The sequence below is a fragment of the Bos javanicus genome, chromosome 1 (genome assembly GCF_032452875.1).
Source record: "Bos javanicus breed banteng chromosome 1, ARS-OSU_banteng_1.0, whole genome shotgun sequence".
In the NCBI taxonomy this organism is placed as follows: domain Eukaryota; kingdom Metazoa; phylum Chordata; class Mammalia; order Artiodactyla; family Bovidae; genus Bos; species Bos javanicus.
The window spans coordinates 38,464,451-39,041,166 of NC_083868.1; the positions used below are offsets into that span (position 1 = coordinate 38,464,451).

At 38.2% G+C, this 576,716-nt stretch overlaps 4 protein-coding genes and 1 long non-coding RNA gene across 8 annotated transcripts; 2 read left to right on the plus strand and 3 right to left on the minus strand.

The window, feature by feature from the left end:
- Nucleotides 1-57,641: 57,641 nt before the first annotated feature.
- Nucleotides 57,642-123,064, minus strand: PROS1 (protein S). Its single transcript, XM_061434657.1, has 15 exons — nucleotides 122,839-123,064; nucleotides 105,581-105,738; nucleotides 102,459-102,483; nucleotides 97,080-97,166; nucleotides 94,125-94,247; nucleotides 93,875-94,006; nucleotides 85,613-85,738; nucleotides 82,112-82,233; nucleotides 79,117-79,232; nucleotides 75,290-75,479; nucleotides 69,976-70,143; nucleotides 68,352-68,520; nucleotides 66,140-66,288; nucleotides 62,875-63,100; nucleotides 57,642-58,123 (listed from the first exon to the last, which is right to left on the minus strand). Exons 1-15 carry the CDS (start codon nucleotides 122,912-122,914, stop codon nucleotides 57,963-57,965), a joined length of 2,028 nt encoding a protein of 675 aa, XP_061290641.1. The 5' UTR covers nucleotides 122,915-123,064; the 3' UTR covers nucleotides 57,642-57,962.
- An 8,190-nt stretch (nucleotides 123,065-131,254) lies between these two features.
- On the plus strand, nucleotides 131,255-206,554 carry ARL13B (ADP ribosylation factor like GTPase 13B). Of its 4 annotated transcripts, none has more exons than XM_061434769.1 (10): nucleotides 131,257-131,640; nucleotides 146,572-146,642; nucleotides 158,675-158,924; nucleotides 185,965-186,070; nucleotides 186,954-187,156; nucleotides 189,879-189,993; nucleotides 193,162-193,384; nucleotides 196,066-196,182; nucleotides 197,146-197,214; nucleotides 204,510-206,554. In XM_061434769.1, exons 1-10 carry the CDS (start codon nucleotides 131,582-131,584, stop codon nucleotides 204,584-204,586), a joined length of 1,290 nt encoding a protein of 429 aa, XP_061290753.1. In that variant the 5' UTR covers nucleotides 131,257-131,581; the 3' UTR covers nucleotides 204,587-206,554. The 4 variants fall into 4 exon arrangements, with proteins under 4 accessions (XP_061290969.1, XP_061290753.1, XP_061290813.1 ...); XM_061434904.1 differs by lacking the exon at nucleotides 131,257-131,640 and adding an exon at nucleotides 139,500-142,635; XM_061434829.1 differs by lacking the exon at nucleotides 197,146-197,214 and having other exon boundaries at nucleotides 131,258-131,640.
- On the minus strand, nucleotides 170,862-183,434 carry STX19 (syntaxin 19). Its single transcript, XM_061435222.1, has 3 exons — nucleotides 183,394-183,434; nucleotides 183,139-183,199; nucleotides 170,862-172,422 (listed from the first exon to the last, which is right to left on the minus strand). The coding sequence occupies exon 3, from the start codon at nucleotides 172,407-172,409 to the stop codon at nucleotides 171,531-171,533; it is 879 nt and encodes a 292-aa protein (XP_061291206.1). The 5' UTR covers nucleotides 172,410-172,422; nucleotides 183,139-183,199; nucleotides 183,394-183,434; the 3' UTR covers nucleotides 170,862-171,530.
- Nucleotides 204,730-212,479, minus strand: LOC133258570 (uncharacterized). Its single transcript, XR_009740091.1, has 2 exons — nucleotides 207,715-212,479; nucleotides 204,730-207,548 (listed from the first exon to the last, which is right to left on the minus strand). It is a non-coding gene; the product is annotated as an uncharacterized LOC133258570 (long non-coding RNA).
- Nucleotides 212,480-212,502: 23 nt separating this feature from the next.
- NSUN3 (NOP2/Sun RNA methyltransferase 3) lies at nucleotides 212,503-273,551 on the plus strand. Its single transcript, XM_061435108.1, has 6 exons — nucleotides 212,503-212,689; nucleotides 213,482-213,591; nucleotides 222,205-222,548; nucleotides 231,542-231,696; nucleotides 232,477-232,598; nucleotides 271,462-273,551. Exons 1-6 carry the CDS (start codon nucleotides 212,675-212,677, stop codon nucleotides 271,730-271,732), a joined length of 1,017 nt encoding a protein of 338 aa, XP_061291092.1. The 5' UTR covers nucleotides 212,503-212,674; the 3' UTR covers nucleotides 271,733-273,551.
- The last annotated feature ends 303,165 nt before the right edge of the window (nucleotides 273,552-576,716 follow it).

Consider the following 576,716-nt stretch of genomic DNA (forward strand, 5'->3'; position numbering starts at 1 on the left):
GCAGAATTTTGAGCATTACTTTACTAGTGTGTGAGATCAGTGCAACTGTGTGGTAGATTGAACATTCTTTGGCATTGCCTTTCTTTGAGATTGGAATAAAAACTGACCTTTTCCAGTCCTGTAGCCACTGCTGAGTTTTCCAAATTTGCTGGCATACTGAGTGCAGCACTTTCACAGCATCATCTTCCAGGATTTGAAATAGCTCAACTGGAATTCCATCACCTCCACTAGCTCTGTTCGTTGTGATGCTTCCTAATGCCCACTTGACTTTGCATTCAAGGATGTCTGGCTGTAAGTGAGTGATCACACCATCGTGATTACCTGGGTCAAGAAGATCTTTTTTGTACAGTTCTTCTGTGTATTCTTGTCATCTCTTCTCAATATCTTCTGCTTCTGGTAAGTCCATACCATTTCTGTCCTTTATTGCACCCATCTTTGCATGAAATATTCCCTTGGTAGCTCTCATTTTCTTGAAGAGATCTCTAGTCTTTCCCATTCTACTGTTTTCCTCTATTACTTTGCACTGATTGCTGAGGAAGGCTTTCTTATCTCTCCTTACTATTCTTTGGAACTCTGCATTCAAATGGGTATATTTTTCCTTTTCTCCTTTGCTTTTTGCTTCTCTTCTTTTCACAGCTATTAGTAAGGCCTCCTCAGGTAGCCATTTTGCTTTTTTGCATTTCTTTTTCTTCGGGATGGTCTTGATCCCTGTTTCCTATACAATATCATGAACCTCCATCCATAGTTCATCAGGCACTCTGTCTATCAGATCTAGTCCCTTAAATCTATTTCTTACTTCCACTACATAATCATAAAGGATTTGATTTAGGTCATTCCTGAATGGTCTAGTGGTTTTCCTCACTTTGTTCAATTTAAGTCTGAATTTGGCAATAAGGAGTTCATGATCTGAGCCACAGTCAGCTCCCAGTCTTGTTTTTGCTGACTGTATAGAGCTTCTCTATGTTTGGCTGCAAACATAATCAATCTGATTTCGATGTTGACCATCTGGTGATGTCCATGTGTAGAATCTTCTCCTGTGTTGTTGGAAGAGGGTGTTTGCTATAACTAGTGTGTTCTCTTGGCACAACTCTATTAGCCTTTGCTCTGCTTCATTCTGTACTCCAAGGCCAAGTTTTCCTGTTATTCTAGGTGTTTCTTGTCTTCCTACTTTTGTATTCCAGTCGTCTATAATGAAAAGGACTTCTTTTTTGGTTGTTAGTTCTAAAAGGTCTTGTAGATCTTCATAGAACCATTCAACTTCAGCTTCTTCAGCATAACTGGTCGGGGCATAGACTTACATTACCATATGTAAAATACATAGCCAACAGGAATTTGCTGAAAAGCTCAGAAAACTCAATCAGGGGCTCTGTATCAACCTAGAGGGGTGGAGGGGGGACGAAGATGGGAGGGAGGTTCAAAAGGGAGGGAATATATGTATACCTATGGCTGATTCATGTTGAGGTTTGACAAAACAAAATTCTGTAAAGCAATTTTCCTTCAATAAAAAAATAAATAAATTTTTTAAAAAAGAAGTAATGGGAAATTATATCAAGAGTGAGCTTTGAGTAATGAAAAACTCTAAAGATTTGACAAAGCTATATCTAAAATATCTCCAAGAAACAATCTGACACAGATAAAGACACGTGCATGCATGAGTTTTTGTATTTTTACATGCTTCAGGATTCATTATTTATTTAAAAACTAAGTGAAAATGAGCATGTATATGGTTGCAGGAGTGCAAAGTTAAAAAATAAAGTCAAAGAATTCTTTCCTAGAATTGTTCAGATGTCAACATTGCCATGTTTGCCTTTATGGACAGAATTAATTCTTTATTTTTCCAGTTGTTTCCTAGAAAGTTTTTGAAATTAAAGTTTTGTTTCTTTTGTGAAGAAGTGAGGAAGGATCAGACTTCAGAAAAGCAGGAACCAACCCCAAGGGGTTAATGAGGATGGAAGAGATGGAAGGGAGACAGGGCTAGGTGACTGGTACAGCTGGGGATCGTTAATAGTAATCAAGGGCCACTATAAACAAATCAGCAGGAAATAGAGAGGCTCTACGTTTTCCTGGACTAGTAGCAGGAACCATCTGGACAGAGAGAATTTGGCTTAAAATTCTCATAAGGGAACTTGGGTGTTTTTTTTTTTTTAACCACTCCAGCATAGTAGGTCACTGAAGTAAACAAGCTGAACCTGCTTGTGCTATAACAGATTAAATTACTATCACAAAATATAAAATCCACAAAGGCTATGACTAACAACATAATAATATAGGAAAACTTTTACAGCTAGGGAAAAATGGGTATAGTTTTAAGAGTAGCCAGGGAAGCTTAAAAAAGGAGAGAAAAGAAGGAAAAAGTTATTGGTTTATAATATATATATCTTCTGTTTTCCAGAGTTTAAAAAAGAAATCATAGGTAGTTTAATAGCATTTGAGTCAGCAGAACTGGTAAGCATGATCAAATCTGTTTGAAAACATCTCTTAGGCAGTCCTAGGTCAGGCAACTGCTAATGAGGATGGAAGTAAAGAAGAATCTGGAAAAACAGCCTGAAAGACTTTTCCTCCAAAAAAAGTAATGGCTAGTCATGATAGAAAGAATGACAACAGCTAAAGGATAGCTTTTCTTGACTTTTCCTTGTCTGTACATTTATAAATCTCCATCATCTCTGCCCCACTTTCAAATGTTTACTATATCCAGACCAGACTCCATATCTTTTTTTTTTTTTTAACTTAGCATTTGCTATACCGCTGAAGGAGAAGGCAATGGCACCCCACTCCAGTACTGTTGCCCGGAAAATCCCATGGACGGAGGAGCCTGGTAGGCTGCAGTCCATGGGGTCACTAAGAGTCAGACACGACTGAGCGACTTCACTTTCACTTTTCACTTTCATGCATTGGAGAAGGAAATGGCAGCCCACTCCAGTGTTCTTGCCTGGAGAATCCCATGGATGGAGAAGCCTGGTAGGCTGCAGTCCATGGGGTTGCACAGAGTCGGACACAACTAAAGTGACTTAGTAGTAGTAGTAGTAGTATACTGCTGAAATGGCAACCCACTCCAGTGTTCTTGCCTGGAGAATCCCAGGGACAGGGGAGCTTGGTGGGCTGTTGTCTATGGGGTCGCACAGAGTCAGACAAGACTGAAGCGACTTAGCAGCAGCAGCATACTGCTTTATGTCTTCCTTTCTTTGTATCTGTAGGATGCAACACTTCACTGTCAAGGAGACAAACAGGCTTATCACCAGGGGTTAAGGGAATTCTCCATCTATGAATCAAAAAGGTTAATTAGCTCTCTCTCCTGGCTTCTTTCTTTTTCAGATGTCGACTCTGTAAGGCTGACTCTTTCAAATATTGAATCTAGTCAACTTTGACTTCAGAAGTTAAACAAAAGAACTGATACTAAAGTCAGTCTCTGTATTTAACTTGATTTTCATTTTTTATTTTTGAATAGCTAGGGAAAAACGGATGTTAAAAAGTTGCTATGAAATACATTCACTATTGCTATCAGTTGGTAATTTAATCCTATGGGATACCCTTTTAAGATGTCTGCCCCCTTAGAGTTGAACTTAAACAGCCAAAAATGGCTGTTAGGCTTGCATCCAAGTTGTGGTCTCCATATTCAACACTATATTGTATAACTAAGAAGACCATACAATGCAGAATCTCTGTGTTACCGTTTAGCAGCTCTGTACAACTAGGCAAGCTGCACAACCTCTCTTCCATTTTCTCATCCACAAAGTGGAGAAAATAAATAGGACCCACTTATAATGTTGCTGGAGGACTTAGCATTTCAGTGTGAGCAAAGTCCTAAGCATTGTGCCAGGCACAAAGATCAGGCTCTTTTAAGACAAGTTAGCTCTTGTTTTTTTCTCCAGGAACTGCTTTTGAAGAATTGTATGACTTTCCTCCATTTTAGGCAGACTCATTTGATCTGTACTCAGTTGTGAAATTATAAATATTTAGCTGTTCAGTTCAGTTCAGTTGCTCCGTTGTGTCTGACTCTTTGTGACTCCATGGACTGCAACACGCCAGGGCTCCCTGTCATTTAGCTGTGAATAGTTCTAGTTCCCTTTTGTCATTAGTTCCCGTCAAGTGCATTATGTGTACACTATTCCCAGCAAATAGAAGCAGAAACAATCTCTTGGTTTTTGCTTTTCTCTCCTGGGCAGCAATCATAATTTGCTTGAAACAAGTTTAAGTCATCAAATCTATTTCCCTATGGTGTCACTGTATACCACCTATCTAAATATTTTTTCTGCTGATTTATTTATTTGTTCTTTGAAATAAAAATAAAGACAGTCATATGACAAAAAATATAATTTACTTATCCAGCAGTCTTACAAAAGGTATGTACACTGACCCTTTATTTGCAGTGATGATTTTAAATATCATAGCAGCTTTAAACTAACACTAATTCCACAGTCCTTAATTTGGATTTACACACAGAAGGAGAGATTTATATTAAGCACAGATTACATCTGAAGAAGGAAAAATTTAGCCATATGACCAGACATCATAGTTATTCTTTCTTTCAATCATTAAATCAACAAATAGTTGGAATACTTAGAGGTGCCAAGCTCTGCTATGCACTGAGGATATGACAGTGAAAAAAATGTCTTGCCCTCATGGGGCTTAAATTGTGGAGTGGAAGACAGGAAATAAATAGTATATGTGATGTGCTAGATTGTAATCAGTGCTGAGGAGATAAAGTAGGAAGAGAAAAAATGAAATGTACAGATAGGAGTTTGAATTTTTAAACATTGACTTAAGTGGCTCACTGGAAGGTAAATTTTGACCAAAAAAACCTGAAAGCACAAAAGAGCTTAACTCTATCAAAATCTGAAGGAGCAGCATCTCAGGGAGATGGAGCAGCAAGCGTCAAGTCCTTGAATAAGGAGTATGCTTGACTGTTTGAGGAAGAACAAGGAGGAGGATGGGTGGGCATGGAGAGAATAAAGGGATGAGAAGCAGAAGAAAATGACAGAGAAGAAATGGTGGCTTAGGCAGAAAAGGCCCTTTGTCTATTCTTTGAGTCAGGTATAAAAATTGTTTAGGACATAGTTGGAAGTCGTGTCCGACTCTTTGCGACCTCATGGACTGTAGCCTACCAGGTTCCTCCATCCATGGGATTTTCCAGACAAGAATACTGAAGTGGATTGCCATTTCCTTCTCCAGGAGATATTCCTGACCCAGGGATTGAACCCTGGTTCTCCCACATTGTAGGCAGATGCTTTACCGTCTGAGACACCAGGGAAGAGTTGTATCTCAGATTAAGATATAGTAAATAGAACGTTTCAAAGAAGGAATTAGTTTTTTGGCTAGTCACACCAAAGATCTTCATTTGTATGCATATTATCTACAATGGGTCCTCTGTAGACATCATCCTTGATTTAATCTAAGGCTAAAAAATATATTGGAGAAAATATGACCATTGAATCTTTTTTTCTTACCTTCTATGCCAAATCCTGATAGCTCAGTTGGTAAAGAATCCACCTACAATGCGAGAGACCTGGGTTCGATCCCTGGGTTGGGAAGATCCCCTGGAGAAGGGAAAGGCTACCCACTTCAGTATTTTGGCCTGGAGAACTCCATGGACAGTCCATGGGGTTGCAAAGAGTTGGACACAACTGAGCAACTTTCACTTTCACGTGCTAAATCACAGGATTAATCATTTCATAATTTACCTTAAATTTAAAATATGTGAGAGGTCAATAAAATCCATAAAAAAATAAAGTATGGGCCATAAGGCAATGGGTAAGGAGCTCTCCTCAATAAAAAGACTAGGTTATACCCCATGCCTAAGGAATCTATAATGCTCAGTGAAGAAGATTCCTTCAGAAACTCCTTGAAGTCACTGTAAGGGAAAATCATTAACAGCAGAACATTGACAGGTCTATAAGATGATCTAATTGCCTTACAAATTTAAGACAAAAAATGCTCAAACTGAGGCATGAGAAGGTTTCATGAAGTAAAAGTTTTAGGGCTGAAACACTGTTACAGAGTGGGTCACTGTTAGATCAGATTCAACGGACATCAGTTAGGCAACGTGAAGAAGATGATGTTAGATCCTCAGAGAGGAAATGGCATTACAACTTAATGGGGAAGACAGATATCCCTTCAAAAGCCACATTGAAATTTCGAACCAAAAGGAAACCAAAGACTTTCAGGCTCATTTTTATAACTTCAAGTACAAATTTAATATATTTAACTAGACTATGTGAAACATATATAACTTCTTAATCTACTGTATTTATTCACCAGTAAAAAGAAAAATGTGTTTTTCCTTGATTTTGGGGGGGAATTGTTTAGCAATTTCTCTATTTTGTAGCCATTATGAAATTTGCTCTTCCCATTCCTGATTGCTTTGTATCTCAAAAAATTAATGTCTATCAGTAGAGATATAATAATTTTGATTTGTGAATAATAATGCTGACCTCTCAATATTTTTACACACACACACACACACATACAGAAACCAGTATACACACACACACACACACACACACACACACACACATATAGATACCAGTTGGGAATTTTCTCTCCCCCTGCCTAGGAAGATAAAAATAGGATTAAAATAGGATGCAAATTGACTTCTATAAGTCTAACCCTTTCATTTCACATGGATAATAGAGTCATTCAATATGCAGAAGATACCTTAACACCATTACCTCAAATATTACATTTTTGTTCCAGATCAGCACTTATCAGGATTAATATTTACCTAAGCTATTCAACCAAAATAAGTTTAAGATTTACTGTGAACCAAGCCTAATGAGAATTTATCAGTTCACTCAAACAAAATGGCAAACAAAATCTGGAGACCATCTATTCTGTTCATGTAGCTCCTGCCCTATGCTTGAAGGTAAGAACCCTACTGCTCCCCATCATCACACAGCAGGCTTCTCATCTATCTACCAGCACTACCAGCAATGTGCTACCAATGTTTCATCTGGATCTCAAGGTCCCAGAGCTTCTTCCTAGAGCTCAAAGATGGGAGAGAGGAAGATGAACAGGAGAATGAAATCCACAGTCCTAGGCAGAACTCCAACCTGGGATTTCTGATTGCTGCCAATCTTTTCTTCAAACCATCCCAATACCTTGAACAATAAGTTCAGTTCAGTTCAGTCACTCAGTCATGTCCAGCTCTTGGCAACCCCACGGACTGCAGCACACCAAGCTTCCCTGTCCATCACCAACTCCTGAGGCTTGCTCAAATTAATGTCCATAGAGCTGGTGATGCCATCCAAATATCTCATGGTCTGTCGTCCCCTTCTCCTCCTGCCTTCAATCTTTTCTAGCATCAGGGTTTTCTCCAATGAATCAGTTCTTTGCATCAGGGGGCCAAAATATTGAAGTTTCAGCTTCAACATCAACCCTTCCAATGAATATTCAGGACTGATATCCTTTAGCATTGACTCACTTGATCTTCTTGCAGTTCAAGGGACTCTCAAGAGTCTTCTCCAACACGACAGTTCAAAAGCATCAATTATTCGGCACTCAGCTTTCTTTATAGTCCAACTCTCACATCCATACTTGACCACTGGAAAAACCATAGCTTTTACTAGATGGACCTTTGTTGGCAAAGTAATGTCTCTGCTTTTTAATATGCTGTCTAGGTTGGTCATAGCTTTTCTTCCAAGGAGCAAGCATCTTTTCATGGCTGCAGTCACCATCTGCAGTGATTTTGGAGCCCCAAAAAGTAAAGTGTCTCATTGTTTCCATTATTTCCCCATCTCTTTGCCATGAAGGGATGGGAAGAGATGCCATGATCTTAGTGTTTTGTTGTTGTTGCTCTTTTTTTTATTGAAGGATGATTGCTTTACAGAATTTTGTTGTTTTCTGTCAAACCTCAACATGAATCAGCCATAGGTATACATATATCCCCTTTTGAACCTCCCTCCCATCTCCTGCTCCATCCTACCCCTCTAGATTGATACAGAGCCCCTGTTTGAGTTTCCTGAGCCCAACAGCAAATTCCTGTTGGTTATCTATTTTACATATGGTAATATGTTTCCATGTTACTCTTGGCATACATCTCACCCTGTCTTCCCCACACCCCTTGTCCATAAGTCTATTCTCTATGTCTATTTCTCCATTGCTGCCCTGTAAATAAATTCTTCAGTACCATTTTTCTAGATTCTGTATATATGTGTTAGAATATGATATTTATCTTTCTCTTTCTGATTCACTTCACTCTGTGTATAGGTTCTAGGTTCACCCACCTCTTTAGAACTGACTCAAATGCATTCCTTTTTATGGGTGACTAATATTCCATTGTGTATATATATCACAACTTCTTTATCCATGCATCTGTCAGTGGACATCTAGGTTGCTTCCATGTTCTCGCTATTGTAAATAGTGTTGCATTGAACAGTGGGATACATGTGCCTTTTTCAATTTTGGTTTCCTCAGGTTATATATATACCTTATATACCTAAGACTGGGATTGCTGGGTCATACGGTGATTTTATTCCTAGTTTGTAAGGGAATCTCCATACTGTCTTCCATAGTGGCTGTATCAATTTACATTCCCACCAACAGTGCAAGAGTGTTCCCTTTTCTCCACACCTTCTCCAGCATTTATTGTTTGTAGATTTTTTGATGATGGCCATTCTGACTGGTGTGAGGTGATATCTCATTATAGTTTTGATTTGTATTTCTCTAATAATGAGCTACGTTGAGCATCTTTTCATGTATTGGTTAGCCATCTGTTGGTCTTCTTTGGAAGAATGTCTGTTTAGGTCTTTTCCCACTTTTTGATTGGATTGTTTGCTTTTCTGGCATTGAGTTGTATGAGCTGCTTATATATTTTGGAAATTAATCTTCTGTCAGTTGTTTTATTTGCTATCATTTTCTCCCATTCTGAGAGTTGTCTTTTCACCTTACTTATACTTTACTTTGCTGTGCAAAAGCTTGTAAATTCAATTAGGTCCCACTTATTTACTTTTGTTTTTATTTCTGTTACTCTAGGAGGTGGGTCATAGAGAATCTTGCTTTGATTTATGTCATCAAGTGTTCTGCCTATGTTTTTGCCTAAGAGTTTTATAGTTTCTGGTCTTACATTTAGGTTTTTAATCCATTTTGAGTTTATCTTTGTGTATGATGTTAGGAAGTGTTCTAGTTTCATTCTTTTACATGTGGCTGTCCAGTTTTCCCAGCACCATTTATTGAAGAGGCTGTCTTTGCCCCATTGTATATTCTTGCCTCTGTTGTCAAAAATAAGGTACCCAGAGGTGCATGGGTTTATTTCTGGGCTTTCTATCTTGTTCCATTGTTCTATATTTCTGTTTTTGTGCCAGTACCATACTGTCTTGATGACTGTAGTTTTGTAGTGTAATCTGAAGTCAAGAAGGTTGATTCCTCTAGCTCCATCCTTCTTTCTCAAGGCTGCTTTGGCTATTCGGGGTCTTTTGTGTTTCCATATGAATTGTGAAATTTTTTGTTCTAGTTCTGTGAAAAATGCCATTGGTAATTTGATAGGGATCACATTGTATCTGTAGATTGCATTTGGTAGTATAGTCATTTTCACACTATTGATTCTTCCTGCCCAGGAACACACCATATTTCTCCATCTGTTTATGTCATCTTTGATTTCTTTCATTAGTGTCATAATTTTCTGTGTACAGTTCTTTTGTCTCCTTAGGTAAGTTTATCCCTAAATATTTAATTCTTTTTGTTGCCATGGTGAATGGGATCAATTCCTTAATTTCTGTTTTTGATTTTTCATTGTTAGTATATAGAAATGCAAGTGATTTGGGGGGTACTGATTTTGTATCCTGCAACTTTGCTAAATTCACTGATTAGCTCTAGTAATTTTCTGATACTATCTTTAGGGTTTCTATGTGTAGTATCATGTCATCTGCAAACAGTGAGAGCTTTACTTCTTTTCCAATCTGGATTCCTTTTACTTCTCTTTCTTCTCTGATTGCTGTAGCCAGGACTTCCAAAACTATGTTGAATAATAGTGGTGAAAGTGGACACCCTTGTCTTGTTCCTGAACTTAGGGGGAATGCTTTCAGTTTTTCACCATTTAGAATAATGTTTGCTGTAGGCTTATCATATATGCCCTTTACCATGTTGAGGTAGGTTCCTTCTATGCCCATTTTTTGAAGTCTTAATCATAAATGGGTGCTGAATTTTGTCAAAGGCTTTTTCTGGACCTATTGAGATGATCATATGGGTTTTATCTTTCAGTTTGTTAATGTGATGTATCACATTGATTGATTTGCATGTATTGAGGAATCCTTGAATTCCTGGGATAACCCAACTTGATCATGGTGTATGAGCTTTTTGATGTGTTGCTGAATTCTGTTTGCTAAAATTTCGTTGAGGATTTTTGCACCTGTGTTCAACAGTGATATTGGCCTGTAGTTTTCTTTTTTTGTGTTGTCTGTGTCTGGTTTTGGTATCAGAGTAATGGTGGCCTTGTAGAATGAGTTTGGACATGTTCTTTCCTCTGCACTTTTTTGAAAGTGTTTTAGAAGGATAGGCATTAGCTCTTCTCTAAATGTTTGATAGAATTCTCCTATGAAGCCATCTGGTCCTGGGCTTTTGTTTTGTGGGAAATTTTTGATCACAACTTCAATTTCAGTGCTTGTAATTGGGTTGTTCATAATTTCTATTTCTTCCTGGTTCAGTTTGGAAGATTGAACTCCTCTAAGAATCTGTCCATTTCTTCCAGGTTATCCATTTTATTCCCATATAGTTGTTCATAATAGTCTCTTATAATCCTTTGTATTTCTGCACTGTATCATCTTAGTTTTCTGAAAGTTGAGTTTTAAGCCAGTTTTTTCACTCTCCTCGTTCACTTTCATCAACAGGCTCTTTAGTTCTTCTTCCCTTTCTGCCAGAAGGGTAGTGTCATCTGCATATCTGAGGTTATTGATATTTCTCCCAGCAGTCTTGATTCCAGCTTGTGCTTCTTCCAGCCCAGCGTTTCATATGATGTACTCTGCATATAAATTAAATAAGCAGGGTGACAATATACAACCTTGACGTACACCTTTCCCGATTTGGAACCAGTCTGTTGTTCCATGTCCGGTTCTAACTGTTGCTTCTTGACCTGAATACAGACTTCTCAGCAGGCAGGTAAGGTTGTCTGGTATTCCCATCTCTTTCAGAATTTTCCACAGATGTTGTGATACACGCAGTCAAAAGCTTTGGTGTAGTCAATAAAGCAGAAGGAGATATTTTTCTGGAACTGTCTTGGTTTTTCGATGATCCAGCAGATGTTGGCAATTTGATCTCTGGTTCCTCTGCCTTTTCTAAATCCAGCTTGAACATCTGGAAGTTCATGGTTCATGTACCATAAGTTATAGTTTACTTACACTAGCCTCCACACTTCTGAAACTACTATAAAATATCAATAAGATGGAAAATCCAGGAATACAGTTGGATCTGTTGATCAGCCTTTAAAAATAGTCTCACAATTATGACTATTAAATTTCCAAAGGTATATGGTCTTGCCATGCTAATATCAACTGACATTTGATACAAAGTGAGTTATGATTCCCTGGTGGCTCTGACAGTAAAGAATCTGTCTCCAATGCAGGAGACCCAGGTTCAATCCCTCAGCCAGAAAGATCCCCTGGAGTAAATAAATGGCTACCTCGCTCCACTATTCTTGCCTGGGGAATTCCATGGACAGAGGAGCCTGGTGGGTTACAGTCCATGGGGTCACAAAGAGTCAGACACAACTGAACGACTAACACTTTCACTTCAAGTTATGATTCAATTAGTACATGTTATCCCAGGAAAACTAGGCAGGATTTTTTTATGACTTAAAAATTATACCACACTTATTAGGTATTTTAACTTGTTTTCAGGTAACTGCACTCACCACCATCAATAACAAAAATATGGAAAGTGAAAGTCGCTCAGTCGTGTCTGACTCTTTGTGACCCCATGGACTATACAGTCCATGGAATTCTCTAGGCCAGAATACTGAAGTGGGTAGTCTTTCCCTCCTCCAGGGGATCTTGCCAAGAGGCCATGAAAACTTCTGTCTAGGCTAATCTGCACTAGATTAGGAGTTTCCCTGTAGTCACCTCCTGCCCAAACTTAATCCATTTGGGCCTTCTCATTATGAAATGTAAGAAAGGAGAGTTATTAAGTCACTTTCAAGTAGAGTAACAATTTTCTAAATTTTTAAAAAGAATTTTATGGTTGCACTGGATCTTCATTGCTCTACACAGGCTTTCTCTAGTTGCGCCAAGCAGGGGCTACTCTTTGTTGCAGTGCATGGGCTTCTCGTTTATTGTGGTGGCTTCTCTTGTTAAGGAGGATGGGCTCTAGGGCGGGGCAAGCTTCAGTCGTCATGGCACATGGGCCTAGTTGTTCTGTCATATGTGGAATCTTCCTGGACCAGGGATTAAATCCATGTCCCCTGCATTGGTAGGCAGATTCCCATTCGTTGTACCACCAAGGAAGTTCATAAATTAACCTTAAAATCAGATCAATAGTTGTCTTATTTATCTATCTACCTATCTATCTATTTTTAGAGATACAATAGTCTTAAATCAAGATCTTATTTCCCTGTCCAGGGATTGAACAGTCCACCAGAGGCTACAGGTTAGAGGCTAGAAGAAAATTTACCTGATTCTTACCCCATCTGAAACCAAGTATGTTGCAAGGAGGCAAAAACTCCAAAACAAGATACAAAATTTATTATCAGAGACACAGTACAACATACGGAAGAGCACACAGAGAAACAGTTTATTAATTTATGTCACAGGTAAGGCAGAGATACAGACCTAGGGAGGAGTGCAGGTGTCCTGAGTAAGGAGTGCAATATAGATATGGCTTACATCACTTTTTTTAGCATAGTCCTTCTTGGTCTTTGTCTACATGTGACCAATTAACTTGTTTTTTTCTTCACACTTGACTGGTCCTAGGACACTCCACAAGGTGAGTGAGCAATTTTTTTCTAAGATGATCCCACCATAGGTGAGTGCATGGGTGCATGTCCAGACTTTATGGGGTGGTGTCCCCCTCCCTTTTTGACCCCCCAGGAAGCTTTGCTGCATATATGCATACAGGGAAGTCTTCCTGGACCTCAGGAGGGAGTGCTTTATGTCTGTACTTTTGCAGAGCTCAGATTTTGCCTCTAGGTTTGTCCTTGGAGTATCTGGGTGAGAACAAAGCTTGAATTTTATTCTACTTGATGAACACCAGGTGTCCAGCCCAGGGGCCCATCTACCTTCTACCTCATATCCATCTATCTATATCTGTATATACACATACATGTATGTATATGATGAATTCTATTTCTATTATTCTAAGATTGTACTATAATCTAAATGTTTTATTTCTACACACACTACCGCTGTAACTTCTATGTACAAAACTTCGTCTCACTACCAAAGCCACAATTAATCATCTGTTTTTTGTAGCGTAACTCATTCCATTCCATGCTCTTAAAATGATCTCTCATAACATTTCTGATTAAATCTAACTTTTTTTTTTTTTTACCATTTGAGTTCATATTGACCTATCTCCAGCTTTCAAAGCCAAACTCTTTTTTCCACTCTTTTCCCCATAAGTTCTTCCCAGAAGCCCACTATATCAGCCTGTGCAGTATTCCTCCTTCCTTCCTGAACCTTTCCATAGTTAACAGAAATAAGCTGACACCCCCTTCTCCTCAACTACAACATAAAATCCACATGATTTCCTTTCTACCTTCCCCTCAGATTTATACACATCAATTTAAAGTGCTTTTCTAATTAATTTTGTTTTAAAAAGAGCTAAGGATTGCACATCTTGCATATGTCAACTTATTTAATCTTCAGTCCCATTTTACAAGGAAAGAAACTGAGGTGCATAGAAGACTGAGTTATCAAATGTCACATGCTAGTGAGTTGAAGAGCCGGGATTTAAACAGAAGTATTATGACTCTTAACCATGACACTAATCTGCTCCTTTGTGTACAGTATTTATCCTTTATTCATATTTTTTAAGCTTATACATCTCTGGTGTCTGTCCTATTATACTAAAAACTCTATTGTTACAAGAACAATGTCATTTAATTCAAACTATATTTGAATTTTTTTAACTTTCATTAATCTTTAGGAGTCAGTACATTCAGGACAGGGCTGTAAAAAAAATGCTAATACATGAGGGAAAAAAGACAAGGAAGAGATGAGAGAAATATGATGAAGCTGTATAAATAATATATTTGCTGAGATTTTCTTTAGGAAATCCATCATCTCCTTTCAAAGTTGTCTACTGCCTCAAACCATTGCTGAAAGATCACATTAATATTCTAGTCCTTTCAGACGGATTACTTGCTTTGTCAGAGGTATCTGTTGGGGGGTTGTGGGTTGGACTAAAATATACCTCAAATGTTAAAATCATATTGCTGTTTACAGTATACTCTTTATATATACCTTAAATAAATTATTTTACTTAATTATTATCTCCCATGACCTCTTCCTTTTTCCTGGCTTGGAGTAAGTAAAATGACAAAATGGGAGAATGAATTCCTTAGGAAAACATTAATTTTTAGAAACTTAAAACAGTTTCTCATGATATACACCCATCTTCCCGTTCCTAAGAACTAAATTACTCTCTTAATCAATGAGAAGGTTTAAGCTACCATTGCAGCAACATCATTTTGTGTGTCAGTTTCTACTAAATAGTAATCAAGATAAAGAAATGAAAAAGGTTTGAGGGCCAGTGTCCATTCCCACAAGTGGGAAGCAATGTACACTTCTATCTTTACCATACCCTACTTTCTATGGAAAGATATGCATGGGTAAATAACCACAAATTAAAAACTAAAACTCTCTCTGTCACCTACACACACACAATAATAAATATAAAATAATCATTTTATTAATGGATTAATGTATAAAGTCCTTTTCTTTTATAAATTTTAAATTAAGTAACTAATAGTAAATAAGCAAGTTGTCTCTTATCTGATATTAATCATTCATATTTCAGAGAAAATGTGTTAGGTTTAACAAAATAATTGCAGCTAAATTAATTGTGAAAGTGAATTTACTTTATATATGTTGTACCCCCTTGCTGCTGCTGCTGCTAAGTCGCTTCAGTCGTGTCCAACTCTGTGCGACCCCATAGAGGGCAGCCCACTAGGCTCCTCTGTCCCTGGGATTCTCCAGGCAAGAATACTGGACTGGGTTGCCATTTCCTTCTCCAATGCATGAAAGTGAAAAGTGAAAGGGAAGTTGCTCAGTCGTGCCCGACTCTTAGCGACCCCCATGGACTGCCGCCTACCAGGCTCCTCCATCCATTGGATTTTTTAGATTCCTATTATTTGGGGTGAAATTTTATACTTCTTATGTTGTTTTTCTATTTTGTACTCTCCACTAAGTGTACAATAAAAACAATAACTTAAAAGACTTTTACTGGTCAGCAAATAGCAGCAGATGAAGTTAAGAGCTTTATTAAGGAAAAGATGTTATTGATGCTATTCTTTATTCTGTAACCAATAATTTTACAATTAACAGGAAATAAGCCAGTTGTTTCTCTGGTATAGACTTTTTCATAGGGATTCTTGTGATGTGATTGCCAAGAATAGATTTTTACATCTGCTTAATGGTCACTGAAGGAATGATACATTTTCAAAGTAAACCAATCAATTACTTTCAATTTCAGAAGCTCTCTAATATAGTAAAAACAGAACGAAGTAAAAGGAAGTCTTCTAAACGGCCTAAAGAATATTGCAAAATGTAAGTTTTATACCAGTAACATTAATAAGAACAAAATATATCTCTAAACTGAGAAAAATAGTCATTACTCTCTCTGAGCTTGTGACCAAATCACTAGATATGATATATACAAGCTTTCTGTCTGTGAGATTTCCTTTTACAAAAAGGGAATTACCCAGCACATTTTTACCACCCAGCAACACAGATAGCCTGCAGTTATATTTAAGACAAATCCATATTGTGAAATCAAACAATCACTGCTGTATTAAAAGACTCAAGTAACACAAAGATCATGTTAACTCACAAAATCAATCAGATTGATGTTTGAAGTCCACAAAGAAGTCACTGTAGCTGTTCTTCAAGCTATTCCTTTGATGGTTTTTTTTTTTTTTTTTTTGCTTCCTTCCCAAAAATCAGGTCCTGATACTGGAAAGTTGAATTACAAACCTGTAGGTAGAGACATCTGTAAATGATGCTGTAACCAATGGTCATGGCTGGATCCCAAATTTAACTAGGTACAAAAAGATAAAAAGCAAGAGAGTTCCAGAAAAACATCTATTTCTGCTTTATTGACTATGCCAAAGCCTTTGACTGTGTGGATCACAATAAACAATGGAAAATTCTGAAAGAGATGGGAATACCAGACCACCTGACCTGCCTCTTGAGAAACCTATATGCATGTCAGGAAGCAACCGTTAGAACTGGACATGAAACAACAGACTGGTTCCAAATAGGAAAAGGAGTACCTCAAGGCTGTATATTGTCACCCTGCTTATTTAACTTATAAGCAGAGTACATCATAAGAAACGCTGAGCTAGAGGAAGCACAAGCTGGAATCAAGATTGCCGGGAGAAATATCAATAACCTCAGATGTGCAGATGACACCACCCTTATGGCAGAAAGGGAAGAAGAACTAAAGAGTCTCTTGATGAAGGTGAAAGAGGAGAGTGAAAAAGTTGGCTTAACGCTCAACATTCAGAAAACTAAGATCATGGCCTCCAGTCTCATCACTTCATGGGAAATAGATAGGGAAACAGTGGAAACAGTGTCAGATTTTATTTTTCTGGGCTCCAAAATCACTGCAGATGATGATTGCAGCCATGAAATTAAAAGGTGCTTACTCCTTGAAAGGAAAGTTATGACCAACCTAGACAGCATATTAAAAAGCAGACATCACTTTGTCAACAAAGGTCTGTCTAGTCAAGGCTATGGCTTTTCCAGTGGTCATATATGGATATGAAAGTTGGACTATAACGAAAGCTGAGCACAGAAGAATTGATGCTTTTGAACTGTGGTGTTGGAGAAGACTCTTGAGAATCCCTTGGACTGCAAGGAGATCCAACCAATCCATCCTAAAGGAGATCAGTCCTGGGTTTTCATTGCAAGGACTGATGTTGAAGCTGAAACTCCAATACTTTGGCCACCCGATGCCAAGAGCTGATTCATTTGAAAAGACCCTGATGCTGGGGAAGATTGAAGGCAGGAGGAGAAGGGGACAACAGAGGATGAGATGGTTGGATGGCATCACCGACTCAATGGACATGGGTTTGGGTAGACTCCGGTAGTTGGTGATGGACAGGGAGGCCTGGAGTGCTGTGTTTCGTGGGGTTGCAAAGAACTGAACACGACTGAGCAAATGAACTGAACTGTTCCCACCTGTACACAAGTGCTGAATTCAATATGACAAAGAAATAATCTTTCTTCTCCCAATTTCTTTATTATTACAAATCATCATGGAAAAAATTCAGATTAATCAGACGGTGGCAGTAAAGTTGAATAGTTCAAAGTCATTGAGTTTGGCCAAAAGTGACAAAGATCTCAGAATATTTAGTGACTCAATAGGAACAGCTTTCTAAATAAAACTTTGAGATACTTATAAAAAATAGACACAGGATTCACTCTAGATACAATTATGATGCCGAATCTTCCCAGCAACTCTGCTGTTATAAACCCTCTAAGGTTGCCCTATTCTCTCCATCAAAACATGTGTCCTATGTTCTGATTCCAAAGGTTCCTAATCTCAGCTGTAACTGTAGTAAAACAAAAAACCAAACTAAAGTGTTAATATGCCACGAAGTGAAGAGATCATTTGCTGACAATGACTGATTTTTACGTGGTTTAATAAGCCAAACTCCCCTCATAGCTTCTCTCACAGCTCAGTTGGTAAAGAATCTGCCTGCAATGCAGGAGACCCCAGTTCAACTCCTAGGTCGGGAAGATCTGCTGGAGAAGGGATAGGCTACCCACTCCAGTATGCTTGGGCTTCCCTTGTGGCTCAGCTGGTAAAGAATCCGCCTGCAATGTGGGAGACCTGGGTTCGATTGTTGGGTTTGGTAAGATCCCCTGGAGAAGGGAAAGGCTACCCAATTCAGTATTCTGGCCTGGAGAATCCATGGACTGTATAGTCCATGGGGTCGCAAAGAGCTGGACACGACTAAGCAACTTTCACTCACTCACTACCTGAAACCAAACTCATACCAACATTATTTTTCCAAACAGCTGTAAATGCACAGCAGAACTAAGCACATGAAGGAACCTATTTTTCCCACTGGGGTCTATTGCAAGATTAGAATTAGTGGGAAAGCTTTTTCAAAACCTATTTAGTGTCACAGTGCAGACAGGGTACAGTGATGGGACTCCTCTAGATAATTCAAATAAAAACCCTACCCCCAGTGCTTCTCAATCCTAATTGTGTATTATATCACCTTGTGAGCTTTTATTATATACAAGTGCCAGGGCTCCTCCCTAATCCAATTAAGAAGGAACATCTATGATGGCTAGGGAATCAGTGTGTTGCAACAGTTCCCCAGGTGATTCTAATATGCAGCCAAGGTTGAGAACCCCTGCCTTATATTAAGAAGAAATTGGAAACCATGAAGTCACCGAGTTTGTAAGGAAAACTGACTACACTATTTACCATAAAATATATAAAACCTTATGGTTTCAGTTTTACTGTGTATAGTTACAAACTTTATATTTACAGTTGACTGAAGTTAGACACAGCCTAGTATGGGAGGAAGTTTGGGGGGAAAATAAATAAAGATCTTAAGTACCTTCTAGTTTCTTATTCTCTCAGCTTTATCATTTTCATTCATTGAAAAATTCTTACTCATTGAAAAGTATCACTATGACAACACCAGCTTCTTAGGCATGATAAGTTTTCAAATAAAATAATGATTAAAAATAGAGGGTTTTTTCTCGCTTAGTAGGCTTTTTTTTGGTAGTTTAACAGGCTTGAAAGACAAATACCCTACAACCATCCTGAAGGGTTCTTGTAACATTTGATCAAGCAGAGACCATTACCTAAAAGAAGATATGGACCTGAGAAAATTTTTGGAGGTGATGGATATATTCAGTATTCTGATTGTGGTAACTGTTTTGGGGTATATGTACATGTCAACATTTATCAAATTGTATACTTCAAATATATGAAAATATATATCAATTATACCTCAATAAAGTTAGAAACTATTAATATCATTATAATACTAAAATAAAAAAAAATAGAGAACTTGTCCTAAATCAAATGAGGAATCTCCACAGTTCTAATGCAGATAGAAGCGCAATGTGCATTATTGATTGACAGGTGGAGGAAGGAGATAGTCTTGACCTGTTTATTTTAATTTCCAAGGCATTTAAAATATAAATTGTTTAATACATGTATTTAAATAAGATATATATTTAAATACTTTGGTTTTAGAAAAACAATGTAAATTTTCAGAAAACTTTTATAACTACAAAGGTTTCTGTCAATCGCAGAAGTAACTTGGGAAAAGATGAAAGAACTAACGCATATAAAGAGTAAGAAGCATTGCAAGCTATTATTTCCAAAATTCTCAGAATTAGTTTTAGGGATATTTTTGGTATCTGGAAAACATTTAACTACTACAAATTCTTACTCAAAGAAGGCAATCTGTAAATAAAATATTGCAAATGTGAAATTGTGAGTGGAGTAAGCAGTTATCTTCATCATCATATTATAAAGGTAACTTTGTAATTCCATAAACTCCCTCCAAATTCCAACAGTTCTGAAATGACATTGTTATTATATAAAGCTTTGAGCACTGATTACTTGCCATAAATACTCCTGGTAAAACTGGTATCACCAGTTATTTAAAATAGCTTTAACAGACATGAACTGATAGCATTTGGTGTAAAAAGCAAGATTAGAGGCTTCCAGACAGCATCAAAGTCTATATTTGTCTACTTTACAGAAATTGAAATGTACTGTGCTGGCTTAGTCGCTCAGTCATGTCCGACTCTTTGCAACACCACGTACTATAGCCCACCAAGCTCCTCTGTCCATGGGATTCTCCAGGCAAGAATACTGGAGCGGGTTGCCATGCCCTCCTCCAAAGGATCTTCCCAACCCAGGGATTGAATCCAGGTCTCCCTCCTTGCAAGTGGATTCCTTACCTCCTGAGCCACAAGGGAAGCAGAATGAGACTAATTTATACCCTCTCAGAATCAATCTCTACATCTGAAAAGATGCAGATAACACCGTGAAGCTATGGAAAGTTGGAACCACTTAGAATTAGATGCTTTTGAACATAATTTTTTATACCTTAAAAATTTGAAAATCTAGTATACTGATGTAAACTTAAATGTAGAAATAAAAATAGAAAATAATTTACCAAGAGCAGTTTACTCAAACAGAATTTGAGAGAAAACATTGGGGTAGTTTTTTAATAGTTAAAAAAAATTTTTTTTTCAAAGACTTTACCAGTCTAATAAACTAGTCTATAATAAATACGAGAATCTCATTTAAATTATTTCAATTATTTTAAGATAACACATTGTATTAGTATGAAATTCCTAAGTGGGTAATGAGGGTGATATTTTTAATTTTGCGCATTTTGCTGTATTCATTTAAAAAAATATATATTTATTTTATTTGGCTATGTCAGGTCTTCATTACATCATACAGGATCTTTCCTGGTTGTGTGTGGACTCTGTCTGTGGTACATGCACTCAGTAGCTGCAGAGATTGAGCTTAATTGCTCTCAAGCACGTGGGATCTTAGTTCCCTGATCAGGGACTGAACCCATGTCCCCTGCATTGCAAGGCAGATTCTTAACCATTGGACCACCAGGAAAGTCCCTGTTCATTTTAACTTATTTAACTTTTTAGTAACGTTTCATTTTATTTGCATTTTACTTCATTTTATTGTGCCATAACTAAAATTGCCATTACATTTGCAAATAAAAAATGGTTTAATGAGACTGTAAACATAATATTAATTTTTATAATGTTAATAATTGTGATGTTTAATTTATAATTTTGTAATTATTTTAATTCAAATACTAAAATAATTATAAATAATAATGTTACAATATTAATGACATTGTACATACATAAATGCAAATATTAAATAGTTTACATACAAACAATTAAAGCTGTTTACCATATTACATGCATATTATTTGTTAGTCAGTTTTTATGTCACTACTCAGTTCTAATATTACTTCTGTCCTAAGCTTGTGAGACAAGCTTTTTGTTTTACTTTTTAAATTATTATATCAAACATTATGTTCATATAGATCTCTGTAAAAGTAAAACTAAACTCTTAGAGAAAACACAATTTAATTAGATCTTATAGTTTAAAGATATATACTGAAATGGTCACGGAATTTGAGCACATAGTAGACAAATAAAACTAATTATGAGCCAAACAAAGGTTTTCAATTTTACATTTCTGCTACTGTAGTCACAATTTCCGTCAGTGAAGTTATAATATACAAAAAAAAAAAAAACGGTTAATTCCCCACTATTGTTTAATAGCCATTAATATACTATGCATTTTCTGTATAGTGCTGGCCTCACTATCAGCTCAAATTAAGGTATCTTTGAAAGGATGAGAAATGCCCTAATCAGGCAATCTTCCTGGATCATCCATTTTGTTGTAAGATTTGAGAGGCACAGAGTAATAAAAGAAATCATTAAACTAATATATAATTTAAAACATTGTTTTTATGTTAAAACAAATACTGGTACCATGGAGATAAGAACAAGTCCCCAGAATCTGTATGATTAAACAGGAGACGTCAAATGTATTTGATACAGATGCTTCAGGCTACACCTCTGCCACCTGGGACACTCACCATTCTTCCCTGCTGCAAGGAGGACTTCTGAGAAAAAGTGAGAGAGGTAGGGCTGTAGTCCCTTCCTCTTGCTCATTGATGTCAGCTACACCTCTCACCCTGCATTATACAACCAAAATGTTGTTTTTTTGATTAATTTCAACAGATAATGAGAACGTGTTATGAACCCACCATTTAAAGAGATATTCAAGGATAACACAGAATCATTTAGGAAAGAAAGAAAGCAGGGTAACAGGACTGATGCACAGAAAATAAGCATATAGGACAGATGCATAGAGAATAACGTGTGTGCGCACACGCTCTGCTGTGTCTGGCTCTTTGTGACCCTATGGACTGTAGCCCTCCAGGCTCCTCTGTCTATGGAATTTTGCAAGCAAGAATACTGGAGTGGATTGCCATTTCCTTCTCCAGAGGATCTTCCCAACCCATGGATGGAATCCACATCTCCTACAATGGCAGGTGGATTCTTTACCACTGAGCCACCTGGGAAGCCCATAGAAAATAATACATTTTAGTAAATTAGTAAACAGTAGTTCCCACAAGAAATATAATAATTACTCAGCACATATGGGTAAAGGAGAGAGGTCTAAGCATTAAAGTGAGGAGCCGACACTGCTCTGAGACTAGAGACTTTTGTTCTTAAACAAATTAGATAGAGAAGAAGAGGGCAGTCTTCCCCATATGGAAAAACACCCTGAATAAAATCATTTCACTGGCAATCATCAGGATCTGAGAAATCTTACAAAGAAAGAAATGATCAGCCATGAAAGATTGGACAAGAATGAAGATGACAATAAAAGATTTCTACATTTCAAACTTGAGAAAACAGGTAAATAATGCCAAGGGAAGTCTGAAGGGAAATTTCATGAAAGAAAAGCATGAATCTGGGTTTAAATATGTCGAATTTTCAGTCACTGGAGAGACAGCTGGAAGAAAATGAAGGGTAGAGTTAGCACTTGACCAGCATGAGAAGGGACAATGGAAGATAGCGGTTACCATTTCTGCTACTGAGAAAAGCACAGTCACTGTTGTTGCTTCTTCTTTTCACCACAGCTTCTCTTCCTTCTACATGAAACACTGAGCAATGGATATTCTCAGTGAACATTTCAATGGAATCCCTAGGACTTCACAGTTTGCAGCGATATTGAGTCAAACCTCCTTCCACAGCTTTTTTATACACTCACTTTCCTGCACTCAACAGAAGTTTTTCTAACCCTTCCCAGGGTTTTCTAACTCATGAACTTTAATCCAAGGATGCTAGAAAATTGCTTTTCTGGTGAAGGGGCAGAGGATACCAAGGTAAAGAGTAAGTGGCCCCATCACCCTTTCATCCTTTCAGTCTCTGGAAGGATGGCTGGATGCAAGCTCCCCACAAGGAGATTAAGCAAAATGACCACAAGAGTTTCTTACGTTTGGCAACTTGATGTCTTCTAGGAGTATAGTGTAACCCAATAACAACCATGGCTTGCCAGATGGCACTAGTGGTAAAGAACCCACCTGCCAATGCAGAAGACATAAGAGATGTGGGTTTGATCCCTGAGTCTGGAAGATCCTCTAGAGGAGGGCATGGCAACCCACTCCAGTATTCTTGCCTGGAGAATATCATGGACAGAGAAGCCTGGCAGGCTACAGTCCGTGGGATCACAGAGTCAGACACAACTGAAGCGACTTAGCCTAGCACATAGCAAAAGTAACAACCAAGCCCAGGTGATCCAGGCTCAGCTCAGACTTGTGGTCAAAGACACATAATACTGTCATCCCCCTGTATCTTCCGTGGGTTGGTTCCAGAACACTACCACTCCCAATACCAGAACTGTGCAATATTTGCATACAACCTATGCACATCTTCTCATACACTTTAAACCATCTCTATACTACTTCTAATACCTGATACACTGTAAATGCTATGTAAATAGTGCACAGGAAATTCAAGTTTTGCTTTTGGAAACTTTCTGGGATTTTTTTCTCTTTGAATATTTTCCATGGTTGAATCCTTAGATAAAGAAACTTGGATAAAGAGGGCCAAATGTAGAGTAACTGGAAAGAATTAAAAGACATTCAAACCATTTAAAGATGTCATTGAATCAGACAAATCATTAAAACAGACTTAAAAAACTACGAATCATCTTAAGTATCCATTTCCCCCGCTTTTATAACTCTTAACATTCCCACATGGATAGAGCCACTCCTAAAAGTCTTCCTCTCTGATACTGTCAACTCCCAACCCAGCATGCTACTTAACTTCACCTCGTGCAAGAGTTTTTGCCTTCCCTTCCCCTTTTACTTTTCTCCAATCACTATTCTTTTTTCTCTTCCCAAAGTAAATATTCCATCCTCCCTTTTTCATTACTTGCTTTTTTTCTTTTTTATTTCAGTGGCCCATAGTAGCATAAACGTCACATAAGAAATGAAAGGCTTCTCCTTGGATGTCAGGGGCAAGGAGAAACGAAGGAACAAAAGTGGGGCAGCGTAAAGCATTCACTCGTTAGCATCTCTTGTTCCCATCACATGTGAACACTTCGTTTCCAAAGAATGTATCAGTATTATGTTTTATTTTATTCTCAAACTCCAGGCTCTTCAGAAGAAAGACTTCTCAGGCGATCAACAGATCAGCCTTGTTTAGTATCCCTTGGGCTTTTGGAATCAGTGGAAAACAATAAAAATCTCCATAGTTAAGTCTCAAGACAGAGATCTCAAGAGGCCCCTGATCTCGGAGATGCAAATGTCGGTGCTTCCCTGGCACCTGAGATGAGAGGCAAGGGCAGAGTGCAGCACCATCTACTGGCCGATCTGTGGCTCTGCACTGCCCCTCACCAGGAGTCAAGCGTGGGATTTCTGTCTGCCCCAAGAACCAGTAAAATGACATTTCCGTATTGTTTCTTTTCGTCAGTTTGTTTTTGTCCTATTTTGCATTTAGGACGGAGAAGTTAACGATTAATCAAATTTTATCTAACTTTTTAAGTGTTAGAAAATTACCAAGAAAGAAAAACTCTGCAAAAATACAGAATATGCTCTTTTTCTTCTAAAGTGAAAGTGAAAGTGAAGTTGCTCAGTCGTGTCCGACTCTTTGCGACCCCATGGACGGTAACCTACCGGGCTCCGCGGTCCATGGGGTTTTCCAGGCAAGAATACTGGAGTGGGCTGCCATTTCAAATGTACAATAAATTTCAGGTTACTGATGGTAAACACCTAAGTAGAAACTTTTGTATCAACTGCTAGTTACATAAAGTGTGAAAATACAAAAATATTCTTTGGCACATGCAGCTGCTACTGCTGCTAAGTCGCTTCAGTCGTGTCCGACTCTGAACGACCCCATAGACGGCAGCCCATCAGGCTCCCCCGTCCCTGGGATTCTCCAGGCAAGAACACTGGAGTGGGTTGCCATTTCCTTCAATGCATGAAAGTGAAAAGTGAAAGTGAAGTCGCTCAGTCGTGTCCGACCCTCAGCAACCCCATGGAAGGCAGCCTTCCAGGCTCCTCCATCCATGGGATTTTCCAGGCTAGAGTACTGGAGAAATGGACCTTAATAAATATTCATACACTAATCATTCTCCTTGAGGAGACTAAGTTATTGACAGTGGTTGCAGATAATAGTCTCTTTACTAGAAAACTAAAATATTACTTTTTTCTGAAAAATGAAAAATTTTAAAGTAAATTTGCTCTTAAAGAGTCTAATTTCAGGTAGTTTATTTGAATCATGTCTTTTATGATAATTGCACATGTTTTAATCATTATTGTGTATTAGGGAGTGCTGTATTCTTAATCTTCACTTATAGAATAAGAAATCACAGTATTTGCATTTGAAGGAGTACGAGTTGTGACTATGGCAGAATACATACTCCTTACTCAACCTGTCCAGCTCCAATTCAATTATGTGATATGTAACTATCCATTATACCTACTTAACTGTTTATTCAGCAGAGTAAAGAGACATCAACCTAAGTAGCGCCAAGTGGCTTTTACCTAAGTGCAAGATTGCTTTATAGACATTGTTGAATTCTAATTGCATAGTGGATAACATACGAAATGAATGAAAATCACCCAGAATGAATGAATTCTTATCTAAAGTATGTTATGTACCACTTAAGAAAAATGCTGAATACTTTAACTGTGATGAAAGAAAATTTGAAATAAGGTTCCTTAATTTGGAATAGCTATTCTATGGATACATATGTTTAATAGCATTATAAAATATCACTTCTAAGACACCATTATATTTGCAGACAGCATATTCTTAGGTCACAAAGTTATGATTCATATATATCAAGTCACTTAGCAGTGCTGGCAAGTGTTGCCAGCCTGAAATATAAAACAGAGAGGATAATAAAACTTTAACAAGCAGCAATAAAACTAATGAAATATAATCTCAGATATACTACTCTAATTCATCCAGAGAGGAAACACAATCACCCAATCCTGAGGATGAGGAAATGAAGCCAGGTCCATAAAAACACATATTCATCATAGTAACATGGGTCATTTTAGAATTAGAACTAGAGAGAATTCTAGCTGGTTACAGCAGTGTAATTATCCTTGCCAAATAGATGAGGATGACAGGATGAAGCATCAGTTCACAAATGCTTATTTTGGCTCCATATTTAAAGCTATGGAAATGAAAATATTGACGTTATTTTTAATAGGGCTTATCTTTCATGCTGAGGACAGAGAAATTTCATGATAGATTGAGCAGCACTTAATAAGTTAGTTATGACTTCCAAGATCAATATGTAAGCGGGTCACGCGTTTATTTACATATGGTTTGTACGTGCCTGTAACAACCACACAATCTAGGCCAAAACAACCTCAGGTTGATGTTTACTACTGTGTCCCTTGAGGTTGTAATTTGACAATTGTGTGTTTCCCCTCCTTATTCCTTGTCATTCTCATCTGCTTTTGAGAACTTAGAATTCCAAATTTAAGAGTAAGGGAGAAGAGAGAAAGAGAGAGGAAGGGAAGAAAGAGGAAGAGAAGGAGGTAAGAGCAATTTGTTATATGAGTCCTTTCTCTGTTGCTTGATGTTCTGCACACAAAAGTGTGTGAGTCAGCAAGCTAAACAACAGAGAACAGACTCATCCAGAGATGAAATCAGGTAGACAAATTTTCCTTTTCTTTTAATAGATAACCTCTGTAATTGTGTATATAGTATAGTTTACACATCCAAATAAATCAGTAAAGAGAAACTGGTTGACAGTCATTCATTCTCAGAAGCATCCACAAGACAGCTAAGAGCTCTGGGCTTAGTTTGTCACTGCTGAAGATTTAGGACAAAATTAGAGGCATTCCTATCAATGACTGACTTCTATTATCCAAGAAGGCTGAGGAAACACATGTCAAGTGTGGTCAAACGTAAGTAAGACAGGATATGGGATTCTGTTCAGGTATATTTAAATCAAGAGAAATAAAGAGCAAGATGGTGTATGGAGATTGTATAGAAGTTTGGAATTCCTGTTTATTAAAGGGCAACCTAAATGGACTAGTCGGAATATTTTCCTAATAGAGTGAACTCATAAACAGATTATCCTTCACAAGCTAAGTTGACTGAAGCACTTTAAACAGCTCAAACCTAAAAAGGTGCTTGATATATAACAATGGAAAAAAAAAAAGGTGTCACATGAAAAATGTATGAATATAGGAATAAATTTTTTTAAAGCCTAGGTTTTATCAGAGTAGAAAATAGGATATAACATTTAACTCAAATAAAAACAATCAAATTTATCTTATTTGCTTTCTGTTATCTCACATTTTGAAAAAATAAGTGTGCTCCTACCCACTGATTTAATTTCAGTTCGGTCAATAGGAGTATTAACATTGCCCTCAAAATTGTCCCCTTCAAAGACTTTCATTGTTTCTCGCCTATCTTTTAATTTTAAAATGATAATTATTTATTAGCTACCTCTGAGCATAATACAAGAGAAAAACAAAATAATATAGTAATGAAATAATGAGGTTTGGAAGTGTTATCTATTGACAAAGAGTTAGCACTACTATTTTACTACTGAGTATAAATGGCTTTTTATTAAAGTCGTGTTCCACTCTTTGCGACCCCATGGAATATAGCCTACCAGGCTCCTCTGCCCATGGGATTTTCCAGGCGAGAGTACTGGAGTAAGTTGCCATTTCCTTTTCCAGGGAATATTCCTAACCCAGGGATCGAACTCTGGTCTCCCACATTGCAAGGAGACGCTTTACCATCTGAGCCACCAGGGCAGGCATTCTTTTTACTAAAAATAGAATCAAAACAACAATGCCTTTAATATCTACCTGCTTTCACTGATTACCATTAATTCTATCAGCCTATGATTGGGGAGAGGAATCCTTAATACAAAGAGCATATACTTATAATATTTGTAATAAAAGGATGTTCTGTGAAACAGGAAAATTGACTTACGTCACATTCATGTTTTAATGGATAATTTTGATTGTTACATTATGCAGTTTGAAAGTGATTTAAAAAAAAAAAAAAAGCTTGCTTTCATTATGCAACATTCATATAGCGCCATCGTGTGGTAAACTAATCACATACCAGTTTATTTGAAAGTAAAAAAATACCAAAACAGAGTGTGCTGTTTGCTTTGATCCAGTCTAATGAACTTGATCTTCTCGAAAAGAGCCTAGAAAGAATAAGCTGCAATGAACTCATCCAATAAATGTAAGCCCCAAACACTTATTTAGCAGTGGGCTTGGAAAGTGCATGCTTGAATTCAGAAAGAAATCAAAGTTAGCTGAGAAGGCCACAGGGAGCAAATAACATTTCCCCTTTCAGAACTGTTCAATATTATGGGCATCATATGTTAAAACAACAGACATGAAGCAGACCAAAGCGCCTTTTTTAATGTTACTTCATAGCCAGATTTTGTTCTTTATGTAATTATTTTCAAAAATCACAAGTTACAATTAAAAGGATAATTTATAACCATAATTCCTTCTTTTATCTCACTAAAAAATATGGACATGAATGGACAAGTTTAAGTGCCCATATGGGGCAAATCAGAGCAATTTAAATTGGAAATATTAAACACTCAGTTTAATATTGTACTTTTCTCAAATCATTTGTGTTTATTTTCAAAAGTACAAAATTAAACAGTAGCTCCAACTCTCTTCTACTTAATTTTCAGGCCTCATCTCTAATTTTACTGATGGATGGGTATAGTCATTCACATCATGAGGTTATTTTAACAAATTTATATTTTACAAGTTAAAAATTTCCTTTAAGGTCAGAACATGGAAATCAAGAACACAAGTTGGTAAGAGACTGACTATTGATTTAAATACAGGAGTTCTTAAGCCTTTAAAATTCTTTTTCAGAAATACCACATTACATAAATTTAAGTATAGCAAAGTCCACTGAGAAATGCAATTCTGTTCAGGACTTCTCTCACTTTAGAAAGTATTAAATGAGCTTTTGAAATTTTTGCCTTTAGTAGATCATATAGAGAGAAATGGGGGTCATTTCATTTAAACTCTATTGTCTTTATAATTGTTTTAAGAAATGCCAAGTACTTTCAAACATACTATTTCAGATTATAAATTTTAAATACACCAATCAACTTTGTGAGACAAAGTCCTAGTTTTATTCTTCTTTCCCCTTCTCTGTAAAACATCAGGCCCAAGAGGTAAAGGAAATTAAGAGGTACAAACTTGCAGTTGCAAAATAAATGTGCCGTGGGTATGAAATGTACAGTGTGGGAAGTAGAGTCAATAACTGTGTACTATCTCTGTGTGGTGACATATATTTAAAAAGCACCAACACAAATGACGAGATTGAAAAGATATAAAATTATCAACAGATATAAAATCAGAAAGACCATAGCTATGAATCTAAATTTTTGGTCTTAAGCGGTCCATTTAACATAGTGTCATTCAACAACAGAGTAATGAGTTTATAATAGTTCATTTAAAATAAGTTTATTCTGATGAAATTTAGTAATAAAGAAGATATCCATATATGAGAAAAAAGGAAAAAAAAATGCCTTAATAAGTAAATATCCTAATGAAGAAAGGAAAAAAATGTGCTGAGTAGAGATGGAGATTATCTAACCCAAAGATAAGCACTACAATTTTGTTATGAGTGTCTATTATGAAAAACAAAACAAATCTAGTAAATAGGCATAATAAAGTAGAAAGCCTGAAGAAATCCTGGACACTCTAAAGTGAAAGTCGCTCAGTCATGTCCGACCCTTTGCGACCCCATGGACTACACAGTCCATGGAATTCTCAGGCCAGAATACTGGAGTGTGTAGCCTTTCCCTTCTCCAGGGGATCTTCCCAACACCAGGGATCAAACCCAGGTCTCCTGCATTGCAGGCGGATTCTTTACCAGCTGAGCCACAATGGAAGCCCCAGACACTCTAAAAGGACTTAATGATTAAAGAAAGTAGAGCCACATTAAAACCAGTCCACAAGTTACTTAATTGCCTGTCAAAATCCCACAAAAAATGTAATTCAGCCACCATGCGTTTGGATATAATAGAAGTACCAGGGACAGGTGCCAATGGTAGTGCTACGGATGGAAATTCTCCTGAATCTTCAACCCTTATGAAAGAGACGCATGGCTTCTAGTAGATTTAGCCGTGGGTAATAACATCAAGGAAGGAGTACTGGCCATCTTTATAGATACATGTCTGTTATCTTCAGGACAAGGAAGAATGAAGGCACTCTTCAGTCAATATTCTTTTGACTGAAACTCACTTGAGATGGTGGAAGCAAAGGCCATCCGTTATACGGATATAAGTGTGCAGTGTGGATATAAGTGTATAGTGTTACTCAAAGAGTGATCCAAAGAACACGATGGGATTAGTTACAGAAATTAAGAATTTAGAAAGCAGCGTAGCATTTGATAGAGTACTTTTTGTCCACTGATTCTATAATAAAATCTGTATTCGTTTTTTTCTGGCCGCTGTGACAAATTACCATAAATGTGGAGGCTTAAAACAAAGGAGATTTATTCCCTCATAGTTGTGGAGCCCACTCCAGCCATCCTCTTTAAAAGGAGGGCCTTGAGCTATTGAAGTAGCTTTGCCAGCATAAGCAGAGAGCAGGAAGTGCTTGAACGTTTACAACCAGCACTGCCTCCCAGGATGGCGGCAAGCCAATGTCTGATTGGTGAGGGAATATGAAAGCCCAGCAACTTTGCCTGAGTCAGGACAAACAGTGCATTGTAACTCAGATCCCAGAACTCCCTGCTGAATCAGGCTGTCACCACCCTTGCCTGAAAAAGCACCCTTGCTGCCTGCCTTCCCTCCCCAGCTTCCCTCTCTCCCTTTCCAGTTTATCTGGGAGCACTTCCTTAATAAATTACTTGCATATGCATTCCTTGCTTAATGTCTCTTTATATTGAAGAAACTGACCTATCACGAGGGGCATTTCACAAACAACTTATTTAATGTCTCCTTAAATCGGAGAACCCAACCTAGAACAAAAGCTACCTCATACCTAGAGTAGCAGGAGCATCTTTAATGAGGATTAAAGAACTGGAATCAGATCATCCAGCTCCGTCTCTCCGGGCCTCTGGAGCCTCGTGAACTATTCCCTCTGCTTCTCTCTGCATGTCTATTTTATTTTTGTTTCTGCACCCATCCATCTCTGCTTTACTAGACATGACCATCACTCTCCATCTAATTTTTTGGTCTCAATTTATCATTTCTTTTCACTTAATAAAGTAACTTTCTCTAATGTATTCATAAAATTTTTAATATTTTATATAAAAGTTTATTTCAATGAACTTTAATAGAAAAGAAGTACCACTCTACAGCTCTAAAGATTACAAAACTTTTAAGAAGATTCTAGGAAAATTCATCTCCTAGGATCTGTTAGAAAATTCTTCCCTTTTAAGAGGAGAGATGAATGGTAAGGGCAGAAACATTTCAGCTTTCAGGAGATAATCTGAAGGAAGACATGAAGCACCTCATTTTTGGACCCTGAAGAACAAACCAAGGGAAAACTTGAAAGGGAGGCATATCCTGAACGAACAGTGTATTTGTCTTTGAATACAGAAAAGGGTTAAACTGAATTGACATAGGGAAAGCTATTAACAACTAAACCGTTTACTGAAGGATAGAACTTTGATTTGGCCATTGGTAGTTTTACTGGTTAGAATAATTTAAGATAATTTTTTTGCTAATTATGATGAAAAACAGTAGTATTATCATTTAAAAGATAGCTAACATTTACTCAGTTTCTGTTATAGACCAAACATTGTATTTAAATCTCTTCATGTAAAAGCTCATTTACTTGTCACAGTGATGTTTTGATAGGTATATTATTCCCTTTTTAAAGATGTCAAAAGTGAAAGTCGCTCAGTTGTGTCTGACTTTTTGCTGCCCCATGGACTGTACAGTCCATGGAATTTTCCAGGCCAGAATGCTGGGGTGGGTAGCCGTTCCCTTCGCCAGGGGATCTTCCCAACCCAGGGATCGAACCCAGGTCTCTTACATTGCAGGTGGATTCTTTACCATCTGAGCCACCAGGGAAACCTTCAAAAGATTTCAAAACTGAAATTCAAAAAGTATTATAGAAACTCACAGTCACATAGCTAGTAACCTGGAAGGCAAATCTAGACCTTTGTTACGAAAGCCCAAGTCATTCCACCCTATTATATTGTCTTAGTCTGGAAGGACTGATGCTAAAGCTGAAACTCCAGTACTTTGGCCGCCTCATGTGAAGAGTTGACTCATTGGAAAAGACTCTGATGCTGGGAGGGATTGGGGGCAGGAGGAGAAAGGGACGACAGAGGATGAGATGGCTGGATGGCATCACTGACTCGATGGACGTGAGTCTGAGTGAACTCCAGGAGTTAGTAATGGACAGGGAGGAGGCCTGGCGTGCTGAGATTCATGGGGTCGCAAAGAGTCAGACACGACTGAGAGACTGAACTGAACTGAACTGAACTGAGTCTATTATACTGTGTCACATCCCTTCCCTCTGCGTGTGTCAGTGATCCTGTTTCTAAGTCAGTGCTTGTTCTACAACATCAGCGGTCTCAGTTTCACTTTCTCCTCTCTCAGAAGTCCTTTTCAAAGTGTTAAGGTGTTAACAGAAGGGATCCATGAAGACTAGGGCATACCACATACACACATGTTCTATTTCATGCTCTGTCCAGCTTCTCAGAGCATGCACACATGTCCTCTGTGCTGGTGAAGGGAAACCCTCATCTGTTTCCAGGGGAGCGCTTTCAAACAAACGTGTGTGTGCTCTTCACTCCAGAATGAATTTGATGCAATTAGACAATTCAGCAGAATACACAAAATGATTTCTCACTCCACTGTGATTATTCAATTTTTTAAATTGACTGGTTATAATGTAAGCCACGGAATAATGTTAAAGAAGGGGAACAGATCTTGATTAACCTTGGTGAAAATGGCAAATTCCATATGGCTTTGTACCACTGAAGCTTTATATCAGAGATTAATGCTTAAGAAAGGACAATACAATAGAACAATTACCACCTTATGGAAAGCCAGAAAAATGATACATACTTTAAGATGAATTAAGAAATATAAATTAATGAAAAATAATATAAAACTTAATTATACTCTGAATAATAGTAATTTTATTATTTGTATTTCAGTGGGTTAATTTGAACCACATTTACATATCTCTAAATACCATGCACCTCTCTTTGACTTCACATTTGTGATTGTGCTAAATAATTAAAACCTAATTCAGTACAGTATGCCTGGAATAAATGTTTGACTATGATTCAATCACTGTGTTTGATTTTGAGGATGCCGATATGAGGAATCCATGGGTCTTGTTCTCAAGCAGGGAGCTTACAATCTTACTATAAAATAATTAAGTTCTTGTTCATTCAGTATGTATATTGAATGAGAGAGCAAGAGATGGAAGGAGAGAAACATTCTCTTAGAAACTGGGCATCAAAAAGTGAAAGTTGCTCAGTCATGTCCAACTCTTTGCCCTATGGACTGTAGCCCGCCAGGCTCCTCTGTCCATGGAATCTCCAGGCAAGAATACTGGAGTGGGTTGCCATTTCCTCCTCCAGGGAATCTTCCCAACCCAGGGATTGAACCCAGGTCTCCTGCATTGCAGGCGGATTCTTTACCACCTGAGCCACCAGGGAAACCCCAAGGTGAGGGGAAAGAAAGATGCCATTTCTGCTTTAATGCTATACACTATTTAGTAGGGTAGATGGATATTAATAAATAATTATTATGAAGAGGAAAGCTATGAAGAGAAACATGGTGCTATGAAGTATGTAATGGGGAAACTGATCTATGATGATTAAGCTGGGATTTGATGGCAGAGTCTGGGTGAGCTAAATACAGTGAAAGGAGAGGGCTGGTGGAATAATGTGTTAAAGTCCTGTGATGACCACTTGAGAAGTCATTTGAGTAAGGTCAGGAGTGACTTGAGAGGAAAGAATAAGGGCGTGACAAATATGAAACTAGTCTGGTAATGTGGGCTGGACTGTCCAGAAAGTAGAAGGCCAAGTTGATAACACTGATCTTCATCTAGAAGCCGCAGAAGCCACTGAAGAGATTTCAACAAGAAAATGATGACTATGTCACTGAGCAGAACAAATAAAAGGAGCAAGCGTGTGTGGACAATGAACAACGAAGGAACAAATGATTGCGGCAGTAGAAGAGCAAGGTGAGGGTGGCCAGGTGTAGTGGTGTTGAAGATGGACAGCACCAGACACTTCTGAGAAACATTTAGGAGTTCATGTCAACAAAAATACACAAAAGCATAAAAACATCTGGTCAGGATACAGATTCATTCTTTCTAGAGTGAAACAGAAGGTCTTTGCAGAAATAGCATTAGGTGTGGACTTGAACAATGAATAAAAATTTGAGAGGGGTAAGTGAGGGGAAGATATTTTATCCAAAGAAAACAGCATGATCAAATCAGTGAAAGCTTAAAATGAAGCTTCTAGAGAGTAGATACTCTTTTTGGTGATTTTCTTCCCACCACTCAGTCCTCGAGTTATGCTTGTCACATACGAGTTGTTCAATAAAAGAGTGTATTCAGAAAAGAAGTACATCCAGAGTAGCTGGATTGTGGAGAGCATAGAAGAAATTTAAGGTGGACAATGACAAAGGAAACAGCAAGATGAGTCTGAGCTTCCTCCTCTAGGCAGTAGCCAGTCGAAGACAGTTTTAAGGTCCAAAAATAACGTGATGGACCTTCATTTAAAAAATATAAATAATAATAAAAAAGGACAAATTGAATACAAGGAGATTAGAAAGTTGAAGTAGAAATTACCACTAATTGAGAAAAGATAACAAATCCCCAAAATATTCTAGAGGTGGAACTGACGAGACTTGGTCACCAAAGAAATAAATTATGAGGTGAGCAGGGGAAAAAGAAGTATGAGGTCACAGATGAATGAGGTTTTTAGAGAAAATGCCTAAGTAAATGATAATCCTTTTATTTAAGGTAAAAGAATGAACAGGAGAAACAGACTTGCACAAATTAATAAAAGGCAATTTCAAGCTTTATTTAGTTTTGCAATGCCAGGTATGTGTTCAGAATGAAGATACAGAATGAAAGCTCAACATAAGTCGAGGGCAGAGATAAACCTTTGGAAAGTGTTAGTTGTGCTCAGTTGTGCTGAATTCTTTCAGCAAGAAGCACTTATTGTGAGGCTAATTTTTAATTTATTTTCCATATAGAGTGCTTGAAATTCTTTGCCATAGAATTAAATGGATGCTTTACGAGAAAACCTCCTTTATCCCCTGTGTTAGTCACTCAGTGGTATCCAACTCTCTGCAGCCCCATGGACTGTAGCCCAGCAAGCTCCTCTGTCTATGGAATTCTCCAGGCAAGAATATTGAAGTGGGTAGCCATTCCCTTCTCCAGGGGATCTTCCAGAAGCCATCTTCAAAGAGCCTAAACTCTACAAATGGAATATGCACAAAATGAGTAAAAATGAGGAAACTCAGCAGTGCAAAAATTTACATTAATTCACAGGAGATGGGCTTCTGTGGTGGCACAGAGGGTAGAGAATCTGCCTGTAATGCAGGAGATCCAGGTTCGATTCCTGGGTTGGGAAGATCCCCTGCAGAAGAGCATGGCAACCCACTCCAGTATTCTTGCCTGGAAAATTCCATGGACAGAGGAACCTGGCAGGCTACAGCCCATGGGGTCACAAAGATTTGGATACCAATGAGTGACTAACACAGGGGATAAAGGAGGTTTTCTCGTAAAGCATCCATTTAACTCTATGGCAAAGAATTTCAAACACTCTCTATGGAAAATAAATTAAAAATTAGCCTCACAATAAGTGCTTCTTGCTGAAAGAATTCAGTTTCTAAAAAAAGATTAAGGAAATGATTCAAACTCTATGAGGAAAACATAGGCCGAACACTCTTTGACATAAATCACAGCAAGATCTTTTGTGACCCACCTCCTAGAGTAATGAGAATAAAAACAAAAATAAACAAATGGGACCTACTTAAACTTAAAAGCTTTTGCACAGCAAAGGAAACCATAAACAAAACAAAAAGACAACCATCAGAATAGGAGAAAATATTTGCAAACGAGGCAACTGACAAAGGATTAATCTCCTTTGTAGCTCATGCAGCTCAATATCAAGAAAACAAACAACTCAATCAAAAAATGGGTGGAAGATCTAAATAGACATTTCTCTGAAGAAGACATACAGATGGCCAACAAACACAAGAAAAGAGGCTGAACATGACTAATTATTAGAGAAATGCAAACCAAAACTATGAGATAACACCTCACACAAGTCAGAATGGCCAACATCACAAAATCTACAGACAAATGCTAGAGAGAGTGTGGAGAAAAGGCAATGTAAATTAATATAGCCACTATGGAGAACAATATGGAGGTTCCTTAAAAAACTAAAAAAGAACTACCATGTGACCAAGCAATCCCACTACTGGAAACAGACCCAGAGAAAACCATAATTTAAAAAGGCATAAGCAACCCAATGTTCATTGTAGCACTGTTTACAATATCCAGGACATGGAAACAACCTAAAATATCTAGAAGCGAAAAAATCATCAGGAAGAGAAAAATCTGAGGCAAATGAAAAAGTATCATATGGCAAATTAACTGAGAATTTTATGAATAGAAATGGTTAGTATTAATTTGTGGGTTTTTATGATACACTTAATTGACATCCGGTACATCAAAGGGGTTCAAAATAAGCCTCCCCAAAAATGTGCCCCAAAACTTTTGCATGAGGGTTATTTTGAGCTAAAGGTATTGAGACCCTACAGATTGAAGAGAAACTGTAGGAGAATCCATTTATTCTTTAATTATGTAGGAGAATTTAAATTTCCCCTTCCCCAAATAGGCTTCCCTGGTGGCTCAGGTGGAAAGAATCTGCCTGCAATGCAAGGAAACCTGGGTTCAATCCCTAGGTTGGGAAGATTCCCTGGAGGAGAAAATGGCAACCCACTACAGTATTTTTGCTGGAAAATTCCATGGACAGAGGAGCCTGGCGGGCTACAGTCCATGAGGTTGCACAGAGTAGGACATGACTGAGTGACTAACACAATTTCCCCAAATAAGAGTTACAACTAGATATAAATTTTATCTGAGTGGTCCATATATGTGGCAGGGCAAACATCTAATTATTCAACATCTGCTCTCCTCTCCTTACTTCCTATGAATAATCCATCTGTCCTTGGAAGCTCCAGGCCCCTATCCCGTTCCTTACCTCAGGGTGACATATATACTTCACTTAAGCTTTCTGTCTTTGGATGCCTTATATTGTAGGTTCTCTACACTTCCCCCGTGGATGTGAGATTACCATACATACAAAATTAAACTTTATTTTTCATGTTATTATTTCGCATGTTAACTTAATTCTTAGACCAGCCAGAAAAAAACTTAGAAGGGGAGAGGAACCTTTTTTTCTCCACCCCCAAAACATCAAACCTTTAATAAGTCTGCTACACCTACAGATTCCTTGTACCAGCTATATTCAGAAAAATTTGGAGAAAGCGGTCATCTTCTGTATCCGGACTGACACTGTCCTCACGGGTATGGATAGTACTAGAAGGATAGTGTAATAGTATATAAAATGAACTATGCCAGAAGCAGCAGGAACTCAAAGTCAGAAGCGACTAAGGAAAGTTTAAGTGCCATCCCCGCCACCCACACACATCACATCCCAAGGTCCCAGAGAGATGGAAAGGGACCCGTCATACATAGGATGAGGTTCAAGCAAAATAGTAATAATAATAAATCCTAAAGAAGATGACCTCATTTGACATCTCAGTTATACCTTTTATAAAGTAAACAATGGTGGATATAATACTGATTAGAATATAAAATCTACCCAGAATTAAGATAAAACTCAGAACTCCAAAGTAGTTTTGTGCTTAGGGTGAAAAACTTAGGTTATGCTTCCCAAACCCCAAAGGACACAAGTTCAGTCTCCTGTGCTGTCAGAGCTGCTTTTCTAGAGTTTGCAAAGCAACTAAAATAGAAGATGAGATTTGGAAAAATTCACATTTAAAGGATGACTTTACCAGAATTGCACCCCCCCATCACAAAACTTTTTTTTCCCCCTCAGAGAAGCTGGAAAAGAATCTTGAGAGAGAAATGACACAAAAACCAGAACGTAAGAGTGTTTCAGATGATAGGAGGCCCTGGTCAACAGGGCCCAATTTGGTTAAAACATCTTTGAGAGTTATAATTAAGACCTTCAGGTTAGCAAATGGGAGGTCAATGGTGACTTGTATGAGAGCAGTTTTAGTGGAATAGCTGAGTTGGGTGGTGAGTTAACTTGTAAACATAAGATTTTCTTAAGTGAGCAAGAGAATCTGGATCATTCTCTCAATAAGTTTAGCAGTCATAAAGGGAAGGAGAAAAACCGGTAGCAGCCAAGAGATAAGAACTGACGAAAGACCTTTTTCAGAATTGAGAAATCATGAATAAATTTTTAGACTAGGGAAAATAAAAGAAAAGTACTGATTAAGAATGGAAGGAATGCAGTATTTGGTGGCACAGGATATCCAAATGTGGAGGAAATAGGACAGGAGTGCACTGGACAGGATAAATCATGGGCGGGAGAAACTCTGCTTTCCTCTGCACAGAGGAGGAGGGCATGAAGGAGGGTAGAAAGCTAAGCAGGCTGAGAAACATGGTGGGCTATCTGTCTTCTCGGGGATTTGGACTTTAGAAAATATGATCATGCACTCATGCAAGCCAGTGAGGGCTGAAGGTGCAGGGTTGAGTTCAGGCATGAAGACATAGTAAAAGTTTGTAAAATTCATGGGAAAAGGAGTAAACTGGAGAGAAGCGAAAGAATTAGTATTTTGTGGATGCATTAAATGCAACCAAATGTCTTTAAAGTAGTTAATTATGTTATATGAATTTTACTTCAATTTATTAAAAAATAGTGAGCGAAAGTGAGACCCTAAAAAGTTAAGCAGTCAAGGTTAGCATGAAACAATGGGAAGAGAAGTGGGATACTCTAAGACCATGAGGGGTACTATTTTGACTTTGCTGACCTGACACAAAATTGACTGAAATACAAATTTATCTTCAAAGGTAGAAAGAGAAAATAAAAGCAATATCAAATGGCACCCTACTCCAATACTCTTGCCTGGCAAATCCCATGGACGGAGGAGCCTGGTGGGCTGCAGTCCATGGGGTCACTAGGAATCAGACATGACTGAGCGACTTCACTTTCACTTTTCACTTTTCATGCATTGGAGAAGGAAATGGCAACCCACTCCAGTGTTCTTGCCTGGACAATCCCAGGGACGGGGGAGCCTGGTGGGCTGCCGTCTATGGGGTCGCACAGAGTCGGACACGACTGAGGCAACTTAGCAGAAGCAAAAACAGAAAATATAGAGAAGGAAAAAAATGTACTTAGATATTGGGCACTTAAGTCAGGAAGGAGAAAAACAAGTCTGTTAAACGTAAATAATTGGAGGGATTGTGTGTGTGTGTGTGTGTGTGTGTGTGTGTGACTCAGTAGAATTCATTTGAATTATTCACTGGGATGTTAAAGTAATGATGAAACACTCCTTTTGTGAAAGTATTTGAAAAATAATGACATGTCCATGTTGATATAAAAGTTGAGGATTTCCTTTGAGACAGTTCCGGCAAGATTTGTGGATGTGGCTGTTCAGCAGTCACATGAGTCATGTGTTTTGCCTGGGTCATGAAATTCCAAGACTGAGGAGAAAAACAGGATGCATCTTTGCATGTCAGCATCTTCCTTAAATTGGTAATATCTCTTTAGAGTGCAATGACTTTTACCCTAAATCATCTTGTTCGTATTTGCGTAAGGACGGCTCATTTGTGCTTCCTTATGGGCAGAACACAAACACCGCAGTCTTCATTGTTTCCCTTCACCTCCTGCAGATGTTCTGCTATAAACACGCAGCTCCAAAAACTTCTTTTCAAGATGCTCCTCTTCTAGACAAGATGATGGTGAAGCATAGTATAGCTCATCTCAGCATGCTAAAAAAGGACTTACTAAAACTCACACACCTCATTCTTATTTATCTTATTCCTTGTTCTCCCTATAATCTTCACTGGTGAGCCTAGCTTCACTTCATAAGCCTAGCTTTTTTCAAGTATCCATGGGGTCATTGGTATTTTAGGAGGTAAGGAAGTTGTCCGGAAGCAGCCACAGATTCAAAAAGATCAGTGTTTTCCCTATACATAAATGTTTGCAACCTGCTTGGAAAGGAAGTAAAACAAGTATGTATAAGCAATAAACTTTATTTATTTATTCACAAAAATGTAATGCTTGCCAAATGCCAGGCACTAGGGTACAAGCTGGAGAAGGCAATGGCAACCCACTCCAGTACTCTTGCCTGGAAAATCCCATGGATGAAGGAGCCTGGTAGGCTGCAGTCCATGGGGTTGCTAAGAGTCGGACATGACTGGGCGACTTCACTTTCACTTTTCACTTTCATGCACTGGAGGAGGAAATGGCAACCCACTCCAGGGTTCTTGCCTGGAGAATGCCAGGGGCAGTGGGGCCTGCTGGGCTGCCATCCATGGGGTTGCACAGAGTCGGAGACAACTGAAGCGATGTAGCAGCAGCAGCAGCAGGGTAAAAGTAATGTCCCTCCTTCCATAAAAATTATAGTCCATGGAAAGACACATTGTAACTAAACAGTATACATGGAAGCATATACAAAATGTAGTTAAGTGCTACAAGGGAGAATAGATGGATTGATTTGTGAAAGTTTGAATAAAGATGGGGAGGGCTCTCATAGTAGAAAGAAAAACATAATAAGCAAAAGCAAAACAAAGACAAATGATTAAATGGCACCCGTGAAGGGCTAGGAAATAAATGACATGATGAGGTAGAGATGATGGCTGAAGACAGCAGAGGGGCAAAGATTATAGAGGACCTGGGAACTTGAACATAAAGCAATTACTGGACAGGGAAGTATCTGTTTTAAAATGAGATTAACAATAAGACTAGCTCTTTCTTTCTATAATAGGGATTTACTCTTCTTCCTATGACAGGAGAATTTTGCAGGTAAGGAAGAGGCCTGCACTCAAGGAAAAAAAACCTGAGGACATGTAGCAATCTGTCACACTTGTCCCTCATTCCCATGGGTTTTGTGGGTGTGCATGTACTCACTCATGTTCGACTCTTTGCGACCCCATGGACTGTAGCCTACCAGGCTCCTCTGTCCATGAAATTTTCCAGGCAAGAGTACTGGAGCGGGTTGCCATTTCCTTCTCCAGGGGATCTTCCTGACCCAGGGATTTAGCCCCCATCCCTGCATCTCCTGCATTGGCAGGCAGGTTCTTTACCAGCTGAGCCACCGGGGAAAGCCCACCATGGGTTTTACTTAACTGAAAACGAGTGGAGAGAAAGTGGATGAATGCAAAGTGCTACTTTAAAATCCAAGTTATTAAGAATAGAAATGAAAAGCATTTAATCATATTATTAAATTTGGTCAACTCATAATAAGTATTTTGTGCTGCTTTTCTCAACCCTAGGGTATACTTTATATGTGGTATATTTTATCAAGAAGGTAATAGAGTTAAATATTTCTTAAATTTGAAGTATTACTGAGTAGTTTCATGAACACTAGTGATGGACAGTCTCTAGAATAATATTGAAATATATGTTTGTTTCCTGACAACCTCATGTGGTCATGTAAGCCCACTTTTCTAGATCTAATAGCTTAATGTTTTCCAGTTTCCAGTCAAATATGTAGGTAATAACAAAGTATATTTAAAAGCTGCTATCAGAAACACAGCTTTATTAATTAAACTGATTTATTCTCTTATTTAAGCTATGTAGCATCTGTCATTCTGTCCACACAAAGAGGCCTTATATTTGTTTTTAATAAAATGGATTTAAAAAAATTAAAAGGCAGAAGAACAAAGCATTGAATAATAGCTATCTATATAATTGGCTAATCACAGAAAATAATTTTTGTTTGAATAAATCTATGGCCTACCAATGAGGGCTAGCTTGAATATGAAATTCTACAGTCTTCTTTTTACGTTATAAACCACACAATCGACTATCTGAAAATTATATAGTGGAAGCACAATATATCAATGCTTTAAAGTAATTCTTGCAGGAAGCAACAAAGACAATTTAATGCTTTCAGAGGAAACGCATCCAAATGAATTATGCTAGTTAATTATTTTCCTAGGTTCCTTACCTTCCCCCTCACATAATTTACAACAGAGTCAGAATCTATTTCTTTTATTAAATGAACGTTAACATGAGTGCTTAGTCGATCAGCAAGAATTCTCACACTTTTAGTGGATTAGCATTTCTATTCTTGCATCATAATGAATTAGAATGTATGTTCTAGAGGTGCTGGTAAAAATTGTGATGGTGCAAGTATGTAGCATAAATACATCTTTAAAGCTTTCAGATTTTGCCCTTTTTCTAAACTTGGTACTGTCAAAAAAAGGGACAGATTTGAGCCACTTTCGATCAAGTGGAAGGTATAATCTCCCTTCTTCAGCACAAAAATGGAACCAGGAAGAACAAAACAGCCTATTACCATTTTCAAGACAGACCTGAGACAAAACTGGAACGTATCAATGAATCAAGTTGGATCTGCAGGGATCACTCCTTACAAGCCAGTTTGTGGACTTCCACATGACAAGTTTCTAATCCTGTAAGACCGTCAACAATTGCAATGCCAAGGTTTTAATAAATTCTATGAATTCAGCCTAATTTCCTCTAATAATAACAACAATTAAAATAATAACAAATGTGGTTTTGGAAAAGGCAGAGGAACCAGAGATCAAATTGCCAACATCTGCTGGGTCATTGAAAAAGCAAGAGAGTTCCATAAAAATATCTATTTCTGCTTTATTGACTATGCCAAAGCCTTTGACTGTGTGGATCATAACAAATACTGGAAAATTCTGAAAGAGATGGGCATACCAGACCACCTGACCTGCCTCTTGAGAAACCTGTACCCAGGTCAAGAGGCAACAGTTAGAACTGGACAGGGAACAACAGACTGGTTCCAAATAGGAAAAGGAGTACGTCAAGGCTGTATATTGTCACCCTGCTTATTTAACTTATATGCAGAGTACATCATGAGAAACGCTGGGCTGAAAGAAGCACAAGCGGGAATCAAGATTGCCGGGAGAAATATCAATAACCTCAGATGTGCAGATGACACCACCCTTATGGCAGAAAGTGAAGAAGAACTAAAGAGCCTCTTGATGAAAGTGAAAGAGGAGAGTGAAAAAGTTGGCTTAAAGCTCAACATTCGGAAAACTAAGATCATGGCATACAGTCCCATCACTTCATGGCAAACAGATGGGGAAACAGTGGAAGCAGTGGCTGACTTTACTGGGCTTCAAAATCACTGCAGATGGTGATTGCAGCCATGAAATTAAAAGACGTTTACTCCTTGGAAGGAAAGTTATGACAACCTAGACAGCATATTAAAAAGCAGAGATATTACTTTGTCAACAAAGGTTCGTCTAGTCAAGGCTATGGTTTTCCAATGGTCGTGTATGGATGTGAGAGTTGGACTGTGAAGAAAGCTGAATGCCTAAGAATTGATGCTTTTGAACTGTGGTGTTGGAGAAGACTCTTGAGAGTCCCTTGGACTGCAAGAAGATCCAATCAGTCCATCCTAAAGGAGATCAGTCTTGGGTGTTCACTGGAAGGACTGATGTTGAAGCTGAAACTCCAATACTTTGGCCACCTCATGCGAAGAGCTGACTCATTTGAAAAGACCCTGATGCTGAGGAAGGTTGAGGGCAAGAGGAGAAGGGGACGACAGAGGGATGAGATGGTTGGATAGCAACACCGACTCAATGGACATGGGTTTGGGTAGACTCTGGGAGTTGGTGATGGACAGGGAGGCCTGGTGTGCTGCAGTCCATGGGGTTGCAAAGAGTTGGACATGACTGAGTGACTGAACTGAACTGATATATCACTTACTATGGGCAATTTAATGTTCACAGCAACTCAATAAGCTAGGCTTTATTATTATCCCATTGTACAGATAAGGAAACAGACACAGAGACACTAAGTGACTTGCCCAGCTTCACACAGCTAGTTAGTGATGGAACTGGCATTTAAATCAAAGAGTATGACTCCAGAATTCATACTCATAATATTGTATTCCCTCATCTTCTCTGTTCTCTCAAATTTTAACACCAATTTAATATGAATTTTGTACATGTAATAAATGTAATGAGATGACTGTGCTCCCTTCCCTCAAAAAAAGATATGGCCACATCTTAATCCCCTAAACCTATGGGTGTTACTTTACTCGGCAAAAAAAAGGTCTTTGCAGATGTGATTAAAATATCTTGAGATGAGGCGATTTTACCCCAATGGGCCCTAAATTTAATGGCAAACATCCTTGAAAGAGACTGATGCACAGAGGATAAGTTACACACAGAGGACAAAGCAATATGAAGAGGAAGACAGGTTGCAGTGATGTGTTCACAGCCAAAAAAGCCAAGGAATTCTGACACCACCAGAAGTTGGAAGAGATAAGGAGTAGATTCTCTTCTAGAGCCCCCAGAGGAAGCACAGCCCTGCGAGATTTCTGACTTCTGGCCTCTAGAACTGAGAGAATGCATTTCTGTCCTTTCAAGTCAGCAAGTTTGTGGTAATTTGTTACAGCAGCCTCCAGAAATGAATATGGTATATAATGAGTTGGGTTTGAAGGACTACACTGAAAACACATTTTGGGAAACTTAAGGGTGATGTGCTGGAGCCAGCTTAGACAGGATGGCAAGAATTAGTTTTTGAATACTGAAGAATATTGCAAACTGGTGGTTAAATGGCTACCAGTCAGGGGCCCCTCACCCAACAAAGTCATTTTGCCATTTCAGCACTGTCTCTACTTTAAGCAGTCTTGGGGAGCTAAGGTGGTTCACTCTTAGCCCAGCTCTCCAGGTTCTTTGGGTTTCCCTGGTGTCTCAGATGGTAAAGAATCCACCTACAATGTGGGAGACCTGGGTTCAATCCCTGGGTTAGTAAGATCCCCTGGAGGAGGGCATGGCAACCCACTCTAGTATTCTTGCCTGGAGATTCCCCATGGATAGAGGAGTCTGGTTGTAGTCCATGGGGTTGCAAAGAGTCAGACACAACTGAGCGACTAAACACGGCACCAGACTCTTCAGCTCTCACTCACTGCAGCTAGTAGCCTCTAGACTCTAACCACAGGACATGTCTTCCTTTCATTAGAAAAGGCACCTTGTACCCTATAGCAGTTTAATTGTTATTGGTAGTATGTATAGGTACAGGAAGAGGTATGGATAAAGCAAGGCAGGAATATAAAGAGCTGCTAAAATGAGAAGAGGATTTTTATAACAACATTAATAGACCTATTCTAAAAACTAGTTAAGCCGGGCATATTTAAATCCCCATACACACCATTTCTCTCCACCCAGCTCATACACTTACTCCTACTCTAACATCAGCTTTATATTTTTATAGAATAATTACTGAGGTCAGATATTCTCAAGCCAAAAGACATTTTAAGTCAAAACTTGGGGGATATGGTGACAGCATAAAACCTATAAATATGACTCTACTGCCTGAATGTCTGTTGATTTACCCTATACTTTCTCCTCCCAAATCAAAACTTTTACGAAAGCTACAGAACTGTTATGAATTGAACTGTGCTCTCCCAAAATTCCTGCGTTTCTATAATCTCAGAATCTTCCCTTATTTGGAGGCAGGATCTTTACAGAAGTAATTAAGTTAAAACGGGGTCATTAGAGTGGGACCTGACCCAGTATGACTGTTGTCCTTAGAAGACAGGGAAATTTGGAGGCAGATGTGTAAGAAGGGAAACAAGAAGGTACAGAGGAGAGAGATGGTTATCTACAAGCCAGAGAGAGAGGCCTGGAGCAGCTCGTCTCCTCCTTGCCCTTAGCAGGAACCAAACCAGCCAACACTGCCATCTGGCTTTTTACCATCCATGCCAGGCTGTTGAAAGCACCAGGGGCAGGTGCACAGTGCCCCCTCAATGCAGTGCCTGGAGAGCTTCTTTTATTCCTTATGTTCCCAGCTGGCATTTTCTTTGGCATTGGTTTGATTGCTCTAACTCAGAGGCAGAATTCAGCAACAGAGGTTTGCAGAGTTAGACCTTGTAGGATATCAGTGTCCACCATGTTCTCTGGTTTGGGGCATTCTCATGTGGGAGAATGCCTGATTGTCATTATCAAAGGGACTGTCCTTCCTGATTGTTTGCCCTTGGTAACCATCGATGGCACTGGAGGCGGGGTGCAGAAGACGTCTGAGGGTGACTGTGTATTAGACTACATTCGGCTTTAGTGTCCGCAGAATCATCACCTTTTGTTTATTTCTGGTGGGGGGCAGCATATAGTGAGCGTAACAGGAGGCCTCCAATTGCCTCCGGTGGCCCTCACCTGGAGGCAGTCTTGGTCTGTATTATAATATGCTCAGACTATGGGCGACACCCACCCCTAACAGGACTGTAGCCCTGAGGCCGCTACTGGAGCAGGCCAGAGCAACGGGATGCTAGGGGCAGGTGAGACAGGTCTGAACTATTCAGGTTTTAAGACTTTCCCTGGGCTGACCAACACAGTGTTGGGTTATCAGTCTTTCTGTTCAGTTGGGGACCTGGAGCAATGAAGTCAAACCACATTTGCTTCTGGGTTACTTTTACCAGACCATTCATAGCTGATTAGGACAGACTATTGGCTCCCTTAGCTCCCTCTGTCTCAGGATTTTCCTCTAGCCTGTGCCCATTCTTGAAATTTTTGTTTCCCCACATCAGCAATGGACTGCCCAACATCCTAAATGTCCTGTCCCACACCTGGATTCAGTGCGGATATCTGCATCCCATACCAGGTGCTGGTTGTGGACTGGTGTATCTCAGCTTCCACCCCTGAAGCGAATGTGGCCTGACCAAGGCCTGCAAAGACAGGGACATAGATGGTCTGCCTATCTCCTTCCCAACTCCCTAAGAATTTGTTGTGTCTCCTCTATATATTTTCAGGGCTTCCCAGGTGGTGCTAGTGATAAAGAACCTGCAGAAGACATAAGAGACCTGCATTCAATCCCTGGGTTGGGAAGATCCCCTGGAGGAGGGCATGGCAACCCATTCTGGCATTCTTTCCTGGAGAATCCCATGGACAGGGGAGCCTGGCAGGCTACAGTCCATAGGGTCACAAAGAGTAGGACACAACTGAAGCGACTTAGAAGGAAGGCACACTATATATTTTCAGGACTCCACATGACCAGGAGTTCCCTCTCATTAACCAAGCCTCCCTGCAGGATAGAGTAATCCAACTGTAAGGGAATGAGTCCCTGACTGCCCTCCCCACAGCACCATGCAGGTGCTGCTGGAGGGCAGAGTGTGTTTGGTGATGATGTTCATTTTCTCTGCCTCCTGCTGGGTCAAAGAAATGCCATCACCCTCTGGATCCCGCAGCCACGCCAACCAGCCTGGATGCTTTCCCTGGCCTTTTGCTGGAACTTGGCAGCTGTATCAATAAGCTCAGAGAGAAAATATTTTCTTATCATGAATGTTTCTTGAGTTAGGAGCTGCCCCACTGGCTTGGGTCACTATTGCTGTGTTTTTCCTTTCTTTTATATCAGGGGTCAGACAGGGCATTGGAGATTTCTTCCATCTCACTATTACCACAGCACCCCCCTCTGCACTCTCCTAATTTTCCCAGGGATTCAGCCTCTTAGGGTCCTAATCAGGCTTTGTCACAAGGAAAGACCTTGACTCATGGCAGTTTGCATCCTCCAAGCTTTGCAAAACACGCACTACGGTTTCCACCTTCATATCCTGTTGTTCCACCTTGTCTGCCAGTGCAAAGTAAGCAGGGCAGTGGACACCCACACGTCCTTCTCTAACCTCAGCTCTTCCAATTCTCTAATGAGCTTCAGCCTCCGGTTGGGCATTGGTATCCAGTGACTTGCCCGCAGTAGAGACCAGCCCACTGTGGCAGCCATGCGTTTGCTTTCTCTGCTGCAGGACACTCTGCACAGTTCCTCAAACAAGCGCATTAGACCAGCTGGTGTTTTCAAGGACATCTGTCCACAAGCATCCTAAGACCACTCCCACTCTCCCATATGGAGGTCAACGGCTAATCCAGAATTTCCTCCAAAGAAGCTCTTTCCCAGCACTCAGTTCTTGGGTCTCCTGGCTAGCTTGCCAACTGTTAGCTAGAAACTTCCTTGGGAGGGAGTAACCCAGGTGAAATCTGAAACTGGCCCCATATGTGGAGGGCAGGGAGAAACCAAAGAAATTGGCAGGCTACTCTCAATTGGCAGATGGGAGGTTTAATGAGCTGTCTTGGGCAGCTGCAAGACAAGTGGATTTCTGCACCCACCTGCCAGAATCTTAAAAGTTTTGGAAAAGGCCTCAACTGGGTTCAATCACACCTACCGTCCAGATAGTCTAAACAGCACATTGGTCTCTCAAGGCTGCATTCTTGAAAATGGCTCCTACCGAGGGAACAGTGGAGAGTGTATATTTTAAGCACATGGGACGTGGGGAGGAAACTTCAATTGCCCAGGTCCAACTCTCAGATCAAACGGGGGTCACGTCCTCTTGATTATCTCATCCACCAATATGTCACTCTATGCTTTCATAACAAAAGCATCTGTAGAAAGCACAGAGTTTTGTTTATTTTTCCCCAATTTTAGAATATTTGTGCTTAGTAGAGATAACCTAAAGTAATTTAGTTTCCAATTGCAGCTTTGTCAATGGCAGATTTGAGATAATTGTTCATATCTACATGTCAAAATCTTTGAAATCTGGTTGTTGGGTTCCATTAAGTTTTTTTTTAATGACAGTTTTGACATAAATGTAGTCCAGTTCATCTAGAAATCCATGTAGTTATATCCATGCAAGAGTACTTGTTTATATTCCAAACTTCTGATATAACCAAATTGAACAATAAAATCAGAAAATGTGATAATTTGCAAAAGAACTACATAAGTTTTACCAAAACTCTCTAAACTCATATAAATTCAAGAGAAAATTTGATGTTTCAATCCAAAAGGGGTTGTCTTTAGAACATTTTTAAGAGCCATAACAAGCACAGCATGAAACTTGTAGAAGAGTTTGCCTCAGCAGATCCACTGCCAAAGCAATATTTTCCTAATAATGGAAGAAGATTTAGAAAAAGAGTTATCTGCCAGTGTGTGTTTTCTGCCAAAAATGTGGTTTGTTTTAGAACCATACACATTTTCAGGCTTTTATTTTCTGTATGAAAAGTACACTTAAAGTGAGTTCTTTTATACAACCATTATTTTTCAAAAGGTATAAAAAGTATATTACATACTAGAATAAGTTACTTTTCCTATAGTAGAAGAGGGACTTTTTTTGGTATGTTGTTAATAAAATCTTTTTTATCAAAAACATGGCAAAATAAGTCACATTTTAAAAATGGGTTGTACGATATAGCTTTTACTAAAGGACTAAAATAAGAACACTCCTGAGAAATAGCAGGTGATTTTATTTCCTGGTGGGTATGTACAAGGGGTTACCAGGACCTCTTCTTTGAGGTGGCCTGGACTCTCATGCCCATCCCATCCACCGCGCTTCCTGGGAGATGCCTATCTCTGTGAGGCACCTTAGAATCACCTACAGAGTCAAAACTCTCTGTTGCCCAGATTGCACACCAAACCAGTTAAACGAGAATCCTAAGCGGAGGCTGGAGGGTGTAGCAGGGGTAGAGGAGAGGACATGAGTGGTCAGTGTGGTTAAAGGTCCACGGGTAGACACAAGAATGGACTTGTGGACACTGCCAGGGAAGGAGAGGGTGGGATGAACTGAGAGTAGCCTTACAGATACACACTACCATAAGCAAAAGAAATAGCTAGTGAGAAGCCGCTGTATAGCACAGGGAGCTCAGTTCGGTGCTCTGTGATTACTAAAGGGGTGGGATGGGGGGTGGGGTGGGAGGGAGGGAAGTCCAAGAGGGAGAGGATATACATATACTTACAGCTGATTCACACTGCTGTATAGCAGAAACTAACAGAACACTGTAAAGCAATTATACTCCAATTAAATATTTTTTAAAATAAAATAAAAGCCCACAGGTGATTTTACTATGCAGCTGGCTTGAGAATCACTAGCTTAATGTACGAAGAAGGCAATGGCACCCCACTCCAGTACTCTTGCCTGGAAAATCCCATGGACGGAGAAGCCTGGTAGGCTGCAGTCCATGGGGTCGCTAAGAGTCAACATGTCTGAGCGACTTCACTTTCACTTTTCACTTTCATGCATTGGAGAAGGAAATGGCAACCCACTCCAGTGTTCTTGCCTGGAGAATCCCAGGCATGGGGGAGCCTGGAGGGCTGACGTCTATGGGGTCGCACAGAGTCGGACACGACTGAAGTGACTTAGCAGCAGTTTAATGTAAGCCCACTTTGCCTGCACACCATTGTTGACTGTATATTTAGCACTTAACCCAGGCTTTCTTTATGCTTGGCTCATCTTCCTTTGTGCTACCCAATTATTTTTCTCTAAATTTACCTGGTCTTTTCTTCTCTCTTTTTTTTTTTTTTCTCTTTCCCTTTGTTCTCCCTAACCTTTTCTTCTTTCACCTTTTCTTTTAAATTTCTTCTTCATTATCTCTCTTTTTAATCTCTCTGTAGATCTCAACTTATTACCTACTTTGATCTGTGTGTACAGGGAAGAAGATATTTCTTTTTGTATTTTTCCCCTATCTACCTTACCCTCTTCACCCACTATCTTTTTGTACTCTTTGCTTCATCTCTTTCCTCTCCTTTATTCTTTATCTTGTATCTTTTCAAATGTTTCACCGAATCTCTGCTTTCATTTCCTTTGTATCTTTTCTCATTTTCTCTTTGTTGTCTTGTTCTCCCCTACTTGTCTTGTTCACATACACACATACACACCCCTGTTCCTCTCTATCCTTTTCTCCTATTCCTATTTTTCTCATTTTTGTTTTTGCTTTATATCTGTGTGCACATGCTTGCATGCATGTGTGTGAGTGTGTGTGTGTTTAAGTGTGTACGTACACATTCACATGCACATGGGAGAAATAAGAATGGGGAAGAAGGTGCATGAGGTTACAGTGGTACTCAAAGGCTGGACTTACGGCTTGTTACTCTGGTTATCCATGGGAATCCTGATTTAGTTGCCAGGGATGGGGCCAGGGAATCTAATAAGCATTTTTGGGTTTGAGATCCACTGGTTTAAAGATGAAAGTCCTTGAAAGCTTAGGATTAAATATATGTACTTCTAGCAATGATTGACAGGAAAAATCTTTTGGGTGTTGAGAATGATAGTGAAACAAGATCTCTGTGTGAGACATCATCTGAAACACTGCGGGGAATAGGACTTGGAGGCAGAGAAACTAATGAAAAGTTCTATCTTACTGGGCCTAATTCAAAATAGCACCTCACTAGTTTTCCATTTCAAATCCATTTCTGCCTCCTCATAACCCCCTGCAAACGTTTCTTTCTCTGGTGCAGCTCTTACCAATCTTGGGCTCATATTTGAATTACTTCTCCATTTGTCTGGTATCCCCTAAACTGTAAGTATATTGACAACAGGAGTAGGGCACTTTCTCCACTTTTTCCTAGGACAGTATCCAGCCTAGAGTTCTAATTACTGTAGTTCCTTGGTATCTGAGGAAGACCAGTTCCAAAAGCTCCCTACAGATATCAAAATCCACGGATGCTCAAGTCCCTTATATAAAGTAACATCATATTTGCACACATCCTCCCGTATACTTTAAATAACTTCCAGACTACTTTTATTTAGATTAGTGCAAAAGTAGTTATGGTTTTACATTTTTTAACTTTACCATTTATACTGGAATACAGTCTTAAATAAATGTGGTTATGTTATATATCATTTTAATGTGCATTTCTTGCTTTATATTCTTTTTGCTATGACGTGTTATTTGCTGTTTATATATATTTTAGACTATAGAAATTATGTTAGACAAAAAGCAAATTCAAGCGATTTTTTGTTCAAGTTCAAAATGCATCATAAGGCAACAGAGATAACTCGCAACATCAGCAATGCATTTAGCCCAGGAGCTGCTAATGAACATACAGTGCAGTGGTGGTTCCAGATGTTTCCCAAAGGAGATGAGAACGTTGAAGATGAGGAGTGCAGTGGCCAGCCATCAGAATTGACAATGGCCAATTGAGAGTAATCATTGAAGCCAATCCCTTTACAACTACACAAGAAGTTGCTGAAGAATTCAACATTGAACATTCTACAGTCCTTTGCCATTTGAAGAAGTTGGAAAGGTGAAAAAGCTCGATAAGTGGATGCCTCATGAACGACCACAAATCAAAAACATTGTCATTTTGAAGGGTCGGTCTTCTCTTTCTGTACGCAACAACAAACCATTTTTTGTGCAAAGAAAAGTGGATTTTATATGACAATTGGTGATGACCAGCTCAGTGGTTGGACAAAGAAAAAGCTCCAAAGCACTTTCCAAAGCCAAACTTGCACCAAAGAAAGGTCATGATCAGTGTTCGTGGTATGCTGCCCGTCTGATCCACTACAGCTTTCTGAATCCCAGCGAAATCATTACATCTGACAAGTATGCTCGGCAAATTGACGAGGCGCAGAAAACTGCAATGTCTGCAGCCTGTGTTGGTTAACAGAAAGGGCCCAATGCTTCTCCATGACAATGCCCAACTGCACGTTGCACAATCAATGCTTCAGAAGTTGAACGAATTTCGCCCCACCTGCCATATTCACCTGACCTCTCACCAAATGACAACCTCTCACTTCTTCAAGCATCTCAACAACTTCTTGCAGGGAAAAGGCTTCCACAATCAGCAGTAGGCAAAAAATGCTTTCCAAGAGTTCATCAAATCTGAAGCATGGATTTTTACGCTACAGGAATAAACAAATTTATTTCTCTTTGGCAAAAATGTGTTGATTGAAATGGTTCCTATTTTGACTAATAAAGATGTGTGTGAGCCTAGTTATAACGATTGAAAATTCACAGTCCGAAACCGCAGTTACTTCTGTACCAACCTAATAGTACCTGATACAATATAAATACTATGTAAATAGTTACCCAGTGTGTGGCAAATTCAAGTTTTGCTTTTGGGAGCTTTCTGGAATAAGTTTTTCCCCAAATATTTTCCATCCGTGGCTGATTGAATCTGCCTACGCAGAACCTACAGAGGGTCCACTGTAGGTCAGTTTTCAGAGTCATTATCAGCATTTGTTTAACTGAATTAAATAACATACATTTGTCTTAAAACCGTTAAGCTGATATTATTACCAACTAAGACTCTACGGACACAGCAGGTTATATGTACAGTTAGAGACAGAATTTTTTCACTGCAACAATATAACATTCACTATATAACAATATAACATTTCTCTACCTAGTTATTTACTAACATATATTATGATGGGATAACTAGTTAAGAATATTGGTGAAATATAAACTTTTGAATTTGGCTGCAGACTCTTGAGTCAGACATCCTGGGTTTGAATCTCAGCTTGCCAACCTGCTACATATATAAAGAAGTCTGAGACTGCCTATTTTTCAGAACAGCCAGCTCTTAATTTCTTTGGCTACCTTATACGTGCCAAGTTGGCTCAGGAAGATACTCTCACCTCTGAAGGCTCCAGCCTCAGCTCCAGTGTCCAAAATGCTTTGTTTAAACTTTTATATTCATTGCATTTTATTTATTTTATATTTATTGTTTATATTTAAATAAGTAAGGTGTTTATTTTTGTGAACCACAGATAATAATGTTAGATCCTTCCTACATCAGCTAGATACTGTCCCCATCTTCCTTTTCTTCAAATCAGTTTAGAGAAATAATCAGAGTTAAACAAGTGGTTCTTCCATCTAGAGACAAGTTACAGAATGAGACTTCAGACTCCACCATTTAAAACTTGAGCAAGAAAGATGATTTCTCACTAGTAAAGTTCAAACTTTGTCACATTATTCTCTCACAGAATTAGGATTCTTTTTGGAAAGGGCTTCTTGTGGGAAGTAGGTCAGCAAAGACTGAGTCAGTAAGTTCTCTGGATGCTATTCTTATCTACAAGGTAATTGCAGATCCAAAGTACTGACGAAGTAGTAGACTGTGGCTCGGGAAATGTCTCCCAGCCTTAATGCCCTGCTACTTGTTTCAAACTACTCTAAACTCAGTTCCCCTCTATTTCTGATCCTCTTTGCTTCACATACCTTGGTTCAATAATCGGTTTTGATAATCTGGCCTCATAGGATGCTGTTCCATGTAGTTGCTCCTCACCTTCACACTCTGTAAACATGACTGCAAGATAACCATGGGCTGAGCTGGACGCAAGCCCACCACTGGATGAACCTCTGACCAATGCCTCTTCTACAGGAGAAGACCTAATTTTCAAATATAAGTTCTCTGTGAAAGCTAGAAGCCTGTTATGGCAAGTAACCCATGTGCAAGATCACTGTCAAATCAGTTTTATTTGTAAGAAACAAACTACTCCTATATAGGAATAATGATTCAGTTTCATTGCTTCAATTTCTGAGACAATCTAAAAGGACTGCTCAAGGAACACGAGTTTGAGGTCTACCATGGGCCTGGTGGCTCAGGCAGTAAAGAATCTGCCTGCAATGCAAGAGATCCAGGTTCAGTCCCTGGGTTGGAGAAGGGGATGGCTATCCACTCCAGTACTCTTGCCTGGAAATCCCATGGACAGAGGAACCTGGCGGGCTACAGTCCATGAGGTTGCAAAGAGCTGGATTACAACTGAGAGATGAACACTTTAACTTTCAGGGGCCTATTGAGTACTGTCACTTTCTATTCAGTTGAAATTAACTCTTTAGACATTTTACCATCTTCAGTTTCACATGCACAGACTAGGTGCTTGATGAATGTTTGTTGATGAACAAATTAGATTTTTACAACACTTGTCCTTGGAGTTTCCAGAGTCCCTGTCTTCTCCCAAGCTCATACTATCAGTAACAATATCAGGACATCTGAAGTGAAATTATTTTAAATAATAGTCTTCTACACTGACCATAGAGATTAAAGGTCTAAGGGATTTCTAAAAGAAATAAAGGCAATTATTAAACACACTTTTGAAAAAAGTCCTCTATCCAGCAATAACACCACTTCCAGAATGAAAAATAAAAAATTTGAAATACGTTATAAAAGTCACATATGAGATTTGAATTACACATATGAGAGTGAGACTTGAATTACAATTTCCAACAGGAGAAAAAGGTGAATAACTCTATTCTCACAAATTAACCATTATTTCACTGATATGCAATCCATCTCTGCAAATGGTAAGGTGTATGGGACTTTGTAATGACCCTGTCACTTAGATTTTCTCATGATACACAGCTCAAAAAGCACCAAATATCCTATTTGTCCTTCATGAAACCACTGTTCTCTACCACTCTTTAAGAGTCTGTGTATCCTGGTAAAGATTAAGATCAAAGATCCAGACCCTTTCTCTTTCTAAGCCATTGTTTAAGTGCATCTCAGAGATAGATATTGTTTATAAATGAGTCTCTGGAACCTCTGTGAAGATCACTGCATGTTGGAAAGTTTCTGTTTTTCGTGGGAAAAGTGAAATTGACCCCCATAGCTACCCTTGTATCTGGGCATGATTAAATGAGAATTAGAGAACTCCTTCTGAAAGAAAATTCATTTTTTCCTTTCTTCTTTTTTAAGAATTTCCATTTACTTCCAGTTTTACTACTTCCTTACTTATTTACACCATTGTAATTATCAATAGTTGCTCACTGAAATTCACCATCCACTATGCATGGTGGTAGCCAGGGGAGAAATTACACCCAGTAAAATGATCTAGCACAATTTCTGGAATGTGTCAAACACTCAGCATGTTACTTTTGCTTCTCTTTCCTTTCTGAGCTCCAGTCCACAACTCAACCATAACTACTAATCAAATATTACAGCTTCATTTGTCTATCTTAAAGAACTACTGTGCTGCATGAGAGCTACATGAATATTATGTAATTTTATGTTCTCTTCAAAGATTTGACAGAATATAGATATTATTAATATAAAATTTCAAAATATCACCAGTTAATTATATATTACATAATGTAAAATGTCTATAGTGGAAAAAAGTTTACTTTCTAAACCTGTCAGTGAAACACCTAATACATACCCAATGTGAATGGTAGGTTTGAGAAGAATAAAACTGCTACTTGAAATGCATTAACAGTAAATATATAAATCTTACCTCCTTACTTTAAAGCTAGGATATTAGACAGACACAGTATAAACTGTGTCCCTCTGTGGTTTATCCTTTCATTAAAATTTGTTGTAGTTTTCATAGCTCCTTTTATTCTTCAACAATCACATTCTGGGATTGTACTCTGGTAATTAAGGTTTGATTCAGGGAAAACCAGAAACGTGTTTCATATTATTCATTCTCTCATTTGTTCTTTCCATCATTAGGTTCTGCCTTTCCTCATCTACACTTGTGTGACTCACACAGCCAGATTTAAGGAATGTACCCACGCCAGGTTTCTACACCCATTCCAACACAATATATTAGCCTCATAAAATCCAGTCACTAACCAGCAAAATTCATGTGCTGCTCTTATGAAAATCTGTCCCACTCATTATGTAATTCAGTAATAGCCCACTCATTATCTAATTCAAATGTGAAAACAGGTGAAAGAAAGATGAAGTCAAAGCTGTTGACGGACTGTTTTTGGAATAAAGCTTTAAGGCCTTCCGCTCAATTCACACTTAACAATTCACACTTAACTCTTCTGCTTTCATTACGAAAAAATGAAAACAAAGTATCTCCTCTGATCAACAGTGTCAGCAGCAAAACCCATTAACAGTTCCTGGGATATAAAAACAGAATCTGGGTAATAAAATAAAGTCTAACCTTTTTCTTTTCCTTTGTGCTTAAGTTTCACTTGTTCCCGTTTCACTTGTTCACAAGGGACTGCTTAGAGGGGGCACATACAGCAGCCTCATGCATGGCCCTTCAGATCAGGGTTCCTCCTGTGAGCTGGCTGTGCCAGCACCTCGGGTAAGGGGCCTGTGTGCAGAAACACCAGGCAGGACCCTCAGTTCAAGATGGCAGAGGTGGTGGGCCCTGTGCAGAGACACTTCGCTCCACACTGTGTTCTGGAGCATGAGCAGCAAAGCTGTCTGCTCTGCCAGAACTCCACCCCCTCCCACCGCATCCCACCCTCCTCCCACTTTACCTAGGAGATACCTGTAAAGCCGCCTGGCCCACAGCCTGTCAGAAGAGCTTGTACTCTAGGGCTGGAACTCCCACCTCTCATTCTCTGATCCAAGGATAACTTTCCTTTGCTTCTGAAGAACCAAACTCGGTCTCCTATTGGTTCGAGTTACACCAGGCAGAAGGTCCCTTATTTGAAGACTGACTTGGGAGGACTGGTAACAATGGAATTTAGTCACAGGTACTTTTGTTTGGATTCTAACAAAGGTTTAACTTCCTTGACTCCTCCCCACGCCCCCCCCCACCCACACACACAAACAAAACAGATATTTAAACCATAGTTCATGATGATAAAATTAAACTTTACTTTTACAAACATAAAAAAAGAAGAAATGTCATTTGTCACAAAAATTTCAAATTAAAATTTTTTATAGGTTTCATTAATTTCTAGACAGCAACAGAGGTAAGAACATTTTTAATATGATTCATATCACAAGAGAATATTGTTTTCTTGAAAAAGGACCTTTTTAAAATTCCAGGAAAGTTAAAGTACCACAAAATAATCAAGATATGCACATTGTAGGTAAAATTCTTCAGCTATTATTGAAACATAAGTATAATTACACACAGGAAAAAGGTATTATCAGCAGAGAAAAAATGCCTTAAGTATGCTTTGTCTTCTGCCAAACTGATGGACACGAGTGAGCTCTAATATCATTATGTTTAGAAATGGCTTCATCCAAATCCACCTGTACACCATTAATGTTCACTTCCATACAGCCTTGATAAAAGGCATTCACTGGTGTGGCACTGAATGGAACATCTGTTAAAACAGAATATTAAAATATTAGCCCAAGACTTTTAGCATCTTACTTGCTTATAGTTAGAGGAATTATTCAGACTGCTCATTTTCAATTAAATTCTAATCCTAAAGGAAGAGTCAATAATGTAATTCTGTTCAATAAGTTCATATTAGGTGACTTCTGTGTTATAAGGTGTTGTGTTTGGTACTGAATTCAGCAGAGCTTGTGTTCCTCTGATTTTGTAAAAGTTCCAGCCAAACCTCAAATAAATAAACACGCTTTAGAAAGAGTAGAAAATAACATATTCTTACTTGTGGTGTTCTATTTTATTTTCTCCTTAAATCCGAGCAATAGGTTAAGCATTATTAAGACTTTTTTTCAACTCAAAATTATAGCTATTTGGAAATCTTTTTTAAATGCCATGATAAATATGTCAATTTTATAATTGCTGGAATATAAGTAGATTTCTGTATTTTCCAAAGAAATAGTGTCTTGCTGAGCATACAGTAGCAGGTCATAATAGGGAATTCACTGTTGTGTAATGTTTGGTGTTCTGAAAAATAACAGTTTTAATAATACTTCAGTGAACAGGGCCTCAAGGCTTTCCTATACTTTTACTCTCCTTATCAAACTCAATATTTAGGCAACATCCTTGGATTCCTGAGAACTATGGTTCATCTTCAAAACAGCCATCTCTCTACTTGCTTCCTCTTTTCTTGGCATCTCATCTCCACAAACTTTAATTCCTAAAGGATATTATTCAGCTCTTATTCTTCCTCCTCAGTACCTTATTCAAATATATACTATATGCTTATATATATATATACTTCAAATTTCCCACTTCTAACTTGCCAATGTAGTGAATAAATCCATATTTTTCAATGGGCTCATCATTTGTTAAGAAATGGTTTCAAGTCTGGCTAACTATCATAGACTACATCATTGTTATAAATATGCCTGGAATCATCTATTTCACCTGATTTTTAATTCATAATATGTGATTTAACATGTCTCTTTTGCATATGAATTAAGAAATTATCCATTCCCTAGTTCACACTCTTCAGTTCAGTTCAGTTGCTCAGTCGTATCCAACTCTTTGCAATCCCATGAACTGCAGCATGCCAGGCCTCCCTGTCCATCACCAACTCCCAGAGTTCACCCAAACCCATGTCCATTGAGTAGGTGATGCCATCAAACCATCTCATCCTCTGTCGTCCCCTTCTCCTCCTGCCCTCAATCTTTCCCAGCATCAGGGTCTTTTCCAATGGGTCAGCTCTTCGCATGAGGTGGCCAAAGTATTGAAGTTTCAGCTTCAACATCAGTCCTTCCAATGAACACCCAGGACTGATTGATCTCCTTTAGGATGGACTGGTTGGATCTCCTTGCAGTCCAAGGGACTCTCAAGAGTCTTCTCCAACACCACAGTTCAAAAGCATCAATTCTTCAGCACTCAGCTTTCTTTATAGTCCAACTCTCACATTCATACACGACTACTGGAAAAACCATAGCCTTGACTAGACGGACCTTTGTTAACAAAGTAATGTCTCTGCTTTTTAATATGCTGTCTGCTGCTGCTGCTGCTGCTAAGTCGCTTCAGTTGTGTCTGACTCTGTGCGACCCCATAGACGGCAGCCCACCAGGCTTCCCGGTCCCTGGGATTCTCCAGGCAAGAACATTGGAGTGGGTTGCCATTTCCTTCTCCAGTGCATGAAAGTGAAAAGTGAAAGTGAAGTTGCTCAGTTGTGTCCGACTCTTCGCGACCCCATAGACTGCAGCCTACCAGGCTCCTCTGTCCATGGGATTTTCTAGGCAAAAGTACTGGAGTGGGGTGCCATTGCCTTCTCCGAATATGCTGTCTAGGTTGGTCATAACTTTCCTTCGAAGGAGTAAGCATCTTTTAATTTCATGGCTGCAGTCACCATCTGCAGTGATTTTGGAGCCCCAAAAATAAAGCCTGACACTGTTTCCCCATCTATTTGCCATGAAGTGATGGGACCAGATGCCATGATCTTAGTTTTCTGAATGTTGAGCTTTTAGCCAACTTTTTCACTCTCCTCTTGCACTTTGATCAAAAGGCTCTTTAGCTCTTCTTCACTTTTAGCCATAAGGGTGGTGTCATCTGCATATCTGAGGTTATTGATATTTCTCCCGGCAATCTTGATTCCAGCTTGTGCTTCTTCCAGCCCAGCGTTTCTCATGACGTACTCTGCATATAAGTTAAATAAGCAGGGTGACAATATACAGCCTTGACGTACTCCTTTTCCTATTTGGGACCAATCTGTTGTTCCATGTCCAGTTCTAACTGTTGCTTCCTGACCTGGGTACAGGTTTCTCAAGAGGCAGGTCAGGTGGTCTGGTATTCCCATCTCTTTCAGAATTTTCCACAGTTTATTGTGATCCACACAGTCAAAGGCTTTGGCATAGGTAATAAAGCAGAAATAGATGTTTTTCTGGAGCTCTCTTACTTTTTCGTTCACACTCTTAATGTCTCAATTTCAACTTCTCCTCAATTTTTCCTCATGCTTTCTAAACACATCTTGCTTAAAATTAGTCCTCAGTGCTGTTGACAAAGTCCTGGAACCACAGAAATTCTGACATTTTTAGTTTTTCTGAACTCTTTCAATGTTTGTTTGATTTCCTAAAATTACATTCAACTAATTTGTGAATAAGGTAGTAGGTGGATTTCAATGTATTTAGAATTTATTCATTTGAACCATAATTATACTTCCTAATAATTAACCACATTAATGTAACTATGCATGTATGCCTATCAATGGATATATCTATCTAACGGATCTATTTATAACTTTTATAACCTATTTACTATATCTTTTATATATATATATATATATATATATGTATATATATATATATATATATCTTGGCTGTGCCTCTTGGCTTGGCAATTTCAGTTCCCCTGCCAGGGATTAACCTGGGCCACTGCAACGAAAGGGCTTTCCTGGTGGATCAGTGGTAAAGAATGTGCCTGCCAATGCAGGAGATGTGGGTTCGATCCCTGGTAAGGCTAACTGAGATCCCCTGGGGAAGGAAATGGTAAGCCATTCCAGTAATCTTGTCTGGAGAATTCCATGGACAGAGGAGCCTGGTGGGTTACAGTCCATGGGGTTCCAAAGAGTCAGACAAGACTGAAGCCCCTTAGCATGCACGCACATACAACAATGAAAGCACCAAATCCTAACCGCTGGACCACCAGGGGATTGTGCTCCAGTCTATTTACTTATATTCCCCCAAAACCTAGAGAAAATTTCCATATATGGGAAATGAACACACTGAGCAGTTCAAGTATTTTAAAGATTAGTAGAAATTCAGACACCAAACTATTCAAAAATGTTTCTAAAAAATTTTCTGCCTCAATGTTTTTGTCATTTAAAGTACAATGTTGATGCCAATGTCATATTTTCCCATATTAACCACTTTTCCTCCAGTTTTCCCTATCTTGGTAAATGGAATATTCACCTATGCAACTGCTCATGCCAAATACCTAAGAGATTCTTTCAATCATTAATTTCTATTAGCTTTGCTTCTCACATATATCTCGAATCTATTCACTGTATACTATCTACACTAACATCACCCTAGTCCAGCAGCTTCCTCAGCTTCCTCAAGTGTAAAATGGAGACAACAAAAGTACTTTCCTCATAGGACTACTTTAAATATTAAATGATACACTTGAAACACTCTGAACAGTGCCCAGACTGTTTGTTATTCACCATTTGAATCAATATAGTTGCCACCACTGTTATTGTTAACTGCTTCTTCATCTGCACTGCTTCATTAGCCCCCAACTCATCTCATCCACTTATATCTCCCCCCGTCCATCTGCATCCATCATGCATGGGAATTTTTTTAAACTGCATCGTTGATATACCACTTCCTTGTCTAAAATTTTTTAATGATACTTACGACTCCAATAAGACGCAGAACTCTGAACCAGGTCTGTAATAATCCCACCCACCACGCATTTCACAGCCTCTTCTTGCATGACCATCTCCCTTGCTCAGTGTGCTCTCATGGTCCTGATCTATACATTCCTCAAGCATGTCAACCCCTTTCCATTCTGCCATGGACAGTTTGCATACTAGCTCCAATCTCCACCCTCATTACCTGGTAAACTTCATTTAATCCTTCAAATATCAGAGTTGTATCTTATTCTCTTCCTCAGAGAGCTTGTTCCTGGCCCCCACAACCAGATCAAGGCCTCATTTTTCAGGCTCTAAAAGCAACCCCAACTTTTCCTTCATAGAAGTTATGAAAATGTTAATTTTTAAAATATTTTCATAATCAGTTGTTTAATATCTGCCTCTGTCACTATATGGTAAAGGTCTTAACAGCAGAGATTGTATCCATTTGTTTCCTGATGTGTCTCTATTGCCTGAGACATAGGGTCTTAATAAATATTGGGTGAGTGATGGTTGAACTGAAGAATAAATATTAAACTCAGTGACAACTGTGAGTATAAAATAAAAATGGCAAATCATTTCTGGCTAGGATAGTCAAATGCATCAAAACGTGGTTAGTTTCAGTTTACTATTAAAAAAATTAAATAAAAATGACCAATGAAGTGTTCATGCAAGCCCCCAGGAAAAGAATAATGGTTACTGGAATTTTCTCTTCCCTTCTGATGCCCCTTTACTACAATTACATATGCTCTATATATACAGATGCTGTTTTACTAAAATTGCATATTTAAAATACTATCAATTTCATTGAAAATACACTTTTTAGAACTAAAGACAAAGTGAGAAGGTACCTGGAAGGCCACCCAGGTAAGTGACCACTGTTCCTTTCATTGCTTCATCCAAGATGGCAAATTGTCTTTGAAAGTCTTCGGAGTGGAAGCTATCCTTTCTAAGTTGAGTCGATAGTTCCAAATTGTTTCTGTTGACTCTGATTTCCAGAAAGGTTTGCTGATTGGAACACAGACTTATGGCCTCTATCCGAGCTATTACCATACTTTCAACAGATACCAGGATATCCTGAAGAACAAAGACATAAACCTTACTGTTAGTATTATAAACAAATACTAACAGTAATGCCAAATAAAAGAGACTTTGGTTTTTAAAATTCAAAAAACTGAATTTCAATGAGGTGGGGAAAATATGGTAGAGCCTTCAAGTTTAAATGAAAAAACTTCTATTATCATAATCATTATTTTTGAATATGCATTAGTTTTACAAACTCCAGGTTTAGCTAAGATGTGAATGAATGTACAGCAGGTTCTGAAAATTCAAGAAACCAATGGGAACTTAAGTAGTATCTTAAGCAATAAATTTCTTTTTATGAGCCTTCCCAATTTTAAAACTTACATATGGAAAAGGAAGGAGTTGAATCATTCTTTGTTGGGAAAAAAACTTAGAAAACTTAAAGCGCTTTAGTAAGCACATCCAGCAAGACTGAAACGTTTATTTGTGCCACACAAGAAATCCTGCAGACTTGGGACAAACTGAGTGAAGTCTCTGAGAAAGAAAAACCAGGACTGTAAGTTACAGAGTATTTATCAGAGGTTGTCAAATATATATCAGATCAGATCAGATCAGATCAGTCACTCAGTCGTGTCCGACTCTTTGCGACCCCATGAATCGCAGCACGCCAGGCCTCCCTGTCCATCACCAACCCCCGGAGTTCACTGAGACTCATGTCCATCGAGTCAGCGATGCCATCCAGCCATCTCATCCTATGTCGTCCCCTTCTCCTCCTGCCCCCAATCCCTCCCAGCATTAGAGTCTTTTCCAGTGAGTCAACTCTTCGCATGAGGTGGCCAAAGTACTGGAGTTTCAGCTTCAGCATCATTCCTTCCAAAGAAATCCCAGGGCTGATCTTCTTCAGAATGGACTGGTTGGATCTCCTTGCAGTCCAAGGGACTCTCAAGAGTCTTCTCCAACACCACAGTTCAAAAGCATCAATTCTTCAGTGCTCAGCCTTCTTCACAGTCCAACTCTCACATCCATACATGACCACAGGAAAAACCATAGCCTTGACTAGACGAACCTTTGTTGGCAAAGTAATGTCTCTGCTTTTGAATATGCTGTCTAGGTTGGTCATAACTTTCCTTCCAAGGACTAAGCGTCTTTTAATTTCATGACTGCAGTCAGCATCTGTAGTGATTTTGGAGCCCAGAAAAATAAAGTCTGACACTGTTTCCACCGTTTCCCCATCTATTTGCCATGAAGTGGTGGGACGGGATGCCATGATCTTCGTTTTCTGAATGTTGAGCTTTAAGCCAACTTTTTCACTTTCCACTTTCACTTTCATCAAGAGGTTTTTGAGTTCCTCTTCACTTTCTGCCATAAGGGTAGTGTCATCTGCATATCTGAGGTTATTGATATTTCTCCCGGCAATCTTGATTCCAGTTTGTGTTTCTTCCAGTCCAGCGTTTCTCATGATGTACTCTGCATGTAAGTTAAATAAACAGGGTGACAATATACAGCCTTGACAAACTCCTTTTCCTATTTGGAAACAGTCTGTTGTTCCATGTCCAGTTCTAACGGTTGCTTCCTGACCTGCATACAAATTTCTCAAGAGGTAGATCAGGTGGTCTGGTATTCCCATCTCTTTCAGAATTTTCCACAGTTTCTTGTGATCCACACAGTCAAAGGCTTTGGCATAGTCAATAAAGCAGAAGTAGATGTTTTTCTGGAACTCTCTTGCTTTTTCGATGATCCAGTGGATGTTGGCAATTTGATCTCTGGTTCCTCTGCCTTTTCTAAAACCAGCTTGAACATCAGGAAGTTCACGGTTCACATATTGCTGAAGCCTGGCTTGGAGAATTTTGAGCATTATATACATACATATATATGTGAGTTTGTTTATTTATTTATTTTCTGAATGTTTCAAACTGCTGATATACTATATTACTCATCTTGCCAAGAGTCATCTATGCAGATAGCTTACTAGCATAAAGAGGAAATATAAAAAGGGAGAGAAAATAAAATCAAAACTAAGGAGGTGGGTGTTATGATGCTTTCCACATAGCAGAAAGACAGTCTGAAGTATTTACAGAAACACAGAAAACATAGACAAGATAAAATAAATATCAAGGACATGGCACATGTTAACCTCCTCTACTATCTGAATGTAGTGTTGAAGGCAGGATTTCCGTTTTGCTTTAAAAAAAAAAACAGATTAGCTGAAACCCACATGTAGCAAGCTCCTGTAGTCAACTGGAGACAAAACTTAACAGGATTTTTTCAGGTTGCTTACAGTTAACCATCAGAAACTCTCCATAACCATCCCTTAAGTTGCAAACAGCATCTCTTTTTATCACTACAGGCATTATTCAATTATATGTCTCTTTCTAAAAGCCCCAGAGAACATCAAGTCAACCATGGCACACACGAAAGCTACTTGCTATAACTTGCTGGAATCCACTGTGGATGACACAAGCACAGAATTATGAGCCTCTAACAGAAGGCTGAATAATACAGACCTTCTGATAACTCTCATGTTTTCTTTTATCCGAGAGTGTTTCCTGCTCTTCCTTCTAATTTCAAGGCAGAGTTGCCAGTGGGAAGCCAAGTAGACTGGTTTTAGTTTTCCCTAGTCTTTCCTAATTTACTTATGGGAGAAAAGATTAAGAGTACCAGAAAGCACAAAAAATTATAATTAGACACTGAATATTTCAGAGTGGATTGCAATCAGACTGACTTCTATTCTGTTAGTACAGATAAATTCCCATGATACTTCAAAGATTCTGAATAAGGGTGGATCTCTATGTACTCAGAGAAGGCTCCAAGCAGCCTTTGTGGGAGTCTGCCTAATCTAAACTATAGATACAATACATAGGTTTTTCCATTCTCCCCTACCTCCTTAACCGCTCGGTTCAAACCGTGGAAATAAGCCAGCAAAATACTAACAATAATGAATATTTATTCAATCTTTAATGACATGCCAAATAATTTATGTAAGTTATTTCATTTTCAAAACACCACTTTGAGGTAAACACAGTTATTCTATCCATGTTACTGATTTTTTAAAAATTAAAAAATAAGGATCATAAAGGTTCAGAGTAAAGTTACCTGAAGCTTTTCAGTGGCGGAATCCACCAAGGACAAGGCAAAGGGCACTGTGTTATCGGAAACCAAGGCCAACATAACACCGGTGCCCGCTGATGGGCGAATATTCAAGGACACATTGATTTGCCAAGCCTCAGGATTGGATTCATTCTCTGTTTAAACAATGAAACAGAAGCAGGATCAATGTACTCCTAAGTGCACCAGAGGAATTAATCTTATTAATATTCAAAGCCATCTTTGAGTGATATTAAAGAATTTAGTTCTTTCCCAATGATCTATATAACCTAGGCAAAACAGAGCAAAAGAAAACAGTTTTTAATGCAGGCAAGAAACACACAGATGGAACCTCATCCTTTAGTTCTTCCTTAACTGAATTGTGGTGTTTAGAATTATTATGTATTTTCCAGTTGCTCTTTAACAGCTCTCCCTTCTGTCTTACACACTCTCCAATGCTCAAATCTCATAGTGGTTGTATAATAAAATATGAGAAAGTTCAACAAATTTATTGTAGTATTTCTGAGGGAAAATCTGAGTGCAGCTGCCAACCCCAGCCCAGTATTCTCTTCCTTATAGGAGTCAGGTTAGGGCAGTGGGAAAGAAAAATCTGATCTCTATACATAGGGCTGTGGGATGGTTTGATAATAGAGAAATATTCTGAAGTCAACAGTTAACTTTGAAATTCTCCTAGGAACTCTTCTGTAATTCTCTTATCGTAATGCTTAACATTCTTTTTCTTAATTACTAGGTCAACAGTCTACACAACTAGAGGGCAAGCTCTGCAAGTCTCTGTCATTACTGCTTTCCTCAGTAGTCACTTAACAAATATTTGCTGAACTAATATGATTTCAAAACAGTTTTGATTTCTAATAATTTGAAATAATTTGTAAACTAATAATCTGAAAATATTAGCTTAAGATCTGAATGAAGTCTTCCCCATTTAATACAAATAAATGTATAGCAATAGTCCAAATACCACTTTGAGGCTTTAAAAGGGTGAATGTGAATGGAGAAAATAATTCTCCTTTGGCAAGATATTCTTCCATTTAGCCACATCTAATACTATTACATTTTCCACTATAATCCTTTAAAGTCCACCCAAGAGGAAAAAAAAACCCTGTATAATCATTTTGAAGTAAGTAAATTTACTGTAGGACATTAACAAACTCAAAATGAACATGCAGATATGGAGAAATTATAATGTAGCATTAAATATTAATTATAAAGTAGGCCACATTTATGTTATCTGTGAAACAACTAGTTAGTTACTTATGAAAGTAAATTCAGGTACAATAAAACTATCTTCATTTTCTTTTCAGAACTTTTTTTCCATTGGAACAAATTATCATGGGCCTAGTTGTTTTCTATATTCAATCATCAACTCAATTAACATATTTTTAAAAAAAAATGTTCATATTCAGAACAGAGCTAAAGTTAATGACATTGTATTAATTTACGTTAAGAAAACAGAGAGCAATAGTAAGATGCTTCCTTAAAACTGCAGCAATACTTTTAAGGCTGTAAATAAAGTTAAAATATGACTCTTTCTTAAATGAGAGATATTCAAATTAACCCTAAATTCATACTAAATACTGTTAGTAGCTCAAATAATGAACTCATAAAACAGAAAATGACACAGAAGCCAACAAAATAATTAAGATATACAAATACCTAGTAAAAATATGGTGAGATATTCAATTTCATTAGAAACTGGGATAATTAAAACTACAAGATTTACTTTTTCAACTCTCTAATTAGAAACAAAACTTCAGCATAAACTTTCTTCTGTTGGTAAAAGTATAAATTGATAAAGAGAGGACCTCTGGCAAACCAGCCATTACCCTAAGCACAATGTATATTAAAGGAATTTGAAGGGTAGTCATGAAAACAAGAAAACCTAAGCAGTTTAACTCTTGACTAGATTGATTCAAGCCCTCTCATTAAGAGTCTAGCAAATGGACAGATATGCTTATCTCCAAATGTTAATATGATTTATCTCAGTCTCTACTGTTTTATCTGACACCCACATTTAAGCCAAACATTATTAAATACAGAAGAAAAATAACCCATAGTCAAGAGAAAAAGCAATTAATACGACCAGTTTTAGATATGACGCAGATTTAGTTTCAATTCAAAACAGCAAGGAATTTTTGCTATTTGTTAATGAATAAATTTAAACATTAGTGAGAAGAGAAAGATACAATAGGAGATCACTTACTATAATTTATGCTAAACTGAGCAACTCCAGTACCAGGATAGTAGGAACCCTTCTCCACATTGACAAGACAATGCTTATTTTGTTTTTCTTGAATGATTTCCTTTACTCCTGAAGTTCCTTGATTCATCAAATTCCAGCCTCGAATACATCCATCTAGACGAGGGTTAATCTAACAATATAAAATATAGACCAATGAATGCATTTTAAACTTAAAAAAGGGGGGCTTTATTGATCATATTACTATATCTATTGATATTACTATATTTATTGATTATATTACTGGATACAGGTTTTCATTTAAGGGCAAAATTCTTTCTTTGATGACATTTTAAAATATTTAGAATTTTATCTAAATTTTTTTCAAGGTCTCCTGCAGATGACAGTCTTTTCCAGTAAAAGTGCATTTATAACATCAGAGACCTTCACTGGGATCCTAATGATTTTTAACACCTTTAAGCCCCACCTGCCTCTCCTGTATCATCCAGCACTAACTTTTCTGCTTTCTAGTTCCATGTACGCTTTTACTTGTGGCCCTGGGTTCTCAGCTGCTTTTGTTTTTCATTAACTGTATTTACAACATAGGTTTGTTTTGCCGTCAAACACGAAGCCTCTTCAGGAACAAAAGTGTTTTGCATTCTTTAGTCTCACCAAAGCATCCTGCCACACTCAGACATGTAGCCATTTCATAAATAGTTGATTCTTTTTGAATAATTTATTTTACTTTTAAAATGTCTTGATTTTTATCAATTTCAAAGGACAGATATATTCACTCTAACATGAGTTAACTAACTCAGATTTTATATCATATCACAAATCTTTTAAAAGCTAAGGCAACTGAAATATATATAAAATAGTAAATATTTAAATTAAATCAGTAAGTGTAAAATTGGCAGATCCATGACTTCAAATGAAAAATTTTAAACTCCTCAAGGTCAGTGATCAGTCTCCTTCATGAAACCTTTTCCACAGAGGTTGCTGCTGCTGCTGCTAAGTCGCTTCAGTCGTATCCGACTCTGCGACCCCTGAGACGGCAGCCCACCAGGCCTCCCCGTCCCTGGGATTCTCCAGGCAAGAACACTGGAGTGGGTTGCCATTTCCTTCTCCAACACATATAGAAAAATCATCTATTATATCTAGCTTCAATTTATGACAGGCGGCAGTTTTATTTCCCATCAAAGATTTTCTTTTAAAAATTCCACCTTACATGCTATACTTGTCTCCCAAATTTTAGTCCTAAAACAGACCTAAGAAAGTCTTACTTTGACTGGCTTCTAGAAAATAATGTACTTTTGGACTCAAATATATACATTTATATGTCTAATGGCTGAGTATGGACTATTATGATGGTAATATTTAACTGATGCTTGAAGAATTTTAAAAAAATCTACTTCTCCATGAGTAATACTGGGAATTTAAACAGGCTCAAAAACACTACATTCATTTTCTTATTTCCTTACTATAATTTCAAAGGTTGATAATGTTATTTTTCCATGTTCAATTCAAGTTTTCACAGTTGGTGTGTTCAACAAAATAACTTCATTTGACTCTCAGAAAAATACATTTTCAAATCTATTACAGATGAAAGATTTCATCCATGATGAATGATACAAGCTTGGATCATTACCGGTCTAATGAGTGCATTTTCCATTTTCCGAGGTACTCCTGCAAAGTATACTTTGGTTTCTAGAAACCCATTGGTGGGCTTAAAAAGGCTTCCAGGCTTATTTATATTCATTACAGCTTCTTTAGCTATTTTTACACTAATACTCTGTTCTAATTCTTCCACAGAGACCTACAATTAAAAAGACAAAAATTATCAAACAACCAAACATTACTGCATTTCATATGAAACACTAAAATTGAAAAATCCTGTTATTATTCCAGTACATAAATTTCCAAAGTAATCATTTTAATGCACTTGTTAATTTGTTCCAATACATTTCACATGTCAAATTAGTATAAAAGTGATAAAAATGCATTTTAGTGTGATAATTCTTGATCAAAACTAAATCAACACCATATTTTAAAGTTTAAAAATCAGTATTTTTCTATCACATTTAAACATTCATTTATAATATATATCTTTCAATCCCAGTGTGCCATAAAATTAACAGTTTAGAAAAAAGAGAGTCACTCTACAGAATCTTGGGAAACTTTTAAGTGCCCTTATTTTGCATTTGTCTGATAGTATAAATATGAAATCAATAATGTAAATAAATAATAAATTTTAATATAAATTAAGAGAAGCTAGTATATTCAGTATTATGTTTATTAAACACAAATTATATTTTGTTTCAAAATTCAAATGTAGTTGAGGTCATAAGAAAGCATAATACATTAAATTAAATTGGGTTTTCCAATTTTGAAAGTAGTTTGGGTTTCTAAAAAAATTGGAAGTAGTGGTAAACAATAAAATTTTTTTTCTTATAAAGGCAATTTGAAGAACCATTGCTGCAATTTCCTCATGTAAAACTGTAGGACTCAAAATGCAAACTCTGCATTTACTTATCAATCGGGGTGACCAGACAATAGGCATATCAAAGCACTACTACAGGAAAGGAAAAATTATCCTCTAAAGTAAAATAACACCCCAGCATAAGCCTTCATTTGTAGCTTTTATGTTATTCTATGTATAGGAGCAAGTTTTGACAAATATTATACTTGAATTTAAGTTATTTACATATTGAAACATATTTTTTAAGAAATTATATTCTTTTTAATATAATATTTAGAGCAGTATATTGGATGTGATAGAGTTTAAAACCACAGATTGACAATAACTCATCTTGGTGTCTTTATGGTCCCCCTTATGCTGAATTTCCAAAAGCTTTCAGTCTATCTTAAATTAAAGGCTGGATCTTAAAAATATACCCCGAATCTGACCACTTCTCAGCACTCCTACTATCAACACTGCAGTCAAAGCTGTCATCTTTTCACTGTGTTATTGCAATAGTCTCCTAATCCCGTATCCTGTTTTATCCTTGTGAAAGTGAACGTGTTAGTCACCCAGTCACGTCTGACTCTTTGCAACCCCACAGACTGTAGCCTGCCAGCCTCCTCTGTCTATGGAATTCTCCAGGCAAGAATACTTGACTGGGTAGTCATTCGCTTCTCCAGGGGATCTTCCCGACCCAGGTATTGAAGCCGGGTCTCCCACACTGCAGGCAGGTTCTTTACCATCTGAGCCACCAGGGAAGCCCACAGTTGTGGCCCACGGGCATAGCTGTTCCGAGGCACGTGGGATCTTCCCAGACCAGGGACTGGACCTCAGGTATCAATAACCTCAAATATGCAGTTGACAGCACCCTTATGGCAGAAAGCAAAGAAGAACTAAAGAGCCTCTTAATGAAAATTAAAGAGGAGAGTGGAAAAGTGGGCTTAAAACTTAACATTCAGAAAACTAAGATCATGGCATCCGGTCCCATCACTTCAGACGGGGAAACAATAGAAACAGTGCCAGACTTTATTTTTTGGGGCTCCAAAATCACTGCAGACGGTGACTGCAGCCATGAAATTAAAAGACACTTGCTCTTTGGAAGAAAAGCTATGATCAACCCCAACAGCATATTATAAAGCAGAGACCTTACTTTGCCAACAAAGGTCCCTCTAGTCAAAGCTATGGTTTTTCCTGTAGTTAAGTATGGATGTGAGGGTTGGACTATAAAGAAAGTGGAGTGTTGAAGAATTGATGCTTTTGAATTGTGGTGTTGGAGAAGACTCTTGAGAGTCCCATGGACAGCAAGGAGATCCAACCAGTGCATCCTAAAGGAAATCAGTCCTAAATATTCATTGAAAGGACTGATGCTGAAGCTGAAGCTCCAATACTTTGGCCACCTGATGCAAAGAACTGACTCCTTGGAAAAGACCCTGATGCTGGGAAAGATTGAAGGCAGGAGGAGAAGGGGGTTGGATGGCATCACCAGCTCAATGCACATGAGTTTGAGCAAACTCCAGGAGTTACTGATGGACAGGGAAGCATGGTGCGCTGCAGTCCATGGGGTCGCAAAGAGTTGGACATGATGAGTGACTGAACTGAATGAGGGATTGAACCCATGTCTTCTGCATTGGCAGGCAGATTGTTTACCACTGAGCCACTATCTTTACTCTCTACAGTTTCCACAAAGTCATTAGGTCCTAACCAGGATCATCTCTTAACATGCAAATTAGATCATATCACTTCTCAAAATCATCTAAGGTGTTTCTACTTAACATAAAATTCAAGGTCTTATTCCAGACCACATTTCTGACCTCAGTTTTTACTACTCTCTCCCTCTTTCACTCCACTGTGTCTACACTCACTTTCATGTTGCTGCGCAAATAAAAACAAACACATCCTCTAGCCTAAGACTGTGTTTGCTGTTCATGTGACATAGAATTATCTTCTTTCCAAAATGTCTGCTGTCATGTGCCCTCAAGTCTCTGGTTTAATGTAATCCCATCAGAGATGGCTTTTCTGATTCCATATGCACACTCACCATCATCCTTCTCTACTGCCTGGCCTTGCTTTTCTTTTTCCTCATAGCATTAATCACTATCTGACATAGCTATTTGTTGACACATGTGTGGTTTTCATCTCATCACCAAAATGCAAGCTCCATAAGAGCAAGGACTTTTGTTTTATTCACTATTGCATCCCCATCACCTAGAAGAAGGAATAGCACAGAAAGTGCTCATAAAATATTTTGTTGGATAAATGAAATTATACAAATTATACATTTTCCACCAATATTAGGATTATACCCAGCTACGAAATATAATAATCACTTATAAGTTATCAATAATCACTTATAAGAATAAATATTCCTACAGGTTATAGCCATTCTAACGACAATCATTACACATTCAATTTTATTTACCTGAATTATAAAACAATTCTAAGTTATACATTTTAATTTCTTATTTTTAACATTTTATTTAAAATTTTAAAATAATTTAAAATTAGTGAAACAACTGCTATAAAGTGAACAGTCTAGTTTATAGGTTAGTTTAACTTAATTACTTTGTCATTAATTAAAATACTTATTTAAAATATTTATTTATTTTAAATAATTCCTGTGCTGCATAAATTTGTTTGAAACAGTATAATTCATTAACAATTCATCAGGATTATAAGTTAGTAGGACTACCATGCTACCATACTATCTTTTAAATATAAAAGGTATGGAGTGAAAAAAGAAATCCTATTTATCAGTGGAGTGGAAAATGCAAAAATTGTTAAAATATTGAATTACAATTTAAAGAAAAAAACAACAGCACCACATTTATTACCAAAGTTTGTCTCTGACTTGCTAATGTTCTTAAATTTTATTTTTTCTATAAACTTGTATTCAGTTTATAGAGGGAGATTTTAATTTAAATGCTTAGCTAAAACATGGGCATATCATTAAATAATAGTTTCTTTTTAATAAGAATAATAAATATAGGAGATGAATGAAACTGAACATCTGCCTTCCATTCAACCCGTATTCTGTCTTTAACAGGATATAGCTCATGAACAATTCTTCAATAAACACTACTTGCAACTCATGATCACTTCACAGATAAATATTTACCTTCTTTATATACATTATATCCTACATAGAAATGTATTTAAATTCACCTTCAAACAGCTGATCTTTTCAATTTGTATAAACTCATTGGAAAAAGAATTCTGTTTACTCTCTTTTACTGCAAAAGTGATTTTAGTGGTTTTAGACAGGTGATTTAGGGACATCTGGCATTAAAGTGTATACTGGAGGAATAGCGGTATGCATGAAATATTACAGATACAGATGTAGTAGGAAAGGTGATAAAAAAGCTATAGTAATAAGCAACATAAGTCAAAGAATTTTAACAACTTCTCTGACAGTTGCATTTGATCCTGTGAAGCCACAGTTCTTTCAAAGTTAGGAGCCCCAAATCCATGGCTGCCAATCAACAGATAGCCCCCTTTTCGGTGAACCACATCTGCACCCAACTATTCCTTATTACACTTTCCTGTAACATATTTCACATTACACCATATTGGTTCATGATGCCACATCCACTATTAAACTGTGAGAGTCTAACCTCAAAGAACATGGACAATCTCTTACTATGGTTTCAGCCCCTTGGACTCAGGAATACAGCATTTTAAACATGCGTACTAAATCTTTACTGAATATATGATTTCAAGAGTGGATAGATATAATGAAATAATTTAGTGATGACTTTACATGGCTGCTTAACATGGACCTTTCTTGTCAGTTCCCATAGACTTAGAAAGTGTCTCTTTGGGGCACCACATTCTAAGGTGAAGCTGATCTTCTCGGATCTTCTCTACTGAAAGTAGCATTGATTTAATTAACATTCTCCTCTCTGTAGACTAACAGTAATCCCTTCTCCAAGATAAGTTCCATTTGCATACAGTAGATTAAAGTTCTATTCTTGATTATTCAGATAAAGACTCACTTTTAGGGATTATCTAAAAATGCTAGTTTCTAAGCATTCTAATTGGTTTCAGCTAGTGCATCCTATTTGTACTAATCCATTAATCTATATGATAATATTTAAAATTAAATTAAATTTTTAATTTTGTTACTACATGTATTTCTCTTTTACATTAAAAATATTGATGTCTATCCAGTGTAGTTGTCCCAGATCAACCCTCGACCTTATAGGTGCAATATCACAGTTCACCAGTGACAGCCACTAAAAAAGGTAAAAAGTTAAAGACAAAATAGTTCTTTCTAACAAAGCTAATAACTGAAAACAACTTCAGTTATGGGAAATCCATACTGTTGAGAGAGAAAAACTTCTCAGACCATTTCAGGTATTTACAGTGTGTAGAATACACTTCACACAACACCAGATAAACCCAAACTTATTTTGGTTTGGTATCACTATTAAAGTAATGATTAATGATTTTATACAAACTGCATCAGAATGGAATGATTCTTTATGAGTTCTGCAAAACGTACCATATGCCATAAACCATCATTAATAACTTTGCCTCCAGTTGTCATTTTGGTTGTCTTTTCATTCTTGAACTGAATTTCAATCTTTCCCTCACGAAGCGCAATCAGGAACCAAGCTGAGTGATCAGAAGATTCTGCATACAGGATAACACCTTCTGAATCATATGTCCGGAAATCAAATTCAGCTGAAAATCTGAACAATGGACAAAGAGAGAGCCTGAATAGTGAGAAATATTGAAGATCATGTTTTTCTTTTACTCTTGAACTGGCAAATAGCAGTACGTTGAAAGAGACAACTCTTTCACTAGAAAAAATAAAAAAGGGCAGGATTAAGCTCTTCTTGTGTTATCTCTGGCTCCATGTGTACTTAAAATCAAGCTGTTTTACTTTCTTGCTTATTCGTGGAAACTTTTTTCCAAATGAGCATATGCTTTGATAAATTTTTCATCTTTTGGCATTTGTTTTGAAAGCTCTTTTAAATGCTGGAATACACATGTACAAATATTAGGCATATTGTCTCAGAGCCTTTTATATACTATATAATCTAACATGAAGATTCTTTTTCTTTCTTCCGTATCCATATATGATTAATAAAAGATGTTTAATCCATGATTGGTTCATCCATCAAAGAGCAAATTTTCCCTATGATTTCATATATGTCAGGAAGGAATCACTCACAGAAATGTACAAGATAGTATCTGAATGATTTCTAACATAATTAAGTCTTCATGTGTGGTAAAGGAAGGTAAAATCAAAAACTTTTAAATGTATCTGTTAGTTTAATTTTAAAAGCTCTCCAAAACTCTAATTGCACAAATCACTATACTGGAGTACACAGAAGGAAAGTTTAAAAGATATAGCCATGTATTTGAGGCAATCTGAGAAACGCTGGACTGGAAGAAACACAAGATGGAATCAAGATTGCTGGGAGAAATATCAATAACCTCAGATATGCAGATGACATCACCCTTATGGCAGAAAGTGAAGAGGAACTCAAAAGCCTCTTGATGAAAGTGAAAGTGGAGAGTGAAAAAGTTGGCTTAAAGCTCAACATTCAGAAAACGAAGATCATGGCATCCGGTCCCACCACTTCATGACAAATAGATGGGGAAACAATGGAAACAGTGTCATACTTTATTTTTTGGGCTCCAAAATCACTGCAGATGGTGACTGCAGCCATGAAATTAAAAGACGCTTACTCCTTGGAAGGAAAGTTATGACGAACCTAGATAGCATATTCAAAAGCAGAGACATTACTTTGCCAACAAAGGTCCGTCTAGTCAAGGCTATGGTTTTTCCTGTGGTCATGTATGGATGTGAGAGCTGGACTGTGAAGAAGGCTGAGTGCCGAAGAATTGATGCTTTTGAACTGTGGTGTTGGAGAAGACTCTTGAGAGTCCCTTGGACTGTAAGGAGATCCAACCAGTCCATTCTGAAGGAGATCAGCCCTGGGATTTCTTTGGAAGGAATGATGCTAAAGCTGAAACTTCAGTACTTTGGCCGCCTCATGCAAAGAGTTGACTCATTGGAAAAGACTCTGATGCTGGGAGGGATTGGGGGCAGGAGGAGAAGGGGACGACAGAGGATGAGATGGCTAGATGGCATCACTGACTCAATGGACATGAGTCTGTGTGAACTCCGGGAGCTGGTGATGGACAGGGAGGCCTGGCGTGCTGCGATTCATGGGGTTGCAAAGAATAGGACACGACTGAGAGACTGAACTGAACTGAACTGAGCTCTGACAATGCCTGCTGCTATTAAGACATTGAACATATATGTAGCTATTACAGGGAAGGATAAAAATCTTAAGAATGCTGGACTGAAAAATAACATATATCAATTCATGGCCTTACAATACTTTAATGAAAATCAGCATTAAAGTTTCCAAGGGACCAGTAAAGCAAAGTGACTGAAAAAAGGTAAACAGGAAACAGGAAAAATAGTTGTATAACTACTAGTCATCTGAGTTAAGTTAAAATAAAGGTAATTTAAATTAAAAAATTAAGATTTCAGATAATTATTAAATATGGCAAGAAAGAATCCCAGACTCTTTCCTTTTCTGTATACAATAGTAATAGTAACAGAGGCATCATTTGTAATGGGCACAAGCCTACCTCAAATAGAACAAAGAAAAAGTGATAGAACGAACTTTCTAGCCTTGAGAATTCCAAGGAAATATTATAAAGAGGTAAACGTGGAGTAAAGCTTGTTGGGTAGATCACAATATACTAGGAATTCAAGGAACTCCGATTATATTTAAAAAGAACCATTTTGCTCTGAGTAAGGCCTTCTATTCTCTTTCATATTCATCACATTTTGCTGATGTGAAGCATATATTATCTTGCCAAAACCTGAATCTGTGTATGGTCAGGATCTTCTAGAAGTTGATCCTATCATGGAGATAATTTCCTTCTCTTTGTAAAAACATGCTAAACCAGTAATTCAAAGAGTTGTGTTCTGCATATTTTCTGTCTGGAGTACATCAGCATACTGATTCAGTACATTGGGGAATAATTCATTCTCTTTCAGAAGTATTGCCGAGTGAAAAAAGAGAACTTGTTAACTTTGGGGCAGCATAAGTTTTTGATCCTGGGAAACAGAGTTGAAGAAATTTGCGAAAAAAGAAACAAAAAGCATTAGCTGTTCTTTGTGTCTTTTACACAGGTGGCAGCTTATAAAAATTCATCAAGCTGTATATGTAAGACATATGTATATTACATGTATATATTTCTCTGTGTGTATATGTGTGTGTATATACAAATACATATAATACCTCAATAAAAAGTTTAAACTAAATAATAAATACTGAAAGAAAACAATTGTTTGACCAATTTTATCTGATGTTACAGCCCAAGCTTTTGTGAACGGTAAGAAATGAATACCTCTGAAAGTGTCTGAGATAATTAATTCTTCTCTCTCATAATTATTCTCATAGCAAGGAAAGGCTGTCTCCAATCTATATCACTAGAAGATATTCTTTGCTCTGAGATGTTAAAGGGGAAAACCACATTTTTGGGAAAATCAGAGTGCTGAAAGGGCACAATTATATCAGTGAATAAATTTCAGTGTTCCTTAATAATAAAATTTCTATGAATTGAGTTGAATTATTTAATGAGTATTCACTCATATATCTAACGGATTAAATTCTAAATATACATGCTTATCTAATTAAAATATTTTAAAATTTGGATTGTATAATCAGTCTCAAATGTTTACTTTCCATTATTCCAACAAAATTCCAATTTTCTTCCCCTAGTTCCAACAATGTATGGCTCTGAGAAAATTTGATAAAGTAGCATCATGACTCAAAAACAGAAACAATTACTCCCTCTCCAAAGTCAACCCAATTACAGGAAGAGGAGATAAAGTACTAAGTCAACTAAAATCATGTGACACATTTCTTTAATATACTACTTCAGCAATCTTATCATAGTTTCCTTAATAATTATGAATATAACTATATTCTAAAAGCAGTTTCTTGAATTATTCCCATTACTTAGGAAGCATAAAAAAGAATGAAAATTTCACAAATACATTAAATCCTCTTTTCTAGCTTTTTAAAAATATGTATTCATTAGAATAGGAAGAACTCTGGCTTAACGTAAAATGATCACTAGGGAAGATCAGCCTAGAACAACCCCAAATGATTCAAGCGTGAAAAATATATGTGAAGGAAAAAAAGAAATTTAGGGTACCCAATATCATCTGATTGATAATGCACCTAAATTATATGATTGTTAATAAAATTTCATGGATTTAAAACCTTTCAGTGACTCCTTTCTGTCCTGACCTGCTTATTTCTGTAATTATCACTGACATTGGTACCTCACCTGGTGGTTTCTGGCAAACGAAATTTTAAATACAAAACGACCCCTACAAACTGCTCTGCCAAGTAAAGCAATTCATAATTTTTGTCAAGGTCCAAAGGAAGGCACACTGGAACAGCCTGGAGAAAAGGCAAAAAATAAGAAAAAGCATTGGTTACTGCTTGGTGTATGTGGCAGGATATCATGCTTTCTCTGGTTCCTAATGTTCTTGTCGGGAGAAGGCAATGGCACCCCACTCCAGTACTCTTGCCTGGAAAATCCCATGGAAGGGGGAACCTGGTAGGCTGCAGTCAATGGGGTCGCTAGGAGTTGGACACGACTGAGCGACTTCACTTTCACTTTTCACTTTCATGAATTGGAGAAGGAAATGGCAATCCACTCCAGTGTTCTTGCCTGGAGAATCCCAGGGACAGGGGAGCCTGGTGGGCTGCCATCTATGCGGTCGGTTGCACAGAGTCAGACACGACTGAAGCGACTTAGCAGCAGCAGCAGCAGTGTTCTTGTCAAACATATCCTCTCTGATACAATAAAATACATGCAGAATACCCACGGTAATAACAAAGCAGTATCTTTTACTTCCTTGTATAGTCCATCAGTGTAATCTCCAATAATGCATGCTAAGTCACTTCAGTCATGTCTGACTCTTTCTGACCCTATGGACTGTAGCCCGCCAGGCTTCTCTGTCCATGGGATTCTCCAGGCAAGAATACTGGAGTGGGTTGCCATGCCCTCCTCCAGGAGATTTTCCTGACCCAGGGATCAAACCTGTGTCTCCTGTGGGCTCCTGCATGGCAGGTGGATTCCCTACCACTGAGCCAGTTTTATTTATTTGTACCTAGCTTATTTGTTTTTCTTTGGAGTACCATTGCTTTACAATGTTGTGTTAGTTTCTGCTGTAAAATAGAGTGAATAAGCTATGATGTTGTTAGTCGCTCAGTTGTGTTTGACTCTTTGTGACCCCATGGACTGTAGCTCACCAGCCTCCTCTGCCCATGGGATTCTCCAGGCAAGAATCCTGGAGTGGGTTGCCATGCCCTTCTCCAGGGGATCTTCCCCACCCAGGGAGTGAACTCAAGTCTCCTGCATTGCAGGCAGATTCTTTACAGCAGAATAAGCTATCTCTATACATAAATCTCCTCCCTCTTGAGCCTCCCTCCCACTCACCCTCCATTTGTTTTAAAGTCTTATTAAGCCAAATTTTTTCTGAGCAAAAGTGTGCTCTCTACATATCAAAGGAAATGCTGAAAAACCTGAACAGGATAAATATAAAGTAAGAGATCATCATAATCTCCAAGGAATTTACCAAAAAAAAAAAAAAAATTTAGAGTCAGATGATTTACTATCAGGGCTTCCCAGGTGGCTCTGGTGGTAAAGAACCCATCTGTCAGTGCAGGAGACATAAAGGACGAAGGTTCGATCCTTGGGTCAGGAAGATCCCCTGGAGAAGGGCGTGGCAACCCACTCCAGCATTCTTGCCTGGAGAATTCCATGGATAGAGGTGCCTGGCAGGCTACAGCCCACAGGGTCACAAAGAGCCAGGCATTACTGAAGTGACTTAGCACACATGAATGAACTATTATCAGGGTTTTTTTTTTTTTTCTTTTAAGAGTAAAAACAAACATTTAAATGGAAAGTTTTTTAAGGAGAAGTTCTTGGGCATATATCTAGGGATATTCTGGGGAGAACTGTGGAAACAGCACTGTATTAAATCTAGGTCCTAAAATAATATCTCATTTCCTCTTAGAATAAATCTATTCCAAAGAAGATGGCAATGTGTAACTACAAAAAATACTGAAATAATAGGATATCAAATTACAAAATAGACATGCACATAATATATTTCAATGAAGTACTGCCAAAGTTACTACATATACCAACTAGCTTTCCTTACCTTCCTTTACCAAATAGGTAGATAATATGAAATGTTGACATTTTTAAAACATATACAGCTTCTCTTGGTAGCAGATAGAGAGTATGTGTAAATCAACGACTATTAAATAATCAGTTAAGGGTATTTCTTTTTTTTAATGTCTACTTCATAAGCATGACATTTCACTTCCACTTTTAAAAATTAAAAGAGATTCATGAATTGGACTAAAGATCACTAATGTGATCCTTACTTAGGGGGAAAAAAAAAGAGCTTCAAATTTCTTCAGTGGAAGAAATATTAGAACCTACCCCGCAACATTCAATTTCTGGATCAATTATGAATTGAATTTGAGTAACCTAGAAGCAAGTTGGAGAGAGAATAACAAAACTGACCCCTCTGAATTTCGATATACTTAAACCTCAACTAAATCCTACTCTGACAAAATTGTTTGCACCTGAGATTTTATGCACATTCTTGCAAGTACTAACATGCCTAAGCCATGATCAAACTTGTCAGAGTGTGATAAAAGTGGACACTGAAAAATGTTTCCACTGAAATTTCTATGGAAGATTTTTTCTCACAAAGAGAAATGTAACCCTTAGCTTTTTATAGTTTTTTAAGTAAATATACACATTGCATTTTATAAAAGTACAGGCTATACAGATGAGCACTCTCTGAACTGTGGCCCTGCAGCTTTTTCTTAATCCAGTCACTAATTATCCACATGCATGCTATGTCACTTCAGTTGCGCCCAACTCTTTGTCACGCACTGTGGACTGCAGGCCATCAGTCTCCGCTGTCCCTGGGATTCTCCAGGCAAGAATACTGGAGTGGATTGCCATGCCCTCCTCCAGGGGATCTTCCTGACCAAGGGAATGAGCCTGCGTCTCTTATGTCTCCTCTATTTGCAGGCAGGTTCTTTACCACTAGCACCACCTGGGAAGTCCCTCACAATGTCTACCAAATTACATGGTCAAAATTAGTATATAGATTGTGACTCATAGCTTGCTTTGAACTATAGCAACTATAGTAGAAATCTGTATTCTTATTTACCTCAACTATGTGGAAATAAGTAACTGGATCTCAGTTTTAAAAAGAGATGGGAAGGTTAGTATTACAAAGTGTTACCTCACAACTCTTCTGATCTTGGGCAAGTTTGAATCCTTTCTTTCCGTCACAGTAACAAGAGTAACCTCCAGGGTAATTGACACAAAGTTGAGCACACAAGTTCTCAGCGCATTCATCCACATCTGGGGGAAAAGAGAAAATAAATTTTAATATCTCCTAAATGTTCAACCCAACAGAAGAAGGACTATTCTGATTTTAGTATAAGATAATCAGTGATAATAAATCCTTAGTGAAAGAAATTCTTTGACATCAAATCACCTGTATGCACTTGCCACAGAAATTTAAATGAGTCATAAACGTAGTTTCAATTTGTTTATATACCTGAATCAACAAATTTAATGATTAACTTTCAGTAATTAATAAAGATATAACAACTACGCTAATTTTCTGATTTTGAAGAAAAAAACAAGAGTCTCAGTGTAACTGTCGAATCTGATCATATAAATTCCATTGACACTTTCTTCTTAACTCTTTGCTTTGACGAAAAGAAAAGAAAGGGGAAAAGAAGGAGTGGAGGCAAGGACAGGGAGACAAGGAAGGGAAGGGAAGAAAAGATCCCTTTTAAATGAAGGTTAATGTGATTCACAGAGACAGAATCCACCTGCCAAGCCAGAGATGTGGGTTCAGTTCCTGAGTCTAGAGGATCCCCTGGAGAAGGGAATGGCAACTTACTCCAGTATTCTTGTCTGGGAAATCCCATGGACAGAGGATCCTGGTTGGCTATAGTCCATGGAGTCACAAAAGAGCTGAATGCAACTTAGCAACTAAACAACAATGTAGTTGGAGATTAAATGACTATATCAAGAAAATATCACTTTCCATAATGCAATGATTTATGGTGGCAATAAATTTAAGGACATACATTTATTTCTTAACTTATCAAAGATATAAAAAAACAAAAAATATTAATGTGCTACTACCTCCCATTTCGTGAAATTTTCTCTATGGTCCCTGTCCCAATCCATACTTTAAGAAAATCATTCTTGGAAAGTTGTAATAAGATGCTTCAGCTTAGATACACTTTAGAAATATGTAAGATCCTTGACCTTTTAGATGAATATACCCTGTGATCTTTGAAAATTCCCAAACTCAAACACTGCTATAGCATAGTTTCCCCTTAAAATGAGAACCCCTTTGAATGTCTTAAAATAGAACCCCAAAATTAGTGAGCCCTCAATACTATTGAAATTGAATAGCATGACTAAAGTAATAAAATATTGTATATATATGTATGTCACATCTATTTCTGCTTTATTGACTATGCCAAAGCCTTTGACTGTGTGGATCACAATAAACTGTGGAAAATTCTGAAAGAGATGGGAATACCAGACCACCTGACCTGCCTCTTGAGAAATCTGTATGCAGGTCAGGAAGCAACAGTTAGAACTGGACATGGAACAACAGACTGGTTCCAAATAGGAAAAGGATTAAGTCAAGAATGTTTATTGTCACCCTGCTTATTTAACTTATATGCAGAGTACATTATGAGAAATGCTGGGCTGGATGAAATACAAGCTGGAATCAAGATTGCCAAGAGAAATATCAATAACCTCAGATATGCAGATGACACCACCCTTATGGCAGAAAGTGAAGAACTAAAGAGCCTCTTGATCAAAGTGAAAAAGGAGAGTGAAAAAGTTGGCTTAAAGCTCAACATTCAGAAAACGAAGATCATGGCATCTGGTCCCATCACTTCATGGCAACTAGATGGGGAAACGTGGAAACAGTGGCAAACTTTATTTTGGGGGGCTCCAAAAAATCACTGCAGATGGTGACTGCAGCCATGAAATTAAAAGACGCTTACTCCTTGGCAGGAAAGGTATGACCAACCTAGATAGCATATTAAAAAGAAGAGACATTACTTTGTCAACAAAGGTCTGTCTAGTCAAGTTTATGGCTTTTCCAGTGGTCATGTATGGATGTGAGAGCTGGACTGTGAAGAAAGCTGAGTGCCAAAGAATTGATGCTTTTGAACTGTGGTGTTGGAGAAGACTCTTGAGAGTTCCTTGGACTGCAAGGAGATCCAACCAGTCCATTCTAAAGGAGATCAGTCCTGGGTGTTCTTTGGAAGGACTGATGTTGAAGCTGAAACTCCGATACTTTGGCCACCTCATGACAATTTGTAGTTATTCAACATATACAATGAATATAACTACAATACAATACAATACAATGTGATGAAGTTGGCTAATAATAAATCTGCAAATGCTTACGGCTGACCATGGTAATTTCTATCTGGAGGGCTGGGAGAATAGAAATGGTGTGTGGGAAGAGATATTGTTTATTGAGTACGTGAGGATATAAGACATCAAAATCTCAAAAGGAGTATAAATAGTCGAAAAAAATCTATTCTAAGACTATTATCAATTTAAGCAAATTCACAGAGAGATAAGTAGGGTTTGGAGGTTGTCAGTGATTGGGAAAGGGAGGAGGGGGAATTTATCGCTTGACAGCTACAGAGTTCTGTTCGGAAAAATTTTGGAACAGATAATGGTAATGGCTGCATAACTGTGTGACTGTAATTAATATCACTGAATTGTACACTTAAAATTACTATTAATTTGATTAGTTTTAGTCATGACATTGGGCTTCCCTGGTGGCTCAAATGGTAAAGAATCCACCTGCGATGGGGGAGACCTGGGTTCGATCCCTGGGTTGGGAATGTTCCCTGGAGAAGGGAAAGGATACCCACTTCAGTATTCTGGCCTGGAGAATTCCATGGGCCGTATAGTCCATGGAGTTGCAAAGAGTCTGACATGACTGAGAAATTTTCACTTTCAGTCATGATATTAAACTCACTTTAAAATTTTTTAAAAAATCAGAGGAGGATGTGAGATAATTTGTACATATCCATGATTTAAAAAAAAAAAAAATAACCCTATGACACATCTAAGCTACCTGGGCAGCACCACTGGAGTCAAATGAAATACTCACAAGCTTCAAGGAGCTCTCCCAAAACCAGACACAGACATCACTAATCACTGCTTCTCACAGTTTTAGAGCTTGGCTCTCATCTGGTTATGATGAGATTTTCTTTTTACATGTATTTAATTATAATGGAATTAGATCATTTACTATTTTACAATAAAATGACACACTTAAACACACAGAGAAAATTACTGAAAAGCCTGGCATAAAACCAAACATTTCTAACCACCTTGTTTTAAACTTGTCTTCCTTTCTGTGTGTGTGTGTGTTTCCTTTCAGCTTCTTTTTATTTTTGAATATTATGTGTTTCTTTTGCTTCTATCATATATGGGAGGTGTGCAATTCAAATACAGCTTTAGAGGGCCATCAGATTACACAGCACTGAAGATCATGCTTGGGTCCATACTTTTAATCTGGAAGGAAGCCATCACTACCCCACTGATCAAATTATAGCATGGATTTTACCACCTGAGAACATCTGATTACTGATATCAAGGAGAACCAATGCTTCTCATTTCAAATCAGGGTGCCAACTCACCCCCTCCACCACCAATAATACCAACAGAACTTTACCGTCACAAGACTTTGATATGGGATTGTATTTGTAGCCTTCAGCACATTCACATTCAAAGTCTCCTGGGATGTTCTTGCACACAGCTGTGCCACAAATGCTTGGCTTTAAAACGCATTCATCCACATCTACAAATGAAACAAGTATATTAAAAAAATTTTTTCCCATACCATTAGACACTAGCAAAGAACACTTGATTTGTGTTTCCTGGGTCTAGTTTCATATATCTAAGACAACAAAGTGGACTGGAAATAGCAAAATATTAAATCTATCATCACATTTTAGTTCAGTTAATACAGTTTCTTTCTACAAATGCATAGGGAGTTTGATTGGTGTCTGCTATTTCCTTGTAATCATGTAAAAGAAGAAAAAGGCTTTAGTTATTTTCTTATCTACCAGGTTACAGTATGAAAATAAATTGAAGAAGAGACTCATCATATTCTTAACATGTATTCCTAAACACATGTTTCTGAAATACAGTCTTAAAAGCTTATCTACACTGAAAAAGAAAAAAAAAAAAGCTTACTTACTCTGTATTATCACAAATATAAAAAATGGGATAAAAATGAGATAGCTCATCACTCTTACACCTTTCCTTTGGAAATGGACAATAGCTAAATCTGCATACTACTATTAAGGCGTAAATTATTCGAGTGATTCAAATTTAAAATGGGATTGGGTAAGCTCTTAAACTATTTATGAAGCCACAGCTAATCCAGGATAAATTTTAACATTAAATTAATATTTCAGAAATTTCAAATTGCAACTAGTTACTGAATAAGTGCCTGTGAAAAAAACAAGTGATAGAAATAGTTCAATAGTGATATAATTATTATAGTGAAATTTTCTCATCTGTAAAGAAAGCTGAGCACTGAAGAATTGATGCTTTTGAACTGCATTGTTGGAGAAGACTTGAGAGTCTCTTGGACAGCAAGGAGATCCAACCAGTCCATCCTAAAGGATATCAGTCCTGAATATTCATTGGAAGGACTGATGCTGAAGCTGAAACTCCAATACTTTGGCCACCCTGATTTGAAAAACTGACTCATATGAAAAGACCCTGAAGCTGGGAAAGATTGAAGGTGAGAGGAGAAGGGGACGACAGTGGATGAGATGGTTGGATGGCATCACCGACTCAATGGACATGAGTTTGAGTAAACTCTGGGAGCTGGTGATTGACAGGGAGGCCTGGCGTGCTACAGTCCACGGAGTCACAAAGAGTCGGACAGGACTGAATGACTGAACTGAACTTTCTCATCTGTACTCTCTGAGGAAAGACAAGCTCAGGATAAAATCTAGATTTTCTACTCTAAAAAGCTGATAGTTTAATTTTTCCAAAAATTGGCCAAATTTTCAGACATTTCTCTATTTAAAATAACCTGCACACACACACACAAATAAATAACCTGCACAAAAAATAAATGAATCAATTTACTGTGGCAAGTAAATTTTCCTGTATCTTGCTTGTATCAATGTCAATATTCTGTATGTTATGAGGTACTATAGTTTTGCAAGTATTCCTGTCTGGGGAAATTGGGTAAAGGGTACAGGGATGTCTTTTATTACTCCTTACAACTGCATGTGAATCTATAATTACTTCAAAAAATACTTAATTTTTTAAAAAGAGCTATAAAATCCATATTTTCAACAGGATGTAAAAACATGACTAAATTTATTTGATTTGAGGCATATTACAAGAACTCCTTTAAATTATATGAGTGTGGGTTATAGTATATACATTTTATGACTCTACACTGACATCTAATGTCTGATGAAAAGTTTTATTCTTGCATTTTTGGAAATTTACTGGCAACTTAATCCCAACCAAATTCACATTTTAAATAAAGGCCCTGTTGTAACAATTGTATATATATTCTTCTACTAATTTTGTACTTTATTGCTTATGCATTGTGAACAAAACACTATGTAAATGAACCATACAAAAACATATGTACTGATCAACAGAGACACTCATTTCTAAGAGAACTTTTGGTTAATGTGTATTAACTCAATGGCTAAGGATTAAATTGCTCTTAATTAAATGTAAATCATAAATTCTTTAGCAGCACAAATTCTTTCAAGTATTTAGATGTTCAAGTACAAATGGGTATTATTTGCTTATGGAATGCATATGGTATCCTTTCATTATGATGATTTTCTGTAACTAGTGTTCTAATGATACTGGTATTCTAATTATATACCCTCAAACACCTTCAAATAGGCAAACAAGAAAGATATACAATCTAAAACTGTATAATTGCTGATAAGAAATTGTTAGTTTATGCAGTTCACCTTAAAGTCACTTAACTACACTTTAACTGATATCATAGTAAATGACAGAATGATCTTGGTTCACTTCCAAGGCAAACCATTCAAATCACGGTAATCCAGGTCTATGCTCCAACCACTAATACTGAAGTAGATGAAGTTGAACAGTTCTATGAAGACCTACAAGACCTTTTAGAACTAACAGCAAAAAAAAAAAAAAAAATGTCCTTTTCATCATAGTGGACAAGAATGCAAAAGTAGGAAGTCAAGCGATATCCTGAGTAACAGGCAAGTATGGCCTTGAACACAAAATGAATCAGGGCAAAAGTTAACAGAGGTTTACCAAGAGAACTCACTGGTAATAGCAAACACCCTTTGCCAACAACCCAAGAGACGACTCTACAGGTGGACATAACCAGAAGGCCAATACAAAAATCAGACTGGTCATATTCTTTGCAGCTGAAGATGAAGAAGCTCTATACGGTCAGCAAAAACAAGACCAGGAAATGACCATGAACTCCTTATTGCAAAATTCAGACTTAAATTGAAAAAAGTAGGGAAAACCCCATGGCCATTCAGGTATGGCCTAAATCAAATCCCATTTGATTATACAGTGGAAGTGACAAATAGATTCAAGGGATTAGATTTGATAGACAGAGTGCCTGAAGTACTATGGATTGAGGTTTGTAACACTGTACAGGACGTAGTGATCAAAACCATCCTCAAGAAAAAGAAAGGCAAAAAGGCAAAATGGTTGTCTGAGGAGGCCTTACAAGTAGCTGAGCAAAGAAGAGAAGTGAAAGGAAAAGGAAAAAAGGAAAAATATACCTATCTGATTGCAGAGCTCCAAAGAATAGCAAGGAGAGGTTTTTAAAAAAAGCCTTCTTAAGTGAACAATTTAAAGAAATAGAGGAAAACAATAGAATGGGAAAGACAAGAGATCTCTTCAAGAAAATTAGAGATACCTTGGGAATATTTCATGCAAAGATGGGCACAATAAAGGACAGAAACAGTATGGACCTAACAAAAGCAAAATATATTAAGAAGAGGTGGCAAGAATACACAGAAGAACTGTACAAGAAAGGTCTTAATTACTAGGATAACCATGATAGGGTGATCAACTCACCTAGAGCCAGGCATCTGGGACAGTGAAGTCAAGTGGGCCTTGGGAAGCATTACTGTGAACAAACCTAGTGGAGGTGATGGAACTCCGGCTGAGCTATTTCAAATCCTAAAAGATGATGCTGTGAAAGTGCTGCACTCAATATGCCAGCAAATTTGGGAAACTTGGCAATGGCCATAGGATTGGAAAAGGTCAGTTTTCATTTCATCCCAAAAAAGGGAAATGCCAAAGAATGTTCAAACTGTACACAATTGCACTCATTGTACTTGCTAGTGAGGTAATGCTCAAAATCCTTCAAGCTAGGCTCCAACAGTATATGAACTGAGAACTTCCAGATGTACAAGCTGGATTTAGAAAAGGCAGAGGAACCAGAGGGCTTCCCTTGTAGCTCAATTGGTAAAGAATCTTCCTACAATGCAGGAGACCCGGGTTCAATCCCTGGGTTGGACGATCCCATGGAGGAGGAAATGGCAACTCACTCCAGAATTCTTGCCTGGAGAATCCTATAGACAGAAGAGCCTGGTGGGTTAAAGTCCACGTGTTGGGGTCCTTTAATGGACCGGGACCTGGCGGTCTGGAGTCGACGATAAGAAAGTGAAAGAGAGAGCCGGAGGGAGAGAGAGAGAGAAAGAAAGAAAGACAGGGGGATCTAAGCTCTGATGGAGCAAAGGTGCTTTAATGATCTTTCTGTGAGTATATATAGGCTGTTGTACAAGAAATTTCTTTTGACAATGATAAAGATCAGAAAACTGAGAGGGTATCAGGCAGGAAGGCCAGGAGTCTCCAAACAGAGGAAATAGCCTGCAAGTGTCAGACATTTTTATCTCTCTTAAGCAGCAGGAGGAAACAAATTAGCGATTTTTTTCCTTCTCTATACAAATTTAAAAGGAGGTTTCTCTTAAAATACTGTGTTGCCATGACACCTGGTTTCACCTGAAGTTAACAGTTGTCAAACCTTGAGATAACCAATGCATTTTTTAAGGAAATGTTTGTCTTAAGCTATGCTAATGCGCTATGCATTTACCCCAAACTCTGTCTTCAAGTGGGTCCTGCCTAATGGCTCAGAACCTACTTGACAAACCAGTATGTTATACTCAGATACTGTTGCCCTAATCTATGTAAACGAAACTATTTGTATGGTAATCTGTCCTTCTACAAGATTCAAGTTAATCATTTTATGGCCCAGGATGAACCATTTGGTGCCAAGATTATCCCAAAATGCATCTTATGGGTGAGGGGCCTGGTGCCATTCTGAGTTTTAAGACATTCCTTTCTTTCATTAACAGACTGCTAGTGACTATATAACATCCAGCTGAAGACTAACGGGGGGGCGGGGGGGGGTGGGGTACTCTTTCTGCCCCCTTCTGATGCCTATGTCAGAAGCTTTCTCTATCTCCTTTATACTTTAATAAAACTTTATTACACAAAGCTCTGAGCGATCAAGCCTCGTCTCTGGCCCCAGATTGAATTCTTCTCCTCTGGGGGGCAAGTATCCCGGCATCTTTGCGTGATTCAGCAACAACCTTTCAAAACCAAACCTACAGCAACTATTACCAAGGGAACAAGGGATTAATAATGGTCACAAGGTCAGGAGACAATCCATATCTCAAGAAAGAGGATCGAGACTAAGCAGTTTTGTGCTAAGGAGAATGTTTACTGAAGGAGATTCAAGCCTGTTTCATCCTATGACCTCAGTCTTGGGAGCAGCGTGCCCCTCCACTGGCTTCTGATAACAGAAACTAATAAGAAACAGAAGATTTATGAGAAACAGCACGTAGGAATCCTCCTGTTAAACATTCCCTGACATCCACGGGGTCACAGAGAGTCAGACACAACTCAGTGACTAAACCACCATTTGGAGGAACCAGAGATCAAGTTGCCAACACCCACTGAATCATAGAAAAAGCAAAGGAATTCCAGAAAAACATCTACTTCTGCTTCATTGACTATGCTAAAGCCTTTGACTGTGTGGATCACAACTGTGGAAAATTCTTAAAGAGATGGGAATACCAGATCATCTTAGTTACCTCTTGAGAAACCTGTATGCAGGTCAAGAAGCAACAATCAGAATCAGACATAGAACAGACTGGTTCCAAATTGGGAAAGGAGTACATTAAGGCTGTATATTGTCACCCTGCTTACTTAACTTATATGCAGAGTACATCATAGGAAATGCTGGGCTGGATGAAGCTCAAGCTGGATCAAGATTACAGGGAGAGATATCAACCTCAGATATGCAAATGCACCACCCTAATGGCAGAAAGCCAAGAGGAATTAAAGAGCCTCCTGATGAAGGTGGGGCTTCCCTTGTGGCTCTGGTGGTAAAGAATCTGCCTGCGATCCAAGAGACCTGGATTCAATCGCTGGGTTGGGAAGATCCCCTGGAGAAGGGAAAGGCTACCCACTCCAGTATTCTGGCCTGGAGAATTCCATGTACTGTATAGTCAGTCCATGGGATCGCAAAGAGTCAGACACGCCTGAGTGATTTTCACTGGGCTTCCTTCATAGCTTTGTCAGTAAAGAATCTGCCTGCAATGCAGGAGACCTGGGTCTGATTCCTGGGTTGGGAAGATCCCCTGGAGAAGGAAATGGCAACCCACTCCAGGATTCCTGCCTAGAGAATCCCATGGACAGAGGAGCCTGGCAGGCTAGAGTCTGTGGGGTCCAAAGAGTTGGACACGACTTAGTGACTAAACTACTACTACTATTTGATGAAAGAGGAGAGTGAAAAAACCAGCTTAAAACTCAACATTCAAAAAATAAAGATTATGGCATGTATTCCCAACACTCATGGCCAACAGATGGGGAAACGATGGAAACAGTGACAGACCTTATTTTCTTGCACTCCAAAATCACTTCGGATGGTGACTGTAGCCATGAAGTTAAAAGACACTTGCTCCTTGGAAGGAAAGCTATGACAAACCTAGACAGTGTATTAAAAAGCAGAGACATCACTTTGCTGACAAAGGTTGTCTAGTCAAAGTTATGGTTTTCCCAGTAGTCATGAATGGATGTGAGAGTTGGACCATGAAGGCTGAGCATTGAAGAATTGATGTTTTTGAACTCTGGTGTTGGAGAAGACTCTTGAGAGTCCCTTAGACTGCAAGGTGATCACACCAGTAAATCCTAAAGGAAATCAATCCTGAATACTCACTGGAAGAACTGATGGTGAAGCTGAAGCTCCAATACTTTGGCTACCTGCTGTGAAAATCCAGTTCATTGGAAAAGACCCTGATGCTGGGAAAGACTGAGGGCAGGAGGAGAAGAGGGTGACAGAGGATAAGGTGGTTGGATGGCATCATTGACTCAATGGACATGAATTTGAGCAAGCTCTGGGAGATAATAGACAGGGAAGCCTGTCTAGGACTGCAAGTGTGCTGCAGTCCCTGGGGTCGCAAAATGTCAGACATGACTGAGCGACTGGAACAACAGTGAACTATGCCAAACACTACAGTGCAGTGAAGGACACATCACTCATTGGATATAAATTCAATTTAAGGATTTATGAAAGCAGACTATGAATAGAGTTGAACAAGACAACTTTACATTTTAATTTACTAAATTTTTTTACCTCATCACAAAAAGAGGAGACGATGGGGAAGGGGTAGGGAGGAAGAGAGGGAAGAAGAAAGAAAAGAAAGGAAAGAAGAAAAAAAGGGAAGGAAGAAAGAAGAAAGAAAAGCTTGCTCCCAATTTCTAAAAGCAACTCCAGGCTGGAAAATGTCATGTTTAGTTACCCACATACCTAGCACTTATATCTGAAGATTTAGTAAAAGACAGTTAAGCAATCTAATGGAAAAGATATCATGTAGAAAAAAGAAAGGCAAAATTTGGGGGAAAAATATTTCTTGTTTTTTTTTTTTTTAATTTATCTATTTTTTATGGAAGGATAATTACTTTATAGAATTTTGCTGTTTTTTGTCAAACCTCAACATGAATCAGACATAGGTATACATATATCCCTTCTCTTTTGAAACTCCCTCCCGTCTCCCTCCCCATCCCACCCCTCTAGGTTGATACAGAGCCCTTGTTTGAGTTTCTTGAGCCAAACAGCAAATTTCCATTGGCTATCTATTTTACATATCGTAATGTAAGTTTCCATGTAATTCTTTCCATGCATCTTACCCTCTCCTCCCCTCTCCCCGTGTCCATAAGTCTATTCTCTATGTCTGTTTCTCCACTGTTGCCCTATAAATAAATTTAAAAAGAAACACACTAGCAAAATGACTTAAAAAGCTAAATTGACAGGAATTATTTAAGTTTTAAATTTAAAAAAAAAAAAAGTTATGACCAGTGATGTGATCTTAAATGTATAAAGAAAAAGAAAAACCAGAATTTCATCTTTTTCAAAAACACAACTGGAAATGAGGTGCAGGATGGAGGGTTTATATTGGAAATTAGAAAGCTATTTCTGACAAGGAAATATAAAATATAATGAAAGAAGTTACTAAGGATTGTGGTGATTTATTTGTAAACTGTAGATCTTATTGAAATAAAGAATATAATAACAATACTATAGAGTCTGGAAGAAGTAGGATCAACAATGATTTTGCAAATACCGTAGTATGCGAAGACTTGAATTAAAACTTCACTTTATCACCATACAATGAAATTCTTCATTAGAACAAGTGCATGTGCATGTATCAATACACACATACATACACAATAAGAAAATAACAAAATACTCTGAAATAAAAAAATACCCAATCAACAATAAACTAAAGGCAGTCCCACAGAATCACAGGCTTCAAGGTGGATAATAACGCATACTTATTATAAACACTTAAAACTCGAGTTTTCCGTGAATTTCCTGGGGAAATTCCTCTAACTGAATTTTTGCTCTTACACAGTAAATGCCTTTTTTTACTCTTACCTTTGCAGTCCTTTTTATTTGAAAGCATAACAAAACCATTTTTACAGGAACAGTGGTAACTTCCAGGTGTGTTTTCACAAATCTGGCTGCAACCTCCATTTATATTTACAGGATCTTTGCATTCATTTATATCTAAAAGGAGAAAACAGAGTACTTTCAAAGTAATAAAGCCTTCTGAGAACTTTTCAGGAAGTCAATTCAGGTTGGGTATGTTATACATACCCATACCAGCTGGGTATGTTATACGTACCAGATTCACACTTTTCTCCTTGCCAACCTGATTTACAAATGCAAGTGAATGTCGCCTGGCCATCTTTGCAGGTCATAAATCCATCTTCATTGCATGGCAGAGGATTACACTGGTCCGAAATGGCTAAAGGAAATACATATCTATTTAATTTTTATAACACACCACAGTACAATAGAAATTATGTCCTTTAATAGAAACCTCATGAACAAAGTCTATGGTATATGGGAAAAAATACTACTGAGTCCTTCAAATACTTTTTCAAGAAGAAAAGTGGATCTATTAAACTTTTTAAATTATTTCTGCAAAAGAAAGCTACTTTTTGTTTAAATCCACTCTTTTTTTAAATAATTTTATTTATTTATTTATTTATTTTTGGCTCTGCTGGATCTTCGTTGCTGAGCTCAGACCTTTTTCTAGTTGCCGGGAGCAGCGGCTACTCTCGAGTGTCGCCCGGGCTTCTCATTGCAGTGGCTTCTCTAGTTGCAGGGCACAGACTCTACTGTGGGCTTCAGTAGTTGCAGTTCCCAGGCTCTAGAGCACTAACTCAACAGTTGTGGTGCACAGGCTTAGCTGCTTCTTGCATGTGGGATCCTTCTGAATCAGGGATCGAACCTTTATCTCTAGCATTGGCAGGTGGATTCTTTACCACCGAGCCACCAGGGAAGCCCCACAACTACTTTTATGTTTGCAAATATACACAAAAGTCAATAATTGCAATTTAATATTCTTTTTATATATTACCTTATTTGAGCCTTAAAACAATTTCATGAGGTAGGCAGAACAATGAAGTTATTCAGTACCAATAGAAAAATGTGAGACTTCCAATTTGGGATAACATAGAATAACAGAGTGCCTTCCCTGATGGCTCAGACTGTAAAGAATCCACCCGCAATGCAGGAGACCTGGGTTTGATCCTTGGCTTGGGAAGATCCCCTGAAGTAGGGAATGGTAACCCACGCCAGTATTCTTGTCTGGAGAATCCCCATGGAAAGAGGAGCCTGGTGGGCTACAGACCATGGGGTCTCAAAGAGTCAGACACAACTGAGCGACTAAGCAGAGCACGGAATAACAGGGACCAGATTTATTCTCCTGCTTTAAATAAACAGAACTCTAGTCAAATGGTTTTCAGACATTGGGCAACAGGCAGCAGAATATTGTGATTTTTAAGGCAAGGATATTTCTTTCATAAAATGTCACAGCACTTTATCACTATCTTAAATGATACGCCCATTTATTTCTTGATTTATTTATAGTCTCTCTCGCCTCACTAGACACTACAATGGTTCCTGGCTCCTGCATATTCCCGCACCTGTTTTTCCAGCCTTCCTAGCCAACTCTGAAAATTCCTTTCATCTTTCCTTGACATTTTCCTTAAGTTAGCAAAGCAAACTGTTAACTGCAAAAAAACACTTTTTAAAAATTTAACTAAAATCTAATCACTGAACTTTTCAAAAAATGTCCTCATAAAAGCAAGTTTTCTGAAAATTAGCAATTTATTAGGTATTGGTTATGTGTGTACCCACTCCAGTGTTCTTGCCTGGAAAATCCCAGGGACGGGGGAGCCTGGTGGGCTGCCGTCTATGGGGTCGCACAGAGTCGAACACGACTGAAGCGACATAGCAGCAGCAGCAGCAGCAGCAGTTATGTGTGTGTGCTCAGTTGCTCAGTCGTGTCTGATTCTTTGTGACCCCATGGATTATAGCCTACCAGGCTTCTCTGTCCATGGGAATTCTCCAGGCAAGAATACTGGAGTGCATTGCCATTTCCTACTCCAGGGGATCTTCCCAACCCAAGGATCAAACCCGCATCTCTTGCATCTCCTGCATAGGCAGGCGGATTCTGTACCACTGGGATATCTAGGAAGTCCAGATACTAGTTAAAAGAATAGAAAACAGCTTAATCAAGAAATTATAAAATTATTTTTCTGTCCTTGGGTAAATTAAAAAAATAAAGTATGAATTAAATATACATGTTCAAGCAAACTGTTTTACTTGTGAAGTTACAGCTAATTTTGAATTATAGAAAGTGCAGATAAGTGAATATCTCAATAGTACCAATGCTGCATGTAAAATATTCACTGGACAAACATTCCAATTTACATGTTTCAATTTCACCTTTGTCTCTGCATGTCAGGAAATTGATAAACTAGAGACAAATAATCTACCAGATTTATCACTAGGCCTTATGTGAACTTCAGAGGGAAAAGGCTAATTTGATATCACAATATTTTACACATTTATATCCACATTTATACCAAATGTGGTATACCAATAATATACCAATAATTCCACATTTCCACATTTATACCAAAAGTCAGAAAAATAAATGTGGCTCCCCTGTGATCTATTAGTCAACTGTAACATTTGCTCATAAGTACATGATTATGTAACAACAGTCAAAAAGCTCTTGGGAATAAAATTCTGGAGCCAATGATGTAAAGTTTGGCAAATAAGGACAACTTCAATTTAAAAGTTAGCTAGAAAGTTCATTTTAAGCAGCCTTTACATCTAAAACACATTCCTTCAGGGAGTTTCCTGACAGTGCAGTGGTTAGGGATCTTCCTTGCTGTGGCCTGGGTTCAATCCCTGGTTGGGGAACTCAGATCCCACAAGCTGTGCAACATGGCCAAAAAGAAGAAAAGAACTCATCTTGTACATTTCTGATACATACAAATGTTATATGATACTTAAAAGTTTAAACTAAATAAATAATAAACACTGAAAGAAATAATTATTTGGCCAATTTGATCCAGTGCTAGAGCCCTGTGGCATATCCCCTACCCCCAAAAAATACTATTCCTCAAATGTATTTGGAGAAAACCTCCTTACTTGGCCTACAGCCAGCCCTTCAAGGGCTCATTTGTTTATTTTTAAACAGTAGTTATATTTATACGGGTGTACTTTACTTGCAGGCTTTTGTCATTTTGTTTTTTAAACGGATGGTAGAGGTGTTTACCATTGACACAGCTCCTCAGGTCAGGGTAAGCATTAGTTGACAGACGAGCAGCAGTGAATAATCCAGCTCTGAAAGAGCCAAGACAACCTGTAAAACACAAACAAGTGTCATCTTAGAGCTGATACACTAAACTTGATCTGAAATCATGGTAGAAATTATCCAGAGCAGTAGGGTATTTATGCTTCTGTGTTTGATTGTTTGATTCAGCAATCAAAATGTCAACCCTAAATGTCTCCATCCACCTTTTTGAAAAGTCAAAAATCTACAAGCAAGATTGCAATATATGCACAATCATAAAAAACATATTTATAGAAGCTTCTCTTAAGAGCCTTAAAGCCAGGAGGGGAAAATATCTTGGATTAGCAAAGAAATTTATTCCCACATAAATCTATGTTCTTAATTCTGTAGCAGAGACCTAAAGTTACCCTTAAATCTGTAGACCAGAGCCTAATTTAGAAATTGTCTATTATTAAGTGAATATAATGAGTTAGTGTTTCTGGTTGTTGTAGGCAACTTCCAATTCTTCCAATATTGCATAGAGATTAATAAAATAATGTTTGTATAATGCCTCAATATTACAAAGCAGGTTTACTTTATTCATTTTATTTCTCAACACAACTTTGTGAAATTAGATTCAGCAATCTGGCAGAAACAAGATGAAAAACAGAAATAAAATATGTATGGACTTTAACCAGAGGTCATTTAAGACCAACAACATAAGGTGTTATAACAGCCACAGAAGACAACATTGTATATATCAGTTCATTGTATAGACAGTTCTAAGTGCTCAGTTGCTAAGTTGCGACTAACTCTTTGCAACCACATGGACTGTAGCCCACCAGCCTCCTGTCCATAGAATTTCCCGGGACAGGTATAGACAGTCACTGTGTGGATCACAATAAACTGTGGAAAATTCTGAAAGAGATGGGAATACCAGACCACCTGATCTGCCTTTGAGAAATTTGTATGCAGGTCAGGAAGCAACAGTTAGAACTGGACATGGAACAACAGATTGGTTCCAAATAGGAAAAGGAGTTCGTCAAGGCTGTATATTGTCACCCTGTTTATTTAACTTATATGCAGAGTACATCATGAGAAACGCTGGACTGGAAGAAACACAAGCTGGAATCAAGATTGCTGGGAGAAATACCAATAACCTCAGATATGCAGATGACACCACCCTTATGGCAGAAAGTGAAGAGGAACTCAAAAGCCTCTTGATGAAAGTGAAAGTGGAGAGTGAAAAAGTTGGCTTAAAGCTCAACATTCAGAAAACGAAGATCATGGCATCCGGTCCCACCACTTCATGGGAAATAGATGGGGAAACAGTGGAAACAGTGTCAGACTTTATTTTGGGGGGCTCCAAAATCACTGCAGATGGTGACTGCAGCCATGAAATTAGAAGATGCTTACTCCTTGGAAGGAAAGTTATGACCAACCTAGACAGCATATTCAAAAGCAGAGACATTACTTTGCCAACAAAGGTTCGTCTAGTCAAGGCTATGGTTTTTCCTGTGGTCATGTATGGATGTGAGAGTTGGACTGTGAAGAAGGCTGAGCGCCGAAGAATTGATGCTTTTGAACTGTGGTGTTGGAGAAGACTCTTGAGAGTCCCTTGGACTGCAAGGAGATCCAACCAGTCCATTCTGAAGGAGATCAGCCCTGGGATTTCTTTGGAAGGAATGATGCTGAAGCTGAAACTCCAGTACTTTGGCCACCTCATGCGAAGAGTTGACTCATTGGAAAAGACTCTGATGCTGGGAGGGATTGGGGGCAGGAGGAGAAGGGGACGACAGAGGATGAGATGGCTGAATGGTATCACCGACTCGATGGATGTGAGTCTCAGTGAACTCTGGGAGTTGGTGATGGACAGGGAGGCCTGGCGTGCTGCGATTCATGGGGTCACAGAGTCAGACACGACTGAGCAACTGATCTGATCTGATCTGATCTGAACCCACTAAAAAGGTGGTGTTTTGGTTATCTTTTTCTGAGTAAAGACACCCCAAATTAGTGGCTTATAAAATAATCACTTTATCTTACTTATGATCTATGTATCAAATATTTAGAAAGGGTTTATTTAAACTGTTTGTCTCTGCTGCACACAGGACCAGTCAGGGTGGCTGGGGCTGGAAGATCCACTTTCTGGATGACTTTTCACTCACATGTTTAACAGCGCAGGCTTCTTGGCATCTCTGTCTCCACATGGTATATGCCATGCTTCAGGGTTTCTCACATGGTTGTGTTTCCCTGAGTACGGAGTCCTAAAGTGGCACTGCTTTCGTGGTACTTAGCTTCCAAGAGGAAGAAGAAAGAAACTGCCAGGCCAATTAAGAGGCACTGTGTCACTTCCATCATAGTCTATTGATCAAAGCAGTCTCAGGGTCCACCCAGATTTGGGGGAGGGGGAAAAGGATAGATTCCACATAGTGACGGGAAAGTGGCAAGATGACATTGCAGAAGAATATGTGAGATGGGAAATATTTTTGCAGTCATCTTTGGAGAACACAGTTTATTACAGATGGGTGCAAAGGCTCATTTGAAGTCTGTGTGTATATTCCTTCCCTACTGCTTTTGTGACAAATCATCACAATCTCACCAGCTCAAAATAACCCAAATTTATTCTCTTACAGTTACAGGGATCAGAAGTCTAAAATTAAGGTGTTAGTAGGGCTGCATTCCTTCGAAAGACTCTAACAGAGAATCTGTTTCCTCTGTTTCTTCAGCTTCCACAAGCTACCAGCATTCCTTGGCTCATGGCTCCAACCTCATATCATTCTCAAGTCTTGCTTTATTGTCATATATCTTACTACAAACTCTGATCTCCTGCCTCCCTTATATAAGAACATTTATAACTACACTGAATAATGTTCTCATCTCAAAATCCTTAACTTAAATCTTCAAACACAACAATTAAGGTAACATTCAGAGGTTCTAAGGATAGGACATGAACATCTTTGGAGGGGGGTGGTCACTATTTAGCCTACCAAGGTAGGTTATAATATTTTCCCAGAAAAACATTAGTTTATACTTACACTGTAGTCTTCCTGGAGACCCAATGAGACCTAGGCAATCTTAGGTCTTGAGTATTCTTTCCCTGAATTCATTTGTTCCTCCTCTTGAATCTCCCACTCCCAGAATTATCTTATTCTAGTGTGAACGTTTCATTAGGATTCTGACTTTTAAGAAAGCCTTGTTTTGCAGTTCTGGACAAATCTGACAGCCAAAATTCAAAACCCTTAAGCTAGAGGTTCAGGTGAAATGCTTCATATGGTGATTAGGACGCCAGGCCAGACTACAAAGTACGTTTAACCCATAAACCACCTTACATACGAGTCCATACTAATACACTGATAACATTTTTTTGGAATTTTTTTTCTAATTTTTTTAGAAATACAGTGTGAAGAGTGAGCTGCATGGTTACTCAAAGCAGTGTAATCCTATCCCTTACTTTCCCATTTCTCTTTCTTGTTGCCCAAAAGGAATGCAAGAAGTGGGAGAGAATGAATGAGTAGAAAGGTGAGAACTGGAGAGAGATCTTCGTAGCTTTTGTAGCCTGAAGCAGAAGCTCTCTCAAGAATTGGAATTAGGAATAGAAACTTGGGCCATCATGGAGGAAAGCCTGAGAGAGAGGCACTTTCAGGAGAGGTTCCAGTGGTCAGGACAGAACACACTAGAAAGAAATCTTGGTTCTAGACTATGACAGCTCCTATACCCATATTGTCATATGATTATCTTTTGTAACATTTTATGATTATATTTTATTTTATAATTTTTATTTTATGATTATAAATCCAATCTATGTTGGGTTTATAGTAGTTCCCCCCTTTAACCTACATTTTGTGTTTTGGTATTCCTTCTTTCCCTTTTTTTCTTTTTCCTTGTTTATTCTTGCCAGAGGTTCATCTAACTTACTTTCCTTACTTTGCATTTTCAAAGTGAGATTTTCTACTGTTAATCCTCTCTTTGTTTTCCATTTACTTCTATCCCTGTTTTTGTTACTTGTTGTTCAGGGTTTTCTCTATAGTACTTTCAAAAATTTGCTCGATTTGAATGCTCAGGTTCTTTTAAAAATACCCAGTGTGTCTTCTTACCGCTGCCTCAGAAGTCAGCACCCCAGGTCCCCACACACACAGTGGGTCAGGCGCCTTCAGTCTATCCATGGAATGCTCACATTTCTTGACTTTTTTTTCATTATATTTTGTTATTATTAGTGCCTGAAATAGCTATTGCTTCTTTTGAGATGATTTTAAGAGAAGTCAGCAGTCTAAACTAATCCACCAGTTGGGCAAGAACTAAAAACTAAAAGCTATTTCTGATGTTTACATCTTGGCTCAGAATGTAGCATTCTTCCCGAGGAGTTTTTCTCTCATAAATTTAATCATCCATTTTATCCGGTGATATTTTACAGGCCTACACAGATGGCAGTTGTTTACTCTATTTTCTAAGGAAAAGAACACAATTTTAAAACTTACCTTTATATAATGAAGCCCTGAGTATTTCTGCCCAAATTCCATGTTTTCAGTGCACTGCATGGAGGATGTGGATAGACTAATATGTTTCCTGAACTCTTACAACCCTAGATCCAAACACTGTCCAAAATATATGTAATAGTGATCTAATTTCTTGGGTGATATTATCTCACTGTAAGGAGCTCCCAGCATGAGCTGTGATAATTAGTGAAATTACTATTAGATTTACCAGAGACAGGATTATAAACATTTCTTTTTCCCAATTAGGAACACTGGCCTACAAAATATACACATCAAATGACAAAAAGGTTTTAATTAAGGTAGAGCATTTCTGTTCTCAACAGTGGAATTCATCACATATAACTAAATAAAGACCAAAATATAAAATGTGAATCAAAAATAAGTCATAGTAAGAAAGGTCATACTTTTTCTTTCAACTATATAAATCAGTTGAATTATACTTTACGTTTGAAGAAAGTTCAACATAATTTAAAAAAATCTATCTAATTCATGTGTTTATTTGGTATTCCCAATAGCTCTGAAGTTAGAAAATAAAGTTATAACATAATATAATACAGAAATTAAAAAGTTAAATAAGTTGCCTAATCTGACACAGCAGAAACTTTTAGGTCTGAGACTAGAGCCCACATCATATTATTATTATTTTTCTTAGGACTTCGGCTTTTCTATTACACTGCCAAATAAGATAGGCAAAGAAAAGTGAAAGTTGGGTACATGTCTTTAAATAAAAGGACAGCAAGGATAGCAAATCTGCATACAGAATGAGATCTTACTCCCAAGGCTAATGAAATTGTATGGGGTGGAATACATATAAACAGAGGATTGGACTTCATCATATTTAAGTTTCTATAATTTCTAAGATTATATGATTGAGATCCTTTAAACTTACCTAAATATTTTGGATAAAAATATTCCTAGAAAAAAAGAAAAGAAAAAATATATCTTAACAAAGGTAAATTTCACTATAAAGTTAACATTTAATTTTAAAACATGTTTTTATATTGAAGATGCAATAAATTACATATAACTGTCATTTTCACATTACAATATAACATTTTTTCTATAGTAAAAGGTACACCAGAAGTATATGGCTAATAGCATTAAGCCAATAAAATGCTTTTAGGCTTAAAGCAATACTGATCAATTAAATCATGCTTCAAAGACTTCTAAACTGAAAACAGGTTCCATTGAAAATGTTAAATGTGACTACATATGCCTCCTTTTAGTAAATCCTTTAATTTTTCCATGATGATTAGATACCCATTTGATATATTTGACATCATGTTGATTACACACACACTAGATTAATTGTTGAATAACATAATTTGAATTGAAGTGGACATTTATCTTTTAGCATCTTATGTACATGTAATACCTTACTTATAAACTGGTGATGCACCAAGAAATTTTTCTGTAAATCAGTAATTTGGACTAAGGAATACACTTTACCAAAAGGAGAAAAATGTTAACAATGATTTTCTGATGGAAAGGTCCCCAGGCTGGTTCACAAAAGCCTTCTTAAGCCATAAAATATCTAATGTGCAGCACTAATAGCATAAGAACTCCTCATGAGAAACCAACATTTCTACACAAAAACAACCTTAAGTACAGAGCATAATTTTCATCCAGGATACAATTAAAGTCCTTATTCCTTCCTCCTCTCACATATAAACCTACACAACACTTATCTACTAATTTCTAAGAATGAGATCCAACCACTAGGCAATTCAGACATTGATACTGTCCTCTATAGCAGCGGTCCCCAATCTTTTTGGCACCAGGGACTGGTTTCATGGAAGACAATTTTTCTTCCAGACCAAGGGAATGGGGATAGTTTCAGGATGATTCAAATGTATTACGTTTATTGTGCATTTTATTTCCATTATTATTACTTCAGTTCTACCTCAGATCATCAGGCATTAGATCCCAGAGGCTGGGGAACCCCTGTTCTACAGAACAAAAGCCAGGACATAGGTAATGATGAATGGGTTCAACACGAGATAATGTAATGGGGAAAGGACTATATTAGGGACAATGGGGAGATAAGCAATAAGGTGGTGACTGGGAGTGTGGACTAGGGTGTGAGGGATGTAGACAAGGAGTGTTTGGGAAAGGAAAGAAAGTGAGAAACAATAACAAATGCTTTTTCTTTCATCTCCCACCTCTTCCTCACTCTCACCATCATCTCTTTTCTTCTATCCGTAACACCATTATCAGAATGAGTGGAGGAGAGGAAGCACATAAATGAGTTTCTTTTCTCCACTCTTCCCCTCCCCTCCATACGTCTTCTGTCTCATTCCCCATTTGCTACTCAGAGGCTAAACTATTAGAACATATTTAATGTTAGAAATACATGCTCAAGTACTGATGGGTGATATAATAAAATGAAATCTTGGGCATGCAGGCTTGTCTTAAAATATTTCGGCAAAATAAAACAAAAATTAGAGTGAATGGGGTACAGAATAGGCAGAACAAGAATAGCAGATGTCGGATAATCGCTGAAAAGGGAAGGAGTCCCTACTTTGGGATATAGTTTCAATTTCCATAATAAAAAGAAACATTTATGTATATGTGTGTAGTGTGTGTATTTGCTTCTTACACAATAAGAGTACACAGTTACCTTGTGTGAAATAAAATATTTTTGCCTTGTCAACTGTTTTTCCACAAAAGACAGCAAAACTAAGAGAAACATTTGGTTTTAATCTTGGAGAGTGTTAAAAATGGGTAACTTGGGAAAAACTCCCTTTGAACCTATTAGAGTATGTGGAGGTAAGAGGACTAAGGGTAATCCCAGGAAACACAAGTTATCACTGTCTTGGACAGGTTCTCTCACTATAGACAAATGGTTCCTGCTTGTTACTGCTTATCTAGTCTCATGGTCCCAGGAGCTAAGTCAGAAGTAAAGGAGGTATTTTGAAGATACATATGCCTCCCTCATTTCCTTTTGGGTATACAGTTCATCCAGGAAAAAAACTAGGGTAACCCGAAAGGTTATCAAATTTCAATTCTCAAGGTCACCCTCATCCTGATTCTTAGAGGCACTATTTATATTCTTGCTACCCACAGAACAAGTTAGAGAAAGGCTTCTCTAGGAGAAATGGGGGACTAAAGATCAGCTCTAAGGGTCTCTTATTTCTGTAAGACATTTAGGGATCTTTATAGTTTTCTAGACTAACTTGGAAAAATGTATGCACTAAAGATATAAATTCTACCCCTGGGATTATCAATGATTTAAAGTGGGCTCAGGAAACTTCCCAAGAGTTTATGGAATAAATTAGAAGTGTTCTTAGGAAACACAGTATTGAAATGAATTCTTCAGTAAGCATTCACTGAATACCTACTATGTACCAAGCTCTGAATTAGAGGTCCTGTTTTCTAAAGCTTAGTTAAAAAAGCCAATGGAGAGAATTAATGAAGCATAGTGATAACGATGTAGTCATACACACACACACACACACGCACACACTAGAGATGCCTTCCCCTCACCCAACAGTACAAAATACTGGTTGAGAGAAAGTAGTTACAAACCATGAAATTCATACTATTTGTGATAATTAGGTATAACTGAATTATAGTTTGGTCAGAGCACATTGCTTTCGGCAAATAGTATTTCCCTAACACGCCCACCCTTGAAGGCACTTCCTCCTGAAATGCTTCGCTGGGAAAATGCAGAAGGTAATGCTGTTGTCATTGTTCAGTTGCTAAGCTGTGTTCAACTCTTTGGGAGCCCATGAACTGTAGCCCACCAGGCTCCTCTGTCCATGTGATTTTCCAAGCAAGATTACTGAAGTGGTTGCCATTTTCTTCTCCAGGGGATCTTCCCGACCCAGGGATCAAACCCGCATCTCCTGTGTCTCCTGCACTGGTGCGTGGATTGAGCCCACAGAAGGTGATATACACAATCATTAATTTTAAAAAGGAACACGAGGGAACAGAGACTAAAGCTAGAAATGTTCCGTCTGTAACTATATGTCTAGGTATACTAACTGACCACTTTTCATGAGTTCTTACCGTTTCCGGGTTATTTTCAAAGATTTCCCTGGCTTCTTCTTTATTGCACAGTTCTTCAATGCATTCTCTTTCAAGATTGCCCTTTTTCGTTTCTTCAAGCAATGTATTTGCACGGCGTCTCCTAATCAGGACTTGTGAAGCATGTTGCCTCGACAAAACTGAAGGAAAAAAAATATGTTTACATGAACAAATCTTTCATTTCTCCACCTAAAATATTTTTTAAACGTGAGAATTTAAATCATTTTTTGTCTGTAAATTGCATGACATTCAAAGTAGTGTTAAACTGAGGCGGCGGGGAATGCAGATACATATGCCCCTCGGTTAACAACCCAAAGAGCAGTTTGGTGTGTAGCTACAGCACTTGTCTAATGATTTGCACAAATTATTCAAGTTTGTGCTTGAGGTCAAACATAACTAACGAAAATTCAACGATTACCTCATTATGACAATGTTGGGAAAAACACATGCTGAAATGATTGTCAAAAGTCATAGCCACAGCATCTTTAGAGTAACAACCTTTCTCAGTTTTAATGGAAAACTTGTGTGATCTCTGAGAAATGTAGGATTACAGTTCAATCAGCTATTTGAAAGATACTTGATAGGCTAAAACACCTGGTTATCTATACAAACGAGAAAATAAAAACCCATGGCAAAAGGAAGACCATATGCAAAGCACAAAATACAGAAGACAAAGAGAAAAAAAATGGTAACTCTGAGTATATAAAAAATTTTAAGCAGTTGACAAATAATGATAAAAATAACAAAGTTCAAAATCAAGCAATAGATTAACATCTAGAATTTATAAACAACTTTTGCAAATTAAATAAAAAATAATACAATACGGCAACCAATACAGGTATGTGTACAGTGTACATGTAATACCTTACATGAGTATTACAAGAAGACAAGAGTCTTCTCCAACACCACAGTTCAAAAGCATCAATTCGTCAGTGCTCAGCTTTCTTTATAGTCCAACTCTCACATCCATACATGACCACTGGAAAAACCACAGCCTGACTAGACAGACCTTTGTTGGCAAAGTAATGCCTCTGCTTTTGAATATGCTATCTAGGTTGGTCATAACTTTCCTGCCAAGGAGTAAGCGTCTTTTAACTTCAGGGCTGCAATCACCATCTGCAGTGATTTTGGAGCCCCAAAAAATAAAGTCTGACACTGTTTCCCCATCTATTTCCCATATATCGCTCACCATTTTTATTTTTTTTTTTTTTATTTTTTTCTAGAGTGGGTAGCCTAGCCCTTCTCTAGGGCAATGTCCCTGCCCAGGAATTGAACCAGGGTCTCCTGCTTTGCAGGTGGATTCTTTACCAGCTGAGCTATGCAGGAAGCTTAAAAACTTCATAAATGAACTTTTATGTAAATAACCTGAGGCCTATGATGACATTAACTTTTGCTAGCTTCTCTGTTATTGCTCTGTGATCTTTTGCTACACGTTACTCAAAAACATGAATTAGCTGTTCTAATTTAGTGATCATACAAAGAAGGGCTCAACTATTTTATTTAGCTTATTTTGGAAAAAAATCTGATATTTTAGTATATCCTTTATTCATCTATGTTAACAATTATTTATTGTTAAATAGTCATTAGATTCATGTATCCAAGAAAGCTAATAATAGATCACTTACATCCCTTTACAGAGATTAAAATGACTTGATCGCTTTCTTGAAAGGCTTTTCTACTTCTGATTCAACTTTATTTTAGGGTGCATTCTTTCACATTCTAACTCAAGATGGAATATTTGCCAGTGCTATTCCTTTCTGATAAATTCTTGATACTAATTTGCCTCTCTGGTCCTATAAGGCTATTTAAAACTCTGCTCAGCCCTTACCCTCTGAGACCCATTTCTCCGAATTGGTATTGGCATATATTGCCTGTAAGACTAGTGCCCCAAATGTCAGGATTGCCTCTCTCCTTCATAATTCTGCTTTACCTTGTTAATTTTCTGTGCCTTCAAGAAATTTTTTTTAATTTATTTTTTTAAATTTAATTTAATTTTATTTTATTTTTAATTTTTTTTAATTTTTTAATTTTTTTTTTAAATTTCAGGTATACACGTGCTCCCCATCCTGAACCCTCCTCCCTCCCCCCTCCCCATACCACCCCCCTCACCATTTTTATTGCTGCTCAAGCTCAAGATAAATTAAGGCTGTGTGCATCTAAAAGATGCTATTCTGTGAGCATGCCAGCCACCAAGTGTATTGCTAACTGAAAAATGGCAGCCCAACCAACAATGAAAGGGTCTGAGATTAAAATTATCTCACTTATTTGAAATAGTTTTAGGCATGCTACCTGATTTAATACAGCAAAAACTTGGCCCTTCTGAAAAGAAAGCTTTAGTCATTCAGTCATATCCGACTCTTTGTGGCCCCACGGACTATAGCCCACCAGGTTCCTCTGTCCATGGGGATTCTCCAGGCAAGAATACTAGAGCGGGTTTCCATTTCCTTCTCCAGGGGATCTTCCCACCCCAGAGATCAAACCCAGGTCTCCTGCATTGCAGACAGATTCTTTGCCGTCTGAGCCACCAGGGAAGCCTTTCTGAATGTCGAAGAAAATATGTTAGCCTTTCTGAGGAAAACAGTAACACTTTGTATTAAAGATGAATATACTGATGTAATAACAGAATAATCAAGGTCAGATGCAATTGGAAAACAAACCATAAACATCACTCCTCAGCATTTCTTCCTTACAGAATATCAAACTTTAGAATTCAAAGGTTAATAATGATATTTAAGTATATCTCTTTCCCTATAAGAGCCTCATTGCATGACACAGACCTTGTGTAGTAACACATATTATACTTATCTTTGGGGAAGTTCTCAATTGGGAAATTCTCAATTTGGAGAACTAAAGTGATAGTTTTAAAAAATGCTCACATAAATTTATAAAATCAGAAGAAAACACAGTAAACTCCATTACTACAGAGATGATGAAAATCCAGAGCATACAAGATATTTGCTCTAAGTTATTAAGCTTATAAACAACAAAAGTACAGCTTAGATCACAGGCACCCCAATGCTCAGACCTGCAACCATCCACTACTATTTGCTACTGCTTCTCAGAAAAGAGGGGAAAGTGTCATTATCTCTGATAATGAGAGGAATATTAAAAATGAAAATTATTACACCTCTGACCTAAAGGATAACAAAGCTAATAATTAAAAAAATGATTCTGTCTAAATAAATTTTGTGTGAATTTGAAAGTTTGTTTTAGTTTACCCAATAATACTTTCAACTGGGATGGTGTGTAACAACTCTCAAAGTGCATATTAGTGATTTCATTTGATCTTACATAAATACCGAAATATGCTACAGGATAGAATTATCATTTCCATTTTCTTATTGAAGAAATTGGAGCTGAAAGAAGTTACATGTATTTTTCAAGATCATAGAACTACAAAGTGGTGCTAAGGAGACAGGAATTTTTAAAATTTATTTATTTTTAATTGGAAGATAATTACTTTACAATATTGTGTTTGTTAATACCATACATCAACGTGCATCAGCCTTAAGTACACATACATCCCTTCCCTCTTGAACCTCCATCTTGAATCACCCTCCCACACCAAGCCACCCCTGTAGGTTGTCACAGAGCCCCAGTTTGAGTTCCCTGAATCATACAGCAAATTCCCACTGACTATTTTACATATGGTGGTACATATGTTTCCATGCTACTCTTTTCATGTGTCATACCCTCTCCTTCCCCTACTGTGTCCATAAGTCTGTTCTGTCTGCATCTCCACTGCTGCTCTGCAAATAGGTTCATCAACACCATCTCTCTAGACTCCATACATATGCATTAATATATGATATTTGCTTTTCTGTCTCCGACTTACTTCATTCTGCATAGTAGGCTTTAGGTTTATCCACCTCATCATAATGGACTCAAATGTGTTCCTTTTTATGGCTGAGTAACATTCCACTGTATATATGTACCACAGATTATTTATCCACTCATCTGTTGATGGACATGGGGACAAGAATTTAAATATACTTATCCTCCAGTACTCTTTTTTCTATGTATTCTACCACTTAAATGCCACAATGTACTTGATCAAAAAATATAAATTATGTGGTTGTGTAGTGGATGTACTTGGTATCTTAAATAAGACACGTATTATTTGTTATAAAATAAACCCACTCATCTAACAGAATGTGTTTTCAAAGGAATCTACCATTCCTTGTCAAAAAGATATAAATGTGACATCACGGATCTAAACTAAAACTACAGAAGTGTAGGATGAGACAAATATATGTTCTGAAGTGTTCCTATCACTGGCTCAGAGTCTGTCTGCCTGCAAATATCTATCCTGCTGGCATGCAGGAGTCTCTAAAAAGTTTCATTATTTATCATAATATTAAATATGGCACCATAAGCACATACATGCTCTTTTTTATTATCTCCTATAAAAAGCAGGGAAAACCACTAGACCATTCAGGTATGACCTAAATCAATCCCTTATGATTATACAGTGGAAGTGAAAAATAGATTTAAGGGCCTAGACCTGATAGATAGAGTGCCTGATGAACTATGGAATGAGGTTCGTGACACTGTACAGGAGACAGGGATCAAGACCATTCCCATAGAAAAGAAATGCAAAAAAGCAAAATGGCTGTCTGGGGAGGCCTTACAAATAGCTGTGAAAAGAAGAGAAGTGAAAAGCAAAGGAGAAAAGGAAAGATATAAACATCTGAATTCAGAGTTCCAAAGAATAGCAAGAAGAGATAAGAAAGCCTTCTTCAGCGATCAATGCAAAGAAATAGAGGAAAACAACAGAATAGGAAAGACTAGGGATCTCTTCAAGAAAATCAGAGATACCAAAGGAACATTTCATGCAAAGATGAGCTCGATAAAGGACAGAAATGGTATGGACCTAACAGAAGCAGAAGATATTAAGAAGAGATGGCAAGAATACACAGAAGAACTGTACAAAAAAGATCTTCACAACCTAGATAATCACGATGGTGTGATCACTGACCTAGAGCCAGACATCCTGGAATGTGAAGTCAAGTGGGCCTTAGAAAGCATCACTACGAACAAAGCTAGTGGAGGTGATGGAATTCCAGTTGAGCTATTCCAAATCCTGAAAGATGATGCTGTGAAAGTGCTGCACTCAATATGCCAGCAAATTTGGAAAACTCAGCAGTGGCCACAGGACTGGAAGAGGTCAGTTTTCATTCCAATCCCAAAGAAAGGCAATCCCAAAGAGTGCTCAATCTACCACACAATTGCACTCATCTCACATGCTAGTAAAGTAATGCTCAAAATTCTCCAAGCCAGGCTTCAGCAATATGTGAACCATGAACTTCCTGATGTTCAAGCTGGTTTTAGAAAAGGCAGAGGAACCAGAGATCAAATTGCCACATCCGCTGGATCATGGAAAAAGCAAGAGAGTTCCAGAAAAACATCTATTTCTGCTTTAATGATTATGCCAAAGCCTTTGACTGCGTGAGTCACAAGAAACTGTGGAAAATTCTGAGAGAGATGGGAATACCAGAACACCTGATCTGCCTTTGAGAAATTTGTATGCAGGTCAGGAAGCAACAGTTAGGACTGGACATGGAACAACAGACTGGTTCCAAATAGGAAAAGGAGTTCATCAAGGCTGTATATTGTCATCCTATTTATTTAACTTATATGCAGAGTACATCATGAGAAACACTGGACTGGAAGAAACACAAGCTGGAATCAAGATTGCCGGGAGAAATATCAATAACCTCAGATATGCAGATGACACCACCCTTATGGCAGAAAGTGAAGAAGAACTCAAAAGCCTCTTGATGAAAGTGAAAGTGGAGAGTGAAAAAGTTGGCTTAAAGCTCAACATTCAGAAAACGAAGATCATGGCATCCGGTCCCATCACTTCATGGGAAATAGATGGGGAAACAGTGGAAACAGTGGCAGACTTTATTTTTCTGGGCTCCAAAATCACTGCAGATGGTGACTGCAGCCATGAAATTAAAAGACGCTTACTCCTTGGAAGGAAAGTTATGAATAACCTAGATAGCATATTCAAAAGCAGAGACATTACTTTGCCAACAAAGGTTCGTCTAGTCAAGGCTATGGTTTTTCCTGTGGTCATGTATGGATGTGAGAGTTGGACTGTGAAAAAAGCTGAGCGCCGAAGAATTGATGCTTTTGAACTGTGGTGTTGGAGAAGATTCTTGAGAGTCCCTTGGACTGCAAGGAGATCCAACCAGTCCATTCTGAAGGAGATCAGCCCTGGGATTTCTTTGGAAGGAATGATACTAAAGCTGAAACTCCAGTACTTTGGCCACCTCATGTGAAGTGTTGACTCATTGGAAAAGACTGTGATGCTGAGAGGGATTGGGGGCAGGAGGAGAAGGGGACGACAGAGGATGAGATGGCTGAATGGCATCACTGACTCGATGGACGTGAGTCTCAGTGAACTCTGGGAGTTGGTGATGGACAGGGAGGCCTGGCGTGCTGCGATTCATGGGGTCGCAAAGAGTCAGACACGACTGAGTGACTGATCTGATCTGATCTGATTAACCCTATCTTGCTGTTTTAAACACATAACAAACTAAAACTCAGAGAAGTGGAGTTTAATCTTACCAAATTCACATAACTGAGAACAAAGTTCATCAAGCCTGGCTCCAAAACCCATTCTCTTTTGGTATCATCACATTGTCTCTAATCATTTGTCTCACTTCTTTTAGATTAAAAAGTTTTTCAAGAAAATCCTTGTGAAAAGCCAACTAACAGGCTTGAAAAGTGTTACATTCAGATTAAAAATTTTAGGTTATATTTAGTTATTAGTCCGAGATTAGAAACATGACTGAATCTGCTTGATTTTTTTTTACCTCATCTGAGTCATCCCTTCTGCAAAATAACGACCACAGAAGCTGAACAATTATGTCAATAACATAACCACTGACTCCCTCAATGTTTTTTGTGGGAGCAAAAATTTTCTTCAGCATAAATTTGATTAAACAACAAAAATTAATTTACTGTTGTTGGTACATAATTCATTTAACACCTGTCATAAGGATAGTGGAGTTAGCATTGCTTCTGTGGTGGTGGTGGTTTAGTTTCTAAGCCATGTCCAATTCATTGTGACGCCATGGATCATAGCCCACCAGGCTCTTCTGTCCATGGGATAAGAATATTGGAGTGGGTTTCCATTTGCTTCTCCACGGAATCTTCCCCACCCAGGGATCACACCCACAGAACTGCATCTTCTGCATTGCAGGCAAATTCTTTCTCAGTTGAGCCATCAGGGAAGCTCAGCATTGCCTCTTCTCACAGGAAAAATCTCTCTTGACCTCCATCAAGAGTTAAAGAAAAACGTTAAAAGCCCCTTTCCCACTTAGGTGTCCAAGCCTGCTGTGTTCTGTTCAGAGGGATCAGAACTGCAGGTTGTCCAAAGCCAATCAGTCAGATGCAAGTGAGGTAGCAGATGGAGGAGACCCAAACTTTAGGCTAGTTCATCCTCTGAATCTCTTACCTTTGCTGAGATAGTTCTCACATTCCTCCCTCCTAAAACTCATCTTTTAAAATTCTGTTTTCTGTCTCTTCTTTTAGCCCCTCTTGGCATCCCAAGAATGAAAAACTGTCCCTAAAAGAATGTATCTGAGAAGGGAATTTTAGGCTAGCCTTTGGTTTGGCAGAGTGTCTGAATCTTTGTTTCTTCTTCAGTGTGGGACAGGGTCAGGGAAATGGCATCCAATGCACAAACAGAACAATTAGATAACACTTTGAGATATAATTGTGCCTCCTATCTCTCTGCTGCTGCTGCTGCTGCTGCTAAGTCGCTTCAGTCATGTCCGACTCTGTGCGACCCCATAGACGGCAGCCCACCAGGCTCCCCCGTCCCTGGGATTCTCCAGGCAAGAACATTGGAGTGGGTTGACATTTCCTTCTCCAATGCATGAAAGTGAAAAGTGAAAGTGAAGCCGCTCAGTCGTGTCCCACCCTCAGCGACCCCATGGACTGCAGCCTACCAGGCTCCTCCATCCATGGGATTTTCCAGCCAAGAATACTGGAGTGGGGTGCCATTGCCTTCTCCTATCTCTCAACTGCTGAAATGGCATGTTTTGCTTACACAAAGACTGGTAAAAATAGAGTTGCCATTTTTGATTGATATAGGAAGTTACTATTGTTATTTTCCAAAAGATATAGAAAAACCATTAGTTGATAATAATTGGAAATTTTATTTTACAAATTTTATTTTAAATAATCACATATTTGAGGGAGAAAGGATACATGTATATGTATGGCTGAGTCCCTTTGCTGTTCACGTGAAACTACTGCAACATTGTTAATCAGCTATCAGATCAGATCAGATCAGTCGCTCAGTCGTGTCCGACTCTTTGCGACCCCATGAATCACAGCATGCCAGGCCTCCCTGTCCATCACCAACTCCAAGAGTTCACTCAAACTCACATCCATCGAGTCAGTGATGCCATCCAGCCATCTCATCCTCTGTCGTCTCTTTCTCCTCCTGCCCCCAATCCCTCCCAGCATCAGAATCTTTTCCAATGAGTCAACTCTTCGCATGAGGTGGCCAATACTCCAATACAAAATAAAAAGTTTAAAGACTGAAAAAATTAATCATCACATATTAAGTGTAAAAATCTTTGATTTTTATTATAAAGATTTATACAATAGAATATTTACAATTGAGGAGGGGTATTAAAAAATATGAAGGTTGCAAGGACTAAGAAAAAAACCAAAGATAGATTTTTAATTAGGCATTCATCAGGCTACATAATTATTACAACTTCAGAAAAGCTTGTGTTAGCCTTAAGAAACAAATGTTATGTCTGTACATATGTTATACGTCCATTCTTTTAAAGTTTTTTTTTTTTTAAAGAGAGCTAAAATACTAGCTAATACACTTCTCTACATTTCACATTTGTTTCTTATTGAGGTCCAACTCCCATATCTGTACACCACTACCAGAAAAACCATAGCCTTGACTACACTGCTGAGCAACTGATTCTGCTCATATTATTATATTAAGGATTGGGAAAACATTTTAAAAAGTATTCTGTAAAGGTGAACCATGCCTCTGTCTTTCAAGAGGACTAAGCAATGAAAAGGCTGACAAGAAACAATTTAAGAGAATCAAATACTGTAAGAGGTAGGTCTGTGAGTAAGTGAAAGTCACTTAGGCATGTCCGGCTCTTTGCGACCCCATGGACTATAGTCCATGGATTCTCCAGGCCAGAATACTGGAGTGGGTATCCTTTCCCATCTCCAGGGGATATTCCCAACCGAGGGATCGAACCTAGGTCTCCCGCGTTGCGGGTGGATTCTTTACCATCTGAGCCACAAGGGAAGCCCAAGAATGACTGGAGAGGGTAGCCTATCCCTTCTCCAATGGATCTACCCGACCCGGAATCGAACCGGGGTCTCCTGCATTGCAGGTGGATTCTTTACCAACTGAGCTATAAGGGAAATCATAAGAGGTAGGTCTAGATAAGGTTTAAATCTAGGAAAGAAGAGGAGACAACCTGTGAATTATATAGTATACATATAAAGGTGAGTTTTATAACATTTGGATTAGGAGAAATGAGGGTTGGCATTTAGAAGTAGGAAAGCAGTGGCATTTTAAAAAATGTGATCATTGACCCCTCTTTTCTTGAACAGATCAAATGAATAGTGGCATTTTAAAAAATGTGATCATTGACCCCTCTTTTCTTGAACAGATCAAATGAGTAGGGAAACAATGCTTGAACTGTTTAGTCACAACAGAAGTGAAATGAACCTCTCCTTACATGAAGATTTAATTGTAACTAATTTACAGCCCCTAGTCTAGGAAAAAAGAGTAAGTTGAACACTCTGCCAATTATCCCCAAGATTAAACCTTTGCTTTAGCCCTAGACAAAGACAGGGGTACATATTAGTTACTTCTTCCAAAACTACCCAAAAGATAGAACAGGTAGCTTATTACCTTGAAATAAACTATATTGTCTAAATAAACTATGTATATGCTCTCAGTAAGTGATAAATTAAGGTATTTTTGAAGGAACTCAGAATTCAGAGTTTGGCAAGGTCTAAAGAGGAAATCTCTTTTCTCTCTCTTTCTTTTTCCCTCTCTTTTCTCCTCTAAACAACTATACTGTAAATTGGTTATACTTTCTGAGGCTACAACAAGAGGTCTCTTTTTAGGATATGCAGCAAGATATTTATGTAGTCAGCTTGCTTTGTCTTTTTTACCTCCTACACATTAGGGCACCAAAACACCATCTGATTTGATGTCATGTAACAAGAAGTTACAGCCCAGTAAATGTTTTGTTTTTGTTCTATTTGACCTATTTTGTTAGGGTGGCATCAATTAATATTATTAGTTCAGTGGCCTGTGTCTGTATTTATGTTTGGAAAAGCAAAAGGCAACAATAAGAGAGCTGGCCTAATTCTGCAATACCCCTCTTCCTGCACCATCTCCCAGACCCCCCCAATAAGCAATAAGTATGAAGCATGCTTAGAGGCTTAGGAAGACTAGATCTCAAAGGCTTCCATTTTGACTCCTGTGCTGTGCTTAGTCGCTCAGTCATGTCGACATTTTGCAACCACACGGACTGTTGCCCACCAGGCTCCTCTGTCCATGGGATTCTCCAGGCAAGGATACTGGAGTGGGTTGCCATGCCCTCCTCCAGGGGTCTACCCAACTCAGGGATCAAACCCAGATCTCCCACATTGCAGGTGAATTCTTTACCATCTGAGCCACCAGGGAGTCCCACCAGGGAGACTCTTAGGATATTACTATTTTTTAAGTGCTAATGTAGAAATAAGATTATTTGGAATGTTGGTAAAGCATTGACTAGATGTTTATAATTCAACAAAATTTCTGCCAACCTTTCAGAACTCCCTGTGGACTTTCTAAAAGGCTGTAAGACACAGTCTAAATAATAGTGGAGTAAAATGATAACTTTGAAAAGGAGAAAAAATGATTGGGATAAGAAATCAAGGAAAAGAAGGAAAATAAAACAAGTAATAAGGAAAGATACATTTAACGTATATTGTGTGGGATCAAGTAGTGCAACTAGAAAGAGTTATTTCAAAGAGTAATGTGCTCTTTACCTTGACAATTACCCTCGACCAATACCCACAAAGGCTTAAATAGAAGCCTGCCCAAGTACCTAGGAATCATAAGTTTCCCAAAAGCTTTGTCCCTTTAGAAACATAGACCTTAACAACCACTGCTGCTGCTAAGTCGGTTCAGTTGTGTTCTACTCTGTGTGACCCCATAGACGGCCGCCCACCAGGCTTCCCCGTCCCTGGGATTCTCCAGGCAAGAACACTGGAGTGGGTTGCCATTTCCTTCTCCAACAACCACAGAGGCTGTATATTGTAACCCTGCTTATTTAACTTATATGCAGAGTACATCATGAGAAATGCTAGTCTGGATGAAGCACAAGCTGGAATCAAGATTGCGGGGAGAAATATCAATAACTTCAGATATGCAGATGACACCACCCTTATGGCAAAAAGCAAAGAACTAAAGAGCCTCTTGATGAAAGTGAAAGAAGAGAATTGAAAAGTTGGCTTAATACTTAACATTCAGAAAACTAAGATCATGGCATCCAGTTCCATCACTTCATGGCAAATAGATGGGGAAACAATGGAAACAGTGACAGACTATTTTGGGGGGCTCCAAAATCACTGCAGACGGTGACTGCAGCCTTGAAATTAAAAGATGCTTGCTCCTTGGAAGAAAAGTTATGACCAACCTAGACAGCATAGTAAAAAGCAGAGACATTACTTTGCTGACAAAGGTCTGTCTAGTCAAAGCTATGGTTTTTCCAGTAGTCATGTATGGATGTAAGAGTTGGACTATAAAGAAAGTTGAGGGCCAAAGAATTGATGCTTTTGAACTGTGGTGTTGGAGAAGACTGTTAAGAGTCCCTTGGACTGCAAGGAGATCTAACCAGTCCATCCTAAAGGACATCAGTCCAGAATATTCATTGGAAGGACTGATGTTGAAGCTGAAACTCCAATACTTTGGCCACCTGATGCAAAGCGCTGACTCTTTTGAAAAGACCCTGATGCTGGGAAAGATTGAGGGCAGGGGGAGAATGGGACGATAGAGGATGAGATGGTTGGATGGCATCACCGACTCAATGAACATGAATTTGAGCAAGCTTTCGGAATTGGTGATGAACAGGGAAGCCTGGTGTACATGGCGTCGCAGAGTAGGACACAACTGAATGACTGAACTGAACTGAACAACCATAGAAGAACTCTAAACCAGCTACCTAGTCAATGTAATCAACTTAGGACTGTCTTCAAAAATTATGAAATAACAGCTAAAAATCACTAGATAATTGCATAAAATTAGTAGCATGAAAGAGAAGGGCAAGAGGAACATAATAGACCCAAAAGGAAATAGAGGTAACTGAAGACATAGTGGATAACTTCCAAAAATCTATAAATAATATCCTAAATAAATTGAGAAAATCTGGCATCTATAAAATGAAAGTATGTCATGATAAAGAAGTAGAGAACTAAAATATGATATAGAAATAAAAAAGTGAAAGTGAAATTCGCTCAGTCATGTCCGACTCTTTGCAACCCCATGGACTATTCAGTCCATGGAATTCTCCAGGCCAGAATACTGAAGTGGGTAGCCTTTCCCTTCTCCAGGGGATCTTCCCAACCAAAAAAGCTAAAGGATGAATTAAAAAATAGTATGGACTACTCCTCACACCTCAAAAAGTCAGCCCTTTTTCATACCTATTGCTTTGACAAAGATTTTAAAAGAAGTTAAAATCCAATGTTGGCAAAGATGAAAGGAATTAGGTACTCTTAAAATCTACTTTTGAAATCAGATTTCCAAAGGATATCTATTATTAAGTAATTGTGGTTTTGCATTATTGAACTTTGCCATTTGATATTGGAATAAATTCTGAAACCAATGTAGTTATGTTATACATCATTTTAATGTGCATTTCTTGCTTTATACTTTTTGCTAATGAATTATTACTTGTTTATTTTATATATATTTTACATTATGGAAATGATGTTAGATAAAAAGCAAAGTCGAGCCATTTTCTTATTCGAGTTCAAAATGGTCCATAAAGCAGCAGAGCCATTCTCAACATCAATAATGCAATTGGCCCAGGAACTGCTAATGAACATGCAGTGCAGTGAAGTTTTGCAAAGGAGACCAGAGTCTTGAAGATGAGAAGCACAATGGATGGCCATTGGATGTTGACAAAACCAGTTGCAAGCCATCACTGAAGCTGTTCCTCTTACAACTAAATGAGAAGCTGCCAAAGAACTCAATGTCAACCATTCTACGGTCATTTGGCATTTGAAGCAAACTGGAAAGGTGAAAAAACTTGATAAGTGACTGCCTCATGAGCTGAAATCAAATAAAAAAAATAATCATTTTGAAGTATCTTATCAACAAAGCATTTCTCAATGAGATTGTGGCCTGTGACGTAAAGTGGATCTTATACAACCAGGGACAACCAGCTCAGTGGTTGGACCAAGAAAACGTTCCAAAACACTTTCCAAAGCCAAACTTTCACCCCCCAAAAAGGTCACGATCACTCTTTGGTGGTCTGCTGCCGGTCCAACCCGCTACAGTTTTCTGAATCCCTGTGAAACCATTACATCAGAGAAGTATGCTCAGCAAATTGATGAGATGCACCAAAAACTGAAATGCCTGAAGCCAGCACGGTCAACAGAAAGTGCCAGTTCTTCTCAGTGACAACACCCACCACACATCTCACAACCAATGCTTCAGAAGTTGAACGAATTGGGCTACGAAGCTTTACCTCATCTGCCATATTCGCCTGGCCTCTCGCCAACCGACTACCACTTCTTCAAGCATCTCAACAACGTTTGGCAGGAAAAATGCTTCCACAACGAGAAGGACACAGAAATTGCTTTCCAAGAGTTTGTTGAATCCTGAAGCCGGGATTTTTATGCTACAGGAATAAACAAACTTATTTCTCATTGGCAATATTGTATTGATTATAATCGCTCCTATTTTGATTAATAAAGATATGCTTGAGCCTAAGGTGCTAAGTCGCTTCAGTCGTGTCTGACTCTATGCAACCCCGTAGACGGCAGCCCACTAGGCTGCCCTGTCCCTGGGATTCTCCAGGCAAGAACACTGGAGCGGGTTGCCATTTCTTTCTCCAATTCGTGAAAGTGAAAAGTGAAAAGTGAAAGTGAAGTCGCTCAGTTGTGTCCGACTCTTAGCGACCCCATGGACTGCAGCCCACCAGGCTTCTCTGTCTGTGGGATTTTCCAGGCAAGAGTACTGGAGTGGGGTGCCATTGTCTTCTAGTTACAATGATTTAAAATTCAGAGTCTGAAATGCAATTACTTTTGCACCAACCAAAATAATAACAATATGTGTCTAAAACCATTTAATAGTCACACTCTTAAACTAATATATATAGGATGGATAAACAAGGTCCTACTATATAGCACAGGGAACTATACTCAATATCCTGTAATAAACCAAAATGAAAAAGAATATTGTAAATGTACATATAGCCCAACCACTTTGCTGTACACCAGAAACCAACACACCACTGTAAATTAACTATACTCCAATACAATTTACAAAAAAAAGAGTAATTGGGGGCCACCTTGGAGGCTGTCTACCACAGGCCAAACTAACTTTTCCCTTTGGTTGTTTTCTGTACTTTGTTATCATTATTCTGCTTTCCCCCTGGGTAGATATTTTTAGAATTTTTCATTACATTAGAGAGTAAGATTTTCCACCAGTAAAAAAAAAAATGGTGTACTCTTTAGATATTCAACTAACAATTCCATTTCCAGGATATTAAACTGAGGAAATGAACATGGACATATGTAAAGAAATATATATGAATATGTTCATCATAATACTGTTGATATAAGCAAAACACTGGAAATAATATAAATGTCCAAAAATATGATTTTATTTAAATATATTATGATGAACATTTATAAAGGAAAATTGTACATCTGTTTTAAAGTGTGACATAGATTTTAATTTATTGATATAAAAACAATCATCATTCTTAGGTGAAATAACATGTTACAAATACTATTAAGGGCAAAATTCCATTCTTTCACTTACATATTTTAATTTCTAAGAATGTACATATAGAAAAAAGGGATTAGAAAAATATAAAGCAAAATGTTACTTTGGTCTCTTGCTAGTGAAGCTATAGGTGTATTTTTTTAAGCACATTATATTAAGCATGGTTTAAAAATATAAAGAGATAGTAGGATATAGCCAGTGGTTTAAGTTGGGGAAAGATGGCCAATAGGGGCAGGAGGTCAAAATGGAACCCCAGCAAACTCTAACATGTAAAGAAAAGCAGAAATCATCAAAACAACAGAAGCAGAACTAGTAACACTTATGTAGAGGGAGAAAGAAAATTTGAAGATAATGCTTCTAGACATAAAAGGAGGTCAATTTCAAAAGGATAAGTTTCAACGGTGTCAAAATGTATACAGTTGGCTTAACAATAGGATCACCATTAACATTCTCTGTCCCCAGTACCCATGGGATGGTGAGAAGAGAGGAGACCTCCGGAACGAACTGTTCCTTCAAGAAGATCAAGTGAGAATAGGAAGTGAAAGAGTGGCTAATAACTTTAATAGAGGCGGAGAGGAAGTGTAATGTTTTCCTCAAGTTGGGAAAGTGTATCACGGAATCGCTGTGAAACTCATGAGAAAATGCCAAGTAGGCTATTTTGAAAGATGGGAAATATCATATAATTGCAGGAAGTTACAGTTTTACCACTTCTATGGAGATTTAAAAGCCAGTGTTCTTGAATGTGTCCTTTTAAAGTCCATTCCAAAAAATGGACCAGAGGACTAACAAGAATTATGCTAATAGACTAGAACCAGTAAGAGCCTGTCCCTATTGCTTCACTCCATTGTAGGAAGGTTAAAGGTTCAGAATCTATGTGGGTAAATCACCTTTAGTACACTTGTCCCTCCAGCCTGGAGAATCTGTGGGTACATATGGGCCGGAAGGCTGTTGCTTTGCTCTCTCAGGTTAGTGTCTGTTCAATACTCATTAAAAAAGCAGCCATGGTGGCAAGGGTGAAGACTACATATAGACTCAATTACATAGATTTTCCTTCACAGAGGGCCACCAGACCAGACTCTTGCTCCTGAAAAAGACCCACCAAATCTGTTAGCAGAATTGCTATTCATTCAGCTGTTGGAAATGGGACAGATTACAAAATCCAATCAGTTACTTGGTGACTGGCTGACTAGTTAGGGCACTTTTAAATGAAGAAGGTTGTCCTTCTCTCCTCCAAGGGATCTTCTTAACCCAGAGATGGAACCCATGTTTCCTGCGTTGGCAGGCAGATTCTTTACCGCTGAAACACCAAGGAATGTTAGTAAATTCCTACTTAATTCTCCTGAAATTATATCTTTGTGAAGCTTACAATGGAGCTTTAACCATTTATGGTGTAATTCAGTTTATCTCTCCCATGCCATTTCCTGAGAATAAAACATATGACAAGAAAGCATTTTTGACCAGTGAATGTGCTTAAACTTTAGAGAACAAACTAAGTGGCAACTAAAACGTACTAAATACCTTGATATGACTATATTCTTTTAGAGAAAACTCAACATCCTGCCTTGAATCGAGGCACGAAAACATAAAGAACAGGACACACGAAGATAAATTAAAAAGAATCCCTGCAATGATCTTAGAAGAGTGGCACTCAGTGCCAAAAACTGTCAGTAAAAAACGATCCGAGAACTACAATATTTAATAGTCCTTTTGACTTCAAGGTTAAAAAAAATGACATCTGCTATGCAAACGCGCAGTCATCTCCTAACAATTCGTTTGTCAATGTTGAGATAAGCAAAGCAAGATTAAAGTCCAGAAATTGCAGAAGGGAGGTAGGCTGCAGCAGGGGGTGCCGGTTGGGGTCAGGCGCTTGTACAAATGGAAGACAGAGTGGGTTGCCTTTCCTCCCTACTTTTATACTGCAGTGTGCTCATCCTTGTCATCTGACTGAGAACTTCAACTGTTAGGGGCAATTGGTAGGTATGTGTCCTAACTCCTTCACTGATGTTTAGTATCACTCTTGTTTTAGAATCTGTCCCGTAGGCAACACGACTCCCAGTTGACCCTGCCCCACCATTACAACGCCCGCTAGATACACTGCTGATGGAAGCATTTACTGGAAACTTTCTGGGAGGCTGCAGCCCCAGAAAAGAAAACACGTCCAACAGGGCTCGTAGTTCAGTTGGCACCGCTAAGCAAAGAAGACAAGACGCTATTGATTACTCACAGTTAGCCTCCAAGACGGGAAGCACTAGGGCGAGGCATGCCAGCAGCGTCCCCGTGCGCCCACCTAGGACCCTCATGGCGAAACGGGCGGAGGCTCGGGCAGAAGCGGCGGCGCGTCGCGGCGGGGACCCCTGCGCCCGGCGCGCGGCGGAGCTACCACCCGGGCGCCGCTAGTTAAGGACTGCGGCGCGGGGGCGCCTGCGAGCCAGCGCGCCAGCGGCGCAGCGGAGCCGGGGGCGGAGGGGACCGCCCGCTCCCAGCCCCCCGGCAGGCGGGGAAGTGATAACAGGGACATTTCCTGGAAGCTTTTCGTTTCAGAGCTGGGGGCAGGGCTCAGGGAGAGAACTGGAGGCCTGGTAAACACTGTCGAGACATTCTTCATGGCCCTTTCCAGACTCCAGCGCTTTGTTCCAGTCTCCGGAAAATGAAGTTTGCCAAGAAGGGGAAGCAAAAGCGTTTAAAACGACCATCTCCAGCACCTCCAGCGAGCTGGAGTGGAAGACTGAGTGGCCCAGAAAACTGAGGACTCAGAGATGAGGGTTCAGTCAGTTCAGTTCAGTCGCCCATCGTGTCTGACTCTTAAAGATCGGAGTATACAGGCTTAAAACTTAAAAGGAAAAAATCTGATGTTGGCGATGAAGATGTTAACCAAAATCTGGAAGCGAATGAGAACTCTAAGTTGGCTACGGAGAACAGAGCTAATGGAAGCTAAAGTGATAGTTTTGATCATCTACGTTTTAATTTTGTTCTTGCATTTATAGTGTAAAGAAAGTATAGCCAAAAAAAAAAATGTTCTGGGGAGAAAAGAATGTATCGGATTCTATCATATTTTATCATATTCTATCATATCTATCATATCGTATATTCTATCATATATCATTCTATCGGTTTTTGCATATTACCTCTGCTTTTTGTGTTTAGGTATGCACATTTGAAACATGTTATTAATATTTAAGACTGCGTTTAGAGCTGAACCGCCTAGAGTGGCCATGCTCTGTGGTTTACTAGTTGTATTATCTGTAAAATGGAGATAATAGTAAGTTTTTACAGTTTTGAGGAAAGAATTTAGAGAGAGAACACGTGAGGCAATTAATGTGTTAAAAGGTAGCACGTACTTAAGGCACACTTCCTAGTATCACTTCCAGTATTTCAGCCTAGTGAATATATCAACTGATTTTCTATGTGTGTCAAAGTCAATAGGCTGATGCTCTCTCAAGGGTGTTTCCCAGCTCTAGCTTTCTGTGGTTCTGTGATCCAGCTGGATGGAAGTTTAAATGTGTCACTATTTCTGAAAATGTGCAAAGGAGTTGTTGACCATATCCATATTCTTCCCTCTTTTAACTTCCTTCTTGCTATGTCTGAATCTACCATGTCAGTCTATTCAGATTTATTCCAAACCCAGGCGATTTAATTAAAAATATGTCTAATCTCTGTAGAATTGTTTGGTGTGCTAAGCAATCAGAACATAAAACAAAATGACCTCTAAGTATTATATTTAATTACTGAATATTTAAATGCATTTAAGCCACAGCATTGCCTCATTCGTGAGGAAGAATTAAGAGTAGAATATCAGCTTTGAGATATCAATATTTCAGAAGGGAAGACTTCAAATATCATGAATCAACAGCGATCATAACAAAACATCACCCATATAGACATTAAAAAATATAGAGTATGAAGAAAGAAATGTTAGCGAAATGCAAGGGACCTAAAAAAAATCTTGATCTTTGAAAAAGTTCAACCGAATATGAAACTTTTAAGTCATTTTAAGACCACAAATGTACATCACAGTCCTAGGATTGGTTGTCAATGGTGAAAAATTGTGTGTCCTACCTACACTGTAATGTTGAATTTTGAAAAATTATACCCTGAAATGCTTTAAAATTTAATAATACATCTTTGGAGACATTTTTCAGGTTTTTAATTTATTGCATGAATTCACTCTGTGAGGATGATTTCACCTTTAGCTCGATATTGATTAGCATTTGGTCAATTTCACTTACTCAAAATTTGTTTTCAGTACACTTCTAAATTTGTAATTAAATCTTATCCAAAATTTGACTGGCAAACTAATCCCTTTTCCTGGTTCTAATCCCATTCCCTCACCCAGTTTTACATTTCTCCATATAATCTTCTACTAATGTATTTTCCCACTTATTATATCTATTATCTACATCCTCCTTACTCTCTACCATGTCTACTAAAAGTTGGTACTGGTCATCTGCCTCTACAAAGATTAAGTCATTAGCCACTGAAGCTGCTGACCTTCAACACACCCTGAACAGAGTTCAGGGTGGAGATCAGGAATGAGGCACTCTGTGCTCCGGGAAAAATGGACAGAATGGGCCTTCAGAAAGTTACATATTTTCAGATTTTATGATGCCAAATTCTTGCATCTTCTCATATCTAGAAAACCACTAAAACTGTTAACAGTGATAGACGCTCCGTGTCACTAGCAGTAAGCCTCTGCCAAAATTTGCGCTTGCTTGCATATACCCTCCCTTGACAAAAATCGTACAATACTGACCTTTCTGCTACCTCTTTAGAAGACTTTATTAGCATTATTTGAGATGTTCTCTCCCCAACTGTAGTCCTCATTTTCCCCCCAATAAAAATCTAACTTGCAACTCTCATGTTGTGCATTTTTTTTAGTCCACAACCACTAGAATGTAAAATACAACCACAAGGGCAGGAATTTTTAAATGTTTTGTTTACAACTATTTTCCTAGTGCCTAGAACAGTGACTGGTACATAAATATTCACCTAAATTCAATTTAACAGTATAAGTCTGGTAACATTTATGCCCAAATATATCTATCTATGTATATTTCACATTTATACCTGGGTATTATGTGAAGTTAAATTAACCAGACAGAGAAAGATAAATGCTGGATGTAATCACTTACGTGTACAATTTTTAAAAAGTTAAATTCATTGAAATAGAGAGTCAAATGGTGGTTTCAGGGGCTGAGAGGTGGGGAAATGAGGAGAGGCTGATAAAGGGTATAAACTTTCAGTTATAGGATGAATACATTTTGAGGATCTAACTTATAGCATGGTGACTAAAGGTAATTGTACTGTATTGTATATTTGAAATTTGCTAAGACCATAGCAAAGTCTTACCCCTCCCCCAAAAGAAAGAAGAAAGAAAAAAAAAGAAGGAATGTGAGGCTGTGGATGTGTTCATTAACTTGATTGTGGAAATCATTTCACAATGTATACATACATCAAATCATCAGATTGTACACATCACATATATTACAGTTTTATTTGTTAATTTTATCTCAATAAAACTGGAGAGAAAAGAAACCAGGTAACATTTAGGATGCAAATTCAACAGTGTCTGGAAAATGAAGCAAGAGTCTTAATTAGAATGATGACAGCAAGACTGTTTTTTCACTCAGAACAAATAGGTTTGTACTGTGGCAAAACAGCCACAAAATTACAGTGGCTTAAAATAAGTGTTTATTTCTTGGTTACAGGCAGTCTACTACAGGACTTTGTAGGCAGCTGTCTTCTGTGTGTTGCCTCATCATTCCACGCTATTTTTATGTTGTAGTACTTCAGAGGTAAAGTAGGCTTCCATAGTTAGCATTGCACAAGAAGATAGAAATGAAGAATTGTGGACCAGCTCTTAAATGCCTTCACCAAAAGGTAATACAGCCTCCACACTCATATTTCACCAAACAAAGGAGGTCTTATATCTTCAAGACAGTGGGAGTATCTATCTCATGTGCTTGTAAAAGTAAAAGAGAACTAAAAATAGTGAGCAGCACATGTCCATCAAACCATTTAATATAATGAAAAACTATCAGTCAGCTAGTTAACTAACTGACCAACTGTATATTGGTATCAGAAATGTTTGGTAATGTACCACTACCAGAATTAGCCTGACATGAAGTAGAGCAGGGGTTAAGCATAGTTCCAGAAATGCTCAAGGACAGTAAGTATAGTACAGATCTTCAGGTACAGAAGTCTAATAGTTATTAGATTCTCCAAGAGAACATATTTTTTAAGAAAAAGTAGAGGAACAAAGTCAGATTTTAAGGAATATAAATAGGAAGCTGATACAGGAATAATCAGTGAAATCAGAAGATAACCAAAATAGTATATAATTGTGGAAACCAAGGAAGGTAAGAATTTTAGAAGTGCTAATCATATTAATTGTAGTTACAGAGGTGTTATAGTATCTGAAAGGGCACTCTGGGCAGAGGCAGTCTAGCACTGAGGAGGAATGGCTGGTTCAGTTAGGAAAGCCAGTAGAAGTCATACACTCTGGACAAACTGGAAAGAAAACTGAAGTTATTAAAATAGGACAATGTGAACAGAGAACAAGATACCTAACAGTTTGGAGACAGAGCTAGGAGGAGATATGCTGCTGCTGCTAAGTCACTTCAGTCGTGTCCGACTCTGTGCGACCCCATAGATGGAAACCCACCAGGCTCCCCCGTCCCTGGGATTCTCCAGGCAAGAACATTGGAGTGGGTTGCCATTTCCTTCTCCAATGCATGAAAGTGAAAAGTGAAAGTGAAGTCGCTCAGTCGTGTCCGACCCTTAGCGACCCCATGGACTGCAGCCTAGCAGGCTCCTCTGTCCATGGGATTTTCCAGGCAAGAGTACTGGAGTGGGGTGCCATTGCCTTCTCCAAGGAGGAGATATATCGTAAATATTTATGGGACAGGTATCACCAACTTCAGACATCTGCTGTTATTTGCTAGAAATTGCACCTGAGCTTTATTTTTCTCATTTCATCATCTTAGCAGCCCTGCAAAGTGGGTATTGTGATTCCCATTTCACAGATGAGGTTATTTGAGTTCAAAGCTGGTAAGCTATATGATTTGGGATTAGGGTTTCATCAATGAGTAAAAGACAGAAGTTAATTTTAAAACTAGAGGTACCTTAATCCCAAATCATTATTTTCTCTTGGATACACTGAGCTTCCTAGGGCCCTATCTTTCTTTTACTAGAATTTGAAAATAAGTATATGTAACTGGAGACTGAATGGACACATGGATCCCTACATATAATGCATTCATTTCTTTCTATAGAAATGTACCTGCCATTTACTTATTTCCAAAGAATATAACAGAAAAGTAGATATTACATATTTCTTTAAATAAAATACAATGTCACAAAATAGCAGTAGCCTGTTGATGAAGGTGAAAGAGGAGAGTGAAAGAGCTGGTTTAAAACTCAACACTCAAAAAACTAAGATCATGGCACCTAGTCCCATCACTTCATGGCAAATAGATGGGGAAACAATGGAAACATTGACAGACTTTATTTTAGGGGACTCCTAAATCACTGCAACAGTGACTGCAGCCATGAAATTAAAAGATGCTTGCTCCTTGGAAGAAAAGCTATGACAAACCTAGTTCAGTTCAGTTCAGTCTCTCAGTCATGTCTGACTCTGCGACCCCATGAACTGCAGCACGCCAGGACTTTCTGTCCATCACCAACTCTCGGAGTCCATTGAGTCGGTGACGCCATCCAACCAACTCATCCTCTGTTGTCCCCTTCTCCTCCTGCCCTCAATCCTTCACAGCATCAGGGTCTTTTCTAATTAGTCAGCTCTTCGCATCAGGTGGCCAAAGTATTGGAGTTTCAGCTTCAACATCAGTCCTTCCAATGGACACTCAGGACTGATCTGCTTTAGGATGGACTGGTTGGATCTCCTTGAAGTCCAAGGGACTCTCAAGAGTCTTCTCTAACACCACAGTTCAAAAGCATCAATTCTTCAGCACTCAGCTTTCTTTATACTCCAACTCTCAAATCCATACATGACTACTGGAAAAACCATAGCCTTGACTAGATGGACCTTTGTTGGCAAAGTAATGTCTCTGCTTTTCAATATGCTATCTAGGTTGGTCATAACTTTCCTTCCAAGGAGTAAGTGTCTTTTAATTTCATGGCTGCAATCACCATCTCCAGTGATTTTGGAGCCCCCCAAAATAAAGTCAGCCACTGCTTCCCAATCTATTTGCCATGAAGTAATGGACCGGTTGCCATGATCTTAGTTTTCTGAATGTTGAGCTTTAAGCCAATTTTTTCATTCTCCTCTTTCACGTTCATCAAGAGGCTCTTTAGTTCTTCTTCACTTTCTGCCATAAGGGTGGTGTCATCTGCATATCTGAGGTGATTGATATTTCTCCTGGCAATTTTGATTCCAGCTTGTGCTTCTTCCAGCCCAGCATTTCTCATGATGTACTCTGCATATAAGTTAAATAAGCAGGGTGGCAATATACAGCTTTGACATACTCCTTTTCCTATTTGGAACCAGTCTGTTGCTCCTTGTCCAGTTCTAACTGTTGCTTCCTGACCTGCATACAGGTTTCTCAAGAGGCAGGTCAGGTGGTCTGGTATTCCCATCTCTCTCAGAATTTCCCACAGTTTATTGTGATCCACACAGTCAAAGGCTTTGGCATAATCAATAAAGCAGAAATAGATGTTTTTCTGGAACTCTCTTGCTTTTTCAATGATCCAGCAGATGTTGGCAATTTGATCTCTGGTTCCTCTGCCTTTTCTAAAACCAGCTTGAACATCTGGAAGTTCACGATTCACATATTGCTGAAGCCTGGCTTGGAGAATTTTGAGCATTACTTTACTAGTGTTTGAGATGAGTGCAATTGTGCAGTAGTTTAAGCATTCTTTAGCATTACCTTTCTTTGGGATTGGAATGAAAACTGACCTTTTCCAGTCCTGTGGCCACTGCTGAGTTTTCCAAATTTGCTGGCATATTGAGTGCAGCAAAAACCTAGACAGCGTATTAAAAAGCAGAGATGTCACTTTGCTGAGAAAGGTCTGTCTAGTCAAAGCTATGGTTTTTCCAGTAGTGATGAACAGATGTGAGATTTGGACCATAAAGAAAGTTGAGATGCAAAGAATTGATGCTTTTGAACTGTGGTGCTGTAGAAGACTCTTGAGAATCCCTTAAACTGCCAGGAGATTAAACCAATCAATCTTAAAGGGAATCGACCCTGAACATTCACTGGCATGACTGATGCTGAAGCCGAAGCTCCGATACTTTGGCACCTGATGTGAACAGCTGACTTGTTGGAAAAGACCTTGATGCTGGGAGAGAGTGAAGTCAGGAAGAGAAGGGGACGACAGAGGATGAGATGTTTGGATGGCATCACCAAATCAATGGACAGGAGTTTGAACAAACTCCGGAAGATAGTGAAGGACAGGAAAGTCAGGGGTCCTGTAGTCCATGGGTGGAAAAGAGTTCGATATGACTAAGCCACTGAACAACAACGACATGATCTACATCTTCGAGAAACTAAATAGCTACAATCTACATCTCTAAGAATCCTGAAAGTGCATACATCAAAATTTAAGACTGGTTACCTTTAAGCGGGGACTTCCCTGATGGCTCAGACGGTAAAGCGTCTGCCTACAATGCGGGAGACCCAGGTTCAATCCCTGGGTCGGGAAGATCCTCTGGAGAAGGAAAAGCAGCCAAGTCCAGTACTCTTGCCTGGAAAATCCCATGGACAGAGGAGCATGGTAGGCTACAGTCCATGGGGTCGCAAGGAGTCGGACACCACTAACTTCACTTTCCTTTATGAGATCTTATTTTCTTCATCTTTTTCCTTTTTCATACTTTCCAAAATGAACATATTCTTTTGTAAGCATAACCTCCACACAATATATATGATACAATTCCATTTCACATTCTATGTAACAATAAACAATTCCTAAAGGAAATCAACCCTGAATATTCACTGGAAGGACTGATACTAAAGCTGAAGTTCCAATACTTTTGCCACCTGATGCGAAGAGCTGACTCATTGGAAAAGACCAACTCAATGGCAATTGAGCTAAGCAAATGCAGATGAATTTGAGCAAACTTCGGGAGATGAGGAACAGGGAAGCCTGGCTTGCTGCAATCCATTGGGTCGCAAAGAGTCGGACACGACTGAACGACTGAACAACAACAAACTAAAACGTCACTCTCATCTAAACTATTGGATAGTTAGCGAACGAGTTTTCCCCTCATTCTAACTTGATTGTCTCAGTGTATTGTTTCTGTAGTGCAGCCAGTGTCCACTGGCATCCCGCAGGATCCACTCCTTGCTTTAAGAAACAAAACAAAACACGCACAAGATCTGAGATCTCCGGATCTCAGTTGGGATTGGAGACAGACAAGGAGCAGCACGATCATACAGTTTGGATAAGTATACAGATCCCTCTTAGCCTAAGAACTGTCGGAAATCCCTCAACTCATCTCTGGACTCTTCCGTTGCCTAGCTACGAGAACCGCCTGCCCCCTCCCCCTCCTCCTCTCACTTCAAGCCACGCCCCTTCTCCCTCCCCCAGTGGGGGCGGGGAGCCGGGACTCTTCAGCCACTGAGAGCGCCTCGCGACCGGCCATCCAACGGTGATTGGAGAAGTATAAGGGTGGTGCTTGGGGCGGGCTTTCCGCGCCTGGGGGTAACGTCAGCACGTAGACGCGGGGGTTTTCTCTGGCGGCTTGAGAACCCTATCGGGATTTGCGTAACTGTGGCTTTGGTCCGCACTACGTGGGCGAGGAGCGAGGTTTTCCGCTCGCCTGCAGGCGCGGTTTGTTGGGGTTGGTTTTGAGAGTGACCGCCCTCACCCTCCTCCCGGCTTCTCCTCCAGGCGCATTCTCCTCTGGGCCGCCTCGGAGCGGCGGCGGCGTCCCTGAGGACTCGGCCCAGGAGGACTAGCGGCCCATCTCCGCTCCGGGCTCGGATGGGAGGCGGCGGGAGGAGCGGCCTGGGATGTTCAGTCTGATGGCCAATTGCTGCAACTGGTTCAAGCGGTGGCGGGAGCCCGTCAGGTAGGCTGGAGCCAGTTGGCCAGGTGCCTTCCTAGGGGAGGGGGCCAGCTGCGCCCCAAGGAAGGGGCGCCGCCTCTCCTCTCGGCCTCCAGCTCGAGTGACTCTTACAGGCCGCTAGGGATGCTTTCGCCCCCAGTTTGATTTATCTCCTCAGGGAGCGATAGGAGGACGTAGCCTTTCTATTTAGTTGCAGTTAAGTTCTAATGCGTAATAGTTATTGTTGTTATAATTTAAATGGGTCCTAATTTCTTAAAAAGTTGTGGGTTTTGTGTGTGTGTGTGTGTGTTTGGAATTGGAGTCTATCCGTTGTGTATTTTTCCTCTGAAACTTTTGTAATGGGATTTTTTTTAAAAATGGGGCATTATGAGATGTTTTTCATAAAGTCCACAAACACCTTCCCACTACACACACTGTTTTGTTTGAGGACTTGGACTTGAAATCTTTCTCCACTACTTAATAATTATATGACTTTCCCACTTTTGGCTCCACCCTCCTCGTGTTAAAAGAGGGTGATAATATCTGTGCTCTAGGAGTGTTGAATTAAATGAGAATAACTGATGGAAGGTGTTCTTAACTGTAGTGTAGCTTCAGTTTTTACATGAAATCTAGTTAAGCCCTTTAGTTGAAAAAGTCCGCTTTTTAACATTTCGTTTTAAATGCTAAGTATATTAATAATTAGAGCCCGCTACTTGGTATTCATTCATTTATTGAGAATATACCACGTGCCAGGCACTGTGCTAGGAAGGAAGGAGTCAGTGAAAATGATGTTTTTAAAATTGAGCTACTCAATCTATAAAGAAACCTTGAGTTTGTTTGTCTTTATAAATAATGTTTTTTAAATAATTCTACTTTAGAATTAAGCCAAGGGTAATTTATAGCAAAAGTTTGGGGTTTTTAAAAAACATTAACATTAATGTTAATGTTGAAACATTAATTAATTAAAAAGGATGAACTATTCTGTAAAGAATGAAAAGCTATAGGTATAAGGAAAAATAAATGTGTGTATTTGGAAATTTGCCTTAAATGGAACTTTTGAATTCTCCCATTATTAACTCTTAAATGAATGTGAATCTTATAAGTGATATGATCAACTTTCAAGAATCAAAGATGTGTTGGGTGTGTAGACTGATTTAATTTGTTTTCAACATATTCTGGTCTGATTGCAGTCTCTGCTAAGCCTGGAGGATGTGTCTGGTTTTTTAAAAATATATTTTATTTTTCTAAGAAAGCACAGTAGTGTGTGTCCTTTTAACTAAAAACATTCAAAAACCTTTCACTGCAAATAAGTTTTCAGTTTATTCCTTATTCTTTGTTTTTGCTTCTCTCAGTAGCTGTAATGTAATAATCTTTGGGATGATTAAAGAAAATACAGAGTTCCGAGAACAGAGAATGTATTGATTTCTGAGTAGAAAAGATAATTGGATTGGATTTGATTAATAAAGCAAATTGAAATTTAACCCTATAACTCAGTTTATTTTGTTTAATACATAGTAGTGTCAAGATCTGTGCTGTCCAATAGGGTAGTGATAGCTGCATATGACTGTTGAGCATTTGAAATGTGGCTAGTCGGAATTGAGATGCTGTAGGGCTTCCCAGGTGGCTCAGTGGTAAAGAATCTGCCTGCCCAAGCAGGAGACACCGGTTCAGTCCCTGGGTGGGGAAGATCCCTTGAGAAGGAAATGACCACCCGCTCCAGTACTCTTGCCTGGGAAATCCCATGGACAGAGGAGCCTGGGGGCTGTAGCCAATGGGGTTGCAAAAGAGACACCACGGAGCACATATGCATGCAAAGTGTATAATACAAAGTAGATTTTGAAGATTTATTATACAGGAAGGAAAAAGGTAAATATCAGTCCTTTTTCAGTGTGATTACATGACCTTTCACATTTTATTTTCATTTTTTAAAATGCAGTTACTAGAAAATTTAGCCTTATATATATGGCTTGCACTATATTTTTTTATTGGACTTCATTAATCTAGATCATGGCCTAATATGAAGGACATGGATAAAATCTCTCAATGTTGCATAGAGCTAACTGTCATATAACTTAAAAATAAATGAGTTATACCTATGTTTTAAGTACCCTGTTTGTTGATGCCTGGTTCATAATAATGGCTGAGTAAATATTTGCAAAGTATTGTATGTAGTTTGATTACTCCTTTGCAAATCCGTAAGGAAACAATACTAGCAGGTAGTCCATTTGCCAGAACAAATGGAAAATGAGCAAGCTGATTGTAAAAATATATCCAATTTTGTGGCTTTATGATATATTGCTCTGTAGTTTTTACATTTTAGGCTATACTGGTCCTTATTGAGATTCCCCTTTCTGTTTATATTTTATGAAGATATGTTTGCAAATGTGAGGAGTGAGTGTGTGTAAGAGAGAAGATGATCATTAATACACTCTATTCTGAGGTTTCTTTGCTGACTTTACACTGCATCCTTTGTATTTACCTATTTGTCCTTACTTAGATACTCTCCCAACAAGCATATTATTCTGGAGATTGGAATCAGGGATTAGATTGCATAGTCAGAATGTGTGGATAGGACCAAGGCAGGAGTCAGAGGTCAAGTGTTCAAGCACCAGTCTAGGATAGGAGTCAGACCAGAATGCCAGGGAATTCAGGAATACCATATGTGCTGTTGTTAACCACCAGAGAGAACCTAAACGTAGGCTCTGCTGCTCCATAAAGTTAACCTTGAATAGACTGAAAGCTAGACTCATAGATAAGTGACTTTCTCCTGTAGAATCATTGGGTTTGTTTTTTTTTTTTTTTAACTTTTTGAGTTCATGATACAGTGATCAGAGCTAAGAGATTAACATTGGTACAGTGCTATTAACTAAATTATAGGTTTTATTCTGAGTTCACTTGTTTTAACACCTAGTGCTTTCTTTTTTTTTCCTGTCCAGGGTCTAATCAAGGACTCCGCGTTGTTTTGTTGTACCTCTGTTCTCTCTCAGTCTGTAATAGTTCCTCTGTTTTTTCTTGTCTTTCATTGCCTTGAGACTCTGAAGAGCACTTGTCAATTGTTTTGTAAAATATCCCTCACATTGACATTATTTTCTTGTGATTTCATAAAATGTTGCTGCATAATTGGGTAAAGGAATACCATGGAGGTGAAATGTCCTTTTCAGTACATCATATCAAGGGGTACCTGATTTTGATATGTCTTATTACTGGTACTGTTAACCTTAATCACTGAGTTATGGTAGTGTCTCCCAGATTTCTCAATGTAGTGTTTTGAGTCATACAGGTTTTCATCTGAGTCCTAGGAGTTTTGGCACTTTCCCCCTAGTCAAGTGTGCATAATTTTTGTCTTGCAACATTTTGAGAAAGAAAATTGATGCAAGTACTTGATGCTTTGCACATAGTAGTTACTCAGTAAATAGTAACTCTGATCTTAGGAGACAAGTGCTGATTACTAGGTTACTTTCCTTAATTCTGGAGGAGGAAATGGCAACCCACTCCAGTACTCTTGCCTGGGAAATCCCATGGACAGAGGAGTCTGTGGGCTACAGTCCATGAGGTTGCAAGAGCTGGACATGACTTAGCGACTAAACTACCACTTTCTCAATTCATTTTGCACTTGTCAGCATAAATGCCCTTCCCTTCCTCTCTGTTTTTTTTTTTTGGGGGGGGGGGTTTAAAAATTGTTTTATTTGGGAAAAGTGCGTCTTACAAAAGGGCAGCTCTTTCTGTTAGTAGAAGGGTTCTTTTTCCAAGGCTAGTTCTAGGAATGAATCTGTTTATTCCATTTCTTCCCATTTCCTGGTGAACCTCAGTCATTTAGCATTCAGCCAGAGATCACAGAAAGAACTTGGGTGTAAGATTAAACCTAAATTTTTATCCCAAGATTTATTGTCCAGTTTGATCATCAAAAATACAAAATCTTTCTTTTGTCTTCAGAGCTCCGCTTCTGTTCTTTGCTTAGTATGTAAACATATGTAAGCCTCTCTTACCTAAAAAATAAACCAAATGAAATGTTTCCTAATGTTGCTATAAAAATTGCCACTAACTTAGTGACTTAAGCTTATTAGCCTGCAGTTCTGAGATCAAAGCTCTAAAATGGATCAGCAGGGTTGCTTGTTTACCTTCTGGAGGCTCTAGGGGAGAATATTTTTCTTTGCCTTTTCCAGCCAAGAAAGAGGCTGCCTACATTCTTGGCCTGTGACGCCGTTCCGCCATCTTCAAAGCCAACATCGTAACATCTTCTGTCTTCTGTGATCTTCTCTTCCTTTTTATAAGTAAGGAGCCTTGTAATTACATTGGGCCTATCTGGATATTCCAAGATAGGCTCCTCATCTGAGATCCTTAGCTTAATCACATCTACAAAGTTCCTTTTACCAGGTAAGTTAGCACAGTCACAGGCTTGGGGAATTAGGATGTGGACATCTTTAGGAGCTTGTTCTTCTGTGTCTGCCTTTCTAAACAATCTTGTGCCTGCAGCCATTATCCTTTCTCCTTCCCTTTGCTGCTGCTGCTGCTGCTGCTAAGTCGCTTCAGTCATGTCGGACTCCGTTCGACCCCATAGATGGCAGCCCACCAGGCTCCACTGTCCCTGGGATTCTCCAGGCAAGAACACTGGAGTGGGTTGCCATTTCCTTCTCCAGTGCATGGAAGTGAAAAGTGAAAGTGAAGTTGCTCAGTCGTGTCCGACTCTTAGCGACCCCATGGACTGCAGCCTACCAGGCTCCTCCGCCCATGGGATTTTCCAGGCAAGAGTACTGGAGTGGGGTGCCATTGCTAGGGGAAGCAGTACCCTATAAACCATCTTTCTTGGTCTTAAGTTAATGTAACTGTAAATCCTAGACTATTTATGGAAATTGCTGATTCTTATTTCTTAAGTAAGCTGTACATGCAGATTAGCAAGGATTATCTGATGTGTCATGGCAGAACTGGAACTTCTTACATTTCTTTTTTATCCCCTTAGAGCTTCTTGTTTATTCATAGTAGGAATCTCAGAATTTTAGGAGAGAAAGGGATCTAGAGATATTCTGATTCTACCTATTTGTATTTTATTTTATTTTTAGTTTTTATTTTTCATTTTAAAAAATAGTCTTTATTTTTAGATCAATTTTGGTTTATAGAAAAACCAGGCAGAAAGTGCAGTGAGTTCCCATATACCCTCCCTCCTCCTAGTTTCTGCTGTTACTAACATCTTGCATTAGTGGGGTATATTTGTTACAACTGATGAATAGATAGTGACATATCATTAACTAAAGTCCACAGTTTACACTATTCCTTTATGTTGAGGTTTTGTTTTATTTTTTTATATTGATATTTTAGAAATGAATAAGCAGACAATAAGAATTTCATTTGATCAAGCTTCAAAGGTAGCATATGACCCTAAGATTGGTCCCCTTTTTAGTACTTCATAAATTTAGATAGTGATTTTGGTGCAGTATTATCTTGACCTGTACAATCTGAATTAAAGTACCAGAAAATAGCAATTATAAAATAATAGAAAAATAAAATCACAGCATAAATGGTTTGGTAAGTTTTTTCATTTCATTAATTCTTTTTGTGGTAGGTTTTTTGTTTTCTCACACATACATCATAAGGCAGTATTTCCAAGTCCCTTTTCATATGTATTTGTTATTTGCTAATTGTTCCATGTAGTTTTAAATATTTTAAGTAATAAATACCAGTTCTGTTGTGTTAAATTTTGCTTTAGTTTTCTCAGTGTTCTATTTTAACTTGCATAACATTTTTGAAGTTAGAAATATCTTTTATATAATTATCTCATTTGAAGTATTGTCTTCCTTAGTTGACCGATGAGGAAGTTTAGAATTGTACATGTTCAAAAAAATGTTCAAAAAATTGTAATAACACCATTCAGAAAAGATTCAGAATTCACATGTTTTCTGAGTCTAAGTTCAAAATGCTAATATAATATGACTTATATTTCTGGCATATTAATTTGTTTATCTTTTATATAAAAAAGGACCCTGCGATACTATGTATACTAAAGTTTTTGGCTCTCTTAATCCCTACTTTTTTTTTTTTTTTTACTCAGAATTATTTTAGTTTTAAAAATATTTCTCACTGTTAATTATTGTGTGAAACCACAGCATGTAGATCTACTCAGAAAACTTGGATTTAATGTAAGAAAATAGGTAATTTTAATTACATTCTCTAATATTGAGCTGTTTGATTTGAAGATTTATATAAATTGAATCCATTACAGTACAGTCTCAACTGAAAGTCGTATATTTTAATTTTACTTATGTTTACTTAGCAAATACAGTGAAAGTCGATGAGTCCTGTCTGACTCTTTGTGATCCCATGGACTAGTCCATGGAATTCTCCAGACCAGAATACTGGAGTGGGTAGCCTTTCCCTTCTCCAGGGATCTTCCCAACCCAGGGATTGAACCCACGTCGCTTGCATTGCAGGTGGATTTTGTATCAGCTGAGCCACAAGGGAAGCCCAAGAATACTAGAGTGGGCAGCCTATCCCTTCTCTAGTGGATCTTCCCGACCCAGGAATCAAACTGGGGTCTCCTGTGTTACAGGCGGATTCTTTACCAACTGAACCCAGGGAAGAGAGGGATCAGAAGCCCAGGGATCAGAAAATACATTTATATTGTTTCATTCAGTAAAAGTACAAGGTGTATGCTTAGCACATTTGATCCTGGGGCTGCACAGTTAAGACAAGTTCTAGTTGAGAAGACTGAATTAAAAGTTACATGAAAAAGTTAAGGTTTGTTTGCTGTGATAACATGCCTGGTCAAGAAGACCTAGGAAGTTCCCAGCCTTAAAGGTCTGCTGGGGAGTGACAGAAGACGAGGCTGCAAGAGTTTGGACTTGATTCTGTTTAAGGATTTTAAACAGAAAAATGTCATTCTTAGCTTTTTCATAAACATCATAGTTAGGTTTTATTAACAGCATGTAGCTCATTACCTTAGTTAATCTACCTGTTACTAGGTAATCTACCTTGTCTTAGCTCTGACAAGTAGGTTATGGTTGTGATTCACTGAAATGTGGGGAAAAAATATTTGATGAAAATGAGCCAGACAGCCTGGCTATCTGGTGTATATCTGTGTATGTGTGTGTGTGTGTGTGTGTGTGTGTGTATACATATAAATGTGGGTAAATTTTAGGATAAACAAGATGATTCCAGTTGCCCTTTAAATTAATAATAATTGTTTTTATGAATCACTGTATTTAAACTTCCCATAGAAACTGCTGTTAACTAACTAGCACTGTAACTTTGGGTAACTTTGATCTTCCCTACTTTCAGGGATGGTGTGAAAATAGATGATAGGGTAAAATAGCTTTGAACTATCAAGACACATTATGAAATAAATTCAAAGCATTGGTATTGTAGGGTTTGTAAAAAGCTGAAAGCATTTATTTCTGAGGTACTTAATTGATGGCAGTTACCAAAAAGATTCCTTTATTTTGCAAAACTCTGTAGTGTTTGATATTGTTCTCTTAACCCTTTAGGAAACTGTTTCCATCCCATCATCATTACTGGTCTCAATTCTTTCTGGCTGCAATTTTAAGAGTTCCTTCAAAGGTTCTTAGGGTTCCGTGTCCCCTGTCCCCTAGCTCTTCCTTCTGTGCTCTTCCATCTATTCCTGTAGTTTTAATTAGCATGTGTAATAATCTCATAATCTTGGTCCGTATCTCTCCTCCAGCTTCAGACTTCAATGTGAAACATGCACTTCTGTCAACATGTGCAAAACTGAACCCATTAACCCTCCTCCGTTACTTAATCCCTTTCCATCTGTCTGGTCTCATTTTGTAGACTCCGTGTCTTGAATTTTATACTGTAGTAATAGGTTGAGCTATAGGTTGAGCACTTACTGTGTGCCCCAGGCATTGTGCACTTTACTTGCATGTCCTGCGTAATTTCACCATATCCTATGGGATGGATATTTTTATTACCCCATTTTACTGATAAAATTCTGATAGGTTAAATAATGTGTCCAGGTCATATAGCTTGGAAATGATACTTCTGGGGCTTGAACAGAGGTTGCTCTAGCACCAAGTTTATGACTATATATCAAAATACCCATTATCCCTATTGTGATACTTATTACTAGTACAAACATACTGCACTTCTTAAAATAGAGTCCTTTCCTTATCAGCCTTTCTGGTTTGGTATATAATTCAAGACTCAATGATAACTGTAATAAGAGCAAAGTGATCAGTTCCAGCTTCTGGGAAGGTTCACGTTACTAATTATTTAATGGTACTTGTTTCTTAACTAGAAGTATGTCAGGTTCCCTTTAGATTCAGTACATGGTTGTATTGAGTTGTGGTGTGTATGCATGTTCTCCTTTTGTTTAAGGCTGCTTTCCAGAGGTGTGTTCTTAATTGCCTGGATTTAGCAACTCAGCACCCAGTTCTTAGCTTCGCAGTGTGGTGTCTCAGGCAGTGTTCTTCGTCTAGAACCTCTTCATACTTGCTCCTGTTCTCACCTTCCTGTTCCTTGGCAAACTTCAGTATTTTAGGAACTTAGCTGAGGCATCATCACCTTGTGTAAGAAGTTTCCCAGACCTTCTCCTGTTTCTCTAGGCTGAATGAAGTTTTCTGCTCTGTATTCCCTGAGCATCTTGTCTAAGGATTTTAAACTTTCATAGTGTCACAATGTACAAATATTTGTTCACATTTTAGTCACTGTCATTAGAAGAGAAGCACTCTGGGATAGAAACCATGTCTCAGGCATTTGCTCAGGCCTTTTTGTGTCTGTAGTACTCAGATGCCTAGTCTACTTTTATTAATTACGACTGTCTAGCCCAGTGACAAAATGTTTGCTTTTATTGCTGCTGTCAACTTTCAAGACGTTATAAACCTAAGAACACTGTATATTATTTTTTCAATTGAAGAGCTAATGTATTTGATCAATAATCAGAAGACATAGTCTTTTATTTCTCTGTTGTTACATAGCATCACAGCCAAATTGTTCCCAATCAATGATAATTTCTCATATTTTGAAAAGCTATAATGACATGTACATTTTGTTACATGTTAGATTGAACATATTCAGTGTTTAAGAGTTCCATAGAATTTTGAGTGATAGTTGATTGTTAGCCTTTTAAACCCATTCTTTTCTGAAAATATATGTTTAATGCATTGTTATCAGGCATGGCAGTAATTCATGCTGTGATTTTCATTTGTCCTGCTAGTGTTATATTTTTTCATTAAGGCTTTAGTTACCTCAGATATTTAATTAAAGCCATGTTTTCAAGTATATGGCATAATGATCTTAAATACTGACTATGTACTTGGAGGGATAGTCAACATAAAAATATAAATCCAGAAAGACTTATTTCGTGCAGTTTCAGCATGATTATAATTTCTCAACATGATTTTCATGTTTGAAGAATGTTTTTTGTTTGAATCTAATATTCTGTTTTAAAAAGGGAAGCATTTAAGATAAAATCTAACAACTTTCCTTGGTAACTGCTTTAAGAACAATGTTTTAAAACGTATTAGTTCATTTCAGTTTACTAGCTCAGTGGTGTCCACTGTTTGCGACCCCACAGATTCCAGCACGCTAGGCTTCCCTCTCCATCACCAACTCCTGAAGCTTGCTCAAACTCATGTCCGTCAAGTTGGTGATGCCATCTAACCATCTTATCCTCTGTCATCCCCTTCTCCTGCCTTCAATCTTTACCAGCATCAGGGTCTTTTCAGATGAGTCATTTCTTCCCATCAGGTGCCCAAAGTATTGGATCTTCAGCTTCAACATCAGTCCTTCCATTGAATATTCAGGACTGATTTCCTTTAGGATTGACTGGCTGGATCTCCTTGCAGTCCAAGGGACTCTCAAGAGTCTTCTCCAACACCATAGTTCAAAAACATCAGTTCTTCAGCGCTCAGCTTTCTTTATAGTCCAACTCTCACATTCGTACACGACTACTGGAAAAAACATAACTTTGACCACACAGACCTTTGTTGTCAAAGTAATGTCTCTGCTTTTTAATATGCTGTCTAGGTTGGTCATAACTTTTCTTCCAAGGAGCAAGCGTCTTTTAATTTCATGGCTAGAGTCACCATGTGCAGTGATTTTGGAGCCCAAGAAAATAAAGTCTGTCACTGTTTCCACTGTTTCCCCATCTGTTTGCCTTGAAGTGATGAGACCAGATGTCATGATCTTAGCTTTCTGAATGTTGATTTTTAAGCCGACTTTTTCACTCTTCTCTTTTACTTTCATCAAGAGGCTCTTTAGTTCTTCTTCACTTCCTGCTATAAGGGTGGTATCATGTGCATATCTGAGGTTGTTGATATTTCTCCCAACAATCTTGACTCCAGTTTGAGCTTCATCCAGCCTGGCATTTCTCATGATGTACTCTGCATATAAGTTAAATAAGCAGGATGACAATATATAGCCTTGATGTACTGCTTTCCCAATTTGGAACGAGTCTGTTTTTCCATGTCCAGTTCTAGCGTTGCTTCCTGACCTGCATACAGATATCTCAAAAGGCAGGTCAGGTGGTCTGGTGTTCCCATCTCTTTCAGAATTTTCCACAGTTTGTTGTGATCCACAAAGGTTTTAGTGTAGTCAGTGAAGCAGAAGTAGATGTTTTTTTGGAATTCTCTTGCTTTTTCCGTGATCCAACAGATGTTGGCCATTTGGCCTCTGGTTCCTTGGTTCCTCTGCCTTTTCTAAATCCAGCTTGAACATCTGGAAGTTCTCAGTTCACATACTGTTGAAGCCTGGTGTGGCATAAGTCCTGTTGGAGGAGGTTGCCATTAGTCGCTGAGCAGACAACCCATAAACTGGAGAACAATTATACCAAGGAAATTCTCACACTGTTGTAAAAGTTCTAGGGCCCACAACAGATTTCCCAACTTGGGGATCTGGCAAAAAGACTGAGAACCCCAGGGAATTTGACTTTGAAGACCAATGTGATTTGATTACAGAAATTGCACAGGACTGGGGAAACAGACTCTTGGAGGGCACAAACAAAACCTTGTACACACCAGGACCCAGGAGAAAGGAGCAGTGACCGCACCAGAGACTGAGCCAGACTTGCCTGTGAGTGTCCAGGAGTCTCTGGCAGAGGCGTGGGTTGACAGTGGCCTGCTGCAAGGTCAGGGGCACTGACTACAGCAGTCTTGGGAGCTGTGCTGTGCTGGCATAAGTCCTTTTGAAGGAAGTAGCCATTACCCCTACCACAGTTTGGCCTGAGGCCAGACCACCAGGAGGAAACAAGGCCCCACCTGTCAGCAGAAAACTGGATTAAAGATTTACAGAATAAAGAAAACCAACAGAAAATGGGGATTTGTCCCCCAAAGTAATTGTTTTGGTTATGGTGATGTTTGAAGCACTGTAGATCTTAGAATAAATTATTCAAGAGCAATTGAATTAACTTTAATATTATGGTCTAATTCATTATGTATTTAGTAACTTGAATTATCCAAAATATTGTTTGTGCTATATCATCCATATTTTTGGATAGTCATTTATTGTATTTTGTTTAGGAAATTATTTTGTAATTTAATCTTATACTTTGATATTCAGAAATTATAAATTCTTCAAACAAAGTAGTAAAATTATACTCTATGTATCTCAAAGCTTCCTTAAGAAGTAAACATAGTTTTCAGTTAGTGATGCAGGTAAAACTTTCACATGGATAGAAGTACCTAGATTTCACATACTCCCTCAGCTCCATAAATTCATAGTTTGCTGTATGCCTCTGACATTTCCACCAACCCCATCTCTGGCTGACTGGGAATGGGGTATGAGAAGGCTGCTAACTGACTTACCACTGACTCAAGTGTAGACATACTTTTGTTTATTCCTCATGGTGGATATAGGGATGGTTGAAGCATTTAGAAAAGACTGAGGCTCCTGGATAACAAAGGAAATTGATATGTTCAGTTCAGTCGCTTAGTCGTGTCTGACTCTTTGCGACCCCATGAGCAACAGCATGCCAGGCCTCCCTGTCCATCACCAACTCCTGGAGTTCACTCAAACTCATGTCCATCAAGTCGATGATGCCATCCAACCACCTCATCCTCTGTCATCCCCTTCTCCTCCTGCCCTCAATCCTTCCCAGCATCAGGGTCTTTTCTAATGAGTCAGCTCTTCGCATCAGGTGGCCAAAGTATTGGAGTTTCAGCTTCAACATCAGTCCTTCCAATGAACACCCAGGACTGATCTGCTTTAGGATGGACTGGTTGGATCTCCTTGCAGTCCAAGGGACTCTCAAGAGTCTTCTCCAACACCATAGTTCAAAAGCATCAATTCTTTGGCGCTCAGCTTTCTTTATAGTCCAACTCTCACATCCATGCATGACCACTGGAAAAACCATAGCCTTGACTAGACGGACATTTGTTGGCAAAATAATGTCTCTGCTTTTAATATGCTGTCTAGGTTGGTCATAACTTCCAAGGAGTAAGCGTCTTTTAATTTTACGGCTGCAGTCAGCATCTACAGTGATTTTGGAGCTCAGAAAAATAAAGTCAGCCACTGTTTCCCCATCTATCTGCCATGAAGTGATGAGACTGGATGCCATGATATTAGTTTTCTGAATGTTGAGCTTTAAGCCAACTTTTTCACTCTCCTCTTTGACTTTCATCAAGAGGCTGTTTAGTTCTTCACTTTCTGCCATAAGGGTGGTACCATGTGCATGTCTGAGGTTATTTATATGTCTCCTGGCAATCTTGATTCCAGCTTGTGCTTCTTCCAGCCCAGTGTTTCTCATGATGTACTCTGCATATAAGTTGAATAAGCCGGGTGACAATATACAGCCTTGACATACTCCTTTTCCTATTTGGAACCAACCTTGTTCCATGTCCAGTTCTAATTGTTGCCTCCTGACCTGCACACAGGTTTCTCAAGAGGCAGGTCAGGTGGTCTGGTATGCCCATCTCTTTCAGAATTAATTGTAATGAAGAAGTGAAGTCGCTCAGTCGTGTCCGACTCTTTGCGACGCCATGGACTGTAGCCTACCAGGCTCTTCCCTCCATGGGATTCTCCAGACAAGAGTACTGGAGTGGGTTGCCATTTCCTTCTCCAGGGGTTCTTCCCGACCTAGGGATTGAACCCGGGTCTTCCACATTCCAGGCAGACCCTTTAACCTCTGAACCACCAGGGAAGAAGAGTTAGTTAATTTCACTCACAAAATCCACAGTCCTCACCATGGCCTGCAAAGCCCACCTGATCTGGCTTCTGATGTGTTTCTAACCTCTTGTCTTTCTTCCCTGCGCTGCCCTGTCTGGGTTTAACCACACTGGCTTCCTTGCTGATTCTAGAACATTCCTACGTCAGCACCTCCCAACACACGTGCCATGCCCACCACCTTAGTGCCTTGGCCCCAATTGTGCTCTCTTTCCTTCCTTCAAGACCTTGCTCAGACTTCCCCTCCTTTCTCAGTGCGTCCTGCCCTGATCACCCTGTATAAAGCTTCTGTCCACCTCCACCTCCACTCCTGCTCCCCTTTATTCCTCTCTATTCTTTTTTCTGTAATACTTAATCACCTCTAATATAGGATATAACCTGTAATTTACTTATTTCTTATATTTATTATTTGTCTCCTGCAACTAAAGTATAAGTTTAATAAGGGAAGAGTTTATCATTTTTTTGTTTTTCATTGTTGTTGTTATTTTAATAAGCAGGTGTCTCAGTACCTAGAACATGGGTGTATGGTATACAGAAAATGTTAAGTAACTATTTGTTCAATAAAGTCCAGCTCCAAGAAAGCCAGGCTTAGCCAGATGGAAAACACCCTTCTTGGCATCTAAGTTCTATTTTTTTAACCTTTCTTGGAATGGCTCAGATGGTAAAGCATCTGTCTACAATGCAGGAGACCTGGGTTCGATCCCTGGGTCGGGAAGATCCCCTGGAGAAGGAAATGGCACCCCACTCCAGTACTATTGCCTGGAAAATCCCATGGACAGAGGAGCCTGGTAGGCTACAGTACATGGGGTTGCAAAGAGTCGGACATGACTGAGTGACTTCACTTTCACTTTGACTTTCTGGAATGATTGCCAGTGTACTGTACTTGGCAGAAACCCTGACTCCACTCCATGGGAATGTGGCCCAGTTATACTGTGAATTTTCTCTCTCTATTCCCAAGTGTGTGGTATTAATAAGTGGTCTCACCACTTGCTATACTAAGCAGTAGTTAAGCCTGGAACAGAAATGGGCTTTAGAGCTGGACTGAATTCCCAGGATACTAGGAACTGTGTGGTAGGTTTGTTCCTTTGTAACCTGTCCCAGGTTTAAGAAGTTCCTAGAAGGTAGGTCAGTTAGGTTCTGGTTCTGACTGTAACCAATTCATTGTCTTAGCTTATGACTCTAGGCTTATGTTTCTTCAGTTGTAAAATTGAACTGGATTGTGTTTTTTCCCCTTACTCTGTGAAGTTTAGCTATGTCATCAGAAACATTTTAAGTTTTCTAATTTAGGAACCCTCTTTTAAAATACATTGGCTCTTAGGTTAATAATCATGTTACTGTACTGTAAGATTTGTATTTGGTAAGGTGTTGTATATATAAAAACAATTGAGTGTACTAGTAGTGTATAGAACCTAACCTAATTCTTTTCTTACATAATTTCACTGGAAAAAAACAAACTTTTGCTAATGGTTAGAATTCAGTTAACTAGAAAATTGAGTCTTTAGATGTGATAAATAACTCATGTTCTAGAATCCATCTCTCTCTCTCCCTTTCTCTCTTCTTCCCTTTATTTCTTCTCTACCCTTCAGGTTATCTGCTGTACAGTTTCTGTTTTTTTGTGCTTAGCAAAAGGATGGCACTTTACAGGTATTTTTCAAGAATTTTGCTTTTTGAATATATATTTTGTTCATCATTGTACCCCTTAGCATTCAGCATATTGACTTGTACATAGTAGTTGCTTCTTAAGTATTGCTTGGATGAATGTATTTGCCTTTATTCTCCCCCCCACCCCCCACCGCCAATATTTAATTCACTCAGAAGGTGATTTTTTTTAATTTTTATTATTTTAAGAAAGGTGACTCTTGTGATGGTGGGACTTGATAATGCTGGTAAAACGGCGACAGCGAAGGGAATCCAAGGAGGTAAGCTGAAAAAAAATTATTATTAAATTATTCTGATTTATTTATTTAAATTGCTTTATTACATATTCATTGGGTAGAGATATTGTGTACTCTATTACTTTATGTTCTTAGTGTACTTGTGTCTAATATGGTGAATAGACTCTGGCTTAATAGTACCAGCCTGTTCTGTTTCAGATTTGAATGAATGCAAAGATATGGAGGCTCCTTGAGGTCTTTGATCAGCTAGGAGGAGTCATAGTTGTCTTCTAGCTGCTGCTGCTGCTGCTGCTAAGTCGCTTCAGTCGTGTCCGACTCTTTGCGACCCCATAGACTGCATGCAGCCTACCAGGCTCCTCCATCCATGGGATTTTCCAGGCAAGAGTACTGGAGTGGGGTGCCATTGCCTTCTCCAGTCTTCTAGCTAGTAGGAATGAAAAAGTGTAAAAAGGACATGCCCCTGCTATTAAGGACGCATATCGTCTACATTCTTTTGGCCAGAATTAAGTTAAAGAGCTACAACTCATTAAAAGAGAGGTAGAAATACAGATAGCCAGGACAGCTCTCTTTGTATCTCTTGATTTTTTTTTTCCAATATGATGTGTAATTTTTACAATTATGTTAAAGATACATTGAAGGGTTTTATGTCATTTATGTTACATCTCATTGAATGTATTTATTTAGTGTTAATTTAATGCTTTGTAACTATAATATAGAAGTTGCTGTACTAGTGAGTTTGTTGTGTACCCAGAAGATGTAGCATGAACCATGCATCTTAAGGGTATGAATTGGGAAAACACCTAACATATATTTGTTCCTGAAAATAAATGTTGCAACAAAAGTTGCATGACAAATAGGGAATTTTTACTTGGGGAAGTTTATGAAAGAAAATTGACACCTTGCAAAACTTATTGTTGGAAAAAAATGTTCTGTCACCCCCAATTCTGTTTTATAATGTTAGATACAAACTATATATTAATTTCTTTTTTTTTGGCTGCACTTTGTGCTGTGTGGGATTTTTAGTCCCCCAACCAGGGATTGAACCTGTGCCCCCTACATTGAAAGTACGGGATCCTAAACTTTGGACCACCAGGGAAGTCCAACAAACTATATATTATTGTTTGAAGCAGTCTTCTAAAGGCTTTTTGTACCCCTCATGTGGTCACTTAGGTTATATCCTCGAAGAACTGTCACCGTCTAAATCAGGGGCACTCAATATATGTAAGCAAATTTGGGAAAACTCAGCAGTGGCCACAGGACTGGAAAAGGTCAGTTTTCCTTCCAATCCCAAAGAAAGGCAATGCCAAAGAATGCTTAAATTACTGCACAGTTGCACTCATCTCAAACACTAGTAAAGTAATGCTCAAAATTCTCCCAAGCCAGGCTTCAGCAATACGTAAACTGTGAACTTCCAGCTGTTCAAGCTGGTTTTAGAAAAGGCAGAGGAACCAGAGATCAAATTGCCAACATCTGCTGGATCATTGAAAAAACAAGAGAGTTCCAGAAAAACATCTATTTCTGCTTATGCCAAAGCCTTTGACTGTGTGGATCACAATAAACTGGAAATTCTGAAAGAGATGGGAATACCAGACCACCTGACCTGCCTCTTGAGAAACCCGTATGCAGGTCAGGAAGCAACAGTTAGAACTTGAAAGGGAACAACAGACTGGTTCCAAATAGGAAAAGGAGTTCGTCAAGGCTGTATATTGCCACCCTGCTTATTTAACTTATATGTAGAGTATATCATGAGAAATGCTGGACTGGAGGAAGCACAAGCTAGAATCAAGATTGCTGGGAGAAATATCAATAACCTCAGATATGCAGATGACACCACCCATATGGCAGAAAGTGAAGAACTAAAGAGCCTCTTGATGAAAGTCAAAGAGGAGAGTGAAAAAGTTGGCTTAAAACTCAACTTTCAGAAAACTAAGATCATGCCATCTGGTCCCATTACTTCATGGCAAATAGATGGGAAAACAGTGGAAACAATGTCAGATTTTATTTTTGGGGCTCCAAAATCACTGCAGATGGTGATTACAGGCATGGAATTAAAAGGCGCTTACTCCTTGGAAGGAAAGTTATGACCAACCTAGACAGCATATTAAAAAGCAGAGACATTACTTTGTCAATAAAGGTCTGTCTAGTCAAGGCTATGATTTTTCCAGTGGTCATGTATGGATGTGAGAGTTGGACTGTAAAGAAAGCTGAGCGCTGAAGAATTGATGCTTTTGAACTGTGGTGTTGGAGAAGACTCTTGAGAGTCCCTTGGAGCGCAAGGAGATCCAACCAGTCCATCCTAAAGGAGATCAGTCCTGGGTGTTCATTGGAAGGACTGATGTTGAAGCTGAAACTCCAATACTTTGGCCACCTGATGCGACGTAGTGACTCATTGAGAAGACCCTGATGCTGGGAAAGATTGAGGGCAGGAGGAGAAGGGGATGACAGAGGATGAGATGGTTAGATGACATCCCCGACTCAATGGACATGAGTTGGGTAAACTCTGGGAGTTGGTGATGGATAGGGAGGCCTGTCATGCTGTGGTTCATAAGGTCACAAGAGTTGGACATGACTGAGTGGCTGAACTGAACTGAATTGAAATCAGGGGTTTGCAAGTTTCTTCTGTAAAGATCCAGATAATAAATATTTTATTTTTTAAAATTTATTTATTTTTTTGGCCAAACCGCATGGCATGTTGGATCTCAGTTTCCTAATCAGGGATTGAATCCATGGAGTCTTAACCACTGGACCTCCAGGGGAATCCCAGATAGTAGATACTAATATTTTAGACTCTGAGAGTCTTAGGGTCCATTCCCAGCTACATAGTTCTGACACAGTGGTTTGATAGGAGCCATAGGCAGTATGTAAAAAATGAGCATGGCCATATTACAATGAAACTCTCCTTATAGACACTAAAATTTGATGTGTTATGAAATATCCTTGGGAATTGTTTTGGAATTATTTTAAAATGTAAAACATGTTCTTAGCTTGAGGACCATGTAAAAACAGGTGGCTATCCAGATTTGGCCTGCAGTCCATGAAGCCTTATCCAAACATCCTCTCTTTTAGTCCTTCAAAACCTTAGGTTCAAGGGAACAGGGTCTAGGAACTTGCTAATAAATCCATCTGATTATTTGGATGTACTTAGCATATCCTCTTTCCATCAGGTCTTTTTTTTGTTTTTTTTTTTCTAAATCCCACCTCTGTATATCCATCAGTGCATTTTCTGAGTTTAGAAAATGTTCAAGGTGTCATGTCATGAACAAAAAAGTCAAAGCTGCCTTCAGCTTCGAGCTGCCTTCTAACTGTTTTTCTTCTTCATTTTTATATACTCTTCAGCCTACTCCAGTGACTGATTTCTTACCTTATTTTTCTTTTCTAAAGAATCCAGTTATTAAAAAAAAAAAGAATCCAGTTATATAGAATTACTTGGGAGTTTTCCTAGGATATAGGTTTGATTAAGCCTTTTGATGCCTTTGTTTTTTGCTTATACTATTCCCGTTTGCCTTATTAAAGAGAAATAAACTTCTCCTTAAAGACAGAATGTCTGCTTGTCTCTAAAGACCATCGTTTGTCATGTAGTCTCCTTTACGGAGTCCCTTCTGGTCTCCTACTGCCCTCACCCCTTATCACCACCATGAATACAGTTGACTACTACTATTTTTGTCTGCTCCTGTTTGTATATAATACCTGTATCAGTGCTTAATTGCTCCTCTATTTATGTATTTCTCTACCTTCCAGACTATAAATTCCCTAGGGCAGTTTTACTGGTTTTGGTGTCCCAGGTCAGTCGTGCCTTAGCGTGTAGTAAGCTGTTTTCCTAAAACATTTCTCCCATGGCTTCTACTCTTTAGCTTACTTATGGCTCTTCTCATTTTTTTTTAATTAAAAGCAAATTTTATTGTATATTTCCTCCTTTCTTTTGAGATAATTTTCCTCTCTTACTGTATTGTGATCAGCTAAGTCCAAACCCTAGTGTTTCATCTATGATTTTATTATAGTTTCCTAATCTAAAAGTATTTTCCCTATCTTCATTTCATTCATTGATCTTCTCCATGGCTGTCAAAGTGATCGCATTAATAGGATATAGGTTCGATTGTACTAAAAAGCCTAAAATAACAGTGGCTTAACAAAATAGAAATTTATTTCTCTCTCATGTAAGAGCACAGGCAGAAGTAGTTTAGGGCTGGCATAGCAGCTGTATGGTATTAGGGACTCAAGTTCCTTTTCCTATTTGCTTTGCCATTCCTAGTATTTTCCCTTGCCAGCCTGGTCCAGGGTGACTCTATACTATGTGTGTACTTCAGCGAGAAGGAAGAAGTAAAAAGGATGAAAGGAGACTGTTCTCCTTTTTTTTTTTTTTAAAGTGTGTGAACCAGAAGCCACCATATCACTACAGTTCATAGGCTGGAACCTGTGGTATTCCAGAGCTGGCTCCTACTTGCTCATATTGGCTCATATAGTCAGTGAAAGCCAATTAGGTACCTCTTCCCCCAACTTTATGGTCAGGTGCCTCATATTGATAATTTCAAATTGGCCATAGTGGTAGTATTTACAGCATGAAAACTGAGAAATACTATATATCAGACTATATATCAGAGTTCCACAGACTCCAAAGCCAATTAAACATTTAACAGTGATAGCTTATGGTGAATGGTGTCAGATTCTTGGTCTCCGAAGAAGATTTAGCTTTGGGCTTGATCATTCAAGAGCTTTTGTGTGGCAGAGTTTTATTAAAGTGTGAAAAAGGGACAGAGAAAGCTTCTGACACAGACATCAGAAGGGGTTGGAGCGTGTTCCCCTCACTAGTCTTTCAGTTCAGTTCAGTTCAGTCGCTCAGTCGTGTCCGACTCTTTGCGACCCCATGAATTGCAGCAGGCCAGGCCTCCCTGTCCATCACCAACTCCCAGAGCCTACTTAGACTCATGTCCATCGAGTCGGTGATGCCATCCAGCCATCTCATCCTCTGTCGTCCCCTTTTCCTCCTGCCCCCAATCCCTCCCAGCATCAGGGGCTTTTCCTTCCCATGAGGTGGCCAAAGTATTGGAGTTTCAGCTTTAGCATCAGTCCTTCCAATGAACACCCAGGACTGATCAAGTCTTTAGCAAGGGAATTATATACTTTTTAATTAATTATTACAACAAATCAAAAGAATGTCTCAAGGTTGTAAAATTTTACCAGACCCACTCCCACAAGTTACATTTTAGGATAACAGGGTTAGAATTTAATAATGGAAAGAACCTACCAGACCCACTCCCATAATATACATTCTAAGATATCAGGATTAGTCAGAAGGTTTTCCAGAAGGAGAAACTGTCCTCAAGCAGGTTACATTGTTGTTATGTAATTCCTAGTACAGAGTTTAAACTGAGTTGTTTGTTGTGTAATCATCAGTTCCTGGCTTAAAGAAAAAAAAACACTTTATGTGACTAAGACTAAAGAATGTAGAGAAAAAAAAAGTTTGTCCTTTCCTCCTCCTTGAGAACCTCAAACCCCTCTCTCCACTTCAAGAGCAGCAGACCCCTTTTCCTCTTTGAGGAGCCCGGACTGGGAGTTGACTCTCTCAACAATATTTACCACAAGCACACTATATAGAACCTGCTCTCATGGCCACCCCTAGGTGCCATGAAGACTGGGGATTGCCTTTTTTATCCTAAACAGCTATGGGCTTAGCTAAAAATCCAGGATTTTCTGATTTTCCAGTATTATTTCCAAATAGTTTAAAGGAATATTTTGGGTGGGAAAATTCTTTGTGTAAATTGATGCCTAGCATTGTTGATATTACCATATCTTTATTATATTTTAGTTATTTATGTATATATTTCTTCTTTTTCCCTTTATGTAAGGAGTCTATTAGAACAAAAAATAGATCTTATTAATCTTTGTATATCTAGGACTTTGCATTGTACTTACCATATAACATAAGCTCCATAAACATTTATTGATTATGTATTTTCAGTTTATCTTGAACTCTTTAGGCGTTGTCTTAACACATATACTTTACTGAAATCCTCAGGATTGGGGACCATATGTCTTTGTACACCTGGTTCTTATATGGTGCCTGATTTGTAATAGGCCTTCAATAAACAGTTACAAGCATGGATGGATGGTTAAATATAGGGAAGGACGGACATAAGGACAGCGGCTTCAGCTGTCTTAGCAGTCTGGTGTGTAATATTGAGCAACTGTATGCTTTGTGCCAAGTGCTAAGGATACAAAGGTTGTTCCCAGGTATTGGGAAGGTAAGGGCTATTGTGAAAGCCATTGAGAAGACAGAATGTTATGATAGATGGTGTAGGTAATACTGAAAGTAGGAAGGAATCATCAGACAAGGATTTACAGAAAAGATTGTAACCTGAACATTTAGTCTTGAGTCTTAAAACATGGAGTCATGAGTAAGAACTACAGAAAAGAAGAGAGAAGTTGGGGAGGGTGTTCCATGTATCAGAACAAACAGGCTTTTAAAGTTCTGTATACCTGAATTTGAGTCTTGACTTTGTCTACCATAGAACCTTGAAAAAATTACTTAATATGAATTGGCCTCCTGGGAATATTGCCATTATTTTATCTGTGCTTACATTGCTCTCCTGTCTGGAATGTTCTCCTCCCTTCTTTATTATAATTTATTTATCTTCTAAGACTTCAGTCCTATTTCACTTTCTCTCTGAAGCCTTTCTAGGCCACAGCTTATTGCTGCTGCTGCTAAGTCACTTTAGTCGTGTCTGACTCTGTGCGACCCCATAGATGGCAGCCTACCAGGCTCCCCTGTCCCTGGGATTCTCCAGGCAAGAACACTGGAGTGGGTTGCCATTTCCTTCTCCAACGCATGAAAGTGAAAGGTGAAAGTGAAGTCGCTCAGTTGTATTCGACTGTTAGCGACCCCATGGACTGCAGCCCACCAGGCTCCTCCATCCATGGGATTTTCCAGGCAAGAGTACTGGAGTGGGGTGCCATTGCCTTCGGCCCCTCCTTATCTTTTTGCTCTTGAATGCACTTATTTGGGGTGTTATAACAGAATACCATAGGCATGATGGCTTAAACAACAGGTATTTCTCACAGTTCTGGAGTCTGAGGTCAGGGTGCTTATGTGGTCAGATACTTAGTGAAGGCCCTCTTCTTGGTATACAACCATCTTCTCACTTGTATCTTCATGTGGTGCAAAGAGAGAGAGGAAACAAGCTCTCTTGTGTCTCTTCTTATAAGGGCACTAATTCCATCATGGGGGCTCCATCCTTTTGATCTCATCTAAACCTAAACCAGAGATCAAATTGCCAACATCTACTGGATCATTGAAAAAGCAAGAGAGTTCCAGAAAAACATCTACTTCTGTTTTATTGACTATGCCAAAGCCTTTGACTGTGTGGATCATAACAAACTGTGGAAACTTCTTCAAGAGATGGGAATACCAGACCACCTGACCTGAGAAAATCTGTTTGCAGGTCAAGAAGCAACAGTTAGAACTGGACATGGAACAACAGACTGGTTCCAAATTGGGAAAGCAGAACGTCAAGGCTGTATATTGTCACCCTGCTTATTTAACTTATATGCAGAGTACATCATGCGAAATGCCAGGCTGGATGAAGCACAAGTTGGAATCAAGATTGCCGGGAGAAATATCAATAACCTCAGATATGCAGATGACACCATCCTTATGGCAGAAAGTGAAGAAGAACTAAAGCACCTCTTGATGAAAGTGAAAGAGGAGAGTGAAAAAGTTGGCTTAAAGGTCAGCATTCAGAAAACTAAGATCATGGCACCCAGTCCCAGAATTTCATGGCAAATAGATGGGGAAACAGTGGAAATAGTGGCAGACTTTATTTTTGGGGGGCTCCAAAATTGCTGCAGATGGTGATTACAGCCATGAAATTAAAAGACGCTTACTCCTTGGAAGGAGAGTTATGACCAACCTGCTGCTGCTGCTGCCAAGTTGCTTCAGTCTTGTCCGACTCTGTGCGACCCCAGAGACAGCACTCCACCAGGCTCCCCCGTCCCTGGGATTCTCCAGGCAAGAACACTGGAGTGGGTTGCCATTTCCTTCTCCAATGCATAAAAGTGAAAAGTGAAAGGGAAGTCACTTAGTGGTGTCCAACTCCTAGCGACCTCATGGACTGCAGCCTACCAGGCTCCTCCGTCCATGGGATTTGCCAGGCCAGAGTACTGGAGTGGGTTGCCATTGCCTTCTCCAATGACCAACCTAGACAGCATATTAAAAGTAGAGACATTACTTTGTTAACAAAGGTCTGTCTAGTCAAGGCTATGATTTTTCCAGTAGTCATGTATGGATGTGAGAGCTGGACCATAAAGAAAGCTGAGCACCAAAGAATTGATGCTTTTGAACTGTGGTGTTGGAGTAGACTCTTGAGAGTCCCTTGGAGTTTAAGGAGATCCAGCCAGTCAATCCTAAAGGAAGTCAGTCCTGAATATTCATTGGAAGGACTGGTGCTGAAGCTGAAACATGGGCACCTGATGTGAAGAACTAACTCATTGGAAAAGACCCTGATGCTGGGAAAGGTTGAAGGCAGAATGAGAGGGGACGACAGAGGATGAGATGGCTGGATGGCATCACGGACTCAATGGACATAAGTTTGAGTAGGTCCCATGAGTTGGTGATGGACGGGGAAGCCTGGCATGCTGCAGTACATGGGGTCACAAAGAGTCGGACACAACTGAGCAACTGAACTGAAACCTGATTAATTCCCAAAGACCCCACCAGTCCTTATACCATCACCATTGGGGATTAGGGTTTCAGCAGGTGAATTTGGCTAGGACATAACCATGTAGTTTATTACACCTTCACACTGTTCCCTCCAGACTTATTTACAGAACATATAGGTTCTTGTGTTATTTCCATTAATATTATGTCTCTCTGAAGTGTACTGGATATTCTTTGAGGGCAGCAACCCTATTTTATTCATCTTTACGTTTTAATACCTAACAAGGTTCTGGTACTGTGTAGGTATTCTGAATATGTTATTTCTCTTATTTCTTCCTCAGGACAGTTGACTTATTTTCACTGATAATTTCGGGGTGGGGCTGGGGGAGTACCTTTCAATTTGTACTTAAAGATAGCTGTCTGTTTTAACTGTGAAACCAGTTCTGGTCTGGACTAGATCCACATTTTTAAATGTCTAGTACAATTCTGTTTTTGGAATATATGTCTGCTTATATTGTTTCTAAACTTGCTTTTTTTCTCCCTCTAGATAAGGCAGGTCTTTTAAAAATGTGACTTGTGATTGTCTTAATTAACTTTCTAGGGAGCTGTCTAAACTGTAGTAAGATGCTTGCTGAGAGGCAGTGGTACATTGCAAGTCTGTTTCTCAGTCATGTCTAAGCCTAAAAGCAAATGCCTTTCAAATTTATTTTTGTAGTAGCAAATGTTTTGCTGAATGTGGGAATAATAATACCCTCTAAACCAGTGTTGTTCAGTAGAGCTGTTTGCAATGATGGACATGTTCTACATTGGCTCTGTTCAGTAGGGTGGGCCACCAGTCTCATGTGACTCTTGAGTACTTTAAATGCAGCTAGTACAACCGAGGAACTGAACTTTTTATTTAAGTTTTATTTAACTTTGAAATCCTCATGTAGTTTGTGGTCACTGTATTGACTTTATAAACAAAGTTCAGGGGAGTAATATTTGTTGTGAATTCCATGATGATGTGGAGAAGGAAATGGTAACCCACTCCAGTATTCTTGCCTGAGACATCTCATGGACAGTGGAGCCCTGGCAGGCTGTAGGCCTTGGGGTCACAAAGAGTTGGATACAACTTAGCAACTAAAGAATAACAACTACAGTGGTGAGCCAATGGAGGAGACAGACATGAAGTCTGAACTCTTCTCTGTAACCACTGAGTCACTTGCATCTGTTAATTGCTCATGCATTCTCTCTTGCCATGCTTCTATTTTTGTTTTGTTTTCCTACCTCTCTAAAAAGTGACTGTCAATCTCATTTTCAGTCAGTTCTAGAGACTTTTGCAAAGATGAATCTCAGTAAAGGACTACTTTAGTCATCTCATGGCTTAGAGTGTAAAGAGTCTGCTGCAGTGCGGGAAACCCAGGGTCGATCCTGGGTTGGGAAGATCCCCTGGAGAAGGAAATGGCACCCCACTCCAGTACTCTTGCCTGGAAAATCCCATGGATGGAGGAGCCTCATAGGCTATAGTCCATGGGGTCGCAAAGAGTTGGACACGACTGAGTGACTTCTCTTTCCTTTTTCCTTTTTAGTCATCTCAATTATGTTATTGGTCTGCTGAAATGCCTTCCGTGGCTCCCAGTTCTCTGTCTTCAGAACCCTCTTCAGTGTACATTCAGTATTAAAGATCTGCTCCAACTACAATGTTTAACTTGTTTATACATCTTGCCTTTTCCATTTCCGTTACTTAGATCACCGATCTGACTGTTTAAATTCAACCTAGCTTTAAGGTCTAGGTTTCACCTCCTAGGTCAAGGCTTGAACCTAGTGATCTTTTTAATCTCTTACTGTCATTACCATTCCTTGGCAGTTATAATTGTATATATCCTGTACTTCTTTGTGCTGTCATATGCAGACGTGCAAAGCAATTTAATTATAATTTATGAAAATATCCTGTATTCTTTTCTTATATAAAAAAATAAAATCTACTCTTTACATTTACAAGCTGTCCTTGAAAGTTTCTTTATTCGAATTATAGCTTTTATTCAGTTAATTAAAAAAGAATGGTCCCATACTGTTCATTGTTGTCAGTTGCTAAAGTTGTGTCTAACTCTTTGTGACCCCATCAACTGCAGCATGCCAGGCTTTCCTGTCCTTCACTATCTCCCACAGTTTGCTCAAACTCATGTCCATTGAGTCAGTGATGCCATCCAACTATCTCATCCTCTGTTGCCCCCTTCTCCTCCTGCCCTCAATCTTTTCCAGCATCAGGGTGCTCTCCCCTGAGTTGTCTGTTTGCATCAGGTAGCTAAAGTATTGGAGCTTCTGCTTCAGCATCAGTCCTCCCAATGAATGATCAGGGTTTATTTCCTTTAGGATGGACTGGTCTGGTCTCCTTGCAGACCAAGGGACTCTCAAGAGTCTTCTCCAACACCTCAGTTCCAAAGCATCAGTTCTTTAGTGCTCACCTTTCTTTATGGTCCAACTCTCACCTCCATACATGACTACTGTAAAAATCATAGCTTTGACTATATGGACCTTTGTGGTCAAAGTGATATCTCCTTTTTAATAAGATGTCTTAAGTTTGTCATGGATAGAGGAGCCTGGCGAGTTACAGTCCATGGGATCGCAAAGAGTCAGACATGACTGAAGTGACTTAACACACAAACGCTAGGTTTGTCATAGTTTTTCCTTCCAAGGAGCAAGCGTCTTAATTTCGTGGCTGCAGTCACCGTCTGCAGTGATTTTGGAGCCCAAGAAAATAGTTTGTCACTGTTTCTGTTGTTTTCCCATCTATTTGCCATGAAGTGATGGGACCGGATGCCATGATTTTAGTTTTTTGAATGTTGAGTTTCAAGCCAGCTTTTTCACACTCCTCTCACTTTCATCCAGAGGCTCTTTGGTTCTTCTTTGCTTTCTGCCATGCTCTTCATAGCTTCTCCCATTGTTTGGTTGTTTTAAACTATTCTTTAAATGTTTAGTTTTTCTTTATAACTCTACATGGGTTGTAATGGTCCCTGGGGATGGCCGTGGTGTTGAAAGTTGAAATTTTTATTTTTTGTAACTTGGAGAATCTGTAACCTTAGGCAAAGGTTCATTTGTTTATTCATTCTACAAATACTTACTAAGTACCTGTTATATTGTAGGCATTAATAGGACCTGGGGTTATAGCAATAACAACAAACAAGCAAACAAAAAGCCCTGTCTGCAAGGAGTATAAATTCTAGTTGGATATTTTATAGTATCTACCTTTCCTCCAGACCAGTTTGCTTAGATGTAATGCTTATTATGTAAACAAATAATAAACATTCTATTTAGTACTAATATATGATGAATAATAATACACTTATGCCATTTTAAGTTGTGAAGTTAAATTAATGTTATTAATTTGAAGTCTCAAGATTCTTTTTCTTTATATCATTTGAAACAGAATATCCTGAAGATGTAGCTCCTACTGTTGGATTTTCCAAAATTGACCTTAGACAAGGAAAGTTTGAAGTCACCATCTTTGACTTGGGAGGTGGAAAAAGAATTCGAGGAATCTGGAAGAATTACTATGCTGAGTCCTATGGGGTAATATTTGTTGTGGATTCAAGTGATGAAGAAAGAATGGAGGAAACAAAAGAGACAATGTCAGAAGTGCTGAGACACCCTAGGATATCCGGAAAGCCTATATTGGTGTAAGTAATGTTGGTGTTGAACTTCATGGTGGCTCAGACAGTAATGAATCCACCTGCAGTTGGGGGAAACCCGGATTTGATTCCTGGATTGGGAAGATCCCCTGGAGGGGGGTGTGGCAGTCTACTCCAGTATTCTTGCCTGGAGAATCCCCACGGACAGGGGAACCTGGTGGATCCATGTGGTTGCAAAGAGTCGACACGACTGAGCGACTGAGCTTGCGCCCGGTGTTATTGTAAACATAGAAGCAGCAGCATTAGTCACTAAAGAAATCTCCCTAAGTTATAAAACACTGAAAAAGTGTTGTCACACTCTCACATAATCAGATGTATGTAATTTACTGGGAGTTGTTAATATACCAAGGCTTTGTTATAATGCTGTCTGTAGGGATTAAGGGCAGAGGCTATGTAATGAAAAAATCTTATAATTAGATCTCCTGGATTTTCAAACGTGAACTCTTTGTTTTCTTTGATAATTTACTCTTGTCAAATTTTGCAGATGGTCTAATAATGAGGTTGTAAAATGTTTTTCAATTTATTTTCCTCTTTTGGTAACATTTAGGTTTTGCCTCTTTTTTCCTTGCGTATTCTTGTTTAAAACTTACTTAGGTGGTTTATTTTTCTAATGCCACATTGATTTCTCAGTTTTTACTTTTGTATTTCCAAACTGAGCATGCGATCTGTGTCGTTATCAGCGTGTGATCTGTGTTGTTATCAACTTAGTCATAGGCTTAGCATCATCTTCTTCAGCTGCTTAAACATTAAAACAAAATTAAACGACAGAGCCTTTTTGCACCGTCTGCCCTCATAGCGTTTCCGGAGAGTAAACACAAGGTGGTGCTATGACTTAGACACACAGTCGAGTGAAAAGTAGTTGAAATTGCTCTTAAAATTGGGGTAAGTGGTATGTGTGCTCTTGCCTTCTTGTCCTTTTTCTCATTCTCTTGCATTCATAACTAATGATTGAAAAAGAAAAAAAAAACACAAAAAACCAAGGAACCTATGAACATGGTTAAATGGGAAAGTGTAAGCAAACTGTCTCTGTGGTCCTCAGTAATAAGTGAACATTTTTAAATGAGGCAGTCTGAAAACTCTGATTACAAAAAATAAAATGTTATTGTGCCATTTATTGTTAAGCTTAGACTATTTAATTTTTATACTTTTAACCAATTAGAGAAGTTATTTGATATATACAATTCTTTTATTGAATCTGAAAGAAACTTTAATAGACGTGTATACAAAGAGTAAACTTTGTTGAACCCCATAGGCTAAATTAGTCTCTACAAATGTTGAAGCAGAGAACCAGTGACTTATAAAGAGTACGAACAACTGATGTTCATTTGTAAAATAATTGAGTGTGCTTTGTAACCCAGTAGTCATTTATTTATTCTTTTTTTCATGTATTCTTTCATGCCTTTATTCACTCATACAAGTACTAATTCAACAAATATTTGTTAAGCATCCACTATATGCTAGGCATTGTTCTGGTACAGGGATCCATTTAGGTATAGGGATACATTTGAGAACAGCAACAATAAAACTCCATGTGTAATCTCAGGAGCTTACATTCTTGGAGGTGAGACACACAATAAATGTAATAAATAAATTGTATATTAGGTGATAAATATATTGAAAACAAAACAAGTAAAAGAAGATCAGCAATCCTGTAGTGGTGGTGGTGACGGACATGTTACTCTTAAAATAATCATAGTAGGTCTTATTGAGAAGATGACACTGGAAGTGAGTCAGTCCTGCAGATGTATGTGGCAAAGCCCTGAGGCAGAGGCATGCAATTGGTAAATGTCTGCAGTGTTTACTGTATGGTTTGATAACTGTCAGCAAGATGCCTGCTTTCAGCTCGGTCACCTCTCTTAGCTAGTGAATTTGCAGAATTGGAAAAAAGGAAACAATTCACAACTAGAATGATTGCTACAATTTCACTGTCAGTGAGATCTCACAAAGACATGAGAATTAGTTATAGATCATATAATATGTTTATGAAACAGAATGGTTCACCATCTGAACGGTTTTTCTTAAGGGAGTTTTACAACTGTAGAATTTTTGTTAATTAGGCTAAAGTTTTGAGATGTGTGTGCTTCAAAAATGTACACAGTTTACCAGAAAGTACATATTCTTAGTAAATTTAGAAGATGTAAGAAAGAATGAGGATAAAAAATGATTGGCCTATCATGTAAAGCCAACCACTGCTATCATTTTGATGAGTTTCATGTGCATATTTTTGTAATATGTGTAATGTATGCAGTGTTCATATAATATATACAATTTTCTATCCCATTCTTTTTTCTGTTTATAAATCCCTCTTTAATTTCCACCTAAGTCCCATATTTGAAGGTCCTCCTGTTTACCTTTCTGTCTCTGACCTACAATGTTTGTCTTATTGATGTTACTGTTTTAATATTTGAGTCTCTCTACTGCTCTCTATTCTGTTTGATGTTAACTCCTTTCAACCTTTGTTCACTTCTCCCTTGTGTTACTGATTACTCTCCAGACCAGTCTCCCTGCTAGCATCTTGCCTGTTCTCTAAGCTCTCCTCTACACTGAAGGCAGGAGCCCTTTTATTTGATATTTTTCAAATCATAGAACTGGTACATGCTTTCATAAGTGAAACAATGCACGAATAAAGTACTTAAGAGCTCCTTTTTAAACGCAGATTTGGTCATTTTACTTTTCCTTAGAGTCCAGGTCTGGAGAAGGCGATGGCACCCCACTCCAGTACTCTTGCCTGGAAAATCCCATGGACGGAGGAGCTTGGTAGGCTGCAGTCCATGGGGTTGCGAAGAGTCGGACACGACTGAGCGACTTCACTTTTCACTTCATGCATTGGAGAAGGAAATGGCAACCCACTCCAATATTCTTGCCTGGAGAATTCCAGGGATGGTGGAGCCTGGTGGGCTGCCATCTATGGGGTCACACGGAGTTGGACACGACTGAAGTGATTTAGCAGTAGCAGAGTCCAGGTTGCCTTCATAACTCCTTGCAAATGGGAAAGTCTGTTTTAACTGATAATAACTCTAGCATATAATAGATATGGCGTTGCAAAGTAAGTGGAAAGGGCCTCCAGTAGAGCCCTACTAAAGTCCATGCTCTGGGCTAGTGTGTATGGAGGTGGAGGAAAGGCTACCTAAATTAAGAGGCTGGCTACAGTGCTCCTTGTTGCACACAGCTGCTTTTTTCCTGCCCACAGCTGCTTCCTTCCTGCCCATGGACGTCTGGACTTCTTAGGTGAAAAAGGCAGTTATGGCATCTAATGTCTTTTGCTTGCTGTTTTTCTGAGCCTCAACTAGTGGATTTAGGATCTGCAAAGCCTCTCAGAACTCAGTTCAACCCCTTGATAATTTTTTCTTCCCATCCTCTAATAATGAGCAGAGAACAACAGACCTCTAAGAAGATTCAGTCCTTCAACAGAAGGAAATAAACTGGAAGAATTACCAGTAAAAACAAAATTACAGATTGGTAGAGCAGGATTCATTCATGCTATGAGAGGCAGAGTAGATGACAGTGACAGCAGGTCCTGGACACTTCTCCAGCTCTGCCTGACTTGATTCTGCATACTGGTCTGACAGCGTGTGTTGTTGCACATAAAGTCTCAGTCACATTTCATTTTATGTCACGGACTTGAGGGTTCTTGGGAAAGGTCAGAATCATAGATCACTAGGCTTCTGTGCTTTATTAGCTTGGAAGTTCTGTTTGGCAGTATATAGTATTTACTTCTTAATCAGCATAATATTCTAGTCAGATCTCTGAAATAAGTGGTAAAAAGTGAAAAAATATGGGTTTAGAGAGAAGATGGAGAGTCTAGAACCTGGATTCTAAGAGCTATTGTAAATTTGTTTATGACCCTGGCAAGTCACTTTACTTCTTTGGGCTTAAGTGGTTAAATGCTGTGCTGTGCTTACTCACTCTGTTGTGTCCGACTCTTTGTGACCTCATAGACTGTAGCCCACCAGGCTCCTCTCTCCATGAAGATTCTCCAGGCAAGAATACTGTAGTAGGTTCTCATGCCCTCCTCCACGGAATCTTAACCCAGGGATCGAACCCAGGTCTCTTGCATTGCAGGTGAATTCTTTACCAGCTGAGCTACCAGGGAAGCCCTAATGGTTAAATACCTCTCCTTTAATAAAAGTATCTGTAAAATATTGTATTCAGCTGTATATTATAATGTGAACCATAGTATGCGAAGAATCCATTTCGGTAAAAAGGTGGAAGTGATTTGTATTTCTTCTAAAGAAATTAAAAACAGATTTGATGTAAATATCTGCTCTAAGATATTAAATGTTACCATGTTATCATGTTAAGCTGTGTATTTACCTAGAATAGAAAGCTTTTTTTCTCTCATATCTACTATTATAGAGATTAATTTGAACCTACACTCTGATTGGGTTTCCTTTGTGGTTCATCAGTAAAGAATCTGCCTGCCAATGCAGGAGACGTGAGTTCAATCCCTTGGTTGGGAACATCCCTCAGAGAAGGCAATGGCAACCCACGACAGTATTCTTGACTAGGAAAGCCCATAGAGAAGCCTGGGGAGCTACAGTCAGTCCATGGGGTCGCAAAGAGTCAGACACAACATAGGGACTAAACAAAAACAGTGTACTCAGATTAAGTAAGGTTTGAAATATATTATCTACCCTCACATTCCCCTCCACATACACATGCTTGCTTTAACCATTTATAACTTATTTTATTAAAAGCCCTACTACTACATAGTCAGATAAGAAGACATTTCCAAAGAGAACAAGTAAACAACTTATGCAGTTGTATAAATAGCACTGAAATCAGCAGTAATTTCAAAATTTAGGCTCAACATCCACCATAGAAGTTTTCTGTCAATAAAACAAGGCACTGTTTGTTGATTCCTTGCGACTGAGCTGGGAGGTATTTTAAACATCTGAAGTTGAAATTTTCAGCAATCCAAGGTTACACTAATGTTATAAGACGCATGTTCTTTCTGTATCTCTTGTTTCTAATATAGTCTTAAATGTTGCCCCCTAGAGCGAATGTAAATTACCCTTCACTTTTTATGGTTGAATCTCCTAATACTGCCAACTGAAATAACTCTGGAGATCCACTGCCTAAAATTTCCTCCCAGAGTAATAACAACTCTTACTTGGGTCAGCACACTTGAACTCTTGGAATGGTGCCACCTTCTCCTTAGGTACTGTCTGCTTTTCTGTGGAGTTATATCACCTAACTTAACTTTTAGTCAAACCTCATAAATTAGATACTTCACAACAAAAGTGTTAAATGTATAGGAGTTTCACTCAGGGAAGAAAACATAATATCTCTTTTATAATCTTGATTAGATGTTATGAACATTTCAGGAAAAAAGAATATTTTGACCTAGAGGTCTTTGTACCATGGATGGCTTCCCAGATCCTCTGTAATCATGTACACAGTTCTGAGTGCTTGTGCATTTTTCTTGAGAGCAGATTCTAGCTCTCTTCAAATTCCTGAAGGATTTCATGACCAAAGAGGTTAAAAAAAAATGGCAGTGAGTTTTTATATTAGGAGAAACAATAACCAGGATTTTATCATTTTTTGATAAGGGGATTTTTCAGCTTCTATATACCAGCTTCTATATACCTACTTGACTCAGCTTTCTTCTAGACAGTATTACGGAAGACTGTTAGTTTGAGTGGTATTTTTTTTCTTGTAAGTGCCCAAGAGAAGTTAATTAGGTTGTGGGTTATTCTAATACTGTCCTTAGAATTTAAGTCAAATGTACTTTTACAGAGTTATACTTTTCAATGAGAAATAGGAGAACCTGGCTCCTTTGTCAAATTCTGGAAACCCTTAAGTATGGGAGTGGGGACAACCTATATCATTTAATCACTTGATCTTTAGTTGTAGTGGTGAGTCTCTTAATTTACTGTCTGAAACCTCTACTCACCTTATAGGGCCCATTGGCTTAAGATTTCTTTTCTTTCAGTGGAAACTTACCAAGCTGTCATCTTCACCTACCTTATTTAGTTACACTGTAGACTTACCTCTGCATTACCTTGCTGAGGGCCACCTTTCATCTCTTAGGGCATCCAGCTTCACTAGTAGCAGCTGTAGTTTACAGTAAAGCTTCTTAGCTGGTTGACTTCCCAAGTAATTTATGCTCCAAGAACCCGTAGAGTTTCCTATCCTTTCCTTTCCCTGTCCCAACACACTCTATTATAAAACAAAACGACGAAGAAAAACCTGTTGCTTGTTGTTAAGCAGCAAGATGTTATCTAGGAATCACCTGCGTCAGCATCAGACCGGGCTATATTTTTTTAGAGTGGGGCCAAGGATGCTTCTATTTTTTCCCCAAGTTCTCCAGGTCTCTCTGACGCACAACAGAAATTGGGATCTACTGGTATAGGGGAAAGCACGGGCTCTGGAGTCAGCCAGGCCTTGAGTAGGTTACTTAATCAGCCTGAGCTGCTATGTTTCCACTTGTAAATAAGCATTTTAATATTTGTATTACATGAATTCTGAAATAATGTATTTAAAGCATCTAGGGCAGTTCTTTACTAGTGTTCTGTGCATGTGATTGTGGAAATGAATAGTTGCTGTTGATTGCTGATATGTGGTGCCCAGGTAGATTGAATTAGGAGAGCTAGTTTTAAAGTATCTTCTGTGATTTCAGGCTACATGAAGCTTTTGATTTACAGAAACTGACATGGCTTAGTAAGAATGAGTCCAAGTGCTCAAAGTAGTTTTCACTATTTTTGTTATTGCATACTTTCTGAGCCAGTAGCTTCCGAATATTATGCTTCTAATGCTTAAGAATTTTTTCTATTAAGGTAATTTTAAGGAAAAAATGGCTATTTTTAATATGTGTTGTATGTGAATAAACAATATATTCAGCAGCTAATTAGTTAAATATGTTGTTTTTGTTGCTTAATAGGATGCTTTTGAAGTATAACAATGAAATTGTATGTGGTATATCATTTCAGTTCAGTTGCTCAGTCGTGTCTGACTCTTTGCAGTCCCATGGACTGCAGCACGCCAGACATCCCTGTCCATCACCACCTCCCGGAGTATACACAAACTCATGTCCATCGAGTCGGTGATGCCATCCAACCATCTCATCCGCTGTCATCCCCTTCTCCTCCTGCCTTCAATCTTTCCCAGCATCAGGGTCTTTTCAAATGAGTCAGCTCTTTGCATCAGGTGTGTGGTATATAAACAATATACTGGAGTTTCAGCTTTAGCATCAGTCCTTCCAGTGAACACCCAGGACTAATCTCTTTTAGGATGGACTGGTTGGATCTCCTTACAGTCCAAGGGACTCTCAAGAGTCTTCTCCAATACCACAGTTCAAAAGCATCAATTCTTCGGTGCTCATCTTTCTTTACGGTCCAACTCTCACATCCATACGTGACTACTGGAAAAGCCATAGTCTTGACTAGATGGACCTTTGTTGGCAGAGTAATGTCTCTGCTTTAAAATATGCTGTCTAGGTTGGTCATAACTTTCCTTCCAAGGAGCAAGCATCTTTTAATTTCATGGCTGCAGTCACCATTTGCAGTGATTTTGGAGCCCCCAAAAATAAAGTCAGCCACTGTTTCCACTGTTTCCCCATCTATTTGCCATGAAGTGATGGGACTGGATGCCATGATCTTCGTTTTCTGAATGTTGAGCTTTAAGCCAACTTTTTCGCTCTCCTCTTTCACTTTCATCCAGAGGCTTTTTAGTTCTTCACTTTCTGCCATAAGGGTGGTGTCATCTGCATATCTGAGGTTATTGAGATTTCTCCTGGCAGTCTTGATTCCAGCTTGTGCTTCCTCCAGCCCAGCATTTCTCATGACGTACTCTGCATATAAGTTAAATAAGCAGGGTGACAATATACAGCCTTGACGTACTCCTTTTCCTATTTGGAACCAGTATGTTGTTCCATGTCCAGTTCTAACTGTTTCTTCCTGACCTGCATACAGGTTTCTCAAGAGGCAGGTCAGGTGGTCTGGTATTCCCATCTCTTTCAGAATTTCCCACAGTTTATTGTGACTCACGCAGTCAAAGGCTTTGGCATAATCATTAAAGCAGAAATAGATGTTTTTCTGGAACATTCTTGCTTTTTCAATGATCCAGCGGATGTTGGCAATTTGATCCCTGGTTCCTCTGCCTTTTCTAAATCCAACTTGAACATCTGGAAGTTCACGGTTCACATATTGCTGAAGCCTGTGATGTATGTACTATATCGCTGTCCTATGAATCTTTCTGTGGTTGTCTTGTATTAAAAGGAGTATGTTCAGATATAAATATTACTATAGAAAATTGCTATTTTCTGAAACCATCTGTATATAATTATGCTAGTGAATAATAAATAGTACTTGATTTTCTTAGTTTTCATGATAAACAATTTAGGACCAATTATAAACAAGTATCAGTAAGGCACTACATAAAAGGATATAACACAGCTTTAGAAGGGACAGAAGAAATACGTCTCACCACCTGATTAGCTGGGGAGTTTATCATTAAATTTATCTTTTTTTTTTTTTTTAACCATCTGAGCCACCAGGGAAGCCCTAAATTTATCTTTTATATATGTTCCTTAAACATTTGAAATTAAAAGATGCTTACTCCATAGAAGAAAAGTTATGACCAACTTAGCATATTAAAAAGCAGAGACATTATTTTGTCAACAAAGTTCCTTCTAGTCAAGGCTATGGTTTTTCCAGTAGTCATGTATGGATGTCAGAATTGGACCATAAAGAAAGCTGAGTGCTAAAGAATTGATGCTTTTGAACTGTGGTGTTGGAGAAGACTCTTGAGAGTCCCTTGGACTGCAAGGAGATCCAACCAGTCCATCCTAAAGGAGACCAGTCCTGGGTGTTCATTGGAAGGACTGATATTGAAGCTGAAACTTTAATACTTTGGCCACCTGATGGGAAGAACTGACTCATTTGAAAAGACCCTGATGCTGGGAAAGATTGGAGGCAGGAGGAGAAGGGGATGACAGAGGGTGAGATGGTTGGATGGCATCATCGACTCAATGGACATGAGTTTGAGTAGGCTCCAGGAGTTGGTGATGGACATGGAAGCCTGTCGTGCTGCAATCCATGGTGTCACAGTGAGTCAGACACGACTGAACTGAACTGAAACATTTGAAGCTGATCTATAGGAAACATTTTTGTTTCTGCTTATGCTGCTCCTGCTAAGTCACTTCAGTCGTGTCTGACTCTGTGCAGCCCCATAGACAGCAGCCCACCAGGCTCCGCTGTCCCTGGGATTCTCCAGGCAAGAACACTGGAATGGATTGCCATTTCCTTCTCCAGTGCATGAAAGTGAAAAGTGAAAGTGAAGTCGCTCAGTCGTGTCTGACTCTTCGAAACCCCATGGACTAAAGCCTATCAGGCTCCTCCGTCCATGGGATTTTCCAGGCCAGAGTACTAGAGTAGGTTGCCGTTGTCTTCTCCACTGGTAATTATGGTAACTAGCAATGTATAAAACTCTTCAATTTCTTTATATTTTATAAATTAAAATTATTTTATAGTGTTAGGAGATACATATACACACACATACATATTGATCTTTCTCTTCTTCCTTAGTCCCATCAGGCTTTTAGTTTATAATTTTGCCCCATGGTTTTCTAAGGAAATAAAAACTATCATATAAGAATTGTCTCATTTTTCCCACAACAAAATTTGCTCAGTTATCTGCTTTTATTCCTAACCTTACCTTCCCTCCTATAATATGGAAGATGTGTTGTTGCTCCCATCTAAGGTTAGCTTCTCCATTCTTACTCTAGATCCCACCCCTTTCTACTATTGTATGTTATCCCTTCCCTTTCTTATACTGAGTTTCTCTCCCTGGACCATTTCCATCAGCAGAATGTGCTCTGGTGTTTTGTGGTGTATTATGGAATTTTTTGACTCTACATCTCTGTCTGCCTGTTTTCTCATTTTTACAGGATTCTATTCAAAATTCTGGAAAGAATTGGCTGTAGTGAATCTGTACATTTTTATATCGGATTCTTTCCTCAGCATACTCCATGTGTGCTTCCTTCCCTACAGTTCCTTGAAACTGCTCTTGTTGGAGTCAACAAATTAAGTTGCCAAATCCATTGTTACTTTGCTGTTCTTATTTTACTTAAAATTGACTATTTCCTCAACTTTGGGGGTTTTTTTAAGCTTTTTATTTCCTCAACTTTGTTTTTCCTTTTGTTTTTTTAATTAAAAGTCTTTATTTTGTATTGGGGTATAGGTGATTAACAATGTTGTGATAGGTTCAGGTGAACAGCAAGGGACTCCCCCATACATACACATGTATCCATTCTCCCCCAGGGTTTGCCTGGTGGCTCAGATGGTAAAGAATCTGCCTGCAATGCAGGAGACCAGGGTTTGATCCTGGGTCAGGAAGATCCCCTGGAGGAGGGCATGGCTACCCACTCCAGTATTTTTGCCTAGAAAATATCCATGGACAGGGGAGCCTGGTTGGCTATAGTCTATAGGGTCTCAAAGAGTCGGACACAAACGAGCAATTAACACTACAACTATTCTCTCTCAAACTCACCTCCATCCAGGCTGCCACATAACATTGAGCAGAAGTACATGTACTATAACTGTTTTTCTTTAAATACTTTTGCATTATAGCATCCTTTTCTTGGTTTTCCTCCTACTTCTTTGATGATCTCTTCTCAGTCTCCTTCATAAACTCCCTTTCTCCTTTACATATAAATTTTAGAATACTTGAGGCTCTTTTCTGGGCTTCCAGTTTTTTGCATCTAGATACTTTAGAGACCTTATTTTACTTACTCAGATGACCCAAATCTATAGCTTTGACATCTCCCAAAAGTTCCTCCTGATGTAACTGGTATCTTAGAAACCTTCACTTAAAACATTTTATGGTCATTTCAGACTTTCTTGGTCAAGATAGAATTTCTTGATTTCTTCCTCACCCATAGTTTTGAAACCTTCATCTCTGTCTTTTCTGATTATAAATGGTATTATAATCCAATCAGATTGGATTATAGCTTTTAAATCTATCACATTTTAGTCTAATTTTTTCCCCATCACTGCAACATGGTATATAGTAATTAAGAACTGTTTCCTGGAATCATATTGCTTAGGTTCAAATCCCAGTTCTCTGTACAGTTTCTGTGGCCCAAGTTAGGTTACTTAACCTTGCTGTGCTTCAGGGTTCTTATTGGTAAAATTGTAAAATTATTAGAACAATGCTGGGACATAGCAAGTGTGTTGTTTATCAGTCTTGAGTATTAGTATTGCTGATTCCACCATCACCACCTGCCCTCCCATTCTAGCCCAAACCTCCATCATCTCTTAACTGGGACTATTGCATTAGCCTTTTAATTGTTTTCTATATGTATGTGCTAGTCCTCTATTCACCTGCCCTAAATTCCATTCTAACCCATTCTCCTACAGTAGATGGGATGATTTTTCTCGAACATAAATTACATAACATTATTCCCAGGCCAGAAACATCCTGAGGGCTTTGCACTCATTACACTTGCTGGAAACTTCCGACTTCCAGAGCTTTATATCTAGCCCCTGCTGACCTTTCTTAACCGCATCTCTTACCTCACTGCTCTTTCCCCACTGATACAGCTGTATTGCTCATTCTTCTTTGAATGGAGTGAGTTATAGTCTCCTCAGGGTCTTTGTACTGTTTGTTTCATATGCCTAGAGTAAATGTTTCCCTTGTCTTCACCACGTAGATCTTCACTTACATTACCTTTTGGCGAGGCCTATATTGACCACCCAGTCAAAAGAAGCCACTCTGACAGTCTTTATTTTATCATCCTTATTTTAAATCTCTGCCAAGAGTTTAACATTGTCTAATATTTGTATTTGTCATATCCCTTCTCCACTAGAATGTTAGTTCCAAAACTCTATCCCCACATTAGTTCAGAGTGTATCCCTAGTCCCTAGTCTACTGCCTGGCTTCACAATAAAGTGATTGAGAAACTTCCAAGAATAATACAGTTACCTTTATTTGCCAATTTTCTTAATCTGTAATACAGTGTCCTGAATGGATCCAAGTGCAGGAAAACAAAGCCTTCACTTAGCTTTTTAGGCCTTAAGCTAGAATCAGCTCCTAGTTACCAACTAGGCTCTTCATTGAGTACATATTAATAGTTGGGTTTTCCTAGGATTTGTTGACCACTGAGTTAACTGACCTATCTGAACATAAAAAGTTTTATACAGCTTCCAGTTTGATTTTGCTTCAGTATAACACTCCTTGAAGTCTTGTTTTATACAATTCTTAACTACCAAAATGCTCTTAAATGAACCTGAAAGATTAAGTAGTTTTCATTTATTGACATTTATTTTGTTTAGGCATTGAGAGGTATAAAAAATACGTGATGGAGCTTGTTATCTGTCTAGAAACTTAAGATGATTCATCTCGTTTTTAATAGTTAACCCATGAGTTTGAAGCTAATATATTTAGTTTAATAATCAAAGACTTGTTTTATGTTTCTAGCTTGAGAAATTTCTGTCATTCTAGTAGGTAAGAATGAAAGGGGGAAATTATAACTTAATAGTGATGAAAGTTTATGAGTGGCTCTATGAAATGAGGAAGAGTGATATGAGAGAGTAAATTATAGGACATCCTTCATTCTAAACTGGAAAAATTTCTAAAATAGCTTCTTTATTTTCAGCCACAGCATGGACAACACCAACAACACAATATCTTGCAGGGATTTCTTTTTTTATATTTTACAGCTAGTCCAAATTTTTCTTTAGTAGTGTTAACATACTCTTTTGTGCCATTCACTATCATTTCAATACTGTTGACACTTTCTCCCTGTTCCTCTACCAAAAGAGATATCTGAATGAAAAGATCCCTTAAATCCTTTATTTGGTTTTCCAGATTAACCAGTTCTTTGTGTCTCTGCTCTATCTCTGAGAGTTGTGCTTTAGTGATACTGATTTCTGTGAGTAAGCTTTCATTAAAAACTTCCCATTTTCCTTGATGAAGCATATCATTTACTTCTTCTTCAGGTAGTTCTTTTCCTGCAACTTCAAGCTGACGGAAAATAAATGTCCTGCACTTCTCTTGTTTTGCTGCTATTATGTCATTGTATGTAAACATAGTTTGCTGAAAATGGCGGAACATTGCAGCATGCTGAAATTTAAGTATCCTTGTGACCACTGATGATGGACCACTTTCATCCTCTGACTTTTTAACTTCTTTTACTAAATCATCCAAACCTCTGTTAATGTGTTCTGCTTGGATTTTTATCTCTTTTGCAATGCTAGACTCTTTCTTAAGTAGACTAAACCTTCTCATTGAAGCCACCAGACTTTTCTGTTGTTGCCCAAATTTTTGAACATTATCTGTCAAATTGTTAATACTCTCCTGTAGTTTCTGTATCTCATGTAGGTGTCTCTCAGCTACAGGCTCTCTTTCATAAATAACAGCTTGCTGCAGAAACACCCCTTGTTCCTCTGCTTCTGTAGTCGGCACGTCCTTGTCTTTAGAGAGCTCAGTTTCCTTTGTTCGTTGCTTCAGTTCTGGAAGTCGGTCTTTCATCTTCTTTTTTCTCCTAAAAGCAAAAATGATTGTGTTGAACAAAGGAAAAATTGGTGTTTTCCCCCAGTAGGAGTTGGTTTCACATAGCTACATCTATCTCACGGGAAAAATCCTCATGGTTTTCTGAGAAGATGGTTAAAAATAAGAAAAATTGATAAGAATTTTCTCATAAAGATTACTCAACTAGGAAAAGTAATGTAAAATGTCTTATAAACTACTTTGCATAATTCAGGGCTTCTGTGAGTCCTATTCAGTTGTGTAAAGTAGCTGAATAAGCAGTGATAGAGAAATAATTGCCCCAAAGTAAGTTCTTCAGTATCATGATACTGCCACAGAATAGTTTTTTCTTGATTTAGGAAGATTTATCTTAGAATGGATGATTTGACCAGGTCTTTTTAGGACTTAAAGGTCACTCTGAATGTGTCCTTATTATTGAAGATACGATTCCCAGTTAATTTGGTCTATGTAATGTTAAAAACATTCTCATTTTGCTGTGCTGTGCTTAGTCACTCAGTCATGTCCAACTCTTTGTGACCCCATGGACTGTAGCCCATCAGGCTCCTCTGTCCATAGGGATTCTCCAAGCAGGAATACTGGAGTGCCATTTCCTCCTCCAGGGGATCTTCCTGACCCAGGGATTGAACCCAGGTCTCCCTTATTGCAGGTGGATTCTTACTGGCTGAGCCACCAGGAAAGCCCATATGTGTAATTCAACTAAAACCAGTATAGTGACGGGAGATTCCATATGAAAGCCTTAAGCAATATAGATAATGATGAATTTATCTTAAAATTTCTCAGTCTTCTGGAATTGACTAACACATTATTTGACATAGCTTTGTTTACATAAATTCATAATAAGTGGTGTTTTTCATAGGATATACAAAAATCTTATTTGAGAGACACTGATGATATTGACATTTACTATATCCTGTGTTGGTAGTTATTCAGGGAATCAGTTGGTGTACATAGTTATATATGGCGATATGCATATACATGTATAATAATATGCATATGTGAATGAAGTGAATAAAAGGAAATCCCATGTAAATAAAATACTTTATTTCCATAGTTAATCTTGACTTTAGAAAGGCATTCAGAATACCTTTCATGATATTTTTGTGGATAAGAAGTCTTAGGGAGTTACAAGTAGCTCATTGAACCACATGTGATATCAGTATCAACGAGGAGAAAAGGTCTCTAATATTATGCTGTTATACTATCACACTCAGTGTTTGATACATTTATGCAAATAGTTTTTATCAGTTATTTGGATGTCATAGAAGGCATTCTTTTCAAAATTGTTGATGGTGCAAAATTTAGAGAGCTCTTTAGTATGTTGAAGTACAGAATTGGGATTTGAAAATTAAAATATCATAGAACACTATACTGAAATAAATATATTTAACTGAATAGGTGTAAAATGTTTCACCTAGTTGTTTAGAAAACACCTTTACATCTATAAAATGGAATACCCTTGAGTTCATAGCAGGGCCTATGAAAATCACTAGAGATTTAGTTAATTTTGAGCTTTTAATCAAAAGTATCAGAATAATTATTGTGCTTTCATGAGTGATAGTGTTATGTTTAGGCCGACTAAGAAAGATATTTGTTTCACTGATTCTGTGCTAGTTAAAGCAGATAGGAAAGGGACTATGTTAAGTATGAGATGAAAATTCATAAATGGGGTATTTTCAAACTGTCATGGAAAGGATGATATTGGAAGGCTGTAGTATATGGAGAGTTGTTGAAAGAAAAAGAGATATTTATTCTGAAAAAAAGAAGGTGTAGGGAATATCTGCAACTGTTTTCTAAAATGTGTAGGTCTGTATATATAAGAGGGATTAGACTTTATTAGGCTTTACTTGGCATAACTCCAAAAAGCAGCAGGTGGAAATTACATGGAGTGAGGTTTGATTTAGTATAAAGAAGGCTTTTCACATAAGTAGAGCTCTCTGAACATGGAATGAACTGCTTCATGACATAAAAACCTTGCCATCTCTAGAGATGTTCAAGATATTATTGAATGATGATTCAATCAAGGATATTGTAGAAATGATACCTTTATTACATAAAAAGTTAAACTAATATTCCTTTGCTTTTAAGAAATTGACATTCTGTCAGATAATTTTTGAAGCTTACTTTATGCAGAGTTTTAAATGCTGTCTTGTATGTTCAATAATACCTATCCTTGAGTAATTACTCTCTGAAAGAGGGTGGACAATATACAGTTAAACAGATAAATGAGATAACTTTAGATCTTGATAGATCAATTAGGCAAGGCCTCTCTAAAGAGCTATTTGAACTGTAAGACCTAAATATCAAGAAGATGAAGAGCCAAGGAAGTGTATCCTGAAAATTAGACACGTGGTGCCGGAGCAGTGAATTGGACTGCTGTGTTTTAAGGACAAAATTAATGCCTATGTAAATAGAAATCAGGCTTCACAGGTGGCACTAGTGATAAAGAACCTGCCTACCAATGCAGGAGACTTAAGAGACTTGGGTTCGACGCCTGGGTAGATCCCCTGGAGGAGGGCATGGCAACCCACTCCAGTATTCTTGCCTGGAAAGTCCTGTGGACAAAAGAACCTTATGGGTTACAGTCCATGGGGTTGCAAACAGTCGGACACGATGTAGCTACTTTAGAGCTTTAGAGAGAAGTAGAAATTAATATGAGCAGTAACACCAAAGGAGTGAAATCAGGACTGTAGGCAGGGATCAGATCACAAATGGCCTTGTGGGTCAAAGTAAGGAGTTTAGATTTTATTTTAGATACAGGGGATGACAAAAGAGAAATAGGATATTGACCTGAGGTTTATGTTTTTAATAGATCACTATATTCAGTTCAGTTCAGTTGCTCAGTCGTGTCCGACTCCTTGGGACCCCATGGACTGCAGCATGCCAGGCCTCCCTGTCCATCACCAACTCCCAGAGTTTACCCAAACTCATGTTCATTGAGTTGGTGATGCCATTCAACCATTTCATCCTCTGTCATCCCCTTCTCCTCTCGCCTTCAATCTTTCCCAGCCTCAGGGTCTTTTCAGATGAATCAGTTCTTTGCTTCAGGTGGCCAAAGTACTGGAGTTTCAGCTTCAACATCAGTCCTTCCAATGAACACCAGGAATGATCTCCTTTAGGACGTACTGGTCGGATCTCCTTGATGTCCAAGGGACTGTCAAGTGTCTTCTCCAACACCACAGTTCAAAAGCATCAATTCTTCAGTGCTCAGCTTCACAGTCCAACTCTCACATGTATACGTGACTACTGGAAAGACCATAGCCTTGACTAGACGGACGTTTGTTGGCAAAGTAATGTTTCTGCTTTTTAATATGCTGTCTAGGTTGGTCAGAACTTTCCTTCCAAGGAGTAAGTGTCTTTTAATTTCATGGCCACAGTCACCATCTGCAGGGATTTTGGAGCCCAGAAAAATAAAGTCAGGCACTGTTTCCACTGTTTTCCCATCTATTTGCCATGAAGTGATGGGACCCAATTCCATGATCTTAGTTTTCTGAATGTTGAGTTCTAAGCCAACTTTTTCACTCTTCCTCTTTTACTTTTATCAAGAGGCCCTTTAGTTCTTCTTCACTTTCTGCCATAAGGGTGGTGTCATCTGCATATCTGAAGTTAATGATATGTCTCCCGGCAATCTTGATTCCAGCTTGTGCTTCATCCAGCCCAGTGTTTCTCATGATGTACTCTGCATATAAGTTAAATAAGCAGGGTGACAATATACAGCCTTGACGTACTCCTTTTCATATTTGGAACCAGTCTGTTGTTCCCTGTCCATTTCTGACAGAGGCAGGTCAGGTGATCTGGTATTCCCATCTCTTTCAGAATTTTCCACAGCTTATTGTGATCCACACAGTCAAAGGCTTTGGCATAGTCAATAAAGCAGAAATAAATGTTTTTCTGGAACTCTTTCGCTTTTTTTCTGATCCAGTGGTTATTAGCAATTTAATCTCTGGTTCCTCTGCCTTTTCTAAAACCAGCTTGAACATCTGGAAGTTCACAGTTCACGTATTGCTAAAGCCTGGCTTGGAGATTTTGAGCATTAGTTTGCTAGCATGTGAGATGAATGCAGTTGTGCGGTAGTTTGAGCATTCTTTGGCATTGCCTTTCTTTGAGATTGGAATGAAAACTGACCTTTTCTAGTCCTGTGGCCACTGCTGAGTTTTCCAAATTTGCTGGCATATTGAGTGCAGCACTTTCACAGCATCATCTTTTAGGATTTGAATTGCTCAACTGGAATTACATCACTGTATAGTAAATAGTTTTCTGATGACCTCCAGGAGAGATCTGGATGATGAAATTAGATGGAATAAATGGGAACCATTTGACATATATTTTGGAGGTGGAAGCAATAGGATTTATTGGTGATTTTAACGTTTCAGCAGCATGTAACCACCATTACTTCTTGAAATGCTTTCAAGTGTTTCTCCTGACTTTCCTCTTGCCTCTTTGGCTCTTCTTTCATCTTTTTCTCCTCTCTGATTTCTCCTTGTCTTCCCACCTCTGAATACTGGAATGCTTCCACATGCAGTTCTCTTTTTATCCACCATTGTTTTCAAGCCTCACAGCATTAAATACTGTCTGTTCGCTGATGACTCAAAATTATATCTCATGTGTAGACTGCTCTTATAACGTCTGTCTACTCAGCAGCTCCATTTGAATGTCTGTGTCTAAAGACAATGTCTGATCTTCCTCCCAATTCCCAAACTGCTGCTCCAATTCAGTAAGTGGCATCTCTTCTGGTCTCTTCTTGCAGTCTTCATCCAGGTTACTTGACCAAAAAATTTGGAATAATTCTGCATATTCTGTTTTGTGTCCTCCCCCTGCCCCGGCATCCCCCCACACCTTATATTTAAACTAATAGTGAATCTTGCCAGTCTCTTTGGTGAACTACCTCCCTGGCTCAAGTCACCACCATCCTTTCTCACCTGGATTATTGCAATTGTCTCTTTGTTTCTTCCTTTGTATCCCCTTCTCCTTTGCCCCTTTGGTCTTTTCTTAATATAGACATCAGAGTTAAAATGTAAGTCAGATCACGTCATTCCTATGTCTAAAGTCCTCCTATTAACATGATCTCTCACAGGAAAAGCCAGAACCTACAAGGTCCTGTAAGGCTTCCCTTAGGTCTCTTTCCCTCAGTCTGTAAAGAGTCTGCCTGCAATGTAGGATATCCAGGTTTGATCCCTGGGTCAGGAAGATCCCCTGGAAAAGGAAATGGACTTTACTTTCACTCTTCACTTTCATGCATTGGAGAAGGAAATGGCAACCCACTCCAGTGTTCTTGCCTGGAGAATCCCAGGGATGGGGGAGCCTGGTGGGCTACTGTCAATGGGGTCACACAGAGTCGGACACGACTGAAGTGACTCAGCAGCAGTGTAGCATATTAGATCTAAAATAATTATGTTAGCATTTGTATTAGTTAGGATTTTGCATATTAGAATTTTTCAAATTAAGTACTTTATAATTTAGAAAAAGAAAAATAATTTGTTCTGATCGCGTATACCTGTGTCATGGGAAATCTACTAAAAATTTTTGAATTCTAGTCTTGGCATCATGAAGAAATTGGCATTCTTATATTTTCTTCTGCTGTACCTCATAGTCATAGTATGAGATAAGACAGGAAGTGAGGTGTATTGCATTCCTATTTATGTACACAGACTTATGTATTCTATTCATACATACATGTATGTACATATACATACATGTAGCTTACTATGATTTTTATAACTACATTGTACATAGCAGGTATGATGTTTGTTGCACTATTTTTTTAATTGACTTCTATTCCTCATAATATGGGGAAAAGAAAAGAGGATTTGAGGCTTAGATGAGAAATAAGGGCAGTGGGTATCAAACCAAAACGGATTTTAATTTTTTTATTCATGTGCTAAGTAGTTAAAAAATTTTTTTAATTTCACAGTTGTGAAGACCTGCAGTGTGTATAATTTTCTCTTTGATTGCATGGCTTGAAAAAAATCCCGAAATAAACTCTAATATACTAATGGCAAGTTAGGTTCTTTTATTTTTTGTTTTAGTTATCGATGAATCGATGAGTGAACAGTGCCATCGTGCCATCAAAAGCCTCTTTTTGAAGCATCATAGTTTAACTTATTTTTTAAAAAAAAAGAAATAGGGTATTTCAAATATAGTAGCACAGTATACTTTTGCAAAGTGCTTTTAAGGAGGAAAATTTTACTGTCACTGATTTTGGAAATGAAGATATTTGACTCTAACCCTTGCAAAGGTGATCTTATCCTGGGTTTCTGTGTTTTTGGAAGAATAGTTTCCTGAAGGAATACCACAGCTTCATATTTGAATAAAAGATACTTTAAAGAACTCTTTAAAATATATCAATATGTATTTCATATTCATTAATCATAGTAAATTTACTAGCAAAAGAAAGTATTTTAATCTCTTTTTCTATAAATCTATATATGTTACTGATATTAAAGGAAAAACATTTCCTTTCAGTGCATGTATGTTATAGTAAATGATATTTATATAAAATCAACTAAAGTTTTACTGTGTTCATCTTGTGTATGTCTTCATTTATTTCTTTTGAACATTTAAAATATATTTATGTTCAGGATCCTTTTACATTGTTAGGCTATTTCGGCTGTTGCTGTTGCTGCTAAGTCGCTTCAGTCGTGTCCAACTCTGTGCGACCCTATAGATGCAGCCCACCAGGCTCCTCTGTCCCTGGGATTCTCCAGGCAAGAATACTGGAGTGGGTTGCCATTTCCTTCTCCAATGCATGCATGCATGCTAAGTCGCTTCAGTCGTGTCCTACTCTGTGCGACCCTATGGATAGCATCCCTCCAGACTCCTCTGTCCTCAGGATTCTCCAGGAAAGAATACTGGAGTGGGTTGCCATTACTTATAAATAGTTCCTTTGTTTATTGTGGTCACCGACTTTTTTTCTTGGTGATGGACAAATGTATTTAGTAAACTTCATCAGCAGTTTATCTTCAGTAGGGAATTATATAGGAATGCCCCGAGTGCCTTGCATTATGGATATGTTCTTACCTCATTTTTATGATTGTCACAACTATGAATTTGACATACTCAAACTATCATAGCCCAGTTAGTATACAGTTGTCCCTGCATATTGTGGGGGATTGGTTCCATGATGCCCACAGATGCCAAACTCCGTGGATACTTAGGTCTCTTATATAAAATGATATAATATTTGCATACAACTTATATATATCCTCTTGTATATTTTTACTTTAAAAATATACTTCAAGTCATTTATAGATTACTTATAATACCTAATACAATGTAACTGGTATATAAATGTTTGTAAATAAATGTTCAGTTCAGTTCAGTTCAGTCACTCAGTCGTGTCCGACTCTTTGTGACCCCATGAATTGCAGCACGCCAGGCCTCCCTGTCCATCACCAGCTCCCGGAGTTCACTCAGACTCATGTCCATCGAGTCAGTGATGCCATTCAGCCATCTCATTCGCTGTCATCCCCTTCTCCTCCTGCCCCCAATCCCTCCCAGCATCAGAGTCTTTTAATGCTATGTAAATAGTTGCTGGTGCATGGAAATTTCAAATTTTGCTTTTGGGAACCTTCTGGATTTTTTCTTAAATATTGTCCATCTGATGTTGGTTGAATCCATGGACATAGGACCTGCAGATACTGAGTGTGTGGGCCTGACCTTTCTCTAGGGATTTCTATAGCTCAGGTAGTATAACTATAGGCCTGATTTTTCTGTAGTGATTTTGTAGCCTGAGCGAATACATCACTCCTTGCTGTAGTCCTGGACAAACCAACAGAGATTTTCCTTTTTCTGTATGCAGACTGTGTTCTATTTTTTTTCTGGTTCAATACTTTATACAGGAAACTTGACTTTAGTTCCCAATTATGCACACTCTAAACCCCAGCCTCTAAGATAAAAGTGTTTTCCCGTAGTAGCCAGTGGTTGGTTGTTGTTGTTTAGTCACTAAGTCATGTCTGACTCTTGTGATCCCATGGACTGTAGCCCACCAGGCTCCCCTGTCCATAGGATGTCCCAGGCAAGAATGCTGGAGTGGGTTGCCATTCTCTTCTCCAGGGGATCTTCCTGACCCAGGGATCGAGCCAGAGTCCCGTGCACTGACAGGTGAGTTCTTTACCATTGACCCAGTAACCAGTGGAGTTAGCTTTAATTCCTGCTCTCCACTTTGGCTCTGAGTGTTTTTGCTCTTCATTTCTGGCACTTGGAAATTTCCCTTTCTTATTTCAGATATAATGATGTAATTTAGAAATTTGTCTCTCTTTTCTTTTTCCCCATAAGATTATATCAAGCACTTCTCTAGGTTTCTAGCAAGAGGAGGAATTTCTTTATCTGTGCATCTTCACTGAAAGTCATAGGTGATTACTTTAAAGAGTTTACATAATTCAGATGTTCCTTAAATCCTTATATTCATCTCTGTAGATACTAACTTAATGTAGGTATTCGGGTATACTTTCATTGTATAGATAAATTGCGTTTTCCAGTAGTTGCATACTCATAACTATATGTATAACTATTTCCAATTTATCTTACGATCTTCTTCTATCTTCATAAATTATAATATAAGCAAAATGAGATATCTAAGTGTATTAGAATTTAAAGTTGGAAGAGACAGAGTTCATGAAGGCATAAAATATTAAGCACATAGTTGTGACATCATTTAATTGTTTAGGTTAGTGAAATTGACGATACTACCGTTTTATGCAATCTTTTCTGTACCTTACATTTATTTTTTTAATATCAGAAGAGCTATATCCAAATATGTCATCTTTCAGCATGTTTAATGCACTGCTTTGCTATACAATTTTGAATTTTACTGTTAATAACTGATTGTATCTTTGAGCTTAAATGTAATATTTGCAAAAAGAAAGTTAGAACACTGATTTATAAATACAGTAATTAAATTGACAATTTGTTCTCTGAAATACAAAAGCAAACTTGTATGACTAAAAAGTTTCTCCACCCTATTGCAGATAGGAAACATTTCTAGGAACAGAAATATGAATAAAATTTTTCTAACGCTTTAGGAAATATGCCCTGGGTCGATACTTTATATAATTTATAGAGTTTTTAAAAGTAAGACATTTCTTTTTATAGTTACTATTATCTGCCTGCAATGTGGAAGACCCAGGTTTGATCCCTGGATTGGGAATATCCCTTGGAGAAGGAAATGGCAATCCACTCCGTATTCTTGCCTAAAGAATTCCATGGATGGAGCAGCCTGGTTAGCTACAGTCCACGGGGTCTCAAAGAGTCGGACACAACTGAGTGACTACACTTTAACTTTTCACATTGAATAAACATTTCAAGAAATGTAACATGTTTATTTAACATAAAATGGAATTTTTTTTGCTTTTGTGTATGAAGACAGCTTGCAGCATTTCCCTAGTTCAAGGTAAAAGCAGCTATTATTGGAATGTTCACCTGTTTGGCTGCTTACAGGAAGAAAAGAAACTAAAAAAAATATTGGGAATTATGTTGATTATATCAGTTTAAATTATTATACATTTTTTAGTAATGCAACCTTTGAGTGCTTTTTAAATTCTACTTTTTGTTTAGTGTAAATAACTGTAAAATTAACTCTTTAACATAGACGATTTTGTTTAAATATTAAGACTCATGTAATTTTAAACTCTCTCATATCTGACTAAAGTAAGCTGTACACATATAACATTTTTATATTAAATTTAAAATTGCATTGTCACAGAGGTAATATGTTCTGGGTGTTACATAGTCAGCTTTCACATTTGCCCTTAAAGCATTTACTAATGGAAATATTATTTTGATTTGAAATATTATCTATTAAAATCTCACATAACAATTGTAAAATAACTTTGAAGAAATATCAAAAAATAAAACATGTTTTGATTAAGCCTCTAAACTTAAATATGAAACTACCTGTGTAGTTTGTTTGCATTTAAGTGATGATGACTTAAGTTTTTAAAATTATCAAATCAAATATAATATTGATATTAAATTTTATAATTTAAGTACTAACTGAAACATCTAAAAATTGAGTACTTAAAAAAAATCGAGTATGTCAATATTTTACAGTAGTCCTTTTACAACACGATTATTTTTTAATTTCCTCAAATTAATTTTAAAGATTCTGGGAAACAGCAATGAAGAAATTAAGGCCTTATAGAAAATTTTCTTGAATTTTTAAACATTATACATATGTGGCAAGTTGGGTATAAACTTCTTTTAGGAATTAAGTGGAAAAATGTTCTCTAAAGCAAGCACGGTATAATTTATATAGTCTGTTTATAGAGGAAAGAGTTTGAGGTTTGTTTTTATAGGTTCTGACCTTCTAGTGTTTCCAAAATGGAAAGATATTTTTTAAAGGACTTAAAAGGAAAAGTTGATTTTGTTTGCAGTGGTCTATTTCTGCTGCTGCTGCTGCTAAGTCGCTTCAGTCGTGTCCGACTCTGTTCGACCCCCATAAACGGCAGCCCACCAAGCTCCCCCGTCCCTGGAATTCTCCAGGCAAGAACACTGGAGTGGGTTGCCATTGCCTTCTCCAGTCTATTCCTAGGGACTCTAAACTCCAATCTCATTCAGCCTATCGATAGTATATGTGAACGGATCAGCTGCCTGTAGCCTGGTCCAAATCTGAACAAAACAGGTATCTTCAATTATCTGTTGAGTTATTTTTAAATGTCACAGGTTTCAATCTCTGGATGTCTCACATTAAAAGTACAGAAAAGAGTGGTCTGTTTACCTTTGTCTTGTTCCTTTGGCTTGTTTTTGTTGCTTTTCCACCTGCGTAGTTGGAGTCTTGCCTGTGAGAGAAAATCTTGAGTACCATCTGTAACATTTTATTCATATTTTATTTAAATCTCTGTCTTATAGTTCATAGGCTAATTTCTGTATGGGTTTCATTTAGTTAACTTAATTGAAAGCCACATACTGAAGTCAAATAAGTTAGATATAAAGTTGTTTTGCAGTTCGTATCAAGTGAGAACAAATTGCTTACCTCACACCTGGAGAATCCGGTTCTGCCTGTTAGCTGCCTATTCTTTAGATTAAAGGAAGACTGTTTTCACTGGAGCTAGTTGTAACAGGAAGTCCTTGTTAAACTGTCTGCTATAGAAAACTTGGCACAGACTCTGAAATTCCTGTCCTATAGTATATATAAAATACATTACTCACAGAAAAGGGCGTTTGTAATTAAACAAAGATTACTTTGTTTTCTAAAGGTGTGAAACCTTGCTAAATTGATGGAATTTGGAATAAATAGGAATGAAAAGAACCTTGGATGAAGGCTTTTTGTTCAGTTTACTTTAAAATAATTGAATTCCATCTTATTTTAGGGAATTTGCTTCGCTGGTGGCTCAGCTGGTAAAGAAGCCTCCCTCGACGCAGGTGACCTGGGTTCAATCCCTGGGTTGGGAAGAATCCCTGGAGAAGGGAACAACAGCTACCCACTCTAGTATTCTGCCCTGGAAAATTCCATGGTCTGTGTAATCCATGGGGCTGCAAAGTCAGACATGACTGAGCAACTTTCACTTAGGGAATTAAATAGTTGAATTCCATCTTATTTTCTTAACTCAGAAAATTACCAAATTGCAGAACTACAACAGCCAGAAAAGAGATAGTATCTTTAAACGTGCAATTTTACTTTTCTTTTTGGTATGCCTGCTATTTTTAAGTTTCTTTCATAATTTTCCACATGCAAAGACTGAAATTGCACAGTGCTGTTATGCTGTTTATTATATCAAAAATTCAAAATTAAGTTTTACCAGAGTGAAATATTTGTAGGAAAAATCATACATGAAATTCCTCTTGCATGACTAACTTTTCTTACACTTTTCTTTGCCTAATGTGTTATGATTTGAGGATGAGAGGCGGGACATTGCTATAATATCTATCAAAATATCATTTGTATTTATTCTTTGGTTTAGTAATCCCATTTCCTGAAGTCTGTTCCCACAATAAGGAATAATACCTTCACACACTTAAATACTCACGGCCCTTTTTGTAAAAGCGAAACATTGAGAACTACCCATAAACACTGCATGTAGTTCTTTAGTGGCTGAGTAAATGATGAAACATGCATATAATGAACATTTTGTTTATTAGTAAAGAATATAGTAATAAAGATGATTTCTTTATACTGCTTCAGAGTAATTTTAGGATTTACTGTTTGAAAAAAAAGCATAGTGATTCACAGAAGTGTATATAGTATGCTAACTTTGGAGGAAGAAAGGGAAGGTATAGAAACACATATAAACACCCGTTAACCAATCACTACCAGTGAATAGTCAAGGTGCCCAAATTGTGGTCTTTAAAATACCATTTTTTCCATGTTGAAAGTTCATTCATCCTTCCACTGTACCCTCCCTGACTTGTTTTTATAGTTAGAGGTTATAAGTAAAATTGATGATACTGCCATTTTTATGCAGTCTTTTCAGAGATATTGGTAGTGATGTTTCAGGAGTAAGCAGTGTTGTCAGTGGGGGTGATACTGATTCAGAAACACTTAAAAGAATAAATTGTAATGTGTATCTGGTTTGGATCTGAATTTGGACATTACACTTAAAAAAGATATTGAAGAATATTAATTTTTTTCAGAGCTTAAGTGTGACAGTGGTATTAGAATATTTTAAAATTTTGGGGTGAAGTGATATGACTGATGGGAACATGGACGATAAATAGATGAGCAAACACGGTATCAATTTTTAAAGATAGGTGACAGGGTTCATTAGATTGATTATTCTACATACTTATGATATAATATATATTTTCCTGAAATACTACCAGACCGTTTCCAAGACAGTGTTTTATTACCTTTTGACCTCTGCCATCTGATTGGAAAATAGTTGTTTTTCAGTCGCTCAGTTGCGCCTGACTCTTTGTGACCCCATGGACTGCAGCACGCCAGGCTTCCAGGAAAACAGTATTTTGTGGTAATTCCTAACTCTTTTTAGAACTTGTTTTGGTTTTTTCACTTGTTCCCCAGTTTGTTCCTAATTGAGTATAAGGTTTTCTATGTCCAGTGCTGTGCTAAATACATTAGATAAAAGTGACCTCATTTCTCCAGTAAATTGCACTTTTATGTGAACACATCCACACCCTGGAAATACAGGTTAGCTCAAATAATACAAGCTTTGAATGAATATTTAGGTATGTGAAACACGATGCAGTTTGTATTTTAAAGAAGAGAAAAGACTTGGGATAAGGGCCTTTGCATCACAATGCAGCGAAGATAAGGCTCTAAGGTGAAAGGGGTAACTGATGGCTGAGTGCTGTGGAAACTAGTCCACTTCTTTTTCTGTTTGTACTTTGTTGTTGGCCTGTTGACCTATTGCTTGTTTTCTTGACATTTCTCTTTACTTGATTTCCCTTTTATAGGCCAAATCTTAAAAAATGTTTACAAACTTAAAGGAAAAATGATAGAATAAAAGATAGTACATTGTTCTGTAAAGCCAGCATGTTCTGTAATCAGCAGGGTTAAAACTTTGGAGTAGGAACTTGGTGAGAATGTTTTTAAGCAGCTGTCTGATTGTATATTTGCTGTAAATCCACTTCACTTATGTCTTTCTAGGTTGGCAAATAAACAGGATAAGGAAGGGGCTCTAGGAGAAGCTGATGTGATTGAGTGTCTTTCTCTGGAAAAGCTCGTCAATGAGCACAAGTGCTTGTGTCAGATAGTAAGTGTTGAGGCTTCTTTTGCCCTATAAATTATATTTGGTATAACTTAGTTTTTTGTAAAGGTGGTAAGCAATAAGGGTAGGCAGCTAACAAAATAATTTATTAGTGTTTCTTTTTAAAATATTTTACCAGGAAATACATAATCTCACTGTTCATTTGAAATTACTTAATACAGTGATATTTGTTTTCTGTTTAGTTGTTACTGACTTCTTTAAAATATCTTCCATCATTTCAAAGACTTTAGATTTGATTTTGTTTCAACATTGCTGACAAAATATGTAAGCTATACAAACATGTTATTCTATAAATATTATAAAATGGTGGAAGTATAAATACACAACTTATACTTAGGAAAAGTTTATAATGAATTTTGAAAGATTATATTAGAGTTATCCTACAGTCTTAAAGATGAACTGAGGAATTTAATCATTTATTCTTGGTTTCAGAAAATGATTGTTAAAAGATGCTTAGTGCCATAAATTCCTTGGTGTAGGAAATTAAAAGTTTCTGCTATTTTTATTATGTAGTGTTAAATAGTAGTAGTATTAATAGTATTTTTAATAGGTAGTTTTCTTCTGTAAGTTCAGTTTTGTCAGTCAGTGATTTTGTTTAAAATTATCTAGCACTGCCAACTACTAGTGTCATAATCACTCTCAAAGCTTACAGGTATAATCCATAAAACATTTCAACTCATGTACATACTAATGTAGTAATCATTGCAAAGATGTATTTTATAAGTGAAAGAAGCAGGTGCTTTATGTCATTAATTTAACGAGTTAATTGATTTTGATTCTCCAGTAATTATACTAATGGTTTATGAATAAATATTTGTAGAGAACTTTTAGTTTTAATCTTTAAGTCAAATAAACTTCTGTTTTTAAGGAACCTTGTTCAGCAGTCTTGGGATATGGAAAGAAAATTGACAAGTCCATTAAAAAGGGCCTTTATTGGCTACTACATATCATTGCAAGGGACTTTGATGCCTTAAATGAACGCATCCAAAAAGACACAGCAGAACAACGTGCTCTTGAGGAGCAAGAGAAGCGAGAAAGGGCTGAACGCGTGCGAAAATTACGAGAAGAAAGGTAAGATGATTAATTATATAGCACAGTGCATATGAAAAGCCAGAAACACCTCACTTTTATGAATTGTTTTTTAGTTTGCCTATTCAGGTTTTCTTGGTAAATTTTTTTTATTTCTGTGGACTTAACAGGTTTGGTTGATAGAGTTCTAATTTTCCTAATGGTGGTATAGTAGTTATATTTATTGCTGAGGTATTTATCCGTCACAGTTTTACAATTTTTCTTTCTTTATTTCTTATGACAACCTTCAGTGCAGTGGTTCTCAATCCACAGGGTGATTTTGCTCCTCAGAAGACATTTGGCAATGTCTAGGAACATTTTTGCTTGTCATGGCTGGGAGGTGGAATGCAATTGGCATCTAGAGGGTGGAGGCCAGGGATGCTGCTAAATGTTCTGTGATGCACAGGACAGTCTCCCATAGGAAAGAACGTGTCGTAGACTGAGATACTCCTCATTAGTGTCAGTGAAGATAGAAGGTAAGCTGTTAGTGTGGATCAACCAGCTGAAGCAAAATGTGATCTTCACCACTAGTTTTTGTCTGAAAAAATGAATTGCACTATCTCAGGTTTTAAAAACATGTTTTTAAAACTATTTTGAAAAAGTGTTGCCTAAATGGAAATTTTTTAAATGTTTAGCAAACTCTAAATTAAAAAAAAAATGTTTACATAAATTCTACCACAGAATCAGTTATAATAATATTCATGCTGGAATAAAATAATACTCAGATTTGATTACACGCATGCATGCTAAGTCACTTCAGTTGTGTCCAACTATGTGCGATCCCATGGTCCATAGCCTGCCAGGCTCCTCTGTCTGTGGGATTCTCCAGGTAAGAATACTGGAGTGGGTTGCCATGCCCTTTTCCAGGGGATCTTCCTGACAGAGAGATCTAATTGGCTTCTCAGATTTGATTAGATGTTGGATTTAGTTCTTAATCCCAGGATTTCTCTTTGTTTCTTCATTTGATTGTTACATGTCAGGGGAGGGAAGAAACTAAAAGATTTCCAAGTGAGCCCTTGTGGCATCCAAAGTTGTCTTCCAGCTACCTAAGTAATATTGGCCTTCTGTGTGCTTTAACAGTTGCAGCCTGGTAGACAAGAACCCACTAACTGTCCTTGGTGATGCCTTTGTGAGGTGCTCCTTCGCACTGTCAAGGAAATCCTCTGATTACTGTTATCTTTCATTTAATTCAGAGTCAGGACTTACCTCTTGGAGAGATAACTTTTCTATCCTCAAGTGCTCAATAACATGAGCAGATCAGTGACATAGGTCTCTCTTGAACCAATAAGAGGTTTTAGTTCCTGTGAGAATCTTTGATTTTCTATTCTAGTATATATTTTCATGATATAAAGCTAAGTACACCCAACCATTCATGTAAATATACCTTCTATGTAATTATGAAAACAAAATATATGGCCATAGTTTTCTAAAGGCTTCTTTGGTTTTCCTCTACTTAGAAAACAAGCAAAAAGGAAAAAAAAAAAGATTGAATAAAAGAAATTTAGTCTTTTTTTTTTTTTCAGTTTTAGCTTTTTCCATAAAGATATTCCAGATCATGTTATGGCTGGCTTTTCTGGTACCCCTCTCCCCTTTCCTCCTTTCTCTTAGCCATGCCACTTGTGGTCTGAATCCTCTCCTGTTTAACAGAATCCATAATTAAATTTAGATGAGAGTGTTAAAAAAAAAACTTTTTATTGTTAAATACAATTTAATAGGTTTTTAGATTTTTATAGGTTTAGATAATTTTGAAAAAAACAGTAAAACAGCTATTATTGGTATATGAAAATAGTATGTTAAAACCAGATACCTGAAATTACTTACTAATAAATGAATAACTTAATAATGAATAAGTGTCCTGTAAGTATGTTTATATACAGAAAGCTTTCACATACATTAATTTACCTGAAATAGCTCTATGAAATAGGTATTTTGTCCACATTTATGGGAAAGCTGAGGCTCAAGTATGCAGATAAATGACCAAGGTCACAAAATTAGTAAATTGCAGATCACTAAATCTTGGCTTTCTAGGTTTAGGATGAGAGAATATATCTTTCCATCATAGAACTTAATAAACGCCATAGTAATGAACACTGACGTTGTTCTACTATACTTAGTCTACTTGCAGATCTAAAATAGTCATGTTTCTGTCTATAGCTGCTGCTTTTAATAATTTATTACCTTTATCTCTGGGGCAACATTAATTTTAAGTCACAGAGGTAATAAAAGTCTCAGTAGTAACTAATATAGAAATATTTATTTGATTTGAGTGGCAAAGGGCAATTTATTTTTATAGCCTTTTCTACTTATGCAAAGCAATAATTGTTATCTAGTTCATTTATGATATAGAACTGTACACAGCTCTTAAGAGGTTTAACAGTAGAACTTATCTAGTTACTATTAGAGAAGAGGATAGCATTGGTTTGGGAGGGTAATTAATAAATTGATAAATATAAATCTTTATTACATAGAAAAATAATCTGTACTGCAGACATTAAGAAGTCAGTCATAGAGAATGTCATTTTTGTCATCATTTCTTTCTTTTAAAATTCAAACGATTAATCTTTACATGGAGATAGCGGCCTGTTACCTGCATTAGGATAAATTCAAAGCCATATCCATATGTTTAAATACTGAATTTAATAGCCATAAACCTATTGCAAGTGTTCTTAAACATGGTTTATCATTTTCTCATAAGGAATTCCAAATTTTTTCCTTCAAAATATAGAGAACAAAGAGAGCAAGAACAGGCTGAACTCCATGGAACCAGTGGTATGGCTGAGTTGGACCCAGAACCAGTTATTGTTAATCCTTTCCAGCCAATAGCATCTGTAATCATTGAGGTATGGATAGTGGCGAATTAATTTTTATATTTTATAAAGTTGGAAGTTCAGAAAGGATGTGAGGAGTAGGGAAAGGAGGCAGGGAGATAGAAGTATTTCTCCAGGGATTAATTATTTGTAAAAGAAATTAAAAGGGGCAGACAGGCTAAAGGTTTGCTGCTTTTTCTTCCTCTTCAATCTTCCCTTCTGATCTCTTATAAAAAGGATGGCTGCAGAATTCACTGAGAATGAAAATGAAGATAGGATATACAACTATCTTATTGTTCTGATAAATACATTTTGTCACGTATCCAATAATAGTGTTTACTCTTATTTACATTGTCTTTATCCCTGTATATTGCTATTACTGTCCTTTTACAGTAATATTTACATGTTTATGAAGTATTAGAGTATGTAAATGACTTTCTGTCTATTTTCCCAGGATACTTAATGTTTGAAACTATGATATGTTCTTTTATATTTGAATATCATTTAATTTTAAATGTCAGAAGTTTAACTAAAATTAATTTGTAGATTTTAATCATAAATTAAGGGTGAGAGAGAGTGTGTGTGTATGTGTGTGTGTTTCTATATCTGTCCGTCTGTGTATCTGTGTCTTTGTTTTCATTTTCTACTGATGTTCAGAGTTTGCATTGGTCCTGCTTAAATCACTCCCAGCAGCTATGCTTCCTCAGTGGCAGAGCTTCCTAAACCACCTCTTCATTCACTCAGAGCTTAATGTGGCAGGTGGCTCGAATGACCCACCTGTATGCTCCATCCCTCTTCCCCTATCACTGCCTCCTTCCACACAGGTATTCATCTGGAAAGGTGGATGATTATTTCTTCTTGGGGCTGCTGCTGAGGAGGGAGGCAGCTCCACAGGTAAGAAATTGATTGTATAGTTTTTGGTTGTTTTATTTTTGCAAAATAGTTGGTACTATGAGATATTTGGTTTTAAGTTACTTAAGAAATGAAATAAATGGAAATAAATGATCCTTTTTATCAAGCAAGTTTTCTTCCCCCCAAAACTTCTCCTTTAAAATATTACCTGACATTTTTTTCCTTTGATTTTTATCACAGATAATGAAAATGGTGAGATGTTGGTTCCAGAATACACAATGAAACAATAGTAACAAACAGAGTTATATATAAGCATTTAGTATAAGAGAAAAGTGGCATTTCAAATCTGGGAGAAAAAATATATTGAAACAACTGAAGAGTCATTTAGAAAAAAAGTAAAATTATTGAACACTGTATACCAAATTAAATTTTAAAAGATTTAAATATTAAAAAAAGACACCTTAGAAACACTTGGATATAATACAGTTAGACATTTGTAAACTTGGAGGAGGAGAAACTTTCAAAGCAGGACAATGAGGCCACAAATCACAGAGTGAAAAATCACAAAATGGGAAAAATAAAGTAGATCTTATTATATATTCAGTTTTTAAAGAGATGTTCTACAAAGTTAAGGACAAAAAAAAAATCGAATCGTAATGAAAAATATTTGAGAAACATGGGACCAAAAGAAAAGAAGAATCCTTAAAAAATTATTGTGTAAATAATGAGACTCTAATAGAAAAAAGGGCATTGGGTTATGATGGGTAGTTCCTTATAGAAAAAATTTAAATGGCAATAAGGATATTTTATAACTTACCTTCAGTAGTAATAAAAATAATAAATCAACACTGAGGTAAAAAAGTATTTATTAGTTGGTGGAGATATAAAAGATTGATAATGATTAAAACCTGGAGGGGACAATGGCAATCCACTCCGGTATTCCTGCCTGAAAAATCCCACGGACAGAGGAGGCTGGCAGGCTGTAGTCCAAAGGGTCACCAAGAGTCGGACACAGCTGAATAACTGAGCATGATGATTAAAAAAGCACTAAAAAAGATGTGGGGTGGGGGACTTCCCTGGCAGTCCAGTGGTTAAGACTGCACACTTCCAATACAGGGGGTGCAGGTTCGATTCCTGGTGGGGAAGTAAGATCCTACATGCTGTGCTGTGCAATCAAAAAAAGGAAAGATATGGGAAAATATCACTCTTTCAATCCTTTTCCAGTGGTGTAATTTGACATTAGTTTTTATGAAGTAAAGTTTGTAGTATGTCACATTTTAAAATGTGCTTTACCCTTTGATCCAGCAGCATGACTGTTAGGAATTTATTCTGGAGAACTAATTCAATAATTGTATTTCTTGTAATAATGAAAAATTGAAAATCACGTCTTTGTCCATTGAGTGGGAGTTGGTAAAATAAGTTATGATAGAATTATTCAAAATAATAGTGTAATTGATGAAAGTAGTAATAGCTTACACATACATTATAATATAGGGAATCCCTGGTGGCTCAGTGGTGAAGAATCCACCTGCAATGCAGTAGATCGCCTGCAATGCAGGACATGTTGGTTCCATCACTGGGTCAGGAAGATTCCCTGGAGAAGGATATGGCAACCCACTCCAGTATTCTTGCCTGGGAAATCCCATGGACAGAGGAGCCTGGTGGGCTACAGTTCATGGGGTCGCAAGAATCAGATATGACTAAACTATAGCATACGACTAAACCATAGCATAATATAGTGCTTTCATAGCTAACACTACTATGTATGTATCATGCAATATTGTAAGCACTTCATAAATTGATTGACATAGAAAGAAATATGTATTCTTAAATCTTTGATTCTTTTCTGTTTAAAAATATACATGTGCTTGTGCTTAGCTGCTCAGTCCTGTCCGACTCTTTGTGACCCCATGAACTACAGCCTTCCAGGCTCCTCGATCCCTGGGATTTTCCTGGCAAGAATACTGGAGTGGGTTGCCATTTCCTTCTCCAAAAATATACATAAATATGTATATATAGAGAGGCAGTCACATTTGTGTGTGTTTGAGGATATGTATGTCTGTATGTGTGGGATAGGCAAAGAAAAGCACCTCTGTGTGATTTGTATATCAAATAGTGATCATCTCTAGACTGTGGAATTACTAGTAATATAAGTGTTCTTTCTTTATACTATCTCTGTTTTCTGAATGTTTGGCAATTAGCATGTTTTAATGATACACTCAAATAATTTTTAATGGAAATATCAAAGTGCCCTGAAGTTATATAATGCTCATGAATTATTTGATTTCTCCTTTAAGCTATCTTAGATATGACCATTATATTAAGAATGATACATTTCATTTTTGTCAGAATGAAAAAAAACTTGAAAGAGAGAAAAAGAGGCAAAATACAGAAGACAGTGATGGCTGCCCCCTGAAACATAAAATGGAGCATGAGCAAATAGAGACACAGAGCCAGATCAGTGACAGTAGCCAAAAAAACAGTGAGTTTGGAGTAGTAGAAAATTATAAGGAGGCATTAACACAGCAGTTGGAAAATGAAGATGAGACAGACTGGAGATCATCAGAATCAGGTGATAAATCTAGTTATTAAAAATATATAAAGTATTTATTTTTATGCTCATTGTGTTTATTTTTAAGTTTTATGTATTATATGTGACATATAAATAACTATATAAAACTTAAAAATACTCTTTTATTTGTTATGGTTATTTTCACAAAGAAATATAAGATTTTTTCATCTCCAAATGCAATGTTTATTATGTTTTTTTCATGAATTTTAGTTCATTAGTTTGCTAATTTATGTTTTTATTCATGATGTCTTAAAACCTAGCCCTTTGTAACTGAAAAGAATTTCAGCTGAAAATTCCATTTTCAGTAATTAGGAATATTGTATAGCCCCAGAAATCCTTAGAGTGTATTTAAAATGTTTAAAATTCTTGGAGGGTTTGTTTTGTTTTTAATCTCCATAAAGTTATAGTCAGTGTCATTTTCTTTATTTACTTGTGAGTTTTAGGAGATGCAGACATAATTGAACATTTTGAAAGCTTTGTGGCAGAAACCAACACAATATTATAAAGCAATTATCCTTCAATTAAAATAAATTAAAAATATAATTTAAAAGCTATTTTATTATCAAATATCCATTTTCCTCTTATTTTAATACTATATGAAATCTTTATGGTTACCTTTCTTTTTATAAACTAGTTATGTGATTTAACAGGAAATTTATGTCTTTTGGTGTCATAGAGAGAGACCCTTTGGACTCACACAATCTGAGGTAGCATCCAGACTTTCTCATCTACTAGATGTATGTTATGTTATGTAGTGTTCTTCAGTCCTTGTTTTTCTCATCTCAAAAATGGAGTTTTCATCTTTTATTTTTTTCCATCAGGCTTTTAGATTTCCTTATAATAAAAGTAACTCTACAATGTTCCTAGCACAGGGCCGATACATGAGAGATACCCAGTAACCATTGCTTCCTTGCCGTTCTTAGTTGGTGATACAATAACTAGGTATATGATGTATTTATAGGGATGGTATATAATAATTTTTGTATAGTATTAAAGAATTTAATATGGGGTCTGCCCTGGTGGCTCACAGGTTAAAGCGTCTGCCTGGAATGCAGGAGACCCAGGTTCAATCCCTGGGTCGGGAAGATCCCCTGGAGAAGGAAATGGCAACCCACTCCAGTATTCTTGCCTGGGGAATCCCACGGATGGAGGAGCCTGGTGGGCTACAGTCCACGGGGTCGCAAAGAGTCGGACACGACTTCACTTTCACTTTCACTTTCAAAGAGTTTATGAAAACAAGATCTCAGTCCCTGAGATGCAGAGTACCAAACATGTATGTTTTGCTATATAAAAATACAAAGATTTGAAAATTATACTTTTTGTAATTTGGGAAGTTAGGGTATCCACATTTGTACCCATATCACTCTCTTAACAGAGTAAAACAAAATGTAGACTGTAGAGTGGCCTCTAAATATATTGGAACAACTCTTTCTAATAACGCTAATACATTGTTAAATAACAAAATGGTTTGGTAGATGATTTGAAAATATTATTTAACACAAAATTGTTATTTCACATATCAGTCCTGGGGTATATTTTTCCCATTATGTAGAGTAGGACACCAGGGACTTAGAAAGGTTGAGTAATTTGAGATCACATATCTCATCTGTGGCTGTGCTAAGATTCACTTCCCTCAACTTTCAGTCCTCTGTTGCATAGCCTGTGCTCTTCCATGACCCTGACTTACTGCCCATGCTAAAGTACCATATGATTCTGGAAACTCTCTTTCCTTTCTCCCAGCTGCAAAGCTTATAGCTTTAATTGTAAAAGGATGTCTCTGTTTATATCTAGAATAAAATATTCTCAAGTGACACTAATTTATTTAGAAAAATAATGAGTTTCTAGATATATTTGTATTTCTTACTGCTTTATAGGTTTCATAGATGTTGGCTGTTTCTTGTGTAACATAATTTCCATTTTAGAAAATGTATTATATGTATAAATTTAGTGATTTGGGATTATCAATTAAAATATTTCAGTGGCTCTGCTGTTTGATTATTTAGCTACTATGACATCCTGGTTTATGTTGTTAAAGTTTACATGTTAACAACATAGATTCACTTAAAATGTCTATATGTGCTTAAGTGAGAATTTGTAAATATTTTTAGAAAAATTAAGATTCAATTCTGTAAGATCTAATATGAGTTTTGGTTACATACATTTATGTTGAGCATCTTGGGCATTATTTTCATAGATAATGTGCTTTGGTTTGATTAGGGTCTTTTTTCCACATTTCAAAGGATTATTTTTGGGCTTAGATCTGGAATCATTCTGTATATCCTACTGAGATAAACCGATACCTCTCTTTTTCCCCCAGGTCATCCGTAGCTTTGTCGAAGTCTCTGTAATTAGATGATTCCATTTATTTATTATGACACTTGAAAAAAAATGTTACTTTTGGAAATATGGATTTTTTTTTTTGTATTCTGAATCACTTCTCATAGAACTTAAAATACGACTTTTTGCCACTCGCTCATATTTTTTAATCATTCATTCAATAAACACTTACAAATATATTCTTAGAAAAGGAAAGTTCACAGTTCATTATTGGTAACAACTTTTAAGTTGAAGTTATATTTCTATGGTAATAATTATATCAATATTCTAATTCTGTTCTTTTTTTTTATTATAGAAGTAACTTTTTCCAAAAGGCATAAAGTTTCATGTTTATATTCTTATAGATAACAGTAAAAAGAAAGCTAAGAAACTAAGGATGAAAAGGAGCCACCGTGTAGAACCTGTTAATACAGATGATTCTGTTCCTAAGAGTCCAACACCACCCCCACCTCCTCCTCCTGGTGAGTAAATTGAAATTGATACTGAATTTAGAAATACTGCCTTAAACAGTAAAGAAAAATACAAAAAATTATGCAGTTATTCAGCATATTCATAATCTTGTGAATTTGTGAGAAACGTAGAATTCTTTGTTCCGTCTACTTAGTTCAGAATTTATCAACATAAATATTGATTTTTTTTTATTCATAAAAAATGCTTTATGAAAGTAAAAAAAATAGTAAAAATTAATAAGACATCTTTACTTAAGTACCTCCTATAATGGATTCAGGTCCTGTTTGGAATATCAGTACCCAGATTGCTAAAGGGAATGTAATTGTAATGAATGGATGGTTAGTATGACCTTTTAAAAAATTGGATCTTTCATCCTGAAAATTAATGTTTGAAGCCAAGATGTTTGAATGTTTCCATTGTATTTCCAACATACATCCTGACCTTCTAACTATGTTATGGATATTAAATGAAATACTGTATATAAAGCCCTGGGACATAGTAATTTTGAGAAATTTTTCATCACTAAGCATTGTACCTCACATATTCAGTAAATACCTTACAATGTATATGTTTGTAGTTTCCTTTTAGTCTTGCTAGAAGGCATAAGATGGTAACATTTTCCTTTGAGCCCCATTTTAGGACTTATTTCTGATATTCCACTTAATAAGTGTATATTTCTTTTAGCTTCTGTTGGGACTTAGATTAGTAGCCTAAGGTTATTTATGATGGTGGTGAGGATGCTTATGTTTTTATCTAAAGGGAAACAAAAACGTAAAGCAAGTATTACCAACCTAAAATTACATTTTAAAACAGAAACCATTTAAAAAGGGTTTATGGTTATTTGGTACTATATCATTGAATATGTATGAATTGACATTGAAGTTGTATACACTGCTGTCAAGAGAGGGATCCTCTTAACAGACCTAAAGAGATATTGTATAACAGTGTTTTTAAATGTCTTTCTTTTTCTTCAGTTGGCTGGGGAACCCCCAAAGTCACTAGACTTCCAAAACTTGAGCCTCTTGGTGAAACACGTCATAATGGTAATGCAAAAGGATCAGTTTTCAAATATCTATACATGTCACATTCATTTTTCTTTACCTCATTACTTCAATAAACTTTTACTTTGGGGAGCCTTTCAAATCCACAACCATCCTTTTTCATTATACTTCACTTTCATTTATTTAATTTTTTATTCTTAAGTGTCCTTTGCCTCAATGTAATTTAACATTTATCTTAGAAAACAGAGGTAAAGACCATCATAGCTTGTGTTTATCCATTATATATTAATGTAAATAGTTGTAAAAGAGAAAGATTTTAAGGCAGCTTAAATATGAGACAGTACAATTATGGTGTTAAAAACTTCATTGTCCTATATATGCTCAGTATACTCAATGATGCATGCATGGTCGTGTCCAGCTCTGTGACCCCATGGACTGTAGCCTACCAGGCTCCTCCGTCCGTGGGAGTTTCCAGGCAGGAATACTGGAGTGGGTTGCTATTTCCTTCTCCAGGAGATCTTCCTCACCCAGGGATTGAACCCACGTCTCCCACGTTGTAGGCAGACGCTTTACCATCTGAGCCACTAGGGAAATTCAGCTTACTAGAAAGAAAATTACTAAAGTCTTCACTGAATCAAGAAAACACTTTTTTGGATGAAATTAACATAAGGTATAGTACAGCCAGTATAGGGTATAAGAGCTCCACCTGGAAACTTGAAAAAGGACAGTGGGGAATACAGAACTTCCCTTTACAACAGGCAGAAGTTCTGATTTCTAACATGCAAAAGGATGATTTATATATATAGAATTGTAGCTCAGTAAAATTCATCAAGGACATCTCATTTCCTTTTTGATAATTCTGTTTACCTAATCTTGAACTTGGTTTCCTAAGAAGATCCATTTACTAGAAAAGAAAAATTCAGAAGTTTAATCTTGAAAAACATATATAATTTGAAATTACATCAGACTATATAAAATATTTTATTCAAAAAGTATTTAAATGTGCTGCTTGCTTTCTTTTTCTGAATACTGTATAAATAATGAACTATTTCTTCATAATCGTTCAGTTCAGTCGCTCAGTCATGTCTGACTCTTTGCTATCTCATGGCCTGCAGCACGGCCAGGCTTCTCCGTCCATCGCTAACTCCCAGAGCTTGCTCAAGCTCATGTCCGTCAGGTTGGTGATGCTATCCAACCGTCTCATCCTCTGTCATCCCCTTCTCCTGCCTTCAATCTTTCCCAGCATCAGGGTCTTTTCCAATAAGTCAGTTCTTTGAATCAGGTGGCCAAAGAATTGGATCTTCAACTTTAGCATCAATTCTTCCAATGAATATTCAGAACTGATTTCTTTTATGATTGACTGGTTTGATCGCTTTGCAGTGAAAATTAAAAGATTTTGTTAATTTCTAAAGACAGAAGGTTTGTCCTTCAACTTCAGAATAACAGTGAAGTCACATGTCTTTTGGTGCTAACTTTACATCATGATGTTTTTGTTGACTATAATAGATTAGTTCCTGTTTATTTATATTTTGAAATTGTTTGTGTTAAAATATATTATCAGCTTAAATATTCAATATGTTGTTAGAAACAATTAGGTAGTGCTAATGTATGTGTATATAAATATATATACATGCATACATGTGTGAGAAGAGTTAATAAGCAGAAGAAATAAACTGTTCAAAGATGGAGAGGTGGGAAAACACATTGCTTAATTTGGAAAATAGTATAAAGTTACTTGTGACTAGAGCTTAGGTTCATGTAGGTGGAATAGGTAAGAAATAGGAAGTTTAAAGTTACAGAGAGATATTTAAACTAGAATTACAGCTTATAGCCAGATTGTTTAGGGCCTCACAAATATATTTAAGATGTCTAGACTCACTATAATTTTACAAGAGACAATATACATTTTTAACAGGGAAATAGTATTACAAGAGTTATTGTTTAGGACAGTAATTTTTGTCACTATGTATGTATAGACTAGATTGGAGAAGGCAGTGGCACCCGACTCCGGTACTCTTACCTGAAAAGTCCTATGCATGGAGGAGCCTGGTAGGCTGCAGTCTATGGGGTCGCAAAGAGTTGGACACAATTGAGCGACTTCACTTTCACTTTTCGCTTTCATGCATTGGAGAAGGAAATGGCAACCCACTCCAGTGTTCTTGCCTGGAGAATCCCAGGGACGGGGGAGCCTGGTGGGCTGCCGTCTTTGGGGTTGCACAGAGTCAGAAACAACTGAAGTGACTTAGCAGCAGCAGCAGCATAGACTAGATTGTGCCCACACTAAGGTTAGGATCTGAGTTAGAAGCTGTTGCAGTAGTCAGAGTGAGAAGTGAAGAATGGGAATGGCAATGGAGAATAAAAAGTGTGTTGAGAGAATATTTGAACAGTCATAAATTCTATATGAAGAATGAATGTATGGGATGAAAGAAAAGAGCAACAGAATATTATTTGGCTGAAGGGGCTAGAAGTTTGGTGCTATCTCTAATACTGACAATACATGAGGAGAAAGGAAACTTGCTTTGGAGGTGTCTATAGGCTTATCTATTTGGAAATGTCTATAAATCAGTGCAAATAAGATTCTGGAACTCTGGAGAAAGGGGACTCAGGTGGGTGGAAGGGCATGTAGGTAGTTCTTGTTTTGTTTTTCAGTTGTCATCACGTAATAGAAATGCCTTGTCCCTAATAGATGTTGTATATTTGCTTATTGAATGAATGCAGTTGAAGGAATGATAGTTTCCTGTTTCTGAGGGAAAGTATGTAGAATAAGGAGAAGAGAATGGTAGTATCTGGGGGAACATTAGATAAAAGCAACTAAAAAAGAGATTGAAAATGGGCTAATAAGAAGGTTGTTTTTCATTGGTTTTGTTTTTCTTTGTTGTCCTATATTTTTAAATTAGAACTCCTAGAAAATAATTATAATGAATTAGTTAAATTTAAGACCACTGTTATTCTAATATATCAGTTAATTTTAAGTAGATCAATAAATTAACTTCTCAAAGCAGAAAATTAAACATTCTAACTTCACAAGTTTTAAAATATCTTCATTATTTTTTTCCCATAAATTTTAAGTCAAAGTATACCTTGTATAGCTAAAAAAGAGTATAATCAACTCTGTTTTCATTATGGAGAAGAAAGTAGGTATAATAAATTTAAAATTTTAATTAAGTTTAAATTAATTTTTAATATTTATTGGGAGATTTTTGTTTAAGATGCTGATAGTTGCCAATTTTATCATCGCATCCTCTTCTCTTTCCTAACTATTAATATATATTTATTTGAATGTGGTTGATGGGAAGTAGACAACAGACATATAATGGGAAATAATTAAGGGAAAGGGAAATAATTAAGTTAACTGCATTTGGGTTTGGCACTTAAAATTATTGAGATGAAAACTAATTTTTTATAGTCAAATTAGGAATTAAGGCAGATTCTTATTTATTCTTTGATTACAGACATTGATTCCTTGATGGCAGTTCAATTTTACTTTTCTAATTGCTTTATTTTCTCTAAACCTCACTCTGGGTAATACGTAAGACATACATTCAGAGAATAGACTTAAAAACTGAATCTATATTCACTTTGTAGACACTCTTAATCCATACTTCATAAACGTTATGCATTATGAGAAATAAACATTGTTGGCCAAAAGTGCCAAGTATGAAACTAAAGAATATTTTCAAATCTTAAAATATGAATGAATATTATATTTTGTATGTTAAGTTTGAAGCCCTTTATTAAAATGGGTATCAATTAATTTGGTCATATCAGTTGGTCAGTATGGTCAACTTATATCCCCTACAGTTAAGGGAATAAGAAACCTGTTTTGTATAGAATGTTATAATTTTCTGGCAATGAGATAATACAGAATCAACTGCAGTTGATACTTCTTGTCATGTGTATGTGATTTGGGTTCTTTTCAATTCTAGAAGTAAAACATAATAGAAACTATTCATTCTGGTTTAATCATGAGTTCTGTGATATGTTAAAATTCTTGTTAATTTTGAAAGCAAGAAATTAGAAAAGGCATACTTTAAATTTATCAAAATAATTGTATCTTATAATTTTATTAATAGCAGTATAATAACTGTATACTATGTCCCTGGCATATTGCTAAGCACTTTTAAGTACATTATCTCATTTTAATTCCTCTAATAGCCTTGTAAGATGGGCAGTTTGTGTGTGAGAAACCTACACCCAAGCTCACACAGCTATAAATGACACAGAATTTGAAGTTAGGTCTGTCCAGCTTTGAAATCCATATTTTTAATTCATTTTATTAACATTGTTATATTAAGATTTCTTAGAGCATCATGGCAGCTTAGTATTCGCTTTAAATTTGTAGTTGCTTGAACAATCATTTTCTCCTCTAATTTTTTTTAAGGAGAGAATATACAGTTTATTTAAAAATTTTTTTTTAAGTAATGACATAATTGTGGCAAATATAGTATTGTCTATGGTACACTCTGGTAGAGGCTGCAAACTGATGACACAAGAGCACCTCTCATTGTTGAACTGAATTGATGCTCAAAATGTTTGAAATAGGGGTGTACATGATGTTGATAAGTCTCATTATTGGTGGTGCTAACCTTCATCATTTGAATAAGGTGATATTTGCCACATTGTAAAATGTTACTATTTTCTTTGTAATTAGTAAATATCATAGACGTGATACTTTGGGATATGCAAATATTCTGTTCTCCACAAACTTTAGCTTCTGTTTTAGCATCTGTCATTGGATTGTGTGTGCAATAATTTTTACTGTGATATTTGCCTAATTGTAATTTTCTGTTACTCTTTCTTACATTGAAATTTATTCAATTTCATTATTTTATTTTTATTTTTTCCTTCCAGTTTTATTCAAATATAATTAATCTAAAGCACTGTATAAGTTTAAAGTGTATGACTTACATACATCATGAAATGGTTGCCACAGTAAATTAAGTGAATATGCATCATCTCATACAGATTAAAAAGGAAAAAAAAAAGAAAAATTTTTTCCTTGTGATGAAAACTCTTAGGATTTATTCTTTTAACAACTTTCATATGTAACATACAGCAGTGTTAATTATATAATTATATTAATAATGTTTTACATTACATTCCTAGTACTTATTTTCTAACTGGAAGTTTGTATCTTTTGACCACCTTAATCACCATACAAAGATACTATGTTATTACTGATTGTATTCCCCACTCTGTACATTTCATCCCTGTGGCTTATTTATTTTGTAACTGGAAGTTTGTGCCTCTTAATTTCCCTCACCTGTTTCCCTCATTCCTGCACCCCACCTGCTGCCTTGCCGTCCCTCTCCTTTGTCCAGCAACCATCCATTTGTTCTCTGTATCTATGACTCTGTTTCTGTTTTGTTTGTTCCTTTGTTTTTTTGTATGTTTTTTAGATTCCACACATAAGTGAAATTATACACTATTTGTCTTTACACTATTTGTCTTTCTTTGACTTATTTCACTTAGCGTAATACTCTCTAAGTCCATTCATGTTGTCAAAAATATAAGATTTCCTTTTTTTTATTGGCTTATTATTGTGTGTGTGTGTGTATCACATCTTTATCCATTCATCCGTTGAAGGGCACTTAGTTTGCTTCCGTGTCTTGGCTACTGTGAATAATGCTGTAATGAATATAGGAGTGCATATATCTTTTTGAATTAGTATTTTTGTTTTCTTTGGAAAAATACCCAGAAGTGGAATTGCTGGATTGTATAGTAGTTCTATTTTTAATTTTTGGAGGAATTGCCATACAGTTTTGCATAGTGGCTGCTGTGCTGTTTGCATTCCTACCAACAGTGCATGAGGTTTCCTTTTCTTTTGTTATTTGTGTTGTTTTTGATGATAGGTATTCTAACAGGTGTGAGGTGATATCTCATTGTGGTTTTGATTTGCATTTCCTTGATGCTTAGTAATGTTGAACATCTTTTCATGTGTCTATTGGCCATCTATCTGTTTTCTTTGCAATAAAGTATTTTCAGATCTTCTAGCCCACTTAAAAAATTTTTTTTTTTGTTTTTGGATATTGCATTGTATGAGTTCTTTGTGTGGTTTGGATATTAACTCCTTATTGGATGTATTATTTGCAAGTATCTCCTCCCATTCAGTAGGCTCTTTTGTTGATAGTTTTCTTGCTGTGTGGAAGCATTTTAGTTTGATATAGCCCCATTTTTTATTTTTCCTTTGTTTCTCTTGATTGAGGAGACATACCTAACAAATATGAAGACCAATGTCCAAGTGTGTACTGTCTATGTTTTCTTATAGGAGTTTTGTGGTTTTGGATTTTATGTTTAGTCATTTAAAGTTTATTTTCATATATGGTGTGAGAAAGTAATCCAGTCTGATTATTTTGCATGTGACTCTCCAGTTTTCCCAGTACCATTTATTGAAGAAGCTGTCTTTTCTCCACTGTATATTCTTTCCTCCTTTGTCATAGACTTTTGTTAGTGGCAGCCTTAGAGTTTGCAATATACATTTACAACTAATCTAATTTTGCAAGCTCTTTTCTAGGGCATGTTCTCGCATGAGGTGCTAGTATCTATTTAAGACCCCCTTAGGCCACTTGGCCAGACAAAATGGATGCTGAGGCAGCAGTATCATGGAGCCGCTTAGCTGAACTCTGGCATGTGCGAAACTGGAAATGGGCCCCTAAATACATTTTTAATATATTTATTTCAAGTGACCTTGAACACCTTTGCTTCTAGAATAATTTTTGAATAATAGGCCAGAAAAACTGAAGTTTCCATATGCTAATGTTTATAAACCAATTTATGATAATTAAGGGCTGGGAACTTATTATGAAGTAAAAATTAAGACTGTTTTTGTATCAGATATGCCCTATATCAATGAACTATACTGAAGTATCATTGTAAAATATTCCTAATACCAGAACACTAAGATAATTAATTTTTCTTACCAAATTCTTAGAAGTAATAGACATTGGATAAGAACATGGATTGTACAAATACTGATTTTATTAGGGCTTTGGCAACAGGTTCCATTAGTTTTGGATGTTTGTTATTTGTTTTGTTTCTGATGTGAACACTTACTTGGAAATAATAATAATATATATATTAGGTGCAGCTTTATATTAAATCAGTAGAGATTAATTTATAACCTTGAGTTAAAAATTTACCCTAGTGATTGTTTTTTGAATTTATTCAACTTTTTTCCAATTCAGACTTTTTCCCCCAATATGCTGTATGCAATGCTTCACTTACAAGGTCAGAGTTTCTTACTCTTTTAAAGGTGTTGGTTGGAAATAAATGAATTGTGTCAGAAATCTTGATTTACCATAACAATTACATATTGTTGGTATACCTTGTTTACATAGATTTCTATGGAAAGCCACTACCTCCCGTGGCTGTGCGACAGAGACCTAACAGTGATGCTCACGATGTCATCTCATAACCAAGTCATATGGATGTGCTCTCTTTACATCAGCAAGATGAACTGGAGGACCTTCTTTCTCAATAGAGGAAAACCTTGAATGTCGATGACTGGGGCAAGATAACCATAGCAATATCAGTGAGCCAAAGACCTGACTGTTCTGATAATTAATTGCTTATCCATGGCTTTCATGGTTTAAAAAAAAAAAAAAAAAAGACCAGCAAATGGGATGAGCATTTGGAACAAGTTAGCAAGAGTTAGTGTTGACTCTGGTTTATACATCCTCACTCATGGGTGTATTCCTGAAGGAAAACCTGTTCAAAAAGAGCCAATGGACTCTGTATACTTCCTTTACTATTTAATAGTCTTTATTTCTTTATTTTAAATGTTTGTAAGATATATGTGCATGGAAAGGGGATTCTTGGGAATTTATAACCTCAATTTTTAACTTTTTATATTTTTCTAAAATTTTGTTTAAGGATTTTAATTACTATGATATTGACTGTGCACTTTTCTATAGATACTTTGTTTCAACTGTGTCTGAAAAATGGAATAGATTTACTTGACAGACATGAACTATACAAAGGAGATATATTTATATGGTTTGAAGTATGTTTTATAATAGTATTGTTCTTTAGTTATACATCTTAATTTGACCTTAAGATATTTTTAAAATAGATTCTCACATTTTACCAAATTATATTATTTGAAAGCACTAATTAATTGAATGTTTGTTGCTGTTTGTTTTCTTTGATGACATTCCCAATAAATGAAAGACACTTGCAATTCCTTTTGACTTAAATGTTTTTTAAGTTAGTAGAAATGTTTTATGAGATACTATTAAAAGTCCCAGTAAACCCCTCTTTCAAAGGTTAGATCTTTTCAGAAATCAAAGTACTCCTTCTCACTTTCTTGTCTGTCAGAAGTTTCAGTAACTCTTGTAGGTGGTTATTCTACCTCTTTTGTGCCTTGAAATTAAAGGCAAAAAGACTGAGAAAGCTACTGTAGTCCAAAACTTTATTTTATAAGTGGGAAATGCTTGGGTACTACCAAAATAAGAATAAAATGTTAGTTTAAATTACATTTATAAAGAAACAATTCCAAAATAATTAATTTAAAATAATAGTACTTCCCTTGCACTGAAGAATGGCATCTATATATTCTGTCTTCCAACTGGCATTTAGAGAAACTCTTAGATACATATTTTGAATAATAGATTAAAATGTTTAATTAAAAACATCCATATACATCAAGGTGAAAATACTCTAAACAGAAATCACCTTGTTAAAATTGGTAAGTCAGTTTGGCAACTTGTACTGATAACAGATATATATATATATATACTGATATCTGACAATAACACGGTTAAGCATGTCTAAGGCAATTTAATTAATTAAAAATTTTCATTTTGAGCATCATATACAATTTTTTGGAGTTTTGTACATGGAACTTACCTAGCGCACTGAGTAGAAAGCATTCTATTTCAGATACAAAATTCATAACAAATTTGATAGGTGACTGAAGTGTAAGGAAAAGTAACACAAGAAGACAGAATGTACATTTTGTATTGGCATTAGAGAAAAAACTGGCTTATATATCTTCTTGGTTCCTTGTTGTAAAATTTATATTAGTTCATTTTTTAAAACCTGAACTCATACTTTTGCATTTTTACTATTCATCTTGTTTGGGAATACATATATCTTTAAAATTTTTGTACCGCTCCTACCAGTGATTAGTGTACAATAATTACTGAGTTCATTTAGTAAAATCATTTTTAAGATTTTGAAATTAAATATATGGTAAAATAGAATGTTTTATATATCTCAAAAATTAATTTGTATTCTTAACACATTCTAAAAATATTTTTAGTTTTGTAAATCCACGTGGCTTTTAACAAGTAAAATGCCTATTTTGTTATATGCTGCCTTTTCATTCTTAATCACTATGAATTATGACATTTTCACACAATAAAAATAGCTTGTATCAGTACATTGTTATGTTTTTCATTTGAGAAACTTAAATGATTACTTTTTGGTAATAAAGGATTTTTTAAAATATGATTGTTGATATTTTAAGTTGAGAAATTAAAATAATACATTTTTGTTGTTTTTCGTTAAAAACTTTTTCCTCTGCATACATTTTTATATATGTGAAACATTATTTTAAAGACTGAAAAACAAGATCGTATTGCCTTATGATTCTAGATGACTCATATTTCAAGATCTGTCTCTTGAGATAAAACTATTATCCAAAAGATACAGCTTCACTTATTTGGAGGATAATTCTGTATACCTTTATGAGTAAAATATGTAACATATACAATTTTGTATGTCATCACTATGAGTATAAAATAGTTTTTTATACTATTTCTAGAAACAACAGTAGAAAGAAATGTTGAAAAATTCTAAACTATTTTAGCTATTGTTTGTGTTTTCCTCAGTTTTTCAAACTAGGTTTTTTTAACTTGTCTTTTATAATGGAGGAAGCAAATTCATAATTTTGTAAAAATTAAATGCCATGTTTTCTGCAGGTTTAAGATTAAATGCTTTTTAAGTGCCAAATTATGGAATAGAATTCACCTAATTTGTAAACATTGCACACAGCCATGAAATTAAAAGATGCTTTTAATTAAAAGATGCTCCTTGGGAGAAAAGCTATGACAAACCTAGACAGCACATTAAAAAGTAGAGACATTACTTTGCCAACAAAGGTCCATCCAGTCAAAGCTATAGTTTTTCCAGTAGTCATGTATGGATGTGAAAGTTGAACTATCAAGAAAGCTGAGCGCCGAAGGATTTATGCTTTTGAACTGAGGTGTTGGCAAAGACTCTTGAGAGTCCCGTGGACTGCAAGGAGATCCAGCCAGTCCATCCTAAAGGAAATCAGACCTGAATATTCATTGGAAGGACTGATGATGAAGCTGAAGCTCCAATATTTTGGCCACCTGATGCGAAGAGCTGACTCATTAGAAAAGACCCTGATGCTGGGAATGATTGAAGGCAGGAAGAGAAGGGAACAACAACCCAGGATGAGATGGTTGGATGGCATTACTCGCTCAATGGACATGAGTTTGACAAGTTCCAGGAATTGGTGATGGGTAGGGAAACCTGGCCGGAGAAGGCGATGGCACCCCACTCCAGTACTCTTACCTGGAAAATCCCATGGATGGAGGAGCCTGGTAGGCTGCAGTCCATGGGGACGCGAAGAGTCGGACATGACTGAGCGACTTCACTTTGACTTTTCACTCTCATGCATTGGAGAAGGAAATGGCAACCCACTCCAGTGTTCTTGCCTGGAGAATCCCAGGGATGGGGGAGCCTGGTGGGCTGCCATCTATGGGGTCGCACAGAGTCGGACATGACTGAAGTGATGCAGCAGCAGCAGCAGGGAAGCCTGGCATGCTGTAGTCTATGGGGTCGCAAAACAGAGCAACTGAACTGAATTTGTAAAACTTCCTGTGAATAGTTGAGACTCATTCAGCATTAGAATATGCCACTATGTTTGAGGCTGATCTCTTACTTAGTATTCTTTTACTATGGCAGTATTTTATTTGCTACTTGGTTCTATTTGCTATGCTTTTTGTATTACTCAGTTTCTCCCATTAAAGAAGTACTACTCCTGCAGATGGCAAAAGCTTATAAAAAATGACACTGCCTATGTAAATAAAGCTGTAGGTTATATATTTTGTTATCCTTGGCTCTGCCACTTAAATTTTTCTCTAATTGAAGTATACTTTGCAGTTGAGATTCTGCTAATACCCTCTAGTTTATCAAGAAATACATTCCAGTGTATCCAAAAAATAAATCCATATATTTCAAAGCTTACGTTAAAAATGCTTTAAATTATCAAAATAGTAATAATCCGTTGTCTTTGTGGAAACACAATAGAAGTCTTTTTTTTTAAACAGTAAATCAGAAATGAATTTTTTTTATTGAATGGGAGTTTATGTTAAAGGGAAAATACGAAGAAAATCACTTGTCAGGTTACAGCAGGAGTTGTGAATTCCTTTTGCCTGTTGATGAGAAAACAATATGTCCTGGGTAAATGAAACTGTGATCTCCAAATTTTATACATCGTTTTTCAGTAAACACTCTTGGTATACATTAAATATAAAGTTACTGTGTTAGTTTGCTAGGACTGCCAAAACAAAGAGTACCACAGACTGGGTGACTTAAACAATAGACATTTATTTTCTCATAGCTCTGAAGACTGGAAGTCCAAGATCAAGATGCTGGCAACTGTGTCTGAAACCTTTCTCGTTGGCTTACGGGTGGCCTCCTCCTCCCTGTTGTCGTCACATGGTCTTTTCTCTGTGTGCATTTGCTGTTAGTGTCTCAGTGTACCCAAATTTCCTCTTTTATAAGGACCCCAATCAATTAGATTAGGACCCATCCTAAAGGACTCCCTTTAACTTAATGACTTCTGAAAAGGCCCGATTTCCAAATAGTCACATTCTGAGGTAATGGATGGGAGAAGGCAAGGGAGGGGAGAGTTAGGGCTTCAACATAATGAATTTTCAGGGGAAAAGTTTCAGCCCTTCATTAATATACATATTCTCCTGTATTTTGTATATATGCCTTCCTAACTTTTTTTTTAAAGATTAGGAAAAAAGTTAAATACCAGTTACTACATTCACTTCCCAGCTCCAGAGGATTATTGTCAGCTGTAGTTTGTAGACACCACTTTGGAGGGCTGTTATTAAAAAAGTGAGAGCCTCAGCTGACTACTAAAGTGATGTCCAAGATTTCCTCACCTGTAACTATACTTTGTTCTCTGCTTTGATGGTAAATTTCTTTGTTGTGTTTTTCTGCCATTCAATTTAAGAAGCTAACACTCTCTTGATATCAGATTGTTTTACTTACAAACCCCGTCTTTACCTTTTTGATGCATAAACCTAAACATGAAGTACTTTCAGAGATATTTTATATAATTATGAAAATTCATAGTTTATTCTGAAACACTTCTTAAATGACCTCACAATAAAATTGCATAAGTATGTAGAAATTATTTTCCTGTATAGCAGTAAGTCTTTATATTCTTAAGCTGCCTCAGTCTTTATCATAACAATTTAAAAACCCAAGTACAATTTCTGGTGTTTGTGTCAGCTTAATTTCTTATGTTTGCAAAAACAAGTCTGCTTCTAATAGTTTCTGTTCTTAAAACTAAGTGCAGAACTTTGTTTATTCTCCAGTAGCTATTTGGTGTCAGGTAAGGGAAATCCATTAATATTCTTATGATACTGATATTGATTCTAATAGATTAGCAGGTTAAATGAGAAAGGTCAAACTAAAGAAAAAGGAGAAAGAAACTGAAGCAGCTCCCCTCTGTGAGAAGAAATTTCCAAGCAGTGGTATCAGTTACAAACAATTGCATACAAATTTAAAATATTTTCATGTTTAAAATCATGATTTTAAGAAAAATTGGAAAAGTACTTGAAAATGTGATATGGTTAATAGCTCTAATATAAAGGTAAACATAAATAGCACTAAGACAGCTCCAGATAAATGGATATGAGTGGGTAATTTACAACAGAAATATAGTACTAAGATTTGAAGATCTACCAGACTAAGGACATAATTGAAAAATACAAGATTATCAGACATGCAAAGATCATGAAAAAAAAAGTCTATCAATAAGACAGTAAGTATGTTAACCTACATACTTTCAAATACTATGGAACTTCTAGAAATTATGTACTGTATGTGAAGAATTTTTAATAAAATGCTTGTAAAAACAGGATACAATTTTACATAGTTTTAGCAAACTTGAAAATGCATAAAATTAGAGAAACACACCAAAATGTTAATAGTGATTATCTCTAGTGGCATTATTCCATGATTTTCACTCTCAGGCTTAAAAGTTTTTTTTTCTTCAATTAAAATCAGAAAACAATTATGCTAAAGAAGAAGTTACAAAACAATATAATAACTAATATGACCTCTTTCCAAGCATAACATATTCCCTTTCCCTTAAAGAAAAATAGTATATATGATTTTTACCTTAAGTTTTTTTATATGTCTACATTGCAGTTATATTACTACCACATTGATTCATTAAATGCAACCATCTGTAAGAAGTACAGAAAAAAATAAACTATATGAAATCTCTTAGAGGCTTAAAGGCAAACTAATGACTTAAACTTTCAGCAAAATGATGCATTTAGTCATCTTAATACTGTACTTTTTTTACACCGAATCTAAATTCATTTTTAGGTTATTGGATAACTTGTTTAAATAAATATATTAAGCATCAGATCACAATAGAGGTAATGAAATTTATCTTTTTATATGGTCTTAAGATTTGCACTTAGAGTATATACTTACACTGATATTTTGAGCATCAAGGGTCTCAAAATGATGATGCTCATTAAATATTAGGCACTACCTTAGCACTGACTTTCTCTGATAAACTGCTAATTGAAATTACAAGGAAACAATGGAAGAGTAACACTAAAAGAGCAAATAAATTGCTATTCCTTTCAGAATGGGTGTGAACCTTTCCAGACAACCAGTAACAGTTTCCCTAGTAAAAGTGAGTGAGGAGGTTCATTTTTTAGGGTGTTAGAATGTAAGGTCATTTTGTTAGCATTTGGTATCAAAACTTGATGATCACTAAGATCAAGATAGTGAATATAATACACAGTAGCAGCTAACATTTGGATGTGAACTGTTTCTTAATCTCTATGCTAAACGTTTTAACTGTGTATTTAAATCAATTTAATCCTTTATCTCTCCCCGAGAGAGATTATTCCACTGAGCTATCTCTAGGAAACACGTGACAATTTTTTTCATCATATCTGTCCTTTTATCTTGAGTCCTGAATATCTGGGCTAATGGGAATCTTCAGATTTGATATATTAGCAGTAACTATCTTCGCCTCTGAGAACATCTTAAAACAACGATCATACAAGCTGACTCATTAGAAAAGACACCTGATTCTGGGAAAGATTAAAGGTAGCAGAAGAAGGGGACAACAGAGGACGAGATGGTTAGGTTAGATGGCATCACCGATTCAACGGACATGAGTTTGAGTAAACTCCTGATGGCTCAAAGGTTAAACCATCTGCCCGCAATGCGGGAGACCTGGTTCAATCCCTGGGTTGGGAAGATCCCCTGGAGAAGGAAATGGCAACCCACTCCAGTATTCTTGCCTGGAAAATCCCATGGACGGAGGAGCCTGGTGGGCTACAGTTCACGGGGTAGCAAAGAGTCGGACACGGCTGAGCGACTTCACTTTCAGTTTCTGGAGTTGGTGATGGGACAGGGAAGCCTGGCGAGCTGCAGTCCGTGGGGTCGCAGAGTCAGACACGACTGTGTGGTTGAACAACAACAGTGACAAACACTTCCATTCTTTTTCTGAACTTCAAATACAGGGCAGAAAGAAATTTTTCAGAGTGAGGCATGGTTTCTGAAGACCCTCTGCCCAAGGCTCCGCCCAGGGGCTCCGGCCACGCCCCCGGAGTAGGTAGGCACTGCCTCCTCTTGTCAGGTGGCTCAGATGGTAAAGTGTCTGCCTGCAATGAGGGAGACCGGGGTTCGATCCTTGGGTCAGGATGATTCCCTGGAGAAGGAAATGGCAACCCACTCCAGTACTCTTGCCTGGAAATTCCATGGACGGAGGAGCCTGGTAGGCTCCAGTCCATGGGGTCACAAAGAGTCAGACACGACTGAGTGACTTCACTTTCACTTGCTCTTGCCTCTCGCGGGACAGTGTTAGTTGCTCAGTCTTGTCCAACTCTTTGTGACCCCATGGACTATAGCCTGCCAGGCTTCTCTGTCCATAGAATTCACCAAGCAAGATTACTGGAGTGGGTTGCCATTCCCTTTTCCAGGGGATCCTCCCGACCCAGGGATTGAATCACACATTCCGCACTGCACTCAGAGTCTACCTACCTTCTGAGCCACCAGGTAAAGACTCGCGGGACCTGGATCCTTTAAAAGGCGAGATTCCGTAACTCGGGCAAAGCAGAATCTCGCGAGAAGTTGAACCGGAAACGTGAGGGATGCGAGAGAATTCCGGCGAAAATCGTAAGATGGGCTGTTCATTTGTTTCCGGCAAGCTTTAGATACCCGGTGGAATTGATTTTCTTGTTTGATCTCTCCTGACGGGATGGTGTTGACCTTGGTGAGGGCTGGGACCCAGCCGCGGGCCTGAGCCAGAAGCATTACCGACCGATGACGTTGCGAGGGAGGGTGCTGGGATGCGGGGAACTTGGTGATCTCAGGCTTTCTTTAGCTTCAGTCCAAAGCCCTAGAATAATGCTGAGTGTTTTGACCCTCGCTCTTGTGCGTTTTCTGTTTTCTCCCGACTCACCTCCGCCGCAGATAACCAGTCTGCACTGTAGCCTGCAGGCTTTAATATCCTTTCAACTTTGAGGGGAATGCAGGCTCTTGGAAGGCTGAAACTGTCCTTGTCCCCGTGTTATCGTGGGAGATTAGAAGAATTTCTGTTACATAATTGACCTTCGATAAACTCTGGATTAGTAAATAAAACAGCGAAGTTTCCACAGGAAACTCACTTTTCTTCTAAATGCACTTTATTTTGGAATAATTTTACATTTACAAAAATATTATAAGATGATACATGCTTTTTCCTGAGTTCCCCTGATGTTAACATCTAGAGTGGCTTATTTAGATTAATTTTGTTCCTTTGACACACATTCCTATGTTAGCACCACAATTCCACTTCACCTTTTGCCTTACATTTGAGCAATAATCATTTGGAGAAACGTTTTTCATAAGTAGATAGAGTATGATAATATAGTTTATTACGTGTGAGGTATAGCTCCTATCTTAAGAACTGGTAAGTATCTGGGGGGAAAAAGGTGTTATCTTAAGAAAAAAGACTGTGCTAGTAATGTTGAAATTCAATAAATTTGTAATAGAGTGTGTCAGCAAACTTTTCTTATCATCATAGCTGAAAGCAAAACCAGAAAGGAAGCTTGCAAAACAGATTTGCAAAGTTGTATTGGATCATTTTGAAAAGCAGTATTCCAAAGAACTTGGAGATGCATGGAATACAGTAAGGTTAGTATAATTCATCTTTTGATGCTTTATGAAAGAACAAGAAACAAACCCTTCTGGGATAGGGGTACTGTGAAGATAAAAGAGTTTAAACCTGGCTACCATTTCTTGCTGTAGCTTCAGAAGAGAAGGAGGAGGAGGAAATAGCTTGAATCATAGGAAGATGGAAAGGGGAGAAAGAAAACTTTGTAGTCATAATTTTGTTATAAGCAAAAACTGTTATACCTTGCCCTGATTAATTGCTTTAATCTTTGAAACAGAACTGCCCACCAGTCTTGACAAAATTAATTATACTGTAACAGAAAAGTTTTTAAACTTCTGAGGATATTTGACTAGTTTCTGAAAATTCAGGAGATAGCGCGACAAATCTTTAAAGCCATCACTGCTTTATCTTGGCTAAAGTCACTGTCTGGTGATCATGTTTCTTCTGTTTGTCTTTAGCTTTATGTGTTTTGAACATACATGCCTATGCACGCACACACACAAATTATTTAAATGTTTTATAGAAAACAGAAATGAGAAATAATTTAATGCATAGACACGAGAGAAGTTTGATTTGTATGTTCAGTGAGTTTTGCATTTGGTCAGTATGTTACTCTTACGGGTTCTTTACATTGAGTGTCTGATGCACTATACCATACCCTGTGAAACACAGTAAGACAGTCCCCGTGTCCAGTTTTCTGACAGTCTGATATTCATAGGAGAGAAGGAGCATGATTAAAACTATATAAGCTGCTAATTCCATAAGTATCCCAATAGAAGTAGGCAGGAGTACCTAGTCCCATGTAACAAGGCCTGATGGTGACAGCAAAGACCTAAGGAGAAGCCAGGTCTTAGTAATTTGACAAAGTATGAGATGGTTCTGAAGTAATTTTAGACAAACTGTTTTAGAAACTTGTAAATACTGTAGCTTGAAAATGTAGTTTATAGTTGGAGATTTATTTCAAAACTAGAGTTTTTACATGAGTGTCCTCTGTCACAGAGAAGAAAAGAGGGATGAATAGTGAAGTGTCTAATTAATTCATGAGGTTTTCAGTATGCAGAGTTAAATCAGATAGAAGAATAACCAGATAGCCAGACATCTACAGTATGCTTATTATGTGCCAGGCAATAGTGCCTTTATTTGATGCTTGGAAGAAAGCTCTCAGGTTTCCTACTTTTCACGTAAGGGAACTGCACACAGTTTAAGTATTAAAATTTGCCCAGGTTCACTCAGCTACTAAGTGACAGAACTAGGGTTTGTGTGCCTCTCTGGTTCACAAACTCCTTCTCACTCCTATTCTATATGCCTCTCATACCTCGGATGTAATTAGGCATAAATGGATGATATAAAAAAAATTTCAAGAGGTGTATTGTCTTCAGACTTAACAGTAATCTGGCTACTCAGACCCTGTAATGAGTAATTTTTATATTTAATGTGCACAGACAGATTTATAAATTATTATTTGACCCTAACCAAAATGAGCAGTGAACCTCAAATCCATTTGATTAGCCATGCCTTCTGCTTCATCTACCTTTTTGTTGGGTTTTCATGGTAATTTAAGTTTTGCATAAACATGTGCTAAATTTGCCGTAAGCAAAATAAAGGCTTTCTCTGCTTAGAAAGTAGCCTGAGCATGGAGCATGGCATGGAGAAATAAGAACAAGTGTTTTTGTTTTTTAGCTATTTATTTCCAAGACATAATATTGTGCTTGCAGAGTCTATGTACTTCCAGGGGAAGGAGAGTGGGTTCTTGTGCTATCTAGAAAGCTAATAATTTGCTCAGTATTTTTAGTTATAGTAGTGGGGAAGATTTAGTGTTTAATTTTATTGCTCTGCAAAGATCTTTCTTGCCGTCATCCTTTGAACAGCCCTTTGAAGTTGAATTTACCCTGATTCAATTTTTGCCTTGTTACCTACGTGCTCTTCAGGTGAGCCCATTCATGTCATGACATGTCATGTCAGTATGCTGTCCAGAGAAGGCAATGGCACCCCACTCCAGTACTCTTGCCTGGATAATCCCATGGACGGAGGAGCCTGGTAGGCTACAGTCCATGGGGTCGGGAAGAGTCAGACACGACTGAGTGACTTCACTTTCACTTTTCACTTTCATGCATTGGAGAAGGAAATGGCAACCCACTCCAGTTTTCTTGCCTGGAGAATCCCAGGGATGGCAGAGCCTGGTGGGCTGCCGTCTATGGGGTCGCACAGAGTCGGACACGACTGAAGCGCCTTAGCAGCAGCAGCAGCAGCAGCAGCAGTGTGCGGTCATCTCCTGTGCTGCAGCCCTTCCATGAGAGGAAAGCAGGAAACAATGTCAGGAAAGAGTAGGAGACAATCAGCTTGTTATTAAAATCTCTGACGACTGAAAGGAAAATGGCTCAAGAACGTATCTTGACGCACTTCTGTGAACTGATTATTTCTGGATTTCTAAACCAGACTTTTAAAATGATTGTATGAGCGCTCTCTAGTGGGCAATAATAGCAATAAAACAAAAGAGATTTCTTTATTTTAACCATAAACTCTTTTTGTGGGTTCTATAATCTGTGCAGTTACACAGAACTAAGCAATGGTACTTAGCAATGTCTAGATAAGATAATTTTTTATCCTCATCATTAGATAGAATCGAGAATAGAATAGTAAAGAAATCAGAAAAGTTGAAAATCATGTTATGTAACAGACTTTGTCCAAATAATATGCAATTTTCAAGGGATATGTGAGCACAGACAGGCAAGTTATCATAATTGACTTCCAGATGCTCAGCTTTCATATATGCTCTCTCAGAAGATTACTCTGCTTCCCTTGATTAAGGGGGTGCTTATTCCTCTTTCCCAACCTGCCCTTCTACAGTTGTCTTTGTCCCGCTTTACAAAAAAGGTCTCACTTTCACTCTCCTGACTCTTCCACATTGCATTCCCTCCAGGGTGTCAAAAATCTCTCTACAAGAAACTATGGGACTGCTAGTGTAAATGACTACTACCAGATTCTTTGACAGGTCAGATGGTCTTCAAGTTTTGCTTTCAACAAAAGTAAAGGACTTGCAATTGAGCTGTTAGCTAACAAATCATTTAAAATATTTCTGAAGATATATAATTTAGTGATTGGAGACCATAACAGAAAGTATTTTAACAAAAGGGTGACATTGCTTTAACAAAATGTATTTTAATTCTCATCTACTTATTTAAGTGAAGGTTTTTCTTACCCCTTCTAAAAACATAAAATCGGAATTGATGTTGAACCCTGGTCATTATTTGTTGTTGTTATTTAGTCACTCAGTTGTGTCCCGACTCTTTTGAGATCCCTGAACTGCAGCCACCAGGCTTCTCTGTCCGTGGGATTTTTCCAGTCCAGAGTATTGGAGTGGATTGCCATTTCCTTTTCAAGGGGATCCTCCTGAACCAGGGATTGAACCCACATCTCCTGTATTGCAGGCAGATTCTTTACCACTGAGCCACCACAGAAATTGATGTTGAACCCTGATCATTATAGCACTAGGTAATATTCATTCCTGGATGCATCTAATTTCATTAAGGAAGCCATTTCCTATGAATTTTTTCTTTTTATGTTTAGAAGGAAAGTGAAAGTTGCTCAGTTGTGGCCAACTCTTTGCAACCCCATGGGCTACATAGTCTATGGAATTCTCCAGGCCAAAATACTGGAGTGGGTAGCCTTTCCCTTCTCTAGGGAATCTTCCCAACCCAGGAACTAAATCCAGGTTTCCTTCATTGCAGGCATATTCTTTACCAGTTGACACAGGGAACCCCATTTTTATGTATAGATAATTATCAAATGTATAAGTTATTTTGGTCAATTTTGTACTAATAATTTTATTGATAACTACTCTGGAAGCTATTTTAACACTTAGAACTTTAAGGCTACAATGAAAACAAATTTAGTATATGCATGCACATGTGTCTGTGAGTGTGTATGTGTGAGAGAGAAATATAGGGTGATAAAGATTAAAAGCACAAAATTATATTAGGACTTAAAGTTATAAAAGTTATATGGGGAAATATAAAGAAAAGGGAAAGGAACAGTGTACAATTTCCACCTGTTCAAGAAGAGTCAGTCCATGAATTTTTAAATGGACAGTGATGGGTTTTAAAATCACTCTGGTATTTAGTTTCCACAGGATAGATTTTAAAAAGTAGTGTAATTTATATTTTAAAATGTCAATTTTTACAGTATACTGGAAGTTATATTCTTAAACATACGGTGAAGATTTTGATATCAACTTAAAATGTTGCAGAGGGTACAGAGTTTTTTTTCCAAAATGATGTCAGTGAATATGCTAGCAAAACATTTGCAGGTCACTGATCTTCTAGGTCCCAGTTCTGCTGATTGCTGGTGTACTTGAACTTCTGGCTTGGAGACCAGTAAGTGAAGCAGCTTCAGAATCTTGAGAGGAGGCCCGAAATACAGCATCTGGCCAGTGTTTTCTTAAGTCTTCTAGTATATGCTCCCTCCACTGTCTGCTGGGCTACTTGCCCATCTGTCAGAGCTTTCAAAATTAGTAGGCTCCGGGGCATCATCCCACCAGTGCAGGCACTGGAGTGCCAGGGAGAGCTGAGATTTACATTAATACACAGGTTTGCTTTCTCAGGGCTGCTAAGTGCCACCCTGAGCAACCTTAGCAGACCCATCATTGAATTGATCCTATTGTAGCTGCTCCTCAAGGGCCACTTAAGTCAGGCTGTTCCATTGTTAAGAGACAATAGGCTGCTTCCGAAAAGCAGGGCCTCTGGCATTAGGCGAGGTTTGGAGAAGAACTTCTCTTCCTCTTCCTGTCCGGTAGCACTTGTGCTACTGTACTACGGTCTCACACTCCTACTGGACTTTAAAGCCAGTGGCTTTTTGAATCAAAGACTTCTGCTTCAGTAGTGATGTGACCTTGGAAGTTGCCAAATCTCTGAAAACCTCGGTTAGCCTGCCCTCTAAAATAAGCATAATAGTTGCCCCTCACAAAAAAGCACATAGTAAGCATCTGGTCAGTGATCTTTATTATTATTAATATTGTCAGGGTGAGGTGGAGCTAGTGGATTGGATGGTAGGTAGAAAGGCTTCTCTGGAGAGAGAAGGCCTAATAGCAAATAGGAGAGTTAGCCAGGCTGCAGGTTGGTGAGAGAGGAAAGGTCATTTTAGTGCAGAGGGGCCAGTTAATGCTAAGATTGTTAAAGGCTAAAGAAAACTTGCTCCAGGAAATTCAGGTAGTTCAGTTGGCTGGGTACAGATTAGGAGGGATCAGAAAATTGGTTTTTTCTGAACAAGGGCTTATTTTATCTGGTTGTTAGAGAATGAGATAGGATTAATTTCTGAAGATTCCTGCCACATCCTGCTGTAAGTATATGTTTTTAAATCTAATGAGGCTGTCCCCTCTTAGAGTCTTTCAATGATTTCTCATCTATAGGAATTTAAAATTTATAAGATAAAATTTTAAAACTTGATAATCTTAGACTTGTCCCATGTAATCTTCTGCTATACTGGACTACTTTTAATTCCCCAGATGAACTGTTCTCCATCATACCTTGGTACCTGTACATACGCTGTGGTGTTTGCCTTGGAACTTGTGTTCTCTTTTCATCCTGTGGCTAATTCCTCGTCCTTCAAGATTTAGTATATTGGATAGTGTACAAGAATCTATAGTGTTCCTGAACTGAAGTCCTTGCATACAATAAGGTTAAATAAAATATGCAAGATTAATAACCTTTGCTAAGGGATCTGAAAGAAAATGTGAATAAATGGAGAAACATATTGTGATGAAAGTTAGAAAGAGTGAATACAATAAAGATGTTAATTCTCCCCAAATTTAGTACATTTAATATAATCCTAGTCAAAGCTTATATCTGTCTAAATCAGTTCAGTTCAGTCCCTCAGTCGTGTCCAACTCTTTGTGACCCCATGGACTGACTGCCGCATGCCAAGCCTCCCTGTCCATCACCAACTCCCGGAGTTTATTCAAACTCATGGTCATCGAGTTGGTGATGCCATCAACCATCTCATCCTGTGTGTCATCCCCTTCTCCTCCTGCCTTGAATCTTTCCCAGCATCAGGGTCTTTTCAAATGAGTCAGTTCTTTGCATCAGGTGTCCAAAGTATTGGAGTTTCAGCTTCAGCATCAGTCCTTCCAATGAATATTCAGGACTGATTTCCTTTAGGATGGACTGGTTTGATCGCCTTGCTGCCAGAGATCTAACCAGTCCATCCTAAAGGAAATCTGCTAAATATATCTTTACAAATATTTTATGAAATTTTTTTAACCAACTGCTTTTCATGTTAATCTGAAATAATAAACTTTCTAAAAGAGCTTTGGAAATTATGAAGAAAAAATTAGATCTTTCCCTGCCAGATGTTAACCAATTGGAAGTATTTAAAGCCAGTTGTAAGTGTGTAAAGCCAATTAAAAGTGCCCTGCCAAGATGTTAACCAATTGGATGTGTGTAAAGCCATTTGTTGGCTAAGGGATGGACACATGATGTAAACCAAGCCTCTCCAGTCTGTATTATTAAATAATGCTTCTGAGCATTATTTCCCTGTTATTACATGACTCAAAACTCTGGATCAATATTCAGCCAGTTTGGAGAGTATAATTAGGATGAACTGACATAAGGTTACAACAATAGATTTCCTTTTAGGGTCCATTTTAATTCAGTGGTTCCCAAAGTGTGGTCTGTGGATCAGCATCATTAGCATCACCTAAGGACTTACTAGAACTACAACAGAAAACCCCAGGTGGGGCCCAGCAATCTCTTACAGCCACTTGATGCACGTTAAAGTTTATGAAGCATGTTTTTAAAGAAAGAGATTGTCATCCTCCGGTAAAGCTGAAATGCTGGGCTTCTGTGATGCACTGTCATAGTAAGAGGAAGTGATAAGAGAAAGCAATTTCACATATTAGCCTCAATTGAAATTCACATGGCCCTCTAAGAGTCGCAGGTGTTACATTTCAATCCAGCCATTCCTCACATAGGCAACACCAGGGTGAGTAGCAGCTGGAATTTATTTAATTGACCATGGTTAATGAGGCTCCCAAATAACTCAGCTAGAAAGGTCAGCTCGTAAATAAATATTTCCTGCTGTATCATTTGTCAGTTGATGTGAGCTTGTGATTGTCAAGAGATCTAACTGTTGGACCGAATAAAAAATTAGGATGGTACATCTCCTGAGGAGGTCGGGGCATGGAAAACCTGCACCATCGGTCCATAAGTGATTTTTAAACCATCCTTGGTTTTGTATCCTCTGAGCCACTGATCGCCTCATTAACTCTTTTACTGTAGTGTTCACTGTAGTTAGCTTTCCATACTTTTATCTTCATCAGAGGAAAACTTGAATACTTACTCTTTTGAACAGCCTTTAATGATAGTACTTTTCCCTTTAAAATTAAGACTTGAGTTTTAAATTTTTTCTTAAGAAAAACACTTCTTTATGCAAAGAGTGATAGACTAAAATCTTATTTTGATGGATTTTGAAGTATGCTAAAGAGAGGTATGCCAATGACACCACCCTTATGGCAGAAACTGAAGAGGAACTAAAAAGCTTCTTGATGAAAGTAAAAGAGGAGAGTGAAAAAGTTGGCTTAAAGCTCAACATTCAGAAAACTAAGATCATGGCATCTGGTCCCATCACTTCATGGGAAATAGATGGGGAAACAGACTTTATTTTTTTGGGCTCCAAAATCACTGCAGATGGTGATTGCAGCCATGAAATTAAAAGACACTTACTCCTTGTAGGGAAAGTTATGACCAACGTAGATAGCATATTCAAAGGCAGAGACATTACTTTGCCAACAAAGGTCTTTCTGGTCAAGGCTATGGTTTTTCCAGTGGTCATGTATGGATGTGAGAGTTGGACTGTGAAGAAAGCTAAGAAAGCCGAGTGCTGAAGAATTGATGCTTTTGAACTGCGGTGTTGGAGAAGACTTGAGAGTCCCTTGGACTGCAAGGAGGTCCAACCAGTCCATCCTAAAGGAGATCAGTCCTGGGTGTTCATTGGAAGGACTGATGCTAAAGCTGAAGCTCCAGTACTTTGGCCACCTCATGTGAAGAGTTGATTCATTGGAAAAGATTCTGATGCTGGGAGGGATTGGGGGCAGGAGGAGAAGGGGATGACAGAGGATGAGATGGCTGGATGGCATCACCGACTCGATGGACATGAGGTTGAGTAGACTCCAGGAGTTGGTGATGGACAGGGAGGCCTGGCATGCTGCGATTCATGGGGTTGCAGCGTCGGACATGACTGAGCGACTGAACTGAACTGAACTGAAAGACACGTCATGTTTTTTTCGCAAGATAATGTGCAGGGAGGGACAAGATTGAGAGGCAAGTGAGGCATTCCTCTTTGGTGCAGATTTTAAGGGGCCCCTAAAACTCAGGAACCAAGATAAATACTGTTTTAATGACCAAAACTGATACCAAAGAAAAATCCCACGATGAACAAAATATCAAAGTTTTAAGAATAGGATAAAAACAGTGCTGTGTTGAACCATTTGGGTGCCTGAGGCAAAGGAAAAAGTAATTCTCCTGGTTCTGAAAACCATAGGTAAATAAAGCGTAAGACTAGGACCTAGTTCCCTGACTTACTATAAAACTGTATTACCATCTATTATCTTAATACCCCTTTGTTTTTCTTTTTCTCCCTAGGGACATACTAACATCTCCATCTTGTTGGCAATATGCTGTTCTTCTTAACAGATTCAATTACCCTTTTGAACTGGAAAAGGATTTACATTTGAAGGGCTATCACTCACTCTTTCAAGGATCTTTACCCTACTATCCTAAATCAATGAAATGTTACCTTAGCAGAACTCCTCACAGAATGCCTTCAGAAAGACACCAAACTGGAAACCTAAAAAAATACTATCTCCTGAATGCTGCCTCCCTTCTCCCAGTACTGGCTCTGGAATTGAGGGATGGGGAGAAGGTTCTGGATCTGTGTGCTGCCCCTGGAGGCAAATCTCTAGCTCTGCTGCAGTGTGCTTATCCAGGTAATGTACTTTTCTCTCCATAACTGACAGCTTTTAAATATCCACATGTTACAGAATACTTTTAGAATATGTGGGGAGAAATGTAAGATTGACTTTTCAGACTTTGAAAGCCTAAAAACCAAGACACCAAGACAGTGTGGAGAAGAGTGGAAGTTTTACTGAGGAAACAATGTAAATAACTTTTTTTCCCCCAGCTACTTTGTCCTTACAGGTAATTGGGAAACTACAACAAAACTACAGCATTTTGTGAACACAAATCTATCAGATAATATGAAACCTGATGAGCTAATAGCAAAGATTTTTAAAGTTTTATTGTTGCTTTTACACTTCAGAGTCTTGTATTGATGTCCTGGTCATACGTTTATGCAACAAAAACATACACATTTAAACTCATTTTTTGTATTATTGGACCATAAGGTTCTAAGAGAGTTCTGTCCAATAGGAATATAACATGAAGTATATATATAATTTAATGTTTTTGAACAATCTTATTAATATAAGAAGCAAGTAAAATTAATTTTGATAATACATTGTAACCTAACACATTCAAAATATTATTTGAACATGTAATCAGAATAGAAATTATCAATGAGATATTTACATTCTCTTTCTTACAGTCTTTGAAATGGTGTGCATTTTACACATAGGGTACATTTTAATTTGGATTAGTCACATTTCAAGTGCTCACAGCTTCACGTAGCAAGTGGGTATAGTATTGGATGGTGCAACTCTAAAGATTTTAAAAGTTCTTTTGAAATGACTTATCATTGCTATTAGTAGTACAAAAAGGATGAAATATATGTAATACACATTTTTATATATATTTGTTAAAAGTAATGCATTCATTTCAAATTCTTTTCTTAATGGGACAATGTGACTTTTAAACTATTACTTCAGATTTCCCTGGGTGAAAATTATGGCTAGATGAGACGGGTTTCAGCCTCAATTCTATCTGGTTTTTGTTTGATAGTTTTGTTTTTATAAGTGCAAATGCTGTTCACAGAGATGAAAAGATGAAATGGTGAGAATTGTGTTATAGTAATCTCACTAGTTCTTTAAACTCCTGAATTATAACCCTAATCACATAGATCTCGTTCACTAAGCATTATTTTAATCATCTAGTATATAAACACTGTATGTAAACCAATGTAAGAACTATGTAAACCTATGTAAACACTAGGTCTGTTTTTGATTTTGAAGAAGGCAAACGATTGGAAACCAATTTTAAAAGACTGTGTTGCCTAATTAGAAGACTTATTCACTTTCTCAGCCAAAGCACTAGTGTGCTGAACTGCGTTTGTTTGGAGTGCTCTGGGGGGTTTCTGTGCCCTGGCCCAACTTGCTGTAATAAGATTCTGGATGGGTGGGGAGTGTGCTCCTTATTTATAAAGTTGGTGAAGAGCTAGGAGAAGCCTTGACCAGAGGTGTTCTCCTTTTTTAAGAAGCCTTGACCAGAGGTGTTCTCCTTTTTTAAGATCTGAAAATTGATTCCTTTGAAACTATCTAAGCCTGCTGCTGCTACTGCTGCTAAGTTGCTTCAGTCATGTCCGACTCTGTGCGACCCCATAGACGGCAGCCCACCAGGCTCCACCATCCCTGGGATTCTCCAGGCAAGAACACTGGAGCGGGTTGCCATTTCCTTCTCCAATGCATGAAAGTGAAAAGTGAAAACGAAGTCGCTCAGTTGTGTCCGACTCTTAGCAACTCCATGGCCTGCAGCCTACCAGGCTCCTCCATCCATGGGATTTTCCAGGAAGAATACTGGAGGGGGTTGCCATTGCCTTCTCCAGAATATCATACTAAGGCATTTGAAATCTTAACAGTAATGAGGAACCACTGCAGACTTTAAAAAGGAGAATGACACGATCAGATTTACATTTCACATCAGATATGGCTTTGGTGTAGGGAGTGAAGTAGTAGAGCTCATACCTGGAGGTGAGCAGGGCAGTCAGAAGAAGCCAGTTGCAGTGATTTAGGTGACAGTTGCCAGGGGTTCAGGTTAGGCTATTAAGATGCTTATCCCTTAAAAGTTGTTATGTATCCCCAGGACATGTATGTATGTATGTATGTATCCTAGTTTGAGAACTGCTAATATATATCTTCCTTTGACAGCATTCCTATTGAAATAGTTTATAAACATTTTTATGAGAACTCTGAATCCTATACTAGGCGTTGGTATAAGTATACCAGTTAAATGTATATTTTAGGTGTAAAAATATTGTGTGTTTTCAAATTGTGGTTAAAACTTATTGAAACTTGCTGTGTGTTTTTTTTTTTTTTTTGGTAAGAAATCACAACATAAGAGATTATTTTGTAAGTTTATTCTGTTATTTTTATAATTTGAGCTGAAAATGAAATTTTATGGAATCGTGTTATAAGGAGTATTTGCTACTACTTTTACCCTCTATTCTTTGATAGCATGCTTATTTTGTTTGTTACGTCAGTCTTGAATATAGAATTTTTAGTATTGTGAAAAATGGAAGAGAAATGCCAAATTTGGGTAGCATTTTGAAAAGAGGGCATTTTTATCCTAGATTATCCTCATTAGTAGGCTATAAATATTTAACATATTTATGGTAAAGAAATTCAGATTAAGAATCCAAAGGCAAATGGATATATTCTAGAAGTTTGAAGTATAGAAGAATCTTCTTGTTCTTACATCAAGGGCAATGAGTTACAGGCAGTAGTCCAAGTAAAGTAGCTTTTCATCTAAGAAGGGCTAATGATAATGGTTTACTAAGAAGTACAGATGTCTTCATGCTGATGCTCAAATCCCAAATTAGGTTAGCTACAGTGCTTGAATCTGGAATGCAGATGCCATGCTAAAAAAAAAGCTTTTATAAGCAAAACTTAAAATGATGGCTGCACTAAATGTGCATTTATCCTCTGAATTTCTTCAGATCAGTACTGGCCTTTATTCTGGGTCAGGAGGCTCACAGCTTTGAATAATTGAAAAGCTCATATTTTAGGATGATTAAAAAAAATTAGTCTACTCTTCTGGTCTAGCTGCTCCTACCTGTTAGCATGGTGAGGGACTGTCCATTGTTTTTTATTGTTCTGTTTTTGTCAGTGGAGGCTTTGTAATGTCCTGGTGTTCATAAAAAAAGAGAGAAAAAAAAAACAAACAAAACTACCTTTGATTCTGAATAGGAAAGCATTAAGAAGTTAAGAATGACCCAGTTTGATAGAGTGGCTTGATCAACTTTCTTGCTGAGGGTTGACATGAAATTCTCTTTGCTGTCAATAATACCCTTTTTACATCTCGTTAGCTTTTGGTGATAGAGAACGTTAGTCAGAGTCTTTACTGAATTGCTTTTGCCCTTCTCCCTCTGAGCCTTTTGCACACCCTACAGGTACCATTTTCCCCTTCTTCCCCTTTGCTAATTCTTTTCCATTCTTCAGGTTTTCACTCAGAAATCAGCTTTCCTAGAAAGCCTTCCAAGAACTCCCTGCATTAGATGGATCTTCTTTTTGGAAATAATAACAACAGTGATAATTTTGAGCATGTAGTAGAAAAAAGAAAAAGTAAAGCTGAGACTCCAAATGCTATTCATGAAAAACCTCAATGGCTTTTTCAAGAATTTGTTAAATTTATCCCTTTTTCTACTTAGATGAGAAAAAAAAAAAAAGATTTGGTTTATTTTTGGCAATTTAAGCTTGAAAATTAATTTTTTCTCAGTGTAGTGAGTCTGTGTGTATGTGTGTATATGAAACTTGGATTGTAATGCCTTATATTATATATTTTTTAAAGTTTAACCAGTCTAATCCTATTTCAGATAAAATCTGTCTAGACCAAACTGTAATATAGCATAAAACTGTATTTCAACTGAGAGTTACTTTAAAATGCTGAATTGAGGATCTTGACTAAAGCTACAATTTAATGAAAAGCTGCCCTGATTTTCAGTTTTAGCAATTTAAATATCTTTATCATAATGCCATATTTTACATCACATGAGCCACATTTGGTGAGCACATACTCTGTGTGAGGCATTGCATGGTAGGTGTAGAGCTCTGAAGGATAGAGAGGTAACTAAGACGTCTGTTTCCTGTGATATGACAAACGGTGTGTTTTAGCCAACTCTCCGGTTGAAAATAACTTAAAAGTGTGGGATATAATATTAAAGAAAAGCAAAATCTTTTAAAGTCTGTCGATGTTCTCCAAATACTCAGTGGCTGAAAGTTAACAGTTTGAGAACCTGGGAGGTAAATTGAGCATTGAAGCTGGGTTTTCACTTGAGAGCTTTTTTTTTTTTTTTTTTGCTTCACCTGGAAAACTTACTGCTTCATGAACATGTGTGGATAAAAGAAGCCAGAGTGTGCTCAATTAAAGCATCTATTAGGAGATTAACTTGTATAAACCTGAGACTCCAAAATACTTTTCCCTGCAATAAGGTAAACTAGGAAGAAATTGTCCTCTCCAAAGAACTGAAAGGAAGATTGTTTTCAGTTTTAGTGGTAGGGGAAGAGTGGACATAACCTCTGAAACTTTGTAATCAGAGCTAAGCCAGTATAGACCATTATAGTGAAGTTGCAGAATTATGAAAATAAAAAACCATCTTAATAGCAGCCAGAGAAGACAGTCTACCTTCAAAGGACAACAGTTGGACTGAAGAATGACCTCTAAGTGTAATAATGGAAGCTGGCATTCAGAGGAATGATGTTTTCAATGTGCTAAGAAAAGATGAGTGTCAATCCAGAAATACATTCATCAAAATATCCTTGAAGAGAAAAAGTGAATTAGACTTTTCTTTTAGACAGAGAGCAAGAGTGGAGTTTGTCACGAGCAATTCTGAAGGAAAAGGGAAAGCCATCCTAGGTGGAAAATGGAAGATACAAAAATAATTGAAGAAAGAAGAAAGTGAGAAATACATGGGGAAAATCTAACAGTCATTGGATATAGAAGACAATGATAATAACATTTTATACAGTTAAAAAATATAAGCGCAAATCCCAATATACAATGCAATAGCATCTTATTTAGGAGGAAATGTTATGAGATTCTTGCATCTTTTAGGAAAAATGGTGTAGATTGATTTATTTTAGGTTTTTCTTTTACATATACATGTTAAATGCTTTAGGGTTACCACTAAAAGAACAGAAATAGAATATAAGATATTTAAACCAGAAAAAAGAAAAGTGGAATGAAATTTAACTGAACAAAGCCATAGCCAGCTTGATTACAAACCCTCTTACATTTTTGCTCCCTCCTTGCATGATTTACTTCCTTTTATTTCTCAGTCTTGCTTCCCTGGGATCGTACCCTTCTGTGATGTAAACTTTTGTCTTAGGCTGTTTTCTAGTAATTTTAGGCTAAGACAAAAGCTTTCAGACACCTATCCGTAGGTTGCATTAGTGAATCCTCCAAAAACCACCCAAAATAAACAATGTAGACTAAAAAAAGAATGTTCTACCTGTACAAATGAAGCTTTAAGGTGATTTTCTACTCCTTTCTGAAACCGCTCCCTAAATTGATACCATCCTCTGAGTTCAAAATCCTTCAAGCTAGGCTTCAGCACTATGGGAACAGAGAACTAAAGATGTACAAGATGGGTTTTGAAGAGGCAGAGAAATCAGAGATCAAATTGCCAACATTTGTTGGATCATGGAGAAAGCAAAGTAGTCAGAAATAAATCTACTTTTGCTTCATTGACTATGCCAAAGCCTTTGACTGTGTGGATCACTACAAACTGTAGACAATTCTTGAAGAGATGGGAGTATCAGACCACATTACTTGTCTTCTGAGAAACCTGTATGCAAGTCAAGAAACAACAATTAGAGCTGGACATGGAACAATGGACTGGTTCAAAATTGGGAAAGGAGTATGTCAGCACTGTATAACGTCACCCTTCTTATTTAACTTACATGCAGAATACATGATACGAAGTGCCAGGCTGGAGGAATTGCAAGCTGGAATCAACATAGCTGGGAGAAATAGCAACAACCTCAGATATACAGATGATACCACTCTAATTGCAGAAAATGAAAAGGAACTAAAAAGCCTCTTGATGGAGGTGAAAGAGGAGACTGAAAAAGCTAGCTTGAAACTCAACATTCAAAAAACTTGGATCATGGCATCCAATTCCACCACTTCATGGCAAATAGAAGGGGGAAAATGGGAGCAGTGACAGATTTTATTTTCTTAGGCTCCAAAATCATTGTGAACAGTGGCTGCAGCCATGAAATGAGTCAGTTCTTCGCATCAGGTGGTCAAAGTATTGGAGTTTCAGTTTCAGCATCAGTCTTTCCAATGAACATTCAGGGCTGAATTCTTTTAGGGTGGACTGGTTGGATCTCCTTGCAGTCCAAGGGACTCTCAAGAATCTTCTCCAACACCACAGTTCAAAAGTATATTATTATAAATGACAGTTGTGTGAATGCCCAGAAATTGGCAATGGTTGAATAAAAGAGGACACATTTTTTTTCTATATACTATTCATCAACCTTTAAAAATGATTTGCATCTCTGCTGATTGATTGGTGGTATTACCTTTGAAGTATTGATATGTGGAAAGTCAGGAGACAGAAAAGTGTGTAAATAAAATTCTGTATATGCAGATAATTATATAAGCATATGTATATCAGATTAATAATATAGGTTCCTTTTGATGGGTGGTTGGGCAGTTGACAGAGTGGGGAGATAAAGAGTAAGATGGAAAAAAGACACTACAAAAATACAATTCCATTTATATTGGTTTTATATGTAAGTGTAGACATAAAGAGATATGGTAGGATTATTTAATGAAAATGTTAAATGATGCTTATTTGAAGACTGAATTTTAGGTAATTTTTGGTGTTCTTTATACTTTTGTGCATTTGAAAATATACTTGTCTTTAATATTATATGAATTTTATGTTACTATAATAAATATATATAAACATTGATAAATATATATTTAACTATAGGAAAAACAAAACACTTTTTTTTAGGGAGAGAACAATTTGCTAAATACCTTCTATTTCTGAGAAGCAGCATAGCATGGTGCTGAAAAGTAGGTGGGCTCTGGAACCAAGGGATCTTGGTTTCCTGCTGTGTAAACCTGAGCAAATTGCTTAACTTCTCTTTGCCTCGGTTTCCTTATCAGAAAAAAGAGAAATGATAATAAAATTATCTACTTGAGGTTTGTGAGGATTAAATATGTTACTACATATAAAGTCTTAGAACAGTGCCTAGCCCTTAATAGGGACTCAAGATAATAATTACCACTATAAGAAAAGTGAAAATTAGTCACTCAGTCATGTCCAACTCTTTGTGACTCCATGGACTAGAGCCCACCAGGCTCCTCTGTCCATGAAATTCTCCAGACGAGAATACTACTGGAGTGGGTTGCCATTTCCTTCTCTAGGGGATCTTCCCCACCCAGGGATCAAACCCAGGTCTCCCACACTACAGGCAGACTTTACCAACTGAGCCACCAGGGAAGCCACTGCTACTACATGTGTTGTTAGCAATCATTATGAACATTTCTTGTTACTACTTTTGCAGTTAAATGCTAAAAGAACTGTTGATGAAAGAATGGGCTTCCCTGATGGCTCAGATGGTACAGAATCTGCCTGCAATGCAGGAGACCTGGGTTCAGTCCCTGGGTTGGGAAGATCCCCTGGAAAAGGGAATGGCAACCCACTCCAGTATTCTTGCCTGGAGAATTCCATGGACAGAGGAGCCTGGCGCCCTACAGTCTGTTGGTTCTCAAAGAGTCGGACATGAATGAGCAACTTACACTAACATTATGAACATTTCTTGTTACTCCTTTTGTAGTTCTATGCTAGATAGATATGGGCTTCCTCGTGGCTCAGATGGTAAAGAATCTGACTGCAATGCGGGAGACCTGAGTTCAATCCCTGGGTTGGGAAGATCCCCTGAAGAAGGGAACAACTACCTACTCCAGTATTCTTGCCTGGAGAATTCCATGGACAGAGGAGGCTGGCAGGCTACAGTCCATGGGGTCGCAGAGTCAGACATGACTGAGTGACTAAGCACATCACACATGCTAGATATGTTACTAAATTATCACAGTTAATCTTTTTTTTTTTTCCTTCTAGTTTCATTGAGATACAATCGACATACAGTACTGTATAAGTTTAAGGTGTAGCATTTCATCTTAACAACCACTTTGTAAGGTAGGGGTAGTAAAATTTCTCCTGTATCCTATTAGGGCTTCTGGCAGTGGCTGACATAAGACAGGGTGACAGGAGTAAAGCATACACGTATTTTTTCTCTTGGCCTTGACTCCCTATCTCTGGTGATAAGAATATTCTTTCCTCTTGCTATAGGGAGGGTATCTTTCACATGGGAGTTCATCTCCTGCTTTCAGTAAGAAAAAGATAGGTCACAATGCCCTTCCCACATCTGCTGTTATTCAAGTGCTTTTTACTCAAAATAATCAGTATGCCAAAGCAGCATATTTTGGAGTGGAGTGTTCTAAACTCCTTCACTATTATAGCCCCCATTTTACAGATAAGGAAAGTGAGACTCTTTAGGAGAGCTGAATCAGTTTTCCAGAGTCTCACAATTCTTAATTTGAGCCTATGACTTTCTTATCATAAAGCCAGTTACACTTTACATGCTTTTTTCCACATGCCACATACCTTCCTTTATTTAAAATCGAGGTGTTCTGACCTGGAAGGAACTTTATATATCATTTACTCTTAAGAGCTTTAGGAGAGAACTGTGTCTAAGGTATTGGTTGTATAGTATATCTTTAGGAATCTATACTTCTCTAAAGGTTTTTACCTTCAGAATTAAATTTGAATGAATAAATGGTGAGAGCTTCTGAGAGGCTCTGTAGGTATGACTATGGTAAATGTTTTATGAAGTGTTTGTGAGTGTACTTAAGTCTTTAAAAATAAGATAATCATAATGTTTACCTCTCAGCCCTGTTCCTGTATAATTATGATGAACCAATGTATTTCTGAAATTTATTTGATCAAAAGTGGAAATTTAACAATTCGATTGTGTTCATTTTTTTAAAAAACTTTTTAATCCTTTATATTTAGGTTATCTTCATTGTAATGAATACGATAGCCTGAGATTGAGGTGGCTGAGGCAGACCTTAGAATCTTTCATCCCACAGCCTTTGGTAAATGTAATTAAAGTGTCTGAATTGGATGGCAGAGAAATGGGAGATGCCCAGCCTGAAACCTTTGACAAGGTACTTTTGTTACATTGTGACAGACCGATAGACTCCCGGTGATACTACTGTTATGTTGCTTTGTTGTGGTTATTTCCCATCTGCTTCCAGACATAGCTGGATACAGTTTCTCCATACCCTGGGAAATGCTGATAAAGTGAACATGGAAGCAGTTTTTATTTGATGGTCAGCATGTTCAAAGGAAGCGGTAACATTGGGATTGGGGATTATAGAATGCTTTTTATTTCCAGGTACCTCAAAGATACTCAGGAAGAGATCAGATATTATCTTGAGTCAGTACACAAACATGTGCACTGTATTGCTTTAATTCGGTAGCATTTCGTATCAGAGTACAACAGTGGAAGAAAAAGACAGCATTTCAGTAAACTGAAATTGAATTGTTAGTTCTTAAATAGAAATGCTGAGAATTCAGGAATATAGTAACGTCTGTTTAAAATGAGTAACTTTAAAAAAATAAATAAAATGAGTAACTTTTGTAAAAGTTTTTGCTGTAGTCAACAAGAATATGAAATATTAGTAGACATTAGTAGACTTTTAGTCCTCTCATTCCCCTTCTCCACTGAAAAAGACCTAAATGCTGAAAGTCACAGGAGATTCTTTTGTAAGGTATTAGTGAAGAAATGTTGTAAACAACTTACCATGGTGTATTTTCAGTTTTAAAATAAATTTACTTATTTATTTGCTAATTTTTGCCACAATTTATGAAGCTCCCCTATATACTTTGTGTCTGAGGATATGTTTTCTGTGCATGCTTGGCTTACGTGTCATTTTTTTCTATAGGTGTTAGTTGATGCTCCATGTTCAAATGATCGAAGTTGGTTGTTCTCTTCTGATTCTCAGAAGGCTGCCTGTAGGATAAGCCAAAGGAGAAATTTGCCTCTTCTACAGATGGAACTCTTAAGGTGAGAGCTATTAATACAAAAATTTATTTTGGTTTCTAATATAATTTCAGTAGGCATGACAAAACATGACGCAGGGCAGTGCCCAAATGGAGAGTTTCCTGTGTAGGTGTCAATAATTAATTCTCTGACGTCTGCACCCAGAAAATTCTCAGTCTCTTCCTTTTGAGTCTCATGTTGTAATGTCACCTCTGCCCTCCCACTCACCACCCCCTCGATGAAATCCAGTGTTGGTATGCATTGTCTTTTAAAGGACACAAATGATTTTATTGTGATTTAAAGTTGTTTGCTTATCAGGACCATCCAAAGCATAGGGTTCATCACACTATTCTTTCACCAGGATGTGAATAGCCCCTCTGTAAGGGTAGCTTTGGACCAGGATGTTTTTTTTTTCTTTTTTCTTTTTTTCAGTAAGGACACATTGTTCTGGGTGAGTAAGAAGTTTTAGATTGTTGTTAGCACTTCTCTCTCCTCTAAGACTTCCAGAAAGGCATGACCACCAAGAGAGACTTGGTTTCTTCAGAACAAAGCCATTTGGGGACATCCTGCTTTGGTTTCAAAAGAGATTTATATTTATACCCTAATCCTAAGCAATTCCTACTGTTTAATGCTGAACCAAAATTCTTGGACTATGTTAAATATACTTAAATGATGCTTTATCACTCATCACTTCTTACATGTTGAAGGAGAATGAGTAATAGTTGATACGCCCTGCTGACAACATGCTTTACTTCCAACTTCTGATTGATTCATAGCAATGAACATACACCATTTCCTAAGTGTTAACAACCGACACTAATACATAGTCTTGTTCTTGTACCAGATTATGTCTCAGCTCATTCTGGTCATTCCAGGTAGCACCAACCAGCCGGTCCTTAAAACATTTCTCATCTTGCAATTAGACTATTTATTTGTATTCTTCCAATGTCAGCCCTTCATTTGCTATAACCCTAAGATATTTTGAGAATTCTTTTCCACCTTTCTCTTCTCTTTGGTTATTAGTTTTGGGTTTTTGCATAGATCCAACCATAATAAATCTTTTTTTCTCACCTAAACTTCCTTGATCTGGCTCTTTAGTAAGTTACTTCTGTTATTCCAGACTCTGCCATTGTTATGCCTGACACTGCAACAGGCACCAGGTCTTTTGGTGCCTTATTAGCTTTGTTATCTCTAATTTTTTTTAACCTATCAGCAGCGAGGCTGCCTGAGAATATCATTTTTCTTCCTTCTCATAAAAAATCTTTCTTTCACTTCTTTTTCTTTCTGTACCATACCACACTTTCTGTTTTGTATTCTATGTACTGCTTTTCCTTCTGTTTTGTCTCAATTCATTATAATCTAACCTCTATTCCTTTTATTCTTCCAAATCTATGCTTATTAAAGTTACTAAACAACCATTAAATTCATTGTTATTTCTCAATTTTAGTTTTGTTTGATCTCTTGATAGCATTTAAAATGTGTTTTATTATACAACTGTTACATGGAAACATTTTCACTGTAAAAATTAAAAAAAAATACAAATGAAGCAAAAGGTCTCCTTGACCAGAGACCCAACAAAATACCAGCTTTCTTCACAAAGTTGACTGTTGGACTTTGGTGTATACTCTTCCAACTCTTTCTGTAGCTTTTCTTACATATACATAGGGAAATATGTTAAAAAATAACAGCTGTTATCATGTATGCATTGTTCTGAAACTGGCTTCTTCTTGTATTCAACATTCATTAAAGTCTTATTCTCATAAATCTATTTTGTTCTCTTCAAGTTCTGTGACATATTCAACAAGGTAAGTCTATAATATTTGAGTTAATTCTCTGTTTTGGGATATTTACATTCTTTATTTTTTACTTCTATAAACTATTCTTTGTCTCATTGGACACGCAGGATGACATCAAGAAATGGAATTAAGAATCAGACATTTGAATAGGTACAGATTATTGAATTGTAAATGGCTATACCAGTCTACATTTTCTTTTGTACTTGACTTTGTTGACTACTTGTTCCTTCTTAAAATATTCCTTTCCCTGATTTTTGTGATCATGTGCTTTACTGGCTTTCTTCCTACTTATTTTCCTAATTGGCTCTTAATCAGGTCATCCCATAAATTTTGGGTTTCCTTGAGCTGCTGATGTTGGCCCTCTTCTCTGTTTATCTGATGGCTTCAGCTGATATAAGATGCTATCTCCCAAATATGTGTCTAAGCTTAGATCTTTCTTCTTAGCCTCACACCTCTATATCCAGTCATCTTTCAGAGTTCTTAGCCTCACACCTCTATATCCAGTCATCTATCAGAGTTCTTAGCCTCACACCTCTATATCCAGTCATCTATCAGAGTTCTCCACGCTCCTCAGACACATAGAACTGAATTTTTCTAGAGGAACTCATCATTTTGAATGCTCTCCTGTGCCCCTCCTCTGTCAAAATCACCAAAAATCAAATAGAAATCCCATCAACCTGCCTCTTTTCCTCCCCTCTCTATCTCAGTAATAGATCGCTTTGCTGAGATACCATAGCATCATGCGTTTGCCTGAGTCAGAAATCCATCCCCAAATCCTCTTTCTCTTATACCTAATCAATCACTAAGACATTTCAATTCTACCTGTTACATATTTCTCAGGCCCATTCACTTCTTTCTCTTCTTAATAGCCTAACCTGAACCCCTGGCAACTGTCACCTAAATCACTGCAGTTGGCTTCTGACTGCCCTGCTCACCTCCAGGTATGAGCTCTACTACTTTACTCCCTACAGTAAAGCCACATCTGATGTGAAATGTAAATCTGATTATGTCATTCTCCTTTTTGAAGTCTGCAGTGGTCCTTATTACTGTTAAGATTTCAAATTCCTTAGTATGATATTCTAGAGAAGGCGATGGCACCCCACTCCAGTACTCTTGCCTGGAGAATCCCAGGGACGGAGGAGCCTGGTAGGCTGCAGTCCTGCAAGAGTTGGACACGACTGAGCATCTTCACTTTCACTTTTCACTTTCATGCATTGGAGAAGGAAATGGCAACCCACTCCAGTGTTCTTGCCTGGAGAATCCCAGGGACGGGGGAGCCTGGTGGGCTGCCGTCTATGGGGTCACACAGAGTCGGACATGATTGAAGTGACTTAGCAGCAGCAGCAGCAGTATGATATTCAAGTCCTCTTCTTGTTTCACTAACCTTACTATCTCAGGACTCTTCTTGCACTGTGTTCCAGCTGAGCAGTTTCTCAAACTCACCTTGCATGGTCTCATTTCTGAGGCCTGTGAGTTTCCTGTTTCTTTTGTTGGATTACTAACTCATTCTCCCCTCTCTTTTGGCTAACTTTACTGGGTCTTCAGGGATCAGCTCTGAGGGACTGAAGCCTTACCTGATACCCTAGGACTGGGATTGGTATTCCCTTCATGTCCTTACCTTCATTTAAAAATACATTGATTGTCAGTTCTTCTGTTTGACATTTGCTTTGTACTTGTTTTTTTCCAACAAGACTAAGCCCCATGGGAGGAAGGATTGTCTTACTGTTTTTATTCCCAGTATGCAGTCTGATATCTGGCTTGTAGAAGAGGGAGTAGGGTCAGTAAATAATTGTTTAAAAACACTAAATTATGAGGGCTGAATATTTAGAATTTAAACATGTAATTAAATTTATAGCAAAATTAATCTGACAAAAATAATCACATAATCATTATTTTACTACATGGTAATTAGGCATAAATGTAAAGCAATTCACATGATTTATTTTGATTAGTATTAGTTTTACATAACAAAAGCGTGGTTTTAGTTTGTTTAGAAATGTTTAATACATTTCCCTTGACATCATATAACGTTTTGATCATCATCACAAAGATCATGCATCTTTGTAAACCTCACATCCACACAGCCCTGTTCCCCAACAGCTGAGGCTCCTCTTTATTGTCTGCCCCTCTCTCCCATTATCTTACTCCCTAAAAGAAATGGCTTCAGCACCACGTCACTTTAGTAGCATATTAATAGGCTGCAGAATTGACATAGCAATCGCAGTGAATGTTGGTTTTCATGTAATTATACGTGATTGGGAAAGACCGTCACACCAGCCCCCTCCCATTCTTTTCCTTGAGCAGCTACTCTGCATTCAATGCCTCTGATGCTGGTCTGCCTGAGAGGTTTCAGAGCCGCTTGAAGCAGTTGAAACTCTGAGCCCCTTGCTGTGTGATTATGATGCTAAAGGGGAAAGAGCGTGATACCAATGCTATAGTCACAGATAATGGTTCTTGTTCCCTGACATCTACAAATTTGCAGGTTAAAAAGATAAAGGAAAAAAAATGATACTGCCAGCCACAATCTCTCTATTTCCTGCCCTTGCCTCCAAAAAATGAAAAAAAAAAAAAACCAAAAAAAACTCTAGTAATTTTCTCATCAAAGATAGCTCTTTTACTACTATGTCATGTACAGAGAAATTTCTTTTCTCCCAAGTCTTCCTCATCTAGTTATTGCTTTACCATCTTTTAATAAAAGGCAGTCCTTTTATTCCAGTAAGGAATAGAAGGTTTAAATGCAAGCCCATGCAAGAGAGTGAATACATTGATGTGTATGAGTTTTCATCAGAGGTATAAAGGATTGATACAGATCCTTATTTGCATTTGCAAAGAACAATTAGAAAGCAAGCAAGCAAACACTGCCTAGCCTGATACTGGAGACAGAAGATGGCACTCAAGAGACAAAAGAAGTGAGAAGGACAGTTAAGCGGCAAATAAGGAAAGCTTTTTGTTTGTACTATTTTGTCAAAGATTGGATTTGTACGTTTCTGCATTTGTCTGCTGACAGATACGGTGCTCAAAGATATTTTATGCCTTCCATGGTTATTATTCACTTACCAGAAATCATTCATATTTACATTAAATAGGCAACATGTATAATATTCAGAATTTTAGCTTTTGAAAACCCAATACTGTATTACTGATTATTCTACAGCCAAACATTAATCTTGCACCTATTGTTTATGAATGTGATACTTCAGTGAAAATCAATACCTTAGTTAAAAGAAGTTTCTTGATGTTAAAATTTTTAAAAGGAGTAACATCAGTAGATATGTAATATTAACAGTTTTTTAGAAATTCTTTTTAAAAATTAATGCATGTGAATAATTATACATAATCAAGAAAATAGTCATCTGACTTTTTTTTGGCATGAAAAGCTTATTGGAAGGCATCGTGATGACAGGAAATCCCAAACCATATGAATTCATTGTACACTTATTGAGGACTCTTCAGTTTATCCATACAGAGGTAGAAAATTTAGAATCTTCTATTAAATTTATACAACATGAATATATAAGATATATACAACTCTTGCACACGTTTCAGATCATGAGAATATGGGACGAAGATATAAGGAATAATTAATTGAGTGTAAGCCAGTTCTAGTAGTGAAGTGCCATTTGAAAGTATACTTTTATTATCATTTCTCAAAATAATTTCTGAGACTAGTCATTTCAGTAACATACTATGTATGTGCACACTACATAATAAGATTCTCTTGCCTCATTTTTATTTAACTACGTTAAGAAAACAAAATGGGAAAAGATGCTGAAAGTGATATAGACATAGTCTTTTTAGAAAGTGCCACATTTGTGCAAGAGAAGTTTACATAATTTTTAGATGCAAAAGCATGAACTGAAGAGTTTGATTTATAACAAAAATATGAGTGTCTTATTGCAGTAATGTATCATGTCACCCGTTTCCTCAGAGGAAATCGATCATGTTTAAAATAGTGACCCCTTCTGGTTTTCTTTTCTCGCTACTTGACAAGTAAAATCGGATTTGTGAAGTCATTGAAAAAGGAAGCTTAGATTATTTGATAATGTTTTGCAAATTTGTATAAATCATTCAGATAATAGTCCTTAAAAAGTGTTACTCTTACAGTAAGAATTGTGTTTTAAAAGAAACATAAAAAATCAAAATATCCCTTCTGTCATGCTCTTGAGCTGAGATGAGGGATACCTTGGACTGTGGAGCGTGGTCTTCATCATTCATCAACACAGTGACCAAAAATTGCTATGTATATATTAGAAGCATAATCTTTGGGTGTATTGTTCTAACAGAATGGAAGATTTCCAATGCTGCTTCAGCAGTGTGTATATTTTCTTTTTAAAGTTTAACTTAGTTAACTTTGCATACTATCCCTTATATGCTTGGTCATATGTTTGGAATCCAGAAAACAAAAGCTATTATTAATGTTATTGCTACTATTGCTGCTGCTGCTAATTCTCCTTTTCCTTTCCCCTCCTCCTCCTCGTTTTCCTCTCTCTTTTTTTTTCTTTAAGTGAGGTGGCGGGAGTCAGAAATTCTGAGATTAAAAATCTGTAACTTGGGCAAAGTACATGTTTCTTTTTAATAAGAGTTTATAGATCAAAATATTTAGCATTTACTGAAATTGTAAAGGGTTGAGAAAATATCCATAGCTATACTTTCTAGCCATTGTACTTTCAGTCATAAAAATATGTTTCAAGGGCAGATTGACAGTGTAAAAGACGATCTTGAAAATAAGGTTTTTGTCAGCATTTATTAAATACCTACTTTGTGTCAGGAACTTTGCTAGACACGAAGATAACTAAAATACATATGAAATGATTCTTGTCTTCAAGATCCTCAGGAAAGTTATCATTGAATATGGTATAAATTGAGTGATAGAGGGACTGGTTAGGGCGCAGAGGGTACCAAAGGAGGGACACCTAACTTTGCTCAGGTTAAAGATGGGCTGTGGGCATTTTGTAAGATACATTTTACAAAATAAGCAACAGATAAATATCAGTATTTAAACTGAAGATATTTTTCTAATAAGTTTTCCTAATCAGGAAAGTAATCAAGCCACATAAAGCATTTAGAATATATAAAGAAATATAAAGAAGAAAATAAGCCATCCATTGAAAGAAGCTATTATTATTTGGATTTACTTCCTTTGACTGCATATAGTACTTACAATAATGGAAATCATAGTGATATATAACGTGATATCTTTTTCACTTATTTCATTAGGAATATTTTATTTATATTTAGTAACATTTTATTATTAAGTAGTCTTTGAAAACATACTCTTCAAATGACTACATCATATAAAATCTCTTCATTCAGGTAGTTAAGAGTATCAAAGATAGCTCTTTCTAATGATAGAATCTCATTAATGCAAGAAATAGTTACAAAAACATATCCTAGTGGAGATGAAAACATCAGTTTTTTTTTTTTAATGATCCAGCCAAGAGTTTGATAATTCTTTGAGGCAGGAGTTAGCAGCTGGCCTGTGATCCATTTCTCTTTTGATCCAGGGAGATACTTCCACAGAAAGAAGGGATAGGTGACCCAGTTAAACATGTTGATAACTGACCTCCTTGGTAAATGGACTAATGAATTTTGCTAAGAGGAGAACTCTTACTTATGGCACACTTTGAACAGAATGTCCCTAGTTAGGATTGCCTGTGGTAAACACAACCTAGAGTCTATAGATTTATGAGGCATGTTTTCCTGGAGGATGTTGTGTAAGCTATTCAACTCCCCAAGGTATACTGGAGACATGTGATGTAACCTAAATGTTCCCCATGTGTGAAGTGACCCCTCAACTTTGCTTATAGAAATCATCTGTTATTCTCAGCTAGAAAATATTCTGAGATAGAAGCAAGACTTAAGCCACATTGGATGTCTCTACTTCTCTTGTGCCACTTGATTGCTTATATACTTGAAATTATTTTAGTAAAGCTTGAAGGTAAGATCTCTGATTCATGAGAATCTGATTAGACAAGAAAGTCCTTTGTGTAGGCTCATCCCCAAACCCCAGCCAGTCATCTCTGATGAAACTAAATTAAGGAACATGATTTAAACCTGAGTCCCAAGTGCAAGGCTCTTATTCCAGTCCTACATCTAAGTCTTGGAACTCAGTCACCTCATCCAGCCAACTGTTAGAAAGTAATAGCCCTCCCCCTTATGTCTTCTGCAGGGAAATATGATTAAGAGGATGAAGGGAATTAATTAAGAGATTTCTTAATGTGGAAAAATACTTTATAAGTAGAATAAAAGTTCTTGGCTATAATCTTAAAAAGAGGATGAAGGGATAGGATCCAACATGCCAGAGCTCAACTAGGTCCAAAAGAACAAGAGAGGTTGTGATGTTCAGGAATTGTGACTTTTTTCCATTTTGCCTTTATCTACTAGTAAAAATAATAAGTAGAAAAACATCTACTTCTGCTTTATTATCTACACCAAAGCCTTTGACTATGTGGATCACAACAAACTGTGGAAAATTCTTCAAGAGATGGGAATACCATCTGCCTCCTGAGAAATCTTTATGCAGGTCATGAAGCAAGAATTATAACTGGACCTGGAACAACAGACTGGTTCCAAATTGGGAAAGGAGTACATCAAGGCTGTATACTGTCACCCTGCTTATTTAACTTATATGCAGAGTACATCATGCAAAACGCTGGGCTAGATGCAGCACAAGCTGGAATCAAGATTGCTGGGAAAAATATCAATAACCTCAGATATGCAGATGACACCACCTTTATGGCAGAAAGCGAAGAAGAACTAAAGAGCCTCTTGATGAAAGTGAAAAAGGAGATTGAAAAAGTTGGCTTAAAACTCAGAAGATTTTCAGAAAACTAAGATTGTGGCATCTGGTCCCATGCTGCTGCTGCTTCTGCTGCTGCTAAGTCGCTTCAGTCGTGTCCGACCCTGTCCAACCCCTTAGACGGCAGCCCACCAGGCTCCCCCGTCCCTGGGATTCTCCAGGCAAGAACGCTGGAGTGGGTTGCCATGGTCCCATGACTTCATGGCAAATAGATGGGGAAACAATGGAAACAGTGACAGACTTTATTTTCTTGGGCTCCAAAAATCACTGTAGATGGTGACTGCAGCCATAAAATTAAAAGACGCTTGCTCCTTGGAAGAAAAGCTATGACCAACCTAGACAGAATATTAAAAAGCAGAGACATTACTTTTCCAAAAAAGGTCCATCTAGTCAAAGCTATGGTTTTTCCAGTAGTCGTGTATGAACATGAGAGTTGGACTATAAAGAAAGCTGAGTGCTGAAGAATTGATGGTTTTGAACTGTGGTGTTGGAGAAGACTCCTGAGAGTCCCTTGGACTGCAAGCGAATCCAACCAGTCCATCCAAAAGGAAATCAGTCCTGCATATTCGTTGAAAGGATTAATGCTGAAGCTGAAACTCCAGTATTTTGACCACCTGATGTGAAGAACTGACTCATTGGAAAAGACCCTGATGCTGGAAAAGATTGAAGGCAGGAGAAGGGGATGACAGAGGATGAGATGGTTGGATGGAATCACCAACTCGATGGACATGAGTTTCAGCAAGCTCTGGGAGTTGATGATGGACAGGGAAATGATGATGGACATCTGGCGTACTGTAGTCCGTGGGATTGCAAAGAGTCGGACACAACTGAGTGACTGAACTGAAATGAAAAATAATAATAATAGATACCATTCATTGACTGTATTAGCTGTTTCTCCTTTCTTTGTTTGAAGAAGCACATAGATGGAGAGAATCTTGAATTGTTCACTCCAGCAAACTGGGGGTTAGGTTAGGGGGGCATCTCCTCCTTTATATAAACTTGAGGTGAGGATGGTGATAGTTCTTCCCTAACCATTTATTCTTTCTTTAAATATTCACTGAGTACCACAAGGTACCAGTGGTAAACAGGGCAAATTCAAACCTTGTTTGACTTGGCTACAGTTACTGTTGTGAGTAGTTAACTGTCCATCATTTCTAATTCAGGAGTCTCATGTCTTCTGCCAAGAGCCATGAAACTAGATGGCTTACTTTTTAGCTTGCACGCAGGGTGAAATATCAGCCTCTTCATAGTTTTTGTTGTTGTAGTACAAATATCTTCTCCCATGTTGTGGCTTGCCCTTTTACTCTTTTGGAGTTTTGTTTTTCTCTTTTACAGAAAGATGTTATTACTTTTTATGTAATGTATTATATCTATGTCTCAAGTTTCTATAACAGAGGAGAACCCCCCCTAACCTACCCACAAGGTAGCAGGTAGGCCATTTTCTGGGTGAACAATTCAAGATTGTCTCTACCTATTTACTTGAGCCTCTTCAGACAAGGAGAGAAGCAGCTAATGCAGTCAAGGAATGGTATCTATTTTCTTTATGATGGGGTATGATTTGTACCTACATACTATGATTCTAATACTATGGTAATTAAGTTAATGTATCACTAGCATGAGGATCAGTAAAGCAATTAAGTAGAATAAAGTTTGATCCATGTTAATGTGGACATTTGATTTATGACAGAGGTCAAAGTCAGAATACTAGAAAAAGGACAGACTTATTAACTAGGACACAAAGACAGCATTAATCATAGGGAAGAACTGTCACCATCCTTGCCTCAAGTTTCTATAAAGATTGCTTTGGCTATTTGGGGTCTTTTGTGTTCTCATACACCTTTCATATGTATTTTAGAATCAGCTTGTCAAGTTTCTTGAAAAACTTGTTGAGATTTTGATTTAGATTACGTTGTGTTGTGTGTTAGTTGCTCAGTCATGTCTGACTCTTTGCGACTCCCGAGGAGCCTGCTAGACTCTCTAGCCTGCCAGACTTCTCTATTTATAGAATTCTCCAGGTGAGAATACTGGAATGGGTGGCCATTTCCTTCTCCAGGGGATCTTCCTGACCCAGGGATAGAACCTGAGTCTCCTGCATCACAGGCAGGTTCTTTGCTGTCTGAGCCATCATCTATGAAATTCCACAGTGTGTGTTTTCATATTTTCATGGTCTGTTTCATTTCTCTGGAATTTCATACTCTGTATGTTCCTTAGAAACATACATATTTTTTATATTTGTAGACCTTATTTTACCATCATTGACTTTAATTTGGGTATTACATTAAGTCTACCAATTTGTAGAGTTTATATATTTTCTATTATTTCACAATATTGGTAAATTTGTTAAGTCTAAAAATTTGTCTTTAGATTCTTTTGGATTTTCAACAAAACTTTCACCATTATGTATTATGTAGAAATATATATATATATATGTAATTTTTCTAGAATCTATATGATAATATTTTGCTTAAGATTTTCTATTTATTTCATAAGTGAGACTACCTATAATTTTTTATTCTTAAAATAGTATTAGAGTTTGGAATCAAGGGTATTCTAGCCTCATAAAATGAATTGAATAATGGGCTCATTTATATAGTCTGGAATAGTTTATGTAACATTGCAATTATTATTTTTTTTCCATGTGTGTTTGGCAGAATCTTCAATTGAAGCCATATGGGCCTGGAGTTTCCTTTGTGGGATGAATTTTGAATGTTGATAGAGTTTCTTTAATGGTGATAAGACTCTTAACTTTTTTCTTTCTTCCTGAATCAGTTCCATGAGTTTGGGGGTGTTGTTTTTGTTTGTGTTTTTAGTAATTTTCCCATTTCATCCAGGTCTACAAACTTACTGACAGAGAACTGTGCACAATATCTCCTTGTTATCTTTTTAATATTTGTAGGATTTATAATGATATCTTCTTTTTATTTTTGTTAATCAGTCTTTCCTGAGGTTTGTCAAATTTTTATCAGGATCCACTAGTCAAAACATTGTTCATCTTTTTTATTGTAAGTCTGTTTTCTATTTCCAAACATATGGAGATTTTCTGGCTGCCTTTCTTATTATTTTCTTATTTTTATTATGATAAGGAATTATATGTTATATCAGCTCTCTGAAATTTATTTTGACTTGCTTTAGGTCAGTTTTTATGAATATTTTATGTTGCTTTGAGAAGAATGTGAATTTTATATTTCTTTATTAGTACAGTGTTCTATACTGTTCATTCATTGACATGTTCATTTCAATAAAATGAATGTTCATTCAGTGAAATTTGTTAATTTTGTTATTAAAATCTTTTATGGTGTTACTTAAAAAAAAAAACAAACCCTGATTCTTCAGTCAGTTATTGAATGAGATATGTATAGTTTGAGTTTGTACATTTTTCCTTGTAGCTCAGTCAAGTTGCACTTTATATATTTGAAGGCCATGTTACTGTGGCATACAAGTTTTGTTTTGTTAGTGGTTTTCCTACTAACTTTAGAACCCTTAGGGTCACCCTATTTTGGCTACTAAAAAGTGGGGTTCTATTCTCCCTACTTGGTCTTTAGTTGGATAGTGCATGCTTAGTTGTGTCCAACTCTTTGTGACCCCATGGACTGTTGCCTGCCAGGCTCCTCTGTCCATGGAATTTTCCAGTCAAAGGCAGGGAGTGGGTTGCCATGCCCTCCTCCAAGTGAGTTAGACAGTACTGCTTCTATTTATTTTAATGGTTTGTGCTTCTGAATAATATTTAATTTGAATAGCTTATTCTATGACTTAACTGTTAAGTATATAGTGGAGACCTCCTGAAGTATTTTTAATAATGGAGTGACATGATTACATTTATATTAGAATTTGTAATTCCATATGGTAGATGGACACAAGGGTGCAAACACAAAGGAAAGCTAATTAGGAAGTTGTTGAAATTTTCAAGGTGACTAATGATTATCAGTGGGTTAATGTTAGGACACAAAGGTATTCAAAATAAAGTGATACTTAAGCATTTTGTTAACTCATCATCAGATCAGTCGCTCAGTCGTGTCTGACTCTTTGCGACCCCATGAATAGCAGCACGCCAGGCCTCCCTGTCCCTCACCAACTCCTGGAGTTCACTCAGACTCACGTCCATCGAGTCAGTGATGCCATCCAGCCATCTCATCCTCTGTCGTCCACTTCTCCTCCTGCCCCCAATCCCTCCCAGCATCAGAGTCTTTTCCAATGAGTCAACTCTTCACATGAGGTGGCCAAAGTACTAGAGTTTCAGCTTTAGCATCATTCCTTCCAAAGAAATCCCAGGGCTGATCTCCTTCAGAATGGACTGGTTGGATCTCCTTGCAGTCCAAGGGACTCTCAAGAGTCTTCTCCAACACCACACTTCAAAAGCATCAATTCTTCAGCGCTCAGCCTTCTTCACAGTCCAACTCTCACATCCATAAATGACCACAGGAAAAACCATAGCCTTGACTAGATGAACCTTTGTTGTAATGTCTCTGTTTTTGAATATGCTATCTAGGTTGGTCATAAGTTTCCTTCCAAGGAATAAGCGTCTTTTAATTTCATGGCTGCAGTCACCATCTGTAGTGATTTTGGAGCCCAGAAAAATAAAGTCTGACACTGTTTCCACTGTTTCCCCATCTATTTGCCATGAAGTGGTGGGACCGGATGCCATGATCTTCGTTTTCTGAATGTTGAGCTTTAAGCCAACTTTTTCACTCTCCACTTTCACTTTCATCAAGAGGCTTTTGAGTTCCTCTTCACTTTCTGCCATAAGGGTGGTGTCATCTGCATATCTGAGGTTATAACTCATCATAGTTGATTCAATTTGTAAAATATCACTGTTAACAAGAATGTATTTTTTATTGATAACTTGAAAAGCCTTTAATGGATATCAAACAAAATGAAGCTGAACAAATAAGTTTAGTATAGTATATAATAAGTATTTGACAATGCTGCTAAGTCACTTCAGTCGTGTCTGACTCTGTGCAAACCCATAGACGGCAGCCCACCAGGCTCCCCCATCCATGGGATTCTCCAAGCAAGAGTACTGGAGTGCGTTGCCATAATGGGAGTACATAAATTTTTCTATTTAAAAAATGTAAGCTTTTTTTTCAAGATTTCTAAATAGTGATTGAAAAGTATGGCTGAGGATGACCTGGCTGTTTTTGAATTGGGAGGAAGTGCTTCTTTGTCATTTGAGTATTCCTGTCATCTGGTGGTTTGTGTTATTTTCGCCTCTGCTGTATCTTTTGAATCTTCTTTCTGCTGGGAACAATGATTTTTATAATCCAAAGGATTTGACCTAAGGCTGAAGAAGGAAGATTAGACCAGCCTATCCATCAAGAGTCCCTGTGACTCTTTTTCCTCCCATCAGAATGGTTTTCCTGGCACTTGGCCTCATTCTGACAGTTACTTACACGTATCTGAACTTGCCATGCCTTTGACCTAAATAGAGTCACTAAAATGCCTTTGGTAAACTTTATGGGCTTTTAATTCTTTTATAACTCGACCACTGCAGGAGTTAAATGATTTCGTTCTTTAGTAGGAGATAGCTGTTGTTTTCCTCCAAAGAATTATTTACAGAACAGTGGTTTTCAGACTCTATTCTGTAACTATATAGGGGTTCTGTAGCATTGCTTTTGGAGCATCTTGAGGGAAGAAGGGGGAATGACCAGGATAGTATCTTAGTTCACCACAGCAAATCCAAGTATTTAATCAGATGGTATTTCCATCTGATTAAACTGGTGGGATTTTATTTGAAGAAGTTTCTTGTTACTAAAAAAAATTAAGAAAAAGTCTGAAAAACTCTTTTTTAGTGATAAGCAATCTGTTTATTCATGGGCCAAAGTCAAGTCAATTCTGGTGGTTTTCTTGAAAGCTTTTTAGTTCTTTTTCTTTGTGTGAGTAAACAGGCTATATCTGGTATTAGATCAAAGACCCTATCTTAAAAGTTTGGCAGGCCTAATATCTTCTGTTGTCACTCTTCTCTAATTTAAGCAACACAAAACTAAATTCCCCATGTTCAGTCTTAGCAGAGAGCTTTTAATTCCTAACCCCCCTCCCATACCCATAATGAGGTAATTAACTGTTGGGAAGTTATGCTAAACTTGTACATCTTGTACAAGTAGAAATTGATAATAAATATGTTAGAACTTGTCATTTATAATCTATTTCAGGAGTGTCTAGTGTCATTACTCTGCTCTACCAGCATTATATTAAAAATAACTCTTCTTTAAGGTAAAAACTTACTTCTAGTAGAGACGAGATAATTATCAGCATTATCAGTTTTGTTTCTTAAGCTGACAAAGGAATAGCTTCTGGGTATGGTGTCTCTGAAAATAGCAAGCTCCATCACATTTCTTTATCTTGAATTTACAGAACTTCTTTGATAAACAGTTTGATATCTAGATATTTGATTATTTACTCTGAGCACAGTGAAGATTACCCTGAAGGCTTGTAAAATAATACTTTTGAAACTGATGATAGCACTGGGTAGCTATCAACCTAGAAATATCTTTGTTTTAGGTAGTTACAATACCTGAAACTTAATTTTGCATCTACATTTATATGATAGATTGTACATGAGCTTCAACTTTTCACCTTAATGCTTTCTTTTGCTGTAGAACATAATAATGGTAGGGATTTTTATATTTACTTTCTTGCTGTGGCTGCTGTTTGCCAGCAGAAGTAGTAAACTGATACAGAGTGATGTGATAAGAAATAGGCAGTGGGAGAATGAAAGAAATGGGAATTGCTGAAAAGGAACAAAAATAGAAAAATTGGAAGGGAATACTAGAAGCCAGCAATGTGATATGGGAAAAAATATATGAAATGATAAGGAAAAGTAAATGAAACGGAACTCCCCACAAGAAAAGATATGAAATCTAGTGGAATTAAACATCATGGTGGAGGGCAGACAAAGGGAACAACTTAGAGTTACAAGCTTTATGGAGTTCGTAACAGTTGGTTAAAAGTGTGATTTTATCATTCGTTAAGTGTGTTAGTCGCTCAGTCATGTCCAACTCTTTGCGACCTTGTGGACTGCCAGGCTCCTCTGTCCTTGGGATTCTTTAGGCAAGAATACTGGAGTGGGTTGCCATTCCCTTCTCCAGGACTATTTGTTAAATTTTGTAGTAATTATTTCTATTAGTACATCAAATTAGGTTAATTTATTTTTTAAAGAGTAGATTTGTTTTCTTCTTTGTAAATCAAACTGCCTGTCCTTTCCTTCTGCCCCTACCTCCTTTGTTAATTTCCCTTATGTTAATTAGAAGGGGAGTGTCAGGGTCAACATTTGTTTTTAAATAGATCTTAACTGCACTGAGATAGTATCTCAGTTTTAAAATAATGACCATAGTTTTCTATAAAGACAAGTTCACTTACTAAACATTACCTAACTGTTCCACTCAGTGAGAAAGGAGAGCACCACTACTAGGCAGTAACCTTGGCAACCCACTCCAGTGTTCTTGCCTGGAGACTCCCAGGGATGGGGGAGCCTGGTGGGCTGCCATCTATGGGGTCGCACAGAGTCGGACACGACTGAAGCGACTTAGCAGCAGCAGCAACCTTCGTTAACAGGCTCTTTTACTTTCTGTAGGAATTTATTGTTGGCAAGAGGAAAAATCTTTTTTACTAATTATAAAAAATGATGTAAACTTATAAATCACTTGTTAACAAAGGTTTTATTATTATTATTTTTCCTAAATAAACCCTCTGGCCTCTATTGTTTCCATCTGTTCTATTATATGAGAGTTATAGATTGCTTGAGCTCTTCCCTCCTCAAAATTTTTGAGTTAGTTGTAATTCAGTATATTCCTTTGTTTTGCACTGAAAAGTTCTCTTGTTGACCCACCTCTTAATTAAGGTAACCTTCATTCATTCACTTATTTCAAAAAATATGTTTTGAGAATATACTTTCTAGTTGTGCTATAAATAAAAACATACAAAATGAATATAGCATAAATCCTGTTTTCAAGGAGCTGAAAATTTATTGCTTAGGAAAAACATAAGAGAGAGGAATTACTTGGTTTCAGAGATTAAGTAAGCTTTGAAGTAGGTCTGGAAATACAAATCAGTGAAGGTTTCAGGGTAAGTGAGCTTTGAAGTGGATCTGGAAATTTGAATTAAAGTTCAACTGCTCAAAAGCAAACTGAAAAATAATTTATCTGAGCATTAGGACTCACTAAGCATCTAGAGAAATGAGGAAGAGAATCATCAGGGATCTCCACAGCCATCAGGGATCCAGGCCCTATCTATCTTCTATCTCATGGTCCAGAGGGACAGTTCCAACTCTTACTGTTTTATCTGCATTGCAACTAGTAGAAAGGAGAAAAAGAGCACATCTCACCTTACTTCCTTCCATTCACATCTTATGGGTCAGACTTAGACATATAATTACCTTTAGTGAAAGACAGTTTAGGAAATTAGCCTTCACTGTGCCCAGTTAAAATTTCATTACTACAGAAGGAAGTGAGAACAGATGTTGAAGAACAATTAGAAGTGTCTGTTGCAGGCTGGAAATTACTTGATCAGATAACAGTGGCATATGCAAAAAAAATTAAACAAGGAAAATCTTTCAGCAAGAAAACCAGTTTGAAGATTTTACAATAAGAAGTAGGTGACAAAGGCCTTAACTAAGTGAATGGGAAGGAAATATAGATATGTGGTCAGATTTGCAAGATATTGTCAATGGAGAATTAATAGGATTTCGTGATTCATTGGCCCTGGAGTGGGAAGAAAAGGAAGGTATTGAGGGTAACTGTTTAAGAGTATGAGCTGTATAGCACTATTACATAGATTTGAATCCTGGTTTGGATACTTAGACTGGTTTCATACAAGTTGCTTAACTAACCCTCTTGCCTTAGTTACCTCATCTGCAAAGTGAGAATAGTAACTTAATTGGAAGATTGAATGAGATAATATATGTAAAACATCTAACTTTAGGGGAAAATAAACCAAGGATAAAGTTATAGGGAAGACTGATATTTAAGGCATAGGAAGAAAAGGAAAGGTAGATAAGAAAGCTAAAAGGGAACCTCAGAGAAGTAGGAGATGAACAAAAAAAGAACGGTATCCAGGAAGACAAAGTGAGAGCAGGTTTCTCAAAGCTGAGGATGAATGACAGAATCAAATACTATGGTGAGGTGATTGCGAAAATAAACTTCTTCAGTTCAGTTCAGTCGCTCAGTCGTGTCCGACTCTGCGATGCCATGGACTACAGCATGCCAGGCCTCCCTGTCCAACACCAACTCCCGGAGTTTACCCAAACTCATGCCCATTGAGTCGGTGATGCCATCCAAGCCATCTCATCCTCTGTCATCCTCTCCTCCCGCCCTCAGTCTTTCCCAGCATCAGGGTCTTTTCCAGTGAGTCAGCTCTTCACATCAGGAGGCCAGAGTATTGGAGTTTCAGTTTCAACATCAGTCCTTCCAATGGACACCCAGGACTGATCTCGTTTAGGATGGACTGGTTGGATCTCCTTGCAGTCCAAGGGACTCTCAAGAGTCTTCTCCAACACCACAGTTCAAAAGCATCAATTCTTCAGCACTCAGCTTTCTTTATAGTCCAACTCTCACATCCATACATGACTATTGGAAAAACCATAGCTTTGACTAGATGTACCTTTGTTGTCAAAGTAATGTCTCTTTTTAATATGCTATCTAGGTTGGTCATAACTTTTCTTCTACGGAGTAAGCGTCTTTTAATTTTATGGCTGCTGTCACCATCTGCAGTGATTTTTGGAGTCCAAAAAAATAGTCTGCCATTGTTTCCACCGTTTCCGCATCTATTTGCCACGAAGTGATGGGACCGGATGCCATGATCTTAGTTTTCTGAATGTTGAGCTAAGCCAACTTTTCACTCTCCTCTTTCACTTTCATCAAGAGGCTCTCTAGTTCTTTACTTTCTGCCATAAGGGTGGTGTCACCTGCATATCTGAGGTTATTGATATTTCCCCTGGCAATCTTGATTCCAGCTTGGGCTTCATCCAGCCCAGTGTTTCTCATGATGTACTCTGCATATAAGTTAAATAAGCAGGGTGACAATATACAGCCTTGATGTACTCCTTTTCCTATTTGGAACCAGTCTGTTGTTCCGTTGTCCAGTTCTAACTGGTGCTTCCTGACCTGCATACAGATTTCTCAAGAGGCAGGTCAGGTGGTCTGGTGTTTCCATCTCTTTAAAAGAGTTTTCCACAGTTTGTGGTGATTCACATAGTCAAAGGCATTGGCATAATCAATAAAGCAGAAATAGATGTTTTTCTGGAACTCTCTTGCTTTTCCATTGGTGGCTTTTTACTCATTTTATCAGTAAACTTCTGAGAAAACATATTTTAATCTACCATTTAGAGTTATGGAAACAAAATTTGGTTAAAGGAATTACCAGATTCTTTGGAATTTGGAATAATTAACAAATTATTCTTGGACTGCAAGAAGATCCAGTCAGTCAATCCTAAAGGAAATCAGTTCTGAATATTCATTGGAAGGACTGATGCTGAAGCTGAAACTCCAAAACTTTGGCCACCTGATGCAAAGAACTGACTCATTGGAAAAGACCCTGATGCTGGGAAAGATCGAAGGCAGAAGGAGAAGGGGGCGACAGAGGATGAGATGGTTGGATGGCATTACCAACTCCATGGACATGAGTTTGAGTAAGCTCCAGGAGTTGGTGATGGACGGGGAAGCCTAGCGTGCTGCAGTCCATGGGGTCGCAAAGAGTCGGACATGACTGAGCAACTGAACTGATTGGGAATTTTAATGAAGGAATAACTGCCTTTGAGTTTCTAACCATTAAATCTAATTTGTTAAAATTCTTCAGGATGAGGATTTTGATGTAAATCTGAGATGAAGAGATTCAAATTATGTCCCAGAAGGAGGTATTTGCTTTCACTGATCTCATCATAAATTCAGTTCAGTAACACTTTAATAGGTGAAGGTTGTATGCTCTATAAAAGAAACAGGTAACCAGGATTCTCAGGTCATAGCTTCAGACCTACTAATTCTTAGTTCCTTTTTATTAAAAGTGTCTAAAAGTCCATATTTATTCTTTACCTTCAGTGAGCATTTGGGACATTGGGATGATAAATGTATGCATGTGGCATCCTCTTTCTTACTGCCCCAGATTCCATATTTTTTTTAGCAATCATTATACTTTGGTTCAAGGTAAAGTGGTTCAGTGGTAAAGCTTGCAGTCCTTCTCGTGTATTAGATTAGGCTGGCAGCTTTGTGCTATGTTAATTAGCTGTGTAACTTCAGGCAAGTCCCTGAGTCTTTGTGACCCTTCATTTGATAAATTGGGTCAGACGATTTACCCTGTACACTTCATAAGGTTTTATTAAGACTCAATGTGTGAAGTGCTCTTTAAAGTTAAGCATCCAATAAACATAAGGTAACATTATTAATTTGGCTTGTCACTTATCCTTCATTTGGTTAACATAGGAATCAGCATCTCATTTGATTTTTGGACCAAATCCATGTTCCCATTAATGAAAGAATATTCTATCCTAAAGAAAGAGTAAGAATTTCCTCATGGAGAAATACGTGTACCCTGGAAGCATTTCACCTTTTTTAGTTTTGGATTTAGTTTTTGTCATTTGGGCAGTAAGATACTAATACAATGACTGCCAGTAGTTTTTACATATTTTCACATTACTAATTAGATAACTGCTTTTCTTTTTCACATAGGTTGCAAGTAGGCTCATAAAGTAGACTTTTATAGGACTTCTGAAACATTACTTGAATATTAAATACTTACAAGGGACCAATTGTAAGATTGATGTTTTTTTTAAGATTTTGAAATTATTGTATTCTAACTTGGTTAAAAAAATGTTTAATGCTGAAGTTTCTAAGTTGAAGGGAACAGGCTTGCTAATATTGTGTCAGTTCAGGGATTTTTTAGGTCTAGTTCACGTGATTGCTTCTCCATTGCCTGATTCTTTAATGGTGATAGAAAGGACAGGAAGAAAGATGAGGAGTAAATATGGAGCTGCCCAGGTGGCGATAGTGGTAAAGAATCTGCCTGTCAATGCAAGAGACATAAGAGACCAGGTTCAATCCCAGAAAATCCCATGGACAGAGGAGCGTGGCGGGCTATAGTCCATAGGGTCTCAAAGAGTCAGACACGACTGAGCACATATACATATGAGGACTAAATATATTAACTACAGTAGAGTTTAGCTGTAATCTGAATTTTCAAGAATATAGAATCTATGATTGTTTTACTTCTGTACCGGCAGTTGTGGTAGGAGACACTTTGCCTTTAACTTCAAACCCATTACAGGAAGATATAAAAATATGTTTATCCCTTGATGGTAAATCATAAGGAATTAGTATAAGGGGAGAAAAATCACTTTTCTGCTCTGGTCAAAAGATGGCAGTATTGCTGTGCTTATTGTTTTCTTCTGCAGTTTGGGCTCAGTTTTTTCTTTATGCAAAAAACAGATTTAGTGATCTAATTAACAGTGACCCTTCCAGTGGAATGCCACATTTCTAATCAAGGACCAGAAGAATAGATCAGAAAAGTGGAATTTATATTTTTAAAATGTTTTAGATCGTTTTAATAGCTCTTTGTAAAAATAACATTCTCTAATACTCAGATTTGCCAGAGGAGAAATAAAGCACCCTGTGTCACGGTTTCAAGTTTGGTAGGCTTGAAATACCCTCCCCTTGAAACTTGGATGGCTGTCAGGGTTCCAACATGTGTTACAGGGGTTTTTTGTTTGTTTTTAGTTTTTAAAGGTCATCGAACTTATTTTTTCATTAAGGCGATACTTTTTTTCTTCAGATGTAAAATTAGGTAATCCTTTTTCCTTGTATTTCTTTGGTCATTATACTTTACTTGTTGGTAGTCTGGAAATATAAAGGTGGTCTCTGTGTTTTTTTTTTGCTGGGAAAGTGACATGTTCTCGCCTTGTTTCTTAGCTGGTATTATAAATGCCTCTCTGGGCTTGATGCTCTGTTTTTCTCTAAGCAGATCTTTCAAGGACAGAGAAATTCAGTGAAAATCACTGAAAAAAAAAATACAAAATGAACTCCTAAAAAAAGTGGCTTTATTATTGATTGTGTAAAGTGTTCTTTCAAAAAGACAAACATGTAAATCATAAGACATTTGGGAGGCGGCGATGGGGAGGAACCCTTGGTGTATTGAGAGAACATAAAATAATCCAGCCTTTTTTCTTAATTTCTATTAGAATAAGAAAATACTGTTGGATTCTGCATATAGAGTGCAGATTTGCCTATTTGATGCCTTTTAAAGTTAGCATTTAAATGATTTACTTTAAAAAATAATTAAGCTTTCAACAAATAACTGTGTGTCTAGTCTATCATATAGCTACAGTATAGAAACTATTCTAATTAGCTTTGCCTTGTGACTCACTTGAATATAAACTACAAGCCCAAAAATCTTATTAAAAATCTTTGAGGCCAGATGTATTTCAGAATTCTGATTTTTTTTAAAAAGTGATATAGTACATATTTGTTGCATCATATCACCCACCTTCCGCGATAGGGTTTGGGGAAGCACCCTGTAATCAAATTTTGTATGTTTTCAGCAAAACGTGGAGCCCATTATGGGCTCAGTCTTGACCATAAATAGCCTTACTTCAATTTAGGTCAAATTTTGAGGCCAAATGAATCTGCTACCAACTTAAGAAAAAAGCTGTAGTTTACGGAGCTTTTTGGATTTCACTATGGAGTGTAAGATATAGTACATCTGAAGTGCCATTTTGGTCTACTTTCTGAACTGCCAAAAATCAATTAAGTTTTCTGTTTGTAAATGGGAAAAATTTAATTTAATGTTATGTTCTATTAATGGTTTCTTTTTTTTAAGAATATATTTTACTTTGACAAAGTGGTTTAAGTATAAAATGCATTTCAGCAAATACCGTAATACACTGAAAGAAAACCAAAGATGTGGAAAAATTTGTACAGCCATTATCTGCCATGAAGCAACAGGGTATCTAATGTACATTCTGTGGCAAGAAAGCCATCATTCTTTTTCTCTTAGTACTTTGGTAAAAGCATTTCCCACTATTTTATTCTATACTGTTAATCAAGATCAGCTTTATTTCCTGCAGTACAGTTGTGGGATAGAATCTTATTTCATATTTCAAGTAGAATTAAGCCTGATCAGCACTTAAATGGGAGACTTCTAAGGGGAATGTATGTGTTCCGGGGAAACGATAGAGGGATTGTATTATGTGGCCATCCTGCTTCCTTTAGAAATACTTCCTCCAGCTCTGCATTAGAGCTGGACATTGTGTACTGAATAATATATAAAACCCAGGATAATGTCTACTAGTTCCCATTTCAGTTTAAAGTATTAGGTTAGCCTTTAACCTCATCTGATCAAAATAATACTTTGCTTCATCTTCTATAATTAGTCATGACTTTTTTCCTGCCTTCCACTGAGAAGTATGAGTAGAAAGCACTGTTGACCGTTTCTCCGCCATCAGTTACAAGTCAATAGTAAAGAAAGCCTGTGTTAATTTAACTTGTTATTTCATGTGATATAGTTAGTGTTATAGCACAAGTGAAAAACATCCCATTATTCAGGATCTTGTTAAGCCATGAAACATAAGTCTTTGAGAGGTCAAGGTACATAGCTCATTTGGAAAAGGTTAGCAGAGGGATACCATTATACCAGAATGGATGTCGCTTAGTTGTTTAGTTTAACTTCCTCTTATTAAAAAAAAAAAAAAAACTACATGGCATAGAAATTTACACAAGCATAGAGCAGCCTTTTGCCTTCTACCAGATCCCAGGTCCAACATTGCTTATTTTTCTTCTCTAGTCCTGACTTACGCTTTTATATGGTCATTACCATGACTTTGCCAGTTTAATTTTAGTATTATTCAAATTTCTCTAACTTCTAAATCTTTTTTCCCTTTTAGAATTTAAAATTTCTAACTGGGCTTAAGACCTACTAAGCCATATCTTCTCTTCTGATTGTCATATTTTCTCTCTTGAAGTAATACCTGTTTCACACCTGCTAACCGGCCTTTAAAAAAGGACAGTCTTTAAAAAGCCTTTTAAAAAAGTTTCTCTTTTTGATTTGGATGAAACCTATCCAAATCAATTAATTAGTATAATTACTTGGTTCTTACAGGCTATTTCAAAATACATGTGACTGATTATGGAAGTAAATGGTTTATCCTAGATACTATGAAAGAAAATAATTCTCAGTATAGAAAAGTCTTGGCTATATGAACTCTATTTGAACTTTTTTCATATTACCTGTTTTCCTTGATCTTTGAATAGAGAATTATGGTATTTTTGAGGTCTGTAACTACTGTAAGCAAAAGGGCAAAAGTTGTATTTAAACAGCACTCAGCAGTGGCAAAACAGCAACAGCCATTTGAAAGGAATTCCTAACATTTTGCTCTGAGACATTGAGATTAGCCCAATTCATAAAAAAAACCTTTGTGCTACCACACACAGTTTCCTTGTTAAGAAATTAATGTGGCCGGTTAAGTTATACCAACCTAATTTTAGAAAGATAAATTATGAAAACTGGAACGAAAACAAAGCAGAAGAATCAGCCAACGTTGGCAACATTTTAGAAATTAATTTAAATTTGCATCAAGCCAGGAACATATTGTTCGTAAGTGATGAGGAGTCGGACACAACTGAGCGACTTCACTTTCACTTTTCACTTTCATGCTTTGGAGAAGGAAATGGCAACCCACTCCAGTGTTCTTGCCTGGAGAACCTCAGGGACTGGGGAGCCTGGTGGGCTGCTGTCTGTGGGGTCACACAGAGTTGGACACAACTGAAGTGACTTAGCAACAGCAATGAGAAAGAATCATGCTTACTTGATTAGACATTGGCTTTGCTAACTGTGGAACTAGGATCAAAATAAATCCTTTTAATGGGAGTTTAAAGATACCTTCATTAAAATTGTATATATCCCTTGTACAGTAATCTAGTTTTTTTTTAAAAAAACAGTCTTATACCTAATGCTATGAAAATGAGTATAGTCGTTGCACAGTTGTAGCAAAATCTACTGATGCCGTGGGACTTCACTGGTGGCTCAGATAGTAAAGAATCTGCCTGTAATGTGGTAGACCCAGGTTCGATCCCTGGGTCAGGAAGATCCCCTGGAGGAGGGCATGGCAGCCCATTCCAGTATTCTTGCCTTGAGAATTCCGTGGACAGAGGAGGCTGGCTACAGTCCATGGGATTACAAAGAGTTGACATAACTGAGCGACTAACACTTTTTTCTTCCCATCACTGATGCCTTAGTATGTCACTATAAAAAAAAAATTAAGAAGTCATCAATAGGTGTGTTAGTTTCCGATTGCTACTATTAACAAATTATTTTAACAAATTACGGGGAGGGAGGAGGGAGGAGAGTTCAGGATGGGGAACACGTGTATACCTGTGGCAAATTCATGATGATATATGGCAAAACCAATACAATATTGTAAAGTTAAAAAATAAAATAAAATAAAAACAAATTAAAAAAAAAATTACCACAAATTTAGTGTCTTAAAATAGCACAAATTTTTTATCTTATACTTCTGAAGGTCATAGGTTCAAAATCAAGTTTCTTTTTGAGGTTCTAGGGGAGTGCTACAGTGTTTGTGTCCCGCAGAATTCATATGTTGGAATCCTAATCCCATGTATGATTGCATCAGGCCTTTGGGAGGTGAGCAGGTTATGAAGTTGGAGCACTCAAAAATAGGGATCAGTGCCCTTGTAACAGGAAACCCAGAGTGCTCCCTACCCCCTTCCACCAAATGTGGACACAAGGGCCATCTATGTACCAGGAGGCAGGTATCCTCACTGATACCTGCTGAACCCCTTAATCTTGGACTTCCCACCTTCCAGAACTGTGAGAAATAATGGTTTATTGTTTAAACCACCTAGTCTCTGGTATTTTTGTTACAGCAACCCAAACAGACTGAGACAGGGAGAATGATTTCCTTACCTTTTCAGTTTCTAGATTCAGCCCATATCCTTGGTCTTTGGCTAGCATTCCTGTCACTCCAAACGTAGCTTCAGTTATCACCTCTCTTTCTCTGACTCACCTACTCCCCTTTTCTAAGGATCTTCATAATTACATTGGGTTCAATCAGATAATCCAGTGTAATCTTCCCATTTGAATCCTTAATTCCATCACATCTGCTTGTATCCTTTTGCCATGTGATATGATATGGTTAAAGGTTTCGGGGATTAGGATGTGGACATCCTGGGAGTCCATTATTCTTCCTCCCAGAGGCTGTTACCCCGTTAACAGTTCACATCTCTGATGTCTAGATCTGAGCCTTTTAAAAAAGTTTCTGGGGAGAATATTTAGGGGGCAGTGACAAGAAGACAGATTAAAAAAACCTTTTTTTTAGAAACTAACAACAAACAGTGAAGATTATGTAGTAAGCCCATAGTGGTAGTCACCTCCCAAATATTTTTTTTTAATCAATAAATGGGTCCATGAGAGGATTAGAAATACTAGATACCATACAATTTTAGTTATCTGTTCCTGAGCGAATGAGTTTTCCAGAGAGTTAATCCCTTAACAGTCAAAATTTAAAAAAAGATAAATGATCTCTATGGGAAAATCTGATGTATATCCTACTGTCACAGTTTCCCTTTAATTTGTATTGTTGTAGAAATACATGGCATGGGTAAAAATTAAAAATGAGCTTTTTACTTAGAAGTAACTTACCCATAACAATACCCTCTCTTCTAGCCTTACTCCTCAGAGGCAACTACTTCTAATAATTTGTTCTTTATTTTTCAAGTCACTACAAAAGCTCTAAATAATGTTTATCCTTTATTATTTCATCTATCAGCTTTAGAGACCCACAGTATTTTATTTTATTGCTTCTCAGATACTCTGTTTTTACAAATTCAAAGTTTGTGGCACCATTTTTCCAACAGCCTTTGTTCACTTTATGTGTCCCTGTCACTTTTTGGAAATTCTCATAATATTTCAATCTTTTCATTATTATTATATTTGTTACTGTGATCTGTGATCAGTAATCTTTGGTGTTATTATTATAAAATATTATGACTTGCTGAAGGCTCAGATGATGGTTAGCATTTCTTAGTATTTTTTAACTAAGGTATATACATTGTTTTTTAGACATAATGTTATTGCACACTTAATAGACTATGTATGTGCATGCTCAGTCACTCAGTCGTGTCCAACTCTTTGAGACCCCCTGGACTGTAGCCTACCAGGCTCCTTTGTCCATTGGGATTCTCCAGGCAAGAATACTGGAGTGGGTTGCCATGCCCTCCTCTAGGGCATCGTCCCGACCCAGGCATCAACCCAAATCTCCTGCATCTCCTGCACTGGCAGACAGATTCTTGAGCCATCTGCCAGGCCAGATTAATTGACTACAGTCTAGCTTTCATAGCTTTCATTTGTACCAGGAAACCAAAACACCTGTGACTTGCTTTGTTGCGACATTTGCTTTCTTGTGGTCTGGAACCAAACCTGTAGTATCTCCAAGGTGTGCCTGTACTGACTTCTTGCTGGGGCTTTTCTCACTTCTACCTCCCTCACCTCTTCACACCACTCTGCAACCTGTATTCTCACCCTATTAGACTTTGTCCCTCCGTGAGCTCAGCAACTTAGTACTGCACACTTAGATCTACATTTCTTGTTCTACAGGTGGTAGAAAGTATCTTTAAACACACTTTGAGCTTTAATTCTTTTTGAAATAATCAGGGCACTACTCTTGATCTCTCTTTTTGTAATATAGGAGCATGTACACCCCACCGTGTCTTTCCTTTCTCCCTTCTACTTCCCCGTGTCTTACACCTGCACCTTTGTGTTTATGTTGTCAAGGCTGACAGTATTCTTTCTGACCTTCTATAGTCTATTTTGAAACATTACCAGGATCAATCTGTGGAGTGATTCTGAACATTGAGGGCCAGTGATATAAATTGCTTAATATTGTAAATATTGTTCACCACAGAATGGACTAATATGTTAGAATTAAATTTCCTTCTCTGTTGGTTTAATGTTGTAATCAGAGTGACACTGAGAGGAAATTTTCTTATAGTCAGATTAGGCGAATAGACTCTCTCTCTTTCCCTTCATCTCCTTCTCCCCCACTTCCCTCTTTCTCTTCTCCCTCCCTCTCTTTCTCCCCACCCCATCCCCAGGTACATGTACCAAATCTTCAGTGTTTTCCCAGTTATTTCATTTCCTCGCTCCCTTCTCACTTCTCCCTGGAGTCTGCCTCTCCTTTAATCTGGAGCAGTTACTCTCTAAGGGCTCCCATGCAGTTATCATTCTGGAACTTCACTCTCTTCACTGTTCTCCTGTGGTGTTCACTGATTTCTGTGTCACCTTTCTCCTCTTTCTTGATTTACCTCCTCATTTTGCTAGAGGTAAAATTTCTGAGTCATCAGATAGCTGAAAGCTTCTTTCTCCCTGCTGTATATTTATTTGACAGTATGGCAAAAAACAGCACCCACTTTAAACTGCTTTTTCCCTAGGATTTGGAGTGCGCTACTCCACAGATGCCAGTATGATTCCTGGGCCATTAGAGGTAACCAGTTTTTCTCTCTGTAGGTATTTAGCATTTTTCCTTTGTCCTCAAAGTTCTAAAACTTAACAGTAATGCATTTAAGTGTGTATGTTTTTCATTCATAAGTTTGGCATTTTGACAGTGTTCTGTAAAACCCTCTGCACCCTCCCCTCTTAGCTCTCTCTGGTCTCATCCTTCCTCCTCTTTACTCCCTGTGTTACAGCCATGCTGGCTCCTCCTTCCCTACACATGTCTGAGTGTCTCTGCACTGGCCATTCCAATTGTGCAGAATCCTCTTGCCTCAAATATCTACATGGCCCACTTCCTTATCTCCTCAGGTCTTTGTTCAGATGTCACTTCCTGAAGTGTCACCCTTTTCTAATTATCCTACTGAAAATTGCAATCTCTGATACCATCTAACTACTCCTAATCCTCTTGAAAAAAGAAAGTGAAGTCTCTCAGTCGTTTTGGACTCTTTGCGAACCCATGGACTATATAGCCTACCAGGTTCCTCCATCCATGGGATTTTCCAGGCAGGAATACTAGAGTGGGTTTCCATTTCCTTCTCCAGGAGATCTTCCCAATCCAGGCATTGAACCCTGGTCTCCCACATTGTAGGCAGATGCTTTACCATCTGAGCCACCAGGGAAGTCAATCCTCTTACCTTGAAAATTAAATCTTATCTTGATTTAATTTTCTTCATAGAACCTATCACTAAGTTAAAAATATATGCAAACTGTGATATTGTGAATATATATTTCATCTTTGTTCCTGGTTTCAGGCCAGACCTCCTAAAACCCTTGTAATTTCCTAAGTGATGAGAGTGATAGGAATGTCTTATTATAATACATGGCTTTGGTAAGGGTGAAAGGAGCAATGTTTGTTATTCATAACAAGCCCATTTCAACCATACCTTAGTTTATATTAATGAGGTGGCTTTTGTGCAGCCCCTTACTCCTTGGAAGGAAAGTTATGACCAACCTAGATAGCATATTGAAAAGCAGAGACATACTTTGCCAACAAAGGTCCATCTAGTCAAGGCTATGGTTTTTCCTGTGGTCATGTATGGATGTGAGAGTTGGACTGTGAAGAAGGCTGAGTGCCGAAGAATTGATGGTTTTGAACTGTGGTGTTGGAAGACTCTTGAGAGTCCCTTGGACTGCAAGGAGATCCAACCAGTCCATTCTGAAGGAGATCAGCCCTGGGATTTCTTTGGAAGGAATGATGCTGAAGCTGAAACTCCAGTGCTTTGGCCACCTCATGAGAAGAGTTGACTCATTGAAGAAGACTCTGATGCTGGGAGGGATTGGGGGCAGGAGGAGAAGGGGACGACAGAGGATGAGATGGCTGGATGGCATCACTGACTCGATGGACGTGAGTCTGAGTGAACTCCGGGAGTTGGTGATGGACAGGGAGGCCTGGCGTGCTGCGATTCATGGGGTCGCAAAGAGTCGGACACGACTGAGTGACTGAACTGAACTGAATGATAGGGGACCGGTTGCCAGGGAAACTATGTCATTAGAGGTTGGAACTTTCAGTGCCACACCTCATCCCTTTTAAAGAGGGGAGAAGGGGCTGGAGATTGAGTTCAATCAAAGTGGCCAATGATTTAACCAACTGTGCGTGTTTAATGAAGCCTCTATAAAAGCCCATCACTGAAGAGATTTGGAGGACTTTCAGGATGGAGAGGAGGTGCTGGGAGGGTAGTGTGCTCGTAGAGGGCATGGAGGCTCTGCTTGCCTCTCCCAGACTTTGCCCTGTGCATCTCTTCCATCTGGCTGTTCCTAAATTGTATCTTTTAATAATAAATCAGTAACATAGTAAGAGAGCGATTCTAGAAAATTATTTAAGGTAAGGAGAGGATTGTGGGATCCCCCATTTTATAGCCAGTGGGTCAGAAATGCCAGAGACTTGAACTTGCAGTTCGCATTTGAAGGACAGTCTTATGGGACCAGGTGTATAGTGTTGAGTTCAGTTCAGTCGCTCAGTCGTGTCTGACTCTTTGCTACCCCATGAATCGCAGCACGCCAGGCCTCCCTGTCCATCACCAACTCCTGGAGTTCACTGAAACTCATGTCCATTGAGTCGGTGATGCCATCCAGCCATCTCATCCTTTGTCGTCCCCTTCTCCTCCTGCCCCCAATCCCTCCCAGCATCAGAGTCTTTTCCAATGAGTCAACTCTTCGCGTGAGGTGGCCAAAGTACTGGAGTTTCAGCTTTAGCATCAGTCCTTCCAAAGAAATCCCAGGGCTGATCTCCTTCAGAATGGACTGGTTGGATCTCCTTGCAGTCCAAAGGACTCTCAAGAGTCTTCTCCAACACAACAATTCAAAACCATCAATTCTTCGGCACTCAGCCTTCTTCACAGAACAACTCTCACATCCATACATGACCACAGGAAAAACCATAGCCTTGACTAGACGGACCTTTGTTGGCAAAGTAATGTTTCTGCTTTTCAATATGCTATCTAGGTTGGTCATAACTTTTCTTCCAAGGAGTAAGCATCTTTTAATTTCTTGGGTGCAGTCACCATCTGCAGTGATTTTGGAGCCCCCCCAAAATTGAATTAAATTGTAGGACATGAAGTCAGTGTTTGCAGAGAACTGGAGGATTACTTGTCAAGGGAAAAACACATGCAAACAAACATACATACATACATATATATGTATGTGAGTATGTGTATATATAATTATGTGTGTATGTGTTGATATATATATGTGCATATATGTATAAATCCTTTGTATTAGTTTGGTAGGACTACCAAAACAGAGTACCACAGACTTCATGGCTTTAAACAACAGAAATTTCTCGCAGTTCTGAAAGCTGGAAGTCTGAGATCAAAGAGTCCTTAGGGTTGGTTTCTTCTGAGGTCTCTCTGCTTGGATAACAGTCTTCTCCCTGTGTCTTCACTTGGTCTTCCTTCTGTAATTTTGTGTCCAAATTTCTTCTTCTTATAAGGACACTGGTTATATTGGATTAGAGCCCACCCTAATGACCTCATTTTAACTCAGTTACATCTTTAAAGATATTAGCTCCAAATACAGTCACATTGTAAGATACTGGGGGTTAGGGTTTCAACACATGAATTTTAAGGGGACTCAATGCAGTCCATGAGAGACTTACTGTTTATAGTCTATCTCCTCCAGTTAGAATGTAAGCTTCATGAAAGTTAGGGTTTTTGTTGTTGTTGTTGTGTTTTAATGTATATCCAACATCTAGAACAATGCCCAGCACCGTAATAGATGCTGAATAAATAATAATGAATATTCTAGCCTTTTGATGAGTGAGTTTAATCTGAACACTTATTTTCATCTCTAGAAAATTCTTTTCTTATGACTGCACTAATTCAAGTCCCCCTCCCCCAATTCTCTGCTATCTTTCTAGTACTCCCATTAATTGAAATTCAGGCCTACTTGATTTGTCTTTCCTGTCTCATTTGCAGTCAATCCATTGTTACTCTTTTTTGGAAGATTTTTCAACCATAACTTCCAAATACTCCTGTAAAACATCCTTTACTTTGATAACATGTATTTCATTCCTAAGAGCTCTCTTCTTCATCAGTTTCATGGCATTCTCTTATTGTTTTGTGGGTGCTTTATTTTTGTTGACCTTTCTGCATTTATCAGGTCTTGTTACTAATATGTCTCTTTTGTTCCCTCAATTTTCTGTTTCTCTATAGGTCATTTTTTGTTTGATTCTTTTCTTTTTTTTCTTAATTCTTTTATTTTTAATTGAAGGATAATTACAATATTGTGTTGATTTCTGCCATACATCAACCTGATTCTTTTCTTTTTTTTTCTTAATTCTTTTATTTTTAATTGAAGGATAATTACAATACTGTGTTGATTTCTGCCATACATCAACCATACATCAACAATTTTTCTTAATTCTTTTATTTTTAATTGAAGGATAATTACAATATTGTGTTGATTTCTGCCATACATCAACCTGCCATACATCAAGCCAGAGGTATACATATGTCCTCTCCTTCTTGAGACTCCCTCCCACATCCCACCCCACCCCACTATTTCTTTTATTCTTCATCTCACATATTACATAAGCATTTCTCTTAGTTATCCATCATTGTACATTTTTTTAAAATAGTGGGACAATAAAGTATGTGGAAGTTTTTTTAAGGGGTGATATTTTGGCCTGGTGATGTGACTTTATGATTTGCTGAATGCAGAGGTCTTTGGTTTATGGGGTGGCTTCAGTTCAGTTCAGTTCTTAGTCATGTTTGATTCTTTGCGACCCTGTGGACTGCAGCATGCCAGGCTTCCCTGTCCATCATCAACTCCCAGAACTTGCTGAAACTCATGTCCATTGAGTTGGTGATGCCATCCAACCATCTCATCCTCTGTCATCCCCTTCTCTTCCTGGCTCATTCTTTCGCAGGATCAGGGTCTTTTCTAGTGTATCAGTTCTTTGCATCAGGTGGCCAAAGTATTGGAGCTTCAGCTTCAGCATCAGTCCTTCCAATGAATATTCAGGACTGATTTCCATTAGCTTTGACTGGTTTGATCCCCTTGCTATTGAACGGACTCTCAGGAGTTTTCTCCAACATCACAGTTCAAAATATCAATTCTTTGGTGCTCAGCTTTCTTTATGGTCCAATTCTCACATCTGTACGTGACTACTAGAAAAACCATAGCGTTGACTAGATGGACCTTTGTTGGCAAAGCAATGTCTCTGCTTTTTAATACACTGTCTAGGTTGGTCATAGCTTTTCTTCCAAGGAGCAAGAATCTTTTAATTTCATGGCTGCAGTCACCATCTGCAGTGATTTTGGAGCCCAAGAAAATAAAGTCTGTCACTGTGTCCATTGTTTTCCCGTCTATTTGCCATGAAGTGATGGGACCGGATGCCATGATCTAAGTTTTTTGAATGTTGAGTTTCAAGCCAACTTTTTCACTGTCCTCTTTCACTTTCATCAAGAGGCTCTTTAGTTCCTCTTCACTTACTGCCATGAGGGTGGTATCTGCATATCTGAAGTTATTGTTATTTCTCCCTGCAATCTTGATTCCAGCTTGTGCTTCATCCAGTCTGGCATTTCACATAATGTACTCTGCATATAAGTTAAATAAGCAAGGTGACAATATACAGCCTTGATGTACTTCTTTCCCAATTTGGAACCAGTCCATTTTTCCATGACTGGTTAACTGTTGCTTCTTGACCTGCATGCAGGTTTCTCAGGAGGCACATAAGGTGGTATGGTATTGCCATCTCTTTCAGAATTTTCCAGTTTGTTTTGATCCACACAGTCAAAGGCTTTGGCAGAGTTAATAAAGCAGAAGTAGATGTTTTCCTGGAACTTTCTTGCTTTTTCAATGATCCAGCAGAATTTGGCAATATGATCTCTGGTTCCTCTGCCTTTTCTAAATCCAGCTTGAACATCTGGAAGTTCTTAGTTCACATATTCTTGAAGCCTAGCTTAGAGAATTTTGAGCATGTTTTTTCTAGCATGTGCTGCTGCTGCTGCTGCTAAGTTGCTTCAGTCGTGTCCAACTCTGTGCGACCCCATAGACGGCAGCCTACCAGGCTCCCCCGTCCCTGGGATTCTCCAGGCAAGAATACTGGAGTGGGTTGCCATTTCCTTCTCCAATGCATGAAAATGAAAAGTCAGAGTGAAGGCGCTCAGTCGTGTCCGACTCTTAGCGACCCCACGGACTGTAGCCTATGAGGTTCCTCTGTCTATGGGATTTTCCAGGCAAGAATACTGGAGTGGGGTGCCATTGCCTTCTCCTCTAGCATGTGAGATGAGTGCAATTGTGTGGTAATTTGAACATTCTTTGGCATTTTCTTTCTTTGGGATTAGAATGAAAACTGATCTTTTCCAGTCCTGTGGCCACTGCTGAGGGAGTGCCTTAGGTCTTCCTAAATAATTATTCAACTTTCTTAGATTAAACATTTTCCAGCTTTTAGGGAAGAGATAAAATTGTCATCATATGCAGGTAGCATGATACTGTATGTAGAAACCCTAAAGATTCCACACAAAAATTACTAGCACTGATAAATGACTTCAGCAATATAGCAGGAGACAAGATCAACATACATAATTTAGTTGCATTTATTTATAGTAACAAATGTCAAAAAGGAAATGTAAAAAAAAAACAAAACCTTGTAAAATCACACTCCTCGCAAAATACTTAGGAATAAACCTAAATAAATGAAACACTTATGTGCTAAGAACTATATGGAACATTAATTAAGGAAATGGGAGATGATTCAAAGAAATGGAAAGATATCCCATGCTCTTGAATTTGAAGAATTAATATTGTTACATTGGCCATACCACCCAAAGCCATCTATAGTTTTAATACAATCCCTATCAAATTATCTGTGACATTTTTCACAGAAATAGAAAAAATGATCCAAAAATTTATATGGAACCATAAAAGACCCAGAATTATGAAAGGAATCCTGAAGAACAAAAATGAAGCAAGCATAACCCTCTAAGACCTCAGACAATACTGCAGTGCTTCAGTAATCAAAATGGTGTGGTGGCACAGAAACAGACATGGATCAAGGGAACAGAATTGAGAGCCAGAAATAAACCCACACACCTATGGACAATTAATCTTCAACAAAGAAGGCAAGAATATATAATGGAAAAAAATACAGTCTCTTCACCAGGTGGTGTTGGGAAAGTTGGACAGTTGCATGTAAATCAATGATGTTAGAACACTCCCTCACACCATACACAAAAATAAATTTAAAATTCTTAAAGACTTAAATGTGAGACATGACACAGTCCAGTCACTCAGTTGTGTCTGACTCTTTGTGACCCTATAGACCACAGCACGCCAGGCCTGCCTGTCCATCACCAACTCCCGGAGTTTACCCAGACTCATGTCCAAAGAATATAATCAATCTGATTTGAATATTGACCATCTGGTGATGTCCATATGTAGAATCTTCTCTTGTGTTGTTGGAAGATGGTGTTTGCTATGACCAGTACATTCTCTTGGCAAAACTCTATTAGCCTTAAGACACCATAAAACTCCTAGAAGGGAACATAGGCAAAACATTCTCTGACATAAATTGGACCGATATTTTCTTAGGCCAGTCTCCCAAGGCAATAGAAATAAAAGCAAAAATAAACAAATGGGACCCAATCACCTTAAAAGTTTTTGCACAGCAAAGAAAACCATAAACAAAACAAAAGACAACCTACAGAATGGGAGAAAATATTTGCAAACAATGCAACTGGCAGGGTTTAATATCCAAAATATACAAATATACAACTGCTCATGCAGTTCAAAAACAACAGAAAAATAGACAGCTCAGTCAGAAAATGGGCAGAAATAGACATTTCTCCAAAGAAGGCTTACAAATGGCCAATAGGAACATGAAAGGATCATGTTCAACATCACTAGTTATTAGAGAAATGCAAATCAAAACTACAATGAGATGGCACCACACACCAGTCAGAATGCCCATCAATAAAAAGTCTACAAATATCAAATGTTGGAGAGGATGTGGAAGAAAGGGAACTCTGCCACAGTGTTGGTGGGAATGAAAGTTGGTGTAGTCACTGTGGAAAACAGTATGGAGGTTCCTCAAAAAACTAAAAACAGAGTTGCCATATGATTCAGCAGTCCTACTCCTGGGCATATATCCTGAGAAAACTAATTCTAAAGGATACATGCACTCCCATGTTCATAGCAGTGCTCTTCACAATAGCCAAGACATGGAAACAGCGTAAATGTCCATTGACAGATGAATGGATAAAGAAGATGTGGTGTATATATATATAATGGAATGCTGCTGCTGCTGCTGCTGCTAAGGAATGGAATGATGCCTTCATGTATGAACCTAGAGATTATCATACTAAGTGAAGTAAGTTAGAAAGAGAAAGACAAATACCATGATGTCACATATATGGAGTCTAAAATATGACACAAATTAACTTATCTGTAAAACAGAAACAGACTCACAGACATAGAGAAAAAATTTGTGATTGCCAAGGGGGCCGGGAGGTGGGGGAGGGGTAGATTGGGAGTTTGGGGTTAGCAGGTGCAACCTATTATACATAAAATGGATAGACAACAAGGTCTTACTGTATAGCCAAGGGAACTATATTCAATATCCTATGATAAACCATAAAGGAAAAGAATGTATAACTGAATCACTTTGCTATACAGCAGAAATGAACACAGCGTTGTAAATCAACTATACTTCAATTAAAAAAAAAAAAACCTTCCAACTTTTTACCTGGCTCTCTGACTTGCCATAAAAGGAGTCTGAAATCTGTAGTTTATTATATATGCTTTGAATTAATATCTTTGTTTTCACTTCTTACTCCTGTTAACATTTTGTGTGCTTTTCCTCTGTAGTTCGACAGATCAAATTAATGCCCTCTGTGGCTGTAGTTCTCTCTCTACTCTCTTCATTCACTCCTACTCCTCTAGCTACATATCATATTTCAGAAAAGTGCTCAAAATCACTGTTAGTTAATGTTAGTTTCTCAGTTCTTTTTACTTTATTGCTTTGCGTTAGTACATTTTTCAACACATTATATTTAAGGATGTCTAAAGGAGAGAGGGAAAAAATCTTGTCATCAGTTTGCTTGTCTTGAGTTAGAATTTTTCAATCCTTTAATATTGAATATAGAAAACAGAATTTGAACTCACTTTCATAATGTGGATCTTCATTAGAAACCCCAGTATTTGGGATGTGCTCTGTGAAAGTAAGGGCTTCCCTGGTGGCTCAGATGGTACAGAATTCACCTGCAGTGCAGGAGACCTAGGTTCAATCCCTGGGTTGGAAAGATCCCCTGGAGAAGGACATGGCAATCCACTCTAGTACTCTTGCCTGGAGAATCCCCATGGACAGAGGAGCCTGGAGGGCTACAGTCCTTGGGGTTGCAAAGAGTCAGACATGACTGAGTGGCAAAGCACTTTGAAAGTGAAAGTTGCTCAGTTGTGTCCAACTCTTTGCGACCCCATGGACTATACAGTCAGTCCATGGAATTCTCCAGGCCAGAATACCGGAGTGGGTAGCCATTCCCTTCTCCAGGGTGTCTTCCCAGCCCCGGGATTGAACCCAGGTCTCCTGCATTGCAGGCATAATGTGGGTCTTCATTAGAAGACTCAATTATTGGGATGTGCTCTAGTTGTTTAAATATAGGTGTGAGATGGGTCTGTCTGTGCTCTTGAATCCAGTAGAGAGAAGTTCTTGATTAGTAACTTCTCTGGGGTTATAACCACAACAACAGGGCTAAAACTTTTCTAGTTTTCTCTCTCAGTAGGTGACCTTGCTTCCCACTCCACTTTTACCAAGACGCTCTATCATGAACTTCCGTTTACCTTAGAACATCCCAGTTCCCAGTTCATTCTCCCTTGTTGTTTCAGATGAAGAGCTGGAGTCCATCTTTTCTGAAGCTATCTCCTCCATTTGCAGCCTGAAGTCCTGGGACTGTTCTCCTGGATCTGCATCTGCAGATATGTTCAAATCTTCCCCTTGGTGTGGGGAAAAAACCTTCCTTCCCATCTTTTCCTTGAAGCTACATGTTCAGCTGGAAAAGCCTTCTAAATTTTTTTCTAAGTTCTGATTTCTTTGCATATAGATATTCTCTTGATGTCTGTCTTCAGTCCACTTTTTTGTCTTGTCCTTTTCCTGGGAAATCCTGTTTGTTCCCATAACTTCATCTATTACTGAGCCCTAACCACTTTCCTGACATTCAGGTGCTCCATTCCACCTACACATTAGTTCAGTTCCGTTCAGCTCAGTTCAGTCACTCAGTTGTGTCCAGCTCTTTGCGGCCCCATAGACCACAGCACGCCAGGCTTCTTTGTCCATCACCAACTCCTGGAGCCTCTTCAAACTCATGTCCATCGAGTTGGTGGTGCCATCCAGCCATCTCATCCTCTGTCGTCCCCTTCTCCTGCCTTCAATCTTTCCCAGCTCAGGGTCTTTTCCAGTGAGTCAGCTCTTCACATCAGAAGGCCAAGGTATTGGAGTTTCAGCTTCAGCATCAGTCCTTCCATTGAATATTCAGGACTGATCTCCTTTAGGATGGACTGGTTGGATCTCCTTGCAGTCCAAGGGACTCTCAGGAGTCTTCTCCAATAGCACAGTTCAAAAGCATCAATTCTTCCACGCTCAGTTTTCTTTATAGTCCAGCTCTCACATCCATACATGACTACTGGAAAAACCATAGCTTTGACTAGATGGACCTTTGTTGGAAAAGTAATGTCTCTGTTTTTTAATATGCTGTCTAAGTTGTCATAACTTTCCTTCCAAGGAGTAAGCGTCTTTTAATTTCATGGCTGCAATCACCATCTGCAGTGATTTTCGAGCCCCCAAAAATAAAGTCAGCTACTGTGTCAACTGTTTCCCCATCTATTTGCCATGAAGCTATGGGACTAGATGCCATGATCTTAGTTTTCTGAATGTTGAGTTTTAAGCCAACTTTTTCACTCTCCTCTTTCACTTTCATCAAGAGGCTCTTTAGTTCTTCTTTGCTTTCTACCATAAGGGTGGTGTCATCTGCATATCTGAGGTTATTGATATTTATCCATTAGTACCACTCAGTGTATTCCAAGAAAACGAGTTACTCCATACTCCACCTCCATCCTCTGGTCCTTAGAAGAACAAAACAAGAAAGTACCCAAACACACTCTCTGTCTTCCCCATGTGGATTGGTCTTATTGTCATTTTTCTAGTCAGGGATTTATTAGAAAGGAATAGTTGTAAGGCTATTTGTAAGGCTATACACTCAGTTATTATAGTCAGAGTCAGAGTACGATTAATTTCAAGTTCATAAGCGTTCTTGCCTTCAGCCTCCGTAGTTCTGTGTTAATGTATCTAATCAATCTGCATTTTCCTGATTACACATAGGTCTGCAATTAAGGCCTTACGTCCTGGAGGGTTGCTTGTGTACTCTACGTGCACACTTTCCAAGGCAGAAAATCAAGATGTGATCAGTGAAGTTTTAAACTCCTACAGTAACATCATGCCTGTGGACATTAAGGAAATGGCAAGGACTTGCTCCCGCGACTTCACATTTGCTCCCACTGGCCAAGAATGTGGGCTCTTGGTGATTCCAGATAAGGGTAAAGCCTGGGGCCCAATGTATGTTGCGAAATTGAAAAAATCATGGACAACTTGAAATGGGAGATATGCCTTTTGTGAACCATTACATTGATAACACATGCATATATTATTATATTTCTTTTTCTAGTCTCTCTGCATGTTAACATTTAAATAATAATGAAGTCACTTTCTCTGGATATGATTGGAATCCTATTTATTTAATACTGTGGCATTTCAGAACTTTTCAGGTGTATATTTTTCCTAGAAATGTTTCTCTAGTAATGATTTAAGATGCTGCAGATGGTGTTTGTAATCTACTGTATTTTACTTGGCCTTTTGTAGTTAAATTAATAGTAATACATGGTTTTAGGCATAAAATGTTTAGAAATACATTCTATCCATAATGTTGGTGCTTTGAACCTTTAAAAAAGCACATTTCCTGGCCCTCTTATCATTTTTCTCCTTATCAAATATACAGATTCTCTGAGGTTTTTTTCCCCTTTTCTGTAAGAACTGATTGGTATTCTGACACTAACTTCTTAGGCAGAAGTATTTCTAGTTCTAGCAAAATAAGTTTCTTATTTGCCAAGTTGTTTTTCATTACGAACTATCTTCTGTTTACTGCAAAGGTCAGTGACTCTATTGACACCAGCTTTATTTCTCCCCCATTTTTTTTTCTGTATTCACAAATACGAATTGAAAGGGTAAATTATGTTGAAAGGCCGTTAGAACATCAGATTCACATGCACATGTTTGACTTTCGACATTCAGCTTGTAGAATAATGGAGTCTATCCAGCAGGCTATAAAGCAAGTACTTGAAACAAAACCAGAATGATTAATAACTGCAATAACTGAACTATATTTGGAGAGTTTTGCTACATAATTGCAGTCATAATGAGCACTACAGAATCTGATTATCTTACAGTTGCAATCTGGAGGGGCTTTTTATTTCACTCTGTTATGAAATGTTATCTGAGAGTATGATGTCACATATTAATGCACAAGAGGGAAATGCCTAATGAAAGTGGATTATACTGTTACCAAAACCGAGTACCATTTACGAAGTGGCTCTCCTTGTTTACACATATCCTGGGAATATTGTGTACTTTTCTGTGTATGTACTTAGAGTTTTAGCCTCAGGTTTGGATCTTCTATTTTCTCTAGAAATTGCTTCACTCAAGAGTCCAAATATATTTTCCCCACTATTAAGAAAATTTAGGTAGTGTGTTTTGAAAGATTCCATCTATTTAAAAATAGCTTAAAAAAAACTGTATAGATAAAAAATTTTGTTAAATCTGAATCTTTTTGAATTATTACAGTCTGTGCATTTACACTAGAGACTGTTTACTAATTTACTGTTTTGTTGTTGTTGTTTGATTTGCAAACCTGTATAACTGGGTTGCTATAACTGGGGAGTCCTAAAAAGAATTATTTTTGTATCTTCATTGCATTAACCATTTTGTTTCCTCTGTATCTAACCAATATATTTGAAGAAAAGCTGGATCTCTTGGACTCAATCAGATATACCAGATAAATACAGAAGAGTAATAATAATGGAAAAGATTTTTTTTACGTGTGTGTGTGTGTACGTGTGTTTAGTTTGTCCTTATTGTTTTTTCAATTTAGAATCCTGCCTTCACTTACTGTGATGTTTAAAAAGTCCATTTTGTGTAGATTAATGTCAAAGTAAGTTGTCACAGTGCACTTTGTTGAATGTCATTGTTTTCCCAACACAGTGCCTAATTTGAATACTTGGTATGCCATTGGATTAGGCCTTTCTGTGATTCCTGAAAAATGCAAATTTAGATATACCTATAGCTCACTATTGTTAGCAGTTATTATAGTGGAACATCTGACAATTCATTGAACATTAAATATTTTTCTTTATATGTTACTTTTTTGAACTTTAAAACAACTCCAAGAGTGAGTATCTTGAGTACCTTTTCTGAATGAGAAGACCCAAGTTTAGTGCTGTTCCTAGCTGGCCAAGTCTATGCTGGTAAGTAAGGAGTGGAACCAAGATTAAAATTAGCTTCAAAGTCTAGCTCCTTCTCACTATTCTGCTCTGTTTCACGGGATATAGTTCATAGGAACCCTAAAGATTATCTACTGGCTTCATCCTTATTCTTCATTACTCAGCCTTCCCTGTATTTGCAATTCCCTATTCTCAGGGCATGAGAGGGTTAAGTAGTACTTGGGGGAAGAACCCCAACTTTGAAGTGTTTCAGGCCATTTTTGAAGGAAGTACCTCTTGTGATTGCAATGCCCAGAAATCTCCCATAGAGGCATTCTGTGCCTTCCTTTTCTTTGCAGGTGCTGAATTGAAGAGTAGGAGTTTGGAGCAGCCTTGCAATGTCAACTGAAAAGCAAGGAGTAATTGATATTACTTTCTGTGGCATTGAGTTACTTTCAGAATAGCTTTATAAAAATCTAGGTTGCTTACCAACACATTAACTTCTCTGCCATCAGCACGCTGAACAGCCCATAGTTTCAGAAATAGACTGTGAATAAGTGTAAAGCATTTAAATGGTTTGTACTGAATTTTTAAAGCTTCAGATATTATCTGTGGCTTGGAATCAAGGCAGCCTATGGTTCTTTATACTATTACATATCTATATAGCCTTATACTGAAGATTGCATGTTACTCCCTTAACAGTATTATGAAAAATATCCTTTTATACAATGTCAGCAGGCATAAAATAATAGATACTGCAACACTTGCTACATGAAGTAATCACAAATCTAATAGGCCCTTATCCAAGAAAGACTTTATGTCTGGGGATAAGCATGAGATAATCTGCATAGGCTAATGCAACTCATCTGAAATACAAAGGAAAATTGGAACCAGTACCAACAATTTTATTAGATGCCAAGAAGTCCTTTGATGCAGTTGAATGGGAGTACTTATGTTATATGTTAGGTAAATTTTGCATCGGGGACGAATATAACAGATAGCACAATTTATGTTCATCTCATTTATATGGTTCAAATCAATGGTTTACTATCTTCTTTTCCTTGCCTTATTGCTATACTGGGGAGGGAAGTAAGGATGATGCCCATTACTGATGTTACTTTTCAGGCTGACATTGCAGCTCTAATATCACCCAGATCCCCTGAGTATCTGAAGGATATTCAGATGAAGGTTCACAAGTTAACTAATGCCTGCTGATTATCTACTACTTGTGCTGAAAGCCCTAACAGCATCTGTCCTGAAAACATTAAAAGTGATGTCAGAATTTGGAATGCCTTCAGGCTGCAAAGTGGGAAAGAATCGTAGATGCTATATTGACAAGAGTCATTTCTATTAATATTACTTATGCAACATTTAAAATAGAGTGGAAATTTTAAAAGAATTGATTTGGGATTCTCACTAGGGAATGATTAAACTATAGAGTGGAAAGACAAACTTAAAAAATTGACCTGTTAATTCAATGCTAAGATTTTGTAAAAAGAGGTTTCACTAAATCTAAGGGGGAGGAAAGCCTCATGGAGCATATTCCTCTTGAAAATTTAATTAGCTCAATCAAATATTAACTCCATACCTTTCTGTAACGTTTCATAAATGAAGAAAATAATTTCCTTCGTCATATGAGATCATATAGCCATGTTGAAACTGGGTGAAAGCATATGCTACCTTAGGAAAAAGACCCTTTGCCTCATTGGAAGCTGTTTGATGGCATACGTCATGACTCAATTAAACTTGCTATGGCTTGTCAAAAGGAATTTTCTGCTGCATATTGCTGTGGAAGAGCCCATTACACACAAATAACTGTATAACCTAGCAGAATCAACAGACTAAAACTGTATAGCTATTGAGAAATAAGAAACATCCAGCTTCTTAAAAACATCTAGTTCTTAAAAACAAGTGAAAGTAAAATTGCAGATATTAACAAGAATGGGCAAATTAAGAAGGATTAGCAGTGGTGATAGAAGAAAAAAGGGACTGGGCTTATTTTAGCTTATAATTACTAAGTGATGTGATTGTTCATTTACTCAACCAAAGTGTTACTAACCTTTGCAGAATGGTAAACTTTACCCACATTCTGGTACTACAGTAATTTCTGGGGTGAGGGACTGAGGAATGAGAGGACCAGAGTACTTGTGCTGACTCGTTTTTTAATGTTAGTAGGGCAGGATTGCTGTGGTCTTGTAGCTCATAGCTGTCAATGCTTAAGAAAAGGGAAGGCTGGTGGCACCTAGCTCATATGCCACTGGAAATTGTTTTGTGTGATATTTTTAGCCATGAAGAGCCAGTGTAACTAGTTTCGTTGATAGCCACCCCTCTTGATCATAAAAAGTCTAAGTGCAAATCCTAGATTATAACAAATGTGTTTAACAAACACAATGTGTGTGCATGCTAAGTTGCTTCAGTTGTGTCCAACTCTTTATGACCCTATGGACTGTAGCCCACCAGGTTCCTCTGTCCATGGGACTCTTCAGGCAAGAATACTGGAGTGAGTTTCCATGCTCTTCTCCAGAGCATCTTCCCCATCCAGGGATATAACCCACGTCTCCTGCATCTTCTGCATTGGGAGGCAGATCTTTTACCACTAGTGCCACCTGGGAAGCCCAATAAACACAACTGACATACCCAGACTGCCTATCTTCTTCAAAGTGATGACTTTTTGTCGTATATCCTAGCAGAAGTAGTTTTTGTTAAATCTTTCCCGTGAAGCTATGCCATAGATGCATTATTTTCAGCTACTTAGTTAACCTGACAACTAGAGGTAACAGGTTCTTTTTTCACCCCACAGTATTCAGGTGGCTGAAGCTACTGTTGATATAGTTTCAACAGAGGTGAATTTTGAACCAGGAGAATGGTTCAGGAGAGGTTTAAGTGGGGTTTGGAACATCACTCTGGGGTTGGGTCTAGATTGAATCCATCTAGCATGTTTCAGAAGCAAAGGACACTATTACAGTCCTGAAGGGTTTCGGATACACTATTAAGAAAAACACTACAACTCTTAGCAAAGTTTACACATTCATCTATCTGGTCATACTCCCAACATTTGATGAGGACTTTAGCATCTAGCTCATATCTTCCTCATTGGAACTCCTACCACAGGCTGAATTCATTATCACTGTGGGAAGCCAATCAAATATTCCACCTTCCTGATTCCTTTACTGCCTCTTGCCCAATGGCTTTCGTCTCCATTTGTCTTCTACACTCCTAGAAATTTCCTAGAGTTGGGCATTAACTAGAGCCACACTGTCCAGTGGACTTTTCTGTATGATGGAGATGTTTTATCCACACTGGCCAATACAGACAATATGGTAGCCCTGCATGGTTATTGAACACTTGAAATATGGCTAGTGTGACTGAGGAACACAATTTTTAATTCTATTGAATTTAAATGTAAATAGCCACACATGGCAAGTGGCTACCATATTGGACAAAACAAATCTAGAATTTTTCCATTTAGGGAAATTTAATCTCAGTACCTTCTGTTCTTCCAGCTTTCTTACTCTCTCATTCTCAATAAAACTGCACTCCAATTTTCTTGACACCCCTGTTCTTAAATCCTTACTGTCTTTTCTCTCCTGGTCTCCTTTCCTTATCCATCCTCGACCCTGTGGTTGATAACTTAAAATTTTTCTCACAGTGCTTTCACCTCCTTCATGCTTTTGCATTCTGTTATGTCTGGTATTTAAACTTGCAACTCTAGATAAGTCCAGTGGTCCATGCTTATACTGATGTATGGAGATGGATGATCATTATTTGGGAAAAAAAGAAAATCATATAGTAGTGCAGATTGAAGTTTTTTGTAAATTCACACACCTGTGCAGATTGATTTCACTACAAATGCATGCTCACTTGCCTCTCCCAAGACTTTAACTTGCTTAATAACTTTGACTGTTCTTTGGCCAGCTTCCTTTTCCATTCTCATCAATGACTTTTCCCAGCTTCCACTGTTCTCCACAACTCATCTGTATAAACACTCTGCTCTTTTCTCTCAGAAGGTGCTCCCACCTCTTAGTTCCCTGAGAAAATTATGGCTATCAGAGTGAATGTCCTAAGTCTTTCCTAGTGCATACTCCTTCTCATTCTGTTTAGAAGCACCTCCAGCCTTCTGTCCTCACAAGTTAGAAACCTGGAAGTTAATCTTTTCTCTATCCTCTTCCTCACTCTCACCTCTTGATAATAACCAAATCTTACCTTTTTTATTGTTCTCTCTTGGTATTTTTGGCTTTGCCTCAGTTAAGGTCACCTGAACTATTGAATTTTCTTCACAATTCACCTTTCCACCTGCTGCCTCACACCACACCATCCATGCTCTCTATTGCAGCTGAAGCAACAAAAAACCCTACAACAAAACCCCTGCTTAAAATTTTTCGGGGATTCCCCATTGCCTTCAGGATGAAATCTGAGTCCTTTTAGCATTTAATACTAGGTTCTCTTGCTTTGAGATCTCACACATACAGATATACATACACACAGTTACATCCTCTTTAACCTCATAAAAATATGAATAATTCTACTGAGCAAGTCTGTTATCACAGTGTATAAAGTGTTCCAGCTTATTGATTGAATACTTACAGGATACCCTTTAAATAACTTGTATTTCCCACTCTATAATTAGCTGGAGTTCTTCTAGAAGATATGATGTAATTTTTTTCAAAGTGATCTAGACATTTTAAAATAGTTTTTTTTTTTTTTTTGCTCTTATACTCCTATCTGAAAGCTGTATATTTTGGGCTGCAATACTTCGTTTTTTTTTTTTAACAGCAAATGGAAAGAATAGTCAAACCATTTTCAAAAGCTTGTGCATTCGACTGAGAGATGTAAATTAAATAGAGAATCCACTATATTATGGGCATGCTTAGGCATGCATACAGTATGGGAAAATCTCAAAATGAAATAGGCTCAGTAATAAAGTTGGAATGCCAATGGATAAATCCATAATAGTCTTCTGGAGGATACTTCAAACCTATAAGGAATATCCAAGGGCAGAACAGTAGATGAGAATGTCTTAAAATAGAAGGAAATTGTACTTCAGCACATCAAGGACAGTAAAAAAACAGATTATTAAAGTAACACTTGCAGAATGATAGAAAAATCTTATTCTCTATAAACTTATCAGTTACTCCAGGGTTTTTTTTTAATGTGAAAATTATTGTTATTTGGAACTACTTCTGCCTTCAAATTGATCTTTGACAGTAAATAGGTCTTAAACTTTCTAAACCTTGGTTACCTAAGTTTTCAAGTAAAATAAATTATCTCTAGGAGAAGGCAGTGGCACCCCACTCCAGTACTCTTGCCTGGAAAATCCCATGGACGGAGGAGCCTGGTAGGCTGCAGTCCATGAGGTCGCTAAGAGTCTGACACGACTGAGCGACTTCACTTTCACTTTCACTTTCACGCATTGGAGGAGGAAATGGCAACCCACTCCAGTGTTCTTGCCTGGAGAATCCCAGGGACAGAGGAGCCTGGTAGGAGGCCATCTATGGGGTCACACAGAGTCGGACACAACTGAAGCGACTTAGCAGCAACAGGGGAAGTGAAATGTTTTGAGTTATTACTACATCACAGACATTGTTCTAAGTATTTAAGTATTGTTTTATTTAATCCAATCTCTTTTTAAAAAAATTTCTCTAACCTATAGTTGAGATCGAAGTTAAAGACTAATATTGGGTACAAAAGTCATGGGCAGAAAGAGACAGACGGTAGTAGAGAACTAACATAAATCTAAGAGAAGTTGATAAACAGAAGAGGAAGATCCGAGTAGGCAATGGAACCATCCCAGGGAGAAGCAGGCAGGAGAGTCCAGTTGACAAGTACAGCTGCCCATGTCAGCTCATACTCTTTGGAGTTATATTCTGTTTTGCTCACATATCAGTGTACCAGAGAATCTGGTGGTTTCTCTTGCTTTTTTGCAGAAGACCAGTCTATTTCCAAGCATGATATTTTTCACTCTTACTGGTCTCAAACTTTGGTAATATAAGTACCCCTTTAAAGATAAAAAATTCTTTGCAGCCCCAGTGCTTTTATTAAGTATTTATTTAGCTACAAACAGAACTGTGTGTAATATTCTGTGTACTTATAGTTTTATACAATTTTAAAATCTATAACACCCTATAAAATTTTTAAAAGTTGAAAAAGTTGAAATAAGTAGCATTCATTTAAAATTAGAGGATACTGTTCTGTTGAAAAACTACATTGCCACTTAAAATCTGGGTGTGATATCTATTATTAAGGTATAGGGCTCTGGAGTTCAGTGTCTTGGCTATCATGCATCCCATCATTTTTCCATTCTTCTACCAGTTTTCTCTATTTGGACTTCAGAAAAATCTTTATTTTTGTGGTGTCTTAGGATGCCATTTTATCTCCAACTGTCCATGAATCCAGATTTGTTTATTAAGAATACTTTGAGGTTTGTTAGGTTATTTTTCCACAAATATTTAAAATAGTACTACTTGGTTTTCACTTACTGATAAGAGAAACACCATAAGCACTGGCGTGGTCAAGAATCTGCGTGCCAATGTAGGAAATACAAGAGATGCAAGATTGATCCCTGGGTCAGGAAGATTTCCCTGGAGAAGGAAATGGCAACCCACTCCAGTATTCTTGCCTGGAAGATACCATGGACAGAGGAGCCTGGTGGGCTGCAGTCCATGGGATTGCAAAGAGTTGGACATGACTGAGCATGCACACACACACACGCACATGATTGTGACTATCGAGATGATGCACGGTATGCCTACGTATGTTTTTTATTGAAATTCAGAATAGTCTCAAATGAAATATACAACTAACCAAATTCTCATAGGTGCTCAGTTAACTATGAATCATGAGCTTTGATGTAACACTTCTCTAGTCTTTACTGATATTCTTGAGTAGGAAAATGTGGAGCATCCTCTGACAAATGTGGCTCAGAGAGTTTGCCAGGAGAGAGAGAAGCATGTGGAAATCATAATTTAAATAAAAGGATAACATGTCTTTGGTCCATAGCCCTTCCCTACAAATATTTCTTTGCAGACCAGGGACTTTTTTTTTTTGCTTGCTGAAAGGATGGTCATGTAATGTATCATCCAACCAGGACATGTTTGAGAGTGGAAGTGTAAGCTATTAATAATTACACCAGGACAACTGATGTAACTAGGACTGTCATGAACACACCAGTCACATGGTCATCCTGTGGATGGGGCAGGGTCAGGGCAGGCACTCAAGCACTTGAATAGAGCAAATAGATCTGCTTCATGAGAGATACTTCTGTCCCTTCGCTACCCATTCCTGCAGTCCCCACTGTCTGCAGAAATGAGATTCTCCTCCATCTAAGCACAAATAAAAACCTCTTTGCTAACAAAACGACTTCATGTCCACTTTTTTGCCTAAAATCTAAAGCATGAGGATATCCTTTTAATCAACAACTCAAGCTACACTCCAAACACTCTCTAGTGACTTCAGTATGGTACAGTTTTTTATGGAGCTTTGACAAGATCCCACCTGAGATAACTAGTAGTCAAGATGAAGCTAAGCTGAGGCAGTGGCTTTCGAATTTTATAAAGAAACATGAATCCCATATATAAGATGACACACACATATAAACCCATAGACACAGAAACTTTTATTACAAAATATTTATCTCTAAACTTGAGATGTGGCCCCCTGACACATACAATTAAAAAAAAAAAAAAAACTGATTCTGACTTAGTTGATTTCATGACCCACTAATGGTTTGTGACCTACAGTTTGAAGACAATGCTAACCAGCCATTCCCTTCTTCATCAAGTAAAAAGGTGCATATTATACTATGTTAATTCATTTTCATATGCCTTCCCAGAACTTACTGTCTTGTTCTTGGCTCAAGTAACAGTCAGTTTGGGGACATTTAAATAAATCTCATATAAGACATTGTACACGGTATCATTCAAAGTCATTCCCATGTAAGGCCTTAATTATGAATTTCTCTTAGTTTTTAGTGAATATTTTCAGATTAGGAAGTCGATGTAAATCAAGTTATTTCCCATTTTCCCTTGGGTATAGAGAAACATATTTAAATTCCATGTTCAACTGCAGCAAATATCTGTTTATCTCCCTTCACATACCCCATTCTCCACATGGCTTTTATTTACCCTTTATCCTCTTTTTTTTGTTTGTTTAATAAAATGGTTATAGAAGGTGTACTGGTTAAGTGTATATGTATCAGAATCAAACTGCAGAGTTTGTGATGTTAAGCAAATTATTAACCTCTGTATCATAGTTTCCTTATATTATCAGTAAAATGATAATAACATAATAATATCCACAGTTATAGATTTTTGTGAAAGGTAAATAAAATGATAGTTTTAAGTACTTAGAGCAATGCTTAGCCTATATTAAGAGGACAATAAAATTTTAGGAGCAAATATAAAATTAGTTGAGGATTCCTTTATTTCTCAATCTTAGGGACCAGAAAACTCGCATAAATCTAGTGTCATCTGAAGTGAGTATGTAAATGTGTTTCTGCATCTTATTGCATAAGATTACTCCTTTGTGATATTACGTATGAGTTTGTTTTCCCACTAGTATGTAAGAAACTTGAGGATCAAGGGCTGTCTTATCAATCTTTGAATTCCCCCATCTCTTCATTCAGTGCTTTCTAGCATAGGTGTTTCATAAATGTTTAATGAAATACATTAAACAGGACTTTTCAGTATCAATGAAGTAAGAAAGTTCTCAGTAGAAAGGAGTAAAAATCCACACAGAGTTTGATGAAAACGCTGTTTGACTTTCAGGACATTAGATGAGGCAGTGAAGCCAAAGTAGAACGCCCAACTTTGCTGTCAGTGGTGGTTCAGAACATGGGCATTGTTAGTAAATCTGGATGTAAAATCCTGTCTCAGTTACTTCCTGCAAAACTTGGGCAAATTATGTAACCTCTTTAAACTTCAGATCCCTCAGCTCTAGAACAGAATAATTGATACATTGTGAATTTAAAGTACTTAGCACAGTGTCTGATATATGGAAAGCAGATGTATTAGGTTTTCTTCTGCTGTATCACAATTCACCACACATTTTAAAAAATTATGTATTTATTTTAATTGAAGGCTAATTACTTTACAATATTGTAGTGGTTTTTGCCATACATTGACATGAATTAGCCAAGGGTGTACATGTGTCCCCTGTCCTGAACCCCCCTCCCACCTTCCTCCCCATCCCATCCCTCTGGGTTGTCCCAGTGCAATAGCTTTGAGTGCTCTATTTCATGCATCGAGCTTGAACTGGTGATCTGTTCCACATATGGTAATATACATATTTCAATGCTCTTCTCTCAAATCATCCCACCCTCGCCTACTCCCACAGAGTCCAAAAGTCTGTTCTTTACATCTGTGTCTCTTTTGCTATCTCGCGTATAAGGTCATCATTGCCATCTTTCTAAATTCCATATATATGTGTTAATATACTGTATTGGTGTTTTTCTTTCTGACTTTCTTCACTCTGTATAATAGGCTTCAGTTTCATCCACCTCATTAGAACTGATTCAAATGTGTTCTTTTTAATAGCTGAATAATACTCCATTGTGTATATGTAGCACAGCTTTCTTATCCATTTGTCTGCCGATGGACATCTAGGTTGCTTCCATGTCCTGGCTATTGTAAACAGTGCCGCGATGAACATTGGGGTACACATGTCTTTTTCAGTTCTGGTTTCTTTGGTATGTATGCCCAGCAGTGGGATCCCTGGGTTGTATGGCAGTTCTCTTTCCACAATTTACCACAAATTTAACAGCTTAAAAAGAGTACAAACTTCTCTCACAGCTTTCATGAATCATCTTAATGGGGCCCTCTGATTATAGTTGCAGCGAAAGGTTAAAAATCAAGATGTGGGCCAGGTGTGCCCTCATCTAGAGCTCTGACTAGGGGCAGATGTGTTTCCAAGCTTGCTCAGCTAATTTTCATACTAGCTCCTAACAACTAGAAGGCACTGGCAGGTCCTGTCCCATGGCTCCCTGTATAGGCCCTCTCACTTTGTGAATCTTTTGATCTCTTCCTTCAGGAAAAGCCCTACTGCCTTTAACCAGGGAAGTCCCCAAACTGGTCCATGGCCTGTTAGGAACTGGGCCACACAGCAGGAGGTGTGCGATGGGAGAAACCCAAACCATTCCCCTCCCCTCCCCTAGTGGAAAAATGGTCTTCAGTAAAACTGGTCCCTGGTGCCAAAACAGTTGAGCACCACTGTCTTTAACTGTTCACTTTATCAGGTCAGGCCCACCTAGTGTAACCTCTCTTTTGATGAACTCAAAATTAACTGATAAATAATAATCAATACTAATCCAAACATGGGGGTGATATTCCACTATATTCATAGGCCTGGCTCTATAATTCGTAGAGCTAGGGAATTCTACAAGGGTTTGAGTTACAGAGGGTGGGATTCTTGGGGGCCATCTTAGAATTCTGCCTAACAAGAGGTAATTTCAGATCCCCTCTGAACAAGCATTTAAGTTCTGGGAAACTGGTGACTAAAGAGAAAGAGAGTCACAATTCATTTCATATTTAGTGAGTGTGTGCATGGCAGTGAGTATATGATGAGAGATTCGTGGCAGACGTACCCTCGCTGTGTGCCTCTGTTGCTGTGAGCATCGTCTGATGCTGGGTATGATTGTACTACTTATATACACATATTAATTATACAGTGTGGCCCTTTACTCTTTTTATCAGGTGCTAAATTGAAGAAACAGTAATTTTTTTGAGATGAGAGGAAAATCTGGCTGTGTTAAATTTATTCACAGTTGGTAAATTTCCAATACCATCAGCCCTCCATATTAATGGGTTTTGTATCTGTGGATTCAACAAACCACAGATTTAAAATACTCAAAAAAAAGTCCAGACAAAAACTCAAAACTTGAATTTGCCACACTAGCAACCATGTATATAGTATTTACCTTGTATTAGGTATTATAAGTAATCTAGAGATGATTTAGAATGTACAGAAGCATGTATGTAGGTTATATGCAAATACTATACCATTTTTTAATCAGGGACTTGAGCATCCATGGATGTTAGTATTCATGGTGGGAAGGTGGAGAGGTGCTGGAATCAATCTCCCACAGATACTGAGAGACAACTGTATAGCCCTTTCCTAAGAGATTTTTCTAAGGTAAGTTCGATTATATGCTATATTATTATCACCATCATCTGGGACACTTTGATATAACTTAAAGGTGTATCGAGTTAGGAAGATATTGGTTCTCTTTCTTATCCTCCTGCACCAAGTGCTTTAAACAGAAAATTTGTTATAAATTTCACTTGTATGTGATATATTCAATGTTGAATGGAGTACAGAGAAATATGAAATTATTGTTGATAAATTTTCAATCTAGTTGCAAATGTAAGACACAAATATGAAGTTAAGTCACAGTAGAAGTCAATGCATAACTGTAAGTAAAATGAATAGTGAGTGTTAAGTGATGTCATAATTATAAGCTGGAGATGCCAAGAATGGCTAAGGGAAGTAGAGGACCACAACTAAACTTATACAGATGGGAAAGGTGTCAGCAGATGGAGACATTTGAAGAGGACATTCTAGGAGGCTGGAGTGGCATGAACAGAAATGTAGATTCGTACTCAGTGAAATGTATTTGTGTGTGTGTGTGCATGCTAAGTTGCTTCAGTTGTGTCCGACTCTTTGTGACCCCATTGACTGTGTCCATGGAATTCTCCAGGCCAGAATACTGGAGTAGGTAACTGTTCCCTTCTCCAGGGGATCTTCCCAACCCAGGGATTGAACCCAGGTCTCCCTCATTACAAGCGGATTCTTTACCAGCTGAGTCACAAGAAAAGCCCAAGAATACTGTAGTGGGTAACCTATCCCTTCTCCAGCGGATCTTCCCAACCCAGAAATTGAACCAGGGTCTCCTGCATTGGAGGTGGATTCTTTACCAACTGAGCTATCAGGGAAGCTCCTATATATAAAATGAGGCAAATAAGAATATATACTTCAAATACTCTCATTTCTATTGTAAGGTACATAAATGCCTAACACAGTGCTTGGATGATGGTTGGTTTTCAATAAATAGTTGGTATTTAAATATTATTTTCATGATTATTAGTCTTTAATTCATGACCCCCAGTCTAAAAATGCTCCAAAAAATATTTTTCATAATTTTTTCAGTAACCTGAAGTCTTTTAGGAGCAAAACTTTACCTGAACTGAGAAGTTATTTGTATCTTTATTTACCATGTAAATAACCATATTTTTGCTCCATAAATATTCATATATTTATGGTGAGAAAAGATATTTGGTTCAACCTTATAACCCAGCTTTTCCTGTTTCCCTGACTCAGCTCCTCAGCAGATGTATAAATATGACAGTAGCCTTCATATTGTTATCTAGTTCAATCAAAGAGCTACCGACTGAGATACTCCTGAAAGTCTTAAAAAATATATAGCATATGTAACACATTACTCTCCTAATAACTGAAAATATCTAATTTCAAATTACATCCAGCTCAAGGATTTTGGGTATGGAAGAGTGAATGTGTACTATTGTTGATGGAAACAGAAAAATAGAGAAAGCTACTTGGAGGGAGAAAAAGAATTGCTTTAAATATGTTGGGCTTAATCTGTTTTGTTTTGTTTTCACATCTAAGTGAAACTATTTTCCAGGCAATTGGAGATACCTGATTGGAATTTCAGCCAAACAAGTGGGAGTTATATATAAGTGAAATTTTAAGCCATGGGAAGGATGAAATCTCCTAGAAAGGTTTTGGGGAGGATGGGAAAAAGCAGTGGATTATTGATACTTGGGATATGCACACAATACATGTAATGAAAAGCCCTGGTGGAGCAATCACAGTGGAGATGGTCAGTCAGGGCTGAAGTCAGAGGGAATAGTTTGAGATGGAAAAGAAGCAGGACAGTTCAAGAGTTGCCAAGGAAAGACTTAATTTTAAGAAGGTGCATTTGATCACCAGAGTCACGGGCTACAAAAAAGATCAGAGAAAAGAAAGAACAACATTGGATTTGGTAATCTGGTGAGTTCAAAGATGACTGTGTAAACCGAGTTGCCAGAAGAGAGGAAACAGAAACCTTGTGGATTTAAGGGGGAATGGCAGTGGCCATACCTGGATTTTACTACCTCTTGATTATGCTCATTCCCAGCTGATCTAGGAACACAAGATTCAAAGAATCAGAGAATGTCCTAGCAAAATCTGAGCATATTTTCTATCCCTCTTGCTTTGCAGGTAAGGATGCCGATGTTCTTAAAAGTGATAAGGCTTATCACTTCAGATAAAGGTTCTGATAATGGTTGCAGAGTTAAGACTAGAACATGAGTACTGAGACTCCCAGTTTAGTACTGGGTCTGCTGGGCCTTAGGAGCCAAGCAGGATCAAGCAGGACCTAAGGGTGCTGTTTGAATGACACCTTTTCGTTCAGCCCATAGAGTCCTGCAACCCACTTAGTACAGAAGAAAGTACTAACAGCTCCTCCGCCAAGCAGGTCAAGTATAAAAAGCAGTATCTCTTACATATATGTTCATGTACTTTTATTATAAAGCATTTTTCTTTACACTAATCTGCCTCTCACACAATTAGTATTTTATGAGAAACTGAAAATCTTACACTTTCATATATTATCAGTTTAAGTGAACCCAATGAACTTTCCTCTGCATCAGTATCCGTTACAGAAGATTAGTCATGCTGTTCTTAAATTTTGAGTAGTTTCATTTTTCTTAGGCTTATGTCTATAACTTGCAGAATTCCAAACGTTTAAGAGGTTTAAGAGGAAGGAATACCACCGGAGAGTAAGCTCCTTCAAGGCAGGGACTTTAATCTTATCTTTTATTTCTGACACACTAGAACAATGTCTGGAGCAGAGTTTGTTGCCAACACTCCCTAAGTCAGTCCTGCGCCATGTTGCTTGAGCCCATCAATAATTGAAGGAGACAACTGGGTTCAGAAATAAAGGAATGGAGACACGCGAAAACCCGCTCTAAGTCACACGCAGCACACGCTCTCCCACGTGCCTTGGGCGGGGCTGCTTTATAGGGAACTCCACAGGTGGGGCAGTGCTCTGGGGTGAGCACAGCTGTGCGGCTCACGCTCCAGAGGGCAGGCCGCGCTAGGGGCAGCGTCTCTGTACACCGCCTGCCGCCACCATCTTGAGATGAGCATCCTGCATGGCATTTCTGAACATAATGCCAGAGCTGAGGGGTTGACATAGCCCTTTCGAGCAAGGAACACTGGTGTGAAGGGCTAGGTGTGAGGCCTCTGCTGCCGCACTCTAGGAGCTAGTGAAATGAGGAAACACCAAGGAGAAAAAGGTTAGATTTATTTCATTACCCAGATTCTATTTTTATTTCCCAGGAATTGTCAGCGGGCTTTGCCCATGACAGTGTGTGTTCAATAAATGTAAATGAGTAAAGGAATGTTCAGTAAACCTCATCCAGGAACAGTGCTGAGAAAAGGTATTTATATTTGGCTCAACCTCCTGACCTAATGTGGGCTTGTTTTTCTGACTCAACTCCAATAGAAATAGCCCTCAGCATATTTATAAATCAAGTGGTAGCCTGCAACCAAAGGAATAAATTCGAATTCTCTCTGAGAAATATCCTTAGCAGATTTTACTCCTTGGTAGCCAGTAGTAAGCCCAAATAAAGATTTGGGACTTGGGAAGGAGGTCATGGGGGTGGTGGTGGAATGCATTGATCCTGGCCTCTAATATTCTAATTTTATTTTTCTATCCTGTTATATGTTTTTTTGTCTCCTTTGGACTTTTTTTGTTTCTTCTGAAATGAAATCTAGAGGGCAAAAGGATATACCAGGAAGTCCAGTTTTACTTCGAAATTCTCTGTTGAAAATGGCTTATCAATACTGACCACTTTTTCAGATAGACGGCACAAACATGCCTTATTTCAAGAAATGTGTGAAATACTAATCATATTTTCCACCCTGTGCTATAAGAATTTTTTCTTTTTTCCCTGAGTATGATATGCTGTCAACCCATAGCATTCTAATGTCACATATTTCTAGCACAGCGAGATTAAAATACCTCAAAGGCCTAATGACTCCCACATGTCTCACCAAAAGCCCAATATTGCTAAGCAAAGGCCCATTCTTTGCTAGGGAACCATGCATTATGCTGGCAGGCCGCTTCACTAGTGAGTTACCTTGGAAGAAAAGCCTTGGCAACAGTGAAACACTTTTTTTTCTCCTTAAAATCTTTTATTTGCTCACTACCCCAGCGCCTAAGTAAACCTGTATTTCTAAAACAGCAATCACAAAATACCTAGCTATTTCAAGATTAGCTTAAACAACTACATTGGTGAAAATATAGCTTCCTGACTTCTCTGCCAGTCTACCCTGAGGATGTTCTGACTTAATTCCTGTCTTTAACAAGACCAAGAACACAGTCTTTTGCATCTCCGTGGGCAAAGTATTTACATATTCAGGAATCAGCTTGGCAAACCAGAGCTGCGAGTATGGGGAATAAATATTGTCTTCATTTTTTTCCCTTCCACTGTCTGCCCCCCAACTTTAAAGTTGAGAATTTAATTCTTGAATATGATAAGAGCCAAAAATTGGCAAAGGGAAGATGACAATGGGGAGACGATGTCTGTCAAAAATTTGTGTTGATCATCGAGGCCTCTCTGCCTCTCCTGTGCACCCTTGGGCTCTCATGTCTTGACAGGTGTTTCCCTTCTTCCCCTTTCCATCTCCTGGACTGGCTTCCGTGGGCCTGACAGGGGCAGAGGCAAGCAGTCATCAGTTATGTATCCTGATTTAAAATGCACGGTGGGTAGAAATTAAAATGAGTTCTTTTTAAAGCAAAAATGTCACCATTCTCTTTCAGAGATGAAAACCCGAGTAACAACTCTCAAGAGGAAAGATTGGTGTCAAATCATGAGGCTGTGCTTAGTGAGCTTATGATTTATGTGCAGGAATATATAATTTTTTGACAAAAAGCAAGATGAAGTTGAACTTGTATTTATTTGGCAAACTAATATTGACTTCTTTTACTTTCAAGCCATCGGCATGCATTTTGTATGTCATGTACCACCCTTATTTAATACCACACAGCAAGGACATGCGTGTTCCTGTACAAAGTTAGGGCAGGTGCTCATCTACTGCAGGAAGTCGCCAAGGATTCCCTGGGATAAGGGCTGTCCCTCCATGTTGTTATGCATATTCAATGCCATTCATTTTGTTCCTAGGGGCATGATTTCTTTAGCTGTGTCTCTCCCTCTTGACTTTAAAAATTTTTTTAATTGATTAATTTTTTTATTTTGACTCTCCTGAGTCTTAATTGCTATGCAAGGGGACTTCATTTCTCTAGTTGCAGTGCATGGGCTTTTTCTTGGGGTGGCTTCTCGTGGAACACGGGCTCCAGGGTGCACGGGCTTCACTAGTTGCGGCACAGGGGCTCTAGACTACTGACTCAGTAGTTGTGGCGCACCGGCTTAGTTGCCTTGCTGCATGTGGAATCTTCCCGGAGCTGGGATCGAACCTGTGTCCCCTTCATTGGTGGGTGGATTCTTAACCATTGGACTACCAGGGAAGTCCTCCCTCTGTCTATCAATGCTACAAACAGTAACCTTTACCTCTGACAAGTGAAAAAATTGATATAAGGGTCACTAATCTTTAGAAATTCCTTAGAAATATATATTCAAGCTCTCTTTATCTCTTTCCCCCATTATGGCACGCTATTTTAGCAGTCAAACTACTTGTCACAAATAGGAATTCTGAATCACATGGTCTATCTTTATTAACTGATAATCATGAGTATGATAGCATATGACATTTTTCAATGGAGTATTAAGGACTAGTTTTATTCTGATTACTTGTCGAAAGAGCTAAGTAAGAATAATTTGATCCAAATTCGTGGTGATGGGGTTCAGAACATGATACCCCAAAATATGGCACCTTGGCATATATTTTAAGGTGAAGGAACTTGACAAAGAGAAAGTGCAGGAAAGAGTCTCAGGACTCCATCTTCTCCACCACACTCTCATGTGACAGGTCCCCTGCCTAATCCCTAAGGAAAGCCTCCTTATCTGTTGAGGAGCTTAAAGAAGAACCTGGTGAAGGCTTCTGTTGCCCTCAGTTTACTACTCTTACCCCTGCCCTTTTGTCCTATGACATTTCCACATTTTCTGCCCTTTATCAAACTTAATATAAAAATTGGCAAGGTTAATAATTTCTTCAGGTCTTGTCTTACTTATGAAGGCTTCTGTGTCATGTAAAACATATTAAATAAATTTATATGCTTTCTCATGTTAATCTGTCTTTGTCACTTTACTTTTCAGCCCATCCAGGGATCCTAAGAGAGTAGAGGAAAAGTTTTTCTCCCTGATATCAGCTCCTGCTTCCATGTTGAGTTCAGGTTGTTCTTGGGAGTGTGGCCCTCCCTCTATACATGAAGGGAAATCTTGAAGTTCCATGTGTGCAGAGTAATCTCTGTGTTTTTCTGCTTGTCATTTCTATTATATTTCCAGACCCTTTGGGAGAAGGCAGCAGTTCTGAGTCATGTCTAGCATGGTGCCTCATGAGGCTTAAGAAATCTTGTTCAAGATGTTAAAGGGAGATCAACACAGACACTGCCATACTGTACTCATAAAATTTAAGTTTGTGGTTCCTTCTTGAGTCCCTTCTTGAGTCTTTGTTCATCCAGGTCCTTTACTGATGCTGTTCATTTCCCATCACATGTACACACATGTTCAAGAAGATCTTGGAGAAGAGCTACCCTAATAAAAAAGAACACTCTCTTTAAAATAGTCAGATGTTTAGTAAAGCCATTTGACTTCTGAATGCTGGTTTCATCTTCTGTGAAATGGAGATGGTAATCCTGTCTTTACAGGTTACTACATGGTCTAGAAGTTGGAGTCCTCTAAGCAGGTAGACTCTTCCCAGTCCTTCACCCTTTCTCTTGACTGGACTTCATTCACAGTGGTCTGGCTCCCCTGGATAATTGCTGGTGGCCACGCACACACAGTGTCTGGCACATTGGCCTTTGTGTGCAGTCCCTAATGTGTCTAGCTTAACAGCTACTCTCATTTGTGTTCTGAGACCCAGCATCCCCAGACCCTGTAAGCTACTGCTATCAATTAGTGGTTGAAGCTATTTTTCATCAGTATATATAACTTGAAGTTCTCTTTACCAGAGGCTCCAAAAGTAGACCTATAACTTGTTCATTCATTCATTTAACAAAGATTTAGACTGACAGTTTGCCCCCTACTCCTTACCAACGTTACAACCCTACACCACACTGTGCACTTTTTCTTTTTCTCACTTATTCTCAGCATACTGCATAATTAATTTTTATTGCTTCTCTCTTCATCACTTTATTTTCATTTTATCCAGCCTTTTTTTTTTTTTTAATTGGAGGATAATTGCTTTACAGTATTACATTGGCCTCTGCCATGCATCAGCATGAATCAGCCAGAGGTATATACATGTCCTCTTCCTATTGAACTCCCCTAAAATCTCCCACCCACCCCACCTGCTAGGTTGTCACAGAGCATTGGGTAGTTCTCCCTGTGTCAGATTCCCGCTTGCTATCTATTTTACATATGGTAATCCTTCTCCTTTAGAGGGCAGACAGACTGGAAACAACAGTCACAGAAAACTAACCAATCTGATCACATGGAACACAGCTTTGTCCAACTCAGTGAAACTATGAGTCATGCCATGTAGGGCCACCCAAGATGGACGGGTCGTGGTGGAGAGTTCTGATAAAATGTGGTCCATTGGAGAAGGGAATGCAAACCACTTCAGTATTCTTGCCTTGAGAACCTGTGAACAGTATGAAAAGGCAAAAAGATAATGACATTGAAAGATGAACTCCTCAGGTTGGTAAGTGCCCAATATGCTATTGGAGACCAGCGGAGAAATAACTCCAGAAAGATTGAAGAGATGGAGCCAAAGCAAAAGCAACACCCAGTTGTGGATATGACTGGTGATGGAAGCCAGGTCCGATGCTGTAAAGAGCAATATTGCATAGGAACCTGAAATGGTAGGCCCATCAATCAAGGCAAATTGGAAATGGTCAAACAGGAGATGGCAAGACTGAGTGTTGACATTTTAGGAATCAGTGAACTAAAATGGACTGGAACGGGTGAATTTAACTCAGATGACCATTATATCTACTACTGTGGGCAAGAATCCCTTAGAAGAAATGGAGTAGCCATCATAGTCAACAAAAGAGTCTGAAATGCAGACTTGGATGCAATCTCAAAAAATGACAGAATGATCCCCGTTCATTTCCAAGGCAAACCATTCAATACCACAGTAATCCAAGTCTGTGCACCAACTAGTAATGCTGACGAAGCTGAAGTTGAATGGTTCTATGAAGACCTACAAGACCTTCTAGAACGAAAACCCAAAAAAGATGTCCTTTCCATTATAGGGGACTGGAATGCAAAAGTAGGAAGTCAAGAAACACCTGGAATAACAGGCAAATTTGGCCTTGGAGTACAGAATGTAGCAGAGGAAAGGTTAATAGAGTTTTGCCAAGAGAACGCACTGGTCATAGGAAACACCCTCTTCCAACAACACAAGAGAAGACTCTACATATGGACATCACCAGATGGTCAACACCAAAATCAGATTGATTATATTCTTTGCAGCCAAAGATGGAGAAGCTCTATACAGTCAGCAAAACCAAGACAAGGAGCTGACTGTGGCTCAGATCATGAACTCCTTATTGCCAAATTCAGACTTAAATTGAAGAAGGTGTGGAAACCCACTAGACCATTCAGGTATGACCTAAATCAAATCCCTTATGATTATACAGTGGAAGTGAAAAATAGATTCAAGGGATTAGATCTGATAGACTGCCTGAAGAACTATGGACAGAGGTTATGTACAGGAGACAGGGATCAAGACCATCCCCAAGAAACAGAAATGCAAAAACAAAAAAGCAAAATGACTGTCTGAGGAGGCCTTACAAATAGTTGAGAAAAGAAGTGAAAAGCAAAGGAGAACAGGAAAGATACCCTCATTTGAATGCAGAGTTCCAAAGAATAGCAAGGAGTCAGAAAAATAAATGACCCAATCAAAAAATGGGCCAAAGAACTAAATAGACATTTCTCCAAAGAAGACATACAGATGGCTAACAAACACATGAAAAGATGCTCAACATCACTCATTATCAGAGAAATGCAAATCAAAACCACTATGAGGTACCATTTCACTCCAGTCAGAATGGCTGCGATCCAAAAGTCTACAAGCAATAAATGCTGGAGAGGGTGTGGAGAAAAGGGAACTCTCTTACACTGTTGGTGGGAATGCAACCTAGTACAGCCACTATGGAGAACAGTGTGGAGATTCCTTAAAAAACTGGAAATAGAACTGCCTTATGATCCAGCAATCCCACTGCTGGGCATACACACTGAGGAAACCAGAAGGGAAAGAGACACGTGTACCCCAATGTTCATCGCAGCACTGTTTATAATAGCCAGGACATGGAAGCAACCTAGATGCCCATCAGCAGATGAATGGATAAGAAAGCAGTGGTACATATACACAATGGAGTATTACTCAGCCATTAAAAAGAATACATTTGAATCAGTTCTAATGAGATGGATGAAACTGGAACCTATTCTACAGAGTGAAGTAAGCCAAAAAGAAAAACACCAATACAGGATACTAATGCATATATATGGAATTTAGAAAGATGGTAACAGTAACCCTGTGTACAAGACAGCAAAAGAGACACTGATGTATAGATCAGTCTTATGGACTCTGTGGGAGAGGGAGAGGGTGGGGAGATTTGGGAGAATGGCATTGAAACATGTATAATATCGTGTATGAAATGAGTCACCAGTCCAGGTTCGATGCACGATACTGGATGCTTGGGGCTGGTGCACTGGGACGACCCAGAGGGAGTGTATGGGGAGGGAGGAGGGAGGAGGGCTCAGGATGAGGAACACAGGTATACCTGTGGCGGATTCATTTTGATATTTGGCAAAACTAATACAATATTGTAAAGTTTTAAAATAAAATTTATTAAAAAAAAAAAAAAAAGAATAGCAAGGAGAGATAAGAAAGCCTTCCTCAGTGACCAATGCAAAGATATCAGTTCAGTTCAGTTAGTCGCTCAGTCGTGTCTGACTCTTTACGACCCCATGAATCACAGCACGCCAGGCCTCCCTGTCCATCACCAACTCCCAGAGTTCACTCAGACTCACCTTCATCGAGTCAGTGATGCCATTCAGCCATCTCATCCTCTGTCGTCCCCTTCTCCTCCTGCCCCCAATCCCTCCCAGCATCAGAGTCTTTTCGAATGAGTCAACTCTTCACATGAGGTGGCCAAAGTACTGGAGTTTCAGCTTTAGCATCATTCCTTCCAAAGAAATCCCAGGGCTGATCTTCAGAATGGACTGGTTGGATCTCCTTGCAGTCCAAGAGACTATCAAGAGTCTTATCCAACACCACAGTTCAAAAGCATCAATTCTTTGGCGCTCACCCTTCTTCACAGTCCAACTCTCACATCCATACATGACCACAGGAAAAACCATAGCCTTGACTAGACAAACCTTTGTTGGCAAAGTAATGTCTCTGCTTTTGAATATGCTATCTAGGTTAGTCATAACTTTCCTTCCAAGGAGTAAGCGTCTTTTAATTTCATGGCTGCAATCACCATCTGCAGTGATTTTGGAGCCCCAAAGAATAAAGTCTGACACTGTTTCCACTGTTTCCCCATCTATTTCCCATGAAGTGATGGGACCAGATGCCATGATCTTCATTTTCTGAATGTTGAGCTTTAAGCCAACTTTTTCACTCTCCACTTTCATTTTCATCAAGAGGCTTTTTAGTTCCACTTCACTTTCTGCCATATGGGTGGTGTCATCTGCATATCTGAGGTTATTGATATGTCTCCCGGCAATCTTGATTACAGCTTGTGCTTCCTCCAGCCCAGTTTCTCATGATGTACTCTGCATAGAAGTTAAATAAGCAGGGTGACAATATACAGCCTTGACATACTCCTTTTCCTATTTGGAACCAGTCTGTTGTTCCATGTCCAGTTCTAACTGTTGCTTCCTGATCTGCTTACAAGTTTCTCAAGAGGCAGGTCAGGTGGTCTGGTATTCCCATCTCTTTCAGAATTTTCCACAGTTTATTGTGATCCACACAGTCAAAGACTTTGGCATAGTCAATAAAGGAGAAATAGATATTTTTCTGGAACTCTCTTGCTTTTTCCATGATCCAGCGGATGTTGGCAATTTGATCTCTGGTTCCTCTACCTTTTCTAAAACCAGCTTGAACATCCAGAAGTTCATGGTTCACATATTGCTGAAGCCTGGCTTGGAGAATTTTGAGCATTACTTTACTAGCATGTGACATGAATGCAACTGTGCAGTAGTTTGAGCATTCTTTGCATTGCCTTTCTTTGGGATTGGAATGAAAACTGACCTTTTCCAGTCCTGTGGCCACTGCTAAGTTTTCCAGATTCGCTGGCATATGGAGTGCAGCATCATCTTTTAGGACTTGAAATAGCTCACCTGGAATTCCATTGCCTCCACTAGCTTTGTTCATAGTGATGTTTCCTAAGGCCCACTTGACTTCGCATTCCAGGATGTCTTGATCTCGGTGAGTGATCACACCATCGTGGTTATCTGGGTCCTGAAGATCTTTTTTGTATAGTTCTTCTGTGTATTCTTTCCACCTCTTCTTAATATCTTCTGCTTCTGTTAGGTCCATACCATTTCTGTCATTTATCAAGCCCATCTTTGCATGAAATGTTCCCTTGGTATCTCTAATTTTTCTTGAAGAGATCTCTAGTCTTTCCCATTCTGTTGTTTTCCTCTATTTCTTTGCATTGATCGCTGAGGGAGGCTTTCTTAACTTTTCTTGCTCTTTGGAACTCTGCATTCAGATGTTTATATCTTTCCTTTTCTCCTTTGCTTTTCGCTCCTCTTCTTTTCAGAGCTATTTGTAAGGCCTCCTCAGACAGCCACTTTGCTTTTTTGCATTTCTTTTCCATGGGGATGGTCTTGATCCCTGTCTCCTGTACAATGTCACAAACCTCATTCCATAGTTCATCAGGCACTCTATCAGATCTAGTCCCTTAAATCTATTTCTCACTTCCACTGTATAATCATAAGGGATTTGATTTAGGTCATACCTGAATGGTCTAGTGGGTTTCCCTACTGTCTTCAATTTAAGTCTGAATTTGGCAATAAGGAGTTCATGATCTGAGCCACAGTCAGCTCCTGGTCTTGTTTTTGTTAACTGTATAGAGCTTCTCCATCTTTGGCTGCAAAGAATATAATCAATCTGATTTTGGTGTTGACCATCTGGTGATGTCCAAGTGTAGAGTCTTCTCTTGTGTTGTTGGAAGAGGGTGTTTATTATGACCAGTGCATTTTCTTGGCAAAACTCTATTAGCTTTTGCCCTGCTTCATTCCGTATTCCACGGCCAAATTTGCCTGTTACTCCAGGTGTTTCTTGACTTCCTACTTAAGGAAAACAATAGAAAGAGAAAGATTAGAGATCTCTTTAAGAAAGTTAGAGATACCAAGGGAACATTTCATGCAAAGATGGGCTCAATAAAGGACAGAAATGGTATGGACCTAACAGAAGCAGAAGATATTAAGAAGAGGTGGCAAGAATACACAGAAGAACTATACAAAAAAGATCTTCACGACCCAGATAACCACGATGGTGTGATCACTCACCTAGAGCCAGACATCCTTGAATGCGAAATCAAGTGGGCCTTAGGAAGCAACAGTACGAACAAAGCTAGTGGAGGTGATGGAATTCCAGTTGAGCTATTTCAAGTCCTAAAAGATGATGCTGTGAAAGTGCTACACTCAATATGCCAGCAAATCTGGAAAACTCAGCAGTGGCCACAGGACTGGAAAAGGTCAGTTTTCATTCCAATCCCAAAGAAAGGCAATGCAAAGAATGCTCAAACTACTGCACAATTGCACTCATGTCACATGCTAGTAAAGTAATGCTCAAAATTCTCCAAGCCAGGCTTCAGCAATATGTGAACCATGAACTTCTGGATGTTCAAGCTGGTTTTAGAAAAGGTAGAGGAACCAGAGATCAAATTGCCAACATCCGCTGGATCATGGAAAAAGCAAGAGAGTTCCAGAAAAATATCTACTTCTCCTTTATTGACTATGCCAAAGCCTTTGACTGTGTGGATCACAATAAACTGTGGAAAATTCTGAAAGAGATGGGAATACCAGACCACCTGACCTGCCTCCTGAGAAACTTGTAAGCAGATCAGGAAGCAACAGTTAGAACTGGACATGGAACAACAGACTGGTTCCAAATAGGAAAAGGAGTATGTCAAGGCTGTATATTGTCACCCTGCTTATTTAACTTCTATGCAGAGTACATCATGAGAAACTGGGCTGGAGGAAGCACAAGCTGGAATCAAGATTGCCGGGAGACATATCAATAACCTCAGATATGCAGATGACACCACCCTTATGGCAGAAAGTGAAGAGGAACTCAAAAGCTTCTTGATGAAAGTGAAAGTGGAGAGTGAAAAAGTTGGCTTAAAGCTCAAAATTCAGAAAATGAAGATCATGGCATCTGGTCCCATCACTTCATGGGAAATAGATGGGGAAACAATGGACACAGTGACAGACTTTATTTTTTGGGGGGCTCCAAACTCACTGCAGATGGTGATTGCAGCCATGAAATTAAAAGATGCTTACTTCTTGGAAGAAAAGTTATGACCAACCTCGACAGCATATTAAAAAATAGAGATATTACTTTGGCAACGTATGTCCATGTAGTCAAGGCTATGGTTTTTCCAGTAGTCATGTATGGATGTGAGAGTTGGACTTTGCTGAGTGCTGAAGTATTGATGCTTTTCAACTGTGGTGTTGGAGAAGACTCTTGAGAATCCCTTGGACTGCAAGGATATCCAACCAGTCCATCCTAAAGGAAATCAGTCCTGAATATTCATTGGAAGGACTGATGCTAAAGCTGAAACTCCAATACTTTGGCCATTTGATGTGAAAAACGGACTCATCTGAAAAGACCCTGATGCTGGGAAAGATTGAAGGCAGGAGGAGAAGGGGACGACAGAGGATGAGATGGTTGGATGGCATCACCGACTCAATGGCCATGGGTTTGGGTGGACTCTGGGAGTTGGTGATGGACAGGGACGCCTGGCATACTGTAGTCCATGGGGTTTTGCAAAGAGTTGGACATGACTGAGCTACTGCCCTGAACTGAACTGAATGTATATGTTTCCATACTATTCTTTCAATTTGTCCCACCCTCTCCTCCCCTCACTATGTTCAAAAGTCTGTTCTCTAGGTCTGCATCTCTCTTCATCATAATAGAAACTCTGCCAAGGCAAGGATCTTTGTTTTGTTTACTGACATATATCAAACTAATAGAACAGTTTCTAACACTATTTATTTCAAATATTTCAATATTTGTTGAAAGAGCTTACAATATATTTTATGAACATCAGTTCAATGCAGTCACTCAGTCGTGTCCGACTCTTTGCGACCCCATGAATTGCAGCACGCAGGCCTCCCTGTCCATCACCATCTCCTGGAGTTCACTCAAACTCATGTCCATCGAGTTAGTGATGCTATCCAGCCATCTCATCCTCTGTCGTCCCCTTCTCCTCCTGCCCCCAATCCCTCCTAGAATCAGAGTCTTTTCCAATCAGTTAACTCTTTGCATGAGGTGGCCAAAGTACTGGAGTTTCAGCTTTAGCATCATTACTTCCAAAGAACACCCAGGACTGATCTCCTTTAGAATGGACTGATTGGATCTCCTTGCAGTCCAAGGGACTCTCAAGAGTTTTCTCCAACACCACAGTTCAAAAGCATCAATTCTTTGGCACTCAGCATGGGAACTAGCAAATTATATAGTTCTTCCAATGAATAGTTCACTGAGGACTTTCTTGGCCCTCCTTAAAATGATTAGAGTTTCGCATTGAATGTTCAACTTCTTTCTTCTGTACTCTGAGGCAAATAGAGTGTTGCTCACTTTCTCTGTGAGCTCTTGATCTCCTGGGATCTATGCCGTCATTACCATCACCATCACCACCATCATCACCGTAATCATCATGGTAGCTGGTTTCCAAGATGGCTCTTACTGGTCCTTTTCTACTGGGATTCACACTCTTCTATAGTCCTCTTCCATGTTAAATAGGGATGACATAGACAACCCATAGGACACTGTGAAAATAAATATGTGCAATTTCTGAGGCTACATTACAAAAGACCCAGCAGCTTTAGTCTTTCTCTTTTGGATCATATATTTTGGGGAAAGCCAGGTATCAGTGTATGAGGACAAGCCTACATGGCAAGGAAGGGAGAACTTCTGTCAACATGCCTATGAGTAAACCATCCAGGAAGTGCATGCTTCTTCCCAAGTCAAGCCTTTTGATAACTGCAGCATTTTGTCTACACTTCCATGAGAGACCCTAGGCCAGAACCATCTGGTTATGCTACTCCCAAACTCTTGATCCATAGGAACTATGAGACAAAGAAGATTTTTGTTGTTTTGTGCTATTACATCTTGAAGTAATTTGTTACACAGTAGTGGAGAGCTTATATAATCATCACTACACTTCTTGAATGCCTTCCATGTATGAGAAAGTCTATGATTTCATTCTTACATCAATGAGTTGGTAGCCATAGCCTCATACAGAGGAGAAAATTGAAGTCCAGAGAGGTTATGTCATACCTCTAGTGAATGAAAGAGTTAGGATTTGAACAAAGGCTTTTATTTTTAACTACAATGCTGTTTTGAGTAGTATAATCTTTAGAGTATAAAGCAGTTGCTAGCAGTGTCTGAATATGGTGCCCTGGAAACTTGGCAACCACAAACCACTTTCTGTAATGTTCCTTTTAAGGCAAAAGGCAAAAGCATCCAGGTACTCTGAGTTTCAGGGATTATACAAAGCTTCCCAGAATCCCCTAAGATAAATGCATAGATTCTCTGTAGTAACAACTCTTAAGTTTTTAATTAACTAGCTAGTCAGCTAACTGGTTCCCAATGCAATGGAACACAAGGTAGGCAAGTTTAGATGATAGAAGTAGATCAGGGATAATGAATGATCCTGAGAGAAGAAAGAGATACACTGAAGTCATGATTTTAAAACGTGATAAATGTTCTATCATTTCACAAATTCTCCACCAAGTCTGGCCTTCAAAGAAAGGTGCATCTCTTTAAAAGTAAGTGTAGCCTCTTACAATAGCTTCCATTGTTTTCCTGTGTTTGCTTCTCTAATATTTAATCTTAAAAATGGTTATATCTTGAAATTCCCTATCAACCTAGTGGTTAGAACTCTGTGCTTTCACTGCTGAGGGTCTGGGTTCAAAACCAAGTTGGGGAATTAAGATCCTGTATGCAAGTGGAGTGAAGAACATTAAAAGATCCCTGACCTGGGCTTTCTCCACATGCAGTCTCCCTGTTACAATGCCTATCAGTCCAAAATAGGATTAAATGTAATTAAAGTAATTCTCCCAGTGGAGAATCTAGATATGTATTCTAATTGTTTAATATTCTTACATGAGATCTAGACACAAAACTATGTCTGTGAAACAGGTGCAAGCTTAAAATCTAACCAATAAGTACTTAAAAATAAGTCTAATTTCCCTAAATATATGAACCACCCCTTACTGCCATTTTTTTGTGCTCAGTACTCCCATTGTCCTTTGTGTTTTAAATTCTTTTGCTGACTTATTTCCTCTGTCAGTTTCCCACAGTCAGCATCCTTTAAAATTGGCTTAGAATTTTGCTACAGAAAATGCTGAAAAATCCCTTGCTGATTGTGTATGACATGTACCCTACATAAAATATACCATATTCATTTTCTTTTTGAACAATGCCTCTTACAAACATGACATTAAAATAGAATTGGGAAAACCATCTAGAAATAAGCAAATGGCTGTAATAGAATGTGTAATCGACTGCTTTCTATGGTCACTAACACTGTATAAGGCGTTGAACCTAACTCCAAAAATACAAGGACATCAGTATAGAGAAGAGGAGGTTGGGTATCTGCACAAATAACCAAATGGGTGGGAGGAAGTGTTCAGCAGGAAACTTAATGAACCAGCAGGGTGTTGTGGCAGCCAATAAAGCTAATGGGCATTAACAGAAAAATTCTATCTGGAGTGAGGGAGGCTATAGTGTGCTCTGCTCAGACTGTTGTTAGGATATTACATTGTATTTTGAATAGCGAATTATTAAAGGAATAGAAGCAAATAAAGTCAGTACTCAGATAAGAAAATTCAAGATGTTGGAGTGTTTAAAATTTATGTCATATGAGAACTGTATTCAAATATTTAATGATCTCTGTGGATTCAAGGTTTATATTTTCAGTTGTTTTCAAAATATGGACCTGGTACCTATGTATGGAAGAAAATAGGCTGAATCAAAAGAATAAGAAGGTAATTAGCTGCTTCAGGAGGTTTGTATTTCCAGGTGCTCAAACATAGAAAACTGCTTGAGAGAGAATGCACACAGATTTATATAGCACTTATAATATTCCAGGCACTATTCTAAGCATTTCCAAATATTATATTAATATCATGAGTCTTTATAATTTTGTTGTAAAGTAGGAGCTGTTCTGACCTCATGATTGGGGAAGGTGTTAGTTAATTATCTAAGGCCACTGGTCAGTACAAGCAGGGAATGGTTTTACTCTGATTCAGTATCTTTTTTAAAAATTATTTTTGGCTGCACTGGATCTTGGTTGCTTTGCATGACCTTTCTCTAGTTGCGTCCAGCGGGGCCTTCCTTGTGGTATGCAGGCTTCTCGCTGTGGTGGCTTCTCTTGTTGCAGAGCACAGGCTGTAGTGTGTGCGCTTCGGTAGTTGCAGCATGGGTTTCAGCAGCAGCAGCACTGGGGCTAGTAGCTGCAGCTCTTGGACGCTGGAGCATCGGCCCAGCAGTTGTGGCACCTGAACTTAGTTGCCCCGTAGCGTGCGGAATCTTCCTGGACCTGGGGTCCCACGTGTATCCTCTGCATTTGCGGGTGCATTTTTATCCACTGTGCCACCAGGGAGGTCTTAATTTTGCCTTAGTCGTGTGTGTTCTGCCTCTTCTTTCCTAGGCCCTGTTTGGTCATGGGAGAGGGAGAAAAACACACAAATGGATGCCTAATAAAAGTCAGGAAAGACATATACCAGATGTTAATATTGATTTTTCTGTGTAGGTAGAAATGTGCTATGTGCTAAGTCGCTTTGGTCGTGTCTGACCCTTTGTGATCGCATGGCCTGGAGCCTGCCAAGCTCCTGTGTCCATGGAATTCTCCAGGCAAGAATATACTGGACTGGGTTGCCATTTCCCTCTCCAGGGGAACCTTCCTGTGGGTAAAAATCGATCATATTATTTTACATACATTTTCCAAATATTCTATAGTAAAGACATATTTAAAATTATAACTTTAATATTATATATTTGTAAGTAGTATAGTGTCTATTACTGTACTTAAAATAATAAAAGCATAAATAGTTAAAGCTTGAAGAAAGAACTAGACCAAGACTTTGGTCTCCCTTATTTTAGGATCAGTTTTTCTGATACAGAGTATATTCAGCATGGAAAAACATGTATTTCTGCTTTATTGACTATGCCAAAGCCTTTGGCTGTGTGGATCACAATAAACTGTGGAAAATTCTAAAAAGAGATGGTAATACCAGACCACCTGACCTGCCTCTTGAGAAACCTATATGCAGGTCAGGAAGCAACAGTTAGAACTGGACATGGAACAACAGACTGGTTCCAAATAGGAAAAGGAGTACATCAAGGCTGTATATTGTCACCCTGCTTATGTAACGTATATGCAGAGTACATCATGAGAAACTCTGGGCTGGAAGAAGCACATGCTGGAATCAAGATTGCCGGGAGAAATCTCAATAACCTCAGATATGCAGATGACACCACCCTTATGGCAGAAAGTGAAGAGGAACTAAAAAGCCTCTTGACGAAAGTGAAAGTGGAGAGTGAAAAAGTTGGCTTAAAGCTCAACATTCAGAAAACTAAGATCATGGCATCTGGTCCCATCATTTCATGGGAAATAGATGGGGAAACAGTGTCAGACTTTATTTTTGGGGGCTCGAAAATCATTGCAGATGGTGACTGCAGCCATGAAATTAAAAGACACTTACTCCTTGGAAGGAAAGTCATGACCAATCTAGATAGCATATTCAAAAGCAGAGACATTACTTTGCCAACAAAGGTCCATGTAGTCAAGGCTATGGTTTTTCCAGTGGTCATGTATGGATGTGAGAGTTGGACTGTGAAGAAAGCTGAGCACTAAAGAATTGATGCCTTTGAGCTGTGGTGCTGGAGAAGACTCTTGAGAGTCCCTTGGACTGCAAGGAGATCCAACTCCATCCTAAAGGAGACAAGTCCTGGGTATTCATTGGAAGGACTGATGCTGAGGCTGAAACTCCAATACTTTGGCCACCTCATGCGAAGAGTTGACTCATTGGAAAAGACTCTGATGCTGGGAGGGATTGGGGGCAGGAGGAGAAGGGGACAACAGAGGATGAGATGGCTGGATGGCATCACCAACGTGATGGACATGAGTTTGGGTGAACTCCAGGAGTTGGTGATGGACAGGGAGGCCTGGTGTGCTGTGATTCATGGGGTCGCAAAGAGTCGGACATGACTGAGTGACTGAATTGAACTGATGTTCAATCTGCACCTCCAAATGAGTCCCTTAGCCAGTTGGAGTTTTGGTTTATTTCTTTGTAAAATTAAAGAATTGGATTATTTTTTATCTAGTCCCTTCTATTTCTGACTTTCCATGATTCTATGCAGTTTTACTGTCTTATCCTAAATAAAAGGCAAATGATTCTAGGGTAGACATGAGAGTACCAGTTTATTAGCCTGCAAAATAAGTAACATGTGGACAGATATCCTTACAATGTGTTATTAATTCATTTCCTTAATGTAGCTAAGCTATGAGAGTATTGTTTTGTAGATCAAAATAAGTCAAATATTAGCACATTTGTAATGTTTAATGTAATACATGGAAAGACAATAATAATCAATAACCTCTCTACTCATTAGTATTGAAATTACTATCACCTGCACAGATATACTTGAGGTTCAAATAATTAGAAAATTCTACCATATAGCCTGACCAGCTTTGGAGTTGGAAATTTATATTTTGAATATGAAATCAGAATAAGTGAGGTATCAGAAAAATTAAGCTGTCTAATGATATCAGAATAAGGTAGCCTGAATTATCTATGTACCTACCTGGCGATTGAAGCTCTGTTGCTTATAAGCTCCATATACCACCTCCACCCAACCTTACCAGTTGGACTAGGATTCCCTGAAATCTATTGATGTGTTGAAGGCTCCCTTTTCTTGCATATTGCACAGTTGCTGCTGCTGCTGCTAAGTCACTTCAATCGTGTCTGACTCTGTGCAACCCCATAGACGGCAGCCCACCAGGCTCCCCCATCCCTGGGATTCTCCAGGCAAGAACACTGGAGTGGGTTGCCATTTCCTCCTCCAGTGCATGAAAGTGAAAAGTGAAAGTGAAGTTGCTCAGTCGTGTCCGACTCTTTGCGCAGTTAGGTTCAGCCAAAATTGAAAACCCTGTGCCTTTGCTTTATCTTTGCTCCCAGACTGGATCCAAATCCCTTTCTCTAGAGCATTGGCTCACTTGAGTGTCTTTGCATATCTATGTCCTCATCCAGCTTACAGTGAAAAGTCTAAGGACTTTTTTTGTTTTACCAATTTCCTGATAGTTCAGTTGGTAAAGAATCTGCCTGCAATGCAGGAGACCCTGGTTCAATTCCTGGGTCGGAAAAGATCCTCTGGAGAAGGGATAAGCTACCCACTCCAGTATTCTTGGGCTTCCCGGGTGGCTCAGCTGGTAAAGAATCCACCTGCAATGCGGGAGACCTGGGTTCAGTTCCTGGGTTGGGAAGATCTCCTGGAGAAGGAAAAGGCTACCCACTCCAGTTTTCTGGCCTGGAGAATGCCATGGACTGTATAGTCCATGGGGGTCGCAAAGAGTCAGACACAACTGAGCGACTTTCACTCACTCACTTACTCAAGAAGGGGATAAATTCACAATAACCCCCAAGTATTGGTGGCACTGTTTGCTCCCTCAGTGCAGTGTGAGATTCTTTTGGGATAGAAGAAGCTTCTTAAAAAAAAAAAAAGAAATTCCAGGCTGAGAATAAACTAAAGTTACCTGTGAAACCAGGCACCTCTACAAAGTTGTTACTAGCAACTTTGCTGCCCAAGAAAAGAAGCACCCAAAGCAACCGCAAATCAGCTTTGTAATTCACAGATGGGCGTTATTAACAATGTGCGCCATCTGGCAGCTTCCCTTTTTTGACTAATTTGTCTTGCTAACTAGGCTCAGTTATGCTTTATGCTGCTGAGGAAGTGCATGTGCTGTCAACATGTATATATAACAAATTTTAAGATTTCACAACCTTAAAATCATTATTTTAAAAGTTTTTTTCTCTAAGTTTTGGCTACTCAGCCCTAGATATTGCTTTGCTTTCATGTACTATGTATCTTCAGTTTTTATATATCCTATTTTGACAGGGAACTTCTCAGAGATTTTCCTTTTAATCAATATGGAGAAATGTCTATTGGGTACTGCAGTGGTAAACACTAGGGAATTACAAAAGCCCCAAATTCTGAAAATTCAGAAAAATTATTATATCAGTTATTATCTGTTTTATAGTTTCAAACTCATCTTCTATGAATTCTGTAAACTTGTAAGGTTGTCTGTATATCTAATATTATTCTATGGTGTTTCTATTCTGAAGATAGCCATCATTAATCTTCCCTTTCTTCCTGCTCAATATCCTTTTTATTTTAACTAGGAAAGTGCACATTATGCCATTCTCTGTATACAGTTGCTGTGGAATTGATTAAATACAATTTCAATAACTTTCTCATTATAGCTAGATCTTGCACTCTTTATGAGAGAATATCTTACCTATTGATTATAAGGGACAGAACCCAACTCAAACCAACCCAGGCAAAACAGTGGACATTATTGATTTACTACCAGTTAGAGAAATAAAAAGGAAAGGGCAACCAGGTATGACCAGATCCAGGACACAAATGTTATTTTCAGGTCTCTCTCTCAGCTTTTCCTCTCTCTGTGTGTGAGCCTCAATCTCTCCTGTTGTTTTGCAGTTTTCTTCTGCTGGCATCCTCATACCTGTAGGTGCCAGTTTAGCATCTTCAAAGAAAGGAGAACCAACCCTTTCCCCTCAGTTTCCACGCTGCAAACCCAGGAAGGGACTCTGTTGGGATTTGCTTATTCACCTACCTGTGAATGAATCATGAGGCCCAATCGTATTGTGCACCACGACTGATCCTGAGTCATTCTTTTGGTTAGAGGATGGGCAATCAGGCAATATTTATCAACTGAAAATGAGGAAGGCATGCTTGCAGATTAAGCAGACAAATATGGTAGCTACCATGGTTTACCACACTATCTAAGAATAAAGGAACATTCAATATTATATTTAACTTTTCATTATGGTAACCAAACATCCTGGATTTTCTAGAACAATCCTGATTTCAAACAATCTATCCCACTGAGTAACCCCATGTTCAAAGTTTTGGATTGGAGAATTAGATATCATTCTACTCTCAGGCATACAGTGATTTGGCTTTCACAAAAGGAAACCTTTTTGAACTCTCTTACATGACAATCTAGGTATTTTTTTTTTTAAAGCTTTAATTAAAATGTGCTAGAATATAAAGTCAAGGAGAACACGATCAATCGTAGGTGGTAAAGTATATAACAAAATACTTTCACAAAAGAAAAAATGTCTTGAAGTTTTGGGTAAGCCTCCAAATCTTGCCAGCTAATATCTCTTGCCATATATAAACTTGTGTAACTCTCAACACTGACATTTAGGCTACTGTTTTCCTGGCACTTTTCACAAGCTTATTAATTATGCTTTGAAATTTTGCTTTACAAACTATTACTTTTTAATGAGAGAGCTCATTATTTTTTATTGGAAGTACTTCACTGCCAACTGCTACCATTTTGTAGAAGGTAGGCAGACTTCAATTTAAGTGGCAGCACAAGGCTCTGTTATGCTTTTCTGTTCATATTGGCCCCAATCCGCCATCATTTTCCCTCCCTGCCAAAACAAACATTTCTCCCCACAAGGCATACATTTTTAACCCTTGGAACTTGAAGCAGCTATCAGAAGTCTACAAATTAATCTGTTCTGCCTTTGCTAACAGATGGCACACTGGCGCTAGGCACACAGAGGCTGAACTCAAGGGATTCGCAACATTAAGAGTAACTGCGAAAACTATAAGCATTCAAAAGGCACTTATTTAAATTCACCAGACTGTGGCATTTTGTTAAAATAAAAAATGGAAGCATGAACCCCTTCCTCATTACCCTTCTCAAGTGATTTCTCCTTTGTTGAAAACAGTGCTCATTTTAATAAACCCCCAAAGGAGTACAACAAACAAATGTGACCAGTAAAAATGCAAGAGGTCGTGAACACTAATTATCATCAAACACCACCAAAATCTTCTGGACCCAAGGGACTTTTCTTAAGTCACTGCCCACTGCTGCAATATGTGCCTTATGTGATGAGTGGGAGAACCAACAGTCGGACGAGAATAAGATGCAGATAACGGTGTGCCTTTCAGTCCAAGTTACTCAAGAGGCACTGCCAGTGTGGCTGTTTAAAAATGACAACAGGTTTCGGAAAGTGAATTTAAAGCAGAAAAATACTTTTCGCCATCTTAACACCATAAAAGGGAGAGAGTGCACCACAGGCTTTTAGGAGTCATGAGAGAGTTGGGGCATGCTGTGTTCTGATTTAAAATCCTTTTAAAGACTGCCCGTTTTTTCTTACTCTTTTTCATTTCCTGACGATAGAACAGAAAGCACTCTGTGGTATGCAAGTGACACATCATTTTATGCATCCAAGTGCTTTATTCGCTTAACCATTTTTTCCAGCAATTTAAATAAATCACAGAGATGGAATTAGATTTTCCTGAAGAGCTAGAGAAAGGCAGTGAGAGGCTGAGTCACAGTTAATTTCTATTGAGCTGATAGGAATTTTACTCCCTCCATTTAGGTGATCCTCATGTAGTTTGGAGAGTAATGTCTGGCATCTTATCAGCCTACTATAGAGGCTGCTTAAGCTCCTGACTAATGAGTCTCTGAAATATTTTTAATGAATGATAGAGGGAGGAGTATGAAATGCCCTCATGTTTATTCATTTCCTCCTTGTAATGCTGGCAGATAGATGGACTAAAAGATTGAGCACTTAAATAATTAACTCATTTAAAATGTGAATTATATGCATGATTTGCCTGACATGCTACTTGTGAAGTGGAACACACACTAAAACCTCTCCACACAGCAGTAGAGATGGGGAGGAGAACAAGATATTTTAGGGATGGTTAATCTGGGAAAATTTAGAAAAAGTATGAGACATTAATGGGAATGGAGAAACAGAGAATCAGATACTCAATTTTCTTCCTCCAAAACAGGGATTTGGTGATAATTTTTGATAAAGGGCCAAGTAGTAAATATTTGAGGCTTTGCAAGCCATATGGTCTCTGTTACATCTACTGAGCTCTGCCGGTGTGGTCCCCAAAGTAGCCATAGGCATTAAGTAAATGAATGGATGTGGTTGTACCACACTAGAGCATAATGTATTGGCATTGAATTTTGAATTTCCTATACTTCTGAAGTGCAACAAAATTTTCTTCTTCTTTTCGTTTTTGACTGTTGCCACCACTAAAAATGTAGAAAACATTCTTATTCACAGGCAGGACAAAAATAGTCAGTGGAGCCACGGATGGTTGTTTGTGATCCCACTCTAGAAGGCTGTATATGCGTCTCCATTTAGTTACAGAATGAGTGTGTAGGGCTTGAGTGGGACAGAGTGTTATGTAATTGTGGGATGCTTGATGGAAATGGTCTTTCGATATTATCTAGTCCAGAACTCTTACTTTAATAATTATCCTTAGCATTTCTAGTTTATTATTAAGTATGCTAGGACATATATGTCATAGTGCAGTACAAAGAGTGGCATATCTCTGGTGATTTCACTTGGTTTAGGGTCTGCTTCTAGGTTCTGCAAGTCTAATAACATTTATCAGTGCTTTTGATTTTATTAGACCAGATGAAGCTGGCTCATGTTAACTCAGGATATTAACTTTTTTAAAGCCCTTTTTCACCTTTGCAATTTTATGAAACCTAAGGATCACTTTTTCAGAATAGTTGTTTAAAGGCTTAAAATAAAATACAATATCCAGTCATTGTTGATAATGAAAAAATATGTTAAAATACAGTTATAAAATTATAAATAATTTGTGCTATGGTAATATATACTTTTTTTGTTAGCTCAGTAAATAATAGGATCTAGTAAAGTAGTGATGAACATAAATGCTATTTTATAAATAATACTTCATATCACAATGTGATATGAGAAAATCTGTGATTTGTTTTGGAAATAAAGTCTTAGATACTGTTAAAATCTCGCAGGATACTGAAGTATATAAGCCAGAATGCTAATGTAGTAATATTCAAAGAATTACATAAGTATTCAGCAGACCAAGTCTTCGTATTGTCTTTACTGTGTTGTTCTCTCTATGGGCCAAATATGTAAGAAGTTAAAGCACAGGGAGTTTGCTTTCTGAACAGGAAAGTTGAGCAAGGATAGTTATGATTCAAATAACTTGGTACTTCCATCTCCCCAGGTGTTGATATAGGCAACAAGATGGTCTGCTTGCATTTTCTTGCTGACCTCTCCCCTAGGCAGTACTTAAATGCCAGCATTTGCTCTAATGGAAGCTTTTCTGTTTCCTTTAGAAGCAGCTACTCTTAGTGGCACACTTTCTATATAATGGATTTTCTCTGGTTCATCTACATCTTTAGTAAGCCTCCAAACAATTTCTGGGATCCTTCAGTGAGTACCTTGCAGATGCTTCCAAACAAGAACCTCTCCTGTGTTGTACTGCAAAAATGGCCATAAAGATCCATCCACATACCCTTCTAGCTATGTCCCACCACCCAACACCTCCCCCAACACTGCTTCTCAGCTTGACGGTGTGATTTTCTTTGATCAATGGGACATGAGCGAAATGACACAAGCAGGGCCTCGAAAAGCACTTGCCCTTGGGAGTTTGCTCTCTTGTTTTTATAGAAAACTGGAAAAACCCAATGAGAAAGTGGGGGCTCAGCTGTTGGATGATGAAAGACACATCCCAGACCATGCAGCTCCTGTCTAAACCACACATGAGTGAACCAAGAGGAATCTGTCCCAGCTGAATCTGTCCCAAATCAGCAGAACCTCCTGCTCTGATGCATAGATTCTGGAGTATGATAAATGTTTACTGTTTTAAGTCTCCTTGTTGTATGATGGTTTGTGTGTTTGTGTGCATGCTGTCGCTTCAGTTGTGTTCGACTCTTTGTGACCCTGTGGACTGTAGCCCACTAGGCTCCTCTGTCCATGGGATTTCCCAGGCAAGAATACTGGAGTGGGTTGCCATGCCCTCCTCCAGGGGATCTTCCCAACCCAGGGATTGAACCCAGGTCTCCTGCATTGCAGGCAGATTCTTTACTACTGAGGTACCTGGGAAGCCCTGTATGATGGTTTGTACTGCAGTCAAAACTAACTGCTTACAATACCATTTACTTTCCTACTTCATCCCTTTCCAGTGATACTATCCTCAAAACTCTGTGGAGATTACCGTGGTGCTCTGAAAACACTCTGCTGAGGTACTACATTTCTTTCCAGCCTTTGCTTAGCATCTCTCAGTATTACATTTTTTCACCGAGATGTAGAGAAGTTGCCTCAAGCATCCCATGTCTAACGCAGATATTGAGTGCAAATAACTTACTGGTTTGATTCCAAATCTCATCTCTTCTGTTTCATAGAAGGAATGTGATAGTATAATAAACTCTCGCTTAAGTTGCATTTGAATGTAGAAAAATATACCACAGAGAGGAGACAAGGCTTTACTCAAAGAAATAAACTGTTAGTAATGGAATTTCAGGAATCAGTTGAGGTATTTATAGGCAAAACAGAGTTCCTCACATACCTTACAACTATGTCCACAGCATCAGGGCTAGGGTGAGACCAGCAAACTTTCTAAGACACAAAAATTAAAAAGGCATCTACTTTCAGGGTCATGTTGGTACCGAGAGTGAAAGCCATTATAAATTTTGTGCCCCAAACCTGTTTCAGCCCTGGTTTGCAGCATTATGCAGGCCATAGTACTTACCGACATTTGCTATGAGCGTGGCAAGACACTGTTGGTTGCAACCCCAACAACCATTTCTCTCCGTTTGGTCACGCTCATAACATACCAAGTTTTGTTCAGTTGCCTCCACAGATTTCTGTGTTCACAAAGGGTCCCTGTCCTCCCCTTCCTTGTCCACCCCACTCCTTGGGTGTGAGTCATTATCTTTGTGAGGCAGGATAAATCTAAGGCAAGCATGCTGCCCACACCTCTTCCCAATGATTGGTTCTCATGGGCATGTGACCCAGTCCTGGAGAGTGGAACTTGGCAGAGTTCTTCTGAGGTGCTCCAGGAATGGTACTCTCCCTAATCAAAAGGAATATACAGGAGCAAAGCCTCTTTTCTTTTCTAAACATATTGATAAATGATGCCTAGCCTTGCTACAACCATTTGCAACCATGAGGAATAGATTGTGGACTTGCTAGAGATAACAGATGAAAGTAATGTCAAACACCTAGGTCCTTAATGACAAGGCTGACCTGTTGAATTAACCACAAATGAGCTATACCTTAGAGAAGGAAATGGCAACCCACTCCAGTATTCTTGCCTGGAGAATCCCGTGGATGGAGAAGCCTGGTGGGCTGCTGTCCATAGGGTCGCACAGAGTCAGACACGACTAAAGCGAGTTAACAGCAGCAGCAGAGCTATACCTCTGGACTTCAAATATATGAGATAATGTTTTAAGCCACTTTTAGTCAAGTTCCTGTTAATTGAAGCTGAAAGTATATTTGATGCAACCAAATACTCTGAATTTGCAGAGAGTTTTGCCTGTGGGGGAGACTACCACTTCCTTAATGCTTTAATTAAACAACATACAGAATATCTCCTTTCATTTCAAGCGTGGTTAAAGAAACAATAACAATGTAGGAGACCTGAGATCTTATGAATCAATGTAATTTAATTTGTGAGGTAAGCTGAATAGCCATAGGCTTGGTATTAATAAATACAGCAAGAAACCTGCAACTTTTTGTCACAGAGATGGAATCTCAGGACACTGGGGTGAGAAACACAGGTAATAATAAGCAGAGTACCTTTGTTTAACAATATGAGCACAATAGGAACAACATAGGAAATTGGTGGAGAAAAGAAATCTCACTTGTATTTAATATACTGAGATACACATCAGCAGTGATTTAGAAAAGCCTGCTAAGTACACACGTGATGGCCACGTTGCCACAGAAATAAAAAGGGAGACTTTATGTTCATGGAGACTTTATTTTTAAAAGAAATCAGAGATGTGAGAAGGAAACAAAGATATTATGACTAGTACACGTTTAAAAATCTGGGGTTTTCTCCATTGCTGGACTATCTACACTGGGAGTATGAAATCAGGGAGGTTTTACCAAAGGGAGAGAAGGGAGGCTAGAGAACTAGATGAGGAAAATAAAACCCTAGAAAATATGAAAGCAGAAGGACAAAAATAACATGCATTATGAAGAAGAGATGAGAGAAAATGAAAGAGACAGGGCAGCTGAGAGCCTGGAATGTGATCCAGGCGGAGTTGTGGAGCCCATTGTCAGTGTGGGTAAGGTGGCTGCAAGTTCAGCTTCGGCAGACGTAGCGTGTGCACCAGGGGGCACCCTAGGAACATGCAGCGGTTAGATGCTGAGTCTTGGCAGTTAAGTCCTGGGCGGGAGCACATGGTGATTTGTTTCCCTGCAGGAATGCCTCAGCTCTGCCCATTCCACACTACAGCTTAGCCCCAGATCTGGGGCAGACAGGTCCTGAGAGAGCCAGGCACACAGGTCCACAGAGCCAGGCACAGCCACCTTGATTCCTGCAGCCACAGTGCCCTGATCCCCAGTTGCAGTCTCCTCCATACCACAGCCTTGTTATCTGGGATGAACACAAGAGGGAGGGATGTGATTTGGACTGCTTTTGAGAATTGCCATGAACATATACACAGGTCCTCCATAGGTTCACTATGACTGTAAGGGTTTCAGTCTGTAAGGGTTTAAGTGATTGCTTCAGCAATTACTGCCTTTAGGGCAGATCGCCCACTCAAGGACAATGGAACCTGATCAAATCTGACTCTTAAGGCTCATTCTCCAGCAACTAAGGAGAAGACCCTGCCTCTGACAGCCACAAAGCAAAGAGGAGGCCCAACCTCAAATATTAATACAACACAGGCTTTGGACACCACACCAATCACACCCCCTATCAAGGGGATAATGGCCAGAAGACTCTGAGGAAAGATGTGGATGGCATTCATACAAAAGACAGTCCTTGCCACAAAAATATTGGACACACACATTTTGCACAGAGATGCTCCCACATAAAAACACACCTTCAAGACCATGGTAGATGTTACTTATAAATTCATAGAAAGAGAGAAAAGTAAAATGAAAAATCAGAGGAACTTCTCCCAATTAAAAGAACAAGAGAAATCCTCTGGAAGCACAAATAATAAAACAGACCTTACCTGTCTGCTAGACCCCAAGTTCAAAAGGTGGTTATAAAAATGCTAAAGAATTGAGGAAATATTTTTGATAGAAATGCACATCAGTGTAACAAGGAACTAGAAACTATGCAGGTGAGCCAATCAAAATTAGACAACTCAATTACTGAGATAAAAACCAATGAGTAGCATACTAAATGACACAGAAGAGCAAATAAGTGATCTGGAATAGTGGAAATCACCCAATCAGAGGAGCAAACAGAAAGACGAATGACAAAAAGAAAGGAACATAAGAGATCTACGGGATAATATAAAGTGTGCCAACCTACACATAAAAGGGACTCCAGAAGAAGAGGGAGAGACGGGGACTGAAAATATATTTGAAGAAATTATGGTTGAAAACTTCCCAAACCTGAAGAAGGAAACAGATATCTAGGTACATAAAGGATAGAGAGTCCTCCAAAACGCTGAACACAAACAGACGCACACCAAGACATATCATAATTAAAATGGCAAAAGTTAGAGTGGATTCTAAAGGAAGCAAGAGAAAAACAGTTTTTCAAAGAAAGGAATCATGCCTTCTCTTTGCTTTGTGGCTGTCAGAGGCAGGGTCTTCTCCCTAGATGATGGAGAATGAGCCTTAAGAGTCAGAAACAAAGGAAACAAGGGAACCGCCCCCCACCCCAATAAGGCTATCAGCTGATTTCTCTGCAGAAATTGAAAAGGAAAATCCTGCAACCTAAGACTACCCAGCGAGATTATAATTTCAAATAAAAGAAGAAATTAAGACACAAAAATTTAAAATTCAGCGCTGTTAAACCTACCCTATAAGAAATGTTGAAAGGCCTTATCTAAATAGAAAAGGAAGCAAGACTGTATAAGGGAAAATCATAGTAGGAAAGGCAGATGTGTAAAAGGATTGAAGATCACTAAAATAAGCCAATAAACAGATTAGAAAACACTCAAAAATTTTTTTGTAAAAGTGACTATAGCTCCAATTAACAGGAAAAGAAACATCATGAAAGTGTTAAATAAGACATCAAAATCATAAAATGTGGGGAAGGGGAGTATAAAAATACATATCTTTTAGAATGTTTGAACTTGTATTACTATCAGTTTATAGCAAGTAGATATAGTTATGGGACAACATACTTGAACTCCACGGTAACCACAGATCAAAAACATACAATAGGTTCACAAAAATCAAAAAAGAGAAAGGAGCTCAAGCATATTATAGAAGAAAATCATTAAACGGCAAACGGACAAACAGAGGCAATGAACAGAGAAAAACTGCAAAAACAACTGGAAAACAAGGTTTAAAATCACAATAAATACATACCTATGAACAATCATTTTAAATGTCAATGGACTAACTGCCCCAAAAGATGGAGTGACAGGTTGGATTAAAAAAAACAAGAACCTATAACATGCTGCCTACAAGAAACTTCAGGAGGAAAGAAACACACAGACTGAAAGTGAGGGGATGGAAAATGATACTTCATGCAAAAATAAGTGAGAAGAAAGTGGGACTAGCACTACTCATATCAGACAAATAAAATTGAAAACAAAGGTCCTAAAGAAAAATAAGAACATTGTATAATGATAAAGAGGTCTATATAAGAAGAGGATGTTAGTCATTAACATAATATATGAGCACCTAAATATATAAAGAACCTGCCTACCAATGCAGGAGAAATAAGAGATGCAGGTTCAATCCCTTGGTTGGGAAGATCCTCTGGGGGAGGAAATGGCACCCCACTCCATTATTCTTGCCTGGAGAATCCCATGGACAGAGAAGCCTGGCAGGCTACAGTCCATAGAGTCGTAAAGAGTTGGACACTACTGAAGCGACTTAGCACACACACTCACAGTAGAGTCTTGGGTTAGAGTCAAGCTTCACATTTTGGGCTTCCTTGGTGGTTCAGATAGAAAAGAATCTGCTTGCAGTGTGGGAGACCTGGTTTCAATCCCTGGTTTGGGAAAATCCTCTGGAGAAGGGAATGGCTACCCACTCCAGTATTCTTGCCTGGAGAATTCATTATGAGATATTATGGGATATGAGATATTACCTCACTCTGGTCAGAATGAATATCATTAAAAAGTTTAAAATTAATGCTGGAGAGGGTAGAGAGAAAAAGGGAACTCTCCTACACTGTTGGTGGGAATATAAATTGGTATAGTTGCTATGGAGAACAGTATGGAGGTTCCTTAAAAAGCTAAAAATAGGGCTACCCTATAATCTAGCCATCCCACTCACTCCTGGGTATACATCCAGAAAAGGCAAAAATTCCAATTTTGAAAGTTACATGCACCCCAACATTTGTAGCAGCAGTATTTACGATAGCAAACACATGGAAACAACCCAGCACACTCGCGTGCGTGTGCACACACACACACACATACACACACACACACACATGCAATGGAATATTCAGTTCAGTTCAGTTCAGTCGCTCAGTAGTGTCTGACTCTTTGAGACCCCTTGAATCGCAGCACACCAGGCCTCCCTGTCCATCACAAACTCCTGGAGTTCACTCAGACTCAACGTCCATCGAGTCAGTGATGACATCCAGCCATCTCAGCCTCTGTCGTCCCCTTCTCCTCCTGCCCCCAATCCCTCCCAGCATCAGAATCTTTTCCAATGAGTCAACTCTTCACATGAGGTGGCCAAAGTACTGGAGTTTCAGCTTTAGCATCATTCCTTCCAAAGAAATCCCAGGGCTGATCTCCTTCAGAATGGACTGGTTGGATCTCCTTGCAATCCAAGGGACTCACAAGAGTCTTCTCCAACACCACAGTTCAAAAGCATCAATTCTTTGGCGCTCAGCCTTCTTCACAGTCCAACTCTCACATCCATACATGACCACAGGAAAAACCATAGCCTTGATTAGACGGACCTTTGTTGGCAAAGTAGTGTCTCTGCTTTTGAATATGCTATCTAGGTTGGTCATAACTTTCCTTCCAAGGAGTAAGTGTCTTTTAATTTCATGGCTGCAGTCACCATCTGCAGTGATTTTGGAGCCCCCAAAATAAAGTCTGACACTGTTTCCCCATCTATTTGCCATGAAGTGATGGGACCGGATGCCATGATCTTCGTTTTCTGAATGTTGAGCTTTAAGCCAACTTTTTCACTCTCCACTTTCACTTTCATCAAGAGGCTTTTTAGTTCCTCTTCACTTTCTGCCATAAGGGTGGTGTCATCTGCATATCTGAGGTTATTGATATTTCTCCCGGCAATCTTGATTCCAGCTTGTGCTTTTTCCAGTCCAGCGTTTCTCATGATGTACTCTGCATATAAGTTAAATAAGCAGGGTGACGATATACAGCCTACTCAGCCATAAAAAGAATGAAATATTGCCATTTGTAGCAACATGGATAGACCTAGAGATTATTATACTTAGTGAAGTCAGACAGAGAAAGACAAATATTATATGATGTAACTTATCTGTGGAATCTAAAAAATACATGAATCTATATACAAAACAGAAACAGATTAACAGACATAGAAAAAAATTATAGTTACCAAAAGGGAAAGGGAGGGCGAGGAATAAACTAGGAGTATGAGATTAACAGATATAGACCACTATACATAAAATAGATAAGCAGCAAGGATTTACTGTATAGCACATTCAATATATTATAGTAACCCATAAGGGAAAATAATCTGAAAAATAAATTCTTGCCTAGAAAATCCCATGGATGGAGGAGCGTGGTAGGCTGCAGTCCATGGGGTCGCTATGAGTCGGACGCGACTGAGCGACTTCACTTTCACTTTTCACTTTCACACAATGGAGAAGGCAATGGCAACCCACTCCAGTGTTCTTGCCTGGAGAATCCCACGGACGGCAGAGCCTGGTGGGCTGCCGTCTATGGGGTTGCACAGAGTCGGACACGACTGAAGCGACTTAGCAGCAGCAGCAGCATGTATATATATATAACTGAATCACTTTGTTGTACATCTGAAACTAACACAGTATTATAAATCAACTCTACTTCAATTAAAAAATATGGCAGGATGGGAAAGAATGTTTATTGTCCACCTACCACATGCTAGGCCCTTTAATATGCTTTCTCATTTACTTTTCATAGCAATCTTGGAAAGAAAGTGTTTTAGCCTCATTTTACAGATAAGGAAATGAAGATTTATCAGCTTATGTGACTTGCCAGTGGGTGATATGACTGGCAGTCAAATACAGGTCTGTCTACTGTGTCAGTTTGCCTTTGAGTTTATGAAATGGGCTGCAAAGTCTTTAAATGGGAGGAGAAAAATTAAATCTGTTACTAATTAGAATCTATATCTACAATCTTTCATGTTGTGAGTGAAATCGAAGACCAAACAAGCTGACTGATCTGAGGCAGTGGGATAGGCCAAGGCAGAAGAGGGAAACAAGGGGAGAGGGAAAGCTGGGCTTCTGGAAGATGCAAATTCGACCTGAATGGTCTCAAGTAATTCGATTCCATCAGAAGGGATTCTGTTATGAGTTAGGGAGACAGGAATACAGGAGAGCCGAAAGATGTGCTGTGACTGAGAGTATGATTGGCAACCCCATTGGCTCAATACCTGAAGCTCTTGCACATGCAGTAGAAACAGGGAGACTGAAGTAACTGGGTATGACAGTAGTCCTGGGAGGCACCACAGTTTATCTGCAACACAATCTTATTGTCCTCTCTTGGTCCCTGTCTACAGCCCAGGCTTCTATCAAAGGTGGAGGATGCTTCCTAGAAGGAAACATATCAACTGCAAAGGGGATAAATTTCTGTTTTGGATTCTCTGGGTTAGTTCTTCCAGGGGCAGGTAACGTGGGAGAGTTGCCATGAGCTATCAAAACAGGAGGAAGATGCCATCAAGAGAAACCCCAGAACATCAGTCTCACATAACCTCTATCTGCCAAACCTTTTATTTTGGATGTTTCACAGGCGTCTTACTTTCAACGTGTCCCCAACTGACCTCATTTTCTTCCTATTTGCCCTATTCTTTCTTGTCTTCATAATCATAGGCAGTCACATCAAGGCATGAAATGCCCAAAACCATGGCTTCATTCTGGACTCTTCCCTCTCCTTGTCTGACACATCAAAAGTCCCTCCAAGCTTCTCTCTTTAATCATTGACTCACCTATTTAATTCTTTTCATGGCCACTGCCCTTGCCTGGCATCAGATCTTATGATATTTCATCTGGACCCTTCTAGCTTGTCCCATCCTTTTCATACAGTTCCTTTTAAGTTCACCCCACCACCCCACTGTACCCATAGTGAACTTTCTACTGCACATTCCTGCTTTGATTAGCTACTTGTGACCTACAGAATCAGGACTAAACTCTTTAGCTACTCAGCATAGTACATAAGTCTCTCCAATATCTGACTTTTAAGTACTTCTTAATCCTTATTTCTTCCCACTCTCTGCTCTGAACTGTACTATTCTAGCTCTATGTGACTCTTGTGGTTCTCGGAATGTACTATATTGGCTAATGCCTTAGGTCTGTGTCCATACCTGGATGCTTTTTCATCATTTACTGCCTTGCTAATTCAGTCATCCTCTCCAGTACATTAGTCATTTTCTTTTGTAGGAATCCTGAACCAAAGATGAGGCTAAGTAATGCCTACTCCTCCTTCATGTTTATGCTCCAAATACCACCCTCATTGTATCTCTAATTTAACATGTTGAAATGATCTTTTTATGTGTCTGCTTTTCCCAGAAGATTAGAGATTAGATGGCAGGGCCTGAGACTTGCTTAGGTTTGTTTCTTTAGGTACCTAAAGTGACCTGGCACATGGTAGGCAGATGATAATTTAAAAAAATGAAAATACTCTTATACTGGCCAAAGTTCACCATACACATGATGCACACACTCCATAAACATACTCTGAGCTGAAAGGATACTCCTAGGCTAGAGGCTTGGGTAATAGACAATAATACTGGAGTGGGTAGCCATTGCCTTCTCCAGGGGATCTTACTGATCCAGGGATTGAACCAAGGTCTCCTGCATTGCAGGCAGATTCTTTACTGTCTGAGCCACCAGGGAAGATGTAATACTTGTTAAACCATCCAAATAGCAATCCTCAACTTCTTATTGTTTAAAAAGAAGCCAACAGAAGTGTTCTTTTTATAAATAGTTTTTAAAAATTATGCAAACAAAATTTGAGGGACTAACATCTAAATCATTATAAGAGAATATGCTGAAGTTATTTCTTTGCTAAATTATCATCTGCAAATTAACTCATCCATGGACCTCCAGGGAACATCACTTGGAGGTTGCTCCATATTTCTTTATTTCTTTTTCCTTGTTCACCTCAGAAAACTAATTTGAGTCATACCACATTGCAGGCTAAATGTCAAGTCTGTAGGCTAGGCTCAAGGTCTTTAACAATCTGGAAAATATATTTTTTTCTGAATTTTCAGTGAACTAATTTACATCATTTATGCCTGTTGATAAGGCACAAGAGCTCTTGGGAGTGAGTTTTAAGAGCTTACGAAGTGGATGACTTATGGCCATCATACTTTCCTTGATATCAAGGGCAGTTGAAAAATTGGTGTTTTTCTCTTGCAGAAATAGACTATTTGCAAACTATGATACTGGAGGAAATGAATTTTGTACAGATTATGCTGCAGGCATAGGTATAAGGTGGTTTTTTCCCCATGTTATTTAGAAAGATTGTCTTTTTGCTGATCTACATGTACACTTTCGATTGGTTTCCTAATGTGTGAAATTACAACAAATAATGATTATACACCCAGAGTAGTGAGTGCCCTGAGTATTTGTGGACCCAATAAATGCTGGCTTTTGACAATGCAATGTTTTCACCTCCCTCATCACAGTGAGTGGAAAGACACTGGAGTTAGGAGACCTAATTTCTAGCCTTGGCTCAATAGTCAATAAGCTTTGCACCCTTAGAAAAAAAAAAAAAAAGACAGATGCTTGCTGAATCATGTCCAACTCTGTGCGATGCCATGGACTGTAGCCTGCCAGGCTACTCTGCCCATGGAAGTTTCCAGGCAAGAATACTGGAGCAGGTTGCCATTTCCTACTCCAGGGGGTCTTCCTAACCCAGGGATTGAACCTCTCTTGAGCCTCCTGCATTGCAGGCAGATTCTTTACCACTGGATGACCTGGAAAGCACTGTACTCTTAGAAAAGTCAGCTCTATTCTCAGGGCCTCAGTTTTTTCATCTGTAAAATGCAAGGATTGAACCTTTTGGCCTACAATGGTTTCTTTAGTTATACAATTTTCTACTTGGTACTAAAACAATAAAGGTTTTAATGCTTGCATGATGGATTTTTGATCACTTTTTCTTTTCTACTTTTCTGTGTTTTCCAATGTTTCTTAGTATTTTTTATTGGCTTGTTTTAGAAAGCAAAAGTAATATATGGAATTTCATTGCTTCTGTGAAAAAATTTTAATAACATTATTTGAAAATCCATTATACATGCCATTGTATCAATACATAAATTATCCCATTTAATTATCACATCTACACTGAGAGTTAGAGATTATTATCCCCATTTATGATAAGTAACTTAAGGCACAAAAAGATGAAATCACTTTCTCAGTGCAACTAGTCAAGTTACAGAATCAGGATGCTAAACTCTACATAGAAATTCCTAGTAGACCATGCTGCTTCTGTTTAACACATTTTAAGAAAATGACAATTCCTTATACATATTTAAAAATAAAATATATGAGGAACTGAGGACTAGGAAGGACTAGTCTAAGGAAGTTAGCTGAACTATTAAGGACAGTGCTAAAATAAGCTTTGTTAAAGCACTCTAGGGTATTTTCTGTTTTCTAGTGGTTGAATTTTTAAAAATTACCAGTGTCATAGCTGGCTGAAAGTACATTTGCCATCTGTTGTTAAAATCTCCATCTTCTGGCTGTCCTTTTCGAATCGAGTCGTGTATGCAGGTCTCATCATTAGTGATGTATGCTGTGCTTTCTATGAGCCACTGAGCTGCCATCAATCCAACTCCTATACTAGCTCTAACCCAGCACCAGTGACAGATTTCAAGCAAAACTCTACATACTTGCCTACCACCAGTTCACGCTGTCTGACTTTAATTGCTTCTTAATCCTTTCATTAATCTCTTGTTGATCCTCTAACACTGTCTGCACAACAGCATTCCAAACCTTCGCTCGCTTCAATTCAGGGTCCAATCATTCCCCCTCGTTTTGAAGTGGACAACTTTCCTTCTTTATCAAGAAGTTAAGAGACAATTCTTTGTGAACTTCTTAAAATCTCTTGTCCTCTTTACATGTCCTTTATCTTTTTAAACAACAGTCTGGGTGTAAAAGTGCTTTTCTTTAGGACTGATGCTTCCACTTGAACCCCAGGTGTCATGCCTTAATCACTTCTCCTTCAGTTCAGTTCAGTTCAGTTCAGTCGCTCGGTCATGTCTGACTCTTTGCGACCCCATGAATCGCAGCACACCAGGCCTCCCTGTCCATCACCAACTCCCGGAGTTCACTCAGACTCACGTCCATCGAGTCAGTGATGCCATCCAGCCATCTCAGCCTCTGTCATCCCCTTCTCCTCCTGCCCCCAATCCCTCCCAGCATCAGAGTCTTTTCCAATGAGTCAACTCTTTGCATGAGGTGGCCAAAGTACTGGAGTTTCAGCTTCAGCATCGTTCCTTCCAAAGAAATCCCAGGGCTGATCTCCTTTAGAATGGACTGGTTGGATCTCCTTGCAGTCCAAGGGACTCTCAAGCGTCTTCTCCAACACCACAGTTCAAAAGCATCAATTGTTCGGCACTCAGCCTTCTTCACAGTCCAACTCTCACATCCATACATGACCACAGGAAAATCCATAGCCTTGACTAGACGAACCTTTGTTGGCAAAGTAATGTCTCTGCTTTTGAATATGCTATCTAGGTTGGTCATAACTTTCCTTCCAAGGAGTAAGCGTCTTTTAATTTCATGGCTGCAGTCACCATCTGCAGTGATTTTGGAGCCCCCCAAAATAAAGTCTGACACTGTTTCCACTGTTTCCCCATCTATTTGCCATGAAGTGGTGGGACTGGATGCCATGATCTTCGTTTTCTGAATGTTGAGCTTTAAGCCACTTTTCCTTAGAGCATCCTTATTTAGTCTTTTTCTCTCCCCTTCATCCTTACTTCTACCATGTGGAAATATACATTTCTTAACCCTGCACTCTGTATCACTCAATTTCTGTTAAAATATCTCTTCTGTCTTTAACTTCCAAAATTGTTCTATTTATCTGTATGCATTATCTCCCAGCTTTGCACCATTTATCCCCTCTCCAAGTCCTAACAATACTGATTTTGAAGTTCCATATTGTTTGACTTTTCATAGTTCTTTTTGACATGTCTTAAGCATCTGGCCTGGTTTTTCGTTTTTTTTTTTTTTTTTTTAATGAGTTTTTCCTCATTTCCAAGACTTTTTCATTCTATCCAAAAATAATTTTTGTTCTTCAACAAGTTTTTTCCTCATGTCTTGCGTGATAGAAATAGCACCACCAGTGCTCCATTTACCCAAGTTTCTCTTCGTTTGTATCCAAGAAACTATAACCTGTCTAATTGGACTGGTTTTCTATACTGCAAATAAATGATCATACATTTAGCAGCTTAAAACAACATACATTTGTTATTTCACATCTTCTCTTGGTTAGGACTCCAGGCCTGGCTCAGCTGAGTCCTCTGCTTGGAAATCCCATAGGGCTGCAGTAAAGATCCTGGCTGAGAATGAGGCCTCATCTGAGAAATGACCTACTTGTATGTTCTCACAGATTGCTATAATTCTGTTTCTTTTGGTAGTTTTAGAATTTATGGTGGCTGGGTTCTTCAGCATCAGTATAAAAGTGAATTTTATAGGAGATCTATTATCTGTCTATCTCAATCAAGAAAGTGACATCCAATCACTCTTACCATATTCTTTTGGCTAGAGGCAAATCATAGGTCCTGCCCACACTCAAAGGAGAGAGATAACACCAGAGGGATACTTAGAATTTTGCTTACCATGTTGCTGTTTATACAGTACTCATGGGAGGAAAAGAAATGGCTTTTATCCATGCTACAGGAAAATTTTACTGTCAAGTTGGATAAACATACAAAATACACAAAAGAAGATTTAATTTACTATTGAGATCCCTAGGAAGGGAATAAAGTTGGGTTTAGCAAAACAGGTAAGAAGGAATGTAAGAGATGAGAATGAGTCAAAGAGGAAATGAGATAAACATTGTCTTTAAATGGTCTAATTTGATGCTTAAGATTTTTGTTTGGTTGTTTGCATGCTTTGACATTTCCAATCCACTACAAACTTTTCTAAAAGTGAAAGATCAAAGCAAAACCCAAAAAACTAAAAAAAAAAAGAAGAAGAAATAAAAGCATATAAAATGAGTCTAATTTCCTCATATTTGATTAAAAAAAAGATGCAAAATTACTGCTACATTGCTATAAAATTTTCCAAATACTTACTTTTAGAATCTGTACTTATTCCGTTGAGGACAGATAACATTTTGAGGACGAGCTGTGTGTGCAGTGCACACTTTGAGCAGAACTGATCTAATTTATTCCCAGCACATATTCTCCTGGGTATATAGTATTAATTCACTTTTCAAGATCTACGTCCAGATCTGTGTTCTGAGCTTCTTTTGTTCATTCATTCACAAGTGACTTATTGTGGTCCAGGCATTACACAAGACCAAACAAAATGCTAAATAAATTGATGGCTTCTCTTTGTACGTCTTTATTTCAGGATTCAAATGATCTCAAACATAGCACGTCAAAGAGTGAAGTTACTATCTTACCTCTAGCCTGCTGCCCTTCCAATAGCTTTTAGCTTTATGCTTGGCACTTCCACCCACAAGTTGCCAAAGTCAGAATGTTACTTATCTACTCCTTACTCCCTCATATTTTCTTTCCAAAATACCAATCTATTTACATACATCTCCAGTACTCCCACATTTGTTCATCCACTGTTTCTCACTGAGACCAGTATAGTAGTCTCCCAAGTGCTCTCCTTGACTTCATTACTGCTCCTCTCCATTAACCACCACAGTATATTTAGGACAGTCTTTCTAAACTCTAAACCTCACCATGTTACCACTTTGCTATCTTCTCATTCCCTGTCTGGATTTATCAGAGCACTGTCAAATTGGGTCATAATACCAAGAGGGAGAAGGCTGAAATGTTTTCTTAAGTACTTGAAGTTAGAAACACTATCAGGTTTTATTGATATTTTGAAATGGATAGATGAAAAGATTCTAGAGCATGAGTAAATACATTCTGGGGGCAAGCCCAGCCCATTTAATGGAACCATATTGGTCTGTACTTCCTCTTCTGTTCTTGCTATCACCATTCCAGTTAAGATCTCATCATAGCATATCTGGAGTAACACTGGTGGTGCTGCTGCTAAGTCGCTTCAGTTGTGTCCGACTCTGTGCGACCCCATAGATGGCAGCCAACTAGGGTCCCCCGTCCCTGGGATTCTCCAGGCAAGAATACTGGAGTGGGTTGCCATTTCCTTTTCCAATGCATGAAAGTGAAAAGTGAAAGTGAAGTCACTCAGTCATGTCTGACTCTTAGTGACCCCATGGACTGCAGCCTACCAGGCTCCTCCATCCATGGGATTTTCCAGGCAAGAGTACTGGAGTGGGGTGCCATTGCCTTCCTCCTGGACTCTACTCACTTCCTTGGAATCCAACTTGATGCCTTTTCTGAGGCTTTAACTCTGGATCCAGAGATAATCAAACAAATGTTTGGTTAAATGCATTTATTTTGTCAACAACAACAAAACAATTAACTATCTACTCTGTACGAGTCATTGTTTCTGATGCTTGGCTTACATCAGTGAACAAAATAGAAAAAAAAGAAATATATATATATATATATATATATGTATATACCCTTATAGAACTTACATTTCTTTTCATGAGATTTCATTTATTTTTAACACTGAAATATATATACAGCTCAAGTTATACAGATACAGTAGCATGATCCTAGTAGAGAAAGCCATGGTTCCCCATGCATTTGCAAATGCTATGCCCACAATCCGGTATCAATTATATATCATCATAGCAATGCCTTCAGAGAAGGCAGTGGCACCCCACTCCAGTACTCTTGCCTGGAAAATCCCATAGACGGAGGAGCCTGGTAGGCTGCAGTCCATGGGGTCACTAAGAGTCAGACATGACTGAGCGACTTCACTTTCACTTTTCACTTTCATGCATTGGAGAAGGAAATGGCAACCCACTCCAGTATTCTTGCCTGGAGAATCCCAGGGACGGGGGAGCCTGGTGGGCTGCCATCTATGGGGTCGCACAGAGTCGGACACGACTGAAGTGACTTAGCAGCAGCAGCAGCAGCAATGCCTTATAACTGTGGGTAAACCATCTCAAGTTTAGTGGCTCAAAACAATAAACTACTTTATTGCTCATGCGTCTAAGTCACCTAGATTGTTCTGCTGATCGTATTAAGCTCAACTGATCTCAGCTGGACTGGCTCACACATCTGTGGAAACCTGGCAGATCAGCTAGAGGCCTCCTCATCTCGAATGGCCTTATTCGTGTGTGTTTGTGTGCTGTTTGCTAGTTGAGGTGATGGAGGTGACTAAGCCAGATATATCTCACAACCTAGCCATCTAATTCAAACTTGTTCACATGCTGGTGGCAAGGTTCCAAGGGAGAGAGCTGAAGAGATCAAAGTCTTGAAACCTAAGCTCACATCTGGTGTGTGGACTCTTTTGGCTCTTCCTGTTGATCAAAGCAAGCTGTAAGGTCAGTCTAGATTCAGGGGGTAGAGAAAGTGTTCTACCTTTGTAAGGGAGGAGCTGAGCATGCTGTACAGGGAATGAACAGGGGCTGAGGAGTTGGGGACATTTTGGCAATCAATCTACCACTATTTCAGAGAAGGCAGTGGCGACCCACTCTGGTGTTCTTGCCTGGAGAATCCCATGGATGGAGGAGCCTGGTAGGCTATAGTCCATGGGGTCTTGAAGAGTCGGACACAACTGAATAGCTTCACTTTCACTTATCACTTTCATGCACTGGAGAAGGAAATGGCAACCTGCCAGGGTCCAGCCCCAGCAGGATCCAGGGGTACCCTCGGGAGGGATGGCGTTGGCGAATGAATGACACGGGGAGGCCAAGCTTCGGTGAGCGAGACCCATTCGCCCCAGTTACAGGGATTGAGGTTGCCAGATGTACAGTGGTAGACCAATGTCGACTTAGGTCTGGGCTTCCTTCCTGTGAGATGAAGATAGAAGTCATAGATGATGGCAGGGGCCCGGTGACTGACAGCATTCCAGTAATGGGTTGTGATGTTGTTGGTTGTGAAGTCAGCATTTGGCCTCCTGAAAGCTCTCTCAAATGGGATTTTTTCAAAGGTTGCCAAGACTTGGAGTTCATTCTGTAACTGCTTGGGAAAAAACCTTGAGCTAGTCTTTCCAGTCGTTTTCCATGTTCCGGGGGTATTGCATACCAATTTAGTGACTTTCCCATAGCCAATCCATCTGACAGTAGCAAAATTTGTAGATTCTTCACAGTTGAAACCATGATTAAAACCAGCATGGTAGCCATATGGGAACGTGATCATAAATTCTCCAGCTTCCTGGGTGATCTTGTCAAAGGGATTCTTTATTCTGCAGGATAACGCTATGGTACTTAGTTGTTCGTGGCTGGTCTGCCAACATCTCCAAGTGAAGTTTCACCAGGCAGGTGCCCATCCGCTCAGACACCAGCACATCCACCTTCTTCAGCAGCAGCAACCCACTCCATTATTCTTGCCTGGAGAATCCTAGGGACAGAGGAGCCTGGTGGGCTGCCATCTATGGGGTCGCACAGAGTCAGACACGACTGAAGTGACTTAGCAGCAACAGCAGCTACCACTGTTTCTATCTCTGCAGATTCAGCATCTGATAGAATGAATGCTTATACAGAGATTTTTGCTTGTCAATTATTTTACACAGTTATCTTATTTCTGTATATATTTCATAACTACTGTGATGCATAAGATGAAAAGATAAACATCTAGGTTTCTGTGAGCTCCTTGAAGACAAGGCACACACTTAATTCATCGCCTCATCTCCATGGCACATAGCACAGCACACTGTACAGAACAGACTATCAGAAACATTTGCTGAATCAAGTGTTACTCGCTGATTCGTTTACATGAATCTGCAATAAAGAGCAGAGAGCAGTGTCGTGTTGAGATGTTCTTTTACATCTATTTGGCTTAGAAGGAACATGAATACGCTGTAACTTAAAGTGCTTTCCCTGTATTATTTGGATAGCTGATTTACTTCCCTGTTTGATGGAGAAAAGAGTTGAAATACATTAAACTTGACTCACTAACCGCTACCTGGTGATTCTGAGAAGATATAAGAATTGATTTCTTTCAGATAGTTAAAATGCTGGCTTTAGAAAAACAAACGAAACCGGATCTACCAGGAAGGGAAGTAGAAGAGGCCAGAGGTGCTGTCCTATGCCCAGTCAAGTTAAACTAGCCCAGTTAACCCATTTAATCCTATGCTGGGGAGAAGATTGAAAGGGTGGTAAAAAAAAAACAAAAACAAACTATCAAACACTTGCCTTAGGCGAACCAAGTTAAGCACGTTAATAAAGGGTGAAACAAATCTTTCAGAAAAGCATGTAAAATCGTTTCAGGAGGCCTTAACTATCTGGACATAAGCTCCAGATTAAGAGGTAAAGTAGAGGTAAAGTATAAAGACCAGCTATTTTCACTCATAGAATTTGAGAGAATGTTACTGCTAGAAAACTCCAATATTAATAAAGGAGTTTTTTTAAAACTCATATTTTCCAGGGATATTTTATTTAAATATATTCACTGAGAAGATGAAAAACAGAAAAGAAAAAAAGAGGAAAGCTTTTCAGCTGTATTTCCTTTTTGCATTTGTAAATGTAATTCTGTCAACTTTGAAGAGTTGGAAGGAAATGAGATAGATATGTATGTTTTAAAAAAGTAACCTCAGAAAAATTGGAGAGATGAGGAATTTTAGTTAGATTTTAGATTAAAGAAATTCTCTTTTTTAAGGATAGGGTGTATTTTCTCATATTCTCTTCGCTTTATAAGGAAAGATATGGATTGTTTAAATTAAATTTGAATGTTAAGACTTTGTTTTAAATGAAACAAACACCAAGAAATATTAAAAAAAAAGAGGTTAGAATCTCTAACAAGGGTAGTATAATTACTACAGTTTTAATTTAATCATAATAATCTATAGCATAAATGGAATAATGTGATAATATTGCTGTATACAATTGTTTTCAAAGAAGTTCACTTTCTTTTTTTAATAGCATGTGCAGTCAGCCTTAGCTCTTACAACTGCAACTTTGTGTTTTGCTCAAGCAGTCCAGATGTTATTACATTCAGTTCAGTTCAGTTCAGTTGCTCAGTTGTGTCCGACTCTTTGCAACCCCATAAACCACAGCACACCAGGCATCCCTGTCCATCACCAACTCCCGGAGTCCGCCCAAACCCATGTCCATCGAGTCGGTGATGCCAACCAGCCATCTCATCCTCTGTCATCCCCTTCTCCTCCTGCCCTCAATCTTTCCCAGCATCAGGGTCTTTTCAAATGAGTCAGCTCTTTGCATCAGGTGGCCAAACTATTGGAGTTTCAGCTTCAACATCAGTCCTTCCAATGAACACCCAGGACTGATCTCCTTCAGAATGGACTGGTTGGATCTCCTTGCAGTCCAAGGGACTCTCAAGAGTCTTCTCCAACACCACAGTTCAAAAGCATCAATTCTTCGGTGCTCAGCTTTCTTTATAGTTCAACTCTCACATCCATACATGACTACTGGATAAACCATAGCCTTGACTACACAGACCTTTGTTGGCAAAGTAATGTCTCTGCTTTTCAATATGCCATCTAGGTTGGTCATAATTTGCCTTCCAAGAAGCAAGACTCTTAATTTCATGGGTGCAGTCACCATCTGCAGTGATTTTGGAGCCCAGAAAAATAAAGTCAGCCACTGTTTCCCCATGTATTTGCCATGAAGTGATGGGACTGGATGCCATGATCTTAGTTTCTGAATGTTGAGCTTTAAGCCAACTTTTTCACTCTCCACTTTCACTTTCATCAAGAGGCTTTTGAGTTCCTCTTCACTTTCTGCCATATGGGTGGTGTTATCTGCATATCTGAGGTTATTGATATTTCTCCCAGAAATCTTGATTCCAGCATGTGCTTCTTCCAGCCCAGAGTTTCTCATGATGTACTCTGCATATACGTTAAATAAGCAGGGTGACAATATACAGCCTTGACATACTCCTTTTCCTATTTGGAACCAGTCTGTTGTTCCATGTCCAGTTCTAACTGTTGCTTCCTGACCTGCATACAGGTTTCTCAAGAGGCAGATCAGGTGGTCTGGTATTCCCATCTCTTTCAGAATTTTCCACAGTTTATTCTGATCCACACAGTCAAATGCTTTGGCATAGTCAATAAAACAGAAATAGATGTTTTTCTTGAACTCTCTTGCTTTTTCGATGATCCTATTATATTCAGATCAGATCAGATCAGATCAGTCACTCAGTCGTGTCCGACTCTTTGCGACCCCATGAATCACAGCACGCCAGGCCTCCCTGTCCATCACCAACTCCTGGAGTTCACTCAGACTCACGTCCATCGAGTCAGTGATGCCATCCAGCCATCTCATCCTCTGTCGTCCCCTTCTCCTCCTGCCCTCAATCCCTCCCAGCATCAGAGACTTTTCCAACGAGTCAACTCTTCGCATGAGATGGCCAAAGTACTGGAGTTTCAGCTTTAGCATCATTCCTTCCAAAGAAATCCCAGGGCTGATTTCCTTCAGAATGGGCTGGTTGGATCTCCTATTACATTAGGCAAACACTATTTAGGAGAACAGTGGATCATGTAAATACCTTTAATATTATTCATGAATTTTATTTCCACAGTAGGTTGGAAATATGCCACAGATACTCTCTTATGAATGACCTTATTTAACTTTTGCTTTTGCATTCCTGCATTTTTCATTACAATTTAAAGAGATTCTGATATACTTCCCTGATACAGATTCAGTGTCATTTTGTTGCTACTTTTTGCTTTAGTTTTCTTAACTCTGTTTCTCCTCTTTGTTTACCTTCCTGCTCTTTTTTTCTCCATCCTTAAAGCCCTTTTGGCACCAATTCATATCAGCATTTAGGAATGCAGGCTAAAGTTAATAAGTTTAGTGTTAGACAACATACAGACTTTAATGTGTGTGTATATTTTTTAATCAGCCTATAATTTATGACTACTTCACAGCATGTCATCCCCTGCCAGAAATGAGACCATTAAATACTTGAGCTACAGGACAGCTTTGCTAAACATACAGCTCATATCATGTGATATCTGTGGGTGTATTATGATCTCAGAGAAATGAAAAAGAACATACAACATCAAAAACTAGATGAATCTACCTTTGTGCTTCACATATTAATGTATTTCCTAATCCCTATAAATAATTTTTCCATTTTAGTAAAAACAATATTGAGTTAAGCTGAAGAGAAAGTAGAGAGAGCAGAAGGGAAGAGTCCTACTTCCCTCTTGACTTTTAGGTTAATATAAGAGACAAAAGGATAAAAAGAATTCCAAAACCAGAATTTTTTGCTTAAATGTGTAATAATATTCAACATAACCATTGAGGAATATCTTAAGTTAAAGTGTGTGTGTGTGTGTGCTCACATTCAGTTGTGTCCAACTCTGCAACCCCCATGGACTGAAACCCACCAGGCTCTTCAATTCACGGAATTTCCCAGACAAGAATACTGGAGTGAGTTATCATTTCCTCTTCCAGGGGGTCTTCCCGATCCAGGATCGAACCTGCGTTTCCTGCATTTCTGGCATTGGCAGGAGGTTCTTTACCACTGAGCCACCAGGGAAGCCCAAAATCTAAAAGCTACTGGTTATTGTCTCAAACTATTCAATGAAAAACCAATTATATGCAGCTTGAGATTTTTTAAAATGGCTATTTGTAACATGCCACTTTCCTCCTAGGACCATGAGAGATGTAATAGAAAGGTACATGGCCTCTTAGGCTATGCCTCTCTTCCTGTGTCATCATGTCCGATCTTTGCTTGATTGACAAGGGGACACTTCGTGTATGTTGAGGAGCTAGCTGTGTGCTGTCCATGTGTACTTTTTTTTTTGACCATTCTTAAAGCATGTCAGGCAGTTTTGTAATTAGCTGAAAAGACACGCAATTCAGTTTCACTTTGCTGAACCCAATCTGTAGGATTGACAGCAGGCCTTTAATAGATTCCTTCAGTAGATAATTAGACCAGTTTAACGCAAGCATTGCATGAATTAACATTTGCACTTGGGTATGAATATTCAGGGATTTCTGCAGGGTGAGTTTGTTTCCCTAGAATTTGCAGGAGTGCCTATTAGGTGCTTGTAATATATTGATTAGTACAGAATAGCACCAATTAGAGGGTGTGGGAACATCACTGGAGTCAGAGATGATATGCTTATTGGTGATCCTTATGCTTTTTCTGTAATCTCTAACCCAGACAACAGAGAGCCTGCTTCAGTTTTGATGTGAATTTTACTCTAAATTGCTATGCAGAGAGCATACCAAGATTCCTAGCCTTTCCTGGAATTATGCCATCTGTTCGCTTCTCCTCTCTCTATGAGACTTTTCATCTTTAAGATTAACTCAAAAGATCATATGTTATAAATAAATAATGAAACAAATACATAAACAAAGAATCATTGGGCCATTGAAACTTTGCCTTTTGTAGTGATAGAAACTGCTTTGGCTCAGCTTGCTGGTGTATCAAATATTGGTTCAAAGTTTTATGTGCATTTATCAGGGGATTTCAAAGAACTTAATGCTATATGCAAAATCATCTCTGAGAAAATAAAAATTTAAATTATGTACCTTAAGGATAAACCTTGTCAGGGAACTTGGAGGTGGAGGGAGGGAGAGATTGTGTAACTGAGAGTAAAGCAAGCTAATGTCTCTGTATGTAGGTTTAAAAAAATTTTTGTTTCCTGAAAACTGAAAGAGGTTGTGTAATATGGTGGTTAAGAGCATGTACTCTGGAGCAAGAATGCCTGGGTCTGGACCAAGTTTTACCACTAATTTACTAGCTGTGTGACCTTGGGTCAGTTACTTAACCTCTCAGTTCAATCTGTCAATAGTATGATAACAGTAGCCATTTTATAGGGTTGTGAGGATTAAGGGAGTTTAATATATGTAAAGCACTTAGTGCCTAGGATTGTGTAAGCCCTATGTGTTTGCTCTTTATATTTGTTAAATTATATATATATGCACAGATATTTCAAAATATCTACATTCAGTTCAGTTCAGTTGGATTTGGGTGGACTCCGGGAGTTGGTGATGGACAGGGAGGCCTGGCATGCTGTGGTTCATGGAGTCGCAAAGAGTCAGACACTACTGAGTGACTGAACTGAACTGAACTGATGGGACCAGATGCCATGGTCTTAGTTTTCTGAATGTTGAGCTTTAAGCCAATTTTTTCACTCTCCTCTTTCACTTTCATCAAAAGGCTCTTTAGTTCCTCTTCACTTTCTGCCATAAGGGTGGTGTCATCTGCATATCTGCATATGAGGTTATTGATATGTCTCCTGGCAATCTTGATTCCAGCTTGTGCTTCCTCCAGCCCAGTGTTTCTCATGAGGTACTCTGCATATAAGTTAAACAAGCAGGGTGACAATATACAGCCTTGATGTACTCCTTTTCCTATTTGGAACCAGTCTGTTGTTCCATGTCCAGTTCTAACTGTTGCTTCCTGACCTGCATACAAGTTTCTCAAGAGGCAGGTCAGGTGGTCTGGTACTCCCATCTCTTTCAGAATTTTCCACAGATTATTGTGACCCACACAGTCAAAGGCTTTGGCATAGTCAATAAAGCAGAAATAGATGTTTTTCTGGAACTCTCTTGCTTTTTTGATGATACAGCGGATGTTGGCAATTTGATCTCTGGTTCCTCTGCCTTTTCTAAAATCAGCTTGAACATCTGGAAGTTCACGGTTCATGTATTGCTGAAGCCTGGCTTGGAGAATTTTGAGCATTACTTTACTAGCATGTGAGATGAGTGCAATTGTGTGGTAATTTGAGCATTCTTTGGCATTGCCTTTCTTTGGGATTGGAAGGAAAACGAAACTTTTCCAGTCCTGTGGCCACTGCTGAGTTTTCCAGATTTGCTGGTATATTGATTGCAGCACTTTCACAGCATCATCTTTCAGGATTTGAAATAGCTCAACTGGAATTCCATCATCTCCACTAGCTTTGTTTGTAGTGATGCTTCCTAAGGCCAACTTGACTTCACATTCCAGGATGTCTGGCTCTAGGTGAGTGTATATATATATATATATATATATGTATATATATATGCACACATATAGTGTAGATATTTTGAAATGATCTTTTCTAAAGTATATAAAACACTGAATGTAAACTTTAAATATTTCAAAGAACTTCTTACTTACAAGACGTGACAGCTATTCATAATAGAGTCAACCTTAGATCTCCTCTTTCCAGAATTAGGAAATCCCTGAGCCTCGTCCTCTGCTCCTAACCCTCCATGCAAGATCAGAAATGCATTTCTTGGAGTATAGTTGATGTACAATATTATATTAGTTTAAGGTGTGCCACATAATGACTCTGAAGGTTAATGTCAGGTCTGGTTGTATGTTCATAGTCTGGAAAGCAACCAAATTATTTGAAATGTACACTCTCCATGATTTTCAATGTTCCAATCTTAACATTTTCATAACTGTAGCAAGGGTGAAGTGAATATATAGATTGTGTATGAACACGAGCTTCCAATCTGTGTGTTGTCCTATCCCGGGTTAGGGCATTTGGATCAAGAATTGGAAGAATGTTAAAAAGTTCCTGTCTGCTCTAATTGAAAATGCCCTCAGGCCTGAGTCTCAGTCAGAGAAGACCCATGCTGCTGTGAATAAAAGTGAGAGGGAAAAATAGACCCCCTCAGTGGAAAAGTGGATTCCCTACCCAGCAGAAATGAGCCCTGTTACTCCTGGGGTAATTTAGGAATAGCCTGAAGGCCACCTGTTCTTTCTTTATGGGTTTTCTAAGTGCTCCGCAAATAAAAGTTGCTTAAATTGAGTCAGTGAGAGACCTCGGTTCTCAAATTTCTAATGAACCCTGTCTGCCAGTGAGAGCAGGTATCCTTCTTCTTACAGGTACTTTGAATTACAGAATTCTCACTTTTTGAAACACTGCTTCTGCAGATATGCGAGCTGGTTAAGACTATGTTCCCAATGTGTTGAAGACAGTTGAAGGGAGCTGTTTGACCAATACAAATTACATTAAAAAGAGCTTATCTGTGGTTTTTTAAATTGGGATTCATAAGATAAGTATGATCATACATTTTTTTTTCTTTTAATAATGCACAAAGAATGCCAATGTTTTGTAACTGTAGGGAAGTCATTCATTTTAACCAGCATACTGCAGATTGCTAAATCCAAAACTCCTGCTCCTCAGTAAAAATAGTATTATTTTATTCAGGTATCTTTTTCAAATATTAATTTTATTTATTTATTTGGTTGCACTGGGTGTTAGTTATGGCGTGTGGGATCTAGTGCCCTGACCAGGGAATGAACCTAGGCCCTGTGCATTGGAAGCATGGAGTCTTAACTACTGGCCCGCAAGGGAAGTCCCCAAGTGTTTGTTTATTTGGGGAGATTTCTTTCAAGAGAGTTGAAATAATTGATGTTATACACAAAGTGCTTCAATTAAGATGAGTGCTGTGATAACACAGGATGAATGCCATGGGGTATTCTACAGATCTTCTGTGAGAATGGTACAGAGGGACCCTCTGTGTGGTGGGGAAGGACCCTCTGTGTGTGGTGGGGAGAAACAGGGAGGGGAACACTTTAAACTTGGTCTCAGAAGATAACCATCATCAGTGTCAGGATTCTGGAGGATGTCTTTTGTCAGAGCCTGGTTAAAACCGATTTCCCATAGCGTGGATAAATAAGAACGATGATTTGCTTTTCAAATATCTATCAGATGAGATGAGAATGTCAGCAGCACTTCTCCTCCTAAATTTTTCTCTTTAGTCTTATATGTGCAAACAGAAAAAGAAAAAAAAAGTTCTGTCTCCCATATGTAAATCAGCTAGGATTTTTCTAGTTTCTTTCTTTTCTGACTTTAATTGTGCCATTTTGTAAATTGAAGTTGTGAAATATAAAACTTGATCAGCATTCTACGAGTTTCCAGAATTTCCTTTAAGAGTTAGGGTACTGCATATATTTGAAGAGCACATTGTTTTGTTGGAGGAAAAATGGGAAATATATTGTTAAAATAAAGAAAGATGGGGATTCATAATCAGTTGATTTAAGATTTGGAATTTGTCAATGCTGCCTTACTGTAGGGGGAAAAAAGCTGGAAAAAACTTGCAAAATTTTTCTGTTGCTCTGCCTGTTTCATTCACATGTCAGGTTAAAGAGTAACCATTTTTTGTAGGAAACTTAACTAAATCTGTACACTTCAGCATGATACTGCATTGAGTGTTACAAGGGGATAATTCTCTTTTAAAAATGATGACTTTATGAATAAGTTCCAACATGAAAAAAATTTGTAAGTGTAATCAACAAAAGGAATCTAAAAAGTTGGAACAAATGAAGCTATCCATTTATTTCTAACAAAAATATGTTCATTCTGCTCCTGCTGCTCCAGTTTCATTAACACTAAGTATGAGAACAGATATTATCATTGACAGCTAAGTCTATTGCTTGAGATTTTGTCGTTCATATGGGCATGTAGGGTGCAAGTTATGCATTAGAAACTGTCACTTTTGTTAAGTGCATATTCCCCAATGTACTGCATTGCTTTTTAAGCTCTTATTTTGCCTTTTATTTTTCTCGACTGTTTATTTCTCTAGGTACATACTCATTAGCAAGTTAAAGTTGTGTTTCTTTTTTTAAAATTTTAAGGCAAAATGTGTAGCTGAAAATATCTTTTCTTTAAACTTATTTGAAAGCTTATGTCTGAAACTTTGAGAAGATTTACAGAGTATGAATGGCCTCTGAGCTGAAAATTATGTGAAACTGTCATGAAACAATGTCCTCATTTCCCTACTAATTGCTCCATGTGTTTCCCTGTAAAAGAAGTAAGTTTTGAGCCAGGTATTTCTTCCATAGTACCTTGCGTGATAAGGACCCTAGCAAGGTTATGTGTCACTTACTTGTGGAAATCTGGTGGGGAACCTCAAAGCTGAATGATAAAAGAGACATGGTGCCAGAGAGAGCTGTCTGTACTTTCCAGGGTCAAAATTCATTATCTAGGTAACCTTGGTCAAGATACTCAACTTTTATGAAACTCAGCTTTTTCCATGACTTGAAGATGATAATATTAGCCTATTTCCTAAGATTTTTATTGCAGACTGAATGGAACACCTTCTGTCAAGCACTTTAGTGACTGATCTGTTATAGGTACTCAGCAAATGGTAGTTAGTCCCTTCTTTCCTCTCAAAGGAAAGAATTTGAACAAGGTGGCTTATGATGTTAGTAACCCTAACTCTAACTCTTGCTTTTTCCAGCTTCTATTATTATTAATTAAAATTTTTTTCTTTTGTTTTAATGGGAAAACTGGAGAACCATATAAATGACTGGTAACTTGACTATATTGTGAATAGGAATACATACTGATTCAAACTTTGAAATGAAACTCTGGCAATACGTAGTGAGACAATTAAAATCTACATCTTCTTCAACCTCCTTATCCTAAGGAATTAATCAGAGAAGCATATAAATGATTATGTAGCATTGTTTATAATGTTGAGAAATTGGGAGCAAATTGTGTATTATTAAGAAATTAGTGAAAAATATTTAATGCATCTCCATAATGAAATATTTTCTGGCCATTAAAAATGTTGCAGACATTCATAAATTTATATGGAAAGGTGATCATTATGTATTATTAAGAGAAAGAAATTACAACAAAACTATATTAGCTAAAAGTATTTTTACAATTTAGATTAAATAAATATGTACATACTAATATTCTCAATTACAATCTGTAGATGGTAAGATTTTTATTTTGTGTTTTTTGGTATTGTCTGAATTTTTAAAAAACAGTAAGCAGATATAGCTTTTGTTTACTTATTTGAAATAATATTCATCATTTAAAAATATTTCATAAATATATAAAATTACTAAGGTAGCACATGCTATTTGAAAATTAAAACCATAAAATACATAAAGTAAGAAATGAGAATTAATCCCACTTCTCCTACTGTATTTAATTCAGAAGCAGTAGTAAAACACTAAAAATTAACCATTAATAAAAATAACCAGGCCCTTACTAATCTAAATTTCTGTCATGAGAGCAAGCAGCAGAAACAGAGCACAGTATAGCGAGTTACCTCCCTAAATGATTTGGTGGATAAAGCCAAGATATTCTGAGAACTGGGACTGTCCTTGTTAACTTTTTCCTCCGTGATATTTACCATTGTAGCCTCATTTGAGGCTTTAAATGAATTCAGAATAAAAAAACCTATTGCACTGGCAAAGAAGAGCCTTTCCTAATATGCAGAACACACATGCCCACCCACTGCGTGAAACTGCACTAACGAGATTCTGTTGGAACCTCACTGTGCCACAGTAAGCTGCGATGTATGCCAGTCTACCTAGACCAGACTGAACCGAGGAGTGCTATATAGAAAGGGTCTGCAGCAGATTTGGCTGAAGCAGTCAGGAAATCACACCTCGTTTCAACATCCATAATTACAGTTAAGGTTGCTTTCTGTTAATTGACCCAGAACCATCTGAAAGATGTCTGTTTTATAATCCTCCTGAAGAGCAAATTCTTCAAGGCACACAAGTAGGGAGCAATGTTTATTTTTGCTATTAGATTACATTAAGTGTAAATGGGTCTCAAGTGATTTTAATTACACAGGAATAGAAAATTACCTTTTTTTTTTTTTTTTTTAGCAGTTTTGAGAAGTAAGACAACAGAAATTTCATCACTAGTTTCTTTGATCAGGATGCTATCACTGTCAGTAAATGGTATTTTACCACATCATCCCATTAATTATGTGTCACTCTCTTTGAGCCACTTTCATTTGAGGAACATAAGAAATCTGTAGTCTTCATAGAAAGCTGCCTAACAGGAGAATGTGATCTCAGGATCCCTCCATGTCTTAACATGGGAGATGGCAAGGGGACTGTTAAAGTCACCCGGGGTAGGATTTGCTTTTCCACCTTGCACACACTCCTCCACAGCACTTTGTTAAAAAAAAAAAAAAAATCAGGCTAACTTGTACTAGAAATAGTATTCAAACCCATAAGGATATAAATCCATGGGATCTTAAGTCCAACACTTTAACCACTCAGCCATTCTGGTATCCACTGCTCCTCCACCTCTCTGAACCTCAGCTTTCACATCTGTGAAATGTGGAGACTGTTACTATAATATTTATGAAGTTCCCACTGTATACCAGGCACTACACTAAGCATAAGAAAAGAAATCGAATCCAACAACCATAGTCTTGCAGAATGCATGGGGACAGTAAACATAACCCCTTAGTCTATCACTCAAGACGGGAATGGGAAGAACACAAGTTCTTAAAGCATCAGTGCTTTTTTATCCTCTTTCCATAGAAGCTGTTAAATAACTGACAACATAAGACAGCATGCTATTGGTGCTTCATTGCTTAGAACTTAAGAACGTCTCATAAATTTTGTGATACACTCTGTTTTGAGATTGTAACTGAAATCTAAAAAATATATGTTGTTGGGAAAATTAGCTGCCCATAATCTCAAGGAGATCCAACCAGTCCATTCTGAAGGAGATCAGCCCTGGGTGTTCTTTGGAAGGAATGATGCTAAAGCTGAAACTCCAGTACTTTGGCCACCTCATGTGAAGAGTTGACTCATTGGAAAAGACTCTGATGCTGGGAGGGATTGGGGGCAGGAGGAGAAGGGGATGACAGAGGCTGAGATGGCTGGATGGCATCACTGACTCGATGGACGTGAGTCTGAGTGAACTCCAGGAGTTGGTGATGGACAGGGAGGCCTGGCGTGCTGCGATGCATGAGATCGCAAACAGTTGGACACGACTGAGCGACTTAACTGAACTAAATCTCAAAAGTAGTTGGTAACTTGATCTCTGCCATATTATCCATTTTGTTATTGCAAAAATGTATCTGTTATATAGGTTAATGTGAAAGAACATCAAACATAGGACTTAAAAATAAATTCACTTACTTATGTAGAAGACCTCCCTAATATATAACGCTTTTCATGATTAAAGTGTATAATATCTGGTTGAGCTAATATCTGTGAAGGGTGTAAGGTCTGTTCTTAGGTCATTTTCTTTTGGTATATAAACATCCAGTTGCTACAGCACTGTATGTTGAAAAGACTGTGCTTGTTCTATTGTATTTCCTCTGCTCCTTTACAAAGTTCAGTTCATGGTATTTATTTTGATTTATTTCTGGGCTCTCTGTTCTCTTCTGCTGATCTGTTTGTTTATGCTTTAAAGTATACTGCATGGTGTTGATTACTGTAGCTTTATAGTAAGTCTTGGTGGCCAGTAGTAAAAATCCTCCAACTTTGTTTCTCTTTTTCAATAATGAGTTGGCTATTCTGAGCCTTTTGCCACTCCATATAAACTTTATGTTTTGTTGACATGTGTAAAATAACTTACTGGCATTCTGATTCTGTTAAATCTATAGATCAAGCTGGGAAGAAATAACTTCTTGATAATATTGAGTCTTCCTGTCAATCAACATGGATTCTCTCTCCATTTGGGGGCTTCTCAGGTGACTCTGGTGGTAAAGAATCTGCCTGCCAGTGCGGGAGACAGAAGAGACATGGGTTCGATCCCTGGGTCGGGAAGATCTCCTGGAGGAGGGTATGGCAACCCACTCCAGGATTCTTGCCTGGAGAATCCCATGGACAGAGGAGCCTGCTGGACTATGGTTCATAGGCTTGCAAAGAGTCAGATAGGACTGAAGTGACTTAGCACACATGCACACATCTCTCTATGTAATTCTTCACTGATAGCTTTCATTTTGTAGTTTTCCTTGTAAATATTTTGTACACATTTTTTAAAGATTCATGTGTAAGTTTTTCTATTTTGGGGGAGAGGATGCTAATAAATGGTAATGTGTTTTTAATTTCAAATTCTACTTGTTCATTGCTGGTATATAGGAAAGTGATTGACTTTTGTATATTAACCTTGTATCCTGAAACCTTGCTATAATAGTTTGTTAGTTCCAGAAGATTTTTGTTCATTTCTCTTAGATTTTCTACATAGACCATCATGTCATCTGTGAATAAGGACAGTTTTATTTCTTCACTCTCAATATGTGTATCTTTTACTTCCTTTTATTGTCATCACGTTATCTATGGTTTCCAGAATGATGGTAAAAGCAGTGTTGACAAAGGACATCCTCACCTTGTTTCTGATCTTATCTGAAAAACTGAGTTTCTCAGTGTTAAGTTTGATTGTTAGTTGTAGGTTTTTGAGTAGATGTTTTTGTCAAGAAAGTTCCCCTCTCTTTCATGAATGGATGTTTAGTTTTGTTAAATGCTTTTTTCTTGCATCTATTGACATAATTGTGTGACTTTTTTCTTCTTTAGTCTGATGATGTGATATACATTAGACTTTCAAATGTTGAATCAGTCTTGCATTACTCAGATAAATCCTTCTTGGTTATAATGCATAATTCTTTTTAATACATTGTTACATTTGATTTGTTAATATTTTATTGAGGACTTTTATACCTAAGTTCATGAGAGATATTGGTCTATAATTTTTTTTCCTGTAAAATCTTTGTCTAGTTTTAGTATTAGGATAATGCTGACCTCATTATCTTCTGACAGAGATTGTAGATAAATTATACCAATTCCTTCCTTAAGTATTTTATAGAATTCACCAGTGAACCAATCTAGTCAGATGTGTTCTCATTTAAGGGTTATTATGTATGGATTCAATTTCTTTAATTGATACAGGTCTGTTCTGATTGTCTACTTCTTCTATTTCTGAGTTTTGGCAGATTATATCTCTTGACATATTGGTTGATTTTTAATGATGTATTTAATTTAAATATAAATTAGAGAATAATTGACATAATTATGAGTGTTTATATCCATCAATATGGTGTATTTTTCCATTTATTTAGGTCATGTAAAAAGCCTGTAGTCATAGATTGTATTATTTTTATGGTGACCTTTTCTATTTTGTTACATTTAGTCCTAGAGACTTAAGATTTTCATGAGATTTTTAACATTTAAAAAAAATGTGTTTTGTTATTATTGAATTATGAAATGCTATTGATTCTATATATTATGCTGATATCCAGAAAATTGAGTTTTCTTAAATTTCTAAGAGTTTACCTGTTTATGCTGTTTCTTTTTGTATGTTGATTGTTATGTGGTGTCCAAGGAGAAAGGTCTCTCCTTTTAGCTATTATTTTATTTATTTATTTTTCTTACTTTGTTACATCAGTTCATTTCAGTTCAGTTCAGTCTCTCAGTCATGTATGACTCTTTGTGACCCCATTAATCACAGCATGCCAGGCCTCCCTGTCCATCACCAGCTCCCGGAGTTCACTCAGACTCACGTCCATCGAGTCAGCGATGCCATCCAGCCATCTCAGCCTCTGTCATTCCCTTCTCCTCCTGCCCCCAATCCCTCCCAGCATCAGAGTCTTTTCCAATGAGTCAACTCTTCGCATGAGGTGGCCAAAGTACTGGAGTTTCAGCTTTAGCATCATTCCTTCCAAAGAAATCCCAGGGCTGATCTCCTTCAGAATGGACTGGTTGGATCTCCTTGCAGTCCAAGGGACTCTCAAGAGTCTTCTCCAACACCACAGTTTAAAAGCATTAATTCTTCAGTGCTCAGCCTTCTTCTCAGTCCAAATCTCACATCCATACATGACCACAGGAAAAGCCATAGCCTTGACTAGACGGACCTTTGTTGGCAAAGTAATGTCTCTGCTTTTGAATATGCTATCTAGGTTCGTCATAACTTTCCTTCCAAGGAGAAAGCGTCTTTTAATTTCATGGCTGCAGTCACATCTGCAGTGATTTTGGAGCCCAGAAAAATAAAGTCTGACACTGTTTCCACTGTTTCCCCATCTATTTCCCATGAAGTGGTGGGACTGGATGCCATGATCTTCATTTTCTGAATGTTGAGCTTTAAGCCAACTTCTTCACTCTCCACTTTGACTTTCATCAAGAGGCTTTTGAGTTCCTCTTCACTTTCTGCCATAAGGGTGGTGTCATCTGCATATCTGAGGTTATTGATATTTCTCCCGGCAATCTTGATTCCAGCTTGTGCTTCTTCCAGCCCAGTGTTTCTCATGATGTACTCTGCATATAAGTTAAATAAGCAGGGTGACAATATATAGCCTTGATGTACTCTTTTTCCTATTTGGAGCCAGTTTGTTGGTCCATGTCCAGTTCTAACTGTTGCTTCCTGACCTGCATACAGATTTCTCAAGAGGCAGGTCAGGTGGTCTGGTATTCCCATCTCTTTCAGAATTTTCCACAGTTTATTGTGATCCACACAAAGGCTTTGGCATAGTCAATAAAGCAGAAATAGATGTTTTTCTGGAACTCTCTTGCTTTTTCCATGATCCAGAAGATGTTGGCAATTTGATCTCTGGTTCCTCTGCCTTTTCTGAAACCAGCTTGAACATCAGGAAGTTCACGGTTCATGTGTTGCTGAAGCCTGGCTTGGAGAATTTTGAGCATTACTTTACTAGTGTGTGAGATGAGTGCAATTGTGTGGTAGTTTGAGCATTCTTTGCATACATTAAGATTTTTCAGCAATGAACAAGTTGCACTGTACCTGGCTTTAACATGTTTAAAGTTTTATAATTTATATGTTTGTTACAGGGTTTTGTTGTTGTTGTTAGATGAATATCTGCCTTTTTTAATATCTAAGAATTTTTTAAAATTGTGAATAACTTTTAAAAAATATTAGTTCAATTCAATGTATTTAATGTTTTGGTGTAGTTTTCTGATTTAATTATTTCTCATTGGAAAAGACTCTGTGCTGGGAGGGATTGGGGGCAGGAGGATAAGGGGACGACAGAAGATGAAATGGCTGAATGGCATCACTGACTCGATGGACGTGAGTCTGAGTGAACTCTGGGAGTTGGCGATGGACAGGGAGGCCTGGCGTGCTGCGATTCATGGGGTTGCAAAGAGTCAGACACGACTGAGCGACTGAACTGAACTGAACTGAATAAGGAGAAAACAAATATTCCATCTGATGAATGTTTTAAAAACCCATTAAAAGAGTGTAACTGTTAGAGAGAACAATGATTATAGCAGAGAATAGACGTAATGAAGAACCCACATGTTTAAGAAAGTTCAGGTAGATTGGAGTTTTCTAAAATGTAGGAGGAGGGATAACTGAAGCCTCCAAGTGATTCCAGCTCCTGTAACTGTTTGATCTGAGCCACATGAAAGACTGAGTGTGAGAACTATCTAGTCCAGTTCAATCACCTCCAGAGACATGAAACCTAATAATAATAGTATTAGCATATCCATGCTTATTTTTTTGAGGTCATTACTTGTATTATGGTTACATGAGATTAACATTAGATGTTCAGTGAATGGTATATAAAAGCTCTTTTTAGCTATTTTTGCAATGTTTTGTAAGTAAAAGTTAATTCTAAATTAAATCTCCAGAACCTTGAGACATAATAAAAAATATTGTTGCTTTATGCCACTAAGATTGGAACAGTTCATTTCACAGTTAAATGTGTAACACTAAACTATTGTCAACTGAAGCTCATGGAGATAGGGATGAAGGTGGATTTATTATAAATTGGGTTTTAATTTCAGATATATCTTGTTGCTATTCAGTCACTAAGTCATGTCTGACTCTTTGTAACCCCATGGATTGCTGCACACCAGGCTCCCCTATCCTTCATTACCTTCCGGAGTTGTCTCAAATTCATGTTCATTGAGTTGGTGATGCTATATAACCTTCTCATCCTCTGCAGCTCCCTTCTTTTGCCTTCAACCCTTCCTAGCAGCAGAGTCTTTTCCAATGAATCAACACTTTGTATCAGGTGGCCCAAGTATTAGAGTTTTAGCTTCAGCATCAGTCCTTCAAATGAATACTCAGGGTTGATTTCCTTTAGGATTGACTGGTTTAATCTCCTTGCAATCCAGGGGACTCTCAAGAGTCTTCCCCAGCACCACAGTTTGAAACCATCAGTTCTCCAGTGCTCAGCCTTCTTTATGGTCCAACACTCCACACCTGTACATGACTACTGGAAAAACCATAGCTTTGACTATATGGACCTTTGTAAGAAAAGTGATGCGATGCTGGATGCTTGGGGCTGGGGCACTGGGACGACCCAGAGGGATGGTATCAGGAGGGAGGAGGGAGGAGGATTCAGGATGGGGAACACATGAGAAATAAAGGAATAAAAAAAAAAAAGAAAACCCCCCCCCCCAAAAAAAAGAAAAGTGATGTCTCTGCTTTTTAATATGCTGTCTAAGTTTGTCATAGCTATCCTTCCAAGGAACAAGCATCTTTAATTTAATGGTTGCAGTCGCTGTCAGCAGTGATTTCATCTTGCATTATTGAAAGGCACCAAAATAGAGCAGACAACTCTTACACACCATTTATCCAACTTTCCCTAATGTTAAAACCTTGTATAATCACAGTAAAAATAATGACATCAAGATATGAACATTTATACAGTAATAGTATTAATCTAGAAACTTGGAATTTTGCCAACTGTATCATTCATGCTGATTTTCTAGTCCAAGATTCAAGGCAGAATCCCTCTTTACTTTCAGTTGTTATATTTTGCTAGCCTTCACAGTTCTATTATAATGCCTCTTTGTTTGTCTTTTATGACCTTGACATTTTGGAGAGCATGGACCAGCTATTTTGTAGAATGTCACTCAATTTGGATTTAGCTGATATTTCCTCATGATTAAATTCAATTTATGCATTTTTTAGCAAGAATATCACTGAAATAATGTTGTAACCTTCTCGGTGTATCGTATCAGGAGATACAGCACAAGGACAAGTCTTGAGTCATGATGTCTTATTATGCAGTTTTTATTTTTATCACTTGGTTTAATTTTTATCAGTCTAAGGTGGTGTCTGCCAGGTTTCTCCATTATAAGGTTATATTTTCATGTGTAATTAATACGTGTCTTGTGAGGAGACATTTTGTAACTATGGAAATATCCTGTTTCTTATCATATTTTTGTCTACTAGTTTTAGCATCCATCTGTGACTCTTGCCTGATATATTTATTACTGTGGTATTTGCCGAATGGTGATTTTTCTATTTTCATAATTCCTTCCACATTTATTAATTAGAATTTTACTGTAACAAAAGCTGTTCCTTCTCATTTATTCACTTATTTATTTATATCACTATGGATTATAATCCAATATATCACTTATTTTATTGTTCAAGTTGACTGAGATTTGGCCATTGAAATTCTCCAAGTTATTTTTCAATTTGCTCTCCTTATCTTCCAGCATTTTCTTTCTTTCTGCCACTACAGTGTTATCCACGATTATCTAGTAGCTTCCCTGCCTCAGCCCTGGAGTCCATCATCCCTCCAAGAACCCTGATTTCTTTTGATGGGGGACAGTATTAATAAACTAAGGTCTGGGAGTTAGGTGTTCTCATTACTAGTAAAAGAGTATTGCTACTAGGGTCTCTCAGTGACAAGAGCTGCAAAATATACATGTTTAAGATGTTTCATATAGATATATCTGTATTTGTTTCCATATCTACATATTCATATTTATGTTACAGACATGTCTGATTCCAATTCACCACCGCTGCAAATTTCATTCTAGCCTTCTTTCTTTGTAAGCTCACTTTTCTAACAATGAAAAAAATTCATTCTCATTTCCAGAGTATCCTTACATATGAAAATTGATTTTTGTTGGCATGGTCCTCTTTTGGCTCCCTTTTCCCTACTTCTAATTCAACTACTTTCCATGCAATTCTGATCTCACAAAGGTAATTTTGGCAATAGAGACAAATGGAGACTATCAGTTCTGTAGAGTCATACAGTTAAACAGTGCACAGGGGATCAGGTTGACAAGCAAACACAGCCATTTAATTAATGTTTTTAAATAGCACTATTTTACCAGGCTAATTTCATATTGGTTTAAGAAAATCAATCATTTGCTGGATTTTGTTGAGTGCAATGCTAACATCCTTCATCAGGATTTACAATAAAAATAGCAAATTGAGACTGAATACATTCAGTAATATATGTCAGACATGTCTCAGAAACTGAAAACAAACAAAATTAATATTATGCATTATTTTAATTTTGTAAGGGATGTTGGAACATGCTTTCTGTGAATAATGCCATACAAAACTAGTTTGTACTGTTCTGGTTATATAGTGACATGAATAAATGAATATCAATTAGACACTTGTTTTTCTTTTATTTTAAGTTTAAAAAGTTAGCCATAAAATTTGAATAATGTATGTGCCTATTTTAACTAATAGTCTTATTTTTTTTTCTGCTACTTAGTTTAGAAATGATAATTTTAACTTTAGAGCATATTTTGATTTGCAAATTTGTTGCCCAATCCTTTTTCTTTATAAATAGATATCTAACTATCCATAACTTTAGAAGTAAAGTAATTCTATTATGTTCATGAAAGTCCTCATTATTGACTTAGATATCTTGAATGATCTTTATTAAATATAAAAAAAAAACAGTTGTCTTGGCATGTGTGGGTTTTAGACTCAATATTCCTATGAAGATCATCTTAGGAACTGTCTTCAAATATATAAAGGGTGAATGTTGGACAAATCATATCAGCTTTTTACAGACTGTTAAAGTATGCACAAGAGAGCCAGAGACTTAAATTAGGGTAAGGAATTTAAATTCCATTCTGAGGAGCAATTTTCTTATAGTGAGAACTGTTAAACCTCAGATCTGCTCTTGAAGTTGAGGATTTAGAACTTATTCTCTAAAGATCTTTATAAACTAATAAATTTGTAATTCCAGGATAGTTTAGGTGTGATCTCACCTTAGTATAGAGACACAGACTTAACAAGTCTCCCAAAGGCCCCGTCCTAGCCTTAAGATTCTGAGACTACCATCTGCATTTAGAATTTACATTAGGTTGGGACCAAGGGGCCTGTTTGATTCTACCTGTCTATGGAGAAGTGACGCCTACAGAAATGATGTGAGAGAACTTCCATGTACACACCCACATATCAGTAAATTTGGGACTAGAGTCCCCTCTGGTATGCCTGAATAACAGTAACAATAAGATCTTTTGTGTAGTACGCTACATCATTCTTAGGATTAGTTTTTGAGGGGTGTGTATTTCATTAGGACTTTCCTGTAGCTCAGATGGTAAAGAATCTGCCTGCAATGCAGGAGACTTGGATTCAATCCCTGGGTTGGGAAGACCCCCTGGAGAAGGAAATGGCAACCCATTCCAGTATTCTTGGCTGGAGAATCCCATGGACAGAGGACCCTGGTGGGCTAGAGTCTGTGGGGTTGCAAAGAGTTGAACATGACTGAGTGACTAACACTACGTCATTAACCATTATAACAACTGTGTGAAGCACAAAATAGGTCTTTACTATGCCTCCAGGGAAACAGGAGCAGAGATTTTAGAATTCTTGTCTGAGATCAAGAAGCAGAGTTGGGATTCTAATGTTTATTTTTGATAGGAGGCATTGCTCTTTCCAGTTTCCTGATGCCTTTTGTTTGATAGTGTTTGGAATGAAATGTAAATACCAGACATGAATGAAAATTTCACACTGTTGTTTGTTCTGTCGCTCAGTCATGTCCTGAAGCACACCAGGCTTCCCTGTCCTTCTCCATCTCCTGGAGCTTGGTCAAGAAGATTTCACATGTTTGGACTCAAAGATGCAGTTGTGGGGAGTGTGGGAGAGGTATGACTTTCTAGTGGCTGAATTTAGACCAGCGCATCTCAAAGTTTCCTCTGAAGAACACTGTTCTATGAGATGATGATAGATATTTACACTGTATTAGTTAGGGTTTGCTTTAGCCTTGAGAAATAGAAAAAAAAAAAAACACCCTAAAGTACCAGTGCTATATACGAGATTGAAGATTATTCTTCTCTCACTCTGGAGTCTGGAGGCAGGCACTGTGTGGGCAGTGTGGTGGTTCCGCAATGATGCAGAGGCCAGGTTCCTGCTGTCTTGCAGGTTTCTTTACTGAGTCTCAAGCTGCTTCGACTGCTCAGGCTGTAGTCATCAGTCGGTGTTGCTGAAGGGAGAAGAGATGGTATAGAGAAAGGAGTGCTCCTTACTTTTGAGACTATTTCTAGGTCATCACACATAACATTTCCACATACATCTCATTGATCAGAACCTTGTTACAGTAAGGGGCACTAGGAAATAAAGCCTATTGGCTAAGCAGCAGTGTGGCCATGTAAAACTGGAATTCCTACCAAGGAAGAAGGGATGAATGGATACTGGAATCGACCTATCAATGATTGCTGTGCGTGTGTGCATGCTAAGTCACTTCAGTCCTATTTGACTCTTCACAACCCTATGAAACATAGCCCGCCAGGCTCCTCTGTCCATGGGATTCTCCAGGCAGGAATACTGGAGTGGGTTGCCATACCCTCCTCCAGGGGACCCAAAGATTGAGCCCATGTCTCTTTACATCTCCGGCATTGGTAGGCGGGTTCTTTACCACTGGCGCCATTTGGGAAGCCCCTCAATGACCTACATACACCCATAAAATAGGTTCCGTTTTTTTTTAAAGAGAATTTTGTGGTCAAATAAGCTTCAGAAATACTAGGTTGAATAACTTAAGCAGATGCCTTTAACACACCAGGCTTCTCAAAGATGCTAATGCACAGTGTGGCAGTTTTAGAGTAGGATACCATGTACGGTCCCCACTCTTTTTTGACTTTAGAACTCTTGACTCATGGAGCACCTGTTGGGATGAATGGTCCACAAATATATATTCCCCAAATGTACTTCAAAGAAATGTTGCTGTAAACTATAGAATCCAGGATAGGTAATTCTTATCTGTTCCCTGCTGCCAAGTATAGGGTTGGCCAAAAAGTTTGTTCAGGTTTTTTCTGTAAGATGGTATGGAAATTTTTTGTTCTAGTTCTCTGAAAAATGCCATTGGTAATTTGATAGGGATTACACTGAATCTGTAGATTGCTTTTGCTAGTATATTCATTTTCATAATATTGATTTTTCCAAGCCAGGAACATACATAGAGAAAAGATTTGTGGACAGGGGTTTAGGGAGAAGGAAAGGGTGGGACGAATGGAAAGAGTTGCATGGAAACAAATACACTACCATATGTAAAATAATTAGCCAGTGAGAATTTGCTGTATAACTCAGGGAGCTCAAACTGGTGCTCTGTGACAACCTAGAGGGATAGGATAGGGTAGGAGGGAGGCTCAGGAGGGAGGGGACATAGATATACCTTTGGCTGATTCATGTTTATATTTGGCAGAATCCAACACAGTATTGTAGAGCAATTATCCTTCAATTAAAAATAAATGATTTTTTAAAAAGATGGTATGGAAAAAGCCAAACGAACTTTTCAGCCAACCCAGTCCAATACCAGGTGAACAAAATATTGTGCCTTCTCTGAGTTACTTAATTTTATTTTATGTGTAAGTCAGGAGTGGTGAAGCATACATAATGAGCATGACTATAGAGTAATTTGCAAATATAAAGGATTATGGAAATACCAAGTAATTGTATGTTAAAGAGGAAATTCTTAAATTTTTGCCTAAAAATATGTCAAGCAATTTTTGGGTAGGTAATTCAGTGTTCTCTAATACCTCTATTAAGGGAAAGGGTGCTTTCAAATAGCACAATAATAATAGCTATAGTGAACCCTGAACTGTGGATGCTCCCACGGCCCAGGACCAGGCAGAGCCAGTATGTCTTTAAATTTCCCTGACAGTCATTCTCTTTTTGTCTAGTCCATTCAAACTCTCCATCTTTTACATGACTGTTTAACACCACCCTCTCTCACTTCTAACTTCCAACTCTTCTTCCTCATCTTCTCTTTCTGCTTATGACCTGTTCCCTACCTTCCTGCCCACTCAGAAGCAATCAGAGAGAACTTACACATACTGCTGTACTCTTGCTTGGAAAATCCCATGGATGGAGGAGCCTGGTAGGCTGCAGTCCATGGGGTCACTAAGAGTCGGACACGACTGAGCGACTTCACTTTTACCTTTCACTTTCATGCACTGGAGAAGGAAGTGGCAACCCACTCCAGTGTTCTTGCCTGGAGAATCCCAGGGACGGGGGAGCCTGGTGGGCTGCCGTCTATGGGGTCGCACAGCGTTGAACACGACTGAAGCGACTTAGCAGCAGCAGCCTCTCACTTACCTGCCTTTGTGTCTGCATGCTTTATTTTCTCACCTGTTACACAGAAGAACTGCACGCATCTCATTCTACTGTGAGTCCATCCCCTTGGGCACTCAATTCCATCCTCTTGCCCACTCAAGGGTGTTATGTTCATGATTTTTACTGTTATCTCCTATGGTGCTAATTCTTTTCTCTTTACTGAGCTGCCCCCAATAACACACAAACCTGCTTTCCCCCATCTTAAAAAAAAGAAAAAGAGAAAAAGAAATATTACTCTATTATTCTTTACTCTATTTTTCTGTAATAAGCAATTTGTAATAAGCTTCTTGCTTTCTCCAAATTTTCTCCTCTTCGGGTTTAACCTCTCCTGACCACCCCCACCCCGCACCTACTACTCTGAAATTGCCTTTGTCTAGGTCCTCCATGATTGTCATGTTGCTAAATCTAATGATCGATTCAAGTCTCAAGACTCATTCGTAACACAGATGGCAGCATTTGGCTCAGGAGATCGGCTCCCTTCTTCATTTGGCTTTCAGTACATTGCTCTCTTCTGGTTTTCCTCCTACCCCACTGAGGATTTTTCTCACTGAAAAATGTCCATTATCCATTCAACATTCCAGAATGAAATCTGAATCTAAAGTCTTTTGGGAATTTCCAAACAATTTCAAAACCCAAAATGGAGTCACACAGAACAGGTTACTTGGACTCTCTGAGTTAGTTTCTTCACATGAAATGTAGAAGGTTTTGAACTGCATAATCTTGAAGTTATCTTGCACTATTCTAATTCTTGGAAAGCATTATAGGGTCTAATATATAGATACAGAGACAAAATACCCAGTGTTATAGTGTACACTCTATTCTAACCACACTGGGGCCTTCAGTTAATCTCACAGCTTTTCTGATCCCTGGTCATCTCATCTGTTCCATAGGAAACAACAATATGTTTTATGCCTTTCTAAAAAATGGTTATAAATATAAAAAAATGAAATTCCATGTATAAATTTACTTCAAGAATGCCGCAATGCTATGTGACAGGAAAGGAGTGGTTACTACAAGTCTTGGAATCAAAGAGGTGAGTTTAAAACACAGTGGACTATTTCACCATACAAATTTTATGATGTGAAGCTCACTCCCTCTACCAGTCTTCCACATCACAGAAAGTGACAAATTCACCTTTTCAGTTGTTCCAGAAAAGCCAATATTGGGATGATATATATATTTTTATCTCTTTTACAACCAACTCAATCAGAAAATACTTTTATTTCTTCTTTCAAAATCTGTCTGCAGTCCAGCTACTTCTTATCACTTTCACCACAACTTGCTACCACCTTTCTGATATATACCACAATCATGTTTCACCAGGAATGTTGCAATAACTTCCTCGTCTCTGGTTTTTGTCTTTACCGCATATGGTATATGCTCTACACACCAGCCAGAGTGATCCTGTTAAAGCACCTTGGAGATTGTTACTTCTCTGCTCAAACCCCCTCACAGGCTTTCAGTTTCACTGAGAGTAAAAGCAGAAATCCTCACAATGGCCTCCAAAGGCACACATCACTCTTTTACCTTTATCTCCTACTGTCTGCCTCCTCCTTCATGAGACTCCAGACACACTAACCTTTACACAGTCTGTTTCTTCTGCCAGAAACACCCTTTACTCAGCTTTCTACACGATCAGTTCCTCTGCTCCCCTTTTGTTCCTCAAATGTCATTTTCTCAATATGATCCACCCTCCCCTCCCTATTTAAAATTGCAACCCATTCTGTTACTGTGATTCTTCTAATCTTCCTCCACGGTTCATAATTTTCCGTGTCATGCCATCCCCCGGCATACTATGTCATGTGCATGTTTATTATGTTTATAGTTTATTGTCCCTATCCTTTCCCCAGTTCAGTGATACAGGGATTTTTGTCCTGTTTTCCTCTGTCATCATTTTCCTCCCTCACCAATGGACTACTAGGTTCAAAGCATCTAAAATAGTACCTGGTATTAATATGTAGTAGGTGATCTGCCTCTTGAGAAATCTGTATGCAGGTCAGGAAGCAACAGTTAGAACTGGACATGGAATAACAGACTGGTTCCAAATAGGAAAAGGAGTACGTCAAGGCTGTATATTATCAATCCTGCTTATTTAACTTATACGCAGAGTACATCATGAGAAACGCTGGACTGGAAGAAACACAAGCTGGAATCAAGATTGCCGGGAGAAATATCAATAACCTCAGATATGCAGATGACACCACCCTTATGGCAGAAAATGAAGAGGAACTCAAAAGCCTCTTGATGAAAGTGAAAGTGGAGAGTGAAAAAGTTGGCTTAAAGCTCAACATTCAGAAAACGAATATCATGGCATCCGGTCCCATCACTTCATGGCAAATAGATGGGGAAACAGTGGAAACAGTGTCAGACTTTATTTTTCTGGGCTCCAAAATCACTGCAGATGTGATTGCAGCCATGAAATTAAAAGATGCTTACTCCTTGGAAGGAAAGTTATGACCAACCTAGATAGCATATTCAAAAGCAGATATATTACTTTGCCAACAAAGGTTCATCTAGTCAAGGCTATGGTTTTTCCTGTGGTCATGTATGGATGTGAGAGTTGGACTGTGAAGAAGGCTGAGTGTCGAAGTGAAGAGCGGCTATAGTGAATCAGCTGTATGTGTATATATACCCCCACCTTCTTGAGCCTCCTGCCCTCCGTCTCCTCCTCTAGGTCATCACAAAGCATCTAGTAGAGCTCCCTGTGCTATAGGCATCTTCCCACTAGCTGTCTATTTCACATGTGGTAGAGTATGCTACTCTCTCAATTTGTCCCACCCTCTCCTTCCTACCTCTGTGTCCAAAAGTCCATTCTGTATGTCTGTGTCTCTATTCCTGCCCTACAAATAGGTTCATCAGCACCACTTTTCTAGATTCCATCTATACACATTAATATACAATACGTTTTTTTTTTTTCCTCTCTGACTTTACTCTGTGATAGACTCTAGGTTCATTGACATCACTACAAATGTCCCAATTTTGCTCCTTTTTATGGCTGAATAACAATCTATTGTATATATGTACCACATCTTCTTTATCCACCTGTTGATGGACATCTACATTGCTTGCATGTTCTGGCTATTGTAAATAGAGTTGTAATGAACATTTAGGGTATATGTGTCTTTTTGAATTATGGTCTTTTTGAATTATATGCCTAGTAGTGGGATTTGTGGGTCATATATTAGGGTTAGAATTTTTGTTCATTTCTCCTCCCTCACTAATGGATTCCAGGCTCTCAAAATAGTACCTGGTATATAGTAGGTATTCAGTATTTCTTAAATTTTTTTTGGCTGTGACATGAGGCTTGTGAGATCTTACTTCCCCAACCAGGACAGGGATAGAACTCCTACCTACTGTAATGAAAGCACAGAGTCTTAACCACTGGACCACAGGAAAATTCCCAGTATTTCTTAAAGGTTAAAGGTCTGAGTTATGAAGGCAGTACTAATAAGTGGGTATTATATCTGTTTTGCAACTATATGAACTGAGGTTGGAAAGGCTAAATAATGTTTCTAACATCACTCAGTCAGAAAATTGCACGGCTGGGATTCAAGCCACAGTCTTTGCATAGTGTACACTAGAGTGTCCACATTTAGTATGTTTTCTGATTGCTATGTCCAAAGTCAGAGGATGAGAATGTTTCAAAAGCAGGGGCTTGCCAATGGGCTCAAAAGCTTCCATAAATACCATAAAGAAGACAGATTGAGAGGGTAAAGGCTATAATTCTTTGTAACTAGGTGATAATGACCTTTGCAAAAACTATTTCAGTAGCAGTGGAGCCAAAGCCAGAGAGCAATGGATGAGGGAGTAAATGGACTGTAAGTAAATCATCTCTTTTTTAAAATGGGTAAGAGTTGAGTATATTTATGGGAGAAGTAAAAGAGGTAAAGACAGGTAAAATTATTGGTATGAGTATAGAGTTAAATAGAAGGAATTGCTTTCTAGGAATAGCCAACTCAGTGGGTAAAACGATGCATCAATATTCATGGAATTTTTTGGCCATGGAAAATAGTTGTTAAATAATCCCTCCAGTTCACTTCTCCTTGTCTCTTGAAAGAAACTTTCCCATTTTTCTCAGGAAGTTATCACTTTCTTCAGTTCTCCTACCTCAATTCCAGATACCTCAGTCTTCTCCTTCTTAAGCAGATGAACTAAACACACTGCATGTTGTTTTGGAGAGAAAAGAGAGACAGCAGGTATAAGCTCTCTTATCTCCTGACTTCTGATCTTGCTTCATCATCACTGACTTACCTTCTTCCCTCCTCTCAATAGAAAAGCATCCCTATTTTTCCCCAAGTTTCAGACGTCTAGAATCTAGTTAGTCTAGAATCGTTACATGTTCTTAAAGACCATTGTCATCAATTTTTTTTATTCTGAAACTCTACTCACCAAGTTCTTTATCAGTACCTAAAAGCAAGATCTCCTATGTATATAATATTCCCTCTAGACATCACTTCCCTAAATTTCCAACCATAATATTTTTGACTGTATATGAAAAGGATATGTTCAACTTCTACCTCTTTGACGCTGGGAAATCATAAGATGAATGACTTCAGGCATATAGATGAAGGAAGATAGACTCATAAATAGATTATAATACCATGTGATAATGCAGATTTTTTACAGTAAAGTGGACATCTCTTCCCATGGGATGATCTTTCTGTAATTTGTTGTTGAGTGACATAGCTTTTCTTTTTTCCTAAGCTTTTCAAATTGGGTTTCTGTGGCTTGGAGAAGAGGAATATTGATTAATAGACTCAAGTTATCTAAGTGGTAACAAGAAAGGCTTCCAGGAAAAAATTTACGGAAGAAGTAATGTGTGAGGTGAGTAAGAATGAAAAGAGTAAGAATCAGACTCTAACCAGAGGAAGTGAGGGGACAAAGGTGAGTGTGAGAAGGCAGTCAGAGTAGGGAATGGAGATGGAGGTACATGGTAGGGAGTGGAAGATGAAAGACTGGAGAAATGTCCAGGGATCAGACCATACAAGACCTCAATAAATCATGCAAATGACTTTGGACATTGTCTTCAGGCAATGGGGAGCTGAGCAGGAGAGTCACATGACCAAGTTTGTGGCTGTGGAGGACCAACATGAAGAAGACAAGTCTTGAAATATAACATCTTCAATCTTAAACCCATTTTCTAACTTCCTGCTTCCTTAAACTTCCTTTTGCTTCAATTTCTTTCTTTTAAAATAAGATAGCATTTGTGGCTTGCTGTTGCTTAAAGATGGTGATCTATCTTCTTCCTCCCTCTTGACGTTTCACATCAATATTTTAAGTTATGTTCATGGAGGTTTTTATTTGTAATTAGAAGAGGAGGAATAAAACTTGGGATGAGAGAAAGGACTGAAAAGAAGCAAAGCAAAACAGGGTGGAGGATACTTGATACCCTCCAGTTCCACTGAACTGAGTTTGAACCCCATTTTGAGAGGGAAAAATATCACCAGAGTGATGAACAGAGATAGAAAACATTTTGTCCAAAATGGTTGGGATTGTAGTGGTTTAATCAAAAAGTTTTCTAGAATAATAGTTTTAAAAAGAAGTATAAACACCTTGGTTTCTATTTTAACCCAAATAAACATACTGTACACAAAAATGATTTGTCAGTCCTTTAATTTAGGACTAGCATCTAATTATTTGCATTGATTACAAATATTTTTTGGTCCTTTTTTCCCTTTATATATCACAGTCTTAATTGATTACAGAGAAGGAAATGGCAACCCACTCCAGTGTTCTTGCCTGGAGAATCCCAGGGACAAGGGAGCCTGGTGGGCTGCCGTCTATGGGGTCGCACAGAGTTGGACACAACTGAAGTGACTTAGGAAAAAAAAAAAGTTTCTTTAAAGTGAGGTAAAACCTAAATTAATTATGAAACAACTTAAGTATAGAATTCTTCTAGATTTTCTCCAATGTTTTACAGTTGCTTCCATAGGTCTCATTTGACAGCAATATTTGGAGCAACTTCCTTTGGAAGGGAGTGGATATGGTCATAAAAGGGCAACTTAGGGCATCTTGGTGCTCTTTGCACAGGGCGATGCTCTGTGTTGTGACTGCTTTAACATCTATATCCTGGTTGTGATATCATAGTATAGTTTTTCAAGATGTTACCATTAGAGGAGATTGTTAAAGGGTACATTAGCTCTGTCTCTATTATTTCTTATACCTGCATATGAGGCTACACTTAAAATAAGAAGTTGAATTAAAAAAAGGAAGTTGAATTAAAAAATATTTATCAAACACCTGTTATGTACCAGGCACTATTACAAATACATAAGATACTTCAGTAAATGAAACATAAAAATCTTTGCAATCATAGAGCATACATTCTAGTGGAGGAGAAATTGTAGTGGCTGAGCCCGTATTGCCCAGTGTTCTGCCTTGGCATGAAGCTCAGTTCCATCCTGTAGGTTGTAAACATGGAAACCTTAGGATAATTCAGACAGAATGTCCTTGATATGGTCATTGACAAAGCACATTCTTGTGGCAGATGGGGATGTTGTTCCAAGTTACTTTGCAGGCAGCAGATGTGGGTGAGTGGGAGCCCAAACAAGAGAGGAAGAACATGGGCGGAGGTTTGTAATGACTCTAGCTGACTTACTGGCTTTGGGAACATTAAATTAGAAAAAGCTTTGAAGAAGCTGAGGATCTGTTGCTGTCAGATGACATTTGACATTTGATCTATATTTTCTGCCTTGGTCAAAAGCATCATTATCTACTTTGTCCCTCAAGCAGAGAAATTTAATGTCCTACTTGGCTCTTCTCTCTCCCTAACATTCTGTGTCTAATCTGTCCACCTAGGATCCCCACCTTCTCACTTTCTCTTCAATCAATTTTTTTCTCTCTGTACTTCCAATATAAGTTAGATTATTATGGATGGTCTCTTAACTCCTGAGTATTTATTCAGTAGTTTCATTGATTATCCAAAAATCTTATCATCACCTTAGTTCATGATTTATATTGTTTTCTAACTTATCTTTTAAAACTAAAAATCTCAACATGTCAGCTTCTGCTTAACATTAGCTCCAAGTCCAAACTCTACAGATTGGCTTACAAAATACTTCAGTGTTTAACCCTATCAGACATTTCAAAACCATATCCTAAGAAGTCCCCATAATACACTCTGTGCTATTCATCACTGACTTCCTTACCATTTTCTAAATATCCTCCTCATCTTTGCATATGCTTTTTTTCACCATCTGAAGTTTCTACCCTATCATTCTGACTAAATTTCAGCTAATGATTTATCATCTACTCTAACATAATCTCTTTTCTGGAACCTCCACCAAAATCCTCTCTTTCGGAGTCAAAGAAGGGATTCTCTTACCACATAACAGGTTTCTATACACCTGCCACACTGACTTGCAGTCATTTCTTGCTAAATACCTCTCTATTACTTCTAGTCCTGCTACTAGGTAATATGGGAAGAACTGGGAACTTTTCAGCAGGTGAATCCCTTCCTGTAATGTCTTGGGAAGGAATTTTTCTCCTGTGCATTTCTCCTTTTCTGCTTATGTATTCCTAATCCTCGGGTGTTCCATGTTCCAATTTCTCTTCAAAGTATAGAGGAGAAACAATTTTTCCCTACCTTTCTAAGTTCTTTGGCTGTTCTAATAATCAAATTATATTAGGACAGATTAACAGGAGAAAAATTAATTGCATACATATGAGATCCCCATAAGAATATGAGGCCCCAAAACTGTCAAGCAATTGATGCCTCTGTGGTATTCTGAGCTAAGGAGAAGGGGGTTGGGGGTCTGGGACTGCAAATAAGAGGAAGACTCTTCAGCCAAGGGAAGATGGGAAGAGCAAAGATTTGCTAAATAAATGTTTGCCATGCTATGCAAAGAAGTTTTTCTGCTGTAAAAATAAGTTAATTTTACTAACAACCCTATTCCTGACACAGGTTCCCTGTATAAATTCTTTTAGGCAGTTAAGGCAGAGGTAATAAGAAAAACTTTCTGAAGCTTCTGTTTCTCAAAAATACCCAATCCCAAGTAATCCTCATGCAACATATACACATTTTGAGGTGGAAAATTTTGCTCCCCTACAGAAGAAAAACAAGATCAAACTCAGCAGCCTCCACCTCCCCCCAGCTCTGTACTCCTAGGTGACTGAGCCCTTCTGTAGTGCCCAAGAATATGCCTTTGTGTCACCCAGATCATACTCATCTGCTTGAAAAAAAATCATCACTATTTTATCTGCCTCATTTGCTACTTCCAATGACCTTGTGCTTAGAACAACAGTTATCCAACCGTGTCCATACTTGCACCTTTGATTCAGAGAGATTTGTGTTCATCCAGGTGTCACTGTACTATGAATGGTGTCTCAGAGATCACCCATTTTTAAAAAACTACTTGTACAAAGGACACTACTTAGCTTGAGATATGTGTCTATAAAATTGGTTGTCATCTATAAAGTGCTTTGAGTTTCTTTAACATGGGAGAAATGTATAATGCTCTTATTTATCTACATCCTTTCTACATCTACCAAGTGAATGCTATGTTGTCATGCTGATATATTCAAAACATTGCAGACCTTTATACTACTCTGCAAAATAATTATCAGAGCATTTTGCATTTAATGTTTTTGTGATGATACATGGATAGCAGGGGATGTCAAGGTCCAAAGAAGGACAGTTAGAGTGCCCTGAGAAATACTTTATGTTTTTGTTAACACCTTAACTCACCCATCCCACATATACTTCAGGTCTCTTACTATATTACCGTGACTATTACTATAATGGCTCATGCATCATGGTCTCTCCCTCTCTCACACACACACACGCACAGTCCTGTACACAGTGGTGGTGCACATATTGTTCTCCTGAAGAGCCACAGTATGATGCATATTATTTCACACTTAAAACATTTAACATCATTAAATTGAAAACAGAAGAAGCAGGGGAGGGAACAGAAGGTGATAAATGAAGAGGGGGAGGGAGAGTGGGAAGGCAATGTGTAGCAGAAAGAGGCAAGGCATATGGGGAAACAGGGCTAAGTCAAATTCATAGAAAATAACAAGCCAGTCTCTGACTGATGACAAGCATTTGCTGTGTCTCTCATGGTGCTTCAACTGAAGGAGTGCTGTTACTGAGTAAGGGGACTATCTCACCATGGCAAAGACCGCTTCTCTATAGCAGACATTGCTGTAAAAGTACAGACCTTTAAAGACTGGAGCACAGTACTGGCTTTCTTTTCTTTCATCATTTCTATTCATGTTTGGGAGGAAATTCCATCCTTGTGTCCCAGCTTCCCTGAAGGGAAGATTCATTTACCTGCAGTTTCTAGAAGACATCTGATTATAATCACCATATAAATCCAAAATCCCTACACTTAGCCAACAGCAAAAGCAGTTCAGAGAACAAATAGTCAGAGTCTACCCAGCTGTTCACTCAGTGGCTTTGTGCCTCTTGGATGCCAGACCATGCAGCTGTGCTCAGTGGGGAGAGGGACTTGGAAGTGACACGGACCTGATTGCAGTTCTGGCTCTGAAATAATGTGACCCTGGGAAAATTACTTAACTTTTCCAGGTCTCTAGGTCTTCAACAAGATAACTGGAAGGCCTAACTTAGAAAGAGATGCATCAACATTAACACTTGGCATAGCAAGTCCTATCAATGTAAATTTCTTTCTTTCTTTACATCCACCATTTGAGAACCTCAATTAGGACAGAAGCTAACTATAATTCTGACTTGCCTAAACATCTTTGCAGACTGGGCATGCTCTGTAAACCATCATAGTCAGCAGTGGAGGCATCTTGGGCAGGAAGTTATCTTAGTGGAGATGATGGTTTCATTGATATGGTAACCTCAGGAGTAGCTTAAACAAGGAGACAGAGCAGGAGAGAGAGAAAAACCAAAGGGTTACTATGGAAAGAACTGTGTTGATATCTAAATATGTAGGTATTACCTGTAGGCTGAAAGAAGTAGTTGGAGATAGTTCTAAAGCCAGCCTGGTGATGTAGTGTCACACAGAAGAAATACTGTTTTGTGCTGCTTTTTAGGGGCCTGAATTTACCCAAGGCTAAAACAAGCTGGAAGACGTCTCATGCATAATCTCCAGGTTACTGGCACTGGTTAATTTTGCCCCACTCACTGCCTTACTCCAGCATGATTTCATGTGGATTTCTATAGATTTAACACCGTAACAGTCTGAAAGAATTTCTAAAGGTTTTTTATTCCAGGAAGTATGTCATAATTTTGGTCAGAAAATATTTCCTAAATATCTGCAATGTTTGCTATTGTGTGGCTGGTGTCTTTAGGAATCACTAGAGTTTTGGAGCAAGAAATTCTAAATATGACCCTAAGAAGACACATCTGAACTCTGAAAAATGAAATCATGTGAAAGTAAGCCTTGAAGGATGAAAAAATGGGCAGGCTAATTTTAGTTGAGAAATGAACAAACGTATGACATGGGGATGATCTTAGCTTACTCAGAGTTTATAGACACAATGGTGAGTTTTCAGCTGCAAGTGAAGAGGCAGGAGGAATCTCTGTGAGAAGATCTCAGTGCCCACAAAATTTTCAGCCCCTTATTCCTGACACAATTAGGCCATATGTGTTTTTAAGCACTAAGTAACTTACTTTATAGATTTAAGGGTCTAGATCTGATAGATAGAGTGTCTGATGAACTATGGAATGAGGTTCGTGACATTGTACGGGAGACGGGGATCAAGACCATCCCCATGGAAAAGAAATGCAAAAAAGAAAAATGGCTGTCTGGGGAGGCCTTACAAATAGCTGTGAAAAGAAGAGAAGCGAAAAGCAAAGGAGAAAAGGAAAGATATAAGCATCTGAATGCAGAGTTCCAAAGAATAGCAAGAAGAGATAAGAAAGCCTTCCTCAGCAATCAATGCAAAGAAATAGAGGAAAACAACAGAATGGGAAAGACTAGAGATCTCTTCAAGAAAAATTAGAGATAGCAAGGGAACATTTCATGCAAAGATGGGCTCGATAAAGGACAGAAATGGTATGGACATAACAGAAGTAGAAGATATTAAGAAGAGGTGGCAAGAATACATAGAAGAACTGTACAAAAAAGATCTTCATGACCCAGATAATCACGATGGTGTGATCACTCACCTAGAGCCCGACATCCTTGAATGTGAAGTCAAGTGGGCCTTAGAAAGCATCACTACGAACAAAGCTAGTGGAGGTGATGGAATTCCAGTGGAGCTATTTCAAATCCTGAAAGATGATGCTATGAAAGTGCTGCCCTCAATATGCCAGCAAATTTGGAAAACTCAGCAGTGGCCACAGGACTGGAAAAGGTCAGTTTTCATTGCAATCCCAAAGAAAGGCAATGCCAAAGAATGTTCAAACTACCGCACAATTGCACTCATCTCACACGCTAGTAAAGTAATGCTCAAAATTCTCCAAGCCAGGCTTCAGCAATATGTGAACCGTGAACTTCCTGATGTTCAAGCTGGTTTTAGAAAAGGCAGAGGAACCAGAGATCAAATTGCTAACATCCGCTGGATCATGGAAAAAGCAAGAGAGTTCCAGGAAAACATCTATTTCTGCTTTATTGACTATGCCAAAGCCTTTGACTGTGTGGATCACAATAAACTGTGGGAAATTCTGAAAGAGATGGGAATACCAGACCACCTGACCTGCCTCTTGAGAAATCTGTATGCAGGTCAGGATGCAACAGTTAGAACTGGACATGGACCAACAAACTGGTTCCAAATAGGAAAAGGAGTACGTCAAGGCTGTATATTGTCACCCTGCTTATTTAACTTCTATGCAGAGTACATCATGAGAAATGCTGGACTGGAAGAAGCACAAGCTGGAATCAAGATTGCTGGGAGAAATATCAATAACCTAGGATATGCAGATGACACCACCCTTATGGCAGAAAGTGAAGAGGCACTAAAAAGCCTCTTGATGAAAGTGAAAGTGGAGAGTGAAAAAGGTGGCTTAAAGCTCAACATTCAGAAAACTAAGATCATGGTATCTGGTCCCATCACTTCATGGGAAATAGATGGGGAAACAGTGGAAACAGTGTCAGACTTTATTTTTCTGGGCTCCAAAATCACTGCAGATGGTGACTGCAGCCATGAAATTAAAAGACGCTTATTCCTTGGAAGGAAAGTTAAGACCAACCTAGATAGTGTATTCAAAAGCAGAGACATTACTTTGCCAACAAAGGTTTGTCTAGTCAAGGCTATGGTTTTTCCTGTGGTCATGTATGGATGTGAGAGTTGGACTGTGAAGAAGGCTGAGCGTCAAAGAATTGATGCTTTTGAACTGTGGTGTTGGAGAAGATTCTTGAGAGTCCCTTGGACTGCAAGGAGATCCAACCAGTCCATTCTGAAGGAGATCAGCCCTGGGATTTCTTTGGAAGGAATGATGCTAAAGCTGAAACTCCAGTACTTTGGCCACCTCATGCGAAGAGCTGACTCATTGGAAAAGACTCTGATGCTGGGAGGTATTGGGGACAGGAAGAGAAGGGGACGACAGAGGATGAGATGGCTGGATGGCATCACTGACTCGATGGACGTGAGTCTGAGTGAACTCCGGGAGTTGGTGATGGACAGGGAGGCCTGGTGTGCTGCGATTCATGGGGTCGCGAAGAGTCGGGCACGACTGAGCGACTGAACTGAACTGACTGAACTTACTTTATACCTGTATCCCAAGAAATAAAAAAAACAGTGAAGTGATAGACAATTTCCAGCCAGTGCTTTAATGATCACTCCTTATGTGAGAAGCAGAAAGACCCTAGAGCACACTGGACTTAAAGCATCTTATTTTTTGTTAATAACAGTGTTTGAGTTAATGAGAACCCCTCTCAGATTGGTGATACTCTGTCTTAGAATGTCCTGGTTGGAAAAAGGGGACTTGACACATTTCTGATTTCATTTAAGAATTATTTATTTCTTTTTTGTACTTGACACCACTTTGAAGGTATTGAGGAACAGCAAAAACAGCACCTCACAAGGACAGTGAGTTATCAATTACTTTTAATTACTCCCCAGCTCTTGCCTTTAATTACCTACTATGTTAGCTGGGATTTATTGCACAGTAATAATAGTGATGCTTTGCATTTACATTGCTCTTTTCTCCAAGGAGTTCAAAGCACTTTATAGATATGGTTTCAGTATTAATATAAAGAATAAAAATGTTGAAAAATATTTTCATGAATAAAGCAATTGTAAAGTAACTATATTCTCCTTTTTCAGGTAGAATGTAGTCTAGAGATAGTTTATAGTAAGAGTCAAATCTGAGGGACCCTGATAATAAAACTTCCTCCTCTACTCTATATTTTACATGGCTCTCATATTTACTGATTAAAAAATACTTTCCACAATAGATAAAATAAGAATATCACAAAATATTAACTAATAATAATCCCACGGGAAGTGCAATACTCTGCTCACTCTAAGATTTAAAATAATGTATATGAACTTTTTTTTAGTCTAAAAAAACTTAGTGTAGTAGTGAAATATTTTGAAGACACCAAAAAGATAGTAATTGCACTTTTTGGCCTGTTGACTGTAAAATACATAAATAGAAAATTTACTATTAGTTATGTTGGAATATTTGTTATTTCATCCATTATCCTAAAAATAATAGAAGTGAGGGTAGCTCTAATTAACCTCATTCTATAAACGCAGAATATTATTCACTCAGTCTGCATTTAATGTGCTTATATCTCTATTGCTTCAGACCGTATAACCTTATTGCTTTTCAAAGGTCTATCTCCCAAGATTGAGAACAACTGGCCTAAGTTTCAAAGCCAGGGTCTTCAGGAACAGTTGCCCATACACAGAATAATTATGTTGAACTCAAAATGAAGAGCTGAAGAACATCACTCAGCATTCAAGAGCTCCTCAGCAGTTGGTGAGCTACCCTTCAGGGTTAAAGCTACTTATACATTAAAACAATGGAATTTACATGCTTCAGAGGTTTTCTTTCCCCTTATCTTGTCTGTTAGAATTAATAAGTTAGAAGCATTCAGCTCAGAATGGAGGCTTGATTGCATGCCTTTTGCTAAGGATCTGAGACGTGAGGAGACTGCAGTTTGAGACATTTACAGAGTGCCTTTTGGACCTGAAAGTGCCTTGCATAGTTTCCATCTTTATACCCTATTATTTGTATTTAAATACACTCTATTGCTTATAGAGATACACTAAAAATTGTAAGGCTTTTACATCTAGGCTAGAAATCATAATGAAAGCAAAATGTTTTGTTTTTAATTGGTCTTATTTGAGTAGTAAATTATGCCACACAAGATAAAAAAAGCATGAGTATTATCTTCTTTTAGAATTTTGTTTACTAGTCTTCATCTCTGGTTGTTGTAGATAATCCTAGAAAACAAGTCAAGTTTGGAAAAAGGCAATGGAATTTTGATTAGGAAGCATGTATTTTTAATTCTAGTTTAGATTTTATCTTATATTGTTTTGAGATAAAATTACTAAACGTAGGAAAAAAATTTAACATCTTTCTTTTAAAGAAATTGAAAGGTTGGAAGCAACATTTTTTTTTTATTAGATACGATATTGAGAGGGAAATTCTAAATCAGTGATTGCCTCTGAATCAGTTACTTGATTATATTAATTATCTCTTCTACCTTGGTTCTCCATTTACTGAATGAGGTTAATTATAGCTACCCTCACTTATCCCATAGGATTTTTTAGGAGACTGGATAGAATAATAAATATACCAGTATACCTAGTGTGAGATAATCAGAACACAAAGTATTATACTATAACAGAATTTTAGTAAAGGAATGTATGTAGTATAAAAATGAATTTTTAAATGAGAATATTTACTATAAAAGGAAGGATCTCAGAATTGGATGAAAAGAGAGTAAGAAGGTGGAGAGGGCAGGGATGAAAAAAGATAACAGGGAAGGGAAGGGATTAGATGATTCTAACAAGAAAAAGAATATAAGATCTCTGCTATGTCATATTATTGGAGATAATTCCAGCATTGGGTTTGGGCTTTGAGAACAACAGGACACATTAGTGGGGTGGGGGCCCGTGGAATTCTGAAGGGCAAGGAATACAGTACATTACTGGGATCTAAACTGGGTATGTCTAAGGCTGAAGTTATTGGCTGTCCCCATATACTAGCTTCTGCTCCATTGTTTCTCCTAAGTTGTTCAATGAGATGATAATTCTACCCTGAACCCAGAAGTGAAGGCTTTAGTCATTGTTCTCGTTTCACTCTTCCTTATACTGCATATCAAGAAGTCTTCCAGTGCTATCAAATTTTTTCCCACCACGTCGCTTTCCATTCTTTCTGCCTCTTTGCTGTCAGCACTGCACTGTAGTCTTGCTACTCTGGTCTTCTACCTGGTCTCCAAGTCTCCAGTCATTCCCTTTTCTGAGAATTCAACAGACCATCACTCCTATTGCAGAATTACTATCCTGGGGTCAGATCTCTCTCTTCATCAGTCTTTGGTGAATCCTCACTTGCTACTGAATTGAACTTAGACCCTTTAGTACACTCTACCTGAAATTGCCAGATGTCCAATCCACTTTCCAAACTCACTATTTATACTCTAATCACACTGACCTTACACCGTCTCCCTTAATACCTTGTGTTTCACTCATACTTGAAGGTTTTATTCCAGCTATTCCTGTGCACTCTAATTTTTTTTTTTTTTTTTTTTAGTTTAGTCAGTCTTTCAAACTTCCCCTTGAATTTTGACACTGGGGTGCTGGAGTATGAATTGAGTGTTTGCATCTCCTCTCAGCTCTATGTTCAGTGATATTTCATTAACAATTTAAAACCATCCATGGTGGAAATGTTTACACAATAAGTAACTAACAAATAGTAAAAATCAGGTACCACTCCCCAACCAGAACCAGTTTTAAACCAGCACATCACTGCTACTACTAAATCTTTGATTGTTCCCACTGACTTACTTTCTGTATCTCCCAGTTGAATCCTTCTTTATGTATTAAAATAAATACTTTTAAAAATCATTTAATTTATGGCTTGACTTCCCAACCTGATAGTCTTCTGCAGTTCATTAGCCAGGTCCCATATTTTCCTGTGTATCTTTCTCAGTATGAAGAAAGGTACTTACTAAGTGAAGATGGAAGCATTAGTATACAGCTCTTCTAGGCTTCTCTGGCTTTGAAGATTATTGCCTTTTACAAATTTAGAAATTATATATTACTAATTTTTTCTTTCTATCCATTCAGTGCTAGTGTGATGTCTCACTTGTATGTATCCAAAACTGTTTGAATCACCTCTGAATTCTCATGGTGAATGGTAAGCAAATACAGACTTTTACATGATGATAAAGAGCCATATTAAAGTGGCTTTTTTCTACATTTTATTCCTAACATAGACCAAACTGAAGGTGTAATTTTATCTAATAATGTAATTTTAATACTGAACCAATATCTTTGATGTTGGTTAGAATTTGTGTGTCTCAGATATAATTTGGAAGTCATGTAGGTGAATAAAGCTACTAACTAGCTAACATGTACTGAGCATGTACTATGTGCACACACTGTGCTTTTTACATATACTTTCTCATTTAATCTTGATATCATCTTTCTGAGGTTAGTACAATGAATATGCTCATTTTATGAATGAGGAAACTGGCTCTGTTATAGTTATGTGACTGTACTCAACAGCACTAGCTTATTAGTAATGGGATGGCTCTCAGCCATTCTGACTCTCGAATTCTCAACCTTAATTCTATGCAAGAACAACACTTATTCTGTAAATTCCACACAAGAACAACTCTACCATTATAGAACTGGTGGAATTGTACTGTATTTTCAGTGTTTGCACATACCAAGTCAGGAATATTCTGAATATTAAGCTAAATTTTTCAAACTAGTCTCTTAATAATACTTCTTTTGATTAGTGAAGTTTTATTTTCAACCTACTCTACTGTCCCATTTTAAGATTAAATATATACATGCTATGCTATGCTAAGTCACTTCAGTCGTGTCCAACTCTGTGTGACCCCATAGACGGCAGCCACCAAGCTCCCCCGTCCCTGGGATTCTCCAGGCAAGAACATTGGAGTGGGTTGCCATTTGCTTCTCCAATGCATGAAAGTGAAAAGTGAAAGCGAAGTCGCTCAGTCGTGTCCAACTCTTAGTGACCCCATGGACTGCAGCCCACCAGCCTCCTCCATCCATGGGATTTTCCAGGCAAGAGTACTGGAGTGGGGTGCCATTGCCTTCATATACATATATATATATATATATATATATATATATATATACATAGTTGTTGTTTAAGTCATCACTTCATGGCAAATAGAGGGGGAAAAGTGGAAACAGTGACAGATTTCCTCTTCTTGGGCTCTAAAATCACTGCAAATGGTGACTGTAGCCATGAAATCAGAAGACAATTGCTTCTTGGCAGGAAAGCGATGACAAACCTAGAAAGTGTGTTGAAAAGCAGAGACTACTTTGCTGACAAAGGTCCATATAGTCAAGGCTATCATCTTCCCATTGGTCATGTAAGGTTGTGAGAGCTGGACCATAATGAAAGCAAAGTGCCAAAGAATTGATGCCTTTGAACTGTGGGGCTGGAGAAGACTCATGAGAGTCTCCTGGACAGCAAGATCAAACCAGTCAATCTTAAGGGAAGTCAACCCTGAAGACTTGTTGGAAGGATTAATGCTGAAGCTGAAACTCCAGTATTTTGTTCATCTGATGAGAACAGCTGACTCTTTGGAAAAGTCCCTGATACTGGGAAAGATTGAGGGCAGAAGGAGAAGAGGGCATCAGAGGATGAGATGGCTGGATGGCATCACCGATGCAATGGACGTGAACTTGGACAAACTTCGGAAGATGGTGAGGAACAGAGAGGCCTGGCATGCTGCAGTTCATGGGGTTGCAAAGAATTGGACGTGACTGGGTGACTGAACAACAAAAGCATCACTTAGGAAGCTCTAAAAACTATTTTTTAGTGGAGGTCTTACTTTGTGTCTCAGTGCTAATCCAGATGGTCTTGGAATTAAAAGCGGGTAGGAGAAGGTGTGATCAGATCAGATCAAATCAGTCGCTCAGTCGTGTCCGACTCTTTGCGACCGCATGAACCGCAGCACGCCAGGCCGCCCTGTCCATCACCAACTCCTGGAGTTCATTCAGACTCATGTCCATCGAGTCAGTGATGCCATCCAGCCATCTCATCCTCTGTCGTCCCCTTCTCCTCTTGCCCCCAATCCCTCCCAGCATCAGAGTCTTTTCCAATAAGTCAACTCTTCGCATGAGGTGGCCAAAGTACTGGAGTTTCAGCTTTAGTATCATTCCTTCCAAAGAAATCCCAGGGCTAATCTCCTTCAGAATGGACTGGTTGGATCTCCTTGCAGTCCAAAGGACTCTCAAGAGTCTTCTCCAACACCACAGTTCAAAAGCATCAATTCTTCTTGTCATCAAAGACTTTATAATAAGCTGCTTGAGAAATGGCAGTTAGCATTTCTGCTACCTGAACACAGCAACCCACTTCAGTATTTTTGCCTGGAGAATCTCATGGACAGAGGAACCTGGTGGGCTACAGTCCATAGGGTCACACAGGGTCAGACATAACTGAAGTGACTTACCATGCACGTACATGTAGAACAATTAGAAGATTAGTTGGTAATCAGGTAATAATCTCTACAGTACTAATTGATAGAATATAAAAATTATAAGGTATCCATAAAAGTGAAATAACTGGTAACATCTTCAAAGAAGTGGAAGTGAAAACTTGAAGGTTGGTTTTGGAGGGCAGCAGATGCACAGATATGCAGAGTACATCATGAGAAACGCTGGACTGGAAGAAACACAAGTTGGAATCAAGATTGCCAGGAGAAATATCAGTAACCTCAGATATGCAGATGACACCACCCTCATGGCAGAAGGTGAAGAGGAACTCAAAAGCCTCTTGATGAAAGTGAAAGTGGAGAGTGAAAAAGTTGGCTTAAAGCTCAACATTCAGAAAACGAAGATCATGGCATCCGGTCCCACCACTTCATGGCAAATAGATGGGGAAACAGTGGAAACAGTGTCAGACTTTATTTTTGGGGGCTCCAAAATCACTGCAGATGGTGACTGCAGCCATGAAATTAAAAGACGCTTACTCCTTGGAAGGAAAGTTATGACCAACCTAGACAGCATATTCAAAAGCAGAGACATTACTTTGTCAACAAAGGTCCGTCTAGTCAAGGCTATGGTTTTTCCTGTGGTCATGTATGGATGTGAGAGTTGGACTGTGAAGAAGGCTGAGTGCTGAAGAATTGATGCTTTTGAACTGTGGTGTTGGAGAAGACTCTTGAGAGTCCCTTGGACTGCAAGGAGATCCAACCAGTCCATTCTGAAGGAGATCAGCCCTGGGATTTCTTTGGAGGGAATGATGCTAAAGCTGAAACTCCAGTACTTTGGCCACCTCATGTGAAGAGTTGACTCATTGGAAAAGACTCTGATGCTGAGTGGGATTGGGGGCAGGAGGAGAAGCGGACGACAGAGGATGAGATGGCTGGATGGCATCACTAACTCGGACGTGAGTCTGAGTGAACTCTGGGAGTTGGTGATGGACAGGGAGGCCTGGCGTGCTGCGATTCATGGGGTCTCAAAGAGTTGGACACGACTGAGCAACTGATCTGCTCTGATCTGATCTGAGATGCACAGATATAGTCAAGAGAAGAAAAACAGCAAGTCAATGTGCTTAGGCAGAAATTGAACATGATACATTTGGTGACTCTTTGCTGAGGCTGTAAATTTCTGAATACTACTGAATTTTAATCCCATCACCTTTCAACATCATTTGTACAAATCTTAGGGCTTCAAGGCCATGACATACTTTATCCAGAAGAAACAGTTGCCTTGCTGACAAGGAAAGTCAAATTAAAGGCAGTGTTTACATCTTTATTTTGTTATGCATGTCAGCTCCTAGATACTCAAGCATTCATTTTCTTCTCCTTGCTCCTCAATCTTTTGATGGTGTCTGGCAACTGAAAGCTTTGGGGCCTTTGGCAGAAAGCACTGAAGCCTTTGACTGGGAGACTGTTGCAGGCTTGAGACTGTTGTTTTTGAACCAGTTATTGTCCTTTCTTTTTTCCAAACTCAATTTATTACCTTGGAGTCTGTGATCTCACACTAGAGAGACAGTCATTGTCTCCACAATGCTTTAAAGTCATTTTCCCCTGTGATTCAGCGAATGTCTGATTGCCCTTCTGCTCTTCTCCTATTTGTCTTGTTTTGCTCCTAGACAGGATTCCCACGTTCACCCTCAGATTTGGGTAAAGGTAGTAAGTGTTCTGAGGTAGTTCTTTCTCTGCTTCTTGTTGTGTAAAATAATGTCCTCGTTTAATTTATGGTGACAGGCTTTCGTTAAATTGTTCTTCTCTGGAGCCAACATAAGAGTGCATTCACTGAACTGGAAGGGGTTGCCTTTTCGTCTGGGTACTTCCCAGATGACTTGCTTATTCAGTGACCTCTTACCTCTTTCCTTCTTGACCTGTTTGGCTGCATGCAATCTTTTCTGATCAGTGGGTTGCTTTTCTTACTAGCACTCTGATAGACTGGGAGGAGAGTACAGGGAAAACTTTCTGTCCTTCTCCTCATTCTGCAGCATTTCTTTTTTTTTCCTGGTACATTTTAATTTACACAGTCACTCAATCATAAACATGGACAGCACTCTTTCCCAGGCCTCAGCTTTCCTCTTGTACATTTTTTTTTTGGGGGGGCGGCGATAATTATTTATCAGCTTCTGGTTGGATTTCCTCCCAAGTTCTCAATATTGAATCTGGTTCTATAATGAATCTGAGTCAATATCTCCTTAAAGAAATTTTATAAAAAGAGATAAGTCCATTCAAGTTTTAATGTTCTCTTAAGATTCTTCAAAACAGAGGTTTCACCTGCATGCTAGATGTGGAAGGCTCTTTTTGTTCCAAATGAGGCTCTCAGGTCTTAGCTTTATAGAAATTAAGTGTTGGGATGTATTTTCTCAGGTAATGATGCTGAAAACCCAGTCTCTCTGCACTGGTGCTGGATTGAATCTTGGAGATAGAGTTTTGGGTAAAATACAAAGAATAGTTCTATTGCTTTGCCAGGCAAAGGTGAAACTGTTTAGCTCGGATTGAGACTTGAACCCATGTGCTGGGACTCAAACCCAGCCAAAACCCATGGTCCTCCAACTGGGATTACAGACCTGGTTTCAGGAATTAATGAAACTCAGCTTCTTGATATCTCATCTCAAAAATAATTCACTGAGAGAAAAAGTGATAAGTAAGAAGTGGATTTATTCAGAGAGAAACACACTCCACAGATAGAGTGTGCGGCATCGCAGAGGGTGAATGTGGCCTCAAAATATGGTGGGGTTAGCTTTTATGGGCTGAGTTATTTCTTAGGCTAAAGAGTGTGAGGATTATTCTGACCATTTTGGGAACGGGATAGAGATTTCTAGGAATTGGGTCACTGCTCACTTTTTGGTCTTTGTTGTTTGGCCTTGGAACTGTCATGGTGCCTCTGAGTGTGTCATTTAGCTTGTTCATGTGTTACTGCTGAGGATCAAGGTCTCGTCAACGTTGACTTGTCTGCCATCTTGGACCCATTTGATTCTGAGCAGTTTATGTTATTTATGTCAGGCTGTGTCATTCTTTCAAACACTGTGCCTTGCCTTCTTCCCTCTTGTTTCAAAGTGGGGACACAGCAGTCTCCTTCCCTTGAAAACTGTTTGTACCAACCCAGGAGGATTTGGTAAGGGATTTTATGGCAGTAGTTCAAGGGTGGGATTGCTGATAAGGATTAGGGTGTAAGGGATTTTATGGCAATAGTTCAAGGGTGGGATTGCTGATAAGGATTAGGGTGTGTGCAGGGCCTGCACTCCTTTAATCTGGTCTCAGGTAATCTCCTGATGGGCTTCTCTAGTTCCTTTTAACTTGACCTCAGGTGGTCTTCTCAGGAATGAAGAATGCTGACATCTTCCATTTGGGGGAATTTAGTTCTACAGGGCTTCCCAGGGGCACAGTGATAAAAAATTTGCCTGCCGATGCTGGAGACACAAGAGACTCAGCTTTGATGCCTGGGTTGGGAAGATTCCCTGGGGGAGGAAATGGTAACCCACTCCAATATTCTTTCCTAGGAAATTCCCTGGACAGAGGAGCCTGGCAGGCTCTGGGGCTGCAAAGAGTTGAACATGATTGAGCAGGCATGCACTTAGTTCTATAAAGAGCTCAAAAGATATTCCTTGAGGCAGAACCAGGACCCTGCCCCCGAGGCTGCACTGCTGTTTCTTTGCATCTGGATCTCCCTTGTCTCTGCATCCATTCTCTTCCCTGATTAGCAGCTCTTTGAATCTGCCCTTTGGAATTCATAGAAGGTAATGAGGCTAGAGTCTGTTCTCTACAACAAGAAATGGGGGACACAGAAAGGCTTCTGTGCCCCAGGAGCCCCACAGGGTTCTGCTCAGTTTCAGTATGAAACCTGAAACATGCTTACTTGGCCTGTGGCAAAATACAATATTTCTGGTTCACTCATCTCTCAAGAACTTTTCCCTAGACAACATTTTCAAAATCCATGAGAAATTAATTATAATAAAATTTAAACTTTGGAAAAAGCCATGCTTTCCATTTTTCTTCATTATTTCTAAACCAACATGAGAAAATAAATAGAAACAGTGGGACTTCTTGATGACTATAAAAATATGCTTTTATGGGTAGAGTGTAGTTAGAGTTATTGATGGTAAGAGTTGTGCTGGTGTTTTAAAATGTCCCTGAGACTTGTTTTAATCAGGTAAGTAAGACACACAGACACAGAAATGACTGTTATGAAGGAAGAAGTGTTTATACTCACAAATTCCTAGAAACATAAAGTATGGGACTCTATGTAAAGGGTGTCCCTGGTGGCTCAGATGGTACAGAATTCACCTGCAATGCAGGAGACCCATGTTCAATCCCTGGGTTGGGAATATCCTCTGAGAAAGGGAATGGCTACCATTGCAATATTCTTGCCTAGAGAATCCCATGAACAGAGGAGCCTGGCGGACTACAGTCCATGGGGTTGCAAAGAGTCAGACATGACCGAGTGACAAAACACTCTCCCATGCACACTATATAGAGCCACCTGGCAAAATAACAGAGCTGATTAGGAGGCAGAGGGAAAGGAATGCAATGTGGGTAAGAGCCTTTATTATAGTTTTTGAGGGAGTAAATGGGTGAGCCAGGGTAGATGGACAGTGGCCTTGAGTATAAAAGCAAGATAGAGGAAGTGATTGTGAGATGTGGGTTTGGGATTGTTTGGTTTTCAAAGTACACTCTCAAGTGAGTTGTTGGCTATCTTTAGGATTTAACTAATGGTGGGAGGGGCAGTCCCATCCAATGTCAGCAAAGTCACAAGATGTTAAAGCATGAGAATAAAGAAAACACGCTTAATACAGCTGGTAAATATTTTTTAAAATGTCTCTTGTAAAAACAGCACCCACAAAACACAATCAGATTTGTAGCACTTGCTGAATTCCACTGGAACTTGAGCAATGCTATGACATTAGAAAATCCATTTTTAAGGACAACTTCTCTGACATGGCTATGTAGGAGGCCTTTGGTAAAGGAGAAATTAGAGTTAAGATGATAGGTAGGGAGTCATGATAATATTCCACTGTAATCACCAGAGGCTCACCTTGGTGTTGGGAGTGGATTTCAATCATCATCAAAGTTTAGGACTTCTTCCCTATGTATGATGAATTACAAATCAGATTGATTATATTCTTTGCATCCAAAGATGGAGAAGCTCTATACAGTCAGCAAAAACAAGACTAGGAGCTGATTGTGGCTCAGATTATGAACTCCCTATTGCCAAATTCAGACTTAAATTGAAGAAAGTGGGGAAAACCACTAGACCATTCAGGTATGACCTAAATCAAATCCCTTATGATTATACAGTGGAAGTGATAAATAGATTTAAGGGACTAGATCTGATAGATAGAGTGCCTGATGAACTATGGACTGAGGTTTGTGACATTGTACAGGAGACAGGGATCAAGACCATTCCCATAGAAAAGAAATGCAAAAAAGCAAAATGGCTGTCTGGGGAGGCCTTACAAATAGCTGTGAAAAGAAGAGAAGTGAAAAGCAAAGGAGAAAAGGAAAGATATAAACATCTGAATGCAGAGTTCCAAAGAATAGCAAGGAGAGATAAGAAAGCCTTTCTCAGTGATCAGTGCAAAGAAATAGAGGAAAACAATAGAATGGGAAAGACTACAGATCTCTTCAAGAAAATTAGAGATATCAAGGGAATATTTCATGCAAAGATGGGCTCGACAGAAGGACAGAAATGGTATGGACCTAACAGAAGCAGAAGATATGAAAAAGAGGTGGCAAGAATACACAGAAGAACTGTACAAAAAGGATTTTCATGACCAAGATAATCACAATGGTGTGATCACTCACCTAGGGCCAGACATCCTTGAATGCGAAGTCAAGTAGGCCTCAGGAAACATCACTACTTACAAAACTAATGGAGGTGATGGAATTCCAGTTGAGCTATTGCAGATCCTAAAAGATGAAGCTGTGAAAGTGCTGCACTCAATATGCCAGCAAATTTGGAAAACTCAGCAGTGGCCACAGGACTGGAAAAGGTCCGTTTCCTTCCAATCCCAAAGAAAGGCAATGCCAAAGAATGTTCAAACTACCGCACAATTGCACTCATCTCACATGCTAGTAAAGTGATGCTTAAAATTCTCCAAGCCAGGCTTCAGCAATACATGAACTGTGAACTTCCAGATGTTCAAGCTGGTTTTAGAAAAGGCAGAGGAACCAGAGATCAAATTGCTAACATCCGCTGGACAATGGAAAAAGCAAGAGAGTTCCAGAAATACACCTATTTCTGCTTTATGGATTATGCCAAAGCCTTTGACTGTGTGGATCACAATAAACTGTGGAAAATTCTGAAAGAAATTGGAATACCAGACCACCTGACCTGCCTCTTGAGAAACCTGTATGCAGGTCAGGAAGCAACAGTTAGAACTGGACATGGACCAACAGACTGGTTCCAAATAGGAAAAGGAGTACGTCAAGGCTGTATATTGTTACCCTGCTTATTTAACTTATATGCAGAGTACATCATGAGAAATGCTGGGCTGGAAGAAGCACAAGCTGGAATCAAGATTGCTGGGAGAAATATCAATAACCTAGGATATGCAGATGACACCACCCTTATGGCAGAAAGCGAAGAAGAACTTAAGAGCCTCTTGATGAAAGTGAAAGTGGAGAATGAAAAAGTTGGCTTAAAGCTCAACATTCAGAAAACAAAGATCATGGCATCCAGTCCCATCACTTCATGGCAAATAGATGGCGAAATAGTGGAAACAGTGGCTGATTTTATTTTTTTGGGCTCCCACATTGTTGCAGATGGTGATTGCAGCCATAAAATTAAAAGATGCTTACTCCTTGGAAGGAAAATTATGACAACCTAGACAGCATATTGAAAAGCAGAGACATTACTTTATCAATAAAGGTCCATCTAGTCAAGGCTATGGTTTTTCCTGTGGTCATGTATGCATGTGAGAGTTGGACTATAAAGAAAGCTGTGTGCCGAAGAATTGATGCTTTTGAACTGTGGTGTTGGAGAAGACTCTTGAGAGTCCTTTGGACTGCAGGGAGATCCAACCAGTCCATCCTAAAGGAGACCAGTCCTGGGTGTTCATTGGAAGGACTGGTGCTGAGGCTGAAACTCCAGTACTTTGGCCACCTAATGCAAAGAGCTGACTCACTGGAAAAGACCCTGATTCTGGGAAAGATTGAAGGCAGGAGAAGGGGATGACAGAGGATGAGAAGGTTGAATGGCATCAACAACTCAATGAATATGAGTTTGGGTAAACTCCGGGAGTTTGTGATGGACAGGGAGGCCTGGCATGCTGTGGTTCATGGGGTCGCAAAGGGTCGGACACGAATGAGCAATGAAGTGAACTGATGATCTCCTTGCAAACCACTAGAGCAGTTACAGTTCCATTGATGGTGATAAAATATTACCTTGATAAAATATTACCTAGTATAGATCAATGAGTGAAAGAATGAAATAAAATTTTCATTAAGAATGTTAGGAAGTAAAGAACAGTTTGTGAAGAATTTTATTTTAGCAGCTATAAAGTAAGAAAGTAAACCAAACATTTTATTCTGAAGTATCTTTAAGCCATGACAGATATTTAGAGTTCTTAAAATAAAATTTTAAATAATTTTGCCTCTAGTAATTCATTTCATGTTTTTTTAAAGATACTTGTAAGTGGAAATCTTGATATCCTCACAAGCTCATAAGTACTTCCCATAGATATCTTTTAAAAAAGAACTGAAGAAGATAAATGGATAGGAACATTAGTTTTCTGACAAAAATGCTCTTTAATATTTGGAGACAATTCTCCATGGGTTTCTTACCTTTCTGTACATCTTTTAGACAGTTACTGCCTTTCACAAAATGTTTTCCAGAATATTTATGCAGAAAATATACTTGGAAAATAGAAATAGTGTCACTGCTAGAGCAAAAGTTGGTCAGGCTTATTGTCCATTATAAAAAAAGAAAGAAAGAAAAACCATGGGTTCCCAAGTTTAGGATTCCTCTTCAGTCATGCAGCCCCTGTATTATGTACCTGCGTCCTGCTCCCTCTGTGTCACTCTGTGGGAATGGAGGCTCAGGGAACCAGCATGAACGTTGGCTGTCTGGCTCCTCAATTGCTGTGAGTAATAACTTGCCCTTTGCCTTTGACCCAGGAATCCCACGTCTTCTACCAGCACTCATGAAATTTTGGTAGGCTAATTTGTTAGTTTGCAGGCAGGGTATGATGTCAGACCCTTTATACTTCTTGATACCTAGAAAAACTTTACACACTTGTACCAGGGTACATTGTAAGACTATTCAGGGCAGAATTGCTTTTGATATCCCCAAACTGGAAAAGACTAAATATCACAGAATAATGTGTCTGATCACAACAGACACAAGTAAGCTGTATTTTTAGACACAGATTCATTGGTATTAGTAGTATAAAGAAACAGGAAATATAATAAAAGTCATGGTAGTGGTGATCAGCAATGGATAAAGAGGATAAATTGCAGAAGAAACTCACTTATAGGGCCATTAGCACCCCATGTCCTCATCTAGGTGGTAGATACATGGGTGCTTGCTTTATATTTATTCACCATTCTGTGTATTTGTGTCTAATGTACTTTTTGTGAGAGTGGTATTTCACAATAAGAGTTGTTAAAAATTACTTTAGAAAGAATTCCTGAATCTATTATTCTTTGGTAGTGATAACCCAACATGTGAAAAATGTAAACAAGGAAAAAAGGAAACTTTATATTAAAGATTAAATAAACCTTTACAGTCATTAACCACACAGTTTTTAAAGCTTTGTTGAATAAGATTCCTTGAAATGCTACTGTTAAAAATTTGAAAGATTAATAAGATTGAGATGGAAATCAGAGTTTGTTTTGAGAATGATTCTTGTGTGTTTTTCATAGTGTTTGACTTCTGAGAGTAAGCACTGTAAATGTACACGTAAGATGAATGTGCTTTACAGAAGGCAGTGGTGATATTGCCCATTTTCAAGAAAATATCAGCATAATTGCCCCCGATTGATCTACTTTTAAGGAAAAAATGGTCCATTAACAAGGTAGGTATTTGGAATTATTTATGTTATCTCTGTGTGTTATGCTTTTGAAAGAACATAGAATATATGGTCATTTGATAAAAAGCATGTCGTGGTTAAGAAAATTTTCATTTTTCAACTCCCTTATGTTCATTCCTATGTATTAAATATTAATATTTCCTTGATCTGCCAATGTATGCATCTCTAGTATATCCTCTTTGCTCATTGCAGTATTTCTTTCTGTTTATTAAAATATACAGGAGATATACTCTTTTCAATCTTAAATATTTTTAAGAGAGAGGCAGTTTTCTTCAATTTGTCAATAATATTTAAACGAACAATAGAAGTAATAATTATGAGACTGATTTAGTGATGTAGTATGTTGAATGGCTAAAACATTAGAGTTTTCTTTATGTTTTAAATGGTTTGAAATCTTTTCATCTTTAGCTGCTGAAAATCATACTACAGTTTCATAGGAGGTGCTATACTCTAGGGATGAGGAAATGAATGCTAAACAAAAGAAGAGACTAACACAAGCCTACAGCATTAACAGTGGGATTCAAAATCAAGAAGTCAAGATTCAAACACAAGTTCAAAGCTCTTTTCTACTAAATCACAAGTTCTTAGTCCCAAACCAAAGCCATCAGTACTTAAGGAAATTCTTCTCTGGCACTGCTCCCTTCTTTCCTCCCTAAGGCCCCCGTTTGTTGCCTTACACTCGTCCATTGAAGTTGAATTCACAACTCTCTAATTTCAATCTCAGTCCTGTTCTCCAGCTAGGGTGTGTATGATGGAGAGAGAAGAATGAGAGATTTCTGGAGCCCTGAGGTCTGATTTTTCATTAGCATAAATATAAGCAACCAGGACAACAGAGGACTCAGCAGCAGATGGCTGTAAGTTCCCCTCTTGTTCAATATATTCTGAAACGGAATTAATTTTTAATACCACATATTAGCAGTCATCTAATACAGAGGTAATCTCCTTGAAGTTCCTTCCGGTAAGCACAGATGCTGTTGATGAGTAAATGGAAGTCTGAGTCTAATGGAAAGTGTTTTTCCACCTTTTCCTAGGATAGGTGTTTTGGTCTGAATTTTGCTGGTGTGTACTTATAAGACACTCAATAACTGTTAACTCTCTTAGGGTATGGCTGAGTGAATGGATCATAGTATAGTGGGGAAAGCACTGGACTGGAAGTCAGAGAAATTGAAATCTGTTCCTTGACTTTTTTGCTAACGAGTGGTGTGAGTGTAAATAAATCACTGACTGTCTTGATTTTAGTTTGTGTAAACAAATGGATATATGAATTAATCTGAGGATTTCTAAGATACTGTTAACGAGTTCTGTTTTTCAGACATTGTAAATGATAAATACTACTCATTGTCTTCAGCTATTCAAAGTAAAAAGATAACTATGTTTTTAATTCAATGATTTAAATATGGTATATTCTTTATGAAGCCCAGTTACCTGACATTTTTATTGCACATAATAATAAACAAAAATAAACACAATTTATAGAGCCCTTAGTGTGTTTCGGGAAATATATTAGGTACTTTATAAACACTATCTCATTTAATCCTTTATGAATTAGTCATTATCATAATTTTATAGATGATGAGACTTAAGCTTTGAGAGTTTGAGCAACTTGACAAGGCCCAGAAGCTGCTCCTGATTGGTAAGCCATGACTTCAACTCATTTCCGTGTTACTCCAGAGGCAGTGTCATAACCACAGCTGTGTACCTGAATGGAGCCTGATAATACAAGGTTATCAAAAGGAATTACTGGTTCAAGATAGGAGGTCTTAAAGTGGTTTTAACCTTAATTAAAAAAAAATTTAAAGGTAATATATAGTTACATTCTTTGTGCAAAATTCAGATAACTCATGGCAAGATGTGAAACTTCCTCTTTAGACACACTTCCACTCCCATTCTCCTTTCCAACAGTGTAATTGCTATCTATAGGAGAGTTTGGGAGGTGGTATTAGTGACCAAAAGGAAACCCAAAGGGCCTCCGAAGGATAATTGTTTTCTGATTCTTAATCTGGGTATCTGGTAACCCAGAGATACCCAGTTTTGTGAAAATGCATCAGGCTATATACATTTATGGTTTGTATACTTTGTGTATGTATATAATATTCCAATAAAAAGCTTATCCAAGAAAATGTCATTGTATAAACATACTGTATGATTAGTTATCCTCTCTTTTGGGGAACTTCGGGAAAAGCCTTATAAAAACTGAGTTTTCTCTTTATTTCTTGAGGATCCTACCCCATAATTTCTAGAATCCACTTTGGTTTTACCGTTTGTTGGGAGCCTCCTACATACTGAGAAAGCTCTGTGCAATGTGTTTCTCTGTGTCAGGCTGCCCATATTCTCAGACGAATACCTAACTTCAATCCATGCTTAATTTTTAATCTTAGTTTAATTCAAATCTCAGATTTTCACAGTGGATCATGTCAGGAAGAATACTTCTTCCCCATCTGCTTGGTTTCTATGAGGAAGGATTTTACTTAAAATAGTGTAATCTACATGAAGCTCTGAGTGGCAGCTTTTGGTATTTGTTTCCTTCTCCAATGAGTAGCCTAACACTTCCATTTTCATGTCTCTTAGGAGGCACATGCTGACACAGAGCTCTTGCCCACAGTTGACCATAGAGGGCTTCATTGTTTCTGCTCACCAACATCCAGTGCTCTTCTCTGAACATGTGGAAGGCAGAATTTACTGGTGGGGTCATATTTATTAGTTTTGGTCACTGGCTCAGGATTGACAGTGGTATTCATTTTTGGAGCAGAGCATGTGATTGCCAGAAAAACTGAGAGACTTTTCAGAACCCTGTCTTATCTTTCTACCATAATAGGCAGCAAAGTCTGAGATGCTGTTGCTCCTTCAGTTTTGATTCCAGAGAGAAGACTAGAACATAGAGCAGAGTCTCATCTGACCTGTGATGGATACATTAAATGAGCAAGAAATATGCCTTTGTGGCTTCAAGTCACAGAGATTTGGGGGTCATTTGGTGTTGCAGGACAATCTGGGCTCTTCTGACCTATCGTCAGGAGTTAAACTTAGTAGCTGAGGCTCTGTTCACGGGTGTGAGGAGTCATTCAGCATTGCCTGTATGGGGCATGTGTGATAAGTCGTTTGGTCATGTCTGACTGTATGACTATGGACTATATACTATGGACTGTAGCCCACCAGGCTCCTCTGTCCATGGGATTCTCCAGGCAAGAATACTGGAGTGGGTTTCCATGCCCTCCTCCAGGGGATCTTCTTGACCCATGGATTGAATCCATGTCTCCTGTGGCTCTTGCATTTGCAGGCAGATTCTTTACTGCTGAGCTACCAGGAAAGCCCTCCTGTATGGGTGGGTGAACCTAACTCTCAGGTTGAGCTTTTAAGAATTTATTTATTAAAAGCTCAGAAGTTTATTTAGAGGCTATATTCTACCAAACCAATGTAATATGTGATAGAGATTTTTTAAAATGTCTCTTGTTTACCTTGCTCTTCTGCCTTAATTGTTGGTTTAGAACTTGTATGGAGTAGAGGAGCATTGTCTACTAGACTGCCTCTGTTGTAAATCTCTCAGGTTTTGAAGAGGACCAAGTGACCAGGAAAGGAACTGAAGAGGTAGGTAGAGAGGCAAGATCATGCCTGGTCTCCTGGGTAATGTTAGCGATTTGTCTTTAATTCCATTAGGAATTCAAAGAAAGTTTCAGGCAGATATGTGTCAAGACAGGATTTGCATTTTTCCAAGAACAGTCTGATTGGTGTGTAGAGAGTGCATTAGAGGATATGAAAACAGACCTGGGACTCTGGTTAAGAAGACATTGCTGGAAATCCTGACAAAGCATGGTGGTTGCCCAAAGACAAGAAATTATGTCGTGGTTAAAATGATGAAATAAACATGTCATTTTTTATCTTATGGTTTGACTCGATCTGGGGATACATTTTAGAATATTTAGAGGAATGGAAGCATCACATAGCCTTTGGGCAATCTTCCAAGTGTGTTATTCTCTCTTCTCAATCTCTTTGTTTCTCTCTCTCTCTTGTATTATGTATGCATGCACACACACACACAGAAACTTACACATAGCTTTTGATTTGAGATTATATTTTCGATAATAATTTTAAACTCCCAAGTTCTGTATGTGCTTTAACAATCAGTTGATATCTCTCATATCACTTAAGCATTAATGAGGACCACATTATCTCTATCCTTTCAAGAGGGTCTGAAGCCGGCTGTATATCACCTGTGGCTCACAGCCCCTTTGTAACAAGATATCTCTGTCCAGAGCACTACTATCTTGCAAGGCACTCTAATCTCTATCTTCTCTCATTTACAAAGAACCTCCTACACAACACAGATTCCCTTGTTATGAGAAGCCAATGGCCACAGAGAAAGGAAAAACAATTTTTAGAGAAGGAGATCCTTCACCGTAGAGGAGGGAATCTCTGACTGCTTGCTCAAGCTGGCAACAGGTCTATAAAATGCCAATTAAAAGGGACCAAGTGGCTTGTGGAGGTGAGGTACTTACTGCTGGGCGCTCCTCTCATTTCTATTTGCTGCATAAAAGTTAGCAGTAAAGTGAAAATCTTCTTTTCCACACAGCACATATATCTGATTTGAAGTCCACATGACCTTAGATGAATAGATGCCTAATCAGATTCTGTACATGAGGCCAAGGTTTTCCTAGCAAGAACATTTGGGATTATTTCAACACTCAGATGGGTGATTGATGCACTAAAGTTCTACATTATAGAACTTAGACACTGTGGTTTGAATCTGGAAAGATTTCAAAGGGTAGTTTACAAATATTCTGCTGCCACAATTAAAAACAATTCTCAAAAAGATATCCATAAAACATCTACTCATGAGCCCTATAAAACCAGATATAAAATATATAACTAATAAATTTTATTTTTTTTATATGAGAAGAGTTTGAAATCTCATTTGATATTGGAGAGTCCGAGTCCATAAAAGGTGGATTTTGTTTTGGGATAGCTTTTAAAATAGCAATAAAATAGTGAAAAGTGTTGTATGCTAAAGCTGCTTCAATTATAAAAGAGAGAGAAGGGGCAAAAAAACTCAGTGTATCTATATAAAGATTTTTTTTTTCCTAAAGCAAACATACGCTTACTTAGAAGTGTTAACTGAATTCAGTTTCACATTAAAAAAAAGTGTGAACTCATCCGTTTGCATCCTCAAAATTATCTGACTGACCAATAGATGGCGCTCTGATCTTAATTCTGGTGAAGATTTAATGATATAAACTGTGGATTTTTATAGAATTAAAAAAGGTTCACTGTGTCTCATTCATTCATTCATTCATTCAAAGAACAATTAATGAGAATCCACTGTGGGCTAGGACTGTCAGGTCTCTTTCCACAGGGTCCAGGACCACTGTAAGGTAAATAAAAACTTCAGCTTCTTTACAAAGTAATAATAGTTATTTATATTGCAATGTATTAAATACCATCAAAGCTTAATGGCTTGCAGTAACAAGGATTTATTACTAATCGTTGTTTTTTCAGGTGAGTGGGTCCTCTGCTGGTTTCTCCTCAGCTCCCTTTTTTGTGTAGTTATATTCAGCAGGAGGATCCCCTGGACCAGGTCTGAAATGACCCAACTCCCATGTCTGGCAGTTGTTGCTGACTGTACTCGGGCATAACTACATCTGCCTCCATGCAGGCTAGCCCTGTTTTCTCACCTGGTGGTCTCAGAACAGTGCTTCAAATGGGTGAAGACAGAGCCATAAAGCCTCTGAGGCCTATCTAGTCTTGTAAGTTACATCATGTCGCTTCTGCTACCTTCTACTGATGAAAGGAAGTCCAAACCGGATTCAAGAGGTGAGGAAATAGTCTTCATCTCTTGATGGAAAGAGTGGTAAATCACATTGCAAATTGACATGCATCCTGAGATGAGAGGACTTAAATGAATCATCGTAGAATAGGCACTGCAGTCTAGTTCCTGCAGTCTCCTTGTAGAAACACTACTGGAGATGCCAGGACTTGCTATTTTTAAGGAAGAAAAGTGATATGTCTTTAACACAAAATGTCTATTGGGCTAAGGAGGCTGGTGTTTTGGTGGAGAGTGAAGGGGTACGTGGATTTGGATTATCCATCATGTATGCTATGAGGATCTATTCATTATTAGTCTTTTCCATTATTCCTAGATATTTAGTTTTCTTTAGCAGTTGACTAACCTTGTAAGAGTCTGTTAACTCTTAATCTTCTGCAGAAGGTAAGGTGATGAGAATGGAATGAGACAGAATGAAGTAGTGAGCTACCCTGGCAAGTCAGTGTGATATAGTTCTAGTATTTGTTGGTATTATACATAATCAGATAATTAACTTTTCTACACCAACATTCAATAAGCATACAAAAATACATTTTATAAGTTACATCTCCTTTTGTTATTATTTCAGTGATTATCTTCTGTATGTCAAGACTTTTACATATGTTACCTATGCTTCCAAATGTTATAACAGTCCTGAAAAGTGTCAGTTCCTCTTTTACACAGAAACTGAGGCCTAAGTGAGATAGGTGAACTTCTTAAGCAGACTATTAAGTATATGACAGAATTTGGACATCCAGGTGCCTTCTCAGTATCCATTCTTCTCTTCTTTCTGAGCGTCGAAACCCCAATTTTGCTGAAGATTTCAGCGTGCCCAGCCAAAGCTACATTTCACAGTCTCCTTTGCACAGTCGAGAGAAACTAAATGGCTGATGAAATGTAGCTGGAAATTGTTTCGTAGGGCTTCTGGGAAAGTGCCTGAGACAGAGGACTGACTTGGTTGATATGTACATTCTTGTATTGGTCCTTCCTACTGGAACAGGATATGATGCCTGGAGCTCCAGCAACCATGATGTAAGCATATGCATCTAGCTAGACTCTTAGGATGGTATAGCAGAGACTTTGATGAAACATGGGCTCCTGAACAAGCTGTAGAGCTGCTTTATCAGCTTTTATATTAGAGGAAAGTAAAATTACCATCTTGCTTATTTTATTTTTCTTATATAGGAAGTTATACTCAATTCTAACAGACACCAAAATATAATTCTACCATCCATCACTTTATCTCAATGTTTTATTTAAAAGAAAAAATATAAAATTTGAATTATAAAAGTAATAAAATATTATTGCCGGTTCAAGAATGTCCATGCACAATCACAAGCCTCAACCTCTGCAGAAGATTGGAAAGAATCTGAACTCCTCGATTCCAGCCCCTGTAAACTTGTATTTCCAAGGCTTGCCTTCCTGTTCTCCAATTTCAGTCCGTGGCTTCCACAGTAACATTTTCATGCTTCTGCCTCGGAGAATGAGAGTCCTTATCTTTGCTTGAATTTTGTGGCACTAAGACTCCTGCAGTGCTCTGACCTTCAGACACCACACCTGAAATCAGTGTGTCTTCAAATTTCAAGTGAATGAGAATCACATGGTATATTTGTAAATTAAAAAGTTCATTTTCAGATATACCATAGAGATTTTGAATCAGCTGTTCTCCAGCAGGGTCCAGGAATTTGCATTGTACCATATACTCCAGGCAGTTCTTAGGTATGTGATTCACAAGTTGACTTTGAGAAAACCTGCTAAGCCTTTCCCCCTATCCAGTGCCTTGTACCGTGCTATCTGACCCAAACTTGCAATGAGGTGGCGGATGACAATTATATGCGGTTATGTTTTCCTCTCATATGAGCCCTGCTGTGGTATGAATATCAGAGATGATATCTGAAATTTAGTAAGTTAGGGTAATATAGCTTAGTTTTTGCTTACTATAGAAAATTTCTTACAAGTATTAAATTTGTACTAATTGGTATGGCTGGCACAAATTGAACCAGATGGATAGGTAAGTCTCCTATTTTCACAGACTTCCAGTTCCAAGTTGGCTTTTCTATGTTTAATTATTAAAGATTAATTTTATTTTGCAGAACATTCACAGAGAATTGCCAATACCTTTTCTCATAGGACATAATTTAAAAACTTTAAAAGATGAAAATTTTAAAAAAGTTTGAAAATGTTGCCAATATTTTTATAGAAGCTGTGAAATTATTCCAGTTCAATGCTGCATATTAGAGGCAAAAGTTATAAGAAACTGAATTCTAGCCACACCTTGAAAGAAAATATCTCCAGTGGCAAAATGGGCCATTTCCTGCTTCACAGGGGATGTGTTCTTGAAAAGTGCAACAAAATGCCAGGTGTAAAGTTATAACAGTCAACTTATATGTTTTAAGACAGAACTGGACTTTTTACAAAATTTGTAATTTTGCCTGACTACCTCATTATATACTACTAGCATTTCCTACATGCTATTAGGTTCTTTAGTTCTTTTCCTTCACAGTTCCCTTTCTTTCAGCTAGGTTTAAGTTGAATTCCTCTCTTTTGTAATATGATCACTACTACTGCCACTGCTGTTACTATCACAACTATTACCACCACCACTACTACTGCTCCTGCTTTATCTCCAACTTCCCCAACTGTTTATCACCTCAACACAGTGTCAGTGTTACAGGTGTGCTGCAATTTCACCCTTTTATCGACACCTCTCCCTGTTCCTCTATGACTGGCTGGTCTCTATAGAGGCCTGGTGCAGTTACTGTCTAGACGTTTCTGTTCTTCATTACCCTGAGGATTCTATTTCTCTTTCATGCTGGATCTTATTCTTCTAATTCTCTTCCCTGGTCTTTCTTTCCTCATTATGATGGAACTCGTTTCTAGCATCCTGAAAGAGTTTGCATGGAAGGTAAACTTTTTTGAGAACTTGCGTGCTTGAAGATGTCTTTTTTTTTTTTTTTTATGCCATCACTCTTAATTGCTTGTTTGACTGGGTTTAGAATTCTAGGGTGAAATTAATGTCCCTTTGTATTTTGTGATCATGATGCTCTATCTTCTTGAAGCTGACGTTTTAGTATTGAGAGATCCAATGCCATTGTATTTCTTGATTGTTGTATGAACTGTGATTTTATTTATTTTTTATTCTTAAAGCTTCTACAATCTTTTTGTTGTCCCCGGTGATACGAAATATCATACATACTTATACATAGTATAAGTCTATTTTATATATATGTCAGAACTTTGGTGAACATTTTCAATCTAGTGATTCAATTTTTTCATTTTGTGAACTTGCACTGAGTTGTTTATTGTTTTTCCTTCCTCTCTTTTTCTTGTATTTTTCTTTCTAGAACCTATTATTTCAGTGTTAGATTTTATGGATTTAATTCTGTTTTTTTTTTTTTTTAAATTTTTCTCTTCTATTTTCTATTCCTTTGACTTTTTGCTATACTTTCTCAGGTCTATCTTCCGACTTTTACATTGATTATTTAATGATTGCTATTGTAGAATGGCTTCCCACTCCAGTATTCTTGCCTGGAGAATTCCATGGCCAGAGAGCCTGGTGGGCTACAGTCCGTGAGGTCATAAAGACTTGGACACGACTGAATGACTAAAACTTTCACTTCACTTTCATTACACCACTTTTATTTTCTAAGAGCTGTTTTCTTGTGTTTTGTTTTCTGAATGGTCGTTTTATTTCTTCCTTTTTTTTTTTTCAATTGTGTGGTGCAGTTAGCTATCCAATATAGATTTGTATCTCTCCTTAAAATAGAGTTGCTGATAGAAAGTGACTGCTCAGTCAGGGACCACATTTCCAAGCTCCTCTTGCATCTTGTTAATGGAAAGTGAACAAAAGTAACATGTTTTTCTAGGCTAAAGATTTAAGAACTAGGTATTTTTCCTTTTTCCTTTCTTTCTTCATTGGTCAGATGGATAGATAGACTCTAAGGACCAAAGGGATGGAGAATCCAAATTACTATGTGGAACAGAGCCCTTCCCTCCATCCTATTTCTAATTGAACTTTACATAGGTGAGAAGTAAATATCTATGATGTCAAGCCTTTGAGATGGTAAGGTGTTTCTATTGCGGCAGTTAGTACACTTTAATTAATGTCTTATTTTGGATTGATTGATTGATGTAATATCTTCTTTTCTCTTAAACTATTGATGGTATTTTTAAAATTCACTTTTCTTCTACTAGTATAGTCTTGTTTTCCCTCATGTTGCTTTTCCGGGTGTTTGTCACTGTCTGTCACTTGGGCCCTTGCCTCAAATATCCTTAGTGGCCATTCATATTTAAGAAGAGGGCACACACACACACACACACAAAACCCTGTTTGGAAGTTGTGTGCATGTGTGGGGTGTCTGGACTGTGGGCTTCAGAGTAGAGTGATTTGACAGTATGTTTCCTTGGGAAATTCTTTGTGAGAGCATACTGCCTAGAAATCCCTGGGTTGCCCAGAAAAGGTGTTTTGACATCCTCCCTGGAGGGTATAGTCTTCACAACCATTATTCAGAGAGACAGTGTGAGAGAGAGGGCTTGGGTGAGCCATAGAATGATGGGAGTCTCAGTATTTAGTATGGGGACTTTTATTTAATTCCCCTGTTTTTATTACGGCACCTCTGCCTGCAGGTGTAGCAGAGACACCCTCAATTTCACTCCAACCACAGAGTAAACGTCTAGTCTGCCAGAGTGAGAGAAGAGTTGCTGTCCAGCCTCCACAAGGTGAGGGTCCAGGAAGACCAATGGTTTCTCAAAGAGGACTTTCAAACAACTCTGCTGTTTGTATCATCACTGTTACCCACAACTCTCCCAGAGATACCTGGTTCACTGAATCTTGGGTCTTTGGGGGATTCTGTTGCATATATCAGATTGCTTTTGAGCCTTTGCTACTGCTGGCTCAGAATTCAGCTTTCTCAGATTTGCCAAGTAATTTACACTCATCCAGCTGCTTCCTAGCTTGCAAAACGGTATCATTTTTGTCCCCTTTCCAAATATTCTTTGTCTATGTGAGTTCATGCCTTTATTAAAAATTACAGTGTGTTGGGCTTTTAGAAGACAGCAAAGGTCTAAAAGTGCATTAATTTGTCATCTTCATCTGGAAAGATTAAAAAAATTTAAATTAAAACCCACTCAATTTTATAATTTCCCAAATAGCAGGACATCCAGTTTGTTGCTCCTCTCTTCTGAATTGTTCAATGATCTCAGAAGATTACTCCCAGGGGCAGATCTTGCCTACAGTTGCCTCACCAAGAGAGAACTGGGGAATGACTGATTTTCTGGTGGGAGTCATTTATTTTTTTTTGGCTTCCATTGTATTCGTAGCTGGTGTACAGTATTGCTCTTGTAAATCGGTTTGGCACGGCTCATGGCTGCATTTATGCTCTGTTTTCTGGTGGTCTAGATTTCTGCATAGATTTTCTGATGGAGGTTAGCCTAATTCCTTCAGCCAAGAGTGGTCCATAGTTTCTCTCAGAGTTGCATCCTTTTAGTCCATACTCACGTGCTCAGGTGCTGTTTTCAGAATGTGGCACATATTGGCTAAAATGAGCATCCAACTTCAGCTACAGCTGACCCAGAACGAAGCCTCACTGAATAAGCCTGGGGACCCAATTCAGATTCCTTGTCCATAATAAGTGCTTCTTAAAGCACCCCAGGGACCTTTTTGGCCAAGAGTCATTCTAGAAACCCAAAGTCTGGACACTGCTTGATAACTTTTAGCCCCAGACATAGGAGAAAGCACAGATTTTTCTGATTGGCAGCACTTGTATGAAATTTGGAAGGTAAGAGAGAACCAGAAATCCATTATTACTCCTCTTGGCAGCTCAGATACGTGGGTCTCAGCTTAAGTGAGATTTTGCAGGGGCCTCTAGTATTGTCCTGTGAGTGCCTCAGCTCAGTGCTAGAGGCAGCTCTGATTACTGTCAGTGTTTTCCTGTGGATTCTGCAAACTTTCAAACTCTGAATGCTAGTGGTCCAGTTTCCTGACCTCTATTTCTCCAGCATGTCCAACAGTTTGGTAAACACCTAACTTCTTGTATTAATTCTCTTTGTGCTTAAAACACACAAGTGGCCCGATTATGACTACTGTTGTACCCATCTTCTCTCGTGGCACACTTTTCTCAGGGCTTTGACAGCTTGTTGTCTACACCGAGAAGAACATGGTAACTTTCAAATGGAAATTCTCGTTGGGGGAACCGTGTGTGGGTTGTGAGTTAATTTCCACTGAACTAGGTAGGCACCCTGCTCCACACAAAAGTGTGGGGGAAATCCAAGAATCACTTGTAAATTATTTGAGGACTGCCTTAATTCTCCAACGGGGCCATGAAATATGTTTAGAGGGGGAAAAAAAATCAATTTCTTTAGGTAAATAAGTGAAAAGTTTTAATATTTTCTTCAGAAATCAAAGTTACATTGGTAGGCACTATACAAATGGTATAGCAACCAGAGCTATAATTCAGTGAATCCCAGCCTATCTAATTTAAACTTATTATTGTCCATACTGTCATCCTGTGGAAAAATTAGAAAACATTTTTTGGCTTCTTTTTCCTAAAGAGCTTTGATTATTGGATTTCTCTATTCATTATGGAGTCTCTTTTACATTAAATATAATAGTTAATTTCTTAGTGACTTATTATTTTCAATTCCATTACTTCTGTTTCACTGGAGGTATAGTCCAAAAAAAAATGCCTGAAGAAAGAGAATACATAATTCTAAGAGTTGCTGCTGTTGTTGCTAAGTCGCTTCAATCATGTCCGACTCTGTGCAACCCCAGAGACGGCAGCCCACCAGGCTCCCCCATCCCTGGGATTCTCCAGGCAAGAACACTGGAGTGGGTTGCCATTTCCTTCTCCACTGCATGAAAGTGAAAAGTGAAAGGGAAGTTGCTCAGTTGTGTCCGACTCCTAGCGACCCCATGGACTGCAGCCTACCAGGCTCCCCTGTCCATGGGATTCTCCAGGCAAGAGTACTGGAGTGGGGTGCCATTGCCTTCTCCGAATTCTAAGAGTATAACCTTGTTATATCAGGTTTATGTATAAATTTATAAAGTCATTATATATTGAAAGAATCCATTAAGGTCAGGTAATTGAAACTTTTAGGATAGTCTTCTCAAAATAGTTTAAATATACAGAATATTACTTATCTCTTATCATTTTAATGGCAACTGTAGATAGGTTATGGGTTTCCCAGCTGGCACTAGTAGTAAAGAATCTGCCTGCCAATGCAGGTAGACTTAAGAGATGCAGGTTCAATCCCTGGGTTGGGAAGATCCCCTGGAGGAGGGCACAGGAGCCCACTACAATATTCTTGCCTGGAGAATTCCATTGATTAGAGGAGCCTGGCAGGCTGCAGTCCATAAGGTTGCACAGAGTTGGACACGACTGAGTGACTTAGCATGTATGCCCATAGGTAGATTATAAAAGGATCTTCTAATTGATCCAAATATATTCTGATCCCAAATCATGAAAGTTCAGTTCAGTCACTCAGTCGTGTCCGACTGTTTGTGACCCCATGAATCGCAGCATGCCAGGCCTCCCTGTCCATCACCAACTCCCGGAGTTTACCCAAACTAATGTCCATCGAGTTGGTGATACCATCCAGCTATCTCATCCTCTGTCGTTCCTTTCTCCTCCTGCCCCCAATCCCTCCCAGCATCAGAGTCTTTTCCAGTGAGTCAACTCTTCACATGAGGTGGCCAAAGTATTGGAGTTTCAGCTTTAGCATCAGTCCTTCCAAAGAAATCCCAGGGCTGATCTCCATCAGAATGGACTGGTTAGATCTCCTTGAAGTCCAAGGGACTCTCAAGAGTCTTCTCCAACACCATAGTTCAAAAGCATCAATTCTTTGGCACTCAGCTTTCTTCACAGTCCAACTCTCACATCCATACATGACCACTGGAAAAACCATAGCCTTGACTAGATGGACCTTTGTTGGCAAAGTAATGTCTCTGCTTTTGAATATGCTATCCGGGTTGGTCATAACTTTCCTTCCAAGGAGAAAGCGTCTTTTAATTTCATGGCTGCAGTCACCATCTGTAGTGATTTTGGAGCCCAGAAAAATAAAGTCTGACACTGTTTCCACTGTTTCCCCATCTATTTCCCATGAGGTGATGGGACCGGATGCCATGATCTTCATTTTCTGAATGTTGAGCTTTAAGCCAACTTTTTCACTCTCCTCTTTCACTTTCATCAAGAGGCTTTTGAGTTCCTCTTCACTTTCTGCCATGAGGGTGGTGTCATCTGCATATCTGAGGTTATTGATATTTCTCCTGGCAATCTTGATTCCAGCTTGTGCTTCTTCCAGCCCAGCGTTTCTCATGATGTACTCTGCATATAAGTTAAATAAGCAGGGTGACAATATACAGCCTTGACGTACTCCTTTTCCTATTTGGAACCAGTTTGTTGTTCCCATGTCCAGTTCTAACTGTTGCTTCCTGACCTGCATGCAGCTTTCTCAAGAGGCAGGTCAGATGGTCTGGTATTCCCATCGCTTTCAGAATTTTCCACAGTTTATTGTGATCCACACAGTCAAAGGTTTTGGCATAGTCAATAAAGCAGAAATCATGAAAAGACTGTAGTAAAAACCTCATGCAAGTTACATGTTTGAAACTTGTAAAACATTTACCCATGGAAATAAATTTTTTTTTGTTTATGTGATATTTATATCCTACTTACTCCAGAAAAGACTGGGAGAAGCTCATGTAATTAAATATAAAATAAAATAAGAAAACTTTAAAATTGAAAGGAGCAGAGGGATAAATAATAAATGTTCCAGGGTATCCAAGGTTTTTTTTTTTTTTTTAAGGGAGGTAGGTTGGTATAAGTAAAAGAGAAATTAATAAAACATAGATCTATGTCCTAATCTTTCTGCTGGAAAAAAAAACTTGATTGTATGAATTTAACCAAACTTTGGAATCTCACTGTCTATGTCTGTGAAATGGATGTAAACTGTAAGTAACCTAGCCAGTGATTATATTCCGTGATGCTGCCTTACTGGAAGATTGCTTCCTCCTCAGCTCTCCTTTGCATTTCCTCTGGGATCCCTGGTTTGGGAAGAACAGGGCAGCTCTAAAAAGTGCCACCTGTAGACCAGCAATTTCTCTTCTACTTTTGCTGCTTAACCTGGACCAGTTGCCCCAGCCTCTGCCTGTGCTGGCGCTGAGCTCCTCTCATGTGCTGACCTCCATGTCATTCACACAACCTGTGTGTGCTGCTCCCAACCTCTTTTACCTCCCTGACTCTTATTCATCTTCCCTTCCGCTAGCCAGGAAATTGCCTTCACTTGTGATTTTCAACTTGAAAGCTGTTACATCGCTAGTGATGGCGAGTTCCTCTTGATGTTGCAACTTTGTGTTGCCCAGGGGACAGGACTTTTGGCAGGTTAGATGAAGGGATGGTCAAGCCTGTTCAGACCTTCATCTGGAACCTCTGGTTCCTCTGTAATGCCCACCTGGCTCTTCCATCTGGACTACTTGTCACTCACACTGGGTACTTCTCTGAATTCCCAGAGATTCTCTCTAGTCTAATTCATCTTTGGGGAAACTTCCAGGCCTTTATACAAGATTACATTCCAGTTGGGACACGAGTTCATACTTTTCTCCTGCTGGTCACAGGATCCCAAAGAAACACAGTAACACAGCCTTACATCTGTTATGTCTGCTAATGAGGTTTCCCGTCCCAGAGCCAAAGAGACCACCAGAGGGCATTGTCTCCTAATCTTACATTCCATTGGAACACTCTTGGGGAATGCCCCTACAAACCTTTGTGTTGAAAGCAAGTTTAGATACACTGTGAAGCCTGAATGAGATAATAAGTAGTTGCAATGATTGTTTCTTTGAAAGTGAAAGTGTTAGTTGCTCAGTAGTGTCTTTTGCAACCCCATGGTCTGTAGCCTGCCAGGCTCCTCTGTTCATCAAATTCCCCAGGCAAGAATACTGGAGTGGGTTGCCATCCAGGGGATCTTCCCAACCCACGGGTTGAACCCCTGTCTCCTCTAAAGGCAGGCAGATTCTTTACCACTAGCGCCACCTGGGGAGCCCTCTAAATGTTACAGATTTTATGTATTATTTCATTCAATTCTCATGTACCTCAGATTATATTTGTGAGTTTTGTCTGCCAATAAGATTTAAATGGTACTGCTTCAAATACTAACAATTCCATGGTCTCCCCTACAAGTTCTGTTAATTTGTCTGTGTTGCTGCTGCTGCGTCGCTTCAGTCGTGTCCGACTCTGTGCGACCCCAGAGACGGCAGCCCACCAGGCTCCCCCGTCTCTGGGATTCTCCAGGCAAGAACACTGGAGTGGGTTGCCATTTCCTTCTCCAGTGCAGGAAAGTGAAAAGTGAAATTGAAGTCGCTCAGTCATGTCCGACTCTTAGCGACCCCATGGACTGCAGCCTACCAGGCTCCTCCATCCATGGGATTTTCCAGGCAAGAGTACTGGAGTGGGGTGCCATTGCCTTATCTGTGTTAAATATTCACATTTCTCTCTGCCTATGGCTCCTGAAATTGTCTATTTGTACAAATCAGCTTAGTTTTTCTGAAAAAAACCATAGGACATTCATTTCATTCACACGAAGTCTCTCAGGGAATCCACAGGTAAGGGTCAAGTTGTCATTTTTCTTTTTCCCTCCAGACTTTTTTTTTTTTTAATTTTCTTCCTTAAGAACCAATCAAATTCCTTCCTCCTTTCTCTCTCATAACAAACAAATGAAGGTGTTTGTTGCTTGAGCTTTCTCACTCAAGTTACTTATTCTTAAACAATGGGAAAAAGAAATCTGAAAGTGAAATCTTGGTGAAATAGTTTGGACGTGTGAACACTTTGGCAATGGAATGTTTATAATTTAGGAACTTTGAGCATATGCAAAAAGGCTCTTAAACTAATCAGAATTTCATAGGCTTGTTCTCTAGCAGTTACATGTGGAGTGAGTTAATTATGAACCAGTGCCTAAAAAAGTTTAGCACACTGAGAAGATATCAGCGATATCTCAAATGAATATTAATGTTTTGAAGTGTCTATGTAATTGAAATCAATTTGAATGTAAAAATAATTTGAAAAATGCTAATGCAATGGCAGAGTCCTGCGCAGATAAATATGTCAAAACACAGAAGAATTTCTCCGAGGCTAAGGCAGAAACCTGTATTGCGAGCAGACTATCAGATAGGTAGATTTGACTTTATTTTTGCTCCTTTAAGACTACCTTTTAGATTTTCCTATTTGTATTTTTACTGAGATTTTTGCTTTGGCCTTGCTGATTTTTCTGGGAAATAGTACTTCTTTTTTTATTTTGACTTTGTTTAGAGTAAACTGACTTATCTAAATGTCCAAGTACTGGTTTGGGAGTCATAAGTAAACTTTAAAGTGATTAATGATTTGAAAAATATGTAGGTTAGATAAATACTATATTATTCCACTGATATGGGGTATCTGGGCTTCCCTGATAGCTCAGTTGGTAAAGAATTCGCCTGCAATGCAGGAGACCCCGGTTCAATTCCTGGGTTGGGAAGATCCACAGGAGAAGGGATAGGCTACTCACTCCAGTATTCTTGGGCTTCCATTGTGCCTCAGTTGGTAAAGAATCCGCCTATAATGCAGGAGACCTGGGTTCGATCCCTGGGTAGGGAAGAAAAGATCTCCTGGAGAAGGGAAAGGCTACCTACTCCAGTGTTCTGGCCTGGAGAATTCCATGGATTGTATAGTCCATGGGGTCACAAATAGACACAACTGAGCAACTTTTACTTTCACTTTCATGGGGTATCTAAAATAATTAAACTGGTAGAAGCAGAGAGTAGCATGGTAGTTGTCTGGGGCAGTGTGGCGGGAGAAAAAGGGGGAGTTTATAGGCATAAAGTTTTGGTTATGTGAGATGAATAAGTTGTAGGGATCTGCTGTCCAACATGGTGCCTGCAGCTAAAAATTTTGTAGAATTTGTAAAGAGGATAGATCTCATATTAAAATTAAGTTTCTTACACAAAATTAAAAAAAAAAAACCTAAAAACAGTAAAAGAGAGGCATGAGGAAACTTTTGGACATGATGCATATGTTTATTATCTTGATTGTGGTGATGGTTTGCAGGTCTATATATCCAACTCATTCAGTTCAGTTCAGTTACTCAGTCGTGTCCGACTCTTTGCGACCCCATGAATCGCAGCACGCCAGGCCTCCCTGTCCATCACCAACTCTCAGAGTTCACTCAGACTCAGGTCCATCGAGTCAGTGATGCCATCCAGCCATCTCATCCTCTGTCGTCCCCTTCTCCTCCTGCCCCCAATTCCTCCCAGCATCAGAGTCTTTTCCAATGAGTCAACTCTTCACATGAGGTGGCCAAAGTACTGGAGTTTCAGCTTCAGCATCGTTCCTTCCAAAGAAATCCCAGGGCTGATCTCCTTCAGAATGGACTGGTTGGATCTCCTTGCAGTCCAAGGCACTCTCAAGAGTCTTCTCCAACACCACAGTTCAAAAGCATCAATTCTTCGGTGCTCAGCCTTCTTTATGGTCCAACTCTCACATCCATACATGACCACAGGAAAAACCATAGCTTTGACTAGATGGACCTTTGTTGGCAAAGTAATGTCCCTGCTTTTGAATGTGCTATCTAGGTTGGTCATAACTTGCCTTCCAAGGAGTAAGCGTCTTTTAATTTCATGGCGGCAGTCACCATCTGCAGTGATTTTGGAGCCCCAAAACATAAAGTCTGACACTGTTTCCACTGTTTCCCCGCCTATTTCCCATGAAGTGATGGGACTGGTTGCCACGATCTTCGTTTTCTGAATGTTGAGCTTTAAGCCAACTTTTTCACTCACCTCTTTCACTTTCGTCAAGAAGCTTTGTAGTTCCTCTTCACTTTCTGCCATAAGGGTGGTGTCATCTGCATATCTGAGGTTATTGATATTTCTCCTGGCAATCTTGATTCCAGCTTGTGTTTCTTCCAGTCCAGCGTTTCTCATGATGTACTTTGCATTTAAATTAAATAAGCAGGATGATAATATATAGCCTTAACATACTCCTTTTCCTATTTGGAACCAGTCTGTTGTTCCATGTTCAGTTCTAACTGTTGCTTCCTGACTTGCATACAGATTAAGTTGTAGGTTTTAAATGTGTTCAGTCTTTTTTTCACATTAGCTATGCCGCAATAAAATTGTTTTTAAAAAGAAATATGTATGGTGAAGAAATTAAAATATGTTGATATGTTTTTTATTGTGCTATAATTATATATAACATTATATTAGTTTCCAATGTATAACATACTGATTAGATATTTGTGTTTATTATCAAAGGATCACCTCCATAAGTCTAGTTAACACCTCTCATCAAATATACTTAAAACCATTTTTCCTTGTGATGAGAATGTTTTTGTAAGCTTTTTATTTTGTATTGGGGTATAGCTGATTAACAATGTGATAGTTTCAGGTGAACAGTGAAGAGACTCACCCATATACACACATGTATCCATTCTCCAACCCACTCTTCCACGTGATGAGAAGTTTTAAGATCGACTCTCTCATCAAATTTCAAATATAGTGGTATTAATACATATTAATTAAATATAGTGGTATTAATCATAATCACCATGCTCTACATTGCATCCTCAGGACTTATTTATTTTGTAACTAGATGTTTGTACCTTTTGGTCACTTTTACCCATTTTAACCACTTCCCACCACCACCTCTGGCAACCACCAAACTTTTCTCTGTATCTATGAATTTGGTGTTAAATGTTTTTTTTTTTTTTTATTTTAGGATTCCATTTGTCTTCCTCTGTCTGACTTACCCCACTTAGCACAGTGCCCACAAGGTCCATCCATGTTGTGGCAAATGGCAAGATTCCCTGGTCATTTTCTTATTAAAGCCTCTACAATGGTCATGTGAAAAAGGCAGAGGAATCAAGACTGTTCCCATTTTGTGGTTAAAAAAACCAAAGCTCAGATATATTACCCAGGCTACTGCATAATTCTTTACAGTTATATTGTGCTTGACCATTTTAAGGTGATTTCAGATATTAATACATTGTCTCATTTGAGAGTGTCTTCTACATTCTATGCAATGAATTATCAAGTTCTATCCATTCTCTCTCATTTGCTTTTACACCTGTCAAAATCTTTCATTCCTTGATTCACAGTATATCCAGCTTTTTTCCTAACTTCCAGTCATATGGAATCTACCCCTTTCGAGTCTCCAATAGCATATAATTGTTTCAATCATATGATCCCTGCTGCATGGTTCCTTAAGTGTACTATTTTCCATATCTGATTTATTGATACTTCTTTATGACAATTCTAGAAATTATTAGTTTTTAAATACTTTCAAAGGCTTCCCAAATGGTTTTCCCATGGCAATTACTCAAGAAATGCTTGTTAAATCAATAAGACATTTCCTCTTTCTTCCTATTGTCTATCATTGATCTCCTTTCTGCCCAAACTTAATGCTATCTACCTATCAATGTTTTCCTTTGTCCCAGTCAAAGCAGTGATACTATGCACACTTTTCAGTTTAAAAACGAATAAACTAAAACCAAAACTAAACTAAACTTCCTGTGATTCTGCTGATATAATTTTTTTCCCGCTTGAGATTCTCTCTGAAATTCTCCTGAGCTATTCTGACCTAATTTATCTCTCCCTTCTTCACCCTCTTGTGTTTAAAGCGTGCATCTGTATGGCTGTATTTCTGTTTTCTGATTTTTCGCGGGCACTTAGAGGGCAAGTTAGAAATGATATGTGCCTTCCATGCTGATTACTCAAACCAAATAAGAAGACTGTAGAATGCTGTATTATTAGTGTGTTTTAAAATATCCCCCAGGTGCCTAGCACAGGATGAGGCAAATGGTAGGAATTGAAAAAGAATTGTGTTGAGCTGAATTGATTCACATAACTCATTTCCTGGGAGTCTGGCTTCAAGATTACATTATGCTCCACAGATATTTTCTTTAATGTGTTCTTCCATCTTATGACATTGCAAAACAGTTTGCATTCATTGTCTAGAATATTTAACACAAGAGTTTATTGACTTTGGTTTTATTTCCTGACCAAATTGGAACCCTTTGGACTATAAATTGGGTTGTAAATCTGATGTTATTAGATTTTCCATTACAAAATTACATTACCCTCATGTTCTAAATAGGTTAGATATTTTAACTATTTCTAGTTGTCTTCTGAAAGATCGTAACTCTATGGAAACTGAGAAATTTCCTTTGTAATTCCAAAAAAACATCAAGAAAAGAGATTGACTTTTCAGCACTGTAATATGGTCTTAGTGTGATAAAGTTTGATATCAAACTTCCTTAATGGAAAAGAAACACTCCAATATTTGTAGACATTTATAATGTCTCTATGGTCAATAGGAAGAAATTGATTTTTGTGTAATACTCTGCTCTGATTTCACTTCTGAGTTTATATATTCAGTGTTTTCCACTGTGTCTGACACACAGTGGGTTTTCCTTAAATACCGGTGGAATAAATACACGACTGTATCAATGAAAGCTTTCATGTGTACGTACATATTCTGTTTGTTCCATTTGATTTTTTGATTTATGATTTTATAACAAATTTGCAGTGAAAAGAATATTCCAATATTTTCCAAGTAAGGTTCATGGAATATCAGTCTTATAAGAAATTGATAAATGTTACTCAAAGAAGTGGAATGGTTCATGGAAAATAAAGAAGTCTCAAGTTAAACACAATTAAACAAATTTTTTTTTTACAGCCAGACTTCTTGTGACTTTATATGCTAATCTGTACTAGAACTCTCTAGTATAGTATGCTGTATTACCCAGATTTAATCCCAGTAATATTAGAGTTCTTGGTTTTAAGTAACAGAAACACAACTCAAAATGGCCTGGCTTAAAAATAGAATTAATCTGCTTATGAAATATTCAGGGGTAGAGTGACTTCAAGCATGCATCAGTATGTTTGCATCAATTTCCCTTGCCCCAAGTCCCATGTAATATGGGGCAGAAGAATGCCTCATATGCAGTTCATTTACCCACACTAACTTTGGGTAATTCATTATTCTTACAGCAAGCAGTAAGCAAACCTTTTCTTTGTCTGAGGAGGAGTGTTACCTCATCCTTCAGTAGCTCAGCGCAAAGACATTCCTGATAAAAGGCACCGTGTGAAGGGCAGTTATGGCCTTTCTTCCTGGCATACCTAGTGAGATGTGTAGAAGCAGGAGAACTACATGAAGGACTGTCACCCAACACCTAGCTTGAAGATGTCACTTTAATCCCATTTCAACCAGCTGAGAAGTTGAACAGGAAATTCTGGAGTTGGCAGGGTTTTGTAGTATTTCTGAAGTTATGTCACATATACAATTGTCTCCTTTGTGGAGCTATGCTCATACCAGGAATGTTAGTTGCTCACCGGTATCCAACTCTTTGTGACCCCAAGGACTGTAGCCATCAGGCTCTGCTGTCTATGGAATTCGCCAGGCAAGAATTCTGTGGTGGGTAGCAATTCCCTTCTCCAGGGGATCTTTCTGAGCCAGGGATCGAACTCGGGTCTCCTGCATTGCAGGTATATTCTATAGCATCTGAGCCACCAGAGAGGTGCTATACTAAGAGCATAAATTCAAGTACAGAAAAACTATACATGTGCTTTGGGGACACTGGGGTTTATTATAAAAAGGAGACAACATCTTTTACCTTTTATGATTGAAGAATGTGATTGCTTTGGTGTGAAAAAGAGGATAAATGAGATTATTTGGTTTTGTTAGGAGAACACTTAGCTATGCTTTCTTTTAATACATTTGACTTCCAATTATTAAGCAATTGCTCAGCATGCCCTGTAGAGTCCTCATGAAAACGAAGAGCCTGAAAGGTCTTCAGTGGGCCTTGTTCTAAATCTGGCTTCCACAGTGGTTTGGCAGTTTATCAAAAGCCACATTAATCCTTATAAGTAGTGCTTGATTGTCAAAAGACAGCCCCCTTATTCCAGCCTTGTAGATTGAGCTACACTTATTATTTTCCTTGACTCCTTGTACAGAGGCTGCATGATTACCAAATGATCATGTGTAAACAAAAGGCTGTTTTGTGCTGATAAATGAATCCCCACTGTTGCACAAACCCCTAGGAGTCTGCATTAAAAACAAGTTGAGATGCAAAACCAAACCTAACATTCATTTTAACAGCAGGCACTTATCATTGGTGACATTACCTGATATGGCTGATAATCTAAAGCATTATGATTTTGGAGCAAAGTTTGGTTCATAAAGACATACAAGGAGATGAACCATGGGTACTACTAGAAATTTTGAACAGTCCTTTGAATAGAATAATCTTATCTTCATTCATCATCCAGCTAGCTCTCTCCTCTCCCTGAAATGAGACAAGGTAAATGCACAACTCCCATTAATGCTAATAGCAGCTTCAGAAGCAAATCCCTTGTTCCTCCATAAGAGAGGATAGTTGCCCTCTCTTGTTTCAATATGCTATAAACCTGTGTCAGTCAAAGCTAATTGGTGAGAACTTGGAAGTACATGCAATTTGAAATTAATCTTTTAAATTGATGATAGCAAGTCACCGAATAGAAGGAAATGATGTTTCTTCTTGAAGTGCTGACTCTGGTGCTGTGTGCTGTGCTTAGTCGTTCAGTCATGTCTGACTTTTTGTGATCCCATGGACTGTAGCCCACCAGGCTCCTCTGTCCATGGAGTTTTCCAGGCAAGAATACTGGAGTGGATTGCCATGCCCTTCTCCAGGAGATCTTCCCAACCCAGGGATGAACTCATGTCTCTTAAGTCTGCCTGCATTGGCAGGCAGGTTCTTTACCACTAGTGCCACCTGGGAAGCCCCTGAAGTGCTGACTCTGGTAGGTTGATACAAAGCCTTTACTGTTCCTGAGCCAGATTATCAGCTTGCTGTTTCTTTTTCTGATACCAGCCTGTCGGGGTATGTTGGGTTGGCCAAAATGTTCATTGAGGTCTTCGACTGACCCAATACCTGAGTAAACCGGGAAGGAAACCTATGGCTAAGGCATGGCAACTAGCACTTTTCTATAGTGGAATGTACCTCTGATACATGAAAAGTAAACTGAGGCATTTCTCTACTTTGTGAGGATAGGAGAGTAGCTTAATAATCTCTGCATCCCAGTTACTTCGTCTGTAATATTAACTCTTCTAATATTTCACTCGCAGTGTTTTTCCTGAAGGCTAAATGAGATAATGTAATTACAGCAATGAGGGGTAAAAATAAGATGCTTGTAGAGCCTCCCACTCAAGGTTACTGAGAGATGATTCCTAGGAAGAAGGTGAAACTTCAGTTCAGTTCAGTCGCTCAGTCATGTCCGACTCTTTATGACCCCATGGACTGCAGCATGCCAGGCCTCCCTGGCCATCACCAGTTGCGGAGTTTACTCAAACTCATGTCCATTGAGCCAGTGATGCCATCCAACCATCTTGTCCTCTGTCGTCCCCTTCTCCTCCTGCCCTCAATCTTTCCCAGCATCAAGGTCTTTTCCAATGAGTCAGTTCTTCACATCAGGGGGCCAAAGTATTGGAGTTTCAGCTTCAGCATCAGTCCTTCCAATGAATATTCAAGACTGATTTCCTTTTGGATGGACTGGTTGGATCTCCTTGCAGTCCAAGGTATTCTCACGAGTCTTCTCCAACACCACAGTTCAAAAGCAGCAATTCTTTGGCGCTCAGCTTTCTTTATAGTCCAACTCTCACATCCATACATGACTACTGAAAAACCCATAGCTTTGACTAGATAGACCTTTGTTGGTAAAGTAATGTCTGTGCTTTTAATATGCTGTGTAGGTTGGTCATAGCTTTTCTTCCAAGGAGAGAGTGTCTTTTAATTTCATGGCTTTAGTCACCATCTACAGTGATTTTGGAGCCCCCCAAAATAAAGTCTACCATTGTTTCCCCTGCTTCCCCATCTATTTGCCATGAAGTGATGGGACCAGACACTGCTAGGTGAAACTTCAGGACCCAGCTTGTCTGAGGAAAAAGAATTAAAAAAACATATAAAGGAGCGAGGGATTTGACATTCCCATGGAAGAATCCAGAGGACTGAGGGAGGTGAGAGAAAAGTTGAATCCAGTGGTATAGAGGGATGATAAAAGATGAGGCTTGCACTTGACAGAGCCTTTGGGGAAGGGAAATGGCTAAACAGCATATGATACCCAGTGGTATATCTGATATATGGCCATCATCTGTCCCTGCGACATCTCCAACAAATCTATAATGTTCACTAAGACATTTGCATAACTGAATTGTCTGGTGAACATAAGTCTTGATTCTGGGTATGGAACCCATGGTTGACTCAAGAGGAGGCAAGATTCTCATGTTTACCAGATGTTAATGTTGAAAATTTGAACTGAGACATCCAGAGAGACAAGAGGTAGGAAATCCTTAGTGACATGGCAAACCAAAATGCAAAAATTCAAAGAAAATGGTAATAAGTAGTTAGTTACTGTTACTTGCTCAGTAGTGTGTGACTCTTTGTGACACCATGGACTGTTACCTGCCAGTCTTCTCTGTCCATGGGATTCTCCAGGCAAGAATGCTGGAATGGGTTGCCATTTCCTGCTCCAGGGGATCTTCCAGACCCAGAGATCGAACCTGGATCTTCTGCATTGCAAGCAGATTCTTTACTGTCTGAGCCACCAGGAAAGCCCGATAATAAGTAGGGACACTTTAAACTTATGATAAGAAAGTGAAAGGATAAAGTGGAATAAAGAAACAGGACAAGGACATTGAACAGATCCTTTTTGTGGAGAGGACTGTTTAGGAGGAAGTTGTCCTTTGAGGAAGTTGTCCCATTACTCCTAAGGGGAAAGGGGATGGTGGTTGTCACTTCACTTCAAGGCCTGGTGAGGAAGGCCCTCAATGGGACCAATCATAGAGCCTGATGTGTTCTCTCCTGTTTGCATACACCTTGCATGGATACCTGAGAAAGCAGCTTGGCCTGTAGCAGAGTAGAGAGAGAGTGCTCACAGAGAGCTGCATTTGGGAAGTTATAACACACCTCGTTGGCTGGTACTGGGGCAAGAAATGTGTGAGTGTTTTTCATGGCTCAAATCTGGAGAGAGAGAGTTGGCCTGGAACTGTTTTAACAGTTTCCCAAGGGAACCCCCTGGGGAGGTGAGCAGTTACCATCCAAAAATCTATGAGTTGAGTGGACTGAACTGCCAGAGAAACAGGACTCAGAGAACAGCCACTAGTCAAATAACAGGTGTCACCCTGCTCAAAGGAGCTTTGGTAGGACAGGTTCAGGGTAGGAGGCTCCAAAGAACCCTCAAACATGCCCAGGAAACAGAGTCAGCTTTCCACATCTGCCAGACCTACCTAGGGTGCATGAAGCCAACTTGGCACAGCAACAGTAGCCTATTAAGAACTTTCTAATTCCAAATAGAAAAAGGAGTTCATCAAGGCTGTATATTGTCACCCAGTTTATTTAACTTATATGCAGAGTACATCATGAGAAATGCTGGACTGGAAGAAACACAAGCTGGAATCAAGATTGCTGGGAGAAATATCAATAACCTCAGATATGCAGATGATACCACCCTTATGGCAGAAAGTGAAGAGGAACTCAAAAGCCTCTTGATGAAAGTCAAAGTGGAGAGTGAAGAAGTTGGCTTAAAGCTCAACATTCAGAAAATGAAGATCATGGCATCTGGTCCCATCACTTCATGGCAAATAGATAGGGAAACAGTGGAAACTGTCAGACTTTATTTTTCTGGGCTCCAAAATCACTACAGATGGTGACTGCAGCCATGAAATTAAAAGACGCTTACTCCTTGGAAGGAAAGTTATGACCAACCGAGATAGCATATTCAAAAGCAGAGACATTACTTTGCCAACAAAGGTCCATCTAGTCAAGGCTATGGTTTTTCCTGTGGTCATGTATGGCTGTGAGAGTTGGATTGTGAAGAAGACTGAGCGCCGAAGAATTGATGCTTTTGAACTGTGGTGTTGGAGAAGACTCTTGAAGAGTGCCTTGGACTGCAAGGAGATCCAACCAGTCCATTCTGAAGGAGATCAGCCCTGGGATTTCTTTGGAAGGACTGATGCTAAAGCTGAAACTCCAGTACTTTGTCCACCTCATGCAAAGAGTTGACTCATTGGAAAAGACTCTGATGCTGGGAGGGATTGGGGGCAAGAGGAGAAGGGGACAACAGAGGATGAGATGGCTGGATGGCATCACTGACTCGATGGACGTGAGCCTGAGTGAACTCCAGGAATTCGTGATGGACAGGGAGGCCTGGCGTGCTACGATTCATGGGGTGACAAAGAGTTGGACATGACTGAGCAACTGATCTGATCTGATCTGAGTCTTACTTTTCTTAACTGTCTCCTGCTCATATCCTTCCCCCAGCTAGCAGGGTGTATGCCAACAGCTTGCAAGTGAGGAGGCGATGACGGAAGACAGAATGCAGGGTTGACAATACTCCCTTTCCAAGAGGCAGACAGCCCACTGCTGTACCAGACTTGAATAAGGAACACTGGAGGGCTCTTATCTTGAATTGGGATTAATATCTCGGTCTGGATACTTTTTTGAAAAGTTTATTTTATTGGAGTATGTTTGATTTTTAATATTGTGTTAATTTCTCCTGTAACAACAAAGTGATTCAGTTATACATGTATATACATTCTTTTCCATTGTGGCTTATCACAGCATATTGAATACAGTTCCCAGTACTGTACAGTAGGACTCTGTTCTTATCCATCCTATGCACAGCAGTTTGCATCTGCTAATCACAAACTCCCAGTCCATCCCTCCCATGCTCCCCTTCCTATTGGCAATCACAAGTCTGTTTTCTATGTTTGTGAATCTGTTTCTATTTCATAAAAAAGTTCATTGTGTTATATTTTAGATTCCACATGTGAGTAATATCATATGGTATTTGTCTTTCTCTTTCTGACTTACTTCACTTAGTATAATAATCACTAAGTTCATCCATGTTGCTAAAAATGGCATTATTTCATTCTTTTTTATGTCTGAGTAGTATTCCATTTTATGTATGTATATGTATGTATATATACATGTATATATATATACATATATATATACACACATACCCCACATCTCCTTTATCCATTCATCTGTTGATGAACATGTCACTTGCTTCCATGCCTTGGCTATTGTGAATAATGCTGCTGTGAATACAGGGGTGCATGTATCTTTTTAAATTATAGTTTTGTTCATGTATGTGCCCAGGAGTTGGAGAAGGAAATGGCAACCCCCTCCACTATTCTTACCTGGAAAATCTCGTGGACAGAGGAGTCTGGTGGACTGCAATCCATGGAGTCGCAAGAGTCGGACATGCCTTAGTGACTAAACCACCACCACCACCACGTCCGGAAATGGGGTTGCTGGATTATATGTCAATTCTAGTTTTGTGAGGAATCTCCATATTGTTTTCCATAGTGGCTGCAGCAATTTACATTCCCACCAACACAGTAGGAGGATTCCCTTTTCTTCACACTCTCTCCAGCATTTGTTATATGTAGATATTTTAATGATAGTCATTCTGACCAGTGTGAGGTGGGACCTCATTATAGTTTTGATTTGCATTTCTCTAAAAGAGTCAGACATGACTTAGTGACTAAATAACAACAAATAATTCATGATGTTGAACATCTTTGTATGAGCCTGTGACACATCTGTATGTCTTTGGAGAAATGTTTATTTAGGTTTTTTACCCATTTTTTGATTGAGCTTTTTTGTTGTTGTTGTTGAATTGTAATGAACTGTTTGCATATTTTGAAAATTAATCCCTTATTGATAGCATTATTTGCAATTATTTTCTCCTAGTTCATAGATTGTCATTTCATTTTGTTTATGGTTTCTTTTGCTGTACAAAAGCTTATAAGTTTGATTAGGTCCCGTTTGTTTATTTTTGCTTTTATTTCTATTGCCTTGGGAGACTGACCTATGAAAACATTTGTATGATTTATGTCAGGAAGTGTTTTGCCTATATTCTCTTCTAGTTTTATGGTTTCATGTCTTATATTTGTCTTTATTGGCTTGGATACTTTTAATATCTATACTGAGATGATTTTTTTTTGTATATATAGTAAAATGATGACCACAATAAACTAGGTAACTTCCATATCCATCACCTTACATAGTTATTATTCTTTTTTTCCTGTGATGAGAACTTTTAAGATCTACTTTCTTAGCAACTTTCAAATATATAATATAGTATTATTAACTATAGTCCCCATGCTGTAAATTGCTTGTTTGATCACCTTCACCAATTTTGTCTACACATTGCCCCCACCCAGTCTTTGGTAGCCAATGAAACTGTGTTTTCGACTTAAACTGACTATAGTAATGTGTGCTATCTTAGCATAAGCATAAAAGTCATAGGACCTGCAATGGACGTCTGAAGCCTCATTTTTGGAGCAGCAGCAGCACCTAGAAACACATTAGAATATAAATACTCAGTCTCTACTCCAGACCTCCCATATCAGGTAGGAGTAGGGCCTAGCCAGCCCTCTCGGTGACTCTGATGTGCACTAAAGTTTGAGAACCACTGAGCTAGAGAAATGAGGCAGCTCCAGCTTCAGGGGCTTCTTACAACCTGCTAATAAAACAATATAGCAAAAGGGTAGAGAAATACAGTCTACACTTCACAACGTAACCACTGGGGATTATATGAGGAAATGAGTCAAAGATTTTTCATGCTAAATGTTGGCTGACATACTTTTTTTCCTGCCAGGATGTCTGCCTGAATTTTGTGGGCAGCAAAAATCCTAGTTGGGGTGAATCAGCTGGGCAGGCTGCAAAGTTATGCTGACACTTGGCCACAGAGTCAAGGGGAAGCCTCCCCATATCTGCTAAATCCAACCCATGCATGCCGAGTCACTCAGGTGTGTCCAACTCTTTTGCGACCCTGTGGACTGTTGGGGATTTTTTTCCCCAGGACTTGGAAGCGACGAACCTGAAAGAATGACACTCGGACAGTCTCTTGCAAGGACTGACAAGTTTATTTCTGCAGTCAAGCTTTTTTATAGAAGCAGGAACAAAGAGCTTAAAGTATACGGCCAGCAGAGCGCATGCGGAGTTTACACATAATCAGTAAAAACATTTCAAGGACAGCGCGCTCTAAATGACTCATGGGCTTATCCCACAACCCGCTCTCACAAGTAACATCCCTATTTATTATTAACTCTTGGCGCTGAGCATAACCAAAGGCAGGAGATGTTTTTCTGTCCGCAGTGCAAAGCCAAGTACTTCTGGCCCTTCGCCATTTTCCCAAGGACTTTCTCGTTTTACGGCTATTTTGCACTACACTTCCCAACAGTGGACTGTAGCCCATCAGGCTCTTCTGTCCACGGGACTTTCCAGGCAAGAATACTGGAGTGGGTTGCCATTTCCTCCTCCAAGGGATCTTCCCAACTCAGGGATCAAACCCGTGTCTCTGTGGCTCCTGCACTGACCAGCAGATTCTTTACTGCTGAGCTACCTGGGAAGCCACTGATCCCATGAGGGTTCCTGTAACTGAGGTGTAACATTTAGGCACGAGGAGGATAACCACAGGCAATATCCTAGTTTGTCAAAGACTTTCTGTTATGTTAATATATCCATATTGTACATGGAGCAAAACTTAAGTAAAAAACAAATTTAAGAATAGAATCTAAACACTTTCTTGGATTAAGGAAAGTAAGGACTAGCTGTTATAGCTGTCAGTAAGTATGTAAAAAAAAGTACAAATAAGCGATGAACAGATTTTCGAGCCCAAACATTGTGCCAACCCTATGTCATTTGTTAAATGAAAATACAGGTTGCCTCACAGAGGTATTACCAGGTGACGTGAATTATAATAGCTGTAGAAATGTGAAAATGAAAGAATTCCAAGCCCTTAAATATTAGGTCTAGTATAATATTAAAAGAATTTAAAATAAAATGTAAATTAGGAAGTACAGCCACTTAGAACAATGAAAATTTCATTCAAAAGCACTAGTATTTTTAAGAATACTTTTACAACATGAGACAAATATCCATAGTAGTACAAAGTTTTGCATGGTGATGGTGATATGTTTTCTTATAGCTGATTATAGTAGCGTAACAGCCAGGCTATGTAACCTCCTAGTTGTTATTTACTATATTATACGTTACTATACTATTCTGTAGCCTACCAGGCTCCTCTGTCCATGGAATTTTCGAGGCAAAAATACTACAGTGGGTAGCCATTCCCTTCTCCAGGAGATCTTCCCAACCCAGGGATTGAACCTGGGTCTCCTGCATTGCAGGCAGATTCTTTACCATCTGAGCACCATCTGAGCCACCAGTGAAGCTGTAGTATAGTAACAACCAGGCTATGTAACCTCCTGGTTGTTACTATATTATAATATACTCTAGGAGAACAGAAGCCCTTGGTTATTAATGTGCTTCAATTTTTCTTTAAAAAACTGAGTTTTAAAAGGTTTACTTTCATCTTAAAATGAGTTTTTTCCAGAGGAATACTTTTTTGCATGGTTCCATTGAATCAAAAAATGATGGTGTGTGTGTGTGTGTGTGTGTGTGTTTGTATGTGTGTGTGTTTATGTTTGTGTGTGTAAGGGAATGGGTTGAGGTAGGGATATCATTAATTAAAATTCACCTTGTATAAAAGTTCCTTATGAAATATGTTTTTTAAAAATCATTCTCTCATTTCTCATTATTATGCTTTTTCTTTCCAGCTGGGTTGTAAGCTCCATTTTGAATTTCTCATTTTATTCAATATGGTGTAATAAACACAGTAAAGGCTCACCAAGTGTTTATGCAAACACTAAATAAGTCAGAAAAACACTTTTCACTAATACCATCATCTGTCTATTGAAGTCCTTTTTGTCAGTCCCTCAGCAGACAGGTGATTGAGTTAATTTGGGGTTAGGGTAGAAATAACCTAATATTTCAAACAATTTCACTGGGAATAGTCAGTACAAAGGTCATTCAGAAGCAGCCAGAGGTTATCACTGTCTCTCCCTATTTTTGTGCAGCAAGGCCCCTTTCTTTCAGAGAAGTGATTTTGAAAATTACTAAAATTCTCATCTTAAAAGCTTCCAAAATAAAATCAACTGTCCATGAAAATAGTATCAAAATATTATACTTGGAGCTGTATAGCATTACATTATCAAATGTGTATCCAGCCATATATACTGACTGGAGGAGGAAATAGCTACCTATTCCAGTATTCTTGCCTGGAAAATCCCATGGACAGAGGAGCCTAGTGGGCTATAGTCCTGGGATTTGCAAGGACTTGACTGAGTGACTGAGCCCATACATACATACTGGATTTGGGTTTATCCCAAGAGATAGTAGGCTTATTGACACCACAGTCTTGCAGATATAGTTAAGTTCTTATACTTGGTTGGCTGCATAGTTTCTAGTTCCTCAATTAAGAGAGGAGGGATAATAACATCTGCTGGGGATGCAGAGGAAATTAAGTCATGTTGGGAAGCCAAAGTGAAGCTCTTTGGCTTCTGCAGAAAGACCTGATAATCGTGTCATGGCTGCACTTCTCTAAGCCTGTGGATTGAGAGTTTGACCTAGTGACAATCTGAATAGCAAAGCATGTTTTTTGTTAGTGCCAATTTTCCTGCAAAAGCATATTTTTGATTGGACTGCAGTCGAAAGCATAATTAAATGTTGCAGAGACTCTCAGAACTTTCAACCATTCTCTTTTTCCTTTTTAATTTGATAACACAAACAAGTCTAATGTTTCCTTTTGCTGGCTCCAGATGTCCATTGTGAATGTAAATGATGAGCCAGTAGCGCTGATGCTTCCACAGACCCGATATTCAGAGTAAAAATGAATCGTTGCACATCCTGCAGGTGCCTCTGCTGAGGGAATCTTTTCACTCTGAGGACATTTAACAGACAGAATATACAGCTGGTCAAAGAAAGCCTTTAGGCTATTTCAAAGTTTCTATATAAAATAAAATGCTTCATAAAGTTTGCTTGAAAGTAGAATTTTATAAAATATGGTTATCTCCACTCTTTCATTTTTATTCCAATAATCCCAGGCTCTTTTCAAGGCTGAAAACACTATTTTTAAGAATCAGGTAAATTTCAATATTTGGAATTCTGTCAGTGAGAAAAACTTCCATTTGGCCTGTCATTTGGAGGTTATATTCAAGTTAACAACATCAACAGAAATGCAGTGATTCTTGTATCTTGTCAATAATTGCTGCTTGCAGTTTGATTTTGAGCTTTGTAAGATCTCTGCAGCCAGTCACATGTTTGTGCCAGAGCCCTTCAAATGACACCTAATGAGAACCATTTATGGAGATGGCAGTGGTGTTTGGGGAGAGAGCTGTTCATATACTTAGCATTTAAACTAGAACACACTATCTGATTTTCTCAATCAGGGTCTGGGATTTGGGAAGAGTCTATCGCTGAGTCTAAATTGGCTATTGAAGTACTTGTGACTGCAGAATTTGGAATCAGAAAAAATATCTGGAGAGTGTTCCTTCCCTTCCTCTCCTCAGAAGCCCTGAACAATTGTACTCCCTGTGTCTGCTGGGCTCTCTTGTGATGACTCAACTGTATTCCTCTTCCCTCAAAGATCCCTGTATTCTGCAACAATTTTATTCCTTTCTAACTCTGTGCTAAAATCCAATTCTTTCAACACAGCTGACCACAGCAAGAGGAAAACAAACAGATGGAGTTAATTCACGCTAAGATGAGAAAGTCTGCTGGCCTCCATGGGGGTATTTGCTTCATAAAAATGGTTTCTTGAGATGCTAAATTTATCTAGAATTTGCAGAACCTAGAAAATGAAGTAAAGAATTTCAATTATGGAGAAGAGTCTTGGATTAAAAAAAATTTTTTTTTCAGTATTTGGACCATAATAGATTAGAAAAAAGATTTGTAAACTTGCCTTATGCTGATCAGAAAAAACCAGATTGAACTATGATCAAATGATTGGCTTCCCTCCGTAGCTCAGTGGTAAAGAATCTACCTGCAATGCAGGAGACCTGGGTTCATTTCATGAGTCGGGAAGATCCCCTGTAGAAGGAAATGGCAACCCACTCCAGTATTCTTGCCTGGAGAATCCCATAAACAGAGGAGCCTGGTGGCCTCAGTCCATGGAGTCACAAGAATTAGACACAACTTAGCGACTAATGCAACCATGATTGAATGATTAATACATATAAGGAAAAATGTCTCTCAAAGATTGGTTGCTCCTGCAAGTATTTGAAAAGAACATTCACAGAGGCACATTTTGGCAAGGCCAGCTGTCTGAGTAAGCTTCTGATTCCTATTTCATTCCCAGTTAGTTTTGTCTACAGAGAAGAAATGTGCTGACCATATGGACTTGAAGAAAGCATGCAGGACTTGTTTTAGTTATTTTTTAAAAAAATATAAGTCAGGATAGGGTCAAAGAAACAGAACAACTACAATTTAAAAAAAAATAGAGATTATACCTTATACTATTGTGGGAGATGGTAAACAGTTTCTGTAAAGCTGCAGAAAGCGTTTTTCTGGCAGACAAGGGAAGAGAATCATGGGAAATATAGTTCCAGCTTAGCTAAATTGCTGTGGTTCAAACCTGTTCCACACAGAATAATAACACACTGGCCTTCTGGTTTTGTGTATCCTCTTCATAAATTTGTTGATAAGAATCTGACTCTAAGAGATGGATCTGCTCTTGGTGAATGACAAAATAAGAGACTTGGCTGAGGGCCAGAGCCTGGGGGGGAGTTTATCCCACAAAGCTACCAAGTGACACTTGGTGAAGGCTCTTAGACAGCCTACATTATCCCCTAGGCAGTGCAGAGGCAATCTCTCGTCATTTTGCTTCTGGTCACTCTTCTTTTTCCTTCTGGTCATTCTCTTTTTCTTTTTGAATTTCTATACCTGGAGTGTCTCATATTCCCATCTCAGAGGTTACCATGGACAGCGATTTTTCTTTGATATATATATATATATATATCAGTTCAGTTCAGTCGCTCAGTCATGTCCGACTCTTTGTGACCCCATGAATCGCAGCATGCCAGGCCTCCCTGTCCATCACCAACTCCCGGAGTTCACTCAGACCCACATCCATCGAGTCAGTGATGCCATCCAGCCATCTCATCCTCTGTCGTCCCCTTCTCCTCCTGCCCCCAATCACTCCCAGCATCAGAGTCTTTTCCAACGAGTCAACTCTTCGCATGAGGTGGCCAAAGTACTAGAGTTTCAAGTCAGAAAACAATCTGGAAAAAATTATATATAATTTTTCTGTTTTCTGAGTTGTTATAAGATATTGAATATTGTTCTTTGTGTTATACACTACACCCTTGCTGCTTACCTATTTTATATGTAGTAGTGTGTATCTGTTAATCCCATACTCCAAATATATCTCACCCTCCCCCACTTCTTTCCCTTTGGTAACCATGAGTTTGTTTTCTATGCCTATGAGTCTGTTTCTGTTTTGTAAATAGATTCATTTGTATTATTTTTTAGAACCCACATATAATTGATCATATGTTTGTTCTTCTCTCTCTGACTTACTTCACTTAGTGTAATGTTCTCTAGGCCCATTAGTGTTGCTGCAAATGGCAATATTTCATTCTTTTTTATGGCTGGGTAATATTTCATTTTTCTTTCTTCATTCATCTGTTGACAGACACCTAAATTGCTGCTATGTCTTGACTATTGTAAATAATGAAAGCTGCTAACTTTTGAAAGGATAAGTTGTATCAATATAAAAGCTATGTTTTCTCCTTATATGCAATTCTTTTGGCCAATAATTGTCCAAAAGTTCAAAAGCTATGTTATTTTGTCAAATATAGTCTATTTCAACATCACCTGCCACCTCAGGGGTTGTGATGCCAGACAGTAAGTGGCCATTAGATAAAGGACATAAGCCAAGGATGATAACTTGAATCTGGAATCAGAGTACATAGGGTGAGAACCAGGTTGTCAGGATGCATTTGAAGGACAAGGGTTGGGTGTGAGCAGGCTGTAGTTAGATACTAATGCTGCAACAAGGATTGCAGAGCTGGAAGGCAGGCTTATGGGAGACCAATGAAGAGGGAAGGAAGGAAAAGCAAGCAGATGAGAGACCTAATGCAGGGGTCAAAACTGACTTTTGTTCTGTGCTGCCCTTTAACCTTTGTCAGGAAAAGCTGAAACTCCCTATTTAAATCAGGAACTTCTCCAAGGTTGCTAGACTTGTGTCTGTGGGTGGAGTTAAATAGGGGCTTTCTGGGTGAAATGCAAGTAGAAAGTAAGAATAAGAGGGCAGTTGTTGGTAGGAAACTTCTCACACAGATTTGGACTTCTAGAAAGAGGGGTTGCAATGACATGGTGCTGATCAGTTAGTGAGCTCAGCCAAGTAGAGGTTCCTCATTGTTTCCAAAGTTTTGTGTAGCATTGACTGTCTCTTTAAGAATCCCCCTCCCTCTCCCACTTAGATTTGGGTGTCTAGGATTTGGCAGCAAGACAGTCAAATCACAGAGAGTAAGATTTGGGGGAGAGGAAATAATTGAAAAGCTTGCTTGCTTATTAGGCAATAAATTATGTCCTGGGATTGATGCCAGGGTGGTTTTGGAAGGGCCAATACATATTGACCTCTAAAAAAATGGATTTATTGTCGAACGGTCTTTGTATGAAATCTTAACTAATGAGGGGCATGTCAAAGCAGCATGGTTAGGCAGCTCCCGTGCACGGCTGCAACAAGGTTGGGAGGTTGGATACTGGTGACATCTGTCTGGCAGAGACACTGTTGTTTGGAACCTCCTGCTAATCAGAAGCTTGTCCAGACCATCTCTCGCTATGGTAGATCATCCTTCCCTGAATTGTGATGCAGATTAGGGGAAAGAGGTGCTCACATTTAAAAGGAAATGTCAAATGTAGTGGCGCTGTCTACCCTGTGAGTGTTTCTAAAACAGAGTATGAATTTTTGAATTAAATATTGCATTGTAGCCAGAGGAGTAACTGTTGAATTGAATGGCAAATGTGATCTGTTCCTTGTAGAGGAGCAGAGACCAAGATTATTTACCTTACTTCCTGAATAAAAAGATGAAATTATGACTATAAATATTGGATGAAATATTTAATTAGTGTCTATGGTTAGATAAGTTAGAAAATCCCTAAGCAAGTGGCTCAATCGAGGGGAAAATAATTATTTTGTCAATACTAATAAATATCTGTAGAGCAATTTAAAATAACCTCAGTTTTCTGAACAATACTGTGACATATAGTGTGATCTCTTCAGTTTACAAAAGAGGAAGCAGACCTATCTCACCAACGCAGTGATTATCAACTGGGGGCAGTGTATCCCCCCCGCCCCCAACCCCGGGGACACATGGCAGTGTCTGGAGACATATCTAGTTGTCATAACTGGGAGATGGGTGCTAACGGCATCTGGTGCATAGAGGTCAAGGATGCTGCTAAACCTCCTACAATGCACAGGACAGCCCCCAGAACGATGAATTACCCAGACCAACATGTCAATATTGCCCAGGTGAGAAGCCCTGAACTAAGGTAATGTTATTACGTGGTAGAGACACGACTAGAATCCAGGGTTTTTGAACCCCTATGTGTTGTGCTCATTACAATATGTTGCATTCTCTCTCTAAATCAGATGCCTTTAGAACAGGAGAAACATTTGCAGCTGGAAAATGTTTTTATGATTTCCTAGACTATCTAAAGAGGGTTGCTTTACATCTTGGTATTGAGGAAACTTTTGCCTGCTGGCTTTTCACAGACCTGAAGAAGCACCAGTTGAAGGGTGTGATGGAACAGGATAACAGGAGAAGGGATGATGTGAAGTTGCTCTGGAGAACAAAGTGGAGTGTAGCAAGCCTTGGGGAAACACTTTTAAACTGGAGTACAGATTCGGGAGGTGGGATAGGTAAGGGGTTGGTGTTGAAAGAGGAAGAACTGGTGGAAAAACCAGGGAGTTTTGTGGAATAGAGCACAGAATTAATGAGAATTATAGAAATAAATTATATAATTCATTAAATAGAATTATATGAGATGATGTTTGCCTGGTTAATCTCCAGTTTCCCATCACAAAAACACTGGTAAAATATACATAGCTCATTGGTGCTTGCAGAGCGGAGAACTTCCGTAGGTGTAGCCCTCATTTGGTTATAAGCTTATTAAAAGTAGTCTTGTCAAGAGAAAGGGATAATATCAAAATATCAGTTTTTGGTTCTCCAGCTCGTTCTTAAGATATGCCCTGAAAAATGGAGGATTGGAAGTTAGCAGGAAGGTTGAGTATCAGTTCTACCTTTTAAAACTGGTGTGACCTCTGAAACTTAATTTTCTTAACTGGAAAATAGGGATCATGATACTTGTCTTGCATACTTTACAGGTGTATGGTTTAAATTAAATAATAATGATTTTGTCAAAAGTAAAGTGATTTACAAAGTCTTTATCATCTGCATGTTAATGATTCTCACATTTCTATGTCTAGCCTAGGCCAACCTCAAAGTCACCAACCAGCCTTCCCTGTGCAGGTTCAGTGCAAGCTTAAGCTCACTGTGAAATCGAGAAACACTGAGATTGCCAAGGGGAGTTGGTGCAGAAATCTATGGAAGGCTGTCACCTCTGCGTCTGGTGGTAGATCCAGGGTTGCTATTGGCCAGCAGAGCCCCTGAAGGGAAAGTGAATTAGATGTTTGCAGGGAGGACAAGCTGGAACCACCAGTACCTTCATTTCTGCCTCTCACTTCATCCAATGAGAAGGACCCTCAGAAAGTATTGGCTGCTATTTTACTTCTGTTGTGATTGTTATTTTTTCTACTTGACTGGGTTAAGGGATGCCAGAGAGCTGATCAAGTATTACTTCTCAGTGTGCCTCAAAGTTGTTTCTGGAAGAGATTTGCATTCTGATCAGTAGACTGAGTAAAGAAGATTGAGCTCACCATTGTGGGTTAGCCTCATCCAATCTGTTGAGAGCCTGAATAGAATGAAGAGATGGAGGAAGGGCAAATCTGCTCTTTACTTGAACTGGGACATCCATCTTCACTTGCCCTGAAACATTGGCTCTCTTGGTTCTGGGACTTTCAGATTCAGACTGGGACTTAGAGCCTCAAATTTTCAGGCCTTTTGTACTCTGAATCACACTATTGGCTCTCCCAATTCTCCATTTTGCAGACAGTAGATTGTGGGACCTCTTTGCCTCCATAATCTGTGAATCATTTCCTATAATACATCTATCTATCTATCTATTTCCTAATGTCCCACAAATTTGGCTTTGGGAAAACTCTAAGCAACATTATACATGGCAAGTGATTCCAGTTTCAACAAAATTCCAGCTTCAACAAGTTAACACAGCACAAAACAACTTCAATATCATGTCATTTACGTCTTTAATATGTTTTCTAGCTATGGTGCCATTGAAAGTAAGTGCCTACAAGGCAGAGGGATCTGTTATTTAGCCCTGGGTCTGAAACAGCAAGAACAGTGACTGGCACAGAGTCGGTACCTGTTATAGACTGAATGTGTCTCCCCAGAATTCATATGTTGACATCTTAAGCATCATTGTGATAGGAGATGAGGCCTCTGGGAAGTGATTAAGTCAAGGAAGTAGAGCTCTCATGAAGGGGATTAATGCCCTTAAGAAGAAGCCCCTGAGGGCTTGGCCCTTCTTTTTACCATGTGAAGACACAATGATAATATGGTTGTCGATGAACCAGGAAGTGGGCTCTCATCAGACACCGAATCTGTTGGCACCTTGATCTTGAACTGTCAGATTTGAAAGCTGCAAGGAAGAAATGTTGGTTATTTGAGCCACTCATCCCGTGGTTATTTTAGTTATAGTAGCCCAAACTAGGACAGTGCCTAATAACTATTCACTGAAAAAATAAATGAAAGATAGAAGAAAGAAGAGTAAAAAGGAAGAATGGAATGAAAGCAATCAGTTCATTTATCTAAATTCTTAAATTTGGGACCTTTGGAAACTACCTTAAATTTGAAAATGCACCAGAAGGGCATTTTTGTACATAGAAGATACTTTAGATTGCATCATAATAGCTTGAAGGAATTCCACCAGCCTTCAGATATTTCTGTTTTACACCAAGAGAATGATGATCAGTTGAGTGGAATTCACTTTAATGTGAGTAATGACTTGCTTTGTACCAAGAACTGAGCTGGATTTGCAGATATTTGAAAACATCAAAGCATCTTTCAAGTCAGGATTGTTCTTATATCTTGGAAAAAAGTGGTTACCATTGGCCTGACTTTGGGGTCTTTTTTGGCCAGATAAAGTTCATGCCAGGTGAAAATTTGTGCTAACCTCTGGCCTCAGAAATTTCTATCAATATAAGACTGATACATTGCCTGCTCTGATAAGGCACTAGAAATTATTATCAATAGAATTTTGCTTCTTTAGCTTGAAGTCATTTCATTTGTTTGTTTACAGCTCTCAGTTAAAAGTGCAAATACATGTTATTCCCACCTATTAGTGAGCATTTTAAGGCATCTCATATTACTTTAGGTGGGATCTGGGAGGGGATAGGGAAAAGGAAGGTACGTTGAAATGTGACGAATTTATGATATAACAAGGGATGTGAAGAAGTTTGTTAGTCGCTCAGTCATGTTCAACTCTTTATGACCCTATGGATGTAGCCCACCAAACTCCTCTGTCTATGGAATTCTCCAGGGAAGAATACTGGAGTGGGTTGTCATTTCCTTCTCCAGGGGGTCTTCCCAACCCAGGAACTGATCCTAGGTCTCCTGCATTACAGGCAGATTCTTTACCATCTGAGTCACCAGGGAAGCCACCAGGGAAGTGATAAAGTTAACCGATGAATAGCCAGATATAGACACACAGGTGACTTCTGTGCTCATGGAGTTAGGGTGTACCACCTTCATGGCACCTGGATTTGTTCACCAATCTTGAAGCTCTGAGAATTCCATACTTTGGGGATTTTTATGGAATCACTATACAGACATGATATGTCATTGCTGCTGCTGCTGCTGCTAAGTCGCTTCAATTGTGTCCGACTCTGTGTGACCCCATAGACGGCAGCCCACCAGGCTCCCCCGTCCCTGGGATTCTCCAGGCAAGAACACTGGAGTGGGTTGCCATTGCCTTCTCCAATGCGATTCAGTCTAAATCCTTTCTTCCCTTCCTGGAGGGATGGGAGATGGAAGAGAAAAAATTCGAAGCTTCTAATCATGGCTTGGTCTTTCTGGTGACCAGGCCTCATCCTGATGCTATTCAGGAGCCCACCAAAAATTTTCTCATTGGAACAAAATACACTCCTATCACTCAAGAAATTCTAAGTGATTTAGGAGCTCTGTGTTAGGAATCAGGAACCAGGGTTCAGTTCAGTTCAGTCGCTCAGTTGTGTCCGACTCTTTGAGACCCCATGAACCGCAGCACACCAGGCCTCCCTGTCCATCACCAACTCCCGGAGTCCACCCAAACCCATGTCCATTGAATTGGTGATGCCATCCAACCAGGGTGAAAAGACCAAATATCAAAGCAAAACATGCTATTAGTGATCTTATTACCGAGAAGAATCAGAAGAGTTTAAGGAGCTCTGTACCAGAAACAAGGGACAGAGATCAATATATTTTCTCTTATTTCTCTGTGCCTCCAGCAGATTTCACCTTTGGCTTCTACTTGGTCCTACTTTATCACTTTGGGGGAAAAAAAGATGTTCAACACATACCTATATGCAAAGCTGTATAATTTCTATAATAACATATCTCAGCCTTAATTCATTTAGAAGGATCAATCTTAAAATCTTAATACTGTGAACTCCTGCAGGTCCCTAAAGCCTGTTTGGGATTTTTGAGGTCAAAACTATCTTTCCAACAATGCTAGAAAATTATTTGCCCCTCATATTTATAGGTGCACAATAAAGCTTCCCAGAGGCTAACTGATGTGTGGTAACATCATTGATCTGATGATCAGCTTAATAGAATGTGTGCTTCTGTATTCTTGTGCTTTAAAAATGTATCAGCTTTAGTTTCTGATAGCTATATCCTACATAAATGAAAGCTCTTTGGCGTATTCAGTAATGATTTTAGGAATGTGAAATGACTCTGAGACCAACAGATTTGAGAACTGTTAATTTGGGACAGCTGCTTCTAAAACTGGTTGGAATATTGGACAAGATGAGATTGCTCAGGACCTTTTGTTTTCATTTCTGCTGGCTTCCCTTCCCTTATTTCAGAACTCATAGACTTAGATCCCCCTAGGAAAAGGAGGGGAAAATCTTGTTAGAGTATTTTATGCTATTCAAAGACTTTTAGATCTAAAACCAAATGAGAGGAAATGGAATTTTTCGGTGGCAGAACCAGCCTTTTCCAATGTTAATCTTTTGAATCTTTAATCAGCTGTAAAATAGGATGAGGAACTAGCTAAATAGGCAATAGATATTTATGCCCATTTACAGGAAGGCAATAGGAGTCCCAATCATCCAACCAATCAGGGCAGAATAATTCTCCTACCTCAAATTAAGAGCTGTACAAGCCTGGCAAAGTAGTAAAGGACCTTTTGGGTAGGTCTGTGAGCCCTCAGAAGAACAATGGTGGCCAGGAAATGTTACTCAAAATAACCCCTCTTCTGATGCCACTGCTGAATATGTGTGTGCACATCTAGTTTCCCTAACAGTACAGAAACCATATCCTGAATTGTACTCTTGTTCACAATAAAAAGATAAACCCACGCTGAACAATCATCTTAAGGTTGATTGCATGGTTTATTTTGATTTAGAAAGACCCGCAAAATTCAGTTTTCATGAATCACAGGGGTAATTAAGACTATGAGCTTACATTTTTTGAATAATGTAGATGATAGGTCTCTGTCCTCCTTGGAAGTACCTGGGACACTTTGAAACATGATTTCTGTACAATAAACATACATAATTGTGGAAATAGGTAATGTCCACCCCCAAGAAATAGACTCATTTTGCATTCCTCTATTTTATCTGCATGGAACATTTAAGTCTTGCTTTTTGCAATTGTAGTTTTGAATTTCATTTTTGCCCAGTTTCTCACTTTTTTCAAAAAGACAAACTGAAAATATGTGGTCACATTGTATACTTTCATTGAAACATGTAAAATATCATGTAAGAAACGAGTTGCCAGTCCAGGCTCGATGCACGATACTGGATGCTTGGGGCTAGTGCACTGGGACGACCCAGAGGGATGGTATGGGGAGGGAGGAGGGAGGAGGGTTCAGGATGGGGAACACATGTATACCTGTGGCGGATTCATTTTGATATTTGGCAAAACTAATACAATTATGTAAAGTTTAAAAATAAAATAAAATTAGAACAAAACAAAACAAAACAAAACAAAAAGTACAGTTATTATAAAGTAGCTGAAATGAAGATGTGATATGTAATGGGAAGCAATGCCTATTTTCTCTTTTCTCTTTTGTTCTTGGAATCTTAGATTCAAAGAATTAAGGTAAGCATATTCTGAAGTTTTTGGCACACTCTTACCATCAGTTTTTGTAAAATCTGCCTTTTGTTTGATTTTATTATTGCTTCCCTCTCCATTTCTGATTCTCTTTTCCTCTCCTCTCCCCTGTGGTCACCCACTCTGAAAGGTTTGAGATGGATGTGTATACATCCTTGTCATATAGATAGTGTTGTTATGTGTGAGAGGTATTTCTTAATTTGCTTTTATAGTATCATGTTTTGGAGTTCACTTTATATCTTTCTCTTTATACTCCATGCTGTGTTTTAAGAAATCTATATTTCAATAAGCAAGGTTTATTGCTTCTGTTACAAAATATTCTATAGAATACATCTGCTCCCTCCTAGTTTCTTATCTCCTTAATGATGGCCACCAAACCCCACATCTCATTGATTAATTTTTCATCTGATTTTTTTCAGAATATAAATTGCATGGAGGCAGGGTTTTCTGTGTGTCTTATTTATAGCTGTATCCCCATCACTTGGAAGAGTCCCTGGCGTGTATTAGAGGTTCAAGAAAATTTTTGTTGAATCAGTAATGACCTCCTTTGCATTTGGTTAGCATGTGGAATAGAGAGATGAATAAAAACTGCTTAAGCCTTAACTTCCCTGGACTGTTCTACCCTGAGTTCCTAGCTTAGGTTAGGTCTTCCTGCATACTTACTATATATAAAGAGAGATGAATAAAAACTGCTTAAGCTTTAACTTCCTTGGACTGTTCTACCCTGAGTTCCTAGCTTAGGTTAGGTCTTCCTGCATACTTGCTATATATACTAGGATTTTCTATGGAAGTACCAGTTATTTACGGTTGTGATTGTCCTGATTCTTGATTCAATTTCCTGCTTTGCTCATTTGTTGCCACCTAACACAGACAGTTAACGTCACTATGCTTTTCCTCTGTCATTTGGCAATCTCTGCCACGGGTTCTCACTGGCATGTGATTCTTGGCCATAGGAGATAGTGCTGACTGTGGTAGTGGGTCTGGGGACAAGGGAATCCTAAAATCTTCATTGGCATTGGCCCTGAGCCTGGGCAAATAAGTACGTAATCACTGCAAATACTGCCTTGATATAAGTTCTCCAGTTCCTTTCCCATCGCCTTTTCCCCACCAGATTGCTTTCCTAAACTGGTTCTATGTAGAGATTCTGGAAGAGCCTCTGACTGAGGCTGATAAACATTGACTCCTGTAGTTCCCCATTGTCAGCACTGAGGCAGAGTATTGTGCTTTTCTCTATCCCTTTAACTATAATTGTGAGACTTCTTTACCCTAAGAGAACCATTTGAACAGAAGGAGTGTGGGTGAGAGAAAGAGGGGAGAGGTCAGGAAAAAAGTGCACATGAAGTTCACAAGATTTTAGTGATGTTTGCAAATATTAAAGCTGATAGAATGCTCAGAAAGTTATATGTGAGAAGAATTACCAGTGGAGTTATCCTCAGGGTCCTAGCTTACTGTAGAAAATTGTATGGATTTATGTAATGGCACAACCTGGTTCAATTTGTGACTAGAACCTCATCAATGCAGTAACATACTCAACAAGGCTGAGTGTAATCTTCCCTTCTCCTGCTAAACTGTAATTTATCAAAATAAATTCAAGATCCATATTGCTAAGTATCATCCTAGTGCAGGGTTAATTATATAAACTTAAAAACATGCTAGCAGTCTTCACAGATAAATTAGTAGCTGGCATAAAATCTAATGGCAACAGAAATTTGCTCGCAGGCTGACAGTTTCTGGTAGTCAGGAGTACATAGAAAATGTAGTTTAAACATTCATTCTCTAGTTCAAACACTAATTGGCCAGTGGTTTGATCACAGACACTGGTATTGTTGACCTCATTAACTTCACCCTATCTCGACATGTTAAAAATACCGGGGGAAAAATAAGTGCATAAAACAGAAATTAGGCTTTAAAAATCTTCTATTGTCTTGAAAGCTCAATTAGCAGTGAAATGTCAGTTTTGGAGTGTGAGCTTTTTAGGACTAGGTTTGCAGCAATCTGACATTCACTTTCAAGTGGAAATCATGTAGTACCTGACAGCAGATTTTCACTTGCTTGTCTTTTGCTGCTGCTGCTTGTCTTTTAAATGTTATTAAATCTGTTTTTCCTCCTTCCTTCATCTCTCCTTCCACTCCTCTCCCCCGCCCTCTCTGCCTCCCTCCTTCTTCTCTTTCTTTCTTTCATTATTTTCTCAGTGGAGGTGGCTAGACTTGAGGGCCCAGGCAGAAATGTACTCTAGGTTTCTAATGTTTAGAAAGTGTGAGTGTATGTGTGTGTGACTATCAAGAGAAGTCTTACTTAACATTTTGGTGACATATCTCATTTCTTATCCCTTCCTTTTGTTCTGAGCATTTCACCTGAGAGCAACATTTACAACCATGCTTTTCAAAACTTTTTTTTTTTTCCATGGAAGTTAAAGAAGGAAAAAGTTATATTCTTTGTGACCTGTGAGAGAGATTCAGGATTTTTGGCATATAGGGAACCGGAAGGATTGATCTGAGTCCAGGGTTGCTGTGGGCAAATGGAATCTGTCTGTCTGGCAGTAGCTTGGGGAGGCAACTGTTGAGCATATTAATCTGCCCCACAGACCCCCTCTTCCCTACTCCAGAGGGGCCTCCCAGGCCTTCACCTGCTTACTCTTCCCCATTCCGAGCCACACACACCTCCTGATTCACAAAGGCTTGTTATCTTCTAATATTCACCCCCACTTCAAACCTCCACAGTCGTTATAAAGGTTGGACTACCCCTTACCTTTACAATACTGACACCTCCTACTGCACATAAGTTAAAGTTGGCTCAGACGGTAAAGCATCTGTCTACAAAGCGGGAGACCCGGATTCAATCCCTGGGTCGGGAAGATCCGCTGGAGAAGGAAATGGCAATCCACTCCAGTACTATTGCCTGGAAAATCCCATAGACAGAGGAGCCTGGTAGGCAACAGTCCATGGGGTCACAAAGAGTCGGACACGACTGAGCTGTATTCATTAATAAACTTAACTTTAGCTATATAAGATGTTAATCAATGATTATTTTTACTTAATTGGATAATTATAAGAAAAAATGTATTATTTATGAGTGCTGCCTCTTAGGTAGATATATTTATTTTCTAAATTTCCATTTTCCATATGAATATAAAGATGATCATTTAAAATTTGACCAATTTGAAATAGATATTCAACTAACAGAGACTTTATTGAAAAGGGCTATCACACAGCTCATTGAAATTTCTGGTTTAGATCTTCAAACATATTTTCAGACTCAATTTCAGAAATTTTTTAAGGAGAATTTTAACACTGTATAGTCTACTGATTTTCAAAGCTTGGGGAGGAAAGTAGGAACAAATCCTATTTTCACATAAATTCCTAGAGAAGACTAGAACAGAGCTACCTTGGAAATGAATGGTGCCATTGTCTTCTCCCTTTGTTTTCCTCTATGGAACCACAGGGCTTTATTAAACATCATTTTAAAGCCAGTGAATGTGTCCAGAATCATTTCTATTTTGACTAATAAATATTTCCTTTAAACATTTCATTGTTACACTGGAGCCCTCTGCAAAAAAACTGAGATCTGGTCTTCCCTGAATGGGAGGGCTAGTCCTGGAGGCTCCTTACCAAGGCATCCACCTTCTTCTTTTCCTGCACCTGCAAGCACTCAGCAGGTCCAACAAGACATTTATTAATAGCTTTTGAATGTATCCCTTCTTTTCCATTTCTTCAGCTACTGTCTGTATTCTAACCAGTCTTCCTATTTCTGGTCTTTGCCTAACTCAAGTGCTTTAGTATTAGGGATAGACTTAATTTATCACAAGTAAGTAGGAAATTTAAAGTCCTTAATTTTCTTAAGAGCGAGCAAAACTGTTACACACCATCCATAAGACAAAGGGACATTGAGTCGATGAACCTTCATGCTGTTGTTTCTGGGTAGAATATTGGTTCTCTCCCTAGCAAATTTCATTATAAAGGGGTGTTCAGTTCTCTGAACATCTTTGAGAAGACATGGGTTAAGCGAGGAAAATAGTGATTATAGAAGTATAGATTCTATTATGAACTGAAATATTTTTCCCCAAATTTATATATTGATGCTCTAACCCTCCATACACCTCAGATTGTGACTGTCGTTGGTGACAGAGCATTTAAAGAGGTAAATAAGACTAAATGAAGTCATATGGGCCCTAATACAATATGCCAGGTGTCCTTATGGAGGAGACAAAGACCCTAAGGTTGCATGCTGACAAAGAAAAGGCCGTGTGAGAACATAGCAAGAAGACATCGTCTGCATGCCAAGGAGAGAGGCCTTAGGAGAAAGCAAGTCTGCTTACACCTTGCTCTAAACTCTCAGTCTCCAGAAGTATAAAAAAACAAGTGTTTATTGTTAAGTCATTCAGTCTGTGGTACATTGTTATGGGAGCCCTGGAAAACTGATACTGAATCTGAATGAAAGTTGCATTTCTTTGTTATTGTTAAAAAAAAAAAGTTCGTTAATTTTGATCCATCCCTTCCACCAGTATTCATGGTATGGAGCTGATTCTGCATTCATGTGTTGAATTGTGATAGTAGCAAACAGGAACATATGAACTGTTGTTGCTCTTAATAGAAATATGGTATCTATGTGGGCTTGTATATTTTCTTTTTTCCATTTAAAATATAAGGATGGTACAGGGAGGGAGGTGGGAGGGGGGTTCAGGATGGGGAGCACGTGTACACCCTTGGTGGATTCATGTTGATATATGGCAAAACCAATACAATATTGTAAAGTAATTAACCTCCAATTAAAATAAATAAATTTAAATTAAAAAATTAAAAAAAATACATTAAAAAAATATAAGGTAGAACGTGCAGTTTTATTCTTTATAAGAAAAAATGAAAAAAAAAAAAAGAAGCTGCTGACCTTTCTTCCCTATCAAGTGTTTCAGGATTATCAGATCACAGTTTGTGCATAAAAAGTCAGCCGAAATTGGACATTGTCATCTCAGTTCAGTTCAGTTCACTCACTCAGTCGTGTCCAACTCTTTGTGACCCCATGAACTGTAGCACGCCAGGCCTCCCTAACATCACCAACTCCTGGAGTATACCTAAACTCATGTCCATTGAATTGATGATGCCATCTAACCATCTCATCCTCTGTCGTCCCCTTCTCCTCCTGCCCTCAATCTTTCCCAACATCAGGGTCTTTTCAAATGAGTCAGTTCTTCAAATCAAGTGGCCAAAATACTGGAGTTTCAGCTTCAACATCAGTCCTTCCCATGAACACCCAGGCCTGATTTCCTTTAGGATGGACTGGTTGGATCTCCTTGCAGTCCAAGGGACTCTCAAGAATCTTCTCCAACACCACAGTTCAAAAGCATCAATTTTTCAGAGCTCAGCTTTCTTTATAGTCCAACTCTCACATCCATACATGACTACTGGAAGAACCATAGCCTTGACTAGACAGACCTTTGTTGGCAAAGTAATGTCTCTGCTGTTTAATATGCTGTCTAGGTTGCTCATAACTTTCCTTCCAAGGAGTAAGCGTCTTTTAATTTCATGGCTGCAGTCACCATCTGCAGTGATTTTGGAGCCCCCCAAAATAAAGTCTGACACTGTTTCTATTGTTTCCCCATCTATTTGCCATAAAGGGATGGGAATGGATGCCATGATCTTTGTTTTCTGAATGTTGAGTTTTAAGCCAACTTTTCCACTCTTCTTTTTCACTTTCATCAAGAGGCTCTTTAGTTCCTCTTCACTTTCTGCCATAAGAGTGGTGTCATCTGCATATCTGAGATTATTGCCATTTCTCCCAGCAATTTTGATTCCAGCTTGTGCTTCCTCCAGCCCAGCGTTTCTCATGATGTACTCTGCATGTAAGTTAAATAAGCAGAGTGACAATATACAGCCTTGACATACTCCTTTTCCTATTTAGAACCAGTCTGTAGTTCCATGTCCCATTATAACTGTTGCTTCCTGACCTGCATACAGATTTCTCAAGAGGCAGGTCAGATGGTCTGGTATTCCCATCTCTTGAAGAATTTTCCACATTATTATGATCCACACAGTCAAAGGCTTTGGCATAGTCAATATAGCAGAAATAGATGTTTTTCTGGAACTCTCTTGCTCTTTTGATGACCCAGCAAATGTTGCCAGTTTGATCTCTGGTTCCTCTGCCTTTTCTAAAACCAGCTTGAACATCTGTAAGCTCATGGTTCAGGTACTGTTGAAGCATGTCTTAGAGAATTTTGAGCATTACTTTACTAGCGTGTGAGATGAGTGCAATTGTGTGGTAGTTTGAGCATTCTTTGGCATTGCCTTTCTTTGGGATTGGAATGAAAACTGACCTTTTCCAGTCCTGTGGCCACTGCTGAGTTTTCCAAATTTGCTGGCATATTGGGTGCAGCACTTTCACAGCATCATCTTTTAGGATTTGAAATAGCTCAACTGGAATTCCATCACCTCCACTAGCTTTGTTCATAGTGATGCTTCCTAGGCCCACTTGACCTCATGTTTCAGGATGTCTGGCTCTAGGTGAGTGATCACACTGTCGTGATTATCTGTGTCATGAAGATCTTTTTTGTATAGTTCTGTGTATTCTTGCCACCTCTTCTTAATATCTTCTGCTTCTGTTAGGTCCATACCATTTCTGTCCTTTATCAAGCCCATCTTTGCATGAAATGTTCCTTCGGTATCCCTAATTTTCTTGAAGAGATCTCTAGTCTTTCCTATTCTATTGTTTTGCTCTATTTCTTTGCATTGATCACTGAGGAAGGCTTTATTTTCTCTCCTTGCTATGCTTTGGAACTTTGCATTCAAATGGGTATATCTTTCCTTTTCTCCTTTGCTTTTTGCTTCTCTTCTTTTCACAGCTATTTGTAAGGCCTCCTCGGACAGCAATTTTGCTTTTTTGCTTTTCTTTTCCATGGGGACAGTCTTGATCCCCGTCTCCTGTACGATGTCAGAAACCTCATTCCATAGTTCATCAGGCACTCTATCTATCAGATCTAGGTCCTTAAATCTATTTCTCACTTCCACTGTATAATTATAAGGGATTTGATTTAGGTCATACCTGAATGGTCTAGTGGTTTTCCCCACTTTCTTCAATTTAAGTCTGAATTTGGCAATAAGGAGTTCATGATCTGAGCCACAGTCAGTTCCTGGTCTTGTTTTTGCTGACTGTATAGAGCTTCTCCATCTTTGGCTGCAAAGAATATAGTCAATCTGATTTCGGTGTTGACCATCTGGTGATGTCCATGTGTAGATTCCCTTGTGTTGTTGGAAAAGGATGTTTGCTATGATCAGTTATTATCATCTCAATAACTTTGTAAAACAAAAACAAAACTTGGCATTGTTAATTATGAAAAAGAAATAGCAGTAAAAGAGTCATATGCAATACCAAACACAACATGGTTTAGTGGAATTAATAGATTTTTTTTTTAAAGAACTTAATGGGAATTCAATATAAAGCTGGCAGAGGCTGCCAAAGATGAAATAACTTACTTTAAAAGTAATGGAGCAAAGGTGCAAGTTCAAATGCTAAAGATAAAAATAAATTTGTAACAAATCAAAAAGGAAAAAGATATAATTCTAAAATTTGGCTCAGAAAATAACTAAATGCTGATGTTGAAGAGTGACTCTATGTCATTCATCATAACTATCCCCTGCTCAATGTCTACCAAGCAGGGATGACGAAAACCTTAATATTTCTCTTTTTCCGACATGCACTCTTTTTCCGACACATCATAAATACTGTTAATCATTAGCAACTGAGCCCATAACCATTCTGAATCCTTTAAGAAGTATTTAAGAATAAATTAAACAGTATAGACATAGGTAAGTCCTCTTTGTATCTCAGGTTAAGATATCAGAGCAATTCCTCAAATGGATACTTAACTCCCAAGTTTATTCCAGGTTTATAAAATATTAGCATGTAAATGGATCTTGGGGCTTAGCAGTACAAACGTTTAATTTTTGTTAGCATACATGCTATAAATATTTAGAAGCATTTCCATACCACTTATTTGGAACATTTTAATCTTGTCTGGCTCTCAAGCTCTCCCAGGCTTAATCATTTTTCCTTTAATCTGTAATAACATATATTTATGGAGAATTTAGCTTTTTCTCTTTTTTTGTTCTTCATAATCTCTCTTTTTCTCCCTTACCTGAAGTGAGTCAGAAGGCTTATGTCAATGTAGATTTGTTCATTTTTTGCCATCATTGCCTGAGTTCTAGCAGGATATCTTCTATAAATACATGTATGTTCTGTAAATTCTTTGACTATGAAAATGCGTAATTTTACTATCTGCTCATTTTTCCTCATTTTCTCTTGAGTGTGGTTTCAGTGGACTTACCCTCATAATAATGCACCATTGCAGAAAAGACGTGTCCAGAGTCATCAACAAAGACCATTCTAGGAGCATCTGAGTGTGTTTTAAATACAACTGTTTAATTATCACAACACGATGTGTTCTGGCCACCAAAGGGAAAATCCATTTCTAAAGGGCATCCATCAGTTTTGAAAACATAAAAAAGAATAGTGCTAAACTGTCAGAAAGTTAATGACTTCATCATAATAATTTGGATTAATGGCAAATACTTCATTGATGTGATAAAGACACAATGTATTTTAAAGCATCTTAAAACCGCCTTGCCTTCCCCTCCCAAGGAAATTGAGCAGAACTTCCTGTTTCAAAAAGAAATTCTTTAAGATCATTTATCTGATATTCCCTCATATATGAAATATATCCATAGGTAACTGATGAATTGATCTAACTTTACCCACAAAATTAAATTTTCTCTTTTATATAAGTAGGCATTTTAATGATTTCTGTGTGAAAACCTCAGCTAATGAGTAGTCTGCAAAATGTTTTGTTTTATAAGACGATTATTTTCAAGTTAATTTGTACTTGGAGAGCCATATATTTTTTCCTTTCATAGAGAAAACCATTGTGTATAAAATAGTCCAGGAAGATATGAGAGATCACCAGGTAGAACCCCCAAAAGAAAAACAAAATACAATTCACAATAGTATTAAAGTCTTAAATCTGAATATCACGAAGTATCACTTACTCCAACTCATTTACTTGACAGTAAATTGGTTGAAGGGAGAGCCAAGGGTGGAAGCCAGATCTGTCATTTTTGCATAATTTTACACTGGGCCACTTTTCACTGTATGGTTTCTTTATGGTCAGACATTTTGGGGTAAGATATTTTCGGGACGAATGGTCTATTAACATCTTGTCCTGGTTTCATTTGGTTGCAATGGAAAGTTGTAGAGTTTGGAGACTGAATCCCTAACATGTCATCCAGTGATTTAAGAATGGGTGACAAAAATGTGTAGCTCATGTAACTGGGGCCTTTTGAGGGTTAGCCCTTCTCTGACTAAGTGTTGATTCCTGGCAAGGTCTAGGGAAAATGCGATCTTATCTGAGTTCTAATTGATTGTATTTCAATTTAAAAAGGTTTTCAGGCATTTTGTGGGGAGGGAAGGAAAGGCTGGGAAAAAATTGGCGGGGCTAGGAAATTACTGCAATTTACTCACGTGAAAGGACTATCCAGTAATCATTTAAATAGGAACAAAATTGAAAATTAACCATCTTGCTGAAACCCATGCTGTTTTTATTTCAATTTGTGTGAGAAGTTTCAGGAGAAGGCTGACAGGGAAATGGGATCTGGAATTCAGAGGACAGGGTTGGCCACTAAACAGCTGTCCACCTTGGAAGTCACTTCACATCTCTGATTTATCTCATTGCCAGTTAGGAACACTAATGTAACCTAACAGTAACGGAACACTAATAATAGCTAACTTCTAATGAATGGTTACTCTGTGCCAGGCATTGTTCAGAACTCTTTTACATGTAAATATTAACTCGTTTAAATTTCATAAGACTTTATATTATTATAAGTCTTCTGCCACTTCCTAAATGAGGACATTTAAGTAACAAAGAAGTTGCTCAAAGTAACACAGTGAGTTGGAAGGGCCAAGATGCAAGCCTAAATGGCCTAAGTCCAAAAGCCTCTGCCTAAACCATACACTGTATGTGCTTGCTGTTTTAGTAACTTAAGCGGGGCTATTACAACATTCCTGTATTAGATGCATCTCATGTAAACCAATTTAATGATTGATTTAATCACTTTGTTGTTCCTAACCTAGAAATTAGTTTGGATCTAAACATTTTGAATTCTGTTCATTGAACTCTTTCATGTTTTCAGTGCATGCTTATGTCCTGAACAGTCAAATGCTATCATTTCATTTGTTTGTTGACAGCAATTAGTTGTCATGATGCCTTTGAGGATGGCAAAGAAGGAACATTTTCAATTTTTGCAAAGATTCTCACTTTTCTAATTTCCCTAATGCTTTTCAGTCTGCAAGTATTGGGGTCCAGGTTTATGGTTTATCTGCCTTCAAGTCACAGGATACAAATTCTGTGTGCACTGCTCATGATAAATTTAGGAGATATTTGTGTAAATGTCATGCTGCATGTAAAGTGACAAGAATTTCACTATAATTTGACGTGAGGTGAAGAATTAATTAAGGGATATACATACAAAGGAGTTGGGGGAAAACATTTTGCTATCAGGCAGTTGGGAAAATGACCATAATGAACATTGTTGGCATTTTTGTGACCTATAAATGCTATATAAAGCTTTATCAAAAAATCTACCAAGGTCAGCAGCAGCAAAGCATTAACTAATGGGTACTTAAGCTACTTGCTAAATGAATCATATTAAAGCTTCAGAAGAATAAATCACTATTTACTGATGCAGAAGAGATTACATGATTATTGCAAGTCACAGCATATTAGGAAGTAATATCATTCATAAAATACAGAATAAAATAGATCTATTTACTGCAAGTTGTTAGTTTTGATTCACATTCTTTTTTTTTAATTAGTAAAACAAATGTTAATGGCAAAAAGCTGGGATGCCCAGGCAGAGAAAAGTATTCATTCTACAGAGCTGAACTAGGAATTCAAAGCATTTAAAATTGTTTTATATTTAGTACAACCTCCCCTCAAATAAGTTAGTGTTCTTCAAAATGTTACACTGTCTAATTCTCTTAGATTGTTTTCTCATCAAAATTTTAGACTCTGATTTGAATCAAATATTTATAGGAGAACACCAGTAGGGTGATGATGAAATGGGCTGACCCCACTGGGTTGAATGATACCTTCTCAATTAGTCTTGGCTTTGCAATTGAGAGTAAGCTGTTCTCTGAAGTGAGCATCCTGTTTCTTGGTCACACCTGGATCTTTAGCATCAGTAAATTCTCAAAAGCAGGGACTGGAGAAATTTGAGTATCTGTTCCCATTGTCCATGGATCTTCTTTTCTGTCTCAGATTGTCTCTGTTTTTTTTTTTTTTTTTTTTTTTAGCCTGCTAGTGTGGTGCTTTGGCTTCTGTCTCTACATCCTTCCAAAAATGGAAGGCTAACCCTAGAAAGATTCAGCTGTTCATACTTTAGAACCAATCTTTATCTTAGGATATATGTAAGAATGTGGTGAAAAGCAGTAATAAATAATCCTACTTAAAAATTAAAAATTTAGATGCCTCAAACTGAAACAAGATTATTGTGGTTTTACTCTGACTATGGTGATCCAGTCTTCTAGAACTTGAGTTCTGTCTCCTAGTTTTCCTTCTTCTGGAGGGAGCCATCTTCTCTTCTGTTTTTATCACTAGGTATCAAGGCCTTAAATCCAGTCCTTCCTGTTATCCAGATCATGGTCATAAATATCTGTTCCACAGATATTTGTTACTGGTAATGAGTCCCACCCTATTTAAACACAGCATTTTCCTTTCCTAGCCTTATCATTGCTGTCTAGGCTGTAGACTCTCTCAGAGCAACAAATGTATGTGCTCTTCCAGCTAGAAAATCTTGGTGAGTTTACCCAATCCATTTATTCTGCTGGAGTCCACAGCTAAATTGTTCTTTGTAGATCTTCATGTTTGGTTGAGACTAGTTCACTTGATAAAACTTAAGCAAAAGTCAGATGCCAGTTTCAGTTTGAGCCAATTAAGAGCAGATGTGCATTCTCTAAACCCTCTATCTCTCTCTATATCTGTCTCCTTCTCTCTCTCTCTCTCTCTGGCTCAAGTATGTATATGCAGATGCACATGCCTGACTCATGGATGCTATACTGATTGTGCAAACATATATTGAAGAGAGTGGAACTAAAACAAGTTTCCTTTGCTGAATGACTGCATACAGTAGAATCCCTCCTATAAATCTGCATTGGAATATGATAAGCCACAGAGTCTTTGGCTTTCTTTTTGAGCAACAAACCTATTTTAAATTATTCATAAATGATCTGTGGCCATCATAAAAATTGAAAGTACATGGTCATGGCAATAATTTGGTAATAGAATTCAGGGAAATGGATACTGAAGGCGGAAATATGGCAGTTCATATAATGTACTGAAAACACATGTGGTAAGACTATAACTTACCATATTGTGGGGCAGACCAAATGCCTTATCAGCTTGCAGTCCTAGGGAAGGTGCATTGAAATAATAAAACTATTAGAGTATGTTGGCTAATAGTAAGTATGGTTGCCAAAGATAAAGGGCAGGAAGCAACAGTTAGAACTGGACGTGGAACAACAGACTGGTTCCAAATAGGAAAAGGAGTAAATCAAGGCTGTATATTTTCACCCTGCTTATTTAACTTCTATGCAGAGTACATCATGAGAAACGCTGGGCTGGAGGAAGCACAAGCTGGAATCAAGATTGCTGGGAGAAATATCAATAATCTCGGATATGCAGATGACACCACCCTTATGGCAGAAAGTGAAGAAGAACTAAAGAGCCTCTTGATGAAAGTGAAAGAGGAGAGTAAAAAAGTTGGCTTAAAGCTCAACATTCAGAAAACTAAGATCATGGCATCTGCTCCCATCACTTCACGGCAAACAAATGGGGAAACAGTGGAAACAGCGGCTGACTTTATTTTTTTGGGCTCCAAAATCACTGCAGATGGTGACTGCAGCCATGAAATTAAAAGACACTTACTCCTTGGAAGGAAAGTTATGAGCAACCTAGACAGCATATTCAAAAGCAGAGACATTACTTTGTCAACAAAGGTCCGTCTAGTCAAGGCTATGGTTTTTCCTGTGGTCATGTATGGATGTGAGAGTTGGACTATAAAGAAAGCTGAGCACCGAAGAATTGATGCTTTTGAACTGTGGTGTTGGAGAAGACTCTTGTGAGTCCCTTGGACTACAAGGAGATCCAACCAGTGCATCCTAAAGGAGATCAGTCCTGGGTGTTCATTGGAGGGCCTGATGTTGAAGCTGAAACACCAATACTTTGGCCACCTGATGTGAAGAGCTGACTCATTTGAAAAGACCCTAATGCTGGGAAAGATTGAGGGCAGGAGGAGAAGGGGATAACAGAGGATGAGATGGTTGGATGGCATCACTGACACAACGGACATGGGTTTGGGTGGACTCTGGGAGTTGGTGATGGACAGGGAGGCCTGGCGTGCTGCGGTTCATGGGGTCACAAAGAGTCGGACATGACTGAGTGACTGAACTGAACTAAACTGAAATGAAAGATAAAGGTGACCTCAGGAGAAAATTGACCAACCAGTAATCATAAATTAATGGAAATAGAGAAAGTCCAGTATAAAGATGCTTGAAGAGTTGGAAAAGTTGATTGTGGCTCTGAGACAACGGAGAAAAAATTTGATGCCAAAATGACCGAGAAAGCGCATGAACAAAGAAACCTGTTGAAAATAAGCTTTCTAGTCAAGGCTGATAGTCTCAAGGAAGTGGCCCTTATGGTTGGAGTGACCTGTTAGCAACAAACAAACAAACAAATAAATACATCAGATTTGGGAACTATGTCTGTGAAAAAACTTGGGTATGTTTGCTGTGCATCATGCTGTTTGAAGACTAAGAAGCCCAAATAAACAATAAGCCAGGACTGAAATTCTCTTACTAAATTTTAACTCAGACTAAAGTTTAGCTAAAACTCAACTCTTGGAACTTAAGCCTGCCATGAGCAGAATGTGAGTTCCCAAAACTTTTCTGTCTCCAGAGTGGGCAGAATATCCAAACTTTATTTAAATATGGCTATGAAGATTTTGACTTGGAAAAAACCACATTACCCTAACGGAGAAGGCAAGATCAAATGTAAAAGGAATGACGATGTTCTTTCCAAAGAACAGAATCAGATTTGTAATATTTATCCATAGGACTTCAGAATTGCTGTACACCAATAATTGTTTTGTGATTTCTATTCTTTTCTGAATATAAATGTTTACTGCAGTTGTACTTTCATGGTTCCATCATTATTCAGTGTCAGAGGGAGGCAGATAATTTCTATTTTTGGTTCACTAGTCATAAGACCATGAGAAGTAACATCAACAAGTTAAGAAGAACCTTGTGTCACCAGGAGTTCTTGAACTTTCAACTGACCACAATGAATGCTTAGGACGTTAAATTTTCCTTGAGAGTGGACGAGTGTGTTCTACATGTGGGATGAAAGCAAAATGGATTTTCTATTGACTACAAAGGAGGATTATGGCAGAGACAGTGGTATGTGTTCAAAAAACCCCTTTGTTTTTCCTCTTATTAGACTGTTTATATAGATAAAGCTATATGACTCATTCTGATGGAAGGAATGTGGCAGAATTATTATACAGCTTTTAAATCTGGACCATAAAATCACCAATGAACAATAACTCTCTTCCTTTTTTAGGGCATCCTTGGAGTTTATTTTTTAAGATGATGACATCATAAAATGAAGTGAAGTGAAGTCACTCAGTCATGTCTGACTTTTTGCGACCCCATGGACTGTAGCCCGCCAGGCTCCTCTGTCCATGGGATTCTCCAGGCAAGAATACTGGAGTGGGTTGTCATTTCCTTCTCCAGATAAAATGAAAGGAGTCAAGTTTGTGAAGCAAAGTCCTGCGTGCTCCTATCACCATTTCATAAGATTATGGCATAAACATTCAATAAACTTTTATTAAATGACTGAAACTTTATATTTTTTTCCTAGAAGTTAGCCTTTCCTGACTAGTACACACAATAGTTGCAACTTCTGGTCTTTTTATGATACTGCTCTTGGATTTATTCTGTATTTTTTCTTTATACCTTGAGCATTTCTATTTTGTTTAATCTATGCTTTAACCAGTATGATAATCCATTCTGTTTCTTTAGATTGATTTCATAAGTTACTGAATTGAATACTTGGTTTATTTATTTTTATTCTTTGTTTAAAGTGAAAGCATTAAAATCCCTTAATTTTATTCTAAGTAGTACAGTTTACCCTGGTTTTCTGGGTACAACTTTGGCCACATCCCATAAATGTTGATGTATTATTTGATTTTAACATATTCTCTTGTTATTATTTTCCAAAGGGCACCCAGTGAAAGTTTTATTTCCTCACTGATAAAGAGTTTGGGAATTTTTTTTTTTTTTTTTTTTTTAACATATGGTTCAGCATACTGGTTATACTGGTTTTATATAGTGCTCTTCTGCTTAGAGCTGGGGAATTTGGGTGAGTTTTTTAATTTTCTGAACTTTTCTTACATGCTTCATGGTATTGTTGAGGGTGTTAAATGAGAAATTTCAGGCAAAATCATTAGCATGGTGCCTCATATCACTCAGTAAATATTAGTGAATGCCATGAAATTGCTTTATCGTAGTATTTTACTGAACTGTAAAGATAGTAACTATGCTCATGGAGGAAGAGCAGTCCAATTTTGCAGTTGAACCTGATTCTCTGAACACTAGGGCCAGTGGGAGAAGAGCACAGGATCTCTGATTCCAATATAAGAACAGAAGGATCCCTCTCTTTTATGTGTCTGTGTCAGGGTCTTTTGGTTATCTTCTTGTGTGGAATAAACCACCCAAAAATGCAGTGACCTAAAACAGTTACATTTAGTTTGCTTAGAAATCTGGTATTTGGGCAAGGCCTACTGGGGTGCCTCATCTCCGCTCCACGCTGGATCAGCTGGGGCATTGCGAAGTCTGAGGGCCAGAATCATTAGAAGTTTCACTCATTTGTGTATTTAGTGGTTGATGATCCTGGCTGTTGGTTAGACCTTAGCTGATGCTGTTGGCTAGAACACCAACTGGCGGCCTCTCCATGTGGCCTGGGCTTCCTCACAAATGGTGGCTGAATTCAAAGAGAGACAGAGAGACAGAGAGCCAGGTGGAAGCAGCATTGTTTTTCTAACTGATCAACAGAAGTCATGCAGTATATCTTCCTCCATATTCTATCTGCTAAAAGCACATACTGCTGCTGCTGCTAAGTCACTTCAGTCGTGTCCGACTCTGTGCGACCCCATAGACGGCAGCCCACCAGGCTCCCCCGTCCCTGGGATTCTCCAGGCAAGAATACTGGAGTGGGTTGCCATTTCCTTCTCCAAAAAGCACATACTAAGGAGACCTAAATTCAAGGGACAGCAAAATAGAGTCCACCTTCTGATGGACAATCAATGTTATATTGTAAGAATACATGGGATGGAAAATATCAGTATGATCATCTTTGGAACATATTTTGCTGCACTTTTTTTTTTTTTTTGGCTAATTGTGATTTTTATTTCTACCCCCTACTCTGACACTAAGTGAAAATTTTTGTTAGCTTCTGGATTGAATATTGGCTCTAAGTCTTTACTCTTATCATTTGTTCCCTTCTGAATCCTCATAGGTATTTTAGTGGGACTATTAGAGAAATTGTGTATTACACTCTTCATCAGAGCTTACTTAGACCATAGTGGGTGACTTTTGAATCTTTTCCCTTATGCATAAACAAAGATTTTATCAGGAAATACCACCAAATTAACCTGGGTTAATTTGAATTTGGTGAAATAACTAAAATATACTTCCCTGTGGATAAAATTTCCTTCTTCATTTTAATTTAGCCGTGTACCCCTGCTTTGTTTATGGCTATAACATTTAAGGATGGTAGAATCTGGCCCTGGACTGGAAATGTCATGATGACTGGAGTTGTGATCTATGCTTTGAGCAGCCAAACCTAAATCAAACTTTGAAATATTACTTGGGTTGGCATGATGCAGCCTGGACCAAGGACATTACTGCAAGCCAAAACTTTTGGAACAGTAGATAAAGCTCTGCCATTCATACCAGCTGTGACTTTGATTAAGTCACTCTTCTTTGAGTCCTGGATATCTGCCTGAACTTTCTGGCTAGACCTGCTCACCCCCTTTTCAAAACTGGATAGATAGGGAGGGCCAACACAGTAAGCTATTACTTACTAAATTTATTTAAAATTTAAGTAGTGCTACATGATCTATTGGCAGAACCTGGATCAACTGCACAAAACCTATTGCCTTGACTCAGTAAGTCAAGTCTAATAAACTCTTTAATAGCTTGAGCCTAGAATTATATTTGCTAATATTTATTGAATGCTTAGAATAGAGCAGGAACTATGCTGAACATTTTACATTTATTGCACATAATTTTCTTGAACAAGAAAATTGAGATAGGTGTTATTATTACCCTTAGAGGTAGAGAAGCTGAGGCTCGAAAAGTTAAACACTTAATAAAATTCAGCAACTGAATGGCAGAGCAGGAATTCAAACTGGAGAGTTTGTGACTTCAAAGTCTGTACTTGCAAACTTCACTGTACTGCAGATATGATGGAGATCAAGTTCAACCCTGCTTAATTTCATGATGAAATCATTTAGGCCCAGATGTTCTTTGACCTTCCCAAGGTCACAAAGCTAATCATCTGTCAGGCCTTTATGTAAAAATGTCAAAATATTTTGGTGATTCTGTACACATCATTGCATTGTGAAGATTTAAAATTTCATTTAGATGCTCTATATCACAAATTTTCACTGTCATAATCCAGATAATTAAATATCAGAATTATATTTCTAATCTATGTTTTGTCAGTACTTGAATTCTTAAAAAATTGTTGCTTGATAAAAAAAGTTCTCTAAAATAGATAGTGTCAACATCTCTATACCTCATGTCATGGAGATCAATGAAATAATGACTGTAAAGTACCCAGTGTAAAACACTAAACATTATTTAGATAAACTACAAGATGCCCATATCACTGTTGTGTTTGTGACTGAGATCATTTCTCGCTATCAGCTGACCACAGCGCAGAAATCCAAAAACCACAAGACACTCCCCTCCCATCTACCTAAAGTGGTTCTTTCCTTCTCTGGTTAAGCAGTTAGGAGCACAGAGTGTTGTGGTTGGTGAATTTCTTCACTGTGGGTAGCAAAGAGCAAAGAAATGATCGTAGTCACAAATTGAGCAATAGAACAAGCTTTACTGGCATGTTTAAATATTTCCTATAAGATTCTACACCAAAGTGCGATCTTGCATTTCCCTGAGGACCAACCACAAGCACATTACTGCATAATGAAAATTACCAGGATAAAGCCCAACAGACTGCCATCTGGTGGTTTCCATCGAATAATAAAGTGGGTACCAAATAAATCCTTTCCCATCTCACTTTAGCTTCTTGTTGACTATAGAAGGCCAGCTTTGATCATGTGTTCTTGATAAAAAGTTCTCTATGTTATGGAAAATTTCAGAGAGTAGATGACTGTTTTATAGTGAAAAGATTCCCCAAGATTTTTTTCCAGACTTAAAATAATTATGTAACTCAGGGTGCTCTGTAACAACCTAGAGGGGTGGCATTGGGTAGGGGGGGTGGGAGGGAGGTTCAGGAGGGAGGGGCTGTATGTATACTTATGGCTGATTTACGTTGTTGTATGGCAGAAACCAACACAACACTGTAAAGCAATTATCCTCCAATTAAAAATTTAAAAAATAATTATGTGCACTTAATGTGGGGGAGTGCTTTTAGATTATGGAAGAGGGAAAAAATGTCTTTACATTATTAGATAAGTATCATCTGCATTAGTGTCCTCTCTTGTGTGATTTTTCCAGATTAGTTTCATGGATTATCTGTCCTTGCATGTATCCTTTTGGTAGCATTCCTGAGAATTTCTTTAATACAAAGCAGGTATCTTAATACTTTCCCAAGAAAATAACATTAATGTGTATTAGTGTGAAACACAGCTATTCAGTGGTTGGTATATAACCACTGTGTCCCTTAAGACAGCAAACTCTGGGTTTTGAGAGTGACCAAAACACTTCCCAGGGTGGCTGGCTGGTGATGCGGGTGTCATCCTTAATGTGCCTGCTCCTAATCCAAGGGTGGGAGCCAAGTTAAATCATCTGCTTTGTTCTCATTGTTGTGACACTTCTGAAATCTATACATTACTTGCAAATTACCCATCTGTTTTGAGAATAGAAAGGAATCACTCTACTTTCAGCCACTTTTTTTCTTCTTTCTGTAAAACAATTGTTATCCTTAGTCATTTTTTTTCTTTTTCTCTGTGCAATATATGTTATTTTCTTCAGTTTTTTTTCTTAACCTGAGGGTTATTTCTTGTTTTATTTGGTTATTTCTTCCCAGTGCATTGGCAAAATATCTCTTATGCCCTAGCAGGTATACCATAACCGGGCATGGATTTGCTTGATTATATCTCTTTGCAGTTAAATCAAATATCCAGTTTTAAAATTTCATTTCAGCTCTGAATTATATAACATGAAATGAATGTTAACCTTAAATGGTTAAAAAACCCAGTGTAGAAATAGGTAATGCATTCTTAATCTACATTCTTCTGTGATTTAAACTACTTTTTCGAGGCTTGGCAACTTTGGAAAATTTCTTAACTCTGTCACGTCTTTAAAGCTGATAGGTGCTTCTTACAGCCAGCTGATAGTTTTTGAATTCATGGCAATTTTACATATCTACACATGAGGCAAAGTAAAGAAAAAAAAGCAAAATAGGAAATATTCTTTTTAATAGCTGCTCTGTACTTTTGCCTAAAATATAAATCTTTACAAAATCTCAAAGTGGTGATAAGTTTATTTCAGGATAAAAGAAAAGTAGGGAGGATGGTTGGGCATTTTATTACAAAGTGCTTTAGTTAGGACAGCAAACCTTTCAAACTCCAGAGTGAGAAGGACCCAGGGTTATGGAAGTAAAGGGTGAAGTGTGAGGAGAGAGGAACATTTCCTGCTCTCTGGTTCTCAAGATTTTCACCTTTAGACTTCCTATCATTCCCATATTTTATCCTTATCTGCCTTTTGGAGCTCAGGCCCCTGGCCCCGGGACTTGAAACTGAAGTACTTTTACTCTGATAGGAAATGTATCCCTCCCATTCTAAGCTGAGATCTTGAATGAGGTTTTTAACAGATACATCACAGCATGGCATTTAGATTTCAGATAATTCTCAGGACAGAACTTTGCTTCAGCTCTCTAGCTATCTGATTGTCTCTAGGGAAAATGCAAACGGAGTCCTAAATAAATACTCAGCAACCTGAACTCTTAGAACGCAGTCCATGTGGAAGCTAGAGGGTGCTTTTATGTTTAGAAATATCAAAGAAATCCTTATTGGCTGCTCTCCAAGCTCTGGAAAATCTTGAACGTTCTGAGAAACCCTAGCAGAAGTCTGCAGGAAGCCGGGAGACACATATTACTGAACCTTTGAACTCTGAAACAGCATCTATTTTCTTAGTTCTTTTTGTTGATTCCTCTTTGATCTCATCTTATTAGAAAGATTATACCCTAACATTTTAGCATATTTAAAATAAACTGCTTCTACAATCCTCCGGGGAGAACAGCTTAACTTCAGCCTTTTCTCAGTCTCTAAAGCTCTTTACCAGTGTGCACTCACCTTTATGGAAATCATTAAGTAATTCTCCCTAACTGGGAGTTTACTTTTCCAAATATCCTCTAGGCAGGGATGTTTGTATTTCATCATTTAAATATGAACCTATTTTTAACTTTGTGCCTCTCTTTAAAAATTTACTAGTATTTATTCATATCAATGTATGGCAAAAGCCACTACAATATTGTAAAGTAATTAGCCTCCAATTAAAATAAATAAATTAATTAAAAAATAAAGATTTACTAATAAAACTAAAAACAATGGAAAAGAATAGACACCATGCCTATGGTGCTGGTGGTGGTGGTGAGGGTGGCCTTTTGCCCTCCTGCTATTTGGCCAGAGCCTTACATTCAGAAAGGGCTTCCCTGGTAGCTCAGACAGTAAAGAATCTGCCTGCAATGCAGGAAACCTGGGTTTGATTTCTGCGTTGGGAAGATCACCTGGGGAAGGAAATGCCTACCCACTCCAGTATTCTTGCCTAAAGAATTCCATGGGCAGAATAGCCTGGTGGGCCACAGTCCATGGGCGTCACAAAGAGTCAGACATGACTGGATGACTTTCACTTTACATTCAGAAAGGGTCCCAAATTTACAACTTTTGCTATAATCTCAAAATGAGGAAATAATATAGTTTAAAGCATAAACTAAAGGATCGAAAGATGATCACCCTATATTTCAAACTTGTGTTTGTTACCAAACCACATCAGTGTAGCATATTATGAAGTGATATTTATTTCAAAACACTAATCCTACAATTATCTTTCAAATAGCAAAATACGTTGCATTGTAATTTTTGTTTTAAAAGTGTCATAAATTTACCTGTAGTAAGGAATAGTATTAATAACATTTCTGGAATTCATTTCCTCCCTCCCCCATTCCAAATATCACCCAGATTTCTTTTGGCTTTGTCCCTCACTCATCAGCTCACTCTATCTTCAACCAGGAATGGCCCTGGATGGCTCGAACCAGCCAGCGTGTTTCATTCTTGTAGCTGCAGTGACTGGCTCAGGAATGGGTACGACTTCAGTGGTCCTTCCTGATTGAGTTCCAGAACTCTTTTTGAAAGAGCTTTTAGATTCCTTCTCCAAATAGATTTAAAAAAGGAAATATGTACCTTGTACCGTGAGGACAATGCACCTTAAGAAGGCAGAGAGGATAGACAAAGAAGCTGGATCCACTGTGTAGACAGGTGAGTGGAGAGGGAAAAGAGAACAGGGTCCCTCTTTTATCCAGTCATAGACATGTCAATCCAGAGGCCAGATATATCTGAGGAAATTTTTTCTTTGTGATGAACAATTATCCCCACTTTTGAAAGGGGAGGTTGAATTAGATTTTCTGTTATTGGTTATATAAGATGTCTTAACCTTTTTCTGTAAGCTTGATATGGAATTTCTTTCATTTTTAACGTCCATAGATCCTCAAAATCTTGAAGTGACAAAGGCCTCTCTTAGCTGCTGAGTGGCCCTGACTCGCTCTGATGTTTGTCACCCACTGCAGGGTGGTCTGTCCAGTCCAAGGTTTCCAATGAGTCAGAGGTCTGAGCTGAGAACAGCTGTCCCCAATTCAGGAATGTTCAATGGTTTTAAGAGTTTGTGATGTTGAGAATCCAGTATACCTACCCTCTGCTTTACATTCTTAATCTGATTTCAAAAAACAGTGAAACGCGGAAAGATGTTCACTGAATAGGATATGACCATGATGTAAAAATCTATCATATATTTTATTCCTTTTGAAGATCTCACCTTTGAGTACAAGTTAATCCTAGGCCAGTCATTCTCAGCCAAGATGATTTTGTCTTCTAGGGAACATTTGGCAACATGTGGAGCCCTTTGTTAGTTGTCACAGTTGTGGAAAAGGTGTTACTGGCAACCAGTGGGTTGAGGCTGGGGATGCTGTTAAGCGTCCTACAGTGCACAAGTCTGCCCCACAGCAAAGAATTATCCAGTCTACAATGTTAGTGATGCTGAGTTTGAAAAATTCTCTTCTAACCATTTTAGGTACAACTGAAACTGATGGTCTAGCTGTTGATCCTTTTTCACTCTTGCCCAGTCTTTATTTCCTGTCTCTCTGTGTATGTTGAATGAGCTGGGTGTTTACTGTTATTACAGAGCTTCTTGATTAAGATTTTGATATTTTTCTCTGTTATTGGGAGAAATTGATAACTTTGAAAATGGACAGTTTTTTCTATGATGCAATTAGACAATTTAAAGAAATATTCTGTAACCAAGAGATGACTGCACTCTCCTTCGCTGCTTTTCTTCCTCTTTTTTTTGCAGTAAGTCATAAAGGCATTACTCATTTTTTGTTTTTTGAAAGATTCAAAGTTGTGTACAATTTTTCCTGCATTCCAGAACCTCTCAATCTAACAGTGGAAATGGGCAAAACATTTAAATTACTTTAGTACAAGAGCATGCATGCATGCCAACTTGTTTCAGTGATGTCCAACTCTTTGCAACCCCATATGGACTGTCACCCACTAGGCTCCTCTGGCTATGGGATTCTCTAGGCAAGAATACTAGAGGGGTTGCCATTCCCTTCTCCAGGGGATCTTCCCAACCCAAGGATTGAATCCATGTCTCCTGCGGTTCCTGCATTACAGGCGGATTCTTTACTGCTGAGCCATCAGGGAAGCCCCTAGTACAAGGGAATACCTGTCATATTTAATAGTGGCATCACCAGAATACTATTTGGGTACACATGAAAGAGAATCCAGGCATAATTTATAATTTACCTACTCCTGGGATAAATGCTGTTGGACAAATATGCCTGCTCTAAAGGGTCACTTCCCGCTTGTCACTTTCCTCTGGTGGCAGGCTTCTTGTGTGCCTTGGGGGTTGATCGACAGCCGCCTGGGGTAAGGATGTCAGCTTTAATCATTCACCTTCTCCTGTGCAAAGACAGCAAGGAGAAAACGCAGCTCAGCAAGGCTGAGAGGGCATGAAATTGTGTTAAGCAACACTCATGACAATGACTGGATTTGCTATTTTAGAGTAAGTGACTAAATGTTTTTTCTGAAATTGTAATTTTCCTGTGCTGTTAAGTGTAAAGGTGACCGCGCTGTGACGGGCTCTCAGCAGTTTGTACTCGACAGCTAATCAGGTTGATTCATTCGGTGAGGTGGGCAGTGAGCTCAGTCATAAAGCCGAACTGAGTTCTTACCTCACTGAGATGTACAATGCCACACATTCTTTTTCTTTCTCATTTTTGAAGGAAAGAAATCTCTGTGCAGACTTTTCAGGAAACACTGTGAAGACATGAGGCTTTATATTTGCAGTACAAAATATAATCATCTGTGAACAAAACCAGTTCCCTTGTTGAGTTTGCTGGCAGCCTTTCAATAAATGATTCAGGCTGCTGTCGCCAATGGGACTCAAAGTTTTTGGTAGGGACTATCCTGAGTTTATTCTAGCTCAATCCCAATGCTAGTGGAGTGTAAAATGTATGTTTATCTATTGCTAACTTCATCAGAGCTGACCAGAAGCAAGTTAGCAAGAGCTCAGTATTACCAAGCTTCCCCACAGGATGGCATCCACTGGTTGAAAACAAAATTTACAGCATTAGCAAACTCATAAAAATAGACATGGAGTAAATTTTCTATTAGGCTTTACAATGTTTAGGGTTTATTTTGATACACATTTTAACTTGATCATAGTGAGTGAAGGTGGTGTGGGTATTTGCCAGGAGCTGGCATGGGAACACAGATGGAATTTGTGGTATGTGCAAAGAGAAAAATCAACTTGTGCTGAGGGTGGAGTTGCTAACAAATAAAGCTTAGCATTTCAGAGCCCCTGATCACCAGCTGGCCATTTATGGAATTAATTTTTTTCCCTCCTTCAGAAGATTAGCCACTATCAAGATATCAAATCAGAACAAGCAGAGTCTCAAGGCAAATTAAAGAGCACAGAACAAGATGATTTGCAGTTTTGGTTTGGTCATAACAGAGTGCTAATATTTTTATGGCATGAAAAGAATAAAAGTATAATATTTTAGCTAAATGACCACAAAAGTCACATGGACTAACCCTGAATGCTTCTAATGGGGAAGAAAGTTCCAAAGAGAAGGAGAAATTTTTCTTAGCCAGGACAAGAACAAGGGCAGTGGTCACTCAATATATCCACTTAGAGTGGACTTATCCAGTGGGAAGAGAATGAAGGGGTCTGTCTTGAAGCCATGTGTGCCCAGCAATTATATTTTATTTTTTTCGATGTTAACAATTGAATTTGTTACAATATTGCTTCTGTTTTACATTCTGGTTTCTTGGTCCCAAGGCATATGAGATATTAGCTCCTTGACCGGGGATTGAACCCACACACCCTGCATCGGAAGGTGAAGTCTTAACTACTGGACCACCAGAGAAATCCTTATATTTTCAACATTAGATTTATGTTGCAATTCAATAAGAATAGCAGTTTTCTAAAGATGATTTAGTCACTGTCCATACTGAAGGATGCCATTATTATTAAAAACACTTGGGGCAGCTGGGAGGTGGTAGAAACTGGGAGTAGGAGCACTAAGACTCTTTCAACACACCCTTGGTATCTCTGTAGAATCTGAGCCTTCTGAGCCTTTGTCAGATCACTTTCCACTGTGGGATATTTTCTTGAATCTTTCAGAGCCCTGTACAGTGAATAACTGCTGTTTTTGCTAGGGATTATCTTCCTTCATCCACCTTTGAGACTCCTCTATGAGCCTCCTATCCTTTTGTCCATTACATCTCACAGATCTTGTATGGCTAGCCCTATCAAGCATTCTTCCCCAACACCTTGGAAAGGACACTCAAGTCCTCTTGGAGGAATTATTTCCTCACTAGTGAAAGTCAAGTCACAGTTCATTTTTTTCTACTACTAGCTGTCAATTTCATTTCGGCTACCAAGTACCTTGGAGCTCAATGTTTGTGGGCAGATATGCTTTTCTACACATCATTTGGACTAGAAGTATCTACTGTAAAGCTTATAGAAGGCAAGAGTGTTGTCTTTTTCAGCTCACATAGCTCTTGCAAATTTAAGTATTTCATTAAAAAAAGTGCAAAACAGCAAACAGAAGGAAGCTACTAGTGATAACATCTTGGTGTTTGAAAATGTCCCACCTGTAGGTATAGCAAATTGCATCTGGTTCATTAAATGTGAATTTTGGAAGGGACTGTTTAAGTAACAATAACTGTAACCCATTCATTAAAATGCTGATTCACTCTGAGTCTGGGAGTCTGTATTCTTAACCTATCCGTCGGACAGGTAGAGGTGAACTAATCCTATACAGTAAGTCCCCTACATATGAACCTTCAAGTTGTGAGCTTTCAAAGATGCGAACGTACATTTGCATGTCCAACCATGTAAGTTAGTTCATGTGTCTAACATTATTTGTAAAATCTGGGTGTCTAGGCTACTTTTGTTGGACTTACGAACAAATTGGATTTACAAATGCATTCTTGGAACAGAACTTGTTTGTGTGTAGAGGACTTACTTACTGTATGACACTTGAATCTTCTGTTTCTGGAAACCCATTGACTCTTGAAGGGCTTAATGGAATAATGGTGATAATATTTAAATCTAATGATCCTATTTCTTGGAAACAATAATAATCTTCCTACACATGTTTGTCTGTCTTATTTGTGCATTATAGAACTGGATATAGGAATCTGTGAATCTAATATGTTTTAAATCAGTTTGGAGTCCAGAGTTGAAGTATATAGAGAAATTAGAGCAATATTATTATGTATTGCAAAAGCAGAGAAGCCCCAGATCCTCTCATCTGCCCACATCTGTTGTGTTTAACAAAGAGAATTTTGTACTAGTGTTTTGAAAACAGGCCCATCTAACACCTAGACAAGCCCAGGACACCTCTTAGGTAGGAATATTTGTAAGAGCAAAATCTCCTCAAGCCACGTCAACAGTGCCTTCATCGTCCACAGTTATAAGTCACGGTTCTTTGATGATATTCTGTTAGGCAAAGAAGAAAAAAATAATACCAGGGTTTTTTTTTTCTTTTACTTTTTTTTTGCTCTTTTATTATCAATGTAGAAGCCAAGACATAAAGAGGGCTTTAACATCTTTGCTAGCAAGCAAACAAAGTGGTTACAATTCTTCTGACAAGAAGGTGTGGAAGGGGTTGCCCTGGAAGGATCTTCCTCTGTCTTTCCCCACTCTTCGTCTCCTCCAACTTGACAAGCTGATTGCAGAGGCCAGCGAAAACACCCGTGTCTCTTTCAGGTTGAGAGCATGTTTGGCATCTGTGCGGGTGGCTTTCTTGCTGTGGGGTGTCAAGTCACGCAATGGGAAAGAAGGCAGCAGTCTCAGCCATCGCCTTCCTGTGAGCGCTGTGCTGATGAACAAGTGGCCCAATTAGAAACTGAAGAAAATACCTCACTGTGGGGGACACCAGCTTACTTTACCGACTGTGGCTTTATTAGTAGATTGACAGGGGCAGCCAGGAGAGGTTGCAGCGCCTGAGAGGATATGGAGACAGAGTTCATGTTTCCTCAAGAGGCAAGAAATCACTCTTTTTCTCACGGGTGTTGGCAAGTTGTTGATCTTGAAAATCAGAAACCTCATTCACAGCCTGTTTTCTAGACATTAATATCTTAAATTACTTTGAGAGATATTACCCAAATTTAATGTCCCACGATACTTAAAGTATTACAAATTTCTCCAGAAGCTCCCTTCAGCCTGTGCATCCACATGTGGCCATTTTAATAGTTCTCCTCAGGGTTTTCTCACACAGAGCCCCAAGTCCTTGGCTGTCTGCAAATGTTGCCTTTGGTTATTTCTTGGTGTTTTCAGGAGTTGCTTTATATATCCCCACTATCATGTTTTCGTACGCCAGGCGCAAAGATGCCCATCTTGCCTGCAGAGACTTTGTCTTCCTCAGTCAGACGTCAGTCAACGTTATGTTCTGTTCACTGCTCCCAGGCACTGACACTGACTTACTAGACCCCTTTATCTGCTGGTTCTGTGTCCAGTCTAAAGCGGAGTGAAAATATATATATATATATATATATATATATATATATATATATATATATCTTTTCCTTTTGGGGACCATACTCTGCTTTCTTTCCTCTTATGCCTGGAGGCTCAGGGATCTTCATGTCCTGATTCTTCCCCTACACCTGCCCTGTAGACGCTCCACTACCTGGGTTTCCAGGCACTTTTGGAGATTGTGACATTATTGGACAGATTGGTGTAACTGCTATGTCTTCAACTTTGTATTAAAATCTTTTCATGGTAATTCCCTCTATGCTCCCCCACCTGCACATCAACAACCCCATATTCCCACCAATATTCTTTCCCTCTATGCTCCCCCACCTGCACATCAACAACCCCATATTCCCACCAATATTCTTATTCTGTTATCTCACCTTTCAAGGAGGACCAGGGATGTCAGGTAAAATGTTCTTAACCTCTTCCTCTCCACTCATAACATGACCTGTATATACAGAATCTAAGGTCTTTCTCATTCAGTGTAAGAAAAATCTCATCCTTCCTACAGCAAGCAAACAACATTGCTGAGGGTTTGGAGGCACAGATGATGGAGCCAGATCGCTGTTAGTATTCAGATCTTGTCTCAGCTTTCTCATCTGTAGTAGGGGCATACTTAGGTATATGGTTGTGAGGTTGTGAGGATGTAATGGGACTTTCCCACTTAAAGCAGTGGGCTCAGCATCATAGCTGACAGACAGTTATCACGAACCATATTGATTCACACTTCTGGGGCCCTGGATCCCATCTCTCATATTTGTAGAAAATATACTCAATCAATTGTGATGACCATCTTCTATGTAGTCATCTCTATCTTCCTTACTGGCTTAAGTGTGCTCTATATTTTTATTTCTTCTTCCTTTCATTCTTATTTTGGGACTTTAAATGACAGGTCATCCCTTTGAATACTGCAAGGTCAGTCTCACTTTTTAAAAACAATATATTAAGTTTTCTTCCCTATGTACCCTGATTTCTTTATGCATTTGCTTTGTTTTTCTCTTCCTTAATGGCCATATATGTTTGTTAGAGCTCATAGCATCTTCTTTTTATATTTCTTCCACTACATCTAAATTTATAATCTTTCAGTTTTATTAGCCAGCTTTGTTCAAAATGGAAAGCCTCAGATTTCAGTGGCTTACAATAAAATTATTTGGTCAAAACCTATCCTTTGAGGAGATAAGAGAGAGCTACCTTTAAATTGAGAAGGACTGCTTTGGAGAGCCATTTGGACTGTGTGGATATGAGAGCTCAGGTATGTTGAGATGTCTGATATTAGAATACTGTAAAATAATATAAAACAAATTTGTTTTTATTACCCCTATGGGCAGAGGGTATCATTGAAGAAATTAATATGATATTAACTGACTGTCTTTTAAATGCTTCTTCTTGATTCCATATATGAATTAAGAGGTCCAGGACTTAGGGGAAAAAGAGAGAAAAACATCAATCCTCTTTATTGTTATACGTATTCATTCACTAATTCTTTCATATATTCATTCATTAAGTAGATATTTATACTGCATATTTATCGATATGCACCATAGATATTTATAGTGTATATAGTGCAACATGCCATATACTCTGCTAGGTTCTGGGTTATAATAATGTCAGTTCAATTCAGTCACTCAGTCGTGTCCTACTCTTTGTGACTCATGAATTGCAGCATGCCAGGCCTCCCTGTCCATCACCAACTCCCGGAGTTCACTCAGACTCACGTCCATCAAGGCAGTGATGCTATCCAGCCATCTCATCCTCTGTTGTCCCCTTCTCCTCCTGCCCCTAATCCCTCCCAGCATCAGAGTCTTTTCCAATGAGTCAACTCTTCGCATGAGGTGGCCAAAGTACTGGAGTTTCAGCTTTAGCATCAGTCCTTCCAAAGAACACCCAGGACTGATCTCCTTTAGGATGCACTGGTTGGATCTCCTTGCAGTCCATGGGACTCTCAAGAGTCTTCTCCAACACCACAGTTCAAAAGAATCAATTCTTTGGCGCTCAGCTTTCTTCACAGTCCAACTCTCACATCCATACATGACCACTGGAAAAACCATAGCCTTGCCTAATGGATCTTTGTTGGCAAAGTAATGTTTCTGCTTTTCAATATACTATCTAGGTTGGTCATAACTTTCCATATAAGGAGTAAGTGTCTTTTAATTTCATGGCTGCAGTCACCGTCTGCAGTGATTTTGGAGCCCCAAAAATAGAGTCTGACACTGTTTCCACTGTGTCAGATGTTTCCCCATCTATTTCCCATGAAGTGATGGGATCAGATGCCATGATCTTAGTTTTCTGAATGTTGAGTTTTAAGCCAACTTTTTCACTCTCCTCTTTCACTTTCGTCAAGAGGCTTTTTAGTTCCTCTTCACTTTCTGCCATAAGGGTGATGTCATCTGCATATCTGAGGTTATTGATATTTCTCCCAGCAATCTTGATTCCAGCTTGTGCTTCTTCCAGTCCAGCGTCTCTCATGATGTACTCTGTATATAAGTTAAATAAGGTACAACCCCCCAGATATGGTCCCTGCCTTCTTAGACCCCTCAATTTTACCTCTACCCATGCTTGGAGATGAAACACATCAGAGAGTTGAGCCATAGCAAATGAAGTGGCTCAGAGTGAGCTTCACATGATAGAAGTCAGGGCAGCAAGTTTGGAGGGAGAGATGACTGGTGGTGGTCAGAAATGAAATGTGGTGTGGATTAGAACCTACTGGAGATGTTCAAAGCAGCAGCAATAATAAATTAGGACACAGGGCACAGGGCAGGATAACAATTTGGACTATTATCATTTGTACATTGAAGGGTAATGCAGAAAATTTGTAGTTGTTAGTTCACTAGTGAACCTTACCTTGACTCCTTCCATCTTCCCCACCCCCATCTCAGTTAGTAGACTTGAGACAAAGTCTTTTATATCTTTTGTTATGGTGTCTTAATGGCTAACATACTGCATGGATGTAGTATGTGATTAAAAATTGCTTTTTTTCTAAGAATAAATAAATAAAATCATCTGGGCCAAAGCTTTTATGAATATATTCTAGTTTCTGAATATCTTTGATATCAAAGCAGTTTTGAGAATTTAGAGAAGGACATATTGTGAATTTGAGACCAAAAAATGTGGCAAAAATTGGAATGCCTCAAGTGTAAGGGATGGCCATGTGGTGGAGACCTTGAATATGCATAGGAGCTTTATAGGCCATATGGTTTTCCTATAAGAGAATCTTTCTTCAACAGCAGTAGCTCATATTTCCTGAGCATTACCCTGTGGAAGTCACTGTTCTAAATATTTTACCCAAATTAACTCATTTGATCCTCCCAACATCATAGCCTGTGTTTTGTTCTACTATTATTCCCAGTTTATAGATGAGAAGACAGAAGTAATGTAGCTTGTCAAATCTTATACAGTGACCATGTACTAGAGCTAAGATCAGATTGAAGAGGTCACATTCTCAAACAGCACACTGAATTACTTCCTTTACAACCCAGAGTGAGTAACAATGGATGAAGGTTGTGATATTGGTCATAGAGCATAAGGAGTGACAAGTACTTAAGGGAGAGTCAAAGGAAGTAGAGCCTCCTACCCCTTTCCTTGAAAATCTGTTCTGTAAAACAGCTAAACAAAGCTGGCTTGATTTCCCAAAGGTTGATTAGGAGGAGCCAAACTGTAAACTGATGCTCCACTTAAGTAGAATAGAATCTATATTGCCCTTGATACGGGGTCCAGAAATCGATGGAATGCATAGTCAACACATTATTTACAGACACTAAAAAACTTATATTCTTTTTCTCAGGGATAGAAGGAGAGCAAAGGGTACAGGAGGGGATGTTCAGTGGTTTCTGGTTTGAAATGGATAACTAGCCTTCCTGTGGGGTTCCTGTAGGGTTGCTCAAAGGAGAGGGGACTTTGTCTCTTTGCATCAGATCGCCTATGCTATGCTATGCTAAGTCACTTCAGTCGTGTCCGACTCTGTGTGACCCCATAGACAGCAGCCCACCAGGCTCCCCCGTCCCTGGGATTCTCCAGGCAAGAGTACTGGAGTGGGGTGCCATTGCCTTCTCCACAGATCGCCTAAGATAGCTCCTATGCATGTTCTGGGGGTCTGCACTTGGGCTCTCAGGTGCATATTTAGAGTGATGGAGGTTATATTTATTTCTATTTTTATACTTATTTATTTTTAGGAAATAGATGGTACATACTATGCTCCATTCTAGAATTTATGGATTTTGGCTGATACATCAGTTCAGATATTATCTCCTAGACCTAAGCCTTGAGATTGTGAAGCATGGTATTGTATTATAAGGCAGCAATTACTTGCTCAACCATTTACAATTGTTATCTCAGGAGGTGAACTTTTTGTCTCTCAAGAAAATGACAAAACGTCAACGAGGTTTCAGTTCAAGGGCTTAGGGGGAACTGGGAGTCTCACATTCACCAGTTGAATATGTTAAGCCAGGGATATTTTAAGCTGAGATTCCAATCAGAGATTCCCCTGAGGTGGATTCTGATGTTTTGTTTAACAAAGCAAACTATGAGTCCAAATTATTCATTACCATATTCATAAGTAGTCTATTTAGTAAGATGGTATGGAGATAATAGTAAAAACAAATATTGAATAAAGCTCTTTCCCTGTCAACCTTCCAGCACATACAGTGTGTTGATTCATTGTTAGTCTGGAGTTGATGATTTAAAATTAATGAGCATATACTCTTGATTGCTAGGTGAGATACCTAAGAAATTGGAAATGTGTTGCTAGACTTCTGAGAGCTTTTCCTGTAGAACAATGTAGGATTAAGAAAAAAATTCATTTTTAAAAGATATAATGAAGATCATCCATTAAAAAATATTTTTATTTATTTACTTTATTTTGCTGCACTTGATCTTCAATCTCCATTGCTGCAGGAAAAATCTTTTAGTTGTGGCATGTGGGATTTTGAGTTGCAGTGTGTGAACTCTCAGTTGCAGTTGCAGCTGCAGCATACAAACTCTTAGGTTCTGCATGTGGGACCTAGTTCCCTGACCAGGGATTGAACCCGGGCCTCCTGTACTGGGAATGTGGTGTTTTAGCCACTGGAACACCAGGGAAGTTCCAAAATTCATTTTAAATGAACTTTGACATCTAAAATATATTGTAGATGGTTCTCTTACTTAAATGTAATAATAATCTGTACTAAATGGAAGTACTGTTACTAGAAAAGGGCTCACTGACCAGCGCACACAGAAGCCAATACTATGGCACTAGCTTTTGAGGAAAGAAAGAGCTTTATTGTGAGGTTGATCAGTAAGAAGATACGAGGCAGGGCTCAATTCTGTTTCCTTGATCAGGAGTTTGGTCAAATTTCTTGAGTTAGGGGAGGATGGCTTGGTATGCAGAAGTGCTGCTGGGGCAGATTTCAGTTAGAGGGCTTTGGATCTTGGTCATTTCTTTTTTTTTTAATTATTATATTAATTGGAGGATAATTATTTTATAATATTGTGATGACTTCTGCCACACATCAACATGAATCAGCCATAAGCATACATGTGTCCCCTCCCTCGTGAACTCTGGACCTGGTCATTTCTGATAAGATATGGTAAAGGCGACTTCAGCACCCATTTTCCTGGACAGCGGACCCTTTGTTTAGCATTCAGGCTCCTGTCTGTCATGTTCCAGTCTTTTGGTTCCGTGGAGGGGAGAAACTTTGGTTTCAGGTGTTTGAGATCAGATTTTCTCCTCTGCACATGCTTTGGGTATATGACTTGCAGTTTTGTTCTGGACAAATTCAGTATCTTGTTAGAAACAGGATAGGATCAGTTTGGGGCTGATTCTGCAGTTACATTCCCAGGCTGCTCCATGGTAAAGATTCCACCTGCCAGTGCAGGAGACACAGGAGATGTGGGTTTGATCCCTGGATCAGGAAGATGCCCTGGAGGAGGACATGGCAACCCACTCCAGTATTCTTTCCTGGGAAATCCCATGGACAGAGGAGCCTGGTGGACTACAGTTCATGGGGTAGCAAAGAGTCAGACATGACTGAGCATGCGCACACTGCAGTTACAGTCCCAACAGTATCCTTTCTCATTTGCTTCCATTCTCTGTTTTTTGTATTTCTTGTATTTTATGATTTTGCAACTAGAGTCTGAAGACAAGTTGCAAGTAATAGTCTGGCTTGCACTTGTCTTTGTGAATGTGTATGTGCTAAGTTGCTTCAGTCGTGTTTGACTTTTGCGGCCCTGTGGACTGCAGCCCTCCAGGCAAGAATACTGGAGTGGGTTGCCATGCCCTCCTCCAGAGGACCTTACCAACCCGTCTCTTGGCAAGATGTCTCCTGGATTGGCAGGCAAGTTGTTTACCACTAGCACCACCTGAGAAGCCCCACTTGTCTTTATAATCTCTTGACTTTATATTCTCTTTTGTGCATCAGATTCTTTGCATAATTTCTGTGCATGAACTACCGCCATTTATAGCTTACCAAGTAGAAATATATGCCTGTTTCATTTTTGCATCCTGTTTACTAACAGTGTTTTAACAAGGTAGTAAAATTCTAGATCCTGATATGTTAATATGTTGAAAGGCTGTTTGCTTGCCTTGTAACCATCTCAGAAACAGCTGAACGGTGTTCTCCTTGGGGTGGTGGGTGGGTGGGACTCACAGAAAAAAAATATGATTAAAAAAGTCTGCTGAAAAAAAAGTCTGGAAGGTAAATTAAGATCTGTTAGAAAAGAAAAGTTCTCTCTTAGTTCTTCAGAGACAGTACCATTGCACTCAAGGACAGGAAAATTATTCTTCCTTCATCATAAAATGTGGGAGAGGCAGGTTTGCCATGAAGCTAATGATGCTTGTGGGAGGGACCTTAGTAATGCATTTTCATAGACACATGCCTTCCTATTCCTGAGTCTATTTCTGTTTTGTAAATGAGTTTATTTGTATCATTTTTTAAGATTCTACACACAGGTGATATCATATGACATTTGAGTGAAAAGAAAGACTATTATATCACTTAGTATGGTAATCTCTAGGTCCATCCATGTTGCTGAAATGGCATTATTTGACTCTTTTTTATGGCTGAATAATATTCCATTATATATTTGCACCACATTGTCTTTATCCATTCATCTGTCAAGGAATGTTTAGGCTTCTTCTGTGTCTTGGCTGTTGCTGACTCCCTTTGTGATTGAATCATTTTATGCTTTAATGTCTTTCACTTTACGGTTTGTATATTTACTTTGTATATTTTACTTTGTAGCTACCATGAGGCTTACATGTTTTATAGTTATAAAAGTCTATTTTAAGCTGATAATTTAACTATATTTTATCCATACAAAAGCCCTACATTTTCATACTCCCCCCTTTTTGTTTTTGATGTTATGATTTATATCTGTTTACATTGTGTATGCACTAGCGAATTATTATAGCTATAGATATATTTAATACGTTTGTGTTTAACTTTTATACTAGAGATAAATTTTACATATCACAAACTTAGAGATAAGTTTACATATCACCATTTCCAGGTGGTGCATCTGTAAAGAATCTGCCTGCCAATGCAGGAGACACAAGAGACACGAGTTTGCACCCTGGGTCGGGAAGATCCCTTGGAGTAGGAAACGGCAATCCACTTCAGTATTCTTACCTGGAAAATCCCATGGACAGAAGAGCCTGCCTGGCTATAGTCCATGAGATTACAAAGAGTTGGACACGACTGAGCTTGCACCACTCTGCAGCAGCATTACAATATTATTTTAAATTAGACTGTATATTTGCCTCTACCAGTGAGTTTTATACCTTTTTTCAGCTGAAGAACTCCTTTAGCCTTTCTTATAAGGCATGTCTAGTGGTGATAAACTCCTTCAGCTTTGTTTGTCTGGAAATACCTTTATCTCTCTTTCAAATATGAAAGACAACATAACTGGATAAATTATTCTTGGCTGAAATTTTTTCTTTCATGATTTTAAATATACCTGATATATCTATTCTGACTAGCAAGTTTCTGTTGAAAAATCGTGGTAGGGGGTTCCCTTATATGCAACAAACTGCTTTTCTCTGGCTGCTTTCAAAATTCTGTTTCTGTTTTTAAACTTTGACAATTTGATTATGTGTCTTGGTGTGGGTCTCTTTGATTTATCTTATTGATATTTTTAGGGCTTTGTGGATCTGGATGTTTATTTTTCTCAGATTCGGAGATTTTTAGCCATCATTTCTATGAATAATTTTTTTGTCCCTTTCTCTCTCCCTCCTGCTTCTGGGACTTCCATATTTCGTATGTTATTCCAGTGGTAGTATGCCATTAAGTCCCTTGTGCCACCTTCTCTATTTCATTCTTTTTTCCTTTTTGTTCCTCTGAGGGAATGTCTTTCACTGAATTATCTCCAAGTTTGTTGATCTTTTCTTCTGTTTGATCTAGACTAGCTTTGAGACCTTCTATTGAATACTTCAGTTCAGTTATTGCATTCACCAGCTTTATGATTCTGATTTGGTCCTATTTGTATTTTCTGTTTCTTTGTTGAAATTCTCACTTTGTTCATGTGATTCCTGATCTTAGTGAATATATTTATGACTTTTATTTTGGATTTTTTTTTCTTGGATAAATCAATTATTTCCTGTTCGTAGGGTTGGTTTCTAGAGATTATCTTGCTCTTTTGATTGAAGCACATTCTCCAATTTCTTAATTTTCTTTGGCTCTCTGTGTTGATTTCTGTGCGTTACATGAAATAGCTGCCTTTTCCAGTCTTAAAATATTGACCTCATGTAAAAGATAAATTTTGTCGGTCAGCCTGGTCTGAGATTCTGGGTGCTTCTTAAACCTTTCTCTTTGCTCAAACTGCCTCTGTTCTTAGTGTCCCCAGGAGATTAGTGTGTCAAGTCCTGTCAGTGACCAGAAGGTGGAGAAAATGCTACATGTCTGTTCAGACTCCCAGAGGACTACTAATTGTTTGCCCTGTCAGCTCCCAGATGCATACTAATTGGAAGCCCAACTTTTAGGTGGCAGCTGGGAAACTCAGAATGTTAGATTTGTGATCTAGACTCCATCATGGAGAAACTGGGAGCTGGGCATTTTTGTTTACTTGTTTTGTGCTAAACCTGTAGCAATAGCCACTAGGTCTGCTTGTGGACATAAAAAAACTTCTTCTTTGTGCTCTTTGGTCTGGAAAACTTGTGAATGCCAAGTCCTGTTAGCTCCCAAATTTGGTGACTTAGGAGCTAGTCCATCAGTAGGCAGGTGAAGAAATTGGGGCAGTAGATGAGTGAACTAGATCCTTCTAGGAAAAAGCTGGAGAATTGTTTTTTTCTTCAGAATGAGCCTGGGGAATATGGTGTGGGAAGCTTTCTTTCAGGTTCCCAGAGAAACCCAATGAGGTCCCAGATTCAGGCTGATTAGAGGCACAACCCTCAAGAAGCATTTGGGAAAGTATGTAGTCAAACCTTTCCCTGGAAGGAGCAGGGAACTGGGTGTTTTTGCCTGCTCCCTCTATTCTGAGCCAGGGGGTGAGGTGAGGGATGAGGAAGGGCAGCTGTGAGAAATACTCATGAGCCCATTTAAAACCAACTCTTGATTTTCTGTGCTGCTGGGGTACTTAATGCTGAGCCCTATTGTCTCTCAGAGCTGCATGATTTCTAAGTCAGTTCTCAAGTGCTGCCCATAAAAACTGGGACATGATTTGTAGTTCAAATCCTTTGCTTCTCAGGGAGAAGCTGCTGCTAAGTCACTTCAGTCGTGTCCGACTCTGTGCGACCCCATAGACAGCAGCCCACCAGGCTCCCCGTCCCTGGGATTCTCCAGGCAAGAACACTGAAGTGGGTTACCATTTCCTTCTCCAATGCATGAAAGTAACAAGTGAAAGTGAAGTCGCTCAGTCGTGTCCGACTCTAAGCAATCCCATGGACTGCAGTCCACCAGGCTCCTCCATCCATGGGATTTTCCAGGCAAGAGTACTGGAGTGGGGTGCCATTGCCTTCTCCATAGGGAGAAACTGGGCATTAGTAATTCCCTACTGGTTATAAGGTGCAGAGCTGGGGTAGGGATTTATGATATGAACACGTCTCCACCTTTCCTACGCATTTAAATGTGGATATGTCCTCAATTGCCTGCTATGTAGGAGTCAGTAACTGTTTCTTGCATTTATTTCAGAGGGAATTAATCTTAATGTAGCTATTTATTTGGTGTGGTCCATGGGAGGCAGGAAGGGTGGTAGCCATATATTCCACTGTTTTTCTAACGTCTCCTTTTGTAGCTCTTAATTAAAGAAATTCACTAAGCAAAAGGGGCCAAAGAGTTCTTTGGAGTTTTAAATAGATTTCTTTCTGTAGGTTGCACATAGCAAGTAAACTTGAATATTCTCTTTTACTTCATTTTATTGTAATTTATTTAATTAGGAAATAATAGTATATGTTCATTATATACAATTTTGATCATTATAGAGATATGGATTGAAGAAAGTAAAGATTCCCATAAACCTATCCCTACAGATAACTCTTATCGACTATTTGATGCACACACACAGTCTTTAGTTTTTTTCTATATATTATTTTTATTAATGTTTTATAAAAATTAAAATCATGCTGTAAATACTATTTTCAGCTCACATTTTTACTTACATTCTATTTGAATGTGGCTGTTTAGATCAACCTTATTCTTTCTGATGGCTGTGTTTGTATACCTTTGTTTACCTGATTCTCTTCTGTTGGATGTTTTTTTCTCAATCTTTGTCTATTACAAACATTTTCCTAAGTAATATCTTATATACTACAGTACAACTGAGCTCATTTCACATGCTAGCAAGGTAATGCTCAAAATCCTTCAAGCTAGGCTTCAACAGTACATGAACTGAGAACTTTCAGATGTTCAAGGTGGATTTAGAGAAGGCAGAGGAACCAGAGGTCAAATTGCCAACATTTGTTGGATCATAGAAAAAGCAAGAGAATGCCAGAAAAACATCTGCTTCACTGACTACGCTAAAGCCTCTGACTATGTAGGTCACAACAAACTGTGGAAAATTAAAGAGATGGGAATACCAGACCACCTTACCTGCCTCCTGAGAAGCCTGTATGACGGTCAAGAAGCAACAGTTAGAACCAGACGTGGAACTAGTTCCAAATTGGAAAAGGAGTATGTCAAGGCTGTATATTGTCACCCTGTTTATTTAACTTCTATGCAGAGTATGTCATGTGAAATGTCAGGCTGGAGGAAGCACAAGCTGGAATCAAGATTGCCAGGAAAATTATCAACAACCTCAGACATGCAGATACCACTCTAATGGCAGAAAGTGAGGAGGAACTAAAGAGCCTCTTGATGAAGGTGAAAAAGAGTAAAAAAACCCCACTTAAAACTCAACATTCAAAAAACTAAAATCGTGGCATCCTGTCCCATAACTTCATGGCAAATAGATGGGAAATAATGGAAACAGTGCAGATTTTATTCTTGGGGTCCAAAGTCACTGTGGGCGGTGAATGCAGCCATGAAGTCAAAGACTCTTGCTCCTTGGAAGAACAGCTATGATGAAACTAGACAGCATATTCAAAAGCAGAGACATCAGTTTGCTGACAAATATCTGTATAGTCAAGGCTATGGTTTTTCCAGTAATCATGTACTCATGTGAGAGTTGGACTATAAAGAAGGCTGAGCACTGAAGAACTGATGCTTTCAAACTGTAGTGCTGGAGAAGACTCTTGAGAGTCTCTTGGACATCAAGGAGCTCAAACCAGTCAAACCTAAAGGAAATCAACACTGAATGTTCATTGGAAGAACTGATGCTAGAACTGAAGCTCCAGTACTTTGGCCACCTGATGCAAAGAGCCAACTCATTGGAAAAGACATTGATGCTGTGAAAGATATAGGGCAGAAGAAGGAGTGGATGACAGAGGATGAGATGGCTTGATGGCATCACCAACTCAAAGGATACGAGTCTGAGAAAACTCCTGGAGATAGTGAAGGACAGGGAAGCCTGGCATGCTGCATTCCATGGGGTTGGAAAGAGTTGGACACGACCAAACAATAACAATATATGTATCTTGAGTCACTGGTGGAAATAATATACATATCTTGATTCACTGGTGGGAATGTCTCAGTTTTATAAAATTCCCTAGGTGAAATTGATGGGTTGAATGAATAAAACATCATAATTTTAATATATACTGCAAAATTGCTCTTTAAAATAGTGGTATCCCTATTATTCTTACAGCAATGTATGAGTTGTACATGAGATTATTAATTCCTTTCTTTCAATGACTGACAATGAATAAATTAAAAAGTGTACCTCACTATGATTTTGTTGTTATTTGAGTGTTCTATTATATATGTGTTTGAACATAATTTAAAAAACTGGAAGCAGCCTAGATGTCCATCAGCAGATGAATGGATAAGAAAGCTGTGGTACATATACACAATGGAGTATTACTCAGCCATTAAAAAGAATTCATTTGAATCAGTTCTAATGAGGTGGATGAAACTGGAGCCTATTATACAGAATGAAGTAAGCCAGAAGGAAAAACACCAATACAGTATACTAACGCATATATATGGAATTTAGAAAGATGATAACAATAACCCTGTGTACGAGACCGCAAAAGAGACACTGATGTATGGAACAGTCTTATGGACTCTGTGGGAGAGGGAGAGGGTGGGAAGATTTGGGAGAATGGCATTGAAACATGTAAAATATCATGTATGAAACGAGATGCCAGTCCAGGTTTGATACACGATACTGGATGCTTGGGGCTAGTGCACTGGGACGACCCAGAGGGATGGTATGGGGAGGGAGGAGGGAGGAGGGTTCAGGATGGGGAGCACATGTATACCTGTGATGGATTCATTTTGATATTTGGCAAAACTAATACAATTATGTAAAGTTTAAAAATAAAATAAAATTTTAAAAAAAAGAAAGAAAGAAAAAAAAAACTGGGATATTTGCTTGTCTCTGTGTTGTCTCTTTACATTTGACACATTTTTTTATTACTGTGTTAGATTTGTCAGAGGTCTCTGTTTTCTCTGTCTCTCTCTATTTACATATGTACATGAAATTATTTGTCGCACATGTTGCAATTGTTTTCCCATTTAATTTTTAAATTAATTTGAATTATATTTTATTAACATGTTTCAAATATTTATGAAACTAAATCCATTAATCTCTTTTTAAAGATCTCTTTATGGTTATAAACATTAAAAAAAACCTCTTTATCTAAAAATAGACAAATATTTTTCCATATTGAAATATAAAACTTTTTGTTTTTTATCTTTTACTTGTTTTCATCTTTTTATTAAAATTTTTATATTCTATTTATTTCCAAGTCTAGGCATTGATTACCTTAAGTAAAAATGATATTTGAACTTTACATTTACAAAATAAATAAACTGAGATTTAGTAAGAATTTCTTTTAATATCAAACTCTAATAGTATATGTAAAGTATAATTTACCAGAGACCGTGTTATGCTGAATTCTTTGTAATTCAAGGTTTCTAGTTCCACCTTGGTTCTTATCTTTCCTTCTTGACACCAGCACTTTTCCTTCAGTAAAATAGGGCTATTTCACATATTTAAAAAGGCATTTTACCTTCCCTGGTGGCTCAGCTAGTAAAGAATCCACCTGCAGTGTGGGAGACCTGGGTTCAATCCCTGTGTTAGGAAGATCCCCTGGAGAAGGGAACGGCTACCCACTCCAGTATTCTGGCCTGGAGAATTCCACGGACTGTATAGTCCAGGGGGTCACAAAGAGTCAGACATGACTGAGCGACTCTCACTTTTTACTTTCTCTTTATAAGTTTCAATGAGAAGGTGAAAATAAAAGACTATTGAGGGTGAAAAGTGGAAGGATAGAATGTAAACATAAAAAGCTCATCAACCCAAGGAAGAGCAAGAACCAGCCAGGCAGCCAACCAGATTACTAGCATCTGTCACTTCTGTCACACTGCTACCCATGAAACAGTACTATTGTACTCACTTTTCTGCTCAGAGCAAAAGGTTTACTTTTTAAATATAATTCTATTAATTCTCTATAAATAAGTAAGAGAAGGTTGCCTTTCTGACAGTTACCATCAAAAAGCATCTTTCTACTGTTGAAAGAGCTTGTCTAGGTCATTTTTTCCTTCCTATATCTGGTGTAAAAAGTTAGGCACATTAAACATGCATTGTATTTGGGAAGTTGCAAAAATGCTCGTCTTTACAGCATTCTGTTTCAATTCTCCTGATTGTTCATTATAATTAAAATAAAGCTCTCAAACACAAACAGCTTTTCCAACACTTCTGGAAGTTTCTCCTGACTCAGGCCTTCAGTGACAAGAACACATTACAAACACTGTAGGTGCTCTCCATTTAGTGGAATACGTCCTCCAAGAGAGTTAAGCTTATGGAGTCTTTAAATAAATTGAGACATGCTTTTCCCCTTGATGTTGTATTTCCATAAATGTATGGGACCTCTGTGAAATAGTAATGAGGACGATGATGATGATAATGATGCTAAATAAAGTAATGTTATCCGATCATAACTGAGGAGTTCTGACATAATATCAATAGTATCATATAACAACTACCATTCATCAAGTATTCTGGTTACTATGCCATGTAACAAGTAACCCTAATACTTAGTGGTGTAAAACAATGATTTATTTTAATCTCATAGATACTGTGGGTTAAGAATTTGGAAAGGGCACAGTAGAGATGACTTGTCTCTGATCTAGGATGTCTGAGGTCTCAACCAGAAGACTTCAAGCTGAGAGATGGCATGATCTAAGACTCCTTCACTCAAAAATCTGTTGGTTATTGATGGCTGTCAGCTTGGACCTTAGCTGGGGCTTTCAGCTGGAACATTTGCACATAGCCTTTCCACGTGTCCTGGGTTGGTTGTCGGGTTCCAAAGGTGAAAGTTTCAAGAGCGTAAGACTCAGGCAGGAGATGTATTATGTTTTATGATTTAGCTTCATAAGTCAAGCAGGGCCACTTCTACATTCTGTCTTGGTGTTAAGACAGTTACAAAGATCTACCCAGTTTCAAAGGGAAGTGAAATAGGCCCTGCCTCTTGATAGAGGAGTGCCAGTATCGTATGATAAGAAGACAGTGTGGAATAGGTGGAATGGGGTATATATTTTAATATATGTATATATTTATGTATTGTTGTTGTAGTTCAATTACCCAGTCATGTCTGACTCTCTGCGACCCCGTGGACTGCAGCACGCTAGGCCTCACTGTCCCTCACCATCTCCTGGGGTTTGCCCAAGTTCATGTCCATTGCATCAGTGATGCCATCCAGCCATCTCATCCTCTGATGCCCTCTTCTCCTTCTGCCCTCAGTCTTTCCCAGCACCAGGGACTTTTCCAATGAGTTGGCTGTTCACATCAGATGACCAAAATACTGGAGCTTCATTTTCAGCATCAGTCCTTCCAACAATTATTCAGGGTTGATTTCCCTTAAGATTGACTGGTTTGATCTCCTTGCTGTCCAAAGGACTTTCAAGAATCTTCTCCAGCATAAATATACATCTTTGTGTATATGTATGCGCCAACCATCTTTAGAAAACCCCATTTTTGGTGGGTGTGGGTTAGCAGTCAAAGCATCATAAATTATTTAATTCAGAAACTTTAACCATAGAAACTTAAACTTTTCCAGAGCATTCTAACCTCTAAGGAAGCATAAAATTCTTTAAATGATGTATTTTTTGGACATAGCAATTTCTGGAAATTTTTGCCATGAAATTCTAGGCACTAGTCTTCTTAACTAAAGTGGTTTATAGTAGCTTCTTATAACAAGCTCTACTCATTTTTATTGGGGCATCATTGATAAGAACTTGAACCAAGATTTGTCCCAGTTGACACTATAATTGCCAAGATTCTCTGGTAAAATCTCTGAAAAAGTCACTGACAACCCACCTGAAGCTACTGAAAGGAACCACCTTTGAAACTGAACCATCAGGGTTGAGACAGTTTGGCATTCTCTGCTATCCCAATGTTTGTGACTTTAATCAGTATGAAAAAGAGAAAAAACATTGGTCTTTTATAATTTTATCATTAGATGGTATGACCAATTGTCTATCAGGAAAGTTAATGTTAAAAATTTGAGAAATTTGGGGAAGTGGACATGGCAGAAATTGAAACTTTAAATTCTGTTTCATACCTCAGAATCTCTGTGGAGTGTATAATCATGAAAAGAGTTAACATTTTGACTAATGGAAGATATATAAACTATAACCCAATAAACACAGAAGCCGAAAATACTGAAAATGGGTTAGTTAACTATAAATTGAGTCTGTTATTATTTTCGAGCATTTAGGCCTGGAACCTACACTCTTATGAATATTTCTTCTAAAATTACCAGAGGAAAATAGAATAAGATCAATATTCTATTCACTTGTCACAAATAACTATTGCCTTTAGTTACTAATACCATTTATTTCAAAGAGGTGAGCAGACATTCCTAAAAGCTCCCATTTGCCAGTGACAGAAGACAGCCATAAAGCCGACTTTTCTATTTGTGGTTAGATTTCAAAATGCTGAAATAGGCTATAATAAAATGTGCTTTGTTCCTAGAAAACTGTGTAGCTTGTACGACTTTTTACACTCAACAGTTTTTTTCTTTTCTCTGTAAGGATTTTTTTTCCCCCCAAATGTAATTCTCAACTAGCTCATATTGAATAGACCTTTGTAAATTACACCACGCTCTAGCTTGTTAGTGAGTCCAGAAGACTGAGATGCATATCTGACATTCTCTTTCTCATTCTCCACATTATGTTTACTGCTAAATCCTCATAATTTTACCTCCAAAATGTGTTTTAGGCCATACCTTTATATCCATCTCTACTTCTAGATTTCTAATACAAGTGAACATTATCTCTCGCCTGAACCACTGAAATAACCTCCAAATTCATCCTCTCATTTTGTCTCTTGTTCCTCTCAAATTCATTTTCTACATAACAGCCAAAGAATTATTTTTAAGTCTTCACTTAATTCCATGCTATTACTCATCTTAAAAATTTTAAGTGGCTTTGCATGGCACTTAAAATGAAATCCAAATTCCTAATTTTCAGCTACAAGATCCCCATTGAAATATTTTCCCCATTAAGGTTATGTATTATGGATAATTTTTACTTACCTCTTCAGATTCAGATTTCTAGATGGGAGCAGAGTGACATCAAGGGATTTACACACTCAACTATCCCCCTGAAGCTGGTTGCACCAGCTCCATTCAGATGACAACTAACTACTCCATATTATCATCATCACTGATCGCTCCCTGCCCCTTCAGGCTCAAGCAATAATGGTTTCTGACTGTTGGTATATGACTGATAAGATATATGGTAGTTGAAGTGTCCTAAAATATGGGTTCTTGGATTGAGTAACTCCATATATTTGAGAAACTCATAGACATTCTTTTGATAGGGAGGAATAGAACACTAGTAATTGATGGTAATCTTACTGTGTCATCATCAATTCTCAAATCTTCACTCATTTGACACAGGCTTAACTGCATGTAGAAAGCAAGGCGGGTAGGGGAACAAGTGCTACAGCAAATGGTCTTAGAGTAGCAACAGTCTCTATAAAGACTGTGGCTCAGTGGATTGTTTCTGAAGTCCTGGAGGTCATACATGGTAAAAAGGGACCAGTTTAAGGTCATAAAAATACAACCCAGAGTATAAGATGGAAGTCAGAAACCTTTGAGAGCATCTTTGAAAAGTCTTTCATTTCCTGTAGTCACAAGACAGATTTGGCTGAGTACCAAGCCCAAGGCCTGATTGTAAGGGTTGCGGAGCTGTAGTGCTAACTCAAGGCTCGGTCCAATTGGAATAATGGAATCTTAACTCCCTACCCTATCAGAAGGAACAAGACTTTTCTTGAATGAAACTTTAAAAATGTTTTTAAAATTTTTTAATATGTATAAATATATTATTGAAGTATAGTTGACTCATATTGTTTCAGGTGTACAGCAAGGTGATTCAGTTATGCAAACACACATATATTATTTTTGAAATTATTTTCCATCATAGTTATTATAAGATATTGACTATAGTTCCCTGTGCTCTACAGTAAACCATTGTTGCTTGTTGCATATCTATTTTTTAATTAGAAATCTAGCATTCTATTCATACTATGTCAAACAAGTGGAATCAAGATTTCATAATTTTTTAGTTAGGCAAAAATTTGTAAGCTTTCTAAAATATATTTACATATATATATGTATACAAAAGCTTTCCCACTACATTTGATAAAGGCTTGAGAAAGAACATCAAAAAAAATGAAAGATGGAGAAATTGGAGTTATTAAACTCCAATCGAAATGAAATGGGAGCACCGAATATGAAACAGAAAAAGTGAAACATGTAGCCCAGTTGTTTTTAAACATGATTGCTCATCAGAAATATATCTGGATCTCTGGAGGAAAAAAAGCAATACCTGAGCATTTATATTTTTCAGAAAATTTCAAGATAAATCTGATATGCATCTGGATTTTAAAAAAGTGATTACAGGTTTTTCTATTAGACCCTAGTTTGGTGATATAGAATTCTATCATTTTTTTGTTGACCAATCATGATACAGTGGTATTGAGTAATAGTTACATAATCACAATAGTAAAAGATGTTTGCCAGTTTTCACAATCAATAGCCAGACAAAAACTAAAAGATAATTACAATTGCAAGCCATAATGGGAACATGATTAACAATATAAACTAATTACATAGAATTTGGGGGGCTCAAGCAGAGTGATGTGGTAAGTGGAAGTACATACATGCATGTGTTTTCACCCAACCAACCCGTGTTTTGGTTGGTGTATGTAACCCATTTACATTTAAGGTAATTACCGATCTGTATGATTCTATTACCTTTTCCTTAATTGTCTTGTTTTTATTTTCTGTAGGTCTTTTCCATCTCTGTGTTTCCTGCCTAGAGAAGTTCCTTTAGCATTTGTTGTAAAGCTGGTTTGGTGGTGCTGAATTCTCTTAACTTTTGCTTGTCTGGAAAGCTTTTAATTTCTCCATCAAATCTGAAGAAGAGTCTTGCTGCATAGGGTATTCTTGGTTGTAGGTTCTTCTCTTTCATCACTTTAAATATATCATGCTTTCCAACTGTGGCTTGTAGAGTTTCTGTTAAGAAATCAGCTGATAGCCTGATGGGATTTCCCTTGTATATTATTTATTGTTTTTCCCCTGTTGCTTTTAATATTTTATCTTTGCCTTTAATTATTGTTAGTTTGATTACTATGTGTCCTGGTGTGTTTCTCCTTGGATTTATCCTGCCTGGAACTCTCTGTGCTTCCTGGACTTGGTTGACTATTTCCTCTCCCATGTTAGGGACGTTTTCAGCTATTATGTCTTCAAATATTTTCTCAGGTCCTTTCTTTCTCTTTTGTCCTTCTGGTACCCCTATAATGTGAATGTAGCTGCATTTAATGCATTCCAAATGTCTCTGGACATGGAACAACAGACTGGTCCAAATCAGGAAAGGAGTACATCAAGGCTGTATACTGTAACACTGCTTATTTAACTTATATGCAGAGTACATCATGTGAAATGTCAGGCTGAATGAAGCACAAACTGAAATCAAGATTGGTGGGAGAAATATCAATAACCTCAGATTCACAATAACCTCAGATGACACAACCCTTATGGCAGAAAGTGAAGAGGAACTAAACAGCTTCTTGATGAAAGTGAAAGAGGAGAGTGAAAAAGTTGGCTTAAAACTCAACATTCAGAAAACGAAGATCATGGCATCCGGTCCCATCACTTCATGGCAAATAGATGGGGAAACAATGGAAACAGTGAGACTTTATTTTGGGGGCTCCAAAGTCACTCCAGATGGTGACTGCAGTCATGAAATTAAAAGGCACTTGCTCCTTGGAAGAAAAGCTTTGACCAACCTAGACAGCATATTAAAAAGCAGAGACATTGCTTTGCCAACAAAGGTCCATCAAGACAAAGCTATGGTTTTTCCAGTAGTCATGTATGGATGTGAGAATTGGACTATAAAGAAAGCTGAGTGCCGAAGAATTGATACTTTTGAACTGTGGTGTTGGAGAAGACTCTTGAGAGTCCCTTGGACTGCAAGAAGATCCAACCAGTCAATCCTAAAGGAAATCAGTCCTGAATATTCATTGGAAGGAGTGATGTTGAAGCTGAAACTCCAATACTTTGGGCACCTGATGCGAAGAACTGACTGATTTGAAAAGCCCCTGATGCTGGGAAAGATTGAAGGCAGGAGGAGAAGGGGATGACAGAGGATGAGATAATTGGATGACATCACAGACTCGATGGTCATGAGTTTGAGAAAGCTCTGAGAGTTGGTGATGGACAGGGAAGCCTGGCGTGCTACAGTCCATGGGGTTGCAAAGAGTCAGACATGACTGAGTGACTGAACTGAACTGAACTGAAAGGTCTCTTAGGCTGTCTTCATTTTTTTTCATTCTTTTTTTCTATATTCTGTTCTGTGGCAGTGATTTCCACCATTCTGTCCTCCAGGTCATTTATCCATTCTTTCTGCCTCAGTTATTCTACTACTGATTCCTTCTAGTGTTATTATTAATCTCTGTTTGTTCTTTAGTTCTTCTAGGTCTTTGGTAAACATTTCTTGCACCTTCTCAATCTTTGCCTCCATTTTTTTCCTTTGATCCTGAATCATCCTCACTATCATTATTCTTAATTCTTTTTATGAATGTTTGCCTATCTCCACTTCATTTAGTTGTTTTTCTGGGATTTTGTCTTGTCCCTTCATCTGGGACATAACTTTCTGCTTTTTCATCATGATTAATTTTCTGTAATATGATTTTTGTTTTAGCCGCTGTGAGACTGCTTCTTATTTCTTCTTCTGTCTACCCTCTGATGGATGAGGTTAAGAGGCCTGTGTAAGGTTCTTCATGGGAGGGACTGGTGATGGGAAAAACTGGGTCTTGCTCTGGTGGGCAGGGCCTTGCTCAGTAAAGCTTTAATTCAATTATCTGCTGATGGGTGGGGTTGAGCTGTCTCCCTGGTAGTTGTTCGGACTGAGGTGACATAGCCCTGGGGTCTACAAGCTCTATGGTAGAACTCCAAGAGGGTTTATACCAAGGAGGACCTTCCAGGGCCCCCGTCTCTGTGGTAAGCCCCTACTGTCCCATGCCTTCATGAGGTGCTCCAAAACTAGCCAGTAGCTTTGGTTCAGTTCCTGTGGGGTCGCTGCTCCTCTGCTCTCAGTCTTGGTGCATGCAAAATTTAGTTTGTGCCCTCCAAGACTGCAATCTCTGTTTCCTTTGTCCTCTGGAAGGCCTATAATCAAATCCCACTGGCTTTTAAGACCAGATTCCCTGGGGATTCCCAGTCCCTTTGTTGAATCCCCAGGCTGGAAGGCCTGACATGAGGTTCAGAACCTTCACAAAAGTACGAGAACTTCTCTGATATTATCATTCTCCAGTCTGTGGGTCACTCACCCGGTGGGTATGGGATTTGAATTTTTTGTGATTGCGCTCCTCTTACCATCTTGCTGTGGCTTCTTCTTTGTCTTTGGACATGCATTATATTTTTTTGGTGGGTTCCAGTGGTCAATGGTTGTTCAACAGCTAGCTGCACTTTTTGTGCCCTTGCAGGAGGAAAGAGCACACATCCTTCTACTCAGCCATCTTGAACCAGAAGCCCTCCTTGAATAAAACTAATGGCTGCTCCTGGGTGGGGTATCTTGCCCCTCTCCTTCATGTTTCCTCTGCCCATAATCAGATTTATATCCCAATGTGGATCAGATGGAGGCATACAAAACGTACTTTGGAAAGGTGTAGCTTATACATCCAAAGGATTGTTGGATAACATCAGTTTGTATTAGTAACAATTAGGAGCATGTATAAGTGTGAATTTTATGGGTGTTATTTAATTGGACAAAAATGATTGATATATACATACCCACAGAAATTATAGAATTTAATGTACTGGTTTAAGCACCTGGGAGCGATTTTAATCAACTTGTGTTGTTCAGTTTCCAAGCTGTGTCTGATTCTTCATGACCCCATGGTCATTGGTGGCCTACCATCAAAAAAGTGTTAATACTGGAATTTCCTTGGCATGTTACAGAAGGAATTAAAAGTCCCAGGGAGAGAGAAAATACTAAATTCATGTAATAGCATAAGCTGCTCAGATGCTCCTCTAATAATCCTTTCAGGAGGACTAGGAACACTTTCTCAAAAAGGCATTAAAAACCAAAAAACAATACACCTTGGTGAGCGGTCACTAATGTCCTTGAAAAACTTTGGTGGCCGTACTCTATAGGCTGGAGATCATGGAGTGGGTGCTGGTTAGCTTACTCTCATCAACTAGATAAATCCCAATTTAGGGCTTGTGGATTTCAGTAATAGCAAAGCATTAGTACTCTGAATGACACAATTAAAGAACAGAGAATAAAACTCCACTTCCAATATCTCTAAATCCAGGTAGTACATAGGTCTACCAGACATATGTACCAGGTAGTACATATGTCTACTACATATGGTAGTACATAGTACAACCTTATGTCTTTGTTTGACATAAGGTTGTAAATCAGAAACCTTATAAAGCAAAAATATGGTTTTTTTTTTGATTTTAAACAATTTGGTGATATTTTTCTTTGTGTCTTTTTAGTCAAAGTAATTCAAACTTCTATTTTCCTGCTGCTTGTTTTTTTAAATAGTTCATTGATTATTAATTTGTCAGTGTCAGATCTTAATTGCAAAAATTAGGATCTTTGTTGCAACATGCAGGATCTTTTTTGCAGTGCTTGGATTCTCCAGTTGTGGCGCACTGGGTCTGGAGAACATGTGCTCAGTAGTTAGAGCATGTGGGCTTAGTTACTCCAGTGGCATGTGGGATCTCAGTTCAGTTCCCAGGGATCTCCCTCAGTTCCCTGACCAGGGATCAAACCCCTGTCCTTGCATTGCAAGGAAGACTCTTAACCATTGGACCACCAGCAGTCCTGCCTGCTGCTTGCTTTTAAACCTTTAACCCTTTCTCAAAAGTCAAGTCCAACTTATAAATTTTATGTTGTATAAATATATCATTTATATATTAATATATATTTAACATAAATGTATACTCCAATTGAAGTTAAAAGAGGAATGTAGATAAGCATGTGTGACAGATTAAGATTTTAATAGGCTCTGAAGAGCATGGTTGGAAATCCATTGGTCAACTAGTCAAGGTGATGGCTCGTTGCTTTTAGAATCGTCCTTTCCCTTTCTAAAAGGAAGGTGATGAATTATTGCTATCAAAGGCACTGCATCCTCATAGAACTCATAAATAATATTTAGTGACTCAGTAATAGCTTTAGTCAATTCCTTAAGTACCTTGGGATGTGTGTTATTCAGTTCAGTTCAGTTCAGTCGCTCAGTCGTGTCTGACTATTTGCGACCCCATGAATCGCAGCATGCCAGGCCTCCCTGTCCATCATCAACTCCTGGAGATCACTAAAACTCACATTCATCCAGTCGGTTAGGATCTGATAATTGGATGGAATCCAGTTTTTAATATAATCTTTTATATGAAGCTGACCAGTTTTTTTTTTTTTTTTTACCACATATCTAGTTAATGACTGGTATAGAAAACTAAGGAAAAGTTGCTATTATCATTGGTGGAGGTTTTTTTTCCTTTTACTATAGGTCTAGTAAAATAAAAGTGAATTTCAAGTTTATTTTTCAGGATCCTCCTGAAAAATGAATATGTATCTCAAGAAACATATTTTTAAGATCATATGAATAAGGATTAATGAAATTTATTAAATACATTAGTGATTATTTTCTCATGATAATAGATTTTAATTCACAGGAAAATCCTCACCAGCTTGAAACTGAGTTTCAGAGGTTAATGTAACAGCAGTAACAACAAAAGTTACAAAAGTTAAGACTGATATTTGTTGAGCATTATGTTCTAGGCCCTGTGTATTAACAGCTTTATACAGGTGAACTCATTGAAACTTCAGGTCATATTACTATCTGTGTGGTATCGTATACAATTTCATAAATGAGGGAACTAGGCCTAGAGAAGTTAAAGAAAATTTTCATGGTCAAACAGGTTCAATGCTGTTGAAACCTAGACAATTGAAACCTAGACAATGTCTAAATCCATAGTCCATGCTAAACTGTATTCCCCTTGATATTTCTCTCTAATTATGGTGATGGGGTAAGCAGAACTAAGAAAAACTGGCAGTTCATAGTCTCAAAGGAGTCTAAAAATTAGATACATGATGAAATTTAGAAGTCATCTAGCCAAACCATCTTCTTTTACTGATGAAAAACATAAATCCCAACAGTATAATGTAGAAATCATATTGTCTGGCATCACCTGCTACAAATTAAGGGAATTTAAGCTTCTCAATTCCTTAATGTTCTCCTCTGCAAAATGGGGGTGATAATAAATAATGGAATTTACCTCAAAAAGTTGCTCCACAAGTCAATATTATCCATGTTATTTGTATCTAGCTTTCTCTCTTTCTACAGTTTAAGAACAAGAGAATTCATTAAGTGTGTTGGGAAGAATGAGTAAATACACAGCTATTTATGTGTCATTTTATAATATAATTCTCAGGCATATTAGAATAAAAAATAAAGGAACCTCCAACCAGGAGTATATATAGCAAAATAAAAAAAAATTAATTAAAAATTGGCAGAAATGAAGGCATTACATACACATACATGTACACATACATACACTTTTTGTTTTTGGTTTCTTGGGGCTCTTTTGTAGACAGGAGGAGGTTTTCTATCTTTATCAAGATGCACACTTTCAACGTAGCAGAAAACCCAAGCAGTGCTTACCTCTCCATACTGAACAGCTACATTGATTAACAAGGAACGCTGAGTAAGCAGTTGGTGGCACTGGTTTAAGTATAATCCTGTTAGGGTTTCTGTCTGTAAATTGTATTGGCTTTCTTCTCCTGGTCTCAAGATGGTCCTGCTGCTCCAGAAATCATGAGCTGTGTTAACACAGAAAAATAGGGAGGGAATGGAGTGAGCCTCTTCTATCCCTTTTTTTAGGAAAAACAAAAGCCTTCCAAGAAAACCCTAGCACATCTAATATCTTATTTGTCAGAACTAGGACCATCATATTTCCAGCTGGTTTTCCAGTGCAGGCAGCCAATGGACAGTAGAGTTGAGAATGGATTTTAGTTAGTCAATTGTATTATTTAGATTTATGATGAATATATGTTGACCACACTTATATATTAGCTGGGAGATATATTAATGGAAATGGGGAAAGAAACTACCACTTACAGAGTAATTCTAGGCTGTAGGTTAGGTACTTCATGGTCATTGTTTCATTTAATCCTCAAAACACCTTTGGGAAAATAGATAATAAACTGGGACTTGGGAAGGTGAAACCTATTGCAAATATCTTAAAATACATAATATTCTTTGAACCTCAGTTTGACTGACTTGACAGTCTGTATTTACAATTAGAGCATGAAAAAATGAAAACAGCTGAATAGCCACAAATTAGTGAATGCTTATTAAATGCCAGGCATCATGAAAACCAATACATTTAAAAATAAATGATCACATCCCTCCTCACAATAATCCTGTGAGATATCTGTTCCTATTTTATAGCTTGGTAAATGGAGTCAGGGAAGTTGACTAGCTTGTTCAAGTTTATTCAGCTAAAGCTTTGAGGCTGGAGTTGGTATCTAGTTTTGGTCTAAATCCAAATAATTTGCTCTCAAGCACTAAAACAGATTTCTATTTATCATCTATATTTAGGAGAGTGTTGTTTAACTTCCCATCTTAACATGTTGATTCTAGAAGTATACAGAATATAACAACCAGGTAGGTATTGAAAATGTACAGTGGAGTTCTTCCCATTTGTTTGTAAGCAATGTTAGAATAAAGTTCTAGGAGAAGAAAAGGAAATATATGTAAGGTCAGGGATGTCTGGCATAGCTAATCCATCTTACCTGATGGTCTGGAATAGCTTGGGGTTGGAAAAGACAGTTAAATAGAAAAAGTTGCCTAGAAGCAACTTGTTCTATTCTTTGTGACTACAGTGCCATATATTCTTTATTTAAAGCCTTTTAAAATACTTCTAACAAAACAAAACCCACAACACCCTAAGACCAATATGTCCCCACAGTTGAGTAATAGCTTTAGCATTCTCTTTGCTTATTAGAACATTCTAGAACAAGCAGCTTTATAGAAATGAGGAAAAGGCAAGTATAAGGAATTGTCTTTGTTAATGATAAATGATAGTGTATACTTATCATGAGGTTTAGAATGGTCACCAGGGGCTGGAAAGATGAGGACTAATTTTTCCCCATATAAGTTATATTTAATTTAAAGATGCTCTAGAGGCCTAAATCCCTTCAAAGGCAGTCATGCAGGGTTTCAGAAAGAGATGCTTCAGCACAGTTCACTGAGCAGAGTGAAAACATTTGCCCTGTAGATATCAAACACCTAGGAAAAAGAGTACCTACAATATCTGACAGCAACCACCAATGGAAAACAAAGAAAATAAAAACAGGTGTGAGATCTTATTTCCAATACAACAGTGATGAGCTTATAAAGTGAATCTGTGCCTCAGATGTCTGGTCTGAATATCTGAATAATTTTATTTCTCAAGATGTCTGTCAGTGAATCTTTCATTTTCCATTTGATCTATGCTTATGGGTGAGTTTGTCCATTCTAATGATTAGGAAAAGTGACTGCATGCAACACTAATCCCAAACAGAGGATAATTAGGCATTTCAAATCCCTCTGATCTCTTCAGATTAATAACCATCCTTTGTGTAATTTGAAGCTATAAACACATGACATTATATAGTAGTTTGTAACATAGATTTTTTCCATTCTTGCTATAAGACAAACACATAATGAATCTTTGTGTTTTTCAGAATAATTTAAATATTTAAAACTTTATTCTGATCTTCTACTATTAATACATTCAATAATAGCATGACTGTTTCTAAGGATAAAATTGCAAATAATAGTTATAACTAACATTTATTGAGTTTTTTATAAGTGCTAGATTTGTAAATATTTCATCAGCCTGTTCTCACTTAATTTTCTCAGCAACCTTATGTAATCTGTGCTCTTATTATTTTTATTTTGTGGTGAGAAAATGATGCCCAGAGTGATATGTACTTGTCCAAGAGAACATAGCTTATAAGTGGAAAAGTTAGACCTGAGTCCAGAGTCTTAACATGTAAGACAATGCTAGAGAAATTTCAGTTGTATAGCTATCTGAATTTAAAACCACACTGAACATTGGGCATGTGGAAATATGGACACTGCTCCTTACAATTTGTAGCAATGACTTTTGCATAGCTGGTGCTCCAGTGAATGTCTGATGAATGAATAAATGCATCAGTAATAAAATACAGAGGAAATGCTAATACCTGAGTAATTTAGAATAATTTTATTTCTTTATTATCTTCAATCATATTCAAAGTCTTGAAGAGTGGATATTTGCTGGTATTAAATAGAATTTCATTGTGTTGCATTGTTGACCATTTATATATGGATCATCTGTGTTCCGCATTATTTTTTCTATTGAAAATATATAAGGGAATTCCCTGGTAGCTCAGTTGGTAAAGAATCTGCCTGCAGTGCAGGGTTGAACCCTGGGTTCAATCCCTGGGTTGGAAAGATCCCTGGAGAAGGAAATGGCAACCCATGCCAATATTCTTGCCTGGAAAGTCCCATGGACAAAGGAGCCTGGCGGGATCCATGGGGTCGTAAGAGTCGTACACGACAGCAACTAAACCACCAATGTGTTTTGTACCACTTTTATCTGTTTTTACCCTGATCCTCTTGACCAAGACACTTGCTAAGAGCACACGATCCAAGCTTTGAGCTGACTGAGCAGATATAAAGACTCACATGGCAGCAGAATAATTTCCCGGAGAGATAGACTTCTTTATTTGTTTGCTGCCCAGGAGAACAGCTTTATGAAACTGCTCCTCAGAGCAATTTTTCTTGCTTCAGAAAATCAGGTCATGGTCACAATCCGACAATGTGATCTTCTCATGGATTTTGGACTTTTCTTTCCGATGTTCCCATGTTGTGCATATAATTGAGAACTGACTAAAATATATACATTTTCCTTTAGGGTAATCAATAGAAATAATGGCTGTTAAAAAAATTAAGTCACTTTCTCATTGAGGTTCAAAGAAATTTACTTTATAAAACTTTAGCGCATAGTATCAAATTCTTCAAAAAAAAAAAAAGAGTACAATACAGATTTTATCATTCCACTTTTACTTCTTCCTCAGCGTGTAAATTGTACACAATTCTGCTTGATACTCAAGGCTTCCAAGCCCCAACCCAACATTTACTGTCAGCCTTAAATCCAACTTATTCCATATATATGCTATCTAGGGCTAAATTAGACTATAAATTATTTCCTGAATATTCACTATATATTCAATTCTTCATCTCTGTGGAAATCCTACTCATTTTTATAGGATGCAAACTCCTTTATGAAGTACTGACTGATGCCTTAAAATATGGCTGATTTATTCTTTTATTTCTTATTACTTGGTGATTGTCTTGCAACAGATACCAAGTTTTACTTTTGCTGCTGATATTTCTATATTTGTCATTTGAAGCTCTTGGAGAGCCTGGAAAATAGCTTATCTTTCTGGAAGTAGGGTATATTGGGGAGTGGTAAATTAATGCATTGTGTAAACTGGAATTAGATGTGATGTATGAGAATCAGAAAATAGGAGCTTCAATTAGCAGATAATTATTGGTATTTAAGAAAGACCATTTAAAGCCAACTCAATTTAAAAGAAGATTAAACTTTTATAATAAATTGTTAAAATATCTTACTGGCATTATATCTTGAGAAATGAAAATATGTTTTTTCTTATATTTAATTTATATATGAATAACAAATCTCTTCCAATTATTAAACTGAACAAAGAATTATTTAAGGAATGTTTTTTCCCAATATGATTTTCCTGACTAGCCTGTCATGTATTATTATTTCATTTGTAACTTTTGCAGATCATCATTTAGAGTATCACTTTACAAAATTATTCATTAGTTTTCCCAAAACCTCTCTAGGTCCTTTGATATTCAGAATATTTCCTTTAAATTTCAAATTGTGTTACCATCCTTGTTGACCTTTCTTCAACTGATTAGTGTCTAGGCTTGCCATTTTTAATTTGGCAATGATGGTTCTTGTGATTCAAGAAATCTCCAATGTCACTCTCATTAACTTCATGAAATTTTGCTTATTATACTAGAAATTCAACATCTTTTAAAAATACTTCATACTATATTTGTATTACAGACCAATACTCAATGAAAAATGGTCAGGCAAAAATGCTGAATTTAAGAACTGTTAAGTAGGCAGAATGTTTCAATTGAAAATAACCTTATAAATGATCTGTTTATTGTGTATACTTTTATGTTATTTCCCCACTATAGCTTTGGATAATGAATCATCTCTTGTGTACTTTTGAATTGACCTGCTTTCCTTCCTACTTCTTCCTTAGTGTTCTACCCAGGATCACTGACTATGATTTTGAAGTTCGTGTCTACAAAAGGTGCATCTGCATGTGTGCTAAGTCGCTTCAGTCATGTCCAACTCTTTGTGACCCTACGGACCATAGCCCACCAGGTTCCTCTGTCCATGGTATTCTCCAGGAAAGAATACTGGAGTGGCTTGTCATGCCCTCCTCCAGGGGATCTTCCCAGTCCAGGGATCAAAACCACATCTCTTATGTCTCCTGCATTGACAGATGGGTTCTTTACCACCAGAGCCACCTGCTTGTTGTTCAGTTGCTCAGTTGTGTCCAACTCTTTGTGACCTCATGGACTGCAGCATATCAAGCTTCCCTGTCCTTTACTATTTCCTGGAGCTTGCTCAAACTTATGTCCATCGAGTCAGTGATGCCATCCAACCATCTCATCCTCTCATGCCCCCTTCTCCTCCTGCCTTCAATCTTTCCCAGCATCAGGGTCTTTTCCAGTGAGTCAGTTCTTCACATCAGGTGGCCAGAGTATTGGGGCTTCAGCTTTAGCATCAGTCCTTCCAATGAATATTCAGGACTGATTTCCTTTAGGATTGACTGATTCGATCTCTTTGCAGTCCAGGGGACTCTCGAGTCTTCAACACCACAGTTCAAAAGCATCAGTTTTTGATGCTCAGCCTTCTTTATGGTCCAACTCTTACACCCACACACCATCTGGGAAGACCACAAAAGGTGGATAGCTGAGGGCAATCGCTTTTTCACTAAGTCCAGGATAAACTGCATCTCCTTGGAGAAGAGATACCTTTATCTTTGCACAAAGTTCATGTTCTCTAGTGGCATGCCTTTTAAGAAAATGAACAAAGATACTCCACAAGTTAAAGCTGGCCTTGGTCCCATCATTCCTCTCTTGCTTGTTCCTCTTCAGCCATGCATGCCATCTCATAGGTTCTGCTGTACTCTATCCAAACTACCTCACCAGGGCCTTTGTACTTGCTCTTGTCTCTTCCATCTAAAGTGCTCTTGATGAAAATGTGCACATGGTTCTCCAGCTCCATTTCTCGGGTCTTGGCTCAAGGAACACTTTTACAGAAGGGCATGCTCTGGCCACTCTACCCCAAATATCATCATTCATTTTCTATCCCCTTTTCTTTTTTACTTTTCTTCTTCACATTGCTTACTTTTTTATTTTATGCATCAAGAGTATACTACATATTTGTGTATTTCTGTCTTGCAGCACTTAGAAGAGTAGTCAGTCAATATTGTTGAATAAATAATTTTATAAACCATCAAATAACCTCAATTTCACCTTTGCAGGTTGGTGGAAAGGCAACTTATTGTTAAGAAACTATAGAGCCATATGATAGATTTATTTGTTCTTAGCAGGCTTAGCAGTGCAAACAAGTTTTTTGTTTGTTTGTTTGTTTAACAAAAATTTTGTTTTATTCAGAAATTACTCTGTGTATAAGGGAAATTTAGCCAATTGATTGGTCTTCCAACCAATGCAAGAGATTGTTAAGAGACACAGGCTCTATCCCCAGATTGGGAAGATTCCCTGGAGAAGGAAATGGAAACCCACTCCAGTATTCCTGCCAGGATAATCCCATGGATAGAGGAACCTGGTGGGCTATAGTTTATGGGGTTGCAAAGAGTCAGACCGGAGAAGGCAATGGCACCCCACTCCAGTACTCTTGCCTGGAAAATCCCATGGATGGAGGAGCTTGGTGGGCTGCAGTCCATGGGGTCGCTAAGAGTCAGACATGACTGAGCGACTTCACTTTCACTTTTTACTTTCATGAATTGAAGAAGGAAATGGCAACCCACTCCAATGTTCTTACCTGGAGAATCCCAGGGATGGGGGAGCCTGGTGGGTTGCCATCTATGGGGTTGCACGGAGTCGGACACAATTGAAGCAACTTAGCAGCAGCAGCAGCAAAGAGTCAGGCACAGTTGAAGTGATTTAGCATGTATATACAATCAGTTGATCACCATCTAATCCCAGGAAATTTTATACAGCTTCTTGCACCTAATAAGGATTTTTGGGTCATCTGCTCAAAGAAAGCCAGATGTTACTTGAACTGAGATGAAACTCAGATCTGGTATCATTCACAGTGTGTGAAATTAAAAGCATTAGTCGCTCAGTTGTGTCCAACTCTTTGTGACCCTATGGACTGTAGCCCATCAGGCCCCTCTGTCCATGGAATTCTCCAGGCATGAATACTGGAGTAGGTTGCCATTTCCTTCTCCAGGAGATCTTCCAACCCAGGGATTGAACCTCAGTCTCCTGTGTCTCCTGCATTGGCAGGAGTATTCTTTACTGTTGAGCCACCAGGGAAGTCACATCATTCATACTGTATATAGCTCTATTTTGCCCATTGGTGGTGGTCTTTGATGACCAAGTAGCATTGTGCAGCAGTGGGAATCGAAAAAGATCTGCTGATGTGGCAGGAAACAGACTTTATACATGTTTGGTACTTCAGTGCTTAGTATTTCCTGGAAAACTGAATTAAGTCACTTAGAGATCAGCATTATTGTTTCAAAATTTAAAAAAATTAAATCATGAAAAGATTAAAAGAATAGTTTAATAAGTACACGTATCTTCCCCTTCAGTTCAGTTCAGTCACTCAGTCATGTCTGACTCTTTGCCTTAGATGTTCTAATTTTTATCATTTTGCTGCATGTGTTTAAAAAGCTCTATCAATATATACATTTTCGTTTATACCCTTTTTGCTGAAATATTTGAAATTAAGTTGCAAACATACTGATATTTTACTCTAAATGCTTCAACTTGTATCTCACAATAGGACATCCTTTTACATGAACACAGTATCATGTTCATATATAAGAATAAAGATATCATTAGAGTCATATCTGAGATGCAATTCTATTCAGATTTCTCCAGTTGTCCCACATTTCATTTGTAGTTGTGTGAATGTGGCTTTTATTTATTTATTTTATTATTTATTGTTATTTAATCAAGGATTCGGAGAAGGCGATGGCACCCCACTCCAGTACTCTTGCCTGGAAAATCCCATGGACGGAGGAGCCTGGTAGGCTGTAGTTCATGGGGTCGCTAAGAGTCGGACACGACTGAGCGACTTCACTTTCACTTTTCACTTTCCTGCACTGGAGAAGGAAATGGCAACCCACTCCAGTGTTCTTGCCTGGAGAATCCCAGGGACGGGGGAGCCTGGTGGGCTGCTGTCTATGGGGTCGCACAGAGTTGGACACGACTGAAGTGACTTAGCAGTAGCAATCAAGGATTACAATTTGCATTTAGTTGTTATGTCTCCTCAGTCTCTTTTAATTTTTAACCATTCCTTTGCTTTTCCTTTCCTTTTCTTTTTTTTTTGTCTTTCAGAACTTGAAACGTTTGTCAAATCCAGGCCAGTTGTTTTATAAAGTATTCTACAATTTGGACTTCCTTGCTTTCTTATAACTAGTTTCCGGTTTAAGTATTTTTCACAAGAATACGTCATAGGTGCTAGTTTATATTTCCTGTTGCATCATATCAGAAGAAACAAAATGCTTATTTTTCCCGCCCATTACTTATGATGCTTGATTTAATCCCTTAGTTAAGATTCTATCACTATTATAAAAATACCTTTTTTTTCATAATCAAAAAGCAAACTTAGTGAAACTTTGAGAGTGTAGGAATCCTTTTACTCTGTTTTTTAGCATCATTTGATGATTCTTGCCTAAATCAATTCTTACACTGTCATTTGTAAAATGATGATTTTCTAATTTTATTATTCCTTCTCCATCTAATAGCTAGCATTCTTTTATTACATAGAGTTTTTCCTCCCTTCCTCCCCCATACATTTAATTGACTCTTCTTAAATGTAATATATTATAGTTTATTATTTTTTTTTTAAATGCTCCAATTGTCCCAGATTTGGCCAGTTGGATCTTTGAAGCTAGCCTCTATATTTTTGTCAGGTCTCCATCAATCACTGAGTACTTTTTTAAAGCTTTCTGACTCTACAAGAATATTTAGCAGTGCCAATGAAACTCTAGTTCCTTTATGTGGAGAATGGTATTCAGAAACCAAGATCTTGGCTCTAGATGAGCACATTGATGTTAGGGTAGCATGAGTAATTTTCACTTCTGTTGTGTACATTCTTCTGTTCCCGCTTGTTTAATTTTGGATTATATGCAATTAGAGCATTTTCTTCCTTTGTACTTTCTTCAGCTAAGTATTTAATTTCAAATGCTGGTACCTAAAATTCTCCAGGATTCCTAAGAATTGGCAGAGGGTGAGAATCCTCTGTCTTCATCTGACAGCATGAAAGCTTTAGACTTTCACACTTCGTTCAAATCTTTCTCAGTCACCTCTGTTTGTCTTTTATCTGATTTTTACAGATGTTCTGAAGTTCCCAAAATAAATAGAGATAATTAGTGAACCACAATATCTGGAAGATAAAGCAAGTGCTTACCTGTTTGCCTCGCCATCTGTTCCAATTTGGATTGGATAAGTACATATTCAGTGGCCCCAAACAGCATGCAAGTCTCAAATACCCACTGTGGCTGGCTCCAGTTCTATCTGGCTGATTCTGATTATTTCATCACAACTGTTCAGATTTATAAACCCAGCAATTAAAAGAATGTGGACATGTTAATACCTAAGTAGTCCTTAACCACCATGCCTTAAAAAAAAAGTTTTACAAAACATTGTTTCACTGAAGGACTATTATTATTTTAATGGAACATGTTATACATGCACATTGTTTTAAAAGGTTTTTTCCTTCCTTTCTGGATTTGTCACGCCTTCATTTACAAGTAGAAAATTAACTGTACTTTGTTTTTAATTGTTCCAAATATGATGATGGTGAAAAGAAACAATACAAATCCTAACTTTCCTACCAATGTTTGTATGTGAAGATTAAGAGTGTCTGTGACTAGTTCAGAGTGATAATTTCTATTGGCTCAAGTCCATTAACTGCAGGGAAAAACACCTGGCAAGGAGGTTGGTAGCAGCCCGTTCCTGTTAACCTTTCAGCCTTCACAATAAGTACCAGCAGGCACAGAGTCAGGGCCTCTAATTAACTGGCATTAAAGCTTCTGACAGCTAATAACTTTTTAAGGGTTTCCAGGACTAAGTAAAAGAAAATGTTCTGATTAATTAAAATCAAAGAATTTTCAAATTCCATAATCTTAGAACTGAATAACTTTTAGGCATATAAAGTAAAATAAGGATCAGTGCAGCTTCTCAGGAGACATTTTCTAGAAACAAAATAGATTTTCAGAGTATATTATTTTAGCCACTTTAATCCAGTTTAATTTTCAGCTGCTGTGCTCTATTTTTAGTAAAAGGGAAAATAACTAAGAAATGGAAAACTTGAGAGTGTCAACTTTAGAAGTAAAGATTTAACTAGCTTCTTCTCACCTTTAAAATAATTTCTGCTAGTGAATTATAAAAGCTCTTTGTGCAAAGTTGCTTCAGTCGTGTCCTACTCTTTGCAACCCCTTGGACTAGCCTGCCAGACTCCTCTGTCCATGGGATTCTGCAGGCAAGAATATGGAGTGGGTTGCCATGCCCTCTTCTAGGGATTTTCCTGACCCAGGGATCAAACCTGGGAAGTCCATAGAGACCCTTTAATCCCCTATAAATATGGGAGATTAAATCTCAGTCCTGCACAGGAACCACTCTAAGAAAAATATTTAAAAGCTTGACCTATGCCCTTATTTTTGTCTTGCCCATAAGAAAATCAAACAATTTGCATGTGACCTATATCTATAAAGAGGACCTGCTCCGCAATGCTTGTATGGAAGCTAAGATGGACTTGAGGAGAAAGCCAAAGATGGAGGATCATTGAAACAGCTATCATCCTGCAAAAACTGAGTCAGAAGTCATCCTCTTTCTTGTGTCCAACAGCTGAGGCTCTAGTACTGGACACAACTCTATTTGAAGAAGGTATGGATAAAGATTGGGGCAGGGAGGCAGTTCATGTCATTGCTGGCTTAAGGTAAAGAGAGTTGAGAACCATATTTGCACCAGAGTGAGGTTTCTTGGAGGAAAGTCTCAGCTACCTGTGGGTACAGGAATGTTTAAAAAAAAATGTGACATAGACACTCATGGTCCAGCTCCTCTGGATGGAAGGGATTAATACTATTTTTAAGACTGGAAAGGCTCCTCAGACAATGAACAGAGACCTTTATTGAAAAACCTACCCCATCCTTTGCCTCTTGTGTGTCTTCTTCCTTCCTCATACTCATGAAGAGCATTTTATTTCCCATCATTGCCAGTCACCAAACAATGCTGTGACCCCAGCTGGGTGCCTTACCATTTAACTCAATTCTGATATTATCTGTCTGGAGATAGCATCTGATTCTACAGACCAAAGGCCCAGTCTCATGAAACTGCTCCCCAATTCAGATGACAAGAGCAAACAGTAAGTCTCTAGGTTATCTACAACTTTTGTCCAACTTGGCTACAATTTAGGGGTTCCCATGACCTTCTCCCTCTTGGATTTGCCTTATTTGCTCAAGTGGCTCACAGAACTCAGGGAAAAACTTACTTATGTTTATCAGTTTGACAAAGCATATGCTAGAGGATGGGCTTCCCAGGTGGCACTGGTGGTAAAGAACCTGCCTGCCAATGCAGGAGATGCAAGATGTGGGTTTGATCCCTGGGCCAGAAAGATCTCCTGGAAAAGGTCATAACAACTTACTTCAGTATTCTTGCCTGGAGAATTTCATGTACAGAGGAGCCTCATGGGCTGCAGTCCATGGAGTTACAAAGAATCAGACATGACTGAAGCAACTTAGCACTCACCCACACATGGGAGAGGATACAGATGAACATCTAGATAAAGAGATACACAGGGTGAGGTCTGGAAAGGTCCTGAGATTCAGATCTTTTGTCCACGTCGAGTCGGGCCGCATCACTCTCCCAGTGTGGACATGCCAACTTGGAAGCTCTCTGAACCTTGTGCTATTTATTGGGATTTTATGGGGGCTTCCTCACTGAAGAATGACAAATCATCAACTTCATTTTTTCTTTCCCCTCTAGAGAACAGGATTGTGGCAGAGGGGGTAGGGGCTGAAAATACCACACATCTAAAACAGCTTGGTCTTTTTGGTGCCCAGCCGCTATCCAGGAGTCTTTAGGAGCCCACCCAGTGTTACCTCATTAGAACAAGAAATACTCCCAGTGTTCTTATCATTTAGGAATGATATGAATACATATATTTTATATTATTGATAAATATACATATTTTATATTACCTCGCAAGTACCCAATACAGTAAGGTAAAAACTTCACCGAGCTTCCAATCTAACTACCCAATGTTAAGGGGCCTGGAGAAGACAATATTTTTAGCTGTTTGCATGTAGGAGGTAAGATTCTGGGGAAACAAATTGAAGTAAGGCCCTACCTTCTTAGCATGGCAGGTTCTTTGAAATAAAAAAAATTTTTCAGGGATGCAAATATTTCTAGTGAGAAAAATATGGCAGGTTAATACTTTGAAATGTTAACCACAGTTCTTTATAGTTCATCGCCTTTTTTTCTAGAGCAGGCAGCTACAATATTCCACATTAACATTTCAGGAAATGGATATAACCAATATAAGAAATGAAGAGAGAAAAGAAGAAAAACTTTTGAAAGGACTTTTGAAAAGACTTTTGAAATTCTTTTTTAGGAGAAAGGCCTTTGGACTTTCCAAACCTCAAAGTTTGTTTGTTTGTTTGTTTTTAAATCAGACATTGGAATTAGAAGAAAACATGGTAGATGGAGTCAGTATTTTCTGAGCTTAGCAATTCAATAGAATCTCCTTGGACTGAGAAGGAATAATCAGATGATAAGCAAGGAAGTTCATATATGGCTGGCCTCTGTGTTCTGTTCCTCCACCCTTGCTCGAAAACTGGAAAGGCATAGACAGATCCCAAATCTCAGAGTAAGATTTGTTCCCTCTTTCCAACTGAGTACCCGAACAAGTCCCAAGATCCAGACCTCCTTCTTGTTCTCAGTGCTCTGTAGGGGCAAAAGGCAGACTGGGATGACATGTATAAGATGAGAGAGCCTGGAGCAGCCTCACAGAATTTCTCACAATCTACAGCAGCAAGGGAGGGCAGTTGGTTGTTTCCTCTGCCTCTGAGAGACTGTGCAAGTAACACAGAGTGAGAGAGTCAGACCTGGAGCATTCCTAAAGAAGAGTGCATGAGAAAACACAGAGGCAGCCTGCACTGGTCAGTGAGTGAGGATTGGATAGGAATATGCTCATCCCAGAGGATGTAGATAGCAAGAGCTCAAGAATGAGTAAGGACCAATAACTATTTCCTCATTACTTAGAATACTAAGAACTCTTGATTTATGACAAAAACTCCAGGAATAAAGGAAATGGTCCGAACTTAAGATATTATTTTTGTTTGATCAAATAGAGACCCAAAAAACAAAATTAAGTTGAAGTATAGAAAAATAAACAAATTTACACTTCTTGCCCACCTGAACTTTATGGAATGGGATCTATATCCATTATATTTTAAATTTAAGTTATTCATGTGTCAGCTTTATTACATTCTATTAGAATGTGAGTTCCTGAGTGAAAGTGGTTTACACCTCTTTCATCTTTCTGATTTCCAGGGATCTCAAAAATAAAAGGAAGTTTATATTTACTCAATGGTTTTGAATGGTTTAATCCAAAAATATTCCTAGTAGCAAATTTTCTTGGGTAACCAATCAATCATCCACTATTATCAAGCCTAATGCTCAGGTACTTTGATTATTTCGAAGAGTCTTCAGACATAATCAGCTATAGTTGAACATCAGCTAATCCAAAGACTTTGTGAAAGGGCAGCAAACCAGAAGATTCTAGAAACTTGAGTATATAGGTACCCAGTCTCAATATCTGATATCACTCTACTTCTTGAAGTACTGTCTTCTGTATTCTCTTGGCTTCTAATATACTCGACTCAACTCATCTAGCCTTATTCTTATCTTTGTGTACCTGTTTGCATGGATGTGGCTTCAGTTGTCTGATTCTTTGCAACCCTGTGAATTGTAGCCTGCCAAACTTCTAGGTCCATGGAATTTTCTAGGCAAGAATACTGTAGTGGGTTGCCATTTCCTACTCCAAGAAAATCTTCCTACTCCAGGGGATCTTCCTCACTCAGAGACTGAACCCACATCTCTTGCATCTCCTACATTGGCAGATGGGTTCTTTACCACTGTGCCACCTGGGAAGCCATCATTGTACACTCTTACTCAAGTTTTTGGGGAGTTTGTTTCTCCTTCATTGATCTTATTCAAACTCCAGGTTATAAATTCCATCTGGATAATGATGATTCACACATTTATATATCTGACTCATTTTTCTCTCCTGAGCTCCAACTGCCCCCTTGCCTCTGCATCTAGAAGTCTAATAGGCTTCTAAAATTTAACATGTCTAAAACTGAGCTCCTGATATACTCCCCCAAGCCAACTCCTTCAACAGTTTGTTGCCATCTCAGTAGATGGCAATCTTCTGTTTCCAGTTTCCTAATCCAAAAACCTGGTTTCATTCCCAACTACTCCTTTTTTTCTTGAACTTCACATCCAAGCTCACACAGAAATCTTCTTGGTTCTATCTTTAAATATACCCAGAACCTTACCATTCTTATCATGCCTACTGCTGTCACACAAGTCCAAGCCTCCATTGGCTCTTGTCTGGATGGTTGTAACAGCCTCCTAGCTGGCCCCTCTGTTTCTAACCTTGTCCCCCCACAGCCTATTATTAACATGGTGATCACAGTAATTATTTTAAATTTTAATCAGACTAGGTCACTTCTCTGCTCCAAATTTTTCCATGGTTAATTCAGAGTAATCCCCCGAATCCTATCTATAACTCTTTCCAAGTGATCTGACCCCACAGGACCTCTCAGCCTTCATCACCTCCCTCTTAGGACCCAGTAACTCTGGCTGCCTTGCCCTTTCTCGAACATACCAGACATTTGTTCAAAACAAGTCCTCTATGCTGCTGCTCTCACATTTGAGAATGTTTTCCCCTATTATATCATCATTGTTAGCTCCTTCACTTGCTTCATATTTTTATTCAGCAGTCACTTTTTTACTATGACTTCCTGGTCACTCTAAGATTTCAAAGCATAATCCTTACATCATAGGATCTTTCCCTGTTTTATTATAGTTTATTCTTAGAACACATCATTTATTCTCACATATATTTTACTTTGTTTATCTTTATTATCTGTCTCTTGCTTGACAATCTTTCTTTCCTTACAAGCCCTATAGTAGTAATTGGCATATGGTAAGTACTCAGTGAATATTTGTTGAATGATCATTTAGCAAATAAGTTGGTATTTACTAAACTCTTCCCAGATTCTTTTTTAGATTCATTAATTTGTGGCCATGTGAAAGAAATCCATCTTAGTAACAACATTTTTCAGCATAGGTTTTACTCTGCTGCTGCTGCTGCTAAGTCGCTTCTGCTGCTAGAGTCACATAGTGTCCGACTCTATGCGACCCCAGAGATGGAAGCCCACCAGCCTCCCCCATCCCTGGGATTCTCCAGGCAAGAACACTGGAGTGAGTTGCCATTTCCTTCTCCAATGCATGAAAGTGAAAAGTAAAAGGGAAGTCGCTCAGTCGTGTCCGACTCTTAGAGACCCCATGGACTACAGCCTACCAGGCTTCTCCATCCATGGGATTTTCCGGGCAAGAGTGCTGGAGTGGGGTGCCATTGCCTTCTCTGGTTTTACTCTAGGTCATTACAAAACTCATTATTAAAATGCTTTGGTAAAACTAGTTTACATTTGATGAAATATTACTTTTCTCCTAGCAAATATGCTTTCTGACTACAATGCTATCTAGAAAAGACTCTTCTAGTAATTAACATAAAAGGTATTTTGCCTCACTGTAAATTGGTTCTTTATCCTAGGATGGTTTCTGGACTAAGTCTTAAAACAAGCATTATACTTTTAAATAAAATCTGTGTCTTTGTTGACAATCTTGTTTGCTTTCTTCTCTGCTTGTGTTGTGATTTTTTATTAGAATTTGCAACTTCCTCATTTCTGTTCATGGAAACCCTACATATTAAAGTTGTAATACTTTTAATACTTGTTAACATTACTTTCCCTATTAGTGAACTGATTTTTGTCTGCAAATTGTCCACTGTTTTGGCATCAGGGAAGGAGAGAAGGACAATGCTCTCTCTGAAAGGAAGAGCATATGAAATTGGGGCAAAGTGATAGAATTTTAATCTATTTCCAATGCTTTAAAGCCCCAGAGTGGTGAAGTCCACTGCATGTGTAAGCAGAAAAAATAAGAGCAGAAAGGCTATAACCTTGCTCAGCATTTTCTCCTTCAGTAGGAAACTCCAGGCTGCTTCGGCTAACATATATTCAATAGTAGCTAGCTCAGCACGCAGGCTTCCCAGGTGGCAGTAATGCTAAAGAACCCACCTGCCGATACAGGAGACTTAAGAGGTGTGGGTTTGATTCCTGGGTTGGGAAGATCCCCTGGAGGAGGGCACGGCAACCCACTCCAGTATTCTTGCCTGGAGAACCCCATGGACAGAGGAGTTCAGCATAGTCAAAAGGGGTGGGTAGTTTGGTTTGGTGGAGAGAAGGATCTCAATGACACGTCCTGTATCCTCAAGTTTCAGAGGGTATAGATAGGGGTTTAAGGCATAACAAGAGAAAGTGTGGCAGGAGCAACCTAGCTCAAAGGATTAGATGAAAGGTGTGGCAATGACTCAGTGGTCTGCAGAATCATGGGGTAGGGGGAAGCTATGTCAGCTTGAAGGCTAAGTTGTTTTTGTTCTGTTGCTTTCCAACCCCATGAACTGCAGCACTCCAGGTTTCCCTGTCCTTCACCATCTCCTGGAGTTTGCTCAAATGGAGGACTGAGAGATCAGACAAAACTAAGAAATCTAGAATAATAGGGTACAGCCATAGAACAAAAAATTTAGCTCTGGGAAGAGATCACCAGCTAACACTTTTGCCCTCAAGATTAGCTTGAGCATAGAGAATCTCTCTCTGTCAGTGCTGAAAGTCACCTAAGCTGCCCACACCCAGTATGCAATTACCAGGGGACAGCAAATTGTAGTCCTGAGGCCAAAACTGCCTGCTGCCTGATTTTGAATGTCCTGTAAGCTAAGAATGGTTTTTACATTTCTAAGTGGTTGAAAAATAAACCAATATTTTATAATATGTGAATATTATATGAATATCAAATTTCACTTAAAGTATCCATAATTAAAGTGTGATTGGAATATAGACTTCCTGCTGCAAGGGCAGAGTTGAGTGGCTGCAGTAGAGGCTGTATGACCGATAATACTGTCTAGCTAATTACAAAAAAATTTTGCCCATCTTTGCAATATGCTATCTTAGAAACTAGACTAAGAAGAAAGATAAATCTGAACTAAGCCATAACCTCAAAACAGACTGAATTAACCCCAAAAAGGCAATTTAATTATTTAATCTACTAAGTTTAATTGGCACTTGTGGTAAAGAACCTGTCTGCCAATGCAGGAGACATAACGGACTTGGGTTCAATCCCTGGGTCGGGAAGATCCCCTGGAGGAGGGCACAGCAACCCACTTTAGTACTTTTGCCTGAAGAATCTCAAGGACAGAGGAGCCTGGTGGGCTATGGGGTCACAAAGAGTAGGATATGCCTGAAGTGACTTAGCATGCACACAAATTTAAGTAGAAAAAATTAGGATTATCAAGAAATTCCAGGTGATGCCAATTCTTACTAATAAATGGCTCAATAGGCATCCTCAGTTATGAAGTACATCAGAGAGAGGTGCCCTCACTGGACTGAATAGATTCTGTACAGATTTCCTTTAGACCATCAGTAGATCCTGTTCAATCTACTCACACCTTATGTGATGATACTTTATCAGATCAGATCAGTCACTCAGTCGTGTCTGATTCTTTGCGACCCTATGAATCGCAGCACCCCAGGCCTCCCTGTCCATCACCAACTCCCGGAGTTCACTGAGACTCACGTCCATTGAGTCAGTGATGCCATCCAGCCATCTCATCCTCTGTCATCCCCTTCTCCTCCTGCCCCCAATCCCTCCCAGCATCAGAGTCTTTTCCAACGAGTCAACCCTTCGCATGAGGTGGCCAAAGTACTGGAGTTTCAGCTCTAGCATCATTCCTTCCAAAGAAATCCCAGGGCTGATCTCCTTCAGAATGGACTGGTTGGATCTCCTTGCAGTCCAAGGGACTCTCAAGAGTCTTCTCCAACACCACAGTTCAAAAGCATCAATTCTTCGGCGCTCAGCCTTCTTCACAGTCCAACTCTCACATCCATACATGACCACAGGAAAAACCATAGCCTTGACCAGACGGACCTTTGTTGGCAAAGTAATGTCTCTGCTTTTGAATATGCTATCTCGGTTGGTCATAACTTTCCTTCCAAGGAGTAAGCGTCTTTTAATTTCATGGCTGCAGTCACCATCTGCAGTGATTTTGGAGCCCAGAAAAATAAAGTCTGACACTGTTTCCACTGTTTCCCCATCTATTTCCCATGAAGTGATGGGACCGGATGCCATAATCTCCGTTTTCTGAATGGTAAACTTTAAGCCACCTTTTTCACTCTCCACTTTCACTTTCATCAAGAGGCTTTTGAGTTCCTCTTCACTTTCTGCCATAAGGGTGGTGGTATCTGCATATCTGAGGTTATTGAGATTTCTCCCGGCAATCTTGATTCCAGCTTGTGTTTCTTACAGTCCAGCGTTTCTCATGATGTACTCTGCATATAAGTTAAATACACAGGGTGACAATATACAGTCTTGACGAACTCCTTTTCCTATTTGGAACCAGTCTGTTGTTCCAGGTCCAGTTCTAACTGTTGCTTCCTGACCTGCATACAGATTTCTCAAGAGGCAGATCAGGTGGTCTGGTATTTCCATCTCTTTCAGAATTTTCCACAGTTTCTTGTGATCCACACAGTCAAAGGCTTTGGCATAGTCAATAAAGCAGAAATAGATGTTTTTCTGGAACTCTCTTGCTTTTTCTATGATCCAGCAGATGTTGGCAATTTGATCTCTGGTTCCTCTGCCTTTTCTAAAACCAGTTTGAACATCAGGAAGTTCACGGTTCACATATTGCTGAAGTCTGGCTTGGAGAATTTTGAGCATTACTTTACTAGCGTGTGAGATGAGTGCAATTGTGCGGTAGTTTGAGCATTTTTGGCATTGCCTTTCTTTGGGATTGGAATGAAAACTGACCTTTTCCAGTCCTGTGGCCACTGCTGAGTTTTCCAAATTTGCTGGCATATTGAGTGCAGCACTTTCACAGCATCATCTTTCAGGATTTGGAATAGCTCCACTGGAATTCCATCACCTCCACTAGCTATGTTCGTAGTGATGCTTTCTAAGGCCCACTTGACTTCACATTCCAGGATGTCTGGCTCTAGGTCAGTGATCACACCGTCACAATGATCTGGGTCATGAAGATCTTTTTTGTACAGTTATTCTGTGTATTCTTGCCATCTCTTCTTAATATCTTCTGCTTCTGTTATGTCCATACCATTTCTGTCCTTTATTGAGTTCATCTTTGCATGAAATGTTCCTTTGGTGTCTCTATTGTCTTGAAGAGATCCCTAGTCTTTCCCGTTCTGTTGTTTTCCTCTATTTCTTTGCATTGATTGCTGAGGAAGGCTTTCTTATCTCTCCTTGCTATTCTTTGGAACTCTGCATTCAGATGCTTATATCTTTCCTTTTCTCCTTTGCTTTTCGCTTCTCTTCTTGTCACAGCTATTTGTAAGGCCTCCCCAGACAGCAATTTTGCTTTTTTGCATCTCTTTTCTATGGGAATTGTCTTGATCCCTGTCTCCTGTACAATGTCACGAACCTCATTCCATAGTTGATCAGGCACTCTGTCTATCAGATCTAGGTCCTTAAATCTATTTCTCACTTCCACTGTATAATCATAAGGGATTTGATTTAGGTCATACCTGAATGGTCTAGTGGTTTTCCCTATTTTCTTCAATTTAAGTCTGAATTTGGCAATAAGGAGTTCATGGTCTGAGCCACAGTCAGCTCCTGGTCTTGTTTTTGCTGACTGTATAGAGCTTCTCCATCTTTGGCTGCAAAGAATATAATCAATCTGATTTCGGTGTTGACCATCTGGTGATGTCCATGTATAGAGTCTTCTCTTGTGTTGTTGGAAGAGGGTGTTTCTTATGACCAGTGCATTTTCCTGGGAAAACTCTATTAGTCTTTGCCCTGCTTCATTCTGTATTCCAAGGCCAAATTTTCCTGTTACTCCAGGTGTTTCTTGACTTCCTACTTTTGCATTCCAGTCCCCTATAATGAAAAGGACATCTTTTTTGGGTGTTAGTTCTAAAAGGTCTTGTAGGTCTTCATAGAACCGTTCAGCTTCAGCTTCTTCAACGTTACTGGTTGGGGCATAGACTTGGATTACTGTGATATTGAATGGGTGCCTTGGAAACGAACAGGGATCATTCTGTCATTTTAGAGATTGCATCCAAGTACTGCATTTCGGACTCTTTTGTTGACCATGATGGCTACTCCATTTCTTCTGAGGGATTCCTGCCCACAGTAGTAGATATAATGGTCATCTGAGTTAAATTCACCCATTCCAGTCCATTTCAGTTTGCTGATTCCTAGCATGTCGACATTCACTCTTGCCATCTCTTGGTTGACCACTTCCAATTTGCCTTGATTCATGGACCTGACATTCCAGGTTCCTATAGCAAGTACCAAACACACAAAGATTGTATTAGAACCCAAGCTTATGAAACCACTAGGCAAAACTGTGAATTAGCTTTTTAAAAAAAATCTTATCTCTTTCCTCCCCTTCCAAGGGAGTCCAATTTCTCTCCTTCCTAAGGTATCAACCTCACTCAAGCTGTTTTATTGATGTCTTGTGTCATTCTTGCATGTCCTACTCTATTCTCTACACGACAGTGGAAATACCTCATTTGTTTACATTGAAATATAAATGTCTGATAGTTATGAGTATCTCTCCCAGATATTTTGAAAATAATGGATTATTATTGAAAAGGAATAAATTCCAAATGGAAGACCATCATATTTGGTTATGTGCTTTAAGAATTAGGCTGTGGGCCCATGTTAACACAACAGGTCAATTTTTGAAGGAATCACACGTACATATGTGCTGTTTTCTTTTTTTTTAACTTGCATTATTCACTGCAATTTTAAAAGAGATAAAATAGGAAGAGGTTAAGAACTGATGTATCATTATTTACAGCATTGGACTTTACTTCCATCACCAGTCACATCCACAACTGGTCATTGTTTTTGCTTTGGCTCCATCCCTTCATTCTTTCTGGAGTTATTTCTCCACTATCTCCAGTAGCATATTGGGCACCTACCGACCTGGGGAGTTCATCTTTCAGTGTCCTATCTTTTTGCCTTCATGCTGTTCATGAGGTTCTCAAGGCAAGAATACTGAAGTGGTTTGCCATTCCCTTCTCCAGTGGACCACATTTTGTCAGAACTCCCCGCCCATTTTGGGTGGCTCCACACAACATGGCTTAGTTTCATTGAGTTAGACAAGGCTGCAGTCCAAGTGATCAGTTTGATTAGTTTTCTATGATTGTGGTTTTCATTCTGATGGCCCTCTGAAGGATAAGGATAAGAAGTTCATAGAGAAATCTGTATGCAGGTCAAGAAGTAACAGTTAGAACTGGACATGGAACAACAGACTGGTTCCAAATCGGGAAAGGAAAGGCTGTACATTGTCACCCTGATAATTTAACTTATATGCAGACTATATCATGCAAAATGCCAGGCTGGAGAAGCACAAGCTGAAATCAAGATTTCCAGGAGAAATGTCAATAACCTCAGATAGGCAGATGACACCACTCTTATGGCAGAAAGTGAAGAACTAAGGAGACTCTTGATGAAAGTGAAAAAGGAGAGTGAAAAAGTTGGCTTGAAACTCAACATTCAGAAAAGTAAGATAATGGCATCCAGGCCCATCAGATCAGATCAGTCGCTCAGTCGTGTTCGACTCTGCGACCCCATGAATCCGCAGCACCCCAGGCCTCCCTGTCCATCACAACTCCCGGAGTTCACTGAGACTCACGTCCATCGAGTCAGTGATGCCATCCAGCCATCTCATCCTCTGTCGTCCCCTTCTCCTCCTGCCCCCAATCCCTCCCAGCATCAGAGTCTTTTCCAATGAGTCAACCCTTCACATGAGGTGGACAAAGTACTGGAGTTTCAGCTTTAGCATCATTCCTTCCAAAGAAATCCCAGGGCCGATCTCCTTCAGAATGGACTGGTTGGATCTCCTTGCAGTCCAAGGGACTCACAAGAGTCTTCTCCAACACCACAGTTCAAAAGCATCAATTCTTTGGCGCTCAGCCTTCTTCACAGTCCAACTCTCACATCCATACATGACCACAGGAAAAACCATAGCCTTGACTAGATGAACCTTTGTTGGCAAATTAATGTCTCTGCTTTTGAATATGCTATCTAGGTTGGTCATAACTTTCCTTCCAAGGAGTAAGTGTCTTTTAATTTCATGGCTGCAGTCACCATCTGCAGTGATTTTGGAGCCCAGAAAAATAAAGTCTGACACTGTTTCCACTGTTTCCCCATCTATTTCCCATGAAGTGATGGGACCGGATGCCATGATCTTCGTTTTCTGAATGTTTAGCTTTAAGCCAACTTTTTCACTCTCCACTTTCACTTTCATCAAGAGGCTTTTTGACCCGTGCGCTAAGCGCAGGCGGCTGTGACTGGTGCGCTAAGCGCGGCCGGGAGAGGAGCTACCCCACGTCCGAGGTCAGGGGCAGAAGCCGGGAGGACCCCATGCCCGAAGGGCTGCGGCCAAGACGAGTTACCCCATGTCCGAGGTCAGGGGCAGCGGCTGAGAGTGCCAGACTGGGAAGGCGCAGGACGGACCGAGAGGAGCTACCCCGCTCCGAGGTCGGGGAGCTGGGGCGGGGGGGAGGCGGTGCGGCAGAGAGGAGATACCCAGCGTCCGAGGTCAGGGGCGGTGGCCAGGAGGAGATACCCCATGCCCTTAAGCCTGAGGCCAGGGGCAGCAGCCGGGAGGAGCAACCCCACGTCCAAGGAGCCGTGGCTGCGTGGGCGCAGGAGGGCCTAGAGGAGCTATCCCACGTTAAAGGTCAGGAAGGGCGGTGGTGTGGAGATACCCCTCATCCAAAGTAAGGAGCAATGGCTGTGCTTTGCTGGAGCAGCTGTGAAGAGATATCCCACGCCCAAGGTAAGAGAAACCCAAGTAAGATGGTAGGTGTTGCAAGAGGGCATCAGAGGGCAAACACACTGAAACCATACTCACAGAAAACTAGTCAATCTAATCACACCAGGACCACAGCATTGTCTAACTCAATGAAACTAAGCCATGCCTGTGGGGCAACCCAAGTTGGGTGGGTCGATCTGGTGGAGAGATCTGACAAAATGTGGTCCACTGGAGAAGGGAATGGCAAACCACTTCAGTATTCTTGCCTTGAGAACCCCATGAACAGCATGAAAAGGCAAAATGATAGGATACTGAAAGAGAAACTCCCCAGGTCAGTAGGTGCCCAATATGCTACTGGAGATTAGTGGAGAAATAACTCCAGAAAGAATGAAGGGATGGAGCCAAAGCAAAAACAATACCCAGCTGTGGACGTGTCTGGTGATAGAAGCAAGGTCCCATGCTGTAAAGAGCAATATTGCATAGGAACCTGGAATGTCAGGTCCACGAATCAAGGCAAATTGGAAGTGGTCAACCAAGAGATGGCAAGAGTGAATGTCGACATGCTAGGAATCAGCAAACTGAAATGGACTGGAATGGGTGAATTTAACTCAGATGACCATTATATCTACTACTGCGGGCAGGAATCCCTCAGAAGAAATGGAGTAGCCATCATGGTCAACAAAAGAGTCCGAAATGCAGTACTTGGATGCAATCTCTAAAATGGCAGAATGATCCCTGTTCGTTTCCAAGGCACCCATTCAATATCACAGTAATCCAAGTCTATGCCCCAACCAGTAACGCTGAAGAAGCTGAAGTTGAACGGTTCTATGAAGACCTACAAGACCTTTAGAACTAACACCCAAAAAAGATGTCCTTTTCATTACAGGGACTGGAATGCAAAAGTAGAAAGTCAAGAAACACTTGGAGTAACAGGAAAATTTGGCCTTGGAATATGCAATGAAGCAGGGCAAAGACTAATAGAGTTTTCCCAGGAAAATGCACTGGTCATAAGAAACACCCTCTTCCAACAACACAAGAGAAGACTCTACACATGGACATCACCAGATGGTCAACACCGAAATCAGATTGATTATATTCTTTGCAGCCAAAGATGGAGAAGCTCTATACAGTCAGCAAAAACAAGACCAGGAGCTGACTGTGGCTCAGACCATGAACTCCTTATTGCCGAATTCAGACTTAAATTGGAGAAAGTAGGGAAAACCACTAGCCCATTTAGGTATGACCTAAATCAAATAAAATCCAAGCCCATCACTTCATGGCAAATAGATAATGAAATAATGGAAACAGTGACAGACTTTACTTTTTGGGGGTCCAAAATCACTGCAGATGGTGACTGCAGTCATGAAGTTAAAAGATGCTTGCTTCTTGGAAGAAAAGCTATGACCAACCTAGACAGCATATTAAAAAGCAGAGACATTACTTTGCCAACAAAGGTCCATCTAGTCAAGGCTATGGTTTTTCCTGGATTTGAGATATGAGAGCTGGACTATAAAGAAAACTGAGTGCTGAAGAATTGATGCTTTTGAACTGTGGTGTTGGAGAAGACTCTTGGGAGTCCCTTGGGCTGCAACGAGATCCAACCAGTCCATCCTAAAGGAAATCAGTCCTAAATATTCATTAAAAGGACTGATGCTCAGAATACTTTGGCCACCTGATGCAAAGAACTGACTCATTGGAAAAGATCCTGATGTTGGGAAAGATTGAAGGCAGGAGGAGAAGGGGACGACAGAGAATGAGATGATTGAATGTTATCACTGACTTGATGGACATGAGTTTGAGTAAGCTCTGGGAGTTGGTGATGGATAGAGAAACCTGGTGTGCTGCAGTCCATGGGGCTGCAAAGAGTTGGACACGACTGAGCAAATGAACTGAACTGAACTGAAGAATTGATGTTGGTTAAAGACATCTGAATTTTTAAGCCAAGTGGAAAGAAATATGTAAGTCATCACTTATTTTTTAAACTCAATATTGAACATTAACATTACTATTGATAGGGGTTATCATTTCTCTGATTAGTGACATAACAACCATACTATTATAGTTTTCTGTCATTGTTCAGTTGCTAAATTGTGTCCAATTCTTTGTGACCTCCTAGACTGCAGCACTCCAGGCTCCTCTATCCTCCAATATCTCTTGGATTTTGCTCAAATTCCTATTCATTGAATCTGTGATGCTATCTAACTCTCTCATCCTCTGCCACCCTCTTCTCCTTTTGCCTTCAATCTTTCCCAGCATCAGGGCCTTTTCCAATGAGTTGGCTCTTTGCATCAGGTGGCCAAAGTATTGGAGCTTCAGCATCAGCAACAGTCCTTCCAATGAATATTCAGTGTTGACTTCCTTTAAGTAGACTCTTTGATTTTACTTAATTCCTAGAAACAACTCTGTGAATAGATATTTCAATTTCCCAGCTATTAGTACTAATAAATTTAATCATTTCCCACTGTAGGTTATGTAGCCTATAAGTGACAAAACCAGGAGTTAAGTTCAAGTCTGTGTAACTTCAAAGATTTTTTTAAGTTAAAAATTAACCACTGCTTGACTGTAATTTCTAATGTTTGAAATACATTTTTTTCAAGTGACTTAGCTTTTAAAAATAATTATTGAATTTTCTATCCATTGGTCCTTAAAGGCTTCAGCAGTCTATTTTGTTTCTTGAATCCTCAAGGTTAAAAGGCACAGTTTAACTATGATAGCATTCTTGGTAAAGGAGATATGGCAAGCTAGCAACACATTTTACAGAGTTAACCTTGAAGTTATTTGATATTAAATCAGTTTAACTTATGGATGTTTTTTCACCCCCCCCCCAAGGTCCCTTTTATCCTGTCATACAATTTGCTGTCAAACTAAATGATGCATTTAAATAAAACGACCAAAGATAATGATTATAACAAGAGAGAGACCAGGACAATTATTGTTGTAATGTCATTCTGATCTGAATGACCCTATTATGTTGGAGTCATGATATAAAGAGTGTCAGGTCATGGTAAACTGTTGCTTTTTCTCAGCCAAATAATGCAAGTTTCTAGTGGGTTGCCATTCAAATAAAAATTACCCAAAGTGTAAGTATTTGTTATAAGATAGACTCAGGAACAGTCATAACACTAATTGGAAGTAGAATGTAAGAAGCATGACATTAAAATCTGTTTCTTACCAGAGTTTATATAGCATGATAAAATAATGGGGAAGAACAGTGTGGTCACCAAATTGACTTGGCTACACTGTGAAATAGAAAGATAATTGACAAGATGTCTTTCAAAGACAACCGGGTTTGTGAACTTAAGAGTTGAATTTTTGTGTTGGATAAAAGCAACTGCAGATTTCCAGATTACAGTCTAAAAGAACATCTTTTCCTTCTTTGCTTCTTTTTTTCTTCTTTCTTTCCCCTCCCCTTCCCTTTCCTTCTCTTTCCTTCCTTCCTTGCTTGACTAAGGTGAGAAAATCCTGAAGCCTATTATTATTTTACTCACTTGCACAGGGGAGCTCTTATAATATTATTTTTACCTTTCAGTTTCAATCACATGAATTTAACACCTATATATACTTCACTTAAATGAATTAATTTCTGGAAGAAAATAATTATATTTTACAGCTATTTTTTGCTGCTTTGTTCATGCATCATTTACCAGATTTTTTTATTTCAGAAGCCAGTAGACAGATACCAGAAAGTTTTGTTTCTTAAAAATTTGCTCCTCTTATAAATATCTTAGTTTATTTCTAAATTGAACGTTTCATAATTTCCTTGTGACTATGTTTTTCTCATTTACTATATCATCTGTTCTTAATGCCCTAGTTTGTGGATTCACTCCATGAATATGGAGTCTATTGAAACTATATTTTGATTTTGTGATACTTATATGATCTAGGATTTTGTTCTCTTAACAACAATATTTTTGTTTTATAACCAGAAGCCAGACTTAAACTACATCATCTTTCTTTCCATCAAAACTCATCAAATAATGAGTTTGCATGTCCTTATGTTAATTATATATTCTTTTCTCAATAATGGAACATATAGTTTTATGCTATTTATCTGTTATTTTAATCCTAAAATAACAAGCTTATTAAGGGGAGAATATAATTTTCCCCCTACCTTTTAAAGTTTTCAGCTGGGGGCCCTATCATTCCATCAGTTCTGTCACTCAGTCACGTCTGACTCTTTGAGACCCCATGGACTTCAGCACGCCAGGCTTGCCTGTCCATCACGAAGTCCTGGAACCTACTCAAACTCATGTCCATTGAGTTGGTGATACCATCCAACCATCTCATCCTCTGCTGTCCCCTTCTCCTCCCACCTTCAATCTTTCCCAGTGTCAGGGTCTTTTCCAATGAGTCAGTTCTTTGCATCAGTTGGCCGAAGTATTGGAGTTTCAGCTTTAGCATCTGTCCCTCCAATGAACGTTCAGGACTGATTTCCCTCAGGATTGACAGGTTGGATTTCCTTGCAGTCCAAGGGATTCTCAAGAATCTTCTCCAACACCACAGTTCAAAAGTATCAGTTCTTTGGCACCCAGCTTTCTTTACAGTCCCAACTCTCACATCCATACATGACCATTGGAAAAACCATAACTTTGACTAGATGGATCTTTGTTGACAAAGTAATGTCTCTGCTTTTTAATATGCTGTCTAGATTGGTCAAAGGTTTTCTTCTAAGGAGCAAGCATCTTTTAATTTCATGGCTGCAGTGATTTTGGAGCCACCAAAAATAAAGTCTGTCACTGTTTTCATTGTTGACCCATCTATTTGCCATGAAGCAATGGGACCAGATGCTGTGATCTTAGTTTTCTGACTGAGTTTTAAGCCAAATTTTTCACTCTCCTCTTTCACTTTCATCAAGAGGCTCTTTAGTTCTTCTTTGCTTTCTGCCATAAGGGTGGTATCATCTGCATATCTGAGGTTATTGATATTTCTTCCAGCCATTTTGATTCCAGCTTGTGCTTCATCCAGCCTGGCATTTTGCATGATGTACTTTGCATAGAAATTAAATAAGCAGGGTGACAATGTACAGCCTTGAGGTATTGCTTTCCCGATTTGGAACCAGTTTGTTTTTCCATGTCCAGTTCTAACTGTTGCTTCTTGACCTGTATACAGTTTCTCAGGAGGCAGGTCAGGTGGTCTGGTATTCCCATAGGAAGCATCACTAAGAACAAAGCTAGTGGAGATGATGGAATTCCAGTTGAGCTATTTCAAATCCTAAAAGATGATGCTGTGAAAGTGCTACACTCAATATGCCAGCAAATCTGGAAAACTCATCAGTGGCCACAGGGCTGGAAAAGGTCAGTTTTCATTCCAATCCCAAAGAAAGGCAATGTCTTTAGGATTACCTAGCAAAGTAATGCTCAAAAGTAGCAAAGTCATGCTCAAAATTCTCCAAGCCAGGCTTCAACAGTACATGAACTATGAACTTCCAGATGTTCAAGCTGGATTAGAAAAGGCAGAAGAACCAGAGATCAAATTATCAACATCCACTGGATGATCAGAAAAGCAGGAGAGTTCCAGAAAAACATCTACTTTTCCTTATTAGGACTACGCCAAAGCCTTTGACTGTGTGTATCACAACGAACTGTGAGGCCCTATAACAAAAAATTAATAAAAGAAAACAAATAGAACACTTGCTAACATAAATAATTCATGTATACATGGGAGACAACAAGGAAAAAATGAGTAACTCTCAAATGTGGCTTAAAATTGACTTAAATCTAATTTTTGGCAAAGGACAAAGGGAAAAGGATGTGAAAGAGGTCAGTTATAGGGAGATGATCAGAAAAAGTATGATAATGAAAAATAAGAGAAAGGTTTGCTATGTAATTTAAGTTGGTACCTTCTGTATTGAAATGAATTTCTAGTGAGTCATCTTCTTGGCATACGTTCAAAAATGGAGACTTCCTTTATAATATGATTTTTCCTTACAAAAGGATCACGTCTACTGTATTTTCAGAGGTGTCTGCTGTTTCTCAAAATAATCCTTATGTCCAAGAGATATTTTCTGGTGGCATCTTCTGCCATTCTTCATTCTGTTTTAATTTTGATATTTTTAATTCTTTGTGTGTGTGTGTGTTTTAAGGGAAAATAATTTTTAAGTATTTTCAACAGAACTTTAAAAAGGATATAAAAGAATCTTTCTATGTAGGACATTTGAAAAACCGGAGTTAGCTATTTAATAGGAACTTTCTTTCTTTCTTGTATTTGGTGGCTTCTCTCAGTGAATTTGATGGTATTTTCAATCTTGCTAAAGTACTGCAGTCAAATTCTGCACAACTCTTCCTTTTAATTTTGTACTGATGATAGCCTCTTCTTTCTGAGATGCTCTCACTCTTCTCACAGCCACACCATTCCTTACTCTTTTCCTAGCTCTTCAAGTTTTTCTGTGTCTTTGTCTTCCTCCTTAAATTTGCACTTCTCCAAGTATGATCCTTAGTCCATCTGCATGCATAATAGTCATTATAGTAGGATTCCTATTTAAAAAAGCAGATTTTTGATCCTAGTCTTGACCTTCTAAAGAGAAATATTCTAGTGATGGAGCCCAAGAATCTACCTTGCAGCAAGTTTCTTGCAGTGCAGCTTATGCACAGTAAAGTTTGGGATTTGCTGGCTTAAAATGATGAGTTGCTTCAGGATCCTTCCACATTTTTGCCCTAGTCACACCAAGAATCTTCCCATTATCTGAAAATGAAGTAAAACTTTTCTGACCTCCATGTTTGTGTCCATTCTAATTTCATTCCTGAGTCTGAGTTCTATCTCTTTTTGGAAGTGCACCAACCGTTAAATTTCTCTTGAATCTGGTGTTTTGCCTATCAACATAGATGCCAGAACCAAAAACTGGAGAGTAACCCTAATTTTTGTTCTTTTCTTCTAGATTCATTCATTCATAGGCTCCTATTTATCTGGCTCCTAAATATTTTCTATGTTTCATCCAGTTCTCCCCAGTACCATTTTTACTACCCTGACTCTGCCCCATATTATTGCTCATCAAAATTATTACAACAGCAATTTTTATTCTAGTCCCTAATAAAGTCTCAATCATTCCCCATCTAAGGTCTTAATCTAATCCAGTCACTTCTGTGATTAAAAGCTTTCAATGGGTCTCATCTGCTTTTTTTTTTTTCTTTTTTAAAAAAAATATTTAGTTTTTAATTGACAGATAATTGCTTTACAGATTTTTGTTGTTTTCTGTCAAACATCAACATCAATCAACCATAGGTGTACATGTAAAATATAAACTCCCTAGTGTAACTTACAGGGTCCTTCATGATTGATCATTGTCTATTTATCCAATTTATTTCTTAGCTCTCCCAGCTTCACACTTTATAATTTGGTCACAGTCAACATTTCTTAGTTTTTTCAAGTTTCTATGCTGTTTCTTGTCTCTGGACTTTTATACACTTATACTTTTTTTCTTAGAGCCCTGTTCTATACTCTGATAATTTATTCCTAATATTTAGGTCTCAGTTCCCTGGTAGCTCAGACAGTAAAGAACCTGCCTGCAATGCAGGAGATCTAGGTTCGATCCCTGGGTCAAGATCCCCTGCACAAGGGAATGGCTACCATTCCATTATTGTCCCTGGAAAATCCCATGGATAGCTGAGCCTAGTGGGCTATAGTTCATTGGGTCACAAAGAGTCAGACATGACTAAGCACTAATAGTCCACACTCCTCTGGAAGCCCTCTGTCTCACCTCTTGGTTGGGGGACAGAATCACAACAGTGTCCCAAACAAAAAGGAAGAAGGGTTCAGTTCAGTTAAGTCGCTTAGTCATGTGTGACTCTTTGCGACCCCATGAATCGCAGCACCCCCGGCCTCCCTGTCCATCACCAACTCCCGGAGTTCACCCAGACTCACATCCATCGAGTCAGCGATGCCATCCAGCCATCTCATCCTGTCGGCCCCATCTCCTCCTGCCCCCAATCCCTCCCAGCATCAAAGTCTTTTCCAACGAGTCAACTCTTCGTATGAAGTGTCCAAAGTACTGGAGTTTCAGCTTTAGCATCATTCCTTCCAAAGAAATCCCAGGGCTGATCTCCTTCAGAATGGACTGGTTGGATCTCCTTGCAGTCCAAGGGACTCTCAAGAGTCTTCTCCAACACCACAGTTCAAAAGCATCAATTCTTCGGCGATCAGCCTTCTTCACAGTCCAACTCTCACATCCATACATGACCACAGGAAAAACCATAGCCTTGACTAGACGAACCTTTGTTGGCAAAGTAATGTCTCTGCTTTTGAATACACTATCTAGGTTGCTCATAACTTTCCTTCCAAGGAGTAAGCGTCTTTTAATTTCATGGCTGCAGTCACCATCTGCAGTGATTTTGGAGCCCCCCAAAATAAAGTCTGACAGTTTCCACTGTTTCCCCATCTATTTCCATGAAGTGATGGGACCAGATGCCATGATCTTCGTTTTCTCAATGTTGAGCTTTAAGCCACCTTTTTCACTCTCCACTTTCACTTTTATCAAGAGGCTTTGTAGTTCCTCTTCACTTTCTGCCATAGGGGTGGTGTCATCTGCATATCTGAGGTTATTGATATTTCTCCCAGCAATCTTGATTCCAGCTTGTGTTTCTTTCAGTCCAACGTTTCTCATGATGTACTCTGCATATAAGTTTAATAGGCAGGGTGACAATATACAGCCTTGATGTACTCCTTTTCCTATTTGGAACCAGTCTGTTGTTCCAGGTCCAGTTCTAACTGTTGCTTCCTGACCTGCATGTAGATTTCTCAAAAGGCAGATCAGGTGGTCTGGTATTCCCATCTCTTTCAGAATTTTCCATAGTTTATTGTGATCCACACAGTCAAAGGCTTTGGCATAGTCAATAAAGCAGAAATAGATGTTTTTCTGGAATTCTCTTGCTTTTTCCGTGATCCAGCGGATGTTGGCAATTTGATCTCTGGTTCCTCTGCCTTTTCTAAAACCAGTTTGAACATCAGAAAGTTCACGGTTCACATATTGCTGAAGCCTGGCTTGGAGAATTTTGAGGATTACTTTACTAGCGTGTGAGGAGATGAGTGCAATTGTGCGGTAGGTTGAGCATTCTTTGCCATTGCTTTTCTTTGTGATTGGAATGAAAATTGACTTTTTCCAGTCCTGTGGCCACTGCTGAGTTTTCCAAATTTGCTGGCATATTGAGTGCAGCACTTTCACAGCATCATTTTTCAGGATTTGGAATAGCTCAACTGGAATTCCATCACTTCCACTAGCTTTGTTCATAGTGATGCTTTCTAAGGCCCACTTGACTTCACATTCCAGGATGTCTGGCTCTACGTCAGTGATCACACCATCGCGATTATCTGGGTCGTGAAGATCTTTTTTGTACAGTTCTTCTGTGTATTCTTGCCGTGTCTTCGTAATATCTTCTGCTTCTGTTAGGTCCATACCATTTCTGTCCTTTATCGAGCCCATCTTTGCATGAAATGTTCCCTTTGTATCTCTAATTTTCTTGAAGAGATCTCTAGTCTTTCCCATTCTGTTGTTTTCCTCTATTTCTTTGCATTGATCGTTGAAGAAGGCTTTCTTATCTCTTCTTGCTATTCTTTGGAACTCTGCATTCAGATGCTTATATTTTTCCTTTTCTCCTTTGCTTTTTGCTTCTCTTCTTTTCACAGCTATTTGTAAGGCCTCCCCAGACAGCCATTTTGCTTTTTTGCATTTCCTTTCCATGGGGATGGTCTTGATCCCTGTCTCCTATACAATGTCACAAACCTCATTCCATAGTTCATCAGACACTCTATCTATCAGATCTAGGCCTTTAAATCTATTTCTCACTTCCACTGTATAATCATAAGGGATTTGATTTAGGTCATACCTGAATGGTCTAGTGGTTTTCCCTATTTTATTCAATTTAAGTCTGAATTTGGCAATAAGGAGTTCATGATCTGAGCCACAGTCAGCTCCTGGTCTTGTTTTTGCTGACTGTATAGAGCTTCTCCATCTTTGGCTGCAAAGAATATAATCAATCTGATTTCGGTGTTGACCATCTGGTGATGTCCATGTGTAGAGTCTTCTCTTGTGTTGTTGGAAGAGGGTGTTTGTTATGACCAGTGCATTTTCTTGGCAAAACTCTATTAGTCTTTGCCCTGCTTCATTGCGTATTCCAAGGCCAAATCTGCCTGTTACTCCAGGTGTTTCTTGACTTCCTACTTTTGCATTCCAGTCCCCTATAATGAAAAGGACATCTTTTTTGGGTGTTAGTTCTAAAAGGTCTTGTAGGTCTTCATAGAACCGTTCAACTTCAGCTTCTTCAGCATTACTGGTTGGGGCATAGACTTGGATTACTGTGCTATTGAATGGTTTGCCTTGGAAACGAACAGAGATCATTCTGTCATTTTAGAGATTGCATCCAAGTACTGCATTTCGGACTCTTTTGTTGACCATGATGGCTACTCCATTTCTTCTGAGGGATTCCTGCCCGCAGTAGTAGATATAATGGTCATCTGAGTTAAATTCACCCATTCCAGTCCATTTTAGTTCGCTGATTCCTAGAAGGGTTACTACCCTAATATTTTATTTATCTTATAGTATTTTCCAGAATAAGATCAAACAGTCACCTGTAGATGCAAAGGAGACTGTAAATGAAAGTGTCTTTCAAAGGGAATGAAATATTAAGAATTGTACACATTGATCATGATTCATCACTCAGACTGGACAAATTGCTATGAAACAACAGTGGGATTCTGTTTTCAAGAAAGAAGGGAAAGTGGGCTAAGAGGAAGTGTTTGCCATGTTCCCCTTATAGATTGACACTCCAGGGAGCTGGGTTGAGTACCAGCAGGCCTATGCCTTAATCTATCCCTAGTTACTTCCCCCTCGCCTTAGACACTAAGGGCTATTTCCAAAGTAAGAAGCAAATGCCTGCAGGGCTCTGCCAGTCAAGGTTAATGTCTAGGCATCTTGTGTTTGCTGTCTCTTAAGGGACCCTTTTGCTACTTTGCATGCTACTTGTTTCTGGAGTTGAAGAAACACCACTTAAAAGGATTAATTTGAGTGGTGCTCCAGAGAATTTGGAAAGCAAACAACTGTTTCTTTTTTGTCAATATGGCAATTAAGAACGAGGAGATTAAAGAAAGAAAAGTAAATGCAGCTTTTATTTCTACAGTAGACTGATAGGCCAGTGAGTCACTGAATAGGTAATGAGCACCAGAACAGTTTTAGATTAAGAAATCCAGTTCAGGGATAAAGTCTCTCTTCCATCAACTACTTTCACCTTAAAGTACCAAAATATGGCATAGACAAAAACTTACCAACTTAGAATTGGAAATTAATGTTTGTTTTGATTGTATATAAAAGTATTTTTATACCAGTGAAAAATCTGTATGAAAATTTGGTTTCAAGTCAAACTAGATTTTTCTGCAGTCTTACTATTAATTTTACTGTGGATGACAAAATTATATAGTCATGTTATTAGAGTGAATGATCCAATAGGCGTATTAGTAGCTGATATGAAATGATATGAAATTATAGTCTTACAGAGTGAATCCTAGCTTCAGTTGTGTTATCAATTTACCTGTCAGTTATTTTGGTAAAGATAACTCTTTCCTGATATTTTATTTTATTTTTTTAAGTTTTATTTTATTTTTAAACTTTACATAATTGTATTAGTTTTGCCAAATATCAAAATGAATCCATCACAGGTATACATGTGTTCCCCATCCTGAACCCTCCTCCCTTCTCCCTCCCCATACCCTCCATCTGGGTCGTCCCAGTGCACTAGCCCCAAGCATCCAGTATCGTGCATCGAACCTGGATTGGCATCTCATTTCATACATGATATTTTACATGTGGTGATGATGCCTCCTTTACCGCTGGATTGAAGAGCACTTCATTGTACCCCCAACCCTAGCTTAGTGATTGACACATGACAGAAATTCAGTACTCATTAAACAGAACATAGAATTTAAAATAAAGTATATATATGGGGTTCCCTGGAGGCTCAGATGATAAAGAATCCACCTACAATGTGAGACACCTGGGTTTGATATCTGGGTTGGGAAGATTCCCTGAAGGAGGGCATGGCAACCCACTCCAGGATTCTTGCCTGGAGAATCCCCATGGACAGAGGAGCCTGGCGGGCTACAGTCCATGAGGTTGCAAAGAGTCAGACACAACTGAGCAACTAAGCACAGCACAGTATGTGTGTGTGTGTGTGTGTGTGTGTGTGTGTGTGTGTGTATGAAAGTATTGTGAATGACTTTATAATTAATTTTATTTTCTTCCATGATGTGTCTTGTTTCAAAACCTACTGACAGAAATTAAGGGATACATTAAAATCACATCATATAAACATTTATTTTGCAATACTTTTAGGATTCCATTTGGCAGTATTGAGATTGACTTCATCTATAAACCTTCAGAATTATTTTTAGGAATACATTTATTTATAAGCCATTGCAACCATTTAAAACACGACTTTATAATCTTAGATTGTTTTTCATGCCTCATTCTACTGGGTAAGGGTACACCTGGAACAGCTTTTGATGTGCTGTGATTTTTACTATCAGTCATTAACAGTGAAATTAGTCAAAAGCTGAACTTGCTGAAAGGTGACCATGAAGAAGGGGCTGTACTTACTAAAACATAATTTCAGGATAAAATCATGATAGAGTATCCCTTGACTATTTCAATTCCTGGAAGAGTTGAGATAAAGTGGCCCTTGAGACTTGGTGGTGAGTATTGCTGAGAGGAAGGGATCAGGGCAGTTGCTGTCTCTGCAGCTGAGAATTCCACATACAAATACCAGTTATCTCACATGGTGAAACCTATAGGAAAGACAGAGAGGGTAGTGAGCCTAAAGAGGAAAAAGGACATTTTTTCCAGAAAACTTTGTGCTTTAGAAATCCCTTTGAAATATCAGGAAAGGGCGGAAACCTTGTTAAATTATTTAAGCAAAGAGGCCATTAGGCTGAGGTGGATTTGAGGCCTTAGTAGCTTACATAAGCAAACCAAATCCTAAGCCTCTAATGCCTTAAGTTTTAGAAATTGGAACCTAAAGGATGATAAATCTCAAACAGCTAACTGTGCTTTCCCAAATAAAGTAACCACTTAAACTATAGTCAGCCCAATAATTTCCTTTTTTAGCTAATTCCTCTTCTCTATAAAAGTCTTTCCCCTACCTCCTGTTGGTACTGCTAAGTCACTTCAGTCGTGTCCGACTCTGTGCGACCCCATAGACGGCAGCCCACCAGGCCCCGCCGTCCCTGGGATTCTCCAGGCAAGAACACTGGAGTGGGTTGCCATTTCCTCCTCCAATGCATGAAAGTGAAAAGTGAAAGTGAAGTCGCTCAGTCGTGTCCGACTCTTAGCGACCCCATGGACCGCAGCCTACCAGGCTCCTCGGTCCATGGGATTTTCCAGGCAAGAGTACTGGAGTGGGAGAGATCCTAATCATTTCTGAGTTGGTACTTGATTCAAATAAATTTACTCAAATAAACTCTTGATTTTTAATATGTCTCAGTTTATCCTTGAACAATGTTAAATGCAAGGGTTATTTCAATAGTTGGCTTCTTCTCTCCTTTGCTCCTTGGGACCAGCAATAGCCATGTTTAATTGATGGTAGGTATAAACATGCTGTAATAAAGACCGTAAGGTATTATGAAGAGGTCTGATGGTAACCAAATGGTAAACTAATGCCCACAAAAATGTTAGTGTCAACATTGCCACACCTATAAACAAGGGTAGGTCACTATCCAAAGACAATCACTTGTATATAGAAGTGAAAATGAAATATTACCCACTTTGTTTTGCCTTCTTGACCATCGTCTTTTTTTAAACTAATGAATTTACTTTAGTTGGAGGATAATTACTTCACAATACTGAAGTGATGGTTTTACCATACATCAACATGAATGGGCCAAAGGTATACATATGTCCCCTCCATCCTGAACCACCGCCCCCCGCCCCCACCTCATTCCCTACCCTATCCCTCTGGGTTGTCTCAGAGCACTGGCTCTGGGTTTCCTGATCATTGTCTTTTAACAATTTTTTATCAGAGCATGCTGCTGCTGCTAAGTCGCTTCAGTCGTGTCCGACTCTGTGCGACCCCATAGACGGCAGCCCACCAGGCTCCCCCATCCCTGGGATTCTCCAGGCGAGAACACTGGAGTGGGTTGCCATTTCCTTCTCCAGTGCAGGAAAGTAAAAAGTGAAAGTGAAGTCGCTCAGTCATGTCCGACTCTTAGCGACCTCATGGACTGCAGCCTACCAGGCTCCTCAGTCCATGGGATTTTCCATGCAAGGGTACTGGAGTGGGGTGCCATTGCCTTCTCCTTTATCAGAGCTTAGTTGACTCCAAAGGGCTTCTACGGTAGCTCAGAGGTAAAATGTCTGCCTGCAGTGCAGGAGACCTGGGTTTGATCCCTGGATCAGGAAGATCCCCTGGGGAAGGAAGTGGCAGCCCACTCCAATATACTTGCTGGAAAATCCCACAAAGGAAGGAGCCTGGTAGACTAGAGTTCATGGGGTGGGAAAGAGTTCGACAGGACTGAGCGACTTCACTTTCACTTTCATAGTTGACTTACAATGTTGTGTGTTAGTTTCAGATGTACAGTAAAGTGAGTCAGTTATTCACATACATACATCCATTCTTTTTTAGATTCTTTTCCCATATGAGAAATTACAGAGTATTGAGCACAGTCCCCTGTGCTATATAGTAGGTCATTAGTTATCTATTTTATATATAGCAGTGTGTATATGTCAGTTCATGATTAAACTAGATGTGAATGTGAGAGTTGTTGCCCTAGGGAAAAAAGAACAAGAAAGAACCTGTAAAGAGAGTAAAACTCCTGACATTATAGTTCCCAAGTAGGCTTTTGTAATTTTCTGTTGGAGATAGTCAAAAAGCTGAAGAATGTTTGAAAAGCAATAACTGTGCATTATTCCAACAAAAAGAGGTTTGTAATAGAACAGCAGAAGTTGGGCTTGAATGTATACCAAGAGGACTGGAGCATTCAAAGCATGGAATCCACATCTAAAACTGCCAGGCCAGGAAGAATGAACAGTAAGCTGTTTCCTAAAGAGCATAAATATACAGTGTTTGAAATGAGAAAGATAATGTAAAATTTTTTTTTACTTAAAAAAATTTTTTTTTTACTAAGATATAGTTGATGTACAATATATAAGTTTCAGGTATATAGCATTGTTATTCACAATTTTTAAAGGTTGTACTGCATTTATAGTTATTTATAAAATATTGGCTATATTCCCTGTGTTGTATAATATATTCCTGTAGCTTATTTCATACATTGTAGGTTGTACCTCTTAATCCCCTACCGCTATCTTGTCCCTCCCTCTGCCCTCTCCCCCTGGTAACCACTAATTTGTTCTGTATAACTGTGGTTTGTTTCTTTTTTGTTATATTCATTAGTTTGTTTTATTTTTTTTTTAGACTCCACATGTAAGTGATATCATATAGTATATATCTTTCTCTGTCTGACTTATTTCACTTAGCATAACACCCTCCAAGTCCATCCATGCTTCTGCATATGGTAAAATTTCATTCTTTTCTCTGGCTGAGTGTATTCCATTGTCTATATACACCATATATTTTTTAATCCATTCATTTGTTGATGGACACATAGATTGCTTCTATATCTTGGCTATTGTAAATAATGTTGCAATAAAATTGGTTGCATGGATATTTTTGAATTAGTGGTTTTACTTTTCTCAGATATATACCCAGGAGTGGAATTGCTGGGTCATAGGTAGTTCTATTTTTAGTTTTTAGAGAAATAACCTTTGTCTTTTCCACAGTGCTGTGCCAGTTTACCAGGGTTCCCTTTTGTCCACATCCTCATCAACATTTGTTATTTGTGGTCTTTTTGATGACAGTCATTTCTGACTTGTTTGAGGTGGTTTTATTTTTGTTTGATTATGGCTTTAATCTGCATTTCTCTGATAATTAACAATGTTAAGCAAGAAAGGTAATTGAATTTGATGTGACTGGGGTTTAGATGCTGATGGGGCTTGAATAGGGCCATTCCCATACATCCTTGAGCAGATGATGATAATTCTCTTAAACCTCTAAGTACTAGTCTTGGTTTTCCTTTTTATTATATGACTTAAAGAAACTGTTATCAAAACAGACTCATCCATTACATCATCAATCTGCTAATATATATTTCAATGGTTATTCTGCTAGGTATTTTTATCTATACATATTTGTGTATATTTATATCTATAACTGTATCTTTTCCTGTACTTTATTTGCATCTGTATCTACACCTGTAACTATAACTGTATCTAAAAGTATTATGGCTTGGGAAATTCTGGGAATATATTGACAACTGGAAAGAAAATAAAAAATAAACTCATAATCAATATTTATAGCACAACTAGGTCACAAACTATTGCTTTGGATTTCAAAATATAAACAGGTGAGAACAAGTCACCAATAGCCATAAAGCCTGCATAGCAACATCTTCATCAGAAGAAGCAAAAGGAAGTAATAGGGTGACTGAAGGTCCTGTGATAAGAACTCACTAACCAGCCAATAAATGTCACTGGAAAGTGTGGTGCATCCATTAGAAAATAACAGTTAAAAGTGGGAAAGGTTTCTTCTGTTTCCTATAATGGGTGAGTGCTTTTAAGGATCTGGGGTTGGTTAACCCTCATGAACTTAAAGTGGAGAGTGAAAAAATTGGCTTAAAGCTCAACATCCAGAAAACAAAGATTATGGCATCTGGTCCCATCACTTCATGGGAACTAGATGGGGAAACAGTGGAAACAGTGTCAGACTTTATTTTTCTGGGCTCCAAAATCACTGCAGATGGTGACTGCAGCCATGAAATTAAAAGACACTTACTCCTTGGAAGGAAAGTTATGACCAATCTAGATAGCATATTGAAAAGCAGAGACATTATTTTGCCAACAAAGGTTCGTCTAGTCAAGGCTATGGTTTTTCCTGTGGTCATGTATGGATGTGAGAGTTGGACTGTGAAGAAGGCTGAGCGCCGAATAATTAATGCTTTTGAACTGTGGTGTTGGAGAAGACTCTTGAGAGTCCCTTGGACTGCAAGGAGATCCAACCAGTCCATTCTGAAGGAGATCAGCCCTGGGATTTCTTTGGAAGGAATGATGCTAAAGCTGAAACTCCAGTACTTTGGCCACCTGATGCAAAGAGTTGACTCATTGGAAAAGACTCTGATGCTGGGAAGGATTGGGGGCAGGAGGAGAAGGGGACGACAGAGAATGAGATGGCTGGATGGCATCACTGACTCGATGGACATGAGTCTGAGTGAAGTCTGGGAGTTGGTGATGGACAGGGAGGCCTGGCGTGCTGAGATTCATGGGGTTGCAAAGAGTCGGACACGACTGAGCGACTGAACTGAACTGAACTGAACTGAACCAAGGTTTCCTTTAAGGATAGGGTCCCCTACTAGGGAGAAGCTTCCAGAAGTAGAAACAAAATTGGTCTGCATATGGACAATAATAAGAAAAGATGTTTCTGTAAAAGTGGGAAAGGGAAACAGGAACAGAAAAATCTCAGATAACAAGGGAATACATTTTTAAACACAACACACCAATACTAGAAGAAGGAAACTTTGAAGTTAGAAAATGTCATTTGAACTAAATCACTTCTAAAAGCTCAAGAAAATAATTTCACATGAAAATGAGTAACAAAAACGTATTGTTCTAAACCCCATTAAAAATTATCAAGATACAGGACTTCCCCGGTGGTCCAGTGGTTTTTTGAGAATCCACCTGCCAATGAAGGGGAAATGGGCTCAATGCCTGATCTGGAAAGATCCCACAGGCTGGGGAGCAACTAGGCTTGTGCATCACAACTCCTCCATCACAACTCTAGAGCCCGCAAGCCACAACTAGTGAGCCCACATGCTGCAGCTACTGAAGCCCGAGTGTGCTGGAGCAAGCACTCCACAAAAAGAGAAGCCACTGCAACGGGAAGCCTGCAGACCACAACTAGAGAATGGTCTCTGCTCTCTGCAACGAGAGAAAGCCTGTGCACAGCAGGAAAGACCCAGCACAGCCAAAAATAGATATATAGATACACAAATAATTATCAAGATACAAAGAGACTAAAGATGAAAACAGGCTAGAATGATCTGTCTATAAAACAGATAAAAATTATAATCTGCTATTTCAAAACAAGTTTAATGACATTAAAATCTAATGTAAGATATAAATGAATGGCATATCTGAATTTTTTAAAAGTCAGAAATAAGATTAAGGAACTCAAGAAAGAATTAGACATAAAAGGTCATATTGGATGAGGCAAACAAACACAGCAAATAATGTCTTAAGAAAAATGAAAGGTTAAAAGTTAAAGAAATTGATATCCCATTTTTTGGAAAAAGGAAAAGGAACAAAGACAGATAAGCAAAGAAGATTCAAGCACAGATGATAGGAGTATCTGAAGAAGAAAACCAAAGCAAGGAAAGAACCAATACTCAAACTGTAATTCAAGAAGGTTTATCTGGATACTAAAAAAGAGACATTAAACTCTTATTGAAAGAACACATTTTATACTCAAGAATATCAACATAGAAAGACCAATCATCAAGATCTATGTTAGGGAAACTCCATGGCTCAGATGGTAAAGAATCTGCTTATAATGCAGGAACCTGGCTTAGATCCCTGGGTCAGAAAGATCCCCTGGAAAAGGGAATGGCAACCCATTCCAGTATTCTTGCCCAGAAAATTCCATGGACAGAGGAGCCTGGTGGACGACAGTCCATGGGGTCTCAAAGAGGTGGACACGACTGAGTGACTAACACTTCCCACTTTCCTTGGACTTGAAAGAAAAAAAAATCCTTTGGGCATCTGGGCAAATTTTCCTCTTAGTAAGGGAAAACTGTATCATCATTATACTCTTGACAACAATGATTCACACCAGAAAATAATGAAAATATGTTAAATATAACCAAGAGAGGAAATGTAAAAATAAGAAGTTTATATCCAGCAAAATTATTCATAAATCAGGTAGAAATTTTTGTCAGTATACAGAACTCAGGGATATTGGGAATTTCTTATGAGCACATGTTGGAGGACTCTGCTGGAAAGTGAGTTGTTTCAGGTGACCAGACTGACTAGGGTGACACTGACATATGTAATTGTGATAATAACGTATAGAACTAGGAATAAAGAAGGGGTAAAGAGTATGGTGTGTAACGGACTTCTCAGGTGGCTCAGTGGAAAAGAATCCACCTGCCAATGCCTGAGAAGTGGGTTCAGTCTCTGGGTCAGGAAGATCCCCTGGAGGAGGAAATGGCAACCCACTCCAGTATTCTTGCCTGGGAAATCCCATGGACAGAGGAGCCTGGTAGGCTACAGTCCACGGGGTCGCAAAGAGTTGGACACGACTGAAACGACTGAGCAGGCACGCTCAGTGGGGTGAGTGGTAAGTGGAGGTGCTGGATTTGGACAACCATTCATCTTCCTGGCAGAAATTCTTTTAAGGACTCCTAAATACCTGAGTGTTGAATTTAGTCCAGTAACTTTAGACTGAGAAAATCTCCTTGAAGGACCTATGTGTGTGTTATCTATTTTTAAAAAAGGGATTAAATACTATAATTTTAACACTGGTAGAGCTCTAATAGTCTTGTTAGTATTTGCAGGATATTCACCAGTGGAATATCTCTGTTTTTGCCTAACATTTTTCTTAAAATAATGTTGTTTTAAGAATAATGCTGCTATTCCAATCTGTCACTCCCTGGGGCAGAAGAGCATGGCTGAGCATCCAAGGTTATATTTCCTGTCTCTTAACATATATCTGGAACCTCTCTACAATAAAATATTTTGAACTTAATACCCCCTTCTTAATATGTATCTGAGACACATAGTCTGTCATATTGTTCTTCATCTTGTAGCTTTCACTTTTTAAATCAGATGCTCTTCTATATATTAAGGAAGTTAATAAAAAAATTACTAAAAGAGTTAATAATAAAAATACTGTTTGAGGAATATATTAGAATATATATCAAATCAGAGGTACCTTAGAGATTTCATCAGCTCCTGTGATGTATAACAGAGGAAAGAGCTGAGACCACAGAAGTTATGACTTTCTAGTGTTTACAAAGCAAGTTACAGCTAATACTTTTTGTAACTATACTCAGGATGTGAGTTAATTTACATTGTATCCATAGAAAAACAAAAAAATATCCCTGGATTATTAATGGTTTCAAAAAGATTGAGTTACCCGTGTGAACCCTCTAAAGTTACATGCAGAAAATGCATATTACAGATTGTATAACTGACTTTTCAGGGTCATGGGTACAATACCAAATAAAATGAGACATTTTAATATTGTTGCATTATTTATTCCATAATATATTCATTTTGCTTCGCATTATCTTTATGGTTCTTTAGAAATATTGGGAAAAAAAAACCCCAGATGATAGGCGTTATATAAGAGAGCTTTAATTAAAATAGTGTTTGATTATCAAAATTGATTTCAGTCATGATAAGTTATCATCCTCTTCCCTAACCCCTTGGCAGCCGTGCCATGCAGGCTGATTCTTTCTTGGAAAGGCAAACTTTTCCTTGTCTTAATGGCATATGCTCCTCTGATTTTTCCCACATATCCTGTGGACATTTTGCTCTTTTATTACTCCTATCTCTTAAAGTAGCAACCTCCAGTTTCTTTCCATGATTCTTTCAACTTATATCCCCATACTTTTTGTGTTTTCAAGTATTTCCACATATTCAACCATCATCCTTGCATATATGACTTTTAGTATTTTTGACTTGTTTCCGACTACTGAAGCTGCATTTCAAACTGCCTATTAAATATGTTTATTTTGATGTTTGCTGGTATATGAGGTTTAATACATCCAGATCTGAATTCATTATTTCCTCAACATTTATACCAGCTTGTCCTCCTTATTTTCCTCTTTTTGTTGATGTCACATCTTTTTCCTAGTCACCTAGACTCAAAGCCTAGGAATAAAATTTCCTTATTGTATATCATTCCCTTATCGTTGTCAAGACTTGCAGATTTTAACCTTTGAAATAAGTGTTCCTTTATCTATCCTCAATTTTGCATTTCTCTTCTACAATTCTAGTTCATCTCTTTCCAGACTATTGCAGGAGTGAATTGTTGTTCTCTTTACATCTAAAAGTCTTTGTAAATTACCTTGTAAATATGTTATGCTAATCTGCCAAAAGCATAGCTCCTGCTTGCATGTTAAAAGGCTGCCAATGGTCCCTACTGGCTATCATTTTTGTCAAAGCATAATAACTTCTCTAGAAAATGGCTTTAGACTACCCTGCTATTCCCTTTTCTTTCACTTTACTACATGGGTGCTATTCAAGTGCTTCTCAAATTTAACGTGCATATAAATCATATGTAGATAATGCACTATTCTCAAAAGGGATTGTGTGCTTGCTTGGTTCTGCGCTATTCATTGCCTCTATACCTTGTCTCCTATCTCCTATGATAATCCTATTCCTCCTTCAAAATGAATACTGAAAGCCAACATATCCATGAGATCTTATCTGGATGAATTTTATGTCCTTTCTCAAATTCAGAAACATCTATATGTATATTTTCATAACACAAACTATATTACCTTGTATGATATTTTCTCAAATAGAAGGTAAGAATTGTGAAGATGTGGCATGCTTTATTTTACTCTGAATTCCCTATAGACCTTGCACAACGCTTCATATGTTGTAGGTAATCAGTGACTACTGTTTAAATGGAATTACTCTGTGTTATTGAATGACACTGATAGAAGAAACCACTACCAAACAGACATGTGTTCGTAATTAATGTCTGTGATATTTCCTATCAACAGGAAAAACTTAGATTCTCTTTAGCTGCGGCCTTTCCAGAAATGTTTGTATAAATACCAAATATCAGACTCTGCCCTATTGTTAAAACAACAGAGTTCAAGTCAACTTAATGTTTAAAATTAAAAAGGAAAATGTTAAGTAGAAACAGGGTGTTCTTGTGGCTGAACTGGATTCTTTTACTTAGTTCTTCAACATATTGTTTGAAAAATGCTATGTGTTCTCAGTGGTTGTCTTAGTTTGTCAGCACTCAAGCAGAGGGAGAATTGTGTCCATTGTAAAGTGAGAATTGCTAGAGCTTTGGACTTAAAGGGAAATTGTTCCTGGGGGTGTTCATTCAACCATTCACATTTCTTGTGCTATTAATATATGTCAATCAGTGTGTTATAGACACAGAATTGAAAATCATAATCATTTTCTTAGAATCTGCAAAAAATCTAGTGGGAAAGATGAAAAAATAACCTATTACTAACAAAGCAATGTGACAAGTGGTTAAAAAGATTGGGGGAAGCTAAGGAGTCTAAGAGAGTGAGTAGGATTCGTTTGGTAGAACAGGCAGGGGAGGACATTTCACAGTGAGCAGCATTCCTTAACATTTTTTTTTCATTATCACCCTCCTAAAGAGCATTTTAGACCTTTTTTTCCTAAATGCTAGCCAGACCCCCATGAAATGTTAATACCACAGATATATGTCCCTTTATGCACTGTGGCATGGTGGAGAGCCATAGACCATTATAATAGCTAACAATGTTTTTGTCCCCGCAAGAGCCAATTTTCATTCCCTTGGGTCAATGTCACCCCCATTGAGAATGCTTGGCATGGAGGAACTAACTGCCTAGATCCAGTCAGTCAATTTGAATGCCTTAGGGTTAATCTTGCCAACCTTTTTAGTTTCCTACTGCCCCCAGATTGTTGTCTCTAACTTGCTGTCAGCAATTTTCAACTGATTATGGCTGTCAGCTAACTGGCTTTTGGGGTAACCTTCTTGGCATTTAGTAGGTTAAGATTCTGCTGTGAGTAACAGAAAAGTGAAAATTAGTAGTGCTTTATGCAAGATAGTTTAGTCCCTACTCTTTTCTTTATGTCAACAAAGGGCAGAGATGGGCAAGCCAGAGCTGAAATATATATGCCTCTGCTCTTGAAGGACCAAATATGCCTCTTGAAGGACCCAGGTTCCTTCCAGTTCATGCTGCCTTGTCACTTTAGACTGGCCCTTGTCCAGGTTGGCATCTGTAGCCTAGCAGCAGGAGGAAGCAATGTAGAAGTAGGAGGGAAGCCGCGTGACAGCCGTCTGGTAAGGTAGGGTTCAGGAAACTGCTGCAGAGCACCCATATTCCTAGCACGTTGCCCAGGAACTGGGCACATGGCCATACTTGGCTACAAAGGAGACTGAGCCGTGTTGCCTTAATTCTGGTGGCCTTAAGCCCAGATAAAATTTTTGTGAAAAATGAGACTGGATAGTGAGGAACCACAAGAGTTTTGTTACCCACTGCCATGAATTTTCACTTTGAAGGAATTATTTTTGCTAGATAGATAAGATTGCAACATTGACTGGATCAAAATACAATGCATTAAAATGATCCACAGTCAAAGATTTAATGAGTCAAGCTTCTTTAAGTATTCTTTTCTCCCATATAATTCCTATCTAGGCATGATTTTCTAAATATTTATAATTAATAAACAGATATAACTGTTCTTTTTATTTAATGTTATAAATATGTATTTTCTGTTATAGAATCCTCATAATTTTAATAGCTTTATATTTGTTACACTAAATATTTTCATGTGTATTAACTTTTCCTCGTTTTTTATTATCTTTTTTATTTCCTTTATCTTCCTACCAAAAGTGAGATAATTGGGATAAAGAAATTCATGTCTTAAAATATACTGAAAAATCATTTTTTCAAAAGGAATCTTCCAATTTATTACTTTTTATGTTATGTATGAGAATGTCAGCTTGATTACCAAATTCCCTCATTATTTTGGCTTTTAAAAAGGCACATTACTCTTATTTCAGTATGTTCTTTTAAGAACCAGCAGAGTTGAACATTTTATATATATATTTTACTTTATTAATCTTAAGTTGTTCATGTCACTTTTTTCATTTTAGTGTTATCTTTCATACTAATTTCCATATACTTTTTATATAGCATATATATTAGTTTATATATATATAAAATTTGCTGCAGATAGTTATCTAAATGTTTTTCCTCTTCTTTTAAAATCATTATTTTTATCATTCTATATATTTTTTACATAATGTAAAGAAATTTTACATATTGTAAAATAGCTATTTTATGCATGTGGAGTTTACATATCATATAATGATACATGTTGTGAGGTTGTATATGATTGATATTTATTTCTCCAAATTCCTCAGCAGTTATTTTTAAATAAATAACTGCTGAGGAATTTGGAGTGTTTTAAAATAAATCCTCCCTTTACATCTATGATGCAGCATTTTTAATACATAAATATATAGCATATATGTGCATATATGTATATATGTATATGGATACAATTGGAATTATTACTCTATTTTATTTCTGTTTTTTGCAGCAATTTCCACTGATTAAATGATGTTTTAAAATATACTTGGCAATAGAGAATAATGTTAGCTCTTATTTTACCTTTATAACCTTTCTTTTAAATGCTATATTTTGAAAGATTTATCCATTTTTTAAAGGATATATAATTTTTAATGGAGTATTTTTAGAGAGGACAAAAACCCAATGATGAAACTTTCTTTGGACACAGGGATTAAATTTTGAGAGTCATAAATGAGTACTGAGGAGTAGAGCAAATCTCTTCATCCTCACCTGCCACCCTCAAGCAGTAATACCTGTGGAGAATGCGTGGAGAGTTTTCTGATCACAGGTTGGAGGGAGGCTAAAGCTCAAATATCTTTACATTACTCTGACACAAAGTTCTAGGTTACTTGATTACCTCTCACCAATCATCCTTTGGGGAAGCGATCTATAGGAAACAACATTTTTCTCCAATGCCCCAAACAACCCTTATCTTCTTTATACTGGTGTTCAGGTCAGTTCAGTTCAGTCACTCAGCATGTCCAACTCTTTGTGACCCCATAGACTGCAGCACACCAGGCCTCCCTGTCCATCACCAACTGCCGGAGTTTACTCAAACTCATGTCCATTTAGTTGGTGAGGCCATCCAACCAAATCATCCTCTGTTGTCCCCTTCTCCTCCAGCCCTCAATCTTTCCCAGCAACAGAGTCTATCTCAAATGAGTTAGTTCTTTGCATCAGGTGGCCAAAGTATTGGAGTTTCAGCTTCAGCATCAGTCCTTCAAATGAATAATGAATTTCCTTTAGGATGGACTGGTTGGATCTCCTTCCTGTCCAAGGGACTCTCAAGAATCTTCTCCAACACCACAGTTCAAAAGCATTAATTCTTCAGCGCTCAGCTTTCTTTATAGTCCAACTCTCACATCCATACATGACCACTGGAAAAACCATAGCCTTGACTAGATGGACCTTTGTTGGCAAAGTAACGTTTCTGCTTTTTAATAAGCTGTCTACGTTGGTCATAACTTTTCTTCCAAGGAACAAGCATCTTTTAATTTCATGGCTGCAGTCACCATCTGCAGTGATTTTGGAGCCCCCCAAATAAAGTCTGTTACTGTTTCCACCGTTTGCCATGAAGTGATGGGACCAGATGCCATGATCTTAGTTTTCTGAATGTTGAATTCAGTTGTATTGGTATATGACCTGGCAAACCACCACTACTATTTTCCCAATCCCTGTTCTAGAGCCTGAGAGAAGATCAGGAGAAAGAAAAGGCAGGAGGGACCTTTAGCAGAAAAACCAACCTAAAAAGACACATGGCAAGGAGAGGGGGAAAGTAATTAGAAAAGAATGACTGAACTGATTCAGGTATGTGATAGTTCTCTTTGGTTTCTCTACACATTTAAATGCATATGAGCATTTAATGTGTGTTCCTTTGAGTTATGCTAATTTTTCTGACAGCTCGTGGCCTATACCAAACCAAAACACTGTTGTCTGACTTAAAATTATATGCAAGTTTAAACTCCTTCACATTGCAAGTTTTTCCTTTTTGTTATAAGAATGTAAAATAACAGGTAAGGACCAATTTACATAAATTTGCTCACTTTAAGCAATCACTGCTTGAGATGAGTTTTTGAACTTGCAAGTTGCAGTTTTATTCACTAAATTATCCAGGTTTGCAACTTACATCAAATAGTTCTTAAGGACCACAGATCCCTTTGTGTGTATATAGGCTCAATACAAAGAATGATACCACAAAGTATTAGTGTATTTATCTTATTCCTTGTATAATTTTTATGGGAAAATATAAACAGAAGGGAGGGTTGGTTATTTTGGCTAATTGATTCCTAAATCTGTCCAAGAGGAAGTCAACACCTGATTTATTACAAAATTTTGCAAAATTCAGCTGACAAATTTCACAAAGCTTTCTTTCCTCATCAGTTCAGTTTAGTCACTCAGTCGTGTCCGACTCTTTGTGACCCCATGAACTGTAGCACACCAGGCCTCCCTGTCCATCACCAACTCCCGGAGTCCACCTAAACCCATGTCCATCGTGTCGGTGATGCCATCCAACCATCTCATCTTCTGTCGTCCCCTTCTCCTCCTGCCCTTAATCTTTCCCAGCATCAGGGTCTTTTCAAATGAGTCAGCTCTCCGCATCAGGTGGCCAAAGTATTGGAGTTTCAGCTTCAACATTAGTCTCTCCAATGAACACCCAGGACTGATCTCCTTTAGGATGGACTGGTTGGATCTCCTTGCAGTCCAAGGGACTCTCAAGAGTCTTCTCTTGTTTTCAAAAGCATCAGTTTTTCAGCGCTCAGCTTTCTTTATAGTCCAACTCTCACATCCATACATGACTACTGGAAAAACCATAGCCTTGACTAGACGGACCTTTGTTGGCAAAGCAGTGTCTCTGCTTTTTAATATGCTTTAACAGAGACTGGTTGGATAACTTTCCTTCTGAGGAGCAAGCGTCTTTCAATTTCTTGGCTGCAATCACCATCCACAGTGATTTTGGAGCCCAGAAAAATAAAGTCGGCCACCCTTTCCCACTGTTTCCTCATCTATTTCCCATGAAGTGATGGGACTGGATGCCAACTTTTAAGCCAACTTAATGCCAACTTTTTAAGCCAACTTTTTTACTCTCACTTTCATCAAGATGCTCTTTAGTTCTTCACTTCCTGCCATAAGGGTGGTGTCATCTGCATATCTGAGGTTATTGATATTTCTCCTGGCAGTCTTGATTCCAGCTTGTGCTTCCTCCAGCCCAGCATTTCTCATGATGTACTCTGCATATAAGTTAAATAAGCAGGGTGACAATATACAGCCTTGACGAACTCCTTTTCCTATTTGGAACCAGTCTGTTGTTCCATGTCCAGTTCTAACTGTTGCTTCCTGACCTGCACATAAGTTTCTCAAGAGGCAGGTCAGGTGGTCTGGTATTCCCATCTCTTTTTAGAATTTTCCACAGTTTATTGTGATCCACAGAGTCAAAGGCCTTGGCATAGTCAATAAAGCAGAAATAGATGTTTTTCTGGAACTCTCTTGCTTTTTCAATGATCCAGCGGATATTGGCAATTTGATCTCTGGTTCCTCTGCCTTTTCTAAAACCAGTTTGGACATCTGGAAGCTCATGGTTCACATATTGCTAAAGCCTGGCTTGGAGAATTTTGAGCATTACTTCACTAGCGTAAATTTGAGGTCAGGTGGGCCTTAGGAAGCATCACTACAAACAAAGCTAGTGGAGGCCATGGAATTCCAGTTGAGCTATTTCAAATTCTAAAAGATGATGCTGTGAAAGTTCTGCACTCAATATGTCAGCAAATTTGGAAAACTCAGTAGTGGCCACAGGACTGGAAAAGGTCAGTTTTCATTCCCATCCCAAAGAAAGGTAATGCCAAAGAATGCTCAAACTACTGTACAATTGCATTCATCTCACACTCTAGTAATGCTCAAAATTCTTTCCTCATACTCTCCATCTAAATGAATCTTTTAGAAAAATGAAATACAAAAGAGTAGTCAGAATACATGTCAAATATCAATGAAAAGTTGTTAAAGCCGGACTCTCTTAGCCAAGGAAACATTCATTTTAACAAATATCCCTCTCTGATTAGTTTTTGCCTTGAATACTGCTAAAATAAATACACACAAAATCAGCCTTCAGGGTTTTCTTACTATTTGCTGTGATTGTGTAGTTCAATTCACTAGAAAACTAGCAATACATATCAGTTTAGCTCCCTGCACTGCCTTGCAGGGCTGCTATTGAAATGAGTTTCTGGCTCTGCACATGCAGGCAGAAGTCTCTTATGTTGGCTTCTCAAAAAGGAAGGAAACAGCAGTTATATCCACATCTAATAACACAAAAGCTATAGAGTCATTCCCAGGACTCATAAGTATGTTACTAAAGTAGTATGTCTTTTTCTCCCTCAGATAATATTTTTTTTTCCAAAAAGACAGGTGCAGATTTGTACCAGCTAAAGCCTAGGAAGAAGTCTGAGAAATTCATGTATTGTGCATTATTTATTCAAAGTATTGTTTAACTGGGGTCTTTTTAAAATTTAGTTTTAACCAGAAGAAAAGAAATGACCAAATCCAAGAATCATCTATAACAAAAACACCAATACAGTATACTAACGCATATATATGGAATTTAGAAAGATGGTAACAATAACCCTGTGTATGAGACAGCAAAAGAGACAGTAATGTATAGAACAGTCTTATGGACTCTGAGGGAGAGGGAGAGGGTGGGAAGACTTGGGAGAATGGCATTGAAACATGTAAAATATCATGTATGAAATGAGATGCCAGTCCAGGTTTGATGCACGATACTGGATGCTTGGGGCTAGTGCACTGGGACGACCCAGAGGGATGGTATGGGGAGGGAGGAGGGAGGAGGGTTCAGGATGGGGAACACAGGTATACCTGTGGTGGATTCATTTTGATATTTGGCAAAACTAATACAATTATGTAAAGTTTAAAAATAAAATAAAATTAAAAAAATGTAAAAAAAAAAACATTTCTGATACAGAAATCTTTTATGGATAAGGTGTTTGTTTTTAAAAAGTCTTTGTTATTAAAAGTATTATGAAAATAAACCAGTCTGAGGATGTATTCTCATATGCAGGGCAAGAGGACATAATCAATTTATGTTTTGTGGCACTTTTCTAAAAAATATGGTTGCTGAGCAATCAGAAGAATCTAAAGTTATTTCAGCATGTGCTACTCCAGTGCTCTGGAGACATATGACATCAGACTCCTCACTGGCGTTCTTTCTCACCAGAGGCAATGTGATATATGAGCAATTGCACTGGCCTTGAAGTCAGCTAAACTCGAGGACACATTACAGCCTCTCACTCTTTCTGTGTCCCTGGATAAGTTTCTTAACCTTTCTTTCTGTCTATGCCTATTGCAAGATTTCAAAAAATGATACAAATCTACTTGCTAGGCCATTGTGAACACCTGTGATGATGTGTACACAATATCCACTTTAATGGCTATAACAGCACAGGGATTCAATGACTAATAGCTATTATTGTTTTTTTTTTTTTTTTTCTTTTAACTATCTTACATTATTTTCCTAGCTCACGTGTATGAATATATCTTAATTACACTTAACATTCATACCCTCATCCTCTTTCCACGCCATGAAAGATACTGTTAATTGTTAAGTGCACTGTGTTTAGATGGTCTTAGAACCTAATCATCTTATAAATTTGCTGAGGGATACTGTGTTATATACTTTTTTTTGATAGGTGTTATAATTTCCAGTACAAATTGCATTCAAGAAAAGATACATTTGTTGCATCATCTCTCAATTTTGTCTTTTGAATTCTATTATAGTTTAGTTTTTTGCAATACTGAAAGAACACAGTAAGTGGTAACTAGTTTGTGCCACCTATGTTTTGAAAGTAATTTTGAAGGCTGATAATAGGATAAGATTCCATTATGAATAGGTACCTACCTCCCACCTGTTAGTCTCCATTCATTTATGAAGAGATCCAGAATTCAAAAGGTAAAGAGTCCTCAACACTCTGTTCTTCCTTTCCTGAGAAAGTCCAAAACCGAGTATGCTTATGGAAACTAAACCTTTAGGGAATAGGGAAAGCCAGTGCTACCTCAAAAACTGGGCCCATGTTGTCCCAAAGAGGGACAACAGTTAGTGTCAGCCCAAGCGAAAATTCCCAAGGACAATTTCATCAAGACAGGTGGGGAGAGTTGTAATAGACAGTTGTAAGAATTGCCTTTATTTTCCTGTTATCTTTTTTTTTTTCAGTTTTATTGAATACCATGATTTAGATCTCTATGTAGAGTAATGGGATCTGTCTGCAATTCTACCCTTACCCCAACTTTGCATTAGGAGGGTCCCACCAGCTCTCAATTGTGTTGCTTTTTTCAAAAAATATTAAACTTTTAGTTTTCTTTTTCTTTTTTTTTAGATTTGTTCTCTTAAAATTGGGAAAGACTTCAGTAAAAGCATAAAACAATATATGTATTTAGAGATGCTGCTACTGCTGCTAAGTCGCTTCAGTCGTGTCCGACTCTGTGTGACCCCATAGACGGCAGCCCACCAGGCTCCCCCGTCTCTGGGATTCTCCAGGCAAGAACACTGGAGTGGGTTGCCATTTCCTTCTCCAGTGCATGAAAGTGAGAAGTGAAAGTGAAGTCACTCAGTCGTGTCTGACTCTTAGCGACCCCATCGACTGCAGCCCACCAGGCTCCTCCATCCATGGGATTCTCCAGGCAAGAGTACACTTATTAAGTGAATAGTGAACAAATTTCCTTTTAAGAAAGAAAAGAAAAATATTTCAACTCAGGGTGATGGCTTTCTTGATATGTTAAGCAGGATTCTGAGATGGCTCTCGAGATTCCTATCTTCTGGAGTATATAGTCTATAGTATCCCCGCCCGTGGGTATGGAAAGAACCTGTGAATAGAATGGATGTCACTTCCATGGTTAGATTACATTATAGGACAAAGGTGTAGACATTTTTCAGGTGGAATTAAGGTTGCAGATCAGTTGACTTTGAGTTAATCTCAGGGGAAACGACCTTTGGTGGGCCTGGTCTAAACTGGTGACCCATTAAAAGAGTCTGAGCTTTTCCTGAAGTTGGAGAGATTTGAAGCAGCCAGTACTATTCTCTCATTGGCTCTGAGGAAGCAAATTGTCGTCTTGTGGAGAGGATAACATGAAAGGGACAGCTGGTGGTTTGCTAGCACAGTGCCTGGTTGATGACCAGCAATAAAGCAGGGACTACAGTTCACAGTTGCAAGGAATTGAATTCTGCAAACAACTAGTAAATTTAGAAGGGGACTTGAGCCCCAGATGAGGACACAGGCCAGCCAACACCTTGATTTTACTTCACCAGGCCCTGGGATGACTTAGGTAACCATTATCCAACCCATGAAAACTGTGAGATAAGTAAGTTGTGTAGTTGTACACAGCTAAGTTTGTAGTAATTTTTAAGACAGAAATAGAAAACTAATACACTTAGATAAGAAAAAATTTGAATCCATTATTTTCTTTTTCATATAAAGAAAAAATACTTTCTCCCTTAAATTTAATTATTTCACTGGCAGGTGTTTTGATTCCATCCTGTATCTTCAAAGTCACTCTGCACTCATACTTCCAGTGAGCATTTATCATGCCAGGTCTTTTCCTCCTTAAGATAGTTTTTTTATCTATTCTATGTCCCTCTCTAAATATCTTTCCAACTCTAAAACAGTTGTCTGTAATTACTTTTGGGAATTTACCTTCTCTTACTCACGGCAAGCTAAGTTGCCCCCATTAATCCAGAAACATATTCTTCCTGTGTTTGCTCATAACATTCTTGTTAATGAGTCCAGTAGATACTTTTCAGTTCTTATCATCTGTGACCACTGAGCAGCATTAATATATTTTTTCTTATAAACGCTTTTTTTGGCTTTATCGTAGTTCACTCTTCTCATTTTCCTGTTTCATTCCTAACATTTTTTTTTTTGCATTGAATTTTAGTATTATCTAGGCTCCATCCATTGTCTTCTCTTTTTGTCAATCTGAATAGTATCCCTTAGCAATATCATCTACTTCCTTTATTTAAGTTGCCATATATGTTGCTGATGAGTAATCTCGAGACCTGCTGTTTCTTTTTTGCTTCAAACCTGTGTATACAGTTGCCAATAGAAAGAAAATGAAACTGTTAGTCACTCAGTAATGTCCGACCCTTTGTGACCCCGTGGATTGTAGCCCACCAGACTCCTCTGTCCATGGAATTCTCCAGGCAAGAATACGGAGTGGTTTGCCATTTCCTTCTCCAGGGGCTCTTCCCGACCCAGGGATTGCACCTGGGTCTCCCACATTGCAGGCAGACTGTTTTTACTGACTGAGCTACTGGGGAAGACCCAATATACATAAAGTTCAATAATTCCAGAGTTGGTCTTTTCCTACCTACCCTATTTTAGTGAATACATCAACTATCTCCCTGGTTGCTCAATCTGAGGATCTTGGCATTACCTTAGATCTTATCTGCCTCATTTATTCCTTTACCCATTCTGCTATGTCTTAGTATACTTTACTTATATTCTCTTTCAAATATTTAATTAAATACACTAGCATCTCCTTTCATTTTCTACAATATCCTGAAAGCCAATTTCTCTTTGCAATCCAGTCTATTTGTTTCTTTGCTCGGCACCTGGAGTAACCTCTGTAACACGCACATCTGATTAAGCCTCTTGACTGCTTAAAGATTTCAGGACTCCTTTCCTTCTGGGTAAAATCCCAAATTCTTTCACATAAACCTTTCTTCGTCTTCCTCTCCTTATAGTCCTCTCCCTTATTAACACCCACAGTTCTTTCTGTTTTCTCACTGCCACCTCCCCTACTGAGAAATTCTTTCATATCTGCCTCATTTATTTCAGTTGGTCAAGTTATCCCTTGCGATCAGGCTGAAGAAGCCTTCTTTGATCTATCAAACCAGCACTAGGTGTTCAACTTTTGTCCACAGTTGCACCGTGTCCTGAACTCTCAAGCTGTGTTATACTTAAATGGCTTTTCTACGCTTTTAGACAATAATTTATTTAAAGTGAGCCAGCCTCTTTTTCAATGTTGACACCTCTAACACAGTGCCTGAGACAGCATAAATATTTTAGGAAGATGTTACTGATCAACCAAACTATAGCTAACCTTTATCATGTCATAAAAATGCAGTAACAATGGTACAATAATTACTCAGTGAATTTTTGTTGTCCAGTGATGAACGTCCCACATATAAAACTGTACTAAAGATGTTTACATGTATAATATTGCTTGAAAACTGAAATTATATAAGCAAATTCAGGCAAAAAATTTTGAGGAATATTTCTTTTTTTTAAAATTCTTTTTATTTTATTTATCTTTTAAATATTTTATTTTATTTTTTAACTTTACAATATTGTATTGGTTTTGCCATATATCAACATGAATCCGCCACAGATATACACGTGTTCCCCATCCTGAACCCTCCTCCCTCCTCCCTCCCTGTGCCATCCCTCTGGGTCGTCCCAGTGCACCAGCCCCAAGCATCCAGTATTGTGCATCAAACCTGGACTGGCGACTTATACAGTCTGTTTATATATCAGCTCAGTTCCTATTGTTTCACTTTCATTTTTCATTTTCATTCATTGGAGAAGGAAATGGCAACCCACTCCAGTATTCTTGCCTGGAGAATCCCAAGGAGGGGGAGCCTGGTGGGCTGCTGTCTATGGGGTCGCACAGAGTCAGACACGACTGAAGCGACTTAGCAGCAGCAAGATTAGTGAAGCAAAGTCAGTCATGTATTTTATTTGCATAGCTATGCCTGGGAAGCCCTCCCTCTCCTATACCTCCTGCTTAGCTCTGTGGTTAAACTTTTTATCCACCCTATTATCAAGTTCCATAGTTTGTGTCTCCTCAATATCTCTCCTATCCATCTGATCCTCCTTGGCTTTCTCTTCCTGTGTATCTCCAAGACAGCGCTTCCATAGTTACTTTCTACTTAGTCTAATCTGTATTCAAATTCATCATACAGAAAGACAAATTATGTCTATTTCCTCTAATGCATTTAAAGATTTTCCATTGTTGAATCAAGAAAAAGGTCCTTAGCTTGCTAGTCAAGTGCCTCTATGACATGGCTCCCTACTAATTTATCAGCTGCCTCTTCACTTTTTTCTTATATGAACCCAAAAGGAAGTATACACACATAATTCAGCCAAATACATTCTATGTTTTCCAACCTTTCTATTTTTGTTGTAGCTTTTCCTAAATCTTCTTAATTTTTAAATTAATCCTAAAATCTTGCACAAGCATCAGGGTCCCAATCATAAAGCATCTACTGCATGAAGCAGTCCTTGATTTCTCAACCCTATGGTATCACCCTTTTGAACCACATTAATGTTTTCTACCCTCTTACATCACTTACATTGATTGTTAATATAGATATTTGTAGGGTTGTCTAACCTTCTCCCCACTTCCCAGGCATTAGATCACCATCGCCTTGAGAGTATAGTTTATGGTTTATAATCTCACCCCCACAGTGGAGTTTTGCATCTTAGAACTAATATTAGTTACTAATATATAGTTTATAATCTCACCTCCACAGTGGAGTTTTGCATCTTAGAACTAATATTAGTTACTAATATTAGTTCTTTTTTGTTAAAACAGAATTAAATTTTCATTTATCAACATACATTTAAAAAAGCATTCCACTTATAAAATGAAGTGAGGAGTTAAAATAAGGAGTAAAAGTAAAGAGTTTCTTAGTTAGGATCAAATATATTAAGAAAATTTAGTGTTCAAGTTTTTAATTTACTGGAATTATATTTTAATTGGATTCACTTTTCTTTTTTTTAACTTTTTTGTCCTTTTCTCTTTCCCTTTTAACTTTGCCATATATGTCACATGTAGATATAGCAATAAGTATTTCTTTTCCCTGATGTCAAAGAATTCTCCTTCTATTTGATTTTCCCTAGGGTGAGGCAGAATGATTTAGAATAAGCTAATTTTGACTTGCATCCTTACACATTCCTGAAAATGTCGAAGTTTTAAATTGCATACCTCTGTACAGAATTTGTGGTCTTGACTTACTTCCACATTCTCCTTTGAGCAACAAAATACACTGTACTTAAAAGCAAGCTCTTTCAAGAATGCAAAGTAATGTCTGAAAGAAATATTACTCAGAGTATCACTTCTCGGAAATATCTCAATAAGCTCGACATACTTGTCTGCACAGTAGTAAACCTCTAGACTCAGCAAGTGAATTGGATTATTCGTCAGTGACTTCCCTTTGGGAAAAAGGGGAGGCAGTGTTCATGGAGGGTAAGTGCTACATGAGGTCTATATGTATTTGTGGGCTAGTTTCAATGCTGTACTTTCAGAAAGTCATTTCATTTATGCCTTTTTTGGGTGATGTTTCCATAAAATACTAACCTGGATACATTTATTTATTATTATTTTTTTAAATTTTATTTTATTTTTTAACTTCACAATATTGTATTGGTTTTGCCATATATCAAAATGAATCATTTAATCTTTACATTTTTAGGAGAAAGCTGCTCAGTTTGGAGTATGTTTACTTTTGTTAAAACGTTGCTGTTTGAAGCTGCATGTAGATCTTTTGAGAAGCCGCATGCTTGAGTCTCGATTTTTACATTTTCAAGACAGCTTTTACATGCTCCTGAGCATGTAGGCTCTGAGCTTCTACTGAAGCATGTAATTACTGGCGATGACTTAGTACCCGCCATGTGGTACCAAGTAATGGCAATTGGAAGCAGTGTCAATAAGAGAAAATTGGCAAGCTGGAGATAGCCAAGTGAGATAACTCAGAGACTCACATGCTGTGGTAAGCACTTCCGCTATTGCTAGTAGCACAAAAGAACTTTATTTACAAAAATTTTTCTGTAATCTCCAAGGTGTCCACATCAGAGGAAATTAAAGGGCTGCTTTGTAGTTTAGAATGAGTTCATGGCTCTATGGATGATTTGCATGTTTTACTCTCCCAAAATGAGTTTTCGCCTAAACTGTCATTCTGTTTTCTGCCTCCACTATTTGATTTGCTTTTTTATTTGGGGCCAAATCTGTAAAAAACAGCTCTCAAGACACATAGCTATGACCTGGAAGATTTAGGAATGAGATTGGAGATGAACTTGTAACTTAGCCTTTGATCTGTACAGGAATCACATGGGGGAGATAATGTATTAAAACTGTAGATTCCTGGGTTCATTCCACAGAGATTCAGATTCAGTAGGTCTGCAATTAAGCCAAGAATTCTTCATTTTTCTGAGGCACTGAATTTTTGGACTAGACTGAAAAGACACTGCTTAAGTTAAAACAGTGCTTAAGTTAAAGGAAAAGAGTGACCTTTTAGCTTCTTTCTACTCAAAGTGTGATCTTTGGCTCAACAGGATCCTGAAGCAGGACAAAACTGCAAAATCACAGGCCCTGGAATTTGCATTTTGACAAGTGTGATTAGAGTGTGAGAATCATTGTTTTAGCAGACACAGTGGATTTAATTATAGCTGCTTAGTTAATTAGATTAGCTGTCACCCCGAAGAGAGAAAGGAAGTAGGACATGAAGAGGAGCTCTTGGGTGGAAGGGGGTGTGTGTGTGTGTGTTAGGCACTCAGTCATGTCCAACTCTGAGACCCCATGGACTGTGGCCCGCCAATCTCCTCTGTCTGTGGAATTCTCAAGGCAAGAATACCAGAGTGGGTAGCTATTTCCTTCTTCAGAGGATCTTCCCAACCCAGGGGTCTAACTCTGGTCTCCTGTATTGCAGGCAGATTCTTTAGTATCTGAGCCACCAGGGAAGCCTGGATGGAAGGGTGAGCTACAACAATTGGGACATTAGGTTGGAAGCAAAACATAGGGAATTCAGCTATTTTAAGCATCTATAAAGCAGAATAAATTTTGTGAAGATAAAATAAATCACATAGCGGAGTGAATGTGCTTCTTGTCATTTAGCAAGATAGCCATTACAAGCTAAATACTAAAACTGTGTAATTTATAAAAGCATATTTATTACATTAGAAATAGGTAGAAGGCTTGAGTCATTTTGGTAGGAACAAGTTGTGTGTAGAACTGGCTACCAAGGTAAGCAGGGCAGATTTCACCAGGATTCCAGGGGCCCTTCAGCCCAGTATTAAAAAGTGCTCAACTATATTGCTGCTTCTTTGGTCAAAACTATCCTATCTATGTCACTTATTTATATTTTGAATTTTTTTTTTTTTTTTTGCGGCGGGGGCCGCGCCAAAAGGCATTGCCATTGCAGCTGCAGGAGCCGGCCGCGTCCGATCGCCATGGATACCCAGCGCCGACGCTCCTCCTCCGGGCCGTCGCACCACCCCGGGCCACGCCCCCTCGACGCTGACGCCTATATTTTGAATTTTGAGCAAAGCTGCATGGACAAATTATTATTATAGTCTGTTCATTATGCTTTAATGTTTGATTGCTGGAACAGTGGAGAAGGAAATGGCAACCCACTCCAGTATTCTTGCTTGGAGAATCCCAGGGACAGAGGAGCCTGGTGGGCTGCCATCTCTGGGGTCGCATAGAGTCAGACATGACTGAAGCGACTTAGCAGCAGCAGCAGCAGCAGGCTGGAAGAGATAGATGGTTTCTGAGCCCTCCCTATTTTGAATAGGGACTGACTGATATGACTGATACAGTCATAGCTGTTGAATAATTCAAGGAGAAGCTATCAGATCTTCTTTGGGTACCCATGATTGTTAAGCCTGGCTACAGATGCATTTTGCCTGAGTCAAGTGATCTCAATTAAGATTAAAGTTTCAAGCAAAACATAGAAGCTATGTTGTCTAAATGAGTGCTAAATCTGGTGAGATGAATTCAGCTATTTTAAGAATCTATAAAGCTGAATAAATTTTATGATAATAAATTAAATCACATAACCTAATGAATGTACTTCTTGTCATTTAGCAAGATAACCATTACAAGTTAAATACTAAAACTGTGTATTTAATTGATAGAAGCACATTTATATATTAGAAATACATAAAGTTACCCTGTAATGTCACTACCACACTGAGTTCTGTCTTATTAATTCCAAAGAAACACTGTGCGAGTTTTATGGTAATTTTGACAAATTAAATTTCTTGGTGTTTTAATTTGGATTTTGTAATCTTTCTTGCCAAATGATTACTTAACCTCTATAATGCTAACTTTCTAGTAATTAATTGGTATTTAGCTATCGTATCACCAGTAAGGTTATAATCTTACTTAAAAAAAAGTTTTTTTTTTTTTCTTTTAAACTAAATGCTCATTTTAATTTAAATTTTTTTTTCAGAGTAGTAGTGGGAGTTTTTATACATGGGATGGTGAACTTGGTCATTTTTTCCAGTTAAGCAAACAAGGTTAACCTTTCAAAATTAGCAGGGAATTTAGGTTTCATTCTTGCTGAAAACTGCTCTGAAATTTAATTTTCTTTCTAAAACATAAATCCAAATCACATATCTTCCTCCCTTGGAAATTTAAATAGAATCATCATTTGGCTTATGACATAATTATTGAGTGCAGAGATAATAAAATGTGAAGACTAAGATTTAGTGCACTGATTTAGATAGTATTCTTGTCCCTCAATTAAAAGTAGCAAGAGACATACATATTTATTTCTTTATAATATATCACTCTTTCTTAAGAGATACAGAAGATGTGGGTTTCATCCCTGGCTTGGGAAGATCCCCTGGAGAAGGAAATGACAATTCACTCCAGTATTCCTGCGTAGAGAATCCCATGGACAGAGAAGGTGGGCTACAGTCCATAGGGTTGCAAAGAGTCAGACAGGACTGAAGAGGCTGAGCATGAGCATGACCTTAAATTTCCATAACGAGAAGAATCACCTAGGGGTACTTGTTTAAAAAATACCACTTCCTGGGGCTTTCTTGGAGATTCTGATTTGCCAGGACTGAGATGTGGCCATAGAATGTGTATTTTTATTAAGGGCCAAATAATTTAAATTACCAGGGAAGGCAGGGAAACGCTGTTCTCAAATTAATATCTGCACAAAGAGATTTCAGAATCACTTGTGCCAAAAAGAGTGTAGATCAATATGCTCAACCCAGCTGCACATTAGAAGCACTCTTTTAAAAATCTTAGTGGCCAAGGCACATCCCAACCGCTTTCATCATAATCTCTAAAGTGGCATCTAAGGGTCAAAATGAGTGATTGGGGAGCTACCTCACAGAAGAATGGAATGGCCACACCATCTAGTATCAGAAAATTTGAACAGATTTGAAAGTGAAAGTTAAGCAGATAAGCATTAGAGAAAAATAAAGCATAATTTTCATGGTGATAAAGTTACAGGGTTACTGCTTGTTTATGGAGAAAACATAATTAAAATGGTTGAATTAGGAATCTATGGTTTCAAAACTTGAGCTTGTATTAGTATCACAGGGAAGGCTAGTTAAAAAGGATTGATTCATCCCACCCTAGAGTTTTTATCAGTTGGCTTGGGACAGAGTCTAAGATCTTGCACTTCTAATAAGTTGCAGGTAAAGCTCATGCTATTGATCCAAGGAATACATCTGAGAACCAATGTTCTAAGGAAGGAAGAGAGATACCACATGGGAGTATGGTGGAACTAAGGTCGAGCGAGCGAGCCCAAGCCTGGTTAAGATGTTTGTCTGAAAGAATAGCTACTACAGGGATTATATTAGAAATAGCTAACTGTGCTTCCCCGGTGGTTCAGAGAGTAAATAATCCACCTACAACATGGGAGACCTGGGTTCGATTCCTGGATTGGGAAGATCCCCTGGAGGACAGCATTGCAACGCACACCAGCATTCTTGCCTGGAGAATCCCCAAGGACAGAGGAGTCTGGCAGGCTACAGTCCATGGGATAAGAAAGAGTTGGACACAACAGAGCTGCTGAGCATAGCACATAGAGTTCCTGGGTCAGCCAGCTGGCTCAGAGATAAAGAGTTTATCTGTGAAGGCAGGAGACATTGGAGACATGGGTTCAGTTCCTGTGTTGGGAAGATCCCCTGAAGGAGGAAATGGCAAGCCACTCCAGTATTCTCACTTGGAGAATCCGATGGACAGAGGATTCTGGTGGGCTCAGTCCACGGGGTCATGAAGAGTCACAACTGAGCGACTGAACACACACACACACACTCACACACAGATAGAGTTGCTACTATGTTGAGATGTTGTACCAAAAATTTTATACATATCGAGTGGCTTAATCCTTAACATAATCTTATATGACAGATGCATGATTATCATTTCTTTCATAGCTGTGGAAGTTGAGGTATAGGGAAGTTAAGTAATGTTATCAATGGCAATGTAGTTAGTAAATTATAGATTTGGGATTAGAATCTAGGTGGTTTGGCTACAGGGTCCATGCAGTTAACTACTGTTATGCTCAGGGAGATGAAGGTGGACAAGCTTCTTTCAAACAATAAATGATTGTAGCAGATCTAGAACTCACTCACTTTACCTATTTTAGGATCCCCACAGGGAAAATCTTGAGAAATATGTGAGGGAAATAAAGATTGGACCATAAATCAAAGTAAAAGTAAAGACAGATCCAGAAACAAACTTACATAAAAGGAAGAAAAGGGCCAATTTATGGGGGATTTTGGGGATTATGGCCAATTTATTTATTTTAAAATATTATAGATCAGTTATGCCTTCCTGAAAGAGTTTGGAAATAGTAAAAAGGTATATAAACCACTAAGGGCATACTCCATCACTAGAGAAAAACTATATAGCATAAAGAAATATTATCAGTTCAGTTCAGTTCAGTGGCTCAGTCATGTCCGACTCTTTGCGACTCCATGGACTCCAGCATGCCAGGACTCCCTGCCTACCACCAACTCCCGGAGTTTACTCAAGCTTGTGTCCATTAAGTTGGTGATGCCATCCAACCATCTCATTCTCTGCCACCCCATTCTCCTCCTGCTTTCAATCTTTCTCAGCATCAGGGTCTTCTCCAGTGAGTTCTCTTCCCATCGGTGGCCAAAGTATTGGAGTTTCAGCTTCAGCATCAGTCCTTCCAATGAATATTCAGGACTGATTTCCTTTAGGATGGACTGGTTGGATCTCCTTGCAGTCCAACGGACTCTCAAGAGTCTTCTCCATCACCACAGTTCAAAAGCATCAGTACTTTGGTGCTCAGGTTTCTTTGTAGTCTAACTCTCACATCCATACATGACCACTGGAAAAACCATAGCTTTGACTAGACAGATCTTTGTTGGCAAAGTAATGTCTCTGCTTTTTAAAATGCTGTCTAGGTTGGTCATAACTTTCCTTCCAAGGAGTAAGAAATTTTAATTTCATGGCTGCAGTCACCATCTGCAGTGATTTTGGAGCCCCCAAAAATAAAGTCTCTCACTGTTTCCACTGTTTCCCCATTTCCTCATCTATTTGCCATGAAGTGATGGGACTGGATGCCATGATCTTTGTTTTCTGAATGTTGAGTTTTACGACAACTTTTTCACTCCCCTCTTTCAATTTCATCAAGAGGCTCTTTAGTTCTTCTTTACTTTCTGCCATAAGGGTGGTGCCATCTGCATATCTGAGGTTATTGATATTTCTCCTGGCATTCTTTTTCCAGCTTGTGCTTTATTCAGCCCAGTGTTTCTCATGACATACTTTGCATATAAGTTAAATAAGCAATATACAGCCTTGATGTATTACTTTCCCTATTTGGAACCAGTCTGTGGTTCCATGTCCAGTTCTATCTGTTGCTTCCTGAGCTGCATACAGGTTTCTCAAGAGGCAGGTCAGGTGGTCTGGTATTCCCATCTCCTTAAGAATTTTCCACAATTTGATGTGATCCACACATTCAAAGGCTTTGGCATAGTCAATAAAGCAGAAGTAGATGTTTTTCTGGAACTCTCTTGCTTTTTCCATGATCCAGCGGATGTTGGCAATTTGATCTTTGTTTCCTCTGCCTTTTCTAAAACCAGCTTGAACATCTGGAAGTTCATGGTTCATGTATTGTTGAAGCCTGGCTTAGAGAATTTTGAGCATTACTTTACTAGCGTGTGAGATGAGTGCAATTGTGCTGTAGTTTGAGCATTCTTTGGCATTGCCTTTCTTTGGGATTGGAATGAAAACTGACCTTTTCCAGTCCTGTAGCTACTGCTGAGTTTCCCAGATTTGCTGGCATATTGAGTGTAGCACTTTCACAGCATCATCTTTTAGGACTTGAAATAGCTCAACTGGAATTCCATCACATCCACTAGCTTTGTTCGTACTGTTGCTTCCTAAGGCCCACTTGATTTCGCATTCCAGGATGTCTGGCTCTAGGTGAGTGATCACACCATCATTATTATCTGGTTCGTGATGATCTTTTTGTATAGTTCTTCGGTGTATTCTTGTCACCTTTTCTTAATATCTTCTGCTTCTGTTAGGTCCATACCATTTCTGTCCTTTATTGAGCCCATCTTTGCATGAAATGTTCCCTTGGTATCTCTAATTTTTTGGAAGAGATCTCTAGTTTTTCCCATTCTGTTGTTTTCCTCTATTTCTTTGCATTGATCACTGAGGACAGCTTTCTTATCTCTTCTTGCTCTTCTTTGGAACTCTGCATTCAAATGGGTATATCTTTCCTTTTCTCCTTTGCCTTTTGCTTCTTTTTCTTTTCACAGCTATTTGTAAGGCCTCTTCAGACAACCATTTTGCCTTTTTTCATTTCTTTTTCTTGGGGATGTCTTAATCCCCTTTTCCTGTACAGTGTCACAAATCTCTGTCCATAGTTCTTCAGGCACTCTGTCTATCAGATCTAACCCCTAGAATCTATTTGTCACTTTTACTATATAATCATAAGGGATTTGATTTCTGTCATACCTGTATGGTCTAGTGGTTTTCCCTACTTTTCAATTTAAGTCTGAATTTGGCAATAAGGAGTTCATGATCTGAGCCACAGTCAGCTCCCAGTCTTGTTTTTGCTGACTGCATAGAGCTTCTCCATCTTTGGCTGCAAAGAATATAATCAATCTGATTTCGATGTTGACCATCTGGTGATGTCCATGTGTAGATTCTTCTCTTGTGTTGTTGGAAGAGGGTGCTTGCTCTGACCAGTGCTTTCTCTTGGCAAAACTCTGTTAGCCTTTGCCTTGCTTCATTCTTACTCGAAGGCCAAATTTGCCCGTTACTCCAGGTGTTTCTTGACTTCCTACTTTTGCATTCCAGTCCCTGTAATGAAAAGGACATCATTTGGGGGCATTATACAAGGGCTGAAACATGCATATATGGAGTAATAACCACATCTGGAGAGGTTTTGGTTTTCATTAGGCCAGTGGGAGTACAGGCTTTGGTAACATCTATTATGATTTTCATTCATGAATCTGTTAGGGTGATTTTCAATTAGAGAAATTCTTGCACTTATTTATTTTTTTGTTCAACTATAATTTCAAATATTTACCCTATAAGCATTAAGGCACAAATGATTGAGCACAAGACAAGAACACATTCCTTTGGGATGGTGCTCAAATTCTGTTGAGGAAAATGGTAATAAATAAAATAATTGTAATATGTTAGATGTTCATAAAATATTTTTGAAGAAAATAAAGGAGGATAAGACAGAGTGTGTTGGGGATGGTGGCAGTGTGTGAAACGGTAGATGAGAGTAAAATTTTCTCATACAAAGTAGTTGGAGATGTCTCTGATAAGTTCTTAATTGAACAAAAAACTAAAAGAAATGAAGTATGAAGGAAAAGGAAAAGTGAAGCCTTAGCCAGAGCCCTAGAACTGATCACTGTTTCATTAAATGACACACAGGTGCCTATGTCATGCATGGTCAGGTCCGATAACAATATATTTCCTTGGCACTGAAAGAAACCAAATTCCACAGGACAGAAATCACCCAAGCATGATCGTAGTCAGAATTTCCTGAAGGCAAGCTTTCTCTTCCCTCTAACTGGCAAGTGGACTGTGTGGGTTTCCTACCAATACAATTCCTATGGGCTACAAATGGAGGCTAACTGGAATTATACATGTGCATATATTCTGGGCTTTGCTTATCTTGAAAGAGAAGAAACAGTAGGGAAGCAGTTAAATTTTGAACAGAAAATTCTTTTATTTTGACTCACCAAGATATGTTTCTTCTGATCAACAAAAACATTTTACTGCTACTGATGTACAAGAAAGAACAAGAAAATGTAACATTACATGAATATATCACATTCTTTGACCTGTTGAGCTATGTTCCCTAAAAGTTGGAATGGGAAATTAAAACATTTCATATTTAAAATAGATGGGGGCAAGTTTTGAAAGACTGTTTACTCAATTAAATATGAGAAGGTAAAGCAGATAATGCACATACTTTTGTTTTTTCTGTTCTGTTTATCTTGGGACTAAAATCAAATTTGTGCATGCCAGTAGGGAAAGGTATCACTGCATGAGACCTGCTATCTCAATCATTAACTTGGAGCACATTCCTAAAGATACTTTGGGAGTAGGTTATAACCTTATGTCATAAAACCAAAACAGGGCTAAGTGTAAATGAAGTACACTTGGTACACTGTAAAGGTAGTCTGTGATCCTTTACCAGAAAGATTCTATGATACTTTCCTGGAAATGGGGCATAGGAGAGACATTGGCAAGTCTATTGTTACTGTTTGCTTTATGAGTAAGCACTAGAGAACCACACCGTGGCTTGGAAGTTATGGCTAAAAGCAAGTACTAAATGGAAAGGTAGAGAGAGTGGCAAATGGGAAGGTCTCTCAGGAATGGATTCAATTATACTGTCCCCTAAGAAAGAGATTTAGAGCAAGAAAATAATGCTGTTTCCCATAATGCATGTCGACTAGTGGTTGATGTTGGAGAATTCACTTGAATTGTTTTCTGCAGAGAAGAGAAACGGATGCCAGGTGAATTAAGAATTCTTTCTACAAACTCTATTTCATAATAGAATTTTTTCTGTTGAATGAATTTACTGGAAACTAGCTAAAGCTACAGCTTGGTTCATAACCTATAGCCTTTTTTTACCACTTTTTTTTTTTTTTCAGTGTCCTGAGAGAAATACTACCATTAATTGGAAAGGGAGGAAGATACCCCCGTCTAAAAATATTTAAAATAAAGGAAATCATGCAGAGACTAAATTCTCTGACCAGAATGGATTGTTATAAATAAATAAAAATAAAATGACCAGGAAATCCCTAAGAGTTGGAAATTAAATTATCTAATGTCAACAATATGTGTAATGGCTTGACCATCATTGGCACCCATATGGCAGAAGTCCTAAGGGATTTTAGGAGGATTCAGTTAATTCAGGTAGGCTGGAATATGGAGGCCTATTATCAAGAACAAAGCAAACTGCTAACTTTCATTTCTGCCCAAGTTTGAGTACAAGTTGGCCAGAAATAAAAGGGTGATTTGGAGACTGAACAGCAAAGTAGCATTTTAGATTCAGAGGATCACGTATTTTTGGTTATGTCTACAAACAGTCCTAACTTATGATGTTTCTATTTACTATTCTTCAGCTTTATAATGGTGTGAAAGCAATACACACTCAACTAGAAACTGTACTTTGAATTTTGAATTTTGTCTTTTTTTTGAACTCTCTCATGCTTTTGGGCCGTGACGGGGAGCTGCAGCTCCTGGTCAATCATGTGATCACAAGGGTAAATAACCAACATACAAATAACAGTTTTGTGTCCATGAAACCACTGTTTTTTTATTTTTTTAATTTAATTTAATTTTTTTTAAATTTTATTTTATTTTTAAACTTTACAATATTGTATTAGTTTTGCCAAATATCGAAATGAATCCGCCACAGGTATACATGTGTTCCCCATCCTGAAGCCCCCTCCCTCCTCCCTCCCCATACCATCCCTCTGGGTCGTCCCAGTGCACCAGCCCCAAGCATCCAGTATCGTGCATCGAACCTGGACTGGCGACTCGTTTCATACATGATATTATACATGTTTCAATGATTCTCCCAAATCTTCCCACCCTCTCCCTCTCCAACAGAGTCCATAAGACTGTTCTATGTCTTATGTTTGCTGTCTCGTACACAGGGTTATTGTTACCATCTTTCTAAATTCCATATATATGCGTTAGTATTCTCCAAAGAAGACATACAGATGGCTAACAAACACATGAAAAGATGCTCAATATCACTCATTATCAGAGAAATGCAAATCAAAACCACTATGAGGTACCATTTCACGCCAGTCAGAACGGCTGCGATCCAAAAGTCTACAAGCAATAAATGCTGGAGAGGGTGTGGAGAAAAGGGAACCCTTTTACACTGTTGGTGGGAATGCAGACTAGTACAGCCACTATGGAGAACAGTGTGGAGATTCCTTAAAAAACTGGAAATAGAACTGCCTTATGATCCAGCAATCCCACTGCTGGGCATACACACTGAGGAAACCAGAAGGGAAAGAGACACGTGTACCCCAATGTTTATCGCAGCACTGTTTATAATAGCCAGGACATGGAAGCAACCTAGATGTCCATCAGCAGATGAATGGATAAGAAAGCCATGGTACATATACACAATGGAGTATTACTCAGCCATTAAAAAGAATACATTTGAATCAGTTCTAATGAGGTGGATGAAACTGGAGCCTATTATACAGAGTGAAGTAAGCCAGAAAGAAACCATTGTTTTTCACTTTCAGTACTGTATTCAATAAATTATATGAGATACTTAATACTTTATTACAAAATAGGGTTTGTGTTAGATGGTTTTACCCAACTATAGGCTAATGTAAGTGATCTGAGCTTGTTTAAGGTAGGTTAGGCTAAACTATAGTGTTCCATAGATTAGGTATATTAAATGAATTTTTGACTAATGGTATTTTCAAGTTACAATGGGTTTATTGGGACCATAATAATTCCATCATAAGTCAAGGAAGATCTGTATCCAAATCTCTCATATGCTGTCACAGACAATATGTAATTGAATGGTCACAGACAGATTTGACCCATGGACTATAGTTTGCCAGCTTCTGGACCTCATCATATATTCTGTGATAAATTTTATTAGGTAAAAAAGTTGGTCATAGTGGAACTCAGAAATCAGAGGGAATTAATTTTTTAAAGATTTGATCAGTAGTTATTTTACATAGTTTACCTTATGTTTACATCTTCTGAAGTCACTGGGAAACCTAAAATTGTTTTTTATTGTTGCAACTGACTTTCACTCATAATGGCGTCTTTCCTTGTTTATTTGACAATTGTGAACTGTAGTTAATTTATAGGAATTTGTGGCCCAGATTGAAGGCAGAATTCCAAAGAGAATTTGCATTTGCTTTTACTGGATACCAGTGTGTGTAAAGAATTTGGGACCATTTAAAATTTTCAGTTTGAGGTTTCCCGAACTATGATGCTGGTTAACCACAGGCAAAGAGATTTATGATGGTAAATATCCAGGGAAGGCTTTATTATTAGTATTTTTATTGTCATTATCATCATCATCACCAGTCCTTTCCATAGAGAACCCTGGCAAATATAGGTACATTTCCATCTCTTTTTATACTATTAAATAGACTTTTTCTAGTCATTTCTTCACTTGTTCAGTTGCTAAGTCATGTCCAACTCTTTGCGACCCCATGGACTGCAGCATGCCGGGCTTCCCTGTCCTTTGCTTTCTTCCAGAGTTTGCTCAAACTCATGTCCATTGAGTCGGTGATCCTGCCCAACCATCTCATCCTCTGTCACCCTGTTCTCCTGCCTTCAATCTTTCCCAGCATCAGGATCTTTTCCAAAGAGCCAGGTCTTTGCATGAGGTGGCCAAAGTATTAGAGGTTCAACTTCAGTATCAGCCCTTCCAATGAATATTCAGGGTTGTTTTCCTTTAGGATTAGCTGGTTTGATCTTGCTGTCCAAGGGACTCTCAAGAGTCTTCTCCAGGACCACAGTTTGAAAGCCTCAATTCTTTGGCTCAGCCTTCTTTGTGGCCCAACTCTCATATCCACACATGACTACTGGAAAAACCATATGACTATACAGACCTTTGTTGGCAAAGTGATGTCTGCTTTTTAAATATGCTGTCTAGGTTTCTCATAGCTTTTCTTCCAAGGAGCAGGCGTCTTTTAATTTCATGGTTGCAGTCACCATCTACAGTGATTTTGGAGCCCAATAAAGTAAATCTGTCACTGTTTCCATTTTTTTCCCCTTCTTTTACTATGACGTGATGGGACTGGTTGCCATGATCTTAGCTTTTTGAATGTTGAGTTTTAATCCAGCTTTTTCACTCTCCTCTTTGATCTTCATCAAGAGGCTCTTTGGTTCCTCTTTGCTTTCTGCCATTAGGGTGTTATCATCTGAGGTTGTTGATATTTCTACAAGCAATCTTGACTCCAGCTTGTGATTCATCCAGCCCAGTATTTCACATGATATACTCTGCATATGAGTTAAATAAGCAAGATGACAATATACAGCCTTGATGTGCCCCCTTTCCCAATTTTGAACCAGTCTGTTGTTTCATGTCCAGTTCTGACTGTCGCTTCTTGACCTACATACAAATTTCTTAGGAGGCAGGTAAGGTGGTCTTGTATTCCCATACACTAAGTGGTCTTAAGTTCAGGAGCTCCATTTTGCACAGTTTCAAAGCCTAGTCCTTTGATCAGATCTTAATCTCCACGTTCTTCAAAGAACTTATTATTGATAAGTTGGGAGTGCCTATCTACTTCATTCCTGTGTCTATCTTTTGGCTGCTTTTGAACTTAGTTTTGAAATATTTGTGTAGTTTATTAGGCCTCTTGAAGCTTCAACACTATGAAGATTATAAAGTCCCTCACAATAAAATTGTTCATATATATATAAAATATATATTCATATATATATATGTATATATATATACACACACACACATATATAGCATAAAATTGCAGATGGTACAGAGAATCCCTGGACTCCTTAGAATCAAGCCTTAAGAATATCTACTAATAAATTATTAGTCTATTTAAAATTTGACAGTTTTTTTGCTTAAAATCAAATTCAAAATTAAATTTTAGTACAAAATTGTATATTTTAAATTTTGCTGTTAGATTATATTGGTTCCTTAATATAAAAGTGGAATTTTGGAATTTTGTGGGTATGTTAGGATGGAGAAATATGAATAGTGATTAGAGGGTTACCACTTATAACTGGAGTGGCATTATTGACATAAAGCAAAATTCTCTGGTTGCCTTACTAATTATGTAGTGTTATTTCCTGCTTTTGATTAAGTTGATAGTTTGAAGATAGTTATCAAGGAAAGGTTTATACAGTATAGTTCCTTTTTCCATTTTTCATTTATTGATGTCTGTGAAATTTTTGTTATAGCACTGGGTTCTTTAGATTTTACAGAAATGAAAGAAGAGTTTATATTAGCATCACAAGTTTGAAGAGAAATCTTTCAATTGAACAATAGGTCCAATACAATATTTAAGATTATGTAATATATGTTTAAACTAACTTTAAGTATTTTATCTATTAAGCAGTCTCAGAGGCCCATATTTATATCAAAATTTTAAATGACATTAGTTAGAGTAGCACTTCAAAATATTCATAGTATATTTGAAAAAGGAGCTTTATGGCTAAGTGAATTGGCAGTACTCTGGGTTAAACTTAGTGACACAGGTTTCTTTACAGCATAATTTTTCAGAAACTTTGAAATGCAAATAGAGTATTGTGAATTTCTAAAATAAGGCATAACAAGCTGCATTTTGTACTCTAATTTAAATATGAAATCCTTTTCTCTTGGTGCTTCTCATGGGACAATAGATGTAGAACATATTTGTATCCTTTTTATACTACTTCTTTCTATTTAAATATGAAAGAAAATGTATACATATATTTTCATGAATATTTATTCTTTTCCTACATTGGATATACAGAAATTTAAATAATTAGTGCTTACAATGGAAGCTATGTATATAGAACATAGGAAGAGTAAATTGTTTTTAATGTAAATCTAAATTATCAAGATGACTAATAAGTAGAATTTGTTATATTATACTTCCTCATTTCTGTTCGTCCTAAATCTCCAAACAAACTGATGTATGCAGATATCAGGACTAAATCCTTAAATGCATAAAAATACTAGTGCCTAAAACATATAGGTAAGCATGAACATGTTTTCCTTTGGGGGTTGGATTGAATAAATGAAAATTGAATTTTAAGATGCTAACTACTTATGTTAATACTATGTCTTCTTCAGTAACAATATTCATTCATTTTCTATGAAAAACTTCTTTAATTAGGTTTCATAAAACTCAATAACTAAAAATTAAATAAAATCTGAAATATTTTAAAACACACTACCAGATCTTTGAAAATATTGTATCCTTTATGCTGACTGTCATGTAGTCACCAGGTGGTGGACTTTATGAATAACTCAATTTGTTTAGTTAATGGTACTATGTATATTAATATCTGGGAAATTTCACCCAACTTCCTTCAGTTGAGAATGGATTATCCAGAATCTTATAGAGGAAATATGTTTTATCCCCATCATATCACATCTTGTAAAGAATAAATAAATTTAGTTTTAAAAACAAAGATAATGCACGCGAGTAGTAACTGTTATAGGGGGCTGGCAATCTTCCTCCTCATGCCTTTGTATCTTGGCTAGAGAGCGGTGAGATGCAGGAGACTCAGGTTTGATACCTGGGTTGGGAAGATCCCCTGGAGGAGGGCATGGCAACCCACTCCAATATTCTTGCCTGGAGAATCACAGGGATAGAGGAGCCCGGCAGGCTACAGTTCAAAGGGTCACAAAGAGTCGGATACAACTGAGCAAATATCAAATACATACATGTAGTTTTACTTTAAACTTTTGTACAATACCCAATGAGTAACTTATAAACTCATGATGTTAGGACCCCAAGGTAGACAATATCCTAGAAATCCCACTTAAGATATTTTAACATATATAAATGCAAGTTACAATCTTATCTCATATGATTATTTCATATCTTTTGTGATATCCAAGTACATAGAAAGAGAAGAGTGGACTATGGGTTTAAAAAATAATCATATACTTATTTAGCATATTGAGTTAAAAATTTAAATTTGTAACCAAAACAGCTAAGAAAGTTCTTATGTACTTTTTCTGTTAAAATAATTTTCTTCATTAAAATTAAGACTAGAACACTTGTTTTTAGTTGTGGTTCTTTTCCTAATGTAATCATATCCTCCAAATCTGTGACTAGCTTACTGAATAAGAAGAGTTGCCTTCCAGTGACTTCACATTAATATACTTTGTGTATCTTTTGAAAATGAAGTATATGTCTAGATATGATTAATAAAAAATATATATTAACACTCTAACAAAAATAAAAAGCATTATTTGTAGAAAATTATTGCCAATTACATTGTTCCAACCAGTGTTTTCAATCAATTTTATTTAACTAAAACTCCACCCCACTGACTAAAAATCACATCAGTGATAATGCAAAGAAAGAATGGCAAACTACATCATCAGCATCGACTCCAGGAAGGTCAAGATACCAACCTTGGATTAATACGAGGAGGCCTTCATAACTTAAGAGACTCGAGAAAACACGCAAGTTGCCTGACAGTCCTAACTGTGATGAAAATCATCCACTGAAGTGGGTATTACTGTAAATCTTTGTCTACATGACAGATTTACATCTCCTTACCTCCATAAAATTCACCGTTAATGGCACAACACCTATTAAGCTGAGATATTTCTAGGTGTAGTACGTCATGGTATTTTCCTATATAGTTTACATTATTCTTGGCATTTCATGGCCTGTCTCATGAGACGGCTAAGAAGGAAAATATAGTAACTTGCACTCACTTCTCAAGGACAAAATGCCATGTCTTACCAGAGGAAACATTCAGAAAGTGAAAAGCAAATATTGAGAATAATAAGATTCAAAAATGTGGAATATGTAAAATCTGGAGGCTTAGGGAAAAACACTCCATTTTGTGGAATGTGATTTTAATTCATTACTGAATTCCCAGTTTTTAGGGTTTTTCAAAAGGGAACAAATAAGCATTTACAAAAGTTCATTCTTAGAGCTGGGTATGTACAGGGGAGAAAATATGATCTTTGACATAAACCCAGTCCTAGAACTTGAGCTTCCATCGGTACTTGTATGGAGAAACCCTGGGGCCTCAAAAACATTTGAGTAAAACCACTGTAGCACTTTCTGACAATTCAAGCTGAGCAGACTTTGTGTAACAGAGGCAATTAAAATGTCCAGGCTCTCCCTTGAGATACGTCAGCACATTGAGAACCTAGGTTATTGAATAACTTAATTCCTATTCATATAGTGCCTGAGAGGAAAATAATTTCAATTCTTACCACAGAATCTTTCTACTTTCTCTCTGAAAAAAAAAAAAAAAGCAAACAGTTACAAGGGTGTATTAAACTTTTGACATGTTGTTATGAAGCTTTTGGCCATAATGTAGGGAAGAAAATTCTATAAGCTAATGTCACTACATGTTAGGTGGGATAAAAATAAATTTCAACAACTAGATTGTAGCATTCCACAACTGAAAGCAATCTGTGCTTATTTTCTCTTTCAAAGCCTTTCAAAAATCTTTTCAAAGATTTTTGTATATGCTGCTGCTGCTAAGTCACTTCAGTCGTGTCCGACTCTGTGCAACCCCATAGACGGCAGCCCACCAGGCTCCCCCGTCTCTGGGATTCTCCAGGCAAGAACACTGGAGTGGGTTGCCATTTCCTTCTCCAATGCATGAAAGTGAAAAGTGAAAGTGAAGTCGCTCAGTCGTGGCCGACCCTCAGTGACCCCAAGGACTGCAGCCTTCCAGGCTCCTCCATCCATGGGATTTTTCCAGGCAAGAGTACTGGAGTGGGTTGCCGTTGCCTTCTCCGGATTTTTATATATGAGAGCTGCAAAATGACTAACTCAAGTTCATATTATTAACTAATGTAGAACTAGGACTTAAGAAAAGAGTGTTCTTCAGAGTTTGAACCCAGATAAACTTACAATCATGTTTGCTTCTCATGAAGCAAGCTTTGGGGAATGTTATACCATAGAAAGGCCTTCATACCTTTGTACTGTGGGAAAGGAGAAACAGAGAAGATGAAGATATTGAAATTCAAAGCAAAGTTTTAGAGAACTTGTACTTCTTTTGAGTGTCACATTTATGACTGCCTGATCCATTTCTTTCCTTACAGCAACATCCCTTTTATTTTATATTAGTAATAAAGGGCACAGTAGAAAGGCCTCACATGCAACAGTGTAATCATTACACCAAGTTTTGGGTGTATAGTGTTTATTAGTGCTACAAACTATTGGAAATAGCCATATAGATCTTGTGGAAAAGTCCTTCTATTATGGCTAATAATGTTTCCACATAATAGGAGTTCAGAAAATATTTGATTTTCTTCTTTTGTAGGTATTTTTTGTTGAGCCTACATTTAAGATAATCTGTCTGGAACATCAATGGCCTGAAAAAATTAATATACTGAGATGTTCAACATGCATCATGTGTTTATAGATTTTTATATAAAAGGATTTTGTTGAGACTGTGCTGAACAATTTTCCTATCTTCACAAAGCAAGGTGGGAAAGTTCTCATAATGCTATGTACTAACAAGTAGTCTGTACTTCCTTTTGATTTACAGGAAAAGTACAAGAATATTTGGTTTAAACTGTTGTCCACTTCACAATTTCCCAGCTGTCAGTTAGGTCAAATCAAACCCACTATGCAGAGATTGATTTGCTCTGGTAGGTAGAATATTTCTATCATGAACCAATTGTAATGGTATTTCCCACCCCTCCCTAGATTTATATGTTGAAATCTCCAATTCCCAATGTGACTGTATTTGGAGATGGGGCCTTTATTGGGGTAATTTAAAGTTAATGAGGTTGTAAGGGTGGGGCCCTAATGCAATAGGATTGGTGTCCTTATATGAAGAGACACCAAAGGGCTTTCTCTCTTACTTCTCCCTGTGAAGGGACAGTAAGAATGTGGCCTCTGCAGACTAGGAAGAGTTCTCACCAGAAACAGACTCCACCAGGCCTTACCTCAGACAGCTCCAGAGCTGTGAGAAATATATTTTCATGTTTAAGCCACCCAATCAATAGTATTACATTATAACAATCAGAACTAACGAATACAATTGCCATTTAAAACAAAGACGTGTATTTAAACAAATACAAATAAGCATTTTGGGGGAAATTATTATATGCTTAAAGCTTTCAAAAATTACATTGTTATTTTTTTCTCCCTCTGCATATCTTTTTTTTTTTTTTTTAACTTACCCACACTTTAGCTCATTGATAGCAAACTATTCTTGGGAAATTAAAGATACACATACAAACTTATAAAAATAGATGCATTGTAGTCTTTCTACCAGTCCAATTCCTTTGTAGATCCACTAAAAAAGAGATGAGAAGTTTTAAATAGAGTTCAATTATGTAAGAGCATACTGTGTCATGTGGCTTCTCCTTACTTAAATTTGTTTCTACTTTTGCCCTTTGGACCAAGCATGTCATCTCCAAAGGCTTCATGAACAGCTACTGCTTGCATTTGAGCTGTTTAGAGTCAGAAATGCTGTTTCTCCAAGTTGAGAAATTATGTTGGCATAGCATAAAACATAGATTTAAGTTAGAAATATGTTGGAAAAAGTTATTTCCTTTGCAACCCAAACAAATTAAGAGGAAGAAAAATATCACTTAGTAGAATTCAGAACTTGTGAAATTTTGAAAGAGTTCCAGAAATTTTAACAAAACCTAAAATATTTCTTGGCATTTTTGCCCAGGGATGAATATTTTGGGAATCTGAATTAAACTTGTTGACAGAGATATACTGAGAATGTGTTAATGTATTGCTGTTTTTGTTTCTAGCTATAAGTACTGTCCTATGAGCTGAGGATTTGTACTTGAATATACTTACTACATATTTTTAAATCATGCTCATATGCCCATAGGGTAGAACATTCCACAATGCTTATAAAACTAAAGAGAGAAAACCAAAATTAACAGATTTCAAGTTTACTGCTATGCTATATATCATCTACTAATTGAATAGAAAGTGGCAGATGCCATGGAAGTTAAAAATTCAAAAAGACTGTTAAAAAGCTCTAAACTGCTTTAATTCTGTAGATGATATGTGCTTTTAGATGCTGTATCTGATTGCCTTGAGCCATTATTACAGCTAGCTGTTCATTTCCATTTTAGCCAGCTTGGACCATTGAGTTGCATTAGTATTTCAATTTTACATGAGGTATTGGAAAAGCCAAGTTGCAGCTCAGGCAAAATGGAATTTTAAAGTGCACAGTAGGCTTTGTAGAAATGTTATGGAGGTCGAAGTTGTTATTGTTGAGAAAGTATAAGTCTAATTTTTAAAGCCAACTTCCTAAATTTAAAATTTAAAAATAAATTGCTGGTATTTTGAATTCTAATTCTATAAAATAATCTTAAACAATTACAATTCCCAAAGCTTTCTATCCTATATATTTGCTAAGTAAATAAAGTACACAACATCTAACATAATTTTTTGCATAAATGTTATTTCCTTTCCTTCTCCTTCTTAACAGAGGACTAGGAATGGAAGAAAGTAATTCTTTGACCTTCTTTGACTACAGTGTGGATATTGCTCAGCTCTCTAATTTGGTGGTTATAAAGAAAGGGGAACAATGGAAACAAGCTGGGCTAATTCTAATGTCTCTGATCTAGGAAAAGGAGCATCTGATTTTAGAATCTTTTGGAAAATGCGATGGCTAATTTTATGTCAACTTGACTGGGCTAAGGAATGCCCAGATAACTGGTAAAAAAAAATAGTGTTTCTGATGTGCCCATGAGGGTGTTTCAGGAAAAGATCAGTATTTGATTCAATAAACTCAGTAAAAGATCCACCTTCACCAATGTGGGGGTTTCCCTCATAGCTCAGTTGGTTAAGAATCCACCTGCAATGCAGGAGACCCTGATTCGATTCCTAGGTTGGGAAGATCTGCTGGAGAAGGATAGGCTACCCACTCCAGTATTCCTGGGCTTCCCTTGTGGCTCAGCTGGTAAAGAATCTGCCTGCAATGCGGGAGACCTGGGTTCGATCTCTGGGTTGGGAAGATACCCTGAAGAAGGGAAAGGCTACCCACTCCAGTATTCTGCCCTGGAGAATTCCATGGACTGTATAGTCACAGAGAGTCAGACACTACTGAGCGAATTTCACTTTCTCTTTCACCAATGTGGGTAGGCATAACCCAATTCTTTGAGGACCTGAATGGAACAAAAGGGTGAAGGAAGGGTGAATTTTTTCTCTTTATTTCTTGAGCTGATACATCTATCTGTTTCTGCTCTTGGACATTGTAAGCTTTGGTTCTTGAACCTTTGAACTCTGGGACTTACGCCAATGGTACTCTTCTTCTCAGGCCTTTGGCCCCAGACCGAATTATACCACTGGATTTCCTGGTTGCAGATGGCAGACTGTGGGACTTCTCAGACTCTATAGTTGCATGAGCCAATTCCTATTATATATATATACACATATATATGTGTGTATATATATATATATATATATATATATATATATATATATATATATATGCTTCCCTGACTCCTCAGTTGGTAAAGAATCCATGTGCAATACAGGAGACCCTGGTTCAGTTCCTGGGTCAGGAAGATTCCCTGGAGAAGGGAAAGGCTACCCACTTCAGTATGGCTGTGAAGTGTTAGTTGCTCAGTCATGCCTGACTCTTTGCAACCCCATGGACTATATATGTGTGTGTGTGTGTATGTATATATATAATTTATGTTTATATATCCATATCTATATATCTTCTATTAGTTTTGCTTTTTCCGTGAATCTCAGTGCAGAGAAAAAACACATTGGAATTGAGACAAATTCTAGCATACAATAGGCAATAAACATTTATTGAATGAGCAAGCTGATATACATAAAGATAATAAGTGCCAACATATGTGCAAGTGTTAACTGAACAGGCCAGAAACAGAAGTCATGGAGTGTATTAGTCTGTTCAGTTTGAACCACAGACTGGGTGGTTTAAACAATGAAAATTTCTCACAGTTCTGGAGACTAGAAGTTTAAGATCAAAGTGTCATCATGGTTGGTTTCTGGTAAAGTCTGTCTTCCTGGTTAGCAGATGGTGGCTTTCTTGAAGGAGAGAGATCTCTCTCTTCTTCTTGCTATTGCTAATTGCTAAGTCACTTCAGTCGTGTCCGACTCTGTGTGACCCCATAGATGGCAGCCCACCAGGCTTCCCCCGTCCCTGGGATTCTCCAGGCAAGAACACTGGAGCAGGTTGCCATTTCCTTCTCCAATGCATGAAAGTGAAAAGTGAAAGTGAAGTCGCTCAGTCGTGGCCGACCCTCAGCGACCCCATGGACTGCAGCCCACCAGGCTCCTCCATCCATGGGATTTTCCAGGCAAGAGTACTGGAGTGGGGTGCCATTGCCTTCTCCGCTCTGTTCTTCTTATAAAGACACAAATCCTATCAGATCAGGGCCCAGTTAACTTTAATTATCTCCTCAAAGACCTCTCTCCAAAAATAGTCATGTTAGAAGTTAAGGCTTTGACATAAAAATTTGGGAGCTGACATAATTCAGTTCATAACATGGAGGAAAACTGAGATTATGCTTTAGGCAGCTGTTGTCTATAACAATCCACACATCTTTCACCTTGAAAACTAGTTTTAGAACTATAAAATCTGCTCTAATCTAGGATTTGCAGGGTGGAGATAGGAGGAGTTTTAAGTGGTTCATTGTATCTATTGTATGCTCAAAACTTTCAGATTTGAGGATGCCAAAATAAATTTTTTTTTGAGAATGGCCTAAACGGCATTGTAGTGTCCAGAATGTGTGAATAAAGTTTTGGCTTCTTTTAAAATGTTTGCTAATTCTGCTTGATGATGCGCAAAGCTAAGACAAGCTCCATGAGAGTTACAGGACTTTTATACTGAGAAAAGATTTTCTAAAAATCTCCTTTAAAATTGTTCAGTTAGTATTCTGTGAAAAGCCATACCCATAGGTGTTGTATTCACCAAGATTCTTTAAGCAATAATAGGAAGAAATCTAACTTAAGGAAAACAACATTTTTTTAATTAGGAAGAAAATGACATAATTCATAAAAGAAGGGAAGACTGTTCTGCAGATCTCAGACATGGGACCTGGAGGCTCAGTGCTGCCAGGTTTCTTTCTCTTAGAATCTTATTTTTATCTTTCTGTGGCTATAGGCTTGTCTTTTAGACTCCTCTGTATAAATACATTTCTCTAGATCAGAGATTGCAGAGGAGGAGAGAATTTTATCCAAAATGTTCATTTAGAAAAATACTAAGGAGAAACTCTTGTTGGACTAATCTAGCCATGTAACCATCCCTGGAATAATCTCTGGGCTGGGGGATGAGATGCAGCTATGTGTGGATCATGTGTTTTCAGGTTTTTGACTAGAAAGGGAGGCTACTATCATTGGCAGTTCAATTGGAAAGACAAAGACCTTACCACTAAGGGGAGAGGGGAGGTTACAGGTAAGAAAACTAACAAATACCCGTAAGAATCTACTCTCCGAATGAATGCACAGCACCCACATCTGTTTTCCCACATGTATAATTTTTAAAGGACTATGTGTTATGTCTAACTCTTTCATGCATAATCACAAACTCTCTTACCCTTTCCCTCAAGGGGTAACAATTAAAACTGCTTAATTCAACCTTAAATTTAGACTCTTGAGGATGAGATGTCATTTCTATCAAGCCCAGATGTGGTTTCTCATGGGCCGGCCATTTATGTATTGAATGGTATATTTGATCACCTGATACTCACAGCATGCAATGAAGATTTCCATTCGGCAAAGGTGGAGTTTCTCAACTTTGTCATTATTGATATTTTTTGATATCAATATTGATATTTTTTGATATCAGCAGTTATTGATAATTATTGATAATTCTTTCCTTTTGAGAGCTGACCTATGCATTGTGGACTGTGTAGCAGCACACCTGGCCTCTACCCATCAGATATCAGTAGCACATCTCCTTCTTCTCATGTCATGGTGATGAAAAACATCTCCGAACATTACCAAATATCTTCTGAGGGGCAAAATCACTAACAGCAAGGAACCATAGAATTAGGGGGCAAATGTGAAGTATCACGAGTTGTCAAACGTCCAAACCACTATATTCATTAGAGTGCAGTAATTATGATCACTCTGTCTTGGAGTCAAATTTTTTGGGTTTAGATTTTGACTCTATCACACGTTTTCTGTTTGAGCAATGGACTTACCTTCTGTAAGCCTGTTTTATTTTCTACAAAATAATGATAGAAACAATCTAATGAGATTGTTTTGAGGATTCAATAAAACCTTAACACAGTGCCTAAACATGATATGCTAAGTGAATTTCCCACTGGCATTAGCTATTATCGTATTATCTAGCTAGGCTGGAACATTAAGATTCATTCATAGGTTGACTCACTTTCCAGAAAGCAGAGTGAGTTTCTTGATCATATATTTTGTTGTCCTGATTCTGCCAATGGGGAAAATTTCATTTTCCAATGTTCCTTATAGACATATCTAAAGAGCTATTAATAAGGCTTCACTGGCTGAAGAATGGTCTACCTCTAGAGAACAGTCTTACTGTCACCATGTGGATTGCTTCCTCAGTTAAATAATCATGTACCATTGTTCACCAGGGTTGGGGTTTCTCTTTCCTAAGTATTTTTCTTTCTTTGCTTCCTTCCTTTCTTCTTTCTAGCCCTTCCTTTTTCTTTTTCATTCCTTTCCTGCCCCTTCTTCTTCTTCCTCTCTCTCTCTTAAGCTCTAAGTACATGCTTAGTCACTCAGTCATGTCTGACTCTTTGTGGCCCCAATAACTGTAGCCCGCCAGGCCCATGGAATTTTCCAGGCAAGAATACTGGAATGGGGTGCCGTTTCCTACTCCAGGAGATCTTTCCAACTCAGGGGTTGAACCCACATTCCTTTGTCTCCTACTTTGGCAGGTGGATTCTTTACCACTAGTGCCACCTGGGAAGCCCAAGCTTCCAAGATCTATGTGTAGTTGCCTGTAAATTTCATTTGTTGGAAATCTTTTAGCAGTAAATAAAGTAAGAAATTGCATCTGGGTCTTTGCTCTGCAGTTTCTGCTTCTTAGCAGGTCTTGTACCTTTTAAGTCTCTCAGGTCTCAGCTTGATTCCCTTGGCTTAAATGACGGCCCAAATCAGGATGAAGCAACAGGCTGGAGTGGTAAGGCAGAGCTTCCCAGTGCCCAGAATCTGCGTCTCCCTTGATGGTACTTCTCCACCAAGTAGGGAGTTCAGAACAGGAGATGTTTTGGGGGTAGCCTCAAACATATTTTATTGTTGGATGTGTCCTCAAATCAGTAGCACATTCTACTGACTCTTTCTGGATTCCAGTCTTAACTGCTGCAATGTTTCTCCCTTCCTAAACTTTGCAAGCACAAATTTTGATATAAGGCAAAGAATCCAAGTGTTGTAATTCTTTAGGATACATTTAATATGAATTTTTGCAATTATAACTTAATGGCCATGGGGAGAAAAAAAATCTCTTAAAAAAATCTATTTATACTAACTATGGCCTTTTTGTTTCCAGATGAAGAAGTTTGGATCAAAACTCGTTTGGGAGTGGTATACTATCAGTGGCAAGTTTTGGTTCTCTCTGGATCCATTTTCTGTAGAGTAAAACTACCATTTTCTACTGGGGTTGAAAGGAACAACAACTTATTTTCATCCCCTGGGGTAGTCCTGGAAGACAGCTAGTGCCTCTACATGCTAAGACTTGATCCCGTATTGTAGGCTTGGCTTATCACTCTCTCAAGTGCTTTTTTAGCTCCCAAAATATTGCTACTGTTATGTTTCATTGTCTTTGTATGTTTATGCTGTTTATTATTTTTCTCAGAAAGTTTTCTGTCATTTAATTTCAGACTCAGAATATGTGTAAACTGTTATTTGTAAGTTTCATACAGGTGTGAAGTGAAGTAAAGTAAAAATTGCTAAGTTGTGTCCAACTTTTTGCAACCCCATGGACTATACAGTCCATGGAATTCTCCAGGCTAGAATACTAGAGTAGGTAGCCTTTCCCTTCTCCAGGGTATTTTCCCAACTCAGGGACTGAACCCAGATCTCCCGCATTGCAGGCAGATTCTTTACCAACTGAACCACAAGGGAAGTCCTCATATAGGTGTACTTTATAAGAAATCTCATTAGACCATTTATCATTAAAAATCAACTACAACTGGGGCAGCCCCATCCAAAGTTTATGCAGTTGCTTTGGTAAAATCCCATTGATTAGATTTTCACTTTATCAGCATTCTTTAGGTCAAAAAGTTTATATTTAATTTTCCGATAAATTGATGTAATGGATGAGTTCATATAAAAGACAGTCATTTCCTTTAAGCTCTTAATTTTTTGGAGACATCTTGATAATTTCATGTCATCATCTCTTTGCCATGGTATGAATAGATTGACCACTGATTTGTAATGGAATTAGCCTGGTCTTTCCCAATATTTTTGTGCTATCATTGGAGGAAAGGAATCTTTTCACTGAAAGAACTCTATTGATTTCCACAATAAAATACCACATCTTTTAATATTGAAAAATGTTTCAAACTTCAAAAATGCTAACAAAGATTTTAGTGAGAGGAAAAGGAAGATATTTATATTTCATGTTGTTATGCAGTGACCAAAATTGTCATCTATGAGTTTTTACTTTTGCAAACACAGATATATACTGACAAATGTTGCCTTGTGGCTTCTGACCATAATACATCTAATTAATTATACTAACAAATAATAAAATAGTAGGTGGTATATTTTAAAAATATCTAACTCCCATTTCTTCATTCCTGATACTGCTTATTTAGACTTTAATTATTCTTATATCTCAGTGTTCCCATATTGGAGTTACCTATGGAGCTCTTAGAAAATGTTGAGGTTCTGGCCCCAACCTAGACCAATTAAAACTGAATCTCTGAGAATGGCATCTGGACAGTAGTACTATGTAAGCTGTTGTTGTTTAGTCGCTAAGTTGTATCCAACATTTTTGTGACTCCATGGACTGTAGCCTGCCAGGCTCCTTTGTCCATGTTAAGCTCTACAAGTGATCATATTATGCAGGTGGAATTGGAAAATATTGATCTCTCTTATGTCCCATTGGAGCATGAAAATGAATATTTTTTTGCATTCTGATGGCATATCTGGCTTTGACTTTCCACTGTTTCCTGACCTCAGGATCTATGAGATCTCTGGGTTCTGAATATTAGTCCTTATTTTGCTTACAGAGTCCTAATGCCAGGGAATTCTAACATTTAAGCATATGGAATCCTAAAATATAAAATGGATTTAAGAGAATTTTGCTGTAGAAAAATGCTTGAAACACAAAACCTGTTTTGAATTTTTCTGTCTAACCTGGTCAGAAACTTCATGAAGTCTTAGTTATTCAAAGCCAAATTATTTTAATTCATTTAAATTAATATTTGATTGTTTGAATGTATTTTATTAATGCATAAACATTCTTTTATGTTGTGGGTGTTTTATAATACTATATATAATATCTTGTAATTTTTTTCTCTACAATACTTGTTTTGGTTTCCCTAGATAAGAAACTAATTTTTTCTTACCTAACATATCCCATAAGTTACTTGAGGGTGTCAGGGTTTAAAAGTTTGTGGATACTATGAAGTCATGAAAAGTTGAAGACTTCAGAATCTGGATTACTTTTGACATTCCAATATAATTGAATGATTAAAAAGAAAAGATAAAGACCTTAAAAGAGGACTTTCGTGCTAACAGCTATTATTTATGGAATGTTGCTTGTCATGGTAATAGAAGAAACAAATCATTTTTTAAATATTCAATTATTTATTAAAAATATTTATTTGTGTTTACTATGTGGCAGGGCTTCCCTAGTAGCTCAGTCAGTAAAGAATCTGCCTGTTGTGCAGGAAATCTGGGTTTAATCCCTGGGTTGGGATGATACCCTGGGGAAGGAAATGGCAAACTGCTTCAGTATTCTTGCCTGGAAAATCCCATGGACAAAAGAGCCCATGAATGTTTCATTCTCTTTTGACCATGGGGTCACAAAGACGGACATGACTTAATGGCTAAACCACCACCACTGTGTGGCAGGCGATGTATTAGGCATTTTAAACAGGGAGCCAGATTGAAAAAGATTATGTGAAAACAAGTATGGACATATGTATACTCTAATTTGTATGTCAAAAATATTTTATATATACTTAAGATATTTGGCTCCATCTAATGACATTTCCTTATAAAACAGTTAAAAATGCCTCTTGGGATTCTTCAAGCCAGACACTTTCTATCTTTCGATGTTACCTAGGCCCCTAAGTGATACACTAAAAAATGTGTAGAGAGAGAATGACCCTTGTTATTACTGAGAGCTTGATTCCTGAGAGTCACTGCTCCTCCTAATTCTGTACTTACCATCACTTTTTAACTGCCTTGATTATACTTGACCTTGTTTATCCTGGTTTAGGGTTTGTTTCCCTCATTATTTGTCACATTTCTTGGATAATTTACTCCCTCTTTGTGTACATACCATAGATCCAAGACCAGAAGTGATATTTTCCTATGTCATAATCAATATTTTCCTGTGCAAATTTTGGAATCACTATGATTTGATTTTATCTTTACTGTCCCCATAAATTCTCATGACCCCCAAGCTGTTTTCATAATTTGTGCAAATCTTGAAGATGTTCCATAATTTAACATCTTGCTCATTATTTTTCACAAACGAATACTTTCTACAGTGAAAATTATTAATAAGTAGGAATTTCATTGATACATATTATTTTTAAACTGTAGATTGATAGTAAAACCATTTCTTAAGACACTGGTTCTTAATAAATATAAAATATAAAATATTTTATTAAATATAATAAAGACACTGGTTCTTAATAAATATAAAATATAAAATATTTTATTGTTGGAAGTGTCCTCGTATATGTTATGAAAATGTGTCATATAACTTTATTTTTGAATTTTCTTAATTAATAAAAGAGAATGAAACATCTCTTTTAGAAGCCATCTCTGATCCTTCAGTCTGGAGCACACCCATAGCACTAGCAGTATGCCACTCTAAATCCACTCCCCAGATTGCTTCAAAGTATCTATTTATGTTTTGTTTCCCACAAGTGCCTGCCAGTTTTTCTTTATAATGGAGGTCTGCCACATTGCTTGACTAAGGTAAAACCTCAGTGTGTGTTGACTTATCATGCAATAGGACAGGCTCTAAGCCAAAGATAAGCTTGATGTTAATGGCAAGCCCTGTTTCTTTTGGCTTATTTGTTGTTTTGAGTTAGTCTTGTTCCAGAACAACCTAAGTACGTGATCATATGAGTTAGAAACGTGTGCCTTCTATGTTCTTAAAAGAATTTCAGCTTTGTTCAGATAGTGATCTATCACCCTACAGCCTGTATGACTCAAGGGAAATGGTCACATTTGAAGCTGTAGGGTTAGTTAAACATGGTTAACTATGTTTACAAGTTAATGTTAATGTGATGGTTAGTCCAGTAAGCCAATCTCAAAAAATTCAAGCTTCTTTTCACAGAATGATTTTGGGAATTCATAATTAAATCCCAAACACTTGGAACTTTCAGTGGGCTGTTTTTTGTTTGACTGTGCTGGGTTTTCCTTGTGGAGTGCCGGCTTTCTTTAGTTGTGTGCTGGTTTCTTTGTTGTGGGGCACAGACTCCAGAGCACATGAGCTGGCGTGTGGGCCTCTTGCTCTAGTTGTGGCTCTTAGGCTTAGTTGCCCTCCGTGGCATGTGGGATCTTCATTCCCTGACCAGGGTTTGAACTTGCATCCCCTACATTGGGAGGCAGATTCTTAATCACTGGACTGTCAGGGAAGTCCCTGGTTGGGCTACTTATTCATTCAAGGAGGTTGGCCTACTCAGATAGCAAGAAAAAATATTTACCCCACAATTAGGAAATTGAATTTTTTGCCCTGTCTTACTTACTATACATGAACAAGAAAGCATATCCCCACAGCTGCTACCGGCAATCGTCTTGCTACCATGGAGAAGGTTTTCTAATAATATAATTGACACATAGAGGAGGGGAGAGCTGAGGTGCAGAGAAGCAGAGCTAGATCTGTACTATATCATCCCTGGAGACTATCCCATTCTTTATTTATATTGTGTAAGAAAAATGTCTTTCTATAAAGGCTGTTGGAATAATAACTGTTACCATCTAGGTAACATAATGTTAAAAATTCTCCATCTCCTCCTTGCTTAAAAAAAAATCATTTATATCTGTTGACTTTTCCCCTGTAATTCAGGCTATAATCACCCATAACACCTTCAGCTATTTCTTCTCTCTACTTACTCATGCTGTACCTCAGAATTTCTATTCATAACTTTTCTCTTACTGTAAGGCCTGCTGATAATTTCCTTTTGGGCCTCAACTTCCTCCAAGTAACTTATCAAGACCATTTTAGGATAAATAAACTCCTTCTCTGAGAGAAATTTCAGTGCCAGTTGTTAAGATGTTACAATTTTCGGAAGACCCGGGATCTGCGGGAGGCAGCCGCTGGAACCTGGGATCCCCCAGGGACTCCCCGGAGCCGCGGCTTCCCCCATAAAAAAAAAAAAAAAAAAAAAGATGTTACAATTTTCACATTTCCTCAGTCTTTCCATCACTGAGGATACAAGATACTACAGAACCTAGAAACAGTATAGCAGTGTTTAGGTGCTCACATCTAGAGTTAGTCTGTTTTCAAATGTTGACCTCACTACTTAGTGACCTTGGGTGAGTTGTTTAACCTTGCTCAAACTCAATATCATCATCTACAACAAGGATAGATAAACAGTGGCCCACAGACAAAATCCAGCTTGCTGCCCCCCAACTTTTTTGTAATAAAGTTTTATTGGAATACAGTTACATTAATTTGATTATTTGCAGCTTTTGCACCACAGTAGCAACTGAGTATCTGTGACAGACTGTAAAGCTGGCAAAGTTAAAAATATTTTCTATCTACCCCATACCAAAAATATTGGCTAACACCTGATCTATAAAATTATAGGGTTAGTGAGACTCATCCACATAGATGGCTAGCAGGGCAGCTGGTAACCTCAGTAACCCTCATTTAGCTGTCATTACTGTTAATTATTAACTGTTGTTGTTAATAATAGTAATGATCGGGAAAAGGTCAGTGCCTGTAAGTCAAAAGTTATTTGAATAAATAACCTCAGTACATTTTGCAGTTGAGGGGAATGACTACCATGAGGACACGTGATGTAGTTTCACTGAACAATATTTATAAGCAGGTTGAAGAAAATAATATTTCTGGAGTCAGTACCCCAGGTGAGGTATAAATAAAATTAGAAGGCTGCATTAATATATTTATATCACCCTAGTGAGACTGAGATACTTTAAATCTTATTTTTTATCCAGAGGAAAAAATGTTATTTAAAAATTATAATTTATTGCTATTGTTAATTCAATAATAACAATTGTGTTTGTGCTGCTTTAGAGGAGAGTGTTTGGCCAGACAGTGGAACAATGAATAGAATCTCTATTTCCCCTAAGAGGTTTGTTTGTCATGTCAAAGTTACTCTGGTCTGGTACAACACAGATGGTGTTGTGACAGCACAAAATGATGAGTGCCACACTGTTCCTCCTAATGATCTTCTTCTCAATTCATCTTGTTTTGCAGCCTTGGATCTCTGCTGCATGATTGTTTTGAAAATAGGGGGAATCAAGTAGGGAAAGTCACAGAAGATGCTAAATCATTATTTTTTTGATTGGTGTGTGGGTTCAGAATGCACTAAAACAATGTAAATATGAAAAAAAAAAAAGCCCACCATCGATATCCCATAAATAAGAAAAAAAAAAACCTTAATACTTACTTTTATCAAAAACAGTGGAAGGGGACTTTCTTGGCAGTCCAGTGCTTAGGACTCCGTGCTTCCAGTGCAGGGGGCGAGGGTTTGATCCCTAGTCAGGAAAGTAAGATCCCACATGCTGTGGGGCATGGCCAAGTAAGTCAGAAAGAGAAAAACAAATATCTTGTATTAATGCATATGTATGGAATCTAGAAAAATGGTACTGATTAACCTATTTGTGGGGTAGGAATAGAGACACAGAGAATGAACTTGTGGACACAGCGTGGGAAGGAGAGGGTGGGTAGAATTGAGAGCATAGCAATGATATACATACATGTGTGAAATAAGCTGGTGGGAAGCTACTACAGAACACAAGGAGCTCAGCTCAGTGCTTAGCTCACCTAGAGGGTTGGAAAAGAGGGGATGGGAGGAAGGCTCCAGAAGGAGGGGATATATGTATATCTAGAGCTGAGTCACATTGTTATACAGCGGAAACTAACACAAAAGTGTGAAGCAATTATAAGCCAATGAAAAAAATTCAAAGGGCTAAAAAACACAGTAGAGGTATCATAGTTGTATACAAAATAAATTTGCTAAACTAATTTAATCATTTCTATGACATAGTGCTGGGTATGGTAGATAAAGAAAAGCTTTATACATAGTTGAAAAAAAGGATATATAGGTAAATCGTGATTATTTTGCTTAATTCACTAGTGCAAAGACATAAAACTAGTTAGAAAATTGAAGATGGAATCAATAAAAATAGTGTACATGTCAGGAGGGAAAACAAGTTCAAATAATGAAGAATATTAAATCCAAAAGCTGACATTATGATATTATGCTATTAATATATACTTTGATTTAAAGGGTGTTGACAGAGTAGAAATAAGATAATGCTATATTCAAATTTAAATTTTTCTGAAGTTTGCTGTATGGTTTTCAGCTTTTTGTACTTCAGTTATTTCTGCTTATGTAGATGTTGATGTGTGTGTGTGTGTGCTCAGTCGCTCAGTCATGTCCAACTCTTTGTGACCCCACGAGCTGTAGAAAGCTAGGCTCCTCTGTCCATGGAATTTTCCAGGCAAGAATACTGGAGTGGATTGCCATTTACTACTACTACAGAGGATCTTCCTGACGCAGAGATTGAGCCTATAATCTCTTATTTCTCCTACATTGGCAGGTGGATTCTTTACCACTGCACCACCTAGGAAGCCCACTCAATGCCAAATCAAAGTTTCCTTCATCCTGTACATCTTCCCTAAATAAGCAGAATAATTGTAAAAATTTAAGAAGAGATTTTCTCAAATATAACTCTTGGGAACATTCAACATATACATAAGCAGTCAATTTTAGATTAACAATATGTTTCAGCATTTAAAAAATAATATTAAAGTAGGAATTATATCAGCCTCCTAGGCATGAGAAAGATGATGATTTTCACAAAGATATACCTATTAAGTCTGATAATACTTAACTTGAGTGGCAGGTTAGAGTCCTCATCCAGCCAATTTTTGTTCTATATTCTTAATATTCATAACTAAAGTAGAAAATCTTATCTCACAATAAGGGTATCATGAGGTTTTAGTAATTAGATCACTCTGGATATTTAAATCATATTTCTTTCTGAGTCAATGAAACTTTTCCATTTGGAAGTCAGATTCATTAGTTCCTGATCCAGTCTTTGTTTGTTTTCAACTTGGGAACATCTGTTCTATTGTTGTATGTGGAGGTTGTTTGTAAATTGCTTGAATTTTTTTAACCTATTTCTTTCTCCAGTCAATGAAAAAAAAAAAAAAGTTCAAATGCTAAGAAAGTGAGATTCTTTCTGAGTGACTGATCTAAGAAATTCTCCTGTTTTGTTTTTGTCTTCATCAATAAAAGTTCTGCTATTTTGGTGCTGAATTGGTGGCTTTAGGTCCTTTAAGATACTGAACATATCACTGAGCGGTACCACTAAAGCAAGCCATGTGTAATCATTCAAATGATTTTTCTAGGCTTTATTGTTGTCAAGTGTTTTTCATCTGATATTCTATTTTGAATTTGGTTAATAAAACTTTTCCTTACCAGTATGCTTCAATGAGGAAAGTTATTTGTGTAATTATTGTCAGTTTCTTGATATAATATGCTGAAAGATATACATGCTCAGTGGATGAAATGTGGTCATAATGAAAGTTTTCACAATTTTTTCCTCTCTGGATATGACAATGTGGTGGATTGGCATGCAAGTATCACATTTAAAAAATTGTTGAGTAGTGCTTTTCCTTGTTAGACACAAAAAAGCTGCTCTGTCAAGATTAATCCCAGTATATACTACAAAATAAAAATATTATCCCCTGTAGCACATTTTCCAGCAATAAACTATATAAAAAGCCATCAGGGACTTTTCTCTGTTATACTGCACATAGCAAAAGGCTTATTCACATGTTTTGCATATGCATGGTGTTACCTATTGCAAAATGACATATGCACATAATATTTTAGTAATTGCTTTTCCATATTATATGCCATGGATATGTTTGCCTAACTTTTAGGTTATACCATAAAAGGTAAGCACTCTCTTTTCTTTGTTAGGGCAGAAGGGAGTATTAGGACAGACTGCTGGGACCTAGAGATGGAGTGTGTTTAGAATGTGTTTAGAAGGGTAGAGGCCTCCTTTTAGCCCTGGATTCTATGTGACTGAGAAAGAAAACTTTGATCTTGTTAATCAGTTTTATTTATGCTTCTCACAGTAACTTAGCTGTGCTCTAATTAATATAAATACCACATCTCCTAACTGAGAAAAATTTATATCAATAGTGATGAATCTGACTGTATCTATATCCATAATCATTAAAGAAAACCTCTTAATATCTTGGAGTCTCAGCTATTTTATCTGTAAAATATAGATGATAGCAGCTACTTCACATGGTGGTTGTGAGGATTAAATGGTATAAAATATAGAAATACTTTAGCATAGTTTGAGGAGCTGTGAATAAGTACTCAATAAATTTTAACTGTTACTATTGAATTTGCTATTTAGATACTTTCAGTTCAGTTCAGTTCAGTCGCTCAGTCATGTCCGACTCTTTGCCACCTCATGAATTGCAGCACGCCAGGCCTCCCTGTCCATCACCAACTCCCAGAGTTCACTCAAACTCACGTCCATAGAGTCAGTGATGCCATCCAGCCATCTCATCCTCTGTCGTCCCCTTCTCCTCCTGCCCTCAATCCCTCCCAGCATCAGAGTCTTTTCCAATGAGTCAACTCTTCGCATGAGGTGGCCAAAGGTACTTTGAATAGTCACTAAAATAATCATTAATTTATTATTTTATGAGTTGAAATTGTACTTAATGAAATAAGTTTCAGATAACTTTCTTGTTGCTTTAACTTGTTTGATGCTGAGATACGCATTAGCCTGGCTCTTGACCTAATAGATATATCTCCAACTAGCCAATGCACTTCTCAACCAGTGCTTGTGGGTCCCTTAATTCTTTCAGCTGAGTTCTAGTCTCTCTGTGTTTTATGCATTAATTAAAACAATAGTCATAAATTGATTGGTACATAGATAGGACTCAATAAATGATAATTATTTTCAGTTATTATTTCTCCTTCACTTTAGTGATGAGGAAGAAAGATTCAAAGGTGTTAGGTGACATATTCAAAGTTTCTTCCATTTTTGATGTATTATTTACCCTTGGTAAAAGTAGAACAAATCAAACTATGCAAGAAGGGATTTGTTGAAAGGGTTTTATGGTAACTAACAGAGTGAGTGGCATAGCTGATTACTCAAGTCTGTGGAAGGACAGAAAACTGAGACACTTATGGTACTTGATGGCCAACAACAAAGACCCTAATGCTCTCATACTGTGTCCCTCTTGCTCAAGAAGACTGCATACAACTGGAGTTTTCAATTATCCAGTTTCTCAGTATTGGAAGATGTTTTCGTACTTTGGGAAAACTCCAATCATGTGGATATTTTGTATACACAAACAAGCATTATTTTATAATTATCATGTAATGACGTGGCTTGAGGTACTTTAGTAATCTCATTGATTTCTTAGCTCTTTGCTGTATCCTACTAAACAAATTCACTGGAGAAGAGAATATGAAATGGAAATGTACATTTTACTGCACATAAGTTAGATGCAATATTTACTACAGCACATAGAACCAATCACATTATTAGGCATTTTACATTATTTACCAATTATAAAAAGTGAATTGCTTCTTGACAACTTCAGATCAGTGTTGAATTTTTTTTAAAGCAATTAACTTTAAATATCCATAAATCATTTTAAAAAGTATATTGCCATACTGTTTTAAGCGATTTGAATTTTGGGGCAATTTTCTAATGAAGATCTGCTGAATTAATTACAATTAAAAATCATTTGGATTTTAAATTCCTCAGGGAAGGATTTGATAAAAAAGTTCATATAAAAATGTCATTCATCATACATTAAAATAAGCATCGTGGTTAGGAGCCGGATTCTAGCAGTAGATGTCAGGATTTGAATCCTGATTTTACCACATACTGGGTTTATGACCATGGGAAATAACTTAAAACCTCTGAGCCACAGTTCCTAACTGCAGATCAGAATAATAAAGATAGTTACCTTGTAGAGTTCTTGTGAGCATTAAGTGAATTAATCAGTGTGAAGTCCATAGAATAATGGTCATTGGTATGATTATTACTCTATAGAAGCATAATTTAAAAATATTTGCCTTGTGAATGAATACAAGATACTTTAAGTATCAAGAAAACTAATAGTAAATCTCAAATCTGAGGCTTTGTGTCTTCTGCAATTTTCTAAAATATTTGGCCTAATCTTTCTAATATGGTCTTTGGGTTCTAATTGCACATATGCTTTTCACCATATTTTATATTTCTCTTATGATCTTTTTTGTATATTCCACTATTTTCTCTCTCTATTTCAGTATAGCTATTTTCTACTGGTGTGTTTTCTTCACTTCAGCTATGTCTGTATAATTTGCTATTAAATCAATTCAAGTTTTTGATTTCAAAGATCAAATTGCCAACCCCCACTGGATCATCAAAAAAGCAAGAGTCCCAGCAAAACATCTATTTCTCCTTTATTGACTATGCCAAAGCCTTTGACTGTGTGGATCACAATAAACTGTGGAAAATTCTGAAAGAGATGGGAATACCTGACCACCTCACCTTGAGAAACCTATATGCAGGTCAGGAAGCAACAGTTGGAACTGGACATGGACCAACAGACTGGTTCCAAATAGGAAAAGGAGTACGTCAAGGCTGTATAATGTCACCCTGCTTATTTAACTTCTATGCAGAATACATCATGAGAAAGGCTGGGCTGGAAGAAGCAGAAGCTGGAATAAAGATTTCTGGGAGAAATATCAATAATCTCATATATGCAGATGACACCACCCTTATGGCAGAAAGTGAAGAGGAACTCAAAAGCCTCTTGATGAAAGTGAAAGAGGAGAGTGAAAAAGTTGGCTTAAAGCTCAACATTCAGAAAATGAAGATCATGGCATTGGGTCCCATCACTTCATGGGAAATAGATGGGGAAACAGTGGAAACAGTGTCAGACTTTATTTTTCTGGGCTCCAAAATCACTGCAGATGGTGACTGCAGCCATGAAATTAAAAGACGCTTACTCCTTGGAAGGAAAGTTATGACCAACCTAGATAGCATATTCAAAAGCAGAGACATTACTTTGCTAACAAAGGTCCATCTAGTCAAGGCTATGGTTTTTCCTGTGGTCATGTATGGATGTGAGAGTTGGACTGTGAAGAAAGCTGAGCGCTGAAGAAGTGATGCTTTTGAACTGTGGTGTTGGAGAAGACTCTTGAGAGTCCCTTGGACTGCAAGGAGATCCAACCAGTCCATTCTGAAGGGGATCAGCCCTGGGATTTCTTTGGAAGGAATGATGCTAAAGCTGAAACTCCAGTACTTTGTCCACCTCATGCGAAGAGTTGACTCATTGGAAAAGACCCTGATGCTGGAAGGGATTGGGGGCAGGAGGAGAAGGGGACGACAGAGGATGAGATGGCTGGATGGCATTACTGACTCGATGGATGTGGGTCTGAGTGAACTCCGGGAGTTGGTGATGGACAGGGAGGCCTGGCGTGCTGTGATTCATGGGGTCGCAAAGAGTCGGACACGACTGAGCAACTGAACTGAACTGAACTGAACTGAAATTTTAGTTGGAGAATTTTTGTTTGGTTCTTTAATATATTTTCTGAATTTCTGCTGATTCTCCAACCTTATTTTTCTTAAATATATTAATAGCACACATTTAAACTTCATGGTTAATAATTTTGATACAGATTTCACCTCTTTTGGAAAGTTCACATTACTTCGCTTTTATAAAAGACCTAAACTAGTACTTGCTTTTGCTAACAGAAAGAAATCTGAAGAGGACTTTGCTTTCACAAAAACAGGCAAAAGGGAACAGCAGTTCTCAGCATTTGTTTTGCCATTGTAAAAGCAGTATGCACCCCTCCCAGTGAGATGGTATAACCAAGTTCCTTCCCGGGGAACTACACTCAGCATCTCAGCATCAAGCTGTTTCTGAGAACTCTGTGCTTTATCTCGATTTATCTTGTGCATCCATTAGCAAGATGTATCCCAAGGAAACTGCATCTATCTATGACTTTTGCTATTTTGGCTTCACAGAAATGCTCTACTTTTGGATAATGGGGAAAACCTGTGTATGGATCTTCTGTGGGCATGTTTCTATTATCTTTTTTCTTTTGCTTTTTAGTATTTTGATCTTATTGTCTGATATGCTAGGTAGCTTTTGGTTAAATGCTGGATGTTGTAATTATTTTGGTGTTCTTTATGGCCCTGAATAATCTTTTCTTCCTTTAGCAATAACTTATTGTTGCTTCTGGCAAACTGTTAGGGAACATGCAGATCAATAATCTTATTTCAGTTTTTCTAAAGGTAAGATGACTTTTAATTAGCTCTGTATCTACAATATAGCAATTGAGGGGTCAAGCAGGAATCGGGATGTTTCTTATGATCCTCCTTGATGCTTCCTGAGCCTGAAAAAAAAAAAAAAGTGAAAGTGTTAGTTGCTTAGTAGTCATGTCTGACTCTTTGTGACCCCAGGGACTGTAGCCTGCCAGGCTCCTCTCTGTCCAGGGAATTCTCCAGGAAAGAGTCCTGGAGTGGGTTGCCATTCCCTTCTCCAGGGGATTTTCCTGACCCAGGATTAAACCTGGGTCTCCTGCATTGCAGGCAGATTCTTTACCATCTGAGCCATCAGGGAGGCCCCTTCTTGAGCCTACTTCAGTGCTATTCAACCTTCCATGAGATTACCCCAAGTCTGCTTAGCGTCTCAGCCACTGCTTTCTACTCCCCTGCAGCCTGGACATAGGCCACAGCTTATTACGCAGCAAATGGTTACTGAGGATAAGCAGGGTCAAATACCAGGTTTCTATGCCTTTTTTCCCCCCTCTCTGGGATTTTGCCCCCTAAATTCTTCAACTACAATGGCTCTGTAGTCTCTTCCAACAAATTTTGAAACGTTATTTTGGTTTTTCCAAATGTTCTCAGTGGAAAGGTTGGTATAAAAATACCCATCACCACAATCATGTGTGGAAATGCTAGTAATCATTCATTCTTGAGGAATCTATTTGGCTGCCTTTCATACTGCCAAATTCCTCTTTTACTTGCAAAAGCTTAGTGCATTTTTATCCAAACATCTTTTGCTCACATGTACACATAGACTTTCACTTTCATCTTCCTTTCTCTGACTCCTAATTTTTCTGATTCCCCTTATTTTTGGTTACTTATTTCAGGAAAATCATCTCCACTAGCAATTTCATATGGAAGTTCTAATTACTAAATATAGTACTAGTATTAAAAATACAACAATGAGGAGGGAAAGCCTATAAATCTTAATATGCAAAGAGACATCAAAATGAATCATTATCATTAAATACAGCTTTTAAAAAATTCTGTAATGTTCCGAATCTAAATCTCCACAAATCAAAATCCTTGCTTATCTCTTTTTCTTATATTTAAGTTGCTTTTCAAACAGCAACACTCAATAAATAAGTTTACGGTAGAATTATAAGAGCTAATATTTAATGAAAAAATGTTTAAAGTATGGGATCAGAATTTTATTACATCACTCTCTATTTCTCCCTGCCCCATTTATTTGATGCAAACTTTTGACCCTATTAGGGTTATTGCCTGTTATTGCCTTTTTGAAGATTTTCTCTTTCAAGTTGTCTAAGCCAATGAGGTACTTATTTAGTCAAAAGAAATCAGTGCTGCTTTCAAATGTCAGGTGGCCCTTTACTTCTCGCATGGTTGAAAATTTAAACTTCATAGATGAATACAACCTTGCCCACTTTGTGATGAAAAGCTCGGTGGCTCAAATTGCTGCCCGGGCCCCAATAGTTGCACCCTGTTGGGTTCTGAGGATTATAGCTTTTAAAACTTAAACTCTTTTTCATTAAGGCATACTTCTCAAACAGTGACCATTTTATGAGGGGAACAGAATTAACCTTTCTTTATCAACTTCAGAGCCTTAGATGTTGAGCCCGAGTTCCTGGTTCTGACTTCTTTCTTCAATTGTGATTCCTTTTGGAGTCTGGTTTTCTTTTCCCCATTAGCAGTTCTCTCTTGAGACCATCTCAATCCATCAGAGCTAATATTAAATTGAAAATTAGGGCAAAAGATGTGATTCCCTTTCTCAAAGTCTCTTTGACCCTTATGTAAATTTCCCTCAAGAACCAAATCTAAATCAAAGTGTTTGCAAGAAGCAGATTTTGTCAGGCCACACAGGCTTTTGTTAGACACTTCCCTGGGGAAATAGCTGTTTTTGTAATTGTTTAATATAGAGGCTAATTAAGTGCTTAAGAGTTAAAAAGGTCTTCTCTAAGTGAGTATATATTCATCTTCAGTATAACTCATTTAGCAGTTTTCTTGTTCAAAAGTATCTTTTGGTTTTACCTGACTTTGATCATTTTAAGATACTTCATTTGGGAGAGAATTGACATGTACACAAATAACTGTAAGTCAGTATGGGAAAAGGATTCTGAAAGCCAAAAAACATATATATATATATTGGAGATATAGAGAATAAAGTGGTAACTCTTTATAATTCATTTTAAGAAATAACAAAAGATAATAATTAGCAAAAAGAGTTTACCTGGGAATTAGGCTTTTTTTGAGCTAGTTTGGGAATGTGATCACTGTATCTGAAGAATAAATATATTAATCATTCTAAATCACTGATGTGGAAATAGACTTCAGTACCAATCCTTTATAAATTGGAGGCTGCATATGTTTCTGCTACCTTTTTTTTTTTTTTGCACTTTTCATGTTTTGCTCTGGAAAATGTTTAAAGTGGAGTCAATGAATGTGAGAGAATTTGGTATCTTGAAGAAGACAAAAAGATGTCTGATGTGTGAATCACTTGATTTTGTGGGAGTAATGTTGTGGGAATAAAGGTTTTGCTTAATTTATACTCAGGCATTCAGGAATTCCTCAAGAAGGTGTGGTATATCTGCTTTCTGTTAAGGATCAGAACTAGCTATTATACACAATATAGATTCCTGCCAGTATTCCCCCTCCCTTCTTTCATGTGTTAATGAAAGATCCTGGATGACTATTTATCATAAATTGAGTTTATTTCTCCCTGTCTTAGTTCTTATTACAGAGAACATCATTGGAAAGACATCATACTTTCATAGATGACTAATCTGTGATTAAGATAGATCACCTATTGCTTCATAAGTAACATCTGGCATCAAAAATAATTCCATTGACTTGAAATCTCATAAAATGTAACATCATTAGACTGAAGAAAAGACTATCATTCTCTCTGGTTATAATGAACCATTCCTACAGAAAGTCACACAAAGGTGTTTTATAATTTTCCCTAAAGATCTATAAAATGGCAAACACATTTTCTGGAGCTAACATGGAATTCAATTCCCCATGAAAAAACCATAAGAAAAAAGATATAATTCTGAGGCACAGATCATGTTTTACCAAGTACCTTCTAGTTTGCTGGTACTTGTTTTGCTGATCTATAACCATATATGCCAACAGTGGAGACAACTGATTTCTAATGAAAAATATGTTTTTGTAGCCAATATGGCCCATAAACAGTATCACTTTCCCTCCAGATAATAAACTTAAGTGAAAAAATTGTATACATAATTATATCACTGATAGGTTTAGATTGATGAGAAAGATTTACTGTTTTCTGGGAATAAATCAAGAAGTCATTTTTTTTTTTCTTCCAGTCTCTAATGATGTCAAATCAACTCTGGGAACTTTCTGAGTTCATATGAGAGAATTATAGTTTTAACAAAAAAAGGTTAAGAATCACATTAATTAAAGACAATAAGGTTTCTTTGATGGACTAGTGGTTAAGAATCAGCCTGCAATTCAGGGGACGTGGTCTGGGACATCGTTCAATCCTTGGTCTGGGAAGATCCCACATGCCACGGTGCAAGGAAGCCTATAGGCCACAGCTACTGAGCCAGTGCCCTGGGGCCTGTGGTCTGCAAGAGAAGCCACAGTGAGAATCCCGTGTACCAGAACTAGAGAATTGTCCCCACTCACCACAACTAAAGAAAGCCCGTGTGCAGCAATGAAGAGCCAGCATAGCCAAAAACAAATGAATGAATAAATGAATAAATCTTAAAAAAGCAATAATAATAGGCTTTAACATTATTATAAAATAATAGAATAAAAATCAAGAATATTTTCTTTAAAGAAACTTTTGATGCAGAGTTTTATTTAAAAAAAAAAAGGTATTTTCAAGAGCTGGACTTACTATAATGCCAATTGCTTTATTGTTTTTGAAAAGTGTTGCTCACACTATCTTCCCCATGACACAATGAAAAAAATTCTATTCATACTTTCTCTAGGAAACTAATAATATTTTACAGGAATTAAAACTAATATGTAGTAAAGGTGAAAACACTAGTGTGAATTGTTAATATACTCTTCTCATTTAAAATATATGAGTTTAAGAATGCAGTAAATTGAAAAATATGAATGATATATATTGATAGTATTAATATATACACACAAATTTTGAAAGTATGTTCTATTTTTATGTAACATACTTTTAAATGTTGATTTATCCTTCTCTAGGGAACAGTACAATATAGAACAGCAGGAGATAGGTGAATTCATGGTATATAGAAAGTTATTTCTGTAGATACTGTCTTCTGATTACTTTATCACAAAGAATTTTTATATTTTTAAATAAGTAACTAACTGCAGAAAAGACATTATTCATATTACTGTGCCTTTTTCTTTACCAAAGAATTTCAATTTCTCTAAATTTTGGTTACTCTGTTAGTAAAAGAAAACAACAGCAAAAATGTCCAAGCCAGATTAGACTAGACTCTACAGTGCTCAAATGACTATAAATGTTAACTCTAAGAGGTTCTCTCCAACTGGTAGCAAATAAATTCCCTTAAACCTTTTTTTGGGTGAATGATTTATTTAAAATACAAAAGACTATGTGGAATGTACAGTCTAGTTTTAAACGCATAGTGGTAATCCTCAAAGGGAAGGGAATTAGCATTTTTAAAGTACTGACTGGTGCTCTGCCAGTTGCTCTAGAGTTGTTTGTTGCCAATTGCCAGTTGTTTCCTAATCCTTTCTTTAATTCAGGGATACATTTCACCTGCTCAGACAACATGGCTTAGAGAATGTAAGTAAACTGTTCAAGATGACATAGCTATTTCATGCTGGGAATATATTTCAAACAGATAACTGTTTAACTCAAAAGACCATGCTCTTTCCATTATATCACCCTACTGACAAAATTGTTCAAAATCTATGTGTTGGCGAAGTCTACTTCTTGTGAATACATAGATCAGCTGTCAGCAGTAGTTAGACTTGAGGTTAGCATGCAGTGAAGCTGGTTTTCTTTGTAAGGCAAAGCTTTTTGAACTTAATATATTTCTGTTAAATAAGAGAAGAGAGGCCCTTTTAAGAGTAAGAGGGGTTCTAATAACCTGTTAGTTCAGAAACTGTAAGGAGTCTGATAATTTGCCACAGTTTACACACACACACTATTCATGGTGTTCTCCCAGCAATGCAAGGCTATACATTGTCACCCTGCTTATTTAACTTACATGCAGAGTACATCATGAGAAACACTGGGCTGGAAGAAGCACAAGCTGGAATCAAGATTGCCGGGAGAAATATCAATCACCTCAGATATGCAGATGACAGCACCCTTATGGCAGAAAGTGAAGAAAAACTAAAGAGCCTCTTGATGGAAGTGAAACAGGAGAGTGAAAAAGTTGGCTTAAAACTCAACATTCAGAAAACTAAGATCATGGCATCTGGTCCCATCACTTCATGGCAAATAGGGAAATGGTGGAAACAGTGACAGACTATTTTTTTGGGCTTCAAAATCACTCCAGATGGTGACTGCAGCCATGAAATTAAAAGATGCTTATTCCTTGGAAGAAAAGTTATGACCAACCTAGACAGCATGTTAAAAAGCAGAGACATTACTTTGCCAACAAAGGTCCGTCTAGTCAAGGCTATGGTTTTCCAGTAGTCATGTATGGATGTGAGAGTTGGACTATAAAGAAAGCTGAGCACTGAAGAACTGATACTTTTGAACTGTGGTGTTGGAGAAGACTCTCAAGAGTCCCTTGGACAGCAAGGAGATCCAACCAGTTCATCCTAAAAGAAATCAGTTCTGAATAATCAGTCCTGATGCTAAAGCTGAAACTACAATACTTTGGCCACCTGATGCTAAGAGCTGACTCACTTGAAAAGACCCTGATCCTGGGAAAGATTGAAGGCGGGAGGAGAAGGGGACAACAGAGAATGAGATGGTTGGATGGCATCACCGACTCGATGGACATGAATTTGAGTAAACTCTGGGAGTTGGTGATGGGCAGGGAGGCCTGGTGTGCTGCAGTCCATGGGGTCGCAAAGAGTTGGACATGACTGAGTGACTGAACCGAACACACACACACACACACACACACACACACACACACACA

Coding starts and splice junctions, on each gene's coding strand:
- STX19 (XM_061435222.1), bottom strand. CDS start 172,409: ATGAAAGACCGACTTCCAGAACTGAAGCAACGAACAAAGGAAACTGAG.
- NSUN3 (XM_061435108.1), top strand. Junction 222,549..231,541: donor GCTGCAGTGTGCTTATCCAG/GTAATGTACTTT, acceptor CTTTATATTTAG/GTTATCTTCATTGTAATGAA. Junction 231,697..232,476: donor AGCCTGAAACCTTTGACAAG/GTACTTTTGTTA, acceptor TTTTTTCTATAG/GTGTTAGTTGATGCTCCATG.
- ARL13B (XM_061434769.1), top strand. CDS start 131,582: ATGTTCAGTCTGATGGCCAATTGCTGCAACTGGTTCAAGCGGTGGCGG. Junction 193,385..196,065: donor CTGGAGATCATCAGAATCAG/GTGATAAATCTA, acceptor ATATTCTTATAG/ATAACAGTAAAAAGAAAGCT. Junction 197,215..204,509: donor TGGTGAAACACGTCATAATG/GTAATGCAAAAG, acceptor TTGTTTACATAG/ATTTCTATGGAAAGCCACTA.
- PROS1 (XM_061434657.1), bottom strand. CDS start 122,914: ATGAGGGTCCTAGGTGGGCGCACGGGGACGCTGCTGGCATGCCTCGCC. Junction 63,101..66,139: donor CCGCCACTGAAAAGCTTCAG/GTAACTTTACTC, acceptor TTTGTTCTTCAG/GATATCCTGGTATCTGTTGA. Junction 58,124..62,874: donor TTACCTGGGTGGCCTTCCAG/GTACCTTCTCAC, acceptor CTGTTTTAACAG/ATGTTCCATTCAGTGCCACA.